The sequence below is a fragment of the Aythya ferina genome (genome assembly GCF_964211825.1).
Source record: "Aythya ferina genome assembly, chromosome: 1".
NCBI classification, from domain to species: Eukaryota; Metazoa; Chordata; class Aves; order Anseriformes; family Anatidae; genus Aythya; species Aythya ferina.
The window spans coordinates 184,921,411-185,498,126 of NC_140296.1; the positions used below are offsets into that span (position 1 = coordinate 184,921,411).

Genomic DNA, 576,716 nt, shown 5'->3' on the forward strand with positions numbered 1-576,716 from the left:
AAAAAACAGCACAAATACTTATTGGATTTCCCAAGTTATAAAGTAGTCTTGTAGATCTATATTTTACCCACTGACTAAATAAAGGCAGTATCACCCAGATTCCTGCATTCAGATGCCATTTTCAGCTTAGTGTTAGGATGTAGCTTTATGACATCTAACCTCAATTTAATGACAACATGATATTGTCTTACTTAAACAACAGCAACAACAAAAACTTATTTAACTTTAGACTGAGGATAAAGAGTGTTTAAGTACAGAGGAGGGCCACGAGGATGATCAAAGGGCTAGAACTCTTCTCCTGTGAAGACAGGCTGAGAGAGTTGGGGTTGTTCAGCCTGGAGAAGAGACAGCTCCAAGGAGACCTTCCAGTACCCGAAGGGGGCCTAGAGAGAAACTGAAGGAGGAATTCTTTATTAGGGAGTGTAGTGACAGGACAATGAGTAATGGCTTTAAACTAAAAGAGGGAAGGTTTAGGTTAGATATAAGGAAGAAATTCTTTACTCAGAGAGTAGTGAGGCACAGGAACAGGTTGTCCAGAGAATCTGTGGATGTCCTACCCCTGGAAGTGCTCAAGGCCAGATTGGATGGGGCTTTAAGGTCCCTTTCAATCCAAACCACTTTATGATTCTATGATTCTGTGATTCTGTGAGTCTATGGTAAAATCTTGAAGTCAGTAGAATGAATTGGACTTTTGCCACTGATTCCCATCATATTAGTATCTCTATAGAGAAACTTCCTATATAGATAAAGTCCTGTCAAACAACTGCTGTTTTCCTCCTTTTGTATCAGAAGATGGAAAGGAAGGGCCCCACAGGAAGGGCCTGTAGTCTTGACAGAGGCTGTGACCTAGGAATTAGACTACCGGATTTGTCCTGTAGAATGAAATTGTTTCAGAGATGCTTTCTTCTTCCTTCTTCTGATACACCAAAAACATGTACTGATTTTTCTGATGCAGTATCCTGATAATCACTGCTAGTTTATTACTTCACAAAAATTGATTGTGGCTTTTAGAGCTCTGCAGAAAAACATTGGTTTCTACTAATATTCATATGACTTTTTTTCTATTCTGTTTGACTTATACAATAGGCCATGGTTTAAATTGCCAATGACTCATTCATAGTTTTTTTTTAGCAAGAGGATCCAAGAGAGATTATTCCATTATATTTTCTGTCCTCCATTTATCTAATATTGATTTTCTACCACAGAGTTTCTAATGAACTAGAAACCAACCTTTCTCCCTTTATTTACCTTTTTCCTCTATACAGTGCATTAGCATTATCAAAGTATATGTAAATGCATGTAAGGCAGATTAATTTAATTGCATTCACAAAAGATTAGAAACATTTTAGTGACTCAGAAAAATATCTATATATTCTTTTAAGATGTCCATCTTTCTCTTACATACCTCCAGTAATAAGGCTCCACCACTTCCCTGAGAAGCCTGTTACAATGTTTGACAACCCTCTCCATGAGGAAATTTCTTCCTAATACTCTATCTAACCTTCCCCTGGTACAACTTGAGACTGCTTCCTCACGGTCTATCGCCTGTCACCTAAGAAAAGAGACCAACATCCTCCTTGCTGCAACCTACTTTAGGATAGTAGAGAGCAATGAAGTCTCCCCTCAGCCTCTTCTTCTCCAGGAGTAAACAATCCCAATCTCTCAGTCACTTCTCATATGTTTTATTTTCTAGTCCCTTCACTAGCTTTGCTGATCTCCTCTGTACACGCTCAAGGAACTCAATATTCTTGTAGTGAGAGGCCCAAAACTGAACACAGTATTCAAGGTACAGTTTCACTAGTGCCACATACAAGGGCACAGTCACTTCGCAAGTCTTGCTGGCCACACTGTTTTCTGATGCAGGTCAGTATGCTGTTGGCCTTCTTGATCACCTGGGAACACTGCTGGCTCATGCTCAGCCAACTGTCAACCATCAACCTGAAGTCCTTTTCTGCTAGGAAATTGTACTTATGAACATACAAATGATGTGGTAGTTCAACTACAGTTTCTCATTGGATTATGGGAGCTTCAACTCACTCCTTCTCACGGTCTTCCAACTCAGGAGGCTGAGTAATCTGGGAACAATTGACCATACTAATAAAGACAAGTAAGAAAAAAAAAAAAAAAAAGAAAAAGAAAAAGCATTAAGTACCTCAGCCTTATCCTCCTTTTTCATCATTACATTTTCCCTCGCATCCATTCAAGCATGGAGATTCTCTTTAATCTCCTTTTGCTGTTGATCCATTTATAAAAGCATTTTAATTGTCTTTTACTGCACTAGCCAAATTGAGTTTCAGTTGGGCTTTAGCCCTTCTAATTTTCTCTGTGGATGGCTTGACAACAGCTTTATAGCCCTCCTGAGTTGCCTGCTCCTTCTTCTAGAGTTCATAAAGTCTCTTTTTCTTCCTTATTTCCAAAAGAAGCAATCTGTTCAGCCAGGCTAGTCTTCTAGCCCTGGAGGCTCAACTTTTAGGCATCAGGACATCCTGCATCTTAGAGATTTCATTCTCAAAGAAGGTATAGCCTGTCTGGACTCCTTTACCTTTCAGAACTGCTTCCCAAAGGACTCTGGCCATCATGTCTCTATATAGCCTGGTCTGCCCACTGGAAATCCAAGGTATCAGTTCTGCTGACTGCCTTCCTTACTTCACCAAAAATCAAGGTTACCATTTAGTGATCACTGTGCCCAAGACAAGACAGCCGACAGCCATCACATTACCTACAAGTACTTCCCTGTTTGCAAACAATAGGTCAACTGGGGCACCTTCCCTAGTTCGCTTTCTCACTACCTGTGTCAGTAAGTTAACCTCCACACACTCCAAGAGTTTCCTAGACTGTTTACTCTCTACTGTTCCAAAAGAGATCTGGAAAACTGAAGTCACCCATGAGATCAAGGGCTGTAAGACTTCTCCTAGTTGCTTATAGACTATTTCATCCACCTCTTCATCCTGATTGGTGGTCTGTTCCCTCTCCCATAACATCTGCCTTATTGGCCTTTCCCCCAACTCTCACCCAGATACACTCAGCCCTTTCATCACCATCACCCAGCTCCAAGCAGTCCCTAACATGTGGCTTGCCAGATTCTAAAATGTCATATTTAACTTCAGAATACTTTGATTTTCCTTTGTAAAACCTTAAGAGAGATACCTCTTAAAGATATCTCTTAAAGAGTGAAGGCTATCTTCACTCTCTCACACCCATTTTCTTTCATTTAAAGCAGATACATGCAGTCAAACACACACATTGATTTTCCTCAGGAAACTTCTTTCACATCTGTGTATCACCACCGGAAATCCTCATTTCCTTACTTTACATGCCCATTAAGGTTTCCTGTGATAATTTCTATTCTTCTGGCAGAATAATAGGCTGAACTCTTTTCCAAGGCCACCAACAAAGCTTTTTGATTAATGTATGCAAATCTCCCAGTTCCTGCTAGTCAGACAACTAAAAGAGCATCAGATACAGGCCTTCCAAATGGATTTTGTGAATCCCATATCTAAGCATATTCTGCAGCTTAGAAATGCAATTTCATAAGTGATTTCACTACTTTTCCAGCATATTTATTTTCTAATTAAGACATCCATCCTTAAATTCTAAAATGATTATTTTTTAATTACTCTTAAAAACTGACTTCTATCTTAGAAAGAAAATCTCTGTGAATTTTACATGTGGAAAGATGTGGAAAGATTTGTTGAAAGGAGAGATTCTTTGCTCTTAAAGAAGGAAAGCAAAATTACCAAAGCAGTTAAAGCAGAAAAATTGTACCAATTGAATATAAGATGAAATATAACAACAAACAAAATCAAACCATGCACAGATGAAATATAATGTATATATATTTAATTAGAAGTGGCATTTATTTTGTACAAAAGAGAAGTAAAAAAGGAAGCTAAGCATACTGTGAAAGCTCTTTGACAAAATGAAGTGGTAAAAAGAAATGTCACTAGTTGGAAGTAGTTTGCTGTGGACAAATACATGTATTTCCACGTCTATGTAAAATCTCCAAGGAAAGATAAAGTGCTGTAGAGAAACGCTGCTGTCTTTGTTTTGGATACAGTTCAGCACATTCACCCAAGATGATGGTCATGCAGTGGGTTAGCATGGAAGTTCTTCATGAAACCAGTTCCAGATACATAAAATTTTCATTTGTTCAGACAAATAGCAGGTGGGGATCACTATTTTGTAAAGCCAAATATTTCAAGAGCATTTGAAACAAAAGGACTATTTTGTTTAATTTTTTGTTTTGTCTCATTCTGCTTTAGATTAAAATAGAAACAATAGATTAATATTTGAAAGTATTGATCATCTTTGATATCAAATATCTACTCACTTTGACAAAACAGTTGAGCCGAGATGTTTACTTTATGTGGCTATCCTAAAAGTGTGTACGGGGCATTTTGGAAAATGTCTGTTTGGATTTAAGTCCTAATGGGACAATTTTCTACACGTAAAATGGATTTTGTTTTGGGATAAACACGTTTCCTATTCTTGTCAGCATGAAAGCAGTATTGTGCAGATGCAAAAGGAGAACCATTTAGCACATTGGGGATTTAAAATATGACCAGTGTTGAGGAGTATATAAAATTCCACAGTTAGCCATTAAATCATTAGACATTTTCAATATTACAGGATTACCCTTAGGTCCTTAAAGTCCCTCTAATTCTTTTGTCAGGCCTAGACCTTTAAGAATTAAATTTCTTAAGGAAATAGATTAAGATTTTTAGCCTTTAATATGAATTTTATCTTATTCTACGTGCATGTGATTTTACTACTAAGCTGAAGCATCATCAGTACAATCAATTTCTTTATACTTTGCTTAGATGTATTAAAGAAAGATTAATCCACCATTATTAAAAAATGGATAATAGAACAAAATTCCAGACTGCAATTCATTGTACCAGAAATTAGAGGCATGTTATTTCCAGATCCAAAGACACAAACTAATAGTGAGTTATTAAATTGTGTTATAAACTGTTGAGTTACACGTATATCAGGGATTTCATGCCAATGAGACTTTGCAGATAGAATGTGAATTTTGGTAAGTATAATAATTATAACAGTTACAACACTTATAACAAATGATGCTGACAAAAATTGAGTGAAATGAGCTTCATAGACATCATGAAAATGGTGAAAAGGATGATTTGAGCAACAAATGCTTTAGTTAGAAAACTAACATATAATTAACAACAGTCTTCGTATCAGTAATTCTAAGCTTAAGACAACAAGAAAATGCTTTTACCATGGGATGAATAACTGAGAAACTTAGGTAAGTAACTTCTTGATATATTTTCCTATTAATATACTTTCCACTGCACTATTCAGAAATTAAGAATAAAAATAACTGGGATTAAAATTAAATAAAAAAATGAAAAAATATTTTTTATTCTTGTCAGTTTTCAAATGGACACAATATGTATTCCTGGAAACTTTTTTTTTTTTTTCTTGAAAATATTCTGAAATCTCTTTCCACAGAGATAATTTCCGATGATCTTAATGGTGGACAGAAAAATATAAAAATAACCAGAAACAAATATATTTGGAATTCTTACAATGATATTTCGTACTAATTTTTGTCCTAAACTGAAGAAAATAAAACAAACAAACAAAAAACAGAGCCTCATGCTCTGTTTATACAAGCCTTGTGAGAAGAAAGTATAAATCTATTTATATGATCACAGAATCACAGAATCACAGAGTCATTTTGGTTGGAATAGACCTCAAGATCACGTAGCCCAACCTCTGACCTAGTGCTAAAATATATCACTAAGCACCTAAACACCTTTTAAAGACCTCCAGGGATGGTGACTCAACCACTTCCCTGGCTAGCCCATTCCAATACCTAGCATCCCTTGCAGTAAAGAAGTTCTTTCTAATATCCAACCTAAACCTCCCCTGGTGCAACTTTAGCCCATTCCCTCCTGTCCTGTCACCAGGCATGTGGGAGAACAGACCAATTCCCACCTCACTACAGCCTCCATTAAAGTAACTGTAGAGAGTGGTAAGGTTGACCCTGAGCCTCCTCTTCTCCAGGCTGAACAACCCCAGCTCCCTCAGCCACTCCTCATAGGACTTGTTCTCCAGACCCCTCACCAGCTTCGTTGCCCTTCTCTGGACTTGCTCATGCACCTCGATGTCCTTCTTGTAGCGAGAGGCCCAAAGCTGAACACAGTACTCAAGGTGCAGCCTCACCAGAGCTGAGTACAGGGGGACAATCCTGTACAATCCCTAGCCCTGCTGGCCATACTGTTTCTTATGCAAGCCAGGATGCTGTTGGCCTTCTTGGCCACCTGAGCACACTGCTGGCTCATATTCAGCCGACTATCCACCAATACTCCCAGGTCCTTCTCCGCCAGGCAGCTTTCCAACCACTCATCTCCCAGCCTGTAGCTCTGCTTGGGGTTGTAATGCCCCAAGTGCAGGACCCGGCACTTGGCCTTGTTGAACTTCATACAGTTGACCTCAGCTCATCGGTCCAGCCTATCCAGATCCTCCTGCAGAGCCTTCCTACCCTCGAGCAGATTGACACACGCACCTAACTTGGTGTCATCTGCAAACTTACTGAGGGTGCACTCGATCCCCTCATCCAGATCATCGATAAAGATATTAAAGAGAACTGGTCCCAGTACTGAGCCCTGGGGGACACCACTAGTGACCGGCCTCCACCTGGATTTAACTCCATTCACGATGACTCTTTGGGCCCAGCTATCCAGACAGTTTCTAAGCCAATGAAGCGTACGCCAATCCAAACCATGAGCAGACAGTTTCTTGAGGAGAATGTTGTGGGAAACAGTGTCAAAAGCCTTACTGAAGTCAAGACCACACCCACAGCCTTTCCCTCGTCCACTAAGCGTGTCATTTTGTCATAGAAGTAGATCAGGCTATTGTATTCAGACAGACAGCAGGTGAGGTATAAAACAGATTGTTTTTTTATAGGACACAAGCAATTCACTTCTTAGAGAAAACTTAAATATAAGGAAAAAGTAATGAAAACTCAGAACCTTGTAAAAATGTTCTTGTTCTCTAGGTCAATATAAGAAACCATTGATTCCCTTGCTATGAATAGCTTTATTCTGCACATTTGGGTGAATATTCTGAAATGAATAGGCATTAGACTAAACCATAAATAGCTGTTTTATTTTTTTTCCCATTTTGTATGAAAGGCAGACATAAATTTTGTTGAATTATTCCAAAAATTATCAATATTATGTTCATCTGTGAATTATCTGTGAAATCAGGATAAATTATTTAACTCTGTTCTGTTCTTCTTTAATCTTTTGTTTTGGGAAATAATAAATACCACCGTTATCTAGCATTGATACCGTACGTAACCATCATATCTTGTTCCTTTGACATGATTTTTTAGTGTATAAATTACTGAACATACTTTCTACTTTGATATTAAAAAATCAGTTTTCACAAATGATTGTAACTTTTTAAAGTTGTGAATATTTTCCAGCAAATGAAATCATTGGAAAATTTGTGAAAGGACACACAAAACAGTTTTTCAAATGACACAACAGTATTAATTCAAAATGAAAATCACTATTTGAATTTCTGTAGATATGTATTTGCTTTACTCCATTTTGTGCACAACACATTTTGAGAGTTGCACAGCAATTAGTCAACTTTAAAACACTTTTTTTTTTTATTTTCTTCATAAATTACAATTTTTTCTTCCTGTGAAGCTAAACTATAGTTCTTTGGTTTTGTGTTGATATATTTAGTTATTTTGTTAATGCTCAGAAAAATTAAGCACTAATAATTAATATAAAAATTACATTATATTAAACAATGCTGAGAACAGTTCATTAAAAAGATTATCATCTTTTTTTTTTTTTTTTTTTTTTTTTTTCCTATTGCTTTATTGGGGAATAAATTTTACACTTGTTTTTAGTTTTCTTTGAAATATTTTATCAACTAAGAAGTAATTCAAAAAGTTTTCAAACACTGAGTCATGGAATTACTTATATTTGACAATACTGATACCGATGCCAGGTTTCAAAGACATAAAACTTTGTGGTGCAGTGAACATGCTGGAGAGAGGGGATGCCATCCAGAGGGACCTGGACAGTCTTCAGAGGTGTGCCTGTGTGAACCACATGAGGTTCAACAAGGCTACGTGCAAGGTTCTGTATGTGGGCTGATGCCATCCCAATCACAAATACAGGCTGGGCTGAGAATCATAGAATCATAAAGGTTGGAAAAGCCATCTGATAACATCTGGTCCAACCATCCCCCTACCACCAATGTCACCCACTTAACCATGTCCCAAAGCACCATGTCCAACCTTTCCTTATACACCCCCAGGGACGGTGACTCCACCACTTCCCTGGGCAATCCATTCCAATGCCTGACTGCTCTTTCTGAGAAGGAATGTCTCCTAAGCACAGCTTTCCAGCCACTCTGCCCCAAGCCTGTAGTGTTCCATGGGGTTGTTGTGACCAAAAGAGAAGGACATGGGGGTATTAGTTGATGAGAAGCTCAATATGAGTCAGCAATGAGCACTTGCAGCCCAGAAAGCCTACCGTACCCTGGGTTGCATCAAAAGAAGTGTGGTCAACAGGGCAAGGGAGGTGATTCTCCCTCTCTACTCTACTCTCGTGAGACCCAACACAGAGTACTGTGTTCAGCACTGGGGCTCCCAACAAGAGAAGGAAATGAACCTATGAAAGCATCCCCAGAGGAGGGCCACAAGGGTGATCAAAGGGCTGGAGCACCTATTGTATGAAGACAGGCTGAGGGAGGTGAGTTGTTCAGCCTGGAAATGAGAAGGCTCCAGGGAGACCCCCAGAAAGCGGCCTTCCAATACATGAAGGGGGCCAGGGGCCTACAGGAAAGCTGTAGAGAGACTCTTTACCAGCAATTGTATCGATAGGACAAGGGGTAATGGCTTTAAACTAAAAGAGGGAAGATTTAGATGAGATATAAGGAAAAAAAGCTTTATTATGAGGGTGTTGAGGCATTGGAACAGATGTCCCCTCTCTGGAAGTGTTCAAGGCCAAGTTAGATGGGGCTTTGAGCAACTTGATCTAGTGGTCCCTGCCCAAGGCAAGTGGGTTGGAACTAGCTGATCTTTAAGGTCCCGTAGAATTCTATGATTCTACGATGTGAGAAGAAATAAAAGGAAATAGGGCATACAGGCTGTTAAACCTTTTTGAATATAATATACATCATAAAACATTAAAACATTTTGTTTTTCTTTTGGATCCTAGTTGTTCTATGATTTATTTCCAATGAAATTTTGTTAGGTCAGATGCCTTCAGCAATTGTGATGACCTGTTTCAGTGTCAGCAAAGCCTGTGCAATTCCTGTGGCCATAGAGATTTTATGGTATTATTTTTAACAGGAAAGGTTAACCACAAGGTTTTAACAAGTTTGTTATCTAACATTGTTTGCTATTATATACCATCAAATATTGAAGAGTTTTCTACCCAAGGCAACACTAACTGCTGACTTGGAATGGCACACAGGTGACTTAGTAAGAACATAACATCGGTCAACATGAGTGACCTATACACCAGAAATTTAAAATTTGTGAGACAAATGTTTTTTGCTTCGGTAGGCATTTGGATTCACTGAAGGACACAATGCAGAGGCTAACAAGCGATAGATATGTGTTGTAAATAGCCACACTGAACGCTAGCGTATTTTATGCTGTTAGCTAGAAAAATATGGAGTTGCCTATTCCCTTTATTGAACATATCTGTGATATTTAGTGTATATTCAGCATTACTTGGGTTATTACATGCTTATTTTAAGAATTACTATATACTTGTATATTAAGCAATCCAGATTTTTGCTTAATCTCCATCTGTATTATAATGATTTTTTACCTTAAGTGTAATTTTCTGATGTGAGTAAAAGTTTGCATGCTACTAACATAGTCATTTCATAGTATTATGATTTTCATCTTTAACAGCAATAAATACTAGTAGAGAGAATTAATCATTACCAGAAGTTTAATAGGTCAACTGAAACTATGAAACTGGGAGCACAAGTTTATACCTGAAGGATGTCACACAGCAATCAGCAACTTATTAAATTTTCAGCATTACATATTCACTACATTGACTGAAAAATAGAGTTTTATTGAAGTGCTCACATTTTCTTCTATGCACAAGCTTTTTGGCAAAACATTATATTAGAATTTTGAACTTTGATACATCTCATTTGAAATTGTAGTTTATAAGAAGAATACCACATTTTTTTATTATTGCTTTCCATTTTTGTTTTCAGTTGAAGAAGTCCTTAGTTCAGCCTTTGAGACTCGGTGTTATAGTGCTAGCTTTCATACACTTTTTAGTGTATGCTCAGAGTAAGGAGCATTTTTCAAAGATTTTATATATTTTGAGACTTTTCATTTTTTTTGGAGCTAGAATTGTCCGTTCAAACAGATGAAAGTGGGAAGCCAACACAAGGAAGACTGAAAGAAGGGAAAACTGAAACATTGAAAACTAAGCACAATTAATATTTTCACTTATTTTCCCTCTTTTCCCCTTCTTCTTAAGAGAAATAATGCATAGCAAATGGCTCTAATGGTTTCCTGGTTGTGTGGCAAAATTAATATAAACAGACTGTATTTATGTTTTGTTCCCAAAGTTGTGAGTTCATTGGTCTCACAGGAGAACAGTATGGCAGTGACTCTTTTAATGTCTGTAATGAAGAATACAATGTCATTGAACTGCCTTGGGACATTCAAGTCTCAAAGGCTCAAATCTGTGAAATGGAATAAAGGCTCTATTTCTATTTTCTGAATGTATGGAGCACTCAGCACCTGCCAAAGAGTACTCAGCATCTTGCTGGATTATCCCTATGAAACAGAAGATTAAATAGGGTGAAAAAACACTAATCCACAGCTCATCTAGCACTTATACTGTCTACAGCAGCAGGCACCAGCCAGCAGCTGCTAAATTTTGTCCTTTCTGGAAGACGAAAATATAGATTGTTTTTGATTCTGAGAAGTATCCGCTGTTTCTTTGATAGGAATTTGGATATTTTAATGTAATTATTCTACCATTAGTAAACTTAGAAAAAAATCAACAATGTTACTTTTTCATTGCAGATTTCTTAATGAGAAAAGAAGTTAAGTTTTGGTTTGGTTTGGTTTGTGGGTTGTTTTTTGTTTGTTTGAGTACATAATCTGTCATTTGAAAGGTTTGGTGTACATAGAGTAAGTCAGGTAACTACAGATTTCACTACCAGATGGAAAGAATCAGGGGGTTTCTTCTGGGGAATTCTGGATATCCAATAAGTAAATACTTATTTTACTTAATAATCATTAAGTAAATTTATTTTACTTAATAACAATTAAGTAAAACAATGCAATATTCCACTCTGTCCATGGGATGCTGCTCTGCAGTTCTGATTTAGATGGTAGCTAACGGATGTGTCTACTTCTAGTACCTTTGCAGTCCCATACATTTTACAAGGAATATTCAGGTGATTAAAATTTTATGTGATATTAAGTAATATGTAGGATCTAAGCTTAATCTTTATTTGAACTACATGAGTGGCTGCTGAGAGAAAATTTTGTTTTTATGTTATTCAAATAAATGTAAATTTTATTGTAGTGGTGGTTTGGATTGAGAACAACCTTGAGTATAAGGATGTGGGGTTATTGGTTGATGAGAAACTTAACATGAGTCAGCAATGCACACTTGCAGCCCAGAAAGCCAATTGTACCCTGGGCTGCATCAAAAGAAGCATGTCCAACAGGGCAAGGGAGGTGATTCTCCCTCTCTACTCTGCTCTTCCTTACTATGAGGGTGTTGAGGCACTGGAACAGGTAGCTCAGAGAAGTTGAGTATGCCCCTACCTGGAAGTGTTCAAGGCCAGGTTAGATGGGGCTTTGAGCAGCCTGGTCTAGTGAGAGATGTCCCTGCCCAAGGCAAGGGTGTTGGAACTAGTTGATCTTTAATGTCCCTTCCAATACAAAACATTCTATAATTATGTGATTTTAACATACTGTTCAGCAAACCATTAATCTGTTTTAACATCTTGACTTTGTAGGTGAAGTTGGGTATTCATGATAATTTCGCCTTCTTACAGTATCTTTTGTATTTACATTCTTAGCATAAGAAAGCACAAGTTGAAGTAGATTTACAGTGAGGTATACTTGGCCTCTAAAAGGTGGAAGATATTAAGCATAAACTATGTTTTTCTACTTTTATGGCCCACTGATCAGAATAATTGCTAAGCTTCATGAGTGTAAGGTTTCTGTGTTCTTGTCTTCTCAATTCAAGACTGTTCCAACTAGTAGAACATTCTTCTAGTAGGTTGTTTTGGATCTTAGTAGTTCTCAAAGTCTGTTTGTTGATTTTCAAATTTATTACTGATAGAGCATCTAACCTAAATAATTGACAGTATAATGAGTAAAGCCATTCGTAGTTGGAAGGAAAACAGAAGGAAGCATTGTTTTAAATCAGAAATTCAGTAGCCCCTTACAAAGCAAAGTTTTGCTAGGCAACATGTTGGCAATGTGTTCTGAATGAAAGATTTGTGAAAGGATACAGCAATATTTTTTGGTTTCCTACCTATGGAACGGTGTTTTTTTTTTTTTTTTTTTGTTTGTTTGTTTGTTTCTTTTTTTTCTAAAGAAGAACATGTTGGAATATTAGAGTAATAAGAAAAGTGGAAATGCCTGGGATTAATTAAATTAATAAGAAGACAGTGTAATGATAATACTCGATATCTGGGGCAATTTGAAATGACCATTAAAGTGTTTAGAATAACAGATGCTTAGACTTGAAAATGATCAATAACATGACTGTGAGACAGCTGGCTTCATTAATTGAAGAAATTAGCTAACTGGCTAGGAACTTTCATCTGGTTAGGTCAATTAAGAACAAATGGTTGAATAGAAGGGAGTTGTGCTTTGTTGGTTCAAATAAAAGAAGTTTAGTAAAAGATTTAAAAAGTCACAGATGGGTGTCTAATTAATAACAAAACCAACCAAACAAAAAAGTCTTGAGTATTTAAATGGGAAAAAATGCCTGAGCAGGCATAAGATACCAAGTGTATTGTGGACAGGTACCTGAGGACTTCAGTGAAAAGGTTTGGTTGATTGAAATCCATTGGAATAGACAGTAGCAGAAGTAAATGCCTGTCTCACATATAGCCTTTAATGTAGTTAGTTCTTCTTCTACTCATTCAAGAAATAGGATTTGGTAACATGTCAAAGTGATCTGAGGCATGTTTAAAACCTTTGCTGTGATGAAAAAAAAAAAAAAAAAAAAATTAAAAAAAAAAAAAAAAGGTAGTGATAGATACCACCAGCTTCTAACTGAAAAAAGCACAGCATACAAAACTTCATATAATGAATTTCCACTTCCTTGGAACACCACAGCTAAATAACTGCTTTTACTGTAAATTGCAAAGTGTTTTAATCAGCTAAACACAGACTCCCATCTCTGCTCAGAAGTGTCTTAGTTCAAGGCTTTGCATATTTCAGTTCCAATAAAATTCAAAGTTCATGACCTTTGAGTGACCAAAGTGAAAGGGTGCACTGGAAGAAAGATGAACATCTGTGACCTTGTCAAATGAAATGAACTTCAGTGAAATCCAAAGCAGTGCAATTGACACTGAAGGTCTACTGAATTCAGCAGAAGAAGCTCTCTGAAGTCCCTAGTCCTCTTGCTTGGCAGTAGAGGAGTCTAAGAAGATAAGGAAGGAGATGCCAAAAGGGACTGCTGCTGGCCAGAACCAAGCAATGAGTGATGCTGGTTTTGCCTCTGTGACAGCAGATTTAAGAAAGGGGAAAAGAAGTCCTGTGCAACATCAGCTGGGAAAGAGGAGTGAGAAAATGTGAGAAAAACAGCCTTGCAGACAGCAAGGTCAGTGCAGAAGGGGGCAGAAGGTGCTCCAGGAGCCAGAGTAGAAGTTCCACTGTGGCCTGTGGAGAGGCCTCTGGTGGAGCAGGCTGTCCTCCTGCAGCCCATGGGTTCCACGGCAGAGCAGATCTCCACGCTGCAGCCCATGGAGGAGCCCCCGGTGGAGCAGATGGATGTGGCAGCTGGAGGAGGCTGTGGCCCACAGAGAGCCCCCGCAGGAGCAGGCCCCAGGCCAGAGCTGCAGCCTGTGGAAAGGAGCCCATGCAGGAGCAGGGAGCCGGGGGGGAGATGCCGCCCGTGGGGCACCTGTGCTGGAATAGTTTGCTCCTGATGGATGGACCTTGTGGTACAGAGCCATGTGGGAGTAGTTCTTGAAGAACTGCTCATCTGTGGGAAGCCCCCGCAGGCTCAGTTCAGGAAGGACGGCATCCCATGCATGCCCTACATTGGAGCAGGGAAAGAGACCGATGATGAAAACAATGAAAGAGTGGAGAAGATGAAGTGTTAAGGACTAACCACAGCTGCCAATTCCCGTTCTCCTGCACTGCTCAGGGGGAGGATATAGAAAATGGTGGACTGGGGGGGGGGGGGGGGAAAGTGTTCTTATTTTGATTTTAGTTTCTCACGTTTGTAGTCTGCTAGTGATAAGCAATAAATTTTATTAATCTTTCTATGTTGAGTCTGTTTTGTTCATGATTTAATTGGTGAGTAATTTCCCTGTCCTTATTTCAACCCTTGAGCCCTTTTCATTGTATTTTCTCCCCTTTTCTTTGAGGATGGGTAGTGAGAAAACAGTCGTGGTAGAGTTCAGCTGCCTAGCAGGGTAAAATTACTACAAGTGTTAGAGTACAAGATGACAATATTAATGCCAGTTCAGCACATGGCAACATGCTGAGCATTAAGGCTGTAAGCAAACAACTAGGCCTAGAGGTTACGCTAATTGAGCAGAATATGAGAAACTACTATACAGAACCAAGGAACTTGCTGGGTCAGACAAGTAACTGTATGTGATCAGATGTGTATTGCTACTGGGAAAATGTGCACAGTCTTTCTTCTGTGATCTGGAGGACCAGGTGGGAGGAATCCCTTGGATGCTTCTGTCCATCAGATTGGTCCTATCCTGTCACTGGACAACACTGAAGAGAGCTTGACTCCACCTTCTTTCCAGCCTTCTTTCAGGCCTTTGTATACATTGAGAAGATCTCTCCAGAACTTTCTCTTCTCCAGGCTGAGCAGTCCCAGCTGTCTCAGCCTTTCCTTATTGGACAGATACTCCTGTCATTTAATCTTGGTGACCCTTAGGTGGACTCTCTCCAGCAGCACTACGTCTCATGTACTGGGGATGTACACCATTAATTACCTGCCTCCAACAAGATTTTGTGCCACTGATCACCACCTTCTAGTCCAGGCTGTTCAACTTGTTTTCAATTAATCTCACAGTCCACTCATCCAGTCTGTACATCACCAACTTCTCTGAGGATGTAGTGGAAGATGGTGTCAAAAACCTCACTGAAACCAGTCAAGGTAAAAAATATTCATTGCTCTCTTTTCATTTACCTAGCCAGTAACAGCTAGCAGTAGTAATAGTGAGCAGCAGTAGAGTTTCTGCTCCTCAAATGGATTTACATGGCAAGGCTTTTGTTGCCAGGGAGTGGGAAGGTGAGTGTTACAGTGGTGACATCTGTAAGAGGCCAGGGGCTGCCTTCATGTCAGAGGTAGCCATTTCCAGCTGGCTCCAAAACAGATGGCACCACAGGGCAAAGCTGAACCCATCAGCAATGGTGGTGGCTCTTCTGTGATAACATAATTAAGAAAGTGTAAAAAACACTACAGAGTGGCTGGGAAAGAGAGGAGTGAGAAAAATGTGAGAGAAAACAATACTACAGATACCAAGGTCAGTGAAGAAGGAGGGCAAGGAGGTACTCAAGTTATTGGAGCAGAAGTTCCCTTACAACCTGTGGTGGGGCCCATGGTGAAACAGGCAGCCCCTGCAGCCCCATGGAGGACCACATCGAAGAAGATATCCACACTGCAGTCCATGAAGGACCCCATACAGCTGGATATGACCTGAAGGAAGTTGCGGACTGTAGAGAGTCATTGCAGTAGCAGGCTCCTGGCCATGACTGCAGCTCATGGAGAAGAGCCCACACAGGAGCATGTTTTCTGGCATGTTCTGGCAACATGTTGAGGACCTACACTGGAGCAGTCATTTCCTGGTAGGACTGTAGCCCATGTAAAGGTCCTGTGCAGTTCGTGAAGAACTGCACCCCATCAGAAGGACCCACGTTGGAACAGGTTGTGAAGTACTGTATCCCATGGAAGTAACACCAGAGTGGATCAAGGGAAGAGCATGAGGAGGAAGGAGCAGAAGAGACAAAGCACTGTGGACTGACGCAGTCCCAGTCCTCATCTCCCCTGTGTTACTCAGGAGAGGAGGAAGTAGAAGTAAGGAGGGAAACCAACACAGCTTCTCTGTCACCATATTTTACTTATTGTCAGTAATTGATTTGAAGTGTGATCAGATGAGGATTTGCCATTACACTTGAAAATCATAAATGAAATGAAAAGGAAAAAAAAAAAAAAAAGAATTATTAAACAAACATTAGTCTATATCATTCAGTGATATTCATGGGAGAATTTTGCTGCTATTTACACTTATCGTTTAATAATGTTATTCCCATTCTTTACCATTCTTCATTTCATTGCAGTGAGACCAAAGATTCTGATTATAATTGCATTGTGCCAGACGTTATATGTAAATGCATTTCTTGTATTCTTAGCTCCTGACAAGATCCAAATTCATTCTTAGGCAAGATAGCTGTAGAAATTATCCAAGTAGATTTGAATTTGAAGAGGAAGATAGCTAGGTTCCAGTTACAATGCAAAGAAATACATGGAAAACAAGAATTGCAGGAGCTATGATTTTGAGCCTTATATCTAGAATAAGATTTAGGTAAGAGAGAATAGAAGAGAGAAGACACTTGGGTGTAAATGTAGAAAGCAGAAAAATGTTTTTTGTTGTTGTGTACTCGCTATCCCACAAAGAAAAGTTCAGAGCAGTACTAGTAAACATATTGTAACACAAAGACAATTAATATCCATTGGCTAAATCTACTGTGATGCACCTTTAAGGAAAAAAGTGAGAGCTTGAATAATTCTCAGCAGATGCTAAATGAAGTCTGGCTATCAGAAATAGCAAAGATAGGGCAAATGCAAGACTGCAGTTATTCCTAATATGAAAGGCTTTTACATTTACCATTCTAGTGCTTAATTCCCTACCACTACACCTTTGATAGCTTGGAAACTTTAGTAACGTGCCGATCACTTAGCAGTTAGGTAACATAAAGAAGATTAATTATTAACAATAAATTCCTGCAGCTTGGCAAATGTTAAACATCGATAAAGAAAAGGGTTGGAAATATTTATGTAGCTGTCTATTGCCCTTGTGAGTAGATAGTGCCTGTGAGCTATGAAAGTATTTTCCATACATTGATTAAATATGTATTCTATAACTCATAAAATGTAAAAAGTGCCAGAAATTAACTTACTGTATTTTCTGTAAAAAAATTATTAAGAACCAGAAATGGTTTAGAACGGTAATGTGCATAATTCTCAGTTGTTTTTATCTTGTTATTTGAGACTGCATAAGGAAAACAAAAGCAAATATTTAATACTTCTCCTACCTGAGAAATAATTACACTAATTAACTGAACATTTATAATATGTTCTTCTGATGGCTCTATAACTAGCTTCCATTCATAGTAATTCTCCTTGTAATTATCCTTATTTTTACAACACATATTTGTAACACCATTCTAAACACTTATCTGTTAAGGCCACACCGGTGTAATGAAGGTGAAGTGCTTTTAGTTTTGCCACAATGCCAACACTTGACTTTAGACTTTACAAAAAGCCTTTGTAGTTGATTAACACTAAAGAAGATATATGAAATCTGTAAAGTGCCGCTAGATATTATATTAGTTAACACAACCGATAAGTCCAAATGATAGCAAATGTGGGGTCTGATTCAGAATTTTTGTACTGTTCTGCAACTTAATTTTGATAATCATTTTTAGATGTAGTCCTGTTGTAGTATTCACTTCAAATTGGTCTTCATGCGAGAATTGCACTTAGCAATTCCATTTGTAAAAAATCATGCAAATGACAGGGAACGCCAGAAAGTTTTTATAATTTTTTTAAGAGAAATTCTGCTTTTGTACCTCTTAACCAAAACAGTAAGTCTTATGACTCACTAATAAAACTCTTTAGGTTCCACTGAGAATATTCAGTGTTCTCCAGACATATCGCCTAGGATAGGTTGGGTGGGAAATCATCTTGAAGAACATAGGAATGAGTAGGGTAACTCGTCCCCACACATCTGCAAAGAAATGAAAAGAAGAGTCTTTTCTACAAGGGAAACTTTCTTTTCTTTTTGAATGCAAATGGAACAAAGGAAGAACTTTTCTTCAGCAGGATCATTGTGACACCATGCCTTTAGCAACTATTTCTAGAACAATATATTATTCACTCTCGCCCTTTCCTGTTCCTGTGATAAGTGTAATATCATAGCAATGCCTTTTCAAAATATTCTAACAGAAGAAGAAGGAATTAAATGGAAAGTCTACACTCGCAAAGAGGAGATCTGCATTTCTTAAGCTAACCAGAGGTGAGTTTTTCCATTCTCTTCAGAGAAGCTAGAATTTCACTGCACAGACTGTACAGTTATAGAGCCTAAAAGCACCACATGTGTAACAGGGAATTTCATCATACAGAGTGAATTCTATAGAAGTCAAGAGATCCTGCAATAGGAAAAGAGAGTTTATAAGTCTTGAACAGCACACATATGTATATATAAAGGTATTTTATAAACAAATATGTATTATTGTCAAGGAGATTTATTTTTCATTCTCTACACACCTAGATATTTCTATTTTCTGTTTTTCATCTCTTCCATTTACCATCCAAAAATAATTTAGATTTTCCTACTGAATTTCCAGATTATTTTCCTGTTGTTTGAACCAGCACAGCCAAAATAATTTTGCTACTGAATTTAATTAATCGCTGTCTTCTGTAATGGATCCTCTATGCTGGTTCTGTTTCCATTTTTTAACCCAGGAGACTGGTTGAAAATGTGGAATAACTATAACTTTTTTTTTTTTCCCCATCTGTGCAACTTTATTTTTTTTTTTTCTTCTCATCACAGCCAGGATCTGTTCTGGCTCTTCTATTTCAGATGATTCTTTTATATTAAATTATCACTTTCAATTTCATCTGTAGTACTATTAATATGTCAATGTTTTTATTTATCCTGAGACCACAGTGGATAACACAGTGAAAAGTAGTTCATTTTTTAATGTAGAGTATTAACTACAGTTATTCTAAGTTTTGCAGGTACAAGCCTAATTCTAAATTGTGATACATTGTAAAGCTGTGTGTTGCTGTTGCTCATGTGAAGGATGAAGAACTTAGAGTGGAAAGCATTTTGTGATAGTCATGTTCCTATATCAGACTAAGCATCAAAAAATTGGGGTATTTATAAACCTGAATGAATTTTGAGAAGAAATATATATATATATATACATATACATATATATTATGCCATTTTGGTATATATATTGGTCTACCAAATATAATGAACTTAGCAGAAGTCTTTACTGTGTGTTTCTTTTCACATTATGAATAAGCATTGCACAATCCAGTTTCTAAATATTAGTAAAGATCTATTGATCCCACACCATAATGAGAAATAACAATTCTCTTTCTGAGGATCAGATATGTTGATGTAGCAGAAAATCTGGTGGAGGATGCATAGGACTCATGCCAAAGATGTCTTTGGAATCAGATTGGGAACAATCTCACACAACATGTGTCCTGCTTGCATTTTCTGACTTAAAGTCAGGAACTTGAAGTTCTCACAGAAATCAAGAAGTGTAAGATTGTTGCAAGATATGTCTTCTCATCCTTGATGTTATTTTTAGTTTGATTGCATCTGCAGTTTTCATGCCTCTTCATTCAAGGTTTGATGTCTGCTAGTGCATACTGACACCGAGCTAATCAAAATTTTCTTGATTAATACTGTATTTTTGAGTCAACAGACATTATGTGCAAATGCAAGTAATATTTGTCACTTAATTTTAATCCTGTATTTTCTTGTCAAAACAGAAATTAAGTTTCTGTGGCACTACATTCTTCTTGGACCTTCTGGACTACATAAATTATATGTCTTACCTGTGCAGAATGATGCTTATTGGTAATTCCATTTGTTATTTCAATAGGTGTAATCTTCAATAAAAAATATGTTTTTCATATTTAAATAGAAATGTTTTCCTCCTCTGAGGTTTTCTCTACAGTTTCAAGGTAATAATACCAGTGGGGAATCTAATTTTAATTTCAGCAATCATTTTGGAAAATTTACTGAGGCAGAAAATGTATTCAAAAAATTTGACAAATCATAAAAATAATACATATCTACTTCCAGGTTTTCTGGAAGAGACAGCAACAGAAACTATCTTGGATTTTACACCCCAAATTATAAAGACCTCTGTTTCATCTCTCACTGTCAACACATTGTCCTAGTAAACGGCAAATGAAGGCCTGCAGAAGCTACCAAAGACATGCCTACACTAACCAGTTTTGCAGTGTTACGATAAAAGAACCAACACAAAGCTTTCTGTCCTCTGCTTGTCTCATTGGTGACTTAGTCCTTAAACATCAGAATCACTTAAGTAATGTTCTCTAAGCAGAAAATGTTAAATATAATAACAGCATGAGATTCATTTAGGATAACATTCTTGATTAAGCGAGGTACTAGGAAATACACCTTGAGGCATTCTGGGACTGTTTTTTCAAAGGTATCTCTATCTGCATGGAACTATTTGGCATGAATTTCAGTATTTGTGAAATGATTAATAACATTATCTGAAAGGGCCAATAGGGAGATGTTTTTAATTAACTCTGAAGCTATTAAAAATAATGTTTCCTTTTTTTTTTTCTTTTTTTTTCCCTTTTTTTTTTTTTTCTGTTTTTCTTTTTAATTGCTGTGTGTCTTTATAGGAATAATAATGGATCATAGAATCATAGAATCATAGAATATCCTGAGTTGGAAGGGACCCTTAAGGATCAAGTCCAACTCTTGACACCGCACAGGTCTACCCAAAAGTTCAGACCATGTGCCTAAGTTCACAGTCCAATCTCTTCTTAAATTCAGACAGGCTCGGTGCAGTGACCACTTCCCTGGGGAGCCTGTTCCAGTGTGCAACCACCCTCTCTGTGAAGAACCCCCTCCTGATGTCAAGCCTAAATTTCCCCTGCCTCAGCTTAACCCCGTTCCCGCGGGTCCTGTCACTGGTGTTAATGGAGAAAAGGTCTCCTGCCTCTCAACACCCCCTTACGAGGAAGTTGTAGACTGCGATGAGGTCTCCCCTCAGCCTCCTCTTCTCCAGGCTGAACAGGCCCAGTGACCTCAGCCGTTCCTCGTACGTCTTCCCCTCCAGGCCTTTCACCATCTTCTTAGCCCTCCTCTGGACACTTTCCAACAGTTTCATGTCCTTCTTATACTGTGGTGCCCAGAACTGCACACAGTACTCGAGGTGAGGCCACACCAGCGCAGAGTAGAGCGGGACAATCACCTCCCTTGACCTACTAGCGATGCCGTGCTTGATGCACCCCAGGACACAGTTGGCCCTCCTGGCTGCCAGGGCACACTGCTGGCTCATATTCAACTTGCTGTCTACCACGACCCCCAGATTCCTCTCTTCTAGGCTGCTCTCCAGCGTCTCATCGCCCAGTCTGTATGTGCAGCCAGGGTTTCCCCGTCCCAGGTGCAGGACCCGGCACTTGCTCTTATTGTACTTCATGCGGTTGGTGATCGCCCAGCTCTCCAACCTATCCAGATCCCTCTGCAAGGCCTTTTCACCCTCATTCAAGTCCACAACTCCTCCAAGTTTGGTGTCATCAGCAAACTTGCTCAAAATACCTTCTATTCCTACATCCAGATCGTTTATAAAAATATTGAAAAGTACCGGCCCTAAAATGGAGCCTTGAGGGACCCCACTGGTGACCGCCCGCCAGCCTGACGCAGCTCCATTTACCATAACCCTTTGGGCCCTGCCCGTTAGCCAATTGCTCACCCATCGTATGATGTTTTTATTTAGCTGTATGGTGAACATTTTGTCCAGTAGGATCCTATGGGAAACTGTGTCAAAAGCCTTGCTGAAGTCCAAAAAAATCACATCAGCTGGTTTCCCTTGGTCCACCATACGGGTGATCTTATCATAAAAGGAAATCAGGGTAGTTAGGCAGGACCTACCCTTCACAAACCCATGCTGGCTGGGACCAATGACTGCTTTGTCCCCCAGGTGCGCCTCAGTAAGTTCGAGAACCATCTTCTCCATGATTTTACCAGGCACTGACGTGAGACTGACAGGCCTGTAATTGCTAGGGTCTTCTTTCTAACCCTTCTTGAAAATCGGCACAACATTTGCCAACTTCCAGTCTACCGGGACCTCTCCAAATTCCCAGGATCATTGAAAAATAATTGAGAGAGGTTCCGCGATGACGTCCGCCAGCTCTTTCAGCACCCGGGGATGAATCCCATCCGGACCCATGGACTTGTAGGGATCCAGGTGGAGTAGCAAATCCCGCACATGTTCAGGGTCGGTTGGGAGTTTGTCATCCCCACTGTCCCGGTCCTCCAGCTCAGGGCACCCTGGGTCCCGAAGCCCATCATCGGCATTGAAGACAGAGGCAAAGAAGCGTCTCTGCTTTGCCTATGTCATTGTCTGTGAGGAGACCTTCCCTATCAAGGAGTGGCCCTATGTATTCTTTAGTTCTTTTTCCGTTCACATATCTAAAAAAACCCTTTTTATTTTCTCTCACAGACACAGCCAGCTTCAACTCTAGGTGTGCTTTGGCCACTCGAACTTTCTCCCTACAAACACGAACAGCATCCCTGTATTCTTTCCATGACACCTGGCCCTCCTTCCAGTAGCGAAACACTCTCTGTTTCCGCCTAATCTCCATTAGAATGTTCCTGGTCAGCCACGCCGGCCTCCTGCCCCGCCTGCCTGACTTGCGATATTTAGGAATAGCCTGATCTTGTGCTTCTAGGAGGCATCGCTTAAAGAATGACCAGCACTGGTGGACATCGAGGCCTTCAAGAGCAGTTTCCCAGGGGACCTTGCTGACTAGTTCCCTGAGCAGCCTGAAGTCTGCTTTCCCCATATCTAGGGATGAGGTTATGGTGGCACTTTTCCTTCTGTCACCGTAAATTTTGAACTCAACCACTTCATGGTCACTATGACCAAGGCGGCCACCAATCACCACATCTCCCACCAGACCCTCTCTGTTTTCTAGCAACAGGTCTAGGAGGGCACCTTTCCTAGTTGGCTCCGTTAGCACCTGCACCAAGAAGTTATCATCTAGGTGCTTCATGAACCTCCTGGACTTGCTCGTGTCAGCCGTGTGGCACTCCCAGTTAATGTCCAGCAAGTTGAAGTCCCCCATAAGGACAAGGGGAGTTAATCTCGAGGCCTCTCTTAGTTCTGTAAAGAATAATTTATCGGCGCTATCGTCCTGGCCAGGCGGTCTGTAATAGACTCCCACAACGACATCCCCTTTATTCGTTCGTCCCTTGATCCTTACCCAGAGGCTCTCAACTTTGCCATTGCCGACCTGAAGTTCCACACAGTCCAGCCCCTGCTTCACATACATCGCCACCCCACCACCTCGCCTACCCTGCCTGTCCCTCCTGAAGAGCCTGTAACCATCTATCGCAACACCCCAGTCACAGGACTCATCCCACCAGGTTTCGCTTATGCCGATGATGTCGTAGTTGCGGGACTGGGCCAGGACTTCTAGCTTATCCATTTTATTCCTCATACTGCGTGCGTTCGTGTAGAAGCACTTCAGGTGTGTCTCCTTACACTCAGCACCTTGTGGATCTGACCAAAGGACCTCACTGGCACACAGCCCCTCTGATTCTAGCGTACCATCCCTTAGGTCTTCACCGGTGTGCCTGGTTTTAGCCCCTTCCCCCTTCGACTCTAGTTTAAAGCCCTATCTATCAGCCCTGCCAACTCCTGACCAAAGATCCTTACCCCTCTCCGAGAGAGGCGCATCCCATCCGGTGCCATCAGGCCCGGTGTAGCATAGACCTTCCCGTGATCAAAGAACCCAAAATTCTGCCAGTCACACCAGTCTCGAAGCCACGAGTTTATGTGAACAGCACGCCTTTCAGCTTCGATCCCCCCTATCGGAAGGACAGAGGCAAACACAACCTGTGCCCCTGATCCTCTAAGTAGTCGCCCCAAATCCCTAAAGTCTCTTTTGATCGCCTTCGGACTTCTCGTTGCTACTTCATCGCTACGAGCCTGAAAGACCAGTAGTGGGTAGTAGTCAGTGGGCTGTACCAGGCGCTTGACTTTCTTGGCAAAGTCTCTCACGCGAGCCCCAGGGAGGCAACAGACTTCTCTGCGGGTTGGGTCCGGTCGGCATATCAGTCCCTCTGTCCCTTTCAGAAGGGAGCCCCCCATAACAATAGCCCTTCTTTCTTTTTTGAAGGATGATGTGGCAATGCGACGTGTAGGTCGCCTTGTCTTAGGCGCCCCCTCCAACTGGATATTTCAGTCGGGGTTGGCATATGAATTGAAACAGGATCTAGGTGGGAACACAGAGAAGGAAAGATGCAGACCAAACATTTTTATTCTGTTTCTATTGTTTCTAAATGTTCATAACAGAAAACACTGAGGTTTAGGTGAGTAGGGGTTTATCATTGCTCCTGACCTATATCTGGATATTAGTTGCTCTTGGTAGCAACTGAAACAACACATGTATCTGCACTAATATATCTGACTACATAACACGTTGCTGCACAGCGTGTTCCTGCATTCTTTCTTCATGGAGTTGTCCCTTGAAAATCAGTGCATATTTTGTCCAAGTAAAGCAGAACTGTTCTCTTAAATCCTGCAGTCAATTTTTGTTCTTCAATCTGATGACATGAAAAAGACCTACTTTGAATGTCCACTGATGCATTTAAAATAAAATCAAATAGGGTGTTTTGTTTTGTTTTGTTTCCTTTTGTTTTGTTTTGTTTTTTATAAAAAAGCCAGCAGAATTGAAAATAACAGCTTCATAGAATAATATGAAGTTTCACATTTAAATGTGATTCAGGCAATAGAATGTTAACATACATGTATTCATTAGCATTAAAGGAGCAACTTGCTAAAAAGATATTCAATCTTTAGAAAATCTTTAGAAATCTTTAGAAATTATACACAGCTTTTTCAAACTTTATATACTCACAATTTTTTACATGTCCAAAGCTTTCAGGCTTCCCTCAAAGAAATAGCCATCTTCTGATGGGTTTTCTGCCTCTTTCAACTTTGTTCCTGGGATATATAAAAAACTTTACCACTAGATATTGGTATCGTATTGTTATATTTTCATATGCAGGAAAAAGCCAAAAACATGCAAACATGTCTAGAACTTACTACACCACTACTGTACACTACAGGCTACTTAGATGAGGATATGCTACTTAGCACAAAGACCAGGATGACAATGAGAAATGTGATAGATTCAATCTTTCTGTTATACCATCATAATATGCAGTAGGCAGCCTGTCTCTTCCTGTTTTACAAATTGTTGAGTTGAAGGTAGTGATTTTTTTGCTTCTTAATTATGGCTCATAGCTCCATGTGCCATATAGAAGAGTTCAATTAAGAATAATTCATTATCAACCTATATCTAATCAACATCATGTAGAATAACTGGAATAACTGCATGTTTATTTTGGGACTCTACCAATAAAGTTTTAGAGAATAAAAATATTCATTGATATCCTGCATGGCTTCATGGCAAGTAAGTCTTATCAACCCAAACCGTCATGCTGTTTTGTTGTTTTTTCTTTTTGTCCTTGTTTTATTTTTTCTTTTTTGCTTGTTTGTTTGTTTGTTTTGTTTTGTTTGTTTTTGTTGACAGAATTGCGTATTGATAAAAGTAATTCCTTTGCTTTGTCATACCATTTTCTCCAAGGCATTTTAATTCTACATAACATTTTAATTTAATTCTACATAACATTTTAATTTAATTCTACATAACATTTTGCGTAACATTTTAATTTAATTCTATAAAACATTTTAATTAATAAGATTGCATTAGGGAATTAATCAGTTACACATCAGAGTTATTGAAAATGGTCTCACTGACATATCTCAAACTATAATTGTTACTGAGGACCTCCTCAATAACGAGTGGAGGCATTTCTGCTGAGGTTCCCTGAGGGAATGACTTTTGGTTCTCCACTTTTTAGTGTTTCTTGGTATGGTCTCAATAAATATAGAACATGTTTGTTGAAATAGTTTGAAGATCACATTCTAATAACAGGATAACAAATACTGAGAAGGACAAGTTGCTAATGCATTGGCATCACCGAGAGTTGTAGTGATAGCTGGAAAGTAGAAATGTAATAGTGGCATATTATAAGTTTTACCTAAAATCATAACTGTTTTCAGTGTAGACTGGCATTGTGTCTCACTTAAGTGGATGGAATGGCATTCTGCTATTTAAAAACATATTTATTTATTTATTATTTATTTTTTAATAAACAGAGGACTAACTCTGAATTAAAATATTTTTCCAGTATGTGGGATTAGAATTGTTTTTTTTTTTTTTCTGTTCCTAGTAGTCTCTTCTATGGTTTGTACCTGCAAATAGGTGAGTATCTTTTGTGATTTTCTACATGGGATCCCCAGAGAATATGATCACCTGTGTTATCAGTGAACTTGTAACACTCACTGCTCTGTATCTGGAAAACGATTATAGTAACGTCTTATGTTTCATGGTTTCAGCTAGGTTCTTGCAAACTCAGTTTTTTCTTCATGTTTTGTTCTTTTGTTACTGTGGAAATGACTTGAAGTAATCAGCTTTTCTTTACTTCTTTCCTTTCTTCTCTGTTTGAAACATTAATAGATTTGAGACCAAATAACTACCCTAAAGTTCTCAGAGACACTAGACAACTTTGTCTCAAGCACTTTTTTCCCTTAGCTGATGCCGCATGTTAACATTACATTGAGATTTCAATGTGGAATTGAAAACAATTTCTTCCTAAATTCAAATTGGCAGAGGAATCACCTTTTCACTGCCAAGGACTTGGATCATTTCCTTGGATTATTTGGCTGTATCTTGTTCCAAATGGTGATTTCATGGTCTCTGCTTTTCTCTGTCTATGGTGCAATCTAAAACCTGAGTCTTGATATACTTTAATCGAGGTAAAATCTTCATCATTTAATATACAAGGAACTATGATTAAAATACCCAGGTGTCCTACATTTTAGATAGTGAAACAGTCAAATTTCTTTCAGTTAGAGCCTAGACCTTGTAAATCACAAGCCTAATATTTAACAGAAGAAATTATATAGTTCCATAGCATGACCTTTAAAATATGGAAGGACCATTAGGAAACAGTCCATCCTAAACTGATTTTAAATACATGACTAGAGATTCAGTTCTCTAGAGTATCTAAATTCCCTATATAATAACTGGAGAGGGAATTGTCATTTTTCCCTGGGATACCTAAACCAGAACCTCTGAATAGGTTATGAAATCTGATTTCTACTCCCACCAATGAGGTTGGCTTATTAGTAAATCATGAAACTACTGTGAACCTTACCTAAGTGATACTCAAGCAGGCAATGGTATTTATTATGGTTAATAAAAGCTTTATGGATACAGAAGATACCAAGTTGTCACCATTACAGATCAGTAAGTAATCAGAATAACGGAACTAATCAAGAAAATCCAAATTAAAGATTGTTTGAAAATATATGGAAGTAGCTCTTCACATAAATTCAGTACTCTGCATAAAAACTAATTTAAAGTTAATGGCACACATAGTGGAGAATCATAAACTCACAATAGAGAAGGTGCAGATGTAGCTCCCTAAGGGAGCTTCAGAAGGAATCAGGCCACATCAGCTCAAGGGAACATGACAGTTACTCTGACAAAGAACAACAGTCAGTGTGCTTGTCTGAACAACCCTTTGGGTTAAAGGTGAAATCAAAGATTTCTGATTGTAAGGTTTCCTATATATTTGGTTTCTGTGTAAAAAGTGGAAACCCACTTATTACTTTTTTTCTTTTTTTTTTTTTCTTTTTTCTTTTTCTGAGCACGACCCTCATGAGTCACCTAGCTGCCAGTACTTCAAATCATTTATTGATTTGTTGTATCTAAGTTTGTTCTTTTCTTTTCTTTCACCTATACTAGAAAGATCCAAGATACATCAAGTACTATTTTGAAAAACACTGTGAAGGCACCTGAAAATATTATTGCACATCAGGTATGTTCATTACAGCATTAATAAATTAAGTGAAGGCAGCATTCAGAAGAAATTATATTTACCAGAAGAAAATAGGTTTCATAAACAGAAAATCTCTCAATAAATAGGATAAACAAAACTCTATATCCTATTCTGAATGTCTAGTTTCCCAGTGTTCCCAGTGGAAATACTACTTCATGTTTCATTTTTTTTCAAAGATGTGCCAGAAATTCCCGAAACCAATGCTTCAATTTGACAATAAATAAATAAATAAATAAATAAATAAATAAAAAGTTCGCAAGTTTGCAGAGAAGATCCATGGTGTAATGCTTTAATTCCGAGGCATAATGTTCCTTCCACTAGGCACAGTATTTTGCATTTGCATTATCTTTTCTAGAAAACAATAAAACAAAGTAGTTTATATAAATGTATTTTAAAAGTCTCTCTATATGTCTTCCTATTCCACAAACAGAAGAAATCTATCATTACATTCCATTATGTAGTAACTGCAAGCTATTGTTAGCATTTTAATAAAGTTCACAATTGGGTATCATAATACAGAGCTATTCTTTTAATATCTCAAATCGAATCTTCATTCTTATTTCTGTGATAGACTAAACCTCATATTGTATGGCTCAAGCAAATTAAATAAATAAATGAATCCTGCTCTCAGGCTGTTTAAATGGCTTATTGGCATATCACTACTTTTATTGATCTTAATACAGTAGACCAGACACCTATAAATTGACATTCTTCTTCTTTGGTTCATCAAAATTCCAATACTATAATATTCAAGTAATCTAAAATAATGCATCAAATACCCAAGTTTTTTGTTTTTCATAAAGCCAGATCTAGTTAAATGCTTTGTGTCCTGAGATTGAACATATCCATCACTACTGTCCATACATGTTTACTTTAAAAATGAAACAATTAAATATTCAAAGGTGTAAGTTATTTTTTCCATCCTCTCTTTTAATATGTACTCTTAAATACCACTTTCTGTATCTTGAACATAAATAACTCATTTGGTTGGCCTATATTTTCCGCCTTAAAAAAAAACAGTTAGTTGCAAGTGTCAATTGTCAACTTCATCAAATTCCTCATATGTATAATTATACAGATATTTTGCTGAACATGTTACTTGTCATGGTATCTTTAGTATTTTTGTTCATTTGTTTTGATATAGAAACATAGAATATCCTTAGTTGGAAGGTACCCACAAGGACCAATTCCTGGCTGCACACAGAACCACCCAAAAATCAGACCATGTGTCTGAGAGTGTTGTCCAAACACTTCTTGAATTCCAGCAAGCTCGGTGCTGTGACCACTTCCCTGGGGAGCCTGTTCCAGTGCCCGACCACCCTCTTGGTGAAGAATCTTTTCCCAACACCTAGCCTGAACCTCCCCTATTGCACCTACATGCCGTTCCTGTCACCGTCAGTGGAGAGAAGAGATCAGTGCCTGCCCCTCTGCTCCCCTCATGAGGAAGCTATAGGCTGCAATGAGCTGTAGGCTGCCTCCCCTCTACTCCTTGTAAGCCTTCCCTTCTAGACCCTTTGTTGCCCTATAGTTACAGAGACTGTCCAGTGTAACAGGGACTGTCAAATTTCTGATCAGGGATTTATACTTAGATGTAATTTTGGAGTCAAGAACTTTACATACCTATATTTATGTAGATGACACAAACTAATCAATATGTATCAATATTTCTCTTCTTTTATGTCAGTATTAAAGGTGTTTCAAAGACATTTGTGTTTCTCTATGTATACCTTCCACCAGCATGTATTCCCTGAAAATCAATAAAGAATCCAAAAGCCAAAAGCTTGCTGCAAATTTCATGATGGGAGGCTTTAAACCACTGTCTTGTAATATCTCCATGTCTTTTTTATAGATTTAAAATTAATATTCTCATGAATGCAAATCATGTCAAAAACGTAAGGACAGAAACAGAGAGGAGTTTGTCAACGTTTTTCGAAGACACACCTTATTAAAACTCAAAAAGAAATTATCATGCTATGTAAGAGGATGATCTGCGGCTTAAAGTGTGTCTGTGGGACTGTGGCTTTGCAACACATTTTGGGTCTATTTCACTCTCCACTATTCTTAAAAAAAGGCAATAGTTTGTCTTTTATTGAAGGTATATCTCTAGTTACAAAAGAACTGCAAGGACAGTATTTGGCTCAGTACAGATGAATAAATATCAGCAGCATAATATTTAAAAATATATATAAAGAAATAAAAAGGTTATTTCTTCTTAGAAATACCAAACTGAGCATTTTATTATTTACCATCTAAACTGTAATCTTTTTTTCATGAGGACTTAGGAGGTCTCTAATCACAGCATCATGGAAAGTGTTATTGCTGGGCTGTTTCAAAACTTGTGATTATCTTCTGGCAAATACAGTGTTGTGTTTATCCATACTATATTTTGCTGGTTCATACATTAAAAATAAAATAAAATAAAATTCAAAATGTTCAACAGAACATTTTCTTTTCAGTTTAAAATAAACACACTTTAGTTCTTCATTATATTATATGGAATACATTTGATTTCTGGCAGAGAAAATAACATGTTTCAGTAAATGTTTCAGGCAAGACCAATACAGAAATTGCACCGATTTAACATTTTAAAATTCAGTAGGAGCTGCAGGCTTTCCATATTCAGGACTTCCTGTGATTTAGAAATGGCTGAGGGCACATGGATTGAATACAGAGATTTAGGAACAGGCTTTTTGTTCTGTGTTTGTGAAACGGCACAGTGACTAGTATCGCTGCTTGTTTATAGGTAACAAGTAAATTTTAGTGTTGTTTCTTAAGATTTGTTTGTGTTGTAGAGGATAACAATACTGAGTATTTCTATGTATGCTACCTACCACTAATTATTTAGCATACATATTACAACTTTATGATGGGATCATGTGGGCAATGGTGTGCTCACTTTTACAAGTTGTGAAGTGGGGAAACAATTTCTAAAACATCAAAAACTACTAATTTAGACTGGGATAAAAAGAAACACTGTGTTTGAAGTGATGAGAAATTTCCATGAAAATGAGATATTAATGGATTCCATTGACAGTAATATATTAAACAAACAACAGCCTTATCTGAAGCTGTGCAAGGAAGCTGGAAGAAAAGGACTAAATCCTGCTTTATTTTTCCAGCTCTCTAGATATTTCAATCACCAGTTAGCAAACTTCAATTTAAAATTAGAAAGAACTAATATAGTTTTTTGATCAATCTTAGCAATAAACATGTAATAGACTAGGGAAACTATCAGACTAGGGAAACATGCAAAATCACTGTTGTATTTGTTTGTGCCTCATATACTGAAGAAGAAATTGTATTGATTCTCACTCTTCAAAAGTGTTCATGGCTGCTTTGTTCTTGCCATAGGTAACACACTACTGTGCAAATGGTGATCAGGCTTTAGTAGTGTTTAGAAGTCCAACTCCTATATTTCCTGAAGAAACCCAACATTTGTATTTAGAAAGGAAATGAGACAGGTAATACCAGAGAAAAACCCATAGCCTTCAGTTACATCCTTTATACAGTCTAGGGGAAGAATCAGCTACCTTAGATCCAGCAGTCAGCACAGTGTGCAAGGACTGTTTTGAGTTAGGCAATGGAAAATACTGTGTGGGAATGTGTTTTACTAACATGGTCCAGCTAAAGACCTTTTCCTCCCCATCTGCACTGCTAGATGTTCAGAATTATACCACCTTCTGTTGAATCTATTTGGAAGAAGAAGCTGGGGTCCCACAAGGGTGATTCAAGCTTGCCTTCTTGGCTGATGAGACTGCATGAGTCCTGCTCTTCTCAAGGCATCTCTGGCTGTAAGGAGCTCTGTACTTCACTCAACACTTCTCAGACCTCCTGTGAATGACACAGCCTAAGTTCTTTCTGACAAAAGAGGAGGTCAAGTGTTTCCTTCAAATGGGGGTCAACTGATATTAGCTATGAGTTCAGCAGTTACGAGGTTTAGAGTCAGTAGTATACCTGCGTCCAAATACTTTCTGTTCCTGGCAGGAATTAAACTTGTATCTTCAACTCACTAAAGTCAGTCTGAGACCATTAATCTATATTATATTTTAAAAACAAACAAAAGAGTTGTTCATCTTTGCTTGGGATATTAGCTGATTACCTGAAAGCAGAGGCAATAAAAACAAGCACATTTCTCTGATCCAATGGTAAGAACATTTACCCAGTGATAAGTGGAAGAGAAGCTAAGTTCTATTTCCCACCCCTAAGGACCACTTGTGCTTTCTGTAACCACTGTTTCCATTTTTATTTAATAAAATACATTAACTTTTTATACAAAAAATCAAAATATTGATTTCAAAACATCAATTTCAAAAATATCAAAACACTACTTAGATTTGTAATCCTCTTTGTTGCCTTACCAAGACTAAGGAGTGAGCTCAAGCTGACCCAAAGTCATGAAAAAAAATGTAATTTTAACAGAGAAAGTGCTGGTTCATTTTTGACTGTATGGAAGCATGCAAAGATTCGTGTATCAACTAGAAACTACATTCAGTGGAATAATAATTATATTTTAAATCACAAACCATTTATTGTCTCTTTTGCAGTATTTTTGTGCCACATATGCACATAGTCTAAAATGTAATGGGACTATTACATATGTAACTGTTGAGTTAGTACAGTGAGGTATTTGTTGTTTGTTTATATGTGCTGTGTTTTGTTTTTGTTTTTGTTTTTGTTTTTTTTTAATTTTTTAAATTTATTATTATTTTAAGTATCCATATCTGTTGTACATAGTTCCCTCACCACTGTCAGAATGGCAACAGGTGCAGTGCTCCCAAAATGCAATTGAGCAGTCTCTCACTCTTGTATCTACTGTTAGCTGGAAATCCAACAAAATAACTATTCAAAAACAAAGTTCCCCATGCTTTTATTGAAATGATCACAGAATCATAGGGGTTGGAAGGGATGTCCAGAGATCATTGGGTCCAATCCCGCTGCCAAAGCAGGGTCCCTATCACTATCTGGACACCTGTCCAGATGGGTCTTGAGTAGCTCCAGAGAAGGAGACCACAACCTCCCTGGGCAGCCTGTTCCAGTGCTACGTCACCCTCACTGTGAAGTTCTTTCGCATGTTGGTACAGAACTTCCTGTGCTCCATTTTGTGGCCATTGCCCCTTGTCCTATCCCCACAAACCACTGAAAAGAGGTTGGCCATATTGTTCTGTCTCACACACATAAGATATTTGTAAACATTAATAAGATCCCCTCTCAGTCTTCTCTTCTCAAGGCTGAACAGACCCAGGTCTCTCAGTCTTTCCTCATAGGGAAGATGCTTCAGGCCCCATATCTTCTTTGTTGTCCTCTGCCAGACTCTTTTCAGGAGATCCCTGTCTTTTTTTTTTACTGGGGAGCCCAGAACTGGACACAGTACTCCAGGTGAGGCCTGACCAGGGCAGGGTGGAGGGGGAGGATCACCTCCCTTGAACTGCTGGGCACGCTTCTTTAATGCGTTCCAGGATCCCACTGGCCTTTTTGTGGCCACCAGGGCACACTGCTGGCTCATGATCAACCTGTCATCCACCAGTACCCCCAGGTCCTTCTCCTCAGAGCTCTTCTCCAGCAGGTCGTCCCCCAGCCTGTACAACTTGCGGTTGTTCCTTTCCAGTTGCAGGACTCTACACTTGCTCTTATTAAACCTCATTTGGTTTCTTCCTGCCTGTCCAGGTCTCACTGAATGGCAGTACAGCCTTCTGGCGTTTCAGCCACTCCTCCCAGCTTTGTGTCATCGGTATACTTGCTGAGGGCAGACACTATTCCCTCATCAAGTTTGTCGATGAAGATGTTGAACAAGACCGGACCCAGCACCGACCCCTGGGGAACAGTGCTAGTCACAGGCCTCCAGCCAGACTCTGCGCCACCAATCACCACCCTCTGAGCTTGGCCAGTCAGACAGTTCTAAACCCACCTTACTGTCCACTCCTCTATCTCACACTTTCTCAGCTTTGCTATCAGGATGTCGTGGGAGATAGTATCTAAAGCCTTGATAAAGTCAAGGTAGATGACATCCACTGCTCTCCCCCCATCTACCCAGCTGGTGATGCCATCATAGAAGGCAATGAGGTTGGTCAAGCACGATTTCCCCTTGGTGAACCCATGCTGACTACTCCTCATAACATTCTTCTCTTCCAATTGCTTGGAGATGGGATCCAGAACAAGCTGCTCCAATACCTTTCCAGGGACAGAGGTGAGACTGACTGGGCTGTAGTTTCCCAGATCCTCCTTCTTGCCCTTCTTGAAAACCAGAGTGACATTGGCTATCCTCCAGTCTTCAGGCACCTCTCCTGTTCTCCAGGATCTTTCAAGGATGATAGAGAGCAGTTCGGCGATCACCTCTGCCAACTCCCTCAGCACACGTGGATGCATCATGTCGGAGCCCATGGATTTGTGTGCATTGATCCCACTCAGACGCTCCCAAACCTCTCTCTTGTCAACCAGTGGGGAGCCCTCCATTTCCCAGACCATTTCTTCTCCCTCCAGGGTCCAGTAGTCCCAGAGGGGAGTCCTTGAAACAAAGACTGAAGCAAAGAAAGCATTCGGTATCTCTGCCTTCTCGGTGTCTCCCATTACCAGGACATCCCTCTTGTTCAGCAGGGGACCCACATTATCCCTAGTCTTCCTTTTACTGTTTACATACTTAAAAAACAAAATAAAATAAAACAAAAAACTTCTTATTATCTTTATCTCTTTTGCAAGCCTCATCTCTAGGTGGGCTTTAGCCTTCCTCATTGTGTCCCTGCGGGCCCTGACAACACTTCTATACTCCTCCCAAAAGGACAGGCCCTTTTTCCACATTTCATAAACCTTCTTTTCGATCTTATCAATGATCACCTTGCTCATCCACACAGGTTTCCTTCCCCCTTTCCTGATTTCCTACCCTTAGGGATGCACCGATCCTGAGCTTGGAAGAAGTGCTGTTTAAATGTTGTCCAGCTCCTACAAGCACCTTTGCCTTCTAGTAATCTACCCCATGAGATACCCCCAAGCAAGTCCCAGAAGAGGTCGAAGTTGGCTCTCCGAAAGTCCAGGGTAGCAATCCTGCTTTTTGCCTTACTTCTTCCACCAAGTTCCATCTGGAACTCCACCATCTCATGGTCGCTGCATCCCAAACTGCCCCCAACCTTCACATCCCTAACAAGCCTACCCTGTTGGTAAGAACAAGGTCCAGAAGCACCTCCCTGCCTCGTCAGCTCCTCCGCCACCTGTGTCAGAAAATTTTCTTCAATGCATTGTGGGATCCATTTAGACTGTGCGTGCCTGGCTGAGTTGCTTACCCAACAGATGTCTGAATAATTGAAATCCCCCATGAGAACCAGTGCCCATGATCGTGAGGTTACTGCCAGCTGCTTGTAGAAGGCCTCATCGATCTCCTCCTCCTGATCTGGTGACCTGTTGTACACCCCCACAAGCGTGTCCCCCATACCAGCCCACCCCTTAATTCTCATCCACAAGCTCTCCACTTGTCCTTCACCCTCAACCAGGTGGATCTGGGTACACTCTAATTGCTCCCTCAGTCATTTGAGGATTGAAGCATATGTGGAGTTTTTTCTCAGTTTGTGTGACACCAGGTATATGTTTCATTAGCTTGTTTATAACTGCTTTTTAATTTAGTTCACCTAAATTTCTGTGCTCTATGAGTTTTAGTCATTTCTTTGACCTCAGTGCCAGTGAAACCCATGGAGCACATTATCTTGAGTGTCACTTGCAGGGCAACTAGGTGATCAGGCCCAGTCAGCATGGATTTATGTAAGGCGGGACATGCTTGACAAACCTGATCTCCTTCTATGACAAAGTGACGCGCTTGGTGGACGAGGGAAAGGCTGTGGATGTGGTCTACCTTGACTTCAGCAAGGCTTTTGACACCGTCTCCCACAGCATTCTCCTCAAGAAACTGGCTGCTCGTGGCTTGGACTGGCATACGCTTCGTTGGGTTAGGAACTGTCTGGATAGCCGGGCCCAAAGAGTTGTGGTGAATGGAGTCAAATCCAGTTGGAGGCCGGTCACTAGTGGCGTTCCCCAGGGCTTGGTACTGGGGCCGGTCCTCTTTAATATCTTGATCGATGATCTGGATGAGGGGATCGAGTGCACCCTCAGTAAGTTTGCAGATGACACCAAGTTAGGTGCGTGTATCGATCTGCTCGAGGGTAGGAAGGCTCTGCAGGAGGATCTGGATAGGCTGGACCGATGGGCTAAGGTCAACTGTATGAAGTTCAACAAGACCAAGTGCCGGGTCCTGCACTTGGGGCATTACAACCCCAAGCAGAGCTACAGGCTGGGAGATGAGTGGTTGGAAAGCTGCCTGGCTGAGAAGGACCTGGGAGTATTGGTGGATAGTCAGCTGAATATGAGCCAGCAGTGTGCTCAGGTGGCCAAGAAGGCCAACAGCATCCTGGCTTGCAAAAGAAGCAGTGTGGCCAGCAGGGCTAGGGAAGTGATTGTCTCTCTGTACTCAGCTCTGGTGAGGCTGCACCTTGAGTACTGTGTTCAGCTTTGGGCCTCTCGCTACAAGAAGGACATCGAGGTGCATGAGCAAGTCCAGAGAAGGGCAACGAAGCTGGTGAGGGGTCTGGAGAACAAGTCCTATGAGGAGTGGCTGAGGGAGCTGGGATTGTTCAGCCTGGAGAAGAGGAGGCTCAGGGGCGACCCTATCGCTCTTTATAAGTACATTAAAGGAGGCTGTAGAGAGATGGGAGTTGGTCTATTCTCCCACGTGCCTGGTGACAGGACGAGGGGGAATGGGCTAAAGTTGCACCAGGGGTGTTTTAGGTTGGATGTTAGGAAGAACTTCTTTACTGAGAGGGTTGTGAGGCATTGGATTGGGCTGCCCAGGGAAGTGGTTGAGTCACCATCCCTGGAGGTCTTTAAAAGGTGTTTAGATGTAGAGCTTAGGGATATAGTTTAGTGGAGGACTTGTGTTAGGTCAGAGGTTGGACTCAATGACCTTAGAGGACTCTTCCAACCTAGACAATTCTGTGAATTCTGTGATTCTTTATTATTGGCAGATTTGTTTTGTATGTGTTTAGTGATATTCTGTAGGTCATTTGTGTAATTTGAAGGCAACACAGGACCAAACAATGATACATGGCAAGTTCAATTAAACCAAGTTAAATATTAGCTTGCTTACCTCACTGGTTAACCTAACTTGGTTACCATTAAACCAAGTCAAAGTTTCTGTTTTTCATCCTGTTTGTATGTTTTATCTTTTTTTCTTTCTTTCTTTCTTTATTATTTATTTATTTTCCTGCAAATGGGAATGGTTTATCCTGTGGTGGATAACAGAGCTGTTGTCATTATTTATTCGCTTTGTGAAGAAGCTCTGGAACTGCCACAGTTACAACAAACTGGATTGTAGCTCAGCAGTATAGGGATTAGGGAAAGTGGCATTTCTAAGGCCAGACTGGTGCAGCACATGGTTCTTGCATGGTGGTTGATTCTAAAACTTTTGTCTGTGAACACATTGTCAAGTCTTGCCTTGCTTATGGGTAGAATGGACAGCAGAAGAATGGACAGAGAGATGGTTTGTAGTCTTGTCAGTCTTCAAAATTCAAACTTTTGTTCCCATGAGGTGAAGCACTAGCATCCCCCGTGAATACTACTGGAAGCCAGGAGATCATGTTGTATTTCAGGGCCAGCATGTCTTTGAGGCACGTAACTTTTATGTTTTTAAGTTGCTTGGCCTAGAGAATACTACAATTTCTAATTATTGTTGATTCTCTTTCAGTCTACTCTTGTCTATTTTTATATGGTGCAAATCATTCTGATTTGAGTGACTGCATTGAGCTGTGTTACACTTATGATCAGGGTCCCAATATACATTAACACACATCAAATAATAAAAATACTGCCCTTTATTATTTTTCCCCACCTCTGATTACATCTTGGCTAGCTCTATTTAATGGAATAGTAATTTTAAAAAAAGTTTCTTAACTAGTTTTGTAAGTTGCATGTATTTTAGGAGAAGGATATGTAAACCCTCAGTCACTTATGCTTGTTTATTGTTCTGAATATTAGCTTTCTCCATTTCACAAGGCATAAAATTATTTGTAGCATGAATGATTATTTTTTTTTTGTCAGAAGCTTCAGGGCACAAAAGAAAAAAGAAGTTGCTGTTGCTGAAACTACAAATAAATAATAGATAGGAGAGGACATGCAGAGTAAATTTCAAAGTACTCATAGAAAGCTTCACATTAATTTCAGTAAAACTTTTGAACATTTTAAATTTTATGCTGAACGGAGGTTGTAACATTATCTGAGATGGCTGAGAATATTTGGAGTATGCTCTATTTCACCATAGTAACTATTACATTCTAGAAGATACTTAGCTCATGTTCATATAAGAAAAATAAATATATCTCCAGTGTGTCACTGCTAATTTTGTTGTAGTAATTCACAGGATCGCAGAATGAGTAAGGCTGTAAAGGATCTCTGGAGGTTACCTGCTCCAATCCCCTGCTGAAGCAGAGCCACCCAGAGCAGGTTGCCCCAGATCATGTCCAGGTTGCTTTTGAAGAACTCCAAGGAGATCCCCACAACTTCTCTGGGCGATCCATGCCAGTGCTCAGCCACCGGAACAGCCAGTTTTTCCTGATGTTAAGATGGATCCACTTGTATTCCCGTCTGCATATCTGTTCCTATCGCTTCTTGTCCTGGCATTAAGCACCACTGAAAATAACATGGCCCTGTCCTCTTTACAGCCTGTTTGCACCCAATAGTTAATGGATTAACTTTTTTTTTTTTGTAATAATATATATTTTTTCATTCTTTCAAGTATATCTGTACCCATTTGAGTAAGAAAGTAGAGTAGCATAAATACTAGTAATAATAATAATTAATAAAAACATTTGTTTTTAATTTTGATGAAGAGACATTTTATTACCTAGAAATGAGTTGTATCAGAGTTAACAGGAGAGAGTAAAATGGTATTTTTGGTCACCAGCATTAATTTTTCAATCAAAAAATTCCAGTCATCTAGAAATGACTTTGAGCTGTATCTGAAAATGCCAGTAGCAACATTTGTTGTCTCAGGCAACCATATGTAACCTATACCCAGGGAAACCATGGAAGGGGAGAATAACATGCAGGTTGCACCCCCAGGGGATCTCCTCTTTCCTATAAGTTAGCAGTAAAGACATACTCTGGCATCAAAGGTCATTGTTTTTAAAGAATAATAATAACAATAGTAATAATAACAACAACACCACCACCACCAATAAGAGCAACAAAAACTGACAATTCTGAAAAGGTGAAAAGATTATGGATGACAACTGTTCAAGAAACGAGTCATCTTAATGGCACAAAGGGGCTAAAGCTTGCCTTTCCCCCTTCAAATGTTTTCAGGATAATTGTTTTTGCCTGGAACTCAGTAATCTGATGTCTGTTGCACTGTTAGTCAAAATATCTGAGAGCGTGAAATATTGAAGGATGGAAGGTTGCAGGAGTTTATTAAATTACCTCCCAGTTCATCATCTGCTCTACAGCTCTGTGAGGCAGTTTAGTTTCTTTGACAGTCTGACCTTTGTGCTTAAATAGGTTGGTCTGCCATGGAGACTTTTCTGGGGCTTCTGAGGCCACAGATATTTTGTACTTTGTATGACTCTTTAAGTAAAAACTTCTATTTGTACTCATTCATCTTACTTTAAGATATCATTCACCTCTTCCACTTATTTTTGCTTGTCCAGCCTTGCTGTTCTCTTAATATTGTTGTGCATTTCTTGCCCAGATAGATTCCAGGAAAACAAAACAAAAAAACAGGACCAGGATCAGACATGGAAAAGTGCCTTTAGGCAGCAACTCCTTTCTAGTTCTTTTCACAGTTGTCTGACAATCAGTCAAGATATGAACACCCTCTTTACCCTGCCAATGTAAAACTCAGTAATGCCTCCAGCATCTTTCCTGGGAGGTTAATTCACCCTTTCCAAACTTGAAAATAAGGTCTTATATTTAAGAACTGGTATGTCATTTTATTTTATTTTTGCTGGTGCTACTAAATAATTTATATTCTGTTTCTGAGAGAGAAGCACACACACATATAACATATATGTGTATATATATATATATATATACACATGCTTTTAAGGCTTTATTTAATAGTAGAAATATAAAGTTGGGAGTTGGGGAATATATATATATATATCTTATAACTTGGCAAATGCCTTCATTCTATGCTACATCTTTAGAATAAATTACTTCACCAGGAAAATAATAATAATAATAATAATAAATAATAATAATAATAATTTTTTAAAACAACAATAACAAAATCCCCCAAAGCCTCACAAAATAAGCAGTCCCCTCACAGTACAGCTACAGCACATACCAAATAAGAACACAAGAGATTAATTGAAATGTTAGCCACGCCATTCCTAACTGCACCAAGTATCAGAAATAGCTAGTCCAATCACATTTAGAAATAATTAATGGGAATATTGCAATAAATTAACATAATAAATAATGTAATTAAAGGAATGACACATATAATTACTAAAGGAACAATCATCATTAGCAAGAGAGCTTTGTTGCTGCATTTGTGTTTATATAATTCACAGTTGTAATATTCAGTGAAAGTTATTCCAAGACAAATCACAGATGCTACTAAGAATTTGCAGATCAGTATTCCTGGGATACTGGGGAGCCACAGTGGTGTTGTATGTTTTCTGTTTTCTGATTAATTCGCCAAACAAAAATATTCTTCACCAAACACAGAATTTTGGTTGTCCTAACGTTATTTGGATTGAAGCAGTATTTTGTGCTTCACATCCAGCAATTTAGCATACAGAGCACTCAGTCAACTCAGAATAAATAAGGATCAAATTTTTAACCAATACTTGAACCCCCCTTGCCCACTTACCCAGATGCATCTCACTGTACCTTGCTATTCTTTTTCTGTGGAATGACTAGGTAAATGGTTCTTATCGTCTCTGTTGGATCTATATACACATTGCCTTCAGTCTACAACTTCCTTGCAAAGGGGAGTGAAGATGCAGGTGACCTATTCTCCATAAACACCAGTGATAGGACCCGCGGGAACAGTGTTAAGCATAGGGGAAGTTTAGGCTGATCATCAGGAAAAGGTTCTTCACCAAGAGGGTGGTTGCACACTGGAACAGGCTCCCCAGTGAAGTAGTCACTGCACCAAGCCTGTCTGAATTTAAGAAGCGATTGGACTGTGCACTTAGTCACATGGTCTAAACTTTTGGGTAGACCTGTGCAGTGCCAGGAGCTGGACTTGATGATCCTTGTGTGTCCCTTCCAACACGGCATATTCTATAATTCTATGATCTATATATACATTGTCTTCCTGTTAAATGCCAATAATTTGGATGTGTAAATTGCAGAACTCAGATCTTCTACTCTGTGTTCCAATCTCTAGTAGAGCCTAATCCTATGTATCTTGCAGATATCTAATTTGAATATTTTAAAAGGAGGTACAGTTAAGCCATTCATCTGTGGTAGAGGATCTAATTTCACATCTGTTCTTTCTCTAATTCAGGTGAGATAGCAGAATCAATCTGCTTGTACATTCTTTACATTTTAGTCAATTGAGTAGGGTACTGTGGGATATAATACCCTTAATTATCTCCTCTTTGAGTTTCTTTAGTCTATGGAAAATACTTAAATAGTCATTCTGAGCTCTGTAGAAAGCTGGGCCCTTATACATATTACTAGCATTTCAATGAAATTCTCATTTCCTAACTCTCAACGGTATATTTTATTTATTCAGAGGAAAAATAAACACTACAAAAAAAATCCTAACCACATTACAGTAAATAATTAACTTATTTCCCTTAAATTTTTACTCAGTTCTCTAGTTATATTACAACTGTTATTCTTTCAAGATGTTGATTAAAAACAAACAAACAAACAAAAATAATTTACTGGAATTGAGTAATGGCAGACACGGTATCAGTTGCAGACTATTTCTTATCACTGTCTGCAATGAGGTTCTGGAGATGTATAGGAGTTCATGCCTGAACCTGTAGAAACAGGCTTAGATTTTCATTTCTTTTTCTGCATTTTACTTTCTGATTGTTCTCCACATTTTCCATTCATTTGTAATGGAAGAATTAGGTCTTTGAAAATAAATGAAGTTACTTCCATGAAAGAAAAAAAAAAAAAGAAAGAAAAAAAACAACCACACAACCCCCCCCCCACACACACCCAAAAAAAAAAAAAAAAAAAAAAAAAAAAACAGGATTCTGTCTATTCTATACGTAACATAGTGTTTCTGTGGTCAGCTCTGAATTTTCACACAGAAGAATCTCTGTAAAGCCTCAAGTAAACTAAGTATGGACAAAGATTGAAAAGTGGATGGTGATGCAATTGAAATAATCTTTCTCACTTTTAGAAGAAATATGCTTTCAGTGATATTCATATGCTGGTGTTCCATAATAAATCATATAAAAAAAATCATCATGCTATATGCTGCTTTGCCTACAGTTGGGGTAATCTTGTACTCCTACATTATAGTTATAAATAAATATCACAGGGTGTCTTGACTTCCATCTTTTGTTACCTGATTTAGCTAAGTAGGGAGCCAGTCAGATTCCCTGTACAGCCACTGGAAGAAAATAACTCCATTACAGACTAATTCAGAAAACCTCCTCTGGAGGCGTCTGTCTTAATCCCCTGATAATAAAGGGAGCCTACAGAAACTGCCTAGATAATGGGATAATTTCAATGACCAAAACTGAATGGTGTCAGTGCTTACTCTCATTTCAACACCCAACACGAGCACCGAATAAAATGGATGTTAAGTATCCTTTTGAAACAGTCTTGAGGTTCTGGTGCCTGCTGTTTCTGTCTTCCACTTCCATTCCTTCAATTTTTTTCTAGAGGTGTAGTACAAGTTTTTCGAATTTACTTAGGTTCCTGCCTGGAGAAGCAGACTGATATTTAATGGGATTTTCAAAAGTGCTTACCTTCAGATGGAGTCAAATGGGATGATCTTCAAAAGGAAACTAGGAAGAGATTTCTTCTTCAAACCAGTGAAAATAAGGGAAACCCCATATATCATCCATCTACATCTTTAGGCACTGAAACACCTCTGCAAATGCACCTTAGAGCTATCTGCAAAGATTCTCTTCTACACTGCTCTACTGATGTTTTCCACAGATTTAACCAGAGAACTCTGAAGGTATGTAAGTTTCCCCAAGATTATTTTTAAGCTCAGATATGTGTTTTCTGTGATTGCTGCAGCAGCATGGTGTGTTTCATTATATTTCTCAGCATCAGGATTAGAGAGAGACAAAAAAGAGGCCATCAAAAGGGGCCAAGGGGGGTTATTTCCTCCTCAGCATGATAATGAAGTAGAACTGTGTATATATCTGATAACTTAGATCAAAAGCAGTATCTTCAATACACACTGAAAGTACAACATAAAGTTGGAGTTTATGTTTTGACTGTTTTACATTAGAACAAAGCCCACTTTGTCTCTTTTTTCTTGGAAAATCTGTATCAGCAGATCATCTACCCCCTATTATGTGCTGCGATCCTTCATTCACATTCCTGTTTGCATTTGCTATCATAATGAACTCCACAGAGAATTACTCTGGTTATGCAGGGATGTAGTCATGAGCAACATGATCAGTTGTAAGCAGCTAGTCAGGAAAAATAAATAAATAAATATTGTGCAACAAAATCTATCTGTTCTGCCTTTTTTTTTTTTTTTTTTAAAAGAACATAGCTAATTATATTTTACTATGAAATAACAGGAAAGGCCTCTCCGGAGAGAAGTCTTTCCTGTCTCTGTAAAGAATCTGTTTTTATTTATTTTATTAGATGTAAGGAACTTCACCCACTCACTCTAGTTCTTTTCTGACATTGCTAATCATATTGCCATAGCTATGTATCATTTTTTCAATTAGCTTTGCATAGGAGAATGTCACCTCTTCTGTGGAGCAGGCCTAGACTTAGTTTCTGCCTGAGAAAATGAATTATTGTGGATAATCCCCCTAGATACCATTTACCTTTCCGGGGAGATTTAAGCCTTTATTATCTCTAAGGATTTGAGGTTACACTAACTCTTGTTTTGTTGTAGAACTACTTATTTTTGCTCATCTATGCTCCACAACATTACTGGCAAGCCAACATATTTTATTTATTTTCCTAGAAGAACAGCCACTTTTGGAAGCTCTGTTTGGACATGCATCTTCTGGTTATGTGTCAGTAGAAATTAAAGAATTTAAAATGTGTTTTAATAATGACTAAAGCATGGTAATTGTAACATAAATCTACTGACTTGCCTAGTTGCCTAAGCATGGTATCCTCTGGCTGACTTTCAGAGTTTAATTGGCACTCAGAAATGAAGAGAGGCAATCATGCAGGTCAGAAGAAGAATCTTAGCAGAGACAGAACAGATGCTGCAAATAGCGAGAAAATGCTCAAAACAGACGTATTAGGTTTACTTTGTCCAAGTTCAATTTAAAACAAATTGCTTCTGTGTAGAAGTAATAGGAGGTAGAAGTGAAGGACCAGAGTTTCAAGGTATTTCAATATTTTAAAACTAATAAACATTAGTTTGACTGTCATTAAACTTAATGAAGTGATGTCTATGCTGCTACTTACGGCTTGCTATTTATACTGTTAATGGATGTCCCCCCAAAAATTACAGCTCTATGCTTTGAATATTATATTGAGTGGGACATAAATGTTGTTTCCATTTAACCTCTAACTCCAAACTCCTTTCTGAACAGACTGGAAATGCATCAAAAGTGCACGCATCTTGAACTCATGCCCAGCAGCTCAGGGCAGTGATGAGGAACTTATACTAACTATATAAGCTACAAGAACTTACAGATAATTGATGCAGATAAAAAGACAAATACACTTTTAAGCCCGATTTACAAGCAAGATTCAGAAGTAGTGAAATGTATCTCTTCCTAAGAATTCATTCAAAATAAGAAACATAAGAAAAAAGAATTAGATTGAATATATACTGTAAGAGTTACTAAGACAACTCTTCTTTGCAATTACTTCCATATGAAAACTTACATAATTTCTAACTTTTTCTTAATTCTGTCTTTTGAGCTGTGCAGTAGCGTTCAGTCTGATAACCTAAAATAACATCTTTACATTAAAATATAATTATAATAGAAGCTTATTTTACCATGTCTGATATACAAAGCTCTTACCCAGTAACAATCTTGGATTCATATAAATGGTAATCTATTCTGCTAGCAGTATTAAAAGATTTATTAATTAAGTTCTTTGCATTCCTGTATTTCTCCTTAGTTCAAAATAACCTGAAATCATTTGTATTTAGAGTATGTTTGCAGATTTCTGTAGGCCTATATTATGTTAATTGTATTAAGCTTTCTATTGGAAAATTATTTGCAAAAACAGAAAGGTTTAGGAGAAAGAAAAAACAAGTGGGAAAAACCCTCAGAGTAGGAAAATGAAAATTAATAGAAGTCTTAGAAATTCTATATCAGGCAAGGTATGGAAATAGCAATTCTGGAGTCATTAACAGCATGTATGGGTACAGGCTGGGGGACGACCTGCTGGAAAGGAGCTCTGAGGAGAAGGACCTGGGGGTACTGGTGGATGACAGGTTGACCATGAGCCAGCAGTGTGCCCTGGTGGCCACAAAAAGGCCAGTGGGATCCTGGAACGCATTAAAGAAGCGTGCCCAGCAGTTCAAGGGAGGTGATCCTCCCCCTCCACCCTGCCCTGGTCAGGCCTCACCTGGAGTACTGTGTCCAGTTCTGGGCTCCCCAGTACAAAAAAAGACAGGGATCTCCTGAAAAGAGTCTGGCAGAGGACAACAAAGAAGATATGGGGCCTGAAGCATCTTCCCTATGAGGAAAGACTGAGAGACCTGGGTCTGTTCAGCCTTGAGAAGAGAAGACTGAGAGGGGATCTTATTAATGTTTACAAATATCTTATGTGTGTGAGACAGAACAATATGGCCAACCTCTTTTCAGTGGTTTGTGGGGATAGGACAAGGAGCAATGGCCACAAAATGGAGCACAGGAAGTTCTGTACCAACATGCGAAAGAACTTCACAGTGAGGGTGACATAGCACTGGAACAGGCTGCCCAGGGAGGTTGTGGTCTCCTTCTCTGGAGCTACTCAAGACCCACCTGGGCAGCCTGCTCTAGGGACCCTGCTTTGGCAGCGGGATTGGACCCAATGATCTCCGGAAGTCCCTTCCAACCCCTATGATTCTGTGACTGCAGTATTTTACTGCTATAAAGTTCAGAAACAAGTACCTAATTTTCTGTGTTGGTTTCTGTCTTTATAAAGAGACAAATAACACAATAAGAGGACATGTTGTAAGTTTTTTATTCCTGTTTCAAACAGCATGTTCTTTGACCAAAGTACAGCATTCCTTGCTGCTTCAGATCTTCTGAACAATGCGTTGACCTGCATAGTGTCACATCATATTTTGTTAGGTCACATCGCTATGTTTATGGCTGAAATTAATAGAATTCAACTAGAGCAGAAAGTCTGTGGGTGTTTTAAAAGCAGCCTTGAGATAAAAATTATCTTGCTCTTTATAAATACCTACTGAAAACCAACATAGAGGACAATGTTCTTGCTAACAAGATGCACCTGCACCCCATTACCTAACAGTTTTGACAGCAGTCATTGTTACAAACATGATTCTCCAACCACTTGGCTGCAGCCCCTCTAGAAAATGCCCAGAAATCTGCAAAGCATATCACCTCTGAGTCATTTGTTAAGGCCATCTATCAAAAAGCTGAATATAATTATGTGCATGTATGTAAGAGTTAAAAGCATTCACGTGTTTTGCATATCATTGTTCTTACCTTAAAATGAAAGTTACTGGTGTGATGAATTTTGAAGTTACTGTAGAAATGTGTTACATCATTCTCTGTTCTTCATTTTACTTCCTTACTGTGAGCATACATACCCTCAGAGTACATCCAGAAGGCCACCTTTACAACATATAAGAGCATAGGAAGATGCTTGTGGATAAAGATAGGAGAGAAACATAGCTCATCTTCATTACACTGAAACCAAATCATGATCCCTTCTCCCTTTTTAAAGGTTAATCCTACCTTTAGAGTGATATTTACATGACTTAGCATGAGCATGTACACTGAAGCTAGTTACATAGATTCTTTCATAGAAAAAGGATAGAAGTGTAGGATATCTGACATATTCAAAATACCTTCTTCAAGAGCAGATAATTTAGGTCAGAAGTCCTCTTTCTCTCCATTAATAAAGGCAACATAGTATTAATAGCTCAGAGGTAGACATAGTTGATATCTGAATTAAGGTGAGACTGTCCCACCTTTAATTCCTGAAGAGAATTTGTAGTGTGGATTTTAAGTATAGAAAATTCACCACAGGCAAATCAGACACAGTTTTGGGGATATTTTAGATGTACATACATGTCAGGGAATTCTGAGCGTTCTACTGTCTTGAATTTCAGAATAGTAAAAAACCACCTTGAGTATGGGCTCCAGGGTAGTGCTAACAACATGAAGCAGAAGGGATTTAAATATATAAGGTAAGGCTCTGAACTTGACTTTAGAAGACAGATAACTTGGTATAAATGCCAGGATAAATGTATAAACCACAGAGTTTCTAGGTTGGAAGAGACCTCAAGATCATCAAGTCCAACCTCTGACCTAACACTAACAGTCCCCACTAAACCATATCCCTAAGTTCTACATCTAAATGTCTTTTAAATAACAGGATCCAGATCCTCAATCCCAATTCAGGTCAACAACTGGGTTGAAGGTTTTAGCTTTAATTTGGCTACAAGACTACATTGTCATTGCAGAGAACTCAACTGAGAAGGGAGGATGAGTCTCTCTGGATGTTCATGTAATGGAAAGGAAACTTAGTTGCTCTAGGGTTAAAAATCTATTTTTCAAGACAGGCTGGGAACTGGTTCTTTTTAAACCAGGAACTATTTCAGAATCCTCAAAGCCAAAGAAACAGTTGACTGCTCTGTTGAATCCTGGTCTGGAGCTGGGGGACAGAGCAACCTGGGGGACCTTAGACAAAACATGGAGTGCATTCAGGAGGCATATGAATAAGAACATGCTGGTCTGAACATCTTAAGTATAGTCCAAGTTTTGGAAAGCTACCATAACTCACCTGGAGAGGAAGAAAGTGAACACATGGGAAAACACATCTGCCCTGACCCTACCTCGGAAACCATTAACAACATCACCCTTCACACTTTTTCCTCAGGGGGAGATGACCAACAATGTCTTTCTTTCAAGTTATCTCCTTGAAACCGTAACTTCTGGTAGTTTAAAGGTTTTTGGCTTGTGTATTGTGAAAACAGTATCTCTTTTATGAACAGCATGTTCTCACAATTGACACTTTGCAAAAGTAATGATAACACCACCAGTATCTACCCAGATCTGTTTCTCCTTACCACAAAGGAAGGTCTGAATTCACAGTAAGGCACCTTTTTCATACAGCCCGTTGTTCAGTCTTCACAAATACTCAAAAACATTCTTCAAAAGTCAGCCTTACCTGCATGCACTTGAGATTCTGAGGTTGCTTTTTATTTATTCGGTTTATAATTATTATTTTTTTAGGGCTGGGAAGGAAGCTTAGAATCCATGTAAGTAACTTCATGGAAAACAGACAAGGTGAAGGAAGTACTCCAACTCCCCAACATGAAACAACCATAGAACCCAGGAACACTTACCTGCCAGCTTCTGAACTTGAGTCACTGCCAAACTACTTCCCAGTGAAGTAGTATCACCAGGGTTTTATTGTACTGAGAAGGCACCACCAACATAACTAGCTCATAGAGTCTCTAAAACTATTTCACAGAGATGGTAGATAACATGAAGAAAAAGCAGCCTACTGTGGAAGACTGAGTCTATTTCACCATGACAGTAGAAAATCACCCTAGGTAACCTAAGCCCCAAACTCTCCTGGGGAGACAATTCCTCCCACATGTCCTCATGCTACCTATATAGCAAAGGTCAAATGATCCCCACCTGGCAGATTTCACTTCACAAGGGTGGAGCCAAGAGACCTTGTGGAATAGGCTCATCCACCTGGCTTCAATGTTTTAAGGTCAATTGCTCCTTATCACTAGTAGAAATAACCTGACAAGGGGCTTAGTGGTTAGAGATGACCTAATGAATTAATTACAAAAGGTGCGTAAGGGTCATATTTCTGCTAGAAATTCTGTGAGGAAAATTAGTACAGAGCCTCTTATAATAAGTTAAATAAACATAAATAAAAGAAATAAATAAAAGAAACAAGAAAATGACCTTAAGGGCAAAATTGCTGTCAGAGATTTTCATCTGTCTAGTCACGACAGATAAAGAATATAGCAATCAAAATGACTTTTCTTGACATTAATGTTACTTAAATTTGCTTTTCTGAGAACTCTTTATGCAGGACTTTTCAAAATGTAGCACCATGACCTCTGACTACAGTATTTACTTTGGCTGCATATAAACTATCACGTATAAATGCTAGGATCCGGATCCTCACTCCCTATTCAGGTCAAGGACCGGGCTGAAAGTTTTGGCTTTAATTTGGTTCCATAACTACATTGCTGTTGTGGTTTCCCCTGGCTGGCAGCTAAGCACCACATGGCCGTTCGCTCACCCTCCCCCCTCCGTCTCTGGGATGGGGGAGAGAAATAGGAAAATGAAGCCTGTGGGTTGAGACAGAGACGGTTTATTAAGACAGGAAAAAATAAATAATAATAATAACGATAATAGTACAGCTACTACTAATGCGTACGGAGTAAGTGATGCACAGTGCAATTGCTCACCACCCGCTGACCGATGCCCAGCCTATCCCTGAGCAGACCGCACCCCCCCATCCTGGCTAGCCACTCCTATCTATTGTTTAGCATGATGTCAGAGGGTATGGAATAACCCTTTGGCCAGCTTGGGTCAGCTACCCTGGGTCTGTCCCCTCCCAGCTCCTGCTGCACCCCTAGCCTGCCTGCTGGCAGGACAGAGCGAGATGCTGAAAAGTCCTTGGCTTAGTATAAGCACTGCTCTGCAACAATTAAAACATCAGTGTGGTATCAACATTCTTTTTCAGTCTACAACTTCCTCGTAAGGGGTTGTCAAGAGGCAGGAGACCTTTTCTCCATTAACACTAGTGACAGGACCCGCGGGAACGGGGTTAAGCTGAGGCAGGGGAAATTTAGGCTGGACGTCAGGAGGGGGTTCTTCACAGAGAGGGTGGTTGCACACTGGAACAGGCTCCCCAGGGAAGTGGTCACTGCACCGAGCCTGTCTGAATTTAAGAAGAGATTGGACTGTGAACTTAGGCACATGGTCTGAACTTTTGGGTAGACCTGTGCGGTGTCAAGAGTTGGACTTGATGATCCTTAAGGGTCCCTTCCAACTCAGGATATTCTATGATTCTATGATTCTATGATTTTCATCCTAATCCACAACATAGCACCCTACCAGTTCCTAGGAGGAAAATTAACTCTATCCTAGCTGAAACCAGGACAGCTGTTTTCTGGCAGGTCGTGGGAAGAAGATTGGCTGGCTTGGGGGAGCTTCTGTACACATGGCTTTTAGGCTGAAGCCAAAGTGCTCCTCTAGATCTGGAAATTTGAAGATGGTTGAGTGGTTAGAAAGCTGCCTGGCAGAGAAGGACCTGGGAGTATTGGTGGATAGTCAGCTGAATATGAGCCAGCAGTGTGCTCAGGTGGCCAAGAAGGCCAACAGCATCCTGGCTTGCATAAGAAACAGTGTGGCCAGCAGGGCTAGGGAAGTGATCGTCCCCCTGTACTCAGCTCTGGTGAGGCTGCACCTTGAGTACTGTGTTCAGCTTTGGGCCCCTTACTACAAGAATGACATTGAGGTGCTCAAGCGAGTCCAGAGAAGGGCAACGAAGCTGGTGAGGGGTCTAGAGAACAAGTCTTATGAGGAGCAGCTGAGGGAGCTGGGATTGTTCAGCCTGGAAAAGAGAAGGCTCAGGGGTGACCTTCTCGCACTCTACAGGTACATTAAAGGAGTCTATAGAAAGGTGGGGGTTGGCCTATTCTCCCACGTGCCTGGTGACAGGACGAGGGGAAATGGGCTAAAGTTGCGCCAGGGGAGGTTTAGGTTGGGTATTAGGAAGAACTTCTTTACTGCAAGGGATGTTAGGCATTGGATTGGGCTGCCCAGGGAAGTGGTTGAGTCACCATCCCTGGAGGTCTTTAAAAGGTGTTTAGATGTAGAGCTTAGTGATATGGTTTAGTGGAGGACTTGTTAGTGTTAGGTCAGAGGTTGGACTCAATGATCTTAGAGGACTCTTCCAATCTAGTTGATTCCATTGCAGTCCCCAAGCTCAGAGGTAACCACTTATTAGTCTAGCGCAACGGGCTTTTGTGCTCCTTGCACTAGCTGTTCCTTCACCTCGTCTTCAGATACAAGGACATGCATCTCTTTCACCCTCCTCCATGAGTAAACAAGCCAGGATAGATTAAAGCCTCTTTCTTCAGGTCAGTAAGATACCTGCCTTTGGTTTCATTGAGAAATCAGGCCCTAACAACTCAAGTGTCTTCTGGACGGTGTTTCTTCTGGGTAAAAAAATTTCCTTTCCCTTTTGAAGACTTACAAGGATGTAGTAACAAAAACAAAACCATAAAAGTGTACCGAGGCATAGGCTAATTTTCAGCCTGCAGCACATAATAGGTATGATATAATTTCAGACAACTATGATCTACATAATGTGAAGTGTTCTGGCATGCTTACAAGCTGCCAAAGGCCAGAAAATGGGACCTTCATTTTAAAACTATGTTGTAAAGAAAACGAAGACAACGACAAAAGTGAAGGAACTTTTCCTTCACGTAATTTTATTATGTTGCAACTCCTTCAGGTGTCCACAAAGAATTTTGCACATCCCCCCCAATCCCCAGCACCACAAAAAAAAAAAAAAAAAAAAAAAAGACATTCTGGCGTAGAGGTATAATTTAAATATAATTTAAATTCACACCAGAAGACATTCTTCTCACTTCAGTACAGTTAAGCCCAACAAAGTGCCAAAAAAAAAAAAAAAAAAAAAAAAAGTAATGTATTTAATGTATTTACAAATCAGTTTTACATGTTGGCATTATTTACTTGTCTGATCTTGCATTCAGGGCTTGATCTATCTGGAGGGGAACACGTAATGCCATGCAAGGTTGTTTGGTTGTATGACTGACAACAGGACTTAAAAATTTTGATCTGTTTTTATAGAAGCAAAATACAGAAGAGTACACTATCCCCAAGGAAAACATAGAAAACTGCCTGTTGCTTCTCAGCTTTAAAGTGTCCCCTTCAAAAGTGTAAGCATCTGTTAAGGTGTAAGAAAAGGTGTAATCAGCTGTTTGAGTACAATTCTTACGTATACATGACCATTTTCCTCTCCAGTTTCTAACTTGGAGTGCAACATTTTTCATCATACTCTTAGATCAGGATTCAGATTCTAACAATGGTTCCTAGTGCAGAGAACTCTTCCAGAGAAGAGAGAAGCAAACCAGTCCAGATTGCTTTGAATGAGACAGAGATAGCAAACAAATGTAAATGAAGAAAATATACCTGTGGGAATGTTTTCCAAGAATTGTCATAGTCCAAAAGCTTTAAATTGGTTCAATCCCTGAAAGTTAATTAGCGCAAAGTCAGGTTGCATCACTGGATTTGAAGTAGTAGGATAGACTTGCACCATTGCAGAACCTCAGTCATGGATTAAATTGGCATTACCTCTAACTCTATACCAGAATGAAAGAGAAAAGCACACCTTTCTACTTTGTCAGCTACTGGCAGACCTAGAGAGAGAGAAAAAAAAAAAAAAAAAAAAGTTGTTAATTAAAAAATAATGTTGTTTTAAGGCATTTCACCAAATATATAATATTTGGTAGTAACCAGACAGCAAATGAAAGGGCAGAGGAAAGAGTAGAAGGTACTTGCATGGCCTTAATTTCTGTAGCAATATAGAAAAACCACAACTTGCAATGATTTCTAAGTGCAATCCCTCTCAAAATATGAGAGTCTGGACTATGCAACTGAGTACTGAAAATCTTAAGATAAGGCAGCACCGAACTCAACTGAGAAGGGAGGATGAGTCTCTCTGGATGTTCACATAACAGAAAGGAAACTCTGGTTTTAGTCCTAGAGCAACTATTTTTCAAGACAGGCCGAACATTTTCCTCTCCAATTTCCAAGTTGGAGTGCAACATTTTTCATCATACTCTTAGATCAGGATTCAGATAACCTTTGGATTTGGTAAAACTTGCCAATTTCCTCTTTTAGGTGGAACTAAAACTTTCCTTTTAGGTGGAACTAAAACTTTTCCTTTTGCCAGTCACACGGGTACATCTGCGTTTCTTATACTCCTCTTATGGATACCCCCTAAAGAAAAGACTGAGACATTCTTAAAAACAAAACAAAACAAAACAAAACAAAAAAGTGATAAATATAATGCTATATACAATATATAAGGCTTAATTTGCCATTGATACTTCAATGAAATGCAGCTCTTCTAGGCTTGAATAATACCTCATGATTTATCAGAAGATATAATAATGTGGCTGAATTTCTTAGAAGGCTAAAAATGTTTTGCTGAATGACAATCAAATACATCTCAGTATTCTGTAATAAAGGCTAAATAATTCTTATTATTACATATTCTAAAATTGCACTTGTCTCTCCACATTGAGCAAGCTCTACCTCTGAATGGGAAAGCTTCAGAATATGAAATCACAATGAGACTGATAGTTTGCAGTTCATAAATAATACTTGTGCTTATTTTTCAGAAGGAAAAAAAAAAAAAAAAAAAAAAAAGAGCAAAAGTATAACGCAGCTGCTCATCTATTTTTACCTTACTTTAAAACAAACAAGGCCATCACTCTGGGCCCACCTAATTAACAACAGCTGGATAATGTTCTAGGCCAATTTTCCCATTAGATAAATATCTATAGGATTTAATAGAGAAAAACAGTTTTCCCAGAGTAAGATTATGAACTGTTCTCTAGGGCTTCTTGATAGCATGAAAGATGTTAGTTTGGGAAGCAATTGATACTTCTAGAAGCTTCTAGTGGAAGTTCTCTGTAGGAAAATAGACTAACATAGTTCTTGCATGTCAAAGAACTGGCATGGAGCTTGTGCATGTTTTCCTTGTGAAAAAAAAAAAAAAAAAAGTTTCTTTGGGTGTGATTCTGTAATTTGCTCTATACATAATCTGTCTCATTCCTGGACTGTCTTTGGAAGCAAACAAACAGGTTCTCCCTGGATAAAATCTGGATGTGATTCTCAGGTTAGTTTACTCAAGGGACTAAGGTAGAGGGAAAAGGAGTCAAAGTGCACTAAGTGCACTCTTCACCTTACTTTAGTCTAGAAGGCCTACCTTGATATTTCAGGTTGTCTCACTTCCATTTCCTTCATACCACATCCAAGACCCTGCAAAACATGCACTTCGTGTTCATGCTACAAAAAAATTCTATGAAAGCCTGTAAGACAATTCTCATTTTCAAGCAAGCACTGCAGCTTTATCCTGGGGCCAAAGATAGATCATGGGAAATCCAGAAGAAACTTCTTCCAAATATAGGGCTGTGTAACAGCACTACATGTAGAAGTATGGATGCAGGTGCAACATTAATATGGACACAGGAGCTTCTATAGAGCTTATCTCGGGGGCCTGGAATCACTCTCTGTCAGCAACTTTAAGAAGTATAAGTATAATTTGTGCATTTGTCACTGGGACAATGACTTCCAGAGCTCCCGACTGTATTGGATGGATCCATTCAAGAAAGTTGATGACACTTTTTTATTACAGAGTTGCAGAAATGATTAAAAGATTAACTTAAAAGTCGCACTCTGCAAGACTCCAGAAACTCTACCCCTTTAGTTTAACAAGAAGGAGGTTAAAAGGCAACCTCATTACAGCATATAAGTAGTTACAAGGAAACCAGAGATGTCAGTGTGCCCGCACATCTAAGCAGAAAGTATATAGCAGAAAATATATTCAGGTGAGGAAAAAAAAGCACTTTTTTTTTTTTTTTTTTTTTTTTTCTCCTTAACAGTGAAGGTATTAACCTTTACAACACTCCTCTACCAAGAGGAGTGGTAGATTCATGATCATTCAGAATGTTTAAATTGATATTTTATTATTTTTTTTTTCAGAAGACTTGTTCTAGTTCAAATAGAACTTAATTTAAGAAAGTTCTGTCATTTTACAGGTCAGACTACATGAACTTTTCTTGATATATAATCGATGAATCTATTAATATAATGGAGAATCATGCTGATCATAGAACTCAACCAGTCATTTGTCCTGTTGATGGTATATATTTTCTATGACATTCAGACTTATGTTTATAGAAATCCACTTAATTTTTATCATAAAAATTCTTCATGTTAGGCTGAGTAGTCACCTCTTTTCATTGCATAATTGCAAAAATAGCTTTGTCTTAGTTCTACTGCTCCTATAGATAACCCGTATTTAATTCATACAGGTCATAAGATCTATGATATCTGTACAAAATCTGTTTTAAAACTTGTCTGTTCTGTTTTGTTTTACTGTGATTTTTATTTCTATCATCTTTACAGATCAGCTTCAGCATACTTCTGTGTTTCCATTCAGGTGTCTGGCCTGGTTGAATCCCTATTATCCTAGTTATGTTTTCCATTCAATAGATATCTTTCAATGACTTCTGTGTGGATTTAATCCATTGAATTTGCAGTTTTATTTCCCCTTCAAATCTCCATTCCAATTTCAGATTTTCAGACCTTTCCTTCAGGGTTCAGAATCACCCTTTCACACAGAAACAGAAGAACTGATATCAACATCAGACTGCTTCTTAATCTGGCACATAAAAATAAACACTTAGCTTGCACGTATATTTGTCTTATAGAATCATAGAATCCTTAAGTTTGGAAAAGACCTCCAAGATCATCTGGTCCAACCATCATCTGGTCCTCTACCACCAATATTACCCACTAAAACATGTCCCTAAACACCACAGCCAACCTTTCCTTAAACACCCCCAGGGATGGTGACTCCGCCACCTCCCAGGGCAATTCGTTCTAATACCTAATCACTCTTTCTGAGAAGAAATTTCTCCTATTTTCCAACCTAAAAGCCTTGCCCATAACTTCTATCTATTTTTCTCAGGAGGCAGAGGTAAGGAAGGAATATGCCTAAGTTTGCAGAAGGAAAAAATAAATACATGAAAAGTTTAGTTTATTTGACCTAGAAATGCATATACTGAACTGATACTGAGATATTATCTTCCAACTTTCTTTCATATTCTAACATACCATGACTCTAAAAATTTTGTGTTTCAGAAATCTCTTTCTACAACTATTTTCCCCTTCTTCAATGTCTTATAACACTCTATATATGAAGTACCATTCCGCACGTGGATTTTTTAATTTTCTAAACAAAATAGATCAGCTTTGCCATTTACAGGTACCTAGCAAAAATGGAAAGAATGTTTGTCTGACTTTTGTATTATTTTAAAGTCTCCTTCAGTTTCTTTTATAAACTTAGTAAACAAAGTTTACTTTTCAGTAACCAGGATAGAATCACTGGAAATTACTGGATTTTGATATTTGCTTCTGTTACTTCATGCTGTTCTACTCTGATAACCATAGTAAGGGGGATCTAAATTTTTGAAGGAATAGTACATTCCTTTGATGGAGATTTAGTCCATATATATTCCTTGAGTTTCTGATTGTTTTTCAGTGACTGTGTTTTTGTCAATAATTTTGTTATGGAAAAGAAATATCATCTGAAATTATTTTGGTTTTATGATAGAACTTTTTTTTTTCTATGTGTGTGCATAATATCATGTACTATTACCATTCCACTTCCAGAGTTTTCAGCTATCAGTCTGATGTGCTGAGATGCAAATTATCTAAGCAGCTAATTAAAAAAATATATTTTTTTTCTTTAATACATCTTTCTCTATAATCCTAAATGTGATATACAGGACATGGATATTGCATATTTTGCATACTTCATAGACCAACTACCCTTTTCACACTAGAACAACTTTCTTTTTTTTCTTTTTTTTTTTCCACAGATATCTTGAATAGATTTCCCTTGTGAGATTGATGTTCAGATGGTTTGTAATGAATTTTACTGAAGAATGATGCTATCCATACTAAAGACTACATTGTTTCTTTCCCTTGATATGTACTTGTTGATAGATGTATTTTGGGTTAGTAGTATATCTTAATCTGGTTCCTGGATTCATATTGAATTGTCAATTCAAATGACTGTGTTTTGGCCTTCATCTTTGTGCCAATACTAGCTCTGCATGAAGGAGACATAGATATTGTGTGGTTTCATGAATTAATAATAATATCTGTTATTGGTATGGAAATAGTGCTGAAGAACTGAACTTGTGAAGATGTTCAATACAGTGGGCATAGTGCATGTGTGGAACAAAGATTCTGTTATAACAAACACTTAATAGCCAAATCTAAAACAGAAGATGATATGGGATATGATATACTGAGAGCAGATTCTTTGAGAGGACAACATTTTACACCTTCAAACTTCCACTACGTGAAATCACTGGTCTTCATGGTCCCGTATTCTGTCTCTGACTGTAATGGATATTCTAAAAGTGCTAAAACAGAGCATGCATATAATGATACTTCTCCAAGAAGAATCCTGGCACAGTTTTAGTACCACAGCCTTTTGGTTAAGAAGTGGTGTCTTTGTAGATAACATCCCTTCATGGTTATTTCTTTCATTAGATTGTCCAGCTGCTTTTCAAAACTACATATAATTTTGAGTAAAGAAATTCACATTTATGTGATATGTTCACAAACGTCTCTTACCTGTGAAGCAGACTCGTAAAATTATTGAATTAGAATTTAATTTATAACTATTTCCAACAATATTTTAAGTTCTTTGTGATTAATTTACTTATTTATTTTCCCATAAAATTAAACGTAACGTACAAGTTCACAGTACATTTGTCTCTGAAGAGGAAGGTGAATTCCTAGCAGGTGAAAGGCGAAAGGTTGGTTTGATAGGAATTTGGGGAATGCTTCTGTCCTCTGCATTTCCTACTAAACAATTTATTCACCACCAGCTCCCCCCTCCCCCCAATCCTGGCTCTTGTACCCATTTGGAGGCCATCTCTCAGTTCCATCCTTGAGGAATCTGTGCAGCTGATTTAAGTCTGTAGGGCTGAAAGCATAGAGCTTATGTACTGCCACATGCAATCACTTTCTGAATTTCAACCTTATTCTAAGAACAACTGTTGGTTTCTTGAGTACACAGGCCCTAGTTATACACCATTTTACACTATGGCTGGTGAATGCAGTTGCATGAATAGAGTCTGTTGCAAATTATAATTTGATTTCGTTTTATCTTGCTGAGTTTGTTTTTCCCTTTGTTTCCTAGCTTGATCACTGTCAAGATTATGTAATGTCTTATCTATGAAGTAAGATTCTACATCTATTTTTTTGTTGATGGTTGCTTTGGATAAAATCCTTCCTGTAACCTTTCAGCTTTTTAAGTTCACTACTACTACTACTACTACTACTACTGCTACTACTACTACTACTAATATAATTATTATATATATAATATATAATATATAATATATAATATATAATATATAATATATAATATATAATATATAATATATAATATATAATATATAATATATAATATATAATATATAATATATTATTATTATATATACTATATATTATATAATTATATATAGTATAATTATATAATAATAATAATCTCTCGTATTCCCAGATTTTCAACTCATCTGCCAGAATGAGAACTGAATTAGGAACTGAATAATAAGAAAGTGGCATATTAAAAAACATATAGCAAGCTAGAGTTATACCAACTCAATAGCCTTGAATGCTAGGGTAACAGCCAGTTCCTTTTGAATTTTTGTTATACAAGATTTTAACCTAGATACTTTAAAGGATGGCACATTTATTATGATTTCTCATGTAAATTTCTGCTATATGTATATGCTATATATGCAAAGTCTTTGAGATATTAAAATGTTCAGATCTAACAGTGTTGCATGTCAGCTAGGCAGGCAATTATTTTTATTATTTTTTATTGACCATATAAATTTTGTTAATTTCAAAACCCCAGATACATACTAGACCATCCTTCATAACAGTTCAAGCACTACGTATTAAAAATTTTATACATTAAGCAAGCTCATTTTCCACCAAGCAGAAATCATGATTACATGAACACAGAGGACTGCTGCATCAGAAAAGAGATAAAATTAATATTGGTAGTAGCCATAATAAAAAATCTAAAATAAATATATTAATTTCAGTCAAGTTCAGGCTTTCACACATAGTTGGAGCACTCAAGGACGTCTTTAATAGTCTTGTAAAACATAATGTAATTTCTTATGTTTTAGGCAAGCTTATGATGTTTCTGTTATTATACTCAAAAGAAAAATAATTGTTTTGTCTTTTTTAGGTCAGTTTTCTCAATCATCTACTTGCTACAGTATTAGAATGTCTTACAGCTTTTATATTCTTACCTTGGTTACATCCATGTAGAATAGAAAAATATGAGCATCTTCATGTTATGGTCAGCAGATAGTTCCACAAGGATTTCTAGGCCTTAAAATTGAAGGTACATTCAATAAAGCAAAGAAGTTAGTATGTCTTTAAAGACCCATGGCAACATTCTAAACTCCATAATACCCATGCGAGCCAGTTACACTGTTACTTGCTTTCCTCTGGCATTATGAACATCTCAAATGCATAAGCATGTTCTTGTTAAATCATTCCCTGGTGTGATCCAGTAAAATGTGCAAGTATACAGTTAAATGTGCAACTCCTCCTAAAGAGTTGAACAATCAGTGGAACAATCTGCCTGTTTGGAATTAAACTGATCGTCCCTTTGAGGGTTAAAATTCTTATTTCAATGATTTAATTAGTTGACACTGCTCTTCTTATTATTTATTTGAAGTGCTTATCCCTTTATATAGTCAACCCCTTATTCACCATCAGTCAATTAACTGATCTGTTTCTTAACAGCTTTTCTTCTATATTTAAAATATATTTTTGTAGTTATCCTTGAGGATTTCTGAATATTTTCTAGTTAATAAATTAATTCATTAAATTTAACAGATATATGAAGAAGAATCAAAGGAATTTGCATTGAGTGGTCTGCTTTTTTTGTGTGTGTGTAATCCCAAAGTGATATCATGATCTGAGCATTTGAGCTGAACCACTTGGGGTTTATTGGTTACTAATATTTGGTCTATCTAATCTCGTTCTTCTGTGATTAATCACACCATGAAATATTGGTGATAGCTTGTTTTTGGTTTTGTTTTAGTTTGTTTTTGTTTTGTTTGTTTTGTATTAGAAAGGTCATTGTTGACCAGGAAATCTTGTAGACTATATTAAGAAATAATTTACTTTCATCTTTTTTTTTTTTTTTTTTTTTTTTTTTTTTGTGGTTTAACCACCAGGTGGCTAAAACATAGACATCTGTTTACTCTCCACAATTTTTGGTAGGATGTGGGAAAAAAAAAAAAAAAAAAGAAAAGTGTAAGAACTTGAGATAAGGATAGTTTAATAAGAAAGAAAAAAAAATAGACCAAATTAATAACAACAAAGAATGCCTCCACCCAACAAAAGCAATAAACAAAGCAAGTGATGCACAATGCAGTTTCGTACCACAAGCCAAACAATACCCAGACAGTCCCGGAGAAACAGCAGTCCCTTTGCCCCTTAGTGTAAGCACTGCTCAGTAACAACTAAAGCACCATCATGTTACCAATATTATTCTCATCCTAAACATGGCACCATACCAGCTACTAGAAAGAAAACTCTACCCAAACCAAAACCAGAACAATCTTCTAAGTAAAATTAACTTCCATTCCACAGTTTAGGAGTGCATGGCAGCATTCACTAGTAAACTTGAAGTAAAACTTAACTGTTGTGAATTCCAGAGACCTTAAACATATTGAAGCTGCCAGATGTCTGTATTTCTGTTTATAACTATACTAGTCAGGAGAAAAATGAGGCTTTAATTGAAAACTTGTCAAGATTTCAAAACATTTTCCAAGTTTTAAAGATATTTTCATGATTCTCTTCCCAAAAATCAAAACGTCAAATTTGCATATTATATATATATATATATATATTTTTTTTTTTTTCCCAAATGGACATATATGCATTTATTTGTTTGACTTTCAAATGGTTGTTTTGGCATGTAAACAGATTTGTACAAATGTAGCTGGATGTTTGAGAGGTTACTCAAATAATTTGCTTATATGATGTTCAAAAACAAATAGAGTATTCCATTTTACTATCCATTCAAATTTACTAAAGAGAAATACATGTTAAAACTAGGTTTGCTTGAAATATTTCACAAATATTTCTAAGTAAAGCTTGATTCTAATAAGTTAGTGGTTCTACAGTTATAATTATCATTGCTGTATCTAAGGGTTTGTCCTTTTTATTGTTAAAGAAATATTTAGACATAAATTTTTAATTGACATTTCAAATATTATATCAACCTAAACGCATTGCTTTGTGGGAAGGTGGATAATCTCCTGTGTCATGGCTGAGAGATTTCAGATCTTGTTGCAGACGATTTCCTTAATGACAAAAATCTCTGTACACAGTAGGTTCTAAAAGTTTAATTCTTTAATTTATTATACATTTTTCATTAAGACATTTTGCATAATTTTTACATCTAATGGCATCTTAATTACTGATTCTAAACATGATTGTTATAGTTTAACATAAATTGTTGGACTGCTAATTAAATCAGTCTTTGAGCTTTGCTCTGTAATGATCAAAATGTTTGTCATGCTTAAGTCTTTCTTATCTATATTTTTCAAGCTATACATTCTTAGCCATCATTTCATCATGGAACTTAATTCTAATATCACTTCCTTAATCTACCACATTACTGAAGGAATATTTGATTCAGTTCCAAAGAGAATTTTTTTCTGCTAGACAAGTTATATATAGATTTATAGAGATTAAACAACTGTTCACAGTGGAAATATCTACCTTTCTCAAAATATTTGCTCTCTGGATGCATCATAGTCTAAAAGGTCTACAAGAATCTCTACTTTTACTGAACAAAGGCTCTTTCTTTCTTTCTTTCTTTCTTTCTTTTTTTTTTTTTTTTTTTTTTTTTTTTTTTTTTTTTTTTGTAACTTTTAAAATGTAGCTATTGGAGCTACTGAAATATCTTATTTTATCCAGGCATGATTCTCACTGTATAACAAGTTCATATGTAACATTAAAACCTCAGAGTTGATAAAGGAATCTCTATTCAAATCTTTGATTGTCAGAAGATTTTTCTTAGGGAATGCATCAACATCTTTGGAGATGTATGTTTCCGTATTTTTTCTGTACTTTCTGGTCCTAAATGACAAAATTTTAGTGCACAGCTGCAGGTACTTCACAGAAAAACATCTCTAACTAAATCATCTTTAGGCATTTTTCCAGAAAAGAACTTAACTTCATCCAAACATGGATGCTCAAATATGGAAAAGTTCCACTTAACTAATCCTGGAATCATACTCTTCAGACAACTACTCAGCATTTAATTTTTTTTATTATTTTTTTCTGGGTGTGGAGAAGGGTGACATTTCTTTCATACAAAGGTGGTTATGAGTCACAGACCTTGAAACAGATAAACAACATACATGAACTTCGGTCATTTTATCAATAGTGTCACCCTTATTGCTCAATTTATATATCGTTTCTTCTCCTCTTTCCCATTCCACTCAGTGTTATTGCTTTACACACAATCAATCTCCTGCTGTGTTGTGTTGAATTTGGTTATTACTTGATTAAGCCACCTCTGTTTAAAATAAAGAAATGTTTGCTAACCATTAGCAAACTGTTGAAAATTGCTTCTTGATGACATCTCAGTAATAATCTTCCAAGGAGTGTCAAACACCTTCTGTGGACAAGACTCACATATTCAGAATACTGCTCAGAAGCCTGCCCTCCTCCAGAGCCAGAGAGTTGTTCATTATGTACCACAAATTGGTACTTATGATACAAAATAGTCTTCACAGTTTAGTATAAACTTATCTGTTCATGGGTCATTTATTCCAAAACATCCCCCAGAGTCCCCTTTTAATAGCTGTAGAATTCAACTGCCTCTACATGTGCTTATTTAAGCATTCAAAGCACAAAACAAAATGGAAACACTAGTTATTTTCTGAAACCATCACCGGTGTCTTATTCCAGGACTTAGTTCATTTTAAAAAGTTATTATTATTTTTTCACAGGTTCTTGCAGGAAGTTTTTCTACGTTATGTAAAAAGTAGAGTGCACAAAGCCAAGAGTATACATGTGAAGGAAAATATAAAAACTTCTACTCTAAATCAGGAAAAAGAGCAGATGTTATAACACTGGATTTCCAAATCCCAGATTATGTTGAACAGACTCATGTTGAGCAGGTAGGATATCATACGTTTTTCTTTTGTGTTGTTGTTTTGGTTGTTTATTGTTTGTTTGTTTGTTCGTTTTTCATCAAAGACACCAGACCTATGTTTTGTTACTTGTTCCTGAGGTTGTCAAGTGTTTATGATCTATTCTTCTTCAGCTTTCCTGATAACACAATTTTTTGAATTCCGGCAAATGTTTCGAAATCTGAATATCTAGCCCTGGGGCTATGAATTCAGTGATACAGCAGGGTGTCCTCAGGCTAAGCCAAGAGATAGACCCAAGATTGATTGATTGATTTAGCTTCATTATTGTACAGATTCACATATACCTCAACTTGTTACTGTCCGTTTTCACTTCAGGTAATCAATGGCTCATTAACTGATTCATTAACTCGTTATCTTTAAACTTCTTCAAACTAGTTCAGGTGGAAAGTCCTACAGCTATAACTTCAAGGGGTTATACAACAGAGCAAATACCAGCTTTCAATTTCCTTTTAGTGCAGACATGGGGCACTATTTGGCACAGTCCAGTTCCTTCCACCCCTCTCCCTGTGTCTATTATTCAGGACTGACGAACTAGAGAGAAACTGCAGCCCTAGGCTGAAGTAAGGATTAAGACCCTGAAGCAGAGAATAGGTGATGAAGCCAACAAAGACTTTCATTCTATTCAGGGCTATATAAAACAAGTTATAGGCTGGTTTGTACAGTTTTTTAGTTGAAGTTGATTTTGATTTTCAGTCTGACCCTCTGAGTGCAGAACTATAACACCTAAATTGCTTTGTGGATTTACCTCAAACTAGCAGCAGTTTTGTGGCACCAACATAGTACCAGGCACTGTGCCCAAGTCACAACCCAGTTACAGTTTTCACCTATTTTAGCTATTCATTCTATGATCATTTCCATATTCCCCAGAAAATATCAGCCCAGGAACTGCATGGGGCAGGCAAGGTATTCCAACAGCCAGGTTTATTTTTTACAAAATGATAATTTAGTGATCTGGAAATTAGACTCTTCCTATTTAATTTTGAAGGCTTTGGGGCATTTTAGTGAGAACTGGATGACCTCAGCTTTCTAGAATATTTCAGAATGTACTGGCATCTCACAGAAAATCTTGGATTAACCTCATAGTGACGAGAATCTAATTCTCGTGGTTGCTCTTAAATGATAAAGCAAGTTCCATTACGGAAAATGAATTACTAGCTATTGAATATTTCTCAACAAATTACAGTGAACAGTCACCATTGGCCACACATCATATGTAGATAGACACGTACAGACATTAGCAAATAGTGTCATATTGGCTCCTAGATTAAACTGTAAGGATTACATCATCAGCTTAAAGTATGATGCTGAACCACATGATACATTTGAAGTCTTAAATGATTTTTTTTTTTTTGCCTTCCAGAAATAAACAAAACAAAAACTAAAAACTAAACAAAAACTAAAAACTAAGCAAAAAAGCAAACTTCAAGCAGATGCCAGGAAGAACTTTTTCATGGGAAAGATTAGAAATGTGTGGAGCAGCCCATTGGGCATTGTCATTAAAGCAAAATCACTGAAGCCATTCAAAAAACAATTACATTAGATGACTCCCTGGGGGGACTGAAACTCTGAAAGAGAATTCTGATGGAATTAAAAGCATTCAGCCCCTAAGTTTCATATCTATTGGACTGATTGTATTGCATCCACCTGTAGTGGGTTTACGTGGCAAGGCTTTGGTAGCAGGAGGCCATAGGGGTGGTTTCTGTGAGAAGGATCTAGAAGCTGTCCCATGTTTGGTAAGGGCCCCATTGTTTTCCAGAGCTGAGCCAATAAGCGATGTTGTTTTGCACCTCAGTGAGAGGATATTTAAGACAGGGGAAAAAAACGCTGTGCCACACAGCAGCTGGGACAGTGAGAGGAGTAAGGAACAGCCTTGCAGGTGCCAAGGTCAGTGAAGAAGGAGGGGGAGAGGTGCTTCAGGCGCTGGAGCAGAAGTCCCCTGCGGCCTGTGGTGAGGACCATGGTGAAGCAGAATGTCCCCCTGCAGCCCATGGAGTACCACGGTGGAGCAGGGTTCCAGGCTGCAGCCTGTGGAGGAGACCACGGTGGAGCAGGTAGCCCTGCACCAACGGAGGCTGCAGCCTGTGGAAGACCCCTGCCGGAGCAGATTCCGGGACGGACCTGTAGCCAGTGGAGAGGAGCCCACGCAGGAGCAGGTGACCTGGCAGGAGCTGCTGCCCGTGGGGGACCCAGGTTGGAGCAGTTTTCTCCTGAGGGATGGACCCCGTGGTACAGACCCATATCTGGAGCAGTTCTGGAAGAGCTGCTGCCTGTGGGAAGCCCATGCTGGATCAGTTCATCAAGGACTGCATCCTGTGGGAGGAACCCTATACAGCACAGGGGACGAGAGTGACTGAGAAGGAGTGGCAGAGAAGTGATATAGACTGACCATAACCCCTGTCCCCCTGCGCCGCTCGGGGGGAGGAAGTGGAAGAGGGTGGATGGGGGGGGGGGGGGGGGGGGGGAAGGTACTTTTGGTTTCTTTCCTTAGTTTCTCACTTCTCTAGCTTGTTAGTAATAAGCAATAAATCTTACTGTCTCCCTATGCCGAGTCTGTTTTGCCCGTCACAATTACTGTGTGATCTCCTTGTCCTTATCTCAACCTTTGAGCCCTTTTCATCGTATTTTTTCCTCCTTCCTCTTTGAGGAGGGGGAGTGAGAGAGCGGTTGTGGTGGAGCTTGGCTGCCCACTTGAGCGGAACCACCACAACACCTCCAGATCTGAGATGCATATTCTTGTTTTACACCGTCAAAGCACAAGCTATGAAAAAGTCTATTAATAAGTGACAGATACAGATAAATCAGCCTCTCCTGGACAATTTTAGGTTCTTCTAAATAGACAGACAGACAAATAAAAATAAGAAATTTTAGGTCAGAAATTGATTATCTATCTAAATTAATATTGTAATAAAAGTGTCCCAAACATCTACATTACACTATATTCTTCTTGAGATATCACCTTTTTTCAAGGTGATACATGAATTATTAGATTTTGTATGTACAAGGAGAAAACATAGTAGATTGTATGCATAGACAACCTTAAGGACAGTATTTCCTTTTTACTATTTACTTATACATGTATATCAGCTACTGTAATTCTTCCTTTTTTTTTTTTTTAACTTTTTTATCTTTTTTACATACTTGTTATCCATTTAACTTATGATATCTAGCTTATTCTTTTTCTTGTTTCTTTTGATTTTATTCAAATTACTATGCACATCTAACCCTACAAATAACAGCAGTACTGTGGTGATGAAAGTTTAACAAATGGAGAAACCTATGCCATTCTAGTATAGAATCTTATCACATTGCTCTGTTGAAGGAAAGCTGTCAAGTGAAAGATGAAAACTTATCAAGGAATTTGTAAAACCCAAAACTATTCATAATATATTAAAATGTGATAATTGCACAACTTAATTTTATTAATTTCTGCTATATAGAATATAAGGAAATTCATAGCTAGGAAAGACTGATATAGTTGCTTTTTGGTCCTATTTGTTAAAATGACATAAAGAATAATCGTGTTTAGAGACTGAAATGCTGACACAAACAGAAGTATCGTTGTTATTCACATACTGTGTTGGGAAGGTTCAGTGCCCATTATTTTGCACTTCAGTGTTATATTGCTTCTAATTAACAAAACTCTTCAAGTGAATACCTAAGTTCCCTTTCTAGTCAGTAGGAAATGATAAAGATTTATCATTTGTCTTTATCAAAAATTATAGATATACACTTATGATCCACAGAGAGTGCTAATGCACAGATGTGTTATGAAGAGAAGAAACAAACCAAGCTCATTTTGCCCAAACTGTGTGTTGAAAGTGTGTAGCCATATCATTAATATTGACAAAAGGTTATTGACACTTGAGGACTACTAGACAAATTGCTCATATAGTATCACCTACCCATTTCCATTAAACATTGACTAGGTTGTAAATTAATCATTTTAACTTTTCAGGCTGCTAATTTGAGTTGGGAGAGATTAAAGAGAAATCTTCTTTTTGGTTGTTTTGTTTTTGGGGGGGAGGGGTGCTTAGGTAACGTATCAACAATTTTTACTTATGCAGTGTGTAAGGGATTGGTCATATGGAAAGTTTTTTCTCCTCACTGGGAACTCCCAGTCAGAACCTCGAAGGTATTTTCAAACATACTTTCAATGAGACCAAGTGTCTGATGGTGTGGTCCGAATGAATTTCAGCAGGCTTGGTGCCATGACCACTTTCTTGGGGAGCCTGTTCCAGTGCTCAACCATCCTCTTGGTGAAAAACTTTTCCTGATATCCAGCCTGAACCTCCCTTGTTGCAGCTTCGAACTGTTACCTTGGGTCCCATTGCTGGTCAGCAGAGATCAGTGCATATGTCTCGGCTCCCCCTTATGAGGAAGTTGTAGACCACAGTGAGGTCTCCCCTCAGTTCCTTGTTCTCCAAGAAGCTATCTAAGCTATCCAAGTGACCTCAGATGCTCCTTGTATGTCTTCCCCTCTTGACCCTTTACCATCTTTGTTTCCCTCCTTTGGACACTCTCTAACAGTTTTATATCTTTCTTATACTGTGGTGCAAACTGCACACAGTACACCAGGTGAGGCCACACTAGTGCAGAGTAGTATATTTTCTCCAAAAGAGACCATTTCTAATGAAGCTACCCAAAGCATTGTAATGTGAATAAAACGTGAGCCTTTCAAGACAAAAATTAATAAATAAATAAAATCCATGGAGAAGGTTGTAGTACCACACTATAAAGCATGTATGACACCGCTCTGTACATAGAACAACCACAACACATGGTAACACAAGTTGTGATTACTTTTAGTGAACATATTACCTCTACTATCTCATTTCTGCCTCTTTGGCAAAGCAATATCCATAGCTATAAAATGGCCTGAATTAATCACACTTCCTGAGAAAACAAATGATTCCTTTCTTTCACCTGTAATATTTATGTTGTTGTTGCCAGTGTTGTTGTTTCTCACTTTTCTGTTTTTATACGTGGTTTGTTTCTAGAAGTAACAGTTCATTTTTCTTAAGTGAAGAAATAGGTTCTGAAACACCATCATCTGAAAGTATCTCCAGAACATACTTGCAAGGCATCTGTCCTAAACTTTCAATGTTTTAGGCAATAATTTATAAAGTACTATCAGTCTGGCATTTGAAATAATCACATTTTTGTTATTTTATCTTGCAAATTGTGTACTTCATAGCTATCACTCAGTGAAAAATACACTGAATTTCATATAAAACTAATCTTTCTGTCATTCCTTGCTCAGTGTCACACTGGAGACGATGGCAACAGATGAAAATTCTCACAAGGAATAATAACCTCTGTATATCGAAATGATTGCAACTTTTCTGCATTTTCAGGTAAGTGTATGAACTATAGAAATGAAGAAAGAAACAGTACATTGTTTTTAGAAATGACTGTCACCAGTGATAAAAAATGGGGGGTAGCAGGGGCAATATATATGTATACAGCTATATTTGCAGCTGTAACATCTCTAAATTACATGTGCAGTAAGAATTGCATATCTGAATTAAATATAGTAGGCAGACAGTATTGAGTTTTATTGTTTACAGCCTGCAATATGTGAGATATGCAAAGAGGTAGTAGATATATGGACAGATTTATCTCCAGTGAACATTTTGTATTCTTGTAACAGACAAGTCTACAAAAGTTTGGTGGCTTAATATATAGTATTCATCTCCAATATGAACTTTCTCTTGCTCTAACCTTTTAATTTTTTTAATTAATATTATATATATATATATATATATATATATAAAGAATACGGGCATCATTCAAGACTAATACAGTCCTTGAGATTTTCTAAAAATAAAACAGTAAGCCACTGAGACAGACTTCCACCAGCAGCAACCTGTGGAAACTCTCTAAATTTGACTCTGGTTTCTGAGAAGAAATCAATTGTTTCTCCCTCCAACCATAAATGCTGCCTCAAGGTGTTTTACTTCCCTGAAGTACTTTTCATGCTGTTACCCCATATATTTTACTGTTGTTACCACAGATTTTCTCCATTTCTCTCCATGATACCAAACTCAATACTTAAATACAATACTCTAGAGAGACCATAGAAGAACAACCAAAAACAATATTGTAGAAAGAAGGTGATCAGCTATACATCAAAACATATTTACTGGGAAATGCATCAACACTGTAGCAGGACTAGAAAGATTAAAATTTGTACATGAAATAGAAATAGTTTACTTTCTGAAAGGTCATTCTTATTTAATATCATCAGCCAATAAGACAGTAAAGGCATTTCAGCTAACATAGAAAGTAGAATAACCTTCCAGAAAATAAGTACATGCTATATCAGGTAAACAGGATGCAAAAAAGTCTTTGATACTAGCATTGTGTATAGCTTTTTTTTTTTTTTTACAGTATCAATCTCGTAGAAACATTCTACACAGCAGTACTAAATTTTGGCTTATCAAAGGCTTATCTGCATGAAACGGGAGCTCATACTGGCAATACAAATTAGGTTTTGCTTTCTAGGTGATCAAGATGAAGTTGTTGCTCTTGGAGTTTTGTAAATATTAGATGTGGCTGTGGAACAGGACACTCAATTTGTAATGCTTTTTCCATTGTATGGGTTTGTATTTCCCATTGTATGGGTCTCTAGGTGCATGTTTCTTTTTTCTACTTGTGACCAATAAAGAAAAAGAAAAAATCTTCTAATAGATAATAATCAGAGTTATCAGACATCTTCTGCTGAACATATTTATTATAGTGATGAGCTGGTAATATAGTTACTTTTGGTAAAAATAGCATGTCCCACTTCTCCAGCCTGTCCAGATCCCTTTGAGTGGCATCTTCTTTGGTAATGACCGCACCACTCAGCTTGGTGTCATCTGCAGACATGCTGAGGATGCACTCAATCCCACCGTCTATGTCACTGATGAAGATATTGAAAAGCATCAGTCCCAAGACAGACCTGTGAGGGACACCACTCATCACTGACCTCCACCTGGACATAGAACCATTGACCAGTACACTGTGGGTACAGTCATCAAGACAATTCCTTATCTACCAGATGTTCCATGATTCAAATCCATATCTTCCCTATTTAGACATGAGGATGTAGTGTGGGACCATGTCAAAGGCCTTACAGAATTCCAAGTAGATGACAACCAGTAGAAGTACCAAAGTACATGTTGCAACCTTTATTTCAGCCTACACCTTATAAATAAATAGTTAAAATACTCTTATTTGCAGGTCTTTGCAGAAATTGCGCGTATTCCTTGGACACCATCATAATACTTTCTTGGATTTCAAAGAAAAATGAGACTATGTTCTTATTTGCTACCTCATCCAACATTAGCTCTGATGGCTCCCATCAATTATTTTGTCATGTTTGCCTGCTGCAGTTCTCTGGCGTATGTAAGATTAACACAGAGTCTGGAGATGGTATATGCCCTTGACAGAGGTCGGCATGGACTCTTTAGAGCTGACGTAGTTCTTTGACAGTGGAAATTTCCAACATCGTATCCTGCTGTGAAAACTCCTAAAGTTTTAAGTACTATCGTTCTGTCACTGCTCTTACTTTTTTTTTTTTTTTTTTTTTTTTTTTCCCCTCATGTTCATATTTATCTGCATGTCATATTGCTCTACTTTCACTGAGAGACATTATATTTGTGTAATATAGACAAAAGTTTCATTTGCCATTCAGGATATTGTGCATCTTACAGTACTTCTAACATTGTTTTAGCTCTGGGGGACACTGCTTCTTTCTTTTCTCTTCCCTGCTGCCATACCATTGAAAATTGTAAGTCCCTGGGAGCTAACCACCTTCTGTCATACTATAATGCCAAACAAGAAAAACTATTGCTCCCCATTTGTTCAGTGTTTCAGTATGATGGAAAAATGTGCAGTTATTAACATTCATGAAACATACAAAGAATTTTTCAGTGACCTTTTATAGACAGACTTTGAAAATCTTCAAAAGACTACTGCTGAAACAAGTATAACGCACTACTAATCTGTAAATCATTTCCTGACAATAAATTTAATGGAATCATTATTAAGATGTCCCATCTACTTTAAATTATCAAAACCAAAATATTGCCAGATAAATATGTCTTTCACACCAGCCAATTTATTTTCATTGCATAGACTCAACAGATTATTTCCACCAAATGTGTTTTGCAGTTCCCACGATCTGAATTGTAAATTTAAGCCAAGTAAGAAATAAAAAGGAGACAACATGACTTACATATATTCAGAACTATAGGATGCAGTCCACAGATAAGATCTATTCCTTCTTGCATTTGCTGTATCCCATTAATCACAACCATTTCTTCCTCCAGGAAAAATAATAAAGATTAGTGACACATATACTTTGCTCTCCTATTAGCTACTGAAATTTCAGGAGAAAGTCACAAAGAAATTACTTCTCTCTGATAAAAAGACCATTTCATAATTAGTTTGTAGGAGGTAATCATCCACAGCAAATGAAACATGCATGTAAAATATTAAATTAAAACACCAATAGGGCCCAAGGTGCATTGGATTAGACATCACTGAAACCAGGAAAAGTAATACTTGCATCTTCTGTCATTGAATTTGACTCTTTAAAATTTAACCAGAATATATAGACCTATATGTAATTCCTTAATTATACCTCATGGCATACAACCTATTTGAAAATATAATGATAAACTATCATTTAATTTAATAGCTGATGTAATGTTGAAATATGCAGGATCATTCATGTGCATTTTTAAAGCTAAAACATGACAAAAGGAGGCTGCAAAGAGACGTTTTATCTGCCGTTCTCTCTTTTTCTCCCTTCCAGTAGAAGTATAAATAATGAAATAGTATTCCGATACAACACATTTAAAACTGGAGCTGCTAGGAATGTTTTTTTTGTTTTTTTTTTTTCCCTTTTTTGTAATGAAAATTATCTATTCATTGGAAGAGAGCTAGTACTATTAGTTAAAAACCCTGCTGTGGAAATTGCTATTTAGGCATTTCTTGAAAGGGGGGATTTTTGACAAAGTGACCCATTATTCTCTCTACAGAACAGTTAAAGTATTGCCTATAAATTCTGTTTAATTTCTGGTTTATTGACCTGATACATAGTCATTCAGATCTCATTGGATCTATCCTGCAGTCACAAAACACCATTAAGGACTTATTCTTGATCTCATTAAAATAGATTTGTGTGTCTTGATTGTGTTGCTTCAGCACACTCATACATAAGTGACCAGTAATAGTAATTTTAAAATAGTAGTCTGCTTTTCCATGATCAGAACTCAACCATGAGATTATAAAATATGTTTATATATATATATACATATATATATAATTTCTGGGTTAAAAAATATTACTGTGCCTATTAAAAAGTTTAGTTATTAAACTTCAAGATCTCAGCTACCATTAATTCATTACTGCGAAAAATGAGTGGACTGAAAATGCTGGAGCCAAAACTGCTTAGTGAACCTTGGATAATCAGGTTTTCAGACACTGTCTCACTAACCTGTATAAGCAATACCCCCAAAGGCTAGCCTACTATAATACCTCAGCCACTGTGCTTTTGGCATACAACTTTTGGTCTTGCCACTAGCACCTCATTTATAACAGTTGCAGTTTCTCCCGGATAAAAGTTAGATTGCAATGCATTGCCCAGTTGTGTATTGCCCATCTGATTTCTAAGTTATTGGGTGTTTTCAGGTTACAGCCTGGACTGGAAATAAGTAGAATCATCTAGACCCTCTGTGTGATTATGACTAAGTTTTCTGAAAGATTACTGTGAACTTCAGTTGGCTTTGGATTAATTCTTTAGCATGAGATATATGTTTTGGGTCTGTGTATGGTCAAGTGCGAGAGGGTAAATCCTTGCCAAAGAGAATAGTGTGCACAAGCTTTAATATGTTGGAATTCCTTCACTGTTGGAATTGCCATTAGCATAGGTCTCACAATTACACCTTTCTGCAAGCTAAAGGCACCAACCCAGGACATGACCTGTATGTATTTTATTTTTTTTTTCTATAGTGAAGAACTCATATTTGTAAAGGCAGACATTAAGAATTTGCAGAACTAGGATTGTAAATCAGTTCAAGAATTCTTTGCCCATTCCTAGTTTGTAAATAAAAAGTTCTAAGATCTGGAAACTTTTAGGTACCAAGGTGTTTAACTTCAGTCCGTCCCAATGGTAGTAATCTATCATTGTCTAAATTTTGACATTTTGAATGATTTGGCTCTTAGGTTTTTTTCATCACAACAAGCAATTGTTCTAGAGGGATTACAAATGATCCTCTGAAGCTCTAGCTGTTGTACATTTTCATATAACAGTGTTCATATAACAGTGAAGATTAGATGATTTAAGAGTGGCTTGAGACTGTAAATGTTAGGCCAACAGGATCTAGCTTAGCAGTCCCATAACACCATTTAATTCATAAAATCTAAGTTCCAGAGATATTTTTATAAACACAGGTGATTTGCATGCTGGAGTTACTGGTATGAATAAGAAATATAAATGATTATAAAAGCCAATTAAAACAAAATTTAAAATCGATACGTAGTAACGTAGCTTTACCTGACAGCTGTTTATTCAACACTAACAGCTTAAAAAAGAAACATTTACTTTAAATGATAAATAATTTGATGTCTCATCACAGATCTGTTAAATTAAAGGTAAGTTCTTCATGACATTTATTTTCTTTTACATTAGGTCGATAGGCCCTAAAAACGTAGTTTGAGGGGAAGACAATGAAAAGGTATGTAAAAGTGTATATAGGAAATTTATATTTTGCATGGTTCTTTCCTATACTACATAAATGAAAATTTTTGAATTATTTTGTCTGTAGCTAGAATGTACTGTAACATGATCATTGGTCAGATCTCAGTTTTCAAATTTCTACCACCTTCTGATTACATCTGCCTCAGGATTTCATTTTGCTTGCAAGTTTTTCATTTTAGCTTACTTAAAACTTGAAAAGAGAAACATATCTGTCTCTACATATATGCTTACAATTTTTGCATATACACTGAGACAAGCATGACAAATTTTAACCTGTAAAATGTGTGTGTTAATGCCATTCATAATGGAAATATTTATAATGGTTTAACTGTAGCTTCATGAGTTCCAATGTGATAAAATAAATAAAGGGGTAGACCAGGAAACGGAGTTTGTTAAAAAGCAGTGAGCTTTCTGTAGAAAAAGAATAAGTGATGGCTATTTCATAGAGAGAGAAGAAAAATGAAGCAGCTGCATGAGTATTCAAAGGCACAATAACAAAAGACTGTAGGGATTTCTTGTCCCATTGCTGACTGAATTCCCCCAATCTTCTCATAAAAATGGACCTCATAATATAAAAAATAAAGAACAGTGGAAGCAATTTTTCCAAAGTTCATCCTTTTTTATACCCATGTTGCAAAATTATAAATTTTTTTTCTTCAACTACAATACAATTTTCTGTTTCTTTCTTTCTATCTATTCTTTTTTCTCTGAGGTCACTTTGTTCCATTATATTTTGCATATGCCCAGCTCATTATGTGATGAACGTGGGCCCATTTCTCTGATAAGTTACATTAATACTAATGAGACTGATAAGGTTTCATATAGTCTATGTTTAAGCAGAAAGGCAGGAAATGCACAAAATAATGTTTATAACAGTCCACTTTTACTCTACAGTTCAATCAACAAACATGTGTATTGGTCTTGGTAAATCTGTTCAGAATGTTTTCTTTAGATGTCTCTGAAACTGAAAGATACTCATATAACGTACTACTTTTTATGTTTATGTAAAAATGTGTTTATGTTTATTCTTAATGTGTTCGTGCTAATATGAAATGTGTTTTAAATGCATTTCTTGTGAATATTTTTACTCAGATGCATACTGTTATGAATATATTATAATGTACGGATGTTACAAACTATTTGAAACTTGTTTTGTTGTGGATTGAAAAATAAACTTTTCAAAGTTTTCTTTTAAAAGGAACTGTGCCATAACACTAGTTTTCAGATAATATATATATATATATATTCTTTCTCTGTTTTAGGAAATTCCTCCTAGACATGGGAATCTGGTTAAAGCATTGATCTAGTCAACTCATTTACACAAAACATTTCAGTTTGGTTCAATATTAGCTAACCAAACAGAACAAATAGGGTTTTGATTATTTTTATTTTTTTTAGGTTTGTTTAATTTAAAACATATAAATAATTTTCAGTACATTCGCTTTTTTACTCATATGCTTAAAACCAAGCATATGTTAGTTCACAGGTTTGAGACTGATGTGCTCATGGAAAGGCAAGGAAAAAGAATTTTTCATGCACTATACCACACATACCAAGCACACTGTACCACACTATAACACACTATGCCAAGGCTTTCTCCAGACAATAATTTAATTTGAATGCTGGGAAAAAGTAACTATGCTTTGTCAAAGTATTTTGAAAAGGGAAATTCATTGAGATGTAGTTTGCTGGCTGCACTGACATTTAAATGTTGACACTGTAACAGAAAGAATATCAGTTTCAGATACTTCAATGTTCGTTCATTAAACTATGTAATTCAGCTTCTGGACTGCTGTTTTACTATATGTTTCAAAACCACAGCTCCTATGACGGAAAAAAGCGTAAGAAGCCATCTGGGCTAACTCATGAGAAAGAGCCAACTGATTATGAAGACCCATTGTCCTGATGAGTACTGATAAGTACTGTGTGGAGTGAAAAAGTTGTAAAGAACATCACAGGAACAGTAATAGTTGAAATTTTTTAAATCTCTTTTAAATTTCTTTGGAAGGCTTTAATAACATGATAGACACCTATATGAGTTTCTCTCTCTCTTTGGGTAAAGTCTAATGCACACAGAATATTTCAACACAATATGATAGAAGATGTGACATTTTTTTAGACATCTGTTTCTTTGATTTTTAAGTGTTAGTAAGGCAACAGCACACTGGGTTACTGCTTTCCAAATTTTCCATTGATTTCTCTCCTGTTATTTCAATGTCACCTTTATTGAGATAAGCATCTGCTACATTCCCCTGTCAGAAACAGGATACCAGGCTGAATAGACTTTCAGCTTAACCCAGTCTAGCTGTCATACAGTCTAACAAACTGTAAGTTCCAGAAACGAAAAGGATCAGAATTATTAGTTGAGGTTCAAAAATGTAATACAATCATACAAAATAATAACCATCAGGACTCCTTCACTTTACAAACATATAAAACTTCATACCCTCACTTTAAGGGTGAGAAGGGGGAAAAATCCTTCCACTAGAAAATATAGTCACAAAAAGTTAACAAATAAATTCACACACTGCAGGGCATACACACACACACACATGCAGGCATGCACGTATATACACGCACATGTGCACACATACACACACACACATGCTTAGAGTTTACACTTCATTCTTCTGATGCCATGATTATTATTTTATTTGTACACCCACCTTTACTGCACATTCTAAACAAACAATAGACAACAGTGTAAGGACTTTTTTCCTTAAAACTGCAACAAAACAAGTCTCAACATTTGCAAAACATTCCTTTATTATTAGAAATAAATTATTTTGTATAAAAATTAGCATGCGTTGATCATTGCATTTATTTTAGCATAACCCAGGACTTAAATCAGTCAGCCATCACAAGAAACAAACTCATCTTCTTTTACGAGTTGAACAATGTAGGACAGGAAAGGAAATTGTCACAATCACAAAAAAGTACTTACAAATATAACATCAGACATGATTTATTCAACAGCACTTTTTTTTTTTTTTTTTTTCACAAGCTAACATTTGTTTTCCTTTTGTGATTTACTCCCTTTTGTGAATGAACAGTTCAGAGGTTTGACACTGTCTCTATGTTATAAAACTGGACTTTTCCTTCCCCTGTCACTTTTTGCCTTTTGCCTCTCGTTTAATCCTTGTCTTTTAGGAGACTGACTATTGATTTGAATGTAGACTACTGATAATTCCAAGACTGAATTCTGGTGATGGTAAAGTCTTTGTCAGATCCCATCCTGGAGTTCTTCCACTGAATTTCATCCCTGCTTAGTTTGCCTGATTGCTGTAACTGACATAAGTAGTCTTGGTAGAGGAGGCTGTAAACAAACAAACACACAACAACAACAAAAAGCAAAGTTCAGTTTTTTGAGAAGCAAGAGGTAAAGAAACACATTTAGTATTTGAACTCAGAGAGTATTCCACTATATTTCCAATTGCTTGTAGAATAATGTAAGAAAGTTCAGTCAAACATAAGCAGTGGGTAAGTTGGATATTAAGTTCTGTGCTCTTGGTGGTAACTTTTGTTTATGACTTGGAGAAGCAAAGGTCAAAAGAGAAGAAAAACAATGAGAAGTGGAAAAGAAAGTTCCTGGCAAAGACAATAGAAACTTTTTCTACAATATTTTGGTTATATCTTCTGTATGTACCACCAGTGTTTTTAGTAGCTATCTGTATTTTGCTATTGATTTTAGCATAGCTGTAACAAGTACTTTCAATGTACTATTTTTCTGGTACTAGTAGTAGCTGATTCTGCATTGACTTTATTATTATTATTATTATTATTATTTATTTTAAATATATATTTTTTCCCTCTCTTCTACTGGTTGAAGACAACTTTGCAGCTGGTTGTGCTGTCCATCTAGAAGGGGGCTATATGTTCCTTGAAAGCAACAAAGCTTATTGTGAGAAACATCTCTTCAAGCAACTGACACAGGGTAACTAATGCCGATGGCACGTGTTCTCTGGAAAGTCTTCAGGCACAGAACATCTCTGTATACATGAGCCAGCAGAAATGCTTACAAGAGCTTGAGCTGTGTTTTAAAACTGGAATGCTATCACAGTACCCTAATGCTGATTGTCATCTGACCAGATTCACCTTTGGTTAAAGCTGAAATGCCTCATTCAAAATGAGGCAATAAATTGAGAAAGTTAAACAGCTTTACAATTTTAAATAGTTATCAACTGCGAATTTGACATGGAAATTTGTGTCAGCTTCTAATCCTTTGGCATAAAAAATGTGACCCAAGTCTGTAATTAATATAGTGTTGGGAAGAGGGAAGTGATGATATCAGGTCTCACAGGGGGCTCTCTGACTGCAAACTAGTTGGGTACAAGGCAAACAAGACTACTGGGGACTTAGTCTTTTTTGATCTTAATTCTTCTTAAGAATTCTTAAATCTTAATCCCATGTCTTCTTTCCCTTTTCTTCTTCTTTTTTATTTATTTATTTTATTTATCTATATATTTTTTTAGATAGGTTCTTCATTCTGTCTTCTAAATCCATCCTGACAATCTTATGATTTGGGAAGAGCAAAGTACAGAAACCAAGAAATGACAGTTTCCCTCTCCTGCACTTCTTTTCACTAAAATTGCTGCAAAATACTATTTTGCAGTTGAAATAATTATGCTTACTACTTGCTTCATATTTTCTTTGTATTTCAGATAAATTTGATTCTAATATTGCATTCATTTTGTAAGACAAAACAGAACCAGACCATTGTAGTTCATCTGTCACTACATTTTTATTTTTTTTTTCTTAAAAATTTATATATAGGAATGAATAATTGAAAGGAAGCTGCAAAATTGAATATTTCTTACTCCCACTTGCACAGGTAGTTCCAGTGTACCAGAGAATTTTTTTTTCTGGGATTGTGTCCAGAAGAACTTTGTGTCTGGAAGAGCTATTTCATGAATGGACCTCTTTTGGAACACTGAGCAATTCTTTCACATAAGTCTTCTGATCGATAGCAGTAGTACAGCACCAACATGAAATAGCTTTATTTGTGTGTATCGGGACACTTGAAACAAATATAGGCTCATTTACATCTTTCAGATCTTTCAGATGGGATGTACTGCTTCCATCTGAACTCTCCCATGCTCCCACAGCTGGATTTCTGAGAAGATTCTATTTCTTCTCTTTGGCTCTTTAAGTTCCTTCTGAGAAAAATATAGGACTGCTGAAATGGCACCAAGTTCCTGAGAGCATAAAAGGATTTTATTCCCAGCTAAGAAATAACAAATAAATGGACATCTGCAAACTCTGCACATTTGTTAAAAAAAAAAAAAAAATGATGGCAGGAGGAGGGCTTGTTTTTTTCCCTCTCTCTGAAAATAGGCTTAGATAAATGGTTAATCTAGAAAAATGGTTTAAGAAAAAGGTTAAGCTAGTTTAACATATTATCCCATATCAGCTGAATTCATGATAACTTTTCATGTGTATGTTCTCAGCCTACAGTGATACAATATAATAGGATTTATCACAACTCAGTAAGCTGAATTATGGAAGGACATTTGCAAGAAGCTCACAAAACACAAACACACACCTCACCTCAGTTGATTTAGATTAACTTATTAATTTGCCATAACTTGATTGTATGTCCAAAACTTGAACATTTTTTGACAGAACTAATTTGGGATTGATCAAGAAACAAAAATTATCCTACTGAGTTCTGAGTACTATCACTGTAAAAAAAATATAACAGAGGAAGCTATTGTAGCTACTAGTTCAAAATCTGTTAAATTTAATATCTCCAAACACTTTTTTCACTTGTTAAGTATTGCAAGTGTCTTTACAGTTCACTGTAATAAGCCTACAGTTCCTGTGTGGGAATCTGAAAGCTTCAGCAGCTGGTGTCCTGCTCTTTAAGACTGTTAGCATTTCATAGTAATAACATGAACCACATTATGGCAAGCTCAGATGGCCAGAAAAAGTAACAAACTTGGCTCAAAATATTTCTGGGAATGAACACTCTTTTCTAGCTCCAGTTACTATACTGCTGTTGGCATGAGACAAAGAGAAAAAGAATAAAATAAAAGAGGATCTAAAGCATTTTAGAATGATTACTGGGAGCTGACCTATATGAATTTAAAGTTGTCTTTGTTATGTCTTCTGTAATTGCATTTGGATATTTTTTCTTCATTCTGTTTCCCAATACAATTTGTTTTCCACTAAATATGAATATATTTCTACAAAAAAGGTGACTGTATTCATGTGGGGGACAACATGGAATGGAGGTTATTTACATGAAAGAGGATGAATGAGAGAAAGCAGAGCTGTCTCTGGATGGGAAGCCAAAGGAATTAACTGACTGTCTCATCTTATTTCTCACCTAGTTATGAGCATTATTATCTCTACCAGCATGTGTGCTTAGGCAAGGGAAGGAATCACTATGCACTTCTGGAATACTTAGAATATCTTGCTTTTTCATAATCAGCTTCATATGCTGTCCGTGAAAAGATCTTCCTCAAATGGAGACAATACAAGAAGACATTTTGCAATGTTAAGAAGTTGTTACTGTTGAACTAGTGAAAATGAGTTATTTTGAGTTGTGCAGTGAGAATTCACAGGAACTTCCAAAAGTTTTGATAATAACTGTTTTGGCAGAAAAGAGGGAAGCTGATCAAATCCAAATGCTACAGAACACATTGAGAAGAGAGAAACCCATCTTGAGGCCAAAAGCTCAATTATACAGGGACAATGCAAATGACTTGGGTCTGAATTTTTGTGTTTGGAGCATTATGATGCCTGGATCAAAGCCTAGTCAGAATATACTCCTAGTGAGCTCTCAAAATTATATTGATGTGCTACTGTTAAAATCATGTTCAGAGCCCAGTAAATACGCGTTACCCTGTGTACCTCACACTACTGGAGAAACAAACTTGCTTCCAACAGCAGCTGTTTCTATGAATTATGCATAGTCATAGTTTAAAGAATACCAAACACAGCATTTCTTAATTAGACACAGTAGATAAGCATCAGACACCCAAGACTATATTTCCTATTCTATTTCTCACCCTAGTGTGTAATCCCTCCTTTGACTTTTCCTCAGAAGTTGTCATTTTGAAAACTCAGCAAAATACACTCCTTTTTCCCTTCTGAATTTTCTTTGGGAGACTTCTAAAGATTTGACAGATTAATGAGTTCTTCACATTTCCGTGATGTTTTGTGACTCACAAGGAGATTCATTGCCTTTCTCCTTTTGCCTTTTGTTATATACGATAATGTGAAGCTGTACAAACACATATCTCAGTCTGGTGGACATAAACATTTTGAAGGCCCATGAGCTCAGCAAGACAATTGCACTGAGTATCCTCCATGCATAAGCAACTAGAGAATGGTAAACCTATGGAATATTTTTTTATATAGTCTTCAACCTGGCAAGCTCTGGTTGAATTCAGCGGGGGTCTGCATTTTTATGAAATGACATCTTTCTTCAAACTTGGCACTTTCTTGTCCAAATGTGCTCAAGTAAAATAGTACTATTCAATCTCCTGTCCATCCACATCATCAGAAAGTAATGAAAAAGTAAAATGACTGAAAAATTAGTCTTTAACTGTAACAGCTTCTATCTACCCCATGTGTCCTTTAGCTCTTCAATGGATAACTGATTTTCCACTACTACTAAGCTCTGGGGGGTAAAGTTATTGGTTCTATTAATATTTGCTTGTAAGTATTTATTATTAAGTCCAGACCATAAGTCTGTATGTCATGTAGCGCAATTGAAGCTATAACCTCTGTTACCTCTGTTCTGTTCCAAACTAGTGTAATTTTAGAGATGTGGCAAATTCAATAGCTTTCCTTAGACAGGAAAGAACTTCTTCCCATTAATAACCCATGGCAAATCAGAACATGTAATGATTAAGTTGTATAGGAATTACCATATATTTGTACCAAGATGAGTAGGATCACAACAGATGAAGTATTAGAATGAATCCAGAGGAGGGCCACAAAAATTGTCAAGGGGATGGAGCACCTCTCCTATGAAGACAGGCTGAGGAAGTTGGGATTGTTCAGCCTGGAGAAGAGAAGGCTCCAGGTAGACCTTATAGCAGCAGTCTTCTAGTACCTAAGGGGCCTACAGGAAAGCTCGAGGGAGTGTAGTGATAGGACAAGGAATTATGGCTTTAAATTCAATGAAGGTAGATTTAGTTTAGAAAACAGGAAGAAATTATTTACTATTATGGTGGTGAGACACAGGCACAGGTTGCTCAGAGAAGTTGTGGATGCCTCATCCCTGGAAGTGTTCAAGGCCAGGCTGGATGGGGCTTTGAGCAACCTGGTCTAGTGGAAGATGTCCCTGTCCATGGCAATGGGTCCTTTCCAACACAAACCATTCTGTGATTCTATGAAATGCTTTGATGGGAAGTGTTATTCTGGGAAGTGTTAGCGATCATGAGTTGTGATAAATGAACAATAAATATTAACTTAGGGTGGAAAGGTAAAAAGGATTATTTTCACTCCTATATCTAACTGCAAAATAAAAACCATGTTAACTTTCCTGTATTTTTTCAATGAGCCTTTGAGTTTTGAATATATAGTGATGACCAATAATACACCTTATGAATTGACAGGACATACTGTAAAAGCTGACAAATCAATGGACAACACAGCAAATTAGCTTTATTTAAAACAGATTGTTATTTATTTTTTTTAAAGATGTGGCTTTTCAATATTTGCTTGTGATTTTTTTAATTTCTTTTTTTACCTAGCCTTACCTAGCCTCTTATTACCTATGAAAACCAATTTGTTAGAAACAACTCTAGGCATTCCTGCATTCAGCAGTACGTTAATTCTCTGGATTCATGCATACGAAACAACGAAAAGAATAAAGTTAATTATTAAAATAAAATGCATTCCTGTAAACGTACATCTATTAGGAAGTGCTGCCACTCTTGACCATGGGAAAGTCTACAGATGACTTACTGTTGGTTTCAAGACTTTCGCATAGTTCAGTTTTGACCTCTCCATTTGGTCTGTCATTTCCTTTTTGGGTCAGTTTGCTTTGCATTGTGGCAGCTGTCACTACCGCCTTGAAGCTCCTCTTCCGTTTTTGAACATTCTGCTCTGGATGAAAAATGATAATATAAACCTTGGGCATGTAGAGCATGCCCAGAGACACAGAAGCACTTAAGCTCATGGAGACAGTAAGTGTTGTTGTCTGGATGTACATCTGGGGAAGGAAAGAAACAACATAAAAATCATTGTTATATTGGTTTAACATATGAAGGCAAATAAAATAATTATCTTAAATATACTAGCCAAAAAACAGAAATAATAACATTCTTCCTTTTTTATACATACATCAGAAAGACCCTTGACTTTGGTTGCCTTTAATTAGTGTCAAGTATGGCTTGAAAGGTGGGCCTGTGCAAACCTCACGAAGTTCAACACGGCTAAGTGCAAGGTCCTGCAGCTGGATTGCAGCAATCCCAAGCACAAATACCATCTGCATTGAGAGCAGCCTCACGGAGAAGGACCTGGGGATGCTGGTTGAAGAGAAGCTCAATGTGAGTCAGCAAACTGAGCCTGAAGCCCAGAAAGCCAACCATATCCTGGACTGCATCAAAAGAAGCATGGCCAGCAGGTCAAGGGAGGTGATTCTCCCCCTATGTTCTGCTCTCAGGAGACCCCACAAAGAGTACTGCATTCAGCTCTGGGGCCCCAAGGTCCAAGAAGGACACGGACCTATTAAAGCCCTTCCAGAAAAGGGCCACAAAAATGATCAAGGAGCACAACTCCTACGAAGACTGGCTGAGGGATATTGTTCAGCCTGGAGAAGAGAGGGCTCCAGGGAGACGCAGGAGGCTCCAGACAGTCTTCTAGTACCTAAGGGGGGCCTACAAGAAAGCTGGAGAGAGTCTTTACCAGGGATTTCAATGATAGGACAAGGAATAATGGCTTCAAATTAAAAGAAAGTAGATTTAGATTAGACAACAGGAGGAAATTCTATACTCAGAAGGTGGTGAGGCACAGGCACAGGTTGCCTGGAGAAGCTGTGGATGCCCCATCCCTGGAAATGTTTAAGGGCAGGCTGGATGGGGCTTTGAGCAACCTGGTCTAGTGGGAGGTGTCCCTGTGGGGGCGTGGGGTTGGAACTTGATGATCTTAAGGTTCCTTCCAAACCAAACCATTCTGTGATTCTATGATTCAGTGGCTGCTTTATGTTTTTGTTTCTTTGATAGATTGATTGATAGATAGTTTTAACCTTAAAAGTAGGCACTAGAAATAACATAATATTTATTAAACTTAATTCTCATAAAAAAACAATTATGAAGTAAAACCTGCTCATTGTCTTGGCAGACACTGACTTTGTTGTCAAGCATGATTTTAAGCACTAGCCAATACTATCACTTTAAGCTGGAGATAACTTTGCCTTAAGGAGAAAAGTACATATATTATAAACTGGTATGCAGTCACCATTAAGCTGAATATTTTTAAATGTATTTTCATATACAAAGTTATTCCATTACTTTCTCCCTAGAGATCATAAACAAACTGTGTTCTTACTTAAAGCACCATTAGCTGAGAAATGTGACAAATGTATTTCCAAAGGGTGGACTCTCACTGTGAACCACTTTGCAAAGCATAAGAACGATTATACAGAAAACTGCCCAAGATTCTCACAAAATGAGGCAAGGACACATCTACTCTTTAAGAAAAGATGGAAAACGCTTCAAAATTTATATGATGATGAACCTGGTTCCAGGGAGAGCACGAGACTGAAAAGACCATCAGGATTTCCTCTTGTGTTGAGGAATGTTATAGGGGCAATATCTCCCTTCTTTTCAATAATACATTGAGATAATACATCAGGAAATATATACTATGGAGTCATTTCTCACATCAGTGAAATAGCTGTGTTCCTTTCAATTTCCAAATTGACAGTTGTGTGCCTGAAGGCAGATCCTGACCATCATTTTGCAAGAGTGCTTCTAAGGACAACTTCTCACAGTTACATTAATAGGCAGGTTTTTTTTCAGACTTCCATAGAAGGACCTCTTTGCAGATGCACATTCACATGCAGACAGTACCAACGATATATCTTTTTCCCTATCTCCAATTGAACTGGTACAACATTGGCTTTTAGAGTAAAGTGTTGTGTTAAGTGGTGTCTAAAAGTAAAGATATTTTAGTTCCTAAAGATGCACGTATTTCCTAACAGAATTCGCAAATCTGAAATCAATGCAAGTAAGATCTTTAACAAACTGTAATGTATATGAAAATTCCATTAAACATAAAAAGTCTTTTTCTGAAGCCTTACTAGTTTTGAAAATCAAACCCGTGGCTATTAATTGACTAGCTGAGCATCACCTGGGGATCCTCTAACTGTGCCTGACATTGAAATAATTTTGTAAGTCTAAAGACAATACCTGACCCATAAGTTCTTTTTTTTTCTCTTATGGTTCAATATAAGTATCAGAGGATAAAAAAGGATAAAGATCCTCTGGATGTTATAGAGTAAAGTATAAATTCATATAATAGCACTAGCTATATTAGCAACAAGTATTTGCATCATGGTGTGGGCCTTTTTGGAGAAGGCCTTTTTGAGAAGGTCCACAATGCCAAGCTCTTACAAATAAATACCAAAGAGGAACAATCTCTTCCTGAAGGTTTCCATACAAGTAAATCTTATAAGTGAATCAGTTCTAAATCTGACCATGCATTCACCACAATAATGAATGCCCATGGATTTCAATACACTTTGTGCAGGTATTTTACATGCATGTATTTTATATCATTATGTTTAATTTAGTTTCTGTGGATTCAGTTGAAATGACCAACACAAAGGCCTGTTTGAAAAATATCTAAATCACAGGTTCTTTCATGTTGCAGATTACAGTTCACATACAATGAGTTTTATTGATAATGGTGACAGTATTTTTTAACCATCTGCTAGTCATTGAAGAATTAACTCTACAGCAAGTAGGGAATTTTCTGACAGAAAATTTTCAAACAGTGAATACACTTTTTAGAGATTTTAGGCCTCATGGACCCTGTTTTGCATGGATTGCCCTTACTACATACTATTTAATGAAACTTATGAGAAAGAATGACTTTAAGAAACTTTCTAGACCTTGAAAGGAAGGCTTTGAACATGTACTTACACATGTATGTATATTAACCTGACTTTTTACTCCAGTGAAATTGCATACTCAACTGGAGACTAGTTGTCAATCACTCTGATTACTAAACAGTCTGGGCCAATTACTCTTTCTACTTCTTTTTAAATGGCCAGTTTCAGGATGATAGCCTGAATACAGGACAGGAACATGCCCCGTATGTAGTCCTTCCTGTCTTTGCAATCCCCCCTCCTGCAGCCCAAATCTAGCAAACACTATGCCTCACACTTGGTTTGGCTTTTGTCCTCATTTTATCCCTGACAAGAAGACAACCCTGTTTTGTTTTTGTGCATTATGGATATTTCTTATCATCCTGGGAGCATAACAGCCTATGAGTTTTAGAGAATTGGCTTCTCTGAAAATCAAGCAGCAACAAAAGTAGCAAAAAATGAATTCTGATATTATTTTTTTTTTTCAGAAGTCTCACAGTGGTAGCTAACTCCAAGTTACAGGAGAATAAAAGTCCCTTTCTCACAACAATTCAGATTCATGGTTACATAGAAATGGATTTCAGCATTCCTCACACTAAAATACCTTCTGAACTACATTTTGTCCAGTAAAGCTTTTCACAGATATAACAAAGGCTGCTATATCTGTTCTCCTTGTTCTTGACAGTCAGAACACATAAGACAGAAAACTAAAATCACAGCAGCACACACACACACACACACACACACAAAATCTTGCTTCCCCTTACACTATGGGAAAAACTTGAGGCCTAAATACCTTTCTGTTTCCATCCACCACCCTACCTCTATTCCAGAACTGATCCAGGGCTTATGTACTGTTTTCTACCCTCATAACTGAGAAAGCATCTCATATAAATGATCCAGACCCTCTGTCCCCACTATCTCATAAATGACCTTCACATTTTCCCCATCAGAAGGATCTTACTCACTTAGTGACACAGCTTTTGATGGCCTCAGGCAGCTAAAATAGATAATGGTTGTGTGGATATCTAGGGATTTTCTACCTTTTAACATGTCTTCTAGGACTAACTGTCTCCTGCCTATTGAAACTTAAAATATTACATAGGAAACACTGGGGTAGTCAAAAAGAATATTAGAAAATATGTACATTTCAAAATTACTTCCTTTATTTGGAAGTACTTGAAACTGCTTTGCCTCCTTGGTAACCTGAAAAAAGTTTATGCATCAAATCTGGTGTGTGCACCAAAGTGTCTGAATTCAGGTAGCTGAGTGACTACCTCTCAGCTAGGCCTAACTACTTAGAATTGAAATATCACCCATGTCTCCCATCCGCTTGGTGCTTGCAGAGGCAATGTCATGCACATAGCATGAAATGAGTTCAACCACTTTCATTAGAGATCAAAAATAGCGGTAATGTCATATTTTTTGTCCAGTTTGCTTCCTTGGTTTGAATCCTCCCTTATTTTCACACATAAGATTATATTCTAGCTTCCTTCAGGCTTCCCGTTTTTCTTAATCTACATATTTTTCCTTTCTACTCAGTTTTAGTAGGTCAAATAGAGGGTACCTTTCACCTAGCCTGTTCCCAAATCTGATTTTAATAGTATACCCTAGAGATGTGGGAGATATGGTTATTGTGATTTCCTGAGTGAACTGAATCTGTTTTCCACTTTGGTAGAAATTCTCTGACTGCTAGTAGTTATAACAGATGAACAAGTCCAGTACTGAGTGAGTGCTCAGCTACAGAGATATAATGCAAGCTATCTGTGTGACTAACATAGATCCAAATCAGCTACTTGCACTCCAAAAAGAAGTGGGTGTTTAAAAGATGCAGCTAGTCTAATGTCTTTTACTGGCTAACTATACAATTTGCCCTTTAGAAGAACAGATTAAAGAAACAGCCTCAGTACTGGAGTCTGAAAAACCCTGCTGAGACAGATATATCCAGATAGGCACTCTTGAATGTGTCCTACACTGAGAGTAACAGAGCAGAAGATGAAATTATGATTTTATTTTTCCCTTATCCTTGTTATCAAATACTTCATGTCTCTTCTATGAATCTTCTCGTCCACTTCAACCAGTTTCATTTTTTAATGCCAGAACTGTAGTAAGCATTATTTCCTGTAAGGGATTTTAGCTATCAGTCTCTCCCACCACTCTTGCCCTAACTCCCAGCTGTTGGAATCATCTACTAGATCATTCATAGCCAGAAGATAAATGATACATGATACAATAACGATATATGCCATCTATCTGCATGCATGCCACAAATTTGGAAAGACAGCAAAAATGTCTCTCAGTTTGTAGTGGAGACAGCAAAGGTATTTGCAGTCTCAGTAAAACACAAGCATTGGTAGCCAGTTTTCCTTCACTGCAGAATTTAGAGTGCTTAGGAAAAAAAAAAAAAAAAAGTCCCTCTCTTAAAGTGAGCATGCCATAACACAAAAATTACTTTTGCATGTGTTGCTGCTTACTAAAGAGTTGATTGGATGACAACACTTACGGTTTCACAGTTGTGCTCACAAACCAGAAAGAAACACCATGGAATTAATTCCACACCAAGAATCAACACGGAAAAGGCTCACTGCAGGCAGATACATTAGAAGCCTGGAAACACTACAAAAGGGAGGTAACAATGTTGGCAAGCAGCCAATAACTAACAAAAGGATTCATACTTCTCTGCAGAACCTGCATCCCCATAAGCTTACACCTACATATTTTTTATTCTTTTCACTGACCAACATACTTTCCCGTCTGGACCTGTGGGAAGAAAATTCATATTTTCTTGAGGAAAAACATTGCAGGTACAAGTCAGTCATCACTGTTTTGCTCATGTTGACATAACAAGATTATTTTCCAGGTATAGGACAAACTTCATGCAGTGAGTCTTATTCAAACATTTGCTTAGTTAGAAAACATAGAAAACTACTTAACATATATATCTTTTTAACCTTTTAAAAATATTCCTTACCAAAATATCAATTAAAATGAGGCTGCAAAAGAAAGTCAAAGCCTTTTCACAAACATGGAAGTAACACATTCATTAGGGTATTATCTCAAGCAGTAAACATAGACTGTGATTCTGTACCTTGCAGAAAAAAATAAAAAAAAAAAAGAGAGAAAACAAATCCTCTTTATTTTTATTTGTACATTTCAGTTGTTTTCAGAAATTTTAAGAGAAATAAAAGATCTAATGACTGATTTCAAAGTGAATGCTTGTCATCTTGTCATCAGCTATGAAAGCTTGTGGCCTCAGTGGAACATAAATATACCTGCATTTCAAGAACTGAATTATGGTAAAGTTCAGTTTCTCCAATTTAAGTCTAATTTTGACCTTTCCAGCAATATCTATAAAGATTCTTTTTCTACCCATAAAATATTTTATGTAAAGATGGAAATTACTTTACTAGGTCTTTTTTTGTTTGTTTGTTTGTTTGTTTGTTTTGGCATTTTATTATTTTTAAATGTACAAATGATCTGTCAACCACTCATTGGAAACAATATGTTTAAGATATGTTCAACATCTGCATGTTGTAAAGCTTGCATTGCATATATTCCCTTCCAAAGTGCTTTTTCATCGCATGCCTAAAATTAACCTTAGTTCTTCCAAACACTTTCCAGTGACTTTTCAACACCTACTTTTACCATAGTGGTAGATCTATCCTAAACATAGAAAATACGTGGAATTCAGATACTGGGAAGCTGATGATATTCACTTCACCAAGTTTGGATAATCTGTCCTGCAATTTGGGAACAACTTCTCATTGGGCCAATAATGGTTGTCCAACTCTGTATATTTCTTCATCTAATTTCCTAACAAGGCATGATTCCTTTGTGATACAGAGGGTATCAGGTTATCATTTGACTGTATCAAATAAAAAGAGAAATAGGTGATCTCTAGGTCTAGGAAGCAAACAGTACTCTACCACTCTACAATACTCTACCACTATGTCTACAGCAGTAAATAAAACCATACTAAGGTATAGACCTGCGTGCACTGCGTGCAGACTTTACTGTCTGCACTGTTATCTGTGTGTGTGTACACTATTTGCACTACCAACCTGAACGGTCCCTGGCCTGAACCAAATCACAGTCTCCCAAACTATTCCTAGGAGTCTGCCTACAGTTCGAGACTATTCCCAGTAGGTAATATTGATATATCTTCTCTGTTCTTACTGTTAGATTAAATTTTTAATACTATCAGCCTAGCCAGACTGTGCCAACTAGCTTCTTGGCAATGAATCATAACCAACTTAGATAGAACGTAACAGGGCAAAACAGAAGACAATGTCCACATTAACACCACCTTCTTAACAGGAAGGATATTACTGACAGTTGTAATTACTATTAGCATGTCATCTTTACCATAAAATTCCCCCAAATTAGATTTTTGCCTGCTTTAATTCCTGGAGTTAGTTCCTTTCCTTTCCCTTTGTTTCATGTTTCAAATGCTTCTGTAATTTCTACATTTGCAAAAGGTTTCTGACAACACATAACTCCTGCAGACCTAGACTGTGGCTTTACAGATAACATCACAGAACATTGGCATCAGAAATGTTGCTGTTTTATAGAAAGAGATATAGAAGATTAGAATGAAATAAGCATTGCAATTATTAAATATTCTGCTTATTGGTAATGAATAGTCATTGTCATTGTTCAGCTTTACTTCATCTACAACTTTTTACAGCGTTTTATTTAGAACACCAATAAACTAAGCTCTGCTTCTGTACTACAGTCAATCCTTCAAAGCTCAGGACATAGGCATCATACAAAATGTTATGCACTGTCTTACAGACCTTTAAACTCATTTAAAATATCAGTAGGTAATTTGATTCTGTTTTCTTTTAAGATATCACAGTACCATACAGCTTATGTATAACCCATCACCCCAATTTACTGAAGTATTTTGTTTTTTCAAGGGCCCTGTAATCCATTCATCTCATCAGCCTTGGTATAAATAAAGTCACCATAGTCAATCACCAATCAAAGACTAATCTTTAGTATATCTGTTGTAATATATATGTCAGTCCTGGCATTCAGGAGTGCTGAGCTCCAAAAGGTAAATTGGAGAAAGTTATCTCCAAATATCATTTAAATATATGTCAACAATAAATATCAGAAAAAATTCTTCATTGCATAGAAAACTTGAAGAAGGAGATTATTTAATATTAATTGTTCTGCTATATGTTTATTGACTATTCAACATAGTGTAGAAGTAAGATTTTTATTGTGTTACACTTAAGATTTTCTTCGAGGTAAAATGCTAAGCAACAAATTTATTGTTAGTCTAACTAAAATCTTAACAGCCTAATCAAAATTACAGCAAACATTATTATTAATCCATTTATAATGTTACTAACATTTACTGTCCGAATTGTTTAATTATTACAGTTATTAACAATATAGCTAAATATATAATTTTGTTTTGGCTATATAACAATATAGCCATTAAAAATATAGCTAAAACTGTTATATTAAACTTTCCAGTATCAATCCCTTTTCTCCAGTGGTCAATACCCTTTATCCTTTGGTTCCTAAGCACTACAGATTCATCCCAATGTTTTCAGCCCAAGTCCCATTGTTTGTTATTCAGAGGCTAACAGACCTTCAATTAGACCTTCAATTTATACAATATTCAGAGACATAAACTGATACAAGTTAGGCAATAGTCTCCTAACTGCTGGACAGTTGTTATAACAACTAGCACAGGCTCAGTACACAAGCCCAGCTACATCACAAGAACAATCACAGACACATTATTACAAAGCCTGTGCCCTTTTCCTTTTAGGAAGTCATTTTTGGTGGGCTAGAGCTTGATATTTTTTATTTAATAAAAATATTATTTTATTTTAAGATTGCCAAAGATTTTCTACCACAGATGTACTCCAGTCTGTAAATCAGTCACACACACATTAGAAATCCTAATTGTCTTTGGTCAAATGCATTCTGATTTGCACTACTATACAGGATGTAGCACAGTTTAGAAAATCATTTTATATTTGCACTATTATAATTCTGAGGGAAGTGTATTTCTTATAAAACAGAATTTTTAATTCATTCTTCAGGTATCTACATTAAATGCAGATTGTATCTGCCCAAAGGCTAAATCAACTATCAAATGTGGCAGGTGGACAAATATTCAAAATAAATTCATGTAGATTGGCATATCTTCAACTATAATCCATTTGAAAATATGGGAGCTGACATTTTGGAACACCTAAAACTCTGGAAGCCAGTTGGCAACCCTGAAATTGTTACTTTCATATGCATAATTGTATAGTGATGAAAATGCAAAAGGAAAAAAAAAAAAAAAAAAAAAAAAAAAAAAAAAAAAAAAAAAGGCTGTTTTATAGAGAACTACATAGAGATTTTACCAGGAAAAAGAAAAAAAGAAAAACATGTAGCTTGTATTTAATTCATACTCTAGGTTTAAATTAAAAATGAAATGATTTCTCACAACACAGAAACCATTGTTTTTGACTGAAACACTTTTAGAGTTAAAATATATATAGCAGAGTGGATTTGAAATTTGCAGAGTATTACAAACCTGCCTTTTTTAATGACCAATACTGACTGAAGATCTATTTCCTAAAAACTGGAAAAAAAAAAAAATACATAGCAGAAGTTTAACCTTAGCTGTTGGTTTATCAGCAACATTTTAATCTTTTTTTTTTTTTTTTTTTTTTTTTTTTTCTGAAGTCATTCGAATATATATTATACCTTAGCTAAAGAGAGAGCTGTGCTCCAGGAATACTGTTAAAACAACCTCTAACGCTTTATTAGTCTTAGAGCCAGTAGGTTTAGTTTTAGAATGTATTTGTTTATTTAATGCATATGGCTTATGTGTCAGAGTTCAAGTACCTGATAGAGACAAATACTAAATGAAGTACACTTGTTCAGAAGATAATTTTATTTAGCATCTTCAAGCAGGGCATAATTAAGTTACTCTGTCATACAAAATGATGGAGACTTAAATAAGTAACAGCTGGTTACCCCAATGGCTGTACAACTGCAGGGCAGCCTTTGGCAGAAAAAGCTGTGCAAACACAACCAATACATTATGCTAATGGGAACAATGTAATGAGCAAGGAAGCAGCTAAAATGGAATGACAAAAAGAAAAACAAACAATCAAACAAGTCCCTTCAGCCCTTAGCACGCATTTCAATTGCAATTAGTTAACAGAAATCTTACAATGGCTGTACTCAAGTACTAGCCTTATCTAGAAATGTTTGTTAAATTCATCCCTTATGTCAGAATAAGTTTAATGACAGCGGGATGAATCCACAGATAGTTCCTCCCTTGAAATCAGTGAATTGCTCCCAGTGGTGAATTGACCAAAACATGTAAGCTAATAAAATTATTTCTTCATTATTTTTCTCTCCCATTTTTTAGAAGAAAAAATAAGCCAGAATTGGTATAAGCAGCCAAAATCAGACTTTGAAATATGTGCATTATAAAAATATTTTCCCCTCCTACTACTAATGTATACAAGTTCCACCTGACTATTTACTTGCACTGGTACTCTGAAATTTTTGTTCCATAATTCATTATGACATAGCTTTAGTAACATTTTTCTGTCAGATTTTATTCATTGCAGGAGACCATTGTGAATTCCTTACCTAGGAATTCAGGAAGGAACTCATACTAATTTGAACTGGATGTTAGAAGAAGTTCCTAGCTGCAGTGCAGAGGGTATGTTATGCACTATACATTCTGTGCTACATCTAACCCAGTGTGCCCAGGTGGCCAAGGCCAATGACATTGTAGCTTGCATCAGAAACAGCGTGGCCAGCAGGACTAGGAAAGTAAAGGTCCCCATGTACATGGCACTGGTAAAACTATACCTCAAATATTGTGCTCAGTTTTGGGCCCCTCACTACAAGAAAGATATTGAGTTGCTTGAACATATGCAAAGAAGAACAACGAAGCTGGTGAAGACGCATGAGGAATGACTGAGGGAATTGGGGTTGTTTAGTCTGGAGAAAAGGCCAAAGGAGACCTCATTGCTCTCTACAACTAATTGAAAGGAGGTTGCAGTGAGGAGAGTATCCGTCTGTGATAGAAAATGAGGAAAGTTGCACCAAAAGTCTCAAGTTGCACCAGGGGAGGTTCATATTAGATATTAGGAAGAATTTCTTCATGCAGCATTGTTCAAGCATTGTAACGGGCTGCCCAGGGAAGTGGTGGAGTCCCAGTCCCTGGAAATTAAAGAGACACATAGATGTGGCACTAACAGATATGGTTTAGTGATGGGACTTGTTAGGTCAGGTTCTTGGTTAGACTTGATGATCCTGAAGTTCTTTTCCAACCTACATGATTCTATGATGCTATGTTTCTAACCCATATCCCTTTCTGAGTCCACTTCAAAAGAATGTTCAAAATAGGACTTCTAAAGACTTTTCAAGTAAGACTTTTGAAATAGCCTATAGTGTTTTACAATCCAAGACAAAAATCATAATCTGGATCACCAAAACCGAAGCAGAGGATGGTGACTCCTGGTGGTGGAGAAAGTGACCTGGAAAAGTTTAAGGACAGAATGGAAACTGAAGGAGAAAAGAAAAGAAAAAAAAAGGAAAGGAAAGGAAAGGAAAGGAAAGGAAAGGAAAGGAAAGGAAAGGAAAGGAAAGGAAAGGAAAGGAAAGGAAAGGAAAGGAAAGGAAAGGAAAGGAAAGGAAAGGAAAGGAAAGGAAAGGAAAGGAAAGGAAAGGAAAGGAAAGGAAAGGAAAGGAAAGGAAAGGAAAGGAAAGGAAAGGAAAGGAAAGGAAAGGAAAGGAAAAAAAAAAAAAACTATTTATGAGTGGTTAGCTTATGAACTGTTAGAAGTACCGAGAATACAGGAGTCTGTAATATATTTCCCCTCATATTTTTCATGTGAGTGAAACATGAAACAAACTATTACACTACTGCTGAAATTCTGATGAACCACCAACTACATAGGAAAAAATCTGATACACATTGAAAATGGTCACCTTAATCAAAAGTCTAATATGCACAGTAGCAAATTAAAAATTCTTAGGCAACATTGTCCACACTAGAAGTACAGGATCACAGAACACAGGTACTGTCTCTGCTCCACACAATTTATTATCTAATTATACATAAGAAATATCAAAAATACATCAAATAGCAGAAGGTAGTGATTCAGTAGAAACTATGAGAGTCTAAGCAGTTTAGCAAGCAGAACTTTGCTTTGGGCCATCACGTGTCCCTCCACGATAGCATATGCTTGCTTTATGAACCTGTCCAGATTCGTCTGTGTGGATTAAAAACACTGCTTTTAGTCACTTTTTAATCACTGTTTCTAGTGATGTCACTAGAAATGAGTCACTTAGTCATGTCTGGTCACTTCTAGTCACTTAGTTTTAATCACTGTTTCTAGTGATGTGGCTTTACTTCCCCTGAATTTCACTTTGGCAGTTTCTTTGAGCTCAGATTGATACATATGTGCAAAATCTCAGCTCTTTCCTCCCCCCACCTTTGCAGCTATCATATCAAATGACCTAAGAATACTGGCTTAGAAGGGAAAAGGAAGAACAATCACCTCCTGTAGGCTATGCAAAAGCCTATCTGTTTCCTATAAGCCCTGTTCTATAATGTATTGTTATTATGGACTACCTCCTCTGTGTTCTTCCTAGACAGCAGACCTGATAAAAGCTTACCACTATTTCATATTTGTCCAAGAGCAGATTTACCAAGGGAACAAAAGGTATATCAGAACAAATGTATCTTCATTTCTTCCATCAAATTACATCAATAGCATAGCCTTGTGAAGTCTTGTAATTTTAGCTTGCCCTTTTGCCTCCCTATCACTCCTTTGACACATTTTCATTACAATACCAAGATATATTGTTACTCAATAGCTCAATTTATCAGATATAACCAATCTTAACACCTAACAAGCAGCTGCAACTATCAAATAAGGGTTATGCATGGAAACAGAGATTGCCCAGAGGTCTCTCTCCTTGGAGATCTTCAAAAACCACCTGGACATGTTCCTGGGCAACCAGACATAGATGGCCCTGCTTGAATAGAATTGGACCAGATGAACTCCAGAGGTTCCTTCCAACCTCAGCCAATTCTGTGATTCTGTTCCTGCAGGACTATTTTATGACCCTATAAAAGCTCATAGCAGGTACAGCAGCTTGTCATGAGACAAGAAACGTTATCAGTTATATAATTTCAGACTAACAATACTTCCTTTCAAGGCCAATCCTGCCATTCCACCACAGAGTTTGATCCAGCTGTTTGCACTGTGACCCAAATTGTCTCATTTATTTTGGTTGCACGAACCTCTACTTTATATATAATGTCATATAATGCCACGGAGACCTGACACTTCATCATCTGAACCAATATCTGTTCAGAGTTCTACATTTCTCATCTAAAGTGCATGCCTGCATTTATTTTGTGTGAAAACTTTTCTGGGTGAGCGATGAAATGGGGAAATACAGTCTCAAAAATATGATCAGACAATGGTCTGACTTGGTTCTTGTCAGGGGTCCACTTTATCTGGATAGGTATCATATTGTAATGGTCCCCAACATCCAAAAGAAAAACATTAATTTGATTACCCTTGTGTTTACTTATATCAAAATTCAGCATGAGAACCACAGAGTGATTTGAATAGGGCTTAGCAAACTATTTCCCAAACTCCTCATTTGTCTCTGAAAGTTCTCTGTAACCTACAGACTGTTCTCAGTTTCTTCACCATGTAACCAGGTATTTATGGCATAGACCTCTAACAAAAATATTTTTATGTGGGAACTTGAACAACATTTAAATTGCTTTTTCATCTCAGCTTTACTACCTGGAGAATTCACATGGCAAGGCAGCATTTTGCTGACTCACAGTGAAATGTGCAGTATGAAGATATCTTAGAGGGCTATCTCTGAGGTATCTCAGAAGAGGATCCTAGAAGAGCAACAAGATAAAACAGTAATGGCATATGTATCTCCTCTCTCAGTCCTACACGTGCATAAATAGAAACCCTCCTTTTACCTTCCATCTTACTGTTGCTCTTTCTGTGCTCAGAATGAATCCTTTTTTTAAAAATTGTTCTGCCACCCAACATTTAAGAAACAAATAATCAACAATCAGCTGCAACACTCTCTGGTGGGGATTCAATTAGTTTCTATTGGATAATAACACAATGCAGTCCTTCCACAATTTTTCTATGTTAATATTGAAAATTATGTTTATCTGAACCCTCACCAGCTATAATGTCATTGACAGGTAATGCTGTACCTTTTACTAGATTTAGGTTTAGCATTAGAATCTGTCCGGTGTCAGCATCTGAGCTCTGCTTTTCCTCTGTCATTCATAACTGAAAAGATTTTTAACCCTAAGAAAACCTAACATGTTAATATTTCGTGGGGCAACACCAGAAAAAAGGAACTTGTGTGTGGATGGTATGTGGCAGTAGAAGTGTCTAAAATGCACTGCAGAAAAAGTACCAAGGTGTGTTTGTGAGTGATTCAGGCCTGACTCCTGTGTGCCTTGTCTGATAGTATCCAGGTGAAGTATGAGTGACTGAATTTACATCACTGTCCAAAATGCAGTTAATCATACAAGGTGGATCTGACACACTGGGATCTGCACATATCCACCTTCTTCTGCTTTGGTAACATCATACAGAAAAGATAAGTCAGTGCGCTTCCCTTTAGAGATATGGGATACTTCCTATATAATCACTGTTATTATCTGCCACAGAAGAAGGAGAGATTTATTGTCAGCCTGCAAAGATAATGTCTAAAAGGACAGAATAGAAATAGATTCAAGCATACTGTGAGGCATATCTAAGAGATCTTACTTTCCTGCTCTTCAGAACTGAACTCTAAACTTGACAATATATTGGCCTGATCTATGAATAGATGATGTAAAATTGCCCCCTAACATTTAAACAGCTGCAGTACTTCTTGATCTACTTTTTTTTTTTTTTTTTTTTTTTCTGCAAGAGTGTCTCCACATTGCTGATGAGAGGGAAATACTTTATCCATTCCGTAAGTATTCTCAGCGTCAAAAGGAGTTTTTGTTCCGGATCACCATCTGAATTTTTCTTGTACTGAAAATCCACAGAAACATACATCCAGATCATTTTTTTAGGAAAAAAAATAAAAGTAGGAAAAAATATATATTTTGCTTCATTTACTAGTAGAGTCAATTCAGGTCAGAAGGGACCTCAGGTCTCCAATCCAACCTCCTCAAAGCAGGGTCTCATGTCTTTATCTAGCTACAGAGGTCTTTTTTCCAGTCAGAACTTGAATAATAGTAGTATAAATAGGAAATAGTGAACTAGTAGCTACTGAACTACTAACTAGTAATAATTGAGAAGTGTTTCTGAACTACCTAATGATTTTTTTTTTTTTCCTTTCTCTCTGTGGTGGTATCTCCTTGACATCTTGACCTTCCATGTTCTGTCTTTGAACTAAAAAAAGAAGACTGAGACAGAGACTATATTTTAATTTGCTTTAATTTGCTTTAATGTGCTCTAATTTGCAAATTATGGCTATTTAAACAGCCTAAATAATGATATCAATAACAAATTAGTATTCAAAGCAAAATGATAAAATATGGTGAAACTCGTGTAAAGTACATGGGATTCAGGTCAGCTCAATTAATAGTGTGTATTTTACATGGTATATTTTAGTTGACTACCTTATACAAATTAAGAGGTTATATCCTCAAGGCATTTTACAAATGTTAATTATTAATATAAAGTAAAACCTCTTCAGTATTGTTTTTCCAGTGCAAAAGCCAACCCAGAATTCAACAGATTGCATATTTTTAAGATGCTGCCAATGTTTTAAACAGAAAATCTCTTTGGTTTGCATTCCTATATATTCAGATTGTCATTGCACATCTGCTGTAATAATTAAATAGGACATTCCATCTCTGGAGGAAAACCAACTCAATTAAGTGTAAGGACTAAAAGGCAGTTTTCCTCCTCCATCCCTCCCCCTCCTCTTTTTTAAAAAAGACACTTTTGTTTTATCTACTTTCAAACTGTAATTAATACCTGCAATTATATAACTAAGTGACAGAGAGCAGTTGCGTGCTAAAAGGAACATGACTGCACAATTACCAGTTACTAAATAATGATTTTCTGTCATTAAAATAAAATAAAATCACTAAATTTGTTAGTTACGGTTCCAATGCATCTAAATAAATGGACCAACACTTTGTGTCCTTTCAGACAAATGCAAGGAGTTACTAGTAGCTTTCCTTTCAGTGAACTTGAATCAGTGTGCTGGAATGCAGTCTGCAGCCTGCAAAATGGTGGTCAGACAAAAGAGGTTGGTTCTCCCTTTACTGCTTTGTTGGGCTATTCCAGATTAAATACTCTATCTTGCCAGATCACCCAGTTTTCCAATACAAAATTTAGTGCTTGCCTGAAATAAAGAGCCTCTGCCACTAGTCAGTCTATTGGGGCCATGCTATCAAAACCCCTTGATGCATGCCAAGAAGAGATACTCTCCTGCCAGCATAGCTGCATCACTTCACTGAATGACAGATGCAAAACTAACATTAGCTTTGGCATACCCACACATTGAGGTTTTGCCAGTGTAACTATGTCAGTCAGCTTCAGCATGTTTATGGTTTTGAGGTTTTTGTTTTGCTTTGTTTTGTTCATTTGTTTGTTTTTATAATTTCCTCTCAGCTTTATTGGCAAGTCTTTGTAGATGTGGTACACAAATATTACTATTAATGATCACAATAGCAGATGACAGTGACTTTCACTGACTTTCATCTGTAAAGTATTTAACTTATTAAAGTGTATACAAGGATTAAAAAATGAAACCCTGGGGCTTATAGGATTCTGTTTGACTTGTTAAGAAACTATTTGGAAATGGGTTACTTGTAGCTGTTTAACTACAGATTCCAAGAAGTTGCACTCTCCATCTGAAGTGTTTCACTGTAATATTTACAGAATTCTTCTGTAATTGAGGCATTTTCTGATATCTAATATGGTTTAGCTCACACTGTAGGTTGTTGCTCTCTTCTCTGGCTGTCCATTTCCATGTAATTCAGAGAACCTCAATTTCTACATGAAAAGTTGGCTGAAACTGGATGCCTTTTTTTTTCTTTTTTCTTTTCTTTTTTTTTTTTCTTTTTTTTTTCTTTTTTTTTTTTCTTTTTTTTTTTTTCCTTTTTTTCTTTTTAATTTGTGGAAATAAGATGACCAGGGTTGGTCATAAATAAACTCTAATAGCCTTTGATATATAACTGCATTTACTGCCCATACTTCACTCTGGCAGAACCTTACCAATACCTAGGTTAGCAAGACAGATCTTACCACATTTCCTCTTATCATTCTTATAAACCTGAAAACTAATGTTGTTGTTGATGTTTAATCAGCAGTTAGTAAGACTGCCTGTAATGTAAACATCCACAATTTTCATTTTCTGAAAGGTAGAGGGTGTTTGCTTCATGCTTTACAAATCAGAACTAATAGCAAACAAAGAATAAATATGATGTAATAAGATGCTATTTTAATCATTGTTTAGCTTTATAACTACATAAATAATCTATTCTGGAGTAGGAACAGTCCAGTCAAATTTAGCACACTCTTACTTATATGCAGTAGTAGTTTGTGTAAATTGTGTTTGTGACAGGTTATAATACTAAGAGGAAATGTTTTGGACGCCAGTAACAGATGGCCCATGACGACTTTATATAAAATATATTATTGTGTAGCACAGTTAATAAACCCATCGTGTAAAATCTATTGAGCTTCACTGAGAGGCAAAATAATATATGGCGCATGATAAAATAAATATGAAATGCAAGCCCTGTTATTTACCAGTTACACAAATCCTCTACAGCCAAAAGTTACCCTAAGCCATTGTCTCTCTGCTGAGATTTTAGAATAAACCCTCAGCTCATGTCACTTCCTTTGTTTCCCTGCGTTCTCCTTTGCCTTTATCTCTGAAAGCATTTTTTAGATTTTTGTTATCTGACAGGTCGCCTACATTGCTGGCATAGTATCCTGCCTTCACTGCTTTCTCTGATTGGATGACCTAATTTTTGCCAGCAGGAGTGCTGAATGAAATAACTATTAATGCCCTGATCCTATTCAGGTGAAGGCTAAGAGTTCTTTAGAATGAGGGTTATAACAGGAGACAGTAAGCATAGGAACATTTAGGACAGTAAAAATAATTTCTTGTCCTTCCCCACAAATCCTACCCCTATTTCACCAACATTTTTGCTTTTTGCATGAGTTTTATTTCTGGCTGCAAATGTGAACTCTAGAGTATATATCAGTTGTGTTTCTCACTTCCAGATGCAAAAGAGAGAGTGAGATCTAAATGAGACATGGTATTTAGCAAATTTTGCAGACCCTTTCCTCCTGCAATTTTCTTACTAATTAGTTGTTATTTCTGTCACCATCACCATCACCATCACCATCACCTTCCTCTATCACTGCTATTGGCCCAGATGACTGTCAGCTCCTGGCTTTCACTCCCTGATATGTCCAAGGTGTGTTTGAGGTCCATAAAATGTTTTCATGGGGCATTTGCCCTCAAATGATGATCTCTTACACCATACTGTTGAGGAAGGAGGTGGTGTAAAAACTTCACAAGTAGTTCTTCTATTGTGCATACATATACGACCCTTGTTTTTCCTCATCTGATCACACAGAATCACAGAATCACAGAATCGTCTACGTTGGAAGAGACCTCCAAGATTACCTAGTCCAACCTCTGACCTAACACTAACAAGTCCTCCACTAAACCATATGTTTTATTGTGTATTTTTTTGCTTGATAAATACAAGTATTCTTCACTAATTTCTTTTTCCTATCCATATTACTGACAGCCTTCTGCCACTTCCATGAAAATTCAAAATCTTCAAAAGGTAGGTATGCCAAAGATGGACTGCAAACCTATTTATTCTGCACATGTACATTCCAAGGCAAACCACAGTTTTTGTAGAACTATGTTAGGCAAATGTAAGAAAACAAGGAGAAGCCCTTAGCATGAACAGAATCTTGAATATATTATTCCACTATTTACTCAGCTCTAAACCTGACACTTAACAAGAAACATTTAGCCACACAAGAAAAGAAATTGCATCTTCTCACTTATCTACATTCAAGCTCTGTCTCTTGCATTTGGTTTGTGCCAAATTAGCAGAAGAGAGTGAGGGATGAGGCTAAATTATTCCTTCCTGTGCAGAGGGAATGCAGAGGTCTCCCAACAGAGAGTGGCTTTCCTCACCATATGTGCTTCTTCATCTTGGCCCAGCAGGGCAGGAAAATGAATTTGAGAATTTTCAACACAATGCACATTATATAATTTTTCGCCGCAGTGCTTTGCTCCATTTTTACCTTCAGTGGCTTATTCATGTGCATTTCACACAGAGTGGCTAAGCCTGAAATTTAGAAAGGAACTTCTGTGGAAATCAAGTTAAAATGAAGGTAAAATACAGGTTTGTCTTTTACATATAATTATGACATAGGTCAGTAGTAGGTCTATGGTTTTGTGCATAAGCAGTTTACTACTACATAGTTATCAGTCCTCGGAGTAGTTCAAAATCAGCCTCACTAATCCCAGTGCTGATAATATAGTAGCCTAATTTGAGACCATAGAGTCACTTGAGACAAGGTAGCTGACTGAAAAACTATGCATTTGGCTATCAGTTCTCCAGGTAGGAATTTTGGACAACTCAGGAGATTCTCCAAGCAGACCCTGTTGCCAAAGGGAAATTTGTATGTTGTTCTTATAGATGCAGAAATGGTAATGTAGAACAGTCATTTGCAAATAGATATATTAAGGGGGTATTTTGCACATAGCTTGAAATAATGGGAAGACTTTTACTAGAGAGGTGAACTCAGCAAAACCAACCAACCAAGCAAAAAAAAAACAAAACAAAAAACAAAACAAACAAACAAAAAAAATAAATAAACAAGCAATACAAAAATGATCAGTTAAGAAAGTCTCTTCCAATACAATTGAAAATGCCACTGCAAGGACACAGAGAGCCTCTTTGAAAGATTTAAGGTGTACCCAGGGAACTGGTGAGGCTCACCTCTGCAACTGGGAAGATGATGGAACAGATCCTCCTGGCAGCAATACCAAGGCACATGCAAGACACAGAAGTGATCCAAGATAGGCAGCATGGCTTCACCATGGGTAAATCATGCCTGACCAATCTGGTGGCCTTCTATGAGGGAGTGACTGCATCAACTGAAAACTGATGCAATTGACCGATGTCATCTACCTGGACTTGTGTAAGGCCTTTGATGATCATAGGGCTGGAGCACCTCTCTTATGAAGAAAGGCTGAGAGAGCTGGGGCTGTTCCACCTGGAGAAGAGAAGGCCCTGGAGAGACCTCATTGCAGCTTTTCAGTACTTAAAGGGGACTTATAAAAAAGATGGAGAGCAACTTTTTGCTCTGTCATACAATAATATGACAAAGAGGAATGGTTTTAAACTAAAAGAGGGGAGATTTAGATTAGACATTAGAAGGAAATTCTTCATTCAGAAGGTGATGATGCACTGGAACAGGTTTCCCAGAGAAGCTGTGGATGCCCCATCCCTGGAGGTGTTCAACACCAGGCTGGACGAGGCCCTGGGCAACCTGATCTAGCAGGTGGCATCCTTGCCCATTGCCGGGGGGGGAAACTGGATGATCTTTCAGATCCCTTCCAACACAACCATTCTATGACTATTTTCATTGCTATTAAAAAAAAAAAAAAAATAAAATTTTAAATGAGAGAAATAGAAGTACAAAACAAGGTTAGTTTAACCTTGTTTATTTTTTTAAACTAACTACATATGCCTACATAAGTACTGAACTAAATACATATGACTCTGAAATTTAAGGATTATATAGTTTTATATGAATGTTCTGAGATTTATGATTTGTGATCTTTGAAAGCAACAAGAATTTTTATAACACTAATTATCTGACTGAGGGAAGTATCAGTATAAATGTTTTGATTTACAATAACTGACAGAATGTTAAAATCAATTTAAACTAAGCAGTAGAAGGAATATACATCTCAGAAACCTTTTGAATTAGCAGTTACAACAGAATAGTGACACTTACGCTTTTTAAAGTCTCAGTCATGGATCGTGGTGTACTTTAAAATCACAACTATCTCCTCACTGAAAACCTACGTTAGCAGTAATTTGAGGTTTCTCTTTTCCAATGAATATCATTCTGTGGGAGCTTTTTGCCAATGTCTTTCTGGGAATTAAAAATGTGCTAATTTTCATTCTTTAAAAACTTGGTGATTCCACAGCTGTAAGGCTTTTTTGAATGTTTGAGCAACAAAACCAGTTTACCTCTAAGCTCTGCCTCTGCCAATAAAGCATCCTGCCAGTGTTCTCCCAAAGCAGACTCATTTCTGCCACCACGGTACTCCCACCATTTTCATACATTCTTCCTTCTTCTAATAAGTACAAATAAAACAGAGATAACTCAAAGCTACTGACTATCAGTTACAGGTTGCTAAAGGATCTGTTATTGAAAACAGATTATATGTGTGAAAATATGGCTGATTGGAACTGTATGGGGGATAAACTAACAAAATATTTCTTATCATAACAAATACAGAATATCAGAGACATGCAAAGGCGTTATCATCTCTTCTGGCAGTCATATCAAGTCACATGTCTTCCAATAATCAAAGAGGAAGAAAATTGAGATACTTTTTAATGCCAATTCTTTCATGTAAAATGCATTGCATTTCCTCTGAGAAGAAAATCATCAACCACAGTAATGCTCCCTATAAAATGTAGAAGCTATAAGGTTGACGTTCATGACTAGGAAAAACAGAAAAATTGACACAGCTCAAACATTTAGTAAATGATTGTGTGATACAGTGTTTGCTTGCTAAAAAGTCACCATTCTAGAGCACTAAAGTGTTACGACTGCAAGGAATCAGTTTACACTCTTTCTCTTTTCTTTATTATTTTTGTAAATTCCTGATTAATTACTAAGTATTAACTGTTTTATTATATGTAAAAGATTAGTTTCTCTACTGTAGATACATTACATTTTGTTTGAAAGCTTCCACACATTATATGTTGAGAGACACAAAATTGGATAAATAATTCACTTTCACTGAACTTGTAAATGTGAAAAGATGACAGACAACTGCATTAGCACTTGGACACTAACATTTCTCTGATTAGCCTAAAAGTGGTTTCTAGTAAGACTGTGGGTTTGGGATTTAGTATACTCGTTGGACACCTAGTATGATAGGGTTCACATATACCATGTCTGCATAATGTCAAATGAATCTCACCTTATCTGCCCAGAGAACAAGTGTCAGCATAAGGAAACTGAACGGTCCAGCTCCTTCACATTAAGTTCCTCTTATGTTTCTTTATTCATTGAGCTTTATCTACCAATTCCATACAAATACCTATTTGAGCAGTAAGCAGATTTTTTTTCTCATTTAGCTTTTTCAGTGAAATATACTGTAAACTGGTTTTGCTACAGCATTTTAAGTGCTTGTCAACTTACTAGAATTTAAATGGGGATATTTCAAAAACAGTTTATTTAACAATATTTTACTCACAAGATAACTCCCATCCCCTGAAATACAATGATGTAAGTATGTAAAGAGTTTTAATTGATGTGTCAACATGACAATGCAATCTATTCGTTCTCTCTCAGAGTGCCTATACACGGCAATACAAAATTATCCCTAGTTTGCTTCATTGTGTAGCTTAGCTAGTTGTTGATGCTCTGGTCATATAACATTCTAGCCGTGGTTTGACTACAGTCTGCCCCTCCACTGCTGAGCAGTAAGGCCATCCTGGTGGGGTGTCAGGATGCAGTCAGACCCTGCAAGGGTGTCCAGAAGACTGAGTCTTTACTTTCTTTTTACCACTTTACTTTCAAAGCAGTAACTAAGTAGTTTGCCTGCAAGCTGAGCAGTACTTCCCTATCAGAACAGCCACCCTGCAGATTAGGACCTCCTCTAAAGAAAGAGGTGCTTTTCAAACTGTTGGTGCCACAACAGTAAAATCAGATTAGGAAATTTCACCAACTACATAAAACCTAAAAGCTTCCGCTAGTGTGAAAAGTCATACATTATGTATTTGGAAGGTATCAAATATTGCAGTTTGCATTACCGCATCAAAGCAACCCAGAATAATCACAAACAATTGAGTGACATTTGGCATCTCCATTTTAAAGTATAGTGTTGCTATGCAAGTGGAAAATCACAGCAGGTTTACAGATGCACATTTTCTTTGCTGCAAAGAATGCAAATTTCAAACCTTCCAGCATGAGGCAATAAAGAGAAAAAAAATATAAGACATGATTCTACATGAAGAAATATTCTTTTTCACAACCACAGATAACAAAAATTTGGGGGTATTTATTTTTGGTCTTACTATCTTATTTTTAGTATGTAATGACTGACTAGATCTCTCACATAAAGCAAAGTTACAAAAGAAAAAAAAAACACAGATGGGGCACACATTTTGAAATCCTGAGTATCATAAAGAGTTATCAGGAGCTCAGAAACTCTGACAAGTGCCATATAAGTGAGCTAATTAGAAAGAAAACTAGTGACAAAACCTACCACCACCACCAGAACAGTTTTATACACTTTTATGATAAATAGTTATTTTATATTTCAAAATACAAAATATCAAAAGAAAAATGCCTTGCTTTTAAGTGTCTAAGAGTGTAGAAGTTACCAGATCATGATCCATATTGCCACATATCCTTTAGATATACCTTAGAGTGAGACCAAAGCAAGGTGCTTTAGAGTAAACTGTAAAAGAAACCTAGATGCAGGAAAATCTATTTTCATTATGTTCTTTTCCTCATAATTTATCTTTGGAGATTATATCAAACCCTGAGGTGTGATATTAAACCCTGAAGTGTGAACCCTTACAAAACTGCTTCAAACGTTAGAAAATGCTACCATTTGCTATTGCTATCATTATTTATCTATTTCCTTTTGAATACTGTTACATCCCTGGTCTCTGACAGATCTGTGTGCAGGCTTATTTGTGTATCCATAACATTATTAGTTGGTTTAGGACTTCTGCACATTTGTGGGTGCATAAAAGACCACACTGATGGTTTTTAGCACTCAGAGTTAAAATTCAGCCTCTCAGTCCTCTGCTTTCAGTTGCTAGATATATTATAGAAGTAAAATATTTATATCTTGGGTAGACAAAAAGCTTCTGCTACCACAGCAGAAGCCCTACATGTTCACTACAGCTGAAGACCCATTTTGTATTTTTATATTCATGTATATCTGGACTTTTGACCATGAAACTACAATCTAACTGTTTGGTAATGAGATGTATGACTGCTTGCAACTATCAGGCAGAATTGTGGATGACAGGATAACTGCCTTGGCTATCAGAAGGTCTGGGGAGAACTGCACTGATCTGTGCATGGAATCACCAAAAAAAAAAAAAAAAAAGACTATTATAATTTTTAATGCACCTAACAGAGTCAATGACAGCAATGACTTCATGCAAATATCCTTTATCTCCAGGGAAAGAAGCCGTGTATTTGTTCCGTGTTGGTCATCAGTTTCCATTTACTAGTGATTGCAGTCAAAGGCTGTGTTTCCTCTAAGGATTCAGGGAATATTCACTGCCATGAAATAAGGACATAAAATAGTTAACATAATCAAAATAATAAAGTAATCAACTTAATAAAATAATATAAAATGTAAAGTATAAAATATAAAATAATATAAAAATATACATGTATATTTATTATAGTATTTATTTATTACAATTTGCAAAATGTTTGGGACTGAACCAAATGTATTTTTGTTATTTTTATTTTGTTTTTGCATGGAACATACAAAATAAAAAACATAATTATTTTTGCTAATGAATTTCTTATTTATCACTGAATCATGTATTTTCTGTTCATTCCCTTGAATGAAAAGCAAACAAAATCAAATAAAGATATCAGAGACAGAACAGAGGGTGGCATCCTTTTACCTCATAACCATTGGATATTCTCAAGACTGAAGGGACTTTAGTTCATACTTCCCTGAATAGTGGCTTCACAATCTTGTTACAGAGCATCCTGGAATAGTATCTTTCCATGCCTTTTACTTTTACTTTTTAATAAGAATTAGCTATAAAATACTGTTTTGGCTTTTTTTGTTTGTTTGTTTTGTTTTGTTTTTCCTTGAATGTTCTCTGAAAGGTACTTCCAATGGATCAAAGAATAGCTCCTCTGATAAGCTTAGGAGTCTAATATTGTACCTTTCCCATAGTTACCCTTAAAAATGTCAAATCATTAAACAGAATTGTCAGTTCTGGAATTAAAATAAAATATAAAAATATAATATTAAACAAATGATTCCTGCACATGTTCATGTAAAATAACAAATGCACAGTTAAGATGGCCATGTCTGCTAGTGACAGACAAATTAACACTGCTGTAGCCAGTTACTGTATCAAAGTTTCTGAACATCTAACCTTTCTTCTGACTTGTTTACTATCCACATTTTTTCAGACCACAGATCTCAGTGGTCTGAAAAATTCACTATTGGTCTGAAAAATTCACTATTGGTCTGAAAAATTCACTATTTCAGTGAATTTACTCTATTCTTTATTCTCTAAAAATAAATAAATAAATAGAATTAATCTTTTCTCTTGAAGGATACCTTTGAGGATAAAAAGCAGGCAGCCTATAACAGAAGCCTTGTAAATTTTTTTAGCACATCTGTTGTCATCCCTTTTCAAGACTAGGAAATCCCCATCTGAATATTCATAGTTAAACATAGAAATAAAATGTCAGCCATTGATAAAATTTTCTTTCTGTGGACAGTTCATGAAGACCTTTCATGACAATCTTTAGCTTATAATTTATTCTCATTACACAGAATGAAAATCTATAAAGGACGTTCAGTGAAAACAGAAACTTGCTGCCTCCCTAAATTTTCCCACACGGGAAGCTCTGTTTCTTTTCTAAGTTGTGAGTAATCCTAAGCAAAAAAATGAATATATGTAACAAAGACAAGTACGAAGTCTATTGTATATTGTGTATATTTTTGTATATTGAATTAGAAGGCAAACGCCATGAAGGGCCCAGACTTTGTGTGATCTGCTAGATATTATTTTTTGCTTTATTATATATTGCTTTGTGTTGTCTGCTAGATACAAAATTGTCAGGATTAGTAAAACAAGTGCTATGTGGTTGGACTTACTGTATCTTGGATATTCAAATTTTAAGTTTCTACCTTTTCCATACCACCAAATCCATACTCTTTTCTTAAACTTCTTAAGTATTTTTAGCCTGTAGAACTGCTCCCTAAATATGACCAACTAAATCTTGTTAAAACATATCCTCAACATTTGTTCTGTGAAATGCCTACATCTCCTAGTAGACATGTTTATTCATCTGAAATAAATAGACATGATCTATGAAACCACAAACAAGTGTATTTTTAATAGACTGCAACAGTGGGTATTTTGTGTGAATGAAGAAATAGGAAAACAAGTCCCATCTTTGCAAATGTCATGTACTTCAGTTCCCTTAATGTTCTTTGACAAATTTTGATATTTTAAAATTTAGGAAGCAACACAGGAGTTTCTTTTCTTTCTCTTTCATTTTTTTTTTAAACTCAGATATTGCTTGCACACTTTAATTCTATTATGAACAAAATGCAGTCATCTTCTGAGTAAGAAAACTTGTACATTTAAGCCTCTAAGGAAGACCATGCAACTCTTCAAAATAAGTGAAAAAAAAAAAAAAAAAAAGAGAGAGAGAGAGAGAGAGAGAAAGGGAGAGACGAATTGTGAATAAATTGAAAACGTGATTTGAACAGGAAGTCAATAAGGCACAGAGTGTGGGCCCACTGTGAAATTTTCTTTACCCAAGTGGATGGCTTTGCAGGAGGAAGAGAGTATTGTTTACGAAAGCTGACAAGCTAGAAATAAATAAATAAATAAATAAAATTCTCCAGGAAAATAAGTGCATTGGTGCTCTGAAACACATCACTGCTGGCTAACCTGACAGGTTAGATCTAAGTTACTTGCTTATACTCTGTCATTTTAAACAGCATGGTAGTACAAACTGCAGTAAAAATAGGTCTTGGCATTGACTCTGAGGCATTACATGTATTGGAGAGGTGCCCACAGTTTCATTTTGCAGCCTTAGGGGTTGAGTCTCCTGTCAGTGTGCACACAAATGCCTCAATATTAAGAGAAATGTGTGTGTTCACCCATGGGCAAAGATGCCCAAAGAGGTTGTGCTAGTATTCATATATCGCAATTAAAATCATGTCTAATACTTCTTTTTGCCTTTCTCAGATTCCTCACACATTCCTCACAGCTCTGGTCTGCAGGAGAATTCAAAGACCCATAAGGTTGCTTATTAAAAGTACACAAAAGTATAGGATCAAAGTAAAGCTAAATCATATTTCAACCTGTGTACTTCTATGTCAGGCAAACAATAAAAAATACAGTGGAAAGCTTGAAATTTTCATTATATAACATAGATGTACAACATTCTAAATTACATAGATACCTTTAGAAAAGCTTTTTGCAGCTTGGAAAATAGATGGGATGCATAAAGAGACAGGATTCAAGGAGGAGTTAACAGCTACTGGGGCAGTGACGTAAAAGGTTTCTCGACTCCCACTCACTTGAACTGGATTGTAAGTGATTTAAGTGATTCTTTCAGAAATGGAACACTACCAAAAAAAAAAGAAACTAAAATATATTTGAGAGCTCTGGATGTATTCAGATGGAAAGAAAGAACATATTTTGTATATAGAGGTCAGGGAAAAAATGTGCTAAATTTAAGAGAGTACAAACACCACCACCAATAAATAAATAAATAAATAAATAAATAAATAAATAAAAATGGGCGGAGATACATGGATAACTACAAGGTCTCAGTCACACAAGAAAGGACTAAGATTTTGGATATCATGGAACAAAAGTAGCATTGGCTGGAATGACTGTTCTATTCTGGACAAATTGTAAAGTAAGCAAAGATGAAAGAAGATATAAACAGTAGCAAAATGAAGGCTGATAAGGACAAAGGTGATGACAGAAATTACAAGCCTCATTGATAAAGCAAATAGTGCAGAGGGAATAGCAGAGAAATTTCCAGCTTGGAAATCTGGAAGCCTCTATTGAGGCTATTGAGATATGTGATCTTTGTAGGTTAATAAAATTTTATGCATTGTGATGGCTCAAAGGGATAGTAGATGTGTTCTGGAGGAAGCTGCTTTAGACTGTACCATAATCTGCACTGTATTTGTAGTACTTTTCCTTCTACAACACCATTTCAGTAGATAAGCTCTTAAGGAAAACATATGGTGCAAACAATTCCCTTACAGAGACTGTTTCAAAAGCAGTTTTGGGCTTTGGGACTGATTTCTGTATCATGCCACATTGGTTCGCCTGTGTCTTTTTGATGACTAGATTAGGAGATAGATGCTTTGCCTGCTGTGAGCTCTTCTGCTATACTTCACTCAATTACAAGCGCTAGCTTACTAGAAAGGACGCTTCCGTAATGTCATGTGTTCCTCAGCTTCAGATGTATAAGACTGTATAAGATCTGTCTGTATTTGCTATTGAATACTCTCTTTAAAGTGGTTCCCTGCTTCTCTTCTAATCTCCTTTTGACCTTGCTGCTTTGTAACTGGGAAATGTTGTGCAGTACCTGGGTGAATGGCATGCACAATACCTGTGAATACCTGCTGCTATTCTGTATGAGTGCAGAGAAGATAAAAAAAGGACAATCAAGTCCTGTGATTTTCTTCCCTTCACTGTTCCACTATTTTTGTTGTACTGTGATAAAGAAGAAGACATTTTCTATAGAAAACAGAATTATGCAGGCATGGTGCCCACCATTTCTATCAATTATTTCAATAACATCACTTCAATCCTATCCACATGATTCAAACTATCAAGTAAACATGACCTTGATAATCATCATGAAAATAATCATTTGACCGTTCTACTAGGGTCATGTTTCTGAACACTGAACACATGAAATCACTGGAAAGAATCATTTTGGGAAGAGAAAAATTCAAACTGTATGTGCATGCTGAAAATTCATGTGTAAAGTAAAGAGGATAATTCTTAATTAATCCATATTTAGCTGGATTACTAGAAGAAAAATAATGTCTAGGTACTGTTAAATTCTGACCCTCTTAGCTTATCTGTTCTCTATTATCACTTTACCCCTTGTTAAGAACCTTCCTTGTAAATTGAAAGAAAAATACATTTTCAAAAATATGGTTGTAAGTCTTGAAAGTCAATGAAAGTCTTTGTTTTGCAGAGGATGGTCATATATGTATTGAAATCATTGCTATTACTTGATCATTTAAACTAATTCGAGTTCCATACAAGAAAGAGCTTACAGCTATGCAAAATGGACACAAATTTGCACACACACACACTCACATGTATACTCAGAGTTAATGATCTAATTAATGTTGTATTCCCATAATAGGTCTTGGTTTGGCTTTTTAAGAGTAAGCATAAAGCTCATTAGTCTGTATGAAATCAGACTTCCATCATTTTTTTGTTTCTAATATTTCAATTTTTTTATGATATGAATTCAACATTCATAGTTCCCTAGATCAAATTGTAATTTTTAATGTATTTATCAAATGTGTTATGAATTATAATGGGCTTATATTAAATTAAATTTCTGTGGTGGATATTGTGTTTTTATTGGATGTTCAACTTATTGGCTTATTTTCAGCTACATGAGCTATAAAGAATGATGATCTTTAAACAACAAAATGGTAACAAGGGGTTGAAGCTTGCAAGCAACATACTGTGCTTTACATAATTAACGTTTCAGTTGAATCACCATAACTGTCTTTGAAAATGTTATTAGACTAAAGGAAATATAGCGCAATATGACTTTGATTAGGTGCTGATCATGGTTAAGTTCCAGATGTGATATGTGATGAGCTTGTACATGAGGCTTGATCTATGCATGGCAATTTACTAGTCCATGGTATCTTATCAAATTTGTAAGGTCAAAATCTAGACAGTGTTACGAAACCTATGCAAAATTAGAATTGTTTGTGGTAGAGAATAAGAAAGAAGAAAAACTGAGTATCTACTCAAATCTAAACTAAAAGACTTTTTCATTAATTTCTTATGGTTTTCATACATGAGTTTACTTGTTTTCAGTAAGGTTAAGGCTACAAAAAAGGCTATTTTTGTACTGCTTCCAACTTGGCAAGAGATAGCAACTATAAGAATTCTCCCAAGACTAAAGACAAGACATAAAGAGTTCTAACCCAACCTCTAAGCCACGTTTTATTTAAAGATCTTATGTTATTCTTACCAAGAGTAAAAATGTAAAAGACACCTGTAATTAAGTTTCTATTATCCATAGATGTATTTTTGTTGGTTTATCACATCATTCTTACCTGAAATATATACAGATTTATATATTCACAAATATAGTAAGTTCTGGTTTTCAGTAAGTTACGTTTGCTTAAAGATATTTTCTATACATTTTGCATTATCATTGTTTTTGTCTTATCCAAAAGAAACCATTCCTTCCAATATACTAGGTACTGAAGAATTTTTAAAGTGCAAATTACTTCATTGTAAGTAATAGCTGTAATTGATAGCTGAAAGGGATGGGGTTCTGTCAGGCCACAGGGCAGCACTGAAGATACTCAATGAAGGATTCATTTGTCAGTAACACATGAACCTTCTCGGGTGTTGATCTGAGACCAGATTTTGGTCTGAAATGGTCTGAATGAGCTTGTTGGAACATATGTATGCCTCTGTGACAATAAACTCCTTATTAAGTATCTGAGTCTAACAACTGTTATATATTCCTTCACTTTGAATGCAGAATAAAGCACTGAACGGAATATACATTAATATATATATATAATCTATATATATATATATTTTTTTTTTTTTTCAAATGTATGAGCTTGATTTTTCTCAATACATTTTCTTTATAAGGTCTCATGATACAGCACTTTAAGTGCATCCCTTGAATTTCCAAATCCATTGTTGTTGCATACAAAGAGGCTTGCAACTGGTCAAAAGAAACCTGATGCTTTTAACAAACAATGGTCCTGTTCAAATGCACTGTGGCTGGATTGTAAGATGCATTATCTTTGTAAGATAATCAATTGTAAGATGCATTATCTGCCTTTTTATTCTATGCAAAGCCAACAGTAAATTGGATGCTGACCGATGCATAATAATGACGTGGAGGATTTCATCTCACAGTTATGCTTGTAGATGAAACACAGATGAGAAGTTAATACCAAAGACTGATTGCTTTCTTACTATGCAATGATTGTTCAGGACAACTGGAAAGATTTCCATTTAGTTGCATTTGTTAACAACTACCAGATTTTTGGCACTGACCAGTCAGGGACAAAAGGCCAACAGTTTTATGAGATGGGCCCAGTTTGTGGAAATATAATAGTTTAGACACAGATGTTTTCCAAATAATCTCTGTGAAACTTTTGTGGTCTTTGTGAAACTGTCTTCTGAGATTACTGATTATTATTCTCTAAAGTGGATGAAGATGGAAGAGTCATCTAGTTATCTGTGCTACCAAACATTATTTCTGCTTCCCATTTACAGATAGGTGCTTACTACAAAAACCAGCAAGTAGCCAAAAAGGCATATTTATTTCTCTGGCAAGCACTACATCTTCATATGTTACCAACTCGCTGACTTTCCCCAGCATAGGGCCGGAAGCAGATCAAAAGCTAATGCAATTTTTCTGGCACCTCATTTCCTGTCTTCTCCTTTCCCAAAGACCCTGAAGCTACCATTCACCATGGGGACAGAAGGAAACGTCAGACAAGCAAAACATTGGTGTTTTCCATTATGTGTTAGGTGCACATCTCTTCAATGTATGCAACCAGATACACTAGCACAATGTTCATATTGGAACACACATGCAACCATGTAGGAAAGAAGAGGGTATACAACCTTCAAGTGCATGCATGACCATTTCACTGAACAACTGGAAAAAAAAAAAAAAAAAAAAAAAGGTTCCTTGTTTTGTTAAATAATCCCCTTCACTTTCAGAGAAGTTGTCTCCCTTGCTGATACCTTCTAATAACCTAATAATTAAAACCAGTGTTCAGTGTACTTACTTAAAATACTAGTAGCTTAATTGATATTAAAGTAAACAGAAATGAAATTACAACTTAAAGACTGTAGGCATATCTTAAAATGATAAAGTCAAGTCTTTAAAATTATGTATGCATTAGCTATGCACCAAATTCTTCATTCAGCAAGAAAAACATTTGCTGAAACTCATGCTGAATAACAACAAAAATACTATACAGAGCCTAGAATTTTGAATTGAGGTCTCCACAAGGTTTTATTGAGTGGGTAGCACAATCTGAAAGGAATCTTCTACTTAGCTTTCATGTACATTAAGGAGACAGGTCACACACCTTTTTGTTATGGTCAGACAGAAGCAGAAGGACCTTTTCTTTGCAGTAACCCACGAAGCATCCAAGGGGGCTTAAACAAACCCCCTTGGGGTTTGCAGATGCATTTTTCCTCAAAATAACTTGAAATAACTTGGAAGCTCTGTTTCTTTTTCCTCTAAATATTCACTTCTGAAGCAAAGTAGCTAAACAGTGATGACCACCCCATAAAGAATGTTACAATGCTTGTTTACCTTGCGTGTCTGAAGCTGCAGTGTAGTCTAAAGCCACTTCCTGACAACAATGAACTTAGGTGTCAAAGCTTCAGATGGTGTAAACTAGTATATTAAAGAAGCTATATAGCAATTCTCTATTAAAATTCATGTTGTGTTGCACCCCAAAAGACAGAGGCATACAAGAAAAGAAAATTCATGAACATTAATAATCTTGTTAATTTAAAATTGGTTAACTACATATAAAATTAACAGAATAAAAAATAGTTTATTGTTTAGAAGCTCAAATTTATATCTGATATTCAGAGTCCAGACCTCTTAATGACAACAAATTATAAAATTTTTGTTTCTATTTGCAACTGCTTTTTAAACTTTCCTGATATTCCACACTTTGAATTTAAAAATGGCATTTTGTAGACACAATATAGCTTTCTCCACCTGAACTCTGAGATGATGTGAATCAGCTCTCTTCTAAAAACTATCTAGCTCTTTTTATGCAGTAATGTGCTCGAGATATGATATACAGTGTGTAGCTGATTACAGTATCTAAGTCAGAGTATCTTATCAACATGGATACAAATAGGAACTCTTTATAAATGCTACAAAAACAGAAATACTATGTGTTGTACGTAAATCAGAAACTGTAGTGTATAACAAAGTTTTGTATGCAGAAAGGGAGGCAGTTGTGTCTATGTTGTGCATAATCGTGCACAATTCACAATCAAATTAAATTATCAAAATAAGACTGAATTATATTTAAGTGAGTAGAGCTCAAGACATCTTTTTGTACAAGAGACCAACTTGGCTGACTACAGCACTCCCTTCTGAGTTCTTAGTTAATTCTCTTTTACTGCAGTTTAGATAATTACGGAATAGTATATATCAACTTCTAAGTTATTACTTGTTACAAGGGCTGGTCAGAAATATTAAAGTTTTCAGATGAAAGTTTTCTGACATTAAAGTTTGGTGACAGTTAAGAGTCACTTGTGACCATTTTCACCTTAAGAAATTTGGAACAGCACAAAAGTTGTGAAATAATCCTGTTTCAAAACAGCTTTGCTTACCAAATTCAATTCCTACTCAAAACCAAAGAAAAACCTGAAACTAAAAAAAGCTTTCTAAATGTTCACAATATTCTAAATGACTCAGGTCATCTCTTTTGTCTCTATTATTAACAAATAAACATTTTCCATAGTCTAGTCTTCAGTTTTGATTCTAGAAGCAAGAGGACAGCTTTATCTACAAAAATACTTATGGAATAGATTGCCATACAGTGACTTTTAAAATAAAAGAGGATCTATATTTTTAAGTGGTTTCTCATTGGAGGTAACTTCTGCAGTTTACCTGGACACATCAGAGTAGTATAACTACAGCTTTGCTCTTTCACACCAGCTTGTGGAAGTCTGGGAAGTGAAAAATAGATTTACAAGGGTGCTGAAACCATTATTTGTTCAGACAAAGGATGAAACCAGCAATGTCCACAGTACTGAATAAATTCACCAGCAGGAGAGAAACATGCTGTCTAGAGGATAAGTAAGGAATGAAGCATTTCCCTCACATCAGGGAAGGGAGCAGAAGAGTGGATGGGAAATTGCAACTCAGTCCTACCCTTTTCACATGTTTTTTTCTGAACCTGCTTCTAAATCAGAACAAAGCCCTAATTTCTTATGAGGATTAGGAAAATCCTATGGAAATAATCAAATTTAGAAATAATTTAGCTTGTGAAACATTTATGTCTGAAAAAAAAAAAATGAAACAAGAAAACATAATGAAGAACTTCCCCCTTCTTAACATGTTATTTCCAGTGAGATGTAGGGAGGTTCCTAACAAACAATCTGGTGCTTTTTATCTGATTTCCAACTTTCCAAAACATGCAAACATTCAAGTAATTATAGTTTTGTAATAGTCCTTCAGGTCCTCCCACAATCTAAAGATTTGGAGAAAAATCAGCAACAGCACAGAAATTGTTTCATACAATGATAAACTATGAAATGTGTAAAGTATTATTTCAGCAGTCTTCTAACTTTGGATCCTGTAGAAATCAAAAATAAAAAATGTTCCAAATATCCCTCTAAAGAGACACTAAAGATTCTAGCTTAATTAAGTCAAATATTATTCATGAAATGAAAGAAATACTAACATGATAAGCTGCCTTTCTTTATTTTTGCCTGTGATGTGTGCTGCTTGGACTACCTGCAGAGACAGATCTCTGAACACGATCGGAATTAGAAGAGAATGCTTTGAGGTGAAGAAAAGGCTCGATGCAGTCTGCTTCATTAACACAGCCTGAGGCATCATTAAGACGCTTTGTTTTCTTACTGTCACAGGAATACAGTTAGCCAAGAATTCATAATAATTGCAAATAAATAAATAAATACATACATACATAAATAAGGGACTTTTTCTAAATTCTGTGGAAATGTGGGGGAAGCTAGGGGTTTCTAGCCGAATTCTCATTAGTAGGTTTTGGCTGGTTGGTTGGTTGGTTGGTTGGTTGGGTGGGTGGCTGGTAGGGTTGTTTGTTGTGTTCTTTTTATGCTAAAGGATATATCTTATTCGACTAATGGAACCATTTTGCTCTCCCACACAGAAATTAGTATCTTCCTCTTGATAACTACAGCAGTTGCTTACAAGTCAAATTAATATTGGTATAATTGGGATACTCTTAGAAGTGTTTCTACCTTCTTTCAATGTTACTAACAGCTAAGATCCACTTGATCAGCAAATCCAAGATTAAATTAGTTACTATAGTAAGATGATAAAGATAATAACTTATCAGATTAACTGGAAAATGTGGTAAAATTTATCTCCTTTACTAGATCACACCTTACAATTGCTTCCAGGGGGAGGAGAAGGCAGAAATCTTACAGTATTTTCTATGATCCTCTTTCCTTAAAGGAAAGTACAACCTGTTTTCTTTCACAGTATGGGAAGCAAGTATTCATCTTCTCATTCAAAACACAGTATTTCCAGGTTAATAATAATCAATGGTGTCTGTATTATCTGTGAATGAACATGATTTATCCACCTGTCAAAACTGGTAAAAGGAAGAAAATTAAACTAGTTCTGTTTGTCAAATGGGGATGTAGTTCAAATAGCCATCTATCCTCAGATGGTTTTTGTGCAGTCTACTGTTGTAACTTAATTTTACCTAGAGGTTCACCAAACATCTGTTTTAATCACTCAGCTAATTTAACTCTCTTTTTCTGTGGCATTCCAGTCATCATGACATCTTAGATATCTCTATTCCAGATGATTCCAATACTAAAGTGCTTTGCCATGCACATGTGCAGATGGAGGCTTACATTGACAGAAGGCTTTCTCACAGAAATTCACTCCTTTTCCTCTAAAGAACCTCACAGACATTTATGCAAGTCTTTAAAAAAAAAAAACAAAAACAAAAAAAAAGATGTTTTATGATTTAGGAATAAATTTTTAATTTGGTTCTATGATGCACTGGAATAATCTGTAATTTTTAGTGTTTTGGTGGTGGTGGTGGTGGTGGTGGTGGTGGTGGTGGTTTTGTTTTTGTTTTTTCTTAATAGCAGCTGTCAAAACTGGCCAGATCATGAATGGACAAAATCATGAATTAGACAAAAAAAATCAAATGGGATTTAAAAGTCAACACTATTATTCTTCTCTGTAGAACATCTACAGAAATAACAACCTAAAAATGCCATGTTTAGTGATTCTTCTAATTATTATTATTAAGACTAAGGACAAACAATAAATGTGAAGATCCATAAAAGCCAGCAAGCTTGGGTTATGCAGCAATATACTTATTTGCATGCCCTTCGTCAAGCACATTTGAAGTTTGACATACACCTACACTCAATGGCTGAACTTGTACCAAATGTATTCTTTGCATTCTATCCAGAATCTCCTAGCAGCTATATATTTTAGGGAACTTATCCAATGACCACTAATGGTAAAGTTAAAATTTCCATAATGACCTATGGATTTTGGATCCAGACACCTGTATTTAGCATTTAATGATCCTATTTTTTTCATTTATCAGTGGAAATATCCTGACAGTGAAATAAAAATAAAAGTTCCTCAAAGCATTTTCTACTTAATCTGTACTCACAGAATAGTTAATTAAGTAAACATAACCTCTCTTCCCAAATATGCAAAACTTCTGCTATTGTTATAAAACCGAAGTGCACCAAAACATTTTTGAGAACGTTTAACTATTCAGACAGAAATGTGTTGAAACTTAATAGCACAATGAAATGCTAGTTGGAAGTACACCTGGCTTGTAGTGAATGCTATGTTAAATTTTATTAGTCAACATTTCAAAAAACGAATCATTACTTTAAAAGAGTATTTTAAGTTCCTGAACTTATTGCTCAGTTCTCTCTAAACAAACTCAAGCCATAAAAAGAAGGATACTAAAATCAACTGCAAGATTAACTTCAAAGTGAGTGAGTAAGCTTTGAAGAAAAGTCTGTTTATTTTTTAATTAATTTCTTTCATCTTTAGAAAAGATCATAGGATCATTGAATTATTTAGAGTGGAAAATACCTCCAAAATTATCATGATATCAAATTTAAAATAAGATATCCTATACTGTATTAGTTTGTTTTAAAAATGCTTCTTTCAGTGTTGATTAACTGAAAAACCTGCAAGTGAGTTTGAGTATATTCAATGTATATATGTGTGCACTACCCTATTATATTTTTTCCTGTTCAGATAAACAATTAATTGTATGACTGCATGAGCTATTATGATGATGTCTGTAAGACTGTGTGGAAACATGCTTTTATTTGCAGCCAAAAGTAGAAGCACTCTGAAAAGAATTATTTGAATTACAAAACTACTGTATTAGCATATTAATTTGCTTTTTTCTTCCTGAAAGTTATCCGAAGAATAACAAATCATTTGTAAAAAAAAAAAAAAAAAAAAAAAAAAGCAACTAAGAAGTGAAATTTGGTGTAGAAGCTGTGCAATTTAGTATAATTTGTGCATTCAGTCTTGGATTTCATAAGAGAAATGCAAAAGAGGTGTTCATTAATCTTGTCTTTAGTGGTCAAAACCAAATCATTCTTTACTACAAGCTAAAGTGAAACACTGGTGTAAATCACTAAATCACAGTGTAAATCAGAGGTGTAAATCACAGCAGTGTAAAACCTCACTGCCTAGTATCCAGCCAAGTAATATTTCTGTGTTTCAATACTCAGAAATACATTTGTATTTCTATAGGTACTTGCCATAAAATTTACTGCCCCAAGCTGTTAAAACATAAACTGTGTGTGACTTAACCAAAAACATACACACACAAATTCAACATTTATGGTCAATGCATCTGAACATATTTTCATATATCAGACTTTTAAAATCCTTAGTAACTGTATCTATAATATGCCATTACTTTGGTACTTGTTTCTCTTGACTTAATCCAAAAGGCCATGGAAATTAAGCCTGATGCAATTCAGTAAGCCTGTTTACCTCATTTTTTAGTGAGGAAAATGTGGGGTTTTTTTGTTTGTTTGTTTGCTTGTTTGTTTTCTGCCACACTGCCTTCCCCTCATGATCCTTCTGTTTGAATTAACAGGTGTTTTATGAAGCTATTCGGACCTATTCTTTAATTCTGCAGGTATGAGTGTCATCAGAACCACAAACGTGTTAAAACTTTGAACTACTACAAGAGGATACATGCTGACTTTTCCAATTGAATTAATTAAACTAAAAATATAAACTTAAAAACACTTTAAAAATCACCTGTTAGAAAAAAAAAGGAAAAGAGATTATGAAAAGAACTGATGACTTTCCTATTTTATTGTATTCCAAACCTTGCAGATTTGCAGTTTTGAAGATTGATGTTGCTATTATTGCTCTTTCCTACCTAACTTGTCATCTTCACTACTATCAGCTGAATACAAACCCACACAGTCAACATTTATCTCTGTCTTCCCATTAGAACTAAGAGCAGTAGAGTTAACTGACTGATGTGTTTTGCAGGGTTTACCATGACTGATATCAGGAAAGAATCATGCCAACTGAAAGAGGAATAACAGATATCATAGTATGCAATGTTGAATTTCTCATTAAAGCATCAGGAAAATATTTTCTTTCTCTTCTGCAACAATAACTAGTGATTTGTGCTTTAAATTATTTCACATATACTTAATTCACTCTTCCTAACAAAGAGAACAAAGATTTATAGTGCTTCATGTAACAGGCTGGAGCATCACAGAAGGATAGTAATAAGCATAAGAAATGCTAATTTAATGTAAGTACATAGTGAGAGTATTTTTATTTTCTCACTACATTATTACATTATTAGGACAACCGTACTACAATCACATAAAGTAACTTGTGTTAAAATGCAATCTACCATTTGAATCATATATTTTATTATTTCTGAATTCTGAGATTCTGTTCACAATTAGCATTCAGAATTACTAGTTTGTAAGTGAAAATATTTTACTGTTAAAAGTATTGCAAAACAAAAATAAAGAGAGGACAGTAATTGATTTGTAAACTTATAACTTACCTTCTCTGCTGATTGAGCTGTGCCAAAAAAGATTGGAATGAAAGCTAACCAAATTATGCAGGTTGTGTACATAGTAAATCCAATGGGTTTTGCTTCATTGAAGGTCTCTGGAACCCCTCTTGTTTTAATAGCATAAACAGTGCATGTGACCATCAAGAGAATACTGTATCCAAGGGAACAAATGAGAGAAAGATCTGAAATGTCACATTTGAGAACTCCCCTGGCATTTTCTGGTTCAAGTGTCCTCTGTTCTCCATAGTCTACTATGGTATGTGGTGGATCGACAGCAAACCAGATGAAGACTCCAATAAGCTGCAAGGATATGAGGCTGAAAGTGATCACCAGCTGGGAAGCTGGACTAATAAATTTGGGAGCTGTGACTGATTTTTTCCCCTGTTCAAATATTCTGTGAATTCTGTTTGTTTTGGTAAGCAAGGCAGCATAGCTGAAACACATACCAAGTCCTAGAAAGATCCTCCGAAATGAGCAGATCACTGTATCAGGACTTGCAATCATTAAAAATGTGATGGAATAACAGAGAAAAATCCCAGTCAAGAGCACGTAACTGAGCTCCCGTCCAGAGGCCCTGACAATCGGCGTATCATTGTACCGGACAAATGTCACGATGACGAAGGTTGTGGCAATAATACCAAGGATAGCTATGAAGACAGGCACAATGGCCCATGGGGAATGCCACTCCAGTTTGATTATAGGGATAAGCTGGCAATCAGTACGATTGGCGTTCGGTCTCTTATTGATTGGGCACAGCTCACAGTTGAATTCGTCCACCTGGTAGTGGTACCCTTCACAGCGTTCGCAGTGCCAGCAGCAGGGCACCCCCTTCACAGTTTTCTTTCTTTCCCCAGCTTTACAGGGCAGGCTGCAGACAGATGCTGGATGAGTGTGTTCTCTATTAGCCCACTGCATGTCTTCTACCTGTGGGTATAAAAAATTAATGAGCTTTCTATTTTCCCTCATTTATAATATCCTAATCCTGGCCACAGGTTTGTCATAAATCACTACATGCTGACAGTACAAATACAGTTTACCATAATAAGAAACCTGTTTCTTTCCCTTGTATTGACTTTATGAAAGCGTTAAATGATTGTGCCCAATAAATCATTCATGCCACAGGCTTGATGAGTGTCATTAGTTTCTATTTACCTCTTTACTGCTGACCAAATTGACATCTGTAAGGATATTTATTGACTCCAGGCTAGTTTGAAAGCAAAAAGCCCTGTACACAGCACTTTAAAAGTTAATCATATGCAAATATAAATACCACTAGTTCTCAAACATTTAATTACAAAATAAGGCTACGTGAGTTTCAAATAAGTTTCTGGTACAGTGAAGAAATAGATTGAAATCTCCTTGCATCAGCTCTAGCAGAACAAAAAGTGCCAGAAAAAAGATCTATGCACAGGAAATGGAATGCCACCTCTTCCAAGAATGTGAGTATTTTATACTTCTTCACTTTCTAGGTCTTGAAATTCAAAAGAGAGTTTTCTTTTCATTTCTAGAAGATAAAAATGAGCATACAGTGCTTTCTGAATAGTAATGCAAAAATATGTCATGGCTACACTTTAGATCTGATTTAAAAATTCCAAGGTTCTTTTTGTAGCACTAAACAGATGCACACAATGCAATCTTGCTTTTGAAATCACAGATTTATCCATAGTAGAACCTTAATAAAATACATTTTTGTTTGTTTGGTTGGTTGGTTGTTTTTTATCCCCTTGCCTATTCTTCCTGATTACCTTCCCTCCCCCCAATAAAATCTGTATAGATTATTATAATCCATTATAATAATAATTAATAATAAATCCGTTAATGGATTTATATCCATCCAGCAATATATCTGAAAATTATCGCTCAATTTGGTCACAGCTCTCCCTAGCCCACCCGTAGCAACATTGTGTTCTGCAAGAGATCACCCTGACTGAACCAGAACAGCTTGCAGAGCAAGGAATTGCTTATAGGCACCATATTCACACTGTTTTACTCCCATGTTCCACCTTTTATGCCTTTATTAGGTGGTAAATACTCAAGGATGAAAGACTTGCCTTGTTCTTGCCTATTAAGTACTTAGCACTTTTATTCAATTTAGAGCATTTATTTATAAGTGAAACAGCAGTAACAAAACTTCACGTGTCAGGACTGTTTTCAGTTCATTCTGGAGAAGGACAGAATGGGGACAGCTTATCGAGTGGGATAATTTTGGCCTTAAAGATTTATTTTTCCAGCAGTTTTTCGACAGATTTGAGAGAAAATCTCAGTGTAACATCACTGGCCCCATTTGCCTTCCTGAAAGAGTCAGTGCACTGGTCGCAGTACCATGTAGGGTGAATAAAACTGAACATCCAGTGATTATCTAAAAAGAAAACACTCAAGTAATTAACTTCGTAAAAAGCATAAGAATAATCCAACGTCATGAAATAGCTTTGTTAGAGCCCTAGCAGATCACTTGACATTTTAAGAAAACATTCACCTGTTACAATCTGTTACAATCTCTGGGTTTTAATCACTGAAATTCTTAAAGCCTGCATAACCCCTAATGTTTCATCTACTACACAAGAGAGAAGGCATGTTATGATGAAATCTGTGACATCTGAGACATATTCTCCCTTCACAGAGTTGTTAGGAGAATAAATACATCAAAGCTTGTGATTTGGTCAGATACTTTGATAATGGGGTAACATGAGGCCATGGCTGTGTGGGTAAATTTGGGATGACTCAAAACGGAACAGTACTGCCTATTTGCCAGATTATAGCACACAATACAAAATCACCAGGAGAATACTTAGCACCTGTTCCAGCATAAAGTTAGAGTGTCATGGACAGGCAATATCTAGGCTGGCAGAAAGCCTGATAGGATAAAGCTAAAGTGTCCGATTTTTTAATACATATCAATTAGAAAAGTGAGCTCATACTTGATCAATATTTAATACCATGAGGCTAAAGTGTTTATCTAGCATTAAGCATGCTAGAACCACTTTTACTATACTGTGAATCCACAGTTTAGATAGGTAGAAAGAGTTCCTTTGTGTCTCTTAGAGATTCTATTCTAATAAAATAAATAAATAAATTAATTAATTTAAAAAAAAAAAAAACACACACACAAAAAAATTATTCCACAACTACTTGTGATATCGTACACTTCTGTCTTAACTGTGCTTTAATTAACTTAAAACAGACGTAAAAAATCCTGGTTGGAAATACATTAGAGTGCCTAAGGTTCCAGTGGCAACAACTGAAAACAATTTCCTGTCTCAGAAGGTCACTGGTAAAGATTTATATTGATTTTTTATTCAAATACATCCAACACATGATCTACAGAAGAAATATCTTCCAGCATGGCAATATAGGGTTATTAATGTTGAAAAAGTCACCAGCTTAACAAACTTGACACTTTTTTAAAATGAATTACGAAAACAAACATGATTAGCTGTTACAAATGGAACAATTCAAACGAGAGTTGGCTCTCCAAGTGTAAAAACATTCTAAAACAGTGTAGAGAGTGTAGAGAATAATCAGGGTGAATGGCTGGTGAAGGTGCATTTTACACTGCATACAAGTGACGTCTTAATAATGGTCCTGTTTGTATGGCTTTTTTTAGTCAAAACCTATAGTGATTTTTAGGCTGACCTACATTTCTGAAAAGGCTCTTAACAAAAATTTTGAGTTCTTGCTCATTACTTTTTTATCCCGTTTTCAAAGAAGGAGAAGAAACCTTCCTAAGAAACATTGGACAGTGTTTGAAATTAGAGATCACCTTTAAGATGTTTGCAGTTCTTAGAAAATTCTGGCAGTGTAGGATTTTAACTCTGAAAGTAGGTACAAAGATGTAATTCCCCCTTTATACCACTTTGAATTCCCTCTTTATACTACTTTGTGGGGTCCTCCCATGAACCAAGCTACATTAAAAAGCAAAGTAACATAGTAAGAGCCAATCTGTGGAGCTCAGGTGTTGGCTCTGAAGACATATTGGTCTTGTTGGTCAGTATTTGAAATTAGAGACTGGGAAGGTAATATCGGGCTAATTCTGGCCTGGTTGAGTGGACGGAAGCCCTGGTAATGATTATAGAAGACTAATGTCCTTCTGGAGAGTATCTTCTGTTTTCATTTCAGCCAAAAGCAATTCAGTTCACGTAGCCTGAGACCCACTCCACAATATGAGCAAGTGTGCTAAGTGGGAATAATTAGCAGATTCATTTCAAGGCAGACTCTTTAAGGAAACCAAAATGCTAATGTGTATACACCCTCAGACTGCTACTTAGACCCTACTGTGACAGAGGCAGAGGAAAGGGCAGAGGAAACTATAACAGAGTGAACACTGCTTACTTTTATTATGTCTGGGTAGATCTGGTAAGGGTCTCTGTATATGCAGCAATTAAATACTGAAAAGTCATGCTACTTCTGGTCATCTGATTCATTCCCAGCTACCTATAACCCACAGCACTCCTTGCCTTTAATGTATTTTTTAACTATTGTTTTGTATAATAGGAATTTGATAAGGAAATCTAGTACAAGACTTAATTATAAAAATATATATATATAAAAATAAATAACAATTAAAAAAAAAACAAAAAAAAAAAACAAAAAAAAAAAAAACAAAACACTTAAAGCTCTATCAGTTTTTCCAGTCATTGAATGTATATATGAAGGACCTGGATTCCTGAACCTGTGCAGAAGATTCAACTATGTCATTATTTTCCTATGCGTAGGTTATAGCACTGTTGTTATCACTTTGAGATTAACTTTAGACAATAAATGATAATAGAAACTGTTAAGATACAAGAAAGAGGAAAATCATCTGAATGCCTATAATTGCCATCAAATTCAAAGGGAGTTTCTGGATGCTCAGCCTCCTTTGAAAATCTGATTTTTTTTTTATTTAAAAGTAAACATTTCACAGTGGAACTTTCAAAAGTGCCAATGGGAACATTTCAATCCAGTTAATTAATTTAAATGGGAGATATCTGCCATATCTGTTTAAGTGCTTTTGATAATCCCACTATGGTTCCATCTGCAGTTTTCAACACCTAAATAATTCAGAAAACCTACACCAAGGTGACCTAGAAGCTTAAATGTTACAAAGCTAACTTCAGAAGAGCTTAATTTTAGACACACAAAGAAGAAAAGGCTACAAGAAAAAAAAAAAAAAAAAAAAAAAAAAAAAAGCAATATATAGGTAGGTTTGTTTGTTTGTTTATTTATTTATTTTTGACATTGCAGTAAACTTGTTCTGCAGCACTTCAGCCCTCACTGATCAAAATCTCTGGGTCTTCAACAGCCTTTACACTGCTTAGCCCTTGCTAGGGCTGGATGACTCTCAGATCTTTAAGTAGCCTTAGGTAAACTTAGACTCTAGAAGACTTCATCACCTTCATTTTCATGTAACATCTGCCAGCTGCTTTTGACTACAGTGTGAAATATGACAAGATTAAGTCCAGTGTAAAATACATCTGAATTTATTGTGTAGGTCAGATAGACTGGATTGGCTAGCTCTGTATTTACTATTAATAATTACATAAACATAATTATTAATTTTACATGAGTAGCTCCTCTGAATTTGGAAAGTGATAGATTGATGCGTTATCATGGAGCACCTCACTTTGGCCTACTATGAGTTACCGTTTTCTACTATTACTATATTTACTGAAGTGAAAACATCAAAAAGAGTGTGACAGCATGTCTGTAAGACACATACGAATTTTCTACAAAATGCATCATGACACAAAAAAAGAATGGCTTCATTGCTATTTAAATAGGCATAAAAATCATCCCTATATGAGTTATATGCCTGATGGAGTCGCAATTTGCTTTAATTTGCAGCCCTAAGGTTTGCAGTTCACTAAATCATCAAAACACAGAGGAAATGCCATTTCATATCAAAATTGAGTAAACACCTCCATCCTTCATAAGCATCACAATTACAATTTTCTCTAATATCTAATAATAAAGCTAAAAATTAATGATTCAAGAAATGGGTTCAAACAAGATGAGATTTACATGACACTGTACAAGAAGTACATTTACATTCCTGGCACCTATGTTCCTCCAATAATCAAACAACTCATTCATTTAGCAATGCCCTCAGAAACCAAAGGAGATTGATAAAAATTGCTGCTAATAGGTCACATACAAATTCTGAACCATTTACGTATACAAAAAAAATTATGTTTTCCATTTGAGATCATGAAATAATTTATCACTTACTTCAGCAATGAGTGATTATACAAAGCATTTGACAAACCTCACAGAATTTTTATCAAGGACTTTGCTGGGTAGTTTGTTATTTATTTATTTTTTGGATTATGTTGTATCATTAACTGCAGGAATTCCATTTTTGAAACCTTATCTCAGAGCTAAAAAATTATTTTAAAAATTAAAAATACATGCTTAGGAATATTATTTTAATGAACAGAATTATACAAGATCTGGATAGAAGAATGCAAATAGTGCATTCTGCCAGAATTATGAGAACAGGCTAACATGTTATTTGGTAGTCAGTAAGCCAAGACCTTCAGAATCACCAAAGTTCTCACATACCACTTCATATGGTTTTTAATACATGTTCAGATTCTCAGTTATAAAAATGACAAAGAACTGAAATATTGCCTGCAGCTGTTACTAAGAGTTGCATTTATTTCTGTCTCAAATTTGTGGAATTATTTCTCTTCTGACAAAAAGGTTTATCAGAGGAGCATAGCAAATGAATGAATTAGGGCAATTTAGTCTAATATTTAGCTTTTGAATTGTCTAATGCATCTATTCTCACAGTAAAAGTTCAAGTCTCTAATGTACCTTGTCCAATCAAGTCATCTGAACCATCACATACCAGAATTAAACTGCAACTGGTTCAACTAAAGTGAATTCATTATGAGCCTAAATGTAATGATCATTGCATTCAGTCTGCCAGCTAAATTTTATCCCCCTAGAGAAAAGCTGAGTATACTTACAGACTAAATTTACAAATATTTAAGCAGGCATGTGCAGAAAGGAAATAAGTCATGGACAAAAAAATATGATAATAAAAAAAAGCAAGCAAACAAGAAAATAATAATAATAATAATTATATAAAAAAAAAACTATTAGAATGAATCCAGATTGTCAATGGCAGTAACAGATCACTAACAGTAACAAAATTGCTATAATTCCTTAGAATTATTTACCTCACTTCTACCATTATTTACCATGTACAGATGTTTTCCTAAAAACTGAGATGTCTTTTTCTGGAATTTGAGGCACAGATGTTCCTAAATGTTTGCAAAGAACATGAGATCATATTCTTGGTTTTACCACAAACCAGTTGAAAATTAATGTATTTGAATATCAGACACATTTGAAGAAGAGTCTGAGAAGCTTGATCATATGCAATAACTGTGAAAGTATCAGGAAGGAAGGCAATATTTATATTTGAAAGCAGTGCTACAGAATGGTTACACAGCTTTGGTCTCTTACGCTGTTTGCTTAGAGTTAGCCCATACAGCTCTGATACAATCTGACTTTCTTGGTGACCTTGGGCACATTACTTAACCTGCTTGAACCTCAGCTTTGCAGTTGGCTGGAGGGAAGCTGTCATACATGTAAGAGTGGAGACATTCTGCATGTAAGTTTAAAATGTGGGTGAAATGTTTAAGTAGGGATGTTATATTTTCTGAATCTCAGTGATGCCAGGGACTAAACTGATCTCTCAGGTCTGAAAGGGCTTTTGACCAGTAAATATTTATACTTTAGAAATCACGATTAAAACTTATTTTTGCTTTTAAAAGTGAGCAATATTTTTCAAAGAAGTTACATCAGAAACATTACAACAATTCTGTTTCTTCAGTATGTCAGAATCTTTCTTGTCATTTTCAGCTTCCAAGAAATGCAGTATCCCCAATCTGTGGAATTACCAAAGCTAAGAGAATTCATTTTTAATGTTCTATCCACATTAACAGGTCATTATCAACTAAGGAAAACAAGCAAACAAACAAACAAATAAATAAAATTAACTGCAGGATGCTGTGAGATGATACTTGTAAAGAGAAAATAGCGTAAACGTTTTTCATAATCAAAAAGAAAGGGTTACATACTAGCACACACTCAGTGTGCTGAGACTATAAGAAAATAACCTCACTAGTTAAATTATATAAGTCATGCCTACTGAATATAAAAGAGCATACTGTGGAAACTGTAAACAGGGAATAATCATACTACTGTATCATAATATACAGAGAATAGTGCTACAGAATCTTTAAACTTTAAAATGCTAGTCTTTGAATAGATCAGGATCTGTTTGCATACAATATTATTCTCTAACTGTAGTTTGGCAGGTACTTACAGGCTCTGGAAGTACTGACCCTAACAAACCCCTGATATACAGGTCAGAGCTGAAATATATTCCCTTTGTTGATTTGCCAGACATCAGACTTAGTAATGTGCATGGAGTACACGGAAAACCACTTTTTATTCTCAGGTGCTTTGGGAAGTAGACTGGCACAAAATGCAGTGATTAGCAGGTCATCAAGTACACAGCTACTGTTCCTGCACAGTGCAACTATTAGGTGGAAATTTACAGCAAACTGGTAGGCACTTCTGTTCAGTACAAGCAAGATAATTTTTCTTCTTTATAAGCATGAATCTTAGGTGCTACTATTAAAGCACCTGCCTCTGGAGATAGGTTCTTTATTTTCAAATGAGACTAAGACCTCCCCCTCCTCCCAATCATTTACTTAATAGTTCTATGACACAGAAATATCCTATTCAAAATAACATCAGCAGACTTCACATTTTTGGACGTACTTTGCAAGGTCTATTGGTCTATATTTCAAAAATATATGATTATTATGAAAGGATCAGACTGCAAATCAAGTTTTCAAATTTATACTTTATGCAGACTATTTTCACATAGACAATTTCTATTGCATATAATTACCCAGAGCTCCTCACTATCCCTACATGTACTTGGCATGCACTTGGAGAGATTTTAATGAGCATTTTGATGTTCTATTCCTATATACCTTATGATGCACATGCAAGAACTGAAGCCATTATATGCTACTAAAAGCAGACTGAGCCATAACTTTGCTTATAATAAGCCAGGTTTAAAAAAATCTTATTATTATTATTATTAATATCAATAATAATGATAATAAGAATTATTAATAATAATAATACTTTTTAAGGAAAAAATCCATCTTTGTGCTTTTTTTTTTTTTTTTTGTCAAGTGGTAGGTCTTGACCAGTACTATGTCCATTTGAACCACAAGGTTTGGAGACAATTTTTCTTGTAGATCATGCAGAAATAGTTTGTATGCGTACCTCAGAAATTTAGTGCTTTGAGAAAAGGATCTCAGTTCTGGCAAAAAATTCCTTAACATCATTTTCCATGTACCTGGGGAATATTCACAGCTCTGCCCAAGGTCCATGCTATTACTAGTTTAACAGTCTAGTTGCATTTCTTGATAAAGCTTTGTTCCATAACAAATTTGTTCCCTACCAAACCTATTGCTTTTATCACCTCATTTAATGTTTGAGTCCAAGTCTGGAGCTCCAATTTGTCAGATGCCTTTCATTCCCATTGCTGCTCAGATTCTCCCTCACTTCACAGCAAACTGAAGGATTTAAGCACACCTACCATTCGACTTTAAAGGACTCTCATATAGACTTTTTTTTTTCTTTTAATTTTAAGTCACTGGCTAATTCATTGAAGAAATCCCAATTTCCAATAAAAAAGCCACCATTACATGGTTTTAATCACTGGGGAAATTCTGTCCCCAAACACTTGCATGATGGCCTACTTCATAGGTACATGACATTAAAAACCACAGGACTAACTCCCCCAGATTTAAACCAGCCCTGTAACTTCAATAAAGTTATGCCAACAAAATCATGGGCCCTTACACGTATTTAATATACTTAAGAAGACAATTTATAACCCCTTTTCTTATCTTTAATGTATATTATTTTAAACTATAAAATAACCAATCATAAAAATATTGCAAATATTTCCATTGAAGCATGAGTGGCAGCAAGAGAGAAAGCACAAAAGTAATAATTCCACTCCCAAATAATAACAGGAAATAGAACTGGAAGATCATCTTATGAGCCTCAAGCTCTGAAAAGTGTTTCAGTGAAGTGAAGCACCTGAAATTTTGATCAAAGTTGCCCTCACCTCAGATGCTCTGTACCATAATTGACTGTGACAGAGAAACAGACAAGCTTCAATGAAATTTAGGGATCACGTTTTTTTCCTGTCTGATGAGAAGCAGCACTATACCTAAACCATTCCTGACATATTTGTCTAACCTGTTTTTAAGAAAAAGTTAATGTGTGTTGTACCTGCTACCCTGAAGCACTTCAGAGTCCTAACCATTGACATGTAGATTTTGACTTTTCTTTAAGGTAGCTTCCTCTGTAATAGTTCATGCTGCCTTTGCCAACTCCATTTAGTGAACAGTCAGATCTTTCAAATATAACTATTTTGAATTTTCAGCACTACATAAATGAAGGAAAATCATCAGAAAGATAGGCCCTTTAAACACAGATCCATCCAGGTTACAATATCACATATACAAAGTCTGAAAGTCTGAGCTAGTTCAGAACCAGCAGCCAACAGACTGTTTTATACTGAGATTTTCAACAACAGGGCAGGAGCTCTCTGTCAAACCTATGTTGAAGCTTAGGCTGAAGAGTCAATTGGACATTCTGTGGAGAGACAGTGATCTGGGAGGAAAAAAAACAAGCATGTTGAAGAAGTTTAAACTAGATAAGATATTATCCAATGCATTTACTAAGGGAAATAAAATTAAAAACAAACAAACAAACAAACAACAACAACAAAAAACACTTGAAATTAAGTAAAGAAAGGCAAACATTCAAAATTATGTACTTTCAAGACAGGGATTTTCACATGGACCGAGCGTATTGAGATTTATTCTATGATACTTAAAGAACTAACTGATGAGATAGAAAACTACTGAGACTTTACAAGGAAGTATGCAAAACTTGGAAATAAAGAGTTTATCGTTAGAAAATGGGAGAAATGAAGCCAGGGAGTTATCAACCACTTAGTTTAACTTGAATTCCCAGAAAAATCCTGAAAGAAATAAAACAAACATATTTTGAAAACAGAAAACAAACAAACAAGACAAATAGCAGTCAGCAGGGATCTGTCAACAATAAGCTGTCACATTTCCTTCAGTGAGAGGGTAACAGGCATTGTGGATGAGAGACAAGCAGTTAGGTGTCATTTATCTTAACATTAGAAAGATTTTTGACACCATCTCAAATTACACTCTCAGTCATAAGCAACCTATTGAAACAGATCTAGCCCCTAAGGGCTGAGTGTGAATTATATCAGAAAACTCTAGGAAGATAAAATTTGTCATTGATTTGCTGTCAGAATTGAAGGGATAGTACAGGGTGGGGCCCCGAAAGGGTCTGTTCTGTCTGTCTTTATTCAGTACTTGTAATAACCATTCAATACAATTTGGATGATAAAATTGAGTATATGGTGATCAAAGTTGAGCAGTAATACTGGAAAAGTGAAGCTATGCTGAAGGCCAGGATAGTTATTCCATATAGAACAGACTAACTGCTGAAAGTCTGAAGAAAAGGAACAAGCAGTTTAACAGGAACAACCAACAGGCAGCACTTCACAGGACAGAAAGCACAGAGAGATAGGAGCTCTTCATAAAACAAGACCTCAGAGCTATTATATAGATCAAAATATGTTGAACCAATGCCATAATATTGCAAAAAGGCCATATGCCACACTGAAAGATACAGATAGATAAAATAATCTTTCCCCTCTACTCCACACCAGTGAATACATGAAATGTTTCTCCTATACCCTCCACTAGTGAGACCAGACAGAGCTCTTTGTGAAGGTTAGATCATTGTGGTTCAGTCTGAATGAGAATCAAATGGGAAGTCCAGAGGAAATCAGCAAAGATCAGAAGTGTTTCTAGTAAACCTTATCTTCAGAGTGATATGGAAAATTAAGAAATGGAAGAGAATGCCCTCAGAGGCTGTAAAGTCTCTGTCCATGGATTAACGTAAGTATATAAGATACTATTTTTATGCAAGTGCTAAATAGTGTCTTGAGATCCCTTTAGCTGTCTTCTTCTATAGCAAAATAGGGCAAATTTCAGTTATTAAATATTTTAAACACAAAAATAAAAAAAAATTGAGATCATAACTGGGACAGATAAATAGAAAAATTGCAATGCATTCTCATGAGACCTAAATGTCTTTAGACTGCCTTTGCAGTTTCACAAAATACCTGTTTTAGAAACCATTTGTTTAATATTTAAGAAAATAAGAATTAAAATGTTCATAAACATATTTCCTATTCTTGGCTAACTAATGATGCACTTTAAATATTTTTAAGGGTAAAGTTTCTGTATTGTTTTTGGTTACAGGAAAAATGCTTCCCAGAAAGAGGAGAGAGGGTAGGAGAAATCACCATTGTCACAGCAGTAAACTGCTTTCCATGTAGACATAAAAACCATAAACCAGTCTGGGAAATACTAAGCAGTTCTCTCTTAAAAAACAAATCCAGTGTGGAGTTCTGTATGTGAATAGAGAGTTCTCCTATGATTCACAGAAAATCTGACCTTACCTACTAATGTGATGCACAACCCGAGGAATGTAAACAATAGAGGATCCTAAATAAGTAACTACGTTTATAAGCTAATAAATCTGTCACAGCATTCTCCTAGAGCTCTTGCTGAAGATATACACAGTCCTACATTCACTCGTGAAACCTAGTGCATAGAGAGTCCATTTGCTTGTGTCCTTCCCAGCATTTCCTGAAGGCATGTAGGAAATCTTTTTTGAGGAGTTTACTACAAAATCAAGCAAAACAAAAGCTAGAAAACTTAAGAAATTATGTCTGAAGGAGATTTCAGGACTAATTCTCTGACCCCAAATCTGAGTCAACTATGTCAAAATCACATACAGCTCACACACTCCAGCCAGCCCACAGCTCTGGAGATTGCCCAGTACCCCAAGCAATGTAACCCAGTGCTTAATTATCCTCATTAGAATTTTCCTGAATGCTCATATTAAAACTGTATTGTAATTCAAATCCACTACTTCTCCTAATAGCCAAATAAACTATGACTAACAATATATTCTTTTACTGAATAATCCTTTCAGTATTGAAAGAGATAAGCACAACTTCCCTCAGTTCAGCCTTCTCCAGACCTAACAGTCCTAGTTGGCTCAACCTTTCCCTACAGGCATGTCTTCAGAAGGGTGATCATTCTCATTGCTTGCTGCTGGGCTGGACTCTCTCAAGCTAGTCTACTTTTGGAAGTGAAGTCACAGTTTTGCTAACGAGGTCATAGCACTTGGGAAGAGAACAGATGGATTACATCACAAGTCTAGGAGTACACTGCAGCAATGGCCTCTGGCAATGCAAATCTCAGTTAACCATTGCAAAGCCTTCTTCATGCCTCTGTTCTCCCTGAAGGGGAGTGCAATTCATCGAGTTACTGAAACCCATACTATCATCTCCTCTATGTGTTTCAGTCATTCCTGGCACATCCTATTGTCCCACTCCCCACTGAGTCTGTTGCTTCTAAAATGAAGTTACAATGACATTAGATATTCATTCTTCACTCCCTGACTTAAACTGTAATATCACAATAATATCACTAAAAATGGTGGACGAATATTTTGGAAATAGCCTAAATAATTCAGGCTCTGTCATTTAATAACTAAAAATAAAATAAAATAAAATAAAATAAAATAAAATAAAATAAAATAAAATAATAATTAAAAAAAAAAAAAGTGGTCAGGGATTTATCAGGATGAAAAGTCCTGGATAAATATTAGATGGGTGTCCTAAAGAAATTAAATTAATACTGTTGTGAGATGAAGAGAAATTGTAGGAAAACAAACAGTAAATATAAAAATAAAGTAATGTACAACTAATTCTCAGTTACTCTCTTTCCTAATCTCAAAAGCACTAAATGTCTCATTCATTTTCTATTTAACTAAATTTAATTTAGTAGTAGACTGCGATTATGTAACACAAATGCACAATAATTAAATACCATTTAATTCACCATTTTTGCTTTTAAGCAAGAATATTTTGCTTGTAGGTTTAAAGGGCAGCTCAGTTATAATACATATATTAATTTCTGAGTAGGAGAGGAGAAAGATGGAAGGGACTGGGAAGGAACATACTGATTGATACTCCATATTTCACACCAGTACCTCACAAAGCAATGCACTGCAGACTTGCTGCCTGCAGTTCATAATTCATACTACCTGCTATGCCCAGTAGCTGTTTATCTATGCTAAAAGTCATACCATTACAATGGGCATAGCTATGAAGTCTTACACATGAATATAAAGCACTCTATCACTCATATGTAAAAGGCCTTGATTTTATATTATTTTATCATTGCACACTTGCTTTTATTGTGAAAGAAAAAAATACATTATTTTTTAAAAGAAGTGATTATTTGTCATGCATGGCAATACCTTTTTTTTTTTTTTTTTTTTTTTGATATAAACAAGAATACTCTGCAGTCCTGTTGTCTGTGTTTATTTAAAGAACTGTTCATTCTAATCATAATAATTCTTACACAGGATGACCAAAGCAAAATCTACTAATGAATGAAATATCTACTATCAACCCATGCCTCATCTGAGAAACCTGACTAACTTCTTCTGGCAAGGTGGGAAAAATCCCTATTCATCCTAACTCTCAAGCAGAGGTTTCATTGGCAATCTGGCACTATTCTAATAAAGAACAAATGGTTGTCCAAGTTCAGGATGTTTTCTTAGCAGCTCTCTAGATTGTCTCTAGAGAGTCAATTGATGTGTGTTTCACTGGGAAAGGAGGAAAGGAAAAGGAAAAGGAAAAGGAAAAGGAAAAGGAAAAGGAAAAGGAAAAGGAAAAGGAAAAGGAAAAGGAAAAGGAAAAGGAAGGAAGGAAGGAAGGAAGGAAGGAAGGAAGGAAGGAAGGAAGGAAGGAAGGAAGGAAGGAAGGAAGGAAGGAAGGAGAAGACTATTAGGACTAACAATGAAAAAAGCTTCGGAAAGAAGACAAGTTTTCATTCTTGTATTCTTCTAGGGTCCTTGGACCTTGTTCAAAACAATCAAGTGCTGTTTTGATTTTCAGTCATGTTTACAGGTACACTTCAAAATCATTTAATGCTTTTTAGCATCTGTATTTGGCTTATTTTAAATATATATATATTTAATGCATAATACAATATGCAACCTATCAAAATCATAACATCCCATTTTAATTCCATGTTTCTGGTACTTTACTGGTTGTCCATAGTGTGCATCCACTGTTGACTGATCTCTTCAGTCCAGCATTTGTCCTTAGTGACTACAATTTTCATATTGAACTCAGACTCCGAGAGTAAAGAGGAATAAATCCTGATCCATATTTACTGATCAGTGCTAAGACCAGGACTAGCTTTGAAAAACCTAAGTACTCTTCTAAGAACTGTGATAGTATCTTCCTCCTTGACTTTCAGCCCTATATAGAATAAAGGAAGACAGCAGTATAATTTTAAGAAGAATAAAAGAATCCAAAACATTTTTGCTTGTCTCAATGACTTTTATTTTTGACCGAGCGTTTTCAGGTGATGGAATATAAGTATGAACTGTACTGTCCTATTACAGAAGAATACCCTGCAGGCAGTATAATTGTCATATTTTGTTTACAGTTATAATCATGTATAGCAATAAGTGCTCCTGTTATGTATTTCACTATAGTGTGTTCTTTTGTTAGACTTAGGGTTAGGTTCAGCAATTCAAAAAAAAAATAAATCTATCAATTATATAGTGTTTACCACAGCTGCGGTGGGGGGGGGGACGACCCTCTGACTTCTTTAATGAAGTACAGAAATAAAGTGGCCTAAAGCAAAGTTTAAAACTTGTTTACTGCAGTTAAAGAAAATATCATAAGTTTCTTGAATCATTTTCTGTCACGTCACAAGAAAGGGAACTAATGAATGTTGAATTTGTTACTTTAAAAAGAATTGACTAATGTCAATGTTGATGGGTTCCTTCAGCATTAGATACATAATTTACAAGTCCTAGAAAAGAAGTTAAATTCAATACTGATTTAAATCTTCTTGTGATATGGCTGCCTGAAGAGATGCTCAGTGTGGGGTTCCCAATTTTTACTAGTTCACCAACCATGGTGCTTAAGGCTAATGATGATTAGGGCTGTCTTTCTGATAGTTCCTCATATCAGTGTAATTTTAATTTACGGATTTCTCAGTTATAAATCAAGGCGATCATAGGAAAAATGTCTGCCCCTGAGTCATTTATATTCTCAGTGAATACACTCCATAAATCTGAGAGCAAACACAATCTATTATTTCTAAGACAAAGTTAAAAATCCATTACTGTAAAATGTAAATTTCTTTTTCTCTTCACGTGAACTCTTGTGCTTTGAAAAAAAAAAAAAAAAAAAAAGCAAAATCTATCTTAAAAATTTCATTACATTTGGACTTGAAGCTTACAGTGTTTTGATGAGTATTTCCTTAAGGACTAAGATAACATAAGTGGATCTCTACTAAAGCTTTTGACCTGCTTCAGCTAAATACCTGATAGAGAAATCACCAATAATAGTCTCTCCCATCAATCAAAAAATTACTAACTTGGAAGAATATAGATATGTATCTACATATATTTTCAAATTATGTTCTTTCAATACAGATTTTTGTAGACCAGAGCAATGTATAACTTTGAAATGAAAACAGTTTATAATTTTAACTATATTAAAAGGTTTTTTTAAAAAAGACAAAATATATTTTATGATTCTTAAACATTTCGACTTTTCTTTTTCAAATTGGCTTTTAGGTTTTAAAATAGAACACTTTTAAAGAGAAAAAAAATCTCTCAAAAATGAACCATTAAAAAAAAAAATAATCGATTGCTAAGTCACAAAGGAAACTGGGAAATATTTCTTATTGCAGCTTTAGGACTGGAACACTGATTGTCACCAAAAAAAAAAGCCGTTGGTCAACACCTCTTTCTAGCCCATATTGCAACTTACACAATACAAAACACAGTTTTTAAGTGGGAATTCATTATTAGTCAGGAAGTTGATTTCAAATCATAACTACTAGGAAAAGCCAGCTTGTTTTTAACTTTCCTCCTACAAAGATTACATAGTTGAGAGCTCAAATTTGCTAAACCCACACATTCATAGGGAACTTTTACATGTGATCTGGTGTGCAAAATACTGTTGCAATATGAATAAAACATAATTTTTGTGGAAACAGCTGCCTTTTCCTGTTGTTCTTTATTATTATTATCATTATTATTATTAATATCATATTAATATTAATATTAATATTAATAATAATAATAAATTTTTATATTATATTATATTATATTATATTATATATATTATATTATATATATATATTATATAATAATATTATATATTATATATATATTATATATAATTAATTATATATATAATTATATATATATAATTATATATATATATTATATATAATTAATTATATATATATAATTATATATATATAATTATATATAATATTATATATTATTATATATATAATATATAATATATATTATATATGTTATTAATATAATAATATATATTATATAATTTATTATTATTATTATTATTATTATTATTATTATTATTATTATTCGTTATGAAAAGCAGAATGTTTTGGAGGAGAAAGGTTTATAACTCTCAACATTGCTTGAATATATGTTATGTTATTCTACTGATGAAGAAAAGAAAATGAGGAAAGCAAACAACCCCAAACCCTGGCAGTTAAATATAGTCAATGATCAGAAGTTCTAAAACAATGATTTTTTCCATCACTGTCATACAGAAAACTTCTAGGGTCTGATTATTTACAGTGCATTAAGAACATTTAAAGTTGGGCAATCTTAGAGAGGATAAGAATTTTAAAAGAGGTATAAATTTACAATGCAGAATCATGTAAAATGATAATTATATAAAAGACATCCAGACTCTTGAGACTGATGTTTCTAAATATCTGCCCTCAGGATTGTGTTATGTATGTCAAAGCCTAAGGTACCTTATTCAAATTCAAGAATCACATTAAAGTTTAAAGGTTGAGATATTTATTTTATTTTATTTTATTTAACTTTTATTCTGTACATCACAGCATTGTTACATATCTGTTTGTTTTGTAAGGATTACAAGAGTAGTGCCGATCAGTATTCAGAAGTTCCTATAGCTGCTTCAGAGGAAATCTGAAAGGTCAGCCTGCCCAAAGGAGATCATTAAGGTTACTGAGGACTACAGGGAGAAAACAGTATCCCAGCTAGTGAAGTCTGCTGACAAAAAGCCCCTTAGGAAGCAAGAGTCTTTATCTAGACAGAGCTGGCACTTTCTGTCCAAAGCAGAAGCCAGCATTGCACCAGGCTTTGCTCCAGAACAAGTCTGAAACTTGACCACAAGGACCCTGAAGAGTCAGTGAAAACTCTGAGAAACCAGAGACCCCAGCAGAGGAAACCTGAGGGTTAGGTTCAAAGACTATATGAGGGTTCTCTACAAGGTGATGAGCCATAGCCCAGATGACAGAGACCTGCAGTCTTGACTCAGACACTTGCAGGCAAGACTGAACACAGAAAATACGACAGAGTACCCTATAAGAAAGGAAAACAAAAAGAAAAGAAAAATACACAGAAAGAGAAGAAGGAAACTTTGTCTCAACAATTTAGGTGCAAAACATGTTATAATCTTATTTTAATTAATTGTTCAAAAGGTTAAACTACTACAATCTTGGTATTTTCATGATGTATTTTTCTGTCATACCAAATAAATGAATAAAAGCTAGAAGTTTTCTGAGACACAGTACCAGATATATAGACCAACACAATTGTGTTACCACATAATTTTAAATAGAAATATCTATAAAAACTGGAGTAGATGTAGAATTATCTATAGAGGATATCTATCTGACACAGAGATTCGTTAAAAATCAGTTACATGTGTCTTCATAAAAAGGAAACTGCTGGAGAAAGAAGGATACAGTGAGAAAAAAGTATTATATTTTAGAAACATTTCCTTTATAGAACAGCAGCATGAAAATATACATTGCTTTGCCTTCAATAAATATAGAGTTTTTCACTGAAACTGCTGAAAATGTCCTCTATGTTCCCTCTGATTTATTGGCAAGCAAAGGCACTACCGAATTTGGCATATGATGACTTGAAGTATTGACAATCACTCACAAAGATTACTTGGTCTCAGTATACTTTGTCTAGTAAAATGAGGTGGTAGGATTGCCAGAGCAGATCATCATGTGGCATAAGTGTCATTGACACATGCTATATAAACTCAGTGAATGCAAAAACAGAGGGAAACAAACTGCATCATCCATATTATGACTTTCCTCTTCATTGTTACTGAACCAGCACCAGCAGACACCGACACTGACTGGCACCCAAAATCTCATGCCCTGAAAAACCATAAGATATAAAGCTCACTCTTCACTTTAGAGCTTCACTTTAGAGCTTCTCCAGCATAAAGTTGAGTAAGTTCAAAAAAAAAAAGTGAAAGGTAGGAGGAGAAATATCTCATTGCTGAATCCTGCTGCACAGAAGAGCACTGTGAAATCCTGGGCCAGGTGAGCACAGGGAAGTGTGGCAAGAAGCTGGAAGCTGAAATGCCAGCAGCAGGGTGTTGTGCATCTCTACCAATCCACAAGCTAGGCAGCTCATCAGTGAATTTGAAAAAAGAGACAAAAGAAGAAAGCCACAAGAACATCCTAATACACCCATTTTCAATGAGAGTTAACAGGGGGTGTCCTTAGATAAATTCTTTCCTGCTAGCTTTGTGGTCAATATGCTTAGCACGGTGTGTTTTCAGTAGTCTGAGTGGTTTCAGCCAGTCTGCTGGTATGTTATCTAATTCCTGACAGTACACATATATCAGGCAGAAATAAAGGGACTGAAAAGCCACAGACTTAATGAAAAATTTAGCAGTCTAGGTGGGGATACAAAAAGACTAACTGAAATGGAATTTGAAGCAAATTCTAAGGTAGCTCTGTTACTATGTAAATGCTATTTTAGTACTAATGTGCAAAATGTGTGTATAAGTTTTTCAGCTTATTTATAAACACCAGAACTTTTCAGAAAACAATAGCAATTATGGAAATCATGAACGTCTGTTATAATGTATATAATAAGGGTCTAACTCTAATACTTTCCAGAAATTACTATTTAGTATTAATCTTTACACTTCTTTAAAAGTATTCTTTTTTCTTTCATGCCTTTCATCAGACAGATATCAGGTTACTGGAGAGATAACACTGCCACACAATCTGCTTTGTGCAGTTTCTGTTAGTAGGGTTGTTTTTTGTTTGTTTGTTTGTTTTCTATTTGGGCAGAAGAAGTAAATAAATGAGTCCTTGCCAAGTAGTTACAGATATTAAATATTAGATATGGTAAAGTGGTTTAACAGCTGTGCCTGAAAATGGAGAGCTATCACATGTATTATTGTTGGTAGCACTCAGATAATTATTGCAAAGTAGTCTCAACAGGAGAATCATTGGTAAATATTTACTGCACTGCCTTTGCTGGTCTTTATCAGGAACCACTTACATAGAAAACCAGAGCTGTTAGAAAACTCTTCTTTGTGGTTTGATTAAAATTACTGCATAAACTCCCCTTGGTGAATCCAGTCATCAGTTCACACTGTTGCCTTTCTCACTAGCCTTTAGCAAAACAAAAGTTGGTATTTCAAATTTGCTGAGCTAAGGTAAACCCTGTAAATCAATGAAACAGGTTAACTGTGTTGTGGTGTTCTCATGACTGTAACTTTCCTGGCCCCCAAAACTTCCCATTACAGTTGTGGCTTGATGTTTAGCTGTCATTCAAATATTCTTACGTATGTTCTCTGAATCTTATTGGGATGGTGATTTTCAAAACAAATATAATTCAATGCACATGTGGGACTCAGCTACCACAAAACTTGCAGAACTTATTAAAGCAGCAATTCGAAACACCTCCCAAGGAAGGGTAACTTTGTTTCCCCTGTTATTAAGTAGTATGAGATTACACTAATCCTAGTTAACCACACAGAAAAACTCCAAATTCTCCTTTTATATTCAAGAAATATTTTTATTGCTGTAGTTCATCATCCTAGTGTTTCAACCAACTCAGAAGTGGTTTTATAGTCCAAACTTCTCTTTTATTATGTACATTTCCATCCCCTCATATCCTTTCTATATTTGAAAGACATGAGCAATATATATGTGTGAATCATTTTGTCTGACACCTTCTTTTGAAGGATGAGTTACTATTTCACTGCCTAACTTCATAGTCAGACTGAGGAATATCAGATATATAATGACTCTAAAATATCATTTAAAGCAGCAGGTGAATATGGAACCCAACCCACTTTAAAATAAAAAGAATTGGGTTCAGCTTTTTTGTGCTATTTTTTACTCTCTTCTCAAAAAGAGAATGGAGTAACTTTTTTATGCCAGCTAATAGAAGTCCTCAACATTCCTGAAATATAATAATGTAATATTCAAACGGTTGCATTTCTCCAATGTCAGCATCATAATTAAAATACTACTTACATTTAGATGAAGCTGGTTGGTCCAATGACCAATTATTTTGTATTCTGTACTTTTGTTGGTGATTTGATATTGAAAAATATCATAGCGTCCAGGAGCATCTCCATTTTCATTGAAGATAACAGGTGTTCCAGCACTCCCTGAAAAATATTAAAAAACAATTAGAACAATTAGTATAAATATCTTTATAGCAATTTTGCAGAAAAGATATTCTGGCAGAAAGCTGTTAGCGTTAGGTCAGAGGTTGGACTCGATGATCTTGAAGTCTCTTCCAACCTAGAAATTCTGTGATTCTGTGATTCTGTGAAAAATTATAATTAAAGACAGTTGATCACACTGACCAGGTTCTTCTTAACGCAACAGTGATATGGTAATAAGTCTAAAAACCTCACAAAGAAAATGTGTGATATTTTCATTATCACTAAATCTACCTTATACAGAAGTTAGTGAAAACAACTGTTTTTTTTGTGCTACACAATATCAATAAAGCACTGAAAAAAAAAAAAAAAAAAAAAGAAGAAGTGGAGAAAATCCTTCTGACTTGCAGAACGGCACAATTTCACTTTAAGGTGTGAATACAGTGTACAAATATTGCACAAATAGCAATCTTCTGATGAACTCCTTAAAGACCTTCCCTGTGAAGTATGAAAATAAAGTGAATAGCATCAACTTAAGAGCCAATGCTCATAAAAGACCTTGAGGAACAAGTGTATAAATCTGGTCACAGCTAACGTGATTAGTTTCTAGCATTGACCACCTGTGTAAAAGTATTTTATCAAAATAAATTAAGGATAGCAGCTGTGTTTGTTGCTCTCTCTTCTATACACAAGACTGTCAGACAGAAAGGTCCATTGCTGAAGCTGTCAAAAGTTATAAATCGACACTCTGTTCTTACTTCGATCAACAAAATGTTCAAAGATTGAAAACTACATGTCTACCTTGGCAGCCAGGCCAGCCAAATTAGAGCATGTTTTGATGAATTCTCTCAAGGTGACATTACCTTCAAGGATCTGCAGTCCTACAGAGACTTCGCAAAAATTGCACAAACAATGTCATATTCAGCAATGCCCCCCAAATTCACATATGCAGATGAAAGAAATTTATAATGAAGGTTCATCGAAGACAAATCCAAATATCTTAAAGTTGTTTTTCAGTAACTGGAGAATGAAAACTGTGTTCATTGGGTAAACAAACAAACAAACAAAAACATCACTACTTTCACATCTCTCTATATGAAAATCAAGAAAAAGAGAGTACCTAGTTCATAGTAAATTCTTACAGTATGAGACTTGTTAAATTAATACTTAGAGGTACTAAGCCCACTGTATGAGCACTTTCCAGAGAATGTCAAAAAAGGCTTGAAAGTCTAGGTATATATTATGCAGAAGTTGGCCAGTAGAAGTGGGAATAGCAGTCTACATACCTACGGAATTTCTGCATAATTACTTCTTGTATCTCTGTCTCCCATAAATTGTTGTGTTCTGTTTTGTATAACAGCTTTCATACAAACTGATATCCAGTGAAATGAACAGTGTTTTCAGAGTGACAAGTGGCACATTAACCACTGTGCCAATTTCACAGTTCTGCCAGCAAAATTCTGGCAGCAAAAATTAGATGTGAGCAACTGCAGAAGAAGAGTATCAAAAGATTATGTGTGATAAATATTTAAGAACCCATTGAAATAGAAGAGACTTGACACAAAATTTTGGAAATCTCTTTGTGATTTGCTCCCAATTCTTTTGGCAGAAATAAGGGCAAGAAAAATGCCAGTCTACAGTCTTCTATAAGCAGTGAAATTACTCTTCATTGCACAAATAGCAGATTAATCCAACAAAATTCTTTCACCCAATAAATACATACTTGGCAGTTTTGGGTAAGTAGCTGTTGAAGTAACCTTCAGACTATTTTTTCAACTTGTGACAGGAACCATCTTTCCGCTCAGCACAATTTAAAGAGCTTATGGTAGAAACAGAAACCTATTACCAATGGATACATAATGCCTTTTGTCCTAAAGACCAATGGGGTTTTCAGTCACACTTATGACAAGCAAAAACAGTGTGAGTTTATAATATCTTTTTTTTTTTTTTTTTGGAAACATCATGTACTAGGAGTACACGATACAGTACAAGACAGAACCATCTTCTTTGATATTATTATGTTCTCAGCAAGAGAATTTCACTCAGTGCACCACAGTCAACAACAGCATAGCATCTTGTGGAATCCAGCTGCTACTCTGAGTCCAACAAGATCTCTCTCGTACAGCAGAAGTTAAGATAAGCTTTGCCATCTTCATAAAGTTCAGTTTGCTAAAGTCTCAAATAAGTCACAGAAGATTCAGACCCCCAAATACTAGGAAGAATGTGCTATCCTTCTGTGGAATAACATTTTTAGAAGGTAAAATAACATTCACAGTGCTTGTTATAAAGTAAATTTGATAACATCCTAGGGATGCTGCCATAACTAGTAGTTATTGTTAGCAAGTGGCACCAGAACAATATCTTCATCTATGTCTTATGTCTTATGACATAATTATGTCCTATTTATTATTAATTAAAAGCATAATTATTATGCTTTTTTTCCTATGTCATTGTTTTGTGTACGTTTAATGAACCTAAAACAAGGAGCTATTCATGAATGGAGTGTGCTAATAACCATTAATAACCATACTAATAACCATTAGTTACATGACCAGGAAAGCAAAGCTTAAAGATTTTTGGAAAAAAAAAAAAAAAAAAAAAAAAAAAAAAAAAAAAAACTAGGGATTTTAGCAAGGCTTTAGCAGAAGCTTTGGAAGTCTAAGCAGAGAATGAAACTAGAGGTATCAAGGCTATAAACAAATCATCAATGGTTAATTAGTGTTCTTAAAAGAATATTAATCTCATCTGAAGAAAAACGTACCCTAATGGATAATCCAGATGAACAGTGTCTGAGAACGGATAGTCCACAAACCAAAACGAAAGTGTTTTATGTACGAAAATATATTTTGCTTGGACAACCCATTGAATGTATGCTTTATTGAATTAAAGTGAATACTTCTGTGGAAAAAAATACCTAAAATTTTATAGAGACAAGGTAATTAAACCACGTGGAGAAACATTGAAGCTGACTATAACGCATCACATTGGTGGTGATGTATCTCGATTCAGTGTAAAACACTGTAACAAACCCTACTGAGTTGTAAAAGTATCTTTTTTAACAATCTGATATGCAGAATTGATCATTCTTGAAATCCTATAGTGTGTATAGTTGTGTACTGCCATATATTCCTGTATGGTATAACTGCCATTACAGGGAATTGCATCTTAATTGTTTAATTGTTCCATTTAATGGATGTTGAGGACCTGCTACTAAATCTAAATGCAATATATTTTTGTCAGAAGTTAATGCAGAAAATGATACTCTGACCTGAAGTAATCAGCTCAGGTTATATAAATTCCAGTTTATTAAAAATATTTGGGGAAACCACACTGAATAGTTCTTGGATATAATATTTATTTTAGAGAATAGACTTGGATACCCTAATTCAGAAACTGCATTTACTGGGAACCATAATATAAAAAATGTTACTTTTGCTTAGGAAAAATGTCCCTGCAATGCTTGTCTAGACTACTTCAGAGACCACAAGGCAGCCCACGTTTTTTTAAATCATTTCACTAATTTCATTATCATTTTTTTCATAACTTGTCAACAATCATTTAGCAAGGTAGTTAAAGAACAGCTAGGGAACTGTGCCTTTTCACATTTCATTCTCAGTGTGCTTATGTAGTTCTGCATCATTTTAACCCATGATTGACTCAGATAATTGTATGCAATCTGTCATGATCTTAACTAAATTTTTAATATATTCTGGATACCTAAATCAGAAGTTCATGGTAGAATTTCAAGAATACATAATAACCTTGGCTACCAATGGATAATCATGACTGAACCTTCATATTTCCTTTGAGCCAACCCTTTTTCTTTATTATTTATAAACTTCGTACTAACTTATTTTGAGATCCGTTTCTGATGTCTATCTTTGTTGAACAACTCCAAAATACTTTTAGAAAATCTTTTTATTTTTTTTTTTATTTTGTTTTGTAACTCTATACTGATAAGAGGAGGGAATATTTCAAATTTTATAATAAAGTACAGTGAAGTATTTTTCAAATGGTTTTCAGACTTGTTTTGAAATCACTTTTTTTCTTTTTTTTTTTCTTTTTCTTTTTAGCTAAAAAGGTACAAAAAATAGGAAAATGCATCTAATTAAATGTCCTCGGTTTGTAAAGTCCAGCAGTTCAGTCCCAAAGTTAGCAGAGGGTTTGAGTGCCCATCTGCCTTTACAGGAACTACTTAGCCAAAGGGACAAAAGAGAGAAGACAAGGTGAGAAACACACATAGACAGAACTCCATCTGTTCTTCTGCACCATCAAAGACATCACAGAATGAACTGATGATATGGTCTAGCAGAGTTGTGGCTATGTCCAATGATGTGGTTCAAAAGGTAGGCAAAGAAACACTCGGTTGCATATATGAACATACATATCTCCTAAGTTTTTCAAGTCATAAGGTATGCATGTGTCTATTACTGAATACCCATTTAATAGCCATGTATGTACGATGTGGTCACCTAAAAGCTTCAGAATCTTGTATACACTGCTTACCAAGTCCCTCTGATGTGCTGAATGGGTAATAGACAGTGATTAAAAATCACTCCATAATCAGACAAAACAATTTTCTATAAACCTTATAGCTGGATGCATTGTTTCATTACCATTCAGTCAAAGACAATCTATATCCACAACATAAAAATAAGTTTATTAAGCTTAAAGACACATCTACTTATTGTACATATTAAGTAATAATCTGATTCTGAAAGAAATACTTCCTCTCCCTTCGCAGTTTACAACCAGATGCATTAAATAACTCTGAATGTCAAGCTAACACATTAGCTAAGCATTACCAAAGGAATGTGTCTGTGACCTCAGTAGTTTATGAGCCTTTTAAAATGCAGCTTAAACTAGCCAGAAATGTTATTTAGAGAAGAAGAAGAAAGTAAAATGCATTAGGTTTTTAATTCAGAAACAAGGATGAAAAGGATTCTTTTGAATTTTTAATGCCTTACGTTGATGTCAAGGAAAGCTGTTTTTGATAAACAACTGCTTTATGACAAGCCCTTTGTACACTGAATTTGAAAATTCACCTTCTTATGAAGAAATTCTTTAACATGTACCTTGATATTCTTAAGATGCTGCTCAGCAACTCACTTATGTGTCTGCTTTACCAATTTTCTTTTCATGTGTATGGAAACAATCCCATCTCCTACTGCAAACTGTGAGCTTAGTTCCCTGTGAGGTCACCAAATAAGCTTTCTCAGGTGGTTTCCAGTGAAGATGTTCTCTGAACATCTCCAGTAGTGGAAAGGAAGTGGAATGACTGGAAAACCAGAAGATCATACGTGCAGGTGATATATTAAAATTATTAAGCTGTAGTGAAAGCTAAAATAAGAATAATGGTGAGCATTTTTTTTTTTCATTTTAAAATAGAAAGAAGAAAAAAAAAAAAAAAAAAAAGAAATCCATTAAATTAAATCAACAGCCTTGGATTTCCCTTACAAAAAAAAAAAAACAACAAAAAAAAAAACTTAGTAAAAATTACTTATGAAGCACTACTACTTCAGTACCTTGACAAAAGTGTAGAAAAGTGATAAGCCCCACAACTGGCATTTACAGAATATTCCAATGCCAGCGGAGCTGATTCCATTACAAAGATGGCTATGATATTTTACCAGATTTCAGCAGCTTGATATTCAGCTCATTTTCTAAAATGAAATGAAAATTACTTAACCTAAATCTTCATCCTTTGAATTATTCTACATAGGTTGTTTTTATCTATTATGAAACCCATTGCAGTCAGCAGGGATTTGATGGTATGGTTTGATAAATAGAAGTCAAGCAGTTATAGTACACTATAATATAGTTAACTGTTGTGTACAAAACCCTCAAAATGCACCATCTGTTAGAATTTGGCATTAATGGAAGACTCTTCAGATTTACAGAATCAACTCGTATTTCATAAATTTGTATTATTACTTTCAAGTACTAAGAGTTGGGGGGCAGATTGTTTTATTTATTTATTTTTCTTAATTTAGCATTTCATTTTAATTAGTTATTAAAAAGTACTGCAGAGATGTACATGAGTTAACATAGTTCTCACTAACATGGAAAGAGGGACAGTAACCATGTGAACCTTCAGTACTTAGAATTCCCAAGGAAGCAGAATGTATCTGTAAAATTAGAAAGGAAATTTGTCACTGATAAGCCTCTCATTGAGACAAATGAAAGAGAAGACTAAAATAGAATGCATAGAAAGGGTAAACATAAACTGTTAAAACATTTCATATTCAAAAACAAACAAACAAAAAAAACAATAGCAGAGAATTATAAAGAATTATGTAGAACTAATAGAAGCTAATTTGTGAATATTAGGTTGGCAGATAGAGGAGGAATATACACTGCATTGGGCTATGTAAGGTCTGTGATAAATGAAACCACTACCTGCTCAATCTTAATACAGCAGACATTTTGAAACAATGAACAATGCGTTTATTAAAGTAACAAATGATGATTGTCTTACACATATTCAAAATCTGAAAAGACGCCTCTTTATGCTGACCCTAAAATGTCTCAGTTCATGATTAGGACAATAAAACTGTATGGCACCCAATTGCTGCAAACCTACTGCTGTTTTACATATCCTGAAGTACTGTGGACACCCACATAGATGTGCAGAATATGTTTATGACAGAGAACCTGTGCCTTTCTGAGGCAGCAGCTGGAGGCCAGATGGATACCCTAGGGTTATCTAAAACAGCATTCAATGCCCATGTTAAGCAATTTATCTTACTTACCACGGGGCAGATTCTGGCTATTCATGTATGAAAGCAGAAAATAGAGCCAAAGGGAAACTGAGAGTACTACAGAAAATGTATAATATACAGTCTTAGGGCATATGTGATATAAATTATGGTGGCAGCCACTAGAGATGGATCTCACATAGAGAAGGTAAATAATCTGATATTAAAATAAAGTGATATAAACCAATTCCAGGCCTGACAGTACAACTTTATATTATATCAAAGCTGATGGATAAGAACTTTAAGGGTGACACTGCAGAGATGGGTATAATTTGTTTGATGTCTTGGTGAAAGGCCTGTAATACAAGCCCTGTGATAAGCAGATGAGGGAACTGGGATTGTTTGGTCTGGAGAAGAGGAGGCTCAGGGGAGACCTTATTGCTCTCTGCAACTACCTGAAAAGAAGTGATGGGGAGCTGGGGGTTGGCCTCTTCTCACAGGTAGGACTAATAGGATCTTCTAGGGTCATCTTTGTGGCCCTTCGCTGGACTCTTTCCAGGAGACTCCTGTCTTTCTTGTACTGGGAAGCCCAGAACTGGACACAGTACTCCAGGTGAGGCCTGACCAGGGCAGAGTAGAGGGGGAGGATCACCTCCCTTGAACTGCTGGCCACGCTCCTCTTAATGCACGCCAGGATCCCATTAGCCCTCTTGGCCACAAGGGCACAGTGCTGGCTCATGGTCAACCTGTTGTCCACCAGGACCCCCAGGTCCTTCTCCTCAGAGCTCCTTTCCAGCAGGTTGTCCCCCAGCCTGTACTGATACTTTGTGTTGTTCCTTCCCAGGTGCAGGACTCTACACTTGCTCTTGTTAAATCTCATTTGGTTTCTTCCTGCCCATCTCTCCAGCTGGTCCAGGTCTCACTGAATGACAGTACAGCCTTCTGGCGTGTCAGCCACTCCTCCCAGCTTTGTGGTGTACTTGCTGAGGGCAGACACTATTCCCTCATCAAGGTCATCGATGAAGATGTTGAACAAGACCAGACCTAGCACTGACCCCTGGGGAACACTGCTAGTCACAGGCCTCCAGCCAGACTCTGCTCCACCGATCACCACCCTCTGAGCTCAGCCAGTCAGCCAGTTCTAAACCCACCTTGCCGTCCACTCATCTATCCCACACTTTCTCAGCTTTGCTAGTAGGATGTCATGGGAGGCAGTATTGAAAGCCTTGATAAAGTCAAGGTAGATGACATCCACCGCTCTCCCCCCATCTACCCAGCTGGTGATGCCATCATAGAAGGCAACGAGATTGGTTGAGCACGACTTCCCCTTGGTGAATCCATGCTGACTACTCCTCATAACCTTCTTCTCTTCCAATTGCTTGGAGATGGCATCCAGAACAAGCTGCTCCAATACCTTTCCAGGGACAGAGGTGAGACTGACTGGCCTGTAGTTTCCCAGATCCTCCTTCCTGCCCTTCTTGAAGACTGGAATGACAGTGGCTATCCTCCAGTCTTCAGGCGCCTCACACGTCCTCCAGGACCTTTCAAAGATGATAGAGAGCGGTTCGTCGATCACTTCTGCCAGCTCCCTTAGCACACGCGGATGCATCCCATCAGGACCCATGGATTTGTGTGCGTTGAGCCCACTCAGACACTTCCGAACCACTCCCACATCCACCAGGGGGAAGCCCTCCATTTCCCAGACCCTTTGTCCTATTGTCAGGGGTGAGGAGTCCCGGGTGAGTGTCCTTGAAGCAAAGATTGAAGCAAAGAAAGCATTCAGTATCTCTGCATTCTCAGCATCTCCCGTGACCAGGACACCTCCCTCATTCAGCAAGGGACCCACATTATCCCTAGTCTTCCTCTTGCTGTTTACATACTTGAAAAAAACCTTCTTATAATCCTCTATCTCTTTTGCAAGCCTCATCTCTAGGTGGGCTTTAGCCTTCCTCGTCACGTCCCTGCAGGCCCTGACAACACATCTATACTCCTCCCAAGAGGACAGGCCCTTTTTCCACATTTCATAGACCTTCCTCTTCCTTTTGATCATATTGATGAGCTCCTTGCTCATCCATGTGGGTCTCCTGCCCCTCTTCCCTGATTTCCTATTCCTCGGGATGCACCAATCCTGAGCATGGAAGAAGTGCTACTTAAATGTATCCCAGCTCTCACAAGCACCCTTGCCTTCTAGCAACCTATTCCATGAGATACTCCTAAGCAGGTCCCGGAAGAGGTCAAAGTTGGCTCTTCAGAAGTCCAGGGTAGCAATCCTGCTTTTAGCCTTACTTCCTTTGCCTAGTTCCATCTGGAACTCCACCATCTCATGATCGCTGCATCCCAAGCTGCCCCCAACCTTCACATCCCTAACAAGGCCATTCCTGTTGGTAAGAACGAGGTCCAGGAGCACCCCACACCTCGTCGGCTCCTCCACCACCTGCATCAGAAAATTGTCCTCAACGCATTGTAGGAACCGTTTGGACTGCTTGTGCCTGGCTGAGTTGCTTACCCAGCTGATGTCTGGGTAACTGAAGTCCCCCATGAGGACCAGCGCTCGTGATCATGAGGCTACTAGCAGCTGCTCATAGAAGGCCTCATTGACTTCCTCCTCCTGATCTGGAGACCTGTAGTAGACCCCTACCACTGTGTCTCCCATACCAGCCCACCCCTTAATTCTTACCCACAAGCCCTCCACTTGTCCTTCACCCTCCCCCAGCTGGAGCTGGGTACACTCTAGTTTCTCCCTCACATAAAGGGCAACCCCACCCCCTCGCTTCCCCAGCCTGTCTTTCCTAAAGAGGACATAGCCCTCCATGACTGCGTTCCAGTCGTGCGAGCTGTCCCACCACGTCTCAGTGACTGCAACAAGATTGTGGCCCTGCAACAGAACACAGATCTTGAGCTCATCCTGTTTATTTCCCATGCTCCGTGCATTGGTGTACAGGCACTTTAGGGAAGTAGCAGGTGCAGTTACCCCTGGGGGGATGCAAGAAGAAGATACTGGATGGGAGATTAGGGATGCTTCCTTCTCTGAGGAGCCCTCAGACAATCCTATGGGAGAGCTCAGAAGTTTTTCCCTGTCTTCAACAGTGACAGCAGTGACGACTTTCCCCAGCCCTTCTCTGTCACCTTTAGCTCCCCTCCCTTCCCCCATCAAACCTAGTTTAAAGCCCTGGTAATCAGCCCAGAGAGCTTGCTCCCCAACACACTTGCTCTCAGAAAGAGCAGTCAGGCATTGGAATGGGTTGCCAAGGGAGGTGTTGGCATCACTGTCCCTCGGGGTGTTCAACAAAAGGTTGGATGTGGTGCTTAGGGACATGGTTTAGTGGGTGACATTGGTGGTAGGGGTGTGGTTGGACCAGATGATGTTGGAGGTCTTTTCCAACCCTTATGATTCTATGATTAGAAATGCATACTTCTGTGAAAGGAATAGTTCATTCCACCTGTGCATAAGAACATTGGGTAGGGTGAGTAAAAAGAGCACATGATATTTAAAATAACAAATGAAAAGCAGTACTTTTTTCCCTTCAGAAGGCAGTTGAGTATTAGAACTTCTTACCACAGCAAACCCAGAGACACGATGTGCCATAAAACTCACCCTAAAATGATTAAAAATCCATCCTGTTCTCATTCAGCACTGAGATCGACATGTATAGAGACAGGCTTCTTCTTAAAAAGCTACATCATACCATGTGTACCAGACAACACTTGTTTGTTTATACATCTGAAGAACCCAGTGAGATGAAAAACTAATGAACCCAAACCAACCAAACAACAACAACACAATGGGCTCTGTGAGGAGATATATGTAATGCAGACACACAGCTTAATCTCTTAAGAATCAACACATCGCATAGAAATGAGCGTCAAGATAAATAATACCCTAGTGACATACTAGAATAGTATGCAAGTACTAGAATAGTAGCAAGGTGATATGACATTATCTGGTAAGTGCTAACAGCTCATGCTGAAAGAGGAAGTTATAAGGGGACATTTAGGTTTTGGGGGTACCAACTATACAAAAGTGTAAAAGAAACAAAAAGTTTTATTTGTATGACTGGAAATATCAAATGTTCTTGGGTGGAAAATATTCATTTTAATATTATAAAGTGTACGTTATGTTTAAATTAGAAATTAATTTTAAAATCTATTTTGCAATACCATTAATAGCAAGCCTGATCCTTCTGAGAAGAGTCTAAGGTTACAATTTTCTACATGAAAAGAAAAAAAAAAGTAAGTAAGATTGCACTGTATCTTACACATATGCTGGGTTGTAAGTAGGAGTGGAAGTGTGAGGATCCTTTACTGCAAATATAACTGCAAGTCATCTGTTTTGGTATTGCCAAAATGAATAACTACATTCCAAGAGAGCATGTCTCTATACAATCACATAGTCTCTATACAATCACAGTCACCTCCAGTCTCCAGCAACACAGCCATACAACAGATGCCCACTGTGAAACTGTCTTCATATCATTTGTTTCCATTTTTATGACTTTACGGGAAAAAAAAAAAAAATATCTTCCAAGCAATTGTAGCTATACAACTGGAGGAGATCAGAAGGGTGAGGACATAAGGGGTATTCAAGAACTTCCTCATTAGCATTTTTTTTCCCTGAAACTATAAATAATATGTTCCTAAGAGGCATGCCCTCCTGACCATAAATCTGGTCAGCAGTTTCACTCAGGGTAAACAAGAAGGACACAACAAGATGTATGTGAGAACTACATGTTATGAAGAACTCAGGTGCACCTTGCCTGCACCCTGTCTTCAGCTCCATGAGATGCTGAGGATCATCCTTATTCTACCTTTTCCAATTTCCTACTTTGTGCTCTTTCACATCTGGATTTTTGGCATTATTTGGGGGAGGGAGGCACAGCACTTCACTGCTGCATCCTCTTTTTATTTTTAATTTTTGTTTTGAAAGTAGTCCCTACTAATTTCAGAACCTCTATCTCTGAATACATAGTACTTTCATTGGAGTTATCTACCATGTTCAGAAGGTCCTATCCAGGACACAGTGCATTATATGAAAAAAAAAAAAAAAAAAAAAAAAAAAAGCCTTCCTGGATGAATGTTCATACATCATTCCACAGCAGTGGTCCTGTTGCAATAGTTACAAGTATAAATCTTCATTTTTCTCTTTCATTATTTTAATCTTCCAAAGAGTTGTGGATATGATTCTGTGTGAAAATCTGATCAGACTCCTCCTTTTTTTCAGTTAATTAGCTTATTTCTTCTGGAGTAAGCACCTCAGACTACAGTGTCTACTAGTTTTAAAACTAGTTTTAAAACTAGACTACTAGTTTTACTACAATGTAGTAAAACTACAGCAGAGTACTTGCAGCAGTCTCTACTCTTCCTCTTTTGACACTCTGAAACGGCTTGGGTAAATGCCTGTCAAGCTGACAACTGACACTTTGGGAAGACAGAGAGGACTTACAGCTCTCCCACTTCAGGCTCCAGTCTGAACATTTACTTCAGGCCAGGATGAAAACTTGCCAAACAGACATATACACACCCCTGTGGACTTTGGAAGTCAAAAGGCACTAAGATAAAGTGTTTCAAATAAAGAAAAAAAACAACTTTAGTGAATACTAGCAACTGGCCAGTGCCTGTACAATCTCAGAAAGAAAGATTTCTTCCCTTTCCCCTGCAGAGCAATACCTCTAGTGCAGAAATATATGAGGGAAAGGAGGTGTGGAGTTAAATCAAAGCCCTGCCCAGATGGAGGTGGTGCTAATATAAGGATCTGGATCAAGGGGAGCAACACTTTACAACAGAGAATCAACATCAAGACTGTTCTGTTAAGGAACTAGTTAAATTGCAAGGGAAAAAAAAAAAAAAAAAAAAAGTATCTGAAGAGCCATCTATATTTCCAGGTGCTCTGTTTCACAGAGGTTTAGGGAGCTTCTCAAACTTGTTCAGCTTCTTGGTGAGCAAGAAGCTCCCAAAACTTTTTTGGTTGATTGGTTGGTTGGTTGTTTTGCTGGTTTTTGGTGGTGGTAGTTTGTTTTGTTTTGTTTTGTTTTGTTTTTCTTTCGTTTTGTTTTTCTTTCGTTTTGTTTTGTTCTGTACTAACAGATTCTGGCAGCTGATGAGAGGCAAATAAAAGTGCTTTTCCATAGGTGATAGCTAGGCAGCATCCTGGTGAGGAAAGGTAACAACATTTTCAGTCTAACTGTTAAAATAGCATCAAAAACAGATAGAGTGTAAGCTAACAGACACACATGTAATTCCCCGTACTGGAACTTCTGTTCCAATTACAGCATAGCTTTTATTTGTGATTTTGCTCCTCTGTCTCTGCTCTCTTCTCTAAAAGCCTCCACCTGATGAGGATAACAGACATTTGTCATCTCAGCTAACTTAAACCATGGTCATAATTCTCAGATGCCTAAGTGTGATTCATAGTGTTAATACTGACTGTGGCATTTCATGTCTAAGCCTTCATTGTTTTTTTCCTAAATTATATGTTTCTAGAATAAAAATGAACAGAAAGCAAACAAATAAACAAATACTGTCATATAATTATAGTTGAAATAATAGATTGCAAAGAAAATGAAGGATCTAAACAATTTTCCACATAAGGTTTATACAAAGTGTAGTCAATTTATAGTAAAAATAAGAATAAAACAAAATCGAGAAGCCATGAAGCTATAAATTATGTCCACATTCTGAAAGCACATAGCTAAATTCAGATTTCTCAAATAAGACATATCCACATCCTTAACTCTCTTTCATTATGATTGTCATAAGTAGGCAGACATTAGTCTGCTCTTAGTTAACAGACATCTGAAAGATAAATGTCATTTTCTTCTGTGTCTAACCTAACCTCAAATAAGATTTTCTTTCGCATGTCTCTTAGTAAGATCAACATACTAGCAGTGATCCATTAAGTTACGTTATCTTGTTGAGCAAAATTATATTTGACATGTAAAGCTATTTCGTGTTGTTTCCTAAGTGCAGTAAGTTGTGTGATAATTAAGCAGGTTAAAAGTGTATTAGGGAATTTCCTAACAGTGATTGCTAACTGTTGACAGAGATCATAGACAGCATTCCTTCCAGTGCTTCAGGACTTAAACTCTGATATTTAAAGAGGACACAGCACCAAAGAGAAACTGTCAAACATCCACAATCCATTTTGTAGAGAGATTTCTTTTGTACAGCCTACATGAAGAACAAACTAACCCACATGACCAGCACGCATGCACATGCAGAGCTTCAGGTCACACTTCAATTATCACAAAAAAATTTGAAGAGAGACATCAAGCAGAGATGTCCCTGTCTAAATCACAGCTTTATATTTTCTGAAGTATCCAAGGTGATGTTATTTCAGTCTCACGACCTTGTCACAGCTTATTGTTTGATGTTTCTAGAATGCAAAACTGTCTAATATAATTCACCCCAAATACTTAGCCATTAAGTCTTATGCCAAAAAGAGGAGGCAGACTCTACAGAGTAGTTACAGAAAAGTCTGAGATGTTACAGCAAGTTTAAAATGCTTGATATTCCTTGATATTCCTGAGTCCTTCAACTCTGCATGGCAACAATAATTAATGTATTCAATGCAAAGGATAACAAATACTTTTTTTTTTTTTCTTTTTTCTTTTTTTTTTAAATCTTGTTTCTTCATAATTATAGCAACCATTAATGAGCAACTGGTACCTAGTGGAAATTTACTCTGTTGCCATGGTTATCTCAGGTAATTGTACAGTTATTAATTTCCAAAGACATAAAACAACACAAATGCTGTATCTATAAAACATTTAAGAAGTCATTAATTTACAGTGTTTTACAAGCACTTTATGGGTCACAGCCTTACTGAATGGAATGTGTGACTTAAATTTTGATGTGAAGTCATTTATTATACCTGCAACCTATACGCACACTCCCACGCTTCCCATTTTTTAGATACTTGACTTAAGGGATCGCATAGACCTTTCAGGATTTCAATAGCCTCTTTCAGTAATTTTAAGAAGCTTTTATAGCACTATCTATAATATAATTTTATATATTTGGGCTGCTCTGGAAAAAGTATATCTGAACTTTTTTTGACTGGCTCTTTTCCTAAGAATAAAAGATTATTGATCTGTTTACATTCAGAACATTATAAACAATTAAGATATATAGAAAAGTAACTTACTTCTATTGAACACAAATGAGAAGTGTTTTTTTTTAACAGCATAACAAAACTACATAAGAGGAAAAATATATCCTTGGAATGGCTAATCTCTCCATTTAAGGAATGAGTGTACTTCATTAACCCATTTAACACCATGAGTGTACTTCATTAACCCATTTTTACAGATACAGCTCTGTATTAATATTAGTGAATAACAATATATATTGCTAATGCAGTAAAGGTTGAGTCCATAAATTCAGAAGATTAATCCTCCACCTCAGTCTTCTCTACTGCTATGAGAAATTCACACTCCAGAAATTACAAGTAGAAATACTAACCACTAATATTTTTAGTATTACTGAAATTTTATGACTAATGTTAAAAAACTTCTTTTACAGATACCATATACTGGTTTCATGTAAATGTGGGAGAATCTTATTAATATGCTTTAAAAAGTTCTGAATCCTCAGGGTTGCAAAGAAAAGCTTTCACAAATAAACAAACACAAAAAAAATGGGGCAAAGGAATTGCTTCAAGAGTGTTTTAATCCCAGAATTTAAAGGCTTCTTTAGAGGACTGACTCAAGAAAACTGAGCTCACAGTATTGGAATACTTAGCTATAGTAAGCAATATAATGAAAAATGTCAAACATTAGACATCCTTCACATCTTGACATAATCTTCCCTATATAACTAAAATGTGTAATGACAAAAAGACATACTCATCAATCAATCCTGTCTTCTTCCTTCATTAACATAAGGAAGACATAAACTCTGTTTAACTAGTTACTTAAATCAGTTTTGTGGCTGATTTGTCTTGTGGAAATAACATGAAAAAAAATCCTTTTTTATTTTTTTCCTATAGCAATCAGTGTTTTTAACATCTAATATGCTAGTTTTGCATTAAATCCTAAAAAATAGACTATTGTCACAGTTGGGACACACAAATAGATACTATTCTTCTCTCAGCTCGTACTCCATCATAGTAATGACACTGTCCTGATTACCTGTTTATCAGAAAGGATTTTTGTAGCTGCTTTAAATACTGGTAGGCTCATCAAAAACTCTTGGAGTATAGGAACTAGTTGATTTACCCATAGATGAAGACATACACTTTGAGTTGGCTGTCATACCCCACAAGCACAGCAATGCTAGGCTGAAAAAAATGAAAATAATAATAATAATAAAATAAAGTAAAGTAAATAAATAAATAATAAAATAAAATAAAATAAAATAAAATAAAATAAAATAAAATAAAATAAAATAAAAACAAGGCCATATTGGTCCTGGTGCTTTTCAACACGAGTGAAAATACTCTTTTAGGACAGATTTGGAGAAAGTCTTTACTGGGTTATTATGCCTAGATGTCCAAAATCTATTATTTTATAACATTTTAAAATAAGTCATAATGGAAAGTTTAGTAACTAGATTCAATTCATCTCTTAGAAATCATAGCCATAGGTTACCTCAGATATGAAATGTGAGTATCTCAGAAGAATCTCTAAAGATGACATGTGAGTAATCTTCCCAGATGTTTGAAGCCCTGCGAAGACTTATAGTAGCCACAGGACAAGATTCAAGAAGACGATCTTTCAAATAGTGCCAAAGGGTTTTAAGAATCACAACAAGGAAGGACTATGCCTCAGAGAAAGAAAAGTGTGTTGTTACCACAAGAAAAGTGTGTTGTTACCACAGCCTGTCACATTTTGGCTGCTTTATACTACAGAAGAAGCTCCATGAGCAATTAAATGTTGCTGCTACAAAGCCTTTTCAAATTCTTAAGCCAATAACTTAGCTGGGCCCTTTCAAATTTTTTCCTGTTGCAGACAAAGATGATTATGACAGGTATGTAATTTCAATCCTAGTAAGTTAAGTAATGTACTTAAAATCCTGTTGAACACTTTTTTTGCTAGTTCTACAAAGAAATCTTAGGTAATATTTTACAGCTCCCAGCACTTCTTCACAAGAATGACTGCAGGAAAATATCCCCCAGGCTACTCCAGAGAAGCCAGCAGACCCACATAGCAGTGTGTGTTGTGCATTAAGAGCACAACTTTCACAGCCAGCACGGCTTTGTCAGTACCATGCTGGGTCAGGTACAGCAAACCCTATGCTGCTGCATTGATGCTGTTTTGGTGCTTGCAGAAGAGGTCACAGTGAACTAAAGCATCCCCGCATCACTGCATTCCTCTGTACAGCCTGTGGTATATTCTCACTGTCTTTCTACTCTTTCCTTCTAGACCAACCACCTACACAACTTACCACAGCACCTCATAAAAACTGGAGGGCACATGAAAACATTCACATACACTGTAAAATCTGATCCACCATGGTGGTATATCTCATTGCTTAGAACAAAGCCTCTCAATATTCACAGACATTTCACTGTTTAAAGGTCTTCTTTGCTGACACATTTCGGTAGAAGCTCTAGTAATACAGTTTTAACAAGTTCTTGACCTGCTGACCAGATTGAAAACATCTCTTAATAATACCCCAAGCTATTAAAAAAGGTGTTGGCTTCTTGTCTCCTCTCACATTTCCTGGCTGAAAATATCCTATCAAAAGCAATCATTATCTCTCATTAAAGCAATTAACTATAGAAAAGCATAGAGCAGTGAAAGAAATTGGGTGTACACACACACACACACACATATATATATATGAAAAGCTTAGATATGCTGTTTTTCACTATTTCCACAGCTCCTCAAATCAAAAGAGAGTGACATGGTGGTGCATAGTGGCCAAAGCAACAACACTTTAGACTAGCCATGCCCTTTGCTAGCTCTGTCAAATACTTACAGCACAGCTCTAAGGTAAATATTTAATCATACAGCAAGACCTCTGGTTAAGGTTTTTTTATCATGATCATAGTTATTCCAAAAGCTGAGAGAAAAGAAACTGGTGCCTGGTGCCAGAAAGGTATTCCAGACATGCTGCAAAAATTAACTCATTAATATTTCTGTTCCTGCAATTAATAATTATCAGGTATTGCTAGTTATCTACAACTATATGATAGTTTGTATTCAACTAAGTTCTAATGTTCACCATGCATATGTGATATGAAACCTGCACTGTCATATCTGAAAGGATTATGTGTAGTTCTACAGGATTTGCACATTTTCTTGCAGTCAGTATGAATTCTCCAGGTACACAGGTGCCAGACTAAAAATTTTCACCTCTGTTGCTGCAACCAGGGGATGTGTATTCCCATGCCAAAGTTCACCTAGAGTGGTCTCACCTGATAACTGTACAAGATTGTCCCTCATGCACCTACACTGATATTTCACATTTTGCCTTCTATTGTTTTGTTTTTTTTTTTTTTTTTTCACTTTCTTTCTCACTGATGCATTTTGTATTTAAAGCTTATAAAATCCTATTCTGATCACTACATTCTTTTAATGCTCTGCTTTAATTTCTTGTTGCATATTTTCTTTTGGATGGCTCTTTATTGGAAGAACAGAATCAGATCACAGCATAGAGTTCAGCTTCATAAGAAGTCCTTACAGATATAAATGAAGTGTAATCCCCAAAACATTCTGAAATTCATGCACCTAAACTGATTTACACTGCCTTATAATCTGATGGACTCATTTAAATGTATGGGGAATGGTGCTTCACTGAGCAAAGCAACACTAATAATTTCTGATACACCACTCATGACCCTTTCAAAAATCAGTATCGTATTTCCAACTTGTGTCCAGATGGTAAAATATTAAAGCAAAGAGGAAACAAAACAAAACAAACAAACAAACAAAAACACCTCTTTTTGTATTTGGTAAAAAGGCACTTATTATATTTGCTAGGTCATTGATAAGATGTTCTTTTCAAATACAATCTAACATATTAAAAAGGTTTAGATATTTTATACATGCTTCCTTCAGCTACAATAAACGCCGTAACAGAAGACTGTAATCTGCCCCAGCCAAGCCATGCATTAAACCTAAAATCCACCTTTATACTGTTTCTTCCAGGATTGAGATTGTAAAGTAAAGAACAACATTTAGAAGAGCAGAATAATGATTCAAAACATCACAAAGAGACCATCACAGTATCCACGTAAGTCTGTAAGGAATATTTCCCAGTACAGTGACCTAAATCTAATTAGTGATGCATGGTAATATATGAAAACATAATCTTTACATCCTAGAGCAATACATCTCACCTGTGATATGTTGCAGGCATTAGACTGCAAGTCCAGTCTAATTAATCACATTCTACTTAATGTATACTTAATGGTACTTAATATAAATATTCTTTAAGTGTTCATATAGAACATTTATTTCTTCTAGGCCAAAAACTTCACTGACATCTATGGAATATTTGACATTTACTTATGACAAACAGATTTCATCCCCTGTTTCTAAATTTCCATGGTGTGTAAATGTTAATGTACAAAATTAAATGCTCTTTTCCAGAATTTCTTGATTTCATGGTGAAAAAAAAAAAACAAAAACAAAAACATATATATATATATATATATGTATAGCAATATATTTCAATTGTAAAGCTCTCTCAGTCTCATGGAACTATATAAATAATGTAACCAGATTTGAAACTGAGATATACTATTTCCAAATTCCTCTTTCTAATACTTCTCTTTCTAATGCTTCTTATTTATTAAAAAAAAAAAAAAAAAAAAAAAATCCTGCAAGAACCATTTTTAAAGATAATGAAATGCCTATGAAATAACTCTTCATGCCAGAAATTAAATATGGAGTTACAGAAAAATCAGTTTTATTATGAAATCTGTCAACTAAGGATGCTTTTCAAGGAAAATAATTTTTTTCAGTGAAAAAGAAAAAAGCTTCTAGAAAAAGAAAAGTATTATATTAAGATACTATCAATTAATAAAACCTGTATGTACTTAAAGGCAAAAAAAAAAACATGTTGGGTGCCCTTATAATAAAAAGAAATATTTGTCGTAGACTAAGTAAGCTTGGAAATGGTAAAACTGGATGCATTGGATAAATGCATCCAAATCAAATGCATCAAAAATCAAGCAAACAAACAACATGACAAACATGTCATACTGTAGATTTCTACACCAATCCACAGGTAAAAAGGTTGTGCTAACTTTGGGTTAAGCAAGAGAAACCTTACAAGCCTTCTTGAATTACAAACACATCTAAGCTTTCAGATATTTACTTATTACCAATTTAAACACCATCAGGCACTTTAGGTGACATTTTATAACTACACTGTTATACACCTTTGGTGGCCAAAGGCATGAAACTCCATCTATCTGGTGTCTTAATTCCCCCCAAGTAATGCATTAATGAACCATTAAGGTTGCTTATTATGACCTATTACATTAGCCCACTTTATATTAACAATGATGTCACATGTACCATATTTCTACAAGAAATAAAAAGAAATCAAACAATTTTTAATATCCCGGTGATATGTAAGATCTTAGAAGTGGTTCAGACAAATTCTGCTTCAGCTTAAGAAAACCGTACATCAATAATTTTGTCATTAATTGAGAAATATAAGGTCTGATATAGGAAATATAAAATCAACAAAATACACTAATACAAGACATCTTTATCAATTTCAGATAAAAGTTTTCAAATAAAAAAAAATAAATCTCTCATGCCATCTTTAATGTCAGCATAGTTACTACTGAATTACAGAAATAGGCACATAAAATCTGTATAATACTCACACAAAGGCCAGTCAAATGAATCCCAGTTACCTAGGGTATGGAGTAACAATGTAGATTTTACAATGATGGCTTGTTAAATTTAACCACATATTTCCTCTTTGTAGGGGATTCTGCAGGCACAGTCGTAACAAAACACACATCCTTTTGGTTATGAGTACATTTTCAAAGACATCCTGTGGCATTTCTCTGTGGGTATAATAAGGGACGCACTGGCATTCCTAAGACTGTGCTTTCCAGGGCTTACCAAATAAGCTAGTGATTATTTAATTATTTATTTAATTTTGTGATGTCAATAGCTAGAGAAATAGCAAACACACTTTCCCAGAGCTTTACAGGACAAAGAGCTTTATACCAAGACTAGGATGCAATTCACTTTCAATGCAGAGAAGAGGAAAGTGAATCCATACATGGAAATGACAAAGACTTATGTTAAGTCTATACCATGAACACATCTTTATTCATTGATCTGCACGTATTTTGTCAGGTAAAAGATTGTTCTAGACCATAGCTGATCTTGGAAACTTAACATAGCCTGCTTTGTAAACTATAACACAAGGTCTAGAAAAACTATCAAAATGTTACTATGGTACAACATATAAACTAGATTTTGGAATAGTTGTAATTTCTCAAAAATTATTATAGTAGATAAAGAAAACTGATAAAGTTATTATCTTTTACCAGAAACTTGTCTGAATACAAAAAAATAATAATAATTAAAAAAAAAAAAAATCTGATAGCAGCTAACGCTGCTAACTTAGAATTCTTTCAATAAACCAAACAGGAAAAGTTGTCCAATTTGAAAATGTTAATATCCAAAAAAAAAAGATTATCTTTAAATTATCTTGAATATTCAGAGCAATAAAACTTTTTGGACCTTATAATCACCCACTTAATTCCAGGTTAATGTAGAAGGCACCATCCTTTCTAGATCTCTCACCTCTTTAGATTTATGTGCTAAAACTATTTTTCAACAAAAATTCTTTGTTAGGATTGACTTGGTGATGTTAAATTACAAGTATTTCCTGTGAAACAAAGTATGAAGTAATCCCTTCTTGATAACCACTATTTGCCTCCAGCACTGAAGACGCTAAAGCAGAATTTCAAGAAGATATGACATTTGCCAGCTACTCTCTAATTAAATTCATTTGGACACAAAACTTGGTGTAATTCTCAATGAAGTCTACTAAGTAATAGTTTTAATATGTGAAAAGTGAGGAACATCTCTTCCCAAGTTTGACCTATAATATCTCTTGCATAGATAAAAGTATACCTGGATTTATTTTTTACAATCCATTATTAATATCTAACACCAGACAAGTATTTATTTTGTCATTAGGGCACCCAAACATGTTAATAATAGGAACCTGAAAATGAACAATTAAAACAAACAAACAAGAATTGATTCTATGAAAATGGAATTAAGCAGTAGAACAAGGAAAACAAAAATTAAAAGAATAAAATTAATCTATTCCCCTCTCCTCCTCTTCCTTCAATTTTTAATTTGATAAGCTTTTACTTTGTTGACATGAGGGCATCATTGTACATCAGCAAAGTACAACTTTTTAAAAAATACAGGCTAATGAATATTGAGAAGGGCAATCCAGCTCCTCAACAACCTGCAAGACAGCATTTAAATATGAATGAATCATAACAAGAAAAATTGTTACTGAATGAAATATGCAAGCAGTTGTGTTAACTTTCAGCATATGGGGTTACTTCTGTTGCTTCTCTTCTGAGAGCCTGTGCTGATACAGTGTATTGTAAAGCAAGGCTGGTAGGGAAATTCTTTGCCATTTTCAAACCTCAGTGCTGCTGGGATAAACTGGTTGCCATAAAATAATTGTCTTCTTCACTACATTATGTGAGATAAAACAACCAGGGACCCCCAGGTCATTCTAACAGTTGTCTAAATGCATACAATGTACTTGAGTAAAGTATCATCTGAATCACATCATATATGCATACAGCATATAGTCACAAATTAATTGAAACAGGAAGGTCAAATAAAGCTATTTTTTCCCATCTAGCAGTCCATATCAAGTCTGTCATCAGTAGAAGCTTATCTAGTCAATCTAGTCAAGAAGATTGTTTTCTGTTTGTTTTTGTTTGGTTGGTTTTTGACTGCAATTTGAAAATGAAAACCCTGATTTTCAATGAGCTTTTTTGTTCTGGCTTTGTTTGTTTTGTTTTGCCTTTAATAATGTTAGGGAAATGGACAAAAATATTTGCTACAGTTTGAATTACAACAAATTATACAACATGGTCTCTTGTAACATACAATTTGAAGGTACTATACGGAAGAACAAGTAGAAAAAGAGAAAACTTCTCTCTGTGGTTAGGGTAATATCAATACCTTAAAAAAGGCTTAAAAACAAATACTTCAAATTATAGTGGACATCTCACTCAACAGTAGTCATTTTGGATTCAAATTGATTTTTGTCCCACACAAACCACTTATCTCAATTCTTAAATGGAAGATTGTTGAGGAGAAAATGATCTAACGTCTTCTATACTTAACTGCCTTCTTTAAAATTTATGTTGTAAATGATGAATCATGGATCTAAAGTTAAAAGACTTTGGAAAAGGGGGAAGAGAGAAGAGAAAGCTGCAGCAAAGAATATTGCCAAGAAAATTATTCTGGAAGTCTTTTGAAGTCTGTCATTTTTATTTTCTCTCCCATCTTAAAGTATAACATGAAGTCTGAATGTTTACACATCTACAGTACCAATATTCTCACTTCAGTGTAGTCAATTAATTTTTTTTTTCCTTTCAGAAATAGGAAAGTCACTGTTTCATTACCACAGATGTGGTGAAGTTTGATTTTTTAATTTTTGCAACACGGCATTGTATGTACTAAAGTATTTCTAATGGAAAATTAGGAAGAGTTATTAGAATAGAATAGAATTGTTAGGGTTAGAAAAGGCCTCCAAGATCATTAGGTCCAACCGTCCCCCTACCACCAATGTCACCCACTAAACCATGTCCCTGAGCATCAGGTCCAACCTTTCCTTAAACACCCCCAGGGATCGTGACACCACCACCTCCCTGGTTCCAGTACCTGACTACTCTTTCTAAGAATAAATTTCTCAAACATACTTTTGCTTATACACAGGATTATCTAAAATTGTTTAAAGTTTAATTTTGTTGAAACAATTTAATGCATTGAACAGATAAAAGATGCAGTTGTTCAAAAAGGACTCTTGCTCAATATCAAAATGGTAAACATGATGATTTTACTTTTATTTATAAACTCTAAAAATCATAACTTTTTAAAGTAATTTCTTTAAGTTCTAAGTTTCTCATCTGTGTCCACAATACATATTTATCATAAAATCAATAATCTTGAAGAAAACACAAACTGAATTTCTTTCTATTTATCATGACTGTATTTTAGACACAGACAAACATCTTGTCCATAAATTAATTTTACTTATAGAACAAAGTGTATTATGTGTATTATGTTGTACAAAAGCATTTGGGGCATAATTCAAAGGGCAAATAAAACACTGACATGGCAAATCACTGACAAACAAAACTTTAACTAATAAATTCATTTTAAGCTTTCCTCCTGTTAGCTCAAAAGGGAAATATATTGCTCTTCTCTTTTTACCTGATGCTTACCTCTATTTTCTGCTCATGTGTCAAGTATTATAACTTCAAAAGTATAATATATTTAAAACAAACTGTGGCACTTTAAAATGTTCTTGAAAATAATTTTTCCCCAGAAAATATCTATAAATAAGGTGGGGAGAAGCTAACAGGAGAGATATTAACATAATTTTCCCCTGTTCTTGCTGAATATGTGTAAGTGCATATCTCAACTGTATCATGGTGAGATTGTTTTGGTTTTATGGTTTGTATTGAAACAGATGATCCACAAGTTTTACCATGAAAATGGGCCATTTCCCATATTACTATCATACCTCTGGCTGGGCTGAAGGTACAGAACTTATGCCACAAAAAATAAGTTGCATTATTCCAATCATCTCAACCTATATTTCTGAGATTAAAATATCATTTTCAAAGAGAATTTGTGTGACAAAACATGAGTCCACTTAAAGAGGATGTTTAGGGTTTGCCTAAACTATTTCAAATATCAGAGAAGACTCCTTGAACTACTCTCTCTGGTGTCAGAAATAGAATTCATTGTGTTCACATTTTTGTTACACAGAATTAACTCCCAAGTTCAGACTTTGATTTGCCTTTGATTACCTTAAAAAAAAAAAAAAAAAAAAGAGTTGAAGAACAAATGAGTAAAATGGTAATTCATTTAGCTTACACACAGCAAACTTCCTGTGGACTTCTGTCAGCTGATGATGAATGGAAATAAGCAAATGCTTGGCATAATCTACCCATAATTGAGTAAATCTATTTAAGTTAATTCACTTTTAATTTACAACAATGGAGGCACATTTTTCTATCTGGGATGTATCCACTGAAATGATCTACTGGGCTTCAGATGTAATGTCACAGGTTGGACTCTATTTTTTTTTCTTTTGCTAGAGATATACTGCTGACAACATGTTGTCTAGAAACAAGAGTATTGAAATCCTACCAATTAAAAATGTCATTACATCCCACCAGAGCAAATTTACACCAAAAGTATGAGCCACTGGGAAACAATCTATAAGCATGAGAAACAACAATTTCTTGGCAATTATATAACATCTTAGAATGCAGTAAGAACTAGAACATCCATTCAGTGTATTAACTAAGTGAAGGATACTCAGATATTCTGGAGGTGGTCCTGAAAATACCATGTACCAAAAGAAAAGTGACATCCTGCCTGACAAATACTGGAGAATTTAATCATGTGAGTCTTGTCTCAACTGTACAAATCTGGATCAGAGCACATCCCTTAGGTGGGAGCCTGATCTTGCTTAACAACTTAAAGTGATGAGGAAAGCATCAGTTCTTCCAGCCTTCTCTAACCAAGCACAGCAACATGAAGTTTCTCTTCCATGCATCCATCAAGTCCTTCACAGTCCACCCATCCCATCTACTAGATTCTAGCAAGTGCCAGAAACTGCTTTTGCCTCCTAAATATCCTTTTTTCTCCATATTTGCTTACCTGTGGAGCCATACTCTTTTTTTTTTTTTTTTTTTTTTTTTTTTTTTTTTTTTTTAAATCTGCTGTAGCAGGTATTATAGCATTCCTAGTTTCACTGTGCCCAGATTCAGCTTTTGAACCATGCCATGGTTGCAAAATTGCAATAAAATTAGTTCTTTATCAGAATATATTCCTTCATGAGACAAGAAAGAAAGCAAAATACCTCTTAACCTTTCATTAGATAAAGTTTCTTTAGTTTATTATTGTAAAAAAAAAAAAAAGTTTGATAAAGCATTGTAACACTTCCTTGTCTCTGCAATATGCAAGCACCATTTTGAAACAATGAATAATAGAAACAGATAATGACTTCCAGTGATAATACCACAAATGCTGAAGACAGCAGCTTTAACTATTCTGCTATATAATACACTCAGAAACATACTAGTTTTCTTAGCAGGATTCTTCCAATTAACTAATGCTCACCTAATTATCTAACCTGAGTCTGAAATTATTTTTTCAGTCTCCGCACAATAGGACACTGCACTATGTCCATTAAGTGTATGACTTTTTATTAAACAAAAAAAATAACTAAATCATTTGTGGGGTCCAGACTAAGTTTACAGACTGAAAGAGCAATGGTTTTGGAGTTGGTTTCCTTTCTTTGTTTCTTTTTTTTTTTCTTCCTTAAGGCTATAGAAGAGTATAAATCATTAGCTAATATTAGTAATTAAGTAAAATTCCCAGATAATGAGATAAAAATGAACTTCTTATACAAAAAAAAAAAAAAAAAAAAAAAAAAAGCATACTACAGAAATGTCGATTTGTTCTGCTTTCTTGGAAAGTACTATAAATAATACCAACATGCAGTGTAAAGATTCTACTGATGATGCAGGAGCATTAGCTGAAAAGAAGCAAATATAGATATGCCTGTTCAACAACCAAAGTGACTGTTCAGATACTTTTGATTTTGATATGACAAAATCAAGAATGTCCTTGTTTTTTTTTTTGATTTTCCAGTAAAATATAAACTAACTTTGCTTTACGTGCTTCGTCTGTGCTTACAATAGGGAAATGTCAATATACTAAAACACTCTCTCTAACTAGATAATGTACCATTTGTATCATTCAAAGTCTCATTTTAGATCATTACATATATACACCACATACCCACATTACCACGCTATTATTACATGATGAAAAGTTCAGAAGAGAGCTCATTAAAAAGTTTTGTGGATTTCCAAGCCTAGGGCAAGTTTAATTAAAGTCAGTGAATAATTTTAAATTGGAAGAAAATTAAAGTAGTAAGAAACATAAAACATAATCTACTGACTCATTTGAAAGTTGTCCAGAAAAAGTGAACAGGATCAGATGTTAATGATCATTGATTAAAAGGGTCATACACATTAAAAGTTAGGTTAGAAATAGCAAAGGAAAGCCCAACTTGAAGTAACGTCTCACATGTGTTTGTTGGGCCCTAGTTTGTTGTTGTCATAGGTGACTCCCTTCTGCGGAGAAGAACGCCCAATATGCTGTCCAGACCCAACACGTAGGGAAGTCAGCTGCCTTGCTAGGGCCCAAGTGAGAGACATTACTAGAGAATTCACTAGCCTGGTACAGTTCTCTGATTATTATCCATTATTGGTTTTTCACAGAACCACTTGGAAGTGATGAAGTAGCAAAGAGAAGCCCAAGGGCAATCAAAAGTGACTTCAGGGCCTTGGAGTAATTGATTAAAGAATCAAGGACATAGGCAGTGTTTTACTCTATCCTTCCAGTACCAGGGAACAATATTGAAGGAACAATGAGACCCAGATGATTAATATGTGACTCTCAGGTTGGTGTCACTAACAAAATTTTGGGTTTCTTGATCATGGGATAGTCTACACAATACCAGACCTGCTGATGCCTGATGGGTTGCACCTTTCTCAGAGGAAGAAATGGATTTTTGTGCAGGGCTGATTGTCAAGGCTTTAAATTAGATTGAAAGGAGAAAGGGATAAAACCAGGGTTACCAGTGATAAGCTATGGGATGGCACAACAAAATTTGAGGGACTGCATGATAGTGAGATCCTTCAGTCTGTTCCATGAGATGCTAGGTACGGTGAAGGACATTTAAAATGCTTGAGGAACAAGCAAAAGGAGCTAGAAGAAGACTTCTGGGACATAGCTCAGTCCCAGAGCTATGACATTATTGGCATAAGTAAAACTTGTTGGGAAGAGTCCTGTGACTGTTGTGTTAGAATGGAAGGTTACAGGCTCTTCAGAAGGGACACAATGGGATATAGTGTGGCACTGTATGTAATGGAGGGGCTGGGCTGCACAGAGCTTGCAGCGTGCGATGGCAAGGCCTCTGGGTAAGAAACAAGCAAATTAAGCAGTGTCATTGTAGGAGCCTAGTATAGGCCACCCAGCTAGGATGATATTATGATGAATTATTCCTTAGGGAACTAAGAGATACCTCTAGATCAGCTGCCCTTGTCTTTATGGGGGACTTCAACTTGCTATATGTTAACGAAGAATACCACACAGCTGATAGCTGATAGAGACAGGTTCAGGAGATACCTACAACACCTTGATGGTAACTTCTTGTTACAGGTCCTAAGGGATTATATTGACGTTTCCCTTTGTCAATATAAGAAAACACTCTCTTTAGTTAGATAATGTAACATTTGTATTAAAGTCCCATTTTAGATCATTAAACATATACAACACATACCCACATTATCATGCCATTATTACATGATGACAAGTTCAAAAGAGAGTTCATTAAAAAGTTCTGTGGATTTTTGTAGATCCCACCTGGCCCCATAGAATTGCATACATCTAAATGGAGTAGCAGGTCACTAAAAATTCCCTCACGAGGGCTTCATTCTGCTCTTCTGTAGTTAATTTTGATTAATTATAGAAGATGTCTATAAACCTAGATTAAACTAAATAACTAGTTTTGCACAAGGTTAGGTAAAACAAAACTGATGCCTTAAATTTTTAGGATATGCAATGGAAATTGAAGGAAAAGAAAAAAAGGCTCTTTGGGACTACGTTTTGGCAATTTTTCTCTAAACAAAACAAAACTAAAAAAGATAAAAACAAATAGTTAAGACATTTTGAAATAGTTATTTTGAACTAATCATCTATGCTCATTTTCTTTTCTGCAGAAGATAATGTTTAATTTCAAGAGTGCATTTTGAATTGAAGAAATGTACTGATACTCCTTACCAGTGAAAGACTTACCTTCATATTCTATAGCAGTAGTTTTCACTATGTGAACAAATTCAAGTTTCAGTAATCATTAATGGAAAATCCTACCCGCTCCTACCCATTTTTCTTTTTCAGCTTAGTGGATTCCCCCAAGATATTTATGTTGCCTCTGAAAATCAAAGCTATTTTTCAAGGTGAAGAATGAACATTTTGAGCCCAAGAACATATTTTTATATCAAAAGGAAAACTTTCTAGATGGCAAAGCTAATAAGAAGAAAAACACTTCCCAGTATGCATGTGCAAAGGCTGCAGATGCTGAAAGGAAAAGGGACAAGCTATTCAAATGAATGTAGTACTGCATGTCCTAGCTTTCTTATGTTGTTTAGTTCTGTTTGGGAAATTCATTGACTGGGCAATGCAGTCCTGCCTGAGTATCACCTATCAGCTGTTCCCAATAAAATTGACAACTGAAGTTATGTCCAACAGCAGCTGCTTCACTCAGCTTTACTAGTTTTGTTTCATCCATCTGGATCAGTAGTCACAAGTCTATTTTTCATGTACATGTATTTCTACTGTACACATATGTGCATTAAAACAAGGTTTTGCTTTGAGGTTATATATACAGGTACAAGGTCTGTTATAGACCATCAGTAAAATGCCAATTTGCACTTTGCTCCTTTATTTAAAAAAATAAAAAAAAATAAAAAATAAAAATAAAAAAATAAGGCTTGCCTGAATAACAAGCAGGAATAAATACCAATGCCAGACCCACTGTATATGACAGTCAGGGCTGAGACACTGCTGTAATGGAATCTCACTTTATCTCCTTTCTCCAGATGGACTGAAAATTTATTCTCCATGAAGGTAATAACTTAAACATTTGTAATAACTTATTAAGAAGGCAAAGCATTCTAATTCCTTTAGGATTCAAGCAAAGGTTAGTTCCCAGGCTGCTTTTAAGCAAGCTTACATTACAATATTTCAGGAGTGCATGTTTTCTGATGTGTTTTAACAGCAAATAGCTATCCCAACCACAGAGCTGTAAATAAGCAGACAGCCTAGATTTTTTCCCTTTTTATGTGTCTAGGAAAAAAGATCTAGGTAACATTCTTACACATTTTCAAAACAGTAAAAAATAATCTAAAGATGCCTCATCTGTACAAGATGTAATCAGATGCCTAATCTGTACAAGAGATGACATAAAACTATTTGAAGGCTCCTATATAGCTCTGGAATCACAAGCTGATAAATTACCTCAAAAAGTCTGTACATATAATTGATACATATATGTTAATTTTTATAAATATGTGTATATATTTATAAAATATGGCATGTGGTGTGTATAAACAGAGAGGAACATAGAGTGAACACAGCAGCATAAGAAAAGTCCATTAATAACTGCAAAATATATTATCCCAAGCAGGCACTATTGATATTGATTTACCCAGAAAGTGTGATTGCCAAAGAATTTTATGAGATTTTTTGACATTGCAAGTCGCCTTTAGAAAAAAGTGTTATGAAATTAATCACTTTATTGAACTGTGGTTGTAGGAGCATAACTACATAATTACTTCTTAGATTGTTGCAGCATTCTAGTTGAACACATATTTTATACCAAGTATTAAGTAGAACAACCTGGAAAAAAAAAACAAAGATAATAAGATATATTTCTGAAACAGTAACATTTACCAGATTTAATTTTGAAATAAACCCAAGTGTTTAAGCAAGCAATGAAATAGCATCAACAGAATTATATATTGCTCTCTCTGTTGTGCCAGAGGCTCCTCTCCCAACTTCTCTGCTTCACTGTTCTATAAATGCCTGCGAGGCTAAAGCAGAAGTGAGACTAAGATGGTCAGCACAGCAGCCTCTTAGAATGAAATTCCATTACATTCAATGTTAAATTCTTAAAATGAAGTCAGTGCAGCTTTAAGAAAGATTTCAATGGTTATATTTCTGTTGTTAACTTCCAGATCAATCTGTCAGAACCTGTATTTACTTCAGTTTGATCTTTTTTCCCTATTTTTTTTGTTTGTTTGTTTGTTTTAATTTGGAATAGTTAGTAGCACATAACATAATAGTTTTCCTATTACTCAAACTCTCAACTGAACTGTTAGTATGAAGGATAACACAATGTAACCTGAATTCAGTTAACAAGAGTGCTACAGTTTCACCTTTGGCCTCACTTAACCAGAGAAATCTATAACAAGGTTAAATTTCTAGCTAAAATAAAAATCTGAGTGCACTTTAGTGACAAGTTGCTCTGTTATATAAGAAGATAAATCTAGGCTTCCCAAAGCAAAAGTTAAAAAAATATTTCAGTTGTTAGTTCTTGCTCCTTCCTTACTCCTTCCTTATTTTTTTTTTTCTCCTTGTCGTTCACACTGATTAGTACTTTTATATTTAAACTTCCTTCACAGTTCATCTGCTTAGGATAACAGGAAACTAATTCTGCCTCAAACAACATTTTCTGTGCAAAAGAAAACTTTCAAAGCTCTGTTTTAAACACTCCTCTAACATGTTTCTACAGGAAGGCAGTGATAAAAGGTTTGACATTCAAATGACAACAATTCCTCCACGGGCTTGTGAAACAAGGTTGGAGAGTTTAAAATCCAGCCACAGAGTTTTCAGGGGAAGCAATGTAAAATACATTTTTCAAGAAAATATGACTTAGTTCTGACCTGAGCAGTACTGGGTTTGAAGGCATTATTTCCTCTGATTTGAATACTAAAAGGTGATAAAGGTAAGCTAAGGGTCAAGAGAGGAGTGGTTTATAACCATGTTGTAACGTTGACTCATTAAGCGCAGAGACTGACTGCCTGGGGAAGTTGTGGAGTTTCCATTGCTGGGCTTTTTAAGCACTTTTCCCCTGCTCAGTAGTAGAAGAATGGACTAAACAACCTCCTGAAGATTTACCTTGCTCTATTTTCTGACACCACTAAACACAATAAAGGAAGACATTGTTCATAGTAGCATAGACATTACCCAGAAGTTTACCATACCTATTTTAAGTCACATTTATATCATACAGACAAATAACCTCTACACAGATATACTGTCCACATACTGTTTGTTTGATTTTCCCCATGACACTCAAAATTTTGGTGCTCTGTTTTTGATTCTGCCCTAGACAGTTGTAGGTGAGTGGTGAGTGAGCCAAAGCAGAATGGCAACCTATGAAGAAACTATCAAAATTACCAGTGTAAATACTATCTATATTAGCCTTAAATTGTTTAAGATTTACTAGGATGTCTCACTTTCAGCATTAAGGAAAGCAAAGTAGCTCAAAGTGCACATTAGTTTATTACTGGGAGATAAAATTCAGATAAAGAGATCATTACCTTAGAAGAGAGGAAGAAAACACAACTGCAAGTATTGATCTTTATTTTCATGTTATTTAAGGTATTATTTGGGCAAGGAAGCTGCTTTCAGAAAACAGAAGGGCTGAGGAGTCAAAAGGAAACTGGTGTACTGAAATAAGAGGACTCTTGTCCTCTTATTACCATAGTTTAAAATTCACTGTGAGGCCCAGAGAAGTATATTAAACATCACAATTTCAGGGAAAATGTCGTAACTTAAAGATAAAAAGAACCAAGTATGACTCATAAGTATTTTTCTACAGCATCACTGAGTCTACAAAATAATGAAAGAAATGAGTCACAGAGTAAAAACTACATTATAAATAAATAAATAAACATAATTAAAAACATTACATATTCCTTGAACTGGTGTCCAAAATATGATCTTGGGTCATTAAAACAGTTATCACTATGAGTAAAAAAATGCAACTATCAAACTATCATTAATTTGAGAGACCAGAGCCAATTTACAGTTATTGTGTAACTATTCAGGCATTTCTGTATCCAAGCTGCCTATTACTGCAACAAAATATTTATCTGCTTCTTTTGTGAGCTTTCCTAACACCACATAGATGAGGAGAGCAAATTAATTATCATAACACTAACACTTTTCTCCACAGAATTCAGTGTCTTGGAGACCTTTTCAATCTTTAATAAAATGTAACCACATAAACTGTATATAAATAGATCAGGCAGAAAACTAGCAAATTAGGTCTGATTCTACACTGTGCAGATATCGTTCTCACTGAAATCAGAGGCAGAAATAGGACAAGGTCAGGCCTTACAACCCTGTAACAAGCAGCAACACTGACAATATGCTGGTATAACTATATTGATTTCAATAACTACATGTTTGATTTATGCTGGTGTCAGCTCAGAAGCAAGCCTCCACAGATGTTCGTGTCCCCCTCAGTTTAAACAAAGGCCACTGACGGAGTTGTTGGTGCTAGCAGATATTTCACACCTCTGCTGTGGACTGCTCACTGCAAGAGCAACCTCACTGAGCCACGAGGACAACTAACACACTATCATACTAACACATACTGGCAAAAAGTGGGTGTAAGTTTTCAACAAGCAGATGCTGGGATAAAAGACAGGCTCACGCCTGAGAAAAATTCAAGCAGCATATGCAAGGGCTGTATTTTCTTTGGAGAGTTCTCTAATTTGGAGAATTAAAACTGTGGTCCCAGATGGCGAATCATTCATAAAATTATCTTCATTGACACCCTTAGCATCGGTTTATCATAATGTCCCTTTCTTCATTACTTGAGATATCTATGCAATCAATGGCTATTACAGCGTTCAGTTTGCTTTTTAAAACACTTAGTAATTACTCCAGTGACATCCCCTTTCCTCTCTGAGACACTGGGCTTTTAATTTCTATGTGTTGAATTAATGACATTAATTAGCTCTATGCCTTGACAGCACACAATTTCAGCCCAAGGGCTTCCTCAAATAAGAAGGAGAATGAGAGCAGTTGAAACAAATGCAGTGAATGTAATGTCTCTCAAAAATAAATAGTACATATGGCATCCTGAGGGTCTAGATCCTTCAAGTTTAGACTTGCCTTATCAGAATTAGGCTAGCTAGATGTTTCCTAGTCCCAGTGCAACGTTTGGGTGAAATATACATACAATTTGTGGCAATTTGAGAGAAACCTCTTGATTTCCCACTTCAGAAATGCAGTTACTTTTCTATTGCTAAAGGCTTTGAAAGACAAATGGTTTCTCAGAAAGAAAAAAAATAAAAATCACTATGTTTAAAAGCACAGATCTTTTGGAATGCACATAAATCATTTACAAATGTGCATACTTTAGTGTATGTCACTCCTGCTGAGCAACACACATTGACTCTCAAGCGTGAGTCCAGTGAGCACAAAAAGAGACATGCATTTCTAGGGGAGAAGAGGCACTTTTTAGAGAAACAGGATACAGAGACAACCCGCAAATGTGAAGCCCAAAGACCACACAGAACAAGAAATAATTTTATAGATTATTACAAATGCTGGATTTTCTGTTTGATATGCAAACACCAGTTGCACCCTGAGAAGCAAATTTTGCTTCCAAGTATTAAGAGGGTTGCACAAATGGAGATTTGTGCAAGTAGTGCACAAATGCACAGCCCTGTGTAGACAGATAAGAATTTGGATATAAACATTCAAAGAGACGACAGAAGAAATTATAAAAACATTATGAGAAGTGCAGAATTATGATACCATAACATCAGTCAAATATAAGCATTAAAATGTTAATGAAGTGCTTGTACAATCCACATACCTCATATAAAAGCAGTGAAGCCACTTTCTAAATAGCAGTACAATAATCGAATCCCCCAGCCCCAAGATTATTTTAGACATTTCCTGTCATGTTGAATTTCTGAACGAAAGATGATGATGATATCCATTTAAATTGTTGTAGATCTTTTATGCAGTGTGACATAAATGATATAATGCATCTCAATAGGATACAGCAGCCTAGAAAACTATACCAGGGGCTTTTTATGAACTCAGTCTCAGCTTCCCACAACAAAATATTTTTTGTGCTTTACTTTAATTTTTTTTTATGCAATGAAAACTCCATTATTTTTTCTGTTCTCCAAACACGATTAAGTATAAATGAAGTGTAGCATGTCTTTAGTATAATATTAATTAGAATCTGATTTTGTGTAAAACTCAGAAGGTTAACAACTGCAATCTCCATTTTATTCCTTTATACAAAAGGGTGGGGGTGCGCAGGGGTGTGAAGGAAGAGGAGGACAAGAAGGGGGAGAAGGTTCAAACTGCACATGTAGAGAATTCATCAGCTTCAGAATGGTACTGGGACTTCTAATACAACATGAATTCAGTTCCACAGCATTTTCAAGTGAAAAGTGTTATGTCAAAGTTCTCTTGATCTCACCTACAACATATCCCACTTGAGAATGGTGGCTATCCCAAAGCACACTGGGGTAAAGGAGTTTTTGTTTTATAGTAAGATTAGGTAAGGGTTGCTATTTCATCCCCAGAAACTGAAAGGTCTTCAGAAAACAAGAAAATCCATGTCTAAAATGTAGGGTTCTTACTCATGTTTGTCTATTTGAGACATTATATATAGCCAGTCACATCTAATTAATGAGTTATTTTAAAGAGATGTAAGCTATAATGAAAGTTTATTAATCTAACAGCTATAAATCCACCACACTCATTATTCTCAGAATAATAATCTACCATAGACTGGAATTTTGTAGGTCATTTGTTCTTCAAATAAAACAATACCCAGAAGCTAAAGAAGAGAGATTATCAGAAATACTGTAGTATCAATACAGACTTATTTTTCTTCCTCAAAAAAGACACAACTGAATCAGTCTGTAAGCCATTCAAAGTACAGACTTGTTTTGAATAGCCAGAAGAAGAAAAACAAGAGACAACACTGTTTTGGTGAAGAAGCTTAAGGCTAACTAACAAATATATTTATAAGTAGTTTTCATACCAATGAAAAAAACAGAACTGAGGTATCAGTGTGAGCAGAGGGTTTGAAATCCTCTTTAAAAAAGAAGGTCTGATGCTCACTTACTGTTGAGGGTGCTCTTTTTCTATGTTTATGTGTTTGCAAAAGCCTGCCATTTCATATGAATCAGGTGGAGAAAAAAAAACAAAACTTCAGCCCATGGTTGGTAAGGATGACTCTGCCAGTGGATGCACAGGAATTAAGAACCTGCTGCACTGGAGCCTCAGCATACGACTACTGTTGTATTGATGCTAATTCCTCCTCACCTCCAGCATGCTGGCAATAGTCTTCGTATTAGTATGCAAAGCCCTTTGGTTTTGGAAAAATAGGATTATTCCTCCTCTTGAAAGTAGGCACATATTCACCCTTGCATATTTGTTAGCTTAGCAGAAAAAGTGGATTTAGTTTTTATTGTTCATTAAAACTGTAGGGAGGTTAAATGGTAGCATACATACTGACCACATGTTCCTAATCCCCCCAAAGCATTTTTTTTTTAAGACCACTTTTATTTGTCTATGTAGAAAGGAATCAAATCCAGTTTAAACTATTAACAGAAAAAGATGATTATTTATTACTATAACACTTGTAAGACTCCAGCAAATACATGCCAACTTCTCATATTTATAGTTTTTGTGAGGGATAAACCTACATATCAAACCTTGCATTTGTATTTTTGCTTGAGAGATGCAAGTCTTAAAAATCTTCTTTACTTTTACTTTCACCAAACTAGCATTTTTAGGATTACAAATGCAGTAAATCCTGTGAAAATGCAGAGCATAAAAAGGCATTTAAGAAAATGATTAATGGTGATAGCAAGCAAACAGTAAAAGTCCACCTGTTTTAAAGTACATCCTATAAAAACCCAATGTTAGTTTAACAATTTCTGCCAGAAGCTATGTAACTACAGAAGCAAATTTTCTTAAAATGTCCACCTAAGAGTAATTTGCTGCTCCAAAAACTATGTGAAGGAATTTTCAGCCCTGCAGTTAATCTAGTTTTCTTTTTTTGTTTTGATTTGTTTTGTTTTTAATCCTTCCTTTTTAGAGATTGAGAGTTTATAAGTTTTAGAGAAAACTGTCAGGATGAAAATGAGATACAGAAATACAGAGTATTTAAAGACAATCTATTGCAGATTGCAATGGTCCTGAATTGTAGTTGGTAGTGCATCAGTAATATCAGTGTGACAGCTTAGCAAACATTTCACATGGATGATTTCACAAAGAATTCAGTCATAAAAATTCACATTGCAGACTCTCCACAGCTCAGATGTTATACACTCAGAGAAAATGCTAGTCAAACATAATCTAGATAGATAGAAATGCCACTATAAACAGCATCATTTACTTCTTTTCAGCCATCATGAATTTTGTAAAAATGATGGATTAATGTCACTTCACTGCTTTTTTTTGTTTTCTTTTCTTTTGTTTTTTACTTTGTTACTCTCACACATACACATTTAGAGTTTGGTCTCCTGCATTAAATTTCCTGTGCCAGAAAAGTTGTGAATATGTAATAAAAAGTGGTTTTGACATGGGTACTAGCTTTAATTACTTTAATCCCACCAACTGATTATAACAATGAATGGATTTTTTTTTTTTTCTTTTCCATCCACAGGAAGCACAAAAAATATGAGAATAATAATTTTTACTTCAGTACCCTGAACACTACCGGACTTATAATGGACCCTTAATGCAACCCATGGCCAAGGACATGTCCCAGCAGACCAGGTTGCTCCAAGCCCCATCCAACCTTGCCTTGAACACTTCCATAGAGGGGGCATCAACAACTTCTCAGGGCAACCTCTTCCAGTGCCTCACCACCCCCTGAGTGAAGATTTTATCCCTTTTATTTTAAAGCCATTACTCCTTGTCCTATCACTACACTCCCTAACGAAGAGTCCCCCTCAGGCTCTCCTGTAGGTCCCCTGAAAGTCTTCTATAAGGTCTCCATGGAGCCTTCTCTTGTCCAGGCTGAAAAACACCAGCTCTCTCAGCCTATTTTTTAAAAGGTTTCTTAAAAAAAAAAAAAAAAGTATTTTTTAAAAGGTAATTATAATTCTTAAACATTTTCTAAACATTTTGTTGTTCTATAGGAGAGGTTATCCAGCCACTTGAACATCCCTGTGGCCCTCCTTGTTCTAATACTTCCATGTCCTTCTGGTGTGTGGGGATCAAGAGCTGAATGCAGTACACTGGGTGGGGTCTCATGAGAGCAAAGTAGAGGCAGAGATTCACCCCTTTGACCTGCTGACCTTGCTTCTTTTGATGCAGCCCTGGATACAGTTGCCTTTCTGGGCTGCAAGTACATTGCTGGCTCATGTTGAGCTCCGCGTCAACCAACACACCTAAGTGTTATCAGGGCTGCTCTCAATCCATTCCCCACCCAGCCTGTATTTGTGCTTGGGATTCCCCCAGTCCAGACGCAAGACCTTGTGCTTGGTCTTGTTAAACTACATGAAGTTTGCATAGGCCCACTTCTCAAATGTGTCCAGGTCCCTCTGGATGGCATCCCTTCCCTCCAGCATGTCGACCACACCACACAGCTTGATGTCAAGGGCAAGCTTGCTGAGGCTGAACTCAATCCCACTGCCCAAAGTCACCAACAAAAACATTAAATAGTGCCAGTCCCAATACTGACACCTGAGGAATACCACTCATTCCTGATGTCCACCTAGACAGTGAGATAATGACTGCAACTCTTTGTGTGACCATTCAGCCAATTCCTTACCCACCAAGTGGTCCATCTGTGTAATCCATGCCTCTCCAATGTAGAAACAAGGTTGTCATGAGAACAGTGTCAAATGGTTTGCACAAGTTCAAGGAAGATGATGTCAGCTGCTCTTCCCCTTTCCACCAGTGCTGTAACGCTGTCATAGAAGGCCATCAGATTTGCCAGGCATGATTTGCCCTTAGTGAAGCCATGTCAGCTGTCACCAATCACCTACTTAACTACCATGTGCCTTAGCATAGTTTCCAGGAGGGTCTGCTCCATGATCTTGCCAGGCATAGAGGTCAGACTGACTGTCCTGTATTTAATTCCCTGGCTCTTTCGTTTTGCTCTTTTTAAAGGTAGGGTATATGCTCTCCCTCTTTCTGTCAGTGAGAACTTCACTGGACTGCTGCAACTTCACAGTTGGTCACAAAACACAGTTAGATGCCAGCTTTATGAGAACCAACAATGTTTCTCTCCTTTGAAAAAAAAACAGATCTTAAATGTTACCTTTATTATTGTAAGATTTAAGCACTTCTAGTTTAACCCTGTTCCTGCATCTGCCATAATTCTTAAACATTTCCTAAACATTTTATTGTTCTAAATTTTTTTCTAAATATTTTCCAAATAATTATCATAAACAGCAATGTGCAACATGGATAAATGCATTACTTCCTCTATGATACACTCACATTTCCAAATGCCAGGACTTAGAAGACTATAAGTAATAGGTGAATTTCACTGCAATTAATGTATTTTAGACAATGTTTTCTTTCACAGATTTTTCATATCTTAACATATTTTAATAAATGATACTTTTCCTTATTAAGAGACAATATTCTTAATAAGCTGTGGGGGAAGATCAGATTCTAAGAAAGTAAAATTGGATAAATGTAGTTCCTGTCCCAGAGTAGGAGTAATGAGGAAAAGGCACAAAATTCAAGACCAATCAGATCAGTTTCAGTTCCTAAAAAGTGCTAGAACAAACAATCAAACGGTCTGAGTACTTACATGATAAGAACAATATGAAGATGAGTAATAACAACGGTGGATCCATCAAGAATAAATCATGTCAAAACAATATTTTTTTTTCCATGAAAACATAATAGGCCTTTTGGATAGAGGAAGAGCAGTCACATTGTCATATAATTTCACTTTAGCCTTTGATGCATTCTCACATGACGTTTTGATAAGCAAACCAGGGAAACACTGCCTGGATGGAATAACTACTGGGTGTTGTACAGTTCTCTATTGGGCTGGACAAGAGATTGCAGTATTGTTCCACAGAGGTCTCAGAATATGCATTATTTCCATTAAAGGTCTAGTTAAAGAAATGAAAAGTATGTCTATTACATCTGGAATATGACACCACTCAGAGAGAGCTGCAAACATATTGGATCGAAATGATTCCAACAAATTGAAAAACTCTAAAAAAAAATCACTTTAAAAAGTTCAAATGAGGGCATGAGGGCAGGATCTGTATTTCATGGTAGAAGAACTTAACTACACAGATGGCAATTGTTGCAGAACAGGAATGACTGGCAGAGAGCAACAGAATCTCATTGGTACCCCCACTCTAATGGTCATAAGATGAACACAATATTTTATGCTTGTATGTTAAGACAAATGACAGTCTGAGAGGTATAAAGAGATTATTTTCTGTTAAAAATGAACTAGTACTTTTTCATCCTATTCAGCATCAGCAAGGCCTTAACTAGCATATTATATCCAATTTTGGGTATAACATTTTAGGAAGGACACGGAACAGCAGAGGAAGCTTAAGAAGAGAGATTAAGAAAACAGAAACTGTCATAAAAGGATAAATCAACTGTGTCTGTTTAGTCCAAAGAAGAAAAGACTGAGGGCAATATGATAAGCTTCAAAAATGTAAAAAGAAGACATAAGAAGTTAAAAAGCTCTTGTTCATGTCCACTGTGGATGTAAGTTTAAAATAAGTAGCAAATTTAAGACCCTAATTCCAAGACATGGAATAATATCTTTCACTTGAAAGAATGAACACTGAAGTTATACCTAAGGAAAGGTATACCTTCACTCTAGAAGGACAGTGAAGCAATGAATTGCCTTCGAGGGCTGTGAAATCTTCCTAGCAAATTTTTCCCAACAATGGGTTGGAAAGCATGTGTCTGGAGTGATAACAGTATAGTTAATCCTGTTTTTGGCAATGGGAAAGATTAGATAAACTCTTCAATATCACTTCCAAATTTATTTTATACTATTTTTAATATGTAACAGCAATTACAAATCATTTGTTACTACAGAAACAGAAGCTTATGGACCAAATCACAGTGTAAAATAAAGTAAGATACTTTTAATAACAAACCATAAAACTAACATGTATGTTCAACTTTTGGTGAAATCGACCAGGGCATTTACTTAAGGTAAGAAACTATGAAAATCATGAAATGAATACCTGAATTTTTAGTACAGATGTGAGGAATAACAATGTGAATCTCAAAACAAAGACGTCTACTAAAGAATATATAACTGATGAGTTACAGCTGTTGCTATTCTCCTCCCTTCCTTCATTTGAGTTTCTGTTCATGTCCCACCCTTTTGATGGTTTTGACTACAGACACCTCATTTTACTATAACAGAAAATATGTACAAATCTATTCAATAATCAGGACCCTTCATTACTAACCTGCAAGCAGGTTAATAAAAGAACATATCTTTAACTCTGTATAAAGTCCCTCAGTTGCAAATACGGACCACACAGCACCCATATAAAGACCACTATATCTGTTTGCTAGCTGAAATAGTATAACAATCTCTAGCACTTATATCTCAACTCCATTATGTATATATACATCTTTTGTTACTTAAAGCTTGTAGAAAAAGATATTCCGATCTACTTCCAGAAAGTTTCATATCACAATTCTTTCCATTTGTTCAAATTAGTAGTTGTTATTCTGCTTCAAATGCATCCTGATTACATATTTGCTAGCTGAGTGCTAATTACAATTCCATTAAGGTGAAAGCTAACAAAGTAATTAGGCACATGCATAACTTTATGTGGGAAGTGTCACTAAATTCAGCAAGTCAGTAGATGACTTGCTTTATAACTGCTATTTTCAGCCTTACAGAAATTCTTAAGCGTTTAGGTAGACGAGAGGCTTTTCACCTTGATTTTTAAATCTGATTAAATATAATTTGATATTCCAAAAGAAAAGCTTAATGATCATTTTCCTCTAAGACCCCTAAAAGATTTATAGGGTAAAATAAATGATTATGGGGTGATAATAATGCTCCAGAACTGCACAACAATAATGCTTTTCAGTGACTTCGGTCTCAACATTTCATCAGCACCATATCATTGATAAAAATATGAATATGTTTATGTTAAGGTACTGCTGATCACAAAAAAATAAAAAAAAAAAATTAAAAAAAAAAATCAACTAGTTTGGTCCCATGTAAATAAAAAGTGCATTTACCAATGCCCTCCAATTGCTTGATGTAATGAGGTCCTTCTGAGATTGCTGGGAACTCCTGGAGGAACAGCAGGATCCCTGCTGCTCCAGGGGAAGGCAGCTATGGGGTCTGTAGCTTCCAGCAGCCTCTAGCAATTTCAAACAAAACTATTCCTGATCAAATGGTGCTTTCAGCTTTCAGATGATGTTGAGTGGGGAAGGTCAAACACAAGTTAAGAGGGTGCTGTGAGAGTTGGATATAAGGGCCAGACCGAAACACAGCTCCCAGAGCAGCAGTTTGTGCAGAAGATGCACAAAAGAGGGCCAGAATCTGCTGCTAAGCGAAGCGTTCCATGTGCTCAGCAGGGCTGGTGGTGGTGTGGTACTGAGTGCACCCACAGCAGGCACCTGAGCAACTACCTGGGCATATCAGGCACTGGCTGAGACCTAGCTCCTGAGGGAGGATTCCTTTCTTCAGGCCTCTTGCTGAGGCTCTGGTAGGGGGAGATGGGCTCCCTGCCTGCAGTAGATGTGTGTTGGCAACCATCTGTGTCACAAAGCAGAGGAACTGTGCCAAAGGAGAGGCAGGCAGAGTATATGCTTACTAGGTTTGGGAATGGAGACTCCCAGGATGGTGAAGACTAAGAGTAAGAGAAGCTCCTTCCCTGCCTGCAGATTTGCCACTATGAGACCAGGTCAGTGTCCTCAGTGCAGAAAAAGGGTTGAGCCTGAGCACAAAATCAAAGGGGTGATCCTTCCCCTTTCCTGAGCACTGGTAGACACAGCTGGACTGCTGTGTCCAGTTCTGGTCTCCCTTGTACAAGGAATACTGGGGAGAGTCCAATGAAGGGCCACAAAGATTATTAAAATAATGGAGCATCTCTCCTATGAGAAAAGACTGAGAAAGCTGGGAATGTTCATTTTGGAAAAGAGAAGGTTGAGGGGTGGGATCTCTTCACTATGTCTAAATATATTTTTGGGAAATAAAGAAGATAGAGCCAAATTCTCCTCAGTGATGCCCGGTGATGGGGAAGAGTCTACAGAAACATACTGATACTCAGAAAATTTTGTTTAAGAAACAAAGAACAACAACAAAAAATAAAAACACCATTTTTAGAGTACAAGCAAACAGTGGAATAGTTTGGCCAAAGAGGTGGTGCTCAGAATGCAGTCTTGAGCAGCCTGCTGTGGCTAGACTATGTACTTCCAGAGGCCTGTTTGTTCACCATTCAACTGTTTTGTGATTTCACGAGCAGTAGCTCTGTTTCTATGCTCTATGCCTTAGATTTTTAGAAAACTGCAAATGATCAATGCAAATGACACAAATATTTGCAGTCATTTGAGTGCATCACCAAGCAAGGACAGGTGTAAAACAGCTACAGAGAGCCATCTTTGCTGCCTCATTTCCCACTGTTAAGTATCAAATGAGAAATATCTGAAAAATCATCCAAATATGTTTCATGAGCCTCATCTCTAAATGCAAAGATATTATAATTCTATGCATGCATTGTCTGTGTGATGCTATGCAGTCCAGTCTACACAACCCTGAATGAGAAAGGGAGGTGACCTATGAAACACCCACACCATTAATTGTTGTCAGCCCACGGGAAATGCTTCAAGAACTCAGCCTTCAATAGCTATGTTAGAAAAACTAGCAAAGGACTGGACATTTAAGAAATTAGACCTGTAGTCAAGGTACTGTTATGATATGCATGATTCTTATGCTTATTCTGACATGGTAATGTATAATGCTTTCTCTTTAGAAGCAAGTAAAATTTGAATAATAAACTAGATATCTGAATATATGTGTAAATAGGAACAAATCTCTCCATCTGTAAAAAAAAAAAAAAAAAAAAAAAAGTAGCTCTAGCATAATTAGAAACAAATAGGTAATTTTCTTCTATTTTTTAAAAGCATACAAAAGCTAGATATGACCACAGTGGAATGTAGCTGACAATCTTGCTGGCCATTCAGCTGATGCAACAGAAAAAGACAACACAACACACATCAATGAAATGATGAAAAAAATGTATCACATGGAATGAAAAGCTTTGTTAAAATACCAGAGATCTTGTGTGTTATAAATAATTCTTGATAATGTACAGAACATTGCCAGAAATTAATACAATATGGGCAATTTAAACCTATATATGACCTATATAACCTATATATATATATATTATATGTTTATAATATATATACATAAGAGACTTTTTGGGAGGAAGTGCTACATTTTAGAAGACCTACTTTCAAGAGTGACAATGGACAAGTCAGCATAGACTACTGCAAATAAAATGATATGAACTTAGGACATACACAACGGAATGGGCTTTAAGATTCTTCTGTAACAGTCTTTTTTCTCATTCCTGTGAGCTGCTCTTTAAGGATCCATTTAGTAATTAATTGCAGTCCTCACTAGATGATATTACTGAAACAGAAATCTACAGAATAAATTGTGCCAGTGCAAAAGAGGCAGTGATTGGCAGTTCTTTCTTAATTACGGCATTAGGTTTAGCACTTGTGTTAATCTGAAATTCATTAACATGTCTCCAGATACCACTAGTTAAATCCAGTTTGCCAACAGGCAGAGTCAGCCCTGAAATTAGTGCTTCAGCAAACCTTGTTTATTGCCTTTTGTCCTCTGGAAAAACAAAACCAAAAAACGCCAGATAAGGTTTTCTGACATCTTGTTTGGATTTTCAAAATAATTCTGTGATAGTCTCAAGGGACAATTTTATATACACAAAAGCTAGAATGTGCTTTGTGCTAGAATTATTTAGCTACAAGTATACAAGTAAATCTCCTATTTCTTCAAACAGATTCTTAATTCATCTTTTTATACTTTATTCATACATTCTTCCATTCTGCAATTTCAGGATCAATAGTTATTCTACCCATAGAAATCTGTGTACAGGTAGAAAAGCGAATAGAAGTTACATAATTTTTTTCAGAAGTGTATCCTGCCAATGATCCTGCTATCTTTCTTTAACAGGTAAGTTATTTACTTTACAGGAAAAGCATGACAGATGTAATCTCTCTGGATTTCAGACTTTTATTCCATGGGAAATGACTGCTTAAAATAGAGAAGATGTGGATCAAAAGTTAGACAAGTGGACAAGGAACTGATTAAAAATGAGATCAATCAGGTTGTGCTGAAAATGTCTGTGTACTGGTGAGTTCCCTTTACAGTATTTCACAGGCTGTCTTGGAAAATTTTAGGTAGTGTTGTCATCAGTGACTATGCCTGCAAATTAAGAATATGCTAATAAATATATTGATAGTGTGAAGACAGGAAACAATATCAAATATCACAGGGCAGAACTTCGGTAATCTTGGGAACTAAGGCAATAAAAATAAAATTATATGTGTAATTTGATGTATTTACGGGCTAATAACAGAAACTTTGTTAAGAGTATGGAGTACCTGTGTTTCCAGATACCAGAGAAAAAACAAAGTTCAGATCAGTCTCACACAAGTTTCCTGTCTTTGTCTTTAGCCTCTTCAGGCACATTAAGGGTGCACTATCTACCTTCATAATTTGATCTTTATTATACAAAACTATTTTTATATCATATTTTTATCCCTAACATAATTACACTGGATTTCTCTATATTATTCAACCTTTTTCCCAATCTTATTTTGTAGACTTTCCTTACTATAGTCTCCAAACAGTATTTCTTGCATGGATTTGATGTAGAGCTTCTCAGAACCCTTAATAGGCCATCATACTAAGAAATGAAAAACAACCCCATATTAAACTTTCAAATTCATCTCTTCTGAATATAGTTTCCTGATTTCTGCCTATATTTTCATTCTTATTTTTTTCTTTGTCATATTTCAAATGATTTTACTTACACTTCTTAGAATACATTTCATTCTTCCTAGGAAATGCTTGGTCATTTTCACTGGACAGACAGATCCCTTATGATGGATTGGGTGAATGCTACAGAACAGTGAATTATATAACTTATTTCCAATTCCAATGAATTATATAACTCACTGTCGATAACTGTTGTACAGACATACAATATGTTATATTTGGCATTTACATGTTGCTATCCAACAGTTTTTGTTTGATTGTTTGTTTTTCTATTGGCTTCAGTACACTCTTTAAGACCAATTTTACTTTTCCAGAGATTCTTCCATAACAGTATTTCCTCCTCCTGCTTTCTTATTATCAGCTTTATAATCTACAACTTTTTTTTCAGTTTTAAAGGTGTTTTCATAGCGGTGTAATTTAAAATCTTGCTTAAGGTGCATCTTAACCACGTTTTTTCAGTGTTAATAGTTTTATCTGTAAGGAGATCTTATGATTTGGATGTGTCACAATTAAAATCAGCACAGTGTAATACAAGGAAGTCTATACAATCCCTGTATATGTGAGGAAGAACCCCATATGAATTAATTTCTCTTTCACTGATTTTAAAGCAGACACAAAATATTTGTCTGATTTTATTATTAAATAATGTATGCTTCTTTTTAATTAGATTTACAATTCTTTGAAAAGTAGATTTATCACATGTTTTTTGCACCAACTCTGCATCTTTGCCATTTGTTCTTTAATTTAATAAACAACTTTCAGGTGATATAATAATGACAACTCATCACTTTATTCCTAGCTTCCCTTCTCAAGCTCATATTTCCCCTGAAAAACAGAGGAGTATTGGAGTCTGTTCATTTGTCTTTAGAAGCCTGCAGCACAGATATCTAAAGCTGACATAGTTTTCCAGTCCTTTTCCTATCCTTTTTTGCTGTCAGCAGAGGCACCTCTACGGTACAATTCATCTGGTTTATTTTAAACATGCAAAGGATTAGGTGAACCACATCCCACCAAGTGACTTCCTCTCCATTCACTACAAAAGCAATCAACTTGTTCATGCACAGACATCTGCACTGTAGATACCTAATGTGAAATAATTTGAATTCCATTCCTACACTATTAATAGCTAAAATTCATGTGCCTGTGTTTTTTATGTTTTATGTTTTTCTATTCTATTTTATGACACACACAAAATAAGGTGAACCAAACAGATCATAGTAGTTTTGCTACTATCACAATGCTAAGAAAACCTGTATCTTTTATCACCTACATCGCCATGTGTCTGTATTGTTTGCTATGGTTTCTCATAGTGGGAAAAAAAGAAAAAAGAAAAAGAAAAAAGCAATACCATTATAAATAGCTATTGTCTCTAATCCATCTACTGTTTGATATCTGTAGCATGTCAATCTGCTAAAGTTACAAGTCCTTCTGGTTTTCTGTACCTAAACTAAATAATAATTTTATATTTCCTTGCAACAAATCATATGACTCAGACACAGGCTTGTGACCCTATTCCATGGGAGTCATGTTCACATATTCTCACTTTCAGTGCTTTGTCCACAGTTTTCTATTATTATCAGGCTTCATTATTCTTCTGCATTTCCCTTCTCAGATCGCCTCTTGTAACATATCTGTCTGGCAATCTATATCAAGGTCTGCTCTCATTTCTATTCAATAATCCATTACAAATCATTAGCAAGTGAGGACCATAAGGATGAAAGATTTACATTTAAAAAAATATTTTTCCATTGATCTGGATGTTATTGATTTTGGCAAAGGAACCTGTAAAGGAGGACAAAGAAGCAACTGTAGATGTAACAAGGAAAAAAAAAAAAAAAGAATATTCATAATCTTCTTTACAACATATGAGGAGTAAGAGATGCCTATATTAAATCAAGAAAATAAATGTGAAACTTTATAACTGTAGATCTGTATTCATTTTTCAGATATAAGCTTCAATTAAAAGAACTATATGTAATATCTGAAAACACTGAACGCCATAAGAATTGTTCCTTTTCTTGAACACCTCCCATTTAATCCCAATATATCTATATATATGACAAAGTCCAAGGACTTCACAATCTGAAAACCACCCACATGAAACAGGAAGACCTTTTTGTAGGACAAAACCCAAGAGGAAGGACAAGATTTTAATTGCCTGGTTTGGTGATCAAGACCTGGGGTGAATTTAGTTGTCTAAGAACTGTCCAAAGGGCATTGATTTGTACTTCTGAGTTTCTGAAGCATTTACATTCCCATTTTCAGAAGCTCATAGCTCAGTGTGCACATAGCTCTCTCCTCACCCCCAGTGCAGCTCAGACACAGGAAGAGATGCCTCTTTTTTGACTTTAATCCAAGCTGTACTCTCTGGACAGAACTCAAGAGAAGTGCACTTAACAATTCATGGACATCATGGCTGCTGAGGGAGGCAACTCTGCTGACATGGCAGTACCTTGGCACAAGGAAGCCCTGCTCAGATTTCAGACAGGCTTGCCCTGAAGGCTAGCAACATTGGAAGATAAGAGATTCCATTCATAGGACCAATTTCCCTGAGGTTTTCACTCAAAGTAACACAGAATCACCAGGTAATCAGGCAAAAAAGACAGAGACACTGAGGAATCTTAAAAAGGTCAAACTGATCCTAGGGCAAATCAGCTGATATAAGGAATGGCCTGAACATTCAGCCATAACAGGAAATAAAAATCCACACCTTTCTTGGATTTGCAGACATCTGCTCAAATGATACTTTCCCTTTGTTTTACACTTTTCTCATAAGTTTCTGATTCACTGCACAAGGCTCAGGACAACTTACTATGATAAAAACATAACAATGTGTATTTTATGTATAGGTAAGCAAGAAATCCTGCCTAAACACTGTGCATGAGCAGTATCCCTTGCTAGTAAGAAACAGTGAAAGTGAAAAACAGAGAAAAAATTATTTGTGTTTGAGCTGCAGATAGTCCATGCATAAAGGAGGATCAATACAACAATTTGTAACTATCAAGAGCTGGAGACTTTAAACGCTGGATGGCTTAGTAGAAACCTTCCCACAGTGGCTGCATGTCAATAAAAGGGTTATTTCCAAGCACCTTTAGTTGTTTTTCTCCAACATGGTAAGCAGTGAACTCTAGTATCCTAAGGCTTTCTCTTCAGATCTCTGGATAGGAACTTAGAAGAACCACAGCAGAGACTAAATAAGCCTTTTAAGTTTGCAGAGCCTAGCATGTGCTGAGTAGTCCAACTGCCCTGATGTTGCATATCCCACATACAGACAATGAGTTGAGGTTCCCAACATCCCTTTCACTTTCCTTTAAAATGCACAATAATTACCTCCAAAAAGTGGGACACAGCTCCCATAAATGACCTTATTATGAGATGTGACTTGATGCTACCTGGGGGTATATTTACAAAATGTGATTATGTGTGGCACAGGAACAGTGCCAATACATTTCTGTCTCTCAGCTAAGGATCAAGCTACACTGGAGCAAAGCCAAGGTAGTCTAGAGTGGCTGCGGGGCCAAACAAGAAACTCAAATGCTGATCCAATGATGCGCTCTCTGTGATTATATCTTTGCTTAGCCTTACAATAAAAGGAAAGCAATCTACTATTGAAGTCTCCATACCCCTATCCCTTTAGATACAACATGTAGAACTGAGGATTTCTAGTTATTTAAATAATATGAGATATACATATGGCAAACTTTGAAAGAACAGAAATTCTAAGGAGGCAGCAGGATATAGTGTATGGATGTTAGCTTCTTTTCCTCTGTGTATTTTTGCATTTCCCTGGTTAGCTGATGGATTTTCCTTTTTCAACTAAATAATTAGCAGATGACACTTGTTACATATTTTCAAAAAATATTTCTGAGGGACATTCCATTTCAGAAGGTGAAAAAACCATAGGTGAGCTAATTTAAGAAAGTAGTTAGATCCCCATAATCTCAGTGCATTCAGGTTGATTCAGTGATTTGTAATCAAATTTTGCCTTTAATGTTGCCAGGCACTGGCAACATCTGCACAGTAATAACCAGTATTAACTGCTATGTGATATGTTTTTTGCATCTTGTACATTTAGGACAAGATCAGTGGATAAAGATGCAAAAATCTTGCAATCATAGTTTAATTTTTTTTTTTCCTAAATTAGTTAAACACACTAATAGATCAGAGTTTCTACTTTTGCTGGCTATACTGGTAAATTCTAATTATAAATGTCCTTAACAGTTTTAAATCCTTATTTGTCTTAAAACATACAGAAAAAATTACAAGGAGATATGTAAATAGCATAGACGTATAACTCCAAATGTAAAAAAGTACTCTAGGAACGGAGACATAGAAAACCTATTGCTTATTTATCTAGACAGTTCCATTTCTGTGAAAAATCTTTTAATCAGGGTGATAAGCAATCAAGCTTCAATTCAAATATTGCAAATATGTTATAAAAAACATGAAAGATGTTCACTTCATGATAGCATGAAATCTAACTTTTTATTGCTCATTGAAACAACATAAGAGTGAGTGATGTAACAACCAACCATCATTATTAAATGAAAACTAGTTTTTTGTTTCAAACTTAAATTTTATCCTTTACATCAAGACTTTGATAGCATATTGATAGTTTATTTCTCTGATAGGTTGAATCATGATGAGTTCTCTTTGGAGAACCTTTTATTTTTATAACCCTTATTTTTTATAACCCTTTGGAGATAATGCAGATGCTTTCTTTTAATCCCAAGGGTAAACTGTAATTTATCTTCTATAAAATAGAAAATTTTAATCTGAATGAAAACCAAAAATAATTCAGATGTTGATGATGGGTTGTTTCTTTCTTTGCATACAATGCATGATAAAAAAATCTTCCAATAAATGCATAAAATTAATCCTGTACTGCACTAAGATTTCTTGCTTCAGTGCTGTCTGTGTATAAATATGGAGTCATATTTATAGATGCTTTGATTCTGCTGTAACTATAATAAAAACAATAGAGACTACGACTTGTAAATAAACAGGTAGTCATTTTTTAATGTGTATTCTTGCCACAATCTATCAACTTTAACCAATAATCCATTTCTTGGAGCAGTGCAGGTTCATTTCTCTTCAGGATTCAAAACAAAATTTCCCTCAAAAACACATTTCTCCATTTCAGATTGCATCCCAGAGTGTACTTCTCCATTCTGTGGAGTTTTTGTTAGTGGTGGTAGTGTTTGGTTTTTTTCCTTCATTTTTTTTTTTAATAAGTAGTTATAGTTATTCCCTTTTTTTAGTATGAATGAAACATGCCCAAAGTTGTGCCATTTTAAGGAATATCAGCAGAGAGGCCTTTTTTTTTTTTTTTTTTTTTTTTTCTTTTGGCAATATGCATTATCCTGCTACTACCAAAAGTACCTACAGAATATCTCTAAATTGCATCTGCAACATGCTTTAAAATTCTTTCTGTTCTGGCTGACTGAGCCCAAACAAAATGACGTCTTTCTTAGTCGTTTTACTTTCTGTTGGAACTACTTCAACCTTCTGTATGTATTTTTGAATTTTGGCATAAGGAATGTCTTCTGCTTTTTCTTCTGCTTTTCTATTATCTCTTGTTCTCTTCCGAAAATGGGGAGAGGGGTGACACTCAGAAGGTATATTAAGAGTCCATTTGGGTAGGATTTCTAGCAAGTCACCAGAACCCACAGAAACTAAAACACAACAGACTAAAGAATATCCTCCCAGCCATGCCTTCTACTTATTTAAAGCATGCATCTGGGACACAGCTTTAGTCTTCATTGGATTAAAGGCTTAAAAGTCAGATCCTTTGTTTCTTTAGTGAATAACCTAATCCCAGACTAATATGAAAAGTCTGGGGGGAGGACCTGTTTTTCCACCACGTTCATCTCAAATAGTTAACACTACTATATCAAAAGTTTCTAACTCACTTCTGTAAGTCTACAGAGGAATAAATCTCTTCCCATGTACTTAACATAGAAGGGTTGTAACGTACACTTTTACACCATGTGGAACACTTAAAATTTAGGCAAGCCAACATCAAAGTTAATCACATTGGATATTACCCTACCTCATCATAACTGGTGGCTCAAAGGAGGAAGCTATCATTGGTCTATAAAGTTTGATAGAGTACTTGAAAACATATCCAAATTTTAATATTCTGAAATAGTTGAGTCTCTTTCAATAATCTTACCTTTACATAAATAGCTCAACTAACAGCAAATAAAACTATATTCAAGTACCAGTCAAGCTGCTAATTTGTTAATAGAGCTGTAAGTAATAGAGAGAAGGACCATTTTCAAATCCATCCAGCTGTGTATGTTCTTGTAACATGGCTTAAAAGTGTTTAGGCTTCCAAGTATAACTAATAATAAAGAATATTCTGTATTTTGCAAACTAATTTTTGATTAAATGCTAATGTAATTATAAAAGTTAATAACCTAATGAAATTGGCACAAATTGAAAAAATATTAATATGGAAACCTCACTAATGTATCATCACTTTGATTTTGTGCTATGCACAGGATCCACAGATTCCACTAAATTCTTTACTGCAAATTATTTTACTCTTAATTATCAAAAGTTCAATTTTTATGATACAGGTAACAGGAGAATTGAGAGAAATAGTCTATTTAAAATAGAACACCCCAGGAATTTGTGCATCAAATCCATTTTATTTCAGGCTTAGAGGGGAGAGATTTGACTAAGACTATGGGGAGCAACATTTTGGGTCCAATCTGCTCAGCATAAAACACAACCTGCTGCGTGGCCAAAATGATTGGATACCTTAATCCTCAGGAATAGCAGTAAATGCTTCCTCTGCTGAAGTAAATTAGAGAACTTTCTAAGACAAACTATCTTCTGCATATTTAATATTTCATGCTATTATAAATGCTTTAACCAGCCTTTGAGAAAATCTCTCTGACTCATAGCTTCTTGCAGTAAAATACACAGAAGTAGATGAGTTGCTATGGTGCCTCAATGTTGATGGACAGAACCACTCTTTGGTAGCCTTTAGAAGTATCAGCCTTTCCCTTCAGCTGTATGGAACTAGACACTTTGGACTTCACCAGCAACTGAAACTGAGGCAAAAGTATGTGCCTGTGAGGAATGAACTGACCTTCATCGCTTTCCTCTTAAATGTCATGTTTACTTTGCTCAGATTCTCCCTGGTTTTGCTTAAGATCACATCTCATAACAAGGTCTAACAAATCTAACTTGGTTTTGAATTCAATACTGCTTTGACTATAGACCTGAACTCAGTTGATTACTGGTGAATAATACATCTCCCTAGAGCAGAACAGAATACTGCTGCCTGATGATGATGTAGGCATTGTCTGCTAATTATAGATTTATTCTCTCCTCACTGTCTTACAGAATTGTCTACCTGATTCATCTGTCATTCCCTTCAGTAGAGAAACTGGCATTTTCTTCTTTATGTGAGAATCATAAAATGGCTTGGGTTGGAAGGGACCTTAAAGATCATATCATTCCAAACCCCTGCCATGTGCGGATGTCATCCACTAGATCTGGTTACTCAGGACCGCATCCAACTTGGTCTTGAACACCTCCAGCAATGGGGCATTCACAGTTTCTCTGGGCAATCTAAGATTCATCAAGACCATTTCACCAACAGCTTCTCTTAAGTGTGGTTCTATTTTTTGATGTAGACACTTATCAGCTATTGCCAGTTAGATCACTTTTTACATGAATGAATAGGGTTTATTTACACTACCAAATCCCCTTCGTGAAAATACTGTTGCCTTTTTTTTTTCCATTAAATTATGTTTATTTGTTGTCAGAAATAGGAGGTGTTGTAGGAAAATGAAATAGTTTCCTATGATTCTGTCAGAGTAATTGAAAAAAAATAAATTAATTAATTTCTCTTCATAAATGCCCTGCTGGCTTGAGGAATTGTCTTACCAAATGGACCATAAATCAATATATGGAAAAATTAATAACTTGTATAGATATTCTTACTTGATTTGATAGATTTAAGAGGATGTTTTCAATTTAAACATTTAAGTTATGAAGCATGTCACAGTAATATTTTCCTCAAATCATGCAGCAGGCCTTCTTCCTGGTAATAAAGGTAATAAGGATATCTGAAGGGCTTAATAACTATGCAGAAGTGCAGCTGTGATGTTTCTTACACTGACTAAAATGTGAAAATAATACACATTATGGATTCAGTTTCTTTGCACTCAGAGACCTTGTCACTTGGAATTGCAAGAGTTTTTACTGCACCTCACTATAGTTTGAGTTAACTGTACTCTAATATATCTGAATATTCTGCACTGAACTGGAGATGCAATTCAATTTTCATTGGGTAATAAGGGTAAATCCTTTATCACCTTCCTATACATATTAATTATTAAAATACCTTGTTCCCAAAAACAGAGAATTGACCTCAATCACATTCCATGTCATAAATTCTGTATGTGAAGAAAATATATTGCTCAATTAATCAGTCCATAAGATCTGTACATAGCAAGAGTATGGCAATAAATTGTATTTACTTTTAGGTTCTACCTTCTAATTTCACATACAGCATTTTCATAATGTCTGATTTTAATCACATGGATTTGTAAGGTGTCTGAGAATCACAAAAGCTCCAAGCATTGCCAGCTATGCGTGCTTACATTATAATCATACATTACTTAAACCCATTAAGAGTGATTCAGACCACTGTGCAATTTTAGTTCCTTGTATAGCAATCTGGATTAATTCCATTAAAATAATCAGCATGACAAAACAGAACTTATTTGAAATCATCTCATTTGAGACCCTGATTAGTCTCAATAATAAATTAATAGCGGTAAGTATTCCTTTCTTAATTTAACATAGAGGCACAGGAATCTAGACATTGGGAAAGCTTTTAACCCTGTCAGAATAAGGTACCAATGACATCATATAATTTGAGTGTTTCTGACTGTACAAATCCTTAAATGATGAACTGACAATAAGAACTCTTAGCTTTCAGATGAGCCCAACTTACAATTTTTCAAAAAGTTTCTTTTCTCTATTGGTAGTTGTAGACTTGAACATCGAATTAAAAAAAAAATAGAAAAATAAAAGAATAAAAACTTAATTAGGAGCACAGCTCCAGTACATTTTAAGTGGGACATTTAGTTCTATTGTGCTTAATGCCATAAAAAATGTCAAAACATGTCAACCTCAAAGGGTACCCATTTTAAAGCTTCTGTTTTAATGATAAATAATGATCTGAGAATGCAAATTTTGTACTCAGTGAAATAATAGAGAGGTGTCAGCTTTCTTGAATGAAACATGTAAAATTGTCTGAGATTAATATTAAGTCAAGAGAGTTCTGCATGGATTAATGTCTTAGCAAACTCATAAAATAGCAGGAGCAGACGAATTTTGTAAACAGTTGTTTCCAAAATAATGATTGCCTGAAAGGTTCAGAATTGTCCATGAGAAACCTGACACTTTTTTTGTGTGTGTGTTTGTTTGTTTGTTTGTTTAATGTCCTCTATAGATACTGCTTTCCGTGGAAAAAAAAAATGAGAGGAGAGGAGAGGAGAGGAGAGGAGAGGAGAGGAGAGGAGAGGAGAGGAGAGGAGAGGAGAGGAGAGGAGAGGAGAGGAGAGGAGAGGAGAGGAGGGGAGGGGAGGGGAGGGGAGGGGAGGGGAGGGGAGGGGAGGGGAGGGGAGGAAGGAAGGAAGGAAGGAAGGAAGGAAGGAAGGAAGGAAGGAAGGAAGGAAGGAAGGAAGGAAGGAAGGAAGGAAGGAAGGAAGGAAGGAAGGAAGGAAGGAAGGAAGGAAGGAAGGAAGGAAGGAAGGAAGGAAGGAAGGAAGGAAGGAAGGAAGGAGGGAGAGAGGGAGGGAAGGATGGAGAGGGAGAGAGACAGGGAGTCAGGGGCAAGGAAATGTATTGGTTTTCATGTATGAGACTACAGGCCTTGTTCTGCCCTTACTTTTAAGATTAAGTGAAAGATTCATATTTTAATGGCTGTAAATATATTGTGTTATAGTGTGTGACGTTTGCTAGATATTTATCTCTGGAATTGTTGCAGTGTGTCAATGTAAATACAAATGTATATGTACAGGTAGGCAAAAAAAAAAAAAAGATACTTTACACCACACACTAGCTACAAATCAACTTCATACAGAGAGAATGGGTGTTCATCTATTTGAAACTTCTTTACTGTCAGAGTGGCAGATCACTGAAATAGGTTGCCTAAAGAGGCTGTACACTCTTATTTTCAAAAACTGCCTGGACATAATCCTGTGCAATGTGTGCTAGGTGACCCTGCTTGGCAGGGCTTTTGACTGGATGAAGTCCAGAGGTCCCTTCCAACGTCAGCTATTCTGTGATTCTGTGTCATTCTGTGAAACGCTTTACGTACAATATGAGCATTGACCTTTGTCTTTGGAATTCAAACACAAATTCTGATCTTTACTTCTGAAGTAGAACAACTAAGGAGAGAGACATAGATCAATCTTATGATTCTGTATTTTATTTATGCCCAAGAAATATCATGATAATCACTTTGTCATTCTTTCTTCTTCCCTTCTTCCCGCTTTGCACCCGCCCCCCACCCATTTAGAGGAAACTACAAAGAAAAATCTTTTCATTGAAAATGAAAGAAAATAAAAAAAATACAAATACACACTTTGAAACACCTCCACTATGAATGAACATTCAAGTCCTATTTCTGTTAAATGATGACCATTTCTCATAAAATACTGAGCATGTGCTAGGGTAAAAACTCTTAGAAAGCATCTTATTATTTTGCAAGCAGTCTAAAGAAGTCAAACAATGAGAACATTGGAGAAGGGAGATCTACTGAGTCATTACACAATTACACCATATTGTACATCATCATTTATAAACTTAATTGACAAGAAAAAAATGATTTCAATAATTTTAAACAGTAAACATTAATTCCACATAAAAATTTATTTTTTTCTGTATAAAAAAATATAAAAATGTGAGGAAAATATTTCAAATGTGGAATCTCTATAAAAAAAAAAAAATCCGTAAAGTGACAACATATTTACTTTTTGCCAGAGAAAAACAAAGACAAGTATGAGCATGAAAATTCTGAGATCTCTCAGTATTCTTTAATCAAATAGCTGGAAAGGGCTGGTTATGGTCTACCAGCTGGGAACATCAAGAACCTAAGGAACTAAATGGGCTGTGTCTTGGCTTGGAAATGCTCTGGCTTGGAAGTAAGAGTCTTTATATATTCCTTTTTTTCCTTAAAAAAAAAAAAAAAAAAAAAAAAAAAAAAACTTTTAATTTCGACATACATAGCTATAGGCTGCTGAATTACTTTAGAGATTTCTTAGAGGTTTCTTTCCATAAGTGAAATTAATGATTAAACTGTCCATTATAACTGAAAAGCAATTGTTTTTAAACACCATACTTTGATAGCTATTCTAAGAAAAACAAAGGCAATAGTAAAATAGAAGATTGCACTCAGTAGTAATTCAAATCTCATGTACAAATAAATTTATTCATTCTTATTATAAATGTAGAACTTCTGTCCCCTTCAAAATCATGCTGAACTGTGAGATTTTCTGTGTTTAACATACAACTGGCAGAAGAATATCCAAACAGAAGCAAATGTCGTATCAATTACATCAGTGCATTGTGTGCTGGTAGTTATGACCACCCTTCAGTCATGAAGGTGTCATGGAATATTACACAGATGAATCCTTCAGGGGAACAAACCTTCTTTATATTTTGTAAATAAAAATAAACACAGGAAACAAAAATCATCATATTTCAAAGTGATTACTTGTAATCAAAAGCAAAAGCTTTTACTCCAATAAAGAGAAACATGCATGTTTTCTTCCCCTTATGGAGACTGAAAAACTCTCCGATAAGACAGTACGATGTCCTTCACAGCACAAGTCAACTTTGTGAGTTGTAACCCACTGAACTCAATGTAGCAACAAAACTCAAATGTTGCAGTTGCATCCATGCATTACTACCTTTGTTAAGGGGGATTATTATCATCTTGAGGCACAGTGACTTATTTCTAAAACACAGAAAACGTTTAAGCATAAGAAAAAAACTTTTTTACTGTGAAGATGCTCAAACATTGAAACTGATTGCTTAGAGAAAATTCTGCAGTATTTTCCATCCTTGGATATATTGAGAACAGGACTGGATGTTGTCCTGAGCAGTCTGATCTAGCCGAACCTGATCTGAGCAGGGGACTGGAGCAGGCAGTCTCCAGGGGTCCCTGCCAACCTCAGCAATACTGTGATCTTGTTATTGTTAGGATAGAAAAATGTTACCTTGAATGGCTGTAAAAGCCCAGGTTTTCCTTTCATGTATCAGTTCACTTTTAAATAATACATTATTAGTGACTTGAACCAAGGACTCGCATCAAAATTGACACACAGCACTTCTGTCAACTCCCACCACACGAGGTCTAGCAACCTGTATATATGTTCACCTCTGTAAACCAAGTCAGACACAGCTACATTGTTTTCCTGAGGAACGGAGACTTGAGATTAATAGGAAAAGGCACGGGATTAAAGACTGTCTTCTGACGATGTCTCCCATTGTATAACCTCAGTGTGTCACCCCAGGGAAATACTGTGACATATGACACACACAGAAAGTTAGCACACCTGTACATAATGTTGACTAACCTCATACAGAGAAGATTTTTTGTATCTCGTGAGACAGAAAGTTAACCTCACAGAAATGTTCCCTTTATTTCCCTCTTTTCCTCTCTTTCAGTAAATCACTTGTTCAAAAACAGGTATTTTTTCATTAGTGTCCAGAATGGTTTATTCCACTCTTTTCATCTCCCCATGTTGTTGCAATAGTTAGAGTCAGCCAGAGAGAACATGACAGGTTTGTATTTCATGACATGACATGAAATACAGCAATCTTTAGGGAGAAAAATGTTTCAAGTAAAAAGTGTATAGCTTATCTTTTTATGTTAAACTTTTATGCTAACCAAATGAAAATAAATCACTTTCTTTATGCTTTACCAACACAGACCAAAAAGAATATAAGCTGGAAATGTAGATAATTATCACTGCAAACTTTACAATATGCTGCCTACCTTTGTCATCATAGCAACATTCCCATTTGCCAGCTACATACTTTGCTCCAGGTTTTCTTTAATATCCCTAAAGAATCATTTTAAACTCCTTCTGTCTTTATATTCCTGGAGACAGGGATTCCCTATTCACAAAAATTGCATAGAAATAAAAAAGGTTTAGAAGAGGAAAAAAATGTGAACTGCAGCCAATATTCATATAAACCAAATGGTCTGGTACATTACCTAAAGCAAAAAATGCTTCCACTTGGAAGCTAAATTCAAAATGACCTTGTGCTTTTTTCAAAAAGGCTGGCAGCTGAGGTCACTGGAGTGAATTGTGATAGACAGTGCTTCTCTCTATAGTTAGAAGGCATTTCTAGTATGTGAATTACCACCAAGTAGGGAAAAAAAGGAAAACTAGCAAAGCACATTGTTCCACTTCCTTGTAAAATAATGGCAAATATAGCCTAAAACAATTATGGGTTTCATGAAATAATATTTAATGAAGTTTTCAGCAACTTTATTTTACCACCAAATACTTTCTACCCTTTTCAATTCTACATTCATAAATTAAGCCTGTACTTTAACAGTCTCTACTGTTGACAGCACAAGCAACAGTAACTGCATTTCCCCAGCAGGCAGATTCCAGCTGCACAGATTATGTAGCATTGTTTAAAAATATATATTGCAGTTGTGCTAGAGCTGACTAAATCACTGAGCAAAAAAAAACAATGACATGGAAAAGAAGCTGGAACTGATAGTAAGTCTTTTAACTGAGATTTAAATATGCAAGCTGAAAGAAATTCCACTCTCTTCACTTCTGTAAGGAAATTGTTAACAGTAATTTCAGAAGAAGCCAATTTTCAAAAGGGTATTTTTTCAATTCATTGTCTTGCAAACACAAGAGCAACCTCTGTCTAAGGATTTTATTCTGTCAATAGGACTGCATGAGTCCTCAACTTGTTTCAATAATAGCAGCTTTTCACTGAAATATTTTGATCAACAGATTCTTATTTTTAACATCTGTCTCTTGTGGGAGCAACTTAATATTAAGAGGAAAAATACACTTGGGATTTCAAAGCAGGTGGAAAAACTCACAGTTCTGACTAAATGAGAACTGCTTCTAATCCTGTGTTTTCCACTGTGCCTTGAAGTATCCTATATATAGAAGAAAACACATCTTGTCACTTCTGAAACATTTAAAGAAGACAAAAAAAAAGAGCACATGTAACTTACCATTAAAGTTTACTGCCCGGATATACGTAAGTAGTTCTTTACCATCAATTGTGCTCATCCTTGGGCATAGACCAATATATCCTGGACAGAGATCTTTGTGCATGTTGTGTAGTGCATAGGCCATGGAATATACTGCATCAATTACAAACTGAACTTTTCCTTCTTGCTCATAGGCTGAATCTCTTGCAATTCTTTCTAAGCCTAAGACAGAAAGAGAAAAAGTCTGTTTACTTCAATATGTATGCATGTGTTTGTGCACATGTGAGCAAAAATTCACAGAAGAACATAAATGATTACAGTTAGATAGATAGGTAAAGTTAGGACTCAGCTATCCATCACCTAAATAAACAAGACAAGGGAAAATATAGCCATCTGGTTTTGCCTCTAATCCTTTTACGTTGTGCCAGGTATATAAACATTATGTTGAGTCCCAGGCTGGGAAACAGGACAGAACATTTCATTACATGAATAAGAAATATATATATATATATATATATATGCACTTCCACAAGCCAGTAGAAATACAGTTTGCAACTTATTGACTTTCGTTCAACAACTGTTTATTGTTATTTATAGGACACTTCTACAGCAGCTTGACATTCTGTTTCAGATAAATTTAAGGCTACCTTGATTTTTATCTACGTCTATTGCTTGATAAACATTATTTAAACATGTCAGGACAAAAAAGCTGAATGTTTGCCAAGTGATGTGGCCATCTGTCTCCATATTGAAAAGTGCTTATTCTTAGACTTTTTCACTGTATTTGTTAGTGAATTATGCTTCACATTGAAAGCCATGTACTGTTTGCTCTTTTCTACAGGGACATTTTTCCTACAGAGGGAATACAGAGAAAATCAATACATTATGAGATTTTGATTCTACAGGGATTTCCCACATTAATCATCTACCTCCAAATCCAGAGATATCTTTTATGTTCACGGGTGATATTACTAAGTGGAAAAGTTAAAATTGAAGTTCAGAAAAATTATGTTTTAGGCACAACAACCAACCATGTCCTCTGTGGGAATACAGGCATTGATTTCTAAGGCACAGAATTTTCTTTTACAAGGGAAAAGAGGGATTTACGGATCTTGACATGAAATCTGTCCTGCTAAAGTCTACACCCAAGTTCCCATTGACTCGGGGAGCAAAAGACTAAAACCAAGGTTATCTACTAGATAACAGATTCATTCAGTGTAAAAATAATCCATTCATATTATTTGAAACTGAAAATATAAAAATTAACCAAAAATTTATGCACCATTTCTTTAATATTCTTTACCTTATTTTTTGTTTTTATTTCAAAACAGTGTTTTATCAATTCATGATATTAATGTTGATGTATCCAAATTTTGCAAATTTGCATTCCATATGACTGCAAATTTACTGTATGCAAGATCTTTCTTTAGAAAAAATACGCAAGTTCATATGACATGGGAAAAGAATCAGGGACTCTATTCAGAGCCTTCTGTTTGCTTGCTGTACTTCAATGCCACTGTATCACATTACAATGGTAACATATGAACAAATCTGTAATCTGACAATCAGCAGTGTTCAATGTTTTAAAATATCCCTGGGCACTGGGAGCAATAAATAGAACTAAAAAATTATGACAGGCTTTTATTTCTCCTTAAGGAGAGAAATAAAAATGTATTTAGGGATTAAAGGAAGAAAAAGAAGAAAATAAAACAAACAAACAAAAAAAAAAAAAAAACATGCCTGCTTCTTGAAAAGGTACTGACTGTTACTGACCATGAGAGTAAAGCACATAACTTTGTGACTTATTACAAATAACTCAACTAACACTTTTCAAAGTGTTCTATCTAATGATTGGCAAATGATTAGTAAATTGTGCAACACTACTGCAACCAAGCAAACAGAAAACTTTTCCTTGCACATGCTGAAAATTACATAGTTTCTTGAAATGCATTACCTAGACATGAAAGAGGATATTAAGGATGTAAGAGATGTGGCTTAATTAGATTGCAACTTTATTAACTTATTTCATTTGTGAACTAGCTTCCAACTGTAATTGATGGGTACTGCTTAGGAGCCCTCCCTTAATTGTTCCTGTCTGGTTAAGACAGGAATCAAGACGGTATGCCTGCCAGTCAAGGAGTGAAGGGCAAGTTTTACAGAACTGCTGCAGGCACACAGCAGTCAATAACCTGCATTTTTTCCTGAGAGCTTCCACATCCTCTAGATGTGATGGTCAGGACAGGAAATGTTTGAAGGAGACATAACTCTTTCTATTTCCAAGCCAAATGTAATTCTCCTCACACATCAGACAGATGGATGTGTATGTTGAAGGGTGAAAGGTTGGTGAAAGATAGAATGAAATCCTTTTCTATAATAAATGCTAAGTCATAATGCCATAAAAGCAGCAAACACTTGTGCAAATAAATTGTACTAAGTAGTACAGATTTACAAAAGAAAACAAAGGAAGGAAGGAAGGAAGGAAGGAAGGAAGGAAGGAAGGAAGGAAGGAAGGAAGGAAGGAAGGAAGGAAGGAAAGAAAGAAAAAGAAAGAAAGAAAGAAAGAAAGAAAGAAAGAAAGAAAGAAAGAAAGAAAGAAAGAAAGAAAGAAAGAAAGAAAGAAAGAAAGAAAGAAAGAAAGAAAAAAAAAATATATATGGTCTCCTCTGTTACACTGTACTTTAAGCACACACTGGATTTCTATAAATTTCTTCCACAGTTTCTTTCACCTTTACTCTTCAGGAGTATGTAAATATGTGATCAGAAACTAATTTATCATATAAATTCCAGATTTAAAAAGATTATAAATTAATTTATTACCACTGCGTGTCTTTCCTTAATTATGAAGGGGTGAACAACATCACAAAATTTTTAAAACTAATTTTTAAAACTTTTAAAACTATAAAACCCAGAAGACAATAGAAGTCTCTGCTTTCCATAAGAGAAAAAAATAAATAAATAAAAACTGAATTACACGTTCTTTCTTCTTGAAGTTTCTCTCCATTTTCTCTTTCCAGAATTCTCAAATGTTGAAAACATTAATTTATAAAGATGACAAGAACTCATCAACTTAAATCTGATTAAATCTGATTATATTACACTGTCCTAAATAAACATTAATGCATAATTGTAAAATGCTTCATATTGTCTGAATCATAAATATATTCATCTACTACAAAGATAATATTACATGTTTGGAAGACATGATTATCATTTGTCTTCAGATTGTATATGAAGTAATAATAGCTTCATTTATATCTTGACACTGAGCTCAGCAAGGCATACTTTTACACACATGGCTGACTTGAAATAATAAAACAATATGTATCTCATAACAGAAATGTTTTAATGCTTCCTTAATGATCACTTCAATTTCTCATCCTACAGTTTTTATTCCATAAAATATTGCTTAGGCTATGTCATTACGAAAAAGACTGTGAAGATTTTTAAAACTCTTGAACCCAGGCTCTTCATACCTGCTTGGTCTGACAGTGTGCCAAGACCTGAGACAAGAACTGGGCTCATGCCATCCTTCCCTTCTCTGATTTCCATACAAAGGAAATCCAGATAAATATGTCATGGTATTTTCCAGCAGGTCTTCCAATCCAGATGTTGAATAGTGCAAGCTTGTGGGGAATCACAGCAAGATGTTAAGACTTTCTCTGACCAATGGGGAAAATATACGTGTACTAATGTTATCATCTTGGGCTACAGAAGAGCTAGGAAGAAATGTATCACAAGCCCAGGAAAAGTGTCAGCCGTTCCTGACTGCCTTTAGTTGGAATCTTTTCATGAACCCCAGAGACCAAAAATGTACAAGCCTGTATAAGGTTGCCATAACTACTCTTGCACTTCCTGAGCGAGAGTGACAAACTGGACTGTAGCAGGAAATATTGTTGGCACACTTTCTAACTGTTTCCCCTTTGTATCTCTGTATCTCTGCAGGGATAAGAGTGTTTTCTGTTCGGGATGGTGGAGCTCAGCTATAGCAGGAAAAGATAAGGAACATAAGTTGAGACATGGATGAGGTAGATAAGGGGCTGTGGCCAGGGATTATCATTTGTGAGGGAAAGAGAAGCAGGTGACATTGTCCTACCCCAAGTAGGATGTTGGAATCAAGAGACTTTGGGTAACATACCCAAGAGAAATGAGGCCTTCACAACAATAAATTAAAATGTATCTTAATTAAAAACTTAACAATGCAATACAGTAAGTAAATTAAGATTAATGTAATATAGCTAAGGTAATGAATTCATACACGGGTGATGATACCACCTGTATGATATAAGTGAAGCAACCAAAACTTGTCATTGATCTCACCAACAGGTGACTGCTGTGGGATATATGTTACACAATTCACCTATATTTTAGAAACTGTCTTCTTAATGATAATCTCAGGGTGTATGTAGATTAAATTTCTGTGCACATGTCCATGGCAACAAGAGTACAGAGCAAACTGTTTATTATTTTCTGCTCTATATAGATAGATAAAAATCTAGATAAGGCAAATGGATATACTTGTTTCATAATTTGTGATACAGGGAAATTTAATAAATTACTTTATTTATCAACTACATAGCTTCGGGAAATACCCAGTTCATCTTACATTTTTGACCAATCCCATGCTGTCTTGCCAACATGTCTGTTTCCAATTTGCATTATTGAAGCAATTTGTGTAAAAATGCAACTGACATTATCTCTCATATTTATTTCTATATTTTCAAGAATCCATCCTATATATATAGTTAAAAAAATTATGTCACTTGAAGACCGAATATTAATATCAAAGACCTTGTATACAACAGCTAGTTAGAGCTCCAGGCTTGAACAATGGGGTGCAGGGTTTGAAAAAGGTTTTGTGTACTGGACAGTTTGGAGAAACAGGAGTGGGGGCCAGCTTAGAAGAACAGATGTCAGTGCTAAGCAGGTGCAGTGTGCATGGGACTAGGATACTAATCTCTGGAAATAAAAAAAAAAAAAAAAAAAGACAGGGTAATCATCAGGTTCCAAGCTTAGAAAGGTAGTGCAAAAAATAGGAACACATAACTAGAGCTCCACTTGGGAAATAGGATGTTTCAATGTGTTATCTTGATTTCCTAATCTTTAGTCAACAGATGGAAACATTCCTCTTTGAAATCTATCAGCAACACATTTTTCAATTTGATCCACCTTGATTTCTATCATTTTAAGGTTCTTATTCAAAATCAACATTCAGTGTTTACAGAACTGTATGCAGAAACCATTACTTTTATTAATCAACTTTAAAATATTTATTTTCATTTCTCACTGTTTATTGGGATCTATACTAAACACAGATATAAATATAATCTACACTAAATCCATGAAAACATCCAGCCAGCTGTTTGAAAACTCACATGAAAGTTTTAGAAAATTCCTGTTAAAAAACTCTCATCTTCAGTTCTTGCAATGTGTCTTTCACTTAGTTAAAATGAAAATTACTTTATCATCATCATCTGGTAGTGTTACAGCATTTATTTCACTAACCTAATAATATTAATATAATACTTGCGATTTCTTGTGCCACTTTTGATACATCTAACAATGGATAAATATTCAACATCTGCTTGAAAACCTCATGTGAGAAACACTGCTGACTATAGATTCAATTTATACTATTTCAACCTAATTATTGCTATGTTTGTTATTTATTGATGTATGTACTCTTAGGGTTGGTAATTTCTGGTAAAATCTGTGATTATCTAGGAAAAAAAATAAAAACTTTTATAAACAAAACAAAACAAGGCTTGTATGTCTTCTCCTTCAGTTAGAGGACAGCAATATGAATACCTGCCTTAGCAGTGATAGAAATCCTACTGCAGAAGGGATAGAGTCTCCTAACTATGGATTCGTCACCAACAAGGAAAAATCCCTTTCCAAGAGTTTGTATTCCTCCTGCCTTTCCACATTCCCATCTATTCTTCTTTCATCCTGTCCCCTCTCATACGTGCTGAGTGGCAAATCCACTTTTTTAGGGACTGTGTTGCCATTAAGGGGAGAAAGATCTGTGGGGGTAATAGTGTGAGGACAAGTAATGTTGGAGGATGGAGCGATAATAAAAATGATTTGTGAAAATGATAATAGGCAAAATGGTTACCTGTGAAAAATCTATTCTGCTAGTTACCATTTACCTGCATTTGTTATATATGCTCGAGTGTAATTACTGTATAAAGGCCATTGATGCATCTGTGCAACTCTTGGTTGTTATTTTTGTTTTGTTTTGTTTTCCCCTAACTTACGTGTTTACAAGTTTGGATCTTACATATCTATTAACATTTCATCAGTTTGCAGTTATAATTCACATTTTTCACTCACAGCTAAATTATTTATCTCATTTACTTGGCTCACAAAACAGTTTCAGTTAAGCTGTACTTGGAAGCAAGCAAAATCAAAGATAAATATTATTGTGTTGGGATTGATCTTTCTCTGCATGTCAATCACTGTCACAGCTAAATCACTAGCACTTTTAAGTAGGCTCCCACCACTCTTTAGCTCAGGCATGAAAGTTCTCTATCTGTCAGAATTTGTTAGAACTTCCCATCTTTGCAGCTAGTTTTTCCTCAGAAAGTTGTCGTCTATAAATATTAGCCATTTTAGCAGTCTCAGCAGGAAGCACTATGGTGCTCCCATTGCAGTCTTCCCTGATTATTCAGTTGCTTTCCTTACACATTGTAGAGAGTTTGCTTTCTTGGAACAAATAATGCAATAGAGATCGTTAGCTTCAGTTACTGAAATTTCAGGGGGTGATGTACTTTTACAATGAAGGAGTTGAGCTTTCTAGTAGCCACATGGTAACAGTGATGCTTGTTCTGTACATAAGTTAGTCCCCAGAGAGCCCCATAAAACTTTTCTGTAATAGTATAATGTCAGTTTAGAAAGCAATTCAGAGAGGAAGCTAAGGATTATATCAGTTTTCTTTCTTAGCCATTCCAAAAAGAAAATTGAGGATGCATAGGCAATGATAGTTAAATGATGCAGTTTGACTGTCCATTCTTCAACAACTAACAGAAGAGGTTTTGTGAATTGGTACCTGATGCAATTTTGGAAGGGTTATACTTTATGCCAACTCACCAGAATATATATATAGCAAGACCAATTAGTAAAGGTCTGAAAAAACAAATTAAAACAAAACAGTTTTTCAACCCAAGAGGAATGTGGAGATTTTAAAATAGATCCTACGCAGAACTGGGCTGAAACTTCATACTTTCAGAAAACAATGCAAACAGAATAGCCAAAATAATACTTCAGGTGAGTGAACATGTTTTAATAATTTTCACTTTTACTTCGCTTTAAATGGAAAACTGGATTTTTTGTTTGTCTGGTTCTTTAAATGGAGGACTTAAAAAAAAAAATTAAAAAAATTCCCTGCACACAAACATTTTTCATTGGAAATACCATAACATTTTTCCTGACCTTCACAGTAAATCAGATTTTTTTTTTCAGCATTACACTTCTAAAAATGCACAATAGTATACATCAAAGTTGAATTAAACCATAATTCTGGTCACTTTTCTTCTTCTCTCTTTTTGTTCCCACAGCTATATGTGACATTTACTTTCTAAGTGTTTTCACTCAGAAAAAAACAAATCAAGTTGCATTGCTCATTTTGGTGCTTTGAGTCACTAACAACACTTTAAATATTCTTATCAGAGTGAAAAAAAATACACAAAACCCTCTTCTAGTTATTGCTTTCTCGTTGCTTAATTAAATGTCATTGAAATACTGTTTAAAAATTTGGTTAGCACAGGCATTCAGAACTCTCATACATGTAAAACTTCAGTCTACGACATCTACCAGCATCAGTATTGTGTACAACAGTGTCTTGATGATCCAAGATTTGCTCTGCTGTTAGGCTAAGCAGTACTGACTACATTCAAATAATGATATGACACTGTTGGAAATGGTTTCCACCAATCTAAGAACCATGAAACATATGTAAAAGATGCATCAAAAATATGGTGGGATAAGTAATCTCTCCTTCAGGTCCAACAAGCAATATCAGTGGAACTGGTCACATAGGAATATATTATTTAGTGAGGACAAAACTCAAAGCTATGTATAACATTACAAAAAGTTTTATTACTACGTTATCAACTGACTGCTGCTTTGAAACTTGCAGGCAGAGCATTATCAGTGTTACTGCCAGAAGATACTTGTCCTCGAAAAATGGTGCTCTGGCAGATCTCCATTCACTGGTTCACTTTCTGGTGGCAATATATCTGACAACCTGAGAGCACATACCTGTTCCAGAAATACCTACAGCCAAAAAAAAAAAAAAGACACTGCAGGAATTTGAATAAAAGGGAAAGAGAGAGAATTGGGGCATTAAGAGAGGATCCACAGCAATTAATAAATCTGATATTATAGTATGTTTTGTTAGCTTTTCTCCAAGTTTTATGTCAGACAGAAAATTACTGTCAGATTTTGCAAAACTATTTATCATTCGTTCAATGCATATAAGGAAGAAATTTTTCATGATGAAGATGGTGAGACACTGGAACAGGTTTTCCAGAGATGCTGTGGATGTTCCATTATGGGAAGCATTACAAATCGGGTTGGATGGGTTTTTGAGCAACCTAATCTACTGAAAGATATCCCCGTCAGTAAGCAGGGGTGTTGGACTTTATTATTTAAGTGTTCCTTCCAATCCAAACCATTCTTTGATTCTATGATTTTTCAGATTTCCTAAATATTTATACAATTATTAAATGTAACTCAAATCCCATCTTGCTTCATCTGTTTTTATTTTAGGATGGACACTAAAGTATCTCATGTCTCAGATTTCCTTGTGTCTTATACCCTTATAAGTTTATGTTTTATATTATAGCATTTACAAGTGTTAGTGATCCACTGCTTCTTACATTCTTTTTTTTGTATTTCCAGATTTAGTATGTATTAAAGTAATAGAGTTTATTTGATTTTATGTTGGACTATTTGATTCTATGTTGGCATTGGACTTTTTTAACCCTTTAGTTGTATATATTGTACATTACATATGAAAATACAAATTTAATGCATTGTCTTCAATTAAAATAATGCCAAACATAAGATTGCTGCTCTTTGTTTTACATATATCTATATATCAGTACATATTTACAAAAATAAAAAATAAAATAATAACAATCAGCTGCAAATGTGAAGCCATGAGCTAATTGTCATTCTCTAAATTCTACAGAAACAGGGATTTTTAGCCTCAGAAGTTGTCAGTTTGTAAATGAGGCATGTTATTTGTCTGATTTTTGTACAGGAAAAAAATGGTTTAAATTATATCATAAAATTATGTGTTTGACATAATTAAAGCATGTCACAAATTTAATCTGACCTTTCTAAATTAAATAATATGAAGATAAAGGAGAAAACTTGCTTACTATTTGCTAACACAGAGATCTAAGAACTACTTCATCAAAGATATATTTTAAAAGTTATTCAAATTTTAAGTTTCAAAGTCAGCTCAACTTTTGTGACTTTACTTTGAATTTCTCTACCCATAAATATAAATGTTTTCACTAATAATAGCAAATAAGATAATAAAATGGAAGCATTTGACAGTCCCCATACAACTTGATCTTCTCTAAAGTCTACAAAAATTTGCCACTGTTGTATATCCTGTTCATTTGATAACTGGGATCTAAAGATATGCTCAGGAATTTCAGTACTGCGCCTTGGTAGCCTAGAACACTCTTTCAGTAGGTACAATCTATCAAGCATGAATACAAATTTTCTGAGAAATCACCAATCCCAGAATAGGGTCAGAACACCAGTGAGTGTTAGCACAAGCAGACAAGCAAATATTTTGCTGAATTTCTCTAATTAAAAGGGGGCAAAAAAATCATGGAAAAATCATGGTGAGAATGTAGAAAGAACCTACATATTCTAACATAGATTACCCATGTGAATTTCTAACTACGGTAAGAAATTGCTATGAAATAGTCCAGGAACATAGGTGGAAATAACTGATATTATTCTAAAACCCCATAGATGTACGCACTTCTAATGCAGACTTCAGTGTATAACTACAAAGCCTAAGCAATAGCTATCAGCTTCAGAAAGGTTTCAGTACAAGCAACTGTTGTCTGTTAGCATTTAATCTCAGAGGACCTAAGGTGCGTAGCAACAGTATGTATAAAAATCCTTTCCTCTGCTTATTGACTGCGAGAGCTGTTAAGTTTAAACTTCAGACTATAAACTCTTGGGACTTTTGTCCTCAGGAGTATTATTTTTAGTTACAAACTTGATTGAGACCTTGCTTAGAAGAGGCCTTCCTTGTCATTGGAAAGTATTTGCTGGAAGTATAAACAGCCATAAAGGTATCTAAGCACATTGGTTTCTTAAGTATCTATGGTCACTATTTGATTTGACTCTTTTCAGAGACAAAAGGGTTAAGTTACAACAAGACTTGACCAAAAAAGTTGCAACATCTGAACTAGTTATATTAATGACTATGGACTGGATGTTTAGTTTCTCACTTCTGTGAGAAATTCTGCAAAAGTAGACTAATTCAGACTGCAAACAGTTCATAGTCAGCTATTTAACAAAGACAGCATCAGCTTGAGATGTTATTATGCCCTTTTCATTATCCATTGGTTGGCTTGTTATTAATCTGTGAGTAGGAATGCAGGCCTTCGCAGCTGAGCTGATGGAAAGAGCTTCATGTGGGGGCCTCTCCTCTGATTTACAGAAATTTAGGCTGAATGATCTGCCCCTACATCAAATAAGGTCCATATGTGATGGCTGCTCTGGTTTGGTTTGAACTCTGCAAGCTAAGGGGCATCTCATCAGGGCCATTTCTGCAATATCTGATGCATTGTGTATGCAGAGAATTTAAACAAAGGTTCGGAATGTATTGTGAATATCCACTTGCACTAAGTGGTTCAATGTAATGATTTCACATCGAGTAACAGATAATATTTGTTCATTAGCTTGTGGTGTTTCCTTACAGTTAGTTGCTTAGATAGGGATGCATCTCATGCAATCTTAGTGATCTGGTAATTCATTGTCTAGCCTAAAAAAAGCTTTTTTTACTTCCAAAAAGAGGTAGGAAACCCCTGACTATAATTCATCTCAACCCCTCTGAAAAAGGAAGCATCTAAGGAAATGGTCCTTAAAAAAAAGTGCCCACCTGAACTGATTTGTTCTTGTGTGATTATTTATTTAACTCTTAAAACAAATATTAGGCAACATAAATCCCATACCCCTAAAAAACACGTCTTTCACTAATGTTGAATTTAAACAGCAGTTCAATGAAAAATATCCCTTTTGTCAAGACACAAAACTCAGTAAACTCACTGTGGTGTCTGGCATTTCCATTGAGAATGGTTTCTCCTCCATTGTTTAGCTTCTTGTCCACATACACTTTCCTCCCTCCCAGGTGTTTCTCACTTAACTGAAGGTCTGAGATTCTCTCAGCTGCCAGCTCACACATCCCACTCCTGTTCATACTTGGTGGTCTGGGCTTGTATTATTTTCCTTTGCTTACTCTGTCAACAGCACAATGCTCTTTAACATTTTCTTCAAGGTCTGTGAGACAACTATGTAGTCCTCAGAGGAAGCCTAATGCTAGTATCTCCCACAGTGTCTTGTATGCTGTCTACTGTTCAGTCTGCTGCTATGAGGATAGAGACTTAGAACCATCAGAACAAAAATGCAGTTGTGCTTATGTTTTCTCACAATGTCTGCAAGGATTGAGTTTAGATATGAAAGAATACAGAGCATTTGGTTTAGCTCACAGGACTGCATGTTACTACCTAGGAGACTATCATGAGAAAGGATTTCAAGACAAATGCAATGAAAACCAATGTAAAATGAAAATAAACATAATAAAAGATATAATAATTTCACTTTGAGTTATTACTGGGTTTATACATGTATTCACAGCAGAAAACATCCAAGAGGAAATTTTTGTAGCTGGACAAAATAGAACTAGTCATGATGGAGTTCCCATGTGGAATTAGAGGGTGTTTCTTTCAGGAAGAAACAGCGGGAGGATTTTTTCAACTGCAACCAAAAAGGAAGGGAAAGAAAGAATGCTTTTCATGACAAAAGGACAGCTACCAATTTAAGCATGTGAAAAGATCCAATAGCAACTTTTTACAATATTAAAAGCTGAAGAAAATGTTGTATTAACTTTTCCATTTGCCCTATCCAATGTCTCTTCCTGCTGTGTCCCATTTTAATGATACCATCATATTGCAGGAAGTAGGGCATGAGGAGTAAAAGAAATAGTTGATTTCAGTGGTGTGACCAGTAGAAAAAAAAATAGTAGAATGTAAAAGAATATTAAATACTTTTTTCTTTCCATTTTTCACTTTTCTTTAAGAAAAAAAATATTGGTCAGAATGGGAAATGTGGATTCAAGATCTCTACATTGCTATAGACTATGCTATTATAATGTATTACTGTTGAAGTAAACCTATGTTCTTTACTAGCGATGGTGAAATACCACTTTCTTTTCTAAATGAGCAAACTTGTAGACAACAGATGATACATAAGATTTTCAACAGGTGAAAAACTGCAAATGAAAATCTGTAATTTCCTCATTGTTCCAATTAAAGGTATTTTTCAGGTCTTTATAAAAATAAAAGCACCATAAATTAGAACTAAGCAGCCAGTTAATAGACTGCTTGATTTCATGATCAGGACATGGACAATTTGCTTCTGTAAGGGATTTCAGTCTAAAACAGGAAGACACTTTACGCACAAATACTACATTCCCACAACCTAGAAGATTGCTAGTTCTTTAAGCGCAAACTAATTAGAACTGATTGGCTTCATTTCTAAATTAGGGACATTAGGGGGTTTCCTCCTTTAGCAGGTTTTTTGCACACACTCCATTGGCAGCATTCTTATAGCTGCATATATTCTGTCTTCAACAGGGCAAAACTGTGACAAAACTTGAAGAAAAGTTCCCTGGTAGAAGTGCTGTCCCTTTCAGATACAGTGAATCAATTTGTTCTACTTGCTTCCTGTGTTTGAATCAGAGCAATTATCAACAAACAGTGATGCAGAGGGAAGGAAAAGGCTTATCTGGAGATAGTATTTCAGAGGTGGTGTGTAGAAGATATGCTGTCAGAGCTTCTTCAGCAACTTTGAGCATTATCATGCCTGAGACATACTAAATGAGACAGTGCTGAACAAGATGCTCATGACTAAGCAAAAGACAACATCCAGAAAAATATAAAGACCTCCCCATACAGTTCAATTTAGGCTTCTAATATTAAAAGTAGCTAAAAACATTCTTGATTGCATAAACACCTTTACACCCTTAAACTTTATGAAAGTGCCTGAAGTTCTATTATTTCACACAGCTAAAAACAGGGCCATCTTGAGGGTCTGAGGGCCTTTCTCTTCTGCCCAGGGCCATCTAGAATTAATGGTACAAACAATTTGAATTTCTCACAGAGGATAAATCCAACAAATACATCTGAATACACCAAAGTCACACTGAGTTTAGCCATCAGACACTCATCTTTTCCTTAAAAGTCTTCGTGATTAAACATTTTCTCAGGAATCATAGAATCATAGAATATCTGAGTTTGAAGGAACCCACAAGGATCACTGAGTCCAACTCCTGATCACACAAAAAAATAAAAATAAAAAAATCAGACCTTGTGTCTGAGAATGTTGACCAAACGCTTCTTGAACTCTGGCAGGCTCAGTGCCATGACCACTGTCCTGGGGAGCCTGTCTCAGTGCCCGACCACCCTCTGGGTGCAGAACCTTTCCCTAACCCCCAGCCTGACCCTCCCCTGTCCCAGCTCCATGCCGTTCCCTCAGGTCCTGTCGCTGTCCCCAGAGAGCAGAGCTCAGCGTCTGCCCCTCCGCTCCCCTCATGAGGGAGCTGCAGGCCGCCATGAGACCTCCCCTCAGCCTGCTCTGCTCTGGGCTGAGCAAACCCAGGGACCTCAGCTAATTTTCATGTCTTGTCCTCTGGACCCTTTACCATCTTTGTTGCCCTATTAAATCCCTCCTGTAGGTGCCAGTATGCTAGTAAAAATAACATAATAAATATGCACAGTACTGTTGAAGCATAAGCTTTCTCTTGATGAGATATAGTCAGATTGTCACATTTTACAACTTATATCAGCGAAAACCCTAGCATTAATTGTTATGAGCAAAGTGAGGCTTCAGACTTGCAATTCACTGCACATTGTGTTATAACTATATTCTGATCCCAAAGTTGTGGGTTTTTTTTCATCAGTTATTTCTACTGATAATATGCACCCCCAAAAAAAGTAAATCTTTAGTATTTTTTACTCATCACTGTAACCTTGAGAAAGTGTGAACCTGCTTGGTTGTTCTCAGGCACTCTGAAATAAAATAAAAAATATTCTGACTTTTGTGCTTAAAGAAAAAAAATGTGATAGCCATTATAATATCATAAACCTATTGTAGTAACTTAAAGCTGGTCAAAAGTAATTTTTCACCCAATCTTGAACAAAATTGAAATATTCTCATCTACTTTTTTTTACAATGCATTTTACAATTGTAGGTATACTTTTGGAGAAATCAAAACTCCTCCACAGAATGCTACTATCTTGTTCCAATTTACCAAGTGGAGTTTGATCTCATCTTACCAGGGCTATTTCATTTTCCCTTATTCTTATAACTTGTATCATAACCTTTTACTTACAGACTGAAGACAAAAGCCTCAAAATCATTAGTGTTTCACCAGTATATTAGATGCACAAATTTATTCTTGAGCCTCTCCATCTTAATAATCTTAATATATTTATATCTTAGTCCATATTTAAATATAGCCCCTCTGTATACAAATAATCTGGGGAAAGCTCAACAGAGAGGCAGCAAGAGGTTTAGGAAGCTAGAGCACTTGGCCTGTGAGGAGATGAGCTTTTTCAGCCTTGAGAAGACACAGCTCAAGCTGCATGAGGAGCAGTTCTCAGTGCCTACAAGGAGATGGAGCCAAGATCTTCTCTAGAGTGGTGTGAGGACAAAAAACATTTGGAATAAATTGAAATGAGAGATTTAGACTGATATAACCTTTTTCCCATGAGGATCATCTGGCAGAAAGGACTTCCTGCGGTCCTTTCCAATCTGAACTGTCATATGATCCAACCCAGATGTCACTGCACAAAAAGGTTCCAATGGAATTCAGTTGGTTAAGGACAATTTACAGCCCCTCCAATTTTGCTTCAAAATCTGGTGTAACATGAGAATACCAGAGGGGTAGTGATAAGAATTTTATTATTTAAGACATATTGCACTATTTTCTGTTACAGTAAACTGGTTCCTTACTTAACAGTAGACTCAGTCTGACATTCTCTATTTTCATTTAATTGAAGAGAGGGCACCTGGAGGGATAGACATTCAAATGTGACCTAGATCATTTAACTCAGAGAAGCTGTAGTCAGCCTCTTATTTTAACATTCTCCAGTCTTATGGGTATGTACACTTAGTTACCCTAAATTACTTAGTAATACATAATAGCCAATATGTAATTCACAGATTGAGTATCACTGTAAACAATGTAAACAATATTTTTAAATTTCTGTTTCCCAAAAGCTATGTTAAAACCTAAACTGGATATAATGATATTCAGAAAGAGAACAAGAAAGGAATGATAGTGAAACAGAGTAACAGAGTAATTACTATTCAGGATATAGAAGAACAGAGACTTTTTTCTAGCTGTAATCAGTGTATAATTATGGCCCCACAAACAAGGCAACACATAAAGAAATAACTAGAAACTAGTAGCTTGCTCTATGCTATAAATCCGTGGAATCTTCAGGCTTTTTATCTTCATTGCCATTAGAGACAATTGTAAATCTGCATTTTCTAGGCTTCAGCTCTCTTCATCAGTAGCACCATCCAGATGTACATGTTAATGTTCTGTAGAAGCCAGTTTAGTTAAAAAAAATAAAAAAGTGTCATGGAGAATGACAAATAAACGTTTACTTCCTCATTTATTTATTTTAAAGAAAGCAATGCATGATGGGCAAGTGGTTCCCTCTTTTGTGCATGAGAAATAATGCAATAACAAACCAAACATAAAACATTTTTAACAAAATTAAATAATGAATACACATCACAGCTGGCCTACAAGGCATCAAGTTATCATCTGTTATGATTTCAACTTCTTTATGAATTGAGTTAAGCAAAAACTTGTCAAACAAAGAAATACAGGGACTTCATCAGCCTCTCCCACAGATTAGAATGTTTTCAGAATTCTACTTTTTCCTTTAATTTATATGTATTATTTGGTTGGAACACTGAAGAAAAAAAAGTGAAATATTAGTGAAGGCTAAGTGGTGCCATTACACACTGATTAGTGAAGGTCTTGCCAATAACTATTGCCAAACCAGATAACTGCTGAAAGATTATTTGCTTTTCTGGAATTTTGGGAATACATCAATTAATTTATCTTCATTAGTTACTATCTGTATTCACCATACAATTAAGTGAACATAATGTATTCCACATAAACAGTATTAAAACTGGATGTTTTGGTGATTGGGTGAAAACAGGGTGAAATTGGTTTTACTACACATTTTTTAATTGCTGTAATAATTTTATTCTTATAAATGCAAAGATATAAAAATACAAATGGCACTATCATCTGTTACAGTAGACCAATTCATTCTCAAAAGTGATTTAAAAAAATCAAAATTAAATGTACACAATATATACGCACACACTGAGTGAATAATACATATTTAATTATTTCTTTACTTTTTTCTCTTTTTCTTGCCTGGGAGGAATATATACTTTATTAAAGCTTCAGAGTCTGTGACCAATACCTTCACTATGTGTTCTTGGTGGGAATTATTTTATAAAGCAGATTATTTATCTCATAAGAAATCTCTCACAGATCGATGAAACAGCTTTACATAAAGAGGAACTGCAGAATCTGGCCTATATTTCATATTATTTGGCTGAGAACTTAATGGAAATAACTCTGGATTTGTTATTTGCTCATAAAAAGCAACTCATAAAGTTGTCCACGATAAGGACTGTCAGTAAGGAAGGGAAAAAATAAGAATCTTTGGAAAGCTGCACTAGAAACTGTGACATACCAGTGAGAAAAGCTAGTTCAAGAAAGCTAACTGAGAGAAAACAACATGTTCTTCCAACTGTTTAGGAAAAAAAATGAATGAATTTTTGTTACCCCAGAGTAGGATAACCTTCCCACAGTAAGAGAAGAAGGAAAGAGAAAAAGAGAAATCATGCAGAGCCCTGAAAAATAAGGCTTGCTCTTAATATTTTCACCTGAGGATGGAAAGAATGTTAACAGCATTTGCTGTAACTACATCTAACTTCACTCATTTGTTAGTTGATGTCACTGTTTCTTGTCACTCTCATGGGATCTGGCAGAAACTAGCCTGGCTCTCCCATTTGTTGTGTAGGGGAGGGTCATGGCAAAGTCTCCAAATTGTAACTAACTTTGCCTAACTCAAGTTTGGCCCTGTCTTGCCCATGCTTCATTCATAAAGTTTTCAGACTGAAATGTACAGAATCATTGAAGAAAGTTGGTTAAATAGGAGTAATAGTAGCATTGTGGTTTATGTTTATATATATATATATATATATTCCAAATATATTCCTACTATGAACTGCAAGTGAACTTCTAGAACTGGTCTGGTTTCAGTGAAACACTAACAAAGGTCTTACGAAGAGATATACAATATAAAAATAAAAATACCGCACAAGGACTTGTATCTCGTCAGACAGAAGTCTCCCTGAGTGTTATCAATAAACATACCTTGCTGATTCCTTTTCGAGATTAGACTTCCAAGGTTATTTTCTGACCAAGGAGACTGCTCAAAGACTGTTGTATTGTTTGCTAAGCCAAAAACAAAGGCTAAATGGTAACAACATGCCAGTAAAGGATAGCTATGGCTGAGGAGGCCTTCTCTGAAACACAGACTTGATATATAGATGGGAGCTACGACAGATAGATCAATGGTATTCCTAATAGTCTTGTTAGTACATTCATGCTCTTATTAGTATGTAACTGCTTTGTGTATTCATCTTGCCTGGATGGGACTGAAGCAAGTCTACTTTTCTTATCCAGGTCTTCTCAATTGCTAACTCAAAAGTAATTACATTTATCACTAGATGGACCTGACAGTCCTGATGTCACCAGAATATTGGTAGCATTTAATTTCAGCACCTCTCAGAATCTCCTTTGGCAACATTGTGTATACAATGAATAAAGTGAATGACAAGACTCACTTTTTTTTTTTTTTTTTTTTTTTTTAAGTCTCCACACCTGAGAGCTGTTGCTGAAACAATTCAATATGTAAAACAGGAAATACAATAACAAGTGGTTTGAATTCTAGCATCCCTGACTCTTCTTAAAAAGCTATAATCTTTCTTTGATGAGCTGATTTATTTTTTTTTAATTCTTTTATATAAAACTTTTGTTCCAGTTCAAGGCAGATTCATGCTGGCATACAACCACCACAAAAGCTATGGTGTTTATTATCATAGATAGCAATATATCTTATTATTATAAGCACAGTTATAAGCATTATTAGCATAAATAATAATATAAATTGCAAATGTGTTGTGTGTTGTCCTTCTGATGCTAGGAAAGCAGCACATTAAAGTGACCACTTCTGTGATCAGGAGACACAAACACTTCATCAAGGAACAGTTTTGGAACATCCCTTTGCTCTATTGCTGTTTAACTGCATTAAGTTCACAGACAAGCACTGTTCTGATTTGAGCCCTTATAATTCATTAGAGCACAGACTCTCAAAAGAGGAAGTCTGTTTAGTCTATCTCTATCATTGTAATGACAGTAGAAACACAAAATAGCCTGTGGCTCTGGGTGAGTTAATTATCTACTACTTTTTTTTTTTTTTCCTGGGACACTGTCTTGAAGTACTAACACATTAACCTTGTAGACTGTTCTCTTAGACCTTCTGCACAGCTTGAGATTACTACTAGTCTCAACTGGTTAGTGTCAATTTTCCTGCTCTCCGGGGTTACTCAGGTCATTCTTCAGTGCTTGGAAGATTAATTTTCCTCTTAGGGACAGGGTAAGTTAAAGTGTACAAACACTTAAATTAAGTGATGGAACATACTCTGAATAGAGAAAAACCTAAGCAAGACAAATCTGTTATTTGTCCCAATGAAACTGAAATTCTATCAGTGAACAAGACCTTTTTTTCCAGTACAGTATTTATTCATACCTACTCTGAAAGTATATCCAAAATATCACTTTTAATGAAAAGGACTAGGACTCTCCAACAATATACTTTGGTTTGCCAGTACCATAAAGGTCATACAAGTTCATTTACATTTAAATATGATATAAATATATTTTTGTATATATACATATATATAATAAATAGATCATATTTATATTTGACACAGAGTGAATCTTCACCTGTATTTATGTTTACTTTGAAAACCATTATATAACTATCCTTGTAGTATAATGCAAATACAAATGCAGTATACATTTAGCAGAATATTTTAAGTACAATACAGACACTAAAATGCTAAATGTACAATTTGCCAACTGATTGAATGTTGTAATTTCAGCTTTTACTTTCCACTGCCTTTGGACAATGGAACTAAATTCAACAAATTTACATTTTGCTTATTGGCATGAACACTATCCTATTGAAAGCAATATTGATTCAACCCATTTGAGTTGTTGCCATGTAGTTTCATTGGAAACAGGATGTAATTTTTTTTCATTTTCAGTTCTGAAGAATTGCTGCTTTTTTTTTTTTTGTCTTTGAGTTGCTATATTTTAATAATACTCTTCTTAATTAAATTGAAACTTTTGTAAGAAAAATATAACCTATTACTGTCATGAAATCAGTATCTTTTATGAGCAGAAGCCTACACACAGCGTCATTTCAGATTCCTCCCCTTTTTTGAATTTAAGAGCATGTTTCTTGATACTAATGTCTAAATCATTGATAACTGACTAGCATCTGAGGCAAATGCTTTTAGATCACTATACAGTCTACAGAATGCTGTTCTACATCAAAAGCCACCAGCTTTGTGAACCTGTCGCAGAAGAATTTCTTCAATCTGACCTCAAGGCACAAAAGAAGAAAGTGACAAGCTACTGAAAGATACGGACAGTGGTTCTCATTATGCCCTAGTAAAAGGCATCTGTCTTTGCAAAATTTAAAGATTCTGCTTTCAAGCTCTCACAGCACATATCTGTCATACAGTTTCTGGGAAATATAATAAAACTGGTGCCATCTTTCAGTAAAATTCAAGTTTTTTAAGTTACCTCGTGAAATTTGATCCCAAAGTAGTCTAGTTCTGGAATGAGCAAAAACTGGTCTTTACTAGGAAGAAGTTGTGAAAATCAAATTTATGAAAGTTTCAGTCATACCTAAGTACTACCTGGCATCTAAATTAAACTCTATCAAAATCACAACCAACCTAGTATAGTTGCTTTGCAATGCATTAAGCCATATAGCTGGAAATCTGACAGAAACACAGAAGATATGCATAACAGTAGCCACTAACCATTTGTTTCAGATAATTACTGTGTGTAATAGAATTATAAGCCTTTAGGAACACTCCCATAAAATTATTAACTTCCCAAGATGCTCATATTTCTGCTTTAGGTGACTTTCTTTTCACCTCTGTTATAACATTTCACAGCCCCTAGCTCAATGCTGCTGTTAGGAGGAGACCAATTCAGTTGGGTCTTTAGTCTATGGTTGAATGTGAAGGCTTAGTAGGGCAAACAGATAAGTCTCTTTCACTGTATGTAGCTCCATAACTCTAATACTTTGATAACACATTGCTGAAATTTGAATATTTGCATTTGATTTCCATTACAATATATGGAAGACTAAGATGTCTGGGTCACTACAGCAAGTTTACACAGGTCTGTATTGATATAGCTGGACAGGCAGACAGACATACAGATAAGCATTCACACACACACAAATAGAGGTTCAAAGCAGGAGATGGATTTAATTCACCTAAAAGCACTTAAAACCACCCCCATTTTATAAATAGTAGCTGAAGATTTTCAAAGTTTTTTTCTTTTTTTTTTTTTTTATATGGAATATATTTATCTGATTTTTTTTTTTTTTTCATCTGCAAAAAGATCATATTAAGATCTTTAATTTCTCTATGAAGGATTCCAGTCTGAGATGATGATTTCAATTGTACAAATTTTATATCTAAAATAGTATTATTGAAGTATATTTCTTCTACATTCATATTAGTAAATAAAGCAGGGCTGGGTTTGTAGCTTAAGCACAGTGCAGTTTTCTGTACTGCTACATTTTTAACCTGGGCTGATGATACCTGGTCCTGTTGGCACCACACACTGTCAGGATGCAGCCATCCGTTTATGACAGGGTGACAAAGTTAAGCTATGACTGATGATTTCTGGCTGGATGGGACCTACTGATGCCACCTCTCTCTTCTACTTGCACTGCTTGATGGCTGCAGGATGGCAGCAGCAGCAGGGCAGCTCCCGCTGCTCCCCAACAGCTGAACCCAGATATATCCTTACCTATCTTACACTAATGCCATCCCCACCAACAGGGGGAACAGAATAAATAAATAAATATACATAAATAAATAAATAAATAAATAAATAAATAAATAAATAAAGCTACCTGCCTGCTATTTGTTTACACCATTCAAACAACCCTTCACAAGAGAGAAATTGCCTTTCAGAAACAAGGCATTTGGAAAGAACAGTGATATGATTTCCTCTCTCTACACAGCCTGTTCTCGCAGATTTTATTTTAACTAAAGTACCTTTCAGAAAGGAGGACCGCGTCAGTACTGGAATTCCTGAGCTGATTTACTAGCTATGCTTTACCTAGCCTTTGTATGACACAGTTCTAACATCTTCACTAAAATAAACAGCAAGCTCGGTCATTTACATGCCTTATTGCTGCTAACCCATTCAATCAGCAGTTTGTTCAGCTAGTATTGAAATATTTCTGAAATGCCTTCAGCTTTAACTCCTCCAAATCTTTTGATGATATTTTGTGGGGATATTATTTCTCTGGTCCAGAAAGAAAAAGATAAAAAAGAAAGGTGAGGTGTTCTATTCTCTTAGAGAAATTTCCAATTATTAAGTGCTCAGAGTAGCACTAATATTTGCAGGACTCTAACATCTTTCACTCCATTCTAAAGTAAAACTTTTTTCTCATTAAAATACAAGGAGTACCTTTTACATCCTCCAAGACTTCTTATTGGTCATAAAATAAGTTGAGTTTAAAAATAATGAGCTACTGATGTAGGATTAATGCTTGATTATCTTTATGAAGTTGATAATAGTGACTTTTACAAAGATTTGCCAGAATTAATGGGCCATACGAAACTGACACAGAAAGGGCAGTCATTGCTCAATTATTTTCATTAGAAGCACTTTTTTTTTTTTTTTTAATGGTGGTGCTCATGATAGAAGGTGTCATATCTTTTTCAGATAAAATTATTGTAAGACACTATGCTTCATTTACGCTTGAGATTTGGAAAATATGACTGTCAAAACCAAATAATTTTGGTTCTTTCTCATTTATACCACAGCAATGATTTATTTATTTAAACAGAATCACATATTTGAGAGCTCGTGATGGGAACATGAATGCAAAAGGATTTTGAATTTAGAGACAGAAGACAATATAATTATACGAACTGCACACAGCAGTATCTATTTATCTGTATTTCCTGCTGCTTGAAAATGAATCGAAGTTACAATGTAAATAAACCAGTGTTTGGCTTTTTAAGACTAGAATGAGAATGACAAAAATGTATAGATTTCAGTAACACAGGACTAAGTATATCCACTCTATCCAATCAGAAGTCCTAATACAGATTGTTCTTCAGCATCACTGGTATGGCTGCTTGAAATCCACCCATCTTTACTCAATAAGACTATTATACTCATTACTGGGTTTGATTCATCTCAAGTTCACAGCCAAAAAAAGACACTTATGGAAAGGAATCACAGCTTTCTCTGTTTCACTACCTCTGTAGACGTAGATAGACTTAAACATAATACAGAAAGCAGTGAAGTGAAGACCAGGAAAAGTGGAGACTATTTTGACTTCTGGTTTCAGCAGTCACAAATCCTCCATGGTATCTGGCATACCCTCAGAATAACCCATCTTCCTCCCTCATAAGCAAATTTCTGTTCAATTCAGGGGTCTAGATTAAATTAGCCATGGTACTCTGATAGTCGTAATAAACAAATGTGTGTGTATATACATACATATATATGTATATATTTCAATTCTATTTCTCCCTTAACTCTCCCAGAGAAATAAGGTCTCTCAGTAGGAGAACAATCTCATTAACCTGACTTTTCACAAGAGGATTTTCTGTAACGTTTCCAGCCCTGTAAAAGTCAATATAATTGTTACAAATGGGTTGAGCACTAAGTGTATGGCTTTCTAGTGCACTGACCTGTTGTATTTTTTCATTCCTTTCCTCCTTATATCATATTCACATCCTGCATTACTTATTCAGGCTGACAGAAATTACTACACATTTTTTTTACTAAAAAAAAAAAAAAAAAAAGGTTGGATCACCACTATCTGAGGTAGTCTCATAAACCCCATTATGTCTGTCTTGGCCTTTAAGAAGCACTGGTCTGGTGAAATTAAGAAGTTCCTGCTGTTTTCCAGATGTTTTGGCAATTGGAGAATCAGAACTACTCTGGTTACACTTCCTCTTCCTCAGGTGTTCCCCCCAACTGAGGTATAACTAGCACAGTGGCATCCTAAGGATTCTGTAAAAAAGGAGTCAGTCAAACTGAATTTATGGCTGCTTTATGTTGCAGAGCAATGATGGAGCCTGAGGCAGACAGCAGTTCTTGCAAGAATCTCTAGTGCCATCTATTTAGTTTTGATAGAGGAAGAAATAAGCTCAGCCACACTTAACTAAATTACACTGAACACTGATACGTGAATATGGTGTCAGAGTTAAATGAAGTGCTATTTGGAGATAATATTCTCTTCCATTGCAAAGACCCAGAGTTAATCAAAACAGTTAACTAAGCTATTAACCATACTGAACATTCCAACTAGTATTGTTTATTACTCTTCCCAAAAGAGTTTCTCATTTTTCTGTGATAAAGGAAGAAAGAAGACATTATCTTAAGTGTGGCAAGTGAAAATTATGATGATCCTAGAACAGTCTCTAAGGCGTGTGTAGGAGAGTTAATAGTAAAGGAATTACAGACAGTAGATATGTTGGCACCAAATGTGTCAGCTTTATACCACTCAAGAGGGTGGGCTGTAGAGCAGCGCTGGAATTGTCTTTTTCAACATAGAATAATACAATTTCTCACCCTTTTTTTTTTTTAAACAGAATACTAAGCAAAAGTGCTTTCCTCACTGATATTTCATATTTGATTAATAGACAGAAAGTAAAATGTGGTAGCTCATGTCCTGACTTACTCTAAGAAGCATAAATAAAGGTCTCTATTTCTATCAAATGTCATTTATTATCATCAATTACATATTTATTAAAGTTCTGTACAGACCTTCAAATTCTTTAGTAAGCATGCAGCAATCATCCAGACCCATCTGGGTGTCAACATCACTATATTTGAATGATGCTCAGCATATGTGCAACATGGCAAGGCTGTCTGGAGTTTTGCTACCACACCTTTTGAATGTTCACATCTCTGCCAAATTAGAATTGCACCCAACACTAGTGTCTGTAGAGGACATCTGTGTTCACTATTTATTTTTTCTTGAGCTAATGCAGGACTGGTTTTTTAAGTTTCCTTAAGGGATGATTCAATTTCAATTTTATTGTTACTGTTGTTGTGGTATAATGCTGTAACATGACCTTGTGCTGATACAGAAGCTGAAGTTATTTAGGGCACAAAATACTATATTTTGAAATATATCTTGGGAACACAGGGTAATTCTAAGCATCTTCCAACCTTGTTAGCAGCTCCAGTTCTGCACCTTTTCTTTTATTTTTTAATCAAAGTAAACATCAAAAAAGATGCTTCATAAACCAAATTGAAACACAGTCCTTCTCCACCACGCATCTCATCAATCACCAAAGTCCAAAGGTAAGGACTAGAGGAAAATGGTGGAACCAGCCCCACAGTTTTGTTTTTCTACTCAAGAATCTCTACCATCAAACTACTTTGGTGTGATAGTTGGGTTTTTCCATTCATATAGACTGGTATCTGTAAAACTACATGTAGTTTTACTAAAACCTCATAACCAGTCATTCTATTGAGAATCAGATAATCAAACCTAAATACAGCTCCAAAAATTTCAGCCATCAACTACCGAGGTATCAAGGTATGATTTTAAATGTGTCTGTTCTCCTTCACGAAGAATGTAAATTGTAGGTTCTGCAGCAATGGATGGAAATAAAAGTTGAAAAGACTGAGTCACAACAAAGGAGTTGAAAGTTGAATTGCTGGGTATATATTTTTTTTATAAATATGACAAAAGAAAAGGAATCTTGATAACTTACATCATAAATCTAGCCTGCTCCTCTGAGCATTAGTCTCTATCTATCATTTCAGTGATAAAGCCATAGCAAGCAATTTATTATATCACCTGTATATTACTATGTAAGATCGTAAGTTCAATCATCAAAGCAAAAGGGAACAAAGGTAAAAAGGTAAAAACACAAGGTCCAGGAAATGGAAATGATGATAATTTGCAGGGGGGAAAAAAAAAAAAAAAAAATTAATCTGAAAAAAAAGATGGCTCTGGTTAAATCCTGAAAGTTGCAGTGCCTGAAAGTCAAATTAGTAGGGTTGTCACAAATACCCTTGACACTGGGTAGCAGTAGCACTAATACCAAAAAAGTTGCAGTGCCTGAAAGTCAAATTAGTAGGGTTGTCACAAATACCCTTGACACTGGGTAGCAGTAGCACTAATACCAAAGTACTTTGCATTTAGGAATGCAAAATTATAAGACTTAATCTTCAATAAAGAAGAATAGTTGTGTGTGTGTGTGTTGTAACTCATCACTGTGTGCTGTAACCCTCTGTGTAATTTTATGAGTCAAGTTCTATGCCCAAAGAAGTATGACAGTTTTAAAAACTTCTGGATGAAAAAAGGTAAACATCATCACATCAAGTCCAGAAGGCATTCTGCTAAAATTTAAGACTGTCTCAGTGAAACTGGCAGACTACTGACAATCCTTAGCCTTTTCTACACGCCAGCCTATATAAAAATAAAACAAAGTGGTATTTTTTGCACAGATTATACATTGGCACCCAGCAAGCAGTACCTGAAGACACACTGATGATAGCTAGCTGCGCAGAATGCATCAGGCTGGACCACTTGGGGAAAAATCTGCCAGTCACTTTATAGGAGAGAGAGATGGAATGAAAAAAAGACATTAGCAGGATGCCAAAAAGGGGGAGAGAGAATGAGAAAAGAGGGCAGTGAGTGATGGACAGTGGCAAAAGTAGTGGAGAAAGGAAGAAGAAATGGAATTATACTTCAAGGATGAACAGAAAATAGATTAGCAGCAAGCAGAAAGCTGATGGCAGGGCAAAATCAAGTACCATGGTTCCAGATGTTGTTTTGGCTTACAAATCTGCGTCAGAGATCAAATGATATGAATACTGCCATTCTGATTTACATGCCTATTTGAACCAAGGAAAAATACAATGTCCTCCTTTTAGAATGACTCTTCACATATTACAGTCTCATTTATAATGTTAATTTGTTATCTTTAAGATTACAGTATTGTTTTGAAGTTCCAGACAACATTAGAACTTAAAACTAACCCAAAATAGTAAGATTCACGTACAAAACCAAACCAAAACAACAAACAAACAAACAAACAAACAAACAAACAAAAGATATAGTAATCTCAGAAAGAGAGGCATCCCTTTGCAAAACCTTAGATGTCTAGCAGAACACTGAGCCTCCCTTATACGCCCACACTCATGCTCAGAAAGGGGAATTTATGTTGTCTTAAGTATTTAACAATTTCCACATAAAAATGCACAGGAACTACAAAAAGCCAGCTGTCAGCAGCACCAGTAGCCAATTACGAAAGGCTGAGTGCAGGAATGAACCAGAGCTGCCCATTGGCATCTTCCATTTTGGCTCATCCTAGCTTCCTCCTCAAGGCTATCTTCTAAAACTGTTCTTTTGTTTCAACACCTGGTGGTGGTGCTGTTGCTCCTTTCTATGCAGTAGCTTACTCTGTCCAGGTCTTACCTTGGATGTGGAAAACCCCGACTTTATTACCTAGCAAACAGTACTGCAGTGGTGTTGTTACACTCTCCCAACTTCACCGTGGGTTGTTAGCTCTGGTGTCCCTGTCCACGACTTTACTGCACTTCACAGGCATGTAAAGAAATTACACCACTGTGCTAAACACCTTAAAACTCTGATGAAAAACGGTAGCTCTTGTTCTGTAGAAAATACAGCTTAAATAAATAAAAATAAATAAGTAAGAATAGAGTGAGAGCAGACAATCATTGAACTGACAAGAAGTGCTGGAGAAAAAGAAAGCAGATCTGAATTCAGGACAGTGTCTTATCTATTTGCTCAGGCAGCATTTCAGAGAGGAGTTTCACAGATATTACTAGTCCTGTTTAGTTCAGAGGAGTAATCTTGTTCATTTATGTGACCACAGAGATCACAGAAATATATGTCTGTAAATATCCCTCAATCTGCTATGTGTGTGTTTATAAACAGGAATTGTCAATAACAATATCAATGTGAAGGTGGTTGCTACATCTTAAAGATTCTTGCCAGCCCTAAGCACCACATAGTTTCTGTAAAACATTACTGATCAGATTTTCTAGCATTTTATAAGACAACTAAATTCTAAGGAAAGACATCTGTTCCTTTGATGTATTGTTTATGATTAGTATCAGGTACGCATCATGGTAGATGAAAAGCTTGCTTCAAACGTAAAAAATAAATGGTGCAGGCTGAAAAAAAGTCAAGTCACAGCAACAAGAAAATGTAAAATGAAAAAGTGGCAAGGCTATGTAAACTTCTCAGAATCCTGTTAATTATTTAATCTTATTTAAAAACAACGACAACAACAAAAGGTCCTGATAAGAGAAGTCTCGTTTAAAAGATCTTGTATTTTTGAGCTGAAGGGTAGACAATTAAAACCTATGAACAAAGATGAATTAAGCACTAACAAGGGCTTTTTCAAGGTTTGCAAATCAGCCACATGTCAAAATAGAGCTATCCCATAAAAGAAAAAGTAAACACCATTACAAACAAAAATAAAAATCAGGCAGGATCAGATCAACACTTATGTGCTATAGGTCTGATATTAAGGTCTGATATTAGGGCACCAGCTTTTGGAATAGCATAATGAGGTTACAGTCCTAAACTTCATTTAAAAGCCTTCAGAGGGTGGGAGAAAGGAACAGGGAGACAAAAGAGCTTAAAAACAGAAATGAAGTGCAATTAATGTCTGTCCAAGTCTGCAGATAGCTCCAATGGATGTAAACTGACAACACTGCTGCACTGAAATGACCCATCACAGAAAGGAAGAACAGAATCACACTCAAGATGAGACACAAGGTAAATGAAGTTGGAGACGAGTTTTGGTGTTGTCCTATATTATTTAAGATACTGGATTCTGTTCTCTAATTGTCATTTGCTGACTTAAGTATCATTTAGCATATCATATCTCTCTTCCTGTTTCTGAGTAACAGATGCATTTAGAAATGCTATACTTAGTGATCTTGCTTTTGAAGCACATTTCTCCCCCCCTCATCTCCCCCTTCTTTTTCTTTTCCAGTGCACATATATACTACATTCACAACGTATGGAGTCCTCAAACTTTAATAAAATCCAGTAGAAAGAATGCCAGTTGGGTAGAGTGAAGGAAAACCAAAAACTAGGGTGTAGGGGAGATAAAAAGTTAATACAGCTAAAGGAAATAAAACCAGGAGAATATGACTAGCAGGAGGAGAAAAAAAAAATAAAATCATAGCTTTCAAAATGCGCAATGTCAAGACAAAACAGCAAGCAGCAGATGCGGGAGTAGCATCATCATCAGGGACCGATGCAGTGGTGATCTGAATGGAGTAGCTAAATACCTGCACCATTGCACCTGAGCATGAATGCAAGTCTTGGATGTGGCAGTGTTAATGGAAAGAAAGGAACCACATCCCTCTCTATTAGTTGCATCCATAAATCCATGTTTGTGCAGTGACATCCTTCCTCGTTCTGAACATAGAGCATGGAAAAGCATTTGATCTGACCTCCCAGCAACTATACATCTGTGTCAGGGCAATTCCTTCCTAAACTGATCTGTACAGAGACATCCCTTCTCTGCATTATCATTTCATGATTATTATTATATTTTTTTAAATCTGGATAAAGTACCTAAAAACGAATAAGGAAATATATTTAATCCATTTGTCACCAAAATAGACATTGTATCTCTAATGACAAAAATCTTGCAGGCTGTCTGCTCCCATATTTCATAAATGAAAAAGTAAATGAGCATCGCCCATTCCTAAAGTTCATGGTGCTTTTGATTTCATGCATTTGAATGTGATTACTACACTAGGATTCACTTCTAGATGCAGACAGATATCTAAAAGTCTTGAACTTCGGTGTGTCCATATGAGTGAGATATCTTACTTCCCTTTAAGTCATGTGAAATCTGGCCAATCAGGTCAAAGGAGTTTAATAAGCTTCTCAGATCACCCTAAAATAAAGGCATCTGCATTCATTGAGTTGAATAACCCTCCAGACTTTTCATTAGTTCTGTTGACTACAGAGAATATCTAAATTTAGGTGTCTGAATCTGGAACTGGATCTCACTTCCGGATCTCAATTCAGTTGCGCCCACATAGGAATAGTGGCTCCAGCTGCCACTCCAGAAGGGGGACATGTTACTCTAGTCAGCTATGTACACTGACACTGAGCATCTTAAATAACCTGTGCCTGGATAACTTAACTGATTGACTTAAGTGCAAAAATAGATGCTTGTTCTATCTGATTTTGCAATAAATTATAAAGCAAAAATGTATAGTTTAAGGATTTGCCTCCATAAGTTGTTTTTAGAGACTTCAGACCTAGCCATGCATCCTGAGCTTCACTCAGGCTTTGGAGAAATATAAAACTTGATCTCACTGACCTCATCCTGATATCACTTGAAAAGTTATGCAGGGTTGTCAGAGAAACTCTCTCTGCAAGGTAGGTGGGATGCGAAGAAGCAACTGTGTGAATGTATTTCTCACAGTCTTCCTAAATGGCCTTTTACTGTCTGGAGAGTTGTGAATTGTAGGAATGATTCAACTTTCTATCAGAAATACTTCCTCTGAAACCTTCTAGGATTGCATTTGCCTTTTTTCAAAGCCTGAACACATCAGTAATTCACAACCGTTCTTCAACAGAATAATAAATCCAACCTTCCATCTCTTCCATTAGTTTTTGTTGTTGTTGTTGTTTGTTTTTTTATATAAGGTGCCCATCTTCCTTCAGATTGGTAATGCCTCACAGGTGTGCTTTATTACTCGATTTCCTTGACAAAATTTTCACCTTTGTGGCCACAGATGCAATGAGATGGGCTATAGGGCCAATATTTGAAAAATCCTGTTAGTCATCTATCCATACATTACTTTGAATACAACAACTCCTCCTCCTCCTTTAGCCATTTATATTAGTCTTATAATATGGTTACATTTTATTATTACAATTTTTACAGCTCTTATTTATACTCACATTCTCCATTTTAAACTCATGATTTATCCTCTAGCACTGTGTTAAAACCTGTACTGACACCCACAAAGATGAGATCAACTACGATTTCTTGATTTAGGGGGAAAAAAGAAGAGAGAAAAAGAAACACCTTCTTGTCGAAGCTCTTCCATCATCTTTAGCAACTTAATCAACTGCAATCTAAGCAAGAAATAGACAATGACTTTACAGCAGTGGTTCACTGGGCACCTCATTGACTTCTGTGAATCATTCTGTTCCTTTCCAGTGTTTGCCTACACAGTCTAGGTCTGGACAAAGAACACATTTTAATACAGGTGTTAAAACAAATATATATATACAAAATATATGTTGCTGGGCTAACAGATTACAAGGAAGTCGCATAGCAAAAGAAACTAGAAATATATGTCTGTCACAAATTTTGGTAAAAATTATCCAAATGGCAAACATTTCACAGACTGTGTGATATTTATTTTTTTCTTTTTGATATATCAGCCACATATCAAAACATTGACATTAATAATATCACAATAGTATTTATCCTTGAAATTATTAGCTTTGAAGTGAGAAATGACATAGTAAGCAAACAAGTATTATTACAAAATTTCTGGAATTTCATATGCAAAATTTTGTACTCTTCTTTTTTCTGTCTATTAGGTCATGATGCAAAAAGTTACACTTGAGAAGGATAAAACTTTTAAATGATAGTTGGCAAAAATAGAAGCTCTGTGAACTCTGAAACAACCAAAGCAAAATCAATTCTTATTGGATGACATCTCTGATAATTTCTAGTCTTATGTGTCAGAGAAAGAAACAAAAAAATACAATTTCAAAGGATATCTGTTTTGTTTTTTGCAGAGCTGTCTTTTGGAGAAAACATGCTTTAATCTGTCTGGTTGGCTCTTCTGCAAAACATTCCTCAGACAACTCACACTAATGAATGAAATCATATTATATGGGATGAAACTAACGGAATGATAAAACTACAGAAAAGTCCAAAGAAGAAATAATCTTTAAGCTGTTTCTAAATAGTGTGCTATGATCACAACTTTATTCTTTATCATTCAGAACTTGATTCACAAAGGGGAAGTCATGCTTGACCAACCTGATAACCTCCTAAGATAAAAGGTTACCTGCTCAGTAGACAAGGGGAGAGCCGTGGATATTGTCCACATATAATTCACTAAGGCTTTCAACACTGTCTCCCATCAAACCTTCATAGAAAAGCTGCTAAAGTATGGGTTGGATGAGCATACAGTGAGACAAAATGAAAACTGCCTAAAAGGTTCAGAGGGTGGTGACTAATGTTCTGAAGGCTAATTGGAGGCCAGTAACTTGTGGTGCAGCCTCCAGGGTCAATATTGGATCCAAAATTCTTCAACATTAATGATCTGAATGATGGGGCAGAACCTACCTTGGGCAAGATCATTGTTGACAAAAGACCCGGAAGACTGGCTGATAATCAAAGGGTTGTGCTGCCACCCAGAGGGACCTTGACATGTTGGTGGGAACCTCATGAAGTTCAACAAAGGAAAGTGCAAAGTCCTTCACCTGAAGAAGAACCATGCACCAGGGAGTGCATGAGCCAGGAGCAACAAGAAAATTGAAAAAAAAAAAAAAAATATATATATATATATATATATATATATATATTCTCTTTGTTCAAGAGAGTGATGGAGACAATGTTATAGATGAAAAAACAAAACAAAACAAAAAATAATATTTATAAATTAGATTCTATGATCTGAGTGCCTGCATTTACAGGGAGTTTACCCATGAGACCTCTTCTAGAGCTTCTCTTACATAGCTATTTTTTAAGATTGTTAAGAGCAACTGACAACTACTTTCTTACCACAAAACAGGAACTCCCATGGACATAGAGAAAAAAAGTAATATTTTACCATAATGTGGTATCATTGCATTTGATGTATATTTTTGTATTTCTAAATAGTAAAAACATCACATCATTTGTGAAGAAAGAAGTGATGAACAATAGCTTTGTTCATAATTATATCCATATAGCTTCCAACTTATAAAAGCAGAAAATATTCAACATCAGGGCTCAACGCATGAGAAAGTGAATGGAACAGCCTATTTTAAAGTATAAGTTTCTACCAGTATGCTTTTCCAAATCTCTTGTCTTAGGTAGGTTTGCCAAGCTTTTCCAATAGAAACATTTTTCCATGGGTTACTTACTATATGAGATCAGTGCACGCTTCCCAAAGAAATCTGTGAATAATGCCAGGCAAAAGTAGTAAGACAAGCATATTTTAAAATTTTGATTTGGGTATTTCAACAGACTTTCAGTTCAATTACCTCATTTTCTTGTAACCACATATGAGCAGGATTCTACAGTCTAATTCTCTCTCCCATGATGTGTTGTAACCACATAAGTGACAAGATATGCAAACTCTGCTTATTCAGCTAAAAAGAATATGATGATGTCCAATTAGGGACCATATGAATATTGGAACTGAGATACACTTTTATACCAGTACAAGTAGAAGGCACCCAGAAATGCATTCCAATGGGAAGACATAAAGCAACCTCAGAACAAAATATTTCTTGTTAATAACATAATACTACCATTTTCTCACACATACTCCTGCCCAAACCACTCTGGATATTTTGATGATTGGAGAAACAGTAACCTGCAGCAACCATTCATGTCTGCCTGCCCTCTCCCTCTTTATATCAGCAGACATAAGTAAGGGCTGGGACCTTGCCTGAGAGCAGAGGTTGGGGCTGGCAGCACACTGCTGTAGTGTCAGAAAAATATTCCTGGCTGCAATCTCTGCTTGCATATGGACACATCACCTCAAATGATTCACATGGCCTGGGGAACAAGCACATGATGATTTGGGAAGCATCCTATCTGGAAAATGAAGGTCTTAAGGAGACTCAAACAAGCTGCTCACAGCACTCATGCATGCACAGACAGCTCTCACTCACAGACTTGTGTTTACTCCTTCAAACACAGGTGCACAGCATTGCATCAAAATCCTATTTTTCTGCTAACCTGAGATGGAAAAACAGAGGTTTCCCACACAGGATTTGACAGAGAAATCCTTAACTGTACCCCTGTCTTTACCTATGAAGGATTATTCAGTCTTGTAATGACAGGCCTATATTCAAATTCATTATTACGACTTACCAAAAGAAAATAAATTAAATCATCAGTAGGAGCTCACAACAGACCTCCTTATCTCCTCAACAGGGCCACAGCTGCAGAGATCAGCAGCACTCATTGCAGATGCATTTTCTTAACCCAGAGCTAGTTTTTCCCACAGAACACTTTATGACACAAAGGTTAGATCTACCCCTTGCAGTATGTGTTGCCATCCTGATTACTGTCAACTGTTGTATCAGAAAAGGCAAGTGATCTCATTCTACCAAAGACAATTATTTCAAACTTGTTGCTAAATGATTTCTAGTAAAACCAAGGTGATGAACTATTGAACACTCAGTTCATTAGCTGTCATCCAGCTTGACATTTCCATCATTCAAGCACTATTGCAGAAAATCAAAGATACACAGGGCTGCACTTCAAAGGTAGCCATCTTCAAGAAAAAGGACCATGAAGGCTATCTGTAATGGAATGTGGAAGATTACAGCTGCCAGCCAAGTAGTCAAAAAGTGTTTGAAAATGATTACTTCCCATGCCCTTTAGATATCCATTTCCAAAACGAACTAACATTACCAAAATATAATAAGAGTATAACAAAGCTTAATAACAGTTTAAGAACATAACATTCTGGAGACAGAATAAGAATAAAACTATTAAGACAAATAACTGATAATATTCTTTGGCACTTTTCTTAGGTCTTCAAATGCAAACATAGCATACCTATGTGAAAACCTCCATACCTATGTGAAAGACAGAATTATGGTATATAAAAAACAGGTGAAACTAAAAGACTGCTTATTAACTGAATACTTTTTATAGCAAGATTTTCATTCCAATATATATGCAAAGAAAATAATTAATATTCTATAATACATTCTATACATTACAATTATTCTTTAATTACTGTTTGGTTTGGTAAGATGAATGAACATCATAGTAGGTTTCTTTTTTTTATTAGATTTTTTTTCTTAATACATATTTAAAACTCTAGATAAGGTTAATATTAAGTTTACAAGCAAGTGAAGAAAAGATTTTATTCTTTAAGCTATCTGATATTTGAATCATTTTTTGCAAGGGCTTATCAACTAAATTCCTCATTCAAGTTCCCTCTAAAAACTAAAGACAAGTAGATTTTTCTGCTTTTCTCCTATCCTTTCAGATGAACAAGCTAAATATAAATAAAACTTTTTTTCATTTTCTATTGTTAGTTGTTTCCTTCAAGATTTATTTCCCTCCACACTTGCACTTTTTATCCACTGATATAAAAATTAATACTTTCTTGGACTATTTAGAAAACAGAAAACCTACTCTAAAATGCCCTAAAATATTTATGTCTCTTAAAACTTTTCCAGTTTTCTTTCAGAAAACAGGTTAATAGAGTTTGTCAGTTTCTTCTTTGTTAAGTGTTAAATCCATCTATTGCTGCTAGTCATTCTGTCTGCCTCAGTCCTTTTGGCATCCAATTGCCATCTATAAATGATGTGACAGGGATGACACAAGTATCAATTTATTGAAAGAAATTTATGATGTCTGTGATTTACTCCCCAGATTGGAAATTGTCTTATTGTGTGTGGTTTTTATACTGATTCATACCCACTCAGGGCAACTCCTCTCTGTGAGTATTATTAGACTTCAAACTGACACTCCCAGCTTTGAAAGAAAATAATCCCCAGCACCTGAGACTCATCAGAAACTATGTCCAGACCAAGCCTGCACTCTGCTCCACTCCAAAATTGCTACTTGTGGAGAAGGAAGATGTTCAGCGTTAAAGATCATTTCTGTAACTGGCTGTGGTTAAGCTTTCAGTTAGCAGAGGAAGATGTTAGATGTTTGATTAAGAATAGGAAATTGCATTTAAAAATAGTAAATATAACACGTTTAAAAAACCCTTCTCAAGACTTCACAGTCATCTGTTTTGTTCCTAGCTATTAACTGTGTATCCTTCTCAGTGGGAGAGAAACTACTCGTGAAATTCTGCTTCCCTGATCTAATCTCCTTCCCTGACCACTGTACAACCTTAGCAAGGTTGTACATGTCTTAGCAGGGAAGATAAACCTTCCCTGTTCATCCCAGGTCTGCTCAGAAGAGATCCTCCTCTGAGCAGAGACACTCTCCCTTTGTCTTTCAGCTCTCTTGGTTTGATTATCAGCAGAACAAGCTGTCAAGATTTATACAAAAGGTATTTGTGAGAGCCAAGACTTGGTGAAATCTCTTCTGCCTTCATTAAGTTCCTAACTGCTACCTTCAGTTTATATGAAACAACCCTCCTACAACAAGCAGCTAAGCTACCTATACTCTTCTCATTGAAAAGGGTTGGTTGATTTTAGTATCTCAGGTGTCAGAACTGCTTGTTAAGTTTAGGTATCTAACATATTCATGGGATCTTGGAATGGAAACACACTTCATTAACAGGTTAAAGAACTTTGGCATTCATTTAAATATTAATTTGCCAGGTACTTAATATTGCAGTATAGCTAACTGCATATATTAAGTGGAGACAGTTCCCTTTTCTTTCCTCCTTCCATTTGGAGATGGATCACAAAAATGCAGGTTTAATAAATACAAGTCCTCTCTCTTTGCAGGAAATTTCTGCTTTCTTTTTGTAAACAATGTTGAATTTATCTATCTGCTACATAAGTTTGAATGTACTGCCTGTTTCAGACTTCTTTGCAAGAAGCATCATTTTCAGTATAGTGGGGCCAAGTGACATGCCTGTTATTGGATTCATACATTTGAATTCACTGTGACATCTTCAAAGAGTCTGCACATGAAACACTAGCAGCACAAATGACAGATTTAGGACCCAACATCTTCTCTTGCTCAGATTTTGTGAACATTACAGGGCCTGGACTTACTGAGATTTCAGGAGTTGATAAGATGTATTTATTTTTTTAATTATTTTTGTTTAAATTTACTCTTGATTATCACTTTTGATGGATCTGTGATCTAAAACATATTTGTAGATTTTTCATAGTGATGACAGGTCTGTGATTTCTTCTGGCACTAAAAGGTGGCCATTATCTTTTACAGTTTAGTCATTTTCAAGATTCAGAGGTCACATTCATCTAATTCATAGCACAGGTACATATCCATAAGAATCTCTACACATTTCTGCATTCCTGCTAAGATCTCTTTATGTGACTTTGCATACAGTTAGGTTTATTCTTATCCATATAAAAGCCTGATAGTTATATTTCTGCATGGTAAAACCCAAATAAATACTGAGAGTCATAAAGAAATCCTTTATATCTCTAGGCAGTGCACTAAAGCAGTGCAGAAGAGGCTAATAGGTTCTGCAAAGCCATTGCTTTTTGCCCTTGTGCATGTGAGCAGGGCTGGATAGAGAGTGACTGGAAAATTATTGTGACAGGCTCTCAGCTGGCCATAACTCAGAAGTTGGAACCACTGTACTCTTCCCTGAAAACTGACCAGATTGAAGACATTAAAAACGCTTGCAAACTTGGTGATTTATTAAAGCATGCAGTAGAACAAGCTACTTTTACATGTCCAGTTAAATGTAATACGGTGAGACAGAGTAAAAACAAATCTTGCAAATCGTCTCCTTATTCACTGTGCCTTGCAAGGTAGGTCCTTCCATTCTCATTTTCTAGTTCAGTAATTTTTGTCAAAGTCCAGGATGCCTACAAATTTCACACAGTCTATCTGGGATCCCCAGCAGAATCCCCTTTTCTGTGGGGAGGGTTTCCATGAGCCCCTTAGCAGATTTCATGCCAGCTCCATGCTCTCCTCAGATGCCTCCCAGCACACACTCTTGCAGCAGCTTCCCCACTGATGGCTTTGTCAGTCCCCATCTGTCCTGCCTCACACACCAGAATCCTCTCCCCCATGCCCATGTTCAGCTGTCCCCAGGGACAGAGCAATTTCCCCTCTCCACAATGCCAGCACTGAAGAAGCCTGAACACTGCCAACAGGCAGCCTTCCTGCTCAGCCATATTCCTTTTCGTAAATGGTGCTTTATGCACACACATAAATGGTACAACAGGTGCCACTTATCACAGTTATGTCCAGTGACTGATATGGCCTCTGCAAATAGTACACAGCTGCATGACAAGTTACCATTCTCATATTGAAATTCAACATATCATTGATTTCTTTAGGGGTGGAGAGAGGAGACAGCCACGTTAATATTGACTACAGGAACTCAGCCACAGCAGCAGACATGTCCAAAGAGCAAATACCTGTTCTCTTTAAGTTTCCAAGGACACTGCAGGGCAAAACAGGTTGGAAACCCCTATTTCCCATGAAGGACAAGGACGAGGCAAGAAGGACCTTGTTTTCAGCTGAATTGATCAACATTTTTCTGTAGCAAGACAATGATTTTGGGCAACTTGATAGTTGGACTCCAGTAGAAACAGAAGCTCATTTTTGCTAGGACACCAGAATCTAATTTACTTTGTGCAAATAGAAGTGCCTTGTTTTAAAAGAGCCAGGAAATGTTCTCTCATGAAGAGGCAAGGTACTGTCAATCACCGGTATCTTCACTCTGAAGAAAGCAGGGTTTCTCTTGACTCAGAAATATATAAAGGTTTTGGAGGAGATGGGAGCTGTCACTTGAAGCATTGCTTCTATCAACACACTGGGTGTGCCACTAGAAATGTAGACTACCTGCAGTTTATTTTTCCAAAGTAGCAAAAAAGTAAGCAACAAAGATTATGACCTACCTATATCCCTCTCTCTTCCTAACTGCCCCAGAGCATCCCAAGTTCATGTGGTCAATTACTGCAAGCTAACCTGGAAGCTAATGACAACAGCACTACTGGAATGTGCTACGCTGATACAAAAAATTAGTTGTATTTATTCTCCCCTTAAACCAATTAATATTTTGTGCTGAAGGTAATTTTGCTGGATATTATTTTAAGGAGCTGAGAATTTTTAAATTACTTTTAATTTAAATATTTTTTATGATGCAAGTACTTTATTATTAATTTAAAAAAAAAAAAAAACAAAAAAAAAACACCTAGCTTTCATTGCTTTTTCCAGCTCAGTTTCATTTTTTTTTTCCCTCTGAGGCTGCTTGGCTCTTTTGAGTTCATATATGGCTGTAAAGAGGAGTATGTTATTATATTTGGAAAGGTTGCTTTTTATATTCTTTATTACTTACCCTAGTCTCTTAATCTTTTTTGAATATGTTTGGGTGTTCTTTTCATTTGGAGGTGTATTTATTCTTTTTCCCTGTACAATTTGTTCTGTACTTCTAGACCTGCTAGATACAAATTTTACTTAATTATCTTTCCTGAAAAGATCCCCCACTTAAAATTATCCCTCCCTAAAATTTGCTACTGTATGTTGCAAGCTCTGGGCTTCCCACAAAATACATTAAAATATTTATCACAGTCTCCTTTTCTTTCTCATGATCAAATTGCCCTTAAAATAGAGGAAGAAGTAGAGTTAATATTTCACCTATAAATGGAAGGGAGTAAAGGACATCTTATTCCTAATAAATAGCATATATTTTTAATTCATTTGTAATAATGTAAAAAAGCACACTTTTTACATTGTTGATGGAACTTCAAATCTTATCTATGTATTAGTTGCCAGATTAACTAAGCTATTTTAGAAAATAAATAAATAAATATAGTGCGTATATTTCATTGCAGTGACTATTTGTGTATCAGAAGATTAGGACTGACACAGAATGGAAACAAAGCTTTGTCTTTGCAGTCCAGAGATTGTCAATGTGGTTATCATGGGTGAAATTTGCACAAGTGTAGAAGGTCCCCTTAATGCCCCCCCCCCCATCTCTCAGCTACTTACCTTCTAATTTTCCATGGAGCTATAAAGGTGTTGTCCAAGCACTGGTTTAGCTCCATGCAGCAGCCTGGCAGCTGTACAGCCTGGCAAGGTCCCACAAAAGGGGGGCCCACCCAGCACACTTGGATGTCAGTGATAGGACCAGGTCTGATACACAAGAGATCACAACATCTTGGCCTGCTTTGTTTTTGACACCAACCAAAACCTGGCAAGCGAGAAATGGTATTTTCTTCCCAGAGAATGAGATAGAAATGCATTTACAATCCTGTCCCTGGTCTCTGGCCTTGCAATGTTTTGTGCCATAAAGATGGATTATAGTGAAGTTTTTGTAAAGACCCATAAGTTGCATTCATCCTGGACATGCATCTGCGTTTGACAGCTGTGTAAGTCACCTCCAGACAATGATTTTTGTCCAATTTCTGCAGGTATTTGTCTCTCTTTGTAAGTCTAGGCATCTAGACAGAGTGATTCTGCCTACCCTGAGCAGATCGCTAACAATGCCCTTTCACTTTGGGCCCATTCACACCATCATGATGTAGATTTTGAGTCTCTTGGAGGTTTAGGTATTTAAAATCCAGATAAGACACTGCGCAGGAGCTTGTGTTCACAGTCCTTAATATTTTATGAAAATCAAGGTTATTAATGTTCTCCAACTTCTTATTATTCACAATTGCCATTATTCCTAGCAACTTTTAAAATAGAACGTGAACCCAAAATGAACCATGGACTTTCCAAATACCAAGCATCACAATATCTGTTCCAAAGACAATACATTATATTTCTTAGGTCTCAAGCCCAAAATATTTCCTACCAATAGCATTTGGTTCAACCTGAAGTTGACATTATCCATGTTACATCCATGGGTCACAGTTTGTAATTATCTTCTCTCTCAGATCTTATTCATCAGACAAGCCAGCTATAATAGACTTCACAAAAGGCTTTATTTTGTCTGGTTTTGCACATAAATACTGTGTTTGTATTTATTTCAGATACAAATGGTGCCACCTGCTCCTCTTTGTACCCTGACATTTGGTGCTAATTAGATGGGCTTGCATTATCAACAGCAAAGTAATACAGTGCTGCAGCAGGCACGGTTACCATGGATCCTAATGCACTCAGCATTCCACAGGAAATTTAGCAGAGCATAAGAAATAAATCTATTCCTGTGTGAACCTGCTCCAGTTCTGTGACACTATTAAGGTGCATCCTCAAAGTCTGCTATAACCAAACGTAAATACCATCATTATTTCTAAATGTTTATTAATGCATTTTACCATTGATTCACCGTGTAGGTGAAACAAAATTGCAAGTTGATTTTAAACACCCTGACAGTGCTAATGGAAACAAGTCATGCATTCCAGCTGTAAAGGAGAATGAGTCTCAACTGGGGATCAGTTGCAACAACAAAAAAAGACCTACTGGCATCTGTAAATCTGTAAATGAGAACGGTCAAAACAATTCAAACTCATAGACTGTCACACTGAATAGTTGCAGTGAAAACTAATGCTATGTGTTCCTTTTCAATCCTTCTTGAATGTAGCTAGTTATTATACTCTGATTATAAAACCTAACAAACAAGGGCTAATCCAGAAGTTGCTTCTACAAAGTGATTTAGTGATTTGACATAGTTCAATGAACTCTACAGACCAATCTAAATTAGAAGGGGAAGGGATGGATTATGGTGAGAGCAGAAGGTAAATAAAATAAGCTAATACCAGAGAAATAAAACCATTAAATAAAAAGGCAAAATCAAGAATAAAATTATTTCCTTTCCTCCTTCCTTGCAACAAAATGCACATAATGTTATAATTCTTCCTATCTGCTCTAGGTCCAGCACCCCACATTTTACATTTGAGATCATAGAATCATAGGGGGAAACAAAACAAAACAAAACAAAACAAAACAAAAGAGGAATCATAGAATGTCTTCGGCGGAAAGGGACCTTAAAGATCACTTTGTTCCACTTAGTTCTACCCCTCTGGCATTGGTGGGTGGCAGGCCACTAGATCAGGTTGCCCAGGGCCCCATCCAACCTGGAACGAATTAGCATTTTCTGTTTCATGCATCAGCCTCAGCCATTGCTTGGGGTTCTTCCTTCACTTGTCAGAATTTTCTACATTTCCATCCTGTATGCATTTTCAAGTGCCAGTGAAGCCAGACTTCTATGAGCTTTAAGACTTTTTCAGAGTTCCCCTCATATCTCAGGGAGGATGAGTTCAGCATCTGAGTTATAAATGTCACATCCTGTGTTTTCTGAACAGTCTTTCTTAACAAACTACCAAATGCAAGTTAGAAGCATTATTGCCTTCCCCTTAGGACTACAGGAATGTGGTGTAACATGGAGCAGCACACTGCAATCGAGAAAATCAGAGAGGGATCTACTCCCCAAAACTGAAAGCATTGTAACACAATGCTAGGAAGCATGTGGTGGGATGCACAGCCTCACCAGGAACAGGTTGCTATCTCAATATCAGTCCTCTAAGTCTTCTCACAGATGAATTCCAATTCTAAATATTAAAAGATGAACTTAATTTGACAATCATCTCATAAAACTTTCGTCATGTAAGTGACATAGCCCAAGGGAAGTGGAAGAAGACAAACTGTACAGCATCACCAGGTATAAACACTTTTTATTGGGTAATAGAGATTTACTGACCAGGCAGTTATTGTTAATATACCACTGTACACATTGGGTAAGTAATCAAGTAAGCAGGAAATAGATGATTTGTGGCAGGGTAGAAGTAAAGTTTATATTCATTCTTTTCTCTCTTTCTTTTGACTAGTTAGAATGAATAATGGACCTATGTTTTTATAGCATCGTTCTATTCACAAGCAATAACATTAATAATCGAAATCAAACCCTTAAATATTACCATCTATTTATATGTGAACTAGCAATTAATAAACCAGGTTCTATTTCTAATTGTGGGGAATATTCTTTATCTAAATTATCAATAACTGAGGTTGCAGTCAAACTACGCTGTATCAATACAATGCATGCTTTTGAAACAGGTTATCTCAAAGCATGCATATGGCCAAACACAAAGTAAAAAAATCCACTGATCTAACTGGAGAATTTTCTTTGCTTGCAGTCCTGAAGCCTGCTTAACCTTCACAGTCTGTAGATGCTTCCCCTCCACCAAAGCCTGCCAACTGACATAATTTCACAGCTGGGAAGAAATCTGTGTCCAAGTAGCTGAGTGCATTCTTACTGTGGGTTCCTCATAAATAACCAGGAATTTGTCTGTTGTACAGTGTGAATACAGAAGAGGAAAGAGAGACCTGTTCTAATGCATGGACTACAAAAGGTTATCCATCAGTAACCTTTTTTTCTAAATGTCAGAACAATAGAATTATCCCGACAGAAGAATAAGGAATCTTCTGAACAAGAAAGGCTTGGGTTTGAGATGAGATTCCCACAACAGTGTACTTTGAATTAAAAAAGTTTTTCACTTTGAATTTCAAAATGATTTTTCATGGAAGAGAGCTATGTCAGTTCTAATATCATAATAATGCCACAACTTCATCTTTCAAAAATGCCACATAACATGTCCTTGTGATCTGTGTGCAGTAACTTGTTGAAGTTTCTATTCCTGTCTTTTTCACAGGTTCATGGTTCATAGAACAGGATAAAAGAGATAGATATGCAACTTTTGGAAGTAACTGAAAAAAAAATAAAAAGAAAAAGAAAAAAAGAAGAGCACCAGTTCTCTATTTTCCAGATAGCTTCTATCTCTTGTACTTCCTGACATAGTTGTGTTTCAGGAAATATGTAGATGTTAAGTGGTAGGTATACCCTGCTCCCACCTGTCATTATTCTACTTCTACAATCATATCTTTGATTTCAAGGAAGAGACTAAATGCAAAGATTAGATATTCTCCTCTGAAAAATAGCTCCATAGAAAGATAAATCCACTGTCCAGAGATACGGAAAATTACTAGACATCAATGTCATCATTTTCATCTGCATGATTCATCATAATCAGCATGGCCTCTATATCAGCTGTCATTATTGTCTCCGTTATCAACTGTGTGCACTAGATAAACATTTACACAGGTAACTGTTCATATACATGCTGTATACAATCAACTATTAAACAATACCCTGAAAAAAAATATTCTTCTGGGTCCCAAAATATGTTCTTTCTCATCTTAAACTGCAGACTTACTGTAAGGCTTTGTTACAGATTTACTTTCCACTAGGGAGTGTATATCCATCATAACAAAAAAACACTTTCTTAAACATATTTATCGACACTTTGGTTTGCAGGAAAAATAAAATATTTATTTTTTTTAAAAAAAAAGGCAGCATGTTGGAAAAGTGATTTTTACATTTTAGATTCTGAATCAGTTTGAATCTGAATCAGTTTAAAACTTATGGTTACGTGTATTTGATTTTTGTGTTAGATAATGTCACACAATACAGTTATTTTCACTGATGTAGAATAAGGTTTAATTCTCATTTTCTTGGAATTTTAAAATGTTCCTGTTTAATTTCAACCCCAAACATCAAAATCCCTTTTGAAACAGAAGATTGATCTTTGCAGTTCTGTTTCTCAAGGGGATTTTCTGAATAATAAATAAAATAAAGGTTTTGACCCTTATTGTATTTTTTCCCACTTTCTCAAATAGGTCCTGAATGTATAATGGCAGCCATTGGAAATGCTCTGCATTTTTCAGCAGTTACAATATATCACCTGAGATTGGAATGGAGGGAGAAGGGACTGTGAACGCCCTCCATGTGGCCTGCCAGCCCCTGTCAGTACCAAAAGGTCCAGCCTCAAGTGCCAGCTCCCACAGCTTCAGTTCCCCCTTCGTCATGCAGCCTAGTCTGTCTCCTAATAACTCCCTTAGCTGTTCTTCACCTCCTGCTTAGTGTTTCTATGCTGAATAAAAGATCAGTAACATAAAGACTTGAGGCAAGGGGAGTAGGAAGGGGAGAATATTTTGCTCCAAGAGCATCCTCTATGGCCTTGCATAGACATATGAATGACAATGGAATTAAAGCAGAGGGAAGAGAGATTTCATACAGTGAAAATAATTTTTTTCAGACACACACATGCATGCTGCACACAGTAGTAGTATTCAAAAATGGAATTCATCAAAGAATAGATCTTCATGGCTGTCAAAAGCCTAGGAATAGTTATATCATCATTCTTTTGATCAGAAAATGAATCTTCAACACATAAAGTTCAAGAACAGAAAATATGACCAGTGAAAAATATTAATAATGCGCTTTCTAGAGAAGTACCATAAGAAAACTAAGTACAGGCACTGAAAATTACTATTTCTTTGTGAAACTCGCCATGGAATATTTTTACATAAGTATAAAGTATATTGAAGACATGCTGCATGTTGCCATAACCATTCTTAAGTCCTTTCAGCTGAAAAATGCTGCTGATTTCAGTGCAGTCCCACACAGACACACAGGTGGGCCCCACATGGCCTACCTTGCAAGACTGGAGCTCTATTTTTCTAAATATTGCACAGCAAATTGGTTGAAGGCATGATTACACCTGAAATGCTAGATCTCAATGAAATTAAATTCCTTACCCTCAGATGGAAAGTAATTTAAACCAGCATTCAACATTCCATTTAAGAAAGGACTTTGAAAAACAAAAACCCTATTGAAAAACACTCTAATAAAGGTACTAATGTACTGAACTACAGCAAAATGTGCATAGTCTTATAAAAGGATTACTAACAATGTGAACACCACAAACCAAATGTCTACTGATGACAAATGACACAGGCTGGGTGCAGAAATAACACAATATATAAAAAAAGAGACCAGATAACAAGCTGAAATTTAATGTTATTGACAAGTGTCACAGAACTATCAGTCAGAGTGAGAGCACAATGTTGTTGGCTACTCTGCCACAAGGGCAGCAAGGGAGATGAAGTGGGAGACTGAAGAAGCAGAAAACATGAGCTCCTTTCTAATTGCAACAAAAATATGGCTAGATATGATATATTTCTAATAAATTAATAAATAAAACAAAAAAATGAATACAGTAATATTGATTTTTTAAAAAGACTATAAAAAGTCAAGAAAGCTGGTAAAAGCACTGAATTTTAAAAGCACACTTGGTGGTGGTGGTGGTTTTTATGTCACATGTAGAACTGAAAGTAACCACATAGTCCTGATTTTAAAAGCTCTAAAAGCAAAAGCCAAAATGATTCAGTATCACAGTAAAGGACTCTGCAAGATTATTATTTTTTTTAATTTCAGAAGAGTAATCCATGCTAAAATGAGAAAAACAAAAAGGATAAACCATGGAAAATAGAACTGCATATCAGCAGACTAAAAGGGATTTCAAGGAGTAATATGCACTACAGTTCCCTCCCACGTACAACATTCCTTTCATCAATACTACAGATTTTTAGAACATAGTATTGCTGAGGCCAAATTCTTGGTTGGTTACCCTTTTCATAGGATGTTCAAACTTCTTGTCCCTATTTCAAGGCTCTATATAACCTGTCTATAAAGCTCTGCTCATTTTCATCCTTCTTTTAAGATCTAAAACTCTTGTCTTCTGAAGTGAAAAGCAATGTTGCTTCCCTTCTGATCATCCCTTTAAAGCTTTACTCATCCTGTTCAGCCTTTGATTACTGACCTCTCTGTGTTTTCCACACAAAATCAAGTTATTACTCTCATTTGGGGGCCATCTCCTCTCAAATCTCATACTTCTTTGTGTCAATAAAGTAACACTCATGTATAGTATTGAAGATTTGGCCATTATGCATCCTTTGCATTTTATCTCTGTGCAACTAAGTTGCAAAATCTTTGGTCTAGTGTCCCAAAGCCTGTTTCCTTTATTATGATCAAAAATTAAATAAGAAAGAAAATTTCACAGAGGAGTTCAAGAAAACAGTTCAGTTAAAATGGAAAGTAACCTTAATACTCATCTGAAATTCAACCCAAATCTTTTGCAGACACAAAAGTCTCATACTGCAGTTTTCAAAGGGATGGGTCAATCAGAGGCTGTGTAAAGAACAACGTTTAACACAGAGCTCCAGGTAATTTTTATCATATCCTGATATCCTGGCTATACATCCTTCTACTGCAAAGGTGCAAAAGCTATGGCATAATATGTAGATTCATTTGCCCTTTTTCCTGCAGGCTGTCAAGTGCATATCTTTACATTCCACATTATCCCACTGCACAGAGAAATTGCAAATGTAAAAGACCTTTGCATACTCACTTCCAGTTCTGTTAGCTGACATGAAGACTTTGTGCAGTCTAATACAGCACATTAATTCTTCTTCCTTTTATTATTTTTCCCCTCTTCATTTGAAAACACAGCTGCAATTACAGGTTTCATCTAAAATCCAATGGTGAGGTATCAAAAGTTCATGAGCAAGTTTCTTTCTATGAAATTTCAACTCTAATCTTGAAAAAAGTTAGAATATCTAATTAAAAAATCACAATGATATGAGTTCCAAGAATGAAATCTATGAATGCATGTGCTTTTTTTTTTGCAGTAAATAATGAGCAATTTATACAGCAAATTTAGCCTCCTTTTCTCTTTCCAAATTGTGTCAAAAATACTTAAGATAGCAAAAAATACTTAAGATAGCAAGTATACTGTTTATTTACTAATTACAAAGTCTATAGCTAATTTGTGATCTGTACATTGTTCCTTATGTACTTTTGTCTAGAATTTAAGGAGTATTACATATTTTTAAACAGAGATACAAGATACAAAACAGCTTTTTTTTTTGTCTCCTAGTAAGGTAAATGCCATTTATTATTCAATTTTGCAAATTACTTTTCTCTACTGGAGCCTTTCCACAGGCACTAGCATTTTTGTCCCCAGAGTTAAAAGAAAAAAATAAATATTCCAATAATCTATACATATGGACATTAAATTTTCTTTTTTTTTGTGTATGAAATGTAACTTGGAAAAGGTTTGGTTAATTGTAGAGCTTATTCTATCACTGTCCAATCCAACACTTAAAATGTTCCTAAAACTAACAATTTTAGAGTCTCCAGTTCTGTTTCAAAATTTAAAAGGAATAAAATTGGTTTGTTCCTTTTTTGTTGTAGTTTCAAAAGTCTTAAGAAGAGACAATTTAATATGTTACATTGAAGTGCTTCGTGTGCTGGAAGTGATTTGTTCATTTCAAGATGAGAGACAGGGGTTCAGCTACTTAGACTATGGGACTCGCTTTGAGAAACCTGGTCTCCTGGAGGCTAATGGGGTCCACCTGTCAGAGCAGGGGAGGAGCAACTTCAGTCACTGGCTTGCCCAGCTGGTAAAGAGTTGCCAAGGAAGGGGAACCTCAATCCATCCAATCTCAGTTTGATGTTGGTGTCAGCGATAGATGCCCAGAGCCTGGCGAAGGGTCAGCAGAAGAGCACCTGAAGAACAGCACAAAGGAAGGCCTACGATTCCAGCCAGTAAGTCAGCTTGATTAGAGGCCCAACTCAAATGTCTCTATGCTAACACACAAACAAGAGGAGTTAGAGATGATTCTATCATTGTTGATCTACCTAAGGGTCTCTGATGAGCAGCTCTTTCTAGGATGTGCCTCAGGCAAAAAGTCTACCAGCGGTCAGAACTTAACAGGGAGAGTTTTCTAATCCAAACAACACTTATGTAGCACTAATATTCCACCAGACTCCTTGGAATATGTTTACAACATGTGAAAACGCCAACTCATTTTTCTTCTTCTTTGCTTGAACACTATCAGTTTTTGTCTCAGTGACAGATCACGTACATTACACAGATTCAACAAAGACTCCAACTTGTCTATTTCCTGGGATTATTTTATCACAGGATGAAAGGATCAAGTCTAGAAAGCTTAAGATTTCATTTTTAAACAAAGTTTAAATATATACCTGAAATACAAGCCTTTGTCAATAAATCCCTTTAAATATTTTGGGTAATTCAACAGAGTACAGCATCCTGAAAATCTATGGTATTATCAATACTCAAATGGTAACATACAGATCTGAGGAATATTTGACGATAATCTATATGCAGATAACTTCCCTTTACCTGTGAAAGTACCTACAAGGATGCTAAATTACCTCTAAATATTTAACTAATATAAGCTTAATCAATATAAATAAGTACAGGAGTTATCACCGGGATCTTACATGAACTGAGAAAACAGATGGGATTATTGAGAAGGTGGCAATTCGTGCAGCCACGGAAAGGGACTCATTTCACTTGACTTGAGCAAACTGAGCGTGGGGTACCTGATCCAAATTTAAAGTCTATTTGCAGTCCATAGAGACCATATCTTCACATGGTATGTCATACCAGTCTGAACAGCTTACTAAATCATGTGGTGGTTCTCTGCAAGAAGTTAAAAAATTAGGTAAATCCTGTCTCATGAGCTCCACCCAAGGGCAATCCTGCCTGTCTTTGACAGACACTAGTCCAGAACTAGAATTTGCATCAAAATCATTATGTCCAGCCATGCAGTTAAACCAGTTCAATGTAACAAAAATACCTCTCTTCTGCTGCATACTGATTTTAACACAAATTGAGGACACTTGGACTCCTACATGACCTTTCATAAGAAAGATCCATACAAAAACACACATCTCAAATATTGGAAACAAATAGTATTCTGGAAATATTGAACCACAATTGATACATTTAATGGATACAACGATGCATTAAAAAAGAAATTCTGACCTCTTACCCCGATTTATTCCACTGCCCATTATGTATGCCCCATTGATTTTGCTGTTTTATTTCTGCAATAAAATTCTATTCAATAGATTAAAAAACATCTGCTTCTGTTTACAGATGACCAAGTATTTGAACTCCCTTCCTCAAAAGGTGAGCAATTACTTATAAATAAGGGTGATTACACAGGTGAATAATTCTTCATCAATGTATTGAAAATGTTTATGATCTAAAAGCAGCACACACTAAGTATTTTGATTGCTGCTTTATGGAATTAAGAAACCACTTAGTTTGCCTATACTAATGATCATGATATATATGATATATAGAAATATGATATTTATAGATTTATTTGGGATATCAGTGGTATCTAAAATCAGAATAAATAGATTTTTTTAATATCAAACATAATCATTAGAAAGATCACAATAGAAAGATCAAATAAAGTATTTTATTTTACCACGTTCTTTTCTGTTGTGTTCATGTTTTAACTTGTTGATAACCTGTAAGTTAAGTATTAACAAATTGAGAAGAGGCTATTCAGCAGGAAGTTCTGTATCAACAGTCATTGTATCAATATGTCATTCAGCAGGTCAAGGGAGGGGATTGTCTTTCTCTATTCTGTGCTTGTGAGGCCACGCTTGGAGTACTGCATCCAGGTCTAGGGCCCCCACCATGAGAAAGGTGTTGATCTGTTAGAACGGGTCCACAGAAGGTATACAAATTTAATCAGAGGGTTGGAGCAGTTCTCCTATGAAGAAAGTCTGAGAGAGCTGGGGATATTCAGGCCGGAGAAGAGAAGGCCCAGGAGAGAACTCATTGCAGCTATTGAGTACTTAAGGGGGGCTTATAAAATAGATGGAGAGCAACTTTTTGCTCAGGCAGACAGGATAGCAGAACAGGTAACAGGACAAAGGGGAATGATTTTAAATTAAGAGAAGGGAGATTTTGGTAGAGGTTAGGAAGGAAGAAATTCTTAAGTCAGAGGGTGGTGAGGCACAGGAACAGGTTGCCCAGAGAAGTTGTGGATGCTCCATCCCTGGAAATGTTCAAGGCCAGGCTGGATGGCACTTGGAGCAACCTGGTCTGGTGGGAGGTGTCCCTGCCCATGGCAGGGGGGTTGGAACTAGATGATCTTTAAGGACCCTTCCAGCCCAAGCCATTCTATGTCTCTGTGACTCCATATTCCTACGTATGTGTGAGATGACATTTTTCTACAGTCACAAAACAGGACAAACAAGCTACCTTTTTTTATCTGCTGAGAAAGTGTGTACTGGTAAATTTAAATATATATCTTGAATCACTGCATATCCCCTGAATATTAAAAAAAAAATAAAAATAAAAATAAAAACTATAAATATTGAGAAACAAATATACGTTTTCCTCCTCAAAATAGTTGATCAGGGGAATAATATGATGCTAGTTTACAGTTTACAGTCTTCTGAGGATGAAGATCAGCCTTTTTTTCCCAGAAGCTAAGCACAGAGAGTACAGCTACACTCGTGTTTAACTTGGCTAAGAAGCACACTTTTGAAACACGTTTTCTGACTGTTGCCACTTTCACAGGACAGAGCTGTCTCACTGTGCCTAAACTCAGTTCCTTCCAGGAAAAAAAAAAAAAAAAAAAAAAAAAAAAAACAAAGCTTAGGGGGAATGATGAGAGTACAGATACGGCCCTCCAGCTTGAAGGACCATACTACAGCCAACCTGAAGTAAATCCTGTTGCAAAGAGCACAGTGAGGAACTCAGGCACTCAGCAGCGACTGCTTTGCCCAGGAGAGCTGCACTATTTGACAACATAGACATGGCCACAGGGCACCTGGGCCACTGGGGAAGAAGGTACCTCAGAGAGGCCACTCTCTTCCTGCCCAATTGGGATCACTTCCCAAACAACAGACCAGGAAAAAATGCATCACGTTCTCTGACCCTTCACCTGTGAATATGGGAGAACATTTTAAATCAAATTAACAAGCCCACTGCTGATTTCGCTTTGGTTTTTCACCTCCAGTCTTCAGTCATCAGATCAGTACACAGAATAGTGCTCAGTTCACAGAACAGAGTGTTTGGACAGTTGCCAACAAGTCTGAAGGATGAATAACTTCCTATGACTGTTAGCAATGAGCATATCAGTCTGTCTGACTAAATCCAAGGACACTGAACATTATGCAGCTAACACTCCTTTTTAAGACTTTAGCTATCTTTTATTGTACTACTTTTATTCCAATGAAGCATCTAGTCAGGTAGCAAGTATACATACCAAATGTGCATACTTGTAAAATGTTTTATATGGGCACTGTCACAAGAAATGTTTGAATGATGGCACAGATGCATATGCAAAATTCAAACAGCTCATCCAGTCCTCTGACAGCCAGGATTGCAAGTTTCTCAGAAGGGAAAACAACAGATATCTTTTCTACCTGAAGAGAGATGTCTCGGACTCAGCTTTACACAGAGACAATCTTCCCATGCACTGCAAGGACTTGCTTGTGGCAGAGGAGAGCAAACAGATGAAGAATGGCATGCAACTTTTCAACTGTTGACTTTCCCCTTTGACTAGCATCTTTCCAAAGAGGTTGCACTACTACTGGAAGTCACAGATTAACTTCATATTGTTTCTCAGGACCAAGAACTGCATACAGATGACATTCTTATATGTGTTGCATCTTAGATACATCATAAGTAACATTGGTTGCAGGTTTTCTGAGCCTGTATTTCAGAACGTGCAGTTGCAGAGTTCACACAAAATGGTAATTGAAGCAACAATTCATTCACTAGGTTATGCCAATTTTGCAGAGGGTCTGAGCTGGAAATAGAATTTCTGGACTCAGAAGTTGCTAGCAAACACATGCACACATGTGCACATATATATGTGCATTGAAAGCACTCCAACTTGGCAGCAAATGTAACAAATTTAAAATGGCAACATACTCTATTTAAATGATTATGCAGTGGAATATGACTCATAACTTTATAAAACATTACAAATCCAAAATTGATATGTTTCCCAACAGAATACAAGACTTGAATTCCTATTTATGAATAAAATTATAGAAAAACAAAGATGTCTAGAGAGTATATCAAGAATTTATTTTTCATAGTAGAATAAAAAGCTTTTTTAAATTATATGATTTGTAGCTGAAAGTAAAGTTTGACAGCTAGATTGAGAAGTGACTATCCACTAGATATAGTATAAAGAGATCTAAAAACACTAATAAATGGTGAAATGCAAAAATTGGATGACAGCAAGCAAAATGAAGAAACCAAATCAGTGAATGGTCAGCATATGTTAGGTCCACTGATTTGATGGCCCTCAGATTTATTAAGTAATACTTTTGCACATTAACAGGTGCTGGGATTAAATACTATCCTAGGGATACTATTGCAGAGAATAAATACTCGAATCTTCTGGAATTCTGTAGTTTCTGGAATAAGAGCTGGAACTGGCCCTTTTCAAGAAGACTGAATGTACTTATTTTGATCAAATGTTACCTTAAACTATAGCCTTTTACAGCTTATCTGTCTGTTGGACATTTACAACTGAGAGATGACAAGGTTTATGCCTGCAGTTCTCTACCATCAGGACAGAATTTGATCTAAACAAACATTCTGACTTGAAGTATGGCACAAGAAAGTCCATGTTTCAGTCCTGCTTATTTTGGCAGAACATCACTGACCATACCGAGACATCGATTTTTTCTTTTGAAAATTGACTACTGAGGCTTCAGAAATTGGGAACCAGACAAAATCTTTAAACATGGTGAATTTATTGCCCGTGGAATGTTGTCATAAAGGGAAAAGAACATCGTTTAAGTTTTTGAAAGAGGTCTTGGTGCCACCTGGGACATGATCAATTGTCCCAAAACCAAAAGTAAATGCTCTTTGGTCCCATACACTACTTAATGACACATGATGCAGTTTGATTTAACGTTACATTAGAGGAAGCTTGGGACCACTGCAGTGCAGCTACCCATAACACACAACTTCCACAATTCTGATATAAAATCCAAAAGACGGAATAAACAGTTCAGATAAGTTCAAATGACAAACAATCCTCAGAGCCTTTTCTATCCAACTGATGTGATGGGTCACAAAGATTCAACAACCAACTTAGCTCCTGCTTATTATGTTGCACATCTGGCTACTGTGACTTTCACTTCATATTAATGTACTTAAACAAAACAGCAATAGACATTTTATAAAGTCAAAAATACTTCTGCAAAGTGTGTATAAGTGACATTTCAAATGAGATTGAATAAAATGGCAAACAGCAAAGCAAAAAAAATATGTTAGAATTGCCCTTTCTACCTCTCATACCTAAAGGTACTGGCTACAACACACAAGCTACACAAAGTGGGGGAGCATACAACTCCTTCTGTGTGCTCGAAAACAGTCCCTTCTGAGTCTTAGTGCCTTTTGGGAATTGTGATACAACTGGTAAATATCAACTACTAAGTTGCATAACATCTCTACTACATCTGTGCTGATTTTTAAAACTTTCTGTTGGTCTCACTGAGGAAAAAAGCTATTTTAGCAGAGATTTTATTAGAATGGAACTACTACCCAAACTAAATAGAGAGCAATGCGCTTTGCCTTTGCAAGATTCACAGCCCTGAAACTCTCAGTGTTCTGTAAATTTTTCAGAACAGGGTTGTATATACATATGAGTAAATCTGCTTCTTTCTGTTATCTTTTTAGGTGTGCAATTGTATTTTCAAATAGGTTAGTTAAGAGAAGACAAATTATGTATTTGTAAAGTTTATACATACGAGTATCTATTATATTGCACTGGGATTTTTTGCAGTGAAAAAAAATAGTTCTGTTTGATAGAGCAAATTGAAATTAGAGTAATTTACACAGGCCTCTACATGCTTTTGGAAACTCTTCTTCCATCTTTATTTTTAGCAGTGCAGTCAGTTATTATAGGCAGTTGAAGGCTGATTAGGTTTGCAGAGTAGTTAAAATGCTAACCATACAAAACAGGAGATACTACTTCTGTAACTGTAAAAGGATGTGCATGAAGGAGCTTTTTTAATTAACATTTTTGTTGAAGTTTTATTAAAGGACCACACTTCACTGTTCAAAGACTGAAAATAGTATGACAAATGCATGCCTTGAAGGGATGCTGAGGGGAAAAATCATAACAAATCTCACTGGAACTGTACTTCATTATGTCAGATTTGAATTTGAGGCTACCATTGTACACATTAAAATGGTACAGTAAGCAACTTTATTTCATGTTAGATTTCTGTGTGTTTATATATGCAAACACAAAGAAATGTCTATATGCATATGCATAAATATATGTAAAGAGGACTTCTTCAGAATTTTCATTTAGATTAGAATCAAATATTAACAGTCTGTGAGGTTAATGAAAGCAAATATAATTTAATTCTTACCATTGTCCCTTAACTATTAATCACTACTGCTGTTTTCTATTTCTATCATTCTGCTTTGGTCCTCTGAAAGATTGATGCTGTATATTGTCAGACCAACAACTAAATGTAGTATTTAAAAGAGTGCTCTGTGTAATCTTCATTTTCAAATCTTTGTATTCATAGTGTTGTACATTTCATGAGAACCATGTTGTCTAGAAGCCTACCTTAAGTAAAAGCTAATGCTGACAACTAATAGCTCAACAGACAGGAGCTGGATTTAACACCAGGAATAAATCCAGTCAGCTCACTATGTTTCAAAGTAATGCTAAATCTTGAGCTATCTAAAACTTGGTCCACAACATGAGTCAAGTTGGAAGCTGAGGGTATGGGAAAACTCTCCAGGATGTTAAATTTAAAGCTAGTGCCCTACTTCCTTTGCCATCTCCTGCTACTGTGGTGCAAGCCATGCAACGCAAGTAATCAAAGGATGAATGGTGTCTCTGCCTTTAAAGTTTTCTGCAAGGGCATAGGGATGAATGAAGAGCTTTTTATCTCCTCATTTCTCATTCCCAAAAAGAGATTCCAGTGCTAAAGAAAGGCTGCTGGAGGTTACTGAAGGATTCATGTCTCATTAAAGATCTTTTTATTGAATACAGAAAATCTGTACCTTGAATAAATACGTAAAATAAGACTTTTTGTAGATCCACAGATGGTGCTGTAGTGCACAATTCTTTTATATTTTGTTGTAGTAAGACGAAAAAATGTTCTCTGCACATTCTTTTCCCCTTCCCGGGTTAAAAAGATTTAAAGGTAGTCATTGAATTGCTTCATGTTTACAAAGTCAATGGCCCAATTTGACTTTTTTTTAATATTTATTATTATTTGTTAATTCCAGAAAGGTTGTGACAAAATATCTCTAATATTTTTCAATAAACTATTCTAATACTGATGATTTCATCAATGTGCACTTACGTTCACAAACACATTGATCTAATAGCAAATCAATAGTGGCAAAACAATTATGTTTTCAAAGTTAAGGTGAATCATTGCTTTCTATAAACTGGCAAAAGTCAGAAAAAAAATCAAGTAAACTCAAGAGAAGCTTCTTTATTTTATAAAGAAAAAGAGGCTTATTTATTTTATGAGAAAAAGAAACATATATTTTATCTCTAAAGCACAAATTCTTTTAGGAATAAGAAGCTATACCAATCATAAATAAACTGTATTTACAAGCAGTTTTAAAATATTTTTTCTTTAAGTCAAGCATCTCTTCCATTGTAGTAATCTACCTTAAAGTTGTTTAAGTCAAGAGTCTTATTATTTATAGATATCCTTGCCTGCAGGAGAATTTGTAATTTTTTTCAATGGACAACCTTCATATGAGACTCTGCCTACCTCTTAAGCCCATCCCTTGCTGCTATGTTTATTTTCTGAGTAGAGAAGATATGTTTTCTTTCTATTTTCTAGCACAGAAGAATTACTATAATTTTGTTTCATAAAATATATGGCTATATATTTTAAATCACAAGGTATTTTGAATATTAAGATATGGTCTATGCATTTCATATGCTGCTTTTAACTTGGTACTTCAATTTGACAGATGTGATGAGCTAAGACAAGTCAGAAAACCATCTGTGGTAACACTTAGAGCTTCTCAAAGTACAGTCCATACACCACTCATTCTACCGGAATAAAGTCAAAAAATAATCTATTTTCCTCTTAAAATACTAAAAGAAAAATAATCCCTTCTCAGTCATGGATAGCTACCCAGCCATGACTTACTGCTATATGAATCAACACCAAGGATTGCAGGATTAGAGTAATGAGTTATCATTTAGCTCAGTGAGGCACTGAATTTCATCCTTTTTTTTTCCCATTGGAGTACATGGTAAAAGGTAGAAGACCATACCATTTCATCATTGTTGAAATGAGTGAGCACATGCACAGCTGTCACATTTTTGTGCGAGGTATATCCCTGCATTGTGAAGCACAGTGCAGTAAGACTGTGAATCAGTGGTACAGTACAAATAGTATACATGTGACAGTTCAGGAACTCTAGGACACATGAAGCATGTTCTTAGAGAATGCATTGTAAGTCTGTCTGACAGTCCCATAAGAACTGGGGTGCTGGGGAGAAGCTCGTGTTTTGACAAAGTTTGGAAGAGCACCCCCATAATAAATGGTGATGACAGTGTCATGAGTGTCATGAGACAGAAAGCTTGCAACAGCAAGTGAAAAAAATGTTTACATTCCATTTGAACAAAAACGTTTGATGAAAGAAAACACTGCCAGAAAATCAAGGTACATGGATGATTTATGTATGCAATGCAAAAAACAGTGTGTTGCTGCTGCTACTAGTCACAGAGATAGTGGTCTCTACCAGCACTGATTCTGGTGGTAACAGTAATTAAGCAAACGATAGCAGAAATACTGACACTAGGAAAAAAATGTATATACAAAAAAAGTAGCATAAATAGTCTGCTGTAGTCACAGAAGACTAAAGGTAACACAAGTAGGAAACTCTGGGACAACTCAACTCAAGAGAAAACAAAAAGACAACCTTTCAGAGATGAGATGAAACTCAGAGCTACTGGATTATCTGTCACAACCATTGTGACTAGGTATGATGCCTGAGCAAGCAGGTTTGAGAAAACCAGTGCCACTGACACACACTTTTTGTTCAAACTTCTTAATACAATACAGAATCCTGTTCTTTTCACATAAGGACAAGTATTAAGGACATATTGATTTGATTTTTACTCCATCCTGAAACACAGTTTGTAAACTAAATAAGGAGTTCATGACCTGACCTGCCATCAAGACCTCAACAGCTTAAAAAGAAATTTAATTTGCTCTCTGTAATCTTCAGGGATAACAATGTGAGAACTGCTGTAATGTACCAGTTCACTAAAAATGCACATAGACAACTATATACGGATGAGAGAGAAGATCACTGAAAACATGAATGGAATCAAACCATGGTCCTTAGCAAAATCTGTACCATTATTAGATTTGCACAAATTAACTATAAGCTTTCTCAAATACCTCCCCTATTTTTTTTCTTCAGGTCTGAGCAAAAATGTCACACTTTTTTTAGAACATAATAATTTGTATAGGAGAACTGAAGAGAGCCATGAGACTGATCTGCGGAAAGCAGGTCCTTTAATACTCCAATAAGTAACTTATAAATAATGTTTTGCTTTCACAGTTACCTGTGCATTTCTTGATATTGCTATTTCTTTTTCCATGGGATCCTAACTTGCATCCAAAGTTCTCTTCCCAAAATTCTGCAAACCATACATTTCTTCGATTGTTAGCAAGCGTTCGGCTCCGAAAATATCTATCAAATCCTACATCCAAGAAGAGAAGTGAGAAAAAAAAAAAGTATTAAAATATGAAACAGCATAAAAGCATTCATTTAAAGATGATAATGGATTTTGTATGAATTTCATAGTAAGTAAAAGCTTTAGGTGCATTGTAGATTTATGCTCATGTGCATATCTAAGATTAAAAATTAGCATATTCTTTACTATTTCATATTTGCCATAGAAAAATATATTTTTAAATATCTACAGTAGTTAAAGAGTCTGTAAAGCTCCAGCAGAACTTTATAATTAAAAAAAAAAAAAAGCAATGCAGATGGATAAGGGAACAGCTTAATTTTTAATACAACAGATGACACAAATAAAGAATTAGATACATACAAGAAATTAGAAAAACTTTAAGTACTACCAACTAAATATCATGATTTAAATAAATTTCTTCCCATGGCCACCTAAAATCACTGTGTACTTCTCTGTTGAACCCAAAGACTTTCAAGTCACCTAAGCCTCCCACCTAGTTGAGAAACAATCCCTTAAACCTGATCATTTTCTGCACCAGTTTTACGCCAAAAATCCAGCCTTAATGAAATTATGAGCAATATACCATTAAATCCTTCATAAAAATTACCATGGGGGTAAATTCTCCAAGCAGCATCAATAGTGCCCAGCTTTTTCAGTTGTTTACCAGCTTAGAGCACTTATGTCCAGGTCTCACTATGTCTTCACTCCCTCACTGGGGTGAAGTGGTTCAAACCAAAAAATTCTACTTGCTAGAAGATGCTATATACACCACATCATAAAGTTTGTTAATATAGTGGATTCTTAAAGTAAGAATTATAAAAAATTTAAGCGAGGAAAACAGAGTCTAGATTAATCTTCTCCCATGAGAATGAGCTGATTCATTAACAGCCATCTGATGCTTTCTTTTTTTTTGTCCAAAAGAACCACCAGACTATGGTTAAGAAACCCTAGTGCTCTAATTATTAGCAATGAGATTGCTTAATTCAGCATCTCCTTATCTTCAAACTATATTAAAAATAAACAAAACCCATTGAAACAAGTACTCGCTCAGTTCTTTAAGAAAGCAATTGCTTATACTTTTGAGAAAAAAATTCAGGCTCTAGTCCTGAAAGAATGCAAACTTCACTTAAGTCAGAGTTTTGCAAAAATCCAGAGGACATCCAGATTTCAGACAGCCTCATGCTCAGTTTTCTTTAGGTGTTCTGCTCAGTAATTAAAGACATTTAACTTTACTCCTACACTGATAAGAGAGTGAGGTGCCTAAGAGCTAGGATGTTAGAACATTGTCAGAGAACTGTTTTTTTTTTGTGCCATTGCATTCCTACCATCTATAGATGTTCTTTTGGGCAGGATGGTTACTGCTCCTTCTGCAATCTCTTCCTGATGTTGAACTGGTGAAATTTTTGACCCCCAACTATCTGAGCCAATCCACAGGAAATGTCCAGATTGATTAGCTTTTTTGGCTGCTTCCAGTATTCGCCTGAAAACAAACAAATAAATCACTAATTAAATAAACTGCAATTACTAGGAATTTTAGTATCCCCAGCATTAATTCTGGCTATGCATAACTAAGTTCACACTAACCAGTTAGCCACTAATTTAATTTGGACAACCTAAAATATATTCAACAACAGATGCACTGAACTTAAGCTACTGTACTGTACCTTTTGTTTCCTTTTTAGCCATATTTGTCTAGCATTCTTATTGGTTTCAGACACCAAATAACAATCTATTGCAGCTGCACTTACAGGTAAGAACTTGGAACAAGTTAGTACTGTTCACTGGGTAAAAAAAACGGGCTGGATAGCCAGGACCAAAGGGCTGTTGTGAATGGAGTTAAATCTGGTTGGTGGCCAGTCACAAGTGGTTTTTCCCTAGGCTGCACTTGTATTGAGACCAGTTTTGTTTTAATATTTTTATCAATAGACTTGACGGGATTGAGTGTATCCACAGTAAGTTTGCAGATGACGCCAAGTTAGGCAGGACTAGTAGGAAGGCTTTGAAGAGGGATCTGGATAGGATGGATTGATGGTCCGTGTCCAGTTGCATGGCATTCAGTGAGGCTAAATGACAGGTGCTGCACTCAGTTCATAACTGTATACAGTGCTAGAGGCTCTGAGAAGAGTAGCTGGAAAGTTGCCTGGCAGAAAAGGACCTGGGGATGCTGGCTGACAGCTGGCTGAAATTAAGCCAGCAGTGTGCCCATGTGGCTGAGAAGGCCAACAGCATCCTGGCCTGCATCAGAAATAGCATGGCCAGCAGGACTAGGAAATTGAAGGTTCCCTTGTCTGTGGCACTGGTGAGACCACACCTCAAATATTGTGTTCAGATTTGGGCCCCTAACTACAAGGAGGATAATGAGTTGCTCAAATGCATTCAAAGGAAGAGCCACAAAGCTGGTTAAGGGACTAGAAAACAAGACATAGAAGGAGCTGCTGAGGGAACTGGGGTTGTTTAGTATTTAGAAGAGGAGGTTGAGGGGAGACCTCATGACTGTCTACAACTACCTGAAAGGAGGTTGCAGCAAGAAGGGTGCTGGTCTCTTTTCTCAGGTGACAAGTGAGGAAATGGCCTCAAGTTGTGCCATGGGAGGTTTAGACTGAACACGAGGAAGAATTTCTTCACAGAAAGAGTGGTTAGGCATTGGAACAGGCTGCCTAGGGAAACGGTGGGGGTGCCATGCCTGGAGAGATATGTGGACATGGCACTTAGGGACATGGTTTAGCAACAGGCTTTGGTAGTGTTAGGCTGATGACTGGACTTGATGATCTTAAGGGTCTTTTCAAACCTAGATGATTTTCTGGTTCTAGTTATCCATGCAACAAAGGAAAAGCATGTATTGTAATTTTAACTGAATTTCTTATCATCAGATTTCCCATTATTTTTACACTGGATTGAATCTGAAACCTCCCATGCTACTCTATTCTGCTCCAGCCAATTGTGTATCTCTGTGAAGAGAGAACATCTTCAACATACAAAATTAGCAAACAGGCACCTAATATCATCTTCATTCGCAAACATGATCACTGCTCGAGCATTTGGAGTTTCCAACAAGCGCTTGATGATCTTTTCAAATTCTCCTGGTCTTGGTTCCCGAGGGATTTTGAGTGACTGAGCAATGCAAACACCACCTGAGATAAATTAAAATGAAATAATAATAATAATAATTTAACACTTAAATATTCACATTTTCCAAGATTTAGATAATCCATTTTTTAGCAGGTAGGCAAAAAAGCAAGATGCTCATCTGATATAAGCCAGCACAGCTAGTCAAACATTGCCTTATCTATCTGCTTTGAAATATGCATTATACAAATTAACACTCTTAATACTGCATTAAAGATTACAACTCAGTTACTTATTATTTTATTGTTTATATAGAATTTAAAACAACATCCTTAGCCAGAACTTTGAGCACTGTGCTGTGGCTCAGCTGGACTGTGTTCCACAGACTTACCCTGATTTGTCACAGTTGAGAACCCAAGTTTGTCCTAGGATTGCATTTAAGCACAGACCTGCAATTTGACAGTTATCTTATGTTCATAATGTGGCTCTTTGGCATCAGAAGCTATCATACATCTCTGCTTCTTCAGCAGAGAGTACAAGGTTAACAATAAATGCTGTGGTTACAGAATCAAGTAGGGAACTTGAAATCTTCATTTATGAATGAATAAATACAAATCTCTTCAAATTGTTATTATGACATTCTTAATTAAGTTGCCTTAATTATTTAAGAGGTGTGGGTTGTCACTGAAATTACTAATCAGCAAATGAACGCAAACTCAGAGATGATATTTATATCTCTTCCTGACAGGAGGAAGACGTTAATTGAAATCTTTGCATTTTACCTGTCCTTCTAAAATGGACAATTTTCTACAGAAACTTGGTGACTTCTAAAGGTTGTCACAAACCAGTGCAGCGGATTCTCTGGTTCCCAGCTACCACACTGAGGAGACTAGGAGAGAAATTCACTGAGCCTGTTTCATGAAGAAGAGAGTCCAGATTACCACTAACTTCCTGCACCACAAGCAATCTTTCAATGATTATTTCCTGATTTAATTATTTTTTCTTTAAGAACTATTGCCCAGATTTTCATTGATACATCTAACAACAAGGTTTGCTGTTGCCTGTTGTTATTCCCAAAATAAGAGTCTTTTATGGAGAATCTGGTCATTAATAAAACCAGAAAATTAAGAAAATGAGAAGAAGTTTATTTCTAACAAAAAGTGATGTGTTACTAGAGAAAGGAAAACCAAATGATAAAATTTGCATGCCAACATCTGAATGCTTCTACACTGAAGATGGCCTGCAGTGTGAGCAATAATAAAAACATGCTTTGGAGAAGTTGTTGTATTTCTAATGGATGCTTGTGGTTATTTGTGGATGTTTAAGATCATTTAGTCATATACATGTCTGTATATTGCACGTAATTACACAAATAAAATCACAGCTGCCTGTATTGTATTGGAGAGCCTTTCCAACTTTCTGAACAGTCTTGTCCATTCTATTAAAATATCAGCTTTATGCTTTTCCAAATGAATATAGATGAAACACACTATCAGTGATAGGATTTAAACAAAAACCGAGATTCAACCAGATGCAGCTTCTTCATGAAGAAGCTACAGAAGCTACTTGTGTTAGTTCTCTTAAGGTGAATGTATTTAATCTTTAAGAAAAACAAACAAACAAACAAGAAAAATGGTATTTATGAAGTCTTTTTAATTCCTTTTGATCATATGTAAAATAGTAAAATGCTGTGTGTTCATTATCACAATCTTCTGCCTTTGCAGAATCTCATCGACCCCAATAGTTCTCTGCACAGGCAGAGACTAAGTTTGAACCAAATTTAAACATGTAGTAAATGAAGCACAGAATTATCAACTGCCTGTATAAAAATAAGAACTTTAAAATGAAATCAGCAGGTTTTAGTCACAGGCAAACATATCACCTTTTTCATCCATGCATCACTTTCTGAGTATATTATACATTTATCAGTTTGGGAGATAAAGACTACCACATAGATTTATCCAGAATTTTTCTCCTTTACATGAAAAAAAATAATATTTACAAATCAGAACATCTGCCATTCCTAACAGAAATTGTTTGTACACATATCTTTAACATCCATAAATAGTACAAAGATATATAATAAATAATTTACTATGTCAGCCTTAACATGGAATATAGTTCCTTTTTCTGGCAACACATTTCTCCACTTTTTTATGAACAGCCTGGCTCCCCATGACAGCTAATTTGCCAATAACAACAGATGAGACCATACAGCAGGTGACCCTCATATACACCAGGTATCTTTGACAATCCAGTAATGAAAAGATAGACGCCACACTATGAAAAGCTTCAGCCAATTTTCTAAACTGATATTAAGCTACTATGATAGAGACTTAAAAGTCCTTTACTGTAACCTTTTTCTCAAGTAATGGGGCTGCTCATATGTCAGTGAAATGTTAGAGAAATATTTAGCAGTCATCCTGTAAATTTAAGAAACAGCAATTCACTCCTAAAGAAAGAAAAACTGAAAAACAGTGCTAAGTTCTCAACTGTCCCCAAAGTCAGCCAGGCACAAGAAGTAAAACAGATCCTAAAAAAGTGACATCAAGGAATAATTTGTTACCTCATAAATTTTGAGAGTATGTTTTCCAACCATTTCTATTCATGCAATGGCCCTTAGGAAAAAAAAATTTAAAAAATCTCTCCCCATGAAATTCAAATGCAAATATTACAAAATGTGTAAATGTAATATACTATCTACTGCCATCTACAAGCTGTGTGGAATGGATATCAAGCAATGAAAAACTGCAGTATCTCAAAAAGCTATTTTCAATGAAAATGATATAGAAGAACCACCATTCCATCATTGCAGCAGCTAGTTCAATCATGACTGTACTGTGCATCTTAGCATCTCCACGTTAAGAATAGGAACAAAATAAAATGCACTTGAGCCTTGTTGCTACATTTATAATGAATTGTGTAGGCTATCTCAGGCATACAAAACTCTCTGTGTACACCTGTATCTATATATTGCATACACTGCTCTCGCTCAAACAAATAACAGAGTATCAATTTCCAGGCAAAGATGAAATGCTAGATCCACAAAGGTACTTACAACATTTCACTACCTAACATCTCAACACCGTGCTGCCTTTGAAATCTACAACCTGGGCTAGGTGCCCAGGCACAGAAAGAGCAGTGTCTAGGAACAGGATTCGTAGGAACCAGTAGACTGAATACAGAATAATTAGAGCTAACTCCAAAATAGCTAGCAGAGGTACCGAGAAGAAGATGGGTTCTAAATCCAGTATTTAGGATACAGTTGAAAAAATGGAAATCTCTCCAAATAAAGATGAAAGAGGGTTTGAGAGCATGTGTCTTGTATTTGATACCAGTAGATTTACCGTTTGTTGCAGAGATGCCAAAGGACAGACAGTTCAGGCACCTAGTGCCAACAGAGGATTTATGGCTGTGAATCATAAAAACAAATCATGTCTGCATGTTTTACCCTGTCAGCATTTCTCACCGACTTGGCAAGATGACTGCTTGTCCCTGTTGCTGGCTTCTATACACACCTTTCTAGGAGTGTGGCTTCAAGAGCTAACTGTCTTCGTACTTAAAAATGAAATTCTATGTTCAAACCTGGTCAGTGAAAAGGATTTATGAATGGGCTTCAAAGAGTGTTGCACTAAACGACGTTACTGAGACCATGCGAGTTAGCCAGTCATACTCATTTCATTTAGTTCAAGTAGGAACAGGGACTGGTACCTATTCTTGTATCTTTCCTAAGTAATATATATGACATAGAAGATGAAATTAAGGGTTTGCACCTGTCACACACTTTAAAAATATTAAGATGGCACTGATGGATGGTGGTTCTTCACCTCCTCTGTGCTAAATATTAAAAAAAAAAAAAGGGCACAAAATCAGTATCTGTCCTCAGATCTGTAAAATGAAGGTATAAATATGGACAACACTATATTAGTGATGATAAGTATCTACTTGCCTTTTGTCTAACAGTTATCAAATGTGACATCTGGCACCTGGGACCAGGGGACCATGGAGGGAAGGAGAGCAGAGCTGGGAGCTGGAAATTGGGCTCAAGGCAGGCACTGCCCCATTCATAACCCAGAGCTCAGTCCAGCCACTCTCCACTATGGTCAACAGCTCATAACTCGTGCTTTTAAAACTGGGACATGATCAGCCCCAATCTACAGCAATATGTTGTTGTTTTCTCCACTGTGATAAAAATCACATTTTAAATTGTTCCATGCTAGGTTTGGCTTGCTTACAGGTGCTCTGTATAACACAGCCTGTGGGAAATAGAATATCACCAAATGAAAAACTGGTAGATTTTGAAGATATTGCCAGTATGATGGATCAATAGGCTTTTTCCTTTCTTTTGTGCTCCTACAACGATTCCTCCAATGGAAAAAAAAAAATAGAACAAAAGAGAAATGCAGTACTTACATCATTTTGGTGGTAAAACTTGTGGTGTTTTAAAATGATAAATATTCATTTTAGCTCTCATGAGTTCTGTAGTCACAAGATAGCATGCTAATTGTAAACCATTAAATACTCAAGTATGCGGAGGTGGGTGTCAGAAGCGATGTTGAATGTGTTTTTGGAAAATAGCAAGCAGACTTGGTAGAAAACTAGCACTAATAAATGAATTTCCTAAGGACTGAAAGATCACGCTGAATGTAACTACAAGGACCATATTCTCTCCTGCTATGGCTAGGATCCAGCACTACATTATGGACCAACTAAGTGAGATACACAGGAAAGGACATCACTGTCTTTGTACCAAAAAAGGTGAAGGCAGAGTTTCAACTCAAGAGTGTTCCATGATGGGACCACAACCATACCACGTTACCCTTTAAACTATTTTATCTTCCCATTTATGTACTTAGCCCTATCATAGTGAAAGGGAAAGGGATCAAGGTACATACTTGCTTTGTCTTATTTCCTAGAATAAGGAGGCATACTTCACCTGACTCAGTACCTAACGTTACAAGTCAGTTATTTCATGGCATCTTCATCACAAATCACATTGTTCCTGAAAAAGCTCAAGACTAATAGCTAGAGCATATTCTAGAGCATATTCCTGCCAGTGTTATCTGGCAGGACTTTCTCAGCTGCCTTCAAATGTACACTGTCTTTTTTTAAATGAATTTTAGTCAGTGGTCACTAGGCCAAGAAAATTGTAATGCAGGTCTGTGGAAAGTTTCCAAAAGACATTGCAGAAATATGCGAAGACACAGAAGTTCTTATTCCAATGAGGGAAACAGATGCCAGAGACTCAGAAGAAGCCTCAGTAAGAAATATTCCTGTGAGGTAAGCAGGGTGCTGTCACAGGCAGACATGGCCTCTGTCTGACATGAAACTGTTCATTTCTAACAATATCACATGATGCGTAAGAACATGAGGAAAATCAGACTATTAGACTTCTCCTCCTCTTCCAGCTCTTCTCTGGATATATTGAAAATCTGTTCCAATTGCCAGTAACCTTGTTCAACCTGAAGACTGTTGGAAAAATTACAAACATATGCTTCACACTCAAGTTCTGGTTACAAAAAAACAGCAGGAAAACCTCACGATTTAGTGAATCTATCCATACCTTCATTTAAAGCAAAGCTCATTATCTGACAAATTTCAATGCCAAAAAATCTGAATACAAAAGAAAAATAAGGTAAGTGATTGTTCTGCATGGCATTTTCACTGATGCTGATAATCAGGAATTTTTAGGAATTATAATTTAAACAACAATGAAATTACCGCCATTTTTTTATACCCCTAGATGCAATTAACAATAATTTTCTAGATAATGAGTCAACAGAGAGTGGCACCTAGGAAGGTACAACTTCAAGCTGAAGATCAAATTTCACAAGCAATAATTTTTCAAAATGTAAATATTCTCCTTAAAGTAAAACTACTGTAGCTGGGAGGTCTGAATGCAGCCATGCATTCTTTCCAGAGCTACCTTCATTTAACTACCCCAAAAAAACATATGAACACTATGTGGTTATACAGATTTCACAGTAGATTAGTTTTATGTATAAGATCTTTGCAGCTCTTTGCAGGCTCTACTGCCTGCACTGAAGTCCATGCATCTTCACTGCTATTCATTTCCAAATTTAGTTAAATAAAATCTTGTTCTACTATAGCTCTTTTGTTGCAGTCACCAACCTGCAGTATGGATATATCCTAAATTCGTGTGTCTTTTAATTTCCTCAGAAACTCAACAAATACTTCAGCAAACAATTTGATTACTCTTGCAAAGGTGGTCAATTCTTCAGCCAATTGTGCAAATACTTTTTGATGTAAGGTAATAGAGAGAAGGGAAAAAATAATACTTTGCTCAAAATGCAAAAAAGTGGCACTTAATATCCAACACACTAAAATATAATGGAGAATGAGATATTTTGTTATAGTCCTTTAAAAAATAAAAATATTTGTATTTTTACAAATTTTTATCTGTATTTTGACCCTATAGGTTGATATCTTTATTCTTTAAGTAAAAACATATCTTTTCAAAAACCCTTAATATTTATGACAAAGATGCATTTAATGCACTAGCAGCTCAATGTTGCTTTGTTCACTAATCTGTCAGCTACAGTCACGAGCTCTTTACTCAAAACTAACAGCCTTTACAAGTCGTTTATTTTAGTGTTTTAGCAAAGACCTCTAAGCAGTGTTTTAGTTGGATTGTTTTTTAATAATAATAATAATAAATAATAATATTTTCCATGAAACCATGAACGACTGCAAAACCTTTGGATAAAAATAATGCACCCATGGCTTTTAAAACTGTATTTTACTTTCCTAAATGAATTCACAGGTATACAGCTCTGCATATTTCACAACACATGCATTCACACAGATAGTTACGTTGTGGGCAAAACAGATATTAAGTCTAAAATAGGAAAAGAAGAAAGGAAAAAAAAAAAAAAAGACTCCAAATGAGATCACTGGCTACTGAATTCAGTAATTAGAGTCTATCTCTAAGGTGACATGAAGTAAGAGAGATCTGTTATTTTATATTTCCATTCTCAACAACAAAAAAGCTCTCTGTTTTTTTTTTTTTTTTCTCCATCCTGCCAAAGAAACAGTAGCGAATGTACCAACACAGCTTCCATTTTGCATTAACAGATGATGGACAATAACTGCAAGAGATATTCTCACCACCACCAAACCTACAGAAACTGATTAAATAAATGCACATTTCCAAAACAGATAAAAGAAAACAACACATTTTCCATCCTTTAACTTTTTAGTCCTGTTTGTGTAAATGAAAGCCAACTTTCACAGCCCTGAAAGTGAGAGTCTAAAATTAAAAATAATCTGTAGTAAAGACGTTTATGAATGAGTGAAAATCACATATCCAGCTGAAAATAAAGCTTGAAAAAATGAGTTCTGGAAGGTTGCACCAGTGGAGCCAGTATCATGAAGATGACACAGAAGCTTCTGGCATTCCTTAGACTGTTTTCAAGCAGGAAAAGAAACCCCACCCCAAGGGATGGATTTTGCAAAAACATTCTTTAAATAAATATAGCCTTTCTTCTTTGAGGGTAATTTGCTCCCAGTGGGGATCTTCTGCTTAGTATTTTTTATTTAACTCCCTGCCCTGTTTATTTTAAATATTTTGTCAGTGATATAAAAGACTCTTTTCAGCAAAGTTCTCCTGGATAGCCTGATGTTAATGGTAGGCTGGTGCCCCATTTTTCCCTTGTACGCTTCTTCCTGCTGTCATGGTGTTCAGGGATTGCCTCCAGTCACCTCCTTTAAATTTAAATGCTGTACACAGACAGGGAAACCTGACTTGTAATCATGCCTTATAAGAAAATTAGCATCAATTATAAATCTTTTAATTTTGAGTCTTCTTGGTTTGCTTTTGTAAGACCTCCTTTATGGTTACAAAATAGTCACATTTCTTTTATTTACTGGAATTAAAAATAAATAAATAAAATCCCTTATCCATTTTACTATTTTCCAGAACATCGATGGCAAAAGCATTTCCAGCTTTCTTTATGTATTTATTTATGCAGTCTAATTCACGGAATTATTCTGAAAACTAGCTGAATGTTATTTAGCTTAAGTTATCTCAAGTCGCAAATATTTATTTTCTCACTATTTGGACTATTAAAAATAGCTTGCATGTGAAGACTTTAATGAATGTAAATCTGAGTTTGATAACTGTTTGAACTTGAATATGAAGTTCAAAAAATAGTTTCAAATTTGAATTAAAACAACTTTCAGCTAAGTTCTGTGGTTTATTGTACATGCAATTCTAAGTCCAAATTTGGAACAAAAATCAAGGGGTTACTTCTGACAGAGAAACTTTTAGGTAAATTGAATCCCAAAAATGCATGTATGACATAGGTCTGCTACAACAAAATCTTGCACATGGTGGTAATGAGTTTTACTGTACAAATTCTCCACAGAGCATGCCTAAACATAAGTTAAGCCCATTGCTAGAGTGTTCATTTGCAGCCTTGTGCTCAAAGAATATAATCTGTTTTCATGGAAATTGTCATCATAAGCCATGCTGACTTCAGTCAAACCCAAAGTTTTCTTCCAAGTCATTGATTGGACTAAAAGAGAAACTCTCTTCAGGCAAAAAGAGACAAATCTTGGTTTCTTGCACACTTAAGGTTGATCAGAATCTACTTTAAGACCTAACTTTGTTTTTGGAAAGGCAGTTTCATTAACATTGAAATATTTTACACTTGATTGATGACATTCTAAATGATTAAAGGATTTACTGGTTGATTTTTTTTCTTTTTTATCTTAAAACATTAAGATAAAACATGTCTTCTTATTTCAAATGATTTTGAAGGATATTTTTGGCTTAATTATTCAGTACAAGATGACACGTTAGCATTACTGAAACAAAACATTAAACATGAAAATGTAAATACTTTGCATACTTCATGGAAAAATTCAGGTTTTCTTTTAATCTGTTAATATCAGAATTTCTAGTGAAATGGAAATATCATTTCCAAATGGTTCCATAGGTAATGTGTCAAATAATGATAATGTCTGAATCCAGCCATTTCTGTCTGAACTAGAGTGTATTTAGCTAATAAAATGAACATTTCAAGGTATAAAGAGTCAGCCACATCCATGTAGATGTTTCTCTAATGGTTCATAATCCTCATTACTGATAAAAATGTTCCTTTCCACAGGTTTACTCTTTTAGCCTAGGTCTGTAACAACTGGATGTACTTACACTTTTTTTCATCAAAAATCAACATCCACCTCCTTCGTTTTTCCCAACAGAACAACTTGTACTTTATGATTAAGGTATAAGTTAAATAACCTTCTCTTACATGAGTGAGGAAGGTTGAGTTTATTTAATTTGGTATCTAGACTTCAGTTTATATTTACAAAATTAATATATCTATTTTGATGTTAATACCTAACAATATTTATCTCACTTTGAAGTACTTTGAGAGCTGGACATTTGGATAAGAACACCATTAGGATATAAAAATAATAACAAATTTTATCTGCTGACTTCAACTTATCATTGGAGGTTATAAAACATGAAGAGGATAAAGTTAAGTCTTCTATATTGCTTCAGGTGTTTATGTTTCAAAACACTAGTTGAAGACATAGCACTATTAAGAAAACTGCAATCCTTCTTTTACAACACAGCAGTAAAATAAAGGAATGAGTTAGCAAGAAAACAGAAGAGTCACTCAGTAGCCTTCAACAAAATAATCTTACTGAAACCTAGCTTAATTTAAAAAATGTAATTGAATTAAGTTGGGCTACTGTGGTGGTTTTACACTGCTGGGCAGCCAAACTCCATCACAACCACTCTCATTCCCCTTCCTCAAATGGAAAGGGGAAGAAAATAGAATGAAAAGGGCGCAAGGGTTGAGATAAGGACAGGGAGATCACTCAAAAATTATTGTCACAGGCAAAACAAATTCAGCACAGGGAGATTAGAGAAATGTACTACCTATTACTAACAAGCTAGAGCAGTGAGAAACTAAAGGCAAACTAAAAACACCTGCCCCCATCTATCGTCTTCTACCTCCTTCCCCCAAGTAGCACAGGGTAACAGGGGAATGGGAGCTAAGGTCAGTCTATAGCACTTCACCTCTGCTGTTCCTTCACAGTCACTCTCTGCCCTGACTCCAACGTGGTGTCCCCTTCCTACAGTATGCCATCCTTCCAGAAGTGATCCTGCAGGGGCTCCTCTCCACGGGCTGCAGCTCCAGCTCTGGGCCTGCTCCTGCGGGGGCTCTCCATGGGCCACAGCCTCCTCCATGCCACATCCACCTGCTCCACTGGGGGCTCCTCCACAGGCTGCAGCATGGAGATCTGCTCCTTGTGGGACCCATGGGCTGCAGGGGGACAGCCTGCTCCACCAGGGGCCTCTCCACAGGCCACAGGGGAACTGCTGCTGAGTGCCTGGAGCACCTCCTGCCCTCCTGCTGCACTGAGCTTGGTATCTACAAGGTGGATCTCTTTGGAGCCATCTGAAACTGGCCCTTATCTAACATGGGGCAGCTTCTAGAATTTTCTCACAGAGGCCACCCCTGCAGTCCCCTACTACCAAAACCTTGCCATGTAAACCCACTACAGCTACATAACCACTGTATCTTTAACAAAGTCACTGTCAGTGTGTTGTGCTAAGGCACATGAAAACGAAGAGGAGATTGGTGAAATCCAGTATGGCTTCACAAAGGGCAAATTGTGCCTACCTAAAAATCTGGTGGCATTCTACAACGAGGTTACAGCATTGGTAGACAGTGGAAGAATAACTGACAGAATCTACCTGGGCTTGTGCAAACCATTCGACACTATTCTGCATGACATCCTTGTCTCTAAATTGGAGAGATATGGATTTGAAGGGCGGACTACTCCATAGATAAGGAGTTGGATTGGTGGTTGCATCCAGAGTGGTGGTTGATGTCCAGGTGGAGGTCAGTGACAACTGATATTCCATAGGTGTTTGTCGTGGGACTGGTGTTGTTCAAGATCTTTATCAATGACATAGGGGGACTGAGTACATCCTCAGAAAGTTTGCAGACAACACCAAGCTGAGTGGTGCAGTTAATAAAACAGAAGGAAAGGATGCCATCTAAAGAGATCTGGACTACTTGATAAGTAGGCCCACACGAACCTAATGAGGTCCAAGTGTAAAGTGCTGCACCTAGGCTGGGGCAATCCCAAGCACAAATAAAGGATGGGTGGAGAAAGGATTGAGAGCAGCCCCAAAGAGAAAGACTTGGGGGTTTTGGTGGATGAAAAACTGAACATAAGCCAGCAATGTGTGCTTGCAACCCAGAGCTGTATCCTAAGTCGCTTCAAAAAAAATGTGATGAGTAGGTTATGAAAGGTGATTCTCTCTCTCTACCCTGTCCTCGTGAGTCCCCACTTGAGCACCACATTTGGCTCTGATGCCCCCAACATAAGAAGGACATGGACGTGTTGGAGAAAGTCCAGAGGAGGGCCATGAGGCTGATCAGAGGGCGGAAGCAACACTCAGGCTGAGAAGTGGGGTTGTTCAGCCTGGAGAAGAGAAGGCTCTGGAGTTACATTACAGCGGCCTTCCAGTACCTAAATGGGGCCTGTGGGAAAGCTGAGAGACTCTTTGTCAGGGAGTGTAGTGAGAGGACAAGGAGTTGTGGTTTTATGCTGAAAGAGAGTAGATTTAGATAACATATTAGGAAGAAATTCTTTACTCAGGAGGTGGTGAGGCTCTGGAACAGGTTGCCCAGAGAAGTTGTGGATGCCCCATTCCTGGAAGTGTTCAAGGCCAGGCTGAATGGGGCTTGGAGTAACCTGGTCTGGTGGAAGGTGTCCCTACCCATGGCGGGGGGGAGGGGGGAGAGGTTGAAATTAGATGATCCTTAATGTCCCTTCCAACCCAAACCATTCCATGATTCTATGATTTGGATCAGAGAACAAAACTGAAGAGAGAAGTATGATGTCTCTGTGTATTTAATACTAAGTGGTAAAATATCTCTTGAGAAGTTTAGGACCTATTAATCTACTAATTAATCTTTTCATGAGGCTCATTGGGGTAATGATTAGCTTAATTCATAAAGCACCCCTGTAGAAAAAAAGTCATCAGGTCAAACATTACAAACCAAGAGCTGCTCTCAGTGCTGCAATGGGTCTGACAACTTAGAGCCAAAGCAAGAAGCAGAAGCATGTTCAGATCTATGCATGCAACAGAAGAGAACATGTAAATCAGCCATGGGTTAGTGTAGACCATGGTTCAGTCCTTGCCACAGAAGTTTACTTTTCTTTTTTCTACCAGAGTCAAAATTTTGCACATGATTTTCAGGCTTTGTTACTGAATAGAATTTAATGTTTTAAAATTAGAAGAATTCAACCTCAGCTCCTTCCGTACAAATAACAGTCTTGCTAAAGGAAATCACCATTAGCTGAAAAAGAAATGGAAGTGATTTCTTTGCAGTAGATTAGGTATTGAAGGTGCCTAATAACTGGCAAAAGATGTCTGCAGCTCACCCCCTTCTAATAAAATGTTTGATAGATCCACCATATTTAGTAGACAATGAAGAAAAAAGAAAGAAAGAGAGAAAGAAGAAGAAACAATTACACAAGAAACCTTACAATCGCTAAGTACAAAATTACTTTTACTGAACAGTAGTGGACACCATTAAGATGTTAATATAGGCTGAAATAAAAGCTGATTTTAATGTGAATCTAGTCTCTGTATAGAACTTTGATCAACAAACTATCTCATCAAGGGCCTGATGGATATTTCTATGTCCATGCTACTCATCAGATCACATGGTTTCAATAATTTGATAAGACTTTTCTATCAGATATAACATTTTTAACCATCTTTCATTATGTTCTTCCTTTTCCCAAAAGCTATAAAAAATTATACCAGACAAAAATCTATTATCTGTGGAGCACTTACATCTCACTCATTATAAAAGAAAAATATAGACATAGATGTTTTCAAAACTAATTAATTCTGATATGTATTGCCCATCAAATCTGTCCAAAGATGTAACGGAGGAAAAATGAAAGTACTTCAGTTTACTCTGAATTATATCCTGATAAAGACATATGATTAGCCTCATGGACTCATGAGAAAGAATATCCACCTTGCAGTAACAACAACAACAAAATCCATCCTATACTGCTTGATGAAAGTAGCAAATGAGAATAAAAAAATGAAGATAACTTGGAAGACAAAGGGAAGATAACAAAACAAGTAAGGACTGGAGAGCTATGCTACATTCCCTCATTGTTCAGTACATTGCACAGATAATAGTGCTGATCCTAAAACAAAATCTTCTGCAAATGTCTAGTGCTAAAATAATAATATACCTTTGTTTGCAATGCTTTATGATTAATCACTGTCAAGTATTGAAGTGGAAAGAATACACATTACAAATGAATCCTTTATTCTCCAGACTTCCAAAGAACTTTCTTTTTCTGCCTGTTTAAGAAGTTTCATTGGTAAAATACATATACTTTTGCTAAGAGAAAGAAGAGAGGAAGAAGCATGGTACATAGCTCTTCCCAAGCCATCAAATAGTATAGATATATTGGTAGTTAGCATTGAAATATTCAAGGTAGATAAATGTTTTCAAATCCTGGAAAAGCTCAATAAAAGTTACCAGAAATTTGAAGTTTGATATTTTAACTTTTTCAGATTTTGAGCTCCAATAGGAGCCAAAATGCCACAACTTCAAGTCTATTTTTTCTACATATAAGAAAGTTTGCAGTCAGACAAAGGTGTGCAAAGTTCCACTGAATTTAGCATTTGAAAAGTCAGTTTCAATAGAAATGGTTTTGCTACCATTTAGAAAGTTTACAGTGATGGAAAGATTTAAAAGCAGAAAGAAAAAATTTGCAATAGTAAAAAATGAATAACAGTAACAGCCTTGAAGAGTACAAACAACTTCTGTCCTATCTTTTCTTGTTTTTCTTTTCTGTCCAGATGAACTGGCTCACTGAAGAACTCAAAAAGATAGAAAAAACAACAACAACAACAACAACAACAAAAAAAAAAAAAAAAAAAAAAAAAACAAACAAGAGGAATATGGAAGAAAAGTGAAATGAAATGCAGGGTAGCACTAGTGGTATCTTGTTAGAGGATAAACTTAATTCCAATGAAAAAAAGAAAAGCTATACTTTATATATACACAGCAATTTAAGATACACAAAACCCTGTGCACAATAACTCTCTTCAAGAAGAGAGGCCAAGTCAAGCACAGGGAGCTTGATATGCTCATTGGTTTCCATACTGTGGCATGTGCACATGAGGTCTGCTACATCCCATACCAGATATTTGTGTATAGTCTGTGGGACTTGTGTCAACTTCAGGCTTCAGATTTGGGCTCACAAGATAAATACTTAAGGATGTTAGTGTCCAAATACAATTCCTCAGTTGTTGTAAAATCATAAATTGGTTACTAACCTGGGATAGCCCTTTTAACAAAGACTTTACTTTAAATTAATTACTTGCAAGCTTTCCATTTGAAGTAAACTATATGCATAGAGCTAGGATTAGTGACCAAAGTCCAGCTTTTCTCCATTCATAATTTCACAATCTTTTCCCCTCCTGTGAAACTTCTGCTGACTTTCTTTAAGACTCATCTCTTTAACGGAAACAAAATGTGAAGTGTGAAATTATGGTTAGACAGAGGAGCAGAGAAAGGAAGTGGAGAAAGTACATTTAGACTAAGGGTCTAAATAGCCTGCACTCTCCATGCCAACATAGATGCCAGCATATCATTTTTCTCTGGAAACACCATTCAGATGAGAAAACACAAAAATATGCAATGCTGCACAAACCCTATGACTTTGTCACATACCTTACCTCCCACATGTTCCATGAGGAGGTCACTGTCCTGCACTCTCTTATGCGAAGCAGAATAGGGATGCCTAGTTTCCTCACCATCAGCACAGCTGTGGTCAAAACCAAAAGTATTTCATGAAGGAAATATAATCTGCCACTCAAAGAGACTCCAGCAGCTGCAACACTACAAAGGATTTTGGAGTAAAATCCATTACGTGAAAAGTACATTAAGAGTGCAACACTACGTGAAGTAGAATTAGCCATTGATCTGCTCTCTGAAGCTGTCTGATTTTCTATTGGAAAATAATATACTAATGTCCTAGCAATCGCCTTTAACCATCTTCATGGATGCTTCTTTCAGGTCAGTCCTCTAGAAACTGAAGGACAATACTGTCTAAGAAAAAAGCCCACAGGCAATCCCACATGGAACATCCTAAATTGAATTGATGCTCTCACAGTGTTGTTACGCATTCCTCCAAGTTGCATGTCTCAGACTGGCAAGGCAAGCCTGACTTGGGCACAGTGACAGCATGATTTAAAATCAAAGACAAAATATTCTGTCCTTTTTTTAACAAAGCACAGTGAAGCAATACTTATGGCATTGGAGAATATACAGTCAGTATAGGTCCATCAAAAAGAAGCAGTGAAATGAAAAACTATCACAGTACAAGGGTTCGTACACTGAGTTACTGACCAAAGTTGTAAATTCTGACAAACAATGAAAACCTTGTCCTAAAAGATGACTAAGATTTCATTCTCACAGCTAGCCAGAAAGATCAACTTTATAGGACTTAATATAGTGACTAGCAAACGGGAAGATAAGGAAATATTTTACTTATCCAACATTCCCTGTTATTTTCTTTTGAGCAAATTCTCACCATTTTCAGACGATCTGTCAAAATCTCTCCAAGTCTTAAAGATTTCTTCTACTACTTCCATATACAAAACCAGGATTGCCCTTTCAGAGAATGAATCAGCACAATGGAATTCAAATGACCAACTCAAATACAGTTTTCCCAGAGAGCATATAACTGAAAAAAAAACATACTCCAATGTAAGGTTGGGTATGCAGACTTCCACCTGCTATGAGCAATGGATAACTCAAAAAATAAACCTGTTTCTCTCAGGAAAACAGCATGTACCTGGACAGTTACAGTGAAGTTTGAACATAAATTCATACCCAGCATATTTCACAGTAATTTGCCAGAGAGAGGAAAACTCACACCAGTACTTCTCAAACCAAATATGAGTAGCAAACATCTGTTTCTTAATAATTAATAAAGAAAGATTAGACAAGTTTAAGGAATAAGTAATTTGTTGCATTTGTTTTCTCACTGAAGATACTAGGAAAAAGATATGTTATTATTATGATTGAAAGTCAAAATGGTTCCCTCCAAATAAAATTGTATATATGACAGGAAATGATATGGAATTTCTATCTTCCTTTTACCATGAAGGACACTAAGTTAACTTCGAAGTTGGCCTAAATCTTCTTTGTGATACAGCAGCACTCACTCGTTTTTACATCTCAGATTTGGAATAGCTTTTTTTTTTTTTGTCTTTTTTTTTTTTTTTTTTTCCCCACATTTGTTGCTGAAACCTCCCTGCCAGCTGTCAGTTTAATTAAATCTTGCTAAAAGAGCCCACTGGATTTCCGATTGCAAGGGAATCTCTACAGAAGAACAGCCGTTATGGGTCTGACCAAAGGTTCAGCTAGCCTGATAGTCCATTTTCTGGCTGTGACTCATAATGGAAAAGTGCAAGAACAGAGTAAACATATGTTCTAGCACATTATCCCAGCCTTCAGTAATAAGACGATAGAATTTTTATCTATTAATGTATATAGTCAATATGAAAATGGGTAAAAACTAGGTTAGATGTTCTAGGTGCTCCCTCAACATCACTACAAGAAGTCTAAACTTCACAGTATCTAAAGATCAATTTTCCTTTGACTTTCTCTATTATTACAGTCTTAATCTTCAAAAGTCATACTTTTTTTCTGCTAATACCATGGCAACATCTCTTAGTTTTGCATGTATTTTACAGCTTTGTCTTCTATTTAAATTGGTGGTCCAATGCTTTATATATACAAATCACTTTTTTCCCCTTTCTTTAGGAACAGATCTGCAATGTATATTTAGATAAATTTCTAAGGAGCTCCTAAGAATATTTGAGTAGCTCTAAAACTGTAAGCATATTTTTATATCCCCATATGTGTGTCTGCAGAGGTTTTTCATGGACCTCAGAAAACTGGCCAAGAAAAACAACATATGCAAGAATCTGAATATATAGGCATATACATACATCTCTAAAGGATGCATGAAATTCTTCTTGAAGTAAGAGATTCTTTAGTTTCTAGGACAACTTAAATCAAGACATCTGATATATTTAACGATCAATTTGGTGTTTTGGAGTTGAGAGAAACATTTTTAAAAAGATTTGTATTTTTTATGAATGAATCAAAATACTCCCATAAATAATCCCATATATATTTTCTTAGAAGCTTATTAGAAATGGCCAGACAATTGATCTTGTGTTTACAAGTTGAACAGCTTCACATTATATATTCAAGTATGATGATTTCCTACATCTATGTCTGCTGCTAAGTATCCAGTAATTGCACTGTTTTAAGGTAGTGTTCTCAAACAAGATGCTGAAGATAAAATTTCACATAAATCTGGAATAATTGTGTTTATAACAATAAATTGAACAAGACACAATTGGTTACTGATTTTAGATTATCAATTTCATTAATTTTGCTTCTAGAAGTGTTATTTCACACTGCATAGCTCCCACTGAAGTCACTGAAAGGGCTTCATTTTTCATAGTTTGGAATGTTCATTAGATATTTATATGAAAAATGAGAACAAACTGTGCTACAGTAGATAGAACAAAAACAATTTCATAGGGCAGTAAACTCTTATACTCCAGGGCATAAGCCAACCAGTAATTTATAGGGTTAGACAGAAGCTTTGCTCACGGACAAGTTATTTTGAGGAGAACACAATTAAATGTTAAGTACCTGCCTTCAAAGCATCCCTTCAGATGGAAACTGAAGAAGGTATGGTATCACCATTTCTTTGTCTGGATCATCAGCATCCTGTGAACAGTGCTGCAGCCACAACAACCCCAAGCAATGCTACAGGCTTGGGGCAGAGTGGCTGCAAAGCTGTGTGAGGGAAAAGGATCTGCTGCTGACTGATGCTCACCTGAACATGAGCCAGAAGTGTGCCCAGGTGGCCAAGAAGGCCAATGGCATCCTGGTTTGTATCAGGAATAGTGTAGCCAGCAGGACCAGGGAGGTGATCGTCTCCCCCTATACTCTGCTCTGGTGAGGGGGTGCACCTCAAGTACTGTGTTCAGCTTTGGGCCCCTCACTACAAGAAGGACACCGAGGCTCTGGAGCATGTCCAGAGAAGGGCTATGAAACTGGTGCAGGGCCTGGAACACAAGTCCTGTGAGGAGCAGCTGAGGGAACTAGGGTTGTTTACTCTGGAGAAGAGGAGGCTCAGGGAAGACCTTATTGCTCTCTACAGCTACCTGAAAGGAAGGTGTAGGGAGCTGGGGGTCAGCCTCTTCTCACAGATAACTAGTGATAGGTCTAGAGGGAATGGCCTCGAGTTGCACCAGGGAAGGTTCAGGTTGGAAATGAGGAAACATTTCTTCTCAGAAAGAGCGGTCAGGCATTGAAATGGGTTGTCTCTGGAAGTGGTGGCATCATTGTCCCTGGGGGTGTTTAAAGAAAGGCTGGACATGGTGCTTGGGGACATGGTTTAGTGGGTGACATTGATGGTAGGGGGATGGTTGGACCAGATGATCTTTAAGGTCTTTTCCACTTTAATGGTTCTATGAAACCACCTCCCTGCCTGCTACCCTTGCTAGAGTGACTTCCATAGCTCTCTTTCTTAGTCAAGATTGTTCTCAGTATTATTCATGTAATAATCCATTGATTGGATCAACAGATGGCATTTTTAATGGTTTTAAATAGCATTTTCTAGACATTTTACTTCCGTATTTAATTTTATTCTATTTCCTATTCCTTTTATTCTTTAGAATATATGAAGTCACTTTTTTTTTTTTTTTTTTTTTTTTTAAGTGAATAAGGCAAATTCCCTCTATATTTCTTGCATACCACCCTGACACCTGACATACACCTACATTTGAAAGCATATAGTATTCTTTACCATCGTTTGCAAACAGACTCTTTCAGTGGTATTCTTGTATCCAAAGGACAGAAATAGGCAATGTCTGAAACTGTATTGATCTTCTTTATCCAAAACTTGCATTAAATGAGTATAAAGGAAATCCTTTTTATTTTTTGTTGTAGAAAGTTTAAACATATAGAATGTACAATTATCTACCTTGTTCTTAATACACATCAGAAAAAAATATTGGAAGAAGCAAAGCCCTTCAACCACTGCAGCCACTGATCAAAGGGTCTGTACAAAGCACCAGGATTATCTGTCTCCAAAGTGTTCATTACTTTGATTGTCCTTTTAATTCAAAGGTGCTTCTCATTTGCTTCAGTGCAATTTACAGTACATGTACCTTATTATTTAACACCATTACATCTTTGCACCAATTTATCAGTGAATGTATCTTACAAAATTCGCTGTCTACAGCTTCGTTCCTCTTTGGCTTGTATCTTACTCTGCTAATAGGCTCAACCTCAAATAAATATTCAGATAAATCTTAAGAAAACAATTTAAATAAAGGCAGATAGAAAGTGATTTAAAGTTTTCATGAGATGCCAAAGTGACTGCATACAGTAAGATAAGCCCTTTCACTCAAAAATAAATAAATAAAAATAAATAAAATAAATCCTAAAGCAAAGCACAGTGAAGATGTGGCCATTAGAGGTAGATGAGTAAGCTTATCCAAATTTAAATGTAAAAGTAATGTCAGGGATTACTTTTTTTTTTTTTTTTTTTTCTTCTCATTGCTTCCTTCCATCTGCTAACCAGGCAGTGAGCACTGCTGATAGCTTTTCTGAGGGAGATATCTGGAGTTAGGTGCCACAGCGTGTTTTACCTGCACCAAAAGGAACTGATGTCAGCTCTCCCCCAAGGAGACAAACACCAAGTCACCTTACAGCAGGATGTGGCACAGGGGCAGCCTGAGCTCAGAGGAATGACAACCATGGCTTACTTTCCTTCCTGCCTTCAGTGAAGCTGGAGGAATGTATCACAGCAGGAGGGCATCTGCCTTGCAAACACCCCAAATCAGCCCAGAGCCAGGAAACCCATCTTGTCCTGAGTCAAGGTCAGAGGCTGTGTCTGCAGCTTTCTGCTTTAAAGGCAAAGGCAGGGAGTGGGAGAATGATGAACTGCCCACTGTAGGAGAAGATCAGGTTTGAGACCACCTAAGGAACCTGAAGGTGCACTAGTCCAGGGGACCTGATGAGGTACATCACAGATACTGGGGGAACTGGCAGACGTAGTTGCTAAGCCACTCTCCAGCCTATATAAAATGTTGTGGCATTCCGGCAAAGTTCCCACTGACTGGAATAGGGGAAACATAATCCCCATTTTTAAAAAGGGCAAAAAGGAAGACCCAGGAAACTACAAGCCAGTCAGTCTAACCTCTGTGCCTGAAAAGATCCACAAAATGTCCCACAGGTGTTCATCTTGGGACCGGTGCTATTTGAGATCTTTATTAATGACATAGACAGGGGGGTTGACTGTGTCCTCAGAAAGTTTGCAGACAACGCTAAGCTGAGTGGAGTGGTTGATACAACAGAAGAAAGGGATGCCATCCAAAGGGACCTGGACAAGCCTGAATCCCATGAGGTTCAACAAGTCCAAATGCAAGGTGCTACAACTGGATCAGTCCCAGACATGAGTACAGACTGGGTGAACTCATTGAAAGCTGCCCTGTGGAGAAAAACTTGGAGGTTCTGGTGGACAAGAAGCTCAACATGAGCCAGCTGTGTGTCCTTATAGCCCAAAAGGCCAACTGCATCGTGGGCTGCATCGACAGAGGAGTGGCCAGCAGCTCGAGGGAGGAGCTCTGTGAGACCCCACCTGCAGTACTGCATTCACCTCTGGGGCCCACAGCACAAGAAGGATGTGGACCCATTTAGTGCAGTCCAGAGAAGGGCCACAAAGATGATCAGAGGGCTGGAGCACCTCTCCTATGAAGACAGGCTGAGGGAGCTGGAGTTGTTCATCCTGCAAAAGAGAAGGCTCTGGGGAGACCTCATTGCAGACGTCCAGTACCTAAAGGGGGCCTGTGGGAAAGCTGAGGAGGGACTCTTTGTCAGGGAGTGTAGTTTTAAAGAGTAGTGGTTTTAAGCTGAAAGAGGGTAGATTTAGATAACATATTAGGAAAGAATTCTTTAACTGGAAGATGGTAAGGCACTGGAACAGGTTGGCCAGAGAAGTTGTGGATGCCCCATTCCTGGAAATGTTCAAGGCCAGGTTGGACGTGACTTTGAGCAACCTGGTCTGGTGGAAGATGTCCCTGCCCATGGCAGTGGGGGTGGAAGTGGGTGACCTTTAAGGTCGCTTCCAACCCAAACCATTCTGTGATTCCTTCTGCTGCCCCTTTCCCTATAGCTGATACCCCTCTGAGAGAAGGGATAAGAAAAGTTTACCTTAACAAGTCCCACAGTATAAACTGCTGGATAACTTCAAATAGGAAGATGTTCCATGGTTGTTTGTTAAGCTTTGCCTGCCTGCTAAGAGAAAATAATTAAAAAGATGATTCTCAGACACAGAAATGTATATTTAATTAATTGCAATTCTGATGATTTCTGAAGTACCCTTGTGTTTGAGATGCTCTCCTACTTTCTAAGTATCTACTCATTGCCTCATGGTATTCAGTGTGCAAATACAAATCTGTGAACCTAGGGCCAAACCTAGTCTTGAGTTCAATCAGAAACTATGTTAAATAATAAAAGTAAAAAAGTCACAGGGCTATATTTTAAAGAAAGCATACTGACTTTTCAAAGTCAGTATACATTCTGACTTTTCAAAGTCAGAACTTCTTCCTTTAAGGCCCTTATTTCAGTTCACTGTGTCTTACAACAGCTAATAGTAATAGGAAAGGGAAGTTCACAGTATGCTGACAAAGTACAAATGAAAGATAAGTTATTTGGTTTACTTTTTTTTTTTTTTTTTTTTTTTTTTTTCTAAAAATCTAGTATTGGCTTGCTGATGCTAGGTAAAACGGAAGCATAAGGACAGATTTAGACATTTTGTATTTCTGAACCCACCTTTGGGATATCACACATTTTCTTTCACATTTACTTAGCACGATAAATATATCTATCTAAGCAACTAAATCAACACTAGGAGCTTATTTTATCTAAGATCAGGAGCCTTGTGTTGTTATGTAGGTGGAAAGGCAGATAGGTTTCTCCGTCTTTCTTGAGATGAGTAGGTGTGTGGAAAAATGCCATGTGAATCAAATTATCCTTGATTCATCATTATAACATTCCCATCATACAAAATGATTTGCATTTAGGAACTCATTTTCACCCCGGCATTTCTGGGAAGTATAAAGTACACAGAAAGAAAAACCAGAACCCAAAGAGTCCACTGATTCAAGAACCAATTTATCTTTGCATTTACTACGCAACAAGTAATTATTGTGGCAATACTCAAGCAATTTTAAATATCTTAAACTGTTTGACTAGATCTCATCATTCTGGTAAGTGAGGAAACTTTGGTACAGTAGTTCTAGTTTTTAAAAGACTGGTGAGAATGTAGTGATATATTTTGCTCACTTGCAAGAGTTTTCATAGTAATTGACTTGTGCATGTCATGTTTTAACAACTCGCAGTTAGCAAATTCCTATTGTAGCGAAATCTTTTTTGTTAAATGCCTACAGGCATTTTGTTAAATGCCTACTATAGGGAAGGTCTCCTCACAGACAATGACATAGGCAAAGCAGAGACGCTTAACGCCTTCTTTGCCTCTGTCTTCAATGCCGATGATGGGCTTCGGGACCCAGGGTGCCCTGAGCTGGAGGACCGGGACGGTGGGGATGACAAACTCCCAACCGACCCTGAACATGTGCGGGATTTGCTACTCCACCTGGATCCCTACAAGTCCATGGGTCCGGATGGGATTCATCCCCGGGTGCTGAAAGAGCTGGCGGACGTCATCGCAGAACCTCTCTCAATTATTTTTCAACAATCCTGGGAATTTGGAGAGGTCCCGGTAGACTGGAAGCTGGCAAATGTTGTGCCGATTTTCAAGAAGGGTCAGAAAGAAGACCCTAGCAATTACAGGCCTGTCAGTCTCACGTCAGTGCCTGGTAAAATCATGGAGAAGATGGTTCTCGAACTTATTGAGGCGCACCTGGGGGACAAAGCAGTCATTGGTCCCAGCCAGCATGGGTTTGTGAAGGGTAGGTCCTGCCTAACTAACCTGATTTCCTTTTATGATAAGATCACCCGTATGGTGGACCAAGGGAAACCAGCTGATGTGATTTTTTTGGACTTCAGCAAGGCTTTTGACACGGTTTCCCATAGGATCCTACTGGACAAAATGTCCACCATACAGCTAAATAAAAACATCATACGATGGGTAAGCAATTGGCTAACGGGCAGGGCCCAAAGGGTTATGGTAAATGGGGCTGCGTCAGGCTGGCGGGCAGTCACCAGTGGGGTCCTTCAAGGCTCCATTTTAGGGCCGGTACTTTTCAATATTTTTATAAACGATCTGGATGTAGGAATAGAAGGTATTTTGAGCAAGTTTGCTGATGACACCAAACTTGGAGGAGTTGTGGACTCGAATGAGGGTGGAAAGGCCTTGCAGAGGGATCTGGATAGGTTGGAGAGCTGGGCGATCACCAACCGCATGAAGTTCAATAAGAGCAAGTGCCGGGTCCTGCACCTGGGACAGGGAAACCCTGGCTGCACGTACAGACTGGGCGATGAGACGCTGGAGAGCAGCCTAGAAGAGAGGGATCTGGGGGTCGTGGTAGACAGCAAGTTGAATATGAGCCAGCAGTGTGCCCTGGCAGCCAGGAAGGCCAACCGTGTCCTGGGGTGCATCAAGCACGGCATCGCTAGTAGGTCAAGGGAGGTGATTGTCCCGCTCTACTCTGCACTGGTGCGGCCTCACCTCGAGTACTGTGTGCAGTTCTGGGCACCACAGTATAAAAAGGACATGAAACTGTTGGAGAGTGTCCAGAGGAGGGCTACAAAGATGGTGAAAGGCCTGGAGGGGAAGATGTACGAAGAACAGCTGAGGTCACTGGGCCTGTTCAGCCTGGAGAAGAGGAGGCTGAGGGGAGACCTCATCACAGTCTACAACTTCCTCGTAAGGGGGTGTTGAGAGGCAGGAGACCTTTTCTCCATTAACACCAGTGACAGGACCCGCGGGAACGGGGTTAAGCTGAGGCAGGGGAAATTTAGGCTTGACATCAGGAGGGGGTTCTTCACAAAGAGGGTGGTTGCACACTGGAACAGGCTCCCCAGGGAAGTGGTCACTGCACCGAGCCTGTCTGAATTTAAGAAGAGATTGGACTGTGCACTTAGTCACATGGTCTGAACTTTTGGGTAGACCTGTGCGGTGTCAAGAGTTGGACTTGATGATGCTTAAGGGTCCCTTCCAACTCAGGATATTCTATGATTCTATGATTCTACTCAGAGCACTTAGAATCCCCTTCATTGAAATACCTGTGGTTAGAGTAAATTGTAGCACCTACAGCAACCAGCAGAACTCAGTTTATTGAACATGTTCCTTTTAATCCACCTATATTTCCCCTATCCCTCCTCAATCATTTTGTGTGGGGAAAACCAAAGCTCTTGATTACACAATGTCCCACAGTATTTTCTTTTAGAGCATTCAAACATATAAAAAAAAGGACCACATTGCATAATTCCTTCAAAGTTTGCAGTAGTAGTGTTACCATAAAACTCAAATTGACATAATTATTTAAACTTTTCCCAGTATGTGAACATGAAGGCACTGGAAGCATCTGTGGGATTCTGAACATATCTGAAGTAAAGTGCACATAAGTCCCCTCCTGGAAGGGGCATACATCTGCAGTATTTATTGTTCAGGACACTGCCTTAAGTTGACTTGCAGTGCAAGAGGAGTGCTGCAAAGGCTTTATACAGTCCAAATTTTGCAGAATCTGACATAAACAAGGTGCAAACTCTCTGCTTGTTACATGCAAAATGTAATAACCTTCTGGTTGGGATCTACTGTATGCCCTCTATTACAACCCACCTGATCAAGGGGAGTCTGTTGCCAAGGTTTTGCTTCAGGTACAAGTAACATTGTGCTCACAGGCACCTGTCCTGATGGGGGATTTAAACCACCTGGATGTCTGCTGGGAAAGCTACACAGCAGGTTATAAACAGTACAGAAGACTCCTGGAGTGAGCTGAGGATAACTTCCTGGTCCAGGTATTAGAGAAACCAAACAGAGAAGCATTACTGGACCTGGTGCTCACCAATGCAGACAAACTCAATAAGGAGGTTGAGATTGGAAGCAGCCTGGACTGCACTGGCCACACCTTGGTTGAGTTCATGATCTTGAGGAACATGGGCCTGGTAAGCAAAGTAAGGACCCTGAACTTTAGAAGAGCAAACTTCCATCTGTTTAAAGATTTAGTGAATGACGAGCTCTGGGAAACTGTCCTTAGGGACAGAGGAACTGATCAGAGCTGGCAGCTCTGTAAGGACACTTCTTAGAGTGCAAGAGCCCTCCATCCCCATGTGTAAGAAATCAAGCAGATAAAGCAGGGAAAGCAGGAAGTGGCTGAGTGAGGACCTGCTGGTCAAACTGAGGTGTAAGAAGCACAGGCAGTGGAAGCAGGGACATGTGGTCTGGGAAGAGTACAGGGATGCCATCCAAATATGTAGGGATGGGATCCAGAAAGCCAAGGCACAGATGGAACTGAATTTGTCAAGGGATGCAAAAGTAACAGGAAGGGATTATATAGGTACATTGGTCAGAAAAGTAAGAGTGTAGCCCTTCTGGTAAATGAGAAGGGAGAACTGGTAACAACAGACATGGAGAAGGCTGAGTTACTCAAAATGTTCTCTGCCTCAGTCTTCAGTGCCAGTCAGGCTTCCTCTCCAGGCTTTCTCTCCAGTTCATGAGCCTCTGGGCAGGGGCTGGGGAGCAGGCTGAGGCAGCTGCAGTTGTTCATCCTGGAGAAGAGAAGGCTCCAGGGAGACCTTACAGCTGACTTCCTAAAGGGAGCTTCTGTAAAAAGGTGGAGAGCGACTTTTTACACAGGTCGATAGTGATAGGACAAGGGAGAACTTTTTTTTCTTTTTTTTCTTTTTTTTCTTTTTTTTTTTTTTTTTTGGGGGGGGGGGGTGTTTTTAGTTGTTTGCATTGTTAGTGTTTGTTTTTGTTTGTTTGTTTTTGAAACAGGCTTATTCCATCTCACTACACAAACCACCTGAGCACAGCAGAGTAGCTGGAAGACACTGTTTTTCCTCAATTCATCTAAAAGAGGCCTTCCTGCTTCTTCATTCAGTTTCAGTATTTTTAGTTGGGAATGCCTTTTCTGCCATGTGAAATTGATACCCTATCTCATTAGCATGCTATTTCTTTTCAGATTTTATTTTCTCCTGTCTATCGCTAGTATTCTCTATTTTACTTTTTACTTTCTTTGTTGTTGCTGTTGTTACTCTGTAATGTGTTTTGCAATGTAGTTTATATGAAAGATGCTGTGCAAAAGGCTAAGGATAATCTAATTTCTTTCTACCAAAGAAAACAGAGTTCTCTAAGACAAGACAGATCCATTATTGTCCTTTTTCAGTGGGGCTAGATGATGTAAAACTCAGAGTAGCTAGTGAGGGTGTATCTGCATTACTGCTTCTCTGTAAGGGCAGAGGGAATACAATGGAAAACACTGTTTTATTTGCACTGTCATTCATTTCTATATTGAAAAAAAAAAAAAAATACTGAGCAGATGCATCTTTTTGCTAAACAGAAGTGTTTTCTCTTCCTAATTAATTGGATACTTATGAAGAATTGGCTTAGCAATGCAAAATTGACCTTTGAAGATAAAAGTTATAAGCCATATGGGGCAAAATCCTGCCCCTCTTATGCATGCAAAACTCTCATACAATTGAGAAGAGTATGCATCAGGATTTAGACAAGTGATCATCATACACCGTGATAAACAGCCCCTGGGACAGTTTTATTTGTACAACCAGAACTTTCATGTTTCACTTTATTTTCTTCCCCCTCCTCTTGGGTGCCCACCCTTCCCTTTACTTCTGTATTTCTTCTGGGAAAGTTTTACTCCCACCCACTGCTTTCCTCAATCATCCCATTTTGCTTTAGCACAGTTGGCAAGCTTCTTTGTAGCACACACAAAATCTTAGGAATGAGAATACTAGCACTGCATAATTTAAGAGAGCCTCCTCATTACACTGCCTCTTCATTTCAATTGTTTGAGATTCTTCTGCACCTTAAGGCATATGCAGAATCTAAACAAGATCTAAGTGTGCCTACATTATATTGCCATTTCTTGAATTAAATGTTTTAATACCAACATCCAGAGGGTTAAACTAATAACTCAGAATCAAGCAAATATTTTCCTTCTGAAATACTCTACAAAATACACTGAACATATAGTTTTGTATTGCGCATTTATAAGTTAAATTAAAAGTACTATAGATTATTATATTAAAAGTACTCGCTACAGTAATATTCCCTCTGCTGCCACAAGGATTGTTTTATCATTTTTATTTTTTATTTTTTTCCCACATAAATACTTCTTAAATTCAAATTAAGCCCTGATGGTATCAGGAGATGAAAGCTATAAGACTTCTATAACACCTAACAGTAGCCAAATGCATATTAGAGATTTGTGCAGTCAATGTGTTATACACCCTTCTCAGTACCACACTTGCATTTGATTAACTTTAAGCACAGGATAAATTCATTATAGTCATTAAAAAGAAGTCTAGTGCTCTGGCAGCGTCATAACAACCAAATGATGCAGGTGGGAAATGTTCACAACAACCTACAAACTCTTCAAAGCTAGCAGCTACTGCAGGTCACCCACACTCACTGAGGGCTGGACTGTACTAGTCATGCTTTCAGCCAGGGAAGAAGTGATTTAAGTTTCAGGCAAAATCTCACACTGATAATGTTTAGACAGCATGGGAATACACCTTGAATGGTGGCAATCAACATAGTTCCTTGTTTGTCAATACAGCTATGTATACCGGGAAGGGAAGGGAAGGGAAAAGTGGTTCAGTTTGAAGGGACCTTCAAAGATCATCTGGTCCACCTGCCTGGCCACTTCATGTCTAACCGAAAGTTAAAGCATATTAATGAGGGCATTATTGATCTGCATAGAGATCATTGATAAAAATATTGAACAGAACCATCCCTAGAACTGAGCCCTGGGGAGCACCACTAGTGATTGTCCACCAGTCAGATGCAGCCAGATGCACTACTACTCTTTGAATTCTGCTGTTCAGCCAGTTCATCAACCACCATAGCATGAACCTGCTTATCTCACAGTTGGACAATTTGTCCAGAAGGATAACATGAGTGATAGTAGTAAGGTCATGAAAGACCTTACTTAAATCCAGAAAGATTATGTCCCTTCATCCACCTAAGCAGGGGGACCTTTTCAAAGAAGGAGATCCAGTTACTAAGGAGATACGGTTACTAAGGCAGGACTTTTCCTTTGTGAACCCATGATAACTATGCCTGATAATAATTTTGTTCTTGAAATGCCTTTCAGTTGCACCCAGGGTAATCTTCTCCAGGCACTGAGATTAAATTATGAGGTCTGTAGTTTCCTGGGTCTTCTGTCATGCCCATTTTGTAGATGGGTATAATGTTGGCTAGCTTCCCATCAGCAGGGACCTGTCCAGACTCTCACAACCTTTGGTAAATTGTTGAGAGGGGTCCAGCTATAACATCATCTAACTGTTTTGAATATAATGCAACACTCTATCTGAACAACCGCCCCTCCCACCCCCCTCCTTTTTTTTTTTTTTCTTGGAATTAAGAATAAAGCAATTTTACCATATGCATCTCATAATTGGCAAACAGACTGAAAGAATTCAACAAAATTTATCAAGGTGTTTTTAAATTAGGAAATGGGAAAGCAAGGCAGACCTGTATTTCATGTATAAAAAAATCCAGGGAATTTATATGTGGGAACAAGAAGAGAAATAAGGTTTGCTAAGACTACTGACACAAATCTATTAATACGAAAATTCAAATTCATAGGAAAACAATCTTTGTAAGTTCTACTATTCATGGAACTGTGCTGTAGCCATGCAATGGTTGGTACTGAGCGAAGTTTTTTAAATGTACAGTGAATTCAGCTTCTTCTTATTTTAAGCCATTTTACTGGATGTTGAAAGTAGAGGCACATAAAAAACACTACTTACATGTTCAGTCAGTGATTCTGAGATGTTTTTTTCAAATACTCAGGGCCACTGCAGCAATAAACATAAAATGAGGTACAAAACTGTACTCAAATTTTGAACTTTGTTATGCTTTTAGGTTATAAAAAATATATGTATTTTTTATATATAATATATATATTAAAAAAAAAAAAACACGCAACACTTTAATGTCAAATAAAAAAGGCCTCTCAGGAGTGAGATGCACCAATGCTGCAAGTGGCTGTATTCTATGAGGTGGTAAAATACCCACCTCTTATAGAGTGGGTCTGAGGTCTTCTACATTAACTTTTTTAAAGTTACTCAGATATATCTGTCTCCATAAATTCTGCACAACAGTTCCATTAAAAATACTCAGGATTAATTTCTGTACTGAATTGTAGCCCCCAAATTCAATTCCTGCTCTGGTCATCAGGTTCTCTCAGCAGCGAGAAAAAAATACTGTGAGACAAAAGGGCTATTTAAATAAACAGAATGTTAACACAAGCAGAAATGGACAGACAGAGACTATGAATGTGTTCAGGCTGGAAATTAGAAGCTTCTTAATTAGCTAAGAAATAGATAATATTTCAGAGAGAAGAATAAACCCCAGAGGCTTTACAAAAAGGCCCATGTCAGTTTATGGTTGGAGTCACCCATCCATCCTCCTGGCCATGACAGTGGCTGGTGTTTGTCATTCACACTTATGGAGCTGAGGGACATTCTGGGACACCAGGTCAGAATTAGGGGCACTGACAGAGACCCACAGTGCTTCAATGCAGACCCAGGCAGACGTGTGATGCTGCAAGCAAACACAGGCCATCCTCCTGGCCAGGAGGCGAGGCTGTGACCTGGATTCAGCTCTCTGCTCTATTATTTTGTCTCTCCTGTTTCCTGAGGCACATCTCTGTCCCAGAAGTTTTTCATCCGTGGCGGAAAGAAATACTTAACACCTTCAGAGGTAGCTGCAAGGATCACTATTGCAAAGATCACAGATACTAAAGTAGCAATGATCATATAAGTGCCTTCACAGGGTGCTTTTAGTCCAAAAATCTCGATTTGTATGGATGGGCACAGGCTCCTCAGCATTGTTAGCACACCTAGCCGGTGTCTGCATTTCAGGCCATGTGACAGGAGCACTGCTAAGAGGACACGGAGTGCGCAGAGCAGAAGGCAGCCAGGGATGACGCAGTGCCCGTGGTCCTGCTCCCTACTGAGCCCGGGCTGGAGCCCAGGCCGCACTGCGGCTGCTGCACCAAGCTGGAGGAAGTGCGAGGGGGGGTGAAGCATGGGGACAGCTTTAGGCCCCTCTGAGCATAAGGGACTGATGTGTGATACCTCCTGTAACCCTCACCATCAAAAACACAACTGCCTTTCTGGGTCTTCCTCCTCAGCCTCCTGATTCAGCTCCAGCCTCCCCCTCTCCTGCCCACATCAGAAGCAGCAGGGCCCTGGTCAGGCCCCTCCATCACTTCCAGTGGAACAAAATTCGGTTTCACCTGCTCTTTTGGGAGGCTCTGAGCTGGCACTGGCTGCTACATCAAAGGACAACTCTGTGCTGTTACCATCGCAGCTGCTTTTTGGTTTGGGGCTGGCATTCCAACAGTTTGCAAATGTCTGTGGATTTGGTACTGCCTGGTGGATGCTTTGTCATGACTGCCTCTCCAGAAGAAATCACTTCAATTAGTGCTGTCTTTAACTGTCTGCCAGAATATCAAAAAGCTATGTATAAAACTGTACATCTGTTGCTACCTAAAGTAGTCTGTATTCCTCTGTGTTTTCCCTATGATCACTTATTTTTCGGTATCTTATTCAGTTAAGACTTTTTATACATATTTTTCAGCTGAAGTCATAAATTCAGCTTGTAGTCTAAAATTCACAGATTGCCTCCGGTGTTAAACTTTTAACAATACACTTAGATTTCTCTCTATAGAAAGTGAAGTAAAAATGTAAGACCCTGTGAGGCATTTCAGAAGACAACCCAAAATAAACCAAATGCAATATATTAAAGACCAGATCATTACTATGAAAGCTTATAAATGCATGGTAAATAGAAGAAAGAAATGACATAAAATTTGAGAAAACAGATGAAATTCAATAAATATGCTTTATTGATGTGTTTGTGGATGGTAGACAGCTCTGCAGAAACAATAGCTTAGAAGCCAGATCACTATCTGGGCTAATAACAGCTCACACCCATGTCTGGTTGGAATTCTAATATCCCCACACGGAAACCACGGCTAACTCAAATAATCAAAAAATCAATATAGGATTTGGACTCTAAGCCCAAATCTGCCAAAAGGTCGAGAATGGAAGGGTTCAGCTCTAATTAGGAGTTGAGTATCTCATCTATGTCCACAGCTTCTGCATATGAATAATGACAGAAAATGAGGAAAGCAAATGTTTTTTTACACAGTGACTCTCAAGATTGTTTTCCTTGAAACGTATCCTGCTTCAGAGCTCGTTAGAGTAATCTTCACCGTAGGGCTTCCTTGCCTTTAAAAAAATGAAGTTCCAGTCTGCTAAATGCTGTGTGAACCCATGGTGTTAGCATTTCAGCATCTTTTACCCTCATGCTACATTAATAGAGTTGAGTGAATTCATCATGATGCATGACTGGTCATTGTGGGGTCTTGTATCTGGTGAGGCGTTTATGTTTTTTTTATTATTTTTTTTGTTGTTGTTTTTGGTTTGTTGGGTTGGGGTTTTCTGTTCGTTTGTTTTTGCTTAATCACTTGGGTCCCATCACTGTTTTTATTTTACTTTAGTAAGCAATTTCTTTGTGATACAAAATTCTGACTAAATTCTTTAATCAGCTTTTGCTCAGAAACTGTTTATTTCCATCTGCATTACAAATGCAGGATTTAAACAATCTATCAACACAGCATAATGCAGCAAGTGATCTTGTCAGTTTGTCCTTTCCTCTCAGGGATGCAGCTACAGTATTCTGTACTTCTGAAGAAAGGAAATAATAGGATTAGAAAAACATTGAGGACAAGAGGATGTCAAACAAAGGAAAAGCATGCTGCAGTTCTAAAGCATTCTCATCTAGTATTGGGAATTGTAATCCATTTGTGCTAAAGACTTTGCCTCTGCTCATTATACAAAAAACCATAAAAGACTCAGACTCATATACTTTGATACTGTAGTTTGGCCTATAGGGAAACATAATTAAAACACATTTGAGTAAAGGCAATTTTAGTCATTATTAAGCAACCTAAAGTACAGTCAGCCACACAAACACAGCATTAGCTAAGGATTACAATGTGTGAGACAGCCAGCAATCAACTAACCTTAAAGGTCCAGTGCTTATTTAACATATCAACTATTGGTACTACAAAAAGCCCAGCTATTTTAGAAAAATGATTCTCTACTTCAGTGAAAGAAATGCAAAAATATGGGCCAACAGGAATAACTAATTTCTGTAGGAACATGCAGCTATTGTGCAGAAGCAAATTTAATTAATTACTCAAATAAATTGCCTTCATCATATAGAACAGAAATCCAAGCAAAGCCTCTAAATTAGAAAATCCAAAGCTTTCCATTGTATCGCTATTAGACAGTTGTATATATATATATTTAAGTAAGTCACAGTAACAGTTAATGTACAGTATATCTTTAAGAAAAGCCTATAAGCCTATTTCTTTGGCCTTTGGATATATGAATCAGTTTTGTTTTCATTCACTTCTTTTCTCTTTCCACAACTTCAGGTACTAGGCTAAATAACTGTTCACTTAAGACTTAGCTCTGTTGAATTAGAATAGTATGGAGAGGAGTGAACTTTCCCTGCATATTAAAGTTTACATAAGAAAGGTGAAAGAGTGCTTGTGACCTTGCAGAAGGCCATATTCCCCATTGAGACTAAGAAGAAAGCAAACACAGATTATCCTTAGGGGAGTTAGAGTGGTATGCTAATCACTCGCAAGTCCGTGAGTGAATTTGACTCTTGGTCAGGAAATCACAAACTAAAAGATGCTACCTACCCTCACAGATGGTATATCAATTCTAAAAGCAATATCAAAAACAATCATGAAACACAAAAGTTAAGGCTTAGGATATTTTTTCCATCAAAACCTTACAGAAGAGAACTGTTCTCAAAGGATTTCCAGCACCATAAAATACATGTAGACTCCAGTGTGACTTAGGTGGCAGTCTCTTTCACCTCTAGCTCAAGGTAATTCAGATGAGAATCCATTGTTTTGGAGATGATCTGAACCCAAAGCAGAATGGAGAATTTTGACACTCTCTGCTGCAGTTATCAAAGCCAACTGATGTTTACAGAGGTTGTAAATATTGTTCTGGCAATACTTTTTTTTTTTTTTTTTTTTTTTCACCAGTTCTTGTGTGCAAATATCATAACAGTATCATTGACTTGGTTTAGCCCCTTATATTTCTCAGTGTTCATTCAAGCAAGGCTTAAGCAATTTTGCCCAGATGTGTGTACATTTCTATGTATCAATGTAATCAGAGAAAAGGCAGAGATCAAAGCTTACTGTCTCCCAGGTGAATCAAAGAGCCACAGAGTCACTGTCTCACCCACGAAGCTTGGTTATTCATTAGGATGTAGAGGATGTTCATCCTATCAGCAAATACTACTTAAGCAGGTTAAAGCTACAAGTAAGTCTTTTGGAAAATGCCACTGGAAAGTGCTGTATGTGTCTGTCTGCTTTCTGCAGAAAGTGGGATGATGAGATGTGGAGATAACATAAATGTTCACAGAGAATACAAGTTACTGAATCTTTCTGACCCACTTGGCTGCTAGTGCATCTATAAGCTAAAACACTAAAAGTAGTCATCAAAGATATGGCTGTCTACCAACTGCAATAGGACTTGCAGTTGCAAAATGTCATCATACTGCTGCAATCAAGCAAGAGATTGATTTAGCAATAGCATTATTTTCAACCGTCCACTGAATCATAAAATCATTGGATGCCACTTTATCTTTTACAAGATCCTTTTGCGTGGGCTTTATTTTTGTGTGTCTCTTCCTCACTCTTACATATAATGGCAAAAACCATGAAGAGCTCCTAAAGCTCTACTTTGCAGAGGCATTCAAGCATGCAGCAGCTGCAGTCCCACATATGAGCTCCACCAAGTACCTGACTGATGTCTGCCTTGTAGGATATTTTCCAGCCTGCTCCACAGCCTGGAGCATTTCTAGGCTCCATCAAGGGGTGCTTGCCTGAGAATTGCCCTCCCTGCACATGTTCCTGTGCTGACCTGATGCCACCAGCCGCTCCTCTCCCCAGCCCACATGCCGAAGAAGAAGGGAAGCTTTTCATTAACTTATGTCACAACAGAAACATTCAATGCAGAGACATTAAAGGAAAATTGTTTGCTAGTAAAGCATGAAAAATACATGGTTATGGACACATGCAAGTCCTGCAAATGAGCAGAGTTTGACATCCCTTTAACAATAGCTTGTCTTTGTGACATTTTGGTGCATCCTGAGGGTTACTTCTGAGACGTAGAGTCTTTTCAGCTCAGCTCACTTTAGTGAAACTGACAGCTGAGCCACATACACACAGGTTACTCAGTGGCAAACTACCTATCAGTTTCTCTCTTTTTACTGGTTGTGTTTTGTCCTAGGCTTTTCAAGTGTTGCTGGGACATAATAATAATAATTTAAAATAATAATAATAATTGGTTTCTTCATTCCACGTTCAGTAATTTTCCACCTTTTCTCTCCCTGCAGAGGGACCACATATAATCATTCTTGGTGAAAGCAGCCATTAAATTTTAAGTATGGTGCCCAGGCTGGAGGGTATGTGTTGGAAACCTTGCCAATAAATGTAGGTAAACATTTACCAAGAAGTATTCACAAAAGATAATTTTTCATGACTACATAATAAACATGTAATATTTATTGGACTCCATGTATCATATGCAAGTTCCCCTAATCATCACATGTATCTACTGATGTCTCTTTGAGCTGCTCCAAGGACAGGCAGCATCTGCAATTGTTGCGAAATGTGCATTTATATAACAATATAAATGTATCTACTCTAATTTTAGCTCCTGCCAGCAGGGGAAAATGTTTGCAGCTAAAATACAAAGTTTGAAAATTTTCTAATATGCATACTACTGTACCACTAACCTTAGTGACACATGAATAAAACCCAAAGGATTTTACTGTTAATTTTTCAGCATATATTTAAAATTTCAAAATGTTCAATTACAGTTTAGTCAATTTGCTACACTTTTTCTCATTGTTGTGCCCCTGCCCTTTAAATTAGGAGACGTCTCTCTACTATGACTGCAGTATAGACAGTTTTCTTTCACTATTAGTAATTCCATTGAGAAGTCTGAGGCAGCCTGGTAAGATTAATCTTCATTCTTTTCCTAACTTACCAAAACTGAGTATTTCCCTAGTTACAACAAAGAAATTATATTTACCATTGCTCTTACAAATTCAAAAATATTTCCACGTTCAGAAATATTTGCATATCTGTTTTACTAAACAGTAACAGAATAAAGTAGAAGAGAAAGATAGAGTATCCTTAAATATAGACAGCAAACTCCTTGCTTTTTAATTTCTTCCTTTTATATTATGACTTTGTTTTTTTTATTTATTTTTTTTTTTCTTAACTGGTTGCCATGTGAACTGGCAATACAGCATACAGACTCCTATACCTGTTAATGTCTTCCCATTTTGAGAAAAGATAGGCAGTTTTTAATGTATCTCTCTCTGAGAACAGATTGCATTCCAGACTAGACCTCATGCAAAAGAAGAATTCAAAGTATCATAAGCATTTCAGCAAAACTGCAACTTCCACCAGGCAGATCTACCAATGTGCTTCAATTTAGGAACAAACTTCTGATTTGATTACTCCAAATACAAAACCATTACTAACAGGACTAACAGCAAGAGCTAACAATAGAATAGCTCTTGAACATTAGGTTTTGCTTACTCATCTGAACTTCCTAAGGACTAAGCCTTGTGTAATTTGTATCCAACCTCTGTACAATCCACATTATCTTTTAACTCAAGAATAAAGTAAAATGTAAAAAAGTAAAAAAGAAAAAAAGTGTTTGTGATGGAAACTGAGGAAGAAAAAAAAAATCCCTGTAAGAAAACACTTAGCATTAATGCGAAAAAAAAAAAATGCTAAATGTGATGGGAGGGATTTCTTACATTTCAACCATATGCTGAGACTAATCTTTTCCAGAAAAACTGCATTCCATGTAAGTGTATCTGGAGAAGAGCACTTAGCTGGATACAAGTCATAGACACTTGTGCTCAATTTCTAAAGGGAGGAAATGGAAGAAAAAGAAGGAGAGGAAAAGCTATATTAAGAAGTTAAATTGCAGGAGCCCTTTGACTGCTATTATAAACTGAAGAACATCTTCAATACTGAAAACCTGCCATTAATCTCTTATTTACACGGAAAGCACATGCTTCTTTTTATCTGAAATACTTACAGTAATGACAGGAGCTGCGACTAGACAGAGAAACACAATATGTCTGGTTATCAAGAAATTTAGATTTCTTATCTAAATTTGGGTTTGAAGCTGATATTTGCCTACTGTGAGCATCTGCTCACTGAAACTTATGTTCCCATCATTTTTACTGCTAATAGCAGTGGTGAAATAACATTTTCACTGGGTCCAATTTTTCAGGAAGCAGTCATTCCTAACAGGGAGGCAATCCATCCACTGAATCCTCCCTGAAATCACATATTTAAAAGCCCAGTAGCTGTTGATGGTGAAGTCCAACAAGAGGTTAGGCATAAACACATCAAATTCACTGATTTTTTAAAACCCAAATCATTTTGAAAGAATAGTTTGAGCTAACAAAATAAGCATTTTGTTATGTGACCATTCTCAGAAATTTCCAGCAAGGACAGCCTCTTGCTGCACTTCTAATCAGACTTGGTAAATACAGCAGCTGTATACATCTGCTTCTCTCTATGCATGACTGAAATGATAGTGCATGATTGGGAGTGGCCATGTTTATTTATTAGATTTAGTTTATTTTTTAAGAGTTCTAGAAGCATGTGTGATATTTAACAGAAGATCGTTGTGTGCTCCTTTGAACATCTGTGCTGTGGAATGGAAAACAGCAAAGTTTCTGTCTTGCTTAACAAGCTAGTTCAAAGTCAGGGAAGACAGAAGGCCATGACACCATTCATGCAAGGAAGATATAAAGTCACCTCTGATTTTTTTCTCAGGGTATTCCATCATGTAATTTATTAGCCTCATTATAGACTAACATACCCAACACACACTTACTTTTACTGTGATCACAACATTAATTCTGGTGATTGCCCTGAAGTCCCCATATGGAGATTCACACAACCCAATGTAGCACCTCTGAAAGCAAATGCAGAAGGAATGCAAACATAATAATTCAAGCCTAATCCCATCATTCATTAAAAAAATACATTTTTTTTTCTCACTGCTACATGTTCATCTCACTCTCTTATTTACATAAAACTCCCACTGATTACACAGATGATGGTAATTAAACTAAATCATTCTATGGGAGTACTGCCAAAGACAGATAAACCCAGGTCCTGCTGTACATATGTCATATAATGGGGATATCAATTAAAGTGCCAGATATTGAGCACAGAGATTAATTTATTTTAACTTACATACGTACTCAAGTTTCTGAATCATAAGGCCACAGCTTATCTACTCATCTACAAGAAACTGTTAGAAGCAAGTTCTTTGCTGTGAGAAAATGTTAATTAAGACTGGTAGAAAAGTTTCTATACATACTGCAAATTTTTACTCATCTGTTTTTTTAGCACCATTGATTTTTACCAACTAATAATAAAAGAAAAGGTCTAGGCAATGTCAACACCACCTTTGTCATTCCTTAAGAGTCGTCACATCTCTACTTCTAATCCACTAACAAAACATATTGATTCTTGCAATAATTAGAGTTTCACTCCTTGTTTTGAGTACATATCCTTCATGAACAGTTGAATGCCATGAGGCCAGTGAATGTGCAAGATGGGTCTGAGTGGAGGACTAAGTGGTTACCCCTCATACTTTGAATGAATTCTGCCAGCAGCTCATCCCATTAAGGTAACAACGGGCCTCTGAAACTATTTTATGTCTTAATGGTACCCTGCTGCTTGGCTTCCTATCTCACATTTGCTGAATCAACACTATCGCAAAACAGCAAAGCCTGCCAGACATAGCAATGTTTCAATACATGCTGATTCATCATGACAGAACACTGAAAGCCCTGTGGCATGTGCAGAAGAGCTTTAAATAGTACTTGGTTGTTAACTTATTTTAATTAAAAAGGCAAATGCACAAGAGAGAAGAAAACAATCTTTCTGTATCACATCACTTTTATTTGCTCCACTTACCAGCACAGGATTGCCTTTGTTCCACTAACAAATTCTATTTTAAAAGAATGTTTTCCTCCCTACTTTCATATTTTCCTTTCTTTTCTGCATAGCATATCTAAAGGCATACAGCTACTGGCTGCAAATACTACAGAGAATCACTAAATATAGGACAGCATGAAAATATGTTGAATACATTTGTCAGCACTGTATTAAAACAGAGCTGCATAGCAGAAAGATTCCCACATTGCTAATAGATACTGGCTTTATCACCTTTCCCAAGGTGAGAGCACCCACACAGGTATCATAATCAGTGACAATTTTGCAAATTGGCTCAGGATATTTTATTTATTTTTCCCTCCATAAAATGTGGGCTGAAAATGTGCTAATGAAAGTTATACCACTTTTAGTATTATATTATTAGCAGAAATTCATTATTTCATTTGAAATTACAGAGGTCTGAATCTCCTTTGTTTGAAGTGTTGCCAGCACAGCTGCAGAGTGCATCTCAGATTAATGGGAGCCATGACAAACAGTATGAGTTACCCCAGTGCAAACTTTCCATCAATATGCACAGCAGGTAAACAATTGCAAACTTCCATATTTTCTCTGTACTGTGAAGTCATTGCAGATGACATTATGTTGTTATGTAGCAAGGGACATCAAAGCAGTATGTCACATCAGCAGAAAATCCAGAAATAGCACAAGAAATATTTCCACAAACTATTTTCAGCCTTTCCTGGGAAAACTACTGTGAAACTGCATGGTAGAGCTAAAAAATTTCACTAGTTTGCAGACTTATGAATCCATGATATAGAAAAGGGTGAGTGTTCCTTAATGAACAGCCTTTCAGCTTTACAACAGCTCTGCAGAACAGAAGAAGGGCTGCTGAACTCCCTCAAAAAAAAAAAAAAAAAAAAAAAAAAAAAGAAGTTTTGCTAATGCTATGACTCTATCATTGATTTTTTTTTTTTCAAACATGTCTGTGAGATTCATGGTGCTACCTAATAATCTAACATCCAGAGCAAAGCAGAAACCATCCTTTTCCCAGACTTTAAAATAAAATAGTTACTTTCATTTTTACAGGTAACAGGAACTACACTGTGCATGCCAAGTTGTGATGAGAATCATTTCCAAGTATGTTTTAGCACCATGAACGCAAGTAAAGGCAGCTCATGGAATCCACACTTAATCTTCTCTGTGCTACCATCACTGCTTCTTTAAACACCCTTCCAGACACTAAAGAGTATAACTGGCTGCCTCTGATGTCTTCTGCAGCCTATGAACAAATGAGGAGCACTGCAAGGAAATCCTGTTCCTGGTGCTTTTCAAATCACTGTGATTTTTTTTCTTGGTGCTTCAATGAAAAATAATTTAAAAAAATAAAAAATTAAGTAGTTTTATACACCAGCCCTAAAAATCTCAGCTATGCTCACTTTAGACATGACAGGGTTTTCATGTTGATAAATATTTTTGTTGTTGGGATTATATAATGAAAGAGAACTCAGTAAGGGTGGTAGTAGAAAAGTTTATCTTTTTAAAAGCATCTCAATAATAACGATGTCTGTTGATTTGGGGAACATGAAATTTCACATACATATACAAGCTGTGTTTGAAAATGTCCTAATTTACTTGTTATCAATTGATGTTTGTATAAAACTAACCATAAGTACAAAACACCCAGAATACAAAACCAGTATAGGTACGTTCACCTATCAACAAATGTGGAGGTTATAAATGTTTTGTTTTCTTAACATTGGCTATATATTACATCCAGTCATGTAGCTTTTGTAATAGTCAAAAAAAAAAAAAAAAAAAAAAAAAGTCTAAACTCTCTGCTCCCTGATGAATGTCCATTTGTACTAATTCTCCACTTTTCTTAGCAAATCATTTGGCTCCAGTGCAAGGTACTCTTAATAGTATTTGTTATCATGCAGACTTCTGGCAGTCATCAGTATCTTAAGTTTCCACTGGTATTTCTTATCATTAAATGGCCATGTAAGTCTCCTGGTTTTAGCAGATATCTTGCCTACTGTTCCCTACTGTTCTTTTTTTTTTTTTTTTTTTTTCTTTCCCTTACATTTAAATCAATAATCCTCCAGTCCAATTAGTCATACTTAAAAAGATTACAACTATCTGTTAATTCACAAAAATAAGTAACACAGGAAATGTGATATTATATCAAATACCTTACACAAAAGACACGGATATGTCCCATAGTAAAAAGGACAAAAAGCAATAAGACTAAATTTTAGCAAGAAGAATTTATATTAGAAACAGAACTAGGGCAGCGTAAACACTCAGAGTGCTTCGGAGTACTGCAACAGTGTCATTGGAGGTATCTAAGAGCATAAACAAAAATCTACCTTGAAGTGTTATAGGTCTTGTCAATCTTACCATGGTGGACTAAAGAGCTTTTAGCACTTTCTATCCCAATTAATCTAGAATATACAGGAGAAATGGAAAATACAAAGTTTGAAAGATGGACTGAAAAAAGTTTACAACATTCTAAATTAGTATGTGAGCTCATCACTAGAGCCCATTTCATTCTTTCAACACCTATTAACAGAAAATAAGCCTTTAAAGCTGATGTTTTAAAGCAGAGTGGGAGAAGGAAGGAGAAAAATGACATTAGATATAGCCATACTACAACTGATAAGAAGCTCACCTTCCATACTTCTTTCCTAGATGGAATTTAAAGACTCACAAAAGATACATGTCTTGGGTGAAAAGAAGTGTACAGAATGTCCCACCAGAAATTCTATATAACACAACATTCCTTAATATTGTTGGCATTCATAATAGCAAGGTCTCATTAAGATATTTATTAAAACAGCGCTGATTTATACCAAAGTGACTTAGACATATCTGTTCTGTCCATTGCTTTAGTTTCTCTGGTGGTTATCTTCATATCTTTAGCTACACATTTTGATGTCAGAAACATCTGAAATGCAGTAAGATAAGAAGAACCTTGAAAGCGTGTACATTTCCAGCAGGAGGCACCTAAAGAAATCTGAATCCATGTCCCAGGGAGCCAGAAGCACCACAGCAGTGATCACACATCCTGCTTCACCCCACCTGGCTCCAGCAGAGGACATGACCGCCTGCACTCATCCCCACAGGCAGCACTTACATGTTCATTGCCTTTTCTGATCTGCCAGTGCAGCTGCTTCTGCAATGGCATAATAATAACAACCCAATCCATGCATGTGATCCAAGCTTTTGTTCTACTTTTGTAGTAGTACTTTAATGGTAAACTACAATTTACATTATTTGAACTAGCCCAGCTCAATATGAATTCATTACAATTAGGGGACAACACTGAGAGCAGTTGAACTGGGTAACCTGAGGGGAGGAAGGCAGGTAAGTGGCCCAACAAAAGCTGAAAGCATTGTGTGTTCCAGAAAGGAAAGATGGTTATGCTTTTATTATTATTATTATTATTTTATTATTTTTTATTTTTTCTCCCCCTCTAGCAAAATGCAACTGCACAGAATCACACCAAATCACAGAATGGTTGAGGTTGGAAGGGGCCTCCAGAGATCACCTAGTCCAACCCCCTGCTCAAGTAGGGTCACCCAGAGCATGTTACACAGGATGGCATCCAGGCAGGTTTTGAATATCTCCAGAGGAGACTCCACAACCTCTCTGGGCAGCCTGTTCCAGTGCTCTGTCACCTGAATCGTAAAGAAGTTCTTCCTTACATGGTAATCAAACCTTCTGTGGTTCCATTTATACCCATTATCCTTTGTCCTATCATATGGAGATGAAACCTCCTGTGGTTCAGTTTATACCTGTTACCCCTTGTACTATCACTGGCCACCACTGAAAAGAGTTTGGCCCTATCATTGTCCCCTCAGTAGAGGTTGATAAGATCCTCTCTCAATCTCCTCTTCTCTAACCTAAACAGGGCCAGATCATTTAGTCTTTTATCATAAGACAGATGCTCCAGTCCCTTAATCCTCTTCGTGGGTCTACACTAGACCCTCTCTAGAAGTTGTACATCCCTCTTGTACTGAAGAGCACAGAAGTGCACGCAATATTCCAGGTGTGGCCTCACCAGAACTGAGTGGAGGTGGAGAATCACCTCTCTTGACCTGCTGTCACCATTCTTCCTGATGCAGACTAGGATCCCATTGGCTTTCTTGGCCACAAGGGCACATTGCTGGCTCATGGTTAACTTGTCCACCATGACGCCCAGCTCCCTCTCTGCAGAGCTGCTCTCCAGCAGGTCAGCCCCCAGCCGGTACTGGTGCTAGAGGTTGTTCATCCCCAGGTGCAGGACCCTGCACTTACCCTTGTTGAACCTCATGAGGTTCCTCTCCATCCAACTCTCCAGCCTGTCCAGGTTCCTCTGAATGGCCACACAGGCCTCTGGTGTGTCAGTCACTCTGCCAAAGTTTGTATGACCTATTATGACAATTCTCTGTGTTTAACAGTATCTCTGTCTTGCAACATTTTTTTCTCTCTGAAGATGAAAATAGACGTCTATCCGCAAATAAATTGTTATCCTATCCTGATCCCCTTTTCCTTTTTTCTTTTATTACTTTAGAATACTTTGTCAGTAATTCTTTGCTAAAGAATAATTTCTTTTAGTTACTTCTAACCTCTGCCATTTAAAACTTTGTCATTATTGTATTCTAACTCTATTTTCAGGCTACAAAGACTAAATATAAGATTAAAAGGTTAAGAAAAGGCAGCACCTTTTGTGCATAAAGAAGACTCATGGACAAATTGCTTGCTTTATGGAATCAAGGAAGCTAACAAAAGTTCTCTGATGACAGTTACAAAAGAAGCAAGATTTCCATTCTTCAAAGCTGCAGAGAAAAGATCAGTAGAACCCTCTGGTATTCAATACTTTAATGTAAGCCTCTATAATTAAATGTTAGATTTTCTATTAGGGAAATGATCAGATTAAAGATGGGTTGATCAAAGATTAAAATTTAATTTGGCTACTTTAGATACTCTAATAAAGATGTTCTGTTGATTCTCAAACCAGTAGCACTTAAATTAAGAGTGTTCCAAGGAATGCCTCATCATGTTGTGAACTGCAGTGTGTTCATCCCTACTGAGTGCAATTTTTTTTCCTTTAAGGGAAAAAGAAAAGCACACACAAGAAAATTTTCTGCTGATCTTTGCAGGTTAAAAGGGCAATAGAATTTATACTGTACCCTATCCTTCGAATTTTCTCAGCCTAATTGCTCATTACACTCAGAGGCTCACATTTCTAGAAAATAATGTTAGGCTTTAGCCCATGTCTCTTCAAATACATTTTTTTTATTTATTCATTCTAATGCAGAATGTATTTCTCAGCAGAGGATCAAACCCACCACAGGTAGTATATGATGCATGACCCTATCAGCATGAAGAGGAAATTCCCTTTTATGTCAGCTAACTTCTTTGATATCATAATTACCTTTCTACATCTTACCCCATAAAGGAGTAAACAAAAGGAAATAACTAAAGCACAATAAGCTTTCCTGCCTTGTTTTAGTAGAACAACAGTGTAATATGGCTACATTCAAGATATCTGTGAAGAAAGGAATGGCATCAATAGCACAAAAACTTTAGTTCCTAAAAGAGCTAAATGTGTATAGCTCTACTAATAGGTAGGAATAAGACTTGACAGTAAGCGAACAGAATGAGCAATTAGTCTATCTACTGGCATTTCAAATACCACATAGACATTCCTAGCACAACTCTGTGACTAACATAACTCTAAAAAATGATTTTCCATTACTTTTATGGCATATTTTAACAAGTGATGGGCAATTTGTTTGCTCATGCTCTCAATAAAACCTTTGCCAGTTGGATATTTTTTTTTACTTCAGTCTTGATTTCTTCATTTCTCTTTTACTCCTTTAATTGATACTGACTAAATAGTCATTTGTTTATGCAGGCCCAAAGACTAGCTTAAAGTACATGACAAAGTAGGTGACTACATTGACACCCTTATCATTCTTGTCTCTGTTAACTGTACAAAAATTGTTCACAGGCATCTCAACCCACCCAAAATCTAAACAAGCATCTCTCTCTCTCTCACTTTTATGTATATAGGTAAGGGGATATAAAATCAGATGGGAAGAATATGGGCTTTAGGCGCAGCTGTAATCAATAAGGATTAAATTCTATATAATCTGCTATATAATGCTGAATCTAAGCACTGGAAAATGCAAGAATTTGAAATGAAAACAAAATCTTGAATCTAAATCTTAGACAATATTCTGTATCATAATCAGTCTTTTGAAAAACACTGTATCACTTTAAAACAACACTTCAACTGACTGGATTCTTATTATGGGTTCTAAGTGATTTTCTAAAACAAACAAACAAAAAAAACAACAAGCAAACAAAAAAACTATATTTATAAAAGCTTCACTAGCCTCTTTTATAGTTTTCCTATATTTATAAAATCTTTACTAGATCACAACAGCTGTGGTTATTTCAGCCATCTAGAATCATAGAGGGGGCAACCATATGCATTACATATTTTTCCTCATCTATGGTTATGCACATACAATTATATGCTCTCATATATATATAACAAGACAGGTAAAAAAATGTGGCCTGATTATATTTAAAGTTGTCCATGCAGGTATGAGGGACAAATCTGATAATTTTCATGTTTACAATATTGCTTCTTCCCAATCTCCCAAACCACCCAAATATAGGAGGAGAGGGAGATGGAGGAGGAAGAGAAACAGCGATACACAATGGCTGAAAATATGCATGATTTTTAAAAACCTTAGTTTCTGAATGTTTTGTACTGTGTTTTGTTTTTGTTTGCTTTGCTTTTTGATTGGCAAGATGAGAATTCTAAATGTAATGATGCTTCTTCATTTCATGAGACAGTACCACATACTGAAATTCTCAAGGGCCAGAATTTTTAATATCAATATTTCAAGGGACAATTCTTGAAATAGACCCATCAATTCTGTGCTTTAATAACTTCCAAATCTTTTGTGGTGGATTCTGCAACACTTGAGACTTTTAAGGTTCAGCTAGACAACGTGTTAGACAATCTTGTTGAGACCCCGTTTTAACCATGAAAGGTTGAACTGGATGATCTCTGAGGTCCCTTCACATCTGTGCTTTTTGATGTGTCTCTGCCTTCTTTCCTCCTCTTTTATTTTCCAGGCAATCATTCTAAGTGTGAGCTCTGGGACTGTGAGGAGACAACCCTCCTTCCTATCCCATTAGATTGAGCTTTGGGGGGATCTATCAAGATTTTTTTCTTTATAAGAAGGTTACCAAAAAATGTCTCATGCTCAAAAGTCTCCATCCAGCAACCTGTCAAGGGCAGGTCTCTGATATGAGGTTTGATTTTAATGTACTCAGCACATAAGAAGGCACAGGAAAAACTGCACAGTCCCCACTGGCCCCTTAGATATGTCTCCTTGGTGCACTGAAGCTGGTGATGTTCCTGGATCCTCTCACATGGAACTGCTGTTTCCCAGCAGCTTGGTCTCAGCCTCCTGCCAGTATCTCAGCCATACCCTCCCTCACAGGTCATGAGCTGGCAGTAACACATTTGTGACATCTAGTGAAAGCTGCAGAGCATAGATGTTTCCCTATATCTTGCTCTGAATGTCCGACAATTTTTCTTTCAATAAATTTCACTTTGCACTGCTGTAAATATTTGAAAGTATGATTTTACTACCTGAGACATGTAACATATTCATCATTTGCCAACATGTAGTATCAGTAAAGGCTGTTGTTTCTATCTACTTATTGACAACCATGTTGTTATTGTTGTTTCACCAGTTTTTGTCAATTTGCTTGGTTAAAATCCAAAGCTGTTACTAATCTATGACATAATCAATCTCCAATTTGGAAGCTTCTTTCTAACTTTTCTATAAAGTTCTGTGAATGCATTAAACCCAATAAAATAATAGGAACATTTTCTGATAAAATTTAAAATTCGTTATATAGGGTTGTCTTTCTTCCTGTGCTCATTGGCTCATAATAAATGAATAAACTAAATTTCAAGATTCCTTCTTATTGGGAATATTCTGTCATCCAGCCAGTGACTTGCTATGTCTATTATTAGATGCACTATTCAATTAAGATACACACTCAGGAGATCTACTTAATGAGGATGTCTCACAGTGAACATCTAAGTCTAGTGATACTCATTGGCAATGACTTCCATAATGGGGACAGTAACTTGCCTTAATAGGGATGCCTTATATTGAGTTAGTGCATTAACCTGTCATGTAGTACTTCTGTCTTCTCTGACAACAGCTTTCAGATTTTCTCAAGTGATGACAGAAAACATGAAATATGTATCTAGCCTCCTCGTAGCTCCAACTGTGCAATAGTATCAAAAAAAACAGAGCTAATGAACATGGGTTTGAGCCCCTGTATTGGGTTTACATGGCAAGGACTTCATATTAGCAAGGTTGCAGGGGTGGCCTTTGTGAGCAGAGCCCAGAAGCTGCCCCATATCAGATCAGAGCCAGCCCCACCTGGCTCCAAAAGGGATCTACTGCTGGTCAGAGCTAAGCCAATGACTGACATTGGTTGTGCCTCTGGGAGAGCAGATTTAAGAAACTGAAAGTAAATAAATAATTAAATATGAAACCTGCTGTGCAACAGCAGCTGGGAGTGAGGATAGAGAAGCAGCTCTGCAGACTCCAAGGTCAGTGCAGCAGGAGGGCAGGAGGTGCTCCAGGCACGCAGCAGCAGTTCCCCTGCAGCCTCTGGAGGAGCCCCTGGCAGAGCAGGCTGTCCCCCTGCAGCCCATGGGTCCCACATGGAGCAGATCTCCACACTGCAGCCCATGGAGGAGCCCCCGGTGGAGCAGGTGGATGTGGCCTGGAGGAGGCTGTGGCCCATGGAGAGCCCCCGGAGGAGCAGGCCCCAGGCCAGAGCTGCAGCCCATGGAGAGGAGCCCACGCAGGAGCAGGAGGTCTGGGGAGAGCTGCCGCCCATGGGGGACCCGTGCTGGAGCAGGTTGCTCCTGGGGGATGGACCCCATGGTACAGAACCATGTGGGAGCAGTTCTTGGAGTGCTGCTGCCTGTGGGCAGCCCTGGCAGGCTCAGTTTGGGAAGGACAGCATCCCGTGGGAGGGACCCCACGTGGAGCAGGGGCAGGGAGTGACTGAAGGAGTGGCAGAGATGAAGTGTCATGGACTGACTGCAGCCCCCATTCCTCATTCCCCAGTGTCATTCAAGAGGAGGAGGCAAAAGAGGGTGGAAGGAGGCAAAGTGTTTCTATTTTGCTTTTACTTTCTCACTCTGATGATTTAGTTTCTCAGTCTGCTAGTGATAGGCAATAAATTACATTAATCTTCCTAGGCTGAGTCTGTTTTGCCCATGACAGTACTTGGTGAGTGATCTCCCTGTCCTTATCTCAGTCCTCGAGACCTTTCCATTGTATTTTCTCCCCTTTTTCTTTGAGAAAGGGGAGTGAGAGAGTGGTTATGGTGGAGTTTAGATGTGCAGCCGAATAAATTCACCACAGCCCCCTTCAAGCCAAGTTAAAAAATGAATTTTCAATTAATGTCATAAATTGCAAAGAATAACAACAGGGAAAAAAATCACATTCAAAATTTGTAAATCAGCTTTATGGAAAAGTTTTTATGTAGACTTCAAAATTAATTTCCTACAAGGTGAAAAAATATCTTCTTCCTTGTATTGTGAAAGCTTCTGTCAAACACAGGTGTGTTGTTTCATTTGTACTATATTTCATAGTACCTACTACAGGTTTATGGAACCAACACTGAGGTTTTCTTAACAAGGGGAATAACACTGAAACATCATAGATAAATAAAATCAATGAAACATCTTCTAAGTTTCTACACGAGGTGAGAAAAAAAAAATGCAAGAAAAAATTATTGAAATTGTTCAGCTGTAAAAGAGAAAAAAAAACATACCTGGTAAAAATATAGTCATATGATATACACTTATCATTTGCAGGTTACAAATGGCAAGCAGATGCCTAACTTCAACACTCCTGAAGTCCCAAAAGAGTCACGCTCAATATCTGCATACAAACTAAACTAACAGACATACTAGACTTAACATTTTATTAAACTGCCTGTGCTTGTGTGAGTCTTTTGTCCAGTAATACCAATGTCAAAAGTGTTAGGAAAAGACCATTGTGAACAGTAGATCAGCTCATATAGTTTCTTCATCTGAAAATCAGATTAACTGGGGATGAGAAGTAAAAGCTGATTTTAGAATTTCAACACCAGTGACTCTATTCTACGTGTTTTTGGTAACTCTCACCTACCAAATAACATCAAATTGGAGAAATTTATAAACACCCTACAAATCTGGCCCATGTTTGGCAAAAGGCTACTTCTTTATAGTACAAGCTGTACATCATAAATGTTAATAATACCCTTGAATTTGTATTTCTTAAAGGATTTCTAATTTGCGGAATTCTATTGTAAGGTAGCAAGACCATTTGAACAGGATTCCTACCCTACCTATAAAGATTTACTACTGCTATTTCGTATCTTTGATTTTGAATAGATTTATTATTTCTTATACATTATTTATTAATCTTATAAAAGCTGAATTAGTTGATCATTATTGTAGAGGTGAGGTTAAAAGACTATCATTTATCTATTTACTTTATTAGCTGTCTCAAATGCAGCATAATTCAAGCCAGAAAGTTCAAACCTGGAGCACTTTTGCTTTTCTCACTCAGAAGAAGATTTCCTATAAAGTTTGAAATACTAATTCATAATTATTAGTGATCTTTCTTTTAAGTTTTGCCTCTGCTGCTCATTGCTCTGTCATTACTTAAAACCTTTCAGCACCTGGAAATACATTTTCTTTGGATTTCTAGAAGGATCCTAGTTTTGATGATATTTTGGTATATTCACTTATTCACTTGTATAAAATCATCCTTGTCAGTTTAAATTATGCATCAGCAGCAGCTTTATATCTGGAATAAAAAATAAAATAAAACAGCCTAAGTCTTGCATTTTGTATATTTCAGAAAAATAAAAAGAAAATTTGTATTTAATGTTGGGAACCCAGTGCAGGATGCTTCTGACTATTACAACACTCACACTAATTATGATCTGGGGGGTACTTCTTGTGTCCCTGTGTAGTCTAATGGACCTTTCTTATCTCTGGAATGAAATCTCTAGTACAGTTCACACTGGAAAATGTCAAAATTCTGAGACCACACCTGGTAATATGTATTGCATTTTAAGAGAAGGAAAGACACCGAGTGTGACCGATCATCTTATTTGATTGGAGATTTCTTTTTCTTTTACGTAAACACCAAAATCCAGAAGGCAGAGCATTTCCTTACCCTGCCACACAGTTTTGTTTAACTACTCTAGACTAGTCTTGGTTTAACTGCCTTTACTGTAGTTCTTCGCAGATCATTCTTATTTCCACCAAAACCCCACTATTTTATTTATTTTTTTTTCTTATGGAAATAAATTTCAATCATTAGCTATTTCATTCAAAGACAAACCTTTTTCAAATGTATCTACATTAAGTTTACTGCAGCACAGTTTCACTAAATGTTTACTAGCTTCTCTATTATAAGCTTAGAACAAGAAGAAGTGTCTTCCAATCTCAGTTGAACCCTTCATGGTTTTAAAACTACATGTATTTCTATGATTTCACTCTTTACTGTTTAAATTATCCAAATCCCTTTAATTTGTCTTCACTTATAAACCTGGTCTAACCTTTAACCACACTATTTAACCTTCTCTATCATCTCAAGTTCATTACCATCTGTTTTGAAATAGTTCTTCTTAGCTCTTCCTTACTTTAAGACATAAGTGTAATTTTTATTTGGTTTATTGCTGAGGGGACTTGTGCTGGTTCTGAAATAATAATAGAAGAATTAGTAGGTTGGCTGGCCAAGAGCTCCACCATTCACTCAGCATCTTGCTGCCTGCAAGCTCTGTATTTTAAATGCTAGGGTTATTCCAGTTCTACCAGAAACCCCCACTGGCAGTAGGTATCATGTTTCAGTGTATATTGGGTACGTGTTGATGTAGACAAATACAGGCTGCATCTAGACAAATAAGCAACATTCTGTACAAATGCTGTACTGAAAACAAGTCTTGAGAATAGTGTGTGTCAAACAATTTTCTTAAGATATATAACATTCACCAAAAATATATACACAACTTAGCAAATGCTATTTGCTGACTACAATACTACCAATCATTTCTAAATTGCCAGCCATCTTTAACTAACTCCAAATAAAACTCATTAAGCTGGTCACTGTGTCCCATCTATTGTTTCCTTGGAAAATGCTACGTTAACCCACCTGTTAGAAACTGCCCCCATTGTACTTGAGCTCCATCCTACTACAAGGCTTAGAGGGACAGCTCTGTCCCAGTATTGTGTGTCAGACTGCTCAGGTATTGAGCCTCAGTGGCACAGCTGACACTAGATAACCTGTGCGAACCCAATATCTGGTGCAACTGGCTTCCTTCTTGGCCGTGGGTCAGCCCCTAACTATGTATCATGACTCCCTGCAACACAACACTGCATCATCTCACTGTTCTTACCCACTCCCTCCTTCTCTGTGGAAGAGGAGGTACATAAACACTCATGAGGCTCAACATGGAATGGCTTTGTTTAACTTTGTGGATGGATATGTAGACTAGATTGTAACCCAGCTCACATACTGTACTGATTATTTTGTTGCCTGCTTATTTTTGTTCTTTTACTCCTTTTTAAGAACCCTCTTTTTCCGTGTTGATAACCACTTTAAGGTTATTAAGAAAGCCTGGTAGTGATAGCTCCCAATGACGAAAAGAGACCCAAGGATGAAAACCAGAATTTCAGGCAGTAGGTCAGAGTTCAGAGATGCAGTGAGACCTGCTACTCTGTATCCTGCTACTCTGTATCCCCACATTAGAGAAGACGAAAGCAAGCAGCTGTGTTATGTGCCTTGATTAAACTGCTTCCTTATTCATCACCAATTTTATCAGCCTCTTGCTTCAAGAAATGTTACCAACATGCAATTTTTAAAAAGAAAAAAGAAACAAAATCTGCAGTCTTTATGTGTACATATTTGAGTACCAACTCTAAGAAGAACATCTATTGAAATAAATTGAACTAGAAATATGCTGCTCATTGACAATCCAAGGGAACCAAAGGCTTATTGATCTCTCTCCTCCTCTTTTTCCTTCACCAAGAGAATGAAAAAGAGCTGCTGTTCAGATAAAATGCACCATACTTAACATCAAGTACAATGCATAAAAATAAAAAGTTTAGGATTAGCTAAGAAACACTGTCAGCACAATATCAGTGGACAACTTTTTTTGTAGCGTTACCTTTGCCCACTAAATTCTACAACAGATGGAAAGAAAGCAAAGGTAATATCAGCCATGTACATCCTGGGAATGCAAACCTGCACAAAATCCTCTGTGACTGTACAAGCATATCCATATTAGCAGATGTTGTCACTTGTTCACTTGAGGTCAGAGCTGGCTGGATATAAGCCAAAAAAGTCTAGACCTGTGTTACCTTGGTTTATTATTTCAGGATTAGCACTGTGATAACACATGTTGCTGGCTTGCACTCCACTGTCTGAGAGTATAGGTGGAACAGAAGCTCAACTGTCCAAACTTGTCTGTGTAAACATGGCCTGCAAGTCACTGCACATCTCCATTTGAGGAGCTAGGACAGGAACTTCTTGTTATAAACAACAAATCAGATTTTCCCTTCACTGACATTGATATAGGAAGTAATCTTAGAATCATTAAGGTTGAAAAAGACCTCCAAGATTATCTAGTCTAATCGTCCCCCTACCACCAATGTCACCACTAAACCATGTCCAACCTTTCCTTAAACATCCCTAGGGATGGTGACGCCACCACTTCCCTGGGTAACCCATTCCAATGCCTGACTGCTCTTTCTGAGAAGAAATGTCTTCTCATTTCTAACCTGAACCTCCCCTGGCACAACTTGAGGCTATTCCCTCTAGTCCTATCACTACTTACATGTGTGAAGAGGCCAACCCCCAGCTCCCCACACCTTCCTTTCAGGTAGCTGCAGAGAGCAATAAAGTCTCCCCTGAGCCTTCTCCAGACTAAACAACCCCAGTTCCCTCAGCTGCTCCTCATAAAATGCCACAAAAGACAGCAGATTGCACTCATGGGCTCAGACATTAAGTACAATGAGAATCTTGCTTAGGGAAACCTGCAAAATATATTCATTCTCCCCATTGTACTTGTGTTCAATTGTTTCCTTTTCCAGCTTCCAGTTGTTTTTTTGTTTGTTTGTTTGTTTGTTTTGTTTTGCTTGTTTCTTTGTTATTTTTGTGGGTTTGCTTGTTTTGTTTTTCTTCTTGTTAGTGGTGGTTTTGTTTATGTTTTTCCTTTTTATTTTAGTACAATCAGGCTGGATTCTGATGATGCAATATGTGGTTAAATGCTATACTTTCACACCCAGAAATTTAATTCTTAGCAGCCTATTAAAGCAGCATTTCATGTTTCCAATTCTCCTGAATAGAAATTAAATCACTAGAAAGCAATTATCTTACTAATTTCTTGTCGAGTCACATCAATATTTTGTGCAGTTTCCCTGTGTTACAGTCCTATCTGGCAGGGTTCTGTGGACTTGCTGGATGCGAGCAGCTTTCTGAGCTCTTGTCAGTAACTGGAGAGTGGGTTGAAATCATTTAGCATATTCCAGAAAGCAATCAGCATCGTGACATAAACTAGCTAATTCGTTGTCAACCCTAAGTGACTGTGTTTATTCCCATAGACATTTGATCAATAGAGCTGACACAAATGAGAGAATGAATAAGTTTGGATACTTTCAGTAATGTTCAGTGTCAAGCTGGATGAAACAACAGTCATAATATTTTCACATCTATGTGAATTTGCCTATTTTCCATAAGACCAAGCCATTTTTTTTTATATATATATATATTTTTTGAATGACTGAACATATATAATTCTATGAAACTGAAAAAAAAAAAAAAGAAAAAAAAAAAAAAGTACATCCTCCTTATTCCTACTTGTACACCATATTGGTTAAAATATGATTTTTCACAGGACTTCTTGTAGATTTTTCCACAGACTTTCTAATTCTTATCCAAATTCACACATCCACCGAGAAAGACCATCTGATGTATCTTATTCCCACTGTATGTTCTTTGTGACATATTTCCTGGTTTTTAAGTGTAATCTAAATATAATGGAAGGATCCGATATGTATTTTGGTGTCTCATGTGGAACTTATTTTTAAATACAAAACAGGAAGCATAGAGAAAACATTTACTTCCTTCCTATCTCTGCAAGCACTTCATCTATATAGATGCCATTATTAGTGGTGTTACAGTTCCCTGTGGCCTAGGCTTAAGTTGAGCCAGGGGAGTTTTAGGTTAGATGTTAGGAAGAACTTCTTTACAGAAAGGGTTGTGAGGCATTGGAACAGGCTGCCCAGGGAAGTGGTGGAGTCACCATCCCTGGAAGTCTTCAAAAGACGCTTAGATGTAGAGCTTAGGGATATGGTTTAGTGGAGGGCTGTTAGCGTTAGGTTGGAGGTTGGACTCGATGACCTTGAGGTCTCTTCCAACCTAGAAAATTCTGTGAAATTCTGCTTATGCTTAGCACTGTCTCATCCTTGACAGGCTTAAACAGATCAGTATCTATGTCAAACCAAATAATAAACAAATAATAATAATAATAAAATATAACCTGAGTTCTGGTTCCAATTAAAGTCTCTCAGAAGTTTGAACCATAATAGCATTCCCAGACTAACAGAGCACGTTTTTTCACAAAATACAATTACAGCAGTCACTTGCTAAGGAGACATGGTTCAGTGAATATCCTACCACTTTTCCTATAAAATATGCAACAAGGGAGACACTAATATTTTATGGATACTTCAACCTCCATCTTGCATCAGAAGGACCAAAGACAACCCCCAACCTGTGAAGCAGAGGGTGTGTACCCCTGCTAACATCTCAAGAGGAACAATTCTCTTCTCCTCCTGCTGAAAATAATAAAAAATTCAGTGAAGAAAACCAAAAAGAAATGAACCCTAACAGAAGTTTTCAAATGCTGCTACTTCACCACTTGTCAAGAAAAACAAAAACCTCAGTAGTGAAGAGGGACTCTTAAAAAAATAATAATAATAATTTAAAGGTTCAGAAGGAAGCCAGACATTTTTCTTTTGGTAGGTGTGTAATGATCCCAGTTTAAGGGATTATGGAAGAACTGTGGAAGTGAAGATGCACTTGTTAAATCACATCTGTGTTCATATTCAGTGAAGGAGGATTCAATAAAGGAGCCCAAACCGTGTGTGCTCTATTTAGAAAACCTACGTGATCAGTACATTTTTCTTTCACATCTGATCACTCTTCTATTTCAGCAGCCGCTGTCAGATGTTTTCTAAAATGAAGTTATATATTATATTTTCCACCCAGTTCCTATTCTAAGTAATAACTCTTTGATTTTAAAGAACATCTGGACTTATTACTAACACTTGCTATTATCTCCTGCACTATATACATCTCCCAGAAATTTCTAACTCAAGTCCATACCTTTATGATGAACTACATTCTATTTTTTCTCTCTCTCTTTCTCTTTTTTTTTTTTTTTTTTTGAATTATATATTCTTTTGTTTTCTGCTTAAGTTTCTGATTTCCCAGGTGCAGAGATCATCTTTTTGTTCAGCAGCTACCACATCACTATTACTCTGAAGCATTCAGCTAAAAAAATTTCTAGATTTGGCTGACAATAAGCAGTGGAACTGCCTTACATCATTTGTTGAACCTTAAGTATCTTAGATAATGCTACTGGTAAACAATTTTTTTCTCTGAACTTTTCCAGCATCAGTTTCAGCTGTTGAATATTACAATACCTTTTGCTCTGTAAAGAATATCTGCTTTTCCTGAGTTACATACAGACTAGTTCGAAACACCTCTTGACCTTCTCCTTAGTAAACTCGTTTTGTCTCCCATCATAAGATGTATTTTCCAGATCTTAAACCTTTTCTTTCTCTGAACAATCTATGTTAGCTAGCCAAAACACATTATTGGACATTTTTTACTATTCTTGTTTCTTCATGTATGGCTCTGCATTTAAATTCATGTAGATTCCAATTCATGTACCTTGAGCACATCTATCTTTTCCACATGATTAAGACCATTAATAGGTATGATGTCCACAACATCTTAACATTTATTTTACCACTTCATTATTTCTTTCATTACCTATAAACTTAATCAGCTTCCCACCCAACCGGTCCAAAACCACCTATTTCAAATTTTAACTTCTATACATGGGAAATACATCTCTTTTGTCTTTCTGACCAAATGATAAATGTGTCTCTTTTTAACAAGTTTTGACCAGGTTGTTCACTGAATGAGTTAAGCAGGCCCATCTGGTGGTTTCTGTGTATTGTCAGAGCTGAGATACCAACATAGGGCGTATATCAAGGAGGCTAAACTCCATACTGAATCACTTTCCAGAGGAGACCAAGTCTTTCCCAGATGTCATAGGCCACCTAAACAGATTAGGCTTCTACCTTGAGCAAGTGCAGTGATGAAAGTTAGATTGCAGGATTTTCTTTTCCTCCTCCTATCTCCAGATGTACAATCTTCTCAAATGACAAAACACCTGTGCAGTGATATCACAGTTCTATGGCACATCCTCACTCTTGTTTCTGCAGAGCTAGCTGAGAAAGTAGTTTAGTATTCATCTGCAAAAGACTTACACTGAGATGCAAAAGACAACAAAAAACACAGAAACAACTAGAACCCCAGTTTGGTTCACAGCTTAGTGTCTCATCAGACCCCTATCCACTTTTTCCAAAATTAATAAACCAAAAAGACCTTTTCAGAACACTGTTTGATTGAAAAAGACTTTAAATTAGTTGTATTGAAAGGAGAAGTCCAGGTTTGATTCCTGGTTAGTATTTTTGAAGAATGGTTTTTCAACATGCACACACTCAAGGTATCTGCTAGTGTCTGTACCATGTGTATGTGTTACATGCACACACACACACACAGAAAAAGGTAAAATCTGTGTTGGATTTAACAATTAAGCTTAAGCAGTCACATCTGGGATTCTGAGGTCATGCATTGTAAGTCTTTTATATCCCAGCTTATTAGCCTGATCAAAATAATGTCAGCACTGAGGAAAAACAAAACAAAACAAAACAAAACAAAACAAAACAAACAAACAAACCAGCTTTGATCACTTCATCAAGTGAAAACAGTTAAATAAGATTTAGGAAGAGAGATCAAATAATAAGTTGCCTCCCTATTCAGGATTCTTGTTTTATCTCATTAATGCTGTTCTACTCGTTTTGCAGAACCACAAATGTTGCTTAAATGCTGTTCAAGAACCACAAGTGTGCAAACACAGGAGACCACTGTATTTATATAGATCCTATAAATATGCCCACCAAATGAGCATTTACTCAACCACACAAAGTCTCAAAGACATTTATTAAATATTCAATTAAAAATAAATTATTTTTTTGTTTGTTTGGAAGACAATTGAAAGGGGAGTTTGAAAGTTCAGAAAATGCCTGTTCAATAGCTTCTTAGCCTTGCTTAACATAGCAATTCTGACTGGGCACATATGCCGTTTTACAGTTATGGTCTTCCTGAAGATGAGAAGATATCAATGGAAGTTGATGATGCTGAGCAAAAATGTATATTTATATACCTTAAATAATTGCATGCTGTGATGCAGATCTCTGAAGTCTAGTATAGTTACATAAAGTAATATCAGAAGGCTGGGAAAGAAGGTAAATAAAAATCATCCTAAATACTATTTGTTCTTTGATATTGTACAGACTGATACGCATATTTACTGATATAAAACAAAAATAAAAAACTAAGTGCTGCACATCACCAGACTTACAAATATAACAAAACAGGTGTTTTTCCACTTGCTCGGTAGTGTATATGGAAACATTTTCATAGAGTAACAATGCGTTTTAGTACAGTACAATTTGCTTTTGTAATTGTAGTTATGCATATTACCACAATGTATCTCACATCTTGATTTTTTTTTGTTTTATTTTTTAGACAAATATAAACATTCCTTCCATTAATAGTATTCCATGTAGCAAAATCTGTTAAAATGTTTCAATTTTTTGTCACATTTTTTCCTCCTACCCCAATCTTCATCCATAAAAAGATTTACTGGGCTAGGGGAATATTGTTCTGTTAAAGATATTTAACAGATAACACTTTTCTTTGCTGTGAATGGCACATTTTGGATAGATACCATTTGGGCAAAACAACAATTATAATCATTTTGCCTCAATATTCCAAAGAAAACAAGACTTTATATGGAGTTAGATTTAGATGTTCATTTATTATCTTCATTTTAGGCACCCAAAGGGGAAAAAAAAAAATCTATCAACCTTAAGTTCTTCTAAAGAAAAGAGGACCAAACCCTCTAGAGTACATTCACATGGAGAATTTAAGTGTACATAAGGCTTATACACAGACAGAAAAAGAGAGAAAACAATTTATTTCTCAGTGATTCATTCCTTTCTGAGAACATTTTCTTCCTCTTTGATGGTATCCATTTTTTGGAGGGCTCTTCCATAAAACTGGTGCTCTTAAGTTGACATTCTTAACTGACATGTGGGGTGCAGTGAAAGAGGTAAAGGAAAGAAGTATCTAAATATGACAAGTATGTTGTATAGCAATAACTCCAAATGGCTGTGTCTCAACAAGTATCTAATCTGGTCTCTGTGCACACAAAATCTTTTCCTCCATTCCTGCTTTTATCACTAAGGTCCTAGTAACACTGTTACTGTCTCCTCACATCCAACACACTAGTATATTGTAGATATGCTAACACCACTGGGGTGGCCATTTCCAACATTCAGGCATAGTTGAGGAATTAGTGAAAAATATTCCATATTTATCACATATGAAAAAGGCAAGGACAACTGTAGGTGAGGCAGTGAGGTAGTTTTACACTGATGGGCAGCTAAAGTCTACAACAATGCTCTCTCCCCTCCTCAAAGGAAAAAGGGAGGAAAAGTGATGAAAAAGGGCTCAAGCACTGAGATAAGGACAGGGAAATCACTCACCAGTTACCATCATGAGCAAAACAGACTCAGCATAGGGAGGTTAATGTAATTTATTACCTATCAACAGAAAACTAGAGCAGTGTGAAACTAAAAGCAAACTATTAACACCTTCCACCCACCCCCATCCACTCTTTTCTACCTCTTTTCCCAGAGTAGGAAGGGGAACACCTTCCCGATCACTCTCTACCCCTGCTCCACATGGGGTCTCTCCCACGGGTCCTTCCCAAACTGAGCCTGCAGGGGCTGCCCACAGGCAGCAGCTCTTCAAGAACTGCTCCCACATGGGTCTGTAACACGGGGTCCATCCCCCAGGAGCAAACTGCTCCAGCATGGGTTCCCCACAGGCAGCAGCGCCTCCAGACCCCCTGCTCCTCAGTGGGCTCCTCTCAATGGGTTGCAGCTCCAGCCCAGGGCCTGCTCCTGCCAGGGCTCTTCGTGGGAAGCTATCTTTATCTTTGCAGTGGCTGAAAGCAGGATCCAGACTGTATTAAACCACCTTAGTTTGGAACACTGAGAATTTAGTAACTTAATAGCCTCAAGAATGACCAAAGAAAACAGTCCTTCGAGTACATAGATACGCACTCCAGAGAGCTCCAGACTCCTTGCATATCTACAGTTGTATGCTCGTGCATGCTCAGCAGTGGGATCTTCTCACCTCAGGTCTACTTTTATCCTCTGGTAACCTTAAAGCTTTATAAAGTGCACCTTTGAAGTTTGTTTTGTCTGTCATGTTCTGAGCTTATTATAATAGTGCCAAGTGAAACACAAAAAAAAATAATTGTTTAATTCCAGTCTTTCCTTCATGTGGCAGATGAGACACATTCAGATTGATACTCTAAGTGTCTGGAAAGCTTTCCTGACACTCATCTAGATCCTCCTTGTTCCGTTTCTTAGACATTGTAGCTAACCTCCTTTGTCAACACTTCCTCATTTTTTATATTACTTTGGTGGATTTCTTTTTTCCACCACTACTTTGGTGGATTACTTTATATTACTTTGGTGTATTTCTATCAGAAATTGAGACAATTTCTGCTCTGGAATTTCAGCTCTTTATAGAGGCTTTTTTTTTTTTTTTTTTTTTTTTTTTTTGAGGTGTTTTTGCCAACTACTTTAAGAAAAGAAATTAAGAGAGAAACCAGTATGAAGAAATTGAAATTACTTTATATGAATGTTTTAAGTTGAATTTGGTCACCGAAATGTGGACATCCAACATCCTTCAGATGCTGTAAGTACCTAGCCTCCTATGGGCCCAGCAGCACCTGAGGTACTGACTCTACCCTGGCTGATGCAGTACAGAAGCAACAGAAGACCTACACTTTTTGGGAGCTGTAGCTGGAGGCAAAGTGACCTCCCTAAAACTATGTAACTATCACATTCCTTTCTTTCACCTTCAGAATTCTGGCATTTTCCTGATAATGTAAAACCACTGCTTAAAATATAAAATAGTGATGTAACAAATAAAAAATACAGTATATCAATGTAATATATACTGTTACTATAATAATACCATATGTATTTCTAAATAAAATTAATTTTAAAATTTTCAATAAATGAAGGAAAATAATAATTCAGTTTTTACTAAAAAAAAAAAAAAAAAAAAAAAAAAAAAGGTTATATATGTAAAGCTATATTTTGTGTGAGAAAAAAAAAATCCCATTTTTCAAGTTGCAATAATCAGAAATACTTTTCTGTCTTTATTCCTTCTTCCCAAGGTAATAGTTTCAGGTTCTTCACCACAGCAGTTGCTATCCATAACACTTTTCTGATTTTTTTAGCATTTTTTTAGCTCTGAATTGCCCAGCACCATAGTATTTTTTTCTAGCTATAGTGTTAACATCTCTCAGAAAAGGGCATTGTCACCTTCTGTTTTAACTGTGATGCCTCTAAATATGCTGCAGTTCTAAACTGCCTTGACTTTTGCTGCCATATTTCACAACAAACTTATATCTGATTGTCTATTATTGCCCATAGGTTTGTTTTTCAACATTATTGATTTCCATCAATCTTCTTCCTGTTGAAGGTGTTTGGGATTATTTTCCCAAGTTATAATCAATCTTCTTTCTTGCCCATTCTTAAAATCTTCTCTAGGAACCTGCCAGTACTGTACTGTGAAACACTGTCTCAGTGTTCTTTAGATTAAAAAAAACAACATCATAAATGCATAATTACTATTTTTCATTCATTTCAGAAAAAAAAAAAAAAAAAAAAAAACACCTTTTTTTCCTCTAGTGAGGGATAGAAGATCATTATGCAATGGGGATCGAGATTACAAGGTCACTTGCAGCCTATGACACCTATCTGAATTTCAACAAAAACTGCAGGATTGCCCCAGTAATTTACCAAGACAAATTCAGCCTCAGTGCAAATGAGGTACAGCCCACACTGAGTCTACGGTATGACATTGTCCTTTTCACCAGGTCACATCAGGCACTGCACCCAGAAATCATCAATAAATGAGAAAGGCACACTAAACACCCACAAAGTTCTGAAGTAACAGCAGGGAACCAGAGGACTAATTGCTGAGAATTAAAAGTCCCTTTATCTGTGGCAACTTAGAAATTCAGAAGTTAGCCAGAATCCTATTCAATATCAGTGAATACAGAACACTTTAGCCTATATATACTCAACATTTCCATGAAGACCTAAAGTAATGGCATCATGTAAGGAATTACTTTATTACTTTTACAAAACATTTTTTGAGCATTCATTTCCTTTTAGGCTATTAAAACCCCGCGTTTTGGAGGTGTTCATTATTATGAATAAGAAACACATCTCCACAATCAATAAGTCTAAGAAACAGATTTTCCAGTGATTTCTCTTTTTTTAAGTGTTGTTTCGTGATGTAGTGATAATATTAACCAATATAGTACCCTGACAAAGCTCTATGTTACAACAATTTATTATTTATTTTTTTATTATTTCAAATCTCACTTTCATAACATCTCTGCCAATTCACCTTGTACAAACAGGATAATTGTTTCTCCTTTATTTCAATTTCCTTATTGAGTTTGACCACAAGAAATAATTTTATAGAAACAAACTTTTAAGATTGTTCATAGAAAACCACATTATATATCACACTTTGTCTTATAATGCAGCACAAAATCTCTCTGAACAAGAGTATATCTACAGGTTTCCACTGCAAAATGCATACTTTTTTCAAGTCATAGTGAGGCTTCAGTAGTGAGTGCAGAGTACAACACCATTTTCTCCAGTCAGGTTCTAGTCAAAATAAGATAGTGGAATTCTGTACCTTCTGAAAAGAAAAAAAAATCTTAACACTGTACTAAATAGAATTACAAACTCTGCTGTTCATTTTGAGAAACCTTCTCTATGAAGAAATGTTTCATAAGGAACAATTTTTTGTTATAATTTTTCCTTCTCCACAAGACAAGTTAATATCTCTGAAAAATCCATTACACTATTTCCCTTTTCACTTTGGAGGACCTTCTCAGCATACGCTTTTGCTCCAATCTCTGTAAAATAATCTGTTGATTAGTAATGCCAATTTGCTCCGTAGAAAGGACTATTTATGTATACATTAACTAGCATGAAACAACTGAGGTGCAGAGAAGGTGAATTACATTACATTACACTACATTTATTCATTGTTTACTTTCCTCCAATACAACTATCATTTATAATAATTCATATCTTGTTTTCATAGACCATGGAGTCTTGGGACAGCAAATCTGTGTATCAGTACAGTGAATAATATATATCAGGATCGCAAATTTGATGGAAATCTTTGGACAGTGTTAACAGAAAAAGAGAAATAAAACTATCTCATGGAATTAAGGTACAGAAAGACAAGATTACAGTCTTATGAAGCAACCCAAGAAAACAAGCTCATTCATGATCAACTCATGAAAGTTTTAAGAACGTAAGAATAAGGATCTTTCTTATTTTGGATGACTTGAAAGTGATTCAGAACAGACCAGGAGAAAAAAAATGGTAAGTTACAATGCAGTTCCCTTCCCAGATAACATTAACCCCATCTTCTCTTTCTTCTTTGTAAACAGTTTAATTCAAACTCTGATTAACTTCATTAACATGAAATGTGAAATTCCAGAGAACATTTGCAAACCCAAACCGCAAACAGTTCAACCAGGTGTGCTTCCTAAATATCCTCCAGCAGAACTCTCAGAGTAGCAACAATAGCATTTGCTACTTCTAGTTTTAATCCACATTTTAAGCATTGTTATGACTCTTCCTACCTGTGTTTCCCAGTCTCTGTTATCTATGTTATAGATTCTCACACCTATGCTACCAGTGCTGACTAGGCAGAGGGAGCATGACCATTTCTCACTTCAGGATGACAAGTGCACTAGGGAAACATTAGAATGCAAACTAAGCTGTCACAACACTAATATCAAAGGAATCAGAACAGTGTGTGGAAAAAAAAAAAAAAGGTTCAAAGTAAAGATTCAGGCTTGGACTGTATACATGTTATCTGGTTATCTAAGGAACTGGAACACAGTTAAATTACAACTAGATATGTTGGCACAGTATTATGGAGAATATTTGCCACTGCTCTGCAATAAATACTCACATACACACTCCAAAGACAAGGTACATCACATTTAGGGTAGCAGCATGTGTCCACACCATTACTTCAGTATTACAAATGATGCATTAAATTTATGTCCCTTATAATTTGTTCATGTGCCTTTATGTAAAGTGACATCTTCTAAAATGATGAAATTATGAAAATGGAGATGACTTGCTGGAGAGCTTGAAGCTCTCCCAGAGGAATATCACCACTCAGGTCTTGAAAAGCATGACTAAGAAACTCAGATAGATCTGAAAGCAGAACTGGGAGATTTTCAGCAGTAACCTTAAGAAATGTTTCCAGATGTTCCTGGTTTACAGGAATAATCCAGGAATAATGCCCATGATTCTGGAAAAAGAAAGATTACTGGGTCATATTAACGTTTTTCATCTTTATATAGATGATTATTGATGAGAGTCACTGTTTTGCCTCAGAAGAGCAATCCTTTTATAACAGTTCTTCAAAAAAAGAAACTCCAAAGGAAAATAATGATAATAATGACCAAATGTAAAGGACCTCTAGGAACTGATTTTCAGACATGTTCAGTCCTACTGCTACCAGAGACTTAATTTAAAAATTCAGTTGCTCAGAACAACTGAAAATCAGTCTTGCAAACTAAATTCAAAGATTTCAAACTGATCTAAAAAACTTTTTAGTAGATTTGAAAAATGGTAGAATGGTAGAATCTTCCTCATTAATGAAAGAGCAGCCTCTTCCTGTGCTAGAAGACAAGAAATTGATGTAACACAGTCTTGACACTTATTCCAGTACAAAACAGGGTTTGATGGTATTTGCTGCTGGCTAAACAGGACAATTCCTTCTGCACGGGCAGAATCACAGATAGCTCAGTGTAAACTTACCACGGCTTACATCACCACTGCACTGTTCCTACTCCTTCTCCAAGGCGCTTCATTGATCTCTCTTGATATCTTCTGAAATTGAATCAGAATTACAGGAAACAGTTTCTATGGGTCTTTACTAAACTATTGGATTCCAGCATGACCAGATCTACTCCCCAGGCTTGAAACTAAGGATAAATAATTTATGACAGCTCATAATCTGGTAAAGAAAGGTGAAACATCCAGTCATACAGATGAAACCCACAAAGCATTATAGGTATGCAGTTTTGCTCTGTTAATAAGGGGATAACATCCATTTGCAAAACACAAACTTGGATCCAAGCCTGGCTGCCTGTCTGAAAAGATGGAGGCAGAGGTAGCCTCCTGATCAATTTTGCCTGTCCCAAAGGCAGCCCTGCCAAGAAATGACTATGTTGTTACTTTTAAAATTTCATAACAGGGGCTCCCAAGCAAGATCTGTTTCTTCAAAACTTATTCTTTCTAAATATATTTTAAAACCTCTATGTTAACATGCCTACCTTCTGCTCTCTCTAGACTCCATTAGAGGCCATATTTTGTTTTCCACTAAATGCTGACAGGTTTATTACCTTGAGTATAGCTCAAGGTAGCATTACCTAGAATAAACAAGGGGCGATTTGTGCATCAGATGAGATCATTGGAGCAAAATCCCACAGTTTCATGAAACCTATCAAAAATACAGTGAAGAGCAGACGTTCGCTAACAAGTCTTGCTGTTGCTATTTTTTGTTATCATATCGACTAGGCAAAGGGTCACCAAGTGGTCTCCAAACCCCTATCAGTAAAAAAAAAAAAAAAAAAAAAATAGTATATACCCCTAATATATGTGTATTTATTCATAAACTACATGTATGTATTACTATATTAACATATATGTCTATAAAGCATAGACAGAAATAGAAATTAAAAATTATAAGATAAAGCTGAAATAAACATTATTGTTAAAATGTGTTTATTCTATTTGTTTATTCTATTTTATTAATGGTACAAAAATATTTTCTTCCTGCATGTATTGTTTTGAACACCCCTGAGGGCGCTTGCACCCCACTTTGGGGACCACTGCAGCAGACCACCCTGCTCCTCTGCCATATGATGTGTGTTCATGCTGTGGTTACAGCAATACAGAGATAAAACAGAAGTAAAATGAACATTTATCAGAAGTTTATTATGTGGCATGATTGTGCCCTAGGTGTGCCTGACACATAGAAACACAATCCTTTCTGCTACCCTGGTTATAGGCATCCTGTTATACATCACTGGTGATGAGCCGACAGATGTAGAAAGCAGGGGACTGCATCCAAGGCAAATCAACATCAGAGTCCACTCTGATGTTGTACTCGTACCACTGAACATCTGTTAGTGCCAAAAGGCACTCAGTTGATTGTTCCGTGTAGACCTCATTGCCTTAATCTTCATTGTGCTGTGAAGCATCTTGTGTGGAACAAGCCCATATGGGGACAAAATAAAAAAGTCAAAATGTTTCACCAGCCCTAGGCCTGAATATTTTGTCTGTTCTCCAGAAAGTCCATATAAATCAAGCAATCACAGATGACAGCAGTATCACCTAAATTTCAATGTCTAAATGTTAGATAATAGCATAGGAGGTAGCCATCCCAGTTATGTTTACAGTCATTTGGCAGAAACAGGCCATACCAGAGTACTATTCACCTCATCCTATTGAAAACATGTAAGGTCAGAGAAATTGTCTTCCAAAGGTACCACCATCTTTACATGCTGTCTGTGAGGTAGCTTATGTAGCTATTACTGTTTAAAATACACTGTGTTTGAACCCTTAACACAGAACCGGTGAAGATTGCTCCATATGCCTGTTTGTTCCACTGTGCATGCCACAGACACAGGCTTAATATTTGGAAATGCTCAAGAAAAATTTTCCCTCACTATATATAACCAGCCTCATTTCTTACCCTCCATTCTTCTGATACAAATGTTGATGAGACAATGAAGACTACTTCTACAACTGGATTACTGTCACCCTGTTTTCATGCATTTTCTTATGACAGTTCTTATTTAATTTGCTGCTGTGGCACTTAGAATACCATGTACATGAACAATATCAGTATCTACAGACCTGTCTTGTTCATTCACAATGAATTTCAGCTCCCTGACCTTTAGACAACAAGAAATAGAGAAATAGTTATTCATGTGATTATTTACATTTTGATACTTTCTACAGGGCAGTACCACTTTACCATGTACTTGGGTGCACTATCCAGTCTATTGGTGCTTGTATCACAAAAAGATCAAAAAAGAACCCATGGAGAATGCATACAACATACAAAAGAGCCACAGGTATAACAGCAGCCTTCAGTATGTAAGTCAGGAGGAAAGAGAAAAGTTTAAAAAGTTAAAGATTAGGGAAGAAGGACAACAAGGGAAGAGAAAGAACAGAAAGGAAGTGATAGTCAGTGAAAACAAGAGAACAAGATGGCCCACGAGAAAAACTTTTGGAGCAGCCTGTTACCAGCAGTGAACTGAACACTTGGTGGGCTGAGATGTTGGGTTTCTCTCTACAACACAGGAAGGTTTCTCACCTACTGGCAAGGAAAGTTCTGGCACTTCCTGGTCTTGGAGCTACTTTCACTACAGAACTAGCCCCAGGCTATGAGGATTCAGAAAAGGGATATGCACACAAATAGGTCTTGATCTACTACTGCTGCTTCCAAGTACTGATTAAACATTAGGATAACCAGAGGGCATGACATGCCATTGTAACAAATCGGGTATCTAGTGACTAAATATGTCCCTCAGGAAACAGACCTGTTTACTATGTGCGTTATCTATGGAGAGTTACTCTTCCTGAGACAGAAAAAAAAAAAAATGCAGCAGAAATGCTCAGTTCCTTTAACTGACACAGATATTCTGAATACCACAGCAAAACATTTATTTCACTTCTGCAGTTTCTTTTGGTTTTTTTGGGGCATAAAATATATATATATATATATATATATACACATATATATGTATATATAGTACCATTAACACAATGAAACTGAAATAAAATCTGTACCATGAATGAAACATCCAAATATTAAAAAAAAAAAAAAAAGTCAGTCTTTCTCAGCTATACTGTTATTGTAGTAACAAGTAACTGGCCCAAATTTTACTACAAGTTCTGTCACATTGCTTGAGGAATCACATAGTGATCCCAGTGGGCCATATGGATGGGCAGCTGTGAATGACTGATTTGAGCAGTGGCAGATATGATCTCAGTTTTATATAGTCCGATATTTTCATACCTCTTCAAATTCACTCCCATGAAGACCTGCATTTCTTTAATTATGCCATCTTCTCCCAAGGTGTTTTTTAAAGCTCGGTTTAGCTGTCTCAGTTAAGATTTTATACAGTGTCTCCATTTGTTCTTTATATCTGAATTATATAATTAAACTCAAAGATTGGGATCTGAATTGTAGAAACAAAAAATTATTTTCACCATAATCAATAACACAGCCAGTTTTTCTTCTTCAGTGAAATTTTCTAGGGACTGCCATATTAGGTTATAAAGCTATAAATCATCTGTACTTAGTACTTCCAGGAAGTAATATCAGTTTGAATTAAAATTTGTGCATTTCTATCACCAGATATGAACAGGTGCACTATTTCTTTGACTGCCAGAATGGATCCAAATTCATCATGGTTTGTATTTTCTGTCTGAGCTCCACATTTTCTCTAGTGACAGTTTGTATTCTGCAGTCACAGAAAAATTTGTTCCCAATGATATTGCATGACAGCTGCTACATGTGGCATCAGTGCATGTACTGACTGTGGTAATCACCACCAAAAAAAAATTAAATGCTACAGAGTGGTATAAATTCATAGCTTATGTAGTTGGTCAATTTGTTTAAATGACAGTATCCTTAAAGGAATTAAAATATTGAAATTTGTCATGTGTAAGTTCTCGAAGCCTGCAACCCTCTGAACTGGATAAGCCTTGAATACAATCTAAATAAACGCAGACACCTCAAGAGCAGGAGCTTTACTAATGGCACAAATGTTTCAGTCAGACACACAACCGTAAAAAAAAAAATAATCTCCACAAAGTCACAAATAAATTCAGAAAATATTATCTAAAAAAATAATCATATGAATGCTCAGGAATTTTGGATGCACAACCCACAATGCTAGAAAATAATACCCTATAATTCTGTAAACACCCATTCCGTTTGCCACATCCCCAAAAAATGAGCACATACATTCATTCAGCTACATTGCATTATTTCAGAAGGCATGCACTGCCTGTAGTGATTCAGGAATATCTCAAGATGGATGGTGGAAGAACAAGTAGGTACATTAGAAGAAACCAGACTAGACTGGATAAGGCAAAAGATGTTTGACTGTGAAAAGCAACTGAGCAATTTAGCTTGAAAGTCTAAAAAAAAACACTAATAAATAAGGTATGTATATTATTTTGTTACTGATAACTGCACATAATATTTATTCAGTCATCAGGAACACATTCTTTTTTATATTACAATCTTTGGGCAAGGTTTGCACGTGCCTATCATAATCTGAGTGCCCGTGAAATAGCAGTAATTAATGATGAATCATTTATTCATTGAATTTTGTCTCTACTTATGCTTGAATACTGACAGAATTAGTCTGCAGTTCTTAGACACATGTTTCAAAACTGGCATATCCAATTATTTTCCATGAATATTTCTTGATAGACAGCTTGCATATGAGCTGTTCTTACTGCAAATATCAGAGCATCAGTGTTTCAACAGGCAGATGGAACAGACAGATTATATTCGACATGCTTTGCGATAACATGCTTCCAGTATGGCCCATGTCATTATGTCAGATATCCTAAACTCTCATATTTAGTTAGGTCATTCTTGTTGTCATCAAGAGGTTGTATTCCCCAAGAAAGCAACAGGGGATTCTGCGTGTTATATCATGTGCCTCAGCAGGAAGGCAAATGAGTGCTCTTCTGCGGTTATCAAGTAAGGGGATGTCATTATTAACATTTGCCACACTGCTCTGAGAGGCAGTTACAGGACATGTCTTTTACCTCAATGCCATACTTGGAACCAGTTGTGACATGCTGAGAAAGCCTTTTAAGCATCTATTTTTTTTTTTCCTTTAGTGTCAATGAGATTCAAAAGGCCTTTTTTCTCACACACATGTGTTTTTTTCAAAATTAGTTCTACAGATTCTTAGAGGACCTTGTATCTAGTTTGGAGCAGCGTAAATGTACATTGTACTTCTTGATCTTTACACAACCAAAATAATCTGTCTGAAGAAATAACCCAGCCACAGTTGATCATCATAAAACATTCTTTTCAATTATTTTGTAAAGCGTGATATCTACATTTATATTGCCTCTCTAGCTTCCTCTAGCTTCCAAAATGCAGGATATACATGGTGGTCTGTGAACACAGTTGAGACAGACTTATCCAAGCTAGTTTGTTCGGTGCTGCCAGACATTGGGATCCTTATACAGACCATAACAAGAAGTGCATCAATGTCTATATGCATAGAGAATTGTCTGTTTGTGACCCAGAATTTAGTCATAACCCATAGAATATTTTAGTATTACTTCTGAATTCATTCTGCTTCCATCTGTCACCTTACAGTGATCACTAGCCTGTTTTCTTCATAACTTCTATGTATTTTATTAAAAAGTGCTACTTCCTAAAGCATTATTTCCATAATTGAACACAACCATCTAATACAACAAAGCAATGTGCTGAAAGTCATTGGGGCAGAATTATAATACATATAAATAGAATCCAGCTTTTCCCCTTCTCCCAGGGTGTAAAGAAGTACAAACATTCTTTTCTTTCTATAAAAGAATTATTATGCTAAGGGAGTAACCCAAGCATTTATTTTCATCCATTTCCAGATTTCAGCATATTTTCCTCCATGTAGTCAGATAATGTATAATGCAATTAGGTGCTCTGGAAAAGGAGTAATAATATCATCTAAATGTTATGAAAAATTTCTTAGAACACTTGCTTGAGAATATGACCAACATAATTAATATTTTTCTAGTCACCTGCAACAGACTTAATTCTCCTGAGAAATCCTAAAAAAGCTGGAAAATCTCTCTTTGCCCAGTAAAGACCAACATTTCTAAATCTGTCTATCTACAAAGAATGGGATAAGTCCTCGATTCCATTCCCAATGAGAGCAAACAGTCTGGCAATAGATCCACTAAACATCACTTTAGGCCCCATTTGATAACAACAACAAAACAAACAAACAAACAAACAAACAGTAAGCTGAAGAAGTAACAGCAAAGCATTACTGCAATTCACGTAATGCAACAGAAGAACATAAACTGCCTGAAGCACAATCTTGCCTCTGGGATGAGCACATAAAAGCCACTGACAGGGGTCAGGAGCTTACAGGGAAAATTTGCAGCTGACTTGCAAATTTGCTTTCTGAGGCATCTTTGTGCTAAGGTTCAGGTCTGTTTTTTCGCATCCTGGTGACAGCAAGGAACAAACATAACATAAAAACACACGTGGACCACAGCTCAATACTTCAGTACTGAGGAGCTGAGGCAAAGCACAAGTGTATACGAGATGTTAATGCAGGAATGCAAGACAGTTCAAGCTAACGTGAGGGAGAAGAGGTTAAAATGTATTCAACCCCTCAATAAATCTTTGTCTAAGACAAGATCAGTCCAGAGGAAAACCATTATGCTCCCTAGGGCTGCAGAATTAAGGATAGGTGTGAATGGGGTACAGAAAAGGGATTCTGGTAAAAGAATATTTTCTCTTCTCATCTGTGGTGCCAGAGGAAGGAGATAATGTTGAATTGACTGCAACTTCAGCTCAAGCAAACCCTCAGAAGAGATGCATCTTGGTCATTAATAACTGCACCAGTAGAATTGGCATCAAAGTTAGCACCTAGCACATTGCTGAAACCATTTACTTGTTCTCGTACAAACTGGCCTATCTCTGAGACAGACCTTGGGTGATGTGAACCTGGGAAAAACGTCCACAAAAGTCAGAACCTTGAGGAACCCAAACAGACCTGCATAATCTGAACTGAATTCTATCCACAGCTGACAAAAACTCACTTAAATCAGATGAGATTAATGCAGAAAATTATCTTTTATTTGTTTCCCATTTCAGTTTTTCAACAATGGCCTTTGATATTCTTCAAAGGTTAGGCAGCATCTAGGCAAAAAGCACATTATGGCAATGACAGGTTATTTAACTGTGGTGATAATAAATTGCATGTATGTGGGAGGGACACTATCACTGAAATACATTTCTCCACTTCTTTTTCATTTGTTTACGTTCCATTTTTTAACATCCTAAAGCTACATACTAACAACCTCAACCATAGAGCAACATCAGGTAAACTATGTCGATGAATCCCTTCATCATGTAAGTTCCTGGGGAGATGCTCATTACATGCTTCTTCTAGGCAAGTAATAAGAAGCCTATGGCTTAGTAGGTGTAATTAAAATCTTGACATTTACCACACACAGTACTTACAGTTACTGTGATATTTACAGCATGCCACACTGCATTCTGAATGCCACAAATACTATAGGGAAGGTAAATATTGCCATACATGAAAGATGGAGGCACTGATGATTTTCAGTGTATTATAAACAGTGTATAATTCATTGATAAATAAAAACCTTCCTTTATTTTTCTCTGGGGGAAGGGGAAGCCTATTTTGGAAAGAGTTGTGTTTTTTGTTGTTGTTGTTTTGTGTTTCTGTTTTTTCTTTTTTTCTTTTTATCTTTTATACATATTGATTTCTAGGCAGGAAAAAAAATAAACTGGTATTTACTGCAAGAGCTTTTATTTCAGGGGGTAAATAAGGGACTGTTCATTTAATGCTTCAAACCAAGTTTTGACCACATTATTGGCAATCTTTAGTTACTCCAGAGTCTTAAAAAAAAAAAAAAAAAAAAAAAAAAAAAAAAAGTTGTTTTGTTTTGTTTTCCTAAAGAAATAAAGCTTATGCAATCACCCTGTCATATTGTGTGTGGATGCATGTAGCTGTTTGTCTTTCCAGATACATTATATGAGGTCTACTAGCTTTTTGCACAGTTTTGCCAAATTTGACAGAGAGATACAGGTACACAAGCTTATTAAGTACATTTATCTTTTGTGATAGCACAAGTCTGATGAGGGAAGAGAGATCCAGTTAGTGCTTTCACTGAGGAAAAGGCTAATCTTACCTTTTGCTAGACCCCACAACATCCACACAGGACAGAACCATTTCAAATACCCAACAACAGATAGAACTTTAATCAGAGTTCTCAACCAATTCAGCCATGAAATACCAAGCCATAGTTAATGAGATTGCATTATGCCCTTGCTCACAGAAGTGCTTGTTTCTTTAATGTTTAGAAACCAAGATATTTTCAGCTTAGAAAATCCCCAGGCCTTTTATCTGCTCTCAGGTTTCCACAAAAATTGAATAAATTCAGTGAGCACAGATTTATCAAATGGCTATTAAATAAAATGATACAGTTACACTCCATGGTATAAGAAATGCTGGTGAAATCACTTTGCGCATACACCCTGTTCCTCAGGTTTTTCTACAAAATGCCTTTGCAGAGACAGAGACCTGAGCTAGGTGGACCTTTGATTAGATCCCATTCAGCTGCATTAAGGCTCTCATGTTTAGTGAATACTGGATAATTACTTTAATCAAAATTAAATTTCACTGACCTCTTTTCCAAGAAAAACTCAGACATTTGCTATCCTTTCCCTTAAAAGAAATGGTGTCTGCATTTATGTTCATAATATTAACAGATTGATCAGAACTCCTTGATCCCTTTTCTGCAAGAGTTCTTCTATAGGCACAGAATACACATGGGATAAAATACAATCCTGCTAATACGATGATTAGTTAGGCACAGTCTGATTGAAAATTTAAATGTCTGGGCCTAAATGGGGACTTCTCAGTCCACTTAAATTGACTCTCTAGAGAGTTTAGGCACTCAGCAGAAAAATCTGCGGAGGACGATGTTCTCCTAATACACCTTCTCCTGCAGCAGAGCACTGAGCTCCTTTTTGTTAACACATCTAAATCCATAACCACTCTATAAGAATCAATGCAAGTTTTTCATATAAATACTGGGTCTACACGCAGCAAAAGAGAGAGAGAAGTAGAAGAAGAAAGGAAGGAAATCAAGCAGGTTTGTACCCAACACCGGGAACCTTGATTAAAATCATCATTAAAATTAAGGACAGGTATTACTCTCCTGACCATTCTAGTCACACAAGAAAGCAGTCCTCTCTCACACACACGCACTCTCTATTTCTCTTTTCCTGATGATCTCAGAGACTTATTTTTAGTCAGTTATATTTCCTGTAAGTTTCTTAAATCATAGTTGGATAATCTTCCAGATGCTGGGATAACCCTTTTGTCAGATGAATTCATGGGGATATAACTTCGCTTTGATGAAATTGGGAGTAGCTAAATTAAGAAAAGATTGGCTGCACATATGATTCTTTGTTCATAGTAGAAATCCTATTTTAACAATAACTATTTTTAAGGAACCCTATAACAAAGCAGGTGTGTCGTACACATCATGTTCTTGTGTTTTATATTCTTTCAAATAAGACACTGAACTTCTGAATATTGTGATCTCTCAGTGTGTGTCTTGAAGAAATTATATCTTGGCCTGTATGCTTGCTATTTTCAACCTTAGACGTGGCTATATGTATATGTAGTGCCTATATGTATAGGCACTTTTTGAACTAATTTCCCCAAATTGTTTTCATTTTTGCACTCTCTATGAGCATGCATGTGGCTCAGAGTCACATGTATCAGCACCCTCACAGACAGGTATACTCAGGCTGCTGCCATCCTAGGGAGGGCATTCACACATTTTCAAAAAATCACCATTCACTGATGCTAGAGTCAGCCCTTCATGTAGTGCAGGAGATGGCCATGGTGTCCATCATGTGAAGTAAATCACTTTCCTGATCACAGCCAGTATTTCAGGTTTTTCTGAGGACTTCAGCTGAGCTGAGGATGTGGTCTGCTTACAGACAGAAGCCTCTAGCAGGAGCTTTCAAAGGAATGAATTTGGGTGTCTAAGAGCTAAGTCATCTGGGAAAGAACGACATCTGGAAGGCCATCTGGGGCTCTGACAGGATGGATGGGATACAACTCATGTCATCATTTACTGCACAATTCATTTTCTATTTGTCATCTTTAGTTTTCCTTCACCATCAAGAAATTGCAACTCTTGTTTTCCTTTCTTCCCAGTTTATTTGCTCTGAAAGGCTGTCATGAGCAAGTATATGTGAAATTAAAGCTTTTTACAACAAAAAGACATTGTGGTAACATACAGCATCTGTAGTGCTTTAATTTCCCCTAGTACTTTGTCATCAGCTTTGGGAGTATGGTCTCTGCCTTCATACAGCATCATTCCACCCCACCACTACCATCACCAATATGTACACATACTCATCTTAAGTTCAGCAACTCAACACAATGAATCAAAAACCAGCTGAATGCACTTTACCCTATAACAACAGGAATGACTCAGCTCTTTGAGAATGTAGCACAGGATGTGGCATCTAAAACTAAATCTAAAGTAACTAAGGCTACAGCAGCTTCTGACAATCAGTTTAAGCTATGAAAATAGTGCAAGCTCACAAGACGCCTTTACTTGCTTTCTTTTTATAATTCTGCCATAGATGAATGAATTCCAGCTTTGTTTCCAGTTTCAAAAGTACTTTTACTTTGATAACTCTATTCCTCTCTCCTGTTAGTTGCCAGGAATCAAAAGCCAAGAAGTTAAACCTGATATTCATTTTTATAATGAACCTACATTAAATGCAAATTAGAGATGAATATTTGCTATTTTTGCACTTTTATTTTGTCTGTTATCTTAGCCCTAAAGGACTTCAGATAAAGACTCAGTGGTTTTAGAATTACTGTAATACACAAGGTTCTTGCCCTCCATCCCCTCATGCTACCTCTGTGTTGGAGTGATTGCTTTCCTTTCCATTTGGTGATCACTGAACAACATTTTCAGTAAGAATAAAAAGTTAATTCAGTAAATTAATCAGGGAAAGGCTGAGGCTCATTTTGGGATCACATCATGCTGCCTGTTAGTGACATTAGCCTTATTGGTATTCCTTCTTGTTCTAAAATCTATTTATTCACACATGTTGAAAGGGATGAATTAGAATGGTGGGAAATTTAGTGCTGCTGGAAGTGGAGAGTTAATAATGTTAGGTAAGCAAAAGCAAGTGGTATGTGTTATAAATGAAGTCTCAACTCAATCTGAATTTAGTAATATTTATAAAAGGAATATTTATAAAAGATATAAAAGGCAAGTAAACAGCACTGGGTGTGAGGGGTGTCTATGCTCCACCAACACGCACACATGAACATCAAATATTCTAAATATACAGAACATTGCTTTTACATACTGAACCCGAGTATGATTATACAATCAGAAAAGGTAACAAACAATCCTTTAAGTTCCATGACTTAACAGTCTCCATTTTCCATTACTTTTCTTGATTACAAACAAGTCTCCATTTTCCATTCCTTTTGAACAATATGTCTCACATTAAGTTGTCAAGCAACTCGGTCTTCGGGCCTTATGTATCCTGATCTTCTCAGATCAAAGAAAAACATATCCGTCTCCTTTTCGAGGCCAATAGGGCCTGGATCAAAAGGCACGTCCAGGTCACCAGGGAGCATAACAGCAAAAGCCTTTGATGGCAGTAGCAGCAGAGGGGTCCACTTCTCTCAGCTCGAGCTTCTTCCCAGCTCCGGTGCACCTATTTCCAGCGACTTTCTGTATGAGCTTCTATGAGTGGTTTGCTGAGTCTGGCTGAGCCTATCTTCATGAGGCAAAGTGCCTGTTCCCGTCCTGGTCTCCATTCTGCTAGCCTGTTCCTTCTTTCTGTTTCATTCTTTTTGTTTCATTCCTTCTTTCTGCTTCTTTATTGATGACATAACTTCATTACATTGTGTTGCCTTCTTTTTTTATCTTAAGGGCTGGCTCCCCTCTTATACCCTTCTCTCCACAGCAGTTCTTTTCAAAACAACTTTTCATTGGTCAAACAACTTTGCATAAAACAGCAACAGCAAACACCCAGAAACTTCCATGCCTTAATGGCTGGAGAACAAGCAACCTGAGACTACATGGAGTCTCCTGAATCACCCTTCTTTGTTTCCTCTAAACTCTTTTACATTCCTGATGGCCTCATCGTTAATAGTCTGATGTTATCATCAACCACTGGGCTTTCCGACCCCCATGGCCACACTCCCACATCTCCCCCTTCTTTATTAATATCAACCATTTTCTCGACACGAATTACCACTCCATATATAACATATGTAAACTCTCCATACTCTCAACTGCGTATGGTATAGGTTGCAAAAATGATGAGCTGTGAAGATCTTGTAATATTGGAATAGCTCCTGATAGGAAGTGTGGAGACAAAGCTCTTTTGCGTGAGTAACTAAGATTTGAGCCTACTTGCAGAAGTGAATGCTTGGTATTACATAATCCTATTTTCTGTCTGTGTTCTGCATTTTTGGTTAATTAACCAAAAATCCACAACAGCAGTCACTGAGATGAAAACTGATCTGCCCTATAGTCCATAAAACTACAACAGTTTCAATAGGAAAATCCTATGTTTTATCCTTTTGTAACTTAAAAAGTGACTTAGTGTAAAAAAAATACACCCTACAAGTTAGCAGATTTGCATTCTTGGTTGCATTTGAAAATCATGTCTCCTAACTGGAGAGACAAACCATATCTGTGACTGTATTTCACTGCTGTTAGTTACTATTGCAGTGCCAAGATAGTTAAGACAGAGTAAGACATAAGCTAGAGCAGCAGAGGGATTTTGTGCATCACCACTCATTTATGAAAGACTTGCAATTTCACTTGAATAAATCCATTTAAGATGAAAGAAAATTACAGAGTTATCAATCAGGATACCACCTGAAAGAAACTGGAAATTCTTTCAGGTGGAAATGGGAAAATGAGCAAAAAAAAAGATTTGATGGGAGATATGGAAGCCAAGCTCAACTCTCAAGCTTGGAGCCCAACTGTTTGATCCTTGTAGCCTGAGCAAAGTCTAAGACACAGCATGTGAAAGGATCCTCCAGAGTTGATCTCATGCTGTCTCAAGCAAACACGTTGCACAGCCCCTTTCATTAGCTCACCAAGGTCAATCCTGAAACTTGTTTTGTTTTCCTTCCTATGAATAAATACATAAAATTGGGCAGAATTCAGGGACTTACCCCTATCCAGCAAAACATTAAACTACCTAGAGTATCATTCCTTAAGAAAGCATAGCTACACTTTGTTAAGTGTTTTATTATCATAGAATATTCTAAGTTGGAAGGGACCCACAAGGATCATTGAGTCCAAGATAAGCATAGGAGAAACTAAAGGTTTATAACAGGTAACAGAAGAAATCCACTTAACATTTTTCCTCTTTGTTTATGGTCTTTCTTTCCCTTCTTTCATTTCTCATTTTCTCTGTTTTATGTTGTGTAGACTCTGTTACTGGACAATGAAAACATATTTGGACACAGTGTACATAATCTCTCTTGCACAAGATTTTCTATGGCTGTTTAACAACTAAAAGAGGAGATGAGCAAAAAAAAAAATATTTAGAAGTAATCAGAAGGCAGATCTCTACCCACCACAGAAGTCCCTGAATGCCTTCCACTGCTCCTCCTGAGAGGCACCTGAAGTGCAGGTAGCCCAGAGGGGTTTGTCACAAGCTTGTGATGCCTCTGGCAAGTGCACATATGGGAACTGATGCTCTTCCATCAACTAACACATTTCCTGAACACAGCCAAATGTCCTTCTTTCAGAAAACTGTCTTCTTTGTAATTATTTGTCATAGAAAGACAAAGAAAGCTAAGACAACTACAGTTAAACTGACCTTAGTTAATGAACCTTATAATTTTACAGACATTACTGTGGAGAACTGACCATTACCATTACTCTCTAATTAGGAAGTCATTCTACATCTGAACTGAACTCTTGCCTTCCCTTGAAATCCTCCCCCCCCCCCCCCCCCCCCCCGCACTGTGCTCAGACTCAACCAAGAGAAGAAAATCATCATCAGAGTCCCATGACTTTAACAGCCTCCCTACAGATAACACTGTTAACTCATGTCTATCTGATTAACTAAAATATCAAAACAATGAAGGGACTTAGTCATGAAAAGCCCATTAACTTCAAAAAGAGGTCTATAACTAGGCCTGTAAATACTTCCCTCTATGTCACCAATATCATTCTGTAAGTTGTTTTTTGTTTGTTTGTTTGTTTTAACCAAATTCTTTGCATTTAACTGGAAGAAAAAATAAATCCACATATTTCATGTTTTAACAACAAAAAGAATATCTTGTGTTGACAGAATTGCCTGTCTCTTGCTAACACTGCTGAAGAATTAGATCTTATTCAATGGATTTTTTCTACTAGCTTCTTCAAGGTCCTACATAATAACAGCTTAATTTGTCACTTGGGTTTTGATCCCTTGCAATCTTGTGTACTTTTGTCAAAAAAAAAAAAAAAAAGAAAAAAAAAAGAAAAACACCTCAACAACTATTCAAACAATCCTTACCTTATTTCTGTTAAGCCCTTCCTTAATTTATATGCAGAAAAATGTCAGCATTCTCACCTGACACCCCCATAAAAACCTGGTTCCTGATCCAGGTCCAGCCCCTATGCGTTTCACAGTTTCATCCATTTCTGACAACAGTTTTACATGCAAATTGAAGCTAGGGACGGTTTAACTTATTTTTTTAAGCACAGATGAGGGAGTCTTGATAACTGGAAAGAAATGCTACATATGCTGTCCTATATAAATGTTAGAGAAAACAAGAACAGCATGCACCAGGTTGGCTTCATCTTCTCAGTTCTGTGAAAGGGACATTATACTTTCCAAAACAAATGATTCTGGAAAAAAAAAATAATTAAACATTAACCAGTTAAAATAATTTAACTGAAATTAAATAATATTTCTACTTCCTGAATAAGCTCTGAAAGGATGTAATCCATAAAATACTACAATATAATGGAAGCAATTATGAGGTTTGACAATTCTTATAAATTGAGCAGTGCGATTATCTGCACTTCATTAAGTACATTAACATGTTGGGTAAAATACTTATAATCACATCACTCAATTTACTGGACTTAGCAAATGTTGTAATTCATTTCACAGCAAATCCAATATTATAGCAAAATACATTACAATATACCCATTAAAGCATATATAAAAGCACTGCCCTCTTTTGGTTAGTATCCAAACATATTAGTGAATAGGGTCTCTGTTTGATGGATTTGTGCTTTATACCAGTCATCTTTGGGAAATTCTAAAAAGTCACTTTATGCAAGAGGGATGGCCCTGAAGATGTGGACAAGCTCTGCTGAATTATATGGACTCTCATTCTATGTGTCAAGACATTCATAGTATTCATGTCAATCTTCAGCTTAAAATTTAATAAGATGAAGGGTTTTTATTTCCTGGGACTGTACGATATCATCCTGTCTCATCTGGGGGCTTTCTAGGAAAAGTGCCACTATGGGTTTCTTTGTATCCCAGGTATCACTGGTGAAGCCTAATAAGATGCAATTCTCTCAAAGGTTACAGACTTTGATGTTCTGGAACATGCATGTTGTTTTAAAGAGTAGGCTGTGCAAAAAGAGAAATACAAAGAGCTCCTCAAAATAAAGGAAAAGAAGCCAAGAATAATGTTGGAATGCCTACAAAAATAAATAACTTCACATAAAAATTAATTAGGACATTCTGTTCTTATTCTTGAAATAAAGTAGATCTTGCCTTGATACTCCTGAAAATAGGTGTGGTTGTTCTTAATTTAGAAAACATTTCCATTCACAGGATTAATGACATTCTGCAAATTATTGGAACAAATGTTTGCAGGAATTATTGAGGTCTTGGAATAGTTTTTTGTTTGGTTGGTTTTTGTTTGTTTGTTTTATATGCTCACCCCCTCTTTAACCATTTGCAAATTCCTCAGACTGAGTGGCCTCAGTTCTCAATTTGGAAACGAACAACTGAATTTTCTTTGGTTTCCAAGGTTTTTGAACTTTTGTTCTTCCTCCTATGGCCAATCACAGCATTTTGGTAAGCAATCCAAGGAGGTGGATTGGCATCTGAATGGCGTCTGAAGGGTATGATGCAGGTCTGAACAGTATACTCGGTATGTACATGACAAGAAGTTTTCTGGAAGCATAAGGCAACAGCAGCACATAGGGATTTATCTGAATGACACCTCTGCTACTCCAGGGTATTGTTTTGTAATTCATTCTCTTGATTAATTATCTAGTCAAAATATCATGCTTTAATTAACAGTGGTAAAGAAAGAGACCACCATTTTTGTTAGAATATCAACATTTCAAACAATTAGTTTCACTTCAATCTCTTCTAAAAAGTAATAAAAAACCACCAATCATCCTATATTGAAGAAATGTTAAAAGGTAGAGGAACAAGCGATACTATTTCCACCATAGAAAGTCCTTGAGAGAGCAAGATTTAGACTAAAGACACTAAACTTGTACTTATTTTCAAGTACAAGGAAAAAAAAATATCTTTTTGCTAATCAGTAAAGTTTTACAATATGCATATTGCTACCATCTCAATTTTTAGTGGTGGCATCACAGCTTGTAATTTGCATAAAAATCATGAATTTCTAAAGGAAAAAAAATATCAGTGATGTAGGAGTCTTTCCAACTATTAGTGAAGCGTACACGTCTGTTTTTTTCCTGGAATGAATAACAGTAATTCTTTGAAATATTCTATTCTTTGAGCAGAATTCTTTGGAGCTTTGTGGGCAGTTCATTTACTAACAAAATTGAAGGAATGATTTGTAATTGACTAAATGACTTAGCCTATTCTGAACCTATGCAGATTCATGCAAACATCCAAGAGAGAGCTACTGCTAAACTACACCACTTCTAGTTTATCAGCAAACATGTGCTCACTAGGATTCAGAGAACAATATGGCCCTTCACTCTTCAACACAAGAAAGAAAGTAAATGAAATAGAAGGTTTCTTTGACATTTCCTATCAGATATTCTTATCTTACAATCTTTGAACATTACCATCATTATAACATCCAACTCACTTAACTCTTCTATATCATGCAGATGAGCAAAGCTAAAGGGTATAGCAGTTATTGGTTCAAGAACAGATAATATGTTCCTAATGATAGGAAAATGTATGAATTTAGACTACCTCAAAGAATAAATGTATTTATGAGGGCCATATAAGCACAATAGATAAATGTGTAGGATAAGTTAAAATCTCTCTGCATTCTGTAATTGTTAGTACTTACATAGAATGTAACAGTATTTACTACCAAAACATGTATATCAGTCTTGCATATGGAATATTAAAGTTCATTATTAAATTATTTGAAATAATCAAGAGCAGAGAGAGGAGACAAAGTAGTCTCAAAGCTCAATAAATGAATATATCATCAAAAAATACTGACTATTGACAAATGCAAGGGAGTATACACTGGCAGGAATACCTGGAATTGTTCACACACACCATTGAGTTTTAAATCAGCTGTAGCCATTTGTTAATAAACCTTGAGTGTCAGAACAGACAGCTTTTGGAAATAATTTTCTTGATATCCAGCAGCCAACAGAAAAAGCTTACAGTTTGTCAAGATATATAAAGAATTGGGTTGAGAATAAAAATGAGATTACAATGACACTACATAAATCAACAGCAAGGCTTCATTTGGAGTGTTCAGTCACAGCTACACAGTTTAACAGAGATATAAATGAAGTAAGGAATCCAGAAACTGTCAAGAAAAACTATTAAGCTGCAATTATTTCGTATCTTCTAACTCCAAGTTAAGATAAGTAGGAAGGCACATTACTGAGGAGGTTAACTGGATTCTTCTGTGTACCACTCCTACTATCAAAACAAGAGGAGATTCAAGAAGTAAGGTTAAAATGATAACACAAAGAAATTATAATGGATATAAATTTTCATTCTTTGGGAAATCTAAGTATCAACCACTAAATGCACAGGGTTACACTGTTTGGATAGGTAATTGTGCATGCTAAGTAAGATTTTGGTATCTTTCTCTTCCATATAACTGAGGACACCACTAGAGACAAGATATTGACCTGCAGAGCAAGACTTAGTCCAACCATTCCAGTGCTTCATTGATTAAACCACAGGCATAACTCATAGAATTATTGAACCATTAAGGTTGGAAAAGACCTCCAAGATCATCTGGTCCAACCATCACCCTACTACCAATGTCACCCACTAAACCATGTCTCTAAGCACCACGTCCAACCTTTCCTTGAACACCCCCAGGGACAGTGACACTACCACATCCCTGGGCAACCCGTCCCAATGACTGACTGCTCTTTCTGAGAATCAATATTTGCTCATTTCCAACCTGAACCTCCCCTCGTGCAACTTGAGGCCATTCTCTTTAGACCTGTCACTAATTATCTGCAAGAAGAGGCCAACCCCCAGCTCCCCACACCTTCCTTTCAGGTGAGAGCAATATAGTCTTCCCTGAGCCTCCTCTTCTCCAGACTAAACAACCCCAGTTCCCTCAGCTGCTCCTCACAGGACTTGTGTTCCAGGCCCTTCACCAGCTTCACCACCCTTCTTTGGACACATTCCTCAACATCCTTCCTGTACTGAAGAGCCCAAAACAGAACATGAAAGCACTGATCATGAAAATCTTGCTAGCATTCAATCATGAGACATTTCTCACATGTTGTAGTTAAGAGAGACATTTCTAGAGGTAGAAAGCAAAACTGCAAAAACACTAATGTTTTAAACTACTAGAAAACTTTTAAAGGCAGAAAGGTGTTCAGACCAATATACAGAAAGGCAAAGACAGAAAATACAATTTTCTGAGCAAACTCAGGTGACAGGAAATTCTCTTTACCAGATGCAATTTCTTAACATGAATGACACTATTGACTAAAAACCAGTGCAGCACAATGAAGACTACAGTTCAAATTCTGGGAACCTTTTAATGTGCTGACAAAAGAGAATATGTAAATACAGCCCAACAGCCCACTTACTGCTCTCTTTTTTATAAGCCCCCTTTAAGTATTGAAAAGCTGCAGTAAGGTCTCCCTGGAGCCTTCTCTTCTCCAGGCTCAACATCCCCAGCCTTTTTTCATAGGAGAGGTGCTCCAGCCCTCTGATCATCTTTGTAGCTGTCCTCTGGACCTGCTCCAACAGATCCACAACCTTGTTTTGCTGGGGGCTCCTGTGCTTGGATGCAGCACTCCAAGTGGGGCCTCACAAGGGCTGAATAGGTGTTCCTCACCAAATTTTTTGAATACTAGGAAAGGAAAGCTATTAAATGTTATCTTGGCAAAGTTCACTTGCAGAGCCTTTGACCAAGGATCTGCCATGGCCTGTAGATTTGTTCTCTGATTCAAGCTGGACTCAACACAAATTATTCACACCACTATAATACAGATGGTGTCATACTGAATCCTGTGTGAAAGCAAGCTCTCTGCTGAAGAGACAATAACAGAAGTTTATAAGAAAATACAGAACAAAGGATCTCTTAGTTCCTGATAAAGAAGAAAAAAATATCACTCTCAACACAGAATCTGTGAAGCATCTGCGATTTGCTATTGACAGAATGTCCTTTACAGGTTAAGAACAATCACCATGGAAAATAAACTATCAAAGTATTTCCCACACCTGCCCTCTGTCTTGCACCACAGCAAAATTGTAATGCAAAAACAAACATGTTTATTCAGACTGCAAATCATATTGCATGTCCTTCATGCTCTACCTTCTAGTGTCCCCTTTACAAGTACTTTCATTTGCAACAGTAATATCTACTGGGATTAATTCTGTTAAAAACTAGTTCCTGTTAATGGGCATGTGTGAAATCTGGTCATAAAAAAAAAAAAGAATGGCTACATTTTGATTCACACATTTCTTAAGTTTGCTTTCACAGGAGCTTTGTTATTATGTGTGAATTATTTGTTCTGGAACACTTTTTAGCAAAAGAGAGTTGCAGCATCTAAGTGAAGCTACAGGCTCAATAGTAACACACACTAATAACCAAAACTGCATGTGAGAAATTTCATTTCAGTCACTGCAAAGATCTAGTGGTACATTAACAACTATATATTTATCCTACCTTTTACTTCAGAATGTTTAATAACAGCTCATACTTCCAGAAAGTGCCCTTATAATAATAATAAAGATCTGATCTCAGGCATAACATAGTTTATACTTTGACCAGTGATTTCTAGATTTGGCTCAACATCTTGTATTGAACTTTTTAGAGAGATTTTTCTTATTGATTTAAACCCCCAAAAAATAAATCAGTATGCCCTAGTACTTTTAATGCTTATTCACATCTAAAATTAAAAACTATACCTTACATCTTGTTTGAAATTGTTTCCTTTTTTAAACTATTGACTTGTTTTAGTCACTGAAATTTGTAATTCCTAAAGACTGCTGAAAATAAGAATGTATTTGGAAAAAAGTAAAAAATAATAAATAAAAATGCACATGCACTTTGAGCACCATACACTGTATTTCAACAAAAGTATGCTTTTAACCTAGTTAGATTGCTTTCTTAAAATTAACATCAATACACGTATAATTTTATTTGTATTGTTACATTTAAAAATCTTGAGCTGGATAACAAGACTAAGTAAAAGGTTCTACAAATAAGCCATTGCACTGAAAACACTGCTGAGACACAAGTTGTTTCCTGGGTATTTTTAATATTCTTTGCAGTTGTGCTTACAACCAATGCAAATATTGGATATTTAAATGAAGTATGGTGTTTAAGTGAAGTAAAAATAAAAAGAGGTCAGATAGTCCAATGCCTTCTATAGTACTTATAGAAGTAAAGTGAAACATGAGAGTATACACATAATGGTTCAGAGTTCTTCCATATTATAATGAGCTCTTAACATATAATTTACAGAGTTTTCTAAATTCTCAGTAAATTCCATAATAGGCATCACTGTGAAAATGTACTGTCCTTGCTCTGAGGAGCTTATTTGTCTCCACTCTCCAAGGGCTGACTGCTCTAAGCAAAATGAAATCAGCTTCAGACTCAGAAGAGATTGAATATCACAGTTATTTGGCAACCGTACCATATAAAAAGAAGTAATGAACTCAGTCTTGACTGCAGTTCACACCCCAGCTGGCTTGAGACAATAAATATCAGTGAGCAAAACCAGGTGGGAAGCATGAGGTCTTCCTACTTGAAACTTTGTCAGCAACCTCAGAGACGATCTTTCTGTGCACTGAATCCTTTGCTAGACCTAGTGAGTTCAGGGAGGTATTTACTGACTTCTTTCACATAAAGAATTCCCTACTTCTTGCACACGACTACTTTCCAGAATCAAATCGCCTCCTGTAGAATATAAGTAATTTTTCCAGTAGAGGAACAAAGGGAAGTTTTTAGCATACAAGCTTTTAGCACAGGGATAGCATCTATCCCCAGCTCCAAATTAAAATCCCCTTGGGACTGTCTCTGCTAGCTTTCATAACTACTCCATTCATTCCAGAAGTATTGAAGTATAATGGTGGTTTTGAATCCATGACCACAATGCTTAGTTAATCTGTGAACAAATTATACTGTCTGTAAATTACTTAGAGGCTTTTTTTTTTTTTTTTTTCCTGCCATAGTTGCTTAAAAATATCCATTTGAGGGATGTCATTGCCTTAAATTGCCACAATATTAAGAAATCTGAATGGAATAAACTCTTTCAAGATCACGGGAGAATCAGTGCCACACCAGTTAAGGTGGTAAGGTTTGGCTATGCAACTGTTGTCAGCACAGTCCACTGGACAGTACATACTCTTTAGAGCAGGCACAAAACGTAGATCTACGGAAGCTTTCTGTTTTTTTTTTTTTTTTTTTTTTTTTTTTTTTTTCTATTATTATTATTATTTTATTTTATTTTATTTTTTTCATCTCCACTGTAGCTAGTGAGCTTTCTACAACAGCTTTAAAAAGTGCTTCAACTAATTCACTGAAGACGAAAGTCCTCAAGAGCTATTAAAGATAAAGAAGCCCTTCTTCCAACAGTCACAGAAGGGTCAGGGTATACCAGGAAAGTGACACTGTGTACTTACTGTTCTGAGATGCTGCCTTAAAATTACAGAGGAAAAAAAAAAAAATATATATATATATATATATGTAATTAAAGCTGCAGAATATCATAATATCAGAATATCATAATGATTAGCATCTGAGAGAAATTAAAATGGTCCTTCATTGCAAATCCCTTAGAATTACACTGTTCTTTATCAAGTACTAAATGGTACAAATATTAAAAGCTGCTGGAATCACTTTCAGGCTTTTGCAATATTAATACACCTACCATCTGATTTCATATTTTTCAAACATTACTTTGAACTTCCTGTAGCCAATTATGTAGTTTTATTATTAATTACAGCTTGCAGCTTGAAATACAGTGTTATCAATATAGTTCAGCTGCATAAATATAAAGTAAAACTTAAAATTGAATTAAACTGTTTCCCCTTTGTGAGGGTATGTTAGAATATTATTAGTTGTGAAAATTAATGTGTTAAGCTTGAATCCAGTCTCTAAAGCAGGAAAGAAAGAAAGAAAGAAAGAAAGAAAGAAAGAAAGAAAGAAAGAAAGAAAGAAAGAAAGAAAGAAAGGAAGGAAGGAAGGAAGGAAGGAAGGAAGGAAGGAAGGAAGGAAGGAAGGAAGGAAGGAAGGAAGGAAGGAAGGAAGGAAGGAAGGAAGGAAGGAAGGAAGGAAGGAAGGAAGGAAGGAAGGAAGGAAGGAAGGAAGGAAGGAAGGAAGGAAGGAAGGAAGGAAGGAAAAGAAAATTTTAAAAAAGTTAAATGTTATATATTGTATTTCTTTAGTCTTCATGCTGCAAGACTTCTTAATCTATTAAATAACATCTTGGGGGGGGGAGGAAGGTAGAGGGAAAGAAGTCTATTCATCAGCTTATCTAAAAAGATATAAAAAGCTTTAGCTTAATATCAAAGATATAAAAAAGATTACTGTTGGATATGTGAATTAATCTAAATAGCAATCAGTCTTATTTATTTCTAAATTATCTATGAATCATCTCAGTGGAGAGGAAAGGTTATGCACTCTAGAGGTGTATCCCTCCCTCCCCACTTCCCACTAAACTTTCCATTTATCCAGTGAATGCCTTATAAGTACAAAAGATATTAAAGATTTGAAGTAATCAAAAAAATGGAGAAAAGCAGAGATACAGCACACTACTGTAGATGCTCAAAAAAGTGAAAAGAGATGAGGTGACCCAAGAACTATGTCAAAGTTTCACAGACTCCATGTAAATAACATACAGTTAGCTATGCTGAAATCTGATGAAATTTAAATAAAGTTAGTGTAGAATTAATTCAGTATACGTATTCATTAAGTATACATGTATAGTTATCAGTGTGACTGTAACGGTAAAATATTATGACGAGCCACAAGCTGTTGCCCCTATCAGAAAAATGTTATTAACTTCAATATATCAGGGTAAAGAGAATAGGTAAATCTACAAAATCCTAAATGTAAGCAATCAAGAGTACATTTTGGCATTAAGTATATGGTTTTCATCTAGGGTAAAGCTCCAACAAAACCATGTCATTTTGCCTCAGCCAAAGATCTGGTACAAATTTTTTTTTTTTTTTTTTTTTAATATATACCTCTGGCAAGATGTGCAATATGGACATACAAGACAAAAGGGGTAAGCAATGCTATTTTTTCTAGCTTTTTCTTAATGATCAGCTACAGTTCACTGACATCATTTTTACCTCCCTTTTTCATAAGTGTTTCACAGCAAATATCTATTAACATTTGTGTCAATGTTTCATTGACCATTAATAGGGGTAAAATCTCTCATGTAGCATTTCATATGTGATTCATGGATTTCACCAATTTATTAGTACAAACATTGAACTAACTGATCAAGTATTCTGATCCCAAACATATTTTTCTCAACCAAATATTTTTGTTATCTCTAAAAAAGTGAAAAGGGTGCCATGATTTTATCACTGATGGTAAATTCATTTGGTATGAATTTATGGCATGAATTCATTTGGTATGAATGGAATGGCAGGGGGAACCATTAAAAGAAAGTCTGATTAGAGATTTAACAATATCTATTTTGCCAAACATCATTTACAGCAATGTAAATACAGGAACAGTATTCATCATGACAGTTTATTGAGGACTTGGTAAAATGTGATTCCTTCTTCTCCTCTGTTTAGCTTCTCCCAGAGAGTTAGTTTTTCTCAGTTTAATGCTTAAACTCTTATGCATTTGGTATTAATTCACTCCTTTGGCCAATGTACCAAAATGATTTGATCATTATGCCAAAATGATTATAGTAATATCATTGATTAATTTTCTTGTGGGAGTAAAAAATATTATAAATTTAATCACTGTATTCAAATAATAATACATGGAACAGCAAGTTGGAATAAGTATCATTCCCTATTATTTTTACAATCTTTGTCATGTAATGTATTTAATTTCCAGCTATCCTTTGTCCCAAACAGAATCTTTGTCATTAAAATGAGAGTAAATTTTGATATGTAATATATTCTGTGACATGTCACAGTGGCACCACTTTGACCTTTTCAGTATTCCACATATCATTTGTGAGCCTGTTCCATTTTGCTTCTGTTACTGATCAAGAAATAGGAGTTGAACAAAGGACCAACCAAACTGGATGTTAGAGGTAAAGAGAGATCATGACAAATAAGTACTTACAATTAAAGCACATGAAATTATCTTCTGTTTTAAAAATATTTAAAAACCTTCGCCATAAAAGAAAGAAACGCATGCTATCATAACCATAGTTTCAAAACTGCGCTCTAAGGTACTATTCTTTTTTTTTTCAGAAATGAATCTATCAATTTATTTCACTTCCCTTCCTCAAATTTATTGCTTTCTATTATGCTTATCTTCACATTCATTTTGCTTCCAGTTGTTGGTCACTTATCTTAAAAAGTATGTAATGGATTTAGAAAGGAGCTGTCCTATGCATTTTTATGCCAGCAGCACAAGGGGAGCAATGTCCTCATTAGGTACTCCTCACACACTTTTTATTAACATGTTTTCCTGTTTTGTGTACAGTCTCATACTATGTGACGATTTTTATAAACCTACCAAGACTTTATTATCTCAGGCCTCATCATTAGAGGCTGTTTGAAAAGAGTTTCCAACCCTATGATTCAGGTGAAAAGTATGAGGACAGTGAATAATAGAATTAGACTGGAAGGGGCATTAAAATATTATCCAATCCACCTCCCAGCCCCAAGGAAGAGCTAAGTACACTTACATAATCTTGGGGCAGATGTTCATCTAATGCATTCTCTCAGATTCTCAGCAGTGGTGGCTCCAAAACATCCCCAGGCCATCTGGTCTAATGCTTCAATATCTTAAACATTGAAAGATGTTTTCTTCAAATCTACACTGAACCATACTGTAGAGTAATTCTATTATTTCTGGTCAGATACACTGACTTTGGATGAATGTGTGGTCCTCTACCTTTCTGTAAAAGCCATTTGTCTGTTTGAAAACATTACTTTCATCATCTTCCCTTCTTAATCAACACTTCTTCAGGCTTACGAACTACCTTGCTCAGTTGTGGTCTTGCACAGACCACATTTTCAAGATTTGTGACTTCCTTCTCACTTGTAGACATTCTCACCCTTTGTGAAGGGAGGGCCAAAATCCGTAACAGGTCAAATTAAGGTTTCACAACTGTCAGGCAAATTAGAGAATTACTCAAATTACTTTAAAGATGGTACTCTGGTTTACAGTATGACACAAGAAATATAAGCAGGTTATAATTTCCTATCACACTAAGATCATTTTTTGAGATAGCATTCTCTAGCCAGTCCTTCTGAGTTTGAAGTCACCTCCAGATTTCACGAGCATATCCTTCATTCCAAGTCCATCTGGACTTAACATGAAAACATTGGCTGGTACCTGATCCAGCACAAACCCCTGCCAAAAAAAAGCAGAGCACATTTTTCCTTTTTAACAGAAACCATTGATAATTACTCTCTGAGTTCAGTTTTCTAAATAGGTCTCAAGTCATTGTGATTATAGTGAAGTCACAGTTGTCATTGAATAAATCTGAAACACTCTCAGACCTGTGGAAACAAGAAACAGCAGAATAGTCCTGAGCACTTTATTTTGTCTATTTTCAGAAATCAGCAGAATTAGATAGGCTGCAGATGTTTTCAAGAAAAAGTCATTTTCAGCCAATGAACTCTTGAATTTCAATTCTTGAAAATTCAATTCTTGAATTTCAATTCAATCAATCAATCTAATCACTGCAGTAGTTGAAATAACAGATAAACCTTGTATATTAGATACAAATTTTGGAAGAATTATCCATTCCTTTACCAACTCCAAATCAAACCATTGCAGTGTAGTTTGCCTAGGCTCACCCATGACAGCACTGCTTAGAAGATACTTATTTGTTAACTTATTCAGCATGTCATACACACAAGTTCCCTAAGTGGCACGAATTGCTACATTTTTGTCTTACTGCCAAGTTGCTGTGAGTAATCAGTAAATTTTATGGTTCAAGCGTAAGTACCTGAGATGCACATGCACCTTTCCATACAATTGAGATGTTATCCCTATGACTGAAATGGAAGATATTTTCTCACCCATATTGACTTGAAAGAAAGAGAGTTCGTATGTACATGCCCCAGAAATCAAAAACAGTAAATTAATGCAGGCTTTCTCAGGAAGGACAGGAAGGCTGCTTGTATTTTTATTTATTTATTTATTTATTTATTTTTCAGAAAGGATATTATTTTGTAATTAAATGTTTTAGTCAGTGAAAGGCCAGTTTCTTGCTCTTTCAAACCATCTGCTACTCATCATCTTTATTCCTTGGTGTCCAAAACCTACTGCTCATGAGAAATAACTGATTTTTCAGGCCAGAAATAACTATTGTAGTGTGAAAAAAAAAAAAAAAAAAAAAAAAAAGGAACTTAAAAATAATTCTCAGAATAATGCCTATATTTATATAGCACATTTCATCCTGAAGGAAAAACAATGAGAATATGTGTTTGTACTTCATAGATTTGTTGTTCAAATTCATCAAAAGTAAAAACTCTGGATTTATACATTCTGGAACAAGGAAAATAAGGTATTATTGGATTATGATTTTCCTAATCTAACAATCACATTTCCTCAGATCTGGATATTTGGTGGTTGTTTTTTGCCCCAGTAACAGCTTCTTTTTATAAATCTCAACCTTACGTGACCACACTGAGACTTAACATATTTACCAAGTCTATCAAGGAGGTTCCCTTTTCCAAAAGGGGCATGAGGCACTTGAACTTTTCTTAAATTAGTGCCAGAACTGTCAAATGGGCAGACCCACAAGCAGCAAAATCACCAAAATCAAACCCCTCCACTTGAGTCCACGTCACCTGCCTCCAGGCATTCTGATCATTTTGCATAGACCTTGGCAATGCTCAGCAACAATTTGATACTTGCCAGCTATTAATACAAAACCTGACAAACACACACTTACCGATTTCCCTGGAAATCTGTGTGAATGCCTCTACACCGCTCTCTCCATAGTTTCCTTCAGAAGCCAGTGTTGAAACGTAGTTCCACCCAAGAGCCGTAACAATGTCAACCATGGCCTGCGCTTGGTAGGAGTCAGGTGGGACCACTCGAGAGAAGAAGTCATACCTGGTGTTATCGCTCAGTTCTGGAGCTGTAGATGCATAGCTGATTTGAGGTATCTGAAAATAAAATGACAAGTAATTCAAACCAGACTAATATCACTTTGCTCTATACTTGTGTGTTTGAAAGGCTTAAAATAGATTATCTACATTCACTGTGCAGAACTGAATATCTTGTTTTAATTAAATAAACTGATCAGAACACATCTAAAATTTTGTAAAATGTCAGTCAAGTCTTATCATATAACACTCTCACCAAGAAATAATGCATTCTAGTTTTCTCCAGATGTCACAATTGTTGACATATAAGTGTAACAACTGCTTTTGTGATCCTGGCTGTGATAGGAATAGATTTCTATAAAGGAGGAATACTTACTATTATTACAGATGGTAAGAAGGTCTCAGCTTTGAAGACTGTGATTCTTAAAAATGCTACAATTAAATTTGATGAGTAATATGTGTATTATTTCCATTTCTTTGTTTTCTATACATATATACCTGTATGTGTTTTTTCATTTCCCTTCTACTTTTCAGTCTTTCTCTCCCACTGATTTTTAATTTCCCAGTTTAAATATTGTGCATGATTCAACAATATGGAAACTATACAGTTAATACCAAAAGTTATCTCATGGAAAAAAATAAAAATAAAATAATTAAAAAAGAGTTCTTTGGCTTCTCTACATACAGAGAAGCCAAAAGTTTGCAAGAAAGATTTGTAGCCCTCCACCTCAGCCTTCTTGGTGGAAACAAATAATAGCCACTAACTAGCTGAAATAGACTCTAAAAATAAGTTAGTATTTTCATTTAAAATAATCTGGGGTGACTTTCTTATCTTAATTCTTATCTTAAATAAGTGGTTTGGCAAGATCCAGGAGAAGTTGTGCATAGGCAATATTAAAGTATGCTGAAGAGTATTTTGGTGCAAGAAAGTATAATTAACATTTACATTAATTTAAAATGGGAAAGTTTTTCTTATTTACAGTGATAAAAGTGATGAAATACTGTCCTGAAATGAAAGATACCTCAAATATCTTGTTGAATTTATAATCTGTTAATAGCAGGTGCTTAATTCACATTCTACAAAATATAAAATATTCTTCAAGGAATCAATTTCAAGAGTTCTTAAAGTGATTCTTTTGAGAACCAAATTTATCATTTCCAGATAACAGGTGATCTGGTAAATGCCCAATGTCACATTAAATGCTGAAGCAGAAGGTTTCAGTGGAACCTTTGCATCCTATAAACTGTTTCCACATTAAAACAAATTAAAAAAAAATAATAATAATAATAAAAAAATGGATTTAAGGCATATGTATGCTATTCAGAGTCTGGTCACTAACCCTGCCTTTAAAGACAACATGGGCTCTTACAGCCTAATAAAACAGTTTATAGCCTAAGGGATGGCAAAATAATTTCTCAGTCAGAAACACAAAGAAATAAACTCTTATGTATCTTGGCTATACTCTTCTTTAGGAAATTTTCTACTCATGGACAAGCCTCAGAATAAATAATTTGAAATGCTGGAATAATAAAAACCAGAGAGAACAGGATAAAGGAGAGGGAGGATCACAGAAAAAAAAATAAGTTAAAGGTTATATTTCATGAAATGAGTATTCCTAACACAGCAAAGACACACCAAGTAAAAATAAAAGATAAAATCTTCTTACAATTCTTGTCTTGTATAAATTCCCTTTCTTTCAGAAAAGATTTGAAACATCTTTTTCTCTTTACAGAGGAGAGATTCTGACCTGTAACAATACAATTATGTGCATTTAGAGCCTATATCTTTCCTTTTCAAAATTTACTTTACTACTTTTTAAAACAGTTGTCTTTTTCCAGATGGAAAAAGGAAAAAAAAAAAAAAAAAAAAGACAATGATAGTGTGGCATTTTGCACCTCAGTGTGCCATTTCACAAAAATGCTGAGGTTGTTACATTGCTGAAAGTTATTTCAGCGATAACATTCATAAAATCAACACCAGTAAAAGCTCTTTTAGACAGATATTTTGTCACTGAAAATCTTGAAGTCAAGATCACAGCATTATATATCCATTAACTTTCTCAGTTCCTGTTCCTTGGCATTAGATTAATAACAAATCCTAGACGTGTGTATGAAAGCTGTTGGTACAACTTAGCAATGAGATATTTCAGATCAATAGAGATGATGAGATGATCAGAGACTGATTTGGGGACATAGAAAAGGCAAAGAAGAGAAACTACTTTACTACTTTTCAGCTCCCTGTCATTCAGCTTCTTCCCTAGAGTTATTTCTAAAAACAGTGGAACAGAAGGGAAGGTAAATACGGTCCAAACCAAATACCCCTGAAATGGGCCCTGAAAGTGGGCCCACCTTAAGCAGCCACAGATTTACTGCTGCTAACTTATTACCAACATGCAAGAAACATGTGCCATGTAAAAACAGGGAGAAACATTGTCTAAACAGCAAGTTATGGCTAAATTTCAAGAAAAAAAAAAAAAAAAAAAAAGATTCATGCAATGGAATATTTAGCTAGTCTCCTTATTTTGTATGACTCCATATTTTTACATACATCCTTCATGATTATAGACAGCACTTTATATTCAAGTATTTTTTTCCCCAGATCTGCAGATCCCCCACTAAGAAATACCTCATGGATTTCTCTCCACAAAAGCATTTTATGCAAAAGTAAACAGACACTTCCTTCCTTGCTTGCTTTTAAATGCACCACATTCACATATAGGAGAGCACTGAAAAATAGTTTTAAAAGTCGAGGACTTGTGACATGTTCAAGTGTAACACAGTTATTTGAAAAGACTCAGAACAATGTTCACAGACGTTGTTCAGCACAAAGACAAATTGTTGGTATTTAGTGGTTCGATAATCCATGAACAAAAAATATATACATTAAAATGTAACAACCCTAGTTATGGACTGTAAGTTTAATAAACCATTTTACATGTCCCCAAGTACGTTTTATGAGACAGAGCATAATGCTGCCTAAGCAAGAGAACAGTTATGCTCTATCAATTCAGTAATATGTGTTTTTAAAACCCCCTACATACACGAAGTATTTATGCTTGAAATTCTATTGGCCCCTTGAGATGTAAATATGCATTTTGAAAGAGACCTGTAAAGGGTCTTTTGCTCCTACATTTCTCATTCTAGATTTCTCGGTCTAAATTTTCAAAATTAAATACAATACACTTAACATTTTATTTGTATTTAAGTGCTATATCAGTCTAAATTTTCAAAATTAAATACAATACACTTAACATTTTATTTGTATTTAAGTGCTGTATAGTATTGTCAAGAGCACATCTTTTATTTGAGGGAAAAAAATGAAAAAAATAATGGATTATGTAACCACATTCACATCAGTTCTCACACAACAGCTGTCACATTCACAGACAATTGCTAAAAGCACTTATGTTTGAATGTTCATTGATACTATTTTTTGTCATATTCTTTCCTATCCTATGGTTTGGCCACTGCCCCCCATTAACCTAGTATGCTGATAAACTTTCTACTTCTGGTGGGTGACAGTCTGGAACTCTTTGAAATTATTATGCAGATAAATTCGTAGGAGCCTTATTTTTTATTTTGTTATTTTTAAGCTTGAGCTGATCTATTTGAAAAACCTAATGCTATTTGAAGACAGATGTTTATAGTGTGAATCTAATGACAGTGGATTTGAAATAATATCCAGTTTTAGTATGGACCTTTAGTATGGACCTTAATACTGGAGCATACTGAGCTACAATTGAAACTACCAGCATTCCCTTAGTCCTTTAATCTAAGTCAGTAATGGATTCATCTCATTCTCTATTAACCACAGTCACTGGCATCAGAAAATTATTCTGTATGTTTTTTTGATTGTTTCTTTGTTTGCTTGTTTTAAAATGGGGGTAGAGGAGGGAGGGGAAGATAACTAAACAATAAAACAATTGCTTGTAAACAAGTAGATAGGCTAAGCCTTCAAGACAGATTCAAACCAAAACTTGACATCAGTCAAGTACAGTCTCTGGTTTTCCCTGGATTTTTCTGTACATATCTCCAAGCTGATTTTAAATCTGTCTCTAAAGTTCTCCTTTTCCCAGAAGATCAAAGAAGATGGAGCAGTTACATTCAGAACTAACTCTCCAAAAACTGTGATTGTGGCAGCATTTCAAAGAGGGAACAAATCTATATGAGATATCTACCAAGCATTACTACAGAACAGACTTCTATTCCCTGGTGGAGCAGGTGCAGACAACTTCAGAAGAGCCAAAGCAGCTAACATTATGTTTCATTTATTTCAACCAAATGGTGAACCACTTCCAGTCTCCCATATACTGAAAATAAAAGACATCTACCACTCCCATTTTCAGGACTACTTATAGGGGAGAATTACTCCGGATTTATCTGCTGTGTCCAATGCAGGGATCTAAATAAAGGTGTTGTACTAGGAACAGTAGAGAAAACTAAGTGACCTAGGTTTGCCTTTCCAGTAAAGAAAGCAGTAAATCACAGAAGGCAGCTCTTAGTATGCCTTCTCATCTATGATATTCTGTCCAAGTTTTGTACAGAAGTTCAGAGGAATCTTTTTATTGAGCTCTCAAACCCATTTGCATGCTACATTTGTCAATGTAAAGTATCAGCTGGTCACTTCAAATGCCATCTTCCTTTATACAGCCTTTCAGCTGAAAGCATGATTTGAGAGTAGAGTAGCAGATAGTGAAATGAGATAAGATGATATGAAAAAAAGGCCTGAGATAGGAATCACCAGTAATTTTGAACATTACTGATTATGAGTTACACTCACAGCAGTAACCATGCTATACAGTCACGCAGCGTAATGGGCTTAAATCACTCTCATCTTCAGTTTCACTACCCACTCAGTCCTACCACTACTAACTTTAACATATCAATGAGCATTTTATTTCCCTTTTCCATTCTCTCATCACTGAGCAGTCATCTGTTTATTTTTTTTTCTTTTTTTTTTTTTTTGAGAACTATTAGCAATAGCACATTAAAAATAGAAATAATTGTAGCTAACAAATTGAAGTCAATAAATTTTATGTTAGTGATTGTTCAATATCAACTGGCATTTTACCACCAACTAATAAATCTTGCAAAGAAGTAAAAGTGCTTGAAATAAAATTTGACTGTGGAAACATATTTCTATCTTGGTGATTTTTCTGAATTTTAAATATCTATCATTAATCATTAATGGCCTCATCTTTTCAAGATTTTTATTCCCTCTTCTGTACAGCAAGAGAGAGTTCTTTGTGAGTACAAAAAATTCACAGCAGTGAAATGAATCCTCGGGGCTTAGATATTGAACAGTTGCTGGATGAGAGCTGAGGTCACTACCTTTCAGCTATTAGTCACATTTGTAAATTGCCATCAGGCAGAGAATCATCTTAGCCTGCTTTTACTTCAGAAAAACGTGTCAGCCTTCAGTACAGTAATGCTAAACTCACTCAGGGTAGACATTCAAGATTCAAAAGAGTTTGATGAGGCTTAATAACATCTTGCACTATACCAACAAGATTAAAAATGTTCTGTTTTCTTACTAACTGTAGGAGGATATAAAATGCACGCTTAAACTGCCCATTTTCCTCCATTGATATAAAGGAAGCCTAGGAGATTAATTCAACCATTATATATACAGCTATATATATATATAGCTGTATAATACTGTATACAGCTACATGTCTTCCGCTGAATCTCACTACCCCACTAATTTTTGCTCCACATGATGATTAGCACAGCTAATTATCAATTTCCTTCTGTAATGTTTTCATCTCTCCATCTATGACAAAAAAAAATGAATAGGTCACCCATGCCATCACTAGAGACAGTTTCCTTCATTCTGAGAACAAACCAACACTAACAAATACTTTGACACCTATTAATGCCTTCGGTGACATGAGATGCCCCTTTCAGTGCTCACAGGAGGGTGATGTCTTGCAAGCTTCACTGTCTACAAACCACTCCTGCTAGAGCTGATGCTGAGAAAAAGTTTCAACATATGAAGTTTTCTGATTCAGCCTTTTTCCATGGATTTTACCATGAGGAGGAGCAATCTGTCACAAGTTATTTTCCCAGTAGATGTATATGTATATTAGTTTATAGTTAAACTACATATTTATAAACTATATTTATTTAGAAACATATACTTGATGTTCTCTCTTTATGTTAAGGACTGATACCATTTGAGAGACATCTGTTAACCACAATATCCATCACATGTCCAGTAAGGTATCTTGTTCAGGAACTATGATAGTTTTACCCCAAAATATATGTTCTAATCTGCTAGAGCAAAAGCAACAAAAAATGCTTACGCTTTTCACCTAGATGGCTACAATTTAAAATACATTTAGACCCACCCCCCCAAAAAAAAAAAAAAAAAGAAGAAGGAGATAGAATTTAGTAGAATTTAAGAGCTTTGGAATGGGAAAGAACAAAAGTATAAACTGAAAGGTGCCATTAGCAGATTTCACTTAGAACGTAGAATTTTTTTAAAAAAACATTTAATTTACTCCAAGTCATTCTGTTCGCATTAAATATCACAGTGGTTCCTTTCAAGGGTGCTTTCAATTCATACACTCAAAGATGAGGAGCTAATGATAAGGCAGTTTCAATTATTTATTTATTTATTTTAATTTCTGTTTTTATAGTTTTGTGCAAAGATATGGTCTTTGTGATTAAATCCAACTAACTATTGCTGTTTTGTCCCCAGATATAGGGTAATAAGTGATCCATCACACCTAAGTGTTTCTGAGTTGAAATGGGTAAATTATTTTACTTTTTATTTCATATTACACTTTCACTGACTTTACTTCTGTTGCTACCAGTTACCTTCTGAGGACATATTCCTGAGCAGAATATACCTTCAATGAACTGCAAGGAGGTTTTATTGAGGAAAGAATATAGGTACAAATCAGTGCAGCATGGTTTGTGGTCAACAAAATTATTTCTGAAACCATCACATGTTGGCCTGGTATGTGAAACATTATGAAGGCAGATTTTTTCTGAGGTTACCTCTGGTGGTCAAACTGACCAGCAAATATGGTATTCCAAACAAACTGAATTACTATAGAGAATTTGTTCTAACTAAAACACATAATTGTATAGTATTGGGTTATGGGATGAGGAAATATTAAAGCTCCATAACAGTCCATTTTATCCCCATCAAGCAGAATATATGTTTCATAAAGTCTAACCAGATGACTTACAACAAGAGTGTTTTAGTTTGTGACCTCTGCGCTTCCCTCATAGAACAGGACACAACAAAGAAAGAATGTGTATAATATTAACTGTTCAAATTTGAGTAGTAGTTTGGGTCCAGTGTGTTGAAGTAGGTCAGGGACTCATTAGAAATCATTACTTTTAATTACACACAAGGGATACTACAATAAATAAATAAATAAATAAATAAATAAAGTGATATTTCAAGCTCAAAACCCATAATAGATGCAGCATCTACAAAACAAATTTACCACTCTAGAAAGTATGTGTTTTTGTGCTCTGTGATGCACTTTAGGGCAAAAACATTAAAAGGATATTTATGCATTACAAACGTTTTTATAGCTGAAGCACATCTTGTCGTGCTGTGCGTTGCTGTGTAACTCCAGGAGGACAAGAATCCATCTAAGGACAGCTTGAACTGTCATCAATGTTCTGTGTAAGACAGTCTATTGATAAATGTTTAACAATGGCATTTTCTCAGTAAGGGATCTCTATTCTGGTATTTCCACATCCTTTTAAATCCTGAGTTTTGCCTCTCTAAAAACCCAGCTACAATAAGCAGTTGCACATTAAAATTATCCACCATCTGTAGGCAGCCTCTTTCCAAATACTTTAAACCCAGCTGAGGTCCAAGCACTGAATAATAAACTGAAGAAATAGTAGATCAAATGAGTAATATTCATACTGAGATCAAATCACAAGGTGGGGAGGGTGGGGACCTTAAGCTTGGGAATGGCTGTTAGCATTTCCTTTACAGTTTCTTATGTTCTCCAATCATCAGATCAAATGAGAAACCAAGGATGCTTTAGGGACTTCTTAAACTATTAAAACTCCTTTTCTACTTGTTGGGGAAAACTGCACTTAATTATGTTTATCAATATGTTAAATTTGTGTCGATCTCTGCTGAGTACAATGTGAAGTCTGACGTTTCAAAGCTTTTTTAACCCCACTTTCCTCCTTAGGGCCTGTTATGCCAGTGCTGTCTGCAACTATGAACTCTTCTGATGAGTTTGAGAAAATATATAAAGATATGTATTACTTTTAGTCTGAACTAATAAAGCCATTTTTTTTATTATTATTCAGTAGTAATAAAATTACCTTGTTGCCACAAGGTATTCCTCTGTCCAAATCCAGTTTTTCTTTACATTCATTTACTAATTAGAACGACAGAGAGCACAGCAGCCAGCTTCAGAGACTCACCCATGAGGACATGCAGTTATCCAGGGGAGCTTTTCCTGATTAGAGAAATCATCACTAAGGAAGAAGAAGGTGCTCTCAGCAGGGTGCAAGCTAGGTGTTCTGTTTAATGGACAACTCTGCTCTCTGCATTCACTTTTTACAATGCTGTAAGCCCAGTTCCCCTTACACCACTGGCTGAGCAGTAGTGTTATCCTTCTGCTACCCATGCTGCCAGTGTAATGCCATGAGTACCTGAAAAACATCAGGAGGAGGGAAAGAAAGTTTCATATTGATCACAGCTCTCTCCACAATTGTGAAGAATGTAAAGGTACATAGACAGCAGTCAGCTGCTCAGACACATGTGCCCATTGCTTTAGTGAGTGCTTTCACATATTTTAGTGTATGCTGCCTACACTTCAGTTATTGCACCAGAAAGCCCAGATTCCCTGTAATCTGTCTGGCCTGCACTAATGCCTTGGATACCTCATATCAGAGTACATTAAGGGAATCCCTATGATTCACCATAGCTTGGGATTCCTTCTGCAGAATAGCCTGTTCATATAGGATTATAAAACATCATTTGAAATCCATATATTATAGACTTGAAAGAAGATAAATTAAAGGTGTCTTTTTTTGTTGGCTTTCAAATGATTTTTCTTCTTTTCTTTAACTAATCAGCCTCAGAAGCTGAACTTTTTTCCATTCTGTTTTTAACCTCAAATTTACAAGAAGAAAACATCAGTCAGTCTCAAGTCATTTCCAAAGGATTAAATGTTTCCTGTATGGCCACAGTGAGTCAGTCACTAAGTCTAGTTGCTACTGTTAGAAATGTTGAAAAAAAAAAAGGGGGAAAACATTACCAATCAAAAGTTTGGGAGTTATCTATGCACTAACCTCTTAGGCCTGCAGGATCAATATCCAAGCCTTTCTTTCCCTTCAAGATATACATATAAAAATAATAGAGTGACCTAGGACAAAAAGCATCCTCCTTCCCATGTCTTCTGAAAACCACATGACAATATCTCTTCTGTTCCATCATTACTAGATTTCCATTCTGATCTCTGACTTAAACACTAAGGTTTATCACTACATTGATCCATGGATTATCTCATGAAAAGCATCAGGGCAAGCAAAGAGATCAAAATCCAGGCAACCCCAGTGAGTGCACAATCGTGTACACAACATAGGACAATGCTGCTACTGGTCTGAAGACTGTCTACAACAGATCCTACAGAATTTTGGAAAGTTGTGGAAGCCTAAATATTTAAACTATACCAGCCTGGCACACTGGCAACGAAGAAATGAGGTGAAGTGAGCAGGTCTTCATACAGCAGCATGGTGCTTTGAAGAGTGCTCCACAGATAAAACGTCTGAAAAGCACAAACTGTGCCCAGAGCCTTTCTAACTGGGTAGTAAGACCAAGAAATGCTGACAAATGAAGGCTAAGCTTATATATATTAAAAATAAATAAAGAAATACATACACTTATAAAAAGGCACTTTAGATAGACTCCTTGAAATATCCATAATAATAGATGGTAGAAAACAGAAAGCAAAACAATTGGCTTTCAAAAATACCTGTATTTAATAAACATTGACATTCATGTAGGAAAGGTAAAACATTACAAATCATGCTGAGCACTCACAAACAAACAAACCGCACAACAAAAGGGGTTTTTTATGCCATGCTCTGGCATGTTAGAGGCACAAGTTCAAACTTGTTCATCATTTATTTTGACTCTGCCAGCAGTCAGTAGTAAAATCTCCAAAAGGATTGCACTGAGAGTCAGGAATTAAAACAGAATTTTTTATCTATCTATCCTTATGTATATAGGTGTAGATATATAGAGAGAATTTTTCCTGACATTTTTTTTTTTTCTCTGTATGAACTTCTTTTTCCAGACAGCCCTTTGCCTTCATTCCTGGTTTTCCCTACCTCTTCTCACTCCCTCCTCCCTTCTCAACCACAACGTGACTGAGATGAGAAGGAAAAGTAGACAATGATTAGTTTCTAAGGAGCTAATTTGGGCTTTCTCAGCTGCACTTCTGCTTCTCCCTCTTGGCAGCTGATGGTTCAAAGATATTTGGTGTTTTCACTTGGACCAGCAGAAAGGGCAAAGGAGAACTCCTTTCCTCTGAAGCAAGGCTGGACAGGGTTGATCTTCAGTCTAGTCTACTGAGTGAGGCTTCATTCCTCATAATATGCAATTTTGCTCTCTGACTATGTTGGAAACACATCCACAAAGTCAGCAAAAGCAATACTTGGTGCAGGAAAATAACTTATATTGGATGAGCATTTCACATCATTTCTGCAAATTCTCCTTTTTCCTATTTTTATTCATTCCAATTTAAGTATAAATCAGTTTGCTGTTATCACCACCATACAGCCTTGTTTGAGTGTTAGCCTTAGCCTTTCTGGTTAGTGTGATGGGGATTTCCTTCCTAACAGTGACTCTCCAATCTTTCTAAGTACAAATACAGATGATATATAAGCCCTTTTGAAGGTTCTTAAAAGTTCCCCTCAGTTAGCTTGACCCTATAAGTCTGGTCCCACCATGAACAACATACTTCAGCAGCTCGGCAGGATGCTGAATGAAGAGAGGTGAGGAGCTTACAATAAGCTGGAAAAGCTCCACCACTCATTTTTTCCCCACCATTTCAGCAACCCTGGTGACCATGCTTCTCTAAGGATGTCAGTAGTCAGAGGCAGAGCTCACTGACAACTTCTTTCTGCTGCTCCGAGAAGTGGCTCCTCTGTCTGGGTTTGTGCCTGTGGTTATCAGCATAGCCACGTAGCACTTCAGTGGACAGGGAAGGGAACCTTGGCCCCGGAGCTCCAGACAAATACTTGCTTTTGTCTGAAAGAGGGATATGAAAGCACCACATCAATGCACAACAATTCAGTGTCTTCATCCAGGCAGAACAAGAAGCCAATTGGTCCTGTTCTGACCAAATATTGGGAACATTTATAGACTGAGACAGGTTAAGACTTTTCCTTTGACAGATACAAAACACTCATTTCTAAGAATCTACTTTTATTACAGATGCCTAGCAGAACCCCACATTTACCAGACTGTTTCAGTTTGCAGCCACTCCATGCTGTACTGATCAGTAGTCTTTGGAAATCTCCTTTTGTATACTGTGCACAAATGATTTGTATCAGGAACTAGAGTACCTTTTACTGCTTCTGAATACCATAGCAGCTTTTGATGAGTGAACATCTTTTATTTTGAAATTGTCCTCCCTCAGTCTGTTGCTGCATATGTTAAAAGACCCCATCAAAAGCAAAATTACACTAAACTAGATTTAAAAGTGTCAAGAGCATTGAATAAACATTGGAGACATGAAAAGCCTGAGTGGATGCTCCTGATGACAAGTGGTGTGGGAATGCCAGCCTGTGCTGAACCTGATACAATTCCATTTCCATCTACTTATTGAAATTGGTTCATAAATATATTTCTGCATATCAGTGTCACCTATCCATTTCCAGACACTGGAAGATTAGGTCCAAAACTGCAAACTGAAAGAAATCAACATATTTATCCATGAAATATCAATGTCATCTAGATTTCTTTAAAAATAAAAAATAAATAAAAAAACAACCCACACAGCTTTGAAGCATTTGGTTTTGATCTCTTGAGTCTGTCTTCTCTTTCACAGTTTGTAGATCTTTTTAATCGTAAAGACAGCAAAGTGCCCAGGTTTATTGGAAGAGAATTTGCGGGCTGTGTCTGGCACATGGGCTGCCTATGCAGCATATGGTGGAGTTGAGCACCTTGGAATGGGATTCATATACTTCCTGAGCTAGTCAGTAGGAAATACCAAGTGAGAGATGTGACCAAAAACCCATTTCTTTGGGTGTAGGTATAACTGAGACTGCAGTTGACAGCCCACAGCCACCTCCACACCTAAGAGAGCTCCACATTTCTCTTTTAAAAGGATGTCTGGAGAAGAGTGCAATGTTATGATTTCCAGCTGCTTTATTTATTTATTTTAAGAAAAGTTAGTTGCTGTAGTGCCCACATTTATCCATTTGCACCTTCATTATCCACTAGGAGACTTCCTTCTGTGTAGGTCTCATGAACCCGCTCAAGTCCCTTTACCCTAGTTTAGAAACCAATGCAGAAAGGGTTATAGAAGAAGCCAAAACATGAAGCACAGCTCTTATCTCACCATCAGCTTGTACACAGCCTAAACCACCTCTCCCACAGAGCCTTAACACTGAGACCTTGTGAAGACTGAGATGGGGGGAGGATGCACTCCTTCTTCCATGGCAGCAAGATGCTGTGCAGCTGAGCTCAATAAAGGCAGAGAACAAAGACACACAGTAGACATGTCTGCACAGTTGTACAATGCATTTGAGCTGAGAGCATTTGACCAGGTCCCAGGATCTGGTCTTCACTTCTTGATGTACATGTTTAACGCTGAATGAAATATTATTTGCCAAACATTTAGGCAATAAGCTAACTCTTAATGTGGCAGCCCTTGTGGGTAAATGCAACCGCTGAACTATAAGTGCTAAGAGAACTTTACTGGCCAAAATTAGACACCAGAAGTTTCACAGATCCAAGAACATCTTTACAGATCACAGACTGTGATGTCTGAGTACCACTTCAGGCACATAAGAGGGTTGTGTGAGGTCTTACTTATTTTATCTGGGCTAGGTAGTCCAAATATAACTCTCCAGATTTATGAGAACAATTAAGGGGTCCAAGAGTATTATGTAGAAGTTTCCAAAATGATCTGTAAATCTTTTCTGTGCCAGATTTCTAAAGAAATGCAATTTCACTCCCTATTAGGATAAGAGAAAATTTTGCCAGACAAAATTCCCCATGCAATTGAAAGGTTATTTTCTATACATTTGTACATCAATCAGTCTTACCTGTTATTTCTGAGAATTTTTCCCTGTACATTCTATAATATATATCCTCTCCACTCACTTAATTTGGCTGAGCAAGCAATTAAGAATATTTTTCTCGAGAGAGATAAAAAAAAAAATAAAGCCTTTACATACACAGATGTCACAACAGCCAGACTCTGACAAAACTAATGGTTTCAAATATACCTCTTTACATACAGAGAGTGCTGTATAGAATACATAAAACAGAACTACAATCAGTGTCTGTGCTGCTGGCCAATAGCCCCTGAGTCCCTCTATCATCTACAGTGTCAAAGCAAAGGGCACCTTCAGAGGCCAGTTCACTCGTCCTACTGACTGGTGGATACAAGCCTAAGGGCTGGAGTCTCCAGAGCCTGCAGTGCCCTGCAGCCAGCAGCAGAGCAGAACTTTAGTGTCAGATGGACAATTAGCTGCTGAAACAAATGTCTTTGCATTCAGAGCTTTGACTCGTGAGACAGTACATGGGGCAATAAGGGCAGAAACGAGGTTCACAAGGCACAAACTGCCTGGACATAAGTCATTGGGAAACACCAACGTGGACGATCAGCTTCTGCCCCTTCCCTCAGAAGCTCTGGTAGGTGAAGACACCTTCCTTGCTTCAGCATCTTCATTGTAAACAGTGGAGAAGGAAAATCCCTTGTACTTCTGTTTGCAGTCTTACAGGCTCAAGGCCACCTCTGCCGCAGGCAGGGAGGGAAGAGACAGAGGGCAGAGCATGGTTCCTCATGCAGCCTTGCAGGAGGCAGAGCATGGCTGTCATGCCATGGGGGGCAGCAATGGCTCACCCTTCTGTAGCAGGGGTAAAGGCTCTGCATGTTTCTTGATACTCCAAGAAATAAAAGCTTCTCTGTGCTTATGCAGTCCAGGTGGGGTGGTAGCTCTGCTGCCCTCTATTCAGTCCTTTAGGAGTCCACCCAAGGAGCTGCATACAAAGAAAGCAAACCACAGTACTGTCCTATGCTATGTCCGAAAGCACAGCGCATCCCAAGACTGCATAAAAAAGCCAGCATTTCAGGGACACATCTGTTCTGTCAAGGGATGCACTGTGAGATCAAGACACTAAGTGCATAGGTTGTACCATTATATTAAGTCCTATAGATTCAGCCACAGAGTGACAAAAAGTCTCAGCAAGTACCAATAGTTTGCTGGACAGTCATTTCAGTCTTTGCACAAAGGCTGTGCCAGCCACATTATACCAATGTCTTTTTCCTCACAGCAATTTTTATTTTCCCCTTCCCATACTAGGAGTGGTCACTTCAAACCACAAGCTACTGTTATTATGGATAAAAACAACAAAGTAAACAGAAAAACCCTGTTCAACAAAATCTCTTCTGGCATTTGTTTCAGTTTCAATGCATACCTGTTATACACCACAGATAGTGCTAGCAAGAAACCTCTCTGCATGGGGAATTACTGGATAGTCTCCATGCTATCATTTCACTGTAGACTTTGAAAGTCTCAGATCTACAGAAGAAGATTCTAGGAACACAATTAACAATCAGCATCAACTTCACCTTTCATAATTTTGAAGCTACAAAACAAAACTAATGCTCATTTCTTTTGTTCCCTAAGTTACCTCCTCAGAAAGTTCGAAGTTCAAGTCCCAGATTGAGTAACTTCACTGTCCAAGCGCTTATTAAGGTCAAAGAAGCTTTTCACAGACATGGGACTTTACCAAAAACAACAGTTGAAGAATCAAACGGATGATCAGAAATGTGATCTTTTCACACATATCTTTTTTAAAGCTTCTATATACACGCCTACATATTCTCAAGAAATAAGAAGTACTTGAGATTCTTCTCACACTGCATCAATTTCCACATCTTATCTCACTTCAGCTCATACCTGTCACAGAAATGAAATCTAAAAAAAAATTAACATGCTCAGGCGTACCAGTTAATAATATATTCTTGATGTATATTCAAAATGAGTTAATTTACTCTGTTTAGAATGCAAGAAGCAGCCAGTTAAATACTGAAATCTCTCTCAGAGTGTGAAAAAAATATTATCTTTTTTATTGACTGTAAACATTTAATCTAAAGAACAGTTGGAAGGTAAAGTCTGGAATACCTGCTTTGATTAGTCAACAGATGCTCTACAGAGTCAAAACTTACTTACACCCTGAGTTTTGACTTTTATTGTTAACTCAAACAATAAAGAAATACAAACCAAAGCTTTTTTTGCTTCTTTTTTTTTGTCTTTTTTTTTTTTTTTTTTTTTTTCCCCTAACTGACTACATCCCCAGTAGCTCTCTAAAAACTCTCTCTGCTCTAATACTTAATTATATCTGCTTCAGGAAACTTTCCTATATGCCAGATAATTTTCACCTGCTTGCATGAGTCACCTGTTAGTACAGCTGCTTCTTAATGGTGGTGCCTTGCAGCTGAGATAAGAATGAATTCAACAACTAAAGATCAAGAGGTGATTTGATTGTCTAATACATTATTGTCTGCCACTGGCAGAAAACTTATTTCCTTATATAAACAAAAAAATGGCAGGATCTAGTAGCTAAAATGAGGAAAAGAAAAAAATTAGGGCTAGAAATAAGATAAAGATGTTTAATGTTGAATGTAACAAATAACTGGAAACTGTGCTGGGCTCTACTTCTTAATATCTACTGTAAGATAGCAGAATGCAGAGCCAGAACTTCAGATCACCAGACTTATTCAGGGAAAATGCTAGGTGTGATCTTAAAGAAGCTCTGAGGAGTAAAGGCACTAGGGGGAAGCTGTCAGGTCTTTCAGGACAACATCTTAAAAGTCCAAGAGAAATACTTCAGTGGACATATCAGAAAATCTGCTTGACTAAGCAGGGAACTTACAGTGTAGAGACAAAATTAAGAGGCACTGAGTACCCTCAGTACAAGACAGATATGGACAAACTGGACCAAGTCCAGTGGAGATCTACCATGATAGTTGGGGACTAGAGCTTCAGCTCTGTGAGGAGAGACTGAGGGAGCTGGATTTGTTCAGCCTAAAGAGATGGCTTCAGGGAAACTGAACAGCAGCCTTGCAGAATCAGAAGATGGGTCCAGGCTCTCCACAGCCATGCATGGTGACATGGTGAGAGACAACAGTCAAAATTTGAAATAAGGCAGATTCAGACTGATATGAAGAGAAACTTTTTCACCATGAAAACAGTCAGGCAGTGCAACAGGCTACCCAGAGAGTCTCTCTCCATCCTCAGGGGTTTTCAAAACCCGGCTGGATAAAGATCTGAGCAAACTGGTCTGATCTTACAACTGGCCTTGCTTTGAGCAGGAGGCTTGTTCATCCCACCTTACTGGTGATGGGACTGAGCTTTGAGTGTATTTGCCCTAGGTATTCTCTGTTGTCAATGAAGAGAGACAGACACCTCCACTGGGCAATTCACATCTAAATGGACTGATAAACCTCTATTGGAGACCTTTTTGTCTCCTGTGACTGTAAAAAGAACTTAGATTAATGTCACAGCCTCAATAATATTCAGACGTCTCTCAGTGTTCCAAAGAGCCAGCAAATATTTGCCTGAAATCTTGTTTAAATTTAGAATTTAAATGGAAGTAGACATTATCTGACCTAATTTTAGTCCTTCTCTATGTCCTGACAAAGGAAAGTAAATATAACACAGTCAATGCAAACATACAAGAACTTAAACCTATAGAGATTTGTTGCTACCTTAGGAATTGCAGCTGTACAGCCTGATGTTGGGGTTACTTTCTCTAAGACTTGCCACGGGGAAAAATCTATATTAAATTTCATTCAGTAAATCATTAAAATGATAAAGGAGGATTAGAATATATTGCTGAGTCTTAAAAAGCGAGCAGACTTGAAAATTTTCATAGTAAATAAACTTCCAACTTTTTGTGCAAGCATTACATTCTGCAACAGCACAAAAAGAGGGATTTGCATTCACCCAAGTAATAAATTCATGATTTCTTAAAATATGGATATGTGCACATACTCAGAGTGTAAGAACAGACTACAGCAAGTGAGGTACTCTTCTTCAGTAAGAGACTGCACTCTGCAGCAGCCCTAGTGGCTAGAATTGTGTATCACTAACAAAATGACGGAATTTTTGTGTCCTTCATATACCCTGATTTTGATCTCATAATATGGACAGTAAGTAAGATAAGGCAAGTGTACACCTCTCTCTGCTAATTGCCAGTTTCCAGAGAGTCATGGTATTCTTGCACGAGGAGCACCACTAGTCCTAAAGAACACTAGAAAAGCAGAACCTTGCTGAGATTGACAGTCTTCACCATCTAGAAAACTCGAGATATTTTAGCAATATGCTGCTTATGTATTTGTCCAAAAATAATTTCTGAAGCACACATCAGTTCCATCCACCAGCTAAAAAGGTCAACTTTACATCAGCAAAGAAAGATGAAAAACCTTTCTGCCCTTTCCACATCATTTTGAAGATGTTCTTTGTAAAAAATGTCCTTCTCATCTAATCAATTTCTTTTTCGTAAATACCATTACACTAAACAGCTCTTGGAACATTTTATTAATTTTTATAAGGACCCACTCCTTCCTCCAGAATATGTTGTTTCAGATTTGTTTTGTTTTCCAGCCTCAGCCTTCACAACAGCACAAGTGCACTTCAGTTGTAGCCTCCCCAGCCCAATGCACCTTTGCTTGTGCTGGTGCAGGTCTGCTCCCCAGACCACAGGAAAAGCTCCAGCTAAGTCACTGTGAGAACAAATAAGGGCACAGGCTGCTAAATCTTTTTGAAGGTAAGAAAGAGCATTCTCTTGCTATCATGCTTGCCATCTATAGAACAAGAATAATTTGTCATTAAGATATAATGCTCCCTTTGCCCATTATCCATCTTTTCAGAATGACAGAACTCTGCATTACCAAAATGGCCTTAATTTTGACCAGAATAAAAACAGTTTGAAATAGATGTTTTAAGAAATCCCTAATCTTTGTAATTACAAATCAAATTTCTCTATTTTTTTAAAGCAACATATTAAGTATGCTACAAATAAATCAAATAAATTACCAGTTTTAATTAGGCATAACAAACAATTAAACAGATGACATTTAAAATTATTTTTCACCACTGAGGGAAACATGATTTAAATCGGTGCTGAGCCCAGTGCTCCTTATGGATATTCCTTCAAATGAAGTGACATTCAAAACTATCATAACACTTGCAGAGACAAGTCTATTTCCATTTTTCAGTATTTGAGGTTTCACTTTTAGGTCAGGTTTTTTTCAATTACCAAACTTCCCTGGAAACGGTTCATGTCTTAAAGTTTCTGCACAGCTCCATAGTATGTAATTGCTGAACAGCTGCACAGTCATACCAACCACTGATAAAAAGGCATTACAAAATTCTAAGCAAATCATATTTATAATGCGTAATATTCAAGGCCAAAGAAAATCAGTAGTACTTCAAGGCAAACTTCTGAAAATAGGGCAAGAGAATCTTGGGAAAGAGGATGGTAAATACTGTGCAGCAATGAAAAGATGCAGCTGTCTAAAACATAACTCCCGTACAGCACATTGAAAAAGAAAACTACCTTACTTTTGAAGGCACTCTGTCTCCCAAATTAGAGTATTATCTACAGCTAACTGCTTTGTGGAGTGGTGTAAAAACCCTTACGAGTTCAGTAAGGCAAAGACCTTTACTAGGTACCTAATTCCGAGCACAAAGGTTATCTCTCTGACTGCACACATTTAAATACCTCAAAACTTGGGGGATATTTCAGGTGATCCAGAAGCCTTAAAGGAGATGCTCTATTTCCTATTCTGAATGCTTTTACTTAATTCTTCATTTGCAGTGGTGTAAGTGAAGAGTGAGTTTGTTGAAATCAGCAGAGTAAGCCACTGTAAACCCAGCCAGAAAGGAAATCTAGCAGGTGCACATTACACTTGCAAGCTTTACTTAGTAATTGTCATCACATACATACACATTTTCTGCAAAGCGTCAAATGCTAAAAACAAAGCAAAGATGTTCCATATTCACTAAAAGGTGACAGACGAGTTTTTAGAGGCTGCAAAGTACAATAGAGCATTTCACCCAGAAGATCATTTTCAAGAAAAACAGGAAGCCCAAAATGAGGACATGAATTCAGTTTTTGTTCTGTTGCCTAAGAGAACTAAATGTAGAATGGTATCTTCCTGCTTGGACTGGAAGTGTGATTCCCATCAGCAGAAATAAGTGCTATGTGTGCGCATTGAGGGTAGAACAATTCTGAGGCTATATATGCAATCTGGAGTGCAAGAAGGTAAAAGCAGATTTGCTCCAAATGAAAGAAGTGAGAAGCTGAAGTGGCCATTTTTGTAGCTAGCACATCGCTGAAGATCTTAGATTGTAGAGAGAGTTGGAGAAACCTATTTGTAACATATGTTACATTAGTCAGTGTAAGACTATAGCTATTTTGTTTTATATACATAAATATATATATAAAATAATAATAAGAAGAAAAAGAAATCACACACACACAAAAGAATATGTTTTTAAAACATTAGAATTATGACACAAATAAGTCATAGTGCTTGGGGAAAGGCCTCAGGGGAACAGTTCTACAGACAAGCCCCTGCAAGGGAAAATGCTTCCAGGGAATGTCTCCCTAGACAAATCTCCTGTTAAGCAGAATGCCTCTGGCAAAATGCTTTTGGTAAAATGCTTCTCAGAGATGATGACTCTCTTGACAAAACCTGTGCTTTCTCTCTCTAAAAGTGTCCGAAGCCTGGCTTTCATTGCTGTCTATCAGTGGGCTGAGCCGTGCTCCTCACTGTCTCGAACCAATAAAAATAAAAACTGGAACCAACGGCTGTCTGCACCCCAATGATTATAAAGCCAGGGATTTCCTTAATCACTGTTATTGCAAATAATAGAAAAGAAGTAAGGCAGTTTTGTAACATGGGATAGAATTGCTGAGAAATATTCATACCATAGTCGGGCAAATCAGTCCCCATCAACCAACCTGACTGCAAGGATTTGCATATTTGATTACAAATGTGCAGTAATACTTACATTGGGATCTGCCTGCCTGAGAGACTGCTTCTATGAGAAACTGTGGAATACTTAGTTATCTGAGAAATCCTAAAGTTACATTTTCAATTAAATTTGTCTCTTTTTTCACATTCCTTGGATTATATGATAGAAATCTTAAATTATATACTCACAAAAACAAGACCAATTATTTTCTCCCTTCCTCACTAATCTATTTATTCTGTGGCTGTCCTCTTACAGTAACTGCAACCTCTGAGGGAATCTTTTTCAGTCCTTACAGACAATACATACCTAGAGAACAAATTGTAATCTTCAATCTACAGTATCAATTTCCCCTATTGTGGATTGCTTACCTCTTCAAGTCATTATGGTATAAAAAGCATTACAGTAACATTAATATTTTTGACACTGCAGAAAGAGTGGGCAGAGGGGAAGTGTACATTTTCAAAACTAAGCATTCTGAAGACTTTCCTACCTAAAGTGCTTCCATTTCAGTTTCCTGCTCAACCTGAATATATTGGATGCGATCTGCATGCAAGTTTGAAAATGTTGATACAGGCTCATATATGGAATATCTTGTTGCCTCACAGTTTAGACCGTAGGTGTGATCCTGCTCTCCCAAGCCCTGTCTGCACCAGAATGCAAGCATGTGAATTCCCCTTACACCTCTGACACCAATCCATTCCTCCAACACATGCACATAATCCTTTAAATACATTTCTGCTTGGCCTAAAAGTTCCTGAGGTGTCTGAAGTATGTCTCCCATAAGAACATATCTGTAATGAAATACATTGTTTGTATTTCTAATGAATTCTGTTTGGGTAAGCTGCATTTATTCTCATAATGCAAGGGGCATCGATGTGTATCATCAAACATTTGAACTGTCATTTTTCCTAGCACTTGCTCTTACATGGGCCATTTAGATTAGAGAACCAATTCCTATTTATTTGCTTTTCTGTATGTATCTGTGCTGTTCTTTTCTGTTGTGAGTGAATAGATACAAGGAAAAAAATACAAATATAGAAATCTTTGCAATTAGAAATACAGATAATTATGCTTGAATATAATTTGTAAAGAAAACTCTTTAAAATGCTAAAGCAATGAATACAACATTTTCAGACACATCTTTATTCAAATAATTTAGAACTAGGAGCTTCCAGAGCTGGGTGGGAAAAGTGTTTTCTAACATCCTGATAATTTCAAGATTTCAAAATATTTTCTGTTCTGCATGAGAATGGAAACAGAAAGAAAAACAAAACAAAACAAAACAAACAAAAAAAGAGACAGTAATTGACAGTAATTTAATTATATTCAGTGATGTGGAAAACCACAGTTTAAATGTCTAACTTGGAACTGAAAATTGATTTTCTGATATTTTCTGGGGGATTGGAGACTATCTGTAAGGTATATGAAACACCTTAATGAACATGGGAAACTTTTTGTGATCAGAGTTTCAGTAAAACTATACACCGCCATTAACAAGTTTGATTCAATAAGTCAACATTTTCAACCAAAACGAAAAAGAAAGAAAGAAAGAAAAAAGTCAGTGCTCATCAGAGTACCAGACCAGCAATAGCTGCTTGTATCCAAATGTTGACATAGTAGTCATTTTATTTTTGTTTTTGTTTTTTATTATCATTATTCTGTAGCAAGTGAATCATTTGTCAATCAAAATAAAATTACAGTCAATTTCAGTCTATGGTGCACGCTCATATCAGCTATCTAATTAGACATAGTCAACGTTATGACTCATAAGCTAATGAGATCTCCCCTTTTGATTCAAAAAAGGAACAGAGATTAACTCACTTGAGAAACCGCTTTCCCACTTTGAACATTAGACCATAGTAATCACACGATCAAAGGCAACTTATTAAAAGGGTGTATTCCATACACACTGTATAAACTTATTGCATAATATCCTAGTAGTAAATTCTGTGTTCAAAAAAATTAGTCACAGAATTGCCCTTTCATTCATTTATTACATATAAAGGGAATAAAAACTGTAGTTGTAGAAACGGCAAAGGCCGTCTTATAGACACAGCAAAGCTCTTTCTCACAAGAGGAGGCTGAACAAGTTGCAATCAGTTAGCTTGTATACCAAATGAATAGTGGGGATAATACCATCATGCATTGTTTTTCAGGCATCACCAGGTATCGCCAACAAAATTTAATTTATTATTCCTATAATTAAAAAGTGTCAATGCTTCTATGTTCTTTTTATTTTTAGAGAAAAGCTTTACATTTTTTAATTAAGTATGCAGAATGTTGTTAATGCATAGTTAATATTCTGAATCTACTTCTTTACACAGATTTTTTTTAGTCTGCTCTTTTTTTGTTACAGAATGTAAGTCCACCTCCAGAAAGACTAATTTAAGCACTGGTATATACATATTTCTGGTGCCTGCTGAACTTTTTTGTAATCAGTGTGACTAGGTTTAAATGCACCTCGTACATTAAGGTGAGTGTCCTGGCCATCCAGCAGCAGGGTGGTAATCAGATTCCCTGTCTACTAGGGTGCAGTCCAGGAAGGTAGCTCCTGCTTCTGGAAACCATTTTGCTTGATGCTACTACTGGGTAAAAAGACTACATAAAAACAAGGACATTGGCATCTATCTTAATTACAATCAGGTCATCTCTGTTGTGGCTCCTTTCATCCCATGAAGCTGGCACTCCTCATCACACAGGCCTGATGGTCATCACACAGACTTTATCACAACCACAGGTTCACCCACAATAGGGCTTTGGCCATCCCCCGAAGACAGAGGAGATGGGTAGCCAGATCCTGGCCAGGCTAAGGAAGACTCGCAGTATCCCTTTGCTCTTCCTCTTCCATCCCACTGGGTCCCATCAGCAGGTAAGAGTTTCAGTCAGCTTGATATTATTTAGAGGTAGTAGTGGCTTCACCTGACACTGATTTTGCCAGCTTTTCTGGGTGTTAAAAAAAGCAGCCTGAAACCGGGCAGCCACCCAGCTGAGACATCACTATCTCTAAAATGTGAGGCTTCTGAGTGCTAATGGGCCACGTACTTCAGGTGCCATACAAACCCTTAGATAAAGAGGGATATGAGCTTTTACCATCATTTTCAAACTTACATGCATAAAATTAGGTTCATCAATTATATTCTTTTGAGGAATATTTTGAGGAATGTAACAACAGCCTGATTACCACAGATCTCCAGTTCCCAAAGCTACTGGGAATAACATAATCCTAACCCTCCTAACAGTTTCCATCATTAGAATTGTTATTTCACTGCCTACAAATCCTTTCTTAGTTTTAGTGTTGAATTAGAATGAACTTTAAATTGACACACAAAGAGCAAACCATGGCAAATTTTAAAGCACCGAGATCAGTATCTTTGTTTGAAGGCAAATGCTTCCCAAATTAATGAAAATTTTCAGAGGTTCCCACTTTTTAGTTGTCTTTTAATTTGTGACAGTCTCATAGACTCAGTTTTCCTGCCCAATCACTGTAATTTTTTGTGGGTTTTGTCACTCTTAACAAAGGTTGTACATTGTAATAAAGTGTTGCAATGGTCTTAGTCTGTAATGGCATTTTGTGGAGCCACTTAAACTAAGTGTTTGCTACCTGGGTCTTTGTGGTAAAGGGAGCACGAATCAATGCTGATTGAGTGACTGATCAATTGATCTTTCCAGTCTTCTCACTCTACACTGTCAAATACTCATAATCTACAAATAACTAGACTGATTATACGAGGTCAGAGGAGTTTTACAGTGGAGTGAGACAAACTGCAATATTTCACAAATTGATAGGCTATGGTCTCTGCAAGATACAACATGGAGGAGACAATCAATTGCTGCTTCAGGACCTCTCTGTTCTCTGTCTGCCTCCATCACACTGGGCTCTCACCAGGGCACCAGTACTGAGCCTTTCCTGGCTCAGTGAGCTTCATGAAAGCAGAAAGATAACTATGTCCCTGAAAGAGTTTTCCCAGCATTTGGGGATTCCCTACCAGAACACTTGCAACCGGTGTTCATTCTTCCTTTTCTACCTCTCTGCTGCAGGTGCAGAGCTGGACCTAGTGTGGGAAATGTATGAATCCTATTACATAGAGTTAAATCTTTGTGCACTGAGGCTGTGCACACAGCCTGGCTAGGGACAACACAATCAGTCTCAAACAGATTTGAGTCTGATGTGAGAAAAAAGGCTAAAGATTTTAAACCTGACATATCAACTACACAACTACTCTGCTTAGTAAGTCTCAAAATCATTACTATTCTAAATCCATGATATTTTTTATTTTTTTTTTCCTACAAATCTGTTAAGGTTCTCTACATCAACTACTTCTCCAAACTACCGGTGGTTGTTATAGGGGCAGAATCCATGAAGGATCTCACAGAGTACATTAGCTGTAATCAGTACGTCCTAAGTGAAAACTTTTATGGCTTTGAACACAGGAACAGAAGGCTCATGTGACAGCTCAGCTTGATTTGTAATTAATAAATCCACAGGTCTCTCAGCAAGTGTTCCTACTGCAAACGATTGTTCTTCCAAATATTAGGACAGAAGCTGACTCCAGCAAGGTTGAGGCTGATGGCCAGCTAATTTGGGTAGCACATGATGCTGAGCATCTGCTTTAGAGCAGATGCTAAAGTCTCCTTCTCTTGCAAACATACTGCTCCCTTCTGTCTGTAGAGGTTCTAGTAGATGGTGTAAATGGAAACAGCAGGGACGTACTGGAGAAACCAAGATGGTCCTATTTATATCTGTTCCAAATAGCTCAAATCATAACTGCACAAAAATACTAAGAATCTTTCTCAAAGGACATCCGTATGTGTGCTCCACTTCAGACAAGTGGCCTGGTTTTTGGGAGCCTGGTCACCACAATGTGACAGCTGACCACTCAGAACCTCTACAAAGCAGGCCATGATGAATAAACATTGTTCAGGATGAATCCATTAGTCATGCATGCTTTAAGAGTGCCTTCACTCAAAATGCTTCAAAACACTGAAAAGGCTGCAATTCTGCTGACCACGGTTATTCAGTGATATCTCTAGGAGCTCTGTGGCAAGAAAGCCAGCAGCTTTCTGGCAGCTTGTCTGCTAAATCTTCATGTTGGCATGAAATTTGTTTACAAGACTGAGATAATATCCTTCGATAGTTTTTCCCTGAGTAGCTACTAACTCTTCCTACTGAAATTTTAATTGAAAACTATGATAATGACTCAAAATCCAGTTAGAAAAAAGTTACTCAATGGGCAATATATAAAAAGGATAAAACTTATAGAAATTAATTTGCATTCAGCTATTATGTATGAAAATAATTTTAATATTTAGCAAAAATGAAATCTATTCAGTCTAAATGTAGAGAGCTTAGATGCTTGTGTTAGATTGATGTAGATAGATGATGGATAAATAGATATATGTAAATGTTAATGATAAAGAAAACCCAAGGAATAGACATTTATAACCCTTAACTATTGAGAGGATATTTTTAAAGTTATTTTTCACCTACTTTTCCCATAAATATTTTAATTTGATCTTAACTGACCTGCCGGAACAGGGGCCAACTATCAATTCTGTGCTGCAGACATCTGTACCCCCCCAAAAAAAAAGAATGGAAAAGACCAAAGTTGCTTCACATACATCAGTTAACTATTTGGTGAGGAATTTTGAGTCATGACACACAGCAGCAAGTTTTGAACTTAGAGGTGAAAGAATACATACTACGAAACTCACAGATGTGGGGATTATATTAACATCTGACTCTGACTCAAAACAGATTACACCTATTTTTGAGGAACAGAAGAAATCATTGCCCTCTGGTGGCCAATACGTCATTTCTTAAGTATTATGGATTCAAACTTTAAGCAGGGTATATAGGGATGATAATCCACTCTTGCACATGTAGAATGAAAATTCATAAAGGAGAGTACCTTTTATTGACATTGATGTAAATGTCCTGTCTTTCGTAGTTTCAGGATACATGCTCTAATTAAATCCTTTCGAACTCCAGATGCAACTTTGGCCCCCTACAAGAATTTTCTCCAGGTCAAATCCAGTTTATCCCATACGAACATGCACCCATGAAGCACAGGCATGTATGCTCCCTTTGCTCACTGTCAGGAACAAAGTATGTTTTCAGCACCTCATCATCTCTATCAACAATAATTCACATTTAAACCTAGTAAGGCACAATTGTATTTCTCCCTGAGGATGCTGTTTATTTCTTGTCAGCCACCTCTGGATGAGTTTGAAGCGTAGCAGTGCAGCCAACCTAACAACTCATATGGGGAACAGCCAGGGGGACCTCTGCCTGCCTGCCCATACACAGGTCAGTGCCAAATCAGTCCCAGTGCCTAGGATGCCACAGTGAGAAATTTGTTTTGTTGTGCCACTGCACTCAGCTAGGATATATGCACACACTGCACATGTACCATACAAGTAGATTTAGAAAGGGTACTGCTTTCTGAAGCACAGTTTGTGCTAACATGCACACTCAGCCCTTGTGTTAGCAACAAACAAGGCAAATAGTATACCGTAGCTCACTGCCAACCTTATTCTGATACACCATGAGGTTTAAAGAATTGCTAATAAGAGCTTCATGATCTTCATCATGCATGTTAAAATCCTGGTTGTTCATCATTTTACCTAAACAGGACAGACTCTTTAGTTAGGCTCCTTGCTTTAAAATCATAACTGCTCTGCTGATTGTACTGAAAATACAGTTCAGGTTTGGGGATGATCTGAACCTCTTCCACTTCTTTGCTTACAGTCCATCTGAGCAGGTCCCACTGCACCTGGAGGGCTGCCTCTAGAGGTCAGTGCAGAAAGTTCAGCCATAAAGGCCCATCCTTTTTTTGTCTTTTACTCAAGCTTTGAATGAACACTACTGGATCTGGAAAACTCCCAAGGAATCTGTATCTAAGGGTTACTTTATTGACATAAAATTCCATTCATTTTATCCACGGGGAACTTAAAGGAATTCTGCTTAGAGGCTGGTTTAGCCCAGTAATTTTCCTGGGAATTAATACTGTCATTTCATTACTTCTGCTCTTAACTTTATTGCATCAGTGTAATTACAGATTCTTATCGCTATTTAAAGCAAAGAATAGAAATGACAGCTGAGCTGAGCAAAAACACTCTGAAAGCAACAAAGGGGAAGAAAAAAAAAAAAAAAAAAAAAGAAATTAAAAAAAAAATCCAAGCCTCAACAGAGTAAAATCAGAAAAGCAGTCATCTAGAAAGCTGCCTATGTTAGAAAGGAGTCAAACAGTCAAATTAAGAAAGATAAAGTTGTTTTTTGTTTTTTGTTTTTTTCCCCTCCTCTATCAGGTGGCTTTATCCAGTTCTTAAGAAAGATAGAAACAGGATGGAGAAGTCGTTCCTGAAAGGAAGGATAAGATCTTTATCCTCCAACCTTAATGCTTATGCATGTAAGCACTCACTGATTTATGCCAGAACACACTTTTTATATTGCACAACTGACTGCTGTGTTCCCACCTACCATAAGCTTACACTGTTCTTATTTGCATATTTAATTATGGTTGCTTTCTTAACTAAAACATTCTTGTATCAAAACCTTGTCATCTTGTTAAAGCCCATGTATCCCAACATTAATCTTCATATAATGAACCAATTAGAGAGGTGAAGGGTTGGCCTGTGGAATGGTTTTGTTTGTTTGTTTGTTTTTGAATATGTGAAATGCTTTGATTGGATCTTTATTTCTTTGAATGTAACTACCTTTTTAAAGAACAATGACAAAGGCTAACAATAAAAACAGAGTGATAGAACTGGATAAATTTTATGAACATTATGTTGACTATAACAAATGAATAATCTTTTATTCTGAGTATTGGCTGCAATATGACAATCGTCATTTTACGGTGCTATTCATTTCATTAGAGAAGGATAAGCTTATTTCACTTTGAAAAGCAGCTTTTAATATCTTACAGCGGTGCAGCTAAGAAGTTTTTCTTCTTTCTCAGCCATCAGATATGCTTTATTCTGGGTACACCAACACAGTACTGAGTGCAGGCAATATTCTTATTGATTACAGTGCATAAAAATGGTAATCAAGCACTTCAGCATCATATCCAGTATTTGGGGCTTCTGGGGTATTGACGTTGGGATAGCTGCTATGTAGTGTTTCTGAAACCACCAGTATTTTTAGCAAAATTGGTGCAGATTTTAAAACTGGTCTTATTTCCCCTAAACATTATTAAATTCAAAAATGAATGAGCAAGTATTCCGAATTTAAGAGAATCATGCCTACATTTATCTTCCAAAACTGGACCAGTGCCTCTTTATTAAATATTACCTACAGCGTATATATTCAGAGAGCAATTTTGGAAACACCATCTTTTTGATGTAGATTCACCCTCCCAAAAAGTTCTGAAGTATTTCCTATATGCTTCTGTGTATTAATAAATAAATAAAAAGATTCTTTTGATGATCTGATCACAGTGTGCTTCTTGAAGTGGTGCTACCAGGGCATAAAATACCCATAAAATTATGAGCAGTATCCCATCTGCCTCATGGAATTTTTTCTCTGGGATTTTACTTGGAAACTGTTGTTAAATCTTTATGCTACAGTAAATAGTAGTGCATTCTTCTTTAAAACTGTTTGAGATGCTTGCACTACAGAAGACTCAGCAGAACAGAACTGCGCATATCAGCATGACCCTGAGCATTTCAGCAAGAAAATCTCCTAGGGAAATGAGAATTTCATCTGGCACAGCAAAGGCAAGATGGGGCTTCAGTAAGGGGGTGTGTGTTGGCATAGCTAAAACAGACTGCAGCTGGAGGGGTTGGGGATGGTAGGGCTGAAGTCCTTGAGGCCAAATTGATACCAGCTGGCTGAGTTTATCTCAGGTAACAGCATCTCTGAGCAACAATGGCAGGCTTTAGCAGGTTCCTAAGGCCAGATGGTTCACCTCTCTGTTTAAATGGATTTTCTTAAATACTGTACATGGCAAACAGATGTGGTTACACCAAGAGATATTTTGTTTTGCTATAACTCATAAGGAATATGAAGAAGTTCCTATTAGATTTCTTTTGAACTTCAAATGAGCGAGTTTTAAGAGCAGTCTGGTACCTTTTACTGCAAATACTTCTCAGTAGTCCTGATGTTTAAAGTCCATTTCTCAACAGTATGTGGAGACACCCTGGGAACATCATATGCCACTGTGCAGTCTCACAGGTAGCTGTTATGTTATTTAGAGTAAAAGAGGTTAACTGAGGTTCCTGGTTTAGATTGTCTACTTGTGGATGGCATCTCTTTTCTCTAAATCTCCTAGTGTACTCACAGACACTTTACAATGATCCACCCCATAGCTGTGAAGCCTCAGATGAAGGCAGTCCAGCTGCTTGAGCACAGTTTGCCCATGATATCAATACAAAAAGTACAATATTTGATTTGGAAAAGTTGAAAGGGCACACACCAAAGGGATGATATAATGAGATTTTAGCAACCAAGGCTCAAATGTTATCTCAATAATTCTTTGAGAAAATACTCCTGCTTATGAGCCAAAAGCTATGTAAATTGATGGATAAGATCCCTCGAACAACTGAGTTAGAATTTATTCCTTCCCTAGAATTCACTGTGATCAATAGAATGATTTCTATTCACATTCCTTCTTTTCCTCTAGCTTTTTCCATTATAATTCAGGGTCTACATGCATTCTGATTAGGAAACTTAAAAAAGCTTAGACATTAGCTGCTTAAGAATTAACTTCTTAAGACTTAACTTCTTAAGACCATATAAATTTAGATCCTCTCTGCTGTGACATTAGCCCAACAATTCAAGCAAATGCATGATCTGATTAAAGTTAAAAATTAAAAGAGAGAAAAAGAGAGAGAGAGAGAGAAAGTGAACGGAAGAAAGGAAGGAAGGAAGGAAGGAAGGAAGGAAGGAAGGAAGGAAGGAAGGAAGGAAGGAAGGAAGGAAGGAAGGAAGGAAGGAAGGAAGGAAGGAAGGAAGGAAGGAAGGAAGAAAAAGAAAGAAAGAAAGAAAGAAAGAAAGAAAGAAAGAAAGAAAGAAAGAAAGAAAGAAAGAAAGAAAGAAAGAAAGAAAGAAAGAAAGAAAGAAAGAAAGAAAGAAAGAAAGAAAGAAAGAAAGAAAGAAAGAAAGAAAGAAAGAAAGAGGTAATTATGCGTCTGCCAAATACTCAGAACTGTACTTTCTAGTCTCTTCCTTTAATCTTAAATCTACCATATTCATTTGTTTCCAATAAAAGCTTTATTAGCAAGGTGAACAACCTCAGAGCAAAACTGATCAACTGTGAGGCTCTCAGACTTCATGTTTCATGCCCAGCTCTGTTCTCTGGATCATTAACCCAGCAGAAGTGCAGAGTCAACAGTCCCTTTTCCCCTACCATGACTCACCATTGTTTCCTCTGATCTACTGCTGACATGTATAGACCTGTAAGAAATGGATCTGTGTTCTGGGAGATTGAAAATGAGCAAAAGCCCAGTGAAGATTTAAAGGCTTCTAAATGACAAATAAATGAGCCTATGTCACGCTCTTTTCAGATGCAGAGGCCCTGAAACACTTTTAAAAGAACTGCTTTGTTTTCATTGAAATGCTGATATTTTAGCTCATCTTCATTTCGTTTTGAATGCATTTTCATTACTGAAAACAGATTCGTAAACCTTTTGCTTTTGCATCTAACCTTTCTGGACACTTTATGTTAGAGATGAGAAGGACATGCCTGAGTATGATTGAATTTGAACACTCTCAGCACTGTGCCCAAACTGAACAAGAGGAACTGGACAGAGTAACGGGGTCTAATTTTGTCATCAGGACTGCCTGCACAATTACCCCTGACTTCAGTAGATGTATTATATTGAACTGTAGGACTGGATAAATTGAAAACAAAAAGAGCTATTAACTGCTATATGCAGATCATATATAAATAAAAAATATCATTATTACTAGCCACTCAATCAGTCAGGATAGGATTATCTTTTAAAAAAGCATTTTCTGGCACTTTGTTCAGTTGTGGTTTAGATGTTGCACAAGATATGACATATTTCCTCCTCAGGAGGCCAGTTTGTCTCTGGAAATATTGCAGCCATAAGAAAGATAGTTGAGAGCAAAGATCATTTTCTTAACTTCATTTAATTACTTGCTACAGACTCTAAGACCACCCTAAGTCATTTGGAATTATTTATCTGCAAATGCACAGTGCATGAAATCTTCTCTTCCCTGCTGACAAATCAAGGGGGCCACAATCTCACCCTGCCACATGGACTCTCCATCAAGAGTTCTCAGGACTAGCACTCCCCACTGGACTGTATGTATTGGCTTAAAAGTAGCTTGAAATGACGATCTTTCTTTGAAACCCAGAATTCGAGCCAATTAACTCCTTCAAACCATCTTTTAAAATTGACCAACCTTCTGTTTCTATTATTTCTCTTGTTTCTTAACTGGAGCTTCCCTATGTGTGAGTCTCTTGTGAGGCTAATGCACCTGGCACTGCAGGCAGCCTCACTGCTGAAGAAGGATCCAAAAAGGAGCTGCTATACTCCACCACATTATATGATGTTGCTCAACCCCACATAGTGAGGGACACTTTTGCTCTTTTCCTATGCTGCAGTCACTCATCAATTTTCTTTTCTGTTATATCCTTGTATCTTCTAACTTATTAAAATCATTTTAGTTTGTTTTTTCTTTCATCTCCAAAAATACTGGTACTTTTTCCTGAAATATGATAAACTACTTAGAGAGAGAGAGAGAGATAGGGAGGGAGGGAGAGATCCTAATTTTTCTCTTTTTCTGAGAAAAGTTGAATAACTATTTTATGTCTCTTTCTTGCTCCTCTGTTCTGTTTTATTTTTGAGTTTCATATTCCATCCTTGAAAACTCTTTCTACTTTTTGATTTTCTTTTATTCCCACTTAGCCCTTAAATGTGTCTTCCATTTCTTCTCTTCCGCTTACTATCATCTGTTAATGTCATCACTTTTTGTCAATCCTCTCTCCCAGATCATTTTGTATAAGAAAGGGTTTAATTATAATCTCTCTGGCATCATGCTAGACAACTTCCCCTAATTTGTTACCTAGACATTTATTACTACCTTTCACTTTTGGTCCAGTTACTAAATTCTCATGTCAAAAGGCTATTTGAATTAGCAGAAGAATTAGGATTTCATGAGGCATTGTAAAACAACTTTACTAAAACTTATCTTTCTTGCTTTGGTCTGCAACTGTGCCAAGATCAACTATTGCCTTTATGAAGTGATCATCAAAAGACTTATTAAACTTTACAGACCATTAAATAGTCTCTTAATCATTTAAGGTGGAAATTTCAGATCTGCTGCATAGATGAGCTACAGTGGGTTTCACTGGGAGATGCAAAAGGGATGGGATGGAATGATTCCCCCATTTGGGAGCATGTGTGGATTTCCCAGCAGCTTCATGAAGGCTGAGAACAGGAACAGAGGATCTACAAGTGGATCCCTCTGACCTAGCCATACAGATCATTCATTTTCTTTCTTTCAGAAGCACTGGCAGTTTCCTTCCCCTTTTTTCCCAAGAGCCACACAGTTATGTGACACAAGAGGTGGACAAACCCAGTCAAAAGCCTGGGTTGGTATTCTGCTGGTTCCTCTTACACACAGGTCCTTTTGCAGCCTTGGAACATAACAAGGGTAAGGGTCAAACTCATCTTGTCTGTATGGTACAATGATCAGTATGGTAGAAATGTCAGTATGTCTCATGGCTCAGTTTTGGCTTCAATCAACAGCTACTATCCCAGAATATGTCCAAACTTAACTTGTGGAATAACCTGAGCCAGGTACTGTCCATTCTGGGCAGGAATGAAATTTAGCTATACAGATGTGAGCTTCTGGCACAAAGGGAGATAAATACATAAATAGATAGGTGGATAGATAGGTGGATAGATAGGTGGATAGATTAGATAGATAGATAGATAGATAGATAGATAGATAGATAGAAAGATAGATAGATAGATAGATAGATAGATAGATAGATAGATAGATAGATAGATAGATAGATAGATAGAGATAAATGGAAAGGCTAAAAAAGAGAGACAAAATGACCCAAAACATTTTCATCGATATTTTACAAGGAATAAAGTCATTCAGTCTTATTCACTACCAGTGTTTCTGCTTTAATACCTGATCTCCATATATCTATGACATGCTGGTTAAACTGAAAAATAAGTTGGAAAATCAGGTGTACTGGAGGTAGGGATGGACAATATTTATGGAATTTTCTCACCCATCAGTCTGCCAGGGCAAAGACTCACAGTAACGTGCAGTGGTTTTACCCAGCTGGGCAGCTGAGTTCCACCAGTGCTTTCACACTCCCTCTCCGCAAAGGGAAAGGGGGAGAAAATACAATGAAAAAGGCTCAAGGGTTGCATTAAGGACAAGAAGATCACTCAACAATTATCATCACAAGCAAAACAAATTCAGTATAGGGAGATTGATATAATTTATTACCTATTAACTCTCCTGTGACCTAATAGGCTCCTAGAAACAGACATGTCTCTGGTCTTCTTCCACCTCAGTGTTCAAATATTTCAAATAGTCATAATTTCTTGTTGTATTTCACTCTCCTAATCATTGTTTAACTACTGTACATATTTTGCTCTTTAAACCTTTTCTGACAATGATTTCCCCAGATCACAATAATTCCTGTTTTCACCTTTGAAATTTTGCTCTATTTTTTCAATATAGTGAGGGGAAAGAAGAGTGAATAATTACACAAACATTTGACTTAAACTGCTACCTCTTTCCTCTGTGATGTGATGTAATCCTTCCAAGAAGACATCCTGAAATTGCACTGTTGTTCTCTACAGTTTTATCACAATGCATGCATATAGTTAATTTGCTGTCCTTCTCAGATAGAAATTGCTGTTATCACTCTTTCTTTTCTGTCTTTCATGGAGCTAAGTAACATCACATCTTCTCTTGAGTCTCTGGTGTCATCACAGTTGTTAGTGGTCTTTGTAAGTGGTCAGACACTCAGAGAGTTTCAGAGATTAGATATCATCTGGAATGGTTGATTTCACTCTGTTTATATTTAACAAATATTCCCAAATCTGTATTTTATCAATAGCTCTATTTAAAGATCTCAATTATCTTCTAATTTTGTAGCCTCTTTTTTTCTTTCTGTTTCTTGTTAAAGACAGAATTAGAAAAATGACTTCAACATGGCTATTTTATGTCTTGTTCAATTTTGTCTGCTTCTTATTTATTTTTTATCTCCATTTCTGTCCAAACTACTTTTCAAGTTACCTTACTTTCTTCCTGAAAGCCTTGTATGACTCTGAGTCATTTCTGAGAGTCAAACTGCACAGCTACCCCCACGAGCTTTCTCTACTTTTTCCTGTCAAAATAAAAAAATAATAAATAAATAAATAAATGAATGAATAAATAATAATAAAAAAAAACTCACTGATTTGAAAACTGGAAGCAATGATGCTATGCAGGAGAAATAAGGAGAAATACTCTCCTTCCTCTGCTTTTCATGTGTGAAGGTCTACCTGTTTATCTTTCAGTGTCATCTCCAGCTCAAAGGCTTTGTCAACCTCAGTAACCACTGCTCCAGCCAGTACTCTCTTTCTACTTCATTGGTTATTACCATGTCCCAATTCCCTCTGTCTCTACTGTGGGCTTCTAGGCTGCTGCCATCACAGACAGGTTGGCAAGGGTAAAAGTAACAGTTAGGTTATTTTCATTTAATGGCAAAGTCCTTGAGCTTCTTTGCAAATACAAAGAAGAGTAGATACAAAGAATCCTTGAGCTTCTTTGTAGGTACAAAATTGATGTAAGAGATTTATAGGAATCTAAGTGACAAATACTGTTCTTTCCTGTTGTATTTGTACAGTATCTTGACCTAAGCCAAAGAACTTGTGCCTTCAGGGTATCTTTCAGTTGACTTTGGCTGTTCAGTGGTTTAGTATCTGTCATTAAACACCTAGCTGATTAAAAAAAAAAAAAAAATCTTTGAGAAAAACTTCATTTGTGAGATCAGTAGACTCAAGCCACATCAACAAAGAAAATGTAATAGCAAATCACATGCAGTAATACAGATGTAAAATGACCATTTCAGTAACATGCAATGTTTAAGGCAACCAAATGAGCTGTTATGGGAAAAGTCTGCTAGAAGAGGAGGACCTTTTTCACTTGGCTGGCAAGAGAAACATAGCTGGTTTATCTGAGACAGAGACAAACCAGGGAAAGGAGCAGCCAGTGCATAAAGTAGAGCTTGTGGAGTCCTGTCGTGCTGCTAGTTCAGAGACAAATTCCTTTGACAAGAAGCGGCTCAGACAGTTCAGTGAATAACATTTCTTGATGAAATGATACATGTTGCAGTAATAACCTCACAGTATCTCTGAATGCTGTGGGATATTGAATCTGCTTTTCTGCTTAGCAGAGATAAATCTATTTTCAGAAAGGTACTCTTTAAGGAAAAAATTTACTCATGTCAAAGCAGTCACTAGCTTTAATTTCTAAGCTATGCCATTTGACTAGCTGAAGGATCACAGTGTCATTCATTCTGTTGATGCTGGAACCATAATATTATCATTTTTATTATTACTATCAGACTGAAATAAACCAAAAATAATCCTCTGGTTTCTAACATGTATTGATTTTAATTCATTCCTTCCTTTACTGCTATATCCATCTCCCCCTACTCTTTCTCTTCTGCTTATTTTGAATCTTGCCTAGAAAATATAGATCAAACCCTTTAGGGCTGGTCCTGTGACATTCACCCTTTTCTGCCAGCTGTTTCTCAGAAAGCAAGAGGTAACAGCTAGAATTTCAGTGCTGGACTCATCTGAAAGCTGAAATGCCCATGAAATCCCATACCTTTAAAAAAGACAGCATCTTTGGCTTGTGCCCTTTCCTAAGCCATCATACAAACAGCAAGGCTGAAAGAAGATGAAAGCAAGTCCTTTCAAACTCCTTTCTTAAGTTCTGAATACCTAAGACTCGCACACTATTTCCAAAACTGCCAGCCCCTAATAGCAAAACCCTCGACAATGACAAAGCACTCCCAGCCATGCTGAATGACCTTACTGAATCAACCCAAAAATGCAACTTCCCAGGGACATTGCAGAGCAGTGAGATCAGGAGGGATGACAAAAGTATCTGAGAATACCAGGAGGGATGTCAAAAATATCTGAGAATACTAGCAAGGAGTTGTTTGTTTTTTTCTGGCTGGCTCATGGCTACCCATGTGTTAGCTTATTAAAAGTGAGGGATTCCAAACCTTTGCCAGTGATATTCTTCATGAATTGCATCATTCTTCAAATGCCCTGCTTATAAATGCATCTCCAGAGCACAGAAACTATTTATTCAGCATCACTCTCAAGTAAAGGACCACCATTCTTTTTAAGTCTATACAGTGGGTCTCCAAGCGGTCTGTCTCATTCCCTGTCCATGGCAAATCTGATTTTATTGCTTCATCCTGCAGCAATTTTGGCACATTGTAGGTCAAATGCCCTAAAACTGTTGTTTTCTGATTTTTTCTAATGTTTTCTACTAAAGCCTACTGACAGCTCTGCTCAAGCAGTTGCTATCAGATAATAAAGTGCTTTGGACACAGAACACCTGAATGAATTTTTTTGCAGGTACTTACGAGGTCAAGTAGTCTATCAAATTGGGTAATTCAAAAGCTATTTTTGCCTTAATGGATTTGTTTTAAATGTCCACAGCCAAGGTCAGTACATTAAGATGAATTTCCAGTGTTCATGGAAGGAGAAAATATTTTTGGAACTTTCCTTTTCCCTTAACACTACAGAAGTTCCCTTTTTTTTTTTTTTTTTTTTTTTTTTTAACTACTATAGGAATATTTGAAAGAATATAAGGATACCCCATTTCCCATCTGACTAGGATCCCCAAAGAAAGGTTTCATATATTGTAAGAAAACACCACATATATAAGTTGACAAAGCACTACACTTTTTGCACTAGGAGTGTGATTCTAGCTTGGCCCAACACTTGGTTATACACTTTTGTAAATTCCAGCTTCATTCTAAACATAAACCCGCATCCCTTTACAGTTCCCCTTATAGCAGCACACGAGAAAACAACCACACGAGGTCAAACCAATGGGCCATCTTTGACAGTGACAAGTAACAAATGCCTCAGGAAACAGTACAACAAACAGCAAAGCTTCTGACCTTCCATCTTAAGGGATGGTCTCAGAGTAAGCTATCATGGGGAAAAAAACAGTATTTTGGCAAGACCAAGGGGATGTACGCTGTATTTTGTTTCATCTTCACTAATGAATTTAATACTTTAAACATCAGTTTTGAGGACAGGACCTAGCAGTCAAGCAAAGGAACAAGGTGAACTTTGCCTTCTTGGGACCGAATCCTTAAGGAGAACAAATTCACATGCACACAGGAAACATCACTGCCTAAGCTCTACCTACCTACACAATTAAAATTTCCTTTCTTAAAGCTCTCACTTGTTCTTCCTAAATATGTATATTAAGCAATTATTTATTCAGAATACTGTAACTGAACTACCTTCATCACAGAGTGGACATTCACTTGTTTCATTACAATTACTGTAACCAGTAAGTTAATGTAAGCTCATAACAGAGATGCCATCATTACATGGATTTATGAGAAGAGCACTAAACATAAAATTGAGGTAATTGCCTGTGTGCTGCCAGGCTATTTTGCCAGTTAATATAAATAATATCATTCTCAGCATGAGCCACCAGAAGGACATCATCCTTAAAACTAATTCCTCACCTGCCACTGTCAGAAATTTTCACTATAAACTTGATGAAGAATGTGTTGCTAAGTGTTACTGACAGTCATATATTACTAGGGAAAGGTGGTTACCTTGAGTACCCCAAACAATCTGTTGTTTTGGTATGTTACCACATAAAATTGATTTAATGCCACAATTTTCCATTTCTCTCTCAAGCACAGGCTGCTAATTTATTAGTCACGTATACTGAAATTTCTCCTTTTTCCATTCATGTATAAATTTCCATAAGCAAACTGGGCAGATAGCATTTTGTTTGGTTTATTTTTAAAACTTAGAAAAATAAATCACATGTGAAGTTTTGCTGATAATGCTATTGAAATGGATCCCATGAAGTGAGCAAATGTTAAGAGCCATACAGAAGATCCAACACAGGGATTGTTGTTATGCAGAAAAAAAGACACAAGATTACTTATTTTATGCCTGGACATAAAAAGTTAAACAGCAACACCAAGAAGGATGACAATGAGGTTGTGTGTTTGTTTTTTTTTTTTGTGTGTGTGTTTTTTTCTTAGTAAATAATACTTTATTTGTTTTGAATAGCTGACAGTATATATTTGAATTTTTATTCATATTTAATCCCTAACTTCTTTACTTTTTGACATTTGTCAACAAAAAATAGCTGCATGTCTGACATAGTGGGTTGGGAGATTTTGATTGCCAAGAGTTGAACAAGAATAAAAACAGGTTCCTCAGCACTCAGGAATTTCACTCTGTGACTGATTTTGTCTTCATCCACCAGGCTCACTGTATATCAAAGGTGTTTATGAGACTATCAAATCCTACCATGAAGCATAAGCATGGTTGTAACTGAACAAAATGGATTTAAAAGCTTATTATACACTAAAGCCACCGAGTTTTTTGAAATACAGGATGATGGCCTGAACAGGACCACTGTCGTGCTCTCATTCACAATATCAGCACATACAGATAAATCCAGGCATTTCCTCATGCACTTTTGTGGTAAGTAATATTGAGTAATGTGGTAAGTAATATTGAGGCATATTATTATTGAGGTATAAATGAGAAAGATCTCAAAGAACTAAAAAAAAAGAAAAATAAAGATTGTGATGGCAAATTATATTATGCTTGATTGCTTTTCAGCCAATTCCAGAGTGGTACAAAGCACTTTCAAACCTAACAGCTTTTAGTTGAATAACTAAAGAATAATGAATAGGCTCTGTTAAGGCCAGGGATTCCCAAAGCAAATTTTGTTTGTACCAATAAAGTTCACGGTACTAGAAAAGGACTGATATTATTATCTTACAGGGAATGGACTAAGACAGCAACATTAATAATACTCCTTCTGTAAAAGAAAGTTGCAGAGGGACCATGATTTTTGCAAACAATCTTCTATCTTCCCATGACCTTGCATACAGGTGAAACGAATAATAATCAAAGAAGATGTTGATAGGCTTTTCAAGAATAACAATCACATTATTCTTGAATATTTCCAGTAAGTGTAGAAAATTACAGGGCAACTAATTTTCTGAAAAGTAGTGCATCTGCCCAAGAAAGTGGAGAAGATATGGTGAAGAAAACACTAAGGATGGGAGTTAATATTTCATGATCCATACCCTCTTTTATAATATTATGTTTGGTTATGAACAAGTGCAGTCTCTGTGTATTTGGGGAAATGGAGTTTTTCTAGCCTGAAAAGACATTTCAAGAGTGAAGGCACTGAGACTTTAGCTATCTGAAAGTTAAGCAGCAGAGATAGATTTCAGGTAAGGAGTGCTTTCCAGCCAATTAATCTTTTAAGCAGTCCTCTGGCTGAGGACCCTGCAGGCCACAATATTGCAGTAGTAAGTTAATATTGCTCACATGGTGGCTCCAGGCTGAGATAGATGTGTCTTCTCTCTTCAGCCTCCTGCTGAAATAGCAGTGGTACCAACATTACCATGCCCTGTCAATTTTGCCTTCTGTGCACCAGTTTTTTAAGATATTCTTCCTGACTATTATTCTCCATCTAGTATTTCCTACTGATCATTAGGGTCAAAACACAAACTAAGCAGTAGCTGTTCACCTAATCTCATGATAAACTATCAAGGTTTTGATCTGGTTCCCTACTGGACAATTGGTTTTTTAAGTTATAGAGCCAGGATTTTACTTTCCACCACACAGAACAGAAATTATCTTGGCCCATAAATCTCATTTCTTTCGGTTCAGTGTATATATCTTGAAATGGCTTGGGTAACTTAGCTAATAAGAAATACAGCTGGTATCAGCTTGCTAAGCTGACAGCAAGAATGTAAGATAGCAAAGCTGAACACATAGCACAGAGCAAAGAGCACCTGTGCATAAGCATTGTGTTGAACAGAGGGCAAGGCAGCTCAGACAGTAGGGGCTGTAGCTTAGCCACAATGCCATTCCCTAAGGCAACTGCGAAGTTCTCACACAAGGGCCTGAGGAGCCTGCTGATGAGGCAAAAGCTCCTGACACGAGAGTGTGCTGTTTCTGGAGTTTGAGAGCAAAAAAAAGGGAATAAATAAAATGAGAAATGTAAAGCAATATAAAAAAAAAAAAAAAAAAAAAAAAAAAAAGCAAAGCAAAACCAATTTCATTATCCTACTGTTAGAGGAATGAACCAAAACAATTGGTCAGGATTTTAGAAGGTATGTTTTTAAGTTAAACTTTTTTGAAAAAATAAGGGCAGCATAATTTATAGAAAACCTGAACTTTTGGTGTCTAATTTCTTCAGTAACACTTGAGAAGAAAGAGGCATTGATAAACGAGGCTACAAACTAATGTGCACTGGGAAGAATAAATTACACAGACAATATGCGACAACAACAAACACCTTCAATGGTTATTCTCATCCTGAAAAGAAATGCTTGATCTTAGAGCTTCCGTAGCTTGACAATAGGATTGACGGATTATACGACCACAAATATCTGAAAAAGATACAACAAATGTACCCTCCTCAGCTTCCCTGTGGGAGAAGTGCAATGTTACACAACACTTCTAATGATTTTCAAAGCGGTTTTGTTCACTGCACTTGTGAACAGAAGCTAAGTAATTCTTTACTGAACTCCCCGACCCTGTTCTCCCAGTTGCTTAGCTAAAGAGACCACGCGAACTTCCTATAATTTGTCAGTGGGTTGCCTCCCCTGACACAGCCTTATTTCCTTGCCTTTCACAGGCAATTCCCTTGCCCACCCTCCGTGTTGTTATCCTCTTTCAGAGACCATCAGAGGGCTCCTGGCAAATACGGAGGTGTCAGCTCCCACCAGCGTACTTTGTTTATGCCTCTCAGATATGCCAAAAAAAACTTAGAAACAAGCTGGGTACTTAAATAGGTTCAAGGGAAACTGACCACAACAACCCCCTGGCTTCTGGCTCATCATCAGAAAAGAGGACTCCAGAGGGGCTGTAGAGGAGCACTGCCAATCTGGGGAGGAAACATTTCCTTTATTGACATTAGCATAACAGCAATATCAGCAGTAGGTCGGTGGAGAACTTTTCCCCATTAATCTTCCCATCCCCAAGCAAAAGCTTATCCAGATAAGCCCTAAGCAATCACTGGTGTACACGTGAAGAACTGAAGTAAAAATATATATATTTATAACAGTCTTGTTATATAAGGTAAAGTTAAAACTGACTCAGTACCTCACTGAATAACTTGTGGCATTAAGTTTTACAAAAGTCAATGCCTTTAACTTTCCAACTCAAAAATCGTCCTAAAAATATAATCAGGTTTGTTTGCCAAGACCTACTTTCCATCCCTGCATGCAGGCTGGCATTCACGATACTTTCATTCTACATTAATGCTGTTTTATATCAGCTGTTGCACTATTTTGCCCCTGGCAGAGATGGGTTGCCAGAATTGTCTTTTTTTTTTTTTTTTTTTCTTCCCTTTTGAAAATATTGGCTTATTCTAGTTCTCAGATTTCCCTGGCAGTGTTCAGAGAAGAAAGCAGTGCTTAGCAGGAGGGATAAGGCAGACAGAGAGTCGCAGGGTTAATGCTGACAACAGGAAATAGAAATCAGGTTTGCTATTTCCACAAAATAAGCAACCTCATCGTCTTCTCAGTAGTTCAGTAAAGCACGGAGTGTGGAAGGTCCCAGCCAGGAATTTACTGCATAGCCTGCTCCTGTGCCCATGTTTGCAGCTAGCCCCTGCAAAGGGAGAGACACAGAGCCTTTTTACCCAGGATTGAGCCATTTTACACAGTCCCCTCATTTAAATTACACTCAATGTTAAGATACACACAGTACAAACAGGTGAAAAGTGATGTTACTGCTTAGGTCCTCAATATTAATCTCTTCTGGCTAGTGAGGGAGCATGATATGACTCCTTCATAACTATGTGTGAAAAGCGTAGCTGAAAATTAAGTGTTAACTATGTGTATATACCTGATCTCTTGCTTTGCAAACAGGCAATAATTGGCAAGAATCTGCAGACATACTGATACTGCCACTCAGGTATGTTCTGGCTGTCTTAGTGAAAGAAAGGTTTTAATGAAATAAATGTCAAGATGATTTCTTGGATGACTGCTTACACTAGGATTTGATCTCTTGTTTATACTTGCTTAATATCCATAAATTACAGCATATGTTTCAGAAGCATGTAATTACACTTGTCATTCTGGGTGTTAGATTTGTAAGTACTGCAGACAAACTGTGCAGTGATAGATGGCCAGTGCAGACATCATTTATGGCAAGTTAAATCATTTTCCGAAAAACATGTGGCACTGTAAAATGAACAGAGTTTGTGCTACTGGTGTTTCTTTTTGTTTTAGAAATTCTTAACAACAACAGAATTTTACTAGCTTTGCTTTCCTGCTGCATATCCTACTTGACAATCCTTTGCTTAAAAATGTATTAAATACTGTTTAACTTTTCTAGGACAAATCTGTAACTGCATTTTACAGTATGTAGTAATACTATCAAGGTTCATTTAATTGCTTCCTAAAGATAATTTCCAAGTCACTGGTATGATCATCAGCCACATGAAAGTGCTACACTGGTCTGTATGATGAATTGCAGAATCACAGAATTGCAGGGGTTGAAAGGGACTTGAAAGATCATCGGGTCCAACCCCCTGCCAAAGCAGGTTCCTTAGAGCAGGCTGCCCAGGTAGGCGTCCAGAATAGCTTCAATATTTGTCTAAAGTAACAATAAATGTTTCTCAATTTACATCATTCTGGATTTCTTTCCAGCACCAACCAAAAGAAAAGGAAATTTTTGCTTACCATTTGGCACTAAATCTGCACGAGTCACTTCATTCCATTAAACCAGCTTCTGACATTCTCACTGATATCGGTGGAAACTGAGCCTGTGCCCATGAGGGAACACTTGGCCCACACTTCTGAGATCTCCCTCCTGCAAAGCCAATGTTCAGCTGCTGGAGGCTTTCCTGGCATGGAGGAAAACCTGCCACTGCAGGCAGGGTGGATGGATTTTAACTTGCTGACTTAGGATAGGCTGCTCCAGCGTACCAAAAGCACATATGGCTGGGTTTTGTAAACCGAAGCAAAGTTCCTCCTTGATATAAATCCAAATAAAATCTGTCACTAATAGTAGCACATGCATAAGCTAGTTTGAGGTCTAAGCCAATTCCACATCTCCAAAAGTAGAGCCATTTGAGCTACAGGCATTGCTTTTCTCACACATGGTCCAACAGTGGCAGCTGAGACTACGTAGCACTGCCTGGATACAGGTTTCAGACTCCTGCCATCACTTTCTGTTCTCCTTGGCATGTGGTGCAGGGAATGCAGAATTCAGCTTTTTTTGAGTGGGAACAAATGATGTACCTTAACAACTTTTTTCCCCTTAATCTTTTAAGCAGAAGCTTCTAGTTAAATCAGTGAGATTCGTGTATATTGACATCTAACTCCATAACATTTTTTTTCAGTCACTGGATCTGAAAAGTATCCCAATTAAAATCATAACTACTGAATTCCTTCATTATGACTTGCAGAAAATATTGGTTGTATGCTGTCCTTGCCTTCTCCAGCCTTCTCTACATCTTAAGCCTTCAGTTAAGAAATACAACAGATGTAAACAATTTAGAGAGACTTGTATGTTAGATTTGAAAATAAATAAATAAATAAAAGCTGCTGTCGCAGTCCAATTATTTTATTTTATTTGTCCATTTGGCATTATTTTTATGGTTCATTTGCTGTATGTTTTAATATTTTAATGGTCTTTAGTGTGTTAGAGGGAAGCTCCCGAAGCACTGCTGCAAATAGGAGCTATAAAGTAAAATATAACATTATTTATTACTATGATATCAGCCTAAATAACTACAGGATCCATGATATTCACAGTAGCCTGGAGAAAGAAGGAATGACAAACATCACTGTCAGTAGCTGCTGTGGGAGTGTCCTCCAATTTTCCATAGATGAAATAAAAAGCTCTACAGCTTTTATATAGAGCCCTCTGTGTAAAGCAAATCAAAAGTAATTACAAGCCACTATGTCAAGGACAGAAACAATCTATATTTTATGAGGGTGTGAAAATGAGACAGTTCATGGCAAGGGTTTTGCACTGCAAAGAGCTCAGCCCTAGAAATTGAAGAACCTCTGCACCTGCTCAACATCTGGAGAGTTCAGAAGTGAGATGCTCAGTACCTTGTAGTAGGAGATAGTTAGAAATTCCTAGCCTTTGGAAGTCAATAGGTCTTCTTCTATGAACCATGAACACAGATAACCACTTGCAAAGGTCCATGCGCACTTCAGACTCATGGGGGATGAGAATCAGACATTCACAGGAACACAGCCATCTGTCCTTGGGGACTATGTTAAACTAGGCAGCCAAAGTAAGACAAATCTTGTGTTACCATTCCAGTCAAGACTTTCAGATTTCTTCTTAAGGATAAAAGCTTGAGAGTCCATGGCTAAAGCATCTAAATGAATGCTACAGTATTCAAACATGGCTTACTGACAGGTTTCCCTGTGGCATTCAGCTGGACTTCTTTACAGGTTTGCCATTGGTTCTGTTGTCTGTCATCACCACATACCTGTCATTTTTTTGTAAATTTATCCTCACAATGCACCAGTATGTTCCAAAAGGAAAAATGAGGCTGTAGTAGCTGCCTGCATTATACTTAATAGCCTGGTGGTTAGAGTACTCAGCTGGGAACAACTAACCATTGAGTTATGGGGTTTTTGCACATGAAAATCTCTCTTGCTGTAGCTGTTCATGTTTTCATAAACAATTAAGCTTCCGTTGGACCTGCCTGAGAGTAATTCACTCCATAGTCCACTATTCAGCAAGGAGCAGGGATAGGTAAGTTCAAATCATTGCTCCAATGAATATTTAATGAATTCTAGCATAGATGAAATAAAATGTTCCCATTGTGAAAGCTTATCAGCAGTGAATAGACGGCATCTGGCAACAGCAGCATTAACTCACATACAGCTGTTCAGAAAGGGAAGAGCGGGAAGTGGTTTTCAAACATGCCTACTCTGACAATGTTCAAGATGAGACCTCCCCAGGGAAGCTCCTGCACACTGAAGACTGCTGGGACAAGACCCATTGTAGCAGAAAGAAAAGTCACAGGACTGAAAGTGTCGGAAAGCTCATCTATACAGAGTGCCCTGGAGGCCCTGTGAGGGACCAGAAAGCTTAAATTCACCATAAAATAGTCATATCTGTTGCTGTGGGGCTGGAAGCTCCATCTCCTTTGCTACCTTTAAAGGCCCACTCTGAATTCCAAATAATTTGAGCTTGTGTGTCATGAGTAACTGCTCCACACCGTGACAACAGCAACAGTACCACTTAATGAATGGTACCCAAGACTGGCATTTCAAACCTATCACTTTATTTTTGCAATTATAAATTATAAAATATACAAAATGTAAATATTTTATTCCATATGGAGCATAAGCTATCATTTAACACAGAACAAAACATTTTGGGGAGCTTTCCTCAACAAAATAAATCAAAAAACAGCCAAAGAAGAAGCCTCCAAATCCCAATTCAACATCATCATTATTGTTCAGATTAAAATGAATGTTTATTTTTCAGTTCAGCTGTCAAACTGACTAAGTACTTGTACAGTCCTGCTCACAGTACTGCATTCATGTTTTAGGTTTATTAAACACAACTGAAAAGGAGAAAATTTGAAAATATGAAGCACCTCTTCTGAAAGGTGTAGAAATCTCTCTTAGCTCCTAATCCACTCCTGATAAATCAGTGAGGCAGTCATTTGCCACTCAGCTGCCTGACGCTGCACAGTTCATAGGGTTTTTTAGTCAAGCTACATGCAATCAAATAAATAAGCATGAAAAATGAATCAACAACCAAAAAAAAAGAGGTTCCTGATACACCAACAAAAAATTGGAATAATTGTTAGCTAGTTGTTTCAAAATTGATTTTTCTCAAGCATTTAAGAAACAAATATCCACTCATTTAAAGTAGACTATACATTTGCATGCACCTGTCTTAATTTTCTTTCATCCTACTCTACTGAATTTCATGTTTTGTTTTAATAACGGCAGACATTAATTTTTCCCAATCACTCTAGAATACATTGCAGAGATAAGCTTTGAAAATCTTAGTTCTACTGGGCAATAATCCAAATACTTTTTTTCCTAATTTTTAGGCTTTCTTTCTTTGACAATCATGGTTTCCTAAGGGGGATGTACAGCCTCTGATTGCAGGTCAGGCAGGTTTCACCACTTGCTCCAGAGACTGATGACTTGCATATTTAAATCATACAGTGAGGCAGATAATCCCCTTTCATAGCAAAACCCAGGGGAGGGAGCTGTGTAAGAGGATACAAGGAATCCCTCGTTAAGAGCTTGCTGTCTGAAGCATGCCCCCAGCCCTTACTCTTATATCTGATTATCGAGAAGCCTTTATATTCACAAATCCCTTCAGGCACTGTGGAAGCAGAGGCGTTCAGACCCTGAACATCAGTCCTCCAGGGACACCTGGGCACCCAGCTCCATGCAAGCAGCGGTTGAGCTGAAGATTTGGCTCTGCCTGACTTGCCCAAGGTCGCAGAGAAGGTCTGTGGTGCAGCAAGACAAAGGATGTAAGGCTTCAGCAGGCACTAACACACAGCGAGGGCGGTCTGTCACACTCAGACAAAGCTTTGCGAAGCAGACAAAGCCATTGAGCCAAGCGATTATTTGACCCATCCCAAAAATATCCTGTGTTTTCCTCAGCTTTTGGCTTCTTTACTCCTATTTTCTCCTGTACGTCAGAAACAAATGTTATTTGATCCTTATGCAAAGAGGCAATAAAATAAGTATAACTTGAACTGTGAATCTTCATTCCTGAATCACAAGTCCTTTGCTATTCAGCCTAAAAATAGAAATAAGAAAAAAAAGGGGGGAAAAAACAACCTTTGAAACTTGGCAGGAATGGCAGGAAATCATACCTTGAGTCACAGGGCATTCTTAGCATCTGTTCCAACAGTAAGTTTTTCACACTCCTGTATGCAGCACAGCTACACTTCCTTCATATGCCGGTCCCTGAGACTAGCCTTAGCAATATTATTCTTTCTCTACAGTGCATCTTGAACCAAATACTGTATATATCCAGTTTCCAGAAAGCTGTTCATTTGGTTCTGGAGATATCACCCAACTCACAGTTTTTGCAAGATGGTTTCCATTAGGCCAAAACAACAGCTACGACTACATTTAGGTTTTACAAGTGAAGTTGTTTAACATGCCGAAAAAAAATGAAACACTGGTTAATAAGATAACTTTTAACACTTGAATTTTCAAAGGGCATCAACAAATCCTATCCAACAAAGAAGACATAAACAGATTATTTTTGTCTCTCCTGTTTCTTGATTTCTAGTAGCATTTATTTTCATTACAAATGCTTCAGTTCTGCCTGAACTGAGCACAAAGAGAATCAGCCATTTAATCCTCAGGACAATACATATTTTCTTCACACTTTAGCAAGTAAATATAGCAGCTGGTAACTTTTAAATCCTGAGCTTTGTTATGCAAAGTATGGTAAACAGAACCAGCAAAATTAAGAGTGGAAATCACGGGCTACTTTATCTCAACCACTTTCCTGCTGCTACAAAAATATGCATTCTCATACTTCTGCCCAATATAATTTTGAGAAATATAGGAAATTTCACATTTCTCCTGTCCTGCACAACTGGATTTATCTATAGACAATGTACAACGGGATGTTTCTTGGCAATATACTTTCTAATAGTCAATATATATTTTCCCTCTTGAATCCTAGTATACATGGGTACCCTATTAATTCCTGTTTATCAGTGGAATTTGAGGCATTATTTTTGTAGTTAATCCGTATTATACAAGACATTCTGCAGAAGTATGCCTGTGGATATCAGATAGCTCACTCAAGATCACTGCTGTCACACAGCAGCAAACCATCTATCTTCCAAATGAAAGTACCTGTAGCTCCTTGCAGGTTGATACCAAAATTATCACCATGGTCATTTCTGAAAATATCATGAACAAATAACTGAGGAGCCACATCTGTTTTGCTATGTACCTAACAAAATCCCTTAGTGAAACAAGAATCTTACTGATAGTAAAACCAATGGGATGCTGTTTTGCATGGACACAGGACATTATTTCCCTCCGTTTTTTTACAGCTGTATTTTTACAGCTGTATTGTTTGTATTGTTTGCTGGCTTCCCAGGAACTCATTGCTTTCCCAAAAATTCTTCATCAATTAAACTAGTCTAAGTGATGCAAAAATCAGAGTCTATTTTGCTTTTAAGTAAGCAGAATTAAACAAGCAAGCCCTATCCAGCTGGCTACAGAAGAATATAGTCCTATATATCCTATATCCTATTTGACTGCTGCTCCTGACCTCAGCAAAAGCCAAATACCTGAATCAGAAAACAAGAATATAATAATAATTTAAGCAATAAATACTGCAAGCATCTTCTATAAACATAAGCCAAACCTCAAAACACAAATAATTCTGACGCAGATAAATCACTTTTGCTCCTGTTTCACATTCCCAAACTATAAAAGAAATACAATAGGAAGAGAGCTCCCACAATGCCATGCCATATTGCAGCATACCTATCAGCAATAACTTATTTCAGAGAAGAGTCAGAGACAGGTATCTATCTGAAGTCCCAAACAAGAAATCCTGCAGTGAGGTTAAAAAAAAAAAAATAAAGAAAAATAATAATATTTAAAAAAAAAAAAAAAAAAAAAAGGAATAGAGCAAACTATCCTCTTTTTGCTAAACATGCATTCACACTCATAGACCTGATTCAATCCCCCTCTGAAACCATTTTACACTCTCTATTGAGGACACAGGCAGTCAAGGGCAAACAGCTTCCTCATTTAAGCTCTGACTTAAATGCTTAATTGTCCTGTCAGAACAATAGAGGACATAATATCTTGCTTTTCTGATCTGGGAGCATATGTAGATCCCAGCCCAGAGGAGCATTTTGCTCTTGGCTATTTAATTCATTCAAGTGGAATTAGTGTCCTTCAGTAAGACTTTTGTTTAGATGACTATTTTTCTCTGATAAATACTAGCAAAAACAAGGATATACATTTAAGCACAGTAAACCAGTTTAATCCTAAAAGCACAATGTGCTTTAGGGAAAATAATGAGGATGGAAATACACAAAACCACAAAATCTACCAGTTGGCTGTAACACACAATAGTGCCTGGTTTCTGATGACAGTCAGAAGGCAAGACTATATGGCACAGCTGTCACTGTACGGAAACAATTATCACCAGGGAAAAAAAATATAAAGTCTTAATTTAGTTTTCATCGTGGCTAATAAAACTAACATCATTGTACTAAAACACTGAAACAGCTTTGATGATCCTTAACAGACTCGGCTCCCCTTCAGCATGACATGGGAGCAGAGGAGCTCTGTCCTGAGAAGCCAGCATAGAGGCTGGTAAATCACATCCTTCCAGAGCACATTCCTGAACATCAGAACTCAGCTACCAGAGCTTCTAGGACAGTCCATAGCTTGGCTGTGACCTATGCAAGCCAGCAGTCTCTCTGTGTGCTGACAGGCTTCAGAAGTTACCATAGGTCAGGGATTTTTCCCTCCCAGTAGCTTGCATGCCTACCTGTGATTTGGGGAAATATGAATTTATCATACAGATGTGGATTGTTTGTCAGCTGGCCTCAGTGCCAGAGAATGGTGCCAGGTGCGTTTTGTTTGCTATGAAAGATGTAAAAAATGCCTCCTAGTAACATAAGATCTTTAAAAAAGACCACTGCCAGGCACTTCTCCTTAGCTTTTTGATTTTCTCGTTTGCAGAATTGGCTATCTATATCAATATAGACATTTTTTAACAAATAACTCGGGGGTCTCTGTCACATGCAAACAACCTTCTTACAGAGGTGAGAACTCAGCAAAATTTTAGCCATGAAAGGGTGAAATAATTCTCTCTTCATATGCAATTTCCTTCTTGTGTATATGTGAGAGAAATACACACACACACATATATATATATCCCCAACTGCCCATAGGGAAAGTAGAAAGAAAACCAGACCATTGGTCTCTAATTGCTACAATCTCTTTGTAAGGTGCTTGCTTACTATGGTTAGGGAATGACACAAAAACCTCAACGTTTGAGACAGCTCCAGCTTGCCCACAAAAAGAGGGGAGATGTCTCAAACCACTTAACCAACATTAATCAAGCTTCTGATTGTTTCTGTGAAATGGCTGAATACAATCAAATTAAAATGACAAAAGAGAAGCACAAAAAGGTCAAGAAATGCTTCTAAAGCCTTGTAGCAAACCAATGACAAACACTGTAAATATACAGAAAAACAAATTGCCACTTTGCTCTAACCACTGGTTATAACTCCATCTAGGAATGGGATAAGACTGAAAATAGTAGATTTTTAGATGAATATTTTATAAACTAATATATTGTAAAATACTAAATGAATGCATCAAGTTGCTTTTGTACTTCCTTGCCTCAAGCAGTTTAGCACAAATAAAATTTGATGCTAATCAGTTCTAGCAGTTTTCACAGAATCTGGAAATCTATTATATCCTCTGGCTGCGGCTAAAAAATTTCTCAACAATTTCATTATTGATACTTGCAAAATATCTATTGTACATATAATTTTATCTTGCTGTTGACCTGCCATTTTTCTCTCTTGACCGAAACACATTTAACCTGGCACTGACAGAAAAATCACAGTTGAATTAAGAGGGATTTTTGCATAATGCAAGTATCTACTACCATGGAAATATACAGAGATATGAATGTTCTTTCTGTCTAAGAGAAGCTGAATTATGGGAAAAAAAAAATGAATGATAATAATGATATTTTCCAGCCAATAACAAGGCAAGATGTTCAGGCACTAAACAGATATGTGCTTGTAATAAGCTACAAAAAACACTGTAAAATTAAATGGGATGTATTGGCAATGGGTTCCTTTTATAATTAAAAATGATTCAAAAAGTGAAAATATTATCTAGAACAAACATAAAACAAATCTGTTCATCTTAAGAAACGATTTCAAAATGTTTCAGTCTACTTCTCCCTACTAACAACATTTTTACTTCACACTTCACACAAGATTTTCCACAAATGTTTTAACCACAAAAAAAATCATATCCCATTGCAAATCTCAAATGCTATACAGCAGAAAATGTTATTGACAAATGCAGTGTGACAGAGTGAACAGAAAATTGATAATATTTTAATCGGTGCAGAACATTTTTTTATTAATGAATGCCAATATGTTTGGTAAAATTCTGGAGACTGTTCTTTATATCTTATAAAGGAAATGGTAAAATTCTTCTCATTATGGAAAAGCCCTGCAGTCACATATCTGTGACTGCATTCTCTGATTCTCACATCACTCTGGAGCCTCTGGAGTCAGTAGTGCTCAAGAGGTGCAAAAATTTCTGTAGATATAAAGACAAGATCAGGATCTGCATATATTTCAGATTGCCTCGGAAAAGTACGTGTGTGCTCTCTGAAACCGTGTGGTAAAATGTTATTACATTTTACTCACGTCATATTCCCTCCAGTCATGAGGTGCACACTATTGCCACAATTAAATATATAGCTCCATGTTTATGAAGTTCGGTGAGGTTAAGCTCAGTACAACTGCAATTCCCTCATTTCTGGGAGGCCTGTCTGGGTCTGGATCACAAGACAGCAGGAGCACCTCATGACAGCTGAATGTAACAAAAAACTTGCAATTGAGCCTAAAAAAACATCATCCAGGTTCAGCCCTGGTAGCTGCGCAAGGCTGTCAGCCAAAGATATCCCCTAAGCCCAGGAGGAGACAAGTGAACAGTCAAAGCAAATAAAAAAATGCTTGGGGAACTGATACATTCACTTCTAGATTTATTGAAAGAAACTCTCTCTTGCATTTGGATGGTTGCACATAAAGTGGGAAGAGTAACTCCAGGATGGCATTTGTACTATGTACTTCTGAAGAAGTAAATGTGTATGAAATGTATAAGGCAAATGTGCATAAAGTAAATATTAGTCCCTCCAGACAGCACCTATTAAAATGGATTGCAGTGGTGGAACAAGAAGAGAATTTGACCAAGAAGAGGAAATAAGCATTTTATTCTTGGAAAAAGAGGAGAAAATGTAAGGCAAGGCAAAAGGGAAGACAAGGCAAAAGGAAAAACAAGGCAAGGGGAAAAAAAAAAAAAAAAAAAAAGGAAAGAAACAAAATTGTCAATGACCATTTGGGCTTTATATACACCTACATCAATATATACATGAAAGCTTCAGATCTCAATTCACCAAGCATACTTTTCACCCATTTCAATTCACATGCAAGCCATCGTCCCTAGGCTGCTCTCAGCGTGACATTGGCTGGAAGTGTGAAGGTGACAGATGGAGTGTACCAAGGAGTTCAGAAATAGCGTAAAGCTTTTAGATGATAGGAAAATAGCATAAATAAATGTCTCTCTTCTTTCCAGCAGATTCTAACCACTGATATGTGTTAGTCAGACAGTAATACTGCATCCAGTTCAAGGGTCCCCAACACAGAACAGATGTGGACCTGTTGCAGAAGGTCCAGAGGAGGGGCACAAAAATTATCAAAGGGCTGGAGCACCATTCCTATGAAGAAAAGATGAGTGAGCTGGGGTTGTTTAACCTGGGGAAGAGAAGGCTACAGGGACACCTTACTGTTTCAATACTTAAATACTTTCAATACTTAAAGGGGGCTTATTAGAAAGATGGAGAGAGACTTTTTACCAGGGCTTGTAGTGATTGAACAAGAGGTAATGGCTTTAAATTGAAAGAGGGTATATTTAAGAAGAAATTTTTCATTATGAGTGTGAAGAGGCACTGGAATAGGTTGCCCAGAGAAGTTATGGATGGCCTCTCCTTGGAAGTGTTCAAAGTCAGGTTGGATTGGGTTTTGAGTAACCAGGTATAGTGGAAGATGTCCAAGCCCACAACAGAGGGTTTGGACTAGATGGTTTTTAAAGGTCTTTTTCAGCCCAGATCACTCTATAATAAGTACAAGCTTTGTATACAGGGAACATGAAGTGAGATGAGTTACAGACTTTGGCTCTCCAGGACAAGTTTTGAGGGACTGGGAACCACCCAAATGCTTATAAACTTCAAACAAAGAAGCTAAAGGATAGCATTTGGCTGTGCCTGAGCATCCTACAGGAAACCAAAATTTTAGTATGCCAAACCCAGGGAAGGGGGTAAGAGCAAGATGTTCCTCTTGAATGATCCAGTCAATAGAAAAGTTGCCTTTGCACAAATGAGAGTTGTCCAGCCAGGCCCTCAATAGATCCTACCAGCCAAACACAAACCATTTTGGCAGCAGGACTTCCAGACTGGCAAAAACATCAACCAAATAATGTCACCTTCCATTACCCAGAGGAAGGAGCAACTCCTCGTCCACCAGAGGAGAGGCTGGCCCATGTCTATCTGTTCTATTTCCACAGTCACTCCAATGGGAAATGCTAAAAACTGTCAAAGCGCTGAAGGCACCAAGAAGCTCTGCAACATCCTCCCTTCCCCAGCTCTGGATTTGGCTGCATGTGTCCAAGGTCAGCTCTGATAGGGTGCAAATATGGGGTGAATCAGCCCAGAAAAACAGCTAAGCTGTGAGAATGATCTGTGGGAAGTCTCATAGGTACCTCTGTCTCCCTTTCTCACTCAACAGCTACCTTTCAGTTCAGGCCCTTGCCCTTGGTCCCTGCCTGAGCTATCCTGTTGGCCTTCTACCTTGCTGACCATGACCTTGTGTTGCCCAACCTGACTTCCTGGCTGATTTTACACTTCATCACTATGGATTTGTCTGGACTGTTGGCTGAACCTCATCAGATGGCCAGACCTGTTTTGTTCTCATTTGGGTGAGGCTGTGTTACCAGTGCCTATAACCACTGCCTTTCTCACCTTGCTGTCCCTTCAGCTTCTGTCTCAGCTTCCCCTGTGAAGCAGCCCATTCTTGATGCTCTCTGACAAAACCAACTCTCAAAATGAGGAGCCAGCAACTTCAGCTGGGAACAATCTGTCCTGAGATCTACAGAGAATTGTTTGAGTGGGTAGTTACTGGTAGCTAACACATTCCTTCTGTGCTTTCCTCTGAAGGTCTTCTCCAACTATGTTTTCAGCAAGATCAGTTCCAAGTTCTGAAAGCTCAATAAACAATTCTTTTGCACAATCCTCATTGCATCAAGCACCAGAATAACAAAGCAAAATGCAATCTCCTTAAAGAAATCAAGGAATAAGATTCACTTCCAAATAGTTAATTTCTTGAACAAGCGTTTCCAGTTTGCAAAGTATCTCTGACAGGTCTAAAACAAACAGAAGATGAAATTTAATCTGTCCAATTTTGGCCCTTAATGTTGCAGACCAATTAAGGGCAGGGAAAAAAAAATGCTGCTAGGTGGTGATGTCTCATGGATATTCACAAAATGACAGAGAAGAGGAATTGAAGGTGATCCATTTGGCCAGCAGAAAGGCTATAGATCAAGGTCATTTTTTGTGGTGCCCTCCTTCCTTTCTTCTCATGAGAACACTTAGATAAAAGGATACCATGACTATCAATCAGCTTATGCTATCCACCAGATCATCAGATGGGACTATTGACCTGTATGTTTTATGTTGTAAAATCAATAAAAGAAAAAAAAAAAAAAAAAAAAAAGAATAAGAAAGAAAAATAGCAGCATAAAAATCTAAACTGCTGAGCATAGTATTTCTCAAGTTATATTTGTTTGTGTATTCCCACTGAGTGATATAATATACTTCTCACGATTTTACCACAGATTAAAATTTCACTGGATAACAATGTTCTCAAGAAATCACAGAATCACAGAATTTTCTAGGTTGGAAGAGACCTCAAGGTCATCGAGTCCAACCTCCAACCTAACGCTAACAGCCCTCCACTAAACCATATCCCTAAGCTCTACATCTAAACGTCTTTTGAAGACTTCCAGGGATGGTGACTCCACCACTTCCCTGGGCAGCCTGTTCCAGTGCCTCACAACCCTTTCAGTGAAGAAGTTCTTCCTAACATCTAACCTAAAACTCCCCTGGCTCAACTTAATCCCATTCCCCCTCGTCCTGTCACCAGGCACGTGGGAGAACAGGCCAACCCCCACCTCGCTACAGCCTCCCTTGAGGTACCTAAAAAGAGCGATAAGGTCACCCCTGAGCCTCCTCTTCTCCAGGCTGAACAAGCCCAGCTCCCTCAGCCGCTCCTCGTAGGACTTGTTCTCCAGGCCCCTCACCAGCTTCGTCGCCCTTCTCTGCACCCGCTCAAGCACCTCGATGTCCTTCTTGTAGCGAGGGGCCCAAAACTGAACACAGTACTCGAGGTGCGGCCTCACCAGAGCTGAGTACAGGGGGACGATCACCTCCCTAGCCCTGCTGGTCACGCTGTTCCTGATACAAGCCAGGATGCCGTTGGCCTTCTTGGCCACCTGAGCACACTGCTGGCTCATATTCAGCCGACTATCCACCATCACTCCCAGGTCCTTCTCTGCCTGGCAGCTTTCCAACCATTCCTCTCCCAGCCTGTAGCTCTGCTTGGGGTTATTGCGCCCCAGGTGCAGGACCCGGCACTTGGCCTTGTTAAACTTCATGCAGTTGACCTCAGCCCATCGGTGCAGCCTATCCAGATCCTCCTGCAGAGCTTTCCTACCCTCAAGCAGATCGACACACGCACCTAACTTGGTGTCATCTGCGAACTTACTGAGGGTGCACTCGATGCCCTCGTCCAGATCATCGATGAAGATATTAAAGAGGACCGGCCCCAGCACCGAGCCCTGGGGGACGCCACTAGTGACTGGCCTCCAACTGGACTTGGCTCCATTCACCACGACTCTTTGGGCAATATGTAGTCCTGACATTTAGGAACCTCAGAGTAGATATTAAAACAATACTGAACTTCAAATTGCAGGTTCAACTTCCTGAGTAGAACTACTAGACATAAAAATGGATGAATCACATTCATCCTGGATATAATGAAAATAGGCATTTTTACAAAGGTCCTGATGCTCCGCGGTGGAGTAGTTGGGTCTGCATCGGCTGAGAATCTCAGCTCATGTCTTTGGTCTGAGTACAACCCAAACTGGATTATACTTCTACATTTCTGGCAAAGGACCTTTCTATTGTCCATGGTTAGTGCCACTAAATCAGGGCCTTATCCAGAAGGCTTTACTCAAAGCCTTCTGACAAAGATAACAGAGCTACTTCTGAGAGGAAGGTGTAAAAACAGACATCAGATGCAGGTCCAATATGAGACACTAAAGGGTATCATTTGTCATTTTTTACATTATTAAGAATATTTGTGCAGGATCTATAATTAAAACTAAAAGAGATGTCTCCTCTTTTTGCCAGCAGCTGTGTTACATCAATTAAATGGGTAAATAAGATCTTTCCCCAGAGGGGATATCACATGACGCTCTATTGATTAAGACTGCAGTAGAACGTTATTTGCAATCTTATTGCATAATGGAAATCAGGAGGTACCTGTCATGGTTTCAGAAGACAAATTGCTGGTATCTTAGACAATTCATAGGCCTCTTTCCTTCTTGCTGCTCTTAATTCACAGTTAAAGCATGTCGTACGAGCCTTAAATTCTTAAATCAGCCTACTGCACTGTATTAAACTCAAGTCTGGGTGTAAACATTAGTCTGTGTGGCCCTGTATTATGATGGATATTTAAGTGACCGTTCCACCTATCATTACTTCAGAACCATGCATTATTTAACAGGGTGACAAAACTTAAATAAATAAATAAATAAATAAATAAAGCAGATGTGAGCAGATGTGAAATTAAAAATATATACTTCCTGCAGCATGCATGATTATTCCTGGGAAGGGCAAGCCTTCCCCACCAGACACAGATCCAGAGGTGATCCCCATATAGGATATTTTTAAGACTTGGTTCAATTTTGTATACTTGATTTTCATAAGGAAACCAAACCATACAGATGGAACAAGTCCACTAGTCTCAAACATGTGCAGTAACTGCAGCCAGGCATCAGTTTTGAGACTGTAATGAATACCTGACCACAACCCAGCAGACATTTTGCTCCTCCACTGAACTATAAATCCATCATTACGCCCTTTGTGGAAGAATAGGAGGGAAGGATAGAAATCTCCTTTTAAATGACTGAAATATTCCTTGCCAGTTTGAGAAACCTTCAAAACAAGACAATCTTTCCTTACTTCTATTCAAACTTTCACTCACAGAGAACAGCAGCAACGCTTTTCAAAATCAGTAACAACATTATTTAACATTACCAGAAGTCTGACCTCCAGTGGAGTTTGACTCCACTGAAGTCAAAGAAATGGCTTTCAGTGGTTGTGAAGTTGTAGGACATTAGGCAAGATTTCTGAATGGAAGGAATCAGTCTGAACAACAGTGGGCAGTAGGACAAAATAGATTCAGTGAAAAGGTTAGTCATTCTGTGCACAGAAAAAAAGTGCTCAGTTTACCATAATCTATTTACCACTGCCCAAGATTAAAAATCAAATGTTCACTGACTGATCTGATGATTGATTAGAATGTGTTCATCTTCCCATCTAAGTTAACAAGTTTAAAAGTGACAGGTTTACTTTGCCATCATTTATAAGAGCAGAGTTTAATAAAGTACATGGAAGGAAATGAACAGTATACCAGTAGAACTGTTGGGCAAAAGTAATCTCTCACAAAGTTATATCAGAGTCTGGAAAAAATTACTACCTTGTGAAAAATATGGGGGAGTTTAAGATTTCAAGGGAATCAAAGATATTTCTGTACACTGCATTTGGCTAGACATGCACATCATTAGCACTGGATTATTACTGGCATATCTTCCTATTTAGGGAAATTATCTGTTCTTTCTACAAATGGATTTGTGTTTAAACCTCATATTTCATTCTCCTAGAAATCTGCAAAATAAATCTCAACCTGATCTTGATGAGCATAAACAATCAATGTGGAGGAAATGTGAGTAGCAAATAAACAAAAACACAAGTCAATAAAGAACTAAAATCTGCTCTGGTTGCTCAGAACTTCAAAGAAGCATTTGGCACTTTAAATTAGGGCCTGAAATCATTGGTTTTTCTTTCCCTTTTTTTTTTTTTTCTTTTTTCCTTTTCTTTTTTGCTTTGAAAGGGCAAACCACTCTTTTCAGATTTCAGTCCCTTTGTTTTCTGAAAGTAAGGCAACACAATCACCTCATTTATTTCCTTTTGCTTACAATTCAAAAGAAAAATAGAAAATGTTCCTTACCTTAAAAAGTCTTAAAATATTTGCAACCATAATGGACACAGAACTTGCTGCAGCACCTATCACACCTGATATCTTGTCTGGCTTAGTGAAAATAGGTGGATCGCCGTTAGCACACTTCACATCTGAGCCATCTTTTTCTATCAACGCTTGCACAAATGTTAAGGATTGCTCCAATGCATAAGTGTCCCTGGAACAAGTATCAAGGATCCGGACACCTAAGGTGATATTGGCAAGAAGATCAGGGTCTTTATTAATCTGATCAATTGCATATAGCATTGCCTCTAGTCTGTGGATCCCTTTTTCCTTCTTGAGCTCCCCACAAGGCACCCCTCTATCCCCTTTTGCATGGACAGGGAACAGTCCTCCCAAGATGATGTCCCCATCCAGTCGGATGGAGTGAGCATATTCCTGGCCATGAGTTCTTTGCATCAGGGTGAGAATCCAGTAGAATTTGGCTGTTAACAGGAAGAAACAATGGCAGGAAACTAATCGTTTTCCTTCGTATACCATTTTCTCTGAAGACGTTGTTGCTAGCCAGTATCCAGATTTTCTTCTTGCTAAAGGATGAGGTTGACCATTTGAAACTGCAGTTTCTGGAGGCTACCATCAGTGCCCAGTAAGTAATATAGAACCATATGGAAGGTAGAAAAAGGATCTCAAAAGTACATAAAACGCGTTTTACAAAAGATGTCCACTGATGTCAAGGGTTGATCAGCTTTTCAGAGGTGGTTTCCAACTGCTTCTAACTGATGGTAAAGAATAGGGTAGTATCTCTGGTTCTGATGCTATGAGGAGGTCAGTAACTCATGTCCTTCTATTTTGCACTGTAGCTGAGGTACTTCTGGAAAAAAAAATAAATAAAATAAAAAGAAAAAAGAAAACAGTAAGAATTATTTAGTTCAGCAGTTTTATACCTGTCACACAGTGTATTTATTTTTGAATATGAGTTACTTTGGCGAGGTTTTACTTTTGATGTTCTGTAAGGGAGTAATTCTTGGCCTTCTGTGAATTTGAACACCTGGCTGCACCATACTACAAGCCGAGAAATTGATGATACCAGCAGATCAAAAGCCAAGTCAGGGCAACTACGTTTAGCTTAATGTTCAAAGCCTGACGAGTAATTCCTATTTACCATGCATTGCATGACATCCAAAAACATATTTGATCCGTAACATATTGTATTTTCTGTTTTGCTGTATCATTCTGTTCCAGCCCACAGAAGTGCAATAGCTCCTAACACTTGTACTCCCTGAGAGGCTCCGCTTGCGACAATGGAGTAATCAGGGCTCCTGAATTTAAGTATGCTCTTCAACCGCTGCAGTCCAAGCATGTTCATTTGGATATTAAACTGATTACTTCTCCAGTGGAATTCACTATTTTCCAGGTTCACTATATATATGAAATACCCTCCCAATCATTTCAAAAGCTAAATTATATTTATGAAAAGGTAGTTGGTTTCTTCAGAAAAAAAAAAAAAAAAAAAAGCAAAAAAAAAAAGCACAATAGCACAATGTATTCTGCTAGGAAAAGAGCTGAACATCCAGTATTCCTTTTCTCACATTTTACTTGATCTGAGGTCCAGCATTAGCAGGGTATCTGTTCTCTGCTTGCATTTGGACCACAAAAAACAAGAATGATGTTCTGCCCCCACTGACATCTGGAAAAGTCCCACTGATTTTAATGAGACCAGGATTTCATCCTACATTTCTAAGTACGTGACTGACACTGTTATAAAAATCTGTTACAAAAATTGCCACCACTTTAATTCTCAAGTGAGTGGCATTTGTTTATTTCAATATTTAACAAAATTACTTTTGCCTGAATGATATATTTTTTTTGATCTCTGAGGAGCTGAAAGAGAGAGAATTAATTTCACCTAATATTAGATGGGCACACTTTGGGCAGCCACATCTGAGGCAGTCTCTCTAGACACCTGTTACAGGTTATAGAGAGCAGAGGACACTCTATGGTGAAATTCACTCGGCCTTTTTAAATGAAAAAAAAAAAAGTATGAAGAAATTAATCACACTGAACAACAGTCTACTCTGTAGATATGTACTTTGTCCCAAGTGATCCAACAGTTTTCTACCAAAATATCATCAAATTGGAAGAGATTTGATCTACTTATACTGTATTTCAAAGACATTTTCAATTATTTTCCACAAGATGTTGAAATATTTTGAGCTATCAAATCTCAAAATGTGGTTTGATAAGGTTTGAAACTGATCATCTGCTTTAATTTATTTTATTTTTTTTTCCCCAAATGATAATACTAAGTTCATAAAACTAGAAAACAGTTTTAAAATAGAGTCTATTTGAAAAGCTGAGAAAAATATTCACAATGGAAAGTCTTCTATATTTAATGAGAAGGTATCTCACAGTGATCTGGTAACAGAGCAATGACTTGAAAATGAAACATTTAATTGGTGTGAATAAAATCATTGCAATTGGGAACAGAAAAAGACTTTCATTACTTCTTATTATTTAATTTTGCTTGAATTTGGCTCAGGGTTGGATCTAAAAAAAAAAAAATGTCTGTGCTGTTTCATGTGATAATCCTGTTATTCTTCATCAGCTCCTTTTGGGCACATAGTTTACAAATCTGTCCAGGCTTCAGCCTTGGGAGCCAAACTCAGCATCAGTAACAAATAGAGGAACTTGAGGAATATCACTCCTTCCCATGAGCTGATCTAGTCCCATGGGATGCTGCCTGAGGACAGAATATGGCCCACACCAGAGAGAAAAGATCACAAGAAGTATTAACTAGCCACAAGTGGCTGTTGACTTCATTGCCACAGTAGATAGACACAGCTAGAGGTTTCAAAACGGCAGCAAGTGAAAGTTGCAGCTGCACCTAAATCAGACACAATTTCCTTTCTGGTTCCACAGTGAGCACCCAGCTCTTCAGAGTACGTGGGTCTGTGCAGTCCCACCAGGGAGCGATCCCTTGAGGCAATAGAAGATGACTGCTCTTATTTAACACTGTACGCTGAACAAGAACACACCACTCAGAAAGTGAAAATGTTCATGAAGGAAAAAATGTTGCTTTTTCTCTTGCTTAGTCTCAGGTCAATCTCTTACAGCCAAAGAATGCTCCAAAATTAAAGCAACTGTCAGTCTTCATAAAAACCAACAGTGATGAATTCAGCTATTGCAATCCCAATGCCAACAACACTGGAGAAGCTAAACTGAGCACAGCACCTTGACTCCAATACCTTATCTGGAACAGAATGAAATTTAAATGAATTGATAATTAGCATTTTTTCAACATCGCAGTCTGCATAAGCATTAATTGCTCAGCCTTAGCTCGCCTGTTTTCCTGAAATAAAAATGCATGTTTCTTTGCTGCAAGAGTCCACAGCTTGTCTGTCTATAAAACAGAAATAAAATTTTAAAATGTTCTATTTAAAAATTTAAGACCTTTTAGTCTTCTTTTTTTTATGTTACCTAAGAAATAAAAGCTTTTATTACACTGCCTAATTTATTCATGCCACACTGCTTTTCACATATTGATTAACGTCAACTTTTACAGAATGTTATAAGCCTGTGTAGCTAAGGAGAAAGCATGTCAGCTAAATGAATTCCATTTTTATCAATGAATTTTAGTGGTAAAGCAAGGGCTGCTAGGCTATAAAGTCTGAATGAGTTTGCCTCATGTTCAGAGATTTCATTTGAAGTAAAATTCTGTCCTTTTCAGATTGACCATAAAAGTTTGAATTAATGCAAATATATTCACAATTTACCAGGTTCCCCTCTGTAGTAGCTACTGTTCACTGGGAACATGAGTTCAGAGAAGAAATTCACACATTTCCTCAGCACAGTTCAAGAGTAACTGCAGCACAAAGCCTCTCCCCAGTCACCTTGAAATATATGCTTCTCTTGGTTTTAATTCATTAAAAATATCTGGTACTATCAGAACATATTGCTATTTTTAAAAGTCAGCATTTCAGCACAGACCTCCACTCCTTCTGCTAGAATGTATATTTATTTTTAAACCGAAGGAGGTGGGGTACTGCAAGACGGGAACGTGGAAACTTCTGCTTGTGGTGTCTGGTTCTGCAATTACTTCCTTCGTAAAAGCATGCAGCATTATGAGACATTTGGTACACAAGGTTGGGCACCCCAGTGCCGTGATGCCAGAGCCAGTGCACCAGCACGTGTAGGGAGCCATCACTCCTCCACCCACAGACTCACAGCCCTTGCTGTGAGGTGGGCTCCTTTCAGGTCTTCAAATTTAAAAACAGATCTAAAAAGTGAGCTGAAAGTGATGGATACGTAAAGAAATAAATATAGGCAGGGTCTTTATTTTGGTAACAATGCTCCCGAAAGGGTGACCTACAGTTAACACCGGAGTTGTGGCTGAAATCACAGAAACATTTCGTATCACCTGGAAATGTTGTTTTTAAAAAAATCTCTCAATTACAGACAGCCACAGGAGCAATGAGTATTCTCTGCATCTTAAGCAGGAAAACATGTTCACTGAACCTCATGGAACATTTTTAAATTGGTGTTGCCAGCCAGACACACATGAACCTTCACTGAGAGACCCAAAACAAACATACAAACAAACAAAAAATTTGTTCGGTGGTGGGAAAAATGTTTATAAAATAAGTATTTGCAATTTTGTTTGAGGCCAAAAAATATATTTGTCATTACATTTGAGGCACAGCTGGCACGTTACTAAAATGAAATGAAATTGATTTTCTGTGAATTAGAAGAGGAGAAGCTTGAGGGAGAAGACACGTTTCTACACCCAAAAACCAGTCAGATGTCCAGTCAAGTGAATGAAAGCAAAAGGACAGCATCTTCCATTCTGAAGTTTAACAGGAAAAATAAATGCAAATATGTTATTACTCTGGCTCCCTACTACTGATACTACTTCTGAACTATCCGATAAAAATTGCCTGGCTAACATTCCTTTTAGTGTTCATAAAAGTTGCCTCTTTCTCCTGCAAGGCACTCGGCAATGAACAAATAGCTGAATTTCAGCACAGAGTGGGTAAAGAGTTGCCACCTGCGTACAGTAAACTGACACATATAGAAGATTAATAGGGTTTGCTGACAACAGAAGGGATTTCGGAAAACCTTAGGCCTTGACACTGCAACTCCTAACTTGCAGGAGAATTCTTCACTGATGTAAGTAGTCTTATCTACCTCAGCTCTTCTGCAATGATTTGCTGTGCCCCTGCCACAGAGGTAACCTTTACACAATAATCAGGACTTCAAGGCAAGTCACCCCCAGCATCTTGTTTACGGGAATGATTTCTTCCCGGAGCACCATGAGAGAAATGTCTCCACTCACTCTGATCAGCCTCTTTTCAAATACCCCAGAGCCCCCATCTTCTTCTGCCTGCAAATATCCATCCTTCAAACAAGCTCCCCTGCTAAAGCAGCACAGGTCCTTCTGCCAGGGCGAGACTAATAGGAGCTTCCAATTTTTTTGGAAAGGAAACAGCATCAAATATTTTCCTCTGCCCTTGCCTGGTCTCACAGCTGAATAAACCCCATCAATATTAACACCTTCAGAGTTGCTTTCACCTCCACTCTGCCAAGCAATCATCAAGGAGATTCTCCCAGGCACCCTGCGAGAGCTTCCTCTGCTGGTTTTCTTCGCATTTTGCCCTTTTCCCACCAGACCCCAGCTCCCCAGAGCAGGCTCCGGGAGCTCTGCCCGGTGCCCCTGGAGGGGCTCTGCCCAGAGAAGCGACAGCATTCCGGGACACCCCATAACACCCCCTTTACCCCCCCCCTCCGTGCTCCCCTTGCTCGCTCTGCCGCCCTCCCTGGCGGGGTGGGGGCAGGCAGCAGCAGCCCCCCGGCCACGCACCCGCTTTCCGTGCGGCTCCTCCGTGCTCTCCCAGCTGCCCTTCGGCTCCCGGCACCCCGGGGACGAAGGGACCCGGGACCCGAGGCGGTCCCGCCGGGCTTGGGGCAGGAGGGGGGGCACCGGGAGCACCCCCGGGGCTGGCCGAGCCTCCTCTCCCTTAGCATCGCCCATCACCGCGGCGTTTCTCCCTTGAAGGGAGCCCCCTATTGTTTTCCACTTTACTTAGCCGAGCTATCTATTTATTTATTTAATTATTTTTTTTTTTTTTATTCCCCCTCCCTACCCCAGCTGGCGTCTGTCGTTGAGGGATTCCGGCACAGCCTCGCCGCTGCTCCCCCCGGGGCCTCGCTGCCCGCAGGCTTGCAAATGGTAATAATAATAAAATTAGAATAATAATAATAATAAAATCAAAACCAACCGTCGCCTTTTAGTCAGAGCCGCCGGTGGTTCCTTCCTCTCCTTGCATCTACCGGTCAGCTTCACAATGCGCCTTCAATGAAACCCTAAATCTCTTAATGAATCCCCGGTCCCGGAGGTCGGGAGCTTGCAAACTCCGACGTGCACCCTCCAGCTTTGCATGCACTTCAGATCACCCACCGATCGATGAGTTGAGTTGTGGGGGGGAGGGGGGGGTTGGCTGTGGGTTTTGTTGTTGTTCGGGGCTTTACCCGTGCCGTGCATGCACCTGCTGGGTCCCCGCAACAAGCACATGCCGGCGCTGGGGATGCCGCTCCCCGCCGGGGGACACCACGGACCCCTCGCCGCGGGACCGGTGACGCTTCTCGCCCCCTTCCCCGGGCTGGGGGGGACCCCAGAGCCCGGCCGGGTTCCCCCTTCCCCTCCCCACCCCAAGGGAGCTCGGAGCCGAGCGAGAAGTTGGAGCCCCCCGGTGCCCCCGGCTGGAGAACCCCGACCAAGACGGGGGGAGGGGGGAGATGGCGGGGAACCCCCAGCCCCCTCCCCGCGGGGGTGGGAGAGGACCCGCTTAAGGAGGCAGGGGGGGGAGATGCCGCTCTTGGGGGCACCCCCATCCTCCCTCTTTGCTCGCTGCTATGACGGCACCGTGCCCGGGATCTCTTTCGGTAGAGCTGATAGGGGGAGGCTATCGACAATAAAAATGATAAATAATTAAAACACATACACAAATAATAATAATAATAATGCAACACAAAAACCTCTGGCGCCAGAAAGCAGGCGGAGTGGCTTGCCTTGCCCCAAAACGTTAAGTGAGGCAAAACTTGCATTATTCGCGGAGTCCGCTCGCCTTAAAATAAGACCTGCAGGAGACACACACCCCGCACACGCACACAAATACCTTGCTGGAAAAGAGTTGCATATCCGTGTTACTGTAGAGGTCACTGGAATTAATACTGGGCGCCGATCGGGAATAGCATGAGGTAATTTCGGTACAACCCTCGTCTCAAATCGCTTCTGCCGGTAGCGTCAGCTTCATGTGCAGCTCAGCCTGGGACAGGTAGCCAGGAGAGCGATTTCAGTGGTGCTGCATAACACTCGCGATCAGCCAAGCCGAACCCTCTCCACTGTCTCCTTCCTTATTCCTCCTCCCATTCCTTTAAAAAAAAAAAAAAAAAAAAACTTTTTGGGACCGGTGGCTCAGCCCCCGTGACGATCTCCACCCTCCGCCGCCGCTCAATTGCAGCGGCAGACCCACGCCGTGCCGAGCCGGGGAAAAGAGAACGCCCCCCGACCCCCACCCCGCAGTGGCACGGCTCGGCACGGTTTGGCACGGCTTGGCACGGCTTGGCACGGCTTGGCACGGCTTGGCACGGTTTAGCACGGCTTGGCACGGCTCGGCTCGGCACGCCGCTGCCTTCTCTCACCGCGGCTCCTGCGGGGCAGTGCAGGGCGCGGTGGGGTGGGCACGGCACGGCTCGGCGCCGCACTTGTAGCTGTTCTCGGTGCTGAAGGCAGCGGCTCTCCCCGGGCCGGCTCGGAGCATCTTCCACCCCAACCCCGGCCCGTCGAGAGCTGGGGCTCCCCCAGTCGCCCCCCCATCCCCACCCCCGGTACCCTCAGACAGGCTTTGCCCGAGGGGTTCTCGAGCAATTTTCGGAAGGGGGCTGTCAACACGGAGGTGTGGCTTCCCCATACGCCCCCCGCCCCGTCCCCCCGCCCCGGCATGCAGTGTCCCCGCACCTTTCTCCCCATCCCCGGCTTCTCACGGGGGTGCCCCTCTCCCCCATGGGCACTGGGCAGGATTCAGTACCGCGGGGCCGGGGCCACCCCGCGGGGCGTGGGAGCGTTTTGCCGGGTCTCTCTGGAAGTTTGCATCACCCACCCCCAAAAAAATAATAAATCCCGCAGGCTCCGTGGGCGCGGGGTCGCTCCGCCCGGGGCCGCTCCCGGCCCGCAGCGCCCGGCGCAGCCTCGGTGCGAAGGTTCCACCTCGAGGGCAGCGCCCGCAACTGCAGCCGCACGGCTCGGCTCGGCTCGGCTCGGCACCGGGCTGCTGCAACGGGAAAATGCTCCGCACCCAGCTGTCTGCCTGAGCAGGGTGGCTTAGCAAGCTCCTGACAGCGAGCCGGTCGTTTCCAGCTTCCCGTTCCACGCTAGTCCAAAGATTTTTTTCCTTAATAAGTGATGTTTTTCTTTGCTTTGCCCCAAATTGTCTTGCTTACTTGGAACGTCAGTGATGGGAGGAGGAAGAATCCCAAGTGTGCTCTGCTATATCCATCCAGCGCTGCCATGATCGCCTTTGTTATATAGTTCTGCCTGAATTTATGCAGTAAAAGTCTTGCCCCAGGCAAGCCACGGGACTCTGACAATATCCGATGAGTCTTTCAATCCTGTAACTTCTCTTTTGGAGAAGATCTTTTAGTATTGGTCAATGACACTGGGAAACTGGCCAGGTCTCAGACAGAATTTATTAACTCATGTTTGCATTTGTTTGTTTTTTTTTTCTTTAGACCTTCCATGAAAGTAGACTGACAAGCTCTGATTTCAGTTAAGCTATTACAGAAATATGAAATATAGTCACATGGGTAAACCCCGATGTTCAGCCATAAGCAAAAGTCTTAGAGATCCTCCTTAACCCCCATCAGGAAAAAAAGCCACACATGAATTATCTGTACTGTAGGGCAGACTCCAGCAGCTTCAAAGAAAGTTCATCAAATCTAATGGATGTTCTTCTTGAGCTTTTGTGTAAATCTTGCAGCTGGAGATGCAGGTTCAGGTCAAAAGACTAGGATAAGGCAACTTCTGCTGTGTTTCTGGCCTGATCGCTGGCCTGGATGTGATCTGTTGCATCTCGCTATCTCTCCCAGCCACATCTTTTCCAGAGCACAATTTTGGGCGCATAGGGACTATATCTTATTCTGTATGTTTACAGCAAGTAGCATAAAGACTGTTAGGCAGGAGTATGATAAATAAAACCATAACCAAAGAGATGAATGCTGTGTTTTGACTAAATACAAGCAGAGAAGATAAATATTTTGGGGGCGGTCAGGAAGGAGGGAAGGAAAGAATGAGAAGCTTTGCAAGAAAACGGTCACATTTCCTGAGGATAAATGGCAGAAAAGACAGGCAATATACATCCATCATTCCTTGAGTAAGATCCCTTTGATTCAAGCCCAATGGCAGTTAATGGCAGCTTGTACAGAGCACTTATGTAAGGACTGGTGCCATCTACTACCTGCACAACTAACTCAGGCTGGAAGAAAACCAGTTCTGGACACCAAGCTATCACAAAGGAGCTCTTAAATGACCTTTATTTGAGTGAGAAGGCCTGATTCTCGGAGGAAGCATCTTACATGTTAGGTCACGGGCATGGATTAAAGGCAATACTAAAATGTCAGGACCACTGAGACATGGCCTGAGAGACTTCAGTTTGAATTACTGTGTAGAATAAATGCTTGCTGTAAATATCTCTTCAAAGCTAAGCAAGAACAAATGCACCAGTCCTTCTCCGTGCCTCCCTTTCTCCAACAGAAAAGACATCATACTGACCTGTATCCAAGCAGTGATTTTGGCTGAGCAATTTGTGTTGGAACAGCATCACTCCACAACTGCACTCACAGATTTTAATGACATTCAAATGGGGCTGATTTTTGTAGCTTTGAAATAGTGTGAAGTAAGGCACTCTGAGTTCTAGGGCTGGGTTTTTGTGTGTTGTATTTTTTTTCCTATCCAAGTGACAGAAATGCAGCTTTTGGAGTTATTCAAACACAGGAATGAAACCTACTGAGGCAATAAAACCACTTGAATAATCACTTTTAGGCAAAGGTATGCTGATTAATAGCCATTAGGGAATACAGAGCCATAAAGCCAGTGACTTCCACTTAAGTGATGGTGGATGCTGGGTTCTGAGTTGTAAGATGTTTTGGAGTATGGGTATTGGAATTTTTCAAGAAAACATAATCACTAAAAAAAGAATTGTGCATACATGTCTTCTGTGCGTTTCTCTAAGGCTAATATTTCTTCACAAAATGTATTACATGGTGAAAAAATAAAAGTGAGAGAAAAGGCATTTCATGGTAGTAACTATGACAAAAAAGTGTTATCTGGAGGCCAAAGAAAGTGTGCAATCATCTGTAAAATAGAACATACCTTTGGAAGGCCCAAATTGTGACTTATTTCAAATAAACTTTTCAGCAGCGAGCAAGGGATGTCAAAGCTTAAACTATAAAAAAAGAAGCTAGCCATCACATAAGAAAGCTAGCACTCTTTCCAGGGAAGATATTTTCAGAATTTGAATATTTTTAGTATCTAATTTCCAAATGTGTCTAACGAACTCCAATGTGCTGGAAGATGTAGCAGTTGGAAACCATCACTCTGCCAGCAGGAGCGGCACCAGCACACCATGCTGTAGATGGGGGGGGGATGAATCGCTTACATGGAGGGGGCAGCAGGAGCCGGCAGCTCTGCAGGGAGGGCATGCCAGGGGGACTATTGCAGGCAGGGGTAGAAATCCTGGAAGAGAAATGTACTCCCACAGCAGCCCAATGACGGAGCAGAGCAGGTCTGGTGGGAGAAAACGGGGCCAGCACAGCCCAGTGATTGCCAGAGCAGGCTGCCGTGGTGAGGCAGGCCTGAGGTCAAGCTGGGAAGTCAAGCTGCAGGATCAGGATCTTTATCAGAGGTTTATGGTAAAACGCATGGCCACAGCAGCTCAGGAAACGGCAAAGAATGGGAGGCAGAGCTTAATAAAGCCCCCAGGTGATGTTGGGGATCCCCTTACAGCCTTCTCATAAAGCCCTCTCCTCAGCAGCCTGAGCCAAGGGCAGGTCCTAACAGTCCTTGAGCACAGGCAGCCAAACCCACAGGAGAGGGCAGGGCTCTTGGGCCTGACGTATATCCTTGTCGAAGTCTGTGTCATCTGCTCTTTTATCGCCCTTTTCTGCATTGAGCTAGAGGATCACAGTGACACATCTGTCCTAAAGACTGGCATAAAGCTTGATAAATTTTCTTAATGCACAACAATGTGATTGAAATCTGAAGGAGACGCATCCAGAAGCTAGAGGTGGTGGACCAATACTAAATTTAAGTGAAGGATATAGTATATTTATGAATCAACTGCCGTGTTTCCAAAATACGAGTGGATGATGAGCCTGCAAAATCTTCTCCCACGCAAGTCAGAACACTGAAGTCAGCAGAGACAGTTGTGAAGCAATGTAATATTTGCTAAAGAGAAGAGAGACTCAGTCCTAATTAACTAAAAATTACAACGCCCACAGAGGGAGTTATGCATTGTTATACCTTTGTAATGGGGACAGTCTCCACTAGCATGTCCTCTAAGATAATGACTGTGTGGTTTTATGTCTATACTTAATAAAGCTTCTACATAGGTACTAAGTTCTCAGCTTCTAAAAACTTAGTCTTTCATTTTGTCCTTCACTAATGGAAAAATAAAACCATGTTCATTCTAGACCACTTTACTAAAAATGATAAAAAGCTATAGGTAGTGATTACTTTACCAGCCTTTGAAACCCTGACATCTTTGAGGTGAGGTACAAAAAGGTTTATAAATCAGGATGTAAAGCCACATTACCTTTTCAACATGTGAGCCATAACTTTCCCTCTTAAACGACAACAGATGGACATAGCTATTTTACATGAAAAAAATCTTTGCATTTCTGTACCCTTCCAAAGAAGTTATTTGCATAAATGTCATTTGCCAAATGACAAGTGGAGCTGATCATGCTCTGCCTTGTTCCAGCCACTTTGTAGGCTGTTGGCAAAATCATCTGAGGTTAGCAGCGCATGGAAATAGCTAATCTTCAGGTCCGGTGTTGCCATCATTTTTGTGGACAGCAGAATTCTTCAGAAGACCGTTTTCTAAACTAAGTGCATGAAATGACCTGCATACTCCCTAGATGAAAAAAGTACTCAAGGTTTGATATAAGGATAACTCGTTTCTACTTTTAATACTGCCTATTAGACAGGAAGAAAACAAACCATTAATCCATCGTCTGGAGTTCAAGGCATTGCATTGCAAAGCCAAACATTTCTTTTCAAGGCTTGTTGCGGAAGCAATAGAATTGCAGAACTAGGAGTCATCAAAATTGTGAACAAAGACTCACATGAAGTAACAAAATACTTTGCTTAAATGTGATTTCAAGTTTAAATGCTAAGAAACTTACTGTCAAACAGTGTTGCCTAGGGGGAATATTTTGAAAAGGCTCTGAGAATTCACCTAAAACCATATTGCCCATATAGCGTCCATAGGGGCTGCTGATACATGTTCAGCCTCACATTTGGCCTGTAGTTATTCTCTAAATGGATATGTAAACTCACACAAATTATGTTAAGTAGATTATGGTGTCACTTCACATGCCTAGACCTATAACCTCCACGTAAACAGGTGAACGTGCCATACTAACTGAAACTATTCTTTATAATGATGTCAATATATTGTTGGTTCTTATTTAGAAGACATTAAAAATGGAGGTGAATTTTCTTTCTTAGAGGGACAAAATATGCAGGTCTTTAGGGCAGATTCTCAAACATTTAAAATGTAAACTCCTCTACTTTAAATATTCCTCTAGGCTCTCTGTGTAAATGCAAAATATGGAAATGGAAAGAAGTATCTACTTTCCAGGCAGTGAGTCATCTGATATTACCATAGATGTCTAAATAGAACATCTAAATCATGACTGAGAAGTGTGTTTTTCTCTCCACAGACTATAAAAAGAGTCTAGACAACTGGTTCAGATGTAAATGTCTGCATTGTAGATGATCAGAGTGAGGTGAGGTATATCCACCACTGGAGCATGGGAAGATTCAGAGAGTAAAGACAACAACAAAGACAACAGGTCAGGCTCAAGTTCTGAGAACACATACCACCAGGCTGTGACTAGCTTACTGTTCATTATGTCTGTTCTGCTTGTAGGTAATACTCCAGTAGTAATAATTATTTTCCTCTCCCATTTCTTTTCTCACAGTAAGTTGCTGACAAATATTTTAAATGGTCTTAAAAAGCAGATCAACTGTGCGTCATGTTCAAAAGTGAAAAGACCTAAAAAAAAAAAATGTATTTATTAAGGTTACATATTTAGATGGAGTCATCCTGCAACTAATTCCTAAATAAATAAATTGCAAATAATCAGTATGAAATTAAGCAAACCTTTTAATTCATTGCCTGTAAGAACAGAAATGGTCATGGTTGGGTTTTTTCCTGCTCAACTTTCATATGAACAAAATGTAATTGAGCTGCAGCTCAAGATATGCATATGATGACTTTTTACATCCATATGGCACTATGTGGGGGAGTTCACATTAACATTTCAGCTTGGATCATGAGCACACTTTTGAAGCAAACCTCCCAGTTGTCCCCACTTCCTATATGCTTTGGTTAATGTAGCAGAGCAGTCTTGGACTCATGGGCTGGATTCCTCTCAGGGGAAACTAACCTAGAATTCGCACTCCAGGAATGCACATAAAGCACTACAACTGCTAACAGACCAAACTGGAGCTAGTCTGAAGTGATCCTCCAAATCACAAATAGTGTGGACATCAGCTCACCAGCAACAGCTATTTTGCTCTATAGACCTGTGCTGCCCCACACTGCATAAAGACAGATATAGCCCATGTTGGATTGTGATTACAGTCTTGAACGTTGTCCCCTGAGCACCAGAGCTGTAGGACTAGACTGGAGTTCTAAGATACGTAGATCATGTAACTAATTAAAGACTACCATGATCCATGGCATGTTTCACAAAGAAGTTTCACGCCTTCTTCAACAGTTACTAAAACTCACCAGCTGTAAATAATGTACATGGTTCTCTTATATGTGTAAAGTGAAGACTGAACTCTTTTAATACAGTGGAGAATCAGAAAACATAATCTGGTGTGGGTTTTGTGCTACTGAAGTAATAGAAACTCCCTATCAGTGCTATTGGGAAGATTAACTGTACAGCGATGCAACATTCATCCAGTGTTCTGCTTTGCATCTGCAGCTTGGGAATTACCTTCATTTATCAATAGTAAGGTGATCTTAATAAATCTCTTCATTATTTAAACTCTCCTTAAAGTACAAAACAATCAATGACACTATTTTAATCAAGAAAGACCAATTGCAATGTATTCTTATGATAGTGGCATTTTCTTGTCTAAAAAAAAAAATCACCTCAGATATCTAAAAGCCACTTTGTCTTGTCATTGGTATTAAGGTTAATGATTCTTGCCTTCTTGTGCTTCATTGCTTAACTCTGACCTAAAGACTGGTAATCACTAATGGTAGAATTAACTGAGTGCTGTACCAGACAGTTACTGAGTAGGAATACTTCTGTGGCAGAAACATTTACAGTTTCTAACTGCCACCTCATCAGTCTTCTTGTAGGGCAGCTTTGGGACCAGCAATAGGTATAGAGTTATTTGATGTGAAATACAAATACTATATTAGATGCGAAAAGACTTCTCTCTACATTTTCACTGTACAACTTACAATCAGCCAGAAGACTAAGACGTGCATAGGTGGGATTTTCATTAGCATAGTTACAAAACCATTTCAAGGAGGACATATGCTCGTACACAGAAAATGAAATGGGGGAAGGTTCAGCAATTTGTCCCTGCCTTAAGCATGTCAATGCCTGAATGGGTTCAAGAAGAGTTTAGAGGTTTTAATGGGTAAATGAAATGTGCTGAAGTAAATAACATACACATTCCCATGGATTTATAGAAAGTGCATTACTTTGTAAACGCAACATAAAATTTATGTGTTTCCTAATGCCTGTAACTGCTTTTTCCCAGATTACCTTGTATTTCTCCTCAGTATTAGCTCTTCAATAATAGCCACAATTCTGGAGCAAATAAAAGACCTGTATTCAAGATTCTGCTTGACCAGGAACATGTAAAATGGAACAAAAAGCTTTTGAATTCATCCCAAAGCCTTTTCCTCAGTAGAAGAATTAATGCAAGTATTCAGTCACAAGCTTTCATGAAATAAAATATTCCATTGGGACTGTAGTACCAATGTACTGTACTGTACAATGGACTGTAGATTTCTGTCACTGGAGACAATGAAGCTGAACAAGTCTATAGAATAAAGCTTATTTGAGGAATAACTGACAAATATATGAACAGTGAGACAGGGCAATGAAGCAAACAATGTATCTGAATTAAATCAAATTAAAATAAGCAATTTAGGGTCAAACAAAAATATTTCTGTCTTTTTTTTTTTTTTTTTTTTTGACTTCCTACATGCTATTTAGGGGGAGGTGTTGGTGGGTTGGGTGGTTTTGGGTGGGGGAGGGCAGAGTTTGTTTTAAATATTTTTATTCAACATTAAAAAAAAAAAAAAAAAAGGAAATGAAAAATATAAATATAAAATAAAATATAAATAAATATAAAAATATAAAATATAAAATATAAAACATAAAATATAAAATATAAAATAAAAGGAAAATCAATCATAATCATAGAATGTCTTGGTTTGGAAGACACCTTAAAGATCATCCAGTTCCAACCCCCCTGCCATGAGCAGATACTCAAAAGGTTTCTCAAAACCCCATCCAACCTGCCTTTGAACACTTCCAGGAATGGGGCATCAGATGAATGGCAGTGGATATGTCAGAGGAGAACCCATGGGATTAGACCCCTACTGGAATATAATAGCCCTGTTATTCATTTGCCATGACAGAAACTAATTCAGATGTTCTCTTTCTGACTCATTGCAACCTGTGATTGAAACCAACACTTCCCAACATCAAGAGACTTCCCTAATTACAAGCATACTCCAGGATGGGTTTCACTGTGTGTCTCCACACAAGCATTTTTCTTGGAGTAGAAGTGCTATTCTGAGGCAAACCTCTTTTCCATCCCTATTTACAGCACTTCAGATTGTGCCCCAGAGCCATTTTGGAGAAAACCAACAGGATCACCCACTTGGATGAAGCCAAGCTGCAAGCTGTGCTCCTGCTCCTCTGGGCAGCCAGACCTCAGAACCAGACTAGCCCCAGTCCCAGGGGACACCCCTGGGCCAGGTACAGGGTAGACACAGTGCCCTCAGTGCCCACCCTATGGGTCTGTGCCTGTTGTGCTACATGACCTGCTCTGCATATCTTCTCTGCCTTTCTCTTTTCCAGTGTCTTCTGCTTCAGATCAAAAAATACGCATTATGTTTGAGCCCAGATCAATGCTGACAGGAGCGATATTTAGTGTTTTTCTCAGCTCAGGGTCATGCAGTAAAATTGCCCCGAACCCCTGCTGCTTGGGATATTATCCCTTCTGCATGCTGGATGCAGAAACACTCTATAGGCACTGGAAAAAAAAAAAAAAAAATTTGGGACAGGATACATATTTTACCTGGAAAAGACTGTGTGGTGAGGTGTCTCAAACATCTCTTTTTAATATTTTTGGTTCACAGAAAAAAATTAAAAGCTTATAACCTTTGTCAAACAGAAATAAAAAAAAAAAAAAGAAAGAAAACAGAAAAGAAGAAAGAAAGAAAGAAAGAAAGAAAGAAAGAAAGAAAGAAAGAAAGAAAGAAAGAAAGAAAGAAAGAAAAAGAAGAACAAAAGAAAGAAGTGAAAAGAAAAATAAAAAGGAAAGAAAAAAAAAAAAGGTTTAAAATATCAGCATTTTTTCCACACCAAAAAAAAAAAAAAATCAAGTTACCGCCAGCTCTGTCAGGAACCAGTTTTGTGTAGATAGATCCCAATATGCACTGTTGCTAACTGCTGGATGAGAGCCCACAGAAGCAATGGCTGCAAGTCAATAGTCCCATTCCCTTCTGCCACTTCTGTTTCCTAACAACAGGAAATAATCACAGCAAACACCAAATAATGGTTTACAGAAACACTAGATAGCTCTTGCTAGTTATATGCTAGTTAATTAAACCAGTAGTTTTCAGGCTTGATTTTGTAGGTGAGAGGTGAGGAACATGCTAAGTGCATTTACCACTAAGCTGAAGGTTTCATAGTGCATCATGGCCTGTGACAAATTTTGAGGACTGACAGTGGTCATCCAGAAGGCCTGGAGACCAAGATTCACGTACCTTTTTGGTATAGGCATTTCGCAGCTCACTTAGACATATAGTAGTAACACTAAACTTTATGTATGTATGTATGTATGCATGTATTTATTTATTTATTTAGGCAAGGAAGATAAATAATCTTCTGCAGGGCAATCATTTAATCCTCCAACTGGTTTATTAGGAAAGTTTGGTAAATTTACTCCTAGCTATGGTTTTGTCTCTCCATTGACCACAGAGAGTCTCAGGGACTAACACAGAGGGATGCTAGCATTAGATGTCTACAGCCATGCTAACTAGACATAAGGAGCCAGATCATTACTGACAAAAAAGATGGCAAAATCAAAGATCTTTGATCCTGTTTCAGACACAGATTTCCTGGTGGGAGTCTGGAGGGGTTTGCCTTTTCCTAGCAGCCCTCAATGTTCCTCTCCACAGCCTCTGTGCAGACAGCTCACATGGTCCTGCTCTGAGCCACGGTTCCTCTACCACTTCTTGTGAAACATTGGCCTCTCCACACCCAGGGCCTTTGGGGAGAGAGAGGAGGACAGCCTGCCCACAGCTCTCCACTGTCACCCAGGACTACGCATGGGACATGCTTTTCCTCCCTGTTCAGGAGCAAGGTCCCCCAACATGGGCTGCATCTACTGGGGTGGGCTATGGTGCTCCTTGTCACTGTGCAGCAAGAAGCACCTGTGTCAGTACATGCACCGTAGGTAGATTTCCACCTAAATCCAGCCTCTCTGCATAATCTAGACCAATGTCAGCACAGGTGTTTTTGTAGTCACATCTCTGAACTGGAGGAGCTCTACAGCCCCAACACATCCTTGGAAAAAGTACAAGCACGTGACTTAACTGGGAACAAGGTTTTACTGTACATTAGCATAGGAATTTTCTTCCTTTCTGCGGTCCCATTGGGGCCATGAAAATCTCTCTTTTCATACAACACCTTCCAAAGAGGAATTTGAAATTGAAGCAAACAAGTACTTGTGTTCAACTCATCTCCATTTTATTAAAATATCCCAGCTTTTGTCTGCATGTGCAAAATTCCAGAAGGGGGTAATTTGGATGCAGGTTTCTTAGTGCAGTGCAGATATAACCCGTGAATTAACTGTTGTATAAACTGGATTTTAATGCTTAATGCTCATAATTGTAGCCTTGCAGAGGACTGCTCAGTGAGCACACTTTGTCAGGATTCTTAAATGCTTCTGTTTCCAAGCTGCGATATTTAAAGTTGTCACATCAACCATGAAAAGTGTTTAAATGAATAAAAGGAAATTAAGATTAAAACATATACACATTTACTAAAATAAAATGTAATTTGCTCTGGTATCTGTCAGTTAAAAGTACACTTTTACAATTAAATTTTAAAGCTCTAGAGAAGCTAATTGGGTTAATCTGGAAAATTTTTAAAGCTTTTTCTCAGTGGAGTCAATTTTAATTTGGGGATTAAATGAACAGCTAATAGAGACATTCTGATTTTTTTTTTTTCCTTACATATGATGCTTTTTTTTTTTTCCTCCTTGATGTCTGTTTAAGGACTTTTTCTTACCAATCGCCCCTTCAAAACCACACTACCTTCAATGAGTATTTAGAACACGTGATATTAAAAACTTAAAATAAGCCTTAAGTTATTAAATTTGCATCCATTAATACCCTTGCATTGAGAAATGACTTCTCTGTAAGAGCCAGTTTTAATCTGCTGGTACTACTTGTTTGTGTAATGACTACGGGCTTTTACCAGTATTTTTAGAATTTAAAAATTGTGCAGTCCTCAGCAGCTATTGAGGACATACTTGGCACTAACAACACTACTACAACCTCACGCATGTACTCCATATCATGGTGCCTGTGTATACTCCATGTACCACATTTCCTCTTCAGTAGAAAGAAGCATGAAATCAAAATAATGTAAACTGTGTCCAGAAAAGAGAAGGGAAAAAAAAAAAAAGCTCTTGTCTGTGGACACTGACTCCTTGTGAAATAACCTTTGAATATTCCCTCAGATCAGGAACAGTCCTGTTAAGCTTCTTAAAGCCTTATTTAAAAGTTTTCCAGACAGTAGTTTACCTAGGATTAACTGATCTACAATATTATGTGAATGAAAAATTTATCCATTTTGGAATGGATTTCTTGAGAGATTTCTTGTTTTCCAGCCTGATCCTTCTGACATCCTCACCATCCATTTACCACTTCCAGTGTTCAGTATACTTCTCTATAACTCAGCCAGTTTCGGTTCTGCAGCTACAATTCAATCAAAAGTCACGTCTGGGCTCAGAGTTATATTATCTGAAATTAGGAAGGCTGGCCATTTGTTACTTTTGGTGTCATATTTGTCTTCTGGGTCTCAGCTTTCCACTGAAGACAAATTCTCGAGGTTTTTATAACAACTGAAGAATTTCATTTATTTATTTATTTATTTTACAGAAACTTAGTGCCCTCTGGTATTTACCCACTGTCCAGGTTTTTACAAATGGTCACATATTTCATAAGACATATGACCAAAATCACAAGAGCTGGCAGCACTGACATTTATCCACCAAAATTATGGGGTGAACAATTACAAAGACTATGTATGAGATCATTAGATATACAGAAGAACTGTTAAAAATATTTTTTTCTTATTCATTTTGGTTTGGATCCAGTAAAGAATTAAAGGGCTGCAACCCCTAACTTTTAGGTTGACTTCCAGAATGAAATCCAGATGTAAATACCTGAGCTCCTTCCCAAACTTGAGCTGCTTGGCAGGAATGACTAAAAGCCCTGCACAGAGATGAGAACCCAGGTCTCATCTTTGCACTTTGTCTGCCCTCTCCACAGTTAAATCCTCAGGAGGCCTTGCTCCCCCCTGAGCCTCACCCTGCCCCATGGTTACAGTGCTTTACTGCACAAACAGGAGCCTGAAGTCTCTCAGGATGAGGATGTCCCACTCGTGTTTCTACCTCCTGAATGAGTGTTCCAGCCACAAGATTATTAGGTATGAGAAGTTCATTAGAAACAGTTTATGTGTAGTTATCACTTGGGAGGAACCCTGTTTTAGCAGTGCATGAGGCAGGCAGGATTTTGCACGTTTCTCCCTCTAGTTTCGGGATCCACTGAAGCCAAGGGCAGGCTGGCAGCATTGCGAGCTGAGGAAATAGGTTCCAAAAGTAATTAGAAACCATCAGGGTTAAGCAGTCACTGGACAGGGGTGCTTGGATTAAAAAGCACAGAGCTCATCCCAGTTGTCTAGACAGAGAAGATGCCTGGTATTTTTTGTCACATCCTAGCAAGGAGCAGCTGGGATACACGACAGAGGCCACACAAGAGACCTCTGGAGTGGCAGCAGGAGGCAAGTAGATGCCCTGTAGTCCCCATAAAGGGAACTAGATCCCTAAATTTTAACAACTGGAATAAGCCTATAAAATGACCAAATCCCATATTAGGCATGGAAATCTTGGGCCTTGCTTCTAGCCTTTGGTGTACTGGGAGGATGCTGCCAGGAGCAGTAAACACCAACCAATTAGCGAGAAGTGAAAAGCAGCTGAAAACGTGAGCTCTCCTATACATTTTATTACATTAATAAAATGTTACGGGAAACAGTCCGTGCCAAAGCACAGACTTAGATCTGCAGCTGCATGTTGTAAAAACTAGTGGGAATTGAGAATTACAAAAAGGTGAGATTCAGCTGCCTCCAATTTCCACTCTCTTAAGTCGAACAGAACTTCCAATAGTTTGCAGTCTTCTGGACAGAGAAATCTATCCATGAGTCTGGTCTAGTCTAACTAGTTGTAGAGTGAAAACCCAATGATGGGAGAGAAAAAAAAAAAAAAAAGAAAGAAAAAAAAAAAAAAGGCAGCTACATAGCTTTGGGATCAAATGTTTATCCCAGCAGGCTGCTTGTTTTGGACACATGATGGAGAAGGGTTTTGCCAATTTCTGTTTAGCTTGGCAAACCCCATGGCAAGTGTAGCCAGAGTGAGCATACTCTTAAATCAGATGCTACGTGTGGTTCCAGAGCTGATACAAAACGGACAGATGAGGCCTAGAGCATAATGCAACCAGTTTAAGCATTGTTTGACAGCAGTAGCTTTGCATACTGTTGCATTCAGCATATCCAGCCAAAACCAGTGCCATAAGGACCTTAGTGTTTTTTTTGTTTTGTTTTGTTTTTTGTTTTTCCCTCAGACAAATAGCAGTGGGAGTGAAGTAAAAAATGAAATTATATCCAATTGTGTATCCAGACAATATTTTTCCCAGACACAAAGGCTGATCTTGGACACAGTTACTAGACAAGACTCACAGCAAAGTCAAACTCAATTATAAAACAGATAGCAAGACATTAATTTTTAGCAATTGGGAAATGTGAGCAGGAGGAAAGAGACAATATCAACATGCTGGTGTGAAATCAATAGGAACTGGGGCAGCCAAGCAGCCTAAGGTTTTTTTTTTCTCATTTGTCTTCAAGGGGATCTTATTATTATTATTAATAATAATAATTTATTAATAATCATTTAATCCCATGTGCTCCAGGAGTACTGGATTTTTGAAAATGTGACCATTTAAATTCTGAACGTTGTGAAGCTAACACTTTAGGAACTTCCAGAAGCTCACATGGCATTCCTCTTTATTTGATTTGCCATAATTTTTGCTATGTGCAGCAAATAGCGCCATGACAGGATAAAAAGGGTCCAACTCAGAAATTTATGACTGTGAATGGATTTGTTATACTTAACAGATTTTCTTGTTTGGATTATTAATAAATCATGAGTTCCTTATGCCAGTGGAGATGAAAAAGCCAGTACATGGTACGTAAAGCCAGTAAAACATGGTACATAAAGCCATAAAAACTGCAAGAAATTTTGAAAATTCTGTCACTTGCTGACCTACTGCAGTAACTGAGTGGCTTTTCCATATTCACCCATCTACTCTGACGCAATTCAGTTGAGCCCTAGATGTCGAGCTTCTAAGTGTCAATCTGTTTTCAAATCACAGATAACTGATAATACCTTAGCTAACCACAAAGTCCTTGCTACAGGAGGTCAAACCAAACCATACAAATGCAGGACTGCAAAGCATCAAGAAAGTTGTTATAATTCAAAGTAAATCACAATCATCTTCCCCACTGCCTGCACACCTTTATGATGATGGACAATCCTTGCTTAGGTTCTCCAAGCACTCGTAAACATAATGTGGCTGCACATTTTCCCTGTTTTCCCATGAGAGCAGATGGGGAGAGTCATGGGCTGTGACTCACATGCATGAACAGAGCAAAGAGGTATATGCACAATTTGTAAATAATATTTTCAGCTGATGTATGTAACAACTTCAAGACAAACATAGATGCCATCTTCTGATTTTCAGATACAGAAAGCTTGTTACCAGAAAGAATGGTACACAAAACACCATGGAAAGAGTGTGGCATAAGCCAGCTGGGACACGGGACAGCCCTTGTCTCCCAGATTGGGGCCATGCTCAGGGACCTACAACACTGCCTTTCCCACGTTGCTTTACCTTTCCATCTGGCTAATGAAGCACCATCACTAACATGAGGTGACTGTGTAAGGTCTTGCCAAGATCACTTTAAGTAGTTCAAGGTGTTATAGCCTAACATGTTTCTCCAAACTACAGTTAATTAAGTATACAGTTTTCACATCCCTGGGAAAATTTCACCAGAAACACATTTTCCTGCTGCATACAACTTAGTGTAATATAACTAGTTTTTGAATGGCTCATCAGCATCTGGCAATGGGACCTGTGTGTATAGTTCATAAAACCTCAGCATTCCCTATGAATTAAAAGGGCTTTGTCCTTGAGCTTCTTCAAGAAACAAGAAAGTCTGAAAGAAGATGGACATTGATTTTTAAGAAATATTGGTATAATGCTCAGAGAAGAAAGAGCTACAGAAAATCTAATTAGATATTAAGAAGGTTAAAAAGGATGACCTAAAGGGATAGACTGGTATTGATCGCACACAAAGTGATGGAAGGCTGATAGGGATGCCATTTGCCATGAATAAGAGTATGGTAGCATAATTAATGCCATTCAGTAATATTACAGGGAACAGATTTTGTCACACAAATACCATTACTAGAGGAGATTAGAATTTTAGGTGATAAAGGTAATTATACTGACAGAAACAGCTTTGACAAGGTGTTTTACATCATGCTGCAGGACTTCCTGTTTAAAAATAAGTTTTGTATAAAAAGAAGTGTAGCATTATAAGAAAAATAGGATTGAAAAGCTTCATAAGATTATCTAGTTCATCATCCAGTTGCAGATATTTGATTATTCAAAATGGATTTCAAATGGAAATTGGATTTATAGATAGCCAAAGAGAAGTACTTTAAATGGTGTTGCACAAAGTTTCTATTCTTGAATGAAAACTATAAAATATCTTTGTTATTGAATACAAAAGAATCACTGCTGCTAAAGTACAAACTGGCAGCCAGCTAAATGATCAGAATGGGTCAGCTCAACACAGTGACTGTGGCACTAGAAGTGCTAGTTTCATCTGAAAAATGGAATGTAGGTTAAACATTCAGATATGGAAAAGCAGTATCTTGTAATTCAATGACTTTAAGAAGAACTCTAGTTTAAGGGAAAGAGCAAATGAAAAATTAGATCATAACATGACTGCGTGATTACCATGGCTAGTGTGATGCCCAGATGTGTAAATAAGAACAAATCTGCTATAAGTAGGAAAAGTACATACCACCCAACTGAGATCTATTTAGATTTATTTTTTTCTGACATATTTTTCATCAGAAGACTCCGCGTGTTCCACAGGGAGGTAGAATTTCAATAAAACTCTTCTTTAGAGGAAACAAAACAAAACAAAAAAAGTGGGAGAAGGTTTTGATTTCCACAACATTTCTCTTGTATTTTAAAATATATGTTTTATTTTTAAATGTGGCATGACTTCTTAAACCTTAGGTAACACCATGTGATATTAAAAATAATAATAAAAAATTACTTTTGAACCTACAGTTAAAATCTCTTTTTGTTCTAATTTGGGAAAGGGAATTTCTGATTTCCCACATTTTCTTCCAGCTGAGACTGTAATTCAAATGTTGGAACCTGAGTCCAATGTCAATATCTGACAAATACAGGAGGCCAAGAAATGTTATAAACAAGTGTCAAGAAGAATCTGAAGTACGACTTCTTCAAAACTGTTTGAAAACAGGGGCGTGAATATTTCCTTAGCTTGCTAGACCAAGAGAAGCAATACAAGACCTAATGCAAGAACCAAGAGAATTTAAATTAGAAACTAACTGAACATAAAGCAATAATGCTTTTGTCTTGTGGCTTTAGATTAAGAAATACATTTTCACACTTTGCTAATCTTTGTATAATGCTTGCTTCAGAAAAGCAGGCCTATTAATAATGAAATTATTATAAAAACAGAAGTAATTGTGAAGCTGTATGAATATAAGAAATGTTTCTTAATTCAGGTCCAAAAAAAATAAAAGGACAATTCTTACGTAATTGATCAGTCATATGCAAATGTCTCCATTAGTATCAGATAAATAGTCATCTTCCAGATCTATTCAAAATTCAATAAATACAATTCAATAAACTCCATCTACTCGCCTTTATCTATCTCTAGACTGCAAGTTCTCAAACCAGAGACTGTCTTTTCCTGAATTTTTGGAAAGTGTTCAGCAAATTGTAGGAGCTGTCATAAATAAATAATAACACTCTAATCACTGGGGACATTTAAGTAAATTACACTCTGCTTTAACTGTTACACTCCTCTTCCAAAATCCCAGGTGAGCAACAATGTTCAGAATCCTGATTTTCATTTATCTTCTTTCATTAGGAGTTTCCTTTCATCAAAATACTGAAGAAACTGTACATGGCTAGTTCATATACTCTTTCACCATGCACCTGCTCTGCTCAAGACAATCATCTTTCTTAAATGTCGTGTGACTGATTCTGTTCTATTTGCTTCTTCTAAGTTGTTGTTATTTATTTATGCAATACAGAGTCAGCCAGAACTGAAGAGGGAAGAACATGAATCTTCTTTTGCGAGTTGTTTATTGCACCTAAGGGATGCTTATGTTAACAGATGATGTAAGGGAATCATCGCATGGAAAAAGAAGACACCAAGGAGCCATCTAGCCCTTGGGGAGGACAGTGAGAACTTCCTAGGAAAGAGCAGACTGGAAAGAGTTTGCTGCAACTCAGCAAACCACTGAGGTCGCTAAAATAAGGACTCACATGGAGGGGCAGTAATTAATATATTTTTTTTTCATTTCCTTTTTATTTCTTTTAAGGGCTTTAAGTTCTCTCTCTTTGAAAACTTAATTTCCTATTTTTTATTCAAATAAAGTTTGAAGTTCCAATAAATAATAATAATAATAATAATAATAATAATAATAATGTTAGTCTTTTAAGAGCATTAATATAAGAAGAGGTCTTCAGAAATCCATCTGAAAACTGTTTGATGCAGGGTCACATCACACACAACAGGGACAGGAAGAGGCCTGCCTTCAGCGCTGTCCCCACAGCAGGAGCAAGGATGGAGTCTTTCACACCCAGAGGCTTCACTGCCATCAGAAGTGGAGCAGTAAGTGCAAAAGAAGGAATGAAGTGGAGAAATGGGAAGTATTTTGAATGATAACAGGCCTCCTCACCTCCCCACACACCAAATGTCCTCCTGCAGAAAGGACAAGTCCAAATGAGAACAACCAAAAGAGAATGAAAATAGAAAGCAAAGGAATATTCAAGGAGAACAGTGAAAAGTGAAACAAAGGATGAAGGAAAGCTGGGAATCATATGATCACTGGCAGCAAAAGCAGAACAACACAAGTAGATCTTTCCCTCACGTCATCCAGAAAACTCTTGGTTATCCCAAAAAGATAAAATTATCTCCTTGAGATACTGAGTTCAAGAGTGAAAAGACAGCTACCACTCAGATGAGATGATGTGAGATCACCTTAGACAGGTGGCAAAGGCTGGAGACATATTTCTGACCCATAAGAGGTGGTGTAAAATACAGATCATGCACCAAAACAAGGAGTTGCAAAATTGTGTCTTCAGAAGAGGAAGAGGGTGTAAATACTCAAGTCCTTCTTAACACATAGCACCTGGAAAAGATATGTGGATTTTAGGTGGCAGTTTCTAACACCCTTTGAAAAATAAAGTTAGAATGAGGTTGACACCAGTCTTTCTTCCCCTTTTTTCTGGTGTAACAGTTTGTCCTTTGCCAGTTGACCTGAATAATGTGCAACAGCAAACCTTCCTTTCCTCAAAGGGGAAGAATAAAGTGGTTCTACCTGGCACTAATACTTTTTCAACTTTTGCATTGTTCTAAAAAATGCGATGTTTTTTTCTTCCCCAAAATCAAACTAGATAGAACTAATCAAAGTAGATACATAAAGCAACGAGAAAGTCAAAATGATAATCCTGTGGCCAGAAAATTCTCAGACTGGGATTAGAGGTTTGCATCTATGCCAGATCATCGCCATATATATGAGTAACCATTAGAATGGAAGGAGAAGTGTCACACAGGGTTCTCCAGGGGTCTGTCCTGGCTGCAATACAGCTCAGGATTTACTCCATGATTCAGAGAACGCATATTAAGTTTTCAGATAGCATAAACCCAAGAGGAAATAAAAATACTGCAGAAGTCAAAATATTCTCAACAAAAAAGGAAATAAATTTTGTGGGGAAAGGGGGAGGGGGGGGAAACACCAACAAGAATACACCCCATCATGAACAAAGTGAAGATACTATAAAAGCTATTGAAGCACATAAGCATTGGTGCCTTTGTTCAGTACTGGTGAGGCCATACCTGGAGCAATGTTGTCATGGATCCGCTCGAGTGGGCAGCCGAGCTCCACCACAGCCGCTCTCTCACTCCCCCTCCTCAAAGAGGAATGGGGAGAAAATATGTGAAAAGGGCTCAAGGATTGAGATAAGGACGAGAAAATCACGCAATAATTATTGTAACGGGCAAAACAGACTCGGCATAAGGAGATAGTAAGATTTATTGCCTACGACTAACAAGCGAGAGAAGTGAGAAAACAAAGGAAAAAAAAACCAAAAGCACCTTCCCCCCCATCCACCCTCTTCCACCTCCTCCCCCCGAGCGGCGCAGGGGAACGGGGAATGGGGGTTATGGTCAGTCTACAGCACTTCTTCTCTGCCGCTCCTTCTCGGTCACTCTCGTCCCCTGTGCTGTGGGGTCCCACCCACGGGATGCAGTCCTTGATGAACTGATCCAGCGTGGGCTTCCCACAGGCAGCAGCTCTTTCAGAACTGCTTCAGATATGGGTCCGTACCACGGGGTCCATCCCTCAGGAGAAAACTGCTCCAACCTGGCTCCCCTATGGGCAGCAGCTCCTGCCAGATCACCTGCTCCTGCGTGGGCTCCTCTCCACGGGCTACAGGTCCGGCCCGGAATCTGCTCCGGCAGGGGTCTTCCACAGGCGGCAGCCTCCGTCGGTGCAGGGCCACCTGCTCCACCGTGGTCTCCTCCACGGGCTGCAGCGTGGAACCCTGCTCCACCATGGTATTCCATGGGCTGCAGGGGGACATCCTGCTTCACCATGGTCCTCACCACAGGCCGCAGGGGACTTCTGCTCCGGCGCCTGGAGCACCTCTCCCCCTCCTTCTACACTGACCTTGGTGCAAGGCTGTTCTCTCACTCCCTTGACTCTCCCGGCTGCTGTGTGGCGCAGCGTTTTTTCCCTGTCTTAAATATGCTCTCACAGAGGCGCAAAACAACATCGCTTATTGGCTCGGATCTGGAAAACAATGGGGCCCTTCCCAAACATGGGGCAGCTTCTAGATCTTTCTCACAGAAACCACCCCTATGGCTCCCTGCTACCAAAACCTTGCCACGTAAACCCACTACAAATGTGTCCAGTTCTGGGTTTCCCAGTATGAGAGAGACTGGGACATATTGGAGGGATTCTGACTAAGAGCCACCAAGATGACCAAGGGACTGGAGCACATCTCTTAAGAGGAGATTATGAGAGAGCTGGGGCTGTTCAGCCTGGAGGAGAGAAGTCTCAGAGGGCATCTCATCAATGTGTATAAACACATTGATCTCATTGATGTGTACAAATGTGAAGGGAGAGTGCAAAGAGGACAGAGCCAGGCTATTTTCAGTGGCACCCAGGGACAGGACAAGAGGCAGTGGGCACAAAGTAGAACACAGTTTGTTCCCTCTGAATATCAGAAAGCATTTCTGTGCTGTGTGGGTGACTGAGCCCTGGCACAGGTTTCCCAGAGAGGCTGTGAGGTCCCCTCCTTGGAGATCTTCAAAAGCTGCCTGGACGTGGTCCTGGGCAGCCTGCTGTGGGTGGCCCTGAGGGTTGGACCAGGAGGCTTCCAAAGGTGTCTGCCAATCTCAGCCATTCTGTGATGCTGAGATAAGAGAACATAAGAGGGAACAACTGGTTAGAAATCAGTTCTGTATAAAAGGACCTGGAACTACATGACACAGGAGCCAAACAGAAATCAGCATCAAGCTACCACAGGACAGGTCAGTTCCTTTAGGTACCAAGAGGATTCTGCATGTACCCAAGAGCCAGAATAGCACACAGAGCATAAGACATAACTCTTGTGCTTTTTGCTACAGGGTGCAGCTGTGATACTGCCTTGTTCTCAGAATATAAAAATAAATTAGTAAATAAATAAAAACTCAGCTGGGGCAACTGGAAGGAATGCAGAGGACAGCTGGAAAAACAACACTGGGAAACATTACCTTGGAAGAAAGATGGAGCTGCGAGGTTTTGAATCCAAGGAACACAAGACCAAGTCATGGCATAACAACAGCCCTCAAGCACATAAAACACTGCTGCAAGGAGGGATTGAATTAGTTCTCCATGTCCATCCAGGAGAGGGTGAAAGTAACAGCCTTTAATTTTAACAGCAAGGATGTTACTGAAGACAAGGAAATATTCTGCTGGCAAGAATAATGAAAAGTGGAAATAGATTGCCTGAGGAAGAGGTCAGATAAACCTTCCTTGAGAAGGATAAAAGGTATAACCGACCCTGTGTTGGAGTAAAGATAAACTCCAAAAGTCCCTTTCAGCCTCATCATTCTCAGCTTGCCTGTACATATATTTTATTATTTTTTTTTAAAGTGAAGATCTCACACCTTTTAGAAGTAGACAGCCTCCCTAACTGATTAGATAACTATGTCTTGCTGTGTTCTTGCTTATCTGCCCTCCCCAGATCAGCACATGGTCTTTACTTGCTCTGGAGCTACTACCTATTTCCTGTGCATACACCGGGGCTATTTCTGCTTCCTCTGAGCAACACTCTGTAGAGGATACAAAAACTTTTATGGATGATTAATAGCTAGCTTTCAAGGCTTAATGATTTGGCTTAGAAATGACATCTTACAGATCAGTCAGCTAATCTAGATCTTGGCCAGCTTCTCTTTTACTCTTTCCAACAGACAAAGTGACTATTCAGCTCAACATCTTTCATTCTTCCAGTCATTATTCTCCATTATTAACCACCTATTCAGATGCCTATTCCCAAGTCACACCACTTTGCTCAACAGCCCATCACTACTGTATTCCCAAAGGGTAAGCAGAGAGACATTAAACACCGATCAAAAGAAACTGTTGCTACAGACACAGGAGTAGTTCAGGAATTAGTCCAGTTCTCCAGTTTTGTGCATTTAGTTTTCCATTTTTCAGCTCCGCAATGATGAGACTGCATTATGTCTAAAGAAGAAAACACCGTTTTACTACACATTGGGCAACGTATACAATTTCTAACAGCAGAAGCTCTTTCCTTCTGTTACTGGAATAAAGATGAATAATAATGTTAAAATTAGTTACAGCCAGTATGTGGTAGATGGACTGTTGCCATATGGTGGTTATGTAAATTAAATGACAAAATAAGGAGCTAGCATTTATAAGCAACTTTTGTACACTACAGAAACCCAGTCTGCATGTGCAATACCTACTAGTCTCTACTTTGGGGAAAAGATGACATCAAAATCCACTTTTTTCCAAGCCACTTTAACAATTATTTCAATGAAAATTCAATCCTCTTACTTGCCTAATGCACAAAGAAGATTAAATCCAATCTCCACTCTTGTTTGATATGCAAAGTAGTCTTCTCCAGTTAATTTAAATGTCTATTTTCACCTGGCAAAACAATCTCCTGATAATGCATGGCTGTGTTGCCTGTCTAGAAAGGTGTCTGACCACACTTTGCAGATGGCTTAAATGACCATACTTAGGGCAAACAGAGTCTCTGTCTGGAGGCCATCAAAGCTACCTACCTGTTTTCCTTGACTAGATCAGAATTTAGGACCAGCTTTAGTAGTCCTGATACTCCATGTATGTGTCATTTAAACACAAAATGGGGACTTCAAATAGGCAGGCAAGATTGTCCCATACCACCACTGCTCAGTAAACTTTAAATATGCTGGAAGCAGCATTTCAAAATCCATATGAAGCAGCAAATTGTAGTTGTACTTACTATATATAATTTAAACTATCTCAATTTTTTATTATTGAGCAGGCAAGGGCAAAAGGTACCAAGAGAAAGAGATAACTGTATCAGAAACCAAAAAAACAGTTTATTACAAAAGCTGGGCCACTGTATTAAGAGACCAACCCTCAATTCTCAGGTTATAATGAAAGCATAGCACCTACTATGGAAAATAAAAGTTGAAATTAATTATGTTATATAACAGCTTCATGAATCCTTGACATACAACACAGATTAGATTCAGGACTCCTACTGTCCCACCACACAAAACCACAAATATTTTTTCTCTAAACATATGCACAGAGGCTAATTAACACAAAATCCTTTTTCCTTACTGAAAAAAAAATAGTCTTCAGGCTTTATTAGAAGAACAGGAAAGCAATTAACTAAAGATTAAAGGGGCTCCATCTGCACGAAGCATGATAGGAATTGCCAAAAGGAGAAGGAGACAGGTAACAGAGGATATTATAAAAGAGAGAGTGGGGGAGAGAGAGCAAGAACAAACAATAGGAGGTTAATATTAAAGTCAAGACTGGAGATCTTTCTCAGTAACCTGTTGCAAGTCAGCCAGAGAGGTGACAGGTCTAATGTAGGCACAAGCCTAGGCAGGATATTCAGGTTGGATTATCTGATTGCAATGGTCCTTTCCAGACTCATAAACCTAGAGGACACCTGTATGAAGGCAGAAGTAAATATTAATCATAAAACCAAGGTGTAAACTGATGTTGAACTAAAAAAAACTTACATAGTCAAGATAGTGGAGACAATATGTAAAAAGCTTAACTGTTCCTTGACATCTCTATCCAAATATATACTCCTCTACCAGTTTTTACAGGCAGTTATATAATTTATAGGGAGTAGTCCCTTGGCATCTTTCTGAAGAGGAGTACAGGACTATGCCAAAATTATCATCAGCTTTGACCCTTCTATCATAGAGTAGCAGCACATGGTTAACTTACAGTCTCCTGTACAAATTGCTAGCATTGGAACAATGTTTAAAAGCCATAAAAGTTGAACAGATCACAGCTTCTGTGGATCAAACGTAGCTATTTTATGGCACAGTTCAAAGGAGGTCGAAGTTTCTACATAGGTGTCTCTTCTAATACATCCCAGCCTTTTGCCCTATGGAAAATTGCAATCCATATTAACTGGCTTACTCTTGTCAACATCAAAGTTGACATATATCTGAAGCATCCCCTGTGATGAAGATGGCTCGGGAACAGGAAGAAAAGGGGAAGGAAGATCTCATTAAGAATTTCAGTAAGTCTCAAGGGGTCCCAAGGTACTCTGACACACAGCACGTGGTGGCCAGAGGTCTTCCCATGAGCACCCGCATCCCCTTTACTCTTCCAGATATTTGATCAACTTCGCAGTCCATTTTGACAGAATAATGCAGGTGTGATCCATACTGATGAGTATGTCAAACCTGGCAGACAGCTCCCGCAACACCATGGACAGACTTGGTGTCATGAACAGAATTATGCACTCTCATAAGAGAGAAGCAGTAATATATTTATTGACAAAAATAGTGATTTAGCAAACCTTAACCTTGAATAAAACAGTGATTTAACTAAGTTCTAATGGTAAACATAACATTAACAAGATTCACGATAGCAAGTTCACTTGATTATTTACTGCATAGAGGACAGCTTCAGATTAAAAGCATCAGGGAGATTCTCAAGTCAAGTCACAAGGTTCACAAGGGAGTCCCTTTTGCCATCCAAACTCCAAGGAGTCTAGATACAACCAGATCTTATCCCAATCCCAGACTTTATTGTTTATTCTTAAAGGATATTATGCACAATCAATCCTTTATATCACTTAGATAAGGTTACAAAGTTTCAGCAATGTTTAGCAAATTACTTGCAAAGTTTCAACAAGCTAGCTATTAGTCATTTACCAAGTGTTTGTTGCAGGTAAAGAATCCCTCAACCTCGAGGAATCCCTGCTCAAGGGGAAGATCCTGGCATGCAGCCACCTGCAGCATGGGCTCTGGGCTACCCCCTATTTGTGGGGTAAGATTGAGTCAAATATGGTTAGTCATACTAGTCATACTTGAACACTAGCCATATGGTTGGTGCGTGCCCCGCCAGCCCTTGGATCCATTTCCCCCAAATGGAGCTTGAGGCCAATTCAGCTATCAGGACCAGACTCATTCATCACGGCCACCAGTGATAGCATTGGCCTGAGCAGAACTACAGGTGTAGGGCCAGGGTAGGGGGCGTACATCACCACACTCAGCTGCCTGGGGCTCCCCATGAGACCCCATCCAAAGCCAGGCACTGCAGCACACAGCACCGTGGCTCACGCTGTCAGCAAATGGGAGGAAAGCTGACACATCAGGGCCTTCTCGGGGCTTATCAAAAGCTGAGAGGTCCTTGAGGAGAGTGACTAGTCCTGTAGATCAGCTGGCAATGAAACCACAACTGTGAATTTGGCAGATGGAGTATCCTGGTAACTCATTTCCTCTGCAGATAAAAATATTCTGCGTATTGGATGAACAGCTTCTCCCTAATGACTGTAACTGGTCATCACCGATACAATCAGAAAGACAATGATAGCCCTCAGAGAACAGCTCATTCCCTTAAAGAGATGAATTCTCATTTTTCTTGAGACAATGCTGAAGAATTTAATGGAACAGAGCACCTTCACTATAGATAAATAATGCCCTGTAATTTTTAAACAGTTGAACTTCAGCTGTTTTCAGCCAGAACAGAAAGATCTGCAAATCCCAAGGGAATGGCAAAGACTGAAAGGCAGGAACTTTCTGCTGGTACTAGTAATATTTCACTCACCTAAAAGCAATACATAGACCTTGGTAGGAAAATAATAATCTCTTCTAGTACAGATACAAGTCAGAAACACATTCTTACACTGTCAGACATCTGTTAATATCATCTGGTTGTGAAGTATATGATACAACTGCAACAGACATACAAGGGCCATGGTGGGGTGGGTGTAAGGATGGGACAATCTTCTGAGTGAAGCTCTCCAGAGCCCAGAGTACTCTTCACTCTGCAGAGCTGAAGCTTGAGTTACCTGTACATCTCCAAGATAAGGAGGACCAAGAGGTCTGACCTGGGCTAAAGCGTGGCTGTGATTAAGAGAGAAGCAGAAAGAAGAGGACGAAGAAGGCAGCACTAAGATTTTGTGTGCGATTTAGGCATTTAGTACCTTGATTCAAGATTTCTAGATGTTCAGAACTGCAGACATTACCATTGCAGAGCACTCAATTGCAGCAATCCTGTCATTTCACATAAGCACTAAATTTAAGCTGCACACTTCGTGCATCCAACAAATGCGACACAAAGTGCTGGAGAGTGCTCACACATGCAAATGGGCTCGCAGACAACTGAGCAGCATCCGTGCATTAAATCCAGCATGTCCTGAGGAGGTCTGATTTGACTGTGTACAAAGAGAATAACAGCTCACTGCATACATTTTAAATAGCATGCACAAACATTTCTTCTCAAGCAGAATTACAAGCTATGAGAGCAAGGGACTGACGTGGCACTACTGATTTTAGCCATCACTAAGACACAGAGCAGTCACTATACCATACACTGACCTGTGTATGCCTCATCATAGCTACCAAAATATTGCATTCCCTGCAGTTACTCCTCAGAATATGAAGCACTGAGTTATTTCCTCTCATCTGGTGCCTGAGGGAAGAAAAAAAAAATCTGGTGTACTTATTTGAAAAATATGTTAAATGCATATTTTTTTGTGTGTGTGGTTTTATGTTGGCAGAGACTTTGCTAACTTGAAATTAGGTAGTCACCTTTACCAAAAGCTCAAGAAGATGATAGCTCTCTGTAGACATGACCCGTGTTTCTCCTTTCTGAATGATAAGTCTGAGAATATAATGGTATTCAAGGTCTGAAAACAGCATGTTTACAGACACTAAATAACATAACAATGCAGCAATTTCTATTTACGATATCTCTTCCATCATCCCCCAGATAAAGCTTCAGCATTTTAAAAGGTAGAGCTAATTTTGCTGTCAGTGGTTTGCTTTTTAAAAGCAGAGGGATGTTAAATGAAGCTTGGAGGAGGTAACGCATTAATAAAGTACAATTCCTCTATTGATATTCAGCAAAGGAATAAATAACAGCACTAAGCCTGAATGCTGTTGAACTGCACAGGCTCTTGGTGTGCCGATTTTGAGCGTGTCTGAGCAGATGACACCTCACAGAGCGACAACGCAACGTCCCCAGCCCTGTCCCAGCACTCACAGCCGGGATTCAGAAATGAATGCAATGAAGCAGACTTAAAGCCCTTGTCCTTACATATTCAGGAATTTCAAACACCACAACCTAGAAAGTGTTTAGGGAAATCACAATAATGACTCATTCCTTCAACACAGGCTTGACCAAGTCTGGCCTTTCCACAGTCATTTCTCTTCACTTTTAGAATATTCACCTTTTTTTTTTTTTTTTTTTTTTTTGTTAATATCTTTTTCTTCCCACGGATGTGCCTCCAGAAATCAGCGATATTAAAAAAAAAAAAAAAAAAAAAAAAGCACAACTTGTGGATTTGCCATCTCCAAAATCCTTCTCGGGCTCTCTCCCACGACAGCAGACGGTGTGCTGCCATCTCGCGGTTACAGAGGCAGGTCTCAGCCCAGCCACAACTTTCTGTCACTCAGCCCTGCAGGAGCACCGAGACGCTTGGTGACAGGTGACACTGCAAATGCCCTTTTTTTTTTTTTTTTTTTTTTGGTGAAAACAGCTACAACGCCGGCTAGGATAAGTGATTTTCATTCAATCCTCTGAAAGTCAGACCAGTGGGAGCTCAGGCTGTGTGCTTCCCTCACCATCCTAGGAAAGGGCTGAAGGTGCAGACGGGCTCCCAGCAGGGCCCCCAAGCATCCTCTACACCAGCTCCCCAGTCACATCTGACCCCATCCTCAAAAGCCACTGCAGATCCCATTGCCACACCAGAAAGAGCCTCCTTCTCCATGGTCTCAGGGCTTCCCTGCCCAGTTTGCTCCAAGCAACCCCTCCCCACACCCCACACTTGGATTTTGTGCCGTTCCTTTTGCAGTAACCACCTCAACAGCCAGGCTCATTCCTGGCTCAGGGTCCTCACGTTTTCCTGACATCTCCCTGGTGGAGCGAGGGGGTCCTGCCAGTGTAACAGCAGATAGGCACAGCTGAAATGTAATCATAGCCCTGGTTTCCTTCCTGCCCACACACAAAACATTTGTCCAAAGCCCTTCACTCTTCATACCTAAGTAAAGTGAAGACAAAATAACAATTGTGTAAGCCTGTGAGCTCCTCAGGGCACCAACTATCCCGTTTCTCTCGCATGCACTTGTTATAAAGCAATTCATACACATACACCAACCTCAAGTGCTTTCATGAGACCTACTACAGTTACATAGCTATTCTGCTGAACATTTTTTTTTTTTTTAATATTTTGTTGTGCGATGAAGACAAAAATAAGGTGCACATCCATAGGCAGTAAACCTGCTCCCAGCAGGAGACAACAGGGTCCCTTAATGATTTGAACTGAGGTTTGTGCTACCTTTCACTGGCTCAGAATGACAATTTAATGACTAGGGAGAAAATAATTCAAGTGCACCAAACCTCACCTGCAGAGGGAAAAAAATAGAAAAATTAGCACTTCATTTCTGATTCAGACACAGAAAAAGTGAGAAAAGTAGGGTTGGACAGGGCCTGAAGATTTCAAACCATTTGCTATGTGCCTAGTGCAGGGAGGGAAATGTTATTGCTGGCAACTGCTCCTCTAATCTATTTTTAAAGGCATAAATATAAAAGGATCTACATTATTCCTGTCTCAATCTCTCCCTGTCTTGCCTTTTCCAAAATCATTTAAGAGACTCCATAAACTAATTTTGATGTCCCAAATTGTGAGGTTTGCATCGTCTTGCTCTCCAGAAAAAAAAGTCACTGACCCAACACTATCAAATGCCAGTTTCAGAACAGATACATTAACAAAATCTTAACTTGCACAATGTTACATACTACATAATCATACTCTTACCTCTGACAATCGAAGTAGGTCAAAAAACCTCCAACTTGCAGTAAGTGGAGTTGATAAGTGTTTAAAAAAGCTAAAATAAGCAGCAGCTAAATAGTTCAGCATAATTCAACTACAGCCAAACACTGAAATGTTGAAAAAATAGTCTGAGGACTAAACAGCTATATAAGCAGATGACCATCTCACTGATGAAAACAGAAAAACAATGCAAGTTTTTTAATTAAAGAATGAGAGATTTAGCTACAGTAGTACAGCAGCAGGATGTCATAGCTACATAGTTCTACCCTTCTCTCATTTACGAGATTCTTACTCACTTATTAAGTCTTGTCCCCAAAACCTGTTCAAAAAATGATCTTGATGATCCTGCTGCTTTTAGATTATAATGCCCTGTGCTACACTGTTGTGAGCATTGGAAACCAGACTACAAAGATGAGATTAGCTCCAAGATAAAAAAAATAAAAAATAAAATTATAATGTTCTATACTTCAAGATACAGCAGTATCCTAGTCTGTTAGTCTGTTTTTGAAGCCAAGAATGTGAATACATTGCTTGCTATTTCCTACCACAGTGAGTCAGTCCATGGCTGTGCATGCATTCTCAGAGAGTTTAAAAGCCACTCTCCATGCTCTTCAGTACGTGCTTTTCCATGAGGAATTTTTTTTTAAAAGGCACTCTCACTCAAAACATAAGGGAGCACCTGGCTCTGCATTGCTGCAATCAGTTAGTTGCCTTAACATTCACAGAAAGATGACAAGGAAAACAAACATTGTATTATTGCATCTTGATAAGCTGACTGTAAACTATCAAGCATCTTACTGAAAACAAAGCCCTGAAAACAAATCTTCAAAGCAGCGTAGAATATCTCCAGGATCACCTCAAGTAGAATAAAAGCAAGTTATGAAGTTAGAAACATGAAATATTGATAATTTAACTGTAACTCAGCATAGTAATGGACAGATTAAGTACTATTTATGAGATGTTTGCCTGCTGTTACACTGCAGAAATGATGGCATGCACAAATGGAACTAATCCCAGCCTGAGCTTCCAGACATTATTGAAATTTAAGAAAATAGTCCATTAAATCTTTTAAGCATGCAAAACTATTTTCATATTGCCTAATTTGCTAATAGTTCCAAGCCCGTTTCCTACATGCTTTCAGTACCAGCTGCAAGCTTTTCCACTTGTAAGAATCCATAATACTAAACAGTTGGCTTCAGCTTCTTAGGAATAGCACTGCAGCCAAAACTCTTTAAAATGAGATGTCAGTACTGCTAGCTGAGGTATTCAGCGTTCCAAAATCATTAATGCATTATACATAAAATGGATCAATCACCTTAGTAGGACCCAGACAGATGCTTAGGCAAGGATAATTAGAATTAACCTTTTAATTAAGAAAATGCACATTGTCTAGAAATCTACATAAATAAATAACACTCTTACAATGTTTTTCAGAAGTCCCCAGACACAGCCTGTAGAGTATGTTAAATTCCCAGAGACTTGAATCAAACCAGTCCACCTTGGCACTGCTCTCCTGTAAATGATGGGACCAAAGAGAGAGCATACCTACTGCCCTGTGATAACACCCTGCCAGGGAGAGGCAGTTTAGGAGGGTCACAGGTTTACCAGTGACAACTCCAGCTTTGGACACCAAGAGTTAGCCAGTGTAGGTCACCGAAGGTGCCCTCACAGGCAGGTTTGCTACCAGTCTCCAAATGTTTCTACACTATAGCTCTACCTCCATGCAGAGGACACAGTGAGACAACTGCTGGCATTGCCCTAGCTAAGCAGAAGCAAAAAGGGAGCTGGTCCTTGCCCAGCAGCAGCTGGAACATGGTCAGCTGGGAAATGGCTCCAGGCTGCTGGACAGAGACAGGAGGGAGGGAGCCTGCTGTAACGCTAGTGGACTCCTAAGAGAAGCAGGAGAATTGCAGTGAAATGAAAACCTACAGTCATGATGGGAGCGTCTTTGAGGAACCTCAGGAGAGACAGCAAGCAGTTGGTGCAACCAGGAGCCACTGTAAGTTAGCTAATATTAGAAACAAACAAAAGAAGAAAAAAAAAAAAGAAAAGAAATAAAAGAAAAAAAAAAAAGCATGCAGAATGTGCTTCATTTTCAACCTTCTGTTTTTCTGTTGTTGTTGTTTCCTACATTTGAACTATCATATTCTGCTCCAGTATAAGGCATTATTCTTCCATTTTAATACTTTGTGTTCTAACAGCTTACACGTATCAGTAGTCCTCCACACTGTGAAATAACCACATAAAAGAGAATGTGGGACACTTTTGACCCATGGCTCTGGTCATCTCAATCCCACCAGTTAAAGATAAATGTATGTACCTCAGTCTTGCTATCTAAATTCTCCCAAGTAGTTCATCAACATTCCCTCAGCATTCTCGTTTTTATACTTAAGAGCTAACTTAAATGAACAATTACATTTCAGCATGCTAAAGAGATTTTCCTGTGCATCCTTCCTTACATGTTAATATTTACATCCTTATCCATCCCCAAGTCCCAAGTACACAGGAAAAAAAATAGTACAGGTGTATCTACCATATGCAAGTGTTGCATATCAAGCGTCCACATTCACCTACTGAGCTCTAATAAAAAAGTCACCCACAGCCTGTTCAGTTCTGAGCAAGGTCACAAGTGTGCACTTTGTTTTCCTCATTTATACTGATGGGAACAAGTACCCTAAAAGAGTATAAACTCCTGAACTTAAATGGTATGAACCCAGATAACACCTGATCTACTACCAGTTTGACATTGTGCAGGGAAATCAGGGAAACCTCAATGAATTTAGAAACATCTTCTGACTTTCATAACTGATATAAATAATTGATCTTCTGTGACCTGCCAGTATCAGGAATGCATTTTTGCTGGAAAATGTGGCTTTATACAGTTAAATGATGAAATGTGCCCATTTTAGGCTTGCTCATTCTTCGGTAGTTATGTGCCTTCAAAGAGAGAGTGACAGATCAGATTTAGATATGTAATGAAGGAAGAGGATTACTGTGTTTTGCACATCCATGTCTATTTTAAAACTAAGCTGTAACTGACCTGCCTTGCTACAAGAGTGACTTCAAACCAGCGTTTTCATAGTCTTACTCATCCCTTTGTTTGCCACAGAAAAGCTGGGGAGAATTGTAAGACCACGACATCCTAGAGAACAAAAACAGATTGTGTTTATTTGTCTACATTCTGCATCAGAGCCCACTGAACTCTTCGAGGTAGCATTAACGACTGCAGGAAAATCAAAGCAGATTGTTTTGCTTCTAATAAAGGAACTGACTCCCAGGATCAAAGAACATTAGTTATGTGGAAAAGTAAATCCTGTTCAGCTGACAGAGTTAAAGTTGCTATTACTTGGAAAAGGCTTGGCGCTGAGAGGTCAGACCAGGTAAATCTGAGCTCTCTTAGACTGACGTGGCAGGAAAGCCACCACCATAAAAACCCACCAGTATTACCAGATGCCAATACATTTAGTGCAACTGACGCAAAGAACCTCAATCCCATCCCTAACAGAAGTAAAAACACTATGAAATCTACTTCTGGAGAATAACCTTATAGCAAGATACAACAGCATACCCGCATCAATCATCCAGACTTCACAGCCCTGTCAACATTGCTCCTGGCAACACAGTGAAACACTTCATAGTTTAATCTGCTTTGAAGAAAAATGTACTTGGCCTTACGTGATATCTAAGTCTCAGGCTATCTTCATTTCCCACTAAGTTCTCTGAAGTCAATGATATTGTTTCCTCATTGGAGATATTGTTCACAACATTTTTATTAAGATTACCAATATCTTGCCAATCCCCAAAGGGATCGATGAACTCAAGCAATCATAACTTCTCAAACTGCATTCCATTTTGTGTCTACAAAATTACCAGTTTAGGACAGTGACTGAGGGATACAGGAAAGCATGCTCTGCAAGCTCCAAACAAAGGGAACTAAAAAGTACTCCATATAATTCACTTCCCCTCCACTCCCTTTTTGAAGATGGGTACCGAACTTCTATATCTAGCCAGCAGTCCCTCACGGAAGTTTCCTTACTTGCACAAACACCAGGGGTTCTCCATTAACAAAATGACTGAAGTTCCATTATCTATCATCTAGCCAACCGATACGAGACCAGTATAAATTACCCCTTCCCCACTGTCCACACAGCTGACTACATTGTCAACACCCTCTTTCTCCAAAAACCTTCACCGTCACACTGCTTTCAATACCAACTTTACTCTGCTGGCATATTAAAGCAGAAGCTGACCACCTGTACAGCTATGACCACCTAAGAAAACAGAGACAATTTATTCACTTTGCTGACTTCTAGCATCAAAACCAAAATCTTCATTTGTAACACTAGTTCTATATTTAAATCCTGCAGCATCAATAATTCATAATAAAAGGAAATTAAGGCTGCACAAACTAATCTGTAGCTATCTAATGAAACGGGTGTAGCCAATAATATTTATTAATTCCTGAATTATACAAGCATAACATACTGGTATTTCAAAACTATGGAAATTAGTCAAAGTAGCATGAAAGGGTTAAAGAATAGATGTGTATATCAGAAAGGGAAACAGTGTCACATTTATTGTAGCTCTTCCATGTAAAGGAGTAATTTACTGCTCAAATGAGAAGCTTCTTCTGTTAAGTTTATCAGTAACTGAATTAATGCTTTGCACTAATAGAAAAGAACATTTTAAGCCAATAAAAGATAGAATTAGAAATCAAATCAAAATCCCATTAAGAACACTGATTTTTAATAAGATTAAGTTCCTTACACTTCCAAAACACAACTTTTATTAGAGTCCTCCTTAGAACAAACTTTCATACCAAGGATAGTTTGTATCTGCTGAAGACAGCCTTACTGCTGAAGCTACCACTGAAGCTGCCCAGCTGTTACAGACTGCATTGCCTATTTAAAATCTAGTTACAAATTCAAGGGGGGCAACCTGAAGCAAGAGCCACATGAGCTCTGTTGGCAAAATCTGTTTACTTTTTGGATTCACAGCTTCCAAGGTCAGCAAGGCCCTGTATCAGCCTCTTAGGAAGAAGATAATTTCTCACTTGTTTAATAAAGGGATTCTTTTTTTCCTCCATAAAAGAGATTGGGACAACCAAATGATTTATCAGTGTCTCAGCAGAATTGTTTCTACTGTAAAGATTCAACTTCTTAGATATCCAAATAAGCAATGTTATTTACTTTCTACTTCTCATCCCCCAACCAATATATGTCTACGTTTGTGGTTAACCAATTGTTGTACTTCCCTATTCAGCAAAAGGGAAACATGTAATTATCTACCCACAGATTCTTACAGCCATCAGTCAAAACTCATCTCCCATTTCCAAAGTACTTCAAGCATTTGACAAGTCACACAAATTCTTCACACAGTAGCTTCAAGTTCACCTCGCTGGAGTCCAGCAAAAAGCAAACGGTGATAATGACCAGAAACTATCTCAACTACAAATTTCTTTAACTTTCTTATAAAAGAGAGTGAAACAAACATTACAAGGATTTCAAGCCCTGGAACCTAAGATTTCATAGAGAAAAGACAAAACATTAAAAAAAAATCCTCCAAAATTAAACATAAAAAATAAATAAATAAAGCCACAAAGAAAAGACACTCTCAGCTAAGAGACGATTGACTAATGAAAAGGTGGTTTTGAGACAGCAGCCAGCACTTTATTAGACTGGGAACTTCAGCAAGTCTCAAGTTATTTTCACTTCTCTTTTACGCAACGTTTCACATCAATTTGACATTAAAGCTAGCTCTCATAGCCTTGGCATTAGAAAAGATACGTATCGCTTCTTTTCCTTACTAGTCAGTCTTCCATACAAACCATTTAGAACACCCTCAAAGTTTTCTATAAGGTATGTCACATGCACTCTGAACCAAAACCTCTTTCACAAGGCTCAGCTTCATTTCTGATGTCACACTAGACAGTTCACATTTCTCTTTGGCCATTCCAAGCAAAACAAGCCAAACCAACGTGTCTTATCAATGATAAGACCTATGCAAGATTGCATCTTAGTTAACAACTTATATCATGCCACATTAACATGGAATCCTATTTATCTAATCAAGATCCATGTGGGCACTTTATTCAAAGCTCTATTACAAATTTCCAGGATTTGTCAAATATATATATATATATACACACACACGTATATTGTGTTAATTAAAAGCAATTAGCAATCCTTCTCATTTTTCTTTTGTTCACGAGAGTTGCATGAAAAGATTTTAAAAAGTTGCATATGTTGGGCTTGTTCAAATCAGTTATTTATTTTCTTGTGCATCAAAAGAGCTACCCAGTAGATTTACAAAAATAATAATAAAAAAAAAAAAATTGCTAATTATTAAGCCACATCGTTAAAAGAAAATATACTACCCAAAAAACATCTTTTTCCCCTTGAAGTTAACTATGTGAATGCAGAACTGGAGGTCCCTTAGCAGAAAGCTTACCTTCGAAACAGGAATACCTTCACCTTCAAATAAGTAAAGATGCAGCCTGCACACCCACCCAAAACAGACCAGAAACCACAGAAAGGCTCAGCTGAGAAATGAGCAGTTATCCTATCACTATTTCTTCATTTTAACTTCCTAATCTTAATCCACAGGCATTCAGGGCCATGACTTAAATTGCACTTACATAAATAGCTTGCCATCGTCCTTTGGAGAAGAATAAATGATGACTATGGTAGTTCTTATATTCCAACCATATAAAGAATTAACATTAGCTGGCCACCAACATGATCTTCAACACAAACTAGGTACAGCAATTTTCGTATTAAAAATGAAATGCATAGCCTATCTCCTTCAGTATCAATATTCAATTTTGTTGGAAAAGGATCATAAAAACAAGCTTTGCTCAGCTAAAGAAGAGACACCTTTACAAGACACCTTTACAAATGCCAAAATCCAGTATCAAAGGGTTTTCTAAAAATACAGCAAGGGTCAACCATCAATGTGGAGAAATGTTATGAAAGGTTTGGCACTTGTGGAGTGAACAAAACAAAAGCAAAAGAATTTATTACAACAGAATAGTACAAACAACTAGTTTCCATGATCAGAGGGTAAAATTTTACAAAAAAAAATGCAAACAATGTAATTTCTGCTTGAGGAGTGACAGACAGATATACCAGGTTTACAAAAACAACATCTTCTTGTTTATGCACATGTAAGTGATTTCCAGTCTGCTTTATTTTCAACCAAATACAGTACATTTATCAAAAAAAAAAAAAAAAAAAAAAAAAAAAAAAAAACAGCATGTACATTCAATATAAAACATTTCCAGCAACAGCTACAGTCCAGTTCCCATTCACAGTATTTTTAGTGCAATGCACTAACAGGGCCAAATATTTCTCTATCCATAAAAAGTATTTTTACTTCTGATCTTGTGATCAACATTTTTAGATATATTTTATACAAAAAGTATATATGAACACGAGGCACCTCCCTAAGTAAGGGAGTGAACCTATATAAAAAACATGGTATTTCTTCTGATGTACAGTACCTTCCAAATTGTAGCAATTTGACACAAATCACTAACAAAATATTTTCTAAAAAGTAAAAAATAAAATAAAATTAAAAAATAACAAAACAAAACCACTGATGCACAAAACTTGCCAAGAATCCCATAATGGCAGGCATGCAACAGTTTTACTAAAATTCTGATTAAAAGGTAAAAAAAAAAAAAAAAAAAAAAAAAAAAAAAAGATCTAAAACATTTTCCAAATTATACAAAGTCAAGTGCTATCTATAGTGGTCATTCATCATATCGAGAGAAAAATTACTTGGAATTTCTCCCATACTATCCTCCCTTTTTATTAATATTTAAAGAAATAAACTAACATTATAAGTGGTTGTGCACAGATTGTCTGTCTATAATACATCAGCAAATATTCACTACCTTCATATTAACATTAGTGTGTTGATCTTTCAAAAAATAAACTGAAAATATAAACTGCAACTATCATTAAAGTGCTTGTGTATAAATTTTTTTTAAAAATTCAAGAACAGAGGAATGTGGATATTCTTGTAAACATCCTAGATGTTTACCAAGTTGTCCTATGAACCACACATGGAAAAAATACGGAGATCTTTGAAGCAACTGTAGTACAGTGAAATTCAGAACGTCCCACAACTGGGAAATTAGTCAGTATGAACAAACTGATGTTATGGCAAATACTAAAAATTAGTACAATTCAGCCAATATACACTACATTGTTTGCTCTTATACATTCATTTGTAATAAATTTAAACAGTATATAACACAACAATTGCCAAAGTAGATTTCACAAAAAAGTTAAGAGCTGTTCATCAGTTAGCGCTATTAGGGAGGAACAGTATGTACAATGAGCTCTCTGAAGATGGTTTCCTAAATGAGGTCTTCTTCCAAAGCTGTTGTTTAAGTTGCCTCTGTATTTTATTTTTTTTTTTGAAGTTCATGTATCAAACCTCAACTGCATAGACATAAGCATAGTTAACTGCTCATTTAGAAGTACATGTGTATTTCAACTACTGCAGTGTTTTGGGAGGAAGCACTGTCTAACAAGCAGTCAGAATGGTCGTAATTTAGTAAGAAATCAACAGCTTATGAAAATATTTCCTCCTCACAGTACCATTATCAAGATATTAGCGGTTCCAACACCACATTAAAGTCTTTTTCATGCAAATGAACTCCAAACTTTCCGAACATCACTTGAACCTATCTGAGGAGAAATGGGAATAAATTAATGCTTTGCGTTTACCAATATAATTCTGTTTGAAATTACAGAAGATAAATAATTTACAAGGTTAAATTTTTAATTCATCATCAAAATACAAGTCACTCTTCCTCTTAAAATTACAATAATTCAGGGTCCAGTTCCATTCCATTCAGCCAGGATTTGTTATGAAGCCATGAACAGATCAGAATACATTTTAGCCTAGCTAACACTACAAAAACTGAACTGAAATGAAATTACCTCCCACTTCAGAGTAAAAATATAGAGCAAGGCACATATACTTGTATTTTTTTTTTCCACCAAATATGTTATAAGGCTATTTCTAAATAAGAATATTAAAACCTCTTATAGGTATTGCTAATGTCTCTCCATTATATTTTTTTTTATACAATCCCCACACCTTTAGGCATGAGTCAATCACTCTGAAATACACAATATTTCCTTTTTTTGAAAGGTCCTCTTAAAAAACAGGTCATATTTAATATAAAAGGCACTGGAAAACTAAGAAAATACAAATACAACTCTCAAGTATAAAACAATTCCCAGTGTACCATATAAGCAGGAGTTTAGAAAATTCTTGGCCAGACCTCTACATATATTTAGGCTTAAAACAAAAAATCTTTATGAGACTCAAACTTCAAAAAATAACTGACCAGAAGTCTCTGAATTTGTGCTTGTATAAATAAGCACTAAAAGAATCAAATCCTAAATTTGGTGATTTTAAGTGTTCACAGGGACCTAACTCAAAACTGATTTTAAATCAAAACAATTAAGTGCCCAAATTACATTCAATCAAAGTGTTCTATGTCCTACTGCGGGTAGAACATGTGTTATAGCCTAATATGCATGAAACATTAAAAAAAAGATAGTTACTGTACATCATAGACATTTTCAGTCAACAGCTTTTACCATGGTATTTTTAGCACTTCTTCAACTAGGTTACAGAGCTGTTCATTAACAGGATAAGTTATTCAAACCAGACAAAGGCACAGATAATTTAAAAGCATACTATTTTAGACATGTATTTATGTTAGCTTGACTATAATAGATGCTTTAAAAACAATTTAAATAGTCAACTTTGTACACTTTAATCTATATTCTACTCCAGTTTGCTGCAATGAAAAATTTAGAAATTAATTCTTTTCCTAAAAACTAAAAAAAAATAATTAAGAAACCGCTTTGACATATATCATAGTATTTAAGCCTCTAAACCATAAAATCTATGGAAAAATATGGTGGTTTTGTTTTGTTTGAAAAAAAAAAAAAGACAAAACACTGTATTTTCCTCACCAGACAACAGCTTTAGATCTTGTACTTCTGCCTTTGGTTTTATTTTCTTCAGGTGAATGAGATACATTCGCCTTATGGGTTTTCTTATGATGTTCTAGGAAAGCTTTTCTGGCAAACGCTTTCCCACATTTATTGCATCGATGAAGAGAAAAGTTTTTTGTTACTTTTACTTCAATGCCAACATCAGCTCCTTCATACTTTTTATTGGGCGAATTAGAAGTGACATCCTGTTTGGAACCAATCTGTTTTGTTTCATCCCTCTGAGGGCCTCTTTTTGTCACCTTATTTAGAACGAGATCAATTGGCTTTTTTATTGCTCTAATTTCTAAACTTGCAGTTATTTTCCCAAGGTAGCGCGGTGACTTTTTATGAACTACAGTTATATGCCTTATCACATCACGTTTGCGACGCGTTTCGTACGAGCAGAGCGGACACCTGTAGTATTTAACATAAATGTTATTCCCATCTGTGTGTAATTCGATGTGTTTTGTCAAGTTCTGTTTTGAAGTAAATTGGCGTTTACAGAGTTTACAGTAAAGTTGCTTGAAGTCAAAGCCAGCTGAAAGTTTTGGCTTCCTGGTTTTTTGCTGGCCACCTGCAGCAGATGCATTGGTTGATTTAGAGGTTGGTTTAGAGGTTGACTTAGTGGTTGATTTAGAGGTTGATTTAGGGTTTTCTGGGTCCTGTTTAACTTTATTTTTCTGTGCTGACGGAGTGCTTTTTTTCTCGTTTGAATGATTTGTTCCCTTTAATTCATTCTGTGGAGAAAGAGCAATGGAAGGGGGTGAAGGTTCTACAGAATCTGCTGGTTCAACGCTTAGTTTTATTTCTGTTCCATTGGCAGTATTGTTGGGTCCTTTCTCTCTTTTAGAGTTCTTTCCAGAAAGAGTTATCTTGTGAACAATTTGCATGTGCCTTTTCAGCATTATTTGTGAACTATATTTTCTCTTGCACAGAAGGCATTTGCACGCAGTTAAATTGTACTCAGCCTTTGAAGACGACTTTTGTTTTCGGGTCTTAAAAGATTTTTTAGCAGAAGCTGTATCCAGGAACAAAGGTTGCCCAGGTTTTGTAGCTATATCAGGAGTAATGGAATCCCTTCTTAATCCTCTATGAACTTCATCAAAATGCCTCCTTACGTTGGCTTTTGTGGCAAATGATTTATAACACACAGGACAACTTCTACCTAATGTTACAAGAACGTTCTTATTTCGTCCCTTTGTGGAGCACTGATTTGGTTTCTTTTTTGTTTCTATGTACTTCTTTAGCTCTTCCATCTTTTTTTTGTGTACTTTTCTAATGTGCCGGCGTACACTGCGTCTGGAATGAAATTCTTTTCTACAAAGGCAACAAATCAGCTGGTGGCCAAAATCAGAATTATCCAAAGAGTCCAACTCAGGAGTTGCTGCTGGAGGCTGTTCTTCAGGAGTAGGTATCACCTTGTTTGTAACAGGATCAGCAGGAGGTAATTCTACAGTCTCCCCCACTGGAGCTGGAGCTGAAACAGTCTTGGGTTGCTCAGTGCTGGGTTCCTGTGTCTGTACTGGAGTTTGATCAGGAGTACTACTACTTTCTGTGTTCTCTTCTGGGCTATCAGTCCTTGATACATATTGAAATACAGCATTCTGATTAGTTTCTATAGGTTGCAATTTAATTATATATTCTTGTTTGTCTACCCTTGGATAGATTGCTTCCAGGAGGTCATTTATGGCTTGACTCTGTTTATCATTTATATCTGGGAGGTCTGGGAAAAAAAAAAAAAAAAGCAAAAGTATTATTTTAAAATCATTTAGTAACTTTAATTATTTAAGTTTTACAAATTTCAAAGTGCCTTTTTACCACTGTGTCTACTCAGACACCAAGTTTGCATAAGCCATGTATTTTTACTATTTTACCGACCTTTTCTACTTACAGGCTTTGAGTAATCATTTTTATCATATCAGCACAAGTGACATTTTTAGTAGAAGCCAAGACTGAAAGAACATCCTTCTAGTGTGCTAACATGAAAACCACCTAGACTAAAAATTAGTTTGTCAGGAATTAAACTGTTATCTAAAAAGCTGTATCAATTGCAAAAGTAAGGACACAGGACTAAGCTATGTCCTTAGGACTAAGCTTCCAATGTGCAGCTAAGCCTGAAGCATCATTAGAAGCTGATTTTCCTACTGCTGGAAACAGGCGTTCTCAACAGAGAAATATATTTCCAGAAATAAGCTCTTTTTCATGAACTCTGAATAGTCCTTAAGAAAGAATGAAACATCTGTGTAACCTGGGCACTGCATGAGGACAGAAGTAGATGAGACAGAATTTCTGGGGCAAGGAAAGATGTTAGCACTACCAAAACAGTTAGTAGGCTTAGTGATACAGTATGGTAAGCATAAGGACAAATTCTGAATTTAGGAAAAAATAATTTCTCAAAAGAATAAAAATTCAGTGAAATAATATTTCATGAAATAACTCCACTCAGCTTACCCAAAGGTTCACCCTCTGTTCTGCCTTGATAAGGAGTTGAAATGAACTTAAAAAGCAAGAAAGGATGATATGGGGATCCTCCTCTCCTTGTTTGCCTGATACCAGTAACCTAAACTTTGCAAGCTGAAGTTTGTGAAGTACTGTTTTAATATACCTACTTTCAAAAAAGTTTATTCAAATGTTTTTCAAAACATTTATATCCCTGGCTACCACAATGATGCTATGTGTATTTTACCTAGAAGAAAAAGAAGTATTAGTAAATTTATTTCCTGAGTAAAGTAAACACACACTGAGTGAGGGTCATTCCTTCTACATTCTGAAGCAGAGGAAACAGTGTCACAACAAGAAATATGCTGTTTTGTTGCTCAGAACCACGTTTTAACACTGAATTATTAACACCTTTTGCAGTCAGCTTCAAATGGGGATTGTCTGTATAATTTTTATCACGGGTAAAAAGTCATCCCTATTTTGTACCATCTCTTCATACTATCCAATGACTACGCAAAGTACCTCAAAAGAGTCCTCAGGGAATGGTATTAGGAATTTTTTTGCTATGAGGACTACTGAATTTTTATTCCTATAATAATGTCACTAGCTTTTAATTTTATGTATTGAAAAAAATTCCCACTTCATTCAATAATCTTCATTCTCAATTTTGTATAAAACATAAGGATTTATATAGCTTTATTCAGAGCATTTATTATTATTCTCTTCATCTGGAGCACATAGCATTGTTCTTGTCATTTGAACCCTTCTTAGTGAACAGTAAAAAACATCAGTTAAGCAGACAATTAAATGAAGGTTAGAATGTCAGGAGCAGGACTGGAAGTCTACTCAGGGTAATCTTATTTTGCTTAGAAACTTTCACATTTAGGTCAGATGCACTTAAATACTGCTTTGCAAATACAACTCATCCCTTTCACAGAGAAGCTCTAGGGCTCTGCATCTGGCCAAACACACTAATTTAAGGAGGGAGACAGTATTAGTCTTTTCACCTTCTCCTTCACAACACCTGCTGACACAGTGTGGGAAAACAATCACCTAAAAAAAAAAAATTAAGAAACTAGTGATTTGCTTAAGTATTGAGGCATGAGGATACTAATAAAGGAAGAAAAAAACTCATTGCAATGTTGACCTAGTCAACAGAGACCAAGATAATTAAAAAATATGCTGATCTAAAACTGAAATGCCTTGTTAGATCCAAGCTTTTCTATCAAATTCAGTTTCCCAATCCTTGGCATACTCTTCAGTATCTTCCGCCATAAAGAGAAGAAATGAGAAAGGAAAAGGACAAGAAGGAATAAAAAGTGTTAATAGTGACACCCTTCATTAAAAAGGTTGGGCCTAAAATCTAGCTATCAAACTATGACATGAACACAAGTATTACAATTAGTAAAACTTACTATCATCCATCTGGAGACTTGGAGGACAATAAAACTTTTTATGAGTAATTAAATTTGGTAATCCTCTGAAGAGACTCCGGCACAATTTACACTCAAAAATAGTGTCCACATCTTTTAACAAGATATGTTTAAGTTGTTTAGTTCCTGTAATAAAAGAAACATTACACTTAAAAGAAGGTTTTCTGTTCATCTAACTCAAATCAGCTCATGCAAGCAGAAACATTTTAAAACATGACAATTTCAACAGCATTTTATCTTGCATTAATGCTTTCATTGCACTGTTTATGATACACACAAACAGTTTCACTATGAAAACAAGACTAGTCTGAAAAAAGTGTTTACACACATTACAGCTTATAGTGAAAGAGCAATGAGTTATTAAAGAATCACAGAACAGCACAGGTTGGAAGGAAGCTTTTTTTGTTTGTTTGTTTTTTTATAAGCTCCCTTTAAATATTGAAGGGCTGCAATGAGGTCTCCCGCCTGGAGAAGAGAAGGCTCTGGGAACAGCCCCAGCTCTCTCAGCCTTTCTTTCTAGGAGAGGTGCTCCAGCCCTCTGATCATTGTCACAGCCCTCCTCTGGACTCGCTCTAACAACTCCACATCTTTCTTGTGCTGGGGGCCCCAGACTTGGATGCAGCACTCCAAGTGGGGCCTCACAAAGGCAGAGCAGAGGGGGCAATCACATCCCTCCACCTGCCAGATATTCCTCCATTGATGCAGCCCAGGACACAGTTGGCCTTCTGGGCAGCAAGTGCACACCGCTGGCTCATGTTGAGCTTTTCATCCACCAGAACCCCCAAGTCCTTCTCTGCAGGGCTGCTCTTAATGAGTTCTTCTCCCAGTCTGTGCTCATGTCTGGGATTGCCCTGACCCAGGTGCCGCACCTTGCACTTAAGATTTGTTGAACCTCACCAGGTTCACATGGGCCCACTTCTCAAGCTTGTCCAGGTCCCTCTGGATGGCATCCCTTCCTTCTGGTGTATGACTGCACCACTCAGCTTGGTGTCATCTGCAAAATCACTGAGGATGCACTCAATCCCATTTGTCTAAGTCATTGATGAAGATATTAAACAGCACCAGTCCCAAGACAGACACCTGAGGGACACCACTTATCACTGTCCTCTACCTGAACATAGAGCCATTGACCACCACTCTCTGGGTGTGACCTTCAAGCCAATTCCTTATCCACTGAATGGTCTACCCATCAAATCCATCTCTCTTCAATTTGGAGACCAGGATGTCACATGGGACTGTGTCAAATGCCTTACAGAAGTCCAGGTAGATGACATCGGTTGGTCCTCTCTTGTCAATTGATGCAGTCTCTCCATCACAGAAGGACACCAGATTGGTCAAGCACAATTTGCCCTTGGTGAAGCCATGCTGCCTGTCTTGGATCACCTCGTTTTCTGTGTGCCTTGACGCTGCTTCCAGGAAGATCTTTTCCGTGATCTTGCCAGGCACAGTGGGGAGGCTCACCAGTCTGTAGTTCCCTGGATCCTCCTTTCTACCCTTTTTAAAAATGGGAGTCATGTTTCTCTTTTTCCAGTCACTGGGGCCTTCACTCGACTGCCAGGGCTTTGCAAATAGGATGGAGAAAGGCTTGGCTACTACACCAGCCTGTTCCCTCAGGATCCTGGGATGCATATCACCAGGCCCCATGGACTAGTAGCTGTTCAGTTTCATCAGGTGGTCTCAAACCTGCTCTTCATTTACAGCTGGGAGGGACTTTGCTCCCCCAGCCATCATCTACAGGTTCAAAGAAACAAGAGACATGGGAAGCCTAACTGGCAGTGAAGACTGAGGCAAAAAAGTTGTTGAGTACCTCAGCCTTCTCCATGCCTGTTGTTACCGTTTATTAAGACCCAAACCAAAGCTAACATTAAAAAGGATTCCATACCGAGGTACCTGGTTGCTGCAATACATTTGCCTAACAGCAAAGGACAAGCAACTCAAGCATTTAAACAGGTCTGCAGTGTTTTTTCTTTAAGCTTGTCCAACAGTGTTAAGAAAGCAAGATACCTACAGCTATTTCACTTTTTTTTTTTTTAAAGCACTAAGGCAAAAAATGACAGAGCATACAATTACACTCAGAGAGCAACTAACAGGTCAACATCAATGTTACTACATCTGTGCACCTGACCCAAGATCAAAGTGATTGAGCTTATGCAAGAAAATAGAATTGGAGACATATTTTCAGCCTGCTGAAAGGAAAATACAAGTAATTTAAGTCAGAAACTTTTCTGTTAAAACACAACTAATTTGACAAAATGTGCAGGTTTTCTCACACTTGTATATTCCAAAAAGAACCCGCAAGAGTAAGAAGGGCAGGAATTTGAGAACACCAACAATGCTAGACCAATCCTTAAACAATTAAAGGGTTCGGAGTTTAAGTTACACTTCAAGACCAGATTTCACATCTTGCTAAAATTACGTACATAATGCCTACAATTAGCAAAGGATTGATAAATGATGAATACTTACCCGTGCTGAACCAGAAGGAAACACTAGCTAAACAAATTCAGCTAATTTCTCCAATTTGATATTTTTCTTATAAAGGAATAAATCAAAATTAATCTAAATTAGTCAAACAAGCAAAACCATAATGAAACTGGGCAAAGAATGAATATCTCAGACAACTATGAAACAGCAAAAATGGCATCAAGATACTCTTCCAGCCCAAACAGAAGTTCAAATTTTCACTCATCAGAGGCACTTAAGAATTCCATTTAAAGATCAAACTTAGAATCACACTGCAGAATTATTTCTTAAACCAAACTTTTTGAGTAAGCCTTACATAGACAGCTTTTTATTTCTAAGTCTAATTTTATTTTATTTTTTTTTTTACAACTGAGTTTTGGCAAAGCACAATGACTTCTCTTCTTCAGCTACTTAAACCTAGGATCCAGATTTGACTATCTGAGGCTACCATCCAGTTTCTTGCCTTGGCTATGCCTTTCCCAGGCCACTGCCCAAGACTGTTTTTTCCTCCCACAGGCTCTTTCCTGAAGTGTTACTAACATAATCTTCATCTGACCTGCATTTCTACAGACAACAGACTACTGGACAAATTTCTCCATTTATTGAAATATACCAAAGTTAAGAATTGTAGAGTTCCCCAAACAGCACATTGGGTACTGAAATCTCACCCTCAAACAGCTATATTTTGGCATTTTTAAGACAAACATTAATGAAAACCCAGCTGAACAAAACTGAAAATGCTCCACATAAATAAAATTCCAGTGAATCACTAACTATAATTCAAATAAAAAGGCCTCCAACTTGGTGATAGCACACAAACTAAAATTTGGCTTTTGCTGTTGATGTGTGCCCTAGCCAAAAACATCCCTCTCAAGTGAAAAAAAACAACATCTAATTCACCACTATTTCCCCAATCAATGGGACACACAAGTCTCTCATTCTCTCTTCCCCTGCACTCTCTCATGTTATACTGACAGTTCAGTCTCTTCCATTCAGGACTGAATTTTTTTTTGTCTAATTCAAACCACTGGTTTTATGAATTACTGGATGAGATTTAAGGACTTATACTGGAGGTGTGAATGGATGACTCAGTGGTCTCTCTGGTTTCAAACCTTCCGTATTTAACTGTGAAACTTTTCATAAGTAGCAGTAAAAATATTAATTGCTCTTTATGAATTAAACAGTAGACCATTACTGACTTTTGGAAACAGAAAATAAATTAAAACATCCACTAGTTTCATTGACGCATCAGGCAGAGAAAAAGCAAACATCTCCTCATTCTTCACTAACTGCAGGTTGCAGCAACAAGCAGTTAATTTTCTGCCAGCATATGCTGCCTCCAGCTTTTTTAAGCCTTCTTCACTTTGTAGCTGCAGCTAATTGGAGTAAGTGATACTTTGTCAAATCCTGTTAATATTTTTAAATGTAGATGCTAGGAATAACACCATTGTCAAAAGAAACTGTTACAGCACAGTCATAACAAATACTTCTCTGGCAGAAATACCCAAGCTTACGCCTTTAGCAAGCAATTTAACTTTTCAGAAAAATCTCACCAGTCCACTTCCTTCTACAAGAACATTCAATTCTATTACAGAGTTACAGAATTCTGTATTAGAATGTTGTTTGTTATGTTTTATTGTGTTTGAATCATTATTAGAAAATAGCTACTAATTCATTTGTTATTCTTAATGTTCTGAATGACAGAAGAAGCCTTCTGCTAAAACTGGATTAAATGGAGAACACTCCGGCTTTCATACCTATTTCTTTAAGTATACAACAGGTTTCAAAAGTGTTTCTTAGCATAATGAAATGTTGCTTGTTCAAAACTAACTAGTAAAATCTGCTCCAGGTCCTTTTGCCTTCTGTCCAACTTCCCCTGGTGCAGATGACTGAAGAGACCAAGGTAAGCCATCAATTTAACACATGCCAGCGAGGACAACCTGGAAGCAGCCCACGGACAGATTACTTGTGATTAGCTTGTGCTATCTCCAATAAAGAGTACATTAATCTGCCTCAAGTGAAAGAAGCCTGCCACACATATTTGAGGCTTTAGGTGAATCTCATTTAAACACACATAAAAATGGTTACTAATGATGACTCTCACATCCAGTTTTCCTTCTTCTATTAAGTTTCTAAATGCAAGTGGAGAACAAACTGAATATTGTGCCATTCTACAGGACTCAGCTCACGTGCAACCCATTACATATCATCAATGACTTACATATGAAACATTTACTTCATATATATATAATGATCTGTTGCTTTATACTTATATATATTAACAACTGCTATGTTCTTGCAATAAGGGTTGTAAAAATAAAATGCGTGTTTTGCCACATCAGAAGTGTAGAACCAGCTGGGAAATATTGCAGGCTTCAATCACCTTCGGCATGCTCATCCAAACACTTGTTGTTATTCTTAGGTTCACTGCTATGATTTGCAACTCCAGAAAAGAGTCAATGAACACCTTAAAAGTATGATGATACAACAGTATTAAAAAGCTCAAGGCAAACACTGAATTTTCTCAGCCTCTCAAGAGTTTCAATATAAACAAATCAATAATAGCAGTTGGAGGGATGACACCAAACAAGTCATTTTTTAAAAAGTATTTTTGAAAGGTAACTATACTGCAGGAGCTGTATCTTGACTACTTTATATGAGAACCCTTATAAAAGGGAACAGCACCTAATGCCAAAAACTTACAAATATTTTGCAACTATGCAGAAACTCAGGTGTTGGTGGCACTTTTATTTTAATACATATTAAATACACATAACCCTCACAACAAGGTAATAAACTTTTTTAGAGTCAAGAACGGTTTCATACCTGATCGAAAACATTCGATGATTTGTTGAATACCGGATTTTGATGTTTGTAGAGGCTGCTGTAACAATGGAGGATCACCAGGTTCCAACATATGCACTGAAATACATAAAGGATAAGCTGTTAGAGAAAACTGAGATGATTTTTTATTAGGTTACATATTTTCTGTGCATACAGTAAACTTGATAAAAAGAAGGCCACAACTACAGTACAAGTTGTCTTGCTCAAAAATTCTCATCAACACTGAATCAAAAAATATCGCAGAGTAAATTTTCCAGCCATGGTACGTTTTGACAACACACTGTCATTTTGATTATTTAAAGAAAATGTGTATTCAAAGCTATGTGAATCAAACAAAAACAACTACACAAAACCATAATGACTAATAAGAAATTTCCATCAACTAAGGCAATTCCCCAGAACAGCCTATTTGACTCCCATCATTTAAACCAAAACAACAAAACAAATGTACAAAAAAGCTTTACCAAATATTTCTTCAGAGTGCCCTGTGTGATTCATGTGTTGTCAATACATACCTAAGCACTGAATTCACATCTGTTCAGCAATGACCAGAACAAGGTATAAGCATGTCTAAGTAATAGCTATTATAATTACAGCTATTATAATACTTTTAACAACAACAAAAAAAAAGTTCAAGAAATGCTTCTGGTTCAAGCAAACTGCTGAACTAACATCTTACTTCTGAAGTTTCATTCCATCCCGCAGTCTTCATAAAATCTATTACAACTAAAACTGATCTAAAACTCTTTACTGATCAGGATGATGATTATTATTCTGATACACAGTGTTTATGCATGTGGAAATTAACAGCATTCCATTGGTGTATATGCATAAGACACCTAAGCTTTGCTCAGAGAAAAAAACAAATTTACATGAATAAGAGCACCTACTTAAGCATACGTGTGCAAAATCACTAGTTAGGTCTTCTTTGTCATTTCATAAATCGGTTGCCCACTTGGTAGGACGTTTAGCTCCATTGTAAGGTCTCAATTTTCTAAATAAGGTACTGAGCATGTCTAAGAAATTTATTTTTAATGAAGAGCAATAGAGACACAGTTTAAAACTATTTAGGTTTATTAATTGCAAATAGATTAAACATTTTAACAGAAAAGTTATGCCTTTCAATGTGAGGTTATAAATAAATTCAAGCTGGAAAGAGCATCAGAAAGAAAAGAATGATAAAATGAACACTCCATGCAACTCTCCTGGCCCCATTATACACTATTATACACAAACATGTAACAACCATTACAAATCAGCTCATCGTTTAGGGATCTCTAACACAATAACATCGTACTAGCTTATTCCATATTCTTCAAACTAGTGTACTTTGGGTTGTATACTGCCTCTAGTATGCACGTGCAACACCCACTGACATCAAGAGGAGTGACATATATGAAGCATACGTAACACATCACTATTATTTGTAAGGCAAGAATAGTATTTTACCCTTTATAAAGCATTAAAGCAACTCAAAACCTCAAAATCTTAAACACAAAGAAGTGTTTCTACAAGCTGAATAATACCTGCTTTCAAATCAAAGTTGCCACGCACAGGCTTTCAACAATTAATTCCAAAACCTGATGCCTTTCTTTTTGAAACATAAACGAAAGCATCCAAATTATAAGCTCTACAGTAAGTCAACAAGGAAGGAACCACATTTCCTTCTGTGCTTCCAATTATAACAGCAGGCATAACAATTAGAAAAAGAAGCCTACCAAATTAACTGAAACTTCAGAGCACTCAAAGTACTTTCCACTGACAGCATCCTCTGTGTCATAGAGCAGTGGATGCATACAGTTGTTTTAGGACTTTTAGGGTTTGTGTTTTGTTGTGTCTTTTTTTTGTTCGTTTGTTTTGGTAGACACTTAAGAAGAAGACCCCAAGTTCATCAGAGCTCACCCGGGGAGACTCAAAGTAAAGATACACTCAATGAATTCAAGAGACCGTCAAAAATGTCTTTTATAATAATAACTTGAAATGGCATGCTTTTTGGAAACACAAATGTTGTATTTACATAATTTCTCGCCTTCCTGCGCTCACTGTACGCAGTGCCCATTTGAGAGCTTGAGCACTTTGACAAGTCCTGCAGGAACTGAGAAGTGATCTTTGTTCAATACGTCAACGTGACAGTGGGAGAACACATAAACCTTCCCAAACAGAACCCAAAGCTTTTGATACCCCAGAACTTTCCCTAACGATGCGCACCCGCCGCATCACCTCAGTTTCTCGGGGTTTCTCGCCCTACCTGGCTCACAGCACCCATGGTGATGGTGGTCAGTCTGGCAGCACTTGTCCCTCAGAGGCATTTTCCGCGGCCACCACCTACTTCCCTTCTACATCCAGCAGCGCGGTCCTGCTAAAACAAGCAAACCGAGAGTCACCTCGGGAGAAAGAGAGGGCGAGAAAGCGGCTCCGCGGCGGGCCAGGCGCACCCTCGGCGGGGAGGGAGAGAAGGAGGGAGGGAAGGAGGGAGCGAAGCCGCCGCGCTCGCAGCGCACCTCACGGTGCCCAAGCTCCCGCTCCCCGGCCCGACCACGCGCGCCCGGCCGCGGCAGGTGACAGCGGGAGGCGGGCAGGAAGCGGCGGGCGGCAGCGCCTACCTCCGGGCCGACAGCCGCGCCGACAGCCGGGCCCCCCCGCCCCGAGCTCGGCTCCCCTCAGCCCCGTCCCGCCGCGGCGGCGGCCGCTGACCCCGGAGCCGGATGGGCACGGCGGAGGAAGTGACTGCGGCCGGGCGCCGCGGGGCCGCGCACTGCGCACGCGCCCGAGCCGCCGCTCCCCCGTGGCGTGCCGCACAGGTGCCGCCGGGCGGCCGTTGGGCAGCCGTTGGGCGGCCCCGGCGCTGCCCGCCGGTGGGGTGCTGAGGGGCGGCCCCGGGTGGCGTGTCTGCGCTCAGCCTGCTTTGTTACAGCTGTTGGTGTTTTGTTTGGTTGTTTGTTTAAAGTTCTGGTAAATTTTGCCGTGATGGGTGTTCCCGTGAGGTGCGTTCCCAAATCCAGTCAGGGGATGTTGGTGTGCTGCGCCAAGTGGGCAGGCACCTGCTGCCTCCACACGGCTCACAGAATCACAGAGTCAGCTAGGTTGGAAGAGACCTCCACCATCACCGAGGCCAACCTCTGACCAAACACTAAAAGTCCTCCACTAACCCATATCACTGAGCTCCACATCTAAACATCAAGGTGTCTGCCACTGCTCTGCTGGCAGCAGCTTGGCGGGGTGGGAGGGTAGCACTTGGGTTTTTTTCAAAGGAAAGGACATGAGTAAGTCTTCGTCCACTTCAGGACAAGTGTCCATCATTTAAGGAAAAGCTTTTGTAGGGAATATAAGAAGTAAACACATGTATGGGGAAAGTGCTGAGAGATGGTACCAATCTGTTGTCAAGTTTCGGCTTGTGGTTGAATCACCTCTTGATGGAGACAGGATTCATGGTCTCAGACAAAGTTCAAAGTCAAACCTACTGTCCGTGTTACATCTTGCTCACCCTTTTTCAAATCAGATATGGGGAGTTTTTACCATCTGACCACCAACTCATAAACAATACAATCTCTTTAAAATACGGATATTTATTTCACCAATAAGTCCTCTGTTTCCAAAGCAGCAGGAGGCAGAATTGAAACCCATAAAGTCCATTTGGGTTTTGATTAATGAACTTGATGCATCTGAATTATCAGAGAACAGTTCAGTCCAGAGTCATGTGGCACAGCAGCAGAAATCAATCGAAACCGTTAAGTTAGGCATCCAAACACCGGTCTCTGCATCTATCCAGAAGTGCTCTTATCTTGATGAGCGTAGCTACATCCTGAGCTTGGCTGCGTTTGACACAGACAGGAAAAAGCTTAGCTCCACCCAGACATGTAGCTGGCTGTTACAACCACATGCAGAGCTCGTGGGAAACAAAGTGCCAAGAACACAGCTGCCAACTCCTTTTTGAGCAACAGCCCACTGACTGTAGCACTTTCCCAAGTAGTGAACTTGGAGAATTAATGTTCCCCGCCTCCCAGATTTCAGGTTCAGATATAAGTTTCAAAGGCAGATATCAGGTTCAAAGCAAGATCATCTTCCAATCCTGCTGATGCCACTGTGTTTTTACAAATGTTGAAATAGGAGGAACAGCAGCTTGACTTTGTATCTTGGTCATTCACCATGAATGGATTCAAAGCACTAGCACAACTACCAATATCATTTTTATTGAGTGATCCAAAAAATATGAGAGACAAAAGCAAACTGCAAAGCATAAGCTCAGCAATGGATGTTCAGAAAACTTTGTTTGCATTGGCAGTGACTGAAGAAGTTACGATGCCTTTTGTGAATAAGTGCCACCAGCTAGCACAAAGAGAAGTAAACACAGTCATTGTTCATCTATTGGTAAACTCACAGTAAAAAGAACTGGAATAAAGGTCTGCTAACCTTTACTGATTTCTTATAATCCTAGCCATTATTCGTCACAGGGAGATGTTTTACACTATACCAAAACAGTCATTAAAAATTCTCCTCCTGCTTCATTAAAGTCTTAGCTAGGCATGGTGTCCTCAAAGGTGAGCTATCCAGTAGTGGTTCCTCCACTCATTCCTTGAACTTCACTGATTAAATCTGATAAAATTGCCCCAGTGCCCACTCCTTTATGGGGGCAATGCTGAAAGATTTAAAGAGTGAGATGAATCCAATGCTGGGGAACCACTTCATGGAATCAAGTGCTGGAGAGAAGAATGCCTGCCCAAATCAGTGGCAATGGCATTCCTCAATTCAGTACCCTAGTGAGGCATTTTTTAGCATGTCATCATCCTTGATGTTGATAGTGAGCTAAGGTCCAGCTCACTATTTGATGTTTTACTGTAACAGTCGTCTCTCAAATATTGAGTTACCTTGATATCACCTTATAAACATCATCTTCTAAGTACAGAGATTAAAGACAATGGACAAAGCAAAAGCATATTCGAGAGGCAGGAGACCTTTTCTCCATTAACACCAGTGACAGGACCCGCGGGAACGGGGTTAAGCTGAGGCAGGGGAAATTTAGGCTTGACATCAGGAGGGGGTTCTTCACAGAGAGGGTGGTTGCACACTGGAACAGGCTCCCCAGGGAAGTGGTCACTGCACCGAGCCTGTCTGAATTTAAGAAGAGATTGGACTGTGCACTTAGTCACATGGTCTGAACTTTTGGGTAGACCTGTGCGGTGTCAAGAGTTGGACTTGATCCTTAAGGGTCCCTTCCAACTCAGGATATTCTATGATTCTATGATTCTATATTAGTGCTACTTCTACTAATTCTTTAACTACAATTCATTCGTCTTTAGTTTCAAAACATCCTTTCTTCCATATCACAGGCACAATTTTAGATATAGGTCAAACCTCATATGAAATCATAGAGCAATTTAAGTTGGAAGGACCCTCTGGAGGTCATCTCACCCAGCCTTCTGCTCAGTACAGGGCTATCTTCAAAGTCATATCAGGTAGTTCATAGTTTTGGCATGAAAAGTTTCAAAATTATCCAAGAGTGGAGATTCCATAACTTTTTTGGACTACTTCTCCTTTGTTTAACCATTCTCACTGTAATTCTTTGTTTCCTTACATCCAATCTAAATTTCTCTTGTTGCACCCTAAAACCATTCCTTCTTGTCCTTTTCCTGTTCACCTCTCAGAAGAGTCTTGTTCCACCTTCTTAGTAAACTCCCACTCAAATAATGAAGCGTAGGGATTACATCCACTCTTTACGTTCTCTTCTTCAAGCTAGAGAACCCAAATTTCTTCAGAGTCTCTTTATGTAGTATGCTCCAGACCCTGGAACCATCTTGACTGCCTTCCTCTGGCTACTCTTCAGCTTGCAAGAATCTCTCCCACAGATGGGAGCCCAAACTGGACACGGCATTCCAGATGTGGTCTCACAAATGCTAAGTAGAGGAGAATAACCCTTCCCCTTCACCTTGATGACAACCCTGTCCTCCAGCACACCAGCAACTCCCCAAGTTTCATGTTATCCACACACTTGCTAAAATGCGTTCCAACTCATCACCCAGATCACCAAGTACGTTACACAGAATAAGCCCCAATATTGCGCCTTGAGGAACACCACCCAGACAGTTTTTCCATACCAACTGGGTAGTCCTGGGTGTGGTTATAGGGATGCTATGAGAGTCCATGTGGAAACCCTAACAAAAATCAAGGTAAATGACAGCCTCTGCTTTTCCATCATCTGCCAAGCCACTCATTTCATCATAAAAGACAATGAGATTGGTAAGGTAAAATTTGCTCTTCTGTCTTCCTTGGCCCAGTTTTAGTAATTATGGTTAAATGAAGATTAGCTACTCTACTATACCGTAGGTTCAGGAGGAGGAGGTTTTGTATTTTTGGAGGGTGACTAACTAACAGCTGAAATCTCATTCTATCTTAAATGCATATTCATAACTTTTGTACTCCAATCTTAAGGAAGACCAGAAAAATGGGCAGTGTTGAATGCATGTATGAATCTCAGTATCTAAGCTGACCTTATAACTTGTTTCTGGGTGGAAGACCCTCATTTATATCTTGTTGTGTGTAATCCATCATATACTTCGTAATATAACCAATTAGTGATGTTGGCAAGCAAATGCACCCAAACTTTGACCAGTCATGTGCAAAGCGCCTGTTACAAATAACCAGCACAGATGAGGAAGATGCTTGCAGAGAGGAGCCCCTTCAGACAGTAGTTGGACATTATGTGTCAGAATTTCTGATCCAGGTGTAAAGCTCACTTAGCAACACTCTGCTGCAGTTGTTCATGCAGCAGGATAAGCTGGGAATCAGATTTGAGTTTCTCTGTTTAAGTGAAGAACAAGCAGATGATGTTTCCTAACTTTGAGAAATGCAACATTGAGCCATTAAATCTCAGAGAAAATTGAAACCTCTAAATATGTTATAAAAAAGCTTATTGAATTAAAATAGGTCAGAGGGTTCTTTGCAAAAACTGGTAAATTTTCTTTTTGTCTTACACAATTAAGGAAAGGTTCAATGAAATTAAAAGATGGGCATTTTTAAAGCAATAAGAATTCTTCACACAGTCCATAATTAGCTTGTAGAACTGGCTACCAAAAGAAATCACCATGACAAGAATTCAGGAAGGTTCAAAGGTGGGCATCTATGTGAATTATAGTAATGTTTAGTTTTAATATTAAATCAATAATAAGTTTGTCCAGCTGAAAAGTATTTTGGCACTAAATTATTACAAACCCTTTCCTTTTTAAAACTGGAACAAATACCTATGCATACAAAAAATCTCTGAGACTTAAAAGTTTCGCTATTATTTGTGACGCTGAAAAAAAAGATCATGCTAATTTCTAACTAATCACTGCTAATTATTAATAACTGCCTATATATAGGCTAAGAATCCACTGCAGTCAGAGCTGGGGCTTGGCACACCTGCTTTTCACCTAGCTAACATGGATGCTGCTATGAGATAAACGTCCATGATACAGCAGCACTGTAGGTTTTAGTATATCTGTGTAAACCTGCCCGGGACACTGTACACTTAGGCAGCTAAGCCACAGTGCAGTCCAGTTTGCTATTTTCAATTTTGCTCTGATGTTTTTATGCTCTCAGACAAAAAAAAAACACCTTTTTTTTTTAAAATCAAAATTTTAATATGCCAAGCATACTAAAAGAAAGAATTACATCCTGCATAGGCTGTGTTACTGTCATCCCCTTTCACAGCACTCCAGGTGGCTGCTGCTATATTGTGCTCTCTAGGTTTGCCTACTTTTGCTTTTCAAAAAGAAAAAAAAGGGGAGCGAGGGAAGGGTCCATTACCTAAGGACAGGGTCTCAGGTAATGAAAGCCTTAACATTCCATTATGAGTGCTATCATTTCTATTGAACATTCCTCTCTCCCTCTTAACATTTCTACTAACCAAATATGAAATTCAGATCACTATTCTGACTTGCCAGATGCATTCATAAATCCTGAAAATTCCTACCAGTTATTCTCAAGTAATTCTGTACGTGTTTCTTGCCTGTGAACCAGCAGTTTCATTTGGACCACTGTAGTCTCAAAGGAAGCACCTGTCTTTCATGAATTCATCTGCTTATTCCTGAAAGTACTGATAAACATTTAGCATCTGAAACAAACAGTGGCAATAATTTCCACTAAATCAAGCACTTGCAGAATTCTTTGTGTGTTCAATATGCTTCCTGATAAATTGATTGTCTACTACTTCCTGTAGGAATTCCTGCAGAAATTAATGAATTATTATTAATTTTAAAAAGGATCAGTTTAGAAACAGATATTCAACATACCAACATATTCAACATTTCTCCGTAGCACTTAAGATGTTGTTCTATCCCAGCTCAGTTGCCTGTTATGCAGACAGGGAGTCCTCGTTAACTTAACCTTCCTGTGCACTGAAGCTGTTTCACCATGTTTTGGCTACCATTGTCTGTGGTTTTAGTGGTTCTGTTATATCATTCATAAGGGGGAATCATTACAAATGTGTGTGGTATCCAATGAACATTAATAGTTCACAGCCAAACCACATACAGTGTTAAAAAGTGCAGGGTGCTCTTCGATGTAACGAAGAGAAGGATGAAAATCCTCCTGATTCATTTCATGCAAATTCTAGGCATAAAATACATTATAGGTGAGTTTTTGAGTTTAGCTTTTGTCTTCTGGGTAATGATCTCAACATAACCAGCAGACTTAAACAGCATCTGTTTGTTCATTGCACTTTAGATTATATGGAACTGGTGACGTGTTTAGAAACGAGTTCTGTTACAGCTTGATGATCAAATTCTTTTTAAATTGTTTCGCTGTTGTGCTTAATGGCTTTGAGAAATCCAAAATTCAGAGAAATTTCTCTCAGCAAGAGAAAAGAGTTTCACACTGGATTGTGTTTCCAAGGTGTATAATGACATATTCTAGCAAGGGAGGTATTTTTTGGTAGAGGATATTGAAGCATTATGTCGAATAGTTTTAATGGTAGGGTTAGTGTCCACTGAGAGGTTTTGTTCTGCCAAAGGACTGGTAGTAACACCTGCTGAGATGCCTTGCCATCTATTTATACATCCAAGAGCTGTTACGATTTGATTAGCAAAACTTTTGCTCATACCCTCTGACCAATGGCTCTTTCTCTGAATTTGGGTGCATTTTGGATGAAGCTCCTAACTTCACAATAGCTCTCCCTAGGAAAAGTAGTTCTAAGCTGGAGCAAACTAATGCTGTGACACTGCTCTGAGCAGAGTTCAGTTTGGCAGCGATGAAGGTAGAGTTCATAAACGCCGAAGGATCTCCCATGTCATGTGAGCTAATCAAACGGTGTCACAAATCACAGTCATACTATATTTTACTGCATATACAGATATTCCAGCATTCCTTAATACACTGCTCTTAGGTTATATTTCTGATTTGATGTGGCCACATGTAGTGTTCGCACTGATAGCATCCTGTGATGAACGATGCATTCATAAACTCCAGATTAAACAAAATTTAGATATACAAGTCTAAGAGCAGATTATTCAGACTGTTTCAGGCACATTAAGGCTCCTTTGTTAGTGTCTGCATCCACGATGGCCAGATGGGTAGAACATTCACCAAGGCAGCAGAAGACCTTGATTTCTAAATCCTAAACTACAAATTGAGACCCCTTTTGTTAAGCACAAGGCACAGTTCAATCAGGAATGCAAGAGCTGGGGGACTAAAAAGAGATTAACAAAGACAGCCTGATTCTATTGAGAATGCGATTAACTTGGGGAAGGGTAAAACAATACCGAGTCCTGCTTGCAGTTCCCAGAGCTGTTTGTTTATTTATATCCAATGATGCTTAAATGGGAAATGCATAAACAAGTCTTTAGAGCACAGACATGTTGACTTTCAGATAAAGGTGGGATCACTTAGACAACTCTTTTTTTGTTGGGTCAGTCACTATGAAAAAGTACATTAAGAGTTTTCTATACACCACAAACGAAGCAAGATGTGAACTAATTCTCCCCGTGCTATTTTCTAGCCCAATACAACTTGCTTACAATATTCACAGTTTTAGAATGCTTATATTTATATGCCTCACATTTCTGGTGAAAACTTAAAATTAAATTCATTTATATTTGCATCAAATCTACAGTTGCATAACTAAAGTTTACGTGATCCTTATACCTTAGACTTGATAGTATCTTATGGAAAATCCCTGGTCCAGAATAATTCCGAATCTTCCGAATCTAATAATCCAGAATAATTCCGAATCTTCCGTATCTAATTCCGAGTCAATACGTGCTCCAGTCCAACAAGTAGCTACATCTTCATGCTCTGTTCCCCAATTAGCGCAACACTTCATTACCCTTTGGGGATGAAAATAAACTTCTATATCTATTATCTTACCCCTAATTCATTTATTTACACAGTTACTACAACTCATAATTAACTAGACCTGTCGCGGGATCTAATTTCCTTTTGTTCTTTCTGGTGCCCTGATATAAAATTTAGCAAATGGAACAATTTGCAATGCATCTCTCCCCTAGGAGAGCCTCATCGTCATCTGATCACAGATTTCACCTCTTCTGTGTTTTCCCTTTGCACCCTACAACTTAGATTCTTGGTTGCAGAGTGATCCAACTTCACATGGAGGCATGAAAAAAAAAATTCCACTCTAGAAATATTTAGCTTCTGATTACATCTCTTTCCTGGAAAGCATGCACAGGTGATTCAGTCTCCAGCAAGGATGCATGGGGATTGGAATCCAGATTTCCAATTTCATTGCTGCACCTTTTTCTAATAATAGTTTCTGGTAGAAGAGTTAGGTAACATACAGAGTAAATACTTAAAAAAAAAAAAAAAATCTGTACAGCTGGAAATAACAGAAGAGAAAAGCTTTGGTAAATTTCAGGTAACAAGAAGAAGCCCTTGAAGACATTCTGAGTCATCAGATCAGTGTGGCCAGTCACCTTCTGACATGAGGAATAAGGAAAAGATGCCTAACTACTCTGAAGATGTAGCTTAGGTAGTTTATGAATGGGACTTGGGCACATGTGCCATAGGGAACTTACCTCAGCTCTCCAAGACATTCCAGTGTTCTCATTTCCTTATCATGGATCGCTAGCAGGTGCAGCATGATTTTCAAATTAAAGATAATTTGGTTTACATATTTTTCTTTATGAAAGGCATCATTCTGTGTAAATAGTCTTCTTAATTTTTGTTCCCTTTTAGTTTACTGTTACTTACCTAGCTGGGGAAAAAAAAAAACAAACAAACAAACAAACAAACAAAAAAAATGCTTCTCACAGTACTGATATACTATCTAACCAAAAAAAAAAAAAATCTCATCAAATATATTAGGAAACATGAAAAACTTGCTTACAGTACTATGAAATGAATTTGCATCTTCTTACCACATTCAGTTTTCATCCAGTCCAGTGACTTTTTCCCTGCACGGTCTTCCTATAGAATGAACATAAAGTTAGTTTAATTCATGTTCTCATCCTTGATTAATCTGATTAATAAAAAATACAAACAGATATGCAACACTTTGAGATGCATAATTCCAGAAATCATTTAATTGAGAATTATATTTTAAGGGTTTAATTATACTTATGATATGCATTAAGAAATGGAGGAAAAGTAATCTGAATAAGAAATTTGAGGCAGAATGCAGACCTTGTCTAGCATGCTGACTCACAAGTTGATTATGTCCTGTACCACGTAGTGTATATAAAACTATCCATACCCATGAACCTTGTGAGGTTTGCAATCAGTATAAAGCAGTAACAGCTGTTTCTTTCTTCTGCAGGCGATGGCAAAAGATACAGACAACTGAAGACAGAAGAAGGAGGAGGGAAGACAAGACAGAAGAACTCCTAATCCTTTCACAGAAAAGATAAAAAAGTATACTCCTTATCTCTAAACACGCTGGTGGGGGAAGGTATTGGACAAAACTGGACGTGGGAGTATTGTTTCTCTGTGTGTGCACAGACATTAGGTGTGTATATACATGTGCAGACCTATGGATACAATGTGGGAAGGGGAGGGAAGCAAGGGGAGGTAATTTAGAGAAACAGGAAAGTACAAGAGACATATTTGGGAAGCATTTTGAAGACGTAAAAATGAGAGAGATTCATGAGAAGAGAAAGAATTTGGAAAATTACAGAAAAAAATCGAATGAAAGAAGGTAATTTGGTGCAGTAACTTAAAATTATGCAAGCAAGACATACAGCAAGAAGCATAACTGAAAAAGATAAGAAGAGGTAATCAGAGCAAATCCAGAAATAATAAGATTATTTCTACTCAAAAGGAAAAACCTACTTTCATGAGCTTATTTATGAAGTGTCTGTGTCTATAAGTAAATTAAGTCACACATTGCAAGACAATAGCAAACTTTTAAATTTCATTAGGGAAATTCTGATTTCATTAGCAAATTGGCAAGATATTACTCAACATCAGGGAACAAATACAAGTACTTCAAGATGTTTGAGGGCAAATCATGAAACCATGGAATTAAGAAGAAAAAAAAAAAAAAAAAAAGCTGAATTTCAGAAGCAATAATGTCAAAAATCCTAAGAAAAAGAAGTTGTAGAAATCCAGTTTATAAAGTAGCTAATACAACTTAAATAATCAGCATAAAAATAGTTTCATAGAAAGACAGACTACAAATGATAAATTACATGATGGCATGAGAGGAAAATGAAACAGTACATGGTCTAATGAATACCAGTAAGTAACAGGTAGCAGATAAGATACTCTACATGTGTCTACATGAGAGCAAGCTTTAATAGAGTCCTCTCTTTTGGATGCAAGTTTAACAGTATCCTTTATGCATATACTACATATCCATCTAAATTAACTGAGGTACAGCTCTGCCCTCAGTAGGAGACTCTGCCTGGTTCCATTCAGCTTGCAGGAATGTTGTAACACTGAGACCTTGAGTACTCTCAAAATTGGCTGCAATGTTCCAAAAGGTCCCAAAGCAATTGCAAGCTTCACAATGACAGAATGTACAACTGAGTAAATCTTTCTTCCAGAAGTGAAGCTAGAACTACAGAAGAAAAAAAAAAAAAAAAAAAGAGAGAGAGAGAGAGAGATGAAATTCATTCAAATAGACAGTTGATTGCCACTACATTAAAGTTAAATACATTTTGCATTTGCACTGCAATTTAGATATGCCTCTTGGATAGTAGTACATGGCATGTCTAATTTGTACTGGAAGTCCAAAATAAAGGACACTTCAGTTAAAATAAAGTCAATGTCAATAAACAAAAGGTGCAAAATGGGAGATATAAAGCACAACACAAATCTGAACAAAAGAGACCATACAGTAAATCTGACAGAAAAGACTGACACAAGGCTGTTTCTAGTTCAGTGTCCAAAATCCCTGAATGCTTAAGAGAGACATACACTAAAAACTCAGGCACCAGAAGGTTTAGAAGTGATGACAAAAGTAGTATTCATCAATAAGATAAGCAAGCAGTTAAGCAACATCATTTCAGCAACCTCCATTCAGGTTGGAAATAAATAGAGAGCAGTGACAAATAGTTTCAAGGAATCAAACCTCAATCAGAAAATGAATCCTTATAATGAGCAGGGCTCACATACTCAGATGCTCTGGGTCTCTTAAGCATTTTGTCAGTACCTGTGTGGCTTGCCAGGCTAATGGAATTTAACTGAAATGTGACTGGCAGAGGATATTTTGGCAGAGGATATTTTTGTCCATGACTCTTGTCAACTCATTATCCCACAACTTTTCCTAATTTTTTAATGTGTTAAAGAAAAGGCTTGTGTGAAAATCAACATATTATTCATTCATCAGTTGAGCACATTCTTTTGATACTTTCTCAGAAATAATTTAGGATGTGACATTTAATTGGCCACTGAAAATATATCATCCAAGCACCATGCCAGCCACCTCCCAGGTGATTTAATCCTGTCATTTGCTTCATTTATAATACATCCTCTCAACCTCGTTGCACAGTTAATAGATCATTTTGTATTAAGCAGTATAGATACTAGAAAATAGTTCTGCAAAAAATATTAATTTGGTCTTGTCACTAGTCAGGTAAATTTGTTGCATCTCCCCATTTTTATGGTAAGGAGTATAGGCTGGCTCCCAGGCAGCTAGTGTATTCAGTTAGTTAGGTGCAAAGGAACAAATGATAGCCCACAGAGGATTGCAGTAGCTGTGGGTTATTACATAGCAAAAGAGTAGTTAGATTGCATTAATTCAGCACTGATGTTATCTCATCCTGTAGACACAAACACTGGAACAGGGTAAACACATTATTTGTATTTAAAGAAGAAAAAACAGAAGTCAAGGCTTTAAAAAAGCTGTCAGCTTGCCTTCAGTCCCCCCAAATATTGAAGCAAGTAATGGAAGACAGTATTATTAAACATTTAGAAGATAAGGGGAATACATAAAGCCAATATATACTTGTCAAATACAAGTTAGGACAAGTCATGTAATTTCCTTCTTAATGATTAATAGGACTTGAGAAAAGAGAAGTGGAACCTAACAGGATTTCAGGAAGGCTTTTGATGTTCTCTTATGCAGTACTCTCATTCAAATGCAAGCTACAGTGACTGGAAAACTAGATGGAAAGAATTTTTCTGTGGTTTACAGTCTAAACAGAGAATTATTTGAAGACTTTATCCTGGTCCAATACCATAAAATATGTTCTCTCATAACTTGCTATATTACTTAAATTTGTAGATGATTTCAATTTGAAGGATCTGAAAGCACATGGAGGGCCAAAATTAGAGTTTTAAATGAGTTTGATGAATTGAAAGAATAGTCTACAAAAATAGGACATAGTTCAGTTTGGAAATGTGAAATTCTGCTCTGGTAAGAATAGACAGTCTGTGGGTGGTAAGCATGCATTTATAGTTAAAAAACCATACAGGGTAATAAAGTATAGATGGTACCGGAGTCTACGCATACATGAATCTCTGTGAGTTATATTATAAATAGGAGAATTCTAATATTGGAGCTATATCCTAACAGACTACCAGAATGGTGATACTTACCACAAAAAGCCAAATAAATTAGTGATGTAGAAAATGATAATAATGAAAGAACTCAGTTACTTGCTGTCATAAGATTAAGCTCCCCAGCAGTATAGAAGCAGGTGTGAATAGTCCATCTTGTGATTGCAAAGGTTATAGGCAAAAGGAGATTAGACTTATTCAACAGTAACATTAAAATTTTGAAAAGAAAAGGAAAATTTAGAAGAAGCAGTTAAAAAAAAAATAAATAAAAAAAAAAAGAAAAAGGTTTACACTGGGAGGGAGGTTTTATACAATAAGTCATTGAATACCCTCAATTAAGAAGATATCAAAAGCATTTAAAAGCAAAACAACACAAGTGTTTTTAAACTATAAACAAAGATAGTAAACTACTGAAATAACCTAAGAAACACACACACACACACAAAGTAATCATGTCCGAAAGATGAAAAAAAACACAAGGAGAAGTTATATGATCTTAAATGTAAAATCACAGATAAGTCCTCTATTTTGAAGAAGTCCTAGTTAAATGTTCAAAGTGTTTTTAACCACATCAGAAAGAAGCTGCTCACCAGACCATCAGTGGAACTGATCATTGATCACAAGCAGCTCTCAAGAAAGATAAACAATATGAGAAAAGGCTAAATTACTTCTTTGCATCTGTTTTCATTGAAGAGAAGGTCAGAACGGTTCTTAAAGCAATTATTCACAAGTGATGAGTCTGAGGAACTGTCTCAGTTTAAAGTATTAATAAAAGAGACTTTATAACAAACCAATAAAAATTACTGTACTAAATTACAAGGACATGATGTTAATCATCCCAGAACTGTGAAGCAATGCAAACATGAAATTACTGAGCAGTAATACTGTGGTATGTAACCTATGGTTTAAATCAGTCTCTAAGGCCAGAGGTCTGGACACTGACAAATGTGAGATCAAGCTTAAAACAGGCTCTAGGAGAAATACTGGGTATTAATGGTCCATCAACCTGATTTATACTTTCAATCAGTTTTCTTTCTGCATAATTAAATATTGTATTAGTGGACACATGGGTAAATATAATGTGCTGGCAAAGAGTCAGCAGAAGTTCTGTTTGAGAAGTCCAGCCTCACAAATCCATTAGATATCTCTGACAGACTTAATAAGACAAGCGTCTTTATGGTGTTTTTTCTTCATAGAGATTCATAAAAAAGGCTCTTGAATAAGTTACTCTGACATACATAAGACACAAAACTAAGAATAAGGTTAAATACTCAGGTTTTACAACAAGAAGAAATTAGCAGTGGACACCTCCTCAGAATCCGAGGCAGAATTTTTGGTGTTTGATGCAGTCGTAACCATATGGAAAAGGGGTGAATTGTGAAAGGACATGATTTTGAGGTGATAAAGTATTATGCAAGCTAGACAAATATAAAGCTGACTGAGAAGGAATCCATAGAGATCTCAAAGTACTGAAAGACTTTTCAATAAAAACAACCAAATTAAATTTGACAAGTATAATACCGTGCATGTAAGGTAAAAATACCCTAATTAGAGATACATAACAGGTGGTTCATACTGTGATATCCATTATCTTTCAAGGAAGAAGTCTGGAACTACTAATGGTGAAAAAGCAAGAGATAAAAAGATTAGAAATTACAAGGAAAATGAAGAGAAAAATAAATTCTCATTATGTTACTATATCAGCTTCTCTCAATCCTCCTTTTGAATGCTTGATACAGTTCTAGTTAGATATTTTCAAAAGAAATGATATAGAAAAATAATATTAAAAAACTACAAAGAAGAGTCAGTTTTTCAGATGAACAACAGCTTCAGTACAATGGAGATGAAAACAGACCAAGACTTTCCAAGCTTAGAGAAGAGATGGTGGAGAAGGATATGTGATAGGTATATAAAATTGTAAATGGTTTCAATAAGATGGTTCAATAGGGTCCCCTTATTAATTATTTCTAACCTCACAAAAGATATGTCAGACGCTTCATGAAATTATCAGGCAGCAAGTGAAACACAATAAATCTAACTATAATATGTAACTAAATTATAGACTTCGTTGCCACAAGGAAACTAAATAAATAAATAAATAAAAAGTACAAAAGAGTTCCAAAAGTGATGTATAAATAGTTGCACAGATGTCCATTTGTGGCTGTAAATCGTGATGTTCTTCAGTCTGGGGAGTTCCTGAGCTGAGAAGATAAAGCAAAGGAAGGGTCACTGTCATGCTCTTTCTGGAATTGTCATGTACTGACTTCTGTTGTGATCCTGGTTCTTTCCATCCAGCAAGAAAGGACAGAGGTTCCTACAAAATGCACAAATGCAGCATTGTAAACGGTTTGCTAGGAGGGAGTTCTGCAGAAGAGTTTTTTGGGTATATAGTAGATGACAAGCAGAACAAGAGTCAGTAATGTCATCCTGCTTCAGGAAATTAGAAGCGTTAAGCACAGAAGTATAAATATGAATGAGAAGGAATATTCTACCCAGGTTATGTCTGGTAAATCCTTAGCTAGAAATCTGGCCATGTTTTGTTACTGCTTTTCAAGATGGTACAGAACAAATCTGGAAGTATGAAGAATGTCAAAAATATGACCTATAAGAAACATCAAAGGAATTATAAACTTTAATTCAGACTGGAAACTTGCAATATGTAAAAGGAAGCATCAAAGAAGGAAGAAAATTTGCTCACTAGGTCATCTACTGAAAGAATCAAATGTGGAAAGCTTAAACTGTTAGACGACTTAGACTACACCTCAGGGAGGAATTTTTAACAAGATCTCTAGAATTTGTGTATATTGCCAATCTTTATCATCCTAGGAAAGTGTAGAAACCTATCATCCTAGGTTTTTAAGACAACTGCTAGATCTAGATCTGCACAGTTTAAGTACAGATCATCCTGACTTACAGAGGTCAATGGGCTACATAAGTGTTTAACATTCACTGGAGCCCTATTTTTTCAGACATTTGAGGAATGGCTTGTCTAAAATGTATACGGTAAATTGATACTATTTTGCCTGCATGCTGGCACTCAGCTATGCATGCTGTCTTTGTTTATATTTATTTTCTTCCTCACTCCCTCTCTAATCATCTATAATTTTATTTACATGCTCAGCAACTGTTCCTCACAGTTATAATCCTCTCCATTGGCTTGCCACTCGCTGCTTAGTGTTATTTCCTGTAGTTTATCATATTCCCCTGGCTCATTTTTCAAACAGTCAGGGGTGATTTGTTCCTATTTTTATGAGGACAATTTCAAATTTTCTTTTACTTATTTGTTTTTAAAATCACAATATATAACAATTGAGCATGTTATATTAATATAGTTGCAATGCCCTTGGTACATTCTCTTAGGAAATACTTACTACCTTGGTGAAAAGCTCAGGTCGGGTCACCCAAATATTTTGTTTAACCATTCTCAGAGGAAAAGCAGTTTGTGCTTTAAATTTAGTGCAAGCTGTTGGCAGCAATTGTACACTAAGGTTAGGCTTACAGGATGAGGCTAGGAGCAGAGTGTTTCTGAGGAGGAAATGGGTCTCCCCTGTTCCTTCATAGCAGAAAACCTGAGATAACTTTTTCAGAATCTTCACTGTCAACTTCATACTGATTTCATCAGTATCATAAATGAGCCATCAAAGTTTGAAACTTTTTATCATTCCACCTAAAAATCCACTAGAGAATCAAGAGGACTTGTTTTTATAGTTGTCCCTCTCAACATACATAATCCTTCGACATTCTTAATGTCCCTTGATTACATGTACTGTTTCCCCCTTGTTGTTGATTGGCAGTGATATTGTTGTGCCAGAAGAGGTTTAGTTTCTGTAATTCATTCCCTTGTTGCAGCCAGCTAAGATCAAGGTCTTTGATTCTTCCCTTTGATTCTCAGAAGTTTGGTTTATTTAACTCTTTTGTTTTCACTTTTTTTTTTTTTTTTTTTTCTTTTTCTTTTTAAGGTTTTCACTTAGATTTCCTATAGATGTCTCATATGGTTTTATGGCACCTTTTCCTGTCTGGCTGCACTAGCCAATCCTACATCCAGTGAGACACGGTGTTCTTGAAGAACTGCCCCAAATAGCTGTCTGATTCCTTTCATGTAGTACGCCAAGAGAAAGTAGAAGTGTATACACCTACCTCAAGCCAACACTTCATGTTAACTCTCAAAATTGAAGTTCTCTAACAATATTTTTGTGTTTGTTGGTTTTTTTTTGTTGTTTTTTTTTTTTGTTGTTTTGTTTTGTTTTCCTTTAGTCCTGAAAGCATTTCAACCTCATTTGTCATTGTTTAATTTTTCATGATTTTACCAGACAAATATATAAATGTCAGTTCCATTATTCCGTGATTCTGCTGAATAATACTTATAGAATATGTAAAAAAGCACCAAACCTTTCCCTAAAGCATCTGTTCATTACTGGAACAGTAAGCTAGTATGGGTTTGTAACAGCAGTAAAAGAGTAACAGAAACAGAGAATCAAAAATGCTCCTTTGCTCTGTGGTTCCCTAGCTTTTTCTTACTTACTGTGGTATTGTAACTCCATTTATTCACTGGTCTCTGTAGTTAAAACTAAGAAAATTATCAGAGTTATTTTTAAGAGTGAGATACCTTTGGTTTTCTGCATAAATCACAAAATAGTACAGTATGTGTAGTATGAGATACATACTGTATCTCATACAGTATGTATGAGATAAGAGGAATTTCAGAAGCTGATTTTACAGTAAAAGCAGTATTGTCTACACAGTAAATCAAGATATGAAATTATCTCCCATAATTTCTATTAATTAAAATTATTCTACCATTTAAAAATTAGATTCTAAACATCAACCTCTAGAGCTCAAAACTTAATCCTGCTTGAAGTGCTGCAGGCTATTGCTGCAGATATTAAACATACAAGCAACATAAAAAGAGCACTGAGATTGTGAAGCTCATATTCAGCCAGAGCCTGAAATGAAATGAGCTACTTTAAAGACTGATTTTCCAATACACTTTTCTCCTAATTGTGCAGTGTAGCCTATGCCCTATTTATTGTACACAATGCACCTCCTGCTCTGAATTATTAACTTACTAAGATGTTCTTCCATAATACACATCTATATAAGAATCAAATATTTCCCACACATTTATTTTCAGAAAATCACCATGAGATTAGAAATATTATTCTCTCTCTGTTACTGACTATAAAATGTACAGAGACACTAAGGTCAAAAGTACTTATTAATTTAGAGTACTCAATTTGAGACACTTATGATTTTTCAATGTATGCAGAATAATTCTGACTACATTATATTCAAAATGCACCTGTTAACTTCTGAGGTTCCTATGAGCATTCTCTCAAAAGAAACTGCAGTGCTTCAAGTCCGGTATCCAGAAAGCAAATACAACGTGAATGACAATATAATATAAGAGAAGCCTATTTTATAGTACTTGCATTGATATACTTGTGTGTATGTAGCTACGTTTCTGAGACAGTAAGTAAATATCTCAAATTCTCTAATGTTGCCCCATCAGACCAATGCATTTTTTTCCTTTGTCTCTTTCCCTTAGAGACCTGCCTCCCTCACAGGATTGCTTATTTTCTACTATTTATTGCAAGAATAGACACCCATCAGTCTTCACAGAAGGGTGACTGACCTCCAGTAACAAAACATTCCTACCACTTTTAATGTAAAACATACAAAAATACAACATAGCATAAGAGACCACTGATCGCTGGAAACCCTGTATATCATTTAAGAACTGTTCACCCAACAGAGTCCCCTTAGCTCTGGGCCATTCTCTTAGCTTTTCTTTTCATCATGTATTTTCAGTCTGCTTAGAGAACCAGTCCAGACCTCCCAGGTATGCTGGGACATTCTGTGCTGCTACATCACTCAGTGTAGTCTGTTTCCCCTCTTCTTTCACCTCACAAGCTCAACTGGCCTGGTTCTTCCCTTGCATGCCCTTTGTCTGTTCTCTTCCCACACCCCTTTCCAATTTCTAATCTTGACTTATCAACATTTAATATAGTGGATACCCTCCTCCATGTAGTCCAAGCGTAAATGTTGAGAGTATAAGGATGAGAGCACATGATAGCTGACAACAGCAAACCTTGCTCAGAACCAGTTCATTCCCAGTGGAAGTGAACTATCCCTCCAGAAAAGTCCTTCTAAGCCCAAGATGCCCATGCACCATCTTTGGGAACTTTGGCTACAAATCTTATGTGCATTTCTGGTAATATTGGTGGAGTGGCAGTTTTTCAAAAGTCTGCAGGTTGACCAGCTGTCAGCAGACGTAGAGATCAACAGCATACTAAATTTCAAGAACTCTGTACCAAAGTATTATGTCAGTAGAACTTTTCAAACCATTGCCAGGCTTTTTAGAAAAGACAAAAATACAGTTATCCTTTGATTTGTTACTGAAATTGAGGTTTCTACTAGTCAGTCTTAGGCAGAAACTATGAGCCCAAGCAGTTAGTATCTGCAGTATGATATAGAGAAATAAAACCTGGCTGTTATAAATGGGGAGATGTCTGACTTAATAATACTGTAGCAATGGGAAGTGCTGCCTCTACCACATAATTATAGAGCCGGGAGCTTCCCTAATCCCATTAGCCTCTGTCTCCTTCTCTGTTTCCACTGAGCTGGAAAGTTGTGTTTTTCTATTGCAGTGCATTAGACAAGCTCCAGTACCACACAAGAACAACCAAGTGACCTGATGACAAACAGAGGAGGAAGGGAGCGTGCGAGGGGAAAGGACTAGCTCTCTTTCTCTCATAATAAAAGTGTTTCCCTGGGGTATGAACTCACATGGACAGAGTATGCCATTATGGCAGGACCTGGAAGAAAGATGAGGTTCAGCTCCCCCAGTCACATGGAAACTGTCCCAAATGGTGTCGGTATTGTCATTCTTCCCGTGATTATTTCTGTCGCCAGTCAGGGACCTTGGACTCAGACTGTTTTACAAGAGTCCCAGCTCCCTGACTTAAGAAAGAAACAAAGAAGAAATCTGAGAAAAAGGATGAGCTCTTTCAAACTATGTTCATCATCACAGAATAACTGAGCTCATGGATCCCATTGTCTGGTGATTCCAGGGGACAACTTCTTGAATTTTGGATCTGCCCAAGAGATTCAAAACTGCAATGCAAGCCTCCATATTTCTTTAGTTGCTTAAGAGACATACAATTACATGCCTTATTCCTTCATCTTTCTTTGCATAAATAGGGTAGTAAATAATGTAAAAAGAACACATCTTTTAGCTTTTCTTTGAAACAAATCCCAAACTCCCGTCACTTTTTAAAAGTAGCCTAAGTACACCACTCCAGAGTCAAACAGGAAATTTTCCTGCAACCCTGACTTAGATGCATACTTTCTGGAAAGGAGAAGGCCTCAGATTCCTTCAGTTTAGCTCTTTTGCTCAGCATCCCAGTGCAGTGGGGTGACTGCACCTGTCTGAGGTGCTCACGCTCCTTTGCACTGTTAAGCAGATAACTTATTATTTTGGAGAAAAGAAAGGCATATAAATGTTAGCCATACCAAGACCAGCTGTAAACAAGATTTCTGTGTAACAGATCCACAAAATTACAAAGGAGCACAAATTGCTCACAGTTTAATTCAAATGCATCTCTAATGTAAGTACTTCTGGAAATCCAATTGAATTTTCAAGAAGTTCTAGCAAGTCCTGAGCAATATAATAGATGTAGTTGTGTTGCCAACACTTTTAAAAATGTTGTTTACCTTAAGTCTAGGTCATGGTGTTGATTCTTAAAATCTTATTCTGATCTTCATTTTGATTTGGTAAATTCATACAAATTTTATGAATTCATAATTTATTTTTTATATCTAATCAACTGAGTTTAAGAACTTCAATTTTGTTGTTTTGTTTTGTTTTCTAAATTCCTTTAGAAATAAATTTTCCTCCTCAGAAGCAATTTCTCTTCTGTAGCTGAGTTCTGTTGTTAGCTCTGATGAAGACACCTTTGCTATATTGCAGGCAAGTCTGTACACTCAGCCTTCATTCTTCAAGAAGCTATAGCCTGTCAAATATCACAAGAACCTTCTCTCTCCATCCCATACAGAAAATTGTCTTTTTCTTCCAGCAGTAGAAGGTGACTGAACACAATCTCCACAGCTTTCACAGGCCAAATGCTACCATGGGGTGGAGAAAAGAGCACTGCAAAGGTTATTGCTGTCACCAAGATAAGAGGCAGAGCAGCAGATGCTAGGTCTGCTTTGGACTGCAAATGCAGGAAAGAGCATTTAAGCGTTTGGAAAGTGTTTGCTGCTCAGCCTTTCTCAGTCCCTCTGAGGGAGAAGAGCAGACATATGGAAACATACTGGGTGATGGATTCAGTTCATGGCCTATCTGCTGAACTGCATTGACCAGAAACAATGAAACACTTTTGTATGCTTGATTTGCTAATGTTTGCAAAATGCTTTGACATCCTGACACACAGGACTTCCTTGATAATATCCAGTAAATAATGATAATAAATGAATAGGTAGGAATAATAGAGTTCTACTCCAATAGCAGGCAAAGTGAAATCACTAGCTGGTGTCTGTGACAGTTGTCATAGTTGTCAAACCAGGTGGTAAAATCTGTGTGCAGTGCAGTACCTCATTTTGGCAATATGGTCAGAATCAGAATTTTCTATTTAAAGGAATTTGTTTGCAATTTATTTTGAAAGTGAATCAATGTGCAATCATTACTTACTGTCTTTACAGTTTGCTTGATTTTTTTTGAAATCAAAAGTTATATTTCTGGGAAGTATTTCAAAAGACAGATGGTGAATGTTTTTAATTTCTTTTTTGCACTCTTCACAGTCTAGTTCTTTGGCCTTCATTGTACTACCAGAACAAAAATTTTGTGAGCAGAAAAACAGTAACAGAAGTTCTAGCTACATGATTCCAAGATAAATAGAACCATTGCAATATTTGATATAATTAGACACTATTATTATTTATTCATGTTTTTGTATCTGGAGACATTGGCTTGTTGCAGCCTAACGAATATCAGTCCCTTCCCAAAAAGGAGATATAAGACAAAAGAACCACAGAAGAGTTGTGATCAGTTGCGATGTGACAGTGATCACAGCACACTAATCTGACAGTGTCCAGTCTTTTAGCAAGTAGTTAGTTGTGGTTCTAGATACAGATATGCACAGACCTCATCCCCAGTATGCAGGGCAGCTGAAGTCTAACCAGTGAGTTTCTTCTCTGAAATCTCCACATGAGGTGCAGTAAGGTTCTTCTCTGAAATCTCCACATGAAGAGAAAACTGGTATCGTTCACAAGCAGATGTGAATGATAATTTTATAAGAAATCCATAATTTTATAAGAAATAAGAGAAAGCTGGCTGAAAAAGTAGTGCTAGTAGCTACAAATAGGTTTTGATGGAGAAGAAATCCACAGAGAATGGTCACAGTCAATTTCACAAATATGATCGTCTACAGGACTGTGATCAAGGAAAGGCAAAATTGCTGTAGATTAGGAAAAAAATGAGTAGTAGGAAAATGCACACTACAGGTTTAACTGTGATGCTCCCTAGAAGACAATAGACATCAGAGAGAGTTGTAAAGAAGAAAAAAAATGCAACTCATGCATAATAGTTATGTATATAGAATGAAGAAATCTGCTAACAGGTTGTATCTTGTGAGATAAGAAAATATTGGTGATTGTTGTAGCATAAATGATAGAAGGGAAAGAGCTAGAGGGAAAGGCTAAGAGTCTTGTCCAACTTGAAAAGCCCAGGAAAGTCTGGAGGCAATATTCAGTATGTCTTAAACTGTAGAACATTGAAATAATGACAAATGAGCACCATGCTGAAGCTTCCCGTGCTGCAAATAATTATTTAAAACTAGTTAAAGAGAGGCATTTCCCAAACACCTAAGATACTGAGGAGAACTATTACTGTCAAACTGTCATCTCCCAAGAGCTCTGAAAGGATTAAAAATAATTGCTAGTCATCAAACAAATGCTGAGGGCCTAATTTTACATGCCTCTTTCAAGGCAAAATTCTCACAGATGTCAGGTTGATCAAGTCAGTGGAAAAATGCCCAATAACATTTTAGTATAACAGCTCTTGTTACAAAAAGGCAAAATGTGTATCTTTAATCATCTGTTTTACTAATTTTTTAATAAGATGTTTTAATTAAAATTAATGTGTTACATATTGTTACATTAATCTAAATTAATCAGCATCTTTGCTTAATGGTTGTGCTGGAAGAGGAATCCTGAGTATGCATTCAGTGTCTGTGCTGTAATTTAGACCAGTCCTGGAATGGAACCAGAATGGGATGGGTACATGGGATGGGAACATGGGATGGGCCTGACACTGAATGTGGCCTGCACAACCCTGGGATCCTGCACCAAGAAACTCATCTACAGAATCAGGTCTTAAAACCAGTTCATCTTAGAGGCCAACTTTGTTACAGACTGAATGACACCACCTCCTGTATATGCTGCTTTTGTGATTTTAAACATCCACAGTAGAGCACGTTTCTGCTCTTAGGAATGTTTTTGTAACTCTTTGACTAATGATAGCTGGAAATGTTCTTAGAATTACATAGGAACAACTTGCCAGACAATTAGTAAACGTCAGCTTCACAATTAATGGATGCTATTTCCAGAACATCTGAAATCTAATGTTTGTCATCTATGCTCACTCCAAAGAGAAAGGTAATTCATGTCAACAAAAGAAAAAGAAGAAGAAAAAATAAATAAATAAATAAATAAAAGTAAGAAGAAAGAAAAAGGAAAACAAATTGCACTGGAAAGAAAGGACAAAAGCTAGGCTACGAGTAACTCTGGTTGCTTATTTGGAATTCCACCCTACTGTATGTATTGGGACACTACAGTTTACCAACATACTGAAGCAAAAAGAAGCACACTACAAGTGTGTTACTTCCAGGCATAAATAAAGGCAGTAGCTATGATGAAAACAAAAATACAGTTATCCAAAAGGCACCTCTTATTCACAGCACTGCTGAAATTCTCCAAAGAGATTTTACAAGCACATTGCAAAAAGGGGACAAATAGCCACCCCATCCCAAAACTTCGAAGACGTTACAGTAAACTGTAAAAAATGGCCTATCTTTATTTAAGTTCACCACTGGTTAGTTTTTTACTGCTCTATTTCTACATGCAATGTTCAGACACAGCTGTGGGCCTTAGGCTTCCCCAAGCCACTGAACAGACTACTTGTTGGAGGTCAGTAACAGTGATGCTCAGAACTCCCAAGGGATGGAGATTCAGCAAGACAGAAATCCTGCCTCCTGCCTGCACCAGGGAGTATAACCAGCTGGCACAAGGAAGCATGCATGTGACTTAGTAAAGGAACAAATTCTGCTTAGAGCACAAGTAGTGCAGATATATCTGAGTTAGACTTAGTACCTGTACCAGCAGGATTGGATTTCAGAGGGTGGATTTTAAAGGAAAAAAAATCTTTCCTCTCCTCCATCCCCTGCTATGTGACACAGCTGAGACTATGTAACCCCTGCCCATATTGCATCTGCATCTGTGCTGTGCTAAAAGTCACAGAGCAGGAACAGCAAAAAGCTTAAGGAGCCCTGGGAGTCATTGTAACGAAGTAAATATGGTGATAAATATGGCGACGACCATTCACATCGTGGGTCAATGTGTATGGGCTGTAGCACATTACATGTTCACAAATAAAAGACAGCTGATTGTGTATTTGCAAACTACAGAATTTTCTTTCTGCATAAATGCATTAAATCACATTTATGCCAAATATATTACATACTCGTGTCAAGAGAATAGACCCCATCTGTACTGCAGAGATGTAATTAGCATTAATTAATATGTTCACATTGTCTGGTGTTCATATATTTTGCCCCGAAGTCATAAATGTGGCATGGCATTTAGTAAGGCAGAATTCATGAGGCTTCATTTGAATTCCAAACATTTTGATTTTGTGATCTTTTACTGCCCCTTATTATTAACTGTTTCTTAGCATTTATTGAAAGGGAGCTTTGTTCATTGCAGCATTACAGAAATTGCTGTTCTTTGTAAAATATTGTTATATGCAAACAGGTTTGTTCAGCAATTGATACTCTAGTATAAAAGCAGACAGCTACATTCATCTTTGTGGCACTGACACAGTAACAGAGAAATTTGTACTTCACAACCGTGAAACAATTAACAGCAAATGTTTCAGTAGGTTATTAGCAAACTAGGATAAAATCTGTTCATTCAAGCCATTTGGTAAATAACATCTACGTGTTACTTAAAATGATACCGCAAGTGATACAGATGCACATCAGCTGCAACAACACGTTTTTTACCACTTGTGGTTCAGCAGAGATCCTCAAACACGAACCTGCTTGCATGCCTTACTCATGACCAACACCCATTAGTGGACAAGATGCCCCTGTTCATACCAAAAAAACACTTCATAAGCCTATGAGAGACCCTTTATTACTATTTTCTTTCTATGACTGCTAGCCCCATTGGTTGTGGTCATTCTGACAGTATTTCAGAGCAGAAAAAATAACATCCAAAGTACTGAGAACTGAATTTCTTTGGTGCAAGTCCTAGATCTGAGTATTAATACTCTGTAACAAGCCATGATGTGTGGAGCTGCATGTATTTTCTGCAGTTTTCTATAACATTTCCTGCTATCCCTCTGTTTCTGAGAGCTTCTTTTTGCTACAAATATTAACAATAGCTGAAATTGCTGGATATGTGTTTGAGTGGCTGATTACCCAGAAAACTGGAAGTACATGGGCTAGCTACCTTGACAATAGCTTATTATTTAGTGAATGCAGCATCCACAGATGCAGTAGAGACCATGGATACACAAATGGGTTAACTAGCTGTCCAAGTTTTTAAAAGCCACAAACATGGTTCAACCCATAAAAACAATATGGCCCTGCTCTAGCAGTGACAAATATACCCATAGATGAATCAGAGGCAATTTTGTCACATTTTAATTGTATGCCTTTCAATACACAGCCTATTCATTTCTAATGCTTTCAGAGGCACAGCTCACTTTTTTGTAAGCAGCTGCCACAAGTAAGATTTGCTCCAGTTTTATACACCAAGCCATTGTGCAGGTGTCCATTACTGCCATAACCTCGATGGGCTTTGGATGAAGTTCTTAAACGTTCCTAATGCTCATTTAGCTCTATGCTCATTTGACCCTATGCACCTTTTTCTTGGCAGCAATGAGGCTTTAAGGAGTCATCTTCACAAGCATTAGCCATTTATTCACTGCAGTCTTACTTGTGCTGACCCAAAGGTTCATAAGGCTCCATGGAAAAACGGATCAGTTCACTGATGCAACTGAAATACAATTTTGCAAGAACAAATCTTCAATTCACTAATCTGTTTTACTGTATGAACCCACAAACAGGTGTCACAGGATGAGTGAAGAAGTGACAGAGGATGGGAACTTGTTACGTGGATATTGTATAGGAATAGCTGAATAGTAAGTCTGTGCATATACAGGTTGTACCAGCTTAATTGAATTGCTCAGATTTTGAGCTGCTCAATCAAATCACTCTTTGGAGCTGTATCACCATGCAGAGTGGGGACTCTCACTTTGGCAAGGCTACGGCAGGTCACCACTCTTTAGTCAGAGTAAGTAAGCAGCCTGAAAGAAAATTAACTCAGATGTATTTGAACTGTTTCGCTAACAATAAATCTTAAAACAAACCTTCTGAAATAAGTGATAGGAAATGCATCTCCTGATTTTTTAACTCTTTTCATTGTGGTGCAATATCACACGTGGAGAGTAATGCGATTTTTTATAAATCTTAAAAACCAGAGGGAGAAGAGACAGAGACAAGTTGCACCCTCAGCACAGCCAACAAGAGCTACAGTGGATTTTATATTAGCAGGATATTTATCAGAATCCTCAGGGTTTAAACGGGGTGAAAGTCCTTCTTAACAGAGAATAACACCACTTTTTTATTCCACCTTGAACAGAGTTCACATGGGTAACACATAGACAGAGGTAGTTCAAGCCATTGGACTGGGGAAACTTCTGTGACATAATTTTATAGTTATAATATGGCTAAGAGAAGAATAATACCTTTTTAATGAACTTCATTAGCCTACCTGCTCGGGCACAGTAATAAACTTATCACTTCCTCTTTGTGCACAGGTATGACCCTGTCTGGCATTGATATGCTGGTACCAGTGCCTGCACAATCAAAACTTGAAGGCACTGCAGAAAGCTACAAACTGAATAGGTGGTGTGTGCTATACACAGGCTTCATATACGCAGAATTTGAGTTTTTTTACTATTTCAATTTAAACTTAGTAAACTTCATATTTCAGCTTAGCAATTTTGTTCATGCTAAGTTTGAAGCATTACATTCAATCCATTTCTGAGTTACCCAAGAACAAATAACATCTGAGCAATTTTCTAGAAGTATGGAAACTACAGGGTTCTCACAATATTCAGATCATTAAAAACTAGCAGAATGAATTTCCTTTTAACTTTGGAGAAATGTTCACATGTGAGTAAACAAACAAGAATTTTCAGCTGATATAGTTACTTTCTGTGAAAATTAAATTGCTGAAAATGAAGGCATAAAAATCCAGAACCCCCTTATTGAAAGGTCTGTAACTGCAACAAAAAATATGGCAATTAATCACATGCAGAAAATGAAACTTTGCATATAAGCTATTTTAAGTGTTTCAGGAAAAAATGCATAAGCATGTACATTATTTGAAGCTTATGATAAGGTCCCACTCAAGTTAAACTACTGATACTTACATATGCAAGTGTACATAAGGCACAGCTTATGCAGTCATAATTAGGTGAAATTATCATTACAAATGATATTAAATAATCACCTCAGTTGCATGTACACTATTGCAAACAGCAATTTCTATAGTATAACAAAGAGCTCACAATGTAAATGACAGGAAACAGATAATAAAAATTAAAATTGAAGTGTATCCGTTTGCAAGCTAGTCACCAAAATACCTTCAAGTTTCTATCCTGAAAGTCAACAAATAGGAAGAGATGTTCAAATATGTGACTTTTGTTTCTCTTGCATTGTAGGATGCTCATGCTAGAACTGACATTTAATCTTTACTTCTTATCAGTAGCAAAAAAAAATCTGTTATACAGGAAATTACTTGTTCAAGGAGTTTTCAGAGCTTTTGTTTGATACCTTCAGTGCAGAAACAACAAAAGCCAGCAATTTCTCTGCCATTGAGGATGAGTAATTTTTGTGGGTTCTTTTAGCAACCAACTATCTCTGAAAATCAAAAGCTATAGAGGTAATATAATACCACTAGACTTCAATATTTGGCAACAGAGTACCTTGAAAAAGACGGCTGGAAAAAATTACTAATAATTCAAAAAAAAATATATATATATATATATATAATAATATATATAAAATATATATATATATTTTTTTTTTGCTTGTAAACATGCTTTTTTTTCCCTTTTTTTTATTATTTTTTTTTACAATATTTTCAGAAGGGAAGTGGGGATTTTGAGGAATTGTGCTTCTCAATGGAAAAGCCTAGCTTGGCAATTGTCCATGGTTGTTTTTGTTTTGTTTTGTTTTTAATTAAAGAGAAAACAGATCTGGTGAGGTAAGCACACAAGCATTGTGTCAGTTTAGTGTAAATGTCTGCTGCCCCTATGTGGCTGGTTTTAGAGTCTCTTGACATTTAAAAAAAAAATGTAGTTAATATCCAGTTAAATTTACCCAATATAAAGAATTAGCACAACATATATACACCATATGAATCCTGATTAATCTCTCAAAATTAAGTCTAGATTATATATAGGTCATGTCAGAAATATTTCAAATTTAGAACACATTGTAGCAGTAAGCAGAATTAGTGTAGTTGTGACATCCTAAAGATAAAAACGAGTTTAAAGCATACAGAAAAGAAACATCTTTCTTTGGCTTAGAAAGAGTGCCTATCATTTTCCAGCCAGCCTTTATTTCACATTTAAAAGAGAGTTTAAACATCCAAAAGCTCATTTTTTATTTATTTTTTTTCCCTCAGCTTTATCAATTCATCTAATAACAGTTGTTATCTTTTCCTATTATCCAGTCTCATTAACATACAACCACAGTCTGAGGGATTTGTTTAGACATTTGCATTTGCAGGGTTAGAGTAGGAAGACTACTACTGACCAGCCTGACTTGTACAAGTACAGTGGAGGACCCAAACTGTCAGCAAGGTGTGCAAGGGAGTATAGGTACAGGTCTGGTTAGATCCTACCAATTGCTTCAATAGAGAGAAGAACCTGGAATCCAGACAACCCCTGACACAAGCAGACAGAGAAAAGATTAGTCCTGGGACGTACCTCAGAAGTATTGTGTATGTTCACTTGTAAAAATGCTTCTACATTAACTTCTCCTATATTACTTAAGCCTATTAAAAAAATCTCACCATAACTTGTAGCCCACACTATGAGGTGCTGAGTTCCTTGAATGCTCTCTGAATGTAATGAGAATCAAAAATGTTTTCCATTCTGCAAGAAAAGGCCTGGAGTTCAAGACAATCCACTGATTGTTTCTGCCTAGAAGCTGCCTCTTTTCTCCTACTACAATGTGCAATGTGCATGGCTCAGACAATACTAGACACAACATGACTCCAGGCCAGCTGGCCACATTTTTGTGCATATCCACTACAGGAGTCAAACTCATTCTGTGGCGGAAGCCAAAAAGATATTTTCAGTTAGAGTCCATGAATCAGGACTACGAAGTGAAGCATAATTTGAAATTTATGGGGCATAAACTCCTACACTTGGCATTGCCTGGAACCAGCACTTGATGGATTCCATGGCTTCTGCTGTCATCTTGGAAAATGCTTTTGCCATGTTTTAAATTTTATTCTTTAAAGGGTCTTCCTAATGCCATTTTACTGAAAAGCTATTTTACTTTAATGATTTTACCTGTGAAAAATCCAAATAGGCTATCTTTACCAACACAGTCTTGTGAGTTACTACTGCTACATATCCCTGGATTACCTGTAGACATATCTGGCTAATTTTTAAGACTGAAATAATATAGAAATGTTATTCTCAAGAAGCCGTGTGTGAAAAAAAGAAATGTATAGAAATATTTGAAAACTTTTTCTTCTGTGCAAATTGAGAAGATATTTTGGAAGATATTATACCTCCCTTTAGGAGCTTTAAAATTATGCAATGTGTTCTTATGCTGAATCCTGGTGGAGTTCATTTTCATTTCTCACATTTAGCCTTCTGCTGAATTTGACTTAGCCATACATATAAAATCATGTATCCTTACAAGATTTATACAGAAGTCTTCTAAGATCATTCGCTGATTAGCTGCTATCTATGCAGCTCTTAAAGATGTTTATCATGTGGTGCTTTGCAGACAATATAGATTCCACAGTTGGGTTTCTAGTCTAGGATGGTCCTGAATGTTGATTCAGGTGTGAGAAAGGTTTCATAAAGCGTTATGTCTTCCTGTCTTGAATTGTATTATTTTTAGTTTGTCAAAAATGTCAACATCCTTTTAAGAGACACTGCTGCAGAAGATTTACAGATGTGATTCCCATGCTGCAAACTGCTGTCATATATCCTGAGTATGAAGATAAATTTCTTTAATTTGTTTAAAGCATATGAGACATTCTCATCATTAAGTTCCATTTGCTCCTGTATTAAGGAACATTTTTTAAAAATAACAATGCCAAACAGGAGGAGCTGATAGTTTTAGAGAGTACGTCTGTAATTTAAGTCACCATAGCTATGACATTATATATATATGTGGGCTATTGCAACATAGGGCTGTATGATGCATTCCTGAACTAAAAGAGAAAACATGGCCAATAGGGAAATAGCAGGGACTATTGAATGACAATGAACATCTGTATTCATTATGAATACTTTTCAGACAAGTGCACAGATAACATTTGTAGTATAAACAGCAGTAAGCATATAAATTGTCATCCTGGTTATTTATACAAAGAACACAAAAAAAATTTATACCTACAACATCACTTGACGGTTTTGGCACAAGCTATCACTCTTTTACCTCACTGGTGTATATGATAAGCATTACAAATCTAGGGAGTGTGATACCTCTCAAGAGTCCAGACTATTTTCCAAACACAGGCGAACAGAGATTCTGTGCTACTACCCTGTTCCAGGAAAAGTGGGGTGGGAGTCCTCAAGAACAGTATTTTTAAGACATCTTTGTTCAATTAAAAATGTGTATTAATAATATTTTCAGAATATGCTCTTTTCCAAAGGGCAATTATTTAAAAAAAAAAAAAACAAAAAAACTTTAAAACCACTTACAGGGGTATATCACAAACTAAACATCTTAGTAGGTTACAGACTAAGACCTTGCTACACAGGGTGTGCAGTTCAGCCCAGTTTCATTAGCTTCAGTAGGATGGAGTGTTTACAGCAGTTCCCCAGAGTTAAGAATTCTTCCTTAAGATATAAATGGATTCAATACAATATGAACTAAGCCAATACTAGTGACACAGCAAGGAGCTGTCAGACTGAGTGAAGAAGCAGAACATATTATCTGCATGCTTTTAATTAAGATCCTGCATGCCACTTTCTCAGCTAACAAGTTTTCTACCAAACCTTAGCATTTTTCAAAATCCAGAGGGAGTAAAATGTTCAGTAATATTTTGCATTTCAGGCAGTAAGTTTTGCCTTGACTTGTTACTCACAATGCAATCTATAGTAAAGTTCATATTTCCAGATACAAAGCATTGTTCTTTTATTAAGCAAGTCTTTTGTCAAATAACCTACAGCCCTTTAATTAATAAACCACAGTGAGAACATAGCATCATTTTGAATTCTACCAGTATGAAAGTCCTTGGCACAAAATTAAAGAAGTTAGGTAGGATTTTTTGGTTTTGTTTCTTTGTCTGTTTGTGAAAGATTATATATCCAAAAGGACAACAGAGCTTTGAAATAAAAGTTTCAAACCCAATAATTGCATTATTTTTACCTGAAATTAAACCACTTATACCATCAGAATAACAGGTGTGTAAAACTGTCATTAAAATCTGTCTTTCAGAGGAGTGTATAGAGTTATATAGGTCTAACAAAGGCAGCCCAACCTTTCTTTTAAAAAGCTATGATGTTTCAGAGAGGTTGGTTTGTCCAGATCATCAAGCTTTTTTGTCTTTAACACCATGTAAGGAGAATATTTTTTTAATTAGATGGCATATTCCATATGATGTTGATGTGTAAATAAACATTCATCTTACATATATTTATGTCTTCAGAAGGCTCAAGACTTCTCTTCCTCCCTTTCCAAATGTGTCTGTCACAGGGCAGTCCTGCATCTCCTTGCTTTCCTGTTCCTTCCTTCTTTATTATAAAAGGTATCTTAAAAGAGGAACAGAAATAAAAATTGAGAATTATAAACACTAAAAAATCCCATACATACAAGATCAAAAACAGACCACCTACTTCACCAATCAACCCTATAGCAGTTGTTCTTAAAATAGCCTAGAGTGAGTATTCAGAGTTAAAGGACTTGGTCTCTTGTTCCTGCTTTCTTCTGTACACAAGTAAATCTTCACAATTCTTGCTTTTGTTGACACTCAACATGCAAACTTTCTTGTCAGTGGAATACAACAAATCCCATGTTGTAACATCTTAATGGGGAAAAATCATAGATTTTATAACAGAAAAGCATTTCCTTGCTTGCCTCGTGATTTCTTCTTTGAAGGCCAGTCTTCAAATAGTCACTTGACAAAAACCAAGTAAAGTAATCTAGTAATTATTTTTTTTTTTCAAATTTCCTGATCTCTTGCAATTCTTGCAAGTAGTATTATAACCTTGGAAAAGTCTGATAACTCAAAAGGCAGAATGTGGTGAAGAACATGTATCCATCTTCTGGGAAACATGGAAGATCCATCCAATACATACTGGATCCTAGATTTATGTAGACTTATTATATTTCAAACACAACACTCAGACATACTTTCAATGTGGCTTAAAGAGAAATACATGGTAAATGAAAGCATTTTCATGAGTTTACATGTGAGGTGGGTTGACCTGGTCTGGCTTCCAGACACCCACCCAGCTGCTCATTCACTGCCCCTCCTCAACAGGACAGAGGAAAAAAATAAGATGTTAGAAGAGCTCATGGGTCAAGATAAGGACAGAAAGATCCTTTACCAATTACCCTCAAGGATAATAAAGACTCAACTTGAGGATAATTAATTTATTGACAGTTAAAATATATGAATAGTGAAAAACATAAATTAAAACACCTTCTCTCTACCCACCCCTTTTTTCCAGGCTTCAACTCGCTCCCTTCATTCTTGACTTCACTACCCATCCCAGCACCCTAATCAGCACAGGGAGACGGGGAATGGGGGTTGTGGTCCTTTCTGCCAGTCCTTCATCCTCACAGTTTTCTCCTGCCCCAGGGTGGGTCCTCTCCATGGGCTGCAGTTCCTTCAGGAAATATCCACCTGCACTGGCATGGGATCCTCCATGGGCTGCAGTGTGGATAAGTCCTCCACTGTGGTCCCCTCCATGGGCCGCAGGGAAATACCTTCTCCACCATGGCCTCCTCAATGGGCTGCAGGACAATCTCTGTTCCTGCACCTGTAGCATCTCATGCCATTCTATCTGCTCTGACCTCAGTATTTGCAGGGCTGTTTCTCACACTATTTTTCCTCACTCCTCACTGCCGTGCAGCATTTTGAACCTTTCTCAAATATGTTTCTCTGAGGAGCTGCCATTTTGGCTGCTGGGCCCAGCTATGCCCTGCAATGGGGCCATTGGAGCCGGCTGTGTCCGACGTGGGGCAGCCCCGGCCTCTCCTCACAGAGGAGCCCAGCAGCACCTGGGCATGGACATCCAACACAACACGTTACATTCAAAACTTACAGTTTTGAGAATTAGTAATCTCTTCTGCTGCCAACATGAATAGCTTCCTTTTCTCCTCTAGAGAACACAACTTTTTTTTTTTTTTTCAGATGGCAATATGATGAAAATAATTAGAGACTTAAAGAACAGAAATAACGAAAGATGATACCATGCTTCAGATCATGATGGCAGACAGGATAATAAAGGAAATTAATGAGAAAAATATTAATGAGAAAAGCTGATGTATATTATCTCAAAATTATAAGAAAATGAAGTGGTTATATGTTCTAAACATTCATCAACCAGAGTCAACACCATTAGAGTGAAATATGAAAGAGCAAAGTGTATTTATGGCATAATGGAAACCAGCAGAAAGCAAATAGGGCCTAACACCAAACTCTGTCATATGGAGTTTAAGTAGATCTTCTCCTATTAACATATGTACTAGCAGAGCCAGAACAACACATAGGAGTCATAAATGAAACATCCTACAGGTGGGCCCATACAAGCATAACTACACTGACCTCTGGACTTAAGGTTCTTAAAGATCAGATATGTTTTCTCTAATATATCACCTATGAAAAGCATGAGAACTGCCTATATTTCCATGCTAAATATATACCATAATAAATAAATAAATTAAGTTGGGATTTATTGCAAGGAAAAGAACATTTGTAATGCCCATGAAAGCAGGGCACAAGTGGTAGAAAGACCTGATAATCTGCCACTGAACACAAAACTGCATTTAGTGTTCCATGGATTTTAACACAAAAAGCTGTGCAGTAATGGACATTGCAAACTCACTTCTGTAGCTCTCCATCACAGTCACAACAGCCTAATCCTCAGCCTTTTCTTCAGCACTCTGTAGACATTAGTAGACATTAATAGGAACTTTGTATGAATAAACTCAGCAGGCGTGGGACCATATTAATAGTGATATAAATTGCCAGAGGAAACCTCTGCAAATATCATTGCTGTTACAGTTGAACAAATGCATCGTGAATAATAGGACAGATAAAGCATCTTTCTGTTCAAGAAATGTTGAAGAGCAGCTTACAGTTTGCTCGACTGTGTTTGTTATTCAGGGGCACCCAGTGGATAATTAGATCAACAAGTTTTGCTCTGAAGGTTGTTCACAAGCAAGCAGTTCATACCAACATCTGCAATTTGAACAGTTTCAATTAGATTTCATTGCTTATGTGGGTCACATATTATTGGATCTGACTCCTGCCAGTATGAGTATTGCTCTTAGAATCTAGTATATGACATGAAGATTTACTTATAAATTCAAAACATATATTGATCAAATATTCTCCAGCATTTTGCACTTCAAAGTTAACATTTTTGTGAACATTCCTTCCTTCACAAAATACTAGAAAGAATAATCCCAAAGCACCAGTAACACAAATCTCTTTTTTTTTTTTTTTTCCCCATTTTGAAATTTCAACATGTATTTATGGACTAAATGTGAGCTATTTGTTGAGATCAAATTCTCTCTCTTTTTTTTTTTTTTTTTTTTTTTCCCAATAAAACAAAGCATAAAAATAATTTGAAGATACCTGAGCAACAATGTATTTTCACTGCATTCATTATCTGCATACTGTAGACACAGTTAAACCCTGAAGCACTCTCATGCAATGCTTTGACAATTAAAATGATATATTTTTACCTCCTACACATTTTTTTGAAGCTGTCAGATGCCATTTTCTTCAAGACTATGTGTTGTAGTATACCTTCTGCTTAGCATTATCTGGAAAATTCCAGAAAGCAGGGAAATGTGTATTTTCTAAGGTCACATAATTTTCAAATATATTTTAATATTTGAAGTTAAAGTCTGCAGACCTTGATGTTAGTCAAATCTTATGTTTGTGCTGAAGCAAATCAGAAATACAGCTGAAGCCCAAGAAAGGAACCAGACCTAATATTATTACTGGTAAAAGATAAGGAAAAATCCCTAACCTATTAGCTAATGTCAAATATAGGTGCAATTCTTTCCACTCTTCCTTTTCCACAATTGTAGTAGTAGTAGAGGTAGTATTTAGGTTAAGAGCCATTAAGAAAGAAAAATAATAAATTCATCATTCTCCTAGCTACCAATGAATGAAATGTTAGCCTGTCCATAAAACAAAAGAGAAAAAATACACAAAAAGTAGATTTTACCTCACTGCCAGATTATTTTCCAGAAAATTTATGGAAATGTGTTTCAACTAATCACACACCAGTGGCAAGATCCTCACTGAAATGAGAACAGTTGGCAACATCAAAGAGAAGATGAAAATGGTGTTAACACAACTGTGGTATAATTTCTGCTGTTGCATACACTCACACCATCTGCCCAAGAAGAATAAACACACAAACAGCAAATCTAAACCTGAAGAACAGGAAGTTACTTTAGTCAATGAATGTACAAACTGCTGTAAGTTTTATCTTCCTTAACTCAAAAAAATATCCTCAGAGGGACTAGGAACAAGAGTTTTATATCACTGAACTTTCTGTTCCTCCTCTTCAGCATAAAAAAAAAAAAAAAAAAAAAAAAAAAAAAAAAAAAAAAGACTTAGCTCTCTAATATATCCCCAAGATCTCAAATTAATTTCTCCCAAAAACAGCAGCAGGAAAAATAAATAAATAAAAATAATAATAATAAAAAAGAGTCAAGTAAAGTTATGATACTGAAAAGGTCTACTTTATGGTTGAACCTATTTCTCAATAAACACAAACTTGTGCATGTTTTTTGTGCAGAATGAAAGGTGGGTAAGGTGGGTGACAGAGACCATTTTCTTTTCCATAAAGTAACTTGAGATCTCAGAATCAAAGAAACAATACATTTTAAATTAATCATATTTCTATGATTAAATTTCTATGATTAATTTCTATTTAAATTAACCATATTTCTATAGCAGAGACCCTTTGAATGCTTCCTATTCTGGATTTCATTTTGCTTGCATCTACTAGGTCAAAGACATAGAACAAAACCATTCCCATTTTGTTTTCCAAGCCTGGAGTGAAGGAGCCTCTCATTAAGTCTTACCCTGGGAGGGGACAGCAATAGGGCAGAGCAGGTCTGTCTGGAATTTTTTTCAACAACTAATATGACATCCATAAAGGCCACCTAACCAACCTAGTTCTTTCAGAAGAATCATCTATACCTAAATAATTTCTCACATTTGTTTATCCTCTCCTTTAAAATCTTGTCTAACTTCTAAACCCCTTATCTAAACCATACTTAAAAATCACTAATTCCAAAACTGCCTTTGTCAAACTTTCTCAGAGCTTATCTATTCTGACTGCTAAAAAATAAAAAAATAAAAAAATCCTCAATGTTTAATCAAGTTTTCTCGTGCTGGAACTTATCCAGTCACCAGTGGTCACGAAGGACACTTTAGTCCTCTCCACTTTACCTATCTTTTATTTTACCTTCTCCATTCTGCAAGATGGATCTCCTTTCAGACTCTGTTATTTGTGCTAAAATACTTCTCCAACAAAGTCAAAGGGAGAATTTCGGCTTCCAGTCCCATCAGGAAAAGAAATACAAGCCTCAAGAAGAGCTGTTTTGACATCTTTTAAGTTTTAGCACTTTTCACCTGGTAAATTGTTAGTCTTGCATCCTAGCTGGCTGCTTTCCTCCTTTTGAAAGGCATTTGACAATTTTAGAAAATAATTTGGTTTATTTCTTCATAAATGAAGGACTTTTTATTATTATTATTCTCTGGTGAATTCATTTCGTACTAACTGCATTTTAATTAGCAACTCTCTGCTTCAAAACATATGTTTCTTCAGATTGTTGACATTAAGAGACCACAATATCGAGTTTGTCATATCACAATCTGTAGCCATGAGAAAAAAAGGAAAAAATAATATAAAAAAAAGAAATAAAAAAGCTATTGTATCATTGTATCACTTGTGGAGGATAATACACTCTAAAAATAGCCAAGATGAAAAGACTTGTCAAGAAAATGATATTAACCATGATACACAGGAAAGAGTATCTCAATCATAAATAGAATTTGAAACAGTATTACCGTTACCTTCTTCCAACAAGAAGGTTAATCTTTAAAATATCTCTTATCTCATCAAAAGGTTCCTAAGGCTGTGACCTATCCAGGTGACAGTTTAATCTAGAATGACTGCATTTAAGTTTAAGTAAAACATTTTACTTGCCAATACAACGGTCTAAGTCAGTGAATTATGAAGGGGAGCAACTTCCTGGAGAATGAACAGCAATTCCCTGAATTGCATTAACTCCACCACTTGTATTTGTGCGAGTACAATTCTCATTACAGAATTCAGGGCTAAATTCAGAACATAGCTCATTTTCTAGCACAAAGGGCCCAGACTTCAAGTTCCACATCACTCTTCTTCATATGGCATTCTCTCAGCTAGAAGGTGGGCAGTATTTTTAGAGCTTGTGCAGCATTGTCACTGGAGGAGAATGCGTTTTTGCTGCCACACTATTAATGACATTCAGATTAAAGCCAGCAGATAGGAGCAGGAAACAGCTGTTGCTGTTACTGGGGGCTTTGGGGATTGGAAGTAGGGTAGACTTGGCAACAAGTTATGTTTTATGGACCCAATGTTGAGGTTAGTATTAAACCCCACGCAGTTGCCTTTTGGCCCTTACTAGCAACTGTTCTGAATTAATTAAGCTGTTATCTTGAAAAATTTTCAAAGCTGAATTTCAGAGAACGACTCCTGGCATTTTAAGTTAATTTATTTATTTTTCTCTTGTATTTCTCTACAGCTGGTTCATGTTATCTTTGATTCATCTTTCTCACCTACATGCTTCATTTAATTTTTGGCTGGTGAAGGAAGATGACTGCAGCCCTTTTAACACAACATAATAAAAATAATAATCAAATTTGTCCACATTAACAGATTGCTGACCAGAAACAATGCTGTCACTTGGTTCTACCTGGGAGCTTTTCGGATAATCCTGAATGGATGCGACAGATCAAGCTTTCTACTTGATAGGACCTGAGGCCAGCACACGAATAAAGCCAAACAAGAGTCAGCAAAGCATTGCACTGATCCAAAGGCAAATATACACAGAACCAGCCTGGTTCTGGGAGTTAGGAGCTACAGCACCTTGAAGGAGGTGTCTATCAGAGCCCAAAGCTCCTGGCTACCACTTTGCAAAGAGTTCTGGCCTCAGGATACACTGCCTTACACAGTGTGGTTGTTTTAAACCAATGGCTAGCTAAGCTTCACTACACTGTTCTCTCACTGGCTCTGGTCTGACATGGGGCATCTTCTGGGCTTTGTTCAAAAAGGACACCCTTGCAGTCCCCGTGGCACATAAACCCATTACAAGAATGGAAGGGACTTTTGTATGTCAGCTGGTCCTTCAGGACCACCCTGCAGGGCCACTCAGAGCATGTTGCCCAGGACCATGTCCACACAGCTTTTGAAGAAACCAAGGAGGGGACTCCACCACATCCCTGGGCAACCTGTGCCAAGTGCTCAGCCACCTGCATGTAGCACAGAAATGCTTCCTGATGTTTAGAGGGAACCTCCTGTGTTCCAGTTCGTGCCCATTGCCTCTTGTCCTGTCCCTGGACACCACTGAAAAGAGCTGGGATCTGTCCTTTCTGCACTCTCCTTTTGGGTATTTATACACATTGATGAGACCCCCCTGAGCCTTCCCTCCTCCAGGCTGAACAGCCACAGCTCTCTCAGCCTTTCCTCATAGGAAGGTGCTCCAGTCCTTTGCCATTTTTTGCAGATCTTATTTGGACTCTCTCCAGTATGTCCAGGTCTCTCTTGTACTGGGAGGCCCAGAACCAGACACAGCACTGCAGGTGAGACCTCACCAGTGGTGAACAGGGGGGAAGAAAGCACCTCCCTCAACCTGCTGGCAACATTTTGCCTAATACAACCAACAATAGCATTACCTTTCTCAGTGGCAAGGGCACTCAACAGCCCAGAAAATATATTTCCCTTAGAAATTAGTAATAATAAACCTCCTAAGAGTGGTTCAGAAAAGATCCTGGTCATGTGACGACCAAACAGCATTTTGGACCAGCTGTTATGGTCAAGCAAGGTTAAAGGCAAGAGACAGTCTCCTTTTCCACTTAACTTCAGGGGAAACTGCTGATATAAAGCCAGTCTCTGACATATAATCGGGTTCAGCCACCACTCCTTGAAGAGCAACATATTTCCATTTCCAAAGCAGTGCCTGTCCAAATTTGCAAATACATAGCTGCACATCTGAGGCTTCTTATTGTTTACTTCAGTGGCAGGACTCTTTAGGGAGAGGCTAAGAGAATGCTATTCTGTCGTGTCTGCATATACAATTTCTATGACTTTACCTTAGAAAGCCATCATTTGTAACTTTTCCCATGGCCATTTTACTGTCATGTTAGTTTACAAACTCCCTATCTTGCATACAAGGTAACGTTATGAATAATTTATATTTAATAAGTAATGGTAGAGTTCATTTGACCTTTTCTAGGGAAATTAAAAAGTTATAGAGCTTTTATTAAAACTTCTGAAACTTTTATTTTTTCTACATTAATATAAGTTTTCAAAAAATCTAGAGAATAACAGGACCCTAAAAGAAAAGCATCTGTCAATTTGGCAGCAAAAAAAAAAAAATAAAATTATTCTAGTTAGTGTAAATATACAGCTACTAGAATACAACAAAATATATAATTTGTCTCAAGATAGTGATTGCACTCCATATAATTTTCTGCAGCAGACATTCGTTATGTGAAAATGTTTTGTTAATATTTCATTTTGGCTTGCAGGGTAATTTTTCCTCACTTTTTCATTTCGCAATTTAATGTTTTAATTTAATCTCGACTTTAACATTAGAAAAAATATGAAACAAATTTGCATTAATAGAGCAAAAACAGTAGAAATAATCATGTTTTGTACAAAGTAATTGAAGAAGCATATGACTTAAGGAAAATGAACCAGTTAAAAATTCTGTTTGACAAGTAATGAGCTAGATTTCTCATACTGCATTTACATTTTAGGGTATGCAATCAAAAGTAAATAAAAACTTGCTAGAGAAATTAATGATCCTTGCACAAGGACAATATATTTGAAAGATATTGCACAGAAAATAACATTAAATTGCTCTTTCCTCTTTAGTAGAAAATTGTTGCCCTGCTTTGGTTATTAAGAAAACAAGAAAAAAATCCCAGTTCCCCCTATTTTGAGGAATAATGCTACTCTACTCTTCATGTACTATGCTAGTGTCATAGAAATGTAGCAAATGTGAAATGTAGCTAATAAAATGAGGACAAAAATGGATGGCCCATTGTTTCAGAAATGCTTCAAATTGTAAACTGTGTTACAGGCTTTACAAGTCTTCAGAGGACTATTTCTTAGGTGTACCATCTGAAGGACCCAAGTATAGAGGACAGAAGTAGCTGTTCAGGCAGGCTGAAGAGAACAGGTTCAGGTAAGCAAGAAAGAAAGGGAGAATGAACCAGCCTTACTGAGAACAAAACTAATGAACCATGGTTTCCTGCAGATGTTTTGAGTATCCCTTTACCTTTCTTGTAGTAACAAACCTGAATCTTAAAGCTACATAATCTTTGCAATATCACTTCCACTGCAGTACCAGAAGCCTTTTTGTTTCTCCTGTTTACCAGCTCACTCCAGTGCCTTGTACTGCCGTCTGGGTAGGAAGGACTCACCTACTTCACGTGGCTCCAGACCATTAACATGGCAATCAGACAGCTCAATCTGAGGGTCAGCAATGACTGGCCAGCTAACAGGCAAAGCAAAGAAGGTCACTTACTGCAACTGCTCTTTCAATGCTCAATTAACTATAGCTCTCTCCTGTCCAGCTGGTAATTTTTGTAAGATGTAAAACTTAATTAAGAGACCCCCACACCCTTGTAACTAAAGTTGACAAAATTGACAAAATTGACAAAATTATTTGCACAGTACTGGTAGTCAGGAATGTTCCAAGCTAAAACAGCTTGAAGTTTCATTTCAATTTGCAAGATGTATTTCAAAATCTTAGGGGAGCATATACCTGGAAGTCCCAATGATAACACTAGGAACTAACTAGGCAAGGCTGTAGTGACTGCTGTGCCACCAAGGAAGCTGTGGCTGAAACAGCCAGCTCTAAGAAGGAAAATTCAGTCCCTCACCTTACATTTTTAATAACATACTATTTCATTCCACAGTAGAGTTATCTAAAACTACTCCTATGCGAAGCGCTCATTATACCGACACTATTTCTGTAGTTACACTCATCTCTGCCACTACAGACATGAAGTGTGTATTCCCTGGTACACTGTGCAAGTGTTTAGTATTTAGAAACCTAAAATAAATAAAAACAAAACAACAGGAAAAATAAAAAATGCCACTGTGAAACCAGAAAACTTATGCTTTATCATCTTTAATACTAACAGTAATCATTTATACTACACTAATCGTTTTTATAGTAATATAATAACTCTGGTACATTTTGCTTTTATGGAGGGTTCTGTATATGTATCTTCTACTGACATAAATAAGACTGAAGTCATATATTGCAGTTGGTGTTGTTTAATACATCAGATAAAGGCGTGACATATTGCAAGTACTGTTACTGTCTTTTTTTTTATTAAAGTTGAACCGCCACTCCTGCTCAATTTGCTTCAGCATGTCCTGTGGAATTACCATTCTTCAGAAGAAGAGATGTGACATCTGATATTGCAGAAAGGATTCGGATGACTGCAGACAGGATGTCTTGCCTCAACAAACCAGCACACAACCTTCACTCATTTTCTGTCAGAGAACAGTACCAAATATTGATGTGTGTGTCTTGGCTTATCAAAAGCACTACTTTTTTAAGCAGCAGACAGAAAGGGGAGAGGGAGGTACAAATCTCTGTTGAATCCTTCACACCCTACCCCTTCTGTCCTAGTGGGCTGTACTAGGTCTGGCTGGGGTGGAGTTCATTTTCTTCATAGCAGCCTGTATAATGATGTATTTTGGTTGTGAGACTAAAACGATGTTGGTAACACACCAGTATTTTGGCCATGGCTGAGCAGTGCTTGTACAGTGCCAAGGCTTTCTCTTTTTCCCACTCTGTCACCCATCATCAAGTAGACTCAGGGTAGACAAGAAACTGGGAGGGGACACAGCCAGGACCACTGACCTGAACCAGCCAAAGGGATGTCCCATACCATATGATGCTGTGCCCAGCAGCAGTAGCTCCAGGAAAGGAGAGGGGGCCATTCATGACTGTGGCAGTTGTCTTCCCAAGTAACTGTTAGGCATGCTGAGGCCCTGCTTTCCAAGAAGCAGGAATTAGTGAATAAATGCCTTATTTTGTTTTGCTTGCGTGTGCAGCTTTTGCTTGTTAGTCTTTTTTATTAAACAGCCTTTATCTTGGTCCACAAGTCTTCTCACCTTCCTGCTGTTTTCTCCCCAGACTGTGGGAGAAGGGTGTGAGAAGGCAGCAGCTGGGTAGGTGCTTGGTTGCTGGCCAGGGTCTACCTGACCCATAAGCTTTCTGATTTTCACCTAAGCCACAGCAACTCTGATACTGGGCTTCAGTTCAAATCTGGGTTTATTTCTATCGGTAACATAATGCAGCAATAACTGCTGGTATATATGCTCAGCAAGACACTTGCAGGTGTGTCACAGAGCCAACATTTATATGACTAATTTCTTACTAATCCTAGCAAGAGTGAGTATAATACCCTCATGAGTTAACTTCTGTTGAATCGTTTCTTTAATGCATACAATGCAAATATGCTCTGCAGCAGCAGCAGCAATATAAACCTGCTTATTTCACATATTTCTTCACAAACACCCACACTAAACAATGCAATAAAAAACCTTCTTTGCCATTAACTTTTGTTGTCAAGTTCAGTTTTTTCACAATGTTCTGTAGCACTGGAGAATATTTATTCATTTATTTTACATACACATGCAACAGGTTGTCTACATCTCACTTCCAGTGTGCCAATGTAGTAGAGCAGGATGCAGTGCATTGCCATTTTACTGCATTTAAGTTTGTTTGTTTGTTTTGTTTTGTTTTTTTTGTTTTTTTACTTCCTCATAACAATGGCGTATGGCATCAAGTCAGCACATTGCAGCAGGTAACTGATAAGCAGTAGCAATTGTTTAGTTTCAGGATATAACTGTTTTACTGAAGAAGACAATTTTAAGTGGATGACTAACACCTTAGTGCTTTGTGGTTTATATACTTCTGGAGGGAAGTGAAACATCTTATCTCCTTTATACTTGTTGTTCTAAGCATGATTTTCAAAATGACAAAGAAAAGCTTCAATAAGTCAGCAAATATAACTTATTATCTTTTAAACAATTATTTTAAGGCAAAACTTTGAGGGTCATCTTCTAGCTTTTCAACAACTGAGATTGTTGGTACATTCCTGAATCACACAACTGCATAAATAAGGAACATTTAGTGGCATATGCATCATTTCACAGATTACAATCTAAACTTTTCTCTCTTTTTTTTTTTTTTTTTTTTTTTTTTTCTTTTGAGCCAGATGCTTTCTTAGTAATAAAAGAATTCATATCACCCAGGTTAACAAAAGCACAGTGGCATCAAAACATTGCCTTTCTGCAAAATGCCTAGTTAAACTTTCCATTTTATCCCCACCTAAGATTTTCTAAAATTAGTCAGACTACCTTAAAGGGACCTGGCCTCATGTTTTTCCAAGAATGGTACCCACAAAAAGTGACAGAACTTGAACAATGAATGTTATTCTGACTCACACAGACAGAATGTAAACTACCTGTTAGATCATAGCAGATGGGATTAAAAATAGGAAAATGTTTCTCAACACAATGTCAAAGTAAGGAAGAAACTCTTCTGTCCCTTAAAAGGAAATAAAATAAAATTGGAATGTGTTTGTTGCTGCACATATGAAATATGAGAAATGCAGATTTCCTTGTATTTTGTTTTGTGTTTTAACTGAATTCAATGATGTCACTGTGGGTTAGATATGCTCAGGTCACCCCGTCAGATGGGGCTGATTGAGGATTTAGACATAAAGACAACTAAATTGTGAATTTTTAAAGTCTGTGGACAGATACAGATGCCAAGCTGCTCTGCTCAGCTAAGATGAGAGTTCCCCTTATCTTATCCATGATCAGCAAACAGGTTTAAGCTACAAGTCATAGTTTGTATAAGGCATATGAATAGTCAAGAAGGATAATATTTGTGAAGATATGAAGATGCTTTGTAAATCTGTTATATATGGGCCTAACTATGAATGTAGATCTTATCTTTAGACACTACGGTTGAAATATTTTGGCTTTGATGTTTCCAAGCGATTCAGAAACTCCACTCCCATTATACATATCATATTAATTTGACTTAAAAGTCACTATGAACAGTTACTTATTGTCACTATCTGGAAAAGATATCTTTTCTACTTACTTATTGGTGTATAGAAAATAGAGATAAAGTGTGTTGTTTTCTCTCTCTCTCTCTCTCTTTTTTTTCCCCCATAAACATCTAAAAAGTAAAACAGTTATTTTTCTTTGAAGGATCAAGCCAGTAAAATAGAGAAAAAGAGTTTAGCCCTTATTTAGGAAGAAGGTAACTGCCAGTACTGCAAGTTTCCTTGCTGTCAGCTAGACTTACAGTGATTTATATTTTTCCTTTCACTTCCCAGGCACTGTCATTTTCTAATATTGTATCACTACACCAACATTGTTTAATTTAATAGTTTGCAAGACGAAAGATTCTCCCAATAGCCTTTGTTACCATGACCAGGAAAAGAAGTACTTCTCTACTTCATGGCTGTTCTTTGGGATGGGATGTGTTAAAGCTACGTGTGCATCTGTGCATGTGTTGTGCTATTTCAGTCATCTCAAGCGAAGAGGTTTAGCAAAGCCGAACAGGAGCAGACCTTAAAAAATAAAAATACATTGCGACACTGACACCTGTTGGCAAGAAGTATACCGAACTATAAAAGCATTTTAACAACTGTACATTTTCAGGAGACCTGAGAGCTCAGCCTAAATTAACACATCCCCATCTCCATGTGTAAGTCATCTGGATATGAAGAACCAACCATGAGACAAAATCTGAAGACTTGATCTTTAATCTTTGTGGGAAGGGAGATCCATATCTGCCAAGATCTATATGCAGCTGTGAGGTCTAAGAACAGTTAAAAAACATCAATACAAAACCAATGCAAATTTCATGTCTAGAGACTGTTTCTAAGTTCCCAACATCAGCACATTAACTATAGTAAGGGATACAACCACCAAAGAACTGAAAGAAGTATTATAATTTAGTCACAAAGGTTTTTCCATTTACATCACTATACATGTAAGTAAGATGGATCCTGGAGAGGAAATACAGATCTTCAAGTCAACAGCAAATTAAACAAAAGCTGTTTCAGAATAAACTAGCAATGTGATAACTTTCATTGCTCCCTTCCTACAGCAAAAAAGAGAGATGAGTTTGACCAGAATAATAAAAGACTGTCACTACACTATGGCATTTCCCCTATGGGAGAAGTGATCTCAGCTTTCTTTTATATGAGGAATTACTAAATGAGGAGGTAAGACTCCAAAGAAATATGAACAAAGAAGCAACTGGATCTGCTTGCTTTTCAGCACGCTTCCCTACAACAAGCTTCCCTACTTCCTTACTGGCTATCCTCATAAGAACCATCTACTGCTATCAGCTATAATTACCCTCCAGAGCAAAAATCCATGATTTGAGAACTGAAACTTTCCAAGTTCAGAACCCAATGACAATGCCAAGCAGTGCATTTAGCAAAGTGAAGTGCTGTATTAGTAACAGCCACCTAAACTCTTGCTGACCTAAGAAGCAATGTTACACTTATGTGCCCTGTTTTCTACTGCATGACTCCACTTCTGAAAAGAAGCAAGATCAGCAACAAATTGAACACTAAATTGAACTGGCAGCAAATCCTGTAGTCATTCAAAGTCACAGAATAGTCTTGTCTTCACTTGTCTGGTGATTGGTAACCTCCTTTTCAACAGTTCAATAATTAATTCAGCCTTCAGCACATTTAAAAGCAATTCCTTTTCCAAGGTAAATGAGAGTTCAAAAAACCCTCCAGTTCTTATGAGCTGTAGTGCTCTCCCTGAGACCTGTTCACCCTCCTTCCCTTGCAGGCATGCTCTCTTGACCACAGAGCCTCATCATGTCTCCTCAAAGGAACACTGAATCTTGTACGTGCAGTATGCACTATTATAATACCAGCTTTTACAGGAATGGAAACTGGGGATAGGATCAGCCTAGATAAATGACTGTGCAGAAAGCAAGTTGGATTGGGATGACATGATCAGTCAAACAAAGCTGTGTCCAGAATAAGTCCCAACCTGATAACCCTAAAAGACCATCTACCTCTGCTACGTGATGATTTACACAGGAGACATTGTCTGTGCCAGTCATTTGTACCTGCAATGCAAAGTACAAAATGGATAACATTCACATGAATACAAGACAATCAAGACTTCAAATAGGATTTTCTTTGTTGTGATTCAATCTATTACACAGTTTCACATCTGTGAATGATACCAGAAAATGAAAACAGTTAACTTTGTTAGAGAAATTGTGAGAGATGACATGACATAACTATTTTTACTTTCTTTATAGCAAATACATTCTATTTAATAAGAATCCAGTCTGGTCTGCATCACAAAGGAATGTGGCCTTCCTATACCCAGTCACAGGGATGTTAAACCAGTTACCCTCACCTTGCCCAGTAAAGAAAAAACAGCATATACTGGGTTTACTCCATGTCACATCATATGGAAAAGAGCAGCATAAAATGTCAGGAGGTAAAGAGGACTCCACAGCCCTGTCACACCCTCCAGATTTTAAACTGCTGCAAGGATTGCATCAGGCCCAGCACTGCCAGCGTCAGGGGAAGGGTTTGTCCCGCTCAGCTCTGTGCTGGTGCAGCCTCACTTAGAGTCCCATGTGCAGTTTTGAGCACCACTATATAAGAAGGACGGAGAAAAGAATGTCCCACGGAAGGCTACCAAGATGGTGAAGGGCCTAGAGGGCAAGATGTATGAGGAGCAGCTGAGGTCCCTTGGCTTGTTCAGCCCAGAGCAGAGCAGGCTGAGGGGAGGCCTCATGGCGGCCTGCAGCTCCCTCACGAGGGGAGCAAAGGGGCAGGCACTGAACTCTGCTCTCTGGGGACAGCAACAGGACCCGAGGGAACGGCATGGAGCTGGGACAGGGGAGAGTCACGCTGGGGGTTAGGGAAAGGTTCTGCACCCAGAGGGTGGTCAGGCACTGGGACAGGCTCCCCAGGGCAGTGGGCACAGCACCGAGCCTGACAGAGTACAATAAGCATTTGGACAGTGCTGTCAGGTCTGTTTTTTGGGTGGTCATTGCATTTGTTTCAAATTTGCCCCTTTCTGAGAGGTTAACTTTCTTTCTGACACTGAACAACAAAAGGTTAACAGCAACCTACACTCCCTTCAAATTGGTCTGTAGCAACTCTTTACAGAGACCTTAGAATCTGTACTAGATGTTTCTGCCTAAGGAACTGTTCCTTCATCCATTTTATTCACAGCAGAATAAATGTTTCAAATGCAACTGGAAAAAGAGAGAAGGAGGAAAAAAAAAAAAAAAAAAAAAAAAAGAAAGAAAGAAACACCCAATTTGTAACACCTCCTATGAAGATTACCCGTGGAGTGTTAGCTTGCTGAGAAAACACACTCAAATACCCTAGCAATGTTAGCAGATATTTAAGCTCATCAGTGCAGGGACCATATATTACTACATGTTTGTGAAACATCTACAATTTCAATTTGACTACAAATCTAATCAGTGAATCTAGAGATTAAAGCTGTAAACATATTAAGTACCAACAAAACTTCTGCAATTCATTCACAGCCTCCCAACTCCCTCCAGTATAATACAATGTTAGTCTTGTTCATAACAGTTCTTACCACAATTTTTGGCTGCAGCATTTTCTGGGCTTTTTGTTTTGTTTTGTGTTTTTTTTGTTTGTTTGTTTGTTTTTTGTTTTTTTTTTTTTTAATAAAGGAATGACGCAAGTACTGTATTAAGGGCATAATGCATAGTTCATGCTGAACTGAAGTAATTGATTTGAGAGTGACAAAATAATTATATATATATCCTAGGTATTTAGCTATTTTTATGTATTATAAATACTATCTTTGCTGCATGAGGAAGAATACAATGTTCTCAAAGATTAATAATATTGCATGAGTCTATACACAAGAATGCAACATCCTTAAAAATTTATCCTTCAGAAAATTAAAGTTGCCTGCCTACAATCACTAAAATTGTGTTGTTGAGCATTTGTTGGAGTTTTTAAACTAAGTTTAAACTTTTTCATTTATTTTTATATATATATATATATATTTTTTTTTTTTGATCTTTGAGGTCCCTTCCAACCCAAGCCATTTTATGATTCTTTTGGTCAGATGACCACTGTTCTTCACAGACTCTGTGCTACTGATCACTCCAGCCTTTTATTTGGAGTCATTATTTCAAAATATAATGTTAAACAATACCTATTGTTGTTTTTGTTGTTGCTATAGAGCTGCTTATAGCTGATTTAGTGATGAAACAAGTTGAAAGTATGTAGGTGTTGCTCAGGAATAAGACACATCCATTTTGCACTTACACTTTCTGTATCATGCAGTATTAAAAATTAATTTGATGCAAGCACCACTTCCTTCACACTCGTGGATACTGTAGAAATTGGTACAATGGATTTCGAGCAAAAGCAGGAAAAAACACATTGAAAAGTGATACCTTGAGATTTATGAGATCAGGTTTACAATCTGAAGAGAAAGATAGAACATACACCATTAAACCCACTAAGGTCTTGGCAGCAGATACATTGTAAAAGCTATTTAAAGATTTGACTGGTTTCTCATTTTATGAAATCAGGCCTGGTATGAGCATAATAGTATCCTATAAGCATTTCTTCTTTTTCAGAAAATCAAATGAAGCACAAAAATATTTTGTATATGCTTTTAGCTTAAGTAAACTTTCCAGAGCACTGAATATAGCTGTCAGTGTTGATCAAGCAATTACCTCATTTAAAATAGATCAGTATTATTTTGGCATGATCATGTCACCCTAAAACACTGGAGTGAAGTTTCAGGGATGTCCCCAGAATAGATAACACAAAAAGTATATGAATACAATATATTCTATCTATGTACAAATCTAAGCTTCACTTACTATTATATTCATTTTAAAGAGTGGAAAGGACTAAATACAAATAAAAACAGGCAGAGCACAGCCTCTTCTTTATGGCATAAATAATACAATAAACCAACTCCAACAGTCTGTAGCCAGCTTTTGATCTTTTATATGAGACATACTATTCATAGGAGGACCAATCCTTTGCATTAGACTTTAAATAATGTATCATGAGACTTGGGAGAGAATCAAGAGGACTGAGGTGAGGGTAAGATTCCCTGAGTCCAGGTTTGCTGGTAGATGATGGCTCATCGATCAATTTGTTTACGAACATACCTATTGTTCAGTGGGAGCAGTAGAAATTTCAGCAGCTTCTTTGATGCCCTTACAGTTATCCTTGTCTTCCCTGCTGCGCAGTAGCCAGAAAGCTGGATGAAGGTAAGATTCCCCTTGATAGTGCATGTTTCTTTTTCTCTCCATTGTAATCGTCATTCCCTTGACATGGCATACACTGCTGCTGTTAAAAACCCTCTTCTAGTTTTAAGCTAAATACATGCTAAATTAAGTAACAGCAGTATATAAATCTTTATGGCACAGACTCAATACCCTGTGAATTCATTTCTTAGGCACATCTTGAGAAGTTCGTCCTTCACTTTGAGTTTCTGAATCTGTATGCATAGTTTGGCACAGTTTAAAATCAGGTGATATAGCACAGACTGCCCTAAAATAGCCTTTTTCCTATTAAAAAAGCATAGCAATACCTCCTGTTGTGGGACAAAACACCCTCATCCAGAATATTTTCAAGAACCTGATGTGAGATGCTGCTATCCCTGAGCTCCCACAAGCTGCAGCAGGTATGTTGGCCAAGAGCCACAACTTTTCAGTGAAGCACTACACCACCAAGCTGCTAATTAGTGGGATCTTGCATCTGTAACAGACACTGCCTACTGTCACTCTTTTCAAGGTGGACTGAGCTCAGAAGCTGAAGCTGAGCAGAGGCTGAAAAATTCTGTTTCCCATACAGAAATATCCATGCCTCCATGATTCGCAGCATGTTCTGTTTTGGTTTGGTCTGTTTTACTTCATTATGCTTTATTAGTCCCATTAAGGCTAGATTTACCAGAAGGAAGAAACCTTTTCCCTCCACTTCCAATCATCACATTCCCTATCCCCTCCTGCTATTCTTATAAAGCACTCTGCAGTGCCACCCCATGGCTGCTCTGCATCTCCTCTACAGGACCACTGTTCTATCATTAAATATTCAGAATATTTGTGGCAATGAGATTTACCCACCAAAACAAGAACAATTTGGATTACCTGATTTGGGATTTTGACCAGGCATGTCACTAGTCATTGGCACCTTATCTTCTCTGGCAAGACTGCAGTCATTTCCCTTGGCTGCAGACCTAGCTGCAGTTAGCTGGGTCAACGTTGTTGCCAAATAGGATTACTACAACACATTATATATGTGGCTAGTTTTGAAGACCACCTGGAAGCTACTACTAGAGCAGTATGTGGCTGCCCGTGAGATAAACAGCATCAGCTGTGAGGCACACAGTACATCAACACCACACGTTCCAGCTATTGGCACGTGGCTGCAGCAGGACTGACAGTGCTCAGTGAAGTCCTGCATGAGATGGCTGGCCTCAGCCAGCCTCTCTCTGCCTTACTGGTAACATTTTAGAGCAACTGAACTGTTCGAGCTAAGGATCTCAGAGACGAGGTTCACTGCATTCCTCAACATGACAATTTTTTCACTTGTCTAAGAGAGCCCACAGCTGTTGATCAAGTGATCAGCACAGTGGAATACACATCAATTTTTCTCAGACCTCTGCTGTAACAAATGAATTTGAAGCATTTTATACAGAGTGACTGTGATCCATTTATACAGCTTCACACAGGCTGCTGGAGCAGTGTATATGCCCCTAGCAGCAGCAGCAGTAATAACTTCATTGTTATGTATTTTAAAAACACACAACATTTAGAGATCAGAGCACAATCCATTATTGTAAAGAATGACAAAAACAAAAAACAAAAACAACAACAACAAAAAACCCTAAGTAGCAAGCAAGAAAATACAGCTTGCTCTGCTTTTCCTTCTACCAGAAATCAAATAGTTGGGCTTCTTTGCCTGCTCCTCATATGTCCCCACCATAGCTCACACACTATTTTTCTGACAAGCCCCATCCTTCATCTCACTGATGGATTTATATTCTGTGTCACTCAATTGAGTACTTAGACAGTCAGAATCTGATCTCATTACATGTGTGTCAGCAGAACTAACTCCAGAAAAGTCAATGGAACCAAGCTACATTTACAGACTTGGAGCCAAAATTTTAATTCACCACTCAACATCTGTCATAACTTCAAATTTAAACTCTCCGTGGACATGACCTACATTCCTAAACCTTACAGATGGTATTTTAATATTTCTATAATAAGAAAAATCTCATGTGCCAGAGAAGTGTACTCAGTTCTTCTCATCTAAACTATCTGACTTTGCAGGCACCGTAATTCCTCAAGGAGTGTTTATAAGGGCAGCCACTTGGAACTCAGACAAAGGGAAAGGGAAAAGGAAAGAAGGCAGCTATGTCAACAGAAATGTCAAGGTGCTGGCTAGCCTAAAGCTCTGTTCCAAAGCTAATTGGACAGGGGAACTCTGATATATATTTTTCCACATTTCCACTGATTCCTGTGTATTAAACCTTTCAGTGACCTCATCCAAACTGTGCTTGTCCTGAAAAGTCTGGAATCATCAATCCTGGCTCAGAACAGCTTTGAAATGATTTTTGATGCAGCTTTTGACGATGGATTCTAAAATATCTGCTGTTTCACTGCTAAACACAGAAAGAGTCCTGATGTTTGGATACACTTTCTCCAGTTACGTTTTTTCTCTCTGCATTTTACACTGCAAGGAGCATTGATTAATGTGAATGTTTTAGCCGTAGTTGTTGTTTGTGTATAAACTTTTGTTAAAACAAGTACTGCAGAATAAATGACCTTTATACAGACACCTATTAAGGCACTAAAAGGCTTGGCTACATTCATCTGAGACGCGTATACATAACGTTTGGAACAATAAAGGGATCAGCAGCTGCAAGGGGGTTGAATTGAATTCTTTAACAATAGAAAAGTTTTTCAGGCCCAAATACCAGCAAAGAGAATTTTTTGCAGATAATCCAGGAGAAAGAAAATAATAAAAAAAATGCTAGCCAACTTTGCAGCAGTTAGCATAAGGGTGCCATCTGAAACATGTCAGCTTAAGAGTGCCCCATAGTACCATTCTTTTACACAACCATAGTATTCAGAACTGTTTCCCCAAATAATCCCAGATGGCATGCCACAAAATTTCAATTCATTTTAAAAGCTTTCTTTGCTGTTATTATGTGATTGAAAGTGCAAAAGCAAGTTGCCATTCTCATGGCACTATTTGCATTGGCTATTATCCCCTAAAATCCCCTTTAAACAGCTACATTGTCAGCCCATAGGCCTCATTTAGAACTACAAAAAAGCCCAGATTAATTCGATCAAAGGGAGAGCCAAGTACAAAATGCACTTTTCAAACTGTATCAGAGTAGGTTCCCTTTACAGATTGCTGCATGGCTAGAGCAATGCAAAAAAAAAAAAAAAAAAAAAAAAATCCTGCCTGAAATAAAGCCAGAGCACTGACAGAAATAACTCTGCATGTTTCACATGAAGTTTTTGGGGCTCTACCAGGGTAAATCTCTCACTATAAATGATTAGAATAAAATATATTTAAATATAAGTCTGTAAATTAAGTAGCAAGTATTGCTTTTTGCTTGTTTGGCTTTCTGCCACCACTTTCAGGAGGCACTGATGACTTAGCCAGCTATGGACATTTCTGAAATCTGTGTATTGGAATTTTTAATTAATTAACAATTAGCTATGAAACTTACAAAAGGTACAGACAACTCCCCCCAGAATTATTTTCTTGCTATTACAAAAAAAAAATAAAAAAAAAAATCATCATCATCAGTGGTGAGGCAAAGGAAAAAGAAAAAGCTGCTGGTATCATTGCTGCGAAATAGTCTATTTCATAATCAAAGGTGAACCCTTTCAAATTAAGCATTACACAGGTTCACAGAGCTACAGCCAAAAAGTCTCTAGTGGCTTTTCAATCTCACCTGGGGTTCTGATGTCAGGCAATACTGCTGATATTTTTGTTTCTCACAGAAGCTCCTTCGGTGTCTCTGCACCGTCTTGCTCCCTCAGTCTGTACTGGAGTTTGCTTATTGGTGCTGCCATCAGTTCTCTCACCCTCAGTCTGAAGCGGTTTCTTCAGCAGCTGCTTTTGTGCACCGAGAACATTTTGCAGAGTGAAGGACTGCAGCACAAAGGTAGAGCAACTGAACACGTGCAGCAATATGTGCCATTGCCTCTTAAAGGACACATCAGGCCGAGAGAGACACGCTGAAAAGCTGAGCAGCTGCAACTAATATTGAAGTCATTTGCTGTAGGATGAAACTGGATGAATGCTTTTGTTAGCCACTTCCAATGGGTTTTAGATTTTTGAGCGGGACCATTTTAATATAACAGATGTATTTGTTTATTTACTACTTGTACTTTATAGAAGTATTTATGTGTTATGTAGCAAGAAAGTGTTCCTGTGGAGATAGAAATAGCTCACACAGAGAAAAAAGGCCTTGAAAATCTGTGTGATAAACATATTATTTGCAAAAAAAAAAAAAATACACTGGCATACAAACCTTGTTTTACTGTTTGCAATTATGAACACCGTTATTTTCATTTGTGCTGTTGGGAACAAGAATAGTAAAAAAGTAAGTTAAAGAGTGAAAAATGTAAAATTGGTTATGTATTAAAAGGGTCCAAATTTTTTAAAAGCAGTTTAAATATGATAGATTTCACACTCAATTACAAGCACTGTTTGAGTTTTTAAAAATCTGCAGGATTCAAGCATTTAGATGTCATTCTACATATTCATGGAAAACAATGCCAGAATTTACTAAAGTCAGTCATAACAAGGTACTCATGGCTTTGTATGGAGTAGTATACAAGAAAAAAAATGCTTCAAATAAGCCTCTTTTTTTTCCCAAGAAAATAAAGTAGCTTCAATGAGTACTTGTCCCAGACATCTCTTTAACATAAGACATATAACTTATTCTACTACTGAATCATTTTTAGTACTAAGAAGTAGTTTCAAGCCATAGAAATTTATAAAAATATGATACTTTATGGAATAAGGCTCTATCATGTAAACATGCTTGATAAATTTAATGAAAACCAATTAAGTTGTACAAGGGTTTGTAGAACCAGGTACTCAGAGCTAGATCCAAAAACTCCTTTAGATGTCTAACTATCAGTAAAAATACTTAATTTAAACATAAAGACCTTCAAAAACATGCTTAGCCTTTTTTTTTTTTTTTTTTTAATAAATAAATAAATAGAACTAATCCTGGAAGTGCCTAACCACTTAGAGATACTTAATTCCCAGTAGTGTAGAACCATAAATTGAATCATCTTGTAAGCATTCCCAGATTCAGGTCATAACATGGAAACCAATAATAGGGCAAATCCCTCGGGACCCACGAGCTCAGGATCCCTGCCATTTTCCAGCAAAGTCTGATCAAGCAGGCATTCTCCAGCCACACATATCAGATTACACTGCACAAAGTACAGCCAGATGAGGCAGCGCTTCTGCCGTGCTCCCCTACTAAATCATTCAATCAGTTGCTAGAGCACTCTTGCTGGATGGCAAAGGGATTTGAACCTGCATCACCATCCCCAGGCAAAGGCAAATTGCAGCGTGGATTATTCTACAGGGGGCACTCTGAGCCTCTCGTGCAGGCAGGATTACACCTCACATGGCGTAATTAACATATGGAAGGAAAAGACCAGAAAGAAATACCAAGTATTTCTCAGTAGCCAAACGACTCTTCTGTCCAATAGTAAATCTTCTCCAAAGAGCCTGCAATATAAAACACGTTTGTTGATCCTTTCAAGAGTCAGTTTCAGCAGTGATGGATTCATTTTATTTTCGTAGCCAATGTAATATGGTATTCAAAGTGGGATACTTTTCATCTAAGGGATAGCGAGCATATTTCTATTTGTCCCATCTTGCCTATTTTACTTCAATAGCCTGCTATTTTGAATATATATGCCTGATATTTTTTTTCAGGTTCAGATCTCAGAAACAAGGAACTGAATCTGAAACACACACAGAGTTGACATCAGTGTCCCTGTCATATTCAGCATTCAACTGTAAATAAACGTAACTATAAATAATAAAAGACACCAGTATCACTAGCACTGTCTCCCACCATATTCCTAAAATGTAAAAAAAAAAAAAAAAAAATCTTTATCAAACACATGTTCAGAGACAAGTGCTTTCTCCAGCCCTGAGAAAAATAAACTAAAAACTGGAAATTGAAAAATAAAAACTGGAGCTGGAAATTAAATCCTGTAAGAGGCAAGGCTTAGACCTGCTCCTTTTTTAGCAGCTCCTGCATGGGGTAGTTTCACACTGTCTACTGAATTTTATGAGTTCCCTCATTAACTATCTAATGCTACTATGCATTATAAAGGTAATGACATTCATCTAACAGCTCTCGGTTAAAATCCAGCAGATGAGATGTTTCTATCCAGCCTACTGCTGTTTCTCTAATGAAGAGAAGGAACTGCTCAAGCAGTGAATACTGCCCAAGCAGCCATTCCCTTCCTCCTGCTTTGCTAATGGACTGCTACCAGTTTTCCCTGCTGCTGTGGATGGAAGACGAGAAGATTCGAAACCTAGGTACTTCTGTGAGACAAGGAACCTTATCCACGTTCATTGCACCTTCCTCTCCAGAGCAGAAATACAACTGTGTGTGACAGAGCAAGGAGAGAGGGAGTGGGGAAGTCAGAAAGAAAAGTCTGCAGCTGCCAAAGTATTGCAGGAAGAGAGGAGACTGCATTATGGCAAATCCTGGCTCTGAGGTCGACTACCTGAAGAGATCATTACCTTGTACAGTTGCTAACACTGTAACATCCAGCATGTCGATCCTGAAATCCAATTTTGGCTAGCCTTTAGTAGCAAACTTGTGCATCTCATAATGAAGTGTTTTTTTGTTGTTGATGATTTTTTTTTCTTGTATATTGAAGTTATTTCTACTGTATGCACTCAGAACAGAATGAAGTTGACCAACACTTTACTGTTGTCAACCTCTTCTATTTTCTTCTTCTCTCATTTATAATGAGATACAGATATTTCTAATCAGTTCTCTCCAGGCTAGATCACTGTACTTTCAGATCATGTAATAAAGTACTGAAGGGAAAAAAAAAAAAAAAAAAAAAAAAAAGGAGAGAGAGAGAGAGAAAGTGATTGCAAGTAAGGTTTTATAAGACTGCATTTTTTCCAGACAGCTGTAGGCTAATAAGTGATAAAGCCATGTTCTAACCTTACATTAGCATAAATCTACAATAAGTTCATCAAAATCAATTGAATTAAATTGTCACAGAGGAAAAGATGTTCAGACCAATCTGTTTTCACAGTCATTTTATATTCTTTCAATATCCAAAGCCTTTGGAGCATTAAACTCAATCTGATCTTGAGACACTTGATCATCTGTCTCAGAGATGCCTATTTCTTTCATTTGCTGTTGTAAGTGTGAGAACATTAGATTTTAAGGTTTCTAAGTGCTGTTACTGCCTTAGACTACCTCTTCATAAGTCTGTCACCAGTGAAATCCCCGTGCCTGTGAAATGGCCAATTGCACTGCTTTCTCTGACTGTTCCCATTGTAGATTTGTAAGTTTTATATAGTTTTCCTTCAATATTAACAAGCAGAAATAAAGTCATAAGAAGGCTTTTGTCAGCCAGTCATACTGGAGATAAATTAGGGTTAGCAGTGTCTTTCAATTTCACAAAGAAATGTTTTGATATGTATGAAATGCATAATTGCTGGTAACCCTATAAACCAGCACAACATTTTTATCACTGAATGTTCACAGGTACAATGTTCACTTTACAATTTCATTTTGATTTTGCCATTTATATGTTGATCGTATTACACAGAATATTTCAGGGAGATGCCTCAGACTCAAAGTTGTGGGAAGCAGCTGGGAAGACAACTGCTATGTTAAAATGGCCTGAGTAAAATGGTGCGTTCAGTCAAACTGGGAGTTGAAAGACTCTCCTGGAGATGTATGGGATTCTCCTGGAAATGTATTCTGCAATACACAAGGTGCGTTGATACAGAAACAGGAGGATGAGCAGCAAACGGACAGTGCTTAGCAGAATGGAAAAATCACTGCACCAGTTGAGCAGACAAAATAATATGAGGAAATTCAACAGAGCTATGATAAGGTGAGAAACAACAGCTGCACTCTGGTATTATAACAGAGTGGAGATAAAGATTGTGTTTTCCCTCTCTTGGTCTCATTCTCCATCCCACTATTACCCCATTACTTAACCCTCCCAGGAAGAACAGTACAAACTTGGAAGCAGTCTAGCACAAAATCCACAGCCTGATAGTACAGCCAACCTAGCACAGCAAGGCATGATAGTCTGGCAGCTAAGCTGTAAGCAGGTGCCACTTTACAGGTGAACCATTCAAGTCAGTTTGTTACTTGCAGCCTCAGTACCCCAGGTGGAATAATTGGACTTCCTTTGCAGCACTGATCACTTAAAGATTTCAAGTACTTGAACACATATAATTGTTGAGTGGTGGGATTCACTTCTGCAGCTGCAAAGAGGTTTCCTTTAGCAGTCTGTTTCTGGAAACTTATTATAAATTTATGCCAAGTTATATCCTTATTCTCTGACTCAATCTTTCTCTACCAAGGTAGGGATGGCCTTTCACTCTGCTAGCCAAAAGAAGTGATTGTATTTATCAAGTTCGTACAGAGTATCTGATTTCAGGCACACTTACATGCATTCAAAAGCTGGTTCTTGTCCAGGGTCTTATAGGTCAGCCCAAAAGTTTAAAGTAGCCTCACTTATAAGTGGATGGAAGAGTAGCTGAAAAGTTCCCGTTAGAAAGAAGAAACACACTATACATTTTCATGTCACTGATAGAAACAACAGTACTAGCTAGTTGCCAGAACTGGTATTGAATTAAGCATCTGAGGTAATACATGTAGTTACTCCTAACAAATACTCCTCCCAATCATCTCAAGAAGTAAGAAACAAAGGGAGACTTGCACCCACCCTGGTCATATGACAGCATTTCATTTTGCTTCACCGGTCTGGGGCAGTAACAGACCACAGTGAGTTTACCTAGATCATTTTTACCTTTTCATTTTACATGACTTGTGGAAAGTTTGTATATCCTTGCCGTTGGATGAATAGAAAATAAGACAGTACTTAAACAGACAGCGTTATTTCTATTCCTTTTGTGTAGGGCGACTGGAGGTGTTCCTGTTTGGTTTGGGCTTTTTGTAGGTGACACTAGAGATGAGGGCAGTTTTATTTACTTCTGATTTAACTAGGTGAGAAAATCCAGCCAAACAATATTCATTGCTTTTACTTTTGATGACCTATTCTTTGAACTTTATATACAACAATCTCAGGACTTGTTTACACAGGGAAGTTGGCAGAATTCAAGGTTTCATATGAATTTCAATATATTTACTACCCTGCAGTAGCATCTTCTTCGAACACCCTCAGAACAATATAAAGTCATATTATATGAGCCTGCCTTTGGCCAACCACCCACCTTGTGTTTCCAGAGGCTCCTGTGGGGCAGCGTAGGATCTTATTGGACTCCATAGTACAACAGGTACAACAACTGAAACAGTAGAAAGCTGTTTGTTGTTGTTGTTGTTTTTGTTTGTTTGTTTGTTTTTCTTGGTTCATAGAATCACAGAACCACAAAATATCTCGAGTTGGAAGGGACCCATAAGGATAACTGAGTACAACTCCTGGCACCAAACAGGTCTACCCAAAAATTCAGACCATATGACTAAGAACACAGTCCAAACGCTTCTTGAACTCCGACAGGCTTGGTGCCGTGACTACGTCCCTGGGGAGCCTGTTCCAGTGTGCAACAACCCTCTCAGTAAAGAACCTCTCCCTGATATCCAGATTCAATATCAGGGTTCAGAATCTTATTATTTATACTGCAGCCATCACCACTGGAGTTAGCCTCTTATTACAACTGGTTTTCTGTACAAAGTGAAAGGAAGTCAAATGTCCAAATATTGCCTCAATGGCTTGTTTTTTCTTAACCAGAAAGCTCCTGTAGACCATGGAATGTTACCGAAAAGGCAAGAGGGGGACACAGGACAGTTGAACTGTTGATGGCCACAAGTAACACTCAGCTTCAGACACCAGAAGCATTCATACTTCACTGGGCTCAATAAATCTAAGAGCATATGCTCAGGCACACATGCGTAAGCACTGCAAGACAGGCACACTGTAACGCAAAGCCTTGTAACATTTTTCTTCTTCCTTTTTTTTTTTTTTTTTTTTTTTTCCCAGTCTTTATCTGGGCTTGTCTGTGCTGTACGTTAAAGTTATTTGTGCTCCCACAATAAAATAAACGAATTCCTCCATACCGCCATATCTCTCCCCTCACCGAGCAACTCTAATAAAACAATGAATAGTGTTTTGGTTTCCAGATCTCTGCCACCAGTAAATCTCCAGCTTATGAAAGCCTTGCAGAGGAAGCCATTTACACAAGGAGGATGAAATATAGAGCTGCAAATAATCATCCATAACCCATCGCTTGTTTGTGCCTACCCATAAGGTCTGGAGAGCCCATTCAGTTTCCTTATAGCTAAAGGAAATCTAATCTGCATCACTTGAGAAATGGATACAGACTCTTGCTCATCACTGCAAAGCATGAAAAAGGCAAACTCACATCTAGCAATGCTGTATTTACAGGGTTGTATATTTTGCGGAAGTCTCAGTACATCTCTAATTAGTAGCTCCTAATGCCTCAGACAGCAATGTCGTGCCCGTGCAGCAGGACTCACACAAGTCAACAAAGAACTACTCCAGTCAGACATGCTCTGTTCATGAAGGTGAGGCATAGGCAGAAGCCAAGTTCATTCCCAGGAGATCTGTTATGTCTGTCCTGGATGCATGTGTTACTTACCTATTCATGTACACTCAGTACCTTTTTCTACATGTTAAGATAATTTAGGAAAAAAAAAATAAAAATCACGCTTTTGAAAATAAAGAAAATCCTGCCTCTCCAGGCTTTCCAGGAGAAATTTCCTGATCAGATTTCATTGTATATGACTGAATGCCAGATTTGCCCCCAGGCCCAATTCTGGATGACAAATTTCAAGCATGTGGAAATGATACACCATGGCTTACCACAGCACAAGTAGAGTTCAAGTGCTCCCATTATTTCTGCCTTTGGTACAGAGGTATCACCCGTATGTGACCATCACCTGAACAGCACAGCACAGGAACAAACAGCAGGTATCAAAATATTTATTACAGGCTTTTAGAAGCACCTGCTTCTGACCTTATTCTGCTTTCTCTTGAAATCTGTGGTTAAAGTTCCTTGCAGGAACATAAAATATATATATATATTCACTTGGTAATAAAATGAAACCACATCTAAGCACTTTTTTAAAGTCTTTTTGAGTTTCAGAAGTAGGTCTAAAGCATCACTTTCAGAAGTGGAGATATAGCCCATCCTATCACAGAGCACATACTCTGAGCTGAATTGCCTCTTTAACAATCAGGTAACAGCGCATACGTTGATTTTTCAGGCTGTTTATAGAATAGCTTCACCTCAGGTGCATTTCAATAAAACAATGCATTGTGACAAAGGTAAGACTACTGTGAGAAGGTTCTCATTAAAGAAATTACAACTTCCTGGGTAGAGGTCTGCAATCTTCTCTTACCTCTACACTATTTACTTCTTATGTAGCCAACCTCCTGGAAAAGCTTTTAGGGGGCAACAACAACCTATACTTCTCAGAGAGGCTGATACCACAAGCGGATGTGTTGCAGCTACAAGAACCTGGTTGCACTTCTTATCTAGCTGAAAAACAGCCATTTTGCATACTCTTTTACACAAAACGGCAGTAATCTGCCTGTACTATCAGAAGGAGCCAACGTCAAAAGATGTTTGCACTTTCCTTTCCACATGACTTTCATACTCTAGTCTTGAGGCTGCCCTGAGTAAATCAGGCCTCTGCTGCTTCATTTTTCCAGGGACAGCAAAGCCATGTCCAGCAACAAGACGGCTGCTACTCTGTGGTGCAGCTGGGGTGGGTGGATGGTGCTGCTGTACCACAGAGCGGCAGCCATCTTGGTGGTGGGCACAGCATTGCTCTCCCTGCAAGGCCCACAGTACAGGTGCTGCAAGGAGCTGCATGCACCCCAGGGAAACAGGGAATATGGGTGGCAGACATGAAGTAACCACAGAAATGGTTGCCATAAAGTGATTTGAAAGTTATGTGAAAATGGGGAGTGGAGAAGCTGCAGTTCACGCTACTGTGAAGCCCGCCCCCTGAAAGCAGGTGGCCAGGTGCTGATTGAAGAAAAGGTGACGAGCATGTTATGATTTGCTTAGCTCAATGTAGCTGCCAACACTTATCGAGTAGTTTTATTTAATCAGTAAAACCTTGTAGGTAGTATAAATAGCTGTTTCTTGGCCAAACTTAAAACCATCAGCAAAGTCAGAGGAATAGTAAATGCATTACATGCTCCTCCCTGCCCCAGTAGGTGCACAGCAAGGGAAATCTCCTGACAGTAGCTGGTGAGAACAGCCACCAGCAAGTTATGCATCTGGGGGACATAAAATAGCAGTGCCGATAATGGCTCAGGTTTCCTAGCACCAGTATTTGCAAGGATATCTGTTTGTGCAGACAAGAGCTGCAGCTCTAACCTAGGGCAAAATATTCCATTTTCCTGAGACTGCTTTTCAGCCTAAAACTGGGGCAAGGGAGAAAAATCCAATACAGCAGAAAGCAAAGGCAAGCTGGAGAAATCTGCTGAGGACCCTAGATAGAGGCAAAGCCAAGGGCAGTGGTAGGGAAAGGCATAAAATATGAAAGAAATCTCTTACTATAAAATTTTGATGGTTGTGGTTTGTGCATTTGATTAGTATTATATTAAACTACATTTATTGTAGCTATTAGATAACATACATTTGTAAGTTTGTTTTCATTACAACTGCATTTTTATAGCACTAGAGCTAGCTTATAATTTGAGAATGCTTTTTTTTACTTTATTTATTTTTAATCCAAACTTATTTTGGAGTATGCAATAAATAAATACTCTGTATACAATGACTATGCTAAATCAAAGAAAAACTGTGCTTTAGTTGTGGGTTTTTGATGTTTTTGTTTGTTTGTTTGTTTCAGAATCTCTGTGTGGTTGATGCATTTCTTTACAAATATAAATATTTGTAGGATATATAACCCTTTCCTCACAGGTAACTGTAAAACTGAGCATTTGTAAAACAGATACATGTTTTTTTGAGTATTAATTGTGTATTTTCTATCTTCAAAGCCCCATAAAAGGGATAAGTAGATAGGGGGTCAAGTGGGAACAAGTCAAGTCTTTAAAAAAAAAAAAAGAAAAGAAAAAAAAAAGAGAGAGAGTTTAGTGATGTGAATGGAAAGTAAATAGGGGGAAATGAGTATTTTATCCCCATCAGCTTTAGACTAGCAATTTTTATCACAAACACATAGCGAAATAATACAGAGAAACTAAAAATCCTTGTGGCTTAAAAAAAAAAAAAAGGGGGGGTGGGGAGTGGATCTTCAAAATTAGAAAGAAACTTCCTCTCTGGGCAGGATGGTGAATAACAGTATTCAATTAGTAGAGGGTTAATAGGCTCCAGCAGATGTGCCCTACCAGTTCGGGGTAGATTATAAAAGAAAGGTGAAGCAGGGTTAGAAAGAGTGTGTTCCCTTTCTGTCTGGCCTGGTTGCTCTGTGTTTTTTTGTTTGATTGTGTGGCTCCATGACTGTCTTGTGGACAATAAAGCATTCTCTGAGGGAAAGTCTCTAAAAGAATTTGGTCTGGAAGTTCACTTTCTTTCTCTGCAGTAATTTGCACAGACTGAGGGATTCTTAGTGCCTTGAAATATCTCCTGATGGCTACTGCTAGAATCAGATTCTGGACTCCAGTAAATTAAAGGATCTACTATGGACGTTTATTATTATAGCTGCAAAGGCCTAGGCAACTATGTATGGTGTTGCTGGGAATTTATTTCTATTGTGGTAGCTTCTTTTGACAATGTGTGAAAATTTAACTGGCTGCAGTTTAAGATTGAAAGTGTAAACCATACCATTCGCAAGAGTTGTGTTTTACAATACAGGCCTACCATACAACACACGCGACTGTAGGAATTGTAGATTAAAACTGATGGGGCGTATAAACTCTGTGTTTGGCTGGGGCAGAAAGAGGTCTGACCTGCAAGTAATCTGTTGCTAGCTGTACATCCCAACTGCAGCTTTTAATATGGGAAAATGTTTAAGGCAATTTAAATGTTCCCTCAAGCAAAGGATCCAGTTTAGTAAACCATAGACTTTCTGACCAAACAGCCTACAGTATTTCTCAGGTTTACTTTAAGTATAGCATGTTATGGAACATAATTTGCTCCAAAAGTACAAATGAAGTTTGAAAGGGACCTTCAGAAGTATTGTTTCCATAAGGCCAAGCATCTAATGCTATTCACAGAATTCAAATCCTAACAATATATTGCAGTCCCGTATTATAAAAAAATATATATATTATTTTTCTTTTTTTTTTTTCCAGTGTCTTGACACAATCTCACATTACCTCAACCTTAGTCTAGGCCTCATTATTAGTTAGATATTAAATGTAGAAGAAGATAGTGAGACCAGTTCAGGTCTGCAGCTCTGGTTGGGAGGAATATGCTGGTAACTGAACAATCAGGCAATCAGGGAAGTGATATATATATATATATATATATATATATATATATATATATAATTTTTTTTTTCCTCCTTGTCATTTATATAGTAATGACTTTGGAAATTGCTAAAGCAAAATCTGACTATTCCATTCTTTTCATTGACAATGAAGAATAATTTATTAATTAATCTGGAAAAAAAAATATTTGTATTTTGGGACATTATAGTTTGAATGATATTAGAACATTTGGGAAATATGGAGGCTTATAACAGATCAACCTCCTAATCTAATTTTCATAATGACCAGTTTGACTAGCATAAATGAATGCTGCAACTAGTTCAGATTTCATTAATCAAAGGCTCCATTGCACCATTCTTGTCATAAAAATAAGTTTCATTGTTATATTATAGTCCATTCATCTTCCTGTCTGAATGTCAAGGAACATACTTTGTCATAAATATATGAATATATTGAAAAGAGTGAATGAACACAGGTACTTGCTAAGCATTCATAGTGGTTTCATTTCACTTCTTGCTTAGAAATCCTTAAAGATGTTGGATATAATTTTATTTTTTTTTTAAATCAAACATTGTTTGGTGCCTGAGTTAACAGCAAAAGTCCATGGTTTATGCCAGCTATGAGTAACTTTGCAGACAGTGGAACTCATTTCTAGTTTCACAGTCAGATCCAGTTAAGGTTGGGTAGGGATGTAAATATATTCAATATCCTAGATAACTGCTTTCCTGTTTGTTTACTAATTGTGGTTACAGGTCAAGGTATACTACCCAGAGATAAATCTGCCACTGGAGAGCACTGGCAAATGAACTAATCTAGTGTCTGTGTAAACTCAACACTCCGTGCCTTTGCACGCAATTTCTGTCTGTTGTCATAGCAGTGTGTGTTGCTCCTTTTTGCTACAGCTGCAAAGCCAGCACACTGGTATTAGGCGGAGTTCTATGTACAACACCTTGGTAATATGTTCTGATTCAAAACAGTATCTTTTGAAATACATTATAATATGGAAAGCATATAATAATGCATTTTGAATACATTATAATAATAATACTTTTTATTCCCAGTCTCTACCAATAAGATTTCACCTCTCTTGTAAAGCTTGAGACTTATATCCTGTCTGTCATATATAACTGTGCCATCTTACTTCTTCAACATAAGAAATTGAGAGCGATAGCATGCATAAGATACTTTGATGAACTGATGAGCACATCAGGTGCAGTTAATACCTTTTGGCCCACTTTGGTGCTCACAGACCGGCAATTAATGTTGAGCACAGGACCAAAGTTAGATATCTGCCTATGAAAATATTCTTCCAAATATCAGTACCTGCCCCTGCCTAATGGCAAAATGCCATTCTCTGGACACATTCTTGTGGCAGGATATGTAGATGGATATCCCCTGTAACATTTCCATGCTCCCAAAGCACTGTACCTTGGGATGCACCCTGATTTCTCAAGCCATTTTCTCTGAAGAAGACATGACTAGAAAAGTTCTCTGTGAGAATATGAAAAAGACTTCTGCATTCACCAGTCAAGACTGTTAAATAGTCTTTTTTATCAAACTACAGAGCTGCGCTTCACCTAGACAATGTAGTTAATAAGCCCCCTTTTGCTTGTCAGCTTGCACTCAAATGCGTAGAAGAGTAGAATTGCTGATTTCAGCAGCAATCTGCAGTTAGCTTGGCTTAAACCAGTAGTGGTTACCCTCTGTGTGAAGATGGCAGAAGCACACAAGGTCTAGCATTAGACCTGCTAGGAGGAAATGGAGAACCATTCAGTGGAAAACAAGTCATAGACATATGGCACTGTGCATGTGCAGATTGGGTTTACAAACTGAGCACACTTAATGCTATGCAAAGCATCCAAGCTGGCTGGTTGGGCACCTGTATGTTCTTCCCTTTTTCACTGACCAGTGTAAAAAAATAAAAATTAAAAAAAAAAAAAAAAAAAAAAAAAAAAAGGATGTGAACAAAAGGTGATGGATCTTACCAGCTGGCACAGAAAATACAGAGATGAGATACTGAGATATTGCAGGACCTGCAGCTCTCAGGAACTGCATATTTTTGAATGCCAGCTACCAGAGCACTGTAATATCTGAAGAATGAAGAAGGCCTGAGACGGTTGTCATAATTTGAAGACATATCCAACTGCCTGGAATTGTACTTCCTCCTCTGCTGATCATCTGTGCAAAGCAATGGCCAGGGTCTCCAGGCTTCTTGACTCAAGCTGCCAGCATTAGAGCTATCTTCATGCTGAAAAACAGAAGTGATTTTGTCGCAGTGAGCACAACATACTGAGAGTCATCAGTGCCCAGTACAAAGGAAAAGTAGCCAAGCTCATTTTAAACTAGGTAGCTCATGTTATTTTATATGTCTTAGTTGCAGTGGCATGTTCAGGCTAGGTTAACTTACCACACCATGGGATAAATAGTGCTAAGACTGCAATGACTTCTAGTTCTGCCGGGTTGCTCTCATTATCCCAGCAACCTATTCTACACCATATTAACCAGAGTAGGAGTGAAGTTAGGCTAAGGGAAGAAGATCACATAAACCTTTGTCACTATGGAAATAGATCGGTAACAGGAAGATTCGTAGCAGCTGCTTATTTTGAAATATCTTGTGGTGAGTCTGAAACAGTTAATACCAAAAGGTATTATTTTGGTATTACCGTAACAGGTAATACTAAAATGCTTTTCTTGCCAGTATATTAGTTAGTGGGCAACTGTGAGCTGCAGAGGACTGGTGCTGGTTGCATTCACACACTGTCCTGGTGGCAAAGAATGAGAGCAGGTGCCCCTTCTCCGAGGCTGCGCTTCCAAGGGTGTTGCACAACACCACCACCAAGTGGTTTTTGCAGCACAGTACAGTACCATGCCAAGCCCTGCATCTGTTTTGAAATGGGAATGGTGATGCTGAGTTTTCCAGTGTTATAAAAATGAAATGTCTCTTCGACATCAGCTGAGTCTTCACCCTTAGAGAGTGTTTGTGTTTAGCTCTTCCCTCTCGTATTTCATATTTCACAATCATTGCTCTTACTTCAGACATGCCAGTGAGCTTATTTCTCAAAAGTAGGAAACTTGTAATTTAACTACCGTCACTGAAAATTTTATATTACATTTATACAGATACTTTCTTTAATAATTGATGTAGATAACAGAGGAACAAACAAACAAACAAAAAAGAATACATTTCCTTGCTTAAAGTTATGAATATATAAATAAGGTGCAGAAAATGTGGTCTCAAAGGATTCCAGCCTGTATTTTCACTACTGACCATTCCACAACTTCCTGCAGAGAACTGTGGTTTGAACATTTATCAAAGTTTATTCTGTAGGGGCCTATCCACTAGTGGCCTATAGAGTATTCTGCTCTTACTCTTTGCATTTGGAGGGGATTTAGATGCATTTTTGCTGCTTAATGTTGGAATTTTTAGTAGCTCCATTTTCATTTTTTTACTTTGTCTCCCATTATACTGTTTTTTTTTTTTTTTTTTTTTGCCTTTTGAAATGTACAGTACTGAGCAAAGTAATTTAGAACATTTCAGATCAGGGTTTTAAATAAATTCCCAATAGTTATTAATGTGACTCCCCTTTCCAAAACTTCCTATCATCTGTCTTTCCACGGGGGCAGGGTAATATAAAAGCATCTATGTAGCAACGTTTTCTTGGGCCACTTCATAGTCTATATGCGTCCGGAGGGATCTAGGACTTGAGGTGATCCTACATAGCCCAGATGTTTTCTTGGAAGCTAGCTCAAATCTATTATTTAACAGCACTCAGGAGATGGGAAAGTAGCCACCATTTTCAGTGTAGATTACTTTGTCCTCCTGATGGTTTGCTGATTTGACTTGTTTTGAATCTGCAGCACATGGTAAAAACTGCTATATATATATGTTAAATACACATTGTTAAGCTTTTTCTTAGATTGCATCTGCTCCCTACCCTTTAAGGAGCTGTACTTCCTTATATATGAACAACATATCCTTTTATGCAAACTAAAAGTGCTGAATTTAGCAGATGCATGTGATAGTGCAGAATAAAGTAGATTAAATAGCCTTATAATAACACCTAAGGGTAAGCAGGTAGAAGGCATTGTTTTGGTCAGATGCTGAACTGAGGAGGTAAAATATATGCCAGCTGTTTGCATAGTTTGCCTGAATCACTCCAATGGAAATTTTGTGGCTTTTGTAGGCTCCAGTGTTTTATCATCCTAGTTAGACAGTTGTACCAACTTCAGTCCAACAAAAATGAATTTTGCATTGTTCTTGTCATCTTCTCTGCTAAAAGCTGTTTTCCATACTGGAAGATTATCATGCACACTCCATTAGATTTCTCTTTCTTATATTTAACTGTACCAGTTCTTTCAAGTTATAAGTACCTTGTTCTTTTTTAGATGCTTTCCAATGTTCCTTTTTTTTTTTTTTTTTTTTTTTTTGTCAGTGTGGGAGACTGTCTATAAATATATTTACATTATATATACACACATATATATAGTACTTGAGTCTGCCCTTTTTAACATATAGCTGTTAGAGTTGCAACATAGAGTCTGTGTGAGATTATAAGTATAGTTCCCTAATGTAATTCTTGATGTGATTCTTCTAATATTTCAAGTTCTTTTTCTTTATTTTTGCCTTAAGTAAACAGTGAATTATTTTTTTTCCTTAGTTGGGCAAGAGCAGTGACTTATTTAAGTATATAGCAAGAAGTATGCCCAAGTATGTAGCAGAACCATGTATGCCCTGCCTTGGCACTGTGTGAAGACAGAACAAAGATATATCATTCCTTCACCCAGAACTTAAAATCTAAATATGAAGAAGATAAATTCCAGTTAAGCAATGACAGTAATTGTCAGTAGCAGCCAGAAATTGCAGTAAACAAAAGACAGAAAAGGAGGGAATGAGGGTTATAATCTCTGCAAATAGGGACTACTTTTGAAAAGTTCTGACTGCTTAATGATTCACACTACCTAAACCTAAGCAAAGGTGACCAGATTATTATAGTTGTTAAGCATGCAGCCGGAGAAGTGCAAGTTTAGTGCTTGCAAACACATCCACTTGATTGGGGCACCTGAGTGAAAGCTGAGTTCTCTTTAGTGTAGTCATAAATAAACACACGATTTTCTACAGTTTAACACTTATAGTTACACAAAAAGCTTTCTGTGTGTTTTTTTAATCATATAAAGGAATTATTGATGGTAATCTTGCAGTTGCATTATCATTATTATATTCGTTTATATCAATTATACAATTGTTATGATATTAAAAACTGGACAAGCCACTTCTTTTGCCAATTTACAGGACAAAATCAAGACTAAATGAACTGAAAAGATTCTGTTGTGGAGCACATTTCTCACACCTTCCAAGAAGCTATGTGAAAAATAACAGCTTTCTGAGGACTGTATCCATCTCTGTCCAGCTCAAAACACAACCAAGAATAGACATGGCACTTTTCAGATGTCACATTCTGCATAGAAATGTCTTGTATTTCAAAGAAATCACCTCTTGACTATCAAGAATAGATTCTAGATGCAACGTACTTCAAAAGCATATTTGTTTAGCAAACACTTATTTCCCCAAAGTTACTGAAAAATATTGAGTGATTCATGACATATTCCATTAATATGCGAGGATGCAGGGGAGCTTGTTCAAATACATACGTTTGAAAAAGTAAAATAGATTTCAAATAGGCTTTTCAGGAAGAAAAAAAAAAAAAAAAAAAAAAAAAAAAAAAAAAAGCAAGCAAGTTCAAAAAGAGGGGATTAATGACAAGATTCATTTCAAAGTATTCCATAGATTGAGATGGAATGAAATTTGCCTAAATCTGACCCCTTCCCAGGAACATGGCACCAGATATTTTTAGTACAATACCTGTTAACTTCTTTTGGTAAGCTTTTGCAATTCTCCCTGCTGTTTATCTGTAATAAAATCATTTTCCTTTTCTTCTTTTATTTTTGATGATAAGGAACATCATAATGATATAACCCATCTGCTTCTCCTGCCCACTCAGCCAGGGGTATTGTTTCATTATATGTGTAATGACTAATTAGAATTTTGTGCCTGTCTTAAGCACAATCACAAGTGAAACAGGCAGGCAGGAATATAATTTGAGTCCCACATGGTGATTCCATGCATCACTTAAGCAAAGAAGAAGGAAGGCTGATTAAGAATATCTGCACATCTATTCTTTTATTAGAAAGTCAGAATGACCACAAAAATTACAATCATTCTCTAAAAGCTGTCATTATATTTGACTGAGAGAATTGGGGAGCTTGCCAGATTTAATCTTTTAATCTTTTTAATTTTAAAATACAGCTTTTCCTTGCACACAAACATTTATTGTTCTTAATTCAGCTAAATCACTCATATTCATAACTAAACAAATATTCAGTGTGATGCCTTTTATGTGAATACTAAAGATTTGGTTTTTTTTTTCTTGTTATTTTGTGTGTGTTTGTGTGTGTGTGTGCTGGGTTTGTTTGTTTATTTGTTGTTTTTTCTTTTTTCTTTTCCATCCAAGGGACTATCTATCTGTTTATGAATACTGTTTCTTGAATGGCAAGAAGCTTTGCTAAATCCATGCAGCCATACAGAATACAGCCTTTTTTCATATTTTCTAGCTGGTAATTTCTGAAGAGTTTGACTCATGTATACCAGGTGATATATCATCAGATACAGCTTTGATAAATATGAACAGTAAGGCTGTATTTATCCTTATAGACATCTATTACAGACATCTATTATAACCTTCCCATTACCGTACTATCATAAAAGAGCCCTTGTTACTACAAGATCAACTATTTCAACTGACCCTGATGAGCAGCAAGGTTCAGTTGATCACCAGTAATTCATCAAACCACAGCATCTCAGCCATCTCAGTCAGCAGTGTGTGGTTGCCTAAAAGGTAGCCTGATGGGAGACCAAGTGGCTCAAAACTTTCTGAGAATCAGGTCTTGTTAGTTCCTAAGTCCCTAGCCAACTATGGGAAGCTAGGCACTGTCTAGTTGATCCTTACTCCTGGAAGACAGTGACAGAAAAACAACAGGAAAGACTCGGTGTAGTGTGAGAATATGAAAATATTGGGAAAGAAATTTTCAGCGTTTACAAACTTGCATCCTGTCATCATATTCCTGGTATTCAGAAACCTGAAAATATGTCTACATGTTGGAAAAGACAACAGACAATTCTTACTTCAACTATTTCCTGGACTTCGTTGCAAATCGAAATACTGGTTCTAAACAGTAGCTATGACAAGGCAAATAAACATGTTCATGTCCAATAAAGCTTTCTGTTTGTTCAACGTGATGCTGTGGTAGTATTCAACATTCATCACAGGTGACCTGGTTCTCCTTTATATTTTACATCCCTGTTTATAAAGTGCAACCGTTTTAATTTGGCTATATTTAAAACCCACTTTCAAGCATATAAAATGATGTTTTAATGGAAGGAAACAAAGGCAAGATTGTAAGGACGTGTAGTAGCTGTAGTTTTAATATATGTACTCAAGATGGCAGTATGAAAGCAGGAAACAAATGCTTCTGTAGGGACTTCCCAAAGCTGTTTTGGATCTTCCCTGTTCTTGATTCTGTTGTATCCTTAATAAGTCTGAACAGTTTAAACCACATAAAAATCCAAATTTTCTCATGCATGGCAATGAGAAACACCCAGAGAACAAATATTCAAGACAGGTTAGAAATCATTAAAACATGCAATATTAACAATAGAGTATTGACAGAGTAATGTACTTTTTGACAGAAATTCATTGACAGAATGAACAGTTTCAAAACACCAAATCATAAAAATAATAGCATTCGACTAAGTCTTGGTGAACTCCTAGCAAAGACTAAAGCTTCCATGAATGCAACTGCAATGTTTTTTTCTACCATCAAAATGACAGCTATGATATTTAAAGGAAAATCTTGTTTCTCATTCTGAATGGCAGGTTTTTTTCCTGTATTTTAATCTATTACCCATCACAGATGTCCCCCTTCTATCCTTTTGCCTCTCTGCCTTGTATCTCCTTCATGCATGCATACACGTACGTCCTTCTGTCAATGCACGTGCAGTATCTCATGTAATTGTTTTTGTCCCTAATAAATGTCTGATGTGTTTAACTACAAGCCAACATAATGTATCCTTTGTCTATAGAGCTGAAAATAATTTTATTTTTGTCTCATGGAGCAATAGAGTTTGATGCTGAGAAGCTTTAATACTATTAAATTCAGATTATGTTTGAACATTTGTGTCAGGTATCAATTGTGAAGTTATTTTATAGTGTTTTATAATACAGAAGTAATGATTGTATAATAGGCTCTAAACGAAGGTAAAAGTTCGCAGTAAATTGGTGACCAACACTGGGAAATACTAGTATGGTGAGAAGATATCCATCTGGAGCCAAACAAATTCTTACAAAGAACTTCCCAAAAGAAATTCCTGTAAAAACACAGTATTTCCACACAACTAGAAAATGAGGTGTGTTAACTTTTTGTGACAATGTAGCAATATTAAAGTAGCAATGTGTAAATACTCCAGGCCTCATTTATATCTCTAAATCTTCCATCAGCATGTTTCCCTTGACTGCAAACTAAAACAATGTGTGAGAGAGGGAGAAAGATGTCTGGTATTACAGGTTATGCTAAACCATATTTCAGCCTTTCTGCCTAATAAGAGGCCTTTTGTTATGTTTAGAGAGGAGCGTGGTGACTGAGAGACGAGTATGGGCAGCCAATGGATATGAGAAGTGAAAAAAAAAAAAAACTTGGCTCAAATTCTACTATAAGTTCCTGGTGCGTGACTGGAAGAAGCAGTTGAATCATTACCTTGTCTTTGCATGTGGCTGGAAAATACCATGGTGGTGTGAATCATCACTGTCCTGTAACTTCTCTTTCTTACCGTAAACATACAGTGTCTGGAAAAGTACTGTAGAACAAATGTTACTCTTTTGTAATTCTGGTTTAGGAAGAGATGCAACTAACAAACATCAAGATGGTTAGTACTCTGTTTGCATCTCTGGAACTGGGGTAAGTTTTTGTACAGAAATCCTCTTGAGAGCTAAGCATTGATGTCAGAGCCAAGATTTCCAAAAACTGGGTTTGCCTGCGTGTTATTTGCCTGCATATCATCTGTTAGGAGATTAGCGCATGAGAGTACACCATTCCCCTTAAAAATGGATGTCTCCTAAGTTGGTCTAAAGGAGAGCTCTTAGAAAGGGAGTAAATGAAGCAGAGTTTGCTATATTCCTAAAGTCTTAGAAAGCATGAAGATAGAATAATATTCTGGATTTTGATAGCAAGTTCAAGTTTAAAACTCTCTCCAGTTTGACAAAGTAGGGTATACAAGTCACCATAGGAAACGCCCAGAGTCTGGGTCAGTGTTTTTGTTTCTCATGAAATAGGAGAATGATCTGCAAAACCCACATCATCTACCATCATTTATCAATGGGGATACACTATGGTAATCTTTACTCCTTATTAATAGAAGTTATGGGAAAGAGAGGGAGATGTTTGTAGACTTACTTGGGTTTCTTACTCCTAGTCTGCAGCAGCACTTCCAAAGAGTTACATGTAGCCATCTGGTTACCATCTGGGGCTTATCAAACAGCATGGGACATTTCCAAGTAGTTATGCTGCCAAAAAACTGAGCATCCACAGCTTGTGTATAAGAGTACCTGAAGGAAATATGCCTACTATATAATGGAAGCCATGCGTAATGAGCATATGATCCACTCCGGCTCTTTGTGTAATACTTTCTTTGAGTATCTGAGGCCAAATTCATTTAGGTGACAGTAGACATAACTCTTCTGACTTATTTCAGACTGAGTCTGGCCTTTGCTTTCTGAGCTATAATCATGCTAGCTGAAATTGCACTTTCTGGCATCAGTAAGGTAAAGCTACTTTTGTAGGACTCAGTAAATACCAAGGGTTTAAACCTCAGTTGAAGGCAGCTATACAGGGTGAGCATGGCTTCATGGATGTTCCACCAAAAGAACAATGCACCTTGCAACTCCTCCACGTCTTTGCTCTGCAGCAGTGCCTACTCCTTGGGCATATTTGGATCTGTAGAACAGCCAGAGGAGAGTTACAACCCTAAAATCCATTTCCTAGACATGTATCTATTTCATCATCTGAATACAGCAGGAGTGCAGTAAGCCCATCATGACCACCTGAGTTTACAGACAAAAGAATGATTGCATCCCTTTGCATCTGCCATGCTTGGGCAATGGGTCATCTCTTCAGATGTAACAGAAAGTAAAAATCTTCTGCATTTCTATTCCTCCTATCTCTTGCTGAAAGTACTGTTCTAGGAACACACATGGAGACACACACACACACACAAGTGATTAAATGAAACAAATCAGATGGCTTGGCTTTGATATTTCCTGTCCTTTCTCCACATAACATTTGGGAATTCCCTGAAATACACTCCAGTGCTATTAAGCTACCATTAGACAGAGAGTGTTATGGACTGCTTCTTCCATTTGCATAAACTGGTGTAGTTTCATGGAAGGTAATGAACTCCCACATTGCACCTAGTTGAGGATTTAGCCTAAGGCCTACTATGACTTCTAGTACATTTCCTACAGAACAGTTCTGTTACAACCGCTTCCTGAGATCAAGCTGAAAGTGCCTGTAGAAATGGCCCAGTTCATGACTTAAGTTATTCTTTCAGGGTATTTGTAGCATTCATATCACTACCCTGAAGGATTTTATAATCCTATGCTTCCATTTGTCATCAGCTGCAGAAAGTGTAACTCATGGGAGGAAGGAGGACAAAATATTTGTCTCTCTACAAGCAAAAGTTTAGCAAGTTGTCTGGACTAGAGGTAGGCAAACTGATACAGGATAAAATAATAATAATAATAATAAATCATTTTAGGTCATTCAAGCCTGACATTTTGCTAAATATAACAAGTTAAATATGTACCAGAACATTTCAGGAGGATTTTGAACAGAACAGTGAAGTTCTCTGTCCTCCTGATTTTCAGTTTGGACTAAAATCAGAAATTCCAATATGTTTCAGGAAGGTGGACACATCCACGTATCATATTTAAGGTTGAAATTGAAGATACTTAATTGCCTTCTAGCAAAATAGGAGACAGGCTGATGGGACACCCCTGGAAAAAAAAAGTACAGATGAGTTCTGCTCTGAAAAAAATAATCAAATCTGAGGTAAGTATATGGAAATTTCTTTCTTCTCCCTTGCCAAAGGAGATGCAGGTTGTCGGGACACAATAAGGAGAGGATTAGGGAATTAGGGCATAAAAGGAGTTAGAATAATGGAAGTGATCCAAGTAATTGCCCTGTAGGAGAACACGCAGTGCTCTTCTGGTGTCTATCATGGATGAAAAATGATAAGGTAATAAGAGATCTGGAATTTGGCAATAGGGTAGGTGACATTGGTATGCAAAGTAATTATGCCTTTACAAAAAAAATATATAAAAAAAATTGCATGCTTGCCTGCTTAAGACAAACAGTAATTGTTACAACCTAGGTTCAGTTTTCAGCTAAAAAAAATTCAACTACCATTAAAAAAAAAATCATAGAAATTGGAACTTTAAAATTATTAACTTAAATTAAAGTAAAAATCTTTGTACAAACAAACCTTGTGCCAAAAAATGTAGTCCAATATGGTCAAATGTCTCATTGATTTATGAAAGATTGCTCAATTTAAATAAAAGTCTCACTCGTTGTTTTAAAAATGTATGTTTGAATTAGAAGAACATTCTAGAATGTTTTGCTTCTTATTCTGTCTCTGGCTTTTATCCCTTCCAGGTAACATGCTTAAAGCCCCCAGTTCTGTTTTTTGGGAATATTCCCAGCTTCTCAATCACAACTTTGCTTCATGAGTAGGATTGAGGCACTGCAGTTAGTGGTGTTAAGAGAGTTTCCTGGTTTTGACTGATCACAGCTGAAAAACAACTAACTGCTAAGTTTCAGTGAGCAGACAGTATTGACCTAGGCAAAATCTTATAAAAGAATGAAGTCAGAGGTATGGAAGCTTAACAGGAGGTTATTTTTTTTTTTCTTTAAAGCTAAAAAGTTGTAAGAAAGCTGGAAAGTTGTAAGAAAGCTGTAGTGGTGGCCATGCGTTGAGTGGGTAAAACCTTGAGTGGGTAAAGTTTTGCCAAGACAATCAAGATTACTGGATGTGGAGGTCTCAGGGTCTATATTGTCCTTGTGTGGAAACTTCATGGAGCCTGTTAACTCATTGAGTATCAATTGATAAAACTCATTGGAGAAGAGCTGAGTGCTTGAGTGTAGGCAGTGATCAACACAATGTAAGTATGAGCTTGTGTATTTGAGGGAAAACAGCCAGAAGCACAAAAAACTTCAGATTTGCAAACATAGGTTGGGCAAAATATGAAGAACAGACATAAATGAAGAGTGTAAGTAAAGATACCACGAGGACAGAGGGAGATGAGAACAGAGTAAGAGGGGTTGCAACACTGAAGATTTTTTCACCTAGGAAAACAAACAAACAAACAAACAGGACTGAGAGACCAAGGGAAATATAAATGGTTTTCAAGATGTTGAGAAGGAGAAGGAAACATGACAGTCAGACAGAAAGAAGAGAATAAACGATTGAAGATTCTTGAAAGCCTAGTGAAGAGGCAGGATCTCATTACCCAAGAGTACTGGCTAAGAAACTGTAGACATACAATTTGAGCAAATCCAGTAGAAAAAGTGTTACTTGTCAGGATGTATTAAATACAAGAATTAGATGAGACTGTAAGGTTAAAGAGACTTCTGATAAGAGCCAGAAGAATTAACTGATTTCGTGCTGGGACAAGTGACACAAGTGTCCCATTGGTTGAGCCTCCTGGTTGAAAAATACATTCAGTCACTTAAAAGCTCATGATATCACCGAAGTTCTTCAAGTCCTTAGGAGAAAAAAAAAAAAAAAAAGGGCATGACAAGATCAGAAAGCAAAAGGATATCATAAGATAGCGAGTGCTATTTTAGGGAGATATTAGAAGAAAGAATAGAGTCCAAAAGGAATGCATAAGTGTACTGAGAGAGGGAAGGGAATGAGGATAAAATTGTCTTCAAATACAGAAAACATAGGGGTAAAGTGAGAATGAAGCTGAATAAAACTGGCGGAAGACAAGAAAATAATGAGAGCAAGCTTTTTGAGTCATATACGTGGAAAATCTCAGGAAAAAAAAAAAAAAGAAAAAAAAAAAAAGGAAAGAAAGAAAGAAAAGATAAGAAAAGAAAAAAATAGAAACCACTAAGTAATAATAGTCTCAGTTTCTCTGAAAACTAAATTAACTGTTGTCTTCTCAGTTTTCACAGCTCAGGATGAAATGTGAAAAGCATAATATCCAGTACGAGAAAGAACAAAAAGGTATAGGGACCTTTTTCTGGAAAGTTGTTAGTGATGCAAAATTGGGAAGCATCTGCAATACAGAAAAGCATCATGCTATCATACAGTACCTCATGACCTTGGAGACTGTCATAACAGTAATTGTATAGCTGATGATTCTTCAACAGGGTGCAGTTACAGAGCAATAACAAAAAATCTATGCTATAAGTGGTAAGAACTGTATGACTGAGAAGAAATGAACTAGGATGTCCAGCTGATGAGATGAGGGCTCTGAGTTGTTAACACAGAGCAAAGAACCTAAGGCAGAACAATAAGTATTTCCAGCAAGTTAAATAGAATAATATCATGTAAATGTCATGACTTTGAGTACTGAGTACAGTACTGATCACCTGTGTTTCAGAATGACCATCTATATGTGCTTATGTGCATTGGTCAGCTAAGACTAGTGAAGGACAAAATAAATCATACTTGTTTTTGCATAGAATTTGAATTTAATTGTTATGTAACTATTTAAAATCACTAGAGTGAAAATAACCTCTTAAATCCCTTTCTATTTTTATTTTCTAAAAAAAATCTAAGTTAGCGGAAAGTGAATTCTGGCAGCATTTAAAGAACTGACGCCGCAGCTTCCCAGTTCTTCTGTTAGTGAATTTTCTAAGTGTTGAAATATTCTGATACAACTAAAAACAAACAAACAAACAAACAAACCTAGCTTAAACTAAGGGTACTGTACCACCACAGTAAACTAAGCTCATTCAATCTAAATATTAACTTATTCTGTCATTCATCACTGCAATATTGTCCATTTAGTTGTTTCACACCTTCCTTTTAAGATCCGTTTTTTTTCACATATTCCAGTCTACAAGCCTCACTTTCCAGAATTATGATATCTCTTGATATCTTTAGATCCCTTTTGAATATCTTTAGATATCAATAGCATGACTATGTAGGGAAGTTGATCTCTACTGATGGCAGATCTAAAACTAAGAGTCTTGATTTTCAAGAAGTAACTTAATTTGTGACCATACAAGATCAAAATATAAACCTGATTCCTTTTGCTTAGCTTTCTGGTTACAAATAAAGGAAAAAAAAAACTATATAAAATTACAAATTAGTGGAGGTAACACAACTGTTACAGCAACTGTTATGCTAATATTTTAGGCATGTGGATACAGCTGTGAAAATGTGAAATAATTACAATGCTAAATTACATCTTAGTGCCGTAAGAATCACAGCCTATTTGGTGCTATAAGACTCTCAACCTGTTTTTGCATAGGTCCCAGTCTTCATATCCCCATGTAATATCATCAGTCAAAACATTTCACTTGCTAAAGGTTTTCATTTCAATCACTGGCTTATTATTAATAATATATCACATTCTGATAGGCTTCAATAGATCTTTAAAAGCTTCAGTTCTGCCAGAAGAAATGTTCAGATTGTCAAGACGAAGAAATTCCTTGTCTGTGCAGTTTTCCTCTTCTGCTGCCATTACCTGAACTCTTCTTATTATCCTCTTCTCCATAAAAATCATTGCTCAGCTTCTGTTATGTCTTTGTTGCTATGCTAACACTTCCTGTTTGTACTATAAAGGTGACGTCTCTCCAATCTACTGATCAGAATGCTATCAGGAAAAAGAGATCCGCGCTATAAACTTGATTTTTTCAAGAGTATTTGCTGAAGGACTCTTATGTTTATCACCTTTCCTGTCTGACCTTCATTTTGAACTTGGAGATGTGTAATGATGAACCTCTGCACAGGATGAAAGGACTGTTAACTGTTGTTAACATTTGCTTGACTGGTAACAGATGTTTGTGACAGAGACAACTTTTTCTGAAGTGTTTGCTGTTTCTTTTCTCAGGTTTAATGTACAAGGGAAGGAAATTATTAATATTCTGATCGGATGCCATACTTTCCATGAATCCATTTTTCTCTCTCTTCACGGGAGCCAATCCTGACACATTTCCACGATGTTATCAATTTAAAAGTAACTTCCATTCATATTATTTCAAAATCGAGAATAATACAAGGAAGCATTACTAGAATCAATATCTGATGTCTTATAATTCTTTCTCTGTGGCCTGTGTCAGTTTAAGTGTTATATTTCACTCAGCGACAAGAAAAAGAAAAGTGATTTGTGATTTTTTAGGCTGTCAAGGACACAGCACTTCCACTGAGTGATCTTTCCTCTCATCCCTGTAGAAATCCCTGCACCTGTGCTTGAAGTCTTCGACGTCTCAGCTAATGAAGTAGGTTCTATTTATAACTCTTCAAATCTCCAACAGTTTTTGATGAAATACAGTCAGTCCTAAAAGCATCTGTGCCACACAAGTAGTTTCTCAGATTGGAACTTCAGACCAGCTCACAGAAGAAAGACAAACTGGCCTTTCCTGCCTTCTCCTCCTTATGTCAGATGTTGTCTACCAAAAGCCAGTTTCATTTATTCACTTTTAAAAGGAAGGAATCTGAACCATAATGTCAACTGAAAACTTAGTAATAACTGCATCAAGTTACGCCTGATCAGCTTTCTGTGGCCTTACAACTTCTGCTCAGATGGTGCGGAGACTGTCAGCCTACACTTAGAAAACGCCACGTGAAGTCATACAGCTTCAGCTGCATCCACGCAGTTACCTCAGCTCTCAGATCATCACTGTAAGCTGTTGAAACACAGCAATTTGACTACAAGTCTGAGTTCTAAACTTTTATACTTCAGTCAGTTTTCCTCCCTTTTGAGGGATCTGTAACAAGTGACACCTTTTAAGGAGATTTGGGCTGAATAGTGCAAGTCTGAATGCATGATGCTGTGGGCCACAATCTCTGAAAAAGAGTAGATTGTCATGGTTGGGAAGTTTCCTGTATGAGCATACTCACCTCTTTTCCTTTGTCGGTCATTGATAATTTCAGTCACATAAATCAATTAAACGACCCTACAATCAAAAATATAATTTTCCAGCTGTGGGCTTGAAGGCATTTGATAGTACAGAATAAGTTAGACTGTTGCTATCGAAATCCCCTGAAGAGGCCAGATCCAGGCAGACTGGAGCTGATCAGTTTTAACATAGGAACACTTTCTGTGGGTGAAGGAGGAAAGAGAGAAGGGAATCAATGAAGAAGAGAGAGCTTCTGGAACAAGCTACTCTCTTGGGTAGTTATTAGACAGCTAGCAGGAATCTAGTGTGTCTGAAAGGAGGATTCCTGGGAACTGTCTTGCTTTAGAAAATGGAAGACTGGAGCTCCCATTTTCTCTCCAAAATAGAAGAATACGGGATAATTTCCTGGGCCTCCAGCTGTGACATTTTAGTATGCAATTTTCCTCAAATAAAATTGTCTGAAAACAACAACAACAAAAAAGGATCTTTGCAATTTCTCTGGCTCTGTGCACAACTCTAGAGAAACATGAAGTTGTTTTACTGTTTCCTCCAAATAATATACTCCATGTATCCACCTCAGCAGCTCTGCTCATAGCACACTGTGGCACTGGCCTGTTACAGTGCTGCAGAAGGACTGAAAGGGTCTATTTTAAAGGGCATAAGCTTCAAGACTCAGCCCTGCTTTCACTGAGTCTTTGATTTCAAACGAGGGAGAAAGAACTACTGTGTAGGCATGAAAATGGAGAGTCAGAAACAGCCACCTGCTATAGAGAGAGAGAATGTACTCATCCCACATGATGGTGGTAGCAGCTACGCTGCTGTGTATTATGCCTCACATACAGTGCCAATGGGCAGTCTATGACCCCTGTGATACATCTGTCCCATATTCCCTGACTGAAGAGAGGACAGAAGGCTGAGAAGTAAGAAGCTTATTTTAGCTGACTGGGTTACTAGAACACAAGCATAATTGACAGTTTTGCTGATATAGCAGACTTAAACTTATTGTTTGGCTTATGCAATGAGAAAAACAAGAGAGAGCGATAATAAACGAGAAGTAGCCAGGCAGACTTTATCTCATGACAAGCTGAAATGATTCATGCTAATTTATATGGTGGCTCTAGCGTCTTGTGTTAAACTTTGTTCTGTAGCTATTCTCTGTTATCAGTTAAGCCTGCTGTGCATACAGTCACAGAAGCTGGGGCTGGGCTCATCCCAGATCAAGTAACCTGACAAATGTTAAGAGGAGGTATCCCTCATGCATCTGCACAGGGCCAGCTCAGGACCAGGCCTGCTCAGACTATCCACTCATGTAGTCCACTTCCAGTGTTGTTGACCTGGGAAGCCTCCTAAGAGAGACACAGCACCACACCAGATCTGCTCTGAGCATTGCTGCTGTACTGAGTTCAAACTGGCAGGCCCTCTCACAACCTGAGGCTGCAGGGCTTTGCCAAAACTACCTTTGATCTGGTAGTATCATCTCTGGGAGGGAGCTAAGAAGCCAGATTTGACCTAAGCCACTCAGATGAGAACTGGGGCTACACAGAAGGGAATAGAAGTAAGAGAGACACCCGCACCATGTCTGCATGCAGGCAGGTCAGATTTACAAGTGTTAGTGGTATGTATTGCACGAAAGCTGACAAAATGCTTCTACTGTGCTTGCGTAAATATAAGCCAAAACCAAACAGCTGTGTGGAGAGCCAGCTCCATTTTCTTGCATCCATGACAGAGTTAATCTGCAACCTGGATAAACAGTCCATGGATAATTGGGATTGAAACACACGATATATCAGCATTCTCTTGACATATTTGAGTACTGACACATCATTTATTTCCCATAGACTATGCATACAAAGCTGAAAACAGAATCTTCAACATTTACAGAGAAATGGAAAAGAATCTCCTTTTTATTTTATTTTATTTATTTAATTTATTTTTAATACCTTCACACAGTTTTATCTACATGTACCAAAACAACTAATTAAAAATATATTTTAGGGAGAATCCCCATGTACAATAGAATTGATATGAATCCTTGTAATTACTAACCTTAGTTCAGAATATAATGTGAACAAGAGGGCAAATAAATTGTGAGAGATTTAGTAGTTGACTAAAACCTGTAAAATAGTGCATAAGGAGATTCTAAAATCAACCTCTAATGGTTCCACACATACACTTTAAGACCTTTGAATACGAGCATCTCTATATGACCAGGAACAGTCTGAGAATTGCCAGGTTCAGCTTCCTTCTCAAGTCTTATCTTAATTGACTTACACTGAAGTGAGTCACCCTGTATTGAGTTTCAGGGACTTCATAGCTTCTCTCTCCAGGACTACCTTCTAGGACTGACATCTAAAAGCTCTCTTCAAGTTCATAATTTGTAGAGCCTTCTTACTGGGATTGTTGATTCAGCTTAGCTGTGGCCTAAAACCTATTTGCCCATCTAGTTCTCCTTCAGCTTCTCATATTAATCCAATGACCTCTGCTTTATGAGAAATGAGATAGGTAACCAAGTCCCCTTAAAATGTGTATCTTATCGGTATCAATGCTGTGGAGGTAGAAGGGTTTTCACAGATCAGGAGTCTAAAATCTAAGTTCTTGTGCCTAATGTCTCATACTGCTTGGCACCTTGTCTAGCTCTTGGCACCTTGTGTAGGCGATCTGAAACATTCCTCTACTGACAAGATATTTAGATATAGGTAGAACTTACACTATTTAAAAATATCCTTAAGTGCCAGATGCATGAGGATATTTTAGGATCTAACCTCCCACTGATTTCAACAGACCTGGTATTCGCTTCCTACTTAGAAAATTAGTCACCTACATATTATGCAGATAGATTTGAATGGCCATGTCTTCCCTCTGTCCTCAGCATATTCCCACACCTGCAAGCATGGTAAGTTAGAAACACAAACCAGCCATGCCAGCACAATCTTATTTTATACTGGTAGGTAGGTATGGCTTTCTTTTTGGACTGTCTACATTCTCATAAAGTAAGAAGAACACATATTTTTCTAGTATAAAAATAACAGACAGAGAAGTAATAATATAAATCACTGCAAATAAAAACAGCTTACTGTAAAAACAGTAAGCTGTTTTTATTTGCAAAAAGCATATTCAGTATGCCAGGAAATCTTTTGTATAGGAAGGTGAGGATTTAAATACAAAATAATGCATTTTTGTGAGAATATTACTTGTGACTACTACTTTTTAACAGAATCTAGGAAAAAAAAAAAAAAACTTACTCTCTTCCTGCTGATTCAGCAGCTCTGTAGCATAAAAATATTTCTTATGATGCAAATCAGACTTCAAAGATAGAAGAAAACATAAGAAAAGAGTAAACAGTGACACCAAATCAAAACTGCAGAATCCATTCTATGAGTCAGCTTTGCATAATGATGGGCATAACAGTTTTTAAGATCAGGTAAGTGGCTAGATAAATGCATCTTTACTGGAAAAGAAATAGAACTCAGTATAATTAGCTGATTTTGAGAACAGCGAGAGTACTGAACTACCAGATAAGCAACATCCATTTCTTGTTTCCACTGGAGAATATCATATGCTGATCTAGATATCACTCTGATACATTGCCATTTAGATTATTATGCCAGGAATAGTATTGCTGAAAATATGTCAACATAAAAACTAAGAGTCCATTACAAGAATTTATGAAGTATTAGGATTTTAGGATTTAAATGAAATACAAATTTTAGGATTTAAACAGGTAAGGCTAACATCACTCTAATGACTAGTTTTAGTATTCCAGTGAATCCAGTGTTGTATTCCCAACTCAGTTGTGTTCCCAACTCACCCCATGTTTATAAGATTCTCTATCTTTGTGCTCTCTGTCAACACTCTTCCTTTCATCTGAGAAATCTTCATGTTATTATCTAGCTCTAATGCTCCAAACTAAAATAAAAGTTTGCCAAATTAGAGCTTTGAAACTAAGGTTTTCCAGTTTCCTATTACAAACTAATGAACTACCTCTTCTGCACTGAGGCAAATTTTGATTGTTCTTTGTCCTCCCATTTACCTGGAGGATCATCACTTATTTTCCTTACTCTCTCATTACTTCATAGTGTGATGTTCTGCCATTTCTTTCTGGTTTAGTACAAAAATTGAAAATGGACCCAAAGTGGCATAAAATATTCATTACTCAGATAGTAGTTACAAGTATGTAACAGAACATAGGCTTCTTCAATCCAGCCCCACATGTCCTGTCTCCAAAGCTAAGCTGCTGAAAGGAAAAGTTTTTCATATCACCTCTTTTCTCCTAGAAAATGCTGTCATCAGTGAGTAACAACAGAACAGTTTGGGATTTGGAACTCAAGCCACCTTACTGGTTAAACATAATTACTATTACTAATTACTAATTAATTGTTTCAGAAGTACCTCATGCTGTTTGAACACTAGGCTCAGGATGCTGTTTCTTAAACAGACAAGTCACCTCAGATATCCTAAGATAAACAAGATATCCATACCATGCTACCAGCATGAAAGGATACGTATAACTGGAGGCAGCACAGAACATGCACAAACAGCACCAGATGCCTATCTGGGGGGAGTTTTAGTTTATTTGATTTATCATCCACTATATCTTGGGGCACAGTCAGTACTTGGTCCAGTCGTGACCAGTTAATAGACTTTCTGGCGCAAACAAGCAACTTGTGGCATCTTATTTCCCCAGTTCTGGAAGGCTGAGAAGACATCATTTTATTTTCAGTCACAGCTGCTTATGGCCTCAGAAAAACTGCACATGAATGTCTGCAACCATTGACTTGTATCAGAGATGTGCTTGCAACAAATTCATAATAGGTAACAGCTAATTTTACTGAGACAGTGTATTTCTTTAGCTTTACCTGTCTCCTCATTATTCTCCAAATACCAAACACTTCTTTTTTATCTTCAAAAGCTGAAAGGATTCTAAATCTTATTTTTATAATAAATGCAATACCTGAAGTAGGCAAGCAGTGGTTCATGGGTGATGAATCCATTCTGCATTAGCCTGTCAGACTGAAAATAATAGGGATTAGGGATTACAGGTTGAAATCCAAATGTCATACCTATTTACAGGCTTTAATATGTCCAGTCTACTATGGGAGAAATAGTATTAGCATGCATAGTTACTTACCTAGCTATCATATCTCCTAGTACAAACCTACATGTGCACAATTAGGATAATTGCCTAGAATGAGTATATGGTTTGTAAAATGAGTAAAACTTTTTTGCTGGACAAATCAAATGAACCTATTTTTCTTCAGAGGACTGATTTTTCTGTGTTATCAACACAGTTCATTTGGCTGGTTTAGCTTATATATTTTCTGTAGATGACAGGCATCCTTGAATTTGTCAGGACTGTGAATGTATTTTTATGCAGTGTCTCTGCCATGGCCTTTGGCTCTATAGACAAGATCCCACCTAGGAACAACTGCTGTTCTGTACTAGCCATCAGTTCTGAGAACACTGCTCTTTTTCTTAGTTACCCTCATCCCAGTGCTAATTTTTCTTGAAAATTGTTCTAGGATGGGCAGGTCTCTTTTCTATGGTATTTTGGGTAATCATACCTACAGGATCAATATAATGTCCATTGTCAATACCCTTCATTCTTAACAATGCAAGTTCTCATTGGCTCATCATATGGTTGTCGTGAGTTTCCTCAAAATCTCTTTCATATTATTCATTCCAGACCTCAAGTTCAGTCTAATTTCTAATCAACAGTTCTGTTAATTTCTCAGAAATGCACTTAAATTTTCAGTATTCACATTGTTCTTCAATTCCATTCAATCTCTGTACCATCTTCTAGAAAACACATTTCTCGTGTTTCAGTTTTATATGGAGGACAGTACTATATGTATTTCTGTAAGGGGTCAGAGCTAACCTCCTTTCTCTGAGTTAATCAGGATTCATTAGAACATAAAGTGCATTAAATGCTGCTATTTCCAGAGAAGAGTCTGCCTTTGAACTGTATTTTTCCCACTCCACTGGAATATGTTGTATGCAGATGAAGATGGAAAATAAGGTAATTTATTTTTTTTTTCCAGATAGTTTCCATGGGTAATAAAAGTAGCCTGTACAAAGGTTCATTTGTTTTCAATTTCAGTAAAAAATAGTTTTATCTCCTTGAAGCATGAGAATGGTAAAGAAAACAATTTTTTTTTCCATTTCAAAAAGTCTGTAATTGAACACATTTGCCATTGCAACAACTGAAGGCAGAACATTTCAATCTGTCTTGTGGCTATCCCTTATTGAAAAAGTATCCTTGAGCATTTCTGTAAATACTGGAATTATATCTGATTAGGTTACAAGCTTCTGATTATGATGTTTTATTAAGTCACATTATAGTTTAGTGCAGAGTTGTTAGGATGATATGAAGTGGTTCACAGGCATATATGGTTAGCCCAGCTACCTTGTGACAAATGGAGTAAAAATGTACAGGGAATGGGTCACGGGAGCACAGTCAATAAAATCATACATTTTTCTTTCACTTTTTATTCCCAGGGCCCTGTTCTGCAAACACATTAAATTCCTAACTGCCTGACAGAGGATGGTATCAATCTGTGTGTTAGTGCTTATTGATTAGCTTTGCTAGGATATGTGCTGCCAGCTATAATAAGCAGAAACATTTCAAGTGAAATTGATCACATTGGTCCTAAAAGTTAGAGCATTTTTGTGGGAAGTCCTCATGTAACCATCTGATTTAAAACTTTTTAGTTTTGAAATCAATATCCTCAGACCACAGCTGGAAGAGATTGTTTCTAATGGATTTTTTTAAGTCAGTGCTTTCTCAGTACCAATATTGACATGGTACAAGTGAATATGAGGCCATGTTGACCAAGCTTATTTTGATATCTTCCTACAAAGCCTAAGGTTCAACGGCCTTTTCTACATTACCAAATAATGTAGCATGATAGAAGCAGATTACTAGATCAAAGCAGCTAGAGCAGTGGCCACCACATCTACATGCTACAAGGTTTGGGCAGTTTATTGTAGGCTAGATTTCAGCTGGTCCTCATGACCATATGTTCCAAACACACACGTGAATTAAGGTTGTCCCTTAAAAAAGTCATTCATTCTTTTTGGCCTTTGTTTTCCCATAACGGTGAAGTGCATTGGATACAGGTCTCAATTTCTTGATTATTTTCCTCCAAAAGTGATCAAATTTATACACACCAGCATAGCTGTGCAAACTAAATGGGTGCAGAAACTATGTGAGGATGATCAGGGGATTTACTTCAAAACTGTTTTACTGCTGCAAACCAAAATGTTAATGTAAATGCTGAAATTCTGATCTTTATTCTCTGCCTCAATTTTTTATACTGTAAGCATTAAAAGATCAAAGAAAATAAAATGTATATACTACCCTACTGAGGTAAGAGATCTGAGAGTGAATTGAACTTTTTTACAAAGGAGTGAAAAATCCCCATTTTCCCCTGTTAGAACCATAGAAGAAATTTAAATGTTTGGCCAGAGTGATGAAGCGGTCAACATATACCTACAAAGCATGAAGCAGCTCCTGCTCAATGCCACATACTAATGCATAGTGAATAGTCAGCATTGTTTTGGTATTGCTGGCTATGTTATAAATGCACAGAAAGGGAAAGAGAGGGTGGCAGCTGCTGTGTGATTAAGTATAGGAAAATTATATGGGGGAAAGGTTTGATGAGAAAGCACGTTATCAGTGGAAGAAGAAATAATGTCTGAATGCTCTATTAGCAAATGCAAAGACAAGGCAGCAGCACACAGCAAACCGGAAACTGAATAAAATGAATAGACAATAGGGCATTAGTGAATGTGCCAGGTTACAAAGACTTCCACAGCATTGCAGGAGATTACAAAATGAAACAGCAAACAAGCAAAGGCTAATTAAAATTATAGGCTGGTACCATCACAACCTCACTAGGATATTGCCAATTGCAAACAGAACTATAGGTTGAGTCCAAGGTTCTGGAGCCATTCAATGGACTTTGGGAAAACATGGTGAATTTCTTGTGTTCCTCTCTGAGAAAGGTTGTAACCTTCAGTTAGAAATAGGTTGGGTTACAGTCCAAGGTTCATCACAGCGTAAGTGGGGTGAGTCAGCGTTTTTTCATAGATGAAGAAACCTCCTTTGTAAGTTGCCTACCTGTGACTTGTCTGCCGGAGCAGTCCAAGCAAGGGGAATTGGCACTTCTCTGGCAGGTCTCCCAACGGGAGTCCCTTGTTTCATCACTGGCCATGGCCACACTGACTGGAGTCCTTTGAAAATAGCCTAAATCAGGGAGACAAGCAATTCCAAGGAAAAGAGGAATGCTTAGTGTTACAGATAGCACAGAAAGCACTGTGCTGGCACTGAAAGAAATGACATAATGAGCATACTGACACTATATGGGGCATAACCAATATATACAGTAGACACATAAAGAAAACAAATACTGTATCCTGGCAATATATTGCAGCATTCTTGTAGCAAGTTGTATGCAAAGCCTGGGATGTCTTCTGGACATATTTTTCCTGGAAATAGATAAAAACAATTCACCAGCCACAGCGCTGTCTCATACTTCTGATGCTATTACAAGAAAAAAAAAGATATAGGAATAATAAAGTGGGTGGAAAGAGGTGGCATTGTTGCTAAACAACACTTAGATAAACTGCATTAAATAAACTGCATATTTACATATAAGCATTGTTCTCGTGTGTCTTCAGCTAAATTAGAAATGACCTTCCTTCTCTTCTCTTTTGTTGCCAAAAACAAGAATTACAGGAGAAATGAATAGGTATGTTTCCTCATTTTGCATAGGATGGAGTAGCTGTAGATGTTTGGGAGTGTAATTTGGGATCGATTTGCAATGGAAAAATATCCGTTTCACCAATAATAAGGACTGCAAAGATTCATGGAAATCCAAATGGATGCACAGCATTCCAGTGTATTAGCGTGGAGACAACTTGGAGGAGACTGCAACAAATAGCAATGACACCCAACTTTACGCTCAACAACACCAGGGAAATAAATAGAAGTATCTGCAGCAAAATTGCTATTGACTGCAGTTCTTGGGACACGTGGGAGGAGATTCAGCTCATCTAACTTCAGGCATTTCTAGAATGCATACACTTGACCTGTTTTGGAGATCTATATTAGGATGAGATGAATCACACATTGGAAGTGTCTGTTTCTCACCAGACTTAAAAGAGATTGGGTGAATGACTCAGAAGATTAGGGCAGATGAATCCCACTTTACTGACCTTCCGGGCACTCTGACCTGATGCAAAAAATAAAAGCAACATAGCAGGTGCTTGTGCTTGCAAAAACACAAGAAGACCTAGACTGTCAGCTTCAGTGAAAGGTCTGAGAGCAAATTATGCAAGAAAAACACTAACAAATGTCTGTAGCTACTATTTTTTTCAGAGAGGCCAGAGAATAAACACTATTAGCCTTCCAGGAATCCAGATACCATAGAGATACCTAATGTGTCCTAAAAAGCAGTTTCAAATAATAAATTCTAGTGACATTTTTAAGATGTATTAAGAAATGGAAATTCTAACACAGCATCACTGCAAAGTGGTAGAAACAAAACAGTGATTACATCTGCTGAGGCCTTCAATAAACAAATAAATAAGGCTCTGTCTGGGAGGATAGCATGCATCCCCACCCTGGTCTTCTGGTGATTCATTCAGCAAGGCAGAACGTTTGATGTCAAGAGATACATTCACCCTAGTGCCCGTCGTGTTAGCTGTTTGAACGAATGTTGGTTAGGACAAATAGCAATGGTAAAAAGGGTGACATGCATACCCAGAGCAAATACAAACAGAAAGTGGGCTTTAACTAGCTCAACCTATTTTCTCTGAATAAATCGTGTGCTGAGAGCAAGCCATATGTTTTGAACACTGGTGGAACACAACAAGGTATAAGGTGGACATGCATTAAAGACGCAGACACTTTCTTTCACTAGGAATACAGGCCATAAACATCTCTCTGGACCTGGATGAAACACTCATCCCACTAAAACTCAATCAGCAGGATGCAGAAGGAGTGCTGTATGCTGGGTGGCTGATACTGAATGGAGCCTAGCATCAAACTGCCTTCAAAGCATACACAAGACTTATTGTATGATAGAAAGCCTGGACAAACAACTCTCCCCAAACCAGAGGAAAATGTCTTGCAGCTTTGATTCATTTTCCTTGTCACATTTAGCTGCAGCAGGCTAGAGAGGTGACTTCCCCCACAGCTGGAGCAGTAACTTCTTCAGCTGCCACAGCATAATCTACCAGGGATCATGAATCAGATGCTTTAACTGCGGCAGTTCACAGCCAGTGAATTAACATAAACTGCCATTGATTTTAGGTTATGTGACTAAACCAGGCTGAATTGTAGTAGCTAATGAGAAAGCTACCCATTTTGATCATTGCCACATAGCACCCATTCTGTGCCTTCTGGCAAGCCATCTCCAACAAAGGAAAGGGGTGGACAGCTGGGTGACAGCCTCTTCACAAACTGCATCTAAAGTCTAGGGAGGATCATGAGTTAGAGCTCCGTAGCTGCCAAAAAAAAAAATAAAATAAGAAAGTTACTGTTAGGTCTAAGGTGGTATTGTTTTTATGAGGTCTCATAGAATTTTAAGTAAGAAGTTCACAATATTCCTGCTTAATTGTGTTACCTCAAGAAGTACAAGAAAAATTACAGCTGACAGCTTCTCGAGACATTATTATTATGTAATTCCTCTGCAAGTCCCTGGTAAGCAGCAAAGAGGATTACCTCCCAAGAGCAGAGACTTCTCCAAAACTTAAGCAAAACCATCTCCAACTCCCACACGCACATCTAGAAAACAGAGTGTCATGGTGTAAGAACTCATGAACTACATCTGACCTCTGACAAGCACTGGATCCAAAGTGTTAAAACGCAGAGCTTTATCAAAAGGAAAAGAAAACTGTAATAAACAGTAACTTGGAAACACTGAGTAATAAATCAAGAGTAAATGAGACTACAGGGCCTAACGTAGAAAAAGGGGATGCATAGTTGTGTGGACGCAACTGCATAACATTACTCAGATCTCATGTGATGTATAAAGCAATTTTCTTAGAGATACAGTCCTCTTAAAACATTTACTTGGCCTCTCTGTTGGTAGCTGGGCACCTCCAAGGTACCGTGCTGGTAACGTGACCCAGCTTCTCACCAGTGCAGGTGAGCAACTGCCCCAGTCCCTTCCCCATCCCTCCCCAGGGGAAAAAAGTCCATATGGAGGGCAGACCCTAAAAAACATTCAAACCCAAGGAGTTCATATGCCAGCTGAACTTACTGATAGGTCTGTAGATCCTCACTTGTTTGCGTGGTTTAGGCTGCTGCTGGCTGGCCTCATCTCTTTGCTCCTGCTCTTGCCCGTTGCCTCTGGTTGTCATCCCCTGCAGACAGCCTGCTCTTGCCACTCCGTTTGCTGCCCACCACCTGTACATTGTAAATCTTTATGGCATGAAAGCATAAAGACAATTATAGTATTTCTTAACATAGCAATATACTCTTTCATGTTATGGGCCTGTCAAATTATCTTCCCCTCTGTGTTTTCCATCATACATTAGGTACTTGCACACATTTTACACTCCCTGGCTTGGAGACCTCTCTGCAACCAGCTGCTTTCATGGGCTTCCAGTCGCCTGCTACCTTGAGTTCATCAGGGAGCATGCTGACATTTGTTCCTGACATCCCATTACTCAGCACAGCTGTTTGTGTGAAGGGCTTCTTGCCAGCTGAGCACTCTGACACAGTATGCTCATCCCGTTTCCTTAGCTTACAACATCTGGCAGAGGGATCTCTCCTCCTCAGTTCATAAGGACTTCTCAGGAATTTTCAGGCCGTTCTTTTACCCATCCACCATTAGATGTTAACAGCAAGCTTCCTGTTTTCAAGGGCTTCAAACCACCAGCCTTACAGCTTATATGCAGAAATCATTTCCATGCAAGCAAACCAATAGGGTGCAAAAGCTCTGTGTATATGGAGAAAAGAAATAAGACCAATCAGTTTATTTCTTTCCTCTTTTTACATACACGCTGAACACTGAGGCCTTGATTGTTTGTCCAGCATAGCTGCAGTGGCTGACTGTCAGATAAAAAATTCATAACTCAAAAGTATGACTGCACTTATCAATAATTACCCTAAAGCTGAGCATGTTTACAAATTACACCTTTAATGATCAACATGTTACCAGAAATCCTATTATCCATATTATATTGTGAGGGTAGTATGCTCAGCACTGCCTTGACATACTTCCACTGCATTTGATCACAAGATTCTTCATGACTAAAGATGCCTGTTAGATAAAGATAAAAATGACCCCTTAATGCTGACATGTTTACACTTGCCTGAGCATGGGAGTCATAGGTAGAAGCACTTTATTTACCATTTCAGAGGGAAATTCAGACCATAAATAGACTTCACAGCCCTCTGAATGCCCCTATCTTTCTCCACTAAGTAGATAAGGTACAAAACAATTGTGTTTACGTTTTACACCCTAAGCCAAGATGGATGAATCTAGGCCAAAGTCAAGACAAATTCCTCGCTGCTGCCCTGGACTCCTTACAGAGGATGTTTGCATCACTGCGTCTGCTGCACCCATGCAAGCTGCAGCTACAAACTCTCCTGGCCTTACAAGCTACATACTGAAACCTTCACCAAATTTGCATACCAACCAAACTTTATCAAGTTGCATACCAACAGCTGTGTAATGTACACCACGTACATGGAGTAGTCACAGTTGATGCTTCCCCACTCCAAGATTTACCTGGATTGGACATGCATTTGAGTCTTAGGACAAGCCAGTACCTCAGTTTCAGCAGTTCCTTTCACTCACTTCTTGCTGACAGTGATGTGGATTGCGTGAGCAAAGCCCTTGGTCATGAAATGTATCTCCAGCTTGGAAGTCACACTGGAGCTCTTTGTGAGTCACGTGTGGCCCAGGAGGCTGCGTGACCTTGTGCTATTCTATAAATGCAATGGCTGTGATTGACATAGAGAAATGAAGTAAAAACACATTTATTACACTCTCTGTCTTTTTCCTTTCCCAAGTGAGATAGAAGCATCATTGGCTGTAGCCCAACAGCAGTAAAACTGTTCAACTTCCAACCTCACTAAAATGTACTGTCAAAGCAGTATTAAGTAAATAGTGAATGCCTGAGCCTGTGAGAGGAAACAAAAAGTAGTTCATAGATACATGAGTGACTGTATTGACAACTCTGGGATATGCAATACCCCATCTTTGGGATCTCAGGAGTGATAAATAGGCAGTCAGAGTGTACTGTTTGGGCATGAAAGAATAAAGAACATGCCTGGGCTGGGGGGGCCTTTTTCATCTCAGTGAAATAGGAGTCAGCTGACATGTATTGGCATGTGGATGTTATATCACTCAGAATCAGAAATTGAAATCAAAATTGAGAATCAGGAATGAGCCTGGCCCCGTAAAGAGATAAGGTGTTTTGAGAGAGATTGAGATACTTGGCCCTAGATATTTCTCTAAAGAGTAAATGAGCTACACCATGTCCAAAGGAACAGTCAAAACCCTATGATAAACTCAGTGTCATCTATGTATACTCTAACACACATTCCAGTTTTAAGGCAGGACCTTCACCCCAGTGGTGTGACCTTGATCTCCAATATTTTTGCACACCTTCACATAATCCTGGCCCTGTTTTTCCTTCTCTTCCCACCATTCATCCAGTCTCCTCAGACCCATGGCCTTTATCCTCCCAACTCTCTTCTGCCCCACACCTTTATCTGGAGGACCAGCTACAAGGAACTGCAGCATATTGGCTTTTTACAGCCCCAGGTATCACATATCAGCTGATGGGTGGAGCTGGACAGGCAGAGCAGAAGGGACCTTCTGTGGCAGATGAACAGCTCATTACTCACCGGCCAGAGCAAGACTGTGTACGAAAAACCTCCCTATGGTAGTGGAAAGAAGAACCAAAACACAAAAAAGCTGAAGGCAACTAAACGGACACTCTAATCCTCCTACAACAAAGCATTTTTAAGGAAATGCTGAAATTCACAGGGAATTTCTCATGGATATTATACAGATGTGGGAAGATTCATGCTGGTCTGTGTTACAGAACAGAATCCTTAGGGATAAGACTCTTTTCCAGAATTTTTACATCTCCAGCTAACACCACTAGAAACTGAGCAATCAAGAATAAATCTATTTTATTAGCCAGATGTGCGACTTTCATTCCTGGCAGCTGGCAGCTGAGAACTTGTAAATGTGCATTCACCTACTTCATTTTTAAGCAACATCATTGCCAACTAGCAAATTTGCCCTGACACTCAGTAATTTCTTTTGTCCATCTTCCCACTTCTCTACCTCAACAATCATGGCAATTTGTTAATTGTTTTTGTTTTGTTTTTATTTTCTATTCTTTTAACCATCAGGAAGCTGCTTTCAGAAAGCCATCTGCACTTATTCACTGCCAGCACTCAATACGATTTTAATAAGCCTTGTGTGATTTTGACTTTAACACTTGTTTCCCTGTGCATAAAAGCCTATTTCCTTAGCTGTCACAGTTTGTCACTTCAGTAAAGTTTCCCGAGTTGCCTTCTAAGCAGGCCAAATTTTATTCTCACTTTCCTAAGCAACTAGTTAAATCTGAACATAACAGTGACACTGATGATTATCCAAACCAGTTGATGTCCATTGCTTTGACCATATGTTTCCCTCTGGCTAGAATCCTTCAGAAGAGAAGCAGATACCTATACAAGTACTTACATTTGTCACTGCAAAATGACAGGAATCATATTTTAGGGTTCAATGACAGCATGTCTCAATGACTTCAGGATCAAGTAGGCTCTTTTCACAAGGTGGTTTAATGAATTTCCTTCTCCACAAAGCTCACCTGGGACTGAAAATAAGAGCCTGGTGCTTTTTCTGCTCTCACAGCATCACTAGCATTGATAATTCTTGGGCTGAAAATCCCTTGCCACAAGAGGATTTCTCTAAAGACTAATGATATATGTTGGAAGGGAGTGCTGGGTGTTCTCATTGCTCTCCTGAGCAGATGCAATCACAATCTTCATTAATAATGGCAATAACAGAGAGGTAAAAATTAAAAACTGCCATCACTTGGGTGTTGTTCAAGAAGGAAGGCTGAGTTGCTCTAACAGCTTCTAGCCGTTCGACTTTGTAGTCTCTTCTGCTGAGGGTATAATTCAACCATGTCTCTGGAACTGAGTTTGATATTACTGCACCCCCCTCAGTGAGGCAGCTCACGAACCCTCCTGGCAGGAAGGCAACCCATGGAGAGCAGAGCTCAGCCCCCTTTGCAACTGCACTGCCTTGCTGGTGAGTGAGGGGGCTGGAGGGACTGTGCCCCAGGAGAACAGGAGCTGGGAAAGAGATGGGGAACAGAAAAGAATACAAGGTTATGGGAAAGAGCAGGAAGATCACTTAGAGCAAATTGCTAGTCTACGCTTTTCATTATAGTCTGACTGCTTCCTCACAGACTACGTTTTTTCTTCAATATCATGTTTAAATTGTAAGCACTTTTGGTCAGGGACTATTTTTCATTAAGTTTACTCAGAAAATAATATTGTTCTGTGAAAAGGTCCTGGAGACAGAAGGCCTGATTTTTATTCCTGCTCTGTCCCATTTGGCCCCACTTGCAAGACAGTGGGCAAATCATTAAATCTTCTTACACTTCTATTTTCCCATGTCTTTACTCTCTGTTTGAATTCAATCTCTCCCAGGCAGATACTGGAACAATGAAATCTTGATCCTTGATTATTAGCACCTAATCAAGGTGCTAATAAATACACAATACTTGTAAATAGTACAAACAGACAGCAACAACAAAAGTTCACAAGGGACAACAAGCCCTGCATTTAAAGCTGAATTAGTCATTGTAAGGATACAAGAATTCAAAGAAAGTCCAAATTACTTTTCTGTGCCTGAGAATGCTTTGCAGCAGAAACAGGAACAAGGGTATAGAGAAAATTCTTAATCTCTAAAGCAAACATCAAACAGGTGCCATATTTCATATTTTCATACACATTTTTCAGCCCAGAACCACTTTAATCAGGAAGATTTTATAGTCCAGAGCTTCCTGCAAATCTCTGCTTAATGTAAATTTTAATACCTTAGGCATATTTTGGCTGCCAGCCTATTATTCACTTGATGCACCCCAAGCAAGTTTTAAATTATGCTGTTAAAACAAAAACTATTTTAGATGTGGTAGACAATAAAGTGATTTTGTAAAACAACATTGTAAGAACCTACAGTTATTGTCTGTCATTGATTTCTCTGTGTTCAGCTCTAAGATGTGTTCAGTTTATAGGTAAATTGATGGCTGGGTGGGGGAAATAGAGGCACTTCTAGCACTACTAATCATGGATCTGGAGAATCAGGTTGTAATTACATATTGTTTTTGGCAGCAGATCTGGGGTAAGACTGGGTTGGTAAGTTATGTTTTTAAGATGATTCTTCTAAGAAGTCTGTAAAGTCATGTAAAAAATATAGTAATAGAAATAAAAAATAAAAAAGATGAACTGCCCCAGCTGCTGGAGCAGTAACTTATACTATGAGAAAGAGGTAACAAACCTGGGGGAATTCAGAAGAAAGAATTTTCATAAAATGATTTGCTACCTACAAACAGATAATATGTATCTGCAGTCCAAAACTTTCTCATTCTCTGCTTTAGGCTAAGACCATGGCCTTTCTCTAATTAAATATCTGCCTAGGACATTGAATATCTGATATGGAAAGGCAGAAAAAAAATATCCAGGGAGAAGCAGCTTTTAATTTGTGAGAATATGAGACAAAGTATTGAATAATGAGGATTTTCTGGTGTTTCTCTAAGTTTTTGAATTAGATTACAACAGCGTGTAGCTCATCAACTCTTTAATTCAGAAATAAAATTAGTAAATCATCTAGTAAGTAGCTACGGCGACTGAGTTCCTGCACCTGCCCCCCAAGCACAGGCCACAAGGTACTCGCTGCAGCACACTGCCTCCCTACTGCCCTGGTACCGCCAGGGGCTGCTGCCGCAGGGCAGGGCAGCCAGGGCCTTCCCTTGGTGGGTGAGCAGCTTGTACCTCACTTGTCTGAGCAAGAAAGTGCACCAGAAATCTCCCTCTGGGAGTAGAAACAAAAAATCACGTAAGAAGGACCACTAATCGGCCTCTCTGATCCTCCTAGATTAGAGCGGTTTTAAGGAAGTGCTGAATTTGTCATGGGTATCTCTCATATGATACATATGTGGGAGAATTCATAGAATCATAAATCACAGAATATCCTTAGTTGGAAGGACCCACAAGGATCATCAAGTCCAACTCCTGGCTCCACAAAAATCACCACCCAAAAATCAGACCCTGTGTCTGAGAGCATTGTCCAGATACTTCCTGAACTCCGGCAGGCTTGATGCTGTGACCCCTTCCCTGGTCTGTCTTACAGAACAGAATCCTTAGGGATAAGATCTTTTTGTTTTCTATGTTTTTAAGTTTACATCTGTAGCTATCACCATCAGAAACAGTAATCTAGACCCAATGTATTTTATTAGCCAGATATATGCCCACTCAATAACAGGCAAACCATTTGACCCTAGGGATCTGCTGGTCAATCTGATAATCACTCAGGTAATCATGGTATAGATTGCCCGAATCTTGTACATGTTGAGCTAAATAAGCCTCTGCCTTGTTTGATGGGATAATCTACTCCATCCTCAATTTGTAAAGGTCATATCTACATCCCCTTGTGGGCTTAGCATCACAGTCAAGGTTTCACAACACAAAAGTGCTCTGTTGCAACACAATTTGAGACAGTTCTGTCCCCATAGACCTTGTTAATTGCTCATGATCCTACACGGCAAGGCAGCCCTTCCATGGAGGCAGAGCAACTGCTTATGGGACCACACCATGACAGAAGAGAAAATAAGGCTGGCTTTTTTTAAAAAATCCCTGAGGGGGAAAAATATAAAAAAAAGTGTTTGGATGAATTTTTTACTTCTTGGTTTAGCCAGCATTCAAATTTATGTTTCATTTAGTCACTGAAAGGTTCTTTCATAGTCTACAGAGTGAAACTGGCATTTCTAGGATGCATCTCATCTCATTGCAGTGTGTATGTAATCTAAAATAAAGCAGACGAACCATGCCCTGAAAGTGCCTATTTCTGTCCACTGGCTATAACAGGAGCACAGACTGGCTAGCTCAGATGGAGATGCCAACACTCTAGATGTCTAAAGCTAAGTGAGATAAATCCTGCCAAACATTTGTTGCTGTTCCTCATACAGATTTCCCCTCTTTGTTGCTCTTATGTGTGAGGTTTCAGTCTAATACTGAGATGTTTCTAATTGTGTAGGTGAGGCATACACATGTACACGCATTCTCTCCTGATCTCCATCTGCAAAAAGCAGTGGCTTGGGGTATAGGGCACAGACATTTTCTCTGGAAGCATAGCTATGAAGTTTGCATCTCTTGTGCTGAATGCTGACATTTGTCAGTCAAACTCTATGTTAATGTAGTTTCGCAATTCTGAAAATCTTCTGAGTAAGCTGGTGGGTGAGATATTTTTGGGCTGTCATTGTCCTGGCATTGTCAGACATGGGGCTCATTCTGCTGAAGCCATTGCCTGGCATTTCAGGCTGTGTCTAGATGATCAGCTGGGACATCCTCCTTTCCCTTCAAACCACAATCTTCCAGCTGTCCAGACCTGGGGCTGGGTAAGGAGTTCCCTGCAGTTCCCCCCACATGCAGCTAAAGCAACAGAGTGATGACAACATCATTTTTACCCTAATGTGGAACAGGGACATGGCTCAGGCCTGGGGAGCTGGGAGCTCCCAAATCTATCAGGGTTCCCTTTACAGGTTTGAGAACCTTTACAGGTTCTCTTTACCAGGTTTGTTTCTTCACACCCTGAAAAGTACTTTTTCTCCAGCACTCCAATAAAAAGAGCGCTAGTGGTCTCCAATGGAGTTGGGGTTGCTTAATATAAGCATAACTTCCTTTATTCTTCATACCACTTTCTAAGCATTAGTGTGGTAGGCACACCCTACTTTTCAGGAAATCAGAATACATTCAAAGTGAATCAGAAATGGCAAAAGGGAAGCAGGAGATATGAAACCACAGAAACCAGTAGCTTTTATTAGAATCTGAAATGTGGTAAACATAAGAACATGTCTCAGCTTTGTACTTGAAAAATTGCACCATCACTACCAGGATTTCATCTTTCTTATAATTTATGCCATTTATCTTCTAATATTAGCAGGCTTCCCAAGTCCCCTGCTGTTGCCTGGCTATCTGAGGCCCAACTACACTGCCATGCACAGACTCTGTTCTCCCTCTCTCCTCAGTTGCACATCCTGGCTCTGTCCCCAGACTGATCAAGAGCTAAGCCTGCAGTTCTCAGTCTCTTAGATACGTGGCTGTGGTTGTTGTTTGTTGCATGTGTGCTGCGCTCAGCAGCAAAATGAGGAAGTTCTAACAGCTTTTCATACCTCTCTCTCTTCTCCACAAAGCTGGAATGTTTCTCTGTATTTCTTCATTAGGTCTGTGCCTGTAATCAATATCCCACTTTCTATTAATACATACCACTTTCTCTTGCAAAGCTTTCGTAGCAGCTCATGTACATTGACAAAGGAGCATTCTTTCTTTGCTGAATGCCCCACAGATCAATATTAACTTTTTCTTTTTCCCGACCAATATTTCTTGCTCACGTAACATGGAAGTGTTTCTGCAGCGCGAACACACCGAATTTTCATTCCTAGAGTGTAGCAGCTGACTCCATAGGGGCACCATTTCTTCAGATCATCAGAAGTCTTTATACAAAATGCCAGTGTTGATCGAATTGTTTTTTCCTGTTTGTTTGCTCTTAAATTTGCTAACTTTACTCACTGATTAACTGCATGGTTTTCACAGCTTGATGGTAGCCTTTTTGAGGTAAAAGCTTTTATTCTTTTCCATGTTTTTCTGCTGATTTCTCTTCCTCCTGCACTGCTATTTACTGTAAACAGGACATGAGTTTATTAACAGAAATGATAACTTAATAAGGTAATACAGTATTTTCCCACTGTTGTGACAGACACCATTATGCCGACCATTTGGCTATTCTGGGCAAACAGCTTGAAGTTGTCATTCGGTGTTTACTAAAGCGTTTGTAAAAGCCAAGAAAAACTGAACAAAACTGTTATTTTCCAGGCTAGCAGAGAGGTGAATAGCTGGGAGTGGCAGCTATCCTCCTGGCTAGCATATTATTTCAGACAGCTTTCCCATTAGGAGGTATATTCGGACCCACCACCAGTCTTGCAAGACTCTGAATTCTCTCTGGGTAGAGAAGAATTGAAGAATTTATTAAAAAATAATATAGTTGCACATCTTCTAGGGAACTTTCTTCCTCTTTACAAAAGCTAAATATACCTTTAATCATACAGTTTCTTCCTAAATGGATGTTTTTATCTCACATGTTCGCCTATGTATATGCTTAAATCATGTGTAGCACAGACCGTTTTCATACTGCAATCAAGCCCTTTGCCCTCTGGGACAATCAAAGGAAAAACTGATAACCATGAATACATGAGATAATTTTGTAACACCAAACCCTTGCTGCAGACTCACCTCAATAATCTAGGACTTCAGCTGATACCTGTCTTTGCTCCAGCTGATACCTGTCTTTGCTCATACCATACCGGTTACTAATGTGGTCATGCCTTCATGACTATACTGTACTGTACTGCAGATGACTTCTAACTTTGTACACACAACCATGAGCCAGAGACATGATGCTGAAAAACTGATAATTGCCTGGTTGCTTCATGGAAAATGTTTGTTTTAGACTGAGCTTCTGGAGGCTTGGGGAAGGTAGACTGTCTCATTACCCATTTTTCAAAGCTTTTAGTTTTCACATTCTTTTCAGACTGTTACTTTATCCCTTTTCCTGGGAAATTTCTTCCCTTATAGATGCCAGTAAAGCAAAATAAAATCAGACCATATTTTTTGTTTGAATATAATATATATATATATTTATATGCAAATACACACATGCACACACACATGCACACATAGCTCTATAAATCAAAGTGGCTAAACTGAGGACATTCCTGTATGTATATTGATGCTAAAATTAAATGCACTGCAGATCAGACTTTCCAGATGCATTTCTGACATTTTTTGTCTCCTTACAGAGGGAAGTAATGTTTAATTGTCAACCTTGAAATGTATTAAGTTGTACTAGATACTGATTTATGGTTCTTAGAGTGCAGATAATCAGTGTAAGAGAACTACATGCAAAAAAATATTCTGCTTTGGTACCATAAACCATTAGAGCTGATTTCCTCCACTAGGTCATAAACCAGAATGAGTTATATGACTGTTACTAGCATCCTATTTACAGAAAGAAAACAGAAAAATATTGCAGAGACAGCAGACAAATAATGGGATTGCTCTGTTTACTTTATAAGTTTAGAAAAAGCTTTATACTCTGGATCTGATCCCTTATTGAAGCACTTCAATATTTTCCTTTAGCTTTTTTTTTTTTTTTTTTTTTTTTTTGAGTTTGTTGTAGTGCATTGGTACACATTTTGTGATGCTGGATATAGCAGATGTCTTATGGATCCTTCCAAAGGAAATACAGGAGTCTGTGTTTGCAGAAGAGGTTACATGGTGACCCATTTAAAGTATCAAAGTCTGCAGACATTGCATAGGTCTAGAGGAACACATAGCTCTGATTCATAACAAAACTGTCCACAAAGACAAGTGATAAGAAAAGGAGATGGTTAACTTCTGGCTTCAGAAGGAAGCCTGAGAGACTTGAGACTGAAGAGCAAAGCTGTGTGAAAGGGGACTTTTATTTTTCTTTTGAAATTAATATATATATATATATATGTTTAAGAGGTGCTTATATAGGAGTTGTTGCAGTGTTTGATTCTGGCAGAAAGCAAGACCAGCCTATCAATGGTTTCCTGAACCTGAGAAGATTGTTGAGTAAATGCACTGTTTTGGGTAGATGCTTCCTAGAAAGTAACACTGGAAAGGCTGAAGAATATTGCTGTACTGAAAGGTACAGTACTGTGGTGTGATTGAAATGCTGGAGGGAAGGGATGTCACTAGAGGAATCTGGACAGGCTTGAGAGGTGGGCCTGTGAGAATCTCATGAGGTTCAACAAGGACAAGTGCAAGGGCCTGCATCTGGGCTGAGGCAATCCCAAGTACAGATACAGGCTGGATGGAAAATGAATTGAGTGCAGCCCTGAGGAGAAGGACCTAAGGGTGCTGGTGGATGAAAAACTCAACATGAGGCAGCAATGTGCGCTTGCAGCCCAGAAAGCCAACTGTATCCTGTCACTTCAAAAGAAATGTCATAAGCAGGTTATGAGAGATGATTCTCCCTCTGCTCTTGTGAAACCCCACCCAAGCACCGTGCTTGTCTCTGCTGCCCCCAACATAAGAAGGACATGGACCTGTTGGAGAAAGTCCAGAGGAGACCATGAGGCTGATCAGAGGGTGGAAGCAACACTCAGGCTGAGAGAGTTGGGGTTGTTCAGCCTGGAGAAGAGAAGGCTCTGGAGTTGCATTACAGAAGCCTTCCAGTACCTAAATGGGGCCTGTGGGAAAGCTGAGGAGGGATTCTTTGTCAGGGGGTGTAGTGATAGGACAAAGGGGAATGGCATTAAGCTAAAAGATGGTAGGTTTAGATTAGATATTCAGCGTAAGTTATTTACTCAGAGGGTGGTAACACACAGGAACAGCTTGCCCAGAAAAGCTGTGGATGCCCCATCCCTGGAGGTGTTCAAGGCCAGGCTGGATGAGGCTTTGGGCAACCTGGTCTGGTGGGAGGTGTCCCGGCCCATGGCAGGGGCGTTGGAACTAGGTGGTCTTTAAGGTCTCTTCCAACCTAAACAATTCTCCGATTCTATGATTCTATACTTGCAAATCACATTTCCAATGCTATCATTTTGTTCCCATCATATCATAACCAGTGCTAACTCTTACTGCCAGTAGTACCTTATGTTAGTCTTATAGCCACAAAATTTAAGTATTCTTCTTAAGTTTGCCTGTTTTACTATGCATTTGGTAGATTTTTGTTTTGCTTTCTGGCTCAAATCT

At 37.3% G+C, this 576,716-nt stretch overlaps 2 protein-coding genes and 1 long non-coding RNA gene across 9 annotated transcripts; 1 reads left to right on the plus strand and 2 right to left on the minus strand.

The window, feature by feature from the left end:
• Positions 1-76,490: 76,490 nt before the first annotated feature.
• Positions 76,491-423,050, minus strand: GRM8 (glutamate metabotropic receptor 8). 4 transcript variants are annotated; one of them, XM_084495137.1, is made up of 12 exons: positions 422,899-423,050; positions 422,057-422,312; positions 414,915-415,755; positions 356,191-356,407; positions 264,786-264,921; positions 263,116-263,270; positions 261,659-261,796; positions 203,924-204,124; positions 144,009-144,145; positions 122,434-123,369; positions 83,229-83,475; positions 76,491-77,622 (listed from the first exon to the last, which is right to left on the minus strand). In XM_084495137.1, the coding sequence occupies exons 3-12, from the start codon at positions 415,422-415,424 to the stop codon at positions 77,573-77,575; spliced, it is 2,727 nt and encodes a 908-aa protein (XP_084351263.1). In that variant the 5' UTR covers positions 415,425-415,755; positions 422,057-422,312; positions 422,899-423,050; the 3' UTR covers positions 76,491-77,572. The 4 variants fall into 4 exon arrangements, with proteins under 4 accessions (XP_084351263.1, XP_084351264.1, XP_084351265.1 ...); XM_084495138.1 differs by having other exon boundaries at positions 83,174-83,475; XM_084495139.1 differs by having other exon boundaries at positions 422,051-422,312.
• LOC311430284 lies at positions 289,928-291,257 on the plus strand. The gene is made up of 2 exons (XR_014688662.1): positions 289,928-290,118; positions 290,951-291,257. It is a non-coding gene; the product is annotated as an uncharacterized lncRNA (long non-coding RNA).
• A 23,162-nt stretch (positions 423,051-446,212) lies between the features above and the next one.
• ZNF800 (zinc finger protein 800) lies at positions 446,213-473,559 on the minus strand. 4 transcript variants are annotated; one of them, XM_084506414.1, is made up of 7 exons: positions 473,450-473,559; positions 473,095-473,202; positions 470,829-470,924; positions 465,522-465,665; positions 461,647-463,390; positions 449,187-449,280; positions 446,213-446,290 (listed from the first exon to the last, which is right to left on the minus strand). In XM_084506414.1, the coding sequence occupies exons 2-7, from the start codon at positions 473,153-473,155 to the stop codon at positions 446,243-446,245; spliced, it is 2,187 nt and encodes a 728-aa protein (XP_084362540.1). In that variant the 5' UTR covers positions 473,156-473,202; positions 473,450-473,559; the 3' UTR covers positions 446,213-446,242. The 4 variants fall into 4 exon arrangements, with proteins under 4 accessions (XP_084362540.1, XP_084362539.1, XP_084362541.1 ...); XM_084506413.1 differs by having other exon boundaries at positions 473,095-473,205; positions 473,450-473,497; XM_084506415.1 differs by lacking the exons at positions 446,213-446,290; positions 449,187-449,280 and adding an exon at positions 458,626-460,337 and having other exon boundaries at positions 473,095-473,205; positions 473,450-473,497.
• Positions 473,560-576,716: the final 103,157 nt, after the last annotated feature.

What these genes read in the sequence shown, in the direction of transcription:
- ZNF800 (XM_084506414.1), bottom strand. Translation starts at nt 473,155, where the DNA reads ATGCCTCTGAGGGACAAGTGCTGCCAGACTGACCACCATCACCATGGG. An exon ending in CATCGAATGTTTTCGATCAG is followed by an intron (nt 465,666 to 470,828) that starts GTATGAAACCGT and finishes CTTTTATTACAG; the next exon opens with GAACTAAACAACTTAAACAT. An exon ending in AGATCTAAAGCTGTTGTCTG is followed by an intron (nt 449,281 to 461,646) that starts GTGAGGAAAATA and finishes TTCTTCCCTCAG; the next exon opens with GCACCAGATGAGAGGAAATA.
- GRM8 (XM_084495137.1), bottom strand. Translation starts at nt 415,424, where the DNA reads ATGGTATACGAAGGAAAACGATTAGTTTCCTGCCATTGTTTCTTCCTG. An exon ending in ATATTTTAAGACTTTTTAAG is followed by an intron (nt 356,408 to 414,914) that starts GTAAGGAACATT and finishes TTTTATTTTCAG; the next exon opens with ATACCTCAAATCAGCTATGC. An exon ending in ACAGATTTCCAGGGAAATCG is followed by an intron (nt 264,922 to 356,190) that starts GTAAGTGTGTGT and finishes AATTTATCTCAG; the next exon opens with GTGGTGTTTGCATTGCTCAG.